At 39.2% G+C, this 470717-nt stretch overlaps 6 protein-coding genes and 3 long non-coding RNA genes across 11 annotated transcripts; 4 read left to right on the top strand and 5 right to left on the bottom strand.

Moving 5' to 3' along the window:
* Positions 1-7407: 7407 nt before the first annotated feature.
* LOC118493923 lies at positions 7408-9255 on the bottom strand. Its single transcript, XR_004895973.1, has 2 exons — positions 8805-9255; positions 7408-8662 (listed from the first exon to the last, which is right to left on the bottom strand). It is a non-coding gene; the product is annotated as an uncharacterized LOC118493923 (long non-coding RNA).
* Positions 9256-9484: 229 nt separating this feature from the next.
* Positions 9485-92290, bottom strand: scara5 (scavenger receptor class A, member 5 (putative)). 2 transcript variants are annotated; one of them, XM_031322375.2, is made up of 13 exons: positions 92012-92290; positions 82720-82833; positions 80543-80664; positions 74888-75016; positions 51205-51404; positions 50469-50647; positions 49746-49872; positions 49377-49545; positions 40324-40404; positions 36753-36860; positions 28849-28914; positions 18734-18922; positions 9485-10126 (listed from the first exon to the last, which is right to left on the bottom strand). In XM_031322375.2, the coding sequence occupies exons 3-13, from the start codon at positions 80652-80654 to the stop codon at positions 9993-9995; spliced, it is 1494 nt and encodes a 497-aa protein (XP_031178235.1). In that variant the 5' UTR covers positions 80655-80664; positions 82720-82833; positions 92012-92290; the 3' UTR covers positions 9485-9992. The 2 variants fall into 2 exon arrangements, with proteins under 2 accessions (XP_031178235.1, XP_031178234.1); XM_031322374.2 differs by lacking the exon at positions 82720-82833 and having other exon boundaries at positions 9486-10126.
* A 7690-nt stretch (positions 92291-99980) lies between these two features.
* Positions 99981-109989, top strand: LOC116066408 (sterile alpha motif domain-containing protein 12-like). The gene is made up of 4 exons (XM_031322446.1): positions 99981-99992; positions 106033-106157; positions 107045-107185; positions 109854-109989. The coding sequence occupies exons 2-4, from the start codon at positions 106037-106039 to the stop codon at positions 109868-109870; spliced, it is 279 nt and encodes a 92-aa protein (XP_031178306.1). The 5' UTR covers positions 99981-99992; positions 106033-106036; the 3' UTR covers positions 109871-109989.
* A 27706-nt stretch (positions 109990-137695) lies between these two features.
* Positions 137696-407518, top strand: LOC116066120 (exostosin-1). The gene is made up of 12 exons (XM_031321959.2): positions 137696-138012; positions 140252-141003; positions 348326-348419; positions 354379-354486; positions 359530-359649; positions 366843-366975; positions 372168-372286; positions 374294-374389; positions 383332-383421; positions 400201-400361; positions 401941-402112; positions 406602-407518. Exons 1-12 carry the CDS (start codon positions 137725-137727, stop codon positions 406785-406787), a joined length of 2319 nt encoding a protein of 772 aa, XP_031177819.1. The 5' UTR covers positions 137696-137724; the 3' UTR covers positions 406788-407518.
* Positions 216095-230977, top strand: LOC118493849. Its single transcript, XR_004895881.1, has 3 exons — positions 216095-216104; positions 218802-218807; positions 230884-230977. It is a non-coding gene; the product is annotated as an uncharacterized LOC118493849 (long non-coding RNA).
* On the bottom strand, positions 245110-249664 carry LOC118493848. The gene is made up of 3 exons (XR_004895880.1): positions 249652-249664; positions 248425-248426; positions 245110-245352 (listed from the first exon to the last, which is right to left on the bottom strand). It is a non-coding gene; the product is annotated as an uncharacterized LOC118493848 (long non-coding RNA).
* Positions 293456-296659, bottom strand: LOC116066121 (pleurocidin-like peptide WF3). Its single transcript, XM_031321960.2, has 4 exons — positions 296486-296659; positions 296259-296359; positions 293777-293795; positions 293456-293685 (listed from the first exon to the last, which is right to left on the bottom strand). The coding sequence occupies exons 2-4, from the start codon at positions 296356-296358 to the stop codon at positions 293607-293609; spliced, it is 198 nt and encodes a 65-aa protein (XP_031177820.1). The 5' UTR covers position 296359; positions 296486-296659; the 3' UTR covers positions 293456-293606.
* Positions 407519-448594: 41076 nt separating the features above from the next.
* gnpat (glyceronephosphate O-acyltransferase) lies at positions 448595-460125 on the bottom strand. The gene is made up of 17 exons (XM_031321874.2): positions 459943-460125; positions 458684-458875; positions 457511-457687; positions 457253-457382; positions 456870-456997; positions 456578-456653; positions 456060-456211; positions 455759-455889; positions 454716-454966; positions 454524-454622; positions 453391-453564; positions 452977-453056; positions 452732-452872; positions 451851-451950; positions 451631-451724; positions 450027-450088; positions 448595-449927 (listed from the first exon to the last, which is right to left on the bottom strand). The coding sequence occupies exons 1-17, from the start codon at positions 459964-459966 to the stop codon at positions 449884-449886; spliced, it is 2055 nt and encodes a 684-aa protein (XP_031177734.1). The 5' UTR covers positions 459967-460125; the 3' UTR covers positions 448595-449883.
* Positions 460126-460190: 65 nt separating this feature from the next.
* Positions 460191-468949, top strand: c19h1orf131 (chromosome 19 C1orf131 homolog). Of its 2 annotated transcripts, none has more exons than XM_035995173.1 (9): positions 460191-460386; positions 460896-461090; positions 461368-461468; positions 464480-464533; positions 464766-464861; positions 464980-465066; positions 465270-465304; positions 465691-465835; positions 466036-468949. In XM_035995173.1, the coding sequence occupies exons 1-8, from the start codon at positions 460320-460322 to the stop codon at positions 465833-465835; spliced, it is 780 nt and encodes a 259-aa protein (XP_035851066.1). In that variant the 5' UTR covers positions 460191-460319; the 3' UTR covers positions 466036-468949. The 2 variants fall into 2 exon arrangements, with proteins under 2 accessions (XP_035851066.1, XP_031177735.1); XM_031321875.2 differs by having other exon boundaries at positions 464471-464533.
* The last annotated feature ends 1768 nt before the right edge of the window (positions 468950-470717 follow it).

The following is a 470717-nucleotide window of genomic DNA, read 5'->3' as shown; positions in this document are numbered from 1 at the left end:
GAGAGAGAGAGAGAGATATGTAGGTAGGTAGGTAGATAGATATATAGATAGATAGATACCATACTAACTCTGACTATAATGATGTTGTCATCATACAGGTGATTGAAATCCTGAATGAGAAGATGACAGGCCATATTTCCAAATAAATCAACATTGATCCCTGACATAGAGAATGTTGTTTCTTGCTTTTACTTGGAGTTCAGTATTTCAGAATTCAGTATTTTAGCTTCTGAGAGACAGTACTTTATTTGTTAAATCTTCATCACAGCATGTGTCTGTTCTTTATTTAATGTCGGGGACTTGTCCGAAAGAATTTCACTCACTCAGACGATGAATTTGACCTCGACCTCTCAACTCTCATGATCCCATTATTGTTTCATCTCCTTCACATAGTGCAGATGTTCCTAACTCTATCCTCTCGTTGTGTGGAGGGATAACCGTTTCATTATGAGGAAGAATAGCAGGAATGTGGTCAAATGACAACTGGACGCGGATGGTAAGACTGTGAGTATTGCTTTCTCTCTCTCTCTCTCTCTTTCTCCCCATGCCTCGTACCCCTGAAGGGAAATGAGCTCATGTTTGTGGGCTCATGCTGCCACATGTTGTGGTGCATTTTTATAGAATAAGGATGGGTTACTCTCTGGTCAGACCACAGAGAAACATCCAGAAAGAAAGAGAGGAGGATGCTTAGTCTAATGATCAAGTAAAGAACAAATAAATAATTTCATGTAATGTTCTCAATTTACTACTATCATAAGATACAGCCAGATGTTTTGCTCACATATCATGGGACAGAATATGTATACATAATGACCATTTAAACAACACAAACACAAATCCAAATCACATTTTCAGAATTGTTTTGAAACACATTCATGTGAAGAAAAAAAAAACAGAACTCATAGGAATCAATGACTTTCTGGTTGTGGATACGCAAATATTTCACCCATATGTGATTGTTGAACATCTTATTTTAAAGTCATGGACATTAATATTCTGCTAGAACAGCCTCCACTCTTCTGGGAAGACTTCATTTAACCTAATAAACCAATTTTTTTATATATATTTAGGAACATAGACTATAGAATACTTTCAACATCCCAGATTTCAGACTTTTTAAGGTCATGAATACAACAGCGCTTGAAGTGCAGGACCACCCAGGATTCATGTGTCAAGATTCACAGATAAAACTTCCTTTCTCTATCTGGCTGTGGTTTTAACTGGTGAGAATGTGGCTTCTTTTTACATCTGGAGTCACACAGAACTGCAGCCCATGAAATACATTTTGCTTTTGTGCAAACATGCAGCATCTGTCCTGACACTCCAAAACACTAAAAGACAAAATACAGTTGGATCTAGCCTATGACACACTAAAGTCTAGCCAGTGATCATGAATGCCAAACGATAGGATGAAGAAGGACGGAGGGAGGGAGCTGATGCTGAGGAGAAAAAAACAGCATCTGTTGTTTCTCTTCTCTCTTTGGGGTGGTCAAAGCAGGAATTGGAACAATGTTCTGGCTAATTTCATGCCTCGGATCTCTGGATGTGGTTCTCCAGGGCCCTGTAGAAAACATTTGATTGTATAATGAGTGTACAATCAGAGCGAGAAACAATCTGTAACAACATACCCTCACATGTAAAGATTCAGATGCTGCTATTGTTCTATTTTAATTCAGTGGTTGACAAAATGGGATTAGGGGACATGCATTGTGCATTATCTTGAGTAGTGTACTGTGGACATGGCATTTTTCATTGAGGGCATTGCATAAATGTTACACTTAGTGTTCACACTCAAATTAAATGATTGCAAGTAAATATTGGGCACTAGGGATTAAATAAAGAAGAAGTTTGGACACATTCAAAAAGTTTATCACAATTTTAGAGCAGCGATAATCAATATTTTTATGTTAACAATGGGTCAACTTGAAAGGGATCACACGTGGCAACGAATGCACAGAGAATATTCAGCTCTAAGTAGTGATTTAGCTTCTTTCAGCTCATTGTTTGGGTTTTATGGCTCACACTGTTACTATTTTGGTTCACTCTTACATTTCTCACTGTTTTCAGCTGCAGCGGGCAATCTCTGTTTAAACACACTGATACACTATACCTGCTCAGCACCAAACAGCAGACAGACACATTTAGCAACTAGCTGTTGAACATCGTGAAGCATTTAGCAGCTAAAGAACCACATATTTCTCTCAGGGGTTGGTGGAGACCAAAACAGAGGTAAAAGAGAGTGAATAATGGCTTACATTCATCAAGTGGACACAAGCACAACTCCAAATGAATGCTTCTCTGCGTCTCCTCAGTCTGTAAATAATCAACTAAAAGTTTACCACATGAATCGTTTAAGGTGACAATATGTCAGTGTCGTGTTAACAGCTTGTTGTGTTGCCCCCAAGTGGGACAAGTAATACTGCATACATTTTGGCATCAGAATAATTTGAAAGACAATATAATCACCTAAAAATTCGAGACACAGTGGCTTAAAATGATCCCAAACAAATAATATATTGAAGACAGCCTCAACTACAGTGCTATTATTAACACATTACTAAACCAACAGCAAACAAAATGATCAAATATGTTTTTAGAATGAGATCTATCTATCTATCTATCTATCTATCTACATATGTGTAAAATTGGTTCCACTTGCAAACCTATAGAATGTTTTACTGTATCAAATAAAAACTAATATAAAGCCTTACCTTCCTCGAGGATAAGTGAGACCACGTTGACCCGAGTCAAACTTCAGTCTTTGTTCTGACTGTAGACAATGTGTGACGGACATCAGGTGATTTTTCATCCAATCATTTCTACATCCGCTTCACATGTGGAAACGTTCACACTTGTAATTATTGTTCGGAGCTGTCAATCAAGGCACATACACGTGGTACACACCCACGTGCAATATTACTTAAATATTAACTAAAGTTCTATAAGATCATCATATGTTTGTAGCATCGCTGTCCTGTGGGAATAGAGAATCTCTAAAAAGTTTTAAAACTTTTCATGGTGTCAGAAAAACATCCCTGTTTTCAGCTTTGTGATGATGCATTTTCCAGCTGATCCAAGAGGCCTTTAAAGACTTTTTTTAGCTTAAGAAATAGGAGACTTTTCTCAACACATAAAGGAACACTTCATCCTTCAGTTTATCATAAACATTCAACATCAACACATCTGGAGATACATGGTTTTCACTGATCAGGAAAGGGGGTGAAAAACTGTCATCTGGAAAGTAACTAAAGCTGTCAGACAAATGTAGTGGAGTAAAAAGTACAATATTTACCTCTGAGATGCAGTGGAGTAGAAGATAATATAGCACAAAATGGAAAAACTCAAGTAAAGTACAAGTACTCATCTCAAGAAATAATGTAAAATGCCTTTAATGCATCTAAGGCATTTCAAATGTTTTCTTAAGAGTGCCTTGGGTTTATTAATGCCCCCTACCAATGAGCACCGTCTTTTGTTTACCGACACTAGTTCCAAGAAATTCTCCAGTTCTTCCGTTATTTATAGTACAAGTACCTTGAATTTGCTCCTAAGTATAGCACTTAAGTAAATATACTTAGTTACATTCCACCACTGCTCACACACAAGTCAACTTCCTGCCTCTCTCTTCACCTCTTGACGTCTCAAAAGTGCCTGTTTCCAATTCACCTCTCTCAATGTTACATAAATTATATCAATAGGAATACAGGAATATCAACGTTCACCTGTTTAAACAAATCTACATTTTATTACTTCAGCAGTGCATGTACAGCATTTTAGTGGTACAAATCAACAGAACACAAAGGAAACGTGAAGCACTGTATTGAGTATTTTCTTGACATAATCATGTTTGATTTAGGCATTTGTATATGCCTTTATATGAGTCATGACCAGCACAATGTAATAAAAAAACAGACACATGTATACGCCTATATGCTTAGAGCCATTATGCCAAAGTATAGCATAGTAAGGTCTTTGTACAACCAAGTATACATTTATAAAATGACACATTTTAGTGGTTGAGTGCACTTTGCAATGTGTTCTCACTTTCAAAAGTTATGGCATTAGGCTGCTTTACATTTTCAAAGTAAAAGTATTCGAGTTATTTGACCCCGCAAAGCTGAAGCATTGATCTGAGGTCAGAGGAGCCTCTAACCAATCAGGTTAGATATCTGATTCCTAACCTGATTGGTTCCTGGCAACTTTGCCAGGAAGGAACACCAGTCAAAATGCATTTTGCTGTGAGAAGATCAACCGGAGGAGACACGCTGGTTGAATTGTGCGCATAAGGTTTTCATATGTGATTGGTTTGCACTAATTTCCCATTTTGCAGTCTCCAGAACCCATTTTGACCAGAACATTGTTAGTTTGAGTTAGATTTCTCTTTAAGGAAGATTATTCCTACTATTTGGATAAAGAAGAGTTTGTAGCATGAGAAAGGTAATTTCTCATTATAAAAAAGCTACATATACTTAAAGAAGAAAAACTATTAGACTAACCAAAATCAGTAAAAAAAAACAAAACTGGACAAAGCGAGTGTGTTTTTACTTTTAAAAAGCATAAAGCATAAACCTACAGTGCAGTTAATCCTACATGATTATTATGATTATATCTACTGTGCCTTCCTCTGAAAAGCAGCAATGTTACACCTAGAGGTGACACTGAGACATTTTAAACGCTACCTCAGAGTTTTTTCATCTTTAGGTATGGATGCCTGTTGGGGTCACTTGATATGCAAATGAGTTGCAGGAGACTTTGTTGTTGTTGATATTTCTATATCTAGTCACTTTTGAGCTCTTGATGATGGATAGCAGGACACAAAAGTCTGTAAACTTAAATTTCAATCGGTGTAATTGAAATTTCGGAGCTAAAAATTGAGTCATGGGTGAGACAAAGGGTTAAAAAAAACTGATTTACCGTAGCTGCTTGGTCTGCCAATCTCCAACCAATACTCTCCTAATGTATCTGCAACTAAAAGGCCTAACTGACTTTTAGTGCTCAAACTAGTCATATATCTTACATATGTAAATGACCATCCAAGATCACAAATGTCAGGGTCATGGATGAGAGAAGCCACTGACATTAACTATATTTTGCTAATAATCTTTGCTGTAAATACTTGACCCTGCTCACTGAGATATAACTGTGACTCTGCTTTAAGAAACTTTTATGAAAGTCCAATCTGCTGGCAAATACCTATATGATAAGATAGCAAGGATAATATGTATCCCTTTAACATTAGTCTTTACTTCTTCCACTTTCCACCTTACTTAAAAAGGAAATGGCAAAAAAATTAAACAAAAGCTGGGAGCACTGCCATGTTTTAGCACTGATAGTTCCTGCTTCTGTCAAAATACTTTATGGTGTAACATTAATGAATATTAAAGGCCTGCTGCGTAATGCCTATATCAGTACTGTGGAATAACACATACTCAATCCTGCGTAAATACAAAAGTATTTTTTGAGAAAACACTTCACAGGAATTCCAATCAGTGATATTTTGTTTGCTTCTCTGGTTAAAAGAGATGACAAATAAGCGAATGAGTGAAAATATACAGATGAAGCTCCGGGTGTTATCTTTGGCTGTTGTTTTTGAAAGGCAGAGCTTTAAAGTAATAACTCCACAGCCAAAGTGCTGAACGTGACGCCTCTACAAGATGAATGAGGGTCATCAGAACGAGACATAAAGACCTGGCTGCCACTCAGTCAGATTGTCAGCTACACTGTGGTGCTGCACAGAAAACCAGAGCAGATGTACGAGTGTGTGTGTGTGTGTGTGTGTGTGTGTGTGTATGTGTGTTGTGAGTATGACACTCAATCACGCACACATTAGTTGGTACGTATTCAACTCTATAACCTTGTGCATTTCTAATTTGTTCCATTCACTTTTTTTTAGTGAAACCACCTCATGGAGTACAGAAATAATAAACTACTGGTAGTCACAATTACATCAAGTTGCTAATACTGTAAATGAAATGTATATTGACTGGTTTGTGGAGGACTGTATGAGGATTGTAGGTCCTTTGATTTGTGTCATACTGGGAAACATTGTACTTTGGCAGCCTCAAGTTGCAAGAACTGTCATCTGTATTTTAATCTATTCTTTTTCTTTTTTAATTTTCTTTTATTTTTTTTTACATTTGATGGACTGCCCAGAAATCTTTAAGGTGGTGTCAGACAAAGTTCTGTCACTGTCAGCTGCTGTATTTCACGTGTCATATTATAGTTTATTGCTTTCTGTGCGGAGAAAAGAATTCCTCCTGGCAGAGAAGAATTTGAAATGAGTGTGCTGCATGAATCTTAAGGATATTCTTTATCTTTGAAGTGCCACTTTTGGATTCATGCAGATGTATTTTTACATTCAAATCTATCCCCTTGTGGGGGGAGGGGCTTAGGAGACCGTTTTGGGCTTTAGCGGAAAGGGGGGAAGGACTGAGAAGTTGTCGATGTTCAAATTATTTGGCTAAGTCCTGGATCTGCACAATCCTACCTACAGCACCTTTAAAAGATAACTCAATCTGACTGAATCTATCTGCTAATTGATTAATTGACTTATCGTTTCAGCTCTAATTTGTATTATAATAATAGTAATAATGTGAAAGAAACAACTGGGATACATTAGGCAGCCACATCTTGTAGTGTTGGTGTCATTAAAGCTATAGTGCGTAGTTTCTGTCGCCCCCATGAGGAATTCTAAGTAATGACGACAACGTGGTCGGCGCGTCCACATGATACAAGCCTTCCGTGATCGCGAACTCGCCCCCACCCCTCCTCCACACAGTTGCTGGTAGCCAAGGAGGACACGGAGGATTATAACAACATGATGGACTCTTCAGAAGAGGTAATTATCTTCACTCAAATTTCTGCACGGGAAAGTCACCGGACGACACAATCTTCTGAACATAGCCATACTGAGAAATACAGAGAGAGTTGTGTGGAGCAACTCATTTGGCAATGGCTTGAATGTAACGGACGTTCATTAATATCAAAAAGTTACGCACTAAAGCTTTATGTCCCAATAGATGCAGTAGTAAACATTTAGGGGCATTATTGCTTTTATAAAACAGTTTCCAAACCTTGTGAACAAAGTGAAAAATCTTCAGCATTAAGGATGAGCGAATAAAAATGAAAAAGATAACCAACTAGCTTCTGGAGAGCCGAAGAGTTGTCAATGCCTGATAATGTTTGTATTCAATTGTGATTGTTATTTGGCCAAAATGTAAAAATGATCGCAGCTTTCTTTACCAGAAGCGACTTCATGACAAGACTTGATGACACCTGATTTTTGTTCATACCCATCCGCAATGCCCCTTCACGTTGCTAACGTCTTCTGAGACACCTCAGTCTATTGAGTCTGGTTTCTCACCTCATTTTTCACTTTTTCCCAGACTCCCTCTCTAATTTTTTATTTTGTTGTGGTTTAAAACAGAAACCCTCAACAAAAACCAAGGCACTTGAACATGAGGTAGAGAAAATAATTTCTGGCAGCAGCCGCCTTGAAAACTCAAATTCATATCCAACATTTTTCCCTCACATGAACACAAACTCTTAAATAAACGTCATGTGTGCTGATTCATTTTCATTAAAAAGAAAGTGGGCCAGACAATTTTTGATTTTGAAAAAAGAGAAGGAGAGCTTACACAGACCGATTTCACTACAGAATATAGAAGTGGAGAGTATTCAACTACAGCCCTTTGAGATTTGTTATGTTTGCCAAATTTTAAGGTGCACTAAAAAATATTTCCTTCAAATATAAAACATGACTGAATAAAAAGACAGGTTGCTGCAAGGACACTTGTGAGGTACCAACCTTTTTGGATTCAAGAGCAACTGTAAAGATTAAACCCCATTGAGAGAGGCATAAAACAGAAGAAAAAGCTTGTCTGTTATGGTTGGTTTGGCGTTTGGCATGTGTGTGTGTGTGCGTGTGTTTGAGGTGCATATACACATGTGCATTTATGCTGAAACATCCGAACTTCTGGCAGTAAACACAGACAGTTGTAAATCGTACACGGCCGGCATCCATCTGTTTATTCTCATCTTTTTTCTCTTCCTCATAATCGCTTCATCTGTCAAATGCAGTGACAGATAGCGCTTTCCAAATTCTTTGTTAGTTGCTTCTTCTATTTTTTTAAATTTCCATGAAAAAAAGCACACCCTAAACTGGTTTGGTGATTTGCAGGTTAAAAAAACTAGATATTGAGGTTAAATCTGCGCTAAAAGCTGCCTAACTAACTTTTCTTTCTGCTCATGGCAGCCCTAAAATATATTATCTCCTCATAAGGTTGCCAGCAAACATTTGCCAATTTACACATCCAGCAGACAGAACAGCATTCATGCGGAGCCTTGTTTCTGTCCACGGGATTTTGGCCTCCACCACCTGCTCAGAAAAATATCTGTCTCTTTAGTTGCTAAATGTTTGTTGTTTCTGTCGTAACGTGTGTTTATCAGAGCTTTTATGACAGAAAACAGCTTCCTGTTGTAGCTGAAGATAAGGTTGATGACCCCAAAACAATAAGCTTTGTACAGATTTACTGTGGGTAATAACTATGTGTATGCAATGTAAAAATATTGATTAGGGGAGAGTTTAAAAAACTTTAAAAACTGCCGCTTTGGCAGAGAAACTTAGCAATTTGCCAAAAAAGGCAAAGAAGAAGAAGACTGCTTGCTAGCAAAGATGGATGTAAACAATGCATGCTTCAAAAAATAAATTGGCTTTGCAAATGTTTTATGGGGAAAGAAATGTAATCAATGCATTTGTTAGACCTCAAGGATACAGACTGGTGAGTAACTCTGAATGTAAACAGAACTTCTGTTTGTTTACATAAAACTCCACAGGGCACCTTTAAGTCCAATTTTAACTCACCAGCTATTGACCTGCAAATCATCAAACGACTGCTTACTAGGTAATGCTATTTGATGTATAATAAGTCAAAACTGTGTATGTTTAGCATCATTCAAAAGCCATCCCTACATAATACTGTGAAGAGCAGCTGCCTGTAAATCAGTTTGTCAAAGAGTCAGTCTTGTCAGTTTCTTTATGTGCCGTTTCAGCTCCTCAGAAACTTGGAGACAAATGAAGTCTCTGCTGATGAAGTTGTTGGATCAGCTTCTAATCCACACTGGAGATCAAAACTGCAAACCTGACAAGCCTCTGAGGAGAGAAGGACCCTATGAAAGCTAGTCTCGCATTGCCAGACCTTCCTCCACAGCGCTGCGGAGGAGGCTCTGGCTAGTCCACACAGCATTCCGGGATGGGAGAAAAACGTGCTCTGGTTTATTGGCATTTCTTGAAACCAATCACAATCGTCTTGGGCGGCGCTAATCGCCGGACGGAGCAATGGTGCTGTTGCAAAATAGCCTCGGGAAGGAACTTGTTTTGGTGGAACGTGTGTACGTTCAAAGCTTGTCTTAGTCGTGCAACCGAAAACTCAGATTGGACAGATAGTCTAGCTAGCTGTCTGGATTTACCCTGCAGAGATCTGAGGAGCAGTTAACCATAGGCCTCATAAATCCACCGGAGTTTAAAATGCCAACACAAAGAAAGCTGAAGATGATGGACATCTGGTCGAAATGAGGGACATCCATCAGAATTTCAGGTGGTTGATATAGACTATATGAAAGCTGACCTTTGGCTTCATTGAAGACATGAGGTCTCTAATTTAGTCCTGATGAAGTGTCCTGTGGTGCGATCATCCCTAGCTCTTATGGTTGCTCAAAGTCTGAAAATGTGTGCATTTTCTTTGCTCCCATGGTTCAGTCTTGTAGGTAAAACGGTCAAATGTTTAACCATGAACTTAAAGAAAAGCTGCAGATTTTTAGTTCATGCACAACATGGAGGTTTGTCACTTTTTTTTGCAGGTAAAAAACAACATACTGCTAATGTGACACCCTTGGCGATGGCAGGACGTTGTGCACCTTATCGCTACTTAAAAGTCGAAGGCACAGTTTGAGAGGAGATGCTTGGCCGCTGCAGCATTGACAGGATCATGAAAGTTTTAGACGGCGCATGTCACACCAGCATCCTCCACGTGGCCGCAGTTGGTTTTGCCCCAGCCAGAAAACTTGCACTGATGGATGGTGTCTTCGGTCCCTGCACACGCCACATCATCCATCCAGATCAGACCAGTACCTGCACAGACAGTAGGAAAGAATTTATACTTTGTATCGTACAAAATTGACTTTCTCTCCACCATCATTGCAGCCGGGGAATGACAGTAATGGCATTGTAGCGGAACTTTCTACCAATATATAGTATAGTTGTGACATCACTACCATACGGAAGTCCAGACGACTCATTTAAAGGCACAGTTTCTGAATACGGGCTGTGTGCATTTCTCCATGGATTGAGCGTTTTGATACTTTCTCTGTATTTATTTAGCACCTCGACCTGCTTTATAATAAAACAAGACATGGCATCTCACTTTTACAATATGGGACCTTTAAAGAACTCTAATGTGCTTAAATGTTTTTTATTTGACTGATGTTCAATTCACGTATTTTTTTTAGGACGATAATAAATGTGAATATTTAATGGATTAAATACATTTTTTAACCCATGTAACCCAAGCATGTATTTTTTTGTGTAAGCTGAGTGATGTCTGCACGTATAACAACCTTCATGAGTAAAAAATGACAATTTTAGTTTTAGTTAGTTTAGTTTAGTTTAGTTAGTCATTATTTTGCACCTTCCATCCTCTTTGTTTTTAACACTCATTTCAAAACAGATATATTTTAAATATTTTTAATTCTTGACTTTTGCAGTACTTTCTTCTTTTCTCTTACTATGTTTATTGTGACTGTTATGCACCAAATCAACTAAACAAATTCCTTGTACCTGTATGTGAAAACCTACTTGGCAATAAATGATTTTTGATTCTGATTTGTTCTGATTCTGATTCAATAAGGTAAAACAGCCTGTGTGTAGCCTCAGAGGTAAAATCTGAAATTAAAAAAAAAGGATTTTGAGAAGTGGAAAATACACCCTTTTCAATTTCCAATTCCCTTTTCCAAGACACTGAAAGAGAGTGTATATTGCAGTGCAGAACATGGATACAAATGTTGAATGCAACAAATGAAAACAACTAACGATTTTTTTGCATCATTATAAAGATCAAAAATCACATCTGGACTTGGACACCAGCGGTCCAAGTTCCCTCTGATGGCTCGTTTATGCATCACTTTTCCTCTTCTTCATAACCCATAACCATAACAAAGACAGTGAACATTTTGGCTGCTGGAGCTGCTTGTTAATCACCAGCTGACGTATGAGAGCGCCACACATAGTGTTTAGGTCATACATTTTAGAAATCATATTGAAACTCAAAATAAACACACCGTGAACCCAGTCAATGATTCTGACATTTTGTTTCTTGCTGTGGGAGGTAGAAAGCAGAATTTTACCCAACTTCTTCTCTTCTTACATTTTAAAAGCTAGTTGTAGCTCCTTGGGTTTGGTGAACTTGTGTAGTGATTTCTATATAATAGAAATATAATAATTCAGGCAGACAAATGATCCTTTAGTTGTTGCTTTTTTACCCAAAAGTGTAACAGTTCGAAGAAGGTTAAAGGTTTAAAGGCATGTGTTAGATGCAGAGGCATGAATCATAAACTGTGTATACAAGCCTTCTGATTGAGACAGCAAGTACTCCTCACTGAATTGTTGATCAGATAATATTGTATCCGGTAATAAAACACACAGTTCCAACTGGTAAGCAGAGCTTTTGGCAATATTGTTTTTTCGCTATAAAACTGTATCCAAAAAACAGTTCCTGTTTGTAAAACTGGGAATCACTGGAGGATTTCAAGAAAATCCCTTTAGTTTTGCAACAGCTTTTAAAGGGCTCTGAAGAGATGGTAGTCAGCTGTGAGCGAATACGAGTGAGATCAAGTCACATTTGGTTGTACTCACACGCTGATAATGCAGTTTAAGGACACATGACTAAAAGGGTTTATGCACTGTAGGTGAGAAGAGAGGTTGACTCATCAGTAATGCCCTTAAAGCAACATCTGGAGTCGTATAATCTCTGCTGCTCTGCTCTAAATCATAACTGTTTATCACTCAGGTGTACAGAGCCGTCAGTGAGGAACAAATTGCAGTGCTCAGAAAAATAAAGATAAAAATGAGAAACAATCAAACAAGATCATATTGGTAAAGTCACGGATGAGGCAACTAAAAAGCAAAAACAAAATCAAAATTAATATAAAACAGACAAGTAGAATCAAAAGCACTAGTTGAGCTTCAGGCCTGCAGACTCATGAGGCCAAAATTATCTCAAAACTCTCATTATTTTCTCTTAAAACTGGCAAAAAAAAAAATGTTCAAGACGCTGTCAAGATCAAGACAACTGAAGAGCGATTACTGTTTGTGATTTATGGAATAGCACATTATGAGCCCATTTTTTAATCCTTGTTGTGAGTCCATTGTCCTTCATTTATCTTCGACTTTATTAGCCAACCAGGAAAAACAGAACACAGAAAAAGAGGTTGCAAAGTTCTTAAGTCAATACTGATGATGGCAAAGGAAACCTGAACTAAGTGTTACTGCCTTCTTTTTTCAAATATATTAGGCATTTTAATGTTTATACTATCCCAGCGTTACTGCTTTCTCATGTTTACTGTAAGCTCGTGCTGTGTATCACATGTGATAAATTCATGGTTTGAAAATGTATTTTATATTTTTTATATCTTTAAACAATAGAAGGGAGTTGCACTGTACATTATTTATCTATATAAACTAATTAAAGTAATCGTAACACTCAGGGCCTTATTTTAACGATCTAAGCGCACGGCGTGAAGCGCCTGGTGTAGCACCTCCCTGTAAGACCAGCACACCCATGGGCGCACAGATGGGCGCAGGTGCATTTGCTATTTAAACGATGTGGGCACTGGACGGGAAATTGACAACTGCGTCAATCTTAAACTAGCAAAGACACTTGCATTGGGCTTTGTGCTGCGCTGCGCCGGGTGCAAGATAGGGCCCTAAGTCTCAGGACACTTTAAAAGAGCAGCGTGTGGGATATAGTGGCATCTAGCGGTAAGTGAAATGAATACCCCTTCCCTCACGCCTCCCTTTTCCAAGCATGTAGTAGAACCTATACGGTGGCCTTCAGGTAACGTAAAAATGCAAAAGGCTGCCTCTAGAGCCAGTGTTCGGTTTGTTCATTCTGGGCTACTGTGGAATAGAGTTTAGATTCTCGGCCCGAGCCCGAGCCTGACCGCCGTTATTTTCCGCCACTATCCTCGGGCCGGGCCGGGGCCGGACCCTTGATCAAGCAATTTTTTTTTTTTTTTTTTTTTTTTAATCCATTACCTATTTAGCCTAATTGGGTGGGGAGAAAGCTATGCCATAATCAGAAATATTATAAATATGTATATATAAGCTATATAAAAGTAACAAATGTGTACAAAATTTAGGCTGCAGTTACAAAATGCAGCACTTCATGCGCGGAGTCTCCTCCTCTCGCACGCATCACACCGGGCCTGCTGTGCTGTATTGTGTATCTTAAGTGCAACATGGAGCTTGAAGATGTAAAGAAAAAAGAAAAACAAGAGAATTACCTTTGAGCAAGTGTGGAGGAAAGTCGGAGGTATGGAAGCAGTTTAAACAAGTCGTGGGCAGTGACAACAATATGTTGTTCATCATTGTTTCTTTTTTTTTACGTTTCTTTATTCAGATCCATTTGCGATCCGTTCCATTCTGAATAAACAAACAGCGCAGTTTACAGGCTTCGTCCTTGTTGCATTATTCTAAACAGATTTCTGCAGTTCAAACAACTCTGAATTGTAGTTGAGAACGTCAGTTATAACGGCCCACGTATTAAAAAAGTGTCGGGTTTAAATCGGGCTCGGGCTCATAATTACAGTTAATGGCCGGGCCGGGCTCGGACGCAACGTGCTCGGGCTCGGGTAGGTTCAGGCTTGAATTTTTGGGCCGATCTAAGCTCTACTGTGGAAACATGGCAGTGTAACATGGCGGATTTCGTGAAAGAGGACCCACTCCCTAAGTAGATATGAAGGGCTCATTGTAAGCTAACGATAACACAGCGATTCTTAGTAAAAAAGAAGAATTTATTTTGCAGAAACAAGTCCAGACTTAGACTCTGTAGCTCTGCTGCCACCCTGGGCTGAGATTTGAGGATATGTGTGTTTTTGTGTTTGAAAGATTATACTGTATGACACATGTTCCCTAAAAATGCTGACTACGGTTTGGGAACTGGTTGGTTTCTATTCCTGCCAGTTTCAACTTGGCTTGTTTTTGTGTTTTTCACCACATTAGAGCTCAATTAGAGCAACTGGAGTTAGAAGTTTTTAAGACTTTAAATCATTATTGGACACAGACACTCCTCATTGAAACCCAGACTAATAAACTGTAGGTTGACTCAGGTCAATTATATTTACAATCCCAAATCAAAAATGTGCTTCAAAGGGCTTTACAATCTGTAAAACATAAGGCACTCGGTATCCTTAGACCCTAAATTTGAATAATAAAAAAACCCAAACCTCTTCCTTCTTCCAGGACAATGAAATGTAAATTATTTCCTTTGTCCACAAACAATGCATATTTCTGTAAAATCAGATCAAATGTTGCATTAACAAATATCTTGTATCCAACATTCTTGCTTTGCATCCCAACATAACATAACAACAGCGAAACTGGCTGCAGATTTGACATCTTCAAAGCAGCATGAAACACCAGGCGCACGTGTCACCAGGCAGGCGTGCACAGGATGGAAATGAGGTATGCACCGGGGATACATGAGCCCCAGCTGTTCAGCTGCTGTGCCTTCTCAGGGTTTGCTTTAAAGGACACGGACCTTTAAACTGTTTACTCTGGATCTCAACACACTTTTAGAAGGTCGGACTGCTCGCTCCAAACTTATGACACTTCTCACAACTAAGTGTTGGATCTTCAAACACAATGTGCGGGATTTTAAGGGAACACCCAAGGATGATTTAGAAAAGAGTCACTTCATTTCAGAGGGATTTGAAGGATTAAAAGGCCATTTGAAAAAGTGTGCTGACAAAAACCAACCCTGTCTATCTGCAGAAATTCAGTTTCCAATGCCCGTCCCAAGAAGGGCTTTTAAACAGTCATAAAAACAAACATTAAACATTGCCACATTAAAAAACATAAAGCACATAAACATACAAGACATACATCTGTAAAGAGATTTAAAGAAAGAACATCTAAGGCTGTGTGATACTAAATGGACCTTGTGGTGAGACTGTCATGTCAAAACTATAGAAAAGTACCAATAAGGAGTAAAAGTGAGCCGTTTCCACAAAATATGAGTCAAAATGATCCGATGTTTTGCTTCATATATTACTGAAAAGCACAGATTATGATTGCATTTAGACAGATATCTATCGAGGCGTCACTTTATGCTAATGAGTAGATATAAATTGGTCTAGAAATGTGTAACAGCTACACTACTTTATAACACAATAAGAATCTGCACTTGTTTGTGTTTGTGCAAAATATTCTGAAGTTCTTTTTATTTATTTTGCTTCTGATATGAGATTATTAATGCAGTATTTCTTACTTCTCTGGTGTTCTGGAGGACTGGTGAAGGATGTTATATGCATTACAATCATTTGAGATGCTGGATTTTATCATTTCATTTGGGTTTTTTGTCCCTGACTGTAGCTCAGTTTGTACCTCAGGTTGGTGTGCAGCAAGGATGGTGCCTTGAATAACCATATTGCTTCCAACAACAAAAAATACAAGTTACTCAGGACAAAAAGGTCTGTCAAATGATGCTGTGTCGTGTACAAATAAATATTTTCAGGGGGAAATAATGAGATTTAGACATAACTTAGTTAATGTATCCAATAGTTGGAAAGCAGACTCCAATCTGTGTCTGAGAAATGCCTTAAAAGATGTTCTGAAATTAATTTGAATTCCAGATTTCTTTTTAAATTGAATCCAGCCATGATGTTAGTCACTGCTGTTGTCTGGAGGTTGTCCCTTGGAACAAAGGCATGTTTCCCCACAATTTTCCAAACTTAATGGTAACAACACTGCCTGGACAGAGACTATGAATGATGTAAGAGAGAGAGAGAGAGAGAGAGAGAGAGAGAGAGAGAGAGAGAGAGAGAGAGAGAGAGAGAGAGAGAGAGAGAGAGAGATATGACCTCTGAGACTCTTTCTTGACGACATCTGGCTTACATGTCTTTCCCCATAAAACCTTCCCTGCAGCATTTCATTTTAGGGCACTGTCCAGGTAAAACCACACACCAGCTAAAAAAAAATGCAGAGTTATTAAAAATCAGAACTACTTCCATCAGTGAACTTCACCATTGATATGTGCTGTGGGCCAACAAAGTTTTACTTTAAAGGTTTCCTGCCGTGATTGAGATGTTCTTTATTCCACAAAATGACCACTGACCCATAAATAATGAGCTTAAAGGGAGAGTACCTTCACATTTATAATCAGAATATCATCTATTCATCCTTGGCTTATTGTAGTTAATAGTGGTATTGTGTTTACTTTTAATACAGCTGATCCATTTACCAAGTTTTACCACGTTTTAACTTCTTAACATCCAGGGAGCGTTTGGTTTCTGTTCATGTCTGTATGGTACAAAAATCCACAGAAACTAGAAACTTCCCTGAGATATACAATATGATCACAGTGAACATCTTGTGCCTGTTTTTTTAAATGAAACTCACAAACTAAACATTATCTGTGCATAATTAAAAGCTCTGACACAGTACGCACTTGTAGACGTGTAAAGTCTATGATGTCATAAAGTTCAAGACATCTTTGCAGCCATGAGCAGTGTGGCAAAATGTATGTTGCATGGACGCTCATGGATCCTTGCAAGTATGCAGAAATCTTGTTACTTGTAAAATGTAAAGATATTTATTTACATATCTGAGACCAAACAGCTCCCTTTTTACTAAAAAAAAATCAACCAAATTCACATTATCTGTAATCTTATACAATTGAAAAAAAAAGAACAAAGAAATAGCAGACAATCATTACTCTCACTTTGAGCTCTATTGTGTGCATGAAATATGCTATATAAATGAAGTTTACTATTATTATATCAATGTTTTTTCAATGTCCGTGTTTATATACTGTTTGTCTTGAGGGTTTGAGTTTCCAACTACTTAGCATGAGTGAATGAAATCTTGGTTGATGAGGCTAAATGGTAACTAGACTACTGTATATGTACTGGCATATACTGGATAAAGGCGTTTTATACCAAAGCGATTTTTAATGTGGCTCTAATTCAATCATGCATACAGATGACAAGCAAAACACTGGCCTGGCCATTTGAAGTTACTGGAGCTCAGTGACTCGTTCAAGGATACTCTGACATGTGGACGAAAGGAGCAAACAACCAACAGTACAATTGCAGATTTTTTTTATGGCTAAATATGTAGTATTATGTTAAAAGACTGAGGCTAACAGTTGCATGTTCCAGACAAAAAGTCAGCATTCTAACAGTTGTTGATCCATGTAGAACAGAGGTATTCAACAGGGGGTCCGTGACCCCTAGGGGGTCCTCAGAGTTAGTGCTGTTGGTAAAATGTCTGAAAGCATAAAATAATATGAATCCAACATATTATAACAAATATAAATTGGCCTATTTGTAAAAAATAAATAAAAATGAAACACATTGAAGATAAGCTTACTGTAGGTGAATTGGCCACTATGGTAGCCATACAGTAAATATTAAGGATTCACTGTGCTTTCCACATATATGTTTAACATTAAAACATGATGTATAAATAATATATTAATATCCATTCATTTTCATCCATTCGGCCCAGTTTAACTTGCAACTTAATTTTATACAATATATGAACAGCAGTAGGGGGTCCCTACTCCGTCGCTCTTTAAAGGGTAACTACCGTGTTTTTCAACCTGGACCCTATTTGCCTATGTTTTTGTGTCTAAGTGACTGATGGGAACAACACTCTTTGACATTGGTCCTGTATTAAGCAAGATTGCTGCAGTAGGCAGCGGCGAAACAAGCTACAATGTAAGTTAATAGGGCAATTGTCCAGCTTGTTTTTACCTTCACAAAAGTGCTTGTTTTGCCGCTGACAGGCTCAGATTATTATCCTAAGTGTCTGACAACATTATGGAAAGGATCCCTTCAGAGATAGACCTTTAAAACCTCTTTGAGACCTTTCTGTTTAACCAGAAACAGCTCTGAAGTCGCTAGCACTAAACTCACCTGACTCCATTTAATAAAGCAATACTTTTAGCGTGTATAGAGCCAACATATTTTCACATGTAAACTATGTGTTTATTTCAACAAAAACTAGAGTTGCGATGGTTGGAAAAGTGGAAAGACAACCCAAAACGGCTTTTCGTAGTTTTATTTTGTTTCTGTCGACTTTGAATGAAGTGTTTTTTACGATGCTAAAATTACTTTTTTTTTTTGGTTTATTGTTTATTTACATGGAGTCTGGTGGGTTTAGCGAAGGCAATTTTGCGGATGTTTTTATGTTTAAAAAAAGGATCTCACTCTTTAACACAAAGGTCAATCTCCTTAGAAATCCTTTCCATAATGTTGTCAGACACAATATTAATCTGAGCCTGTCAGTGGCAAAACAAGTTGACAAAAAAAGGAGCAACTAAATGTTACCTATGATAGATCGATTATCTAGAGCAAGTCTTGGGTTGGTAGGGAATCAAACCAGAAAAATGCACCAGTGACACAACAACCGTCACAACAATTTTTTTTTTTACAAGTGTGTGTGTCGACCATCTCATACCCTGTCCAAAGCGTCCGGTCTTATGGACGTCAGCAGCTCCTTGGAATCCAAGCATCCTACACACCACGTCTCCGTCCTTTTTGTCCCAGACGTCGTCACACACTGTCCCCCAGCGGCGTTCATGGAAAACCTCCACACGACCTTCATGAGGACCTGACCCGTTCACCAGCCGCACCAGGGTCTCCGCCACTGCAACACACACAAGCATCCCTTAACATTGTTTGTACCATTTAATGTGTTTGCAGAGTCATGCAATAAAATGTTTTGCAGCAAACAGCATCATGTTCCATAGTGTGCAGAAATATTGAGTCTTTATTATTCATTCCATCACGACTACATTAAAAGAACACACAACTCTCTTTTATCCGCCGCTTGTTGGCATGGATTTGAACTCACACTGTGCAGATTTCCATTGTGAGTGTTTATGAGTTTAATGAAGCCCTGTAAATCAAACCGATATAAAAACAAACGGAGATGAATAGGTCGTTTTCAACTGCAACGGAAACCACAGAAATAGTCTTTGATTCAAAAAGAAAAAAAGAAATGAAATTAATCTTGAGTGCGGGAACTTTTTCTCTCTTCCTCTTATGTGAACCCCCTTGTAAAAGTTTGGGGTTATACAAATTTGGGATTGAAGTTCTGTCCAAAAGTAATTTTTCAGCGATTAATGACCATCATCTGAGCATAAAGACCTATAGCCTCGTGAAACTGACAGCGTACAGGTTGACGGATTTTGAAATTCATAACTTCCTTCTTTGAAACTACATGCATCTGTACACATTTATCCAGTCACCTTGTTGGACAAAAATCCAGGAAGTTAGTCCCGGTAACGAAATAGTCATAAATCCACAACTTGTTGTTTTGCTTTTTGTATGGGTTCAGCAAACCAAATATAACCAGTGTTGGGGAGTAACGGAATACATGTACCGCTGTTACGTATTCAGAATACAAATTATGAGTAACTGTATTCTGTTACAGTTACAATTTAAATAGTTGGTATTTAGAATAAAGTTACATTGTTGAAATCAATGGATTACATGACGATACTTCTCTGTTTCACAAGTTTATTTACTCTCTAAATAAATTAAGGCAACTCCATGCATTTCCCAGAAGCCCCAATATGAAAACGAAAAAATTTGCTATTTGCGTGATCAGTCACAATGGAGTCGGAACCGGCACAACAGAGCCAGGGCAGGAATGTTCTATATCTATGTTTCTATCTTTGAAATTCAAACAGCATTTCACATTAAAGAAAGAACAGGGAGAACGAAATGCAGTGCAGTGCAACCTCTGCTTGCCAGCAACCAACCTCCTTTCAGCGTCCAAATTACTCCACCTCCAACCTGACGAAGCATCTTAAAGTAAGTTATTTTTTTTAATTAGAGAAGGGTAGTCATCTGCTGTAGTTTTACTGGTCACCTTGCTATTTGATAGTTGACGTGCGACTTCACATTCTCCTACGTGCTGATTTACTAGCCCCAGAGCCGTTGAAAGACTGACTAGCCCCGTTTGACATGCTAGCTAACGTTAGCTAAAATTAGCTCGTGGTAGCTTAGACTGCGGTTAGATTTTTGTAGTATGCAGTTCGGGACTACAAATACAACAATCTATCTGCTTGTTCAGGTACACATTATGCCAGTTGGAACAGAAGAACACACCAGAATAGGCCTGTTTAGTAAGCTGTAGGTGATGGCTGCATTCCTACACTTATAAAATGCAATTCAATGTGGAAGTAATCCAAGTATTCAGAATACGTTACTCAGATTGAGTAACGTAACGGAATACGTTACAAATTACATTTTTGTGCATGTATTCTGTATTCTGTAACGGAGTACGTTTTGAAAGTATCCTTCCCAACACTGAATATAACAAGGTTAAAAAATACCTGGTTTTAATAAAATGTATATAAAAAAACAATTTAACGCTAAAATATAATAACTTATGCTAACTCTACAACCTGAAAATAAACTCTACAGTTTTCCGTTTGAGCCAATTTGCTGGATTCAGGATTGGAGTGCCTTGCTCAATAACTTACCTACATTACACTCACAATGAAATGTGCGTGTGTGTGTTTGTATCAGTAGAGGCTTCATGGATCCACAGTACATCTTGTATTCATGAAACTATGCAGCAGCTGTACTCGTATAATTGACTTGATTTATCACCTTTCAGAGCAAGAATGAGAAAGAGAGGTAAACACACACACACACACACACACCCACACACACACACACACACACACACACACACACACACACACACACACCCACACACACACAGCTACACTATCCCCGGTGTTAAGACATGCTCGCTGACGGAGACTGTTGACAAAGTGCTGGGCAGTAGAGCTGGACACATTATCCAGATAGGATATTAGTCTCATCAGACCATCATAAATTTCAACTGTGTACCATTTAACTCTCATTAGACATTCATGTACTTTGCACTCACTAGCCCATCATAATTTAATACCTACCATAACATTATATCTGCTGCACATATTTGTATCATATTCTTGCTGAAAACCAGCAGATTAAAACCAGAAATTAAGATGTACTTTCAACCTTGTTGCTCTTTTTTTCTAAAGAGTGCTACAAAAGCACATACTTAGTTTTCAACAAGGAATGAGTTATTGAATACTCAATTACCTGAAACAGATGTTGAAACTATTTGTTCACTCCTCAAATACAAAACAGTCCTTTTTTGAATTCCTATTAAGTTGGGTTAAAATTGGAAGACTCTGCTGGCATGAAGATGAAGAAGTATCACAGTAATTAATACGTCTAATAACTACTTTTTTGAACAGGATACCTTACTTTTAAATGTCCTTAAATGAACCACCAGACAAAAATCTTTTTCCTGGGAATGTCGTCACAGACACCCAGTTCGTAATACTGCAAATACAAGAGCTTTCATTCTTGGGTCATAGGCAAAATCACCATTGTGCTAAATTATTTAAATGCTAACGTAGTAATATTTCCAGGGGCAAGGTCAGGTAACTGTTGACCTCATTTTTAGCATAATACTACATATGTATAGCCTGACGTGGTCATACTCGACCTTGAATGTTGTGGGTGGGGCTAAGTTAGGCTGGCATCCAGGCTAACATATGTAGCCATCAAGTGCACATTTGGGTCCCCTTGCACAGGAATCTTCTGTTTAAATAAAGTCCATTGGAAATGGAAACAGCAACCGGAAACTGTTTTTTTCAACTAACTCATGAAACTAGCTTAATTACCTAGCTAGCTACAGTTGGTCAAATCCGCAAGCAACAGCTGGGATTTCAGACAGCAAAATCGACTGTTGCAGGCTAGGAATTTTCTTTAAACCTCTGTTTAAATTCAAGGACCCGTTGTTTAACGTTGTTTACATTTTTTTTTTCAAAGTGTGGTGGTAAATCAGCCTCCGTTAACTGAATATGTGTTATACGAGAGCAGAAAGCTTAATAGGCGTAGCATCAATAGCTAAGGGCAGCACATTGTTAGGTGAAAACGCTTTCTGGGGTGATCCACCCTGGTTTCCAAACCGTCTCATAAAATATCAATCACAAATTTAATTTTGGATCAAAATATATATAAAAATTCAGCTGTTAAAAGAAAAATGAGCCTTAAAAAGCTGAATTCAACTAATAACTAAGACCTTAAGTTTCATAGTTAATGAGTTTTTCCTGAGTCAAAAAGCATGTGAACAATAACACGCATGAGAGAGAAAAGTAAGCAATGAAAACAAATACTTCTTTAAGTAATATGTCAAGAGTCATGGTGTCTTATTGTCTCTGCACAGTCCGACAGCTCGCATGTTGGACAGCCAACAAAGTGGTTCACCATAAACTCACTAATTTGGACAAAAGACTTGTAGCATTCCTGTTCATGAAATATAATGACTGTTTTTGTCCAGGGAAAACTAGACGAGTGAACTCCAAGTGTTGGCGCTTGTCCAAGTGGTTCAAGCCTCCGAGGGAGGGGGGGTGGGGGGGTAGCTACAGCACTATACTGTCAATACCTGAAGAAGGCCAGAACACAGAGCGATCGCATATTACTAATGTTTATCTGGCAGGCAGGAAGGGTCTGGACTGGGCAGGGCTGAATGGCTTCAGGACAACAGTTAACCACCTCCATCTGTTTAGAAAAAGTTCTTAAATCTCAGATGTTATTGTGTGTTTTCTTCTTTTGACTCTTGCATTGTCTTTTCGTTCAGTTTGGCATAATTTGTTTTCTTCTAATTTGATTTTCTTGGACAGCGTACATGCACACTCAAAATCTGGCATAACATACAAGTGAATGAGTGTTTGGGAAATATGCTTTTTCACTTTCTTGCTGTAATTAGAAGAAAAGATTGATACCACCCTCATATCTGTTTGGTAAATATAAGGCTTCAGCCAGCAACTGGTTAGTTTAACTCAGCATAAAGACTGGAGGAAGGGGGAAAAAACTAGCCTGACTCCGTCCAATGGTGACAAAATGAGCTCACTAAAATTAACATCATGAAAGGGTCAAACTGGATGTGATTCTGCAGATAGAATTGTAAAATAAAAGTAAAAGACTGACTCACTCTCACCGTTTTAAAGTGTTCTCAGCATGGGGATTTCTGCATGTGTGTTTGCTTAATGTGAAACAAATAAATAAAATTAGATTAAACTACACTGTGTGGGAGCTGGGTTGTTCTGTTCCAGCGCATAATTGAATTCAGCAAATAAAAATTAAACATAAATAATAAAAACTGAGTTTGCAGGGGGTATTTCAACACACATGAGAACTGAAGAGTAGAAGGTAAATATATATTGCTTGATCTGATTGTTTGAGTTCTGTTCCTCAGCATTGATGTTGGAGGATGACACAAAGTACCGCTTGTGGTGGCATTTCCAGTTTATGAAATTCATGCTATGTAAGTTGAGACAGTGGTACCCCAGGTCTCATTGAAGCCAGTGTCCAACATAACCTCATAACCTTTCCAGGCAGAGGAGTACTTCAACTTTGTGCCTTCGTAGATTTAGGGAATCTAGGTAGCTGCATGATAAGGGAATGTTTTGTTTCAGGATTGTCTCCTTTTGGAGGTCGGTGGGCCTGCCACACTTTTGCATACTTCCCAGAGAGAGAGAGAGAGAGAGAGAGAGAGAGAGAGAGAGAGAGAGGCTGAACTAGGCTTCAGCATCTGTGTTCAGGCGCCTGTAATATCTTTGTTTACATTGAAAGTTCAGCTGAACTTAACGCCTGCAGCATGAGTTTAAATACACCTTCAGGAAGACAGGAACTTCAGAGAGTTGGGACGGCACGACACAATAACACACTGTGGTTAAACTGTACTGCCTGCCTAAATTCTTTCCTCAATTGAGTGTTAAATGCTCCTGTGTAATTCATCAAGGTCTCCACCGTACCTTCTTCACGTATGTCAAATGAGTTGTGCTGCTCCTGAGTTTTTCCTTAACACCGCTTAATAGCTTGGCTTCACATAAACATAAAAACATGATGTTTTTCACAAGTATGAAGATGAAATCATTTATATTTGGATCCCTGTAGCTGCACAGGTCCACTGTAAAAACAACCTGTCAAACGTTAAACCCACAACACTTAAAGTCGGACCCTCGAGATCAAACTGTCAGCTCTAAAGGATAGTGATGTGTGTATTTGGTTGTGTGTGTGTGTGTGCATCGCTTCCAATCTCTCTTGTAATATGTCAACTGTCAAGTGAAAATTACACAAAACGACCCCAAAATGAATAATTTGGTGTTTTGTTACAAGACACATACACATGGGGATATGTCTCCCAGGAATTATAACAGTTAAATTGTTGGACTTTATCCTCAACTAATGTTGGACATATTTCATGTTTTTAGCCTAAAAATCGAACCTAAGTGATACAGTACATTTTATGATATTTAAATCCGTAAAACACGTCTTTTGACGGTGCCATCTTGCCAGACCCCCCTTGAAAACTGTATATGTGCTGTGTAAGAACGAAAAGCGTGACAGATGCAGCAACAGTAAGTAAGGGAGCAGGATTTAGCAATACTGGTTTGCAGCCAATATGTAGCTTAGCAGTTTATATACTTTACATGGTATGCTACTGCAAATACATAAATACGGAGACAAAAATGATCATTAACACAAGGAACATGTACGTCAAAGAAATCTGAAATATGGATTTTGCACAAAGCACTTGAGACAATGATCAACAAGGTACACATGGATGAAGTATGCGCTTTTGCAAATTCACATGCAAGTTAATTACAGTAAAGAGACCATCTCCCAAAAGCAGTTTCTTTCTCTTTCTTTTTCTCTTTCCATTTGTTTTTGTCCGATCTATTTACTTTCCTTTAACTGTGTATCTGGTGAGTTAAGATACTTCACTGTCAATTAAAAGAACATCAATCCAGATAAAATAGAAGAAAAGTGTTCACTTTCTCTCTAAATCTCACAAATGACTACAATCTGGGATCCATTTGCGTCTTTTTTTTTTTTACTCAGAAATACTCTTTTTTTGTGCTGTTAAAGCTTTCAAAAGAGCTAAAGATCTGATTCTTTCAGTGACATAACGTCCTGTATGGCAGGTTGATTTTGTGTCAATACCCAACATGTGTGGACGAATGCACACTTTTCACACAGACTAAACTTCAGTGGTCTTGGGTCACTCGTTCTGGTGCTCGTTCGGGTAAGTGATCATACAGGTATGCGCTGTATGCTTTGAAGCGTAAAAAGATCTGAGTCATGCATCAAACGATAAGTCAGCCACATGAGGTTTGTGACAAGAAAAGTGCCCGATGCTGTGATGCGATATTTCTGACAGCCAAAAACATGTGTTCTCAGTCTGCCTGTCCGTCTCTGAAACCTCGAAGTCTGTGTCTTGTAAATTATGTGAGTAAAGCACCGATCTTTGTCCTTTAACGGGCAGAAACAGCATTCAGATGGTCGAGTGTTCAAGTCTATTTGATGTGAGCACCACCACATCTATCATCACATGGAGAACAACCATCATGATGTAACAAAGAAAGAAAAACGAAAAATGAAATGTGTGTGGTTTTGGAGGTCTTTAATGGTTGTTTTTTTTACCTGAACCCAGATTGGTGGTTTTGTACGAGGTTTCAGCTTACCCTCACAGGACATATGTATATGTATAATGGGTTTTTAAGTCCTTTTGATGTACACTAAGCCATGTGGTTCTTCATCGTGTGTCGGAAACCGTGAGATTACTCTGAAAAGAAAAGCAGATCTGGTGTTACAGAGATATATGAGGCCCAAAAAGTCATCAGCTTGTAAATTTTTGGCCTTATATTGCCAACTGTCACAGCAGTGTTTCTTTACTGTGAATGTGCAGCTGTTAACAGTAGATTATTTACATAATTTACCTGCGTAGTTGTATTTGATGATGCTCGTGTAATTAGCTTTTTCAGACACTTTTTGTGAAATCAAAGGTGTTTAAGTTCATTCATTTTCTTCTCCACAGAGATCATTAAAGTGACTTTAGGTTTAAAAGCAACATTAATGTGAGTGATGCCGTGTGAGGCTTTAATGTCACAAATGAAATGAATCTTGGAAATAAGTGCGATAAATTAAATGTTCATTCAGTGCCCACAGGAAGTTGTGAACAGTCTGAAAAAATGGAGCAAAAGCCTAAAATTTTGTAGCTTTATTACTCCGATTTAATTTTCAAATTGTGTATTAGATTTCTATGACTGTGAGCATCGCTGAATTACAGTTTATCAAAGCAGCATGAAAATAAAAAACTTTTCTACGGTTGTTCATATAAAAAGGGTTTAATGTGAGAAGATGATAGTGGAAAAAAGATAAAACAGTGTCACTGGAATTGAAACAGGAGTTTATTACCAGACTAATTAGTGGGAATATTACGGTAACATAAGTTGTTCCAACATGGTTTTCCGCAATAAAGTCTATAAAACACTTCATTTCAGCGTTGAATCTTTCAGCAGACTGTGTTCCCTTTACTGCTGTACCACACTGGATTAACTGACTCTGTACTGCTCTGCCTGCATGCATGTGCGGTCATCTCTCAAAGCAGCACATTAATGGAGTCTGTTAGAAAAATTATGCTTAGAACGGTTTTGCTTCAGTTTCTTTGTTAAACCATTTGCATCCAAACTGCTGTTTTAGTATTTCTGTCTTTCATGTGTTAATCATGAAAGCTGAGTGACCTTGCAAAGAGCACAGGATGTATCCCTGAGGGCAGAACGCATAATGTGGAGGAGATGCCGGCCCTGGCCAGAGATAAGAAGAAAGCTACAGATTGCATGAACCGAATAACTAACTTGACTCCCAACTCCTTTAAAAAGACACTGTTGTGAACAATCTTCAGTCATTTTCTGTACTTATGTTGAAGTGCTGTAAACTGACTCTACTTGCTGCAAGTAAACAAACTTTTAAGAGAACTCCAGTGATTTTGTCCACTCTTTGATAAATAATTATCCTAACAGAGTCACTCAACCAAACAAGAGACTTGGGATTCCTACAGCAGGGGTTCTCAACTGGTCTTACCGCATGACCCAAATTTTCCCCATGGTCATTAAGTCGTGAACCACTTTTATAGAATTTAAACCAAGCAAATTTATTTTTCAAAAATAGCCTTCGACAACACACGTACGTCATATTTTTTAAACATAAATATACATATATACATGTGAAAAGTGCATTTCAGTAGCCTGGATGCCAGCCGAACTTAGCCCCGCCCACAACATTCGAGGTCGGGAATCTGAGTATGACGATGTCAGGCTAGCATTTCAGAGCACATTGATAAGAAACTGAGGACAACCCATGACAACTGCATGGATTAAAACTGCACAAAATAAATAAGACCACAAAATTAGATATTTACCTTATATGTATAGCTCTGCATTCAGAGGACATTAGTAAGAAACTGAGGAGGACCATGACAAATGCATGTATGAAAGTGAATAAAATATGAATACTGAACTAAATATATAAGAAAAGGCCCACAAAACGAGATGTTTTCACCAAACCTGTCATCAACACAAACTTAAAGTGAACGTTAAGCAAATGATGGTTACCATGGCTACGGCGCTAGACTTTTGCACGGCTCTGAAGCATGTCTGTCAAAATAAAAAAAATAAAAAATAAAAGACAAGTCCAATACCAGATGTGCATTAAATATTATTTATGTATTTGTTGACCAGCTGTCTGTCGCGACCCACCAGTTGAGAATCACTGCCTTACAGGATGTTATTATTTTGAGGAATGTTATGGTGAAAAATTATTTCCAGCTATGCAATGTTTTGTTGTTTTTAAGCTTGTTCAAGTGGAGCAGTCCACAGTATATTGAAATCTAACAGAAGTGAGCGCAAAATGAACTTTTTATTTTATTCTTTTCTGGTTTAAATATTTGTATATATATGTTCTATGTGTATGTAGTGTGAAGGAGCTACAACTTACATTTCATTGTGCAACCCTGTGCTGTAACATGGTGGTAGTACTTGGTGGATTATGTCATAGTGATATCATGAACTATTCCTCATTTATGGTGGGGACCCCCTCAAAGGACCCTGGAAGATCCTAAACCCAGGTAAATGGTTAAAAAGTTACTCAATAGTGATGTTCGTACATCAGATTTAGCATTCATCTAACTTTACTTTATTAGTTCAAACTGGTGGAATAATATTGTTAACCAGAATGGACTCTTCATGACCTGCTGAGGTGAAGCAAGTACTGTCTTCACCCTAAAAACAACAGCATGGGTCCAGTCTTCAAATTTTTGAAACAAACATATATGTTTACCTGACAAGGACCACTTATGGTGCAAAAATTTGACTACTGTCCTTCAGAAACTAAAGGCAGGAGTTGCGTGACGTTATACCGTCGCAAATCCTCTTAGCAAGGAGGTGCGGGTGGCGAAATGTGTGATGTGGATACAGGCGACCGTACCTTAAAACTGTTCCTTTAACCAAGTAATTAACCATGGCTCTGGCAAATGAATACTTTTTGTAACCATCATTTTGGGAGGCATAGACAAATATGTCATCCTGCCGATAGCGGTTCACGGTGAGAAAACACTCGGAAGCTGTCTTTGAAGGCCATTTCAATGTTGTGGGCTGAATGCTGTCACTTCTTTCTTCACACTCTTATGCTGCTGATCAATAAATCAGCTCTTACCTGTTCTCTCTCCTTGGTCTCCTCGATCCCCCTTCTCCCCCTTAAACCCTCTTTCTCCTCTGTCACCTGAGGACAAACCAGAAAAACAAAGTGAAAATCAAACAGACTTTACATGAGCATAAAATAAAATCTGAACCTTTTTCACTTATTCCCTTATGTTGCTGGTTTTGTATTGTTTATTATTTGTGCTTTAATGCTGTTCAATTGTTCTGTTGCTGTCTGTTATTTCTGTGTTCCTTTAATTGTAAAGTGCACTGAGACCATATTTAATGGCGACTTTACACTTTAAATAAAATTTGATTGATTGACTGGTAAAACATAACTCTTACTCAATCTTAGACAGACGTTAAACTTTACTCCGTAGACTATTTCCAGACTCCTCACAATCTCATTGGACTTGTGGGAGCACGTTTTCTTATATTATGCTTCAATTTCATGTGTGACACCTTTTTTCTGGTTTATGCTATTCATAATTTGTTCTTTGTTTTACTTTATTTAGGCCTGACCTTAAATTGTTTATGTATTTACACATTGCATGTCCAGGGTCCATATTGGATTGAATCTTTGTCTTTTGTTTTGGTTATCTTCCTTTTTGGTTTATGAATATTTGGACAAGTGTGTAATGTTTATGTTATCTATCTATGACAGAGTTAAATCAAATAATCATTCTTTTTTCTTTTTTTTATGGCATTTTTAGGCCTTTATTTTTGACAGGACAGCTTAGACTTGAAAGGGGAGAGAGAGGGGTAATGACATGCAGCAAAGGGCTGCAGGTCGGAACCGAACCCGCGGCCGCTGCGTTGAGGACTGAGCCTCTGTATATGGATGCATGCTCTACCATGTGAGCTACCCAGCCGCCCTCAAATAATCATTCTCAAGAACACACTTACAATTTCTTAATAGTAATAGTATCAACATTGGAATATCAAAGTCAAACATGACCAAAATGTGAGATTTTCAGTGATTTCACTCAGATGTAGTTCTTATTTAAGTAGAAACAAACTATTTAACACCAACAGATTTCACTGCAGGTTTTAGTAATTACACTAATAATATCCCGTTTTGAATGAAAGACCAACAATGGTAGATCTATTCATCAACCCGACACTCACAACCCAAACATATCCTTATGTGTAGAGTCTACAGTGACAACCACAACATAGCACACAACGGGGCAGAAATGTGAAATAACCCACAAGAGCAGCTCGGCCATCGACAGGTTTAGTTTTATAACCTTTCCTCTCCGTCACACCCATTTCCTCTCCTTTGTATTTCTTTGTATATTTTTAGCAAAAAGCCTATAAAATAGTCGTCCCTTTAATCTTGCCTTGTGATATGGGCATAAAATGTGAAAAATTAGAGGATATCCACCCTGCCTCCGGTGCTTAATTTACCTCTAAAAGTTGTGGTTGAATGTTGTTTTTGTGAATGAGGTCGAAGAGAGGAAGCAGAAAGAAAGAAGTATTGAAAATAGATTATTTTTTTTGGACTGAAATAAAGGTACCAGTGTCAAGGTATTCTTTTTACAGTGCAGATCTTTGCATGTTGGAAAAGTTAATACAAAGCAAAACCGTTCAATTAATGTGAGAAAAAAAAAATCCCCTAATTTGTGGTTTCTGCAAAATTATGGTACATTTACGCACGACACTTCCCTCCAATGAGCAGCTTGGATACGACTTTTTCTCATTTGTTTTCATTTCAAAATATGATTCTATTCCAAACCCTGGGGAATAACCTCCAAGGCCGAAGTCAGTTTCAGCGCCATTTGTTGCTAATTTCTCAGCCATGAGGTTTGAAACCACAAGTCTGTTTTTGCCATGAAGCTATAAGAGGATCAGCTTTAAGTCTGCATTTATCCCACCTTTAATTTGACTTTTTATTTCACATCCAAGACCACAGGGGCAGCTGCCAGCCAAGGTGGCACCCTGTCCCGCTTACCATGTGTTACTGTATGTGTGTGTGTTGATGTCTGGGTAGTGTATTTAACACCACGCCCTGCCTGTGATGAGCCTCAGCTGTCAGTGTCACCTCCATCTTGACCACATCCTTAACAACTAAATAACACTGCAAGAAAACCCCAAACACACTGGTAAGCTACTGCTGAGCCTCAAGAGACAGCAGATGCACTTTATTTAAAATTGCACAATGTTGCAAGCTTGTGGCCTTGAATGGCAGCAATGAGTAAATGTGTGAAGTTTAGGCACTTAAAGCTTCACTAATTAACAGTTTTAGCCACATTAGCGACTGTATGGATGGGAAAGTTGGTCTGTCAGTCCACCAAGTTTGTTCAGACTGAAATATCTCAACAACTATTGGATGCATTTCCATTCAATTTTGTACAGACATTCATTCATGTTACCAAGAGGATGGATCCTAATGACTCAAAAAATCCCCTTAGACTTTTCCTCTAGCACCACCTGTATATCAACATTTAAATTTGTCCATTAATATCATAAACAACTGCAACAAATAAAGACAATCCCATTCGCTTCAGTTGTATTTTGTGTTTATTGCTAATTAGCATTGTTAATTAATATTTTAGCATTGTCATTGTGATTATATTAGCATACTGATGTTAGCATTTAGCTCAAAGCACCGCTGTACCCAAGGGCGTAAATCCCAGAGGGGTCGGGGGTGTCAGGACCCACCCCCATCTAAGGGTTGTAAGTTGTATCTGTGTAAGTAGTAAAACAATACAAACCCCAAAAAAAGCTTTTTAAGTTTAGAAACATTTTGAGTCCCCCATCCCTTGCCTCACAGTGGTTTGGTCCACTGCATGCTGTACGTTAGGATCTGCACTAGACTCACAGTCACATCGGGTAGTGACAGGTATGTAGTAAGTAGGCCGTTCAAGGCTATTTTATTCACATTAAATATCGGATGAAGTTTTTATTTTCTCAAATAGAAATGATGCTGAGTAATTAATGAATTAGTCATGACAACATGTTTGCTATGTTAGTGTAATATAATGTAGTCTAGCTTGTTTAATAGCTTGTTGGATAGAAATGCACCCAATACAATTAACGTTACCACGGCGATAAGCCTAACGTTATGTGTGTGAACTGACATTAGGGTTAATATTGAAGATCTACAGTTGTGTTTTGCTCAATATGAAGTTAAGTGGCAGATCAGTTAAATAGATATCTTCTGTCCCAGACGAAACCTAATATTTATGTGGAGGACGCAAGATCATTTTATAATTATATGACCGCGTGGTGAACCTATGAAACTAACTCATATTTAGACATCTGACGTCAAAGATTTGTGTTGTTGTTGCTCAGATAAAATGACAGAGAAAAGAAAAACAGGCATAAGATCCTTTTTCAGTAGGCTTACACCAAAACGCCAAGTAAGTACATTAAGTCCTCATATCAAGACAATTTGGTATCATCTTTATAAGAATGGGTGCTTATGGAAATAATAACGTCACTATGTCACAGGCAAAGGAGACAGAAAGAACTGAGGAACAGGGAGACCAGGGACAGCCAGGTGGAGAGTCTCAGGTAAGTGTGTTGAGCTCAGTTCATATTTTTGGAGGTGTTTGGCTGTCAGGGTTAGCAGATGAGCTTTACTAGTGGCTCACTAATTTACATTATGATCAGCTAATTTAACAAGTGTACAAAAGCATTGTATTTCTTTTATATGGGGACACTTTTTGAAAATAAGTCATTATCTTTTAAGGTATTTTTGTGGTTTGATTGTAAACAACTTAAAAATAAATACATGGTTTTAAAGAAGAATATTTTGGTCAATTTAGTCATTTTTTCATTGAATCGAGAGAAACACTGAAAATAAGGATAATGGTACAGTCTCCATGCTACACTAATGATAGTATTAAGGCTTTCCTCTATGTAGACATGTCCTCTACGAGTATAATTGGCTCTATTATTTGTGTCCCCTTCAAAAATTGCTCTTCAGAAATTTTATGTTTATTGTCCCCCCCCTACTGTTAGATCAGATTTACGCCCATGGCTGTACCTACGCCTCACATGGCGGTGGACTCTTGGTCTTGTTTGTATTAACAATAAATCAAATTACTTTGTTTATTCTGAAAATAGGAGCCAGCAGTGACAAAACCAACCAGCGACAATCACCAAACTCTGCAGCTCTAATGAGCTTTTACCCTTTAATTTTTTAGGTCATTGTTTTGGTTTTACAGCTGGTAAACTAACTGTATTTTTTAGTCTCAGCACTCAAATCAGTTTCATTTCCAGCAGGCAGCTGTTTACAGTAAAAAAAGCTCTGCAAAAATAGCCTCGGGAACATGGGTTCCACCAAAAATCTGAGTTTTCTGTTGCACAACTAAAACAACCTTGTTTTAGTTGTGCAACAGAAAACTCAGATTGGACAGTCTAGTCTAGCTAGATTTCTCAATTTTCCCTGCAAAGATCTGAGAAAAGATCACCATAGTCCTCATAAATCGACCGGAGTTTAAAATGCCAACACAAAGAAAGCCCAAGGTAACGGATATCTGGCCTAAATGAGTGAAATCTGGCGGAATTTCCGTTGGCAACAGAGCAATCCCTACTAGTGGAGACCAAAAGAGAGTTAAAATGCTAGTGAATTTTGGACTTATGTCCATCAGCTGGCCAAAAACATGAATCCAAATCAATGCTAAAGTTGCTCAATTGGATGGGTTAATAGACAACTGTTTGCTATTTTTGTTTGAAAAAATATATTTCTGGGCTGTGTGTCTGTCAGCTTGTTGTGGAGTTTTTCTTTCCCCAAGAGAATAATCAATCCAGCTTTAAACACCAAGAAATGACTGACAATATTTTCGAGATGTTTAACTCAGCTGATCTGTGGCGCTTTACAACCAAAGAAAAAGCCAACACCTAATGCACTCCCTGAGTCTATCCACCATTCATTTGTGAAAAGAAACCATGAAGCTTCCCAGCGGTGTTTTAACAAGCTTTCAGTATCACACAGCTGAGCAACTGCCTTCTGCTGAGGCTCCGTTCACACCAGAAAGTCTACAAACTCTTCACCCTTCGCTGGTTTGTTAAACCCACAACCAGACCCCAGATGGGTGGAAGCACAGACAGACATTGTTGTAAACTGCCAGAGTGTAGACTGCCAAACATCCTGAGGATCCTTGTTTCTTCATCTTGTCTCCACATTTCTTGAAAAACACTTGTTTCTGTGGTGTTTTGACCTCTTTACACAATTGACTTGTCAATCAAACAATATCACCAGTACCAGACTTTGTTTGTGGGGTACACTCTTTTCATGTTTGTTCATCCAGCCATGGTGGCTGCCCAAGCTAATTTTTCATGTTTTCTTCTGTTTACTCCAAACAAATCAGTGTTACACCAAATTACAACATGATTTGCTATGATGAACTATATACTGTATATATACAGTAAAGAGCTAGAAAACACAAGTTGTGTGGCCGGGCCTTTAAGGTTGATCTTTTCTTGTGTTCTTGCTTTCTTTACTGTTTTCACATTGTCACAATTGCTTCCAGTGCTGTCTTCAACATTTATTGGAAGCCTGCTGCATAGCTGTGCGCCTATAGTAAGGGCAGGGCAGTTATAATGTAGCAGCAATAGAAACATCCATCTATATAAAATAATACACCAAACCTAGAGTGGAGTCTGGTGCAGAGTGTTGAGCCATAACAGCCAAGCGCATGCGCTCACACAGGAGACAACAGATCAGACTGGTCCAAGGTTTTGAGAGCTACTGGCCAACACAGGGACACTGGACAGGTCAGCCAAACCCAACTCTGATCAGTAACAGCTGTTGGCCGAACATACATACCTACACAATGACATGCTGACACGAAAAAGACTACAGCGCCTTATCATATTTGTCATGGCTATGTTTTCCCCAGCAACACTCTGTGTGTGTGTCTAAGTGTGTTTTGTTATCGTTGGCACTGTCCAGCTGGTGATGCCAGAGTGGAAACATCAACACGCCGGGGGCTCAATGTAGATAGAGACTTGTGTGGAGAAATGGATGAATGGATAGATGAGTGGATGAGTTGATGGAAGGAAAGGCAGAGAGAAAGACAAAACTTGTAGCACTAGGTCATCAAGTTTTTGTGTGTTCAAAATATTTTGATTCCAAAGTTGGCATCTTGTTCTCATGTCTACTTGAACGCTCATGTCAAAGAAATACATATTTATACAGTGCAATGCAAAATAGTAATTCAGCTGTCTTGCACAGCTATTAAATGATCATAATGGATTTTGCATCATATTTAATAATTATTAGCCTATAACTCTCAAAGAGGCATTGGCCTCACTAAAAAACATATGCTTCACTGCATACCTTAAATATGTTATGTAGGAAAATAATATTCAACTCTCCTTTTGACTCCCATCTACCGACTGATTTATCAATTCATAATGTGATTTGAACCAATTTAAGGCCTGTTTCTCGAATCACACATGGCAATTGTATGGACCATTTTAAAGCTAATATAGCTATTAATTTTAATATCTATATTCAATGCTGGACTATATATGTATTTGCCTTATGTCTTTGTCCATTTTAACTAACTTGTCTTTTACTGAAGACAGTTTTGAAACATTTGTTTGCACAATTAAAGGCTGCAAGTCAATCAGTGTGCTCAAGTCCCTTTTTACTCTCCTTCAAAGTCATTTTGAAGTGTTTATGGTGCCTAGAAAGATGTATTGATCATTTTACATATGTTTATTTTGTCATGATTATTATGTGGTAAAATGTTTTCTTGCATGGACTCATGATCAGCACAGACAGCAGTTTCTGTGAAATAAATAAAGGAAGATATGGAGAGTTAAGCTATCATAGCTTCCATGGCTGAATTTAAAAAGAAAAACAAGTGGCACCTGTTTGTGATGGAGGATGTGTGAAAGATTTGGTTGTACTGAGGAATTTTCTATTCTGGTAAAAAAAAAAAAAAGTCAACATTTCAAACAGCCGTCTAAAAACTCTGAAATGATTTGAGCTGTGAAGGCGTTGACAAGATTCAGCTGCGAGTTGTTCAAGACTGCTGGGAGTAACAGGCTTTTTCTATTGACATGTGAATGATGAACTGTTGGGTGAGTAAGTGACTCACTTTAATGTGACTACTACTGTTACCCCATAAAGTAAACAGCATTGTGATTATTACATCATACTATGATTAGGCCTGTAACAATTATTACATAATTGTCTAATTGTCAGTTATTTTACATAATCAACGTTTCTTTGTTTAACCGCAATTAATTGCTAACATTAGCTAAGATGCTAAAGGGTATAGCTGTTGATGGTCATTGTTGATTTTGTTTAGGTATACCACATTTTTATTATATAAGTATATGGTCAGACTGTTGAGCTAAAGCTATACTAGTTGTTGGCACTTGACCCTATAGGCTATACATTTATAGCAACAGTACAGTTAGATTATTTTTTTTATGATAATAAAGAGGTGTGGTTAACTTTATAGGCTGTGTACTTGTGTTTTTACATTATCTGGGTCACATGACAGTGATTATATAACCAAAAGATTTATCCTGGAATTCATTAAAAACTTAAATTTCTTTGAAAAAGTAATAAATAAATAAATGTCGATAAATTTGACTGAAAGAGACAATTATATCCTTAATCGCAATTATTTCTGAGACAATTAATTGTACAGCAAACTTTAGAATTGTTACAGCTCTAACTATGATTATGATATTTAATCTGTGCTGTATGTTCTCGTGCTTCCATATGTTTTCTCGAATAAAATCAACTGTTATGTGCTTTTAAACAGGTAGATAAGCTATATGTATGACTATATAAAACAGTCTTTTATAGTGTGGTCTAGACCTACTCTATCTGTAAAGTGTCTTGAGATAACTCTTGTTATGATTTGATGCTATAAATAAAATTGAATTGAATTGAATTGAACTGAATTGAATTGCTTTGATTAATATGAGAAATAAAATACATACCTCTGGGACCAGCAGGTCCAATGTCTCCTTTTTCTCCCTGAAAACCGCTGACCCCGACGGACCCTTTAATTCCCCGGTTGCCCTGGATCCCTTTTTCTCCTGTAAGCCCTGAAACACAAACACATACAATCAGTGATTAATAACCATCTAATAGGTAATGTGGCTATAATATGCTGCAGGCTCTGACACCATTCAAACTGCCGTAACTATTGTGGCTTTTACCTACTTTAATTGTAAAGTCTATCTGTAAAGTCTATCTGTAAAGTGTCTCGAGATAACTCTTGTTATGATCTGATACTATAAATAAAATTGAATTGAATTGAATTGAATTGAATTAAATAATTTGAAGTGATTTAATACATTTCGTTTAGTGCAGAGATGATCGGAGTTAGACTTTAAGAGGTTAAAGTTAAAATCCCAATCTCATCTTTGTTTCCTGGCAGTTTGAGAATAACAGCTGGAGTTGGTTCTGATTAGTTTCACAAAAAAAACAATTTTCTAAACTCACTTCTAATTAGCATTTAAAGAGGAAAGCATCTAACAAATCCAATCCATGATTTAGAGCAGTTGCTGTGGTGCCAAATCAGAAATCAATATAATGAGGACTTTGTCTTAAAGCTATAGTGCATAGTTTCTGTCGTCCCCATGAGGAATTCTAAGTAATGACAACAACACTGTCGATGCGTCCACATGATGCAAGCCTTCCGTGATCGCGCACGCACCCCCACCCCTCCTCCACGCAGTTGCTAGTAGCCAAGGAGGACACGGAGAATTAAAAAAACATGATGGACTCTTCAGTAGAGGTACCAAGCACCAGTAATTATCTTCACTCGAGCTTCTGCGCGGGAAAGTCACCGGACGACACAATCTTCTGAACATAGCAATACTGAGGTATACAGAGAGAGTTGTGTGGAGCTGATAGTCTTAATTAGCTTTGTAGCAACTCATTTGGCAATGGCTTGAATGTAACGGACGTTCATTAATATCAAAAAGTTACGCACTAAAGCTTTAACAATCATTAATAACTGATTCAGGTTAACTTTAACTTTCAAATCACTGCAAGCAGACTGTAAACCAATTTGAAAAAAAGTAAAATAATATGAGGACTTTGATACATTTCCAATAAGCCTGTCTGCTTCCTGCCCTCCCTCTCTGCCTTGACACAATGTATAGAAGGTATGATTTCAACGTGGGTCTTTCACTTCTTCCACCATCTGCCAAACACCTAAAATCTCTGAATGCTTGCTGATGCTGGAAGAATAGCGCTATCCTTTGTTGTGTTCCATGAAACAATCAAATTCAGATTTCCTGCAAAGTCCTACCCTGTGGCAAAAAATTTACACTTTTGTTTACAGTAAGCACACTCAAACGTCACAAAATTAATGTGGTAATGAGTTATTGATTGCACTGTGGAGGTATGGAGCATAGTCTTTGTCAAATGTCACCGTACCCCGATATGCTCTGATTACACTGTTGTGACTACAAAGCAATCTGAATTAAATTACACTGAACTCATTACAGAGAGACAGAGACGCAAAATAAACTGATGATGGATGATGTCATGCTTTCTGTGGTTTTCTATCTCTGTGATGCAAAGGGTCAATAACTCCCTCCTCACAAAAACCCGTAGGGTAAATGCAATCAATTATATTCTGGAAAGAGGGCAGAAGCGGTTGAGGTCTTTGTGTTCTGCAGGACAGTCCAATGCCATCGTTCAACAAGTTCAAAACGATGTTTAGAGCCTGGACGTGTGGATAGATTCCTTTGGCTTCAATGCAAATGGAGTAACAGAAGTACATGTGCGGCTTTACAGAGTATGTAGACCTTTTAATAGCATGGGTAGTTTTTATCATCAAAAAGAACCATCAGCAGGAGAAGAAATCTGAAAATAACATTTGTCTAATGTCATTAATTAGCACAATGAATGCTTCAAGCCTCTATATATCATGTTCTGTTATGTAACTTTGTTATGATCCTTCACTACAGTATTTTTTATTAAATATTGTTCATTGGAAGTGTGACCTCCACTGATGACATCTCACTTGATACAACACATCCTAAATTGATTGATAAAACATTAAAATAAACTAATACACTGCATCATTAAATGGTCCTCTATATCTACACATCATCACAACTTCCCTCAGTACTTTAACAACAGTTGCTCTATAATATGTACACAATCACAGACAATGAATCACTTCTAAGATACGTGCATTTTAAATTGGTGATATATTTACCTGATGAAGGTCTAAGACCGAAACGTTGTATTTTTCTAAATAAATTATTGCTTGCGTAATGGTCAGTGTTCGGGACTTTCTCTAAAATTGGTGATGTTAAAAGGAAATGTGCTCTTCCTGCTCTTAAATCACTAGTATAGTCCTCAGTCCACTCGGTTCCTTATACCATTCAGTCTGCTTTGTTTTCATGCTAACTATTAAACAAGCCTTTTTCGTCCTTCTCTCCAGTTAGACATTCTTTTTATTCACTTTTTCCTGGAACTATAGCAGCAGTGAGGGGTTTTTACTTTCAGCAGGGAGATAATGCTTCTTGGAAATGTCATGTGAGAGCTGCAGTTCATCGGCCAGGGAATGTGGGATGGATGTTGACAGGGGAGGAGCTGAGGGGTGATGATTCATGAGGTAGCAAGCTGGAAAGGGTCCCAAAAACATCTGGATTTATTGTTGTTGTTGTTGTTATCCTACTGTATCAATAAAAAAAAATGGTAATTTCATGGTTCTGAGGTGCCATTTCTGTCGGGATGAAGGTTAATGTTGTGGTTTTTGGTGGAATTACCTACAAAGATAGATGACCCATCCCACTGGACCCTTCCACAACCAGTCTGAAAATAAATCCCCATCCAAAGTCTGGGGCTTTGTTTTCTTAAGGGGATTTATATGAGTTTTTTTATTCTCCATGCTCACTGCATTATTAATGCACCTGAATGTAATCACAAAAGCAGAGATAATAACACCAGCCAAAGTCTGTTTAGCTGTTTTTTTCATGCCACTCAAACCTAAATCCTCTTGCGTAAAAAAAGCCTTGTCAAAACAGGGTGTTTACATTGGACATTTATAGGGCAAGTACATTTTATGACTATGGACTTGTAAAACCATCCACAAACTCAAGACATAAGACACTTGACACTGTGCTTGTGCATCTCAGGCGCCGCATTCATTAAATCAGAAATAGTTTTAACACAGAAATTCCTGATCTTATGCTTCTTACATGTATTACAAAGATTAAAGTAAGAGACTTCCAAAGCCGTACTATCACAGCATTTCCCACAGGAGGAGGATTTGTTTGCAGTGGTTGGCACAGAAGTTTGAAACAATGTCATTTAAATTGATCAGAGTATGGAGATGGGAAACGAATGGAGAGAAAGGTAGGCAGGTGACCACAAGGGACACTATGGTAATGTGGTATTCACCATTCAGGCCACAGACATGGGATTGGTATTGATCTTTTCTCTGCTTGAAAGCGCGTAAGAGTATTTTTACCAAAATCTCGAACTATTTGGCCATTTTTATACAATTAAATTACTGATGAATGGTAGTCTGGTTGTACCCACCTCTCGAGCCTGTCAACCCAGGAGCCCCGTGGGGCCCAAGTGGTCCGGTATCACCCTTCTCTCCCTTTGGCCCAGGAGGACCTGCAGGAAGAAACACAATTATGGTCACAATTGATGACATAATGCATTAGTGATACTGTGCAAACAAGGCAAATACTAATGCAAAATGTGTCATTGATAGTAGATAGTTTTCAAGTCCTGAACTCCCTACACTATCCTGAATTTATATGGGACGATCAAATGTACTAAAGTGGTGATGAAATGGCAAACTGTTGGTCTCAGATGCTGGGGGAGATTGTAGATAATAAAAAACAACATCAAGTGAGTTGGAGAAAAGCTCTGTAAGCTTCTACTTCTCAATAATAGAAGAAAAGACACTTGATGCAAACACATGAATCCAGCTTTACCATTTACCTCCGCCATGAAAGTTATGTTTTTGGTTCAGTTTGGTTGTGGGTTTGTTTGTCTGTTAGCAGGGTTGCGGAAAAACTACTGGCTCGACTTTCATGAAGGGTTTACCATGGGCCAAGGAAGAACCCATTTAATTTTGGAGCAGGTACGAATCACGGGGAAGATACATGCTTTTTTTTTTCTTTCTTATTTTCGTTTAGTACTGCAACATTGTGAGAAAGGGTGCTTGTGCTGCATTCATGTGGTGTCTAATTAATTTGAAAAATTACTTCCTGAGTCCCGACTGGGAAAACTCACACTGTATTCAATTTGTGAGATACGGCATGCCTTGGCAGAGGTAGGTGCTTTCCAAGTGCCCTTCTAGTTGCAGCAGGTAATTCAAGTCAATGAATTAAAATGTTAGTAAAAATGTCTGCATATATATATATATATATATATATATATATATATATATATGTTTTAAATCCATTTATTTTTAAGTAATAACTCTGTACTTCTCCTGGAGATAAATGGAAGCTTTAACAGAGGTTTGTTAGGAATTTAAAAAAGGCAGAACTATCCATCCACACTGAGTGTCTTTATCATTACAGCATGTTTGACCATGTATCATCAAAGGTGTTGCCATAATCAAGACAGGCAGGAATCGTGAACATTATCACTTTAAAAGTTAACACACGGGACCCAAACTTGTTTCAGAGAGCAACAAGTGAGACTTTAATTCCTGCACATAATGATTTTATCAATGTTAGGAAGCCCTAGTCATATTCATCATTTATTATAGTTAACCCCCCCCCCCCCACACACACACACACACACACACACACACACACACACACAGGGCTGCAAAAGTGTGGGCCAAACTTGGTCTTACAACTGGTCTAAGGATTCAATCCAAAAAAATTGTTGTACTTGGAGAGAGTGAGTGAATAATCGCCAAATAGTGAGTGAAGAGGGCGAGAGAGATAAATGCATACAGAGAAAGTGAGAGAGAGAGAGAGAGAGAGAGAGAGAGAGAGAGAGAGAGAGAGAGAGAGAGAGAGGCCTGGCCACAATGGGAACCACATGTTTAGCAAGGTGGACCACAACACAGCTTGTGGGAATGCTTAGAAATTATTGTCGAGCACATGTCCAGCAGTTCTCAACCTTTAGAGCCTCTAATGTTCCTAATTTGCAAGTTTCTGATGCCGAGAAGCTGCTAACCGATTTTGAGATACAGATCTACCTCCTGCCGCCTCGAGCAGCTTCACAACTGGACACACTTAACTGGCGAGCGCAGGACTGTGAAAAGGTCACATTAAGAAGGGAGCCTGTTCGTCTACTATGTCCCATGGAATAGGAGCTACAAAAATCCCCCAAAAAACAAACAATTTAAAAAAATGCCAAACATTCCCTACATCCAGATTCTTTATGTTTTGTGGCGTTGGTTGGATGAAACATGATCAAATCACCTTGGGCTTTTAGAACTTGTGATGGTCCCTTTTCATTATTTTCTGACATAAGGCCAAATTATTAATGATCATGAAAATAATCAGCAGATTTACAAAGTGTTGTTTCTGTAGAGAACATCTTCCTATTGAAGGCCTTTGAGCAGAGTTGACCTGAGGACAGATCTGACCTGAGTTAACCTTTAGTTCACAGTTTCGGACTTAATCTGCCACAGATTTTAGGCTTCGGAACACTTTTGACTGGACCACATAGACCCATGAGCGGTTAGCAGTCAACAAAATAACATGACCAACAGATGTTGCAGTTTTAGTCAGTTGCGCCAGTCAAAACGCAACAAATGACTGAGAAGAAAAGAGCTTCATCATGTGAGTATTTGTGTTTATTACTAGCATTTTTGGTCAGGAGTCAGCTTTTCTGGCTATTGGGTTTTTATTGGGTTTAGCCAACAGTGGATTTAACTATAGGCCACTTTATACAATTCATCCTAAGGGGAACATGAATATTCGTAAACAAATTCTGTCCAATTCATCTAATCTAATAGATATTTAACTGGATAAGTGAAAACATTGACCTGCCGGGGGAGTTAGATGAAGAGTCAAGGGGTTCACAAAAGTCTGAAGGATTCATCTTCTGGGGTCCACAGACATCTGTACACATTTTCATCGCAATTCATCCAGTAGTTGTTGAGAGTTTGGGTGAGATTTGGTCAGGTCAGATAAGGTCGGGTATAAACAGTGATGTCCATGACGATGTCCGGTTCCACTTCCCACTAACTGAGATGCTATAGTTTTCTCATTTCTCTTTGTCTACACTATTTCTTTATTGTGATGTTGGGGTATCCGGACAATCACATGCAAAATAATCTATGGTCACAGGAATCAAAAGATATACAAGCATTAAACCCCAACTTTTCTCTTCAGCAGCAGTGAGAGAAAGCTGGACTCACAACAGATCTCTGAACCTCTTTTAGGCTCACTCCTAAGTTTACTGACATCACTTTACAAAATACAATATTTAATACCTAAAGTTCACATTTCACTTTCAATTCTTCCGAGCTATCGACACATCAAACCCTCTGCTTTGCTTTGGTAAAGGCTGTTCACCCTGGTGGTCCTGAAGAAGTTGGGTCCTTGTTAATAGTTTGTTTTAGCAGAGCTTCACATTATTAATCTCCTGGCTTCCTATGTGTCCTATGTGGTTGTTCAGCTGACAGTGTTTCAACAATAACAAGGCCAGCAGCCCCTTCAGGATCAGCCTGAAAACATCTGACAGCACCGAGTCCAAGAATGCAACACGCGTGTGGAGTTCAGGCGCCTCCATCCAATATCCAGTCTGTGTTACACATGTACTGCAGGGTGAAGCAACAGGGAAGTGAGCTTGTCTTTTTTGGAGACAGTCAGTCTCAGCAGAGATCACAACACACCGTGATGGGACAACATGTATGTCAAATGTAACGGGAGATAAGAGTGTGGTGAAATTCATCACTATGACGAATGACGGCAGGCAGTATCATGGTTTATGTTATTTGAGGATACAGTCATTTTAACAAAGAACAGATGGGCAAAACTGTGGTCAGAAGGAGGTTAAAATATTCAATCTATATTCCTAATCTAAGAGGACAAGGTTGTGTTTAAAAGTAATTGCAAAGGTGTTCTATAAAGTGCCTTGGCTTTACAGATACTGTTACACAGACAGGTTACCGTATTGGCCCGCATATATGACGATATTTGTGTACCTGTTGACCCTTAGAGACCCTTAGAGACATGAGATTTCCTAAGGACAGTAAAATGCTGTATCTTGGATTAGAAATTCCCCTGGTTGCCTGCAAAAAAAGCAATTACTAAAAACTGGTAGAAAAAGGAAGCTCCCAGTTTTAACAATTATAGACATTGTAAGAGATGTACATGGGATGTAAAGCTGACAATTTTCTTGAGGTATAAAGAGAGGCCATTTCCATCCAGAAAATGCAACAAACAACAATGACGCTATTACATCTGTTTTTTACGGTGGCCGGGACATGTCGAACAAACTGCATATCTGAAACACTTTGCAAATTCGAAAAACATGAGCACATTAACGGAAAACACAAATGCAAAAGCCACAACATAACAAGGGAAGTGAGAATCAACGGATGTTGACAATGAAACAGGATATTTGTGCCAGTGGACTATTATTGCCTACACATGTAAAAGAGGAAAGCTCTTGCCTGTTTGAGAAGGGTTTTGGATATGCAAGTTTGTTCAACATGTCTCGGCCACCGTAGATTTTCCCCTTTTTTTGTAAAATACATTGAAATTGTTACAAATTAAAAAAAAATGTGAGTTGAATGTGAGTGAGTGTAAGCCAGTCATGTCACAATTATTCATGTCACCTTTTGAAAAATGTGTAGCCATCTTAAATTGTTGTTGTAGGAATTTGAATTGTATTCATGAGAGGCACACCCGCTGGAGTCTGTCAGTCTGAAACAACTACATGCATTAATTGTAAAGTGAAACAGTGAGGTCATTATTTTGTCATCTTAATTGCCCAACCTGAATAGCATAAGTATACATCTATGAATAGTAATAGTTCTGAATAGATAGATAATGATCTGAATAGTATTTCAATGTATGTTTATTTTTGACCTCTGACCATGTGATGTGATGAATACAGATAAAGGGTCATGGATCACAGCAATCAAATACACCTGAGGAACGCCAAATAGTTGGCTGAAACTTTGTGTGCCTTATTTGCACTATTAAAGTATTTTTCTGGAGCATTAGGCTGTTGTGCGGACTTTACCTTCTTTGAACATTCACTTTTTTGTCCTGCACCAGCAACTACGTGGATGTGCACAACATCGTCTTTTTTGAACTAGTGTGTGTAAGCTAGCCTGAGCAATAGGACTCTTCACTAGTAAAGCAAACATGCCACTCAAAATGTACATTAATGATCATCAGATGACACACAGGGCTGTAAATGTTTCCAGACCTCAGCTCTGCTCAAAGCGACTCGTAATATTTGATGAACTCAGCACAAAATTCCTGCAGCTCAGCAGCTTTCAGCAACAACAGATCATCCATCCAAACCTGTACATGTCACCATAGCCTTATGATAAGATCTGGATTTCAATGAGACTTGTGTATGAAAATGTGTCATCTTCTGGCAAAACCTAGGGAAACAATATTAGCTAGAACAAAAACAAGGCCTATCCAGTAATTATGTAACCGAGTAGTCTCAAATCATAGATTTGTTTTCAAATGTAGGTTACCATAACAGTAAACTCTATGCCACTGAAAACATAACATACATAAGCAACCATCAAAGTTCAGGTTTAGAAAAAAGATCCTTAGGTAAGAGTTTAAAGCGGCTATAATTGATATATTTTATAATAGCAGTATATCAAATGAAAATGTGAAACGGTTGGCTCATAGTGATGAACATACAGAGAATTATCACCTGAATATGCAGCTCCCCTCAGCATTATGGAGCTTTATACCGAGTTTCACTCATTGTTTATCTGTCCTTTTCTGTTTTGATTTCCTCTCTTGTAAATGCAGAGTAGTCCAAAGACAGTATTGGTATAGTTCCTTGTCTTCACCATAGGAGCAAAAGATCAAACAGGCACTAACAAAGGACCTATTTCTTGTTGGTGTCCTCACATAACAGCCTGTGGGCCTATACACAAAAGCCAGAAAATATCTCCACACACAAAATTGAGTTTGAAATGCATATGAACAGAACATTTCTCTGTCTCACACATAGCCACACTGACACATACTGCTGTCAAATTGAAATATAGTTGTGAAACCCAAGTAGAAGGCATTTGTTTCATGCCAATTAAACACTTAGACCAGAGTGACATGGCAATATACTGTACATATAGGAGAAAAGCTTTCAATCATATTGCATGAGTTACCTCAGCAGAGAGTTTGCCCAGTTGACATGGAAACGTGTAAAGATTTTCTTGAGATTGAGTTAATTCTCGATCGTGACATTAAGTAGCCGTTCTGGAGCTTTCGATTGTATTACGCAATCTTCCTCAGCAGAGTTTGGTGCCCTTAAAAGGTAGCAAACGGGACGACCAGCTCTACCTCCTGAACCCCAGCCACCCTGTTATTCATCAAGATGCATTGTGGGTATCCTTGAGGTCTAAGAAACGTGTTAAATGTATTTCCTTCCTCATAAAACATTTGCAAATCCAATTTTTAAAGTAGGTTAAGTAGTTATTTGTCTATTGTTTACATCCATGTAAACAATGTTTTCTGACTGGAAGTCTTCTTCACTGCCTTTGTTGGCGTATTGCTGTGTTTCTTATGTCATTACCGCCACCTGTAGATCAGTGGAATAGTGTGAAACCTTTGGCAGGACTGTGTATCGCACTACTAGAGGTCAGAAACTTCACACCGTGCCTTTAAACAATATAAATAAATTACGAAGGAAATACCAATTCTGTGAAATCATTTTTGACAATTTAGCTATCGAAAACATTAATCCCCAAACTATTGGCAATGACCTTTGAAGACACTAATTGATCTCATACATATACAGTAATTTTCCCTTAGTGGGCAATTGTTACTGTAAATTATACCACATCTAATAATTTAGCACCTGGAGAGGTAAAAGACTCCAGGCAACATATAAAAACAGCTTCTCATGTGTCTTTATTATTATTACAAGTCACATGTGTGGCATGAACATCACTGTGTGAGTCACAGAGGAATTAAAGGCAAATTAACTGAACATGAAGAAAAGAGAGGAGAGGACAGAGAAGAAAAAAAAATGAGGCACGAGGATAAACATGGATAGAGATGTAAAACTTTTCTTGGCTAAGGTGACTCCAAACTAACAACAAACAAATGGGCTGCGGAGCTAAAACTAATGACAGAGCTGAGTAGTTGAGTTTTCACTCTGGAAGTAGCATCTAAATTTAACCCACAATTGTTTCCAGGCCCAGGAAAAATGGCATCCCACCCACATGTGAAGCAGACACGCGATCAGGGGTCTCGTTCGGTTTGAGTTGCCATCAATCAGCTCGGGCCACGTCCCCTGCCAGCATTACGTCATAGCATACCTATTCTGATTTTAACAAGCCAGGGAAATCATTTTGTGCCCTGGCAGCGAGAGTCGTACCACGTCGGGACTAATCACATCTGAACAGATTGGAGGAAGAACATTCAGAGTTGCTCAATACCCGGCGGTAGTAATCCCACAGTGTAAAATCACGTTTGCGTGCCACGGCCACTCTCCATTCAATCACACTGCAAACATCTATTGGCTCAGACGTGCTATTGTATATAAACCTTTTGGAGAACAAAGTCCCACCCAAAGGCATTCATTATACTAAGAGTTAAAGTTCTCAAATCTTTATTCTGTCTATAAATGTTTTCATATATTCCTACTCTTGTTAATTGCACACTTAAATGCTCTCTCTCTCTCTCTCTCTCTCTCTCTCTCTCTCTCTCTCTCTCTCTCTCTCTCTCTGAACCCAACCAGTCGAGGCAGATGGCCGCCTACCAGGACTGGGTTCTGTTTGAGGTTTCTTCCCGTTAAAAGCGTAGTCTTTCCTTGCTGGCGTCGCCAGTGCTTGCTCATAGGGGATTGCCGTTTTTTAATAGGGCTGGAGATACTTGCACTGAGCTGAGCCATGAACAACCCCAACCAGTCAAGCCATGCTGGCGTGGTGCAAGTGTTCATCGTTCAAACCACAATCGCCTGTCGCCTGCACCTCTTCATCTAACAGCTCACTGTGGTCGTCTCTACTTGTACTGTTCTTTTCTACAATATTATATCTGATGGGCTGACCAAATTGTAGAATATATCTATATCAGCTGATATAGTGCTGGTTTGGCTTTGGAAAACTTTTAATGTGAAGCAGCAGCAGCAGCAGCAAATTAGTAACTTAAAACAACTCCAACATGGCTGAAGCATGTTGAATCCTTAAACAGTGATAACAGATATATGAAAAGCACTGACAGGTATGTAGGAGTCAAACTTAACTTTAAATCACAGAAACTCAATCTACACAAGTACTGAGAAGCTGAACACAGAGACATTTTTAGTCACCAGCAAGAAAACATGTGTGGCGTCAGTTTAGCGCAGGAGAAGTCTTTGATTAGAGGGAGAATACAATCACAGGTTGGCCGCTACCAAGCAGGACCACAACAGCCCTGCACGGCTATCACATGCTGTGAGGAGTCAGTGGAAACATGTGTTCACGAATAGGTGTAATTTACAGGGGATATGGGGGGTTTAATCCCCCCCCCCCCCCACCCCAATAATCAAAACTGGTCAGTGCAACCCACCCCAAAAACCTATTTCCTATAATTTCCTTTACATAAATAAAGACAATTGCACCATAAAGTGATGCAGAAAAGGCACAAATTGCAGAAAAAAATCACCAGAATGCAGAAAATGAAGTGTTTGACACTCAAAATTTAAATTTTCCTCAAAAGTGGAAATTTCAACCCCCCCAATGTTGAACCCAAAGTTACACCCTTGTGTTCACGGCACGACACAGCTCGGCACAATTCAGCAGCATTAGGTTTTGGTAAATTCCAGATGACAAAACGGCTGGGTGTCTAGATCAGAACTGGGCTAAAAAGTCTAGATCACCTTTAACCATTGCTTGGCTATTTTTAAAGTGTATTTAGGACTTGATTCACATTTAAATACAATCATTTAAATGCAGAAAAAATGTTTTTATGTAAACTTGATGTTTGAAAAGAACTGACTTTTTTCAACTCAATTTTGCCCAGTTCTAACTTAGACAACTTTTACATTACATTACATGTCATTTAGCTGACGCTTTTATCCAAAGCGACTTACAATTGCTATTTATGTCAGAGATCGCACGCCTCTGGAGCAGCTAGGGGTTAAGTGTCTTGCTCAGGGACACATTGGTTGATGTATCGCAGTGGGAATCGAACCCAGGTCTCCCACACCAAAGGCATGTGTCATATCCACTCCGACATCACCATCACAACTTAACACCTTTTGACCTGCAAATAACCAAACCAATGCTTACTGGAACGGAGCACTGAAGCTAACCAAAGGGCAATTAAGGGGAGCATTTCGGCCAACGAAAGGGGCACTTGGACTTGAATGAATAAATGCCAGAATGAAGCATTCAATTCTCCCTTATGGGAAGTCCTGGTTAAATAAAAAAGGTCTATTTTGCACTCAGAGAAGCAATCTGAACATATTTCTTAGCTGACCTTCGAATATGGTGAGGTTCTTCAGGGCCAGGGAGTGCTCCCAGTCCTTCAGGCGAAGGTCCTCTGTAATTGTGTTGAGGATCTCCATCTCGTTCCTCAGCTGGGCCTCTGTGTGGACGTGGGTCACCCATAAACTGCTGGTGTCCTCTGTTATGTTGCTGATCTGGATCTGAGCAACAGGAGTGCAGGCAGAGGGAGTGTTAACAGCCGCAGTAGTTCATCCGTGTGCTGCAGTAAGATTTTAGCTTGTAATATGTGTTGTGTACGTACTGTACTGTATAAATGTTAACTTTCAACATGTGTCTTTAAAACATTTTTTTCAGTAGTAGATTTGATTAGTAGGACATGTTTGTGTAAGCTGTGATGAACCTGCAAGTCTTGTATCTTCAAGTGGTGAATACTGATGTCATTGCTGAAGGTGTGATTGACAGCTCCCACCGTCCAACTGACATCATCCAGTTTCTCTCTCAGCCTGCTCACCTGTCCTGAGGTTTCCCTGAACAAACAGAACTTTATTCTTCAAATTCACTCATTATACTATACAGAGTCTTCGTTGTGATGCAATTAAACTTACATGCTTTGGAAACAAGGATTTCACTGTAATATAGTTTTGCATTGCCAGACCTTCCTCCACAGCGCTGCGGAGGAGGGTCTGGCTAGTCCACACATCATTCTGGGATGGGAGAAAAACGTGCTCTGGTTTATTGGCATTTCTTTAAACCAATCACAATCGTCACGGGTGGCGCTAAGCCCCGGACACAATGACGGTGCCTCTGCAAGATAGCCTCGGAAAGGAACTTGTTTGAGTGGAACGTGTACATTTAAAAGTTGTTTAAATTGTGCAACAGAAAACTCATATTGGACAGATAGTCTAGCTAGCTGTCTGGATTTACCCTGCAGAGATCTGAGGAGCAGATAACCATAGTCACTCATAAATCCACCGGAGTTTAGAAAGCCAACACAAAGAAAGAGGAAGGTGACGGACATCCGGCCTAAAAAGAGGGACACCCGGGAGGGAATTTCCGGCGGCACCTGAACAATCCCGGAAGTGGATCGTCGTCAGTTTAGACTAACTGTAATATAAATGTGTACCTGAACAGGAGGTCCTGGTCGTGGAGCCAGGTGGAGGCCCGGGACACCTCCGCAGTCAGGCCCGTCAGGTTCCTGCCGGTGGAGCTGCTTAGGGAGGACAACCTGTCGTCCAGCTGCACCAGGTAGCCCTCTGACTGAAGGGAGTTAGCCTGGATGGTCCTCAGCTCCACCTCCAGGCTCTGAGGGTGAAAGAACTTAGAACAATCATTCATCCTGTTATTAATAACTCATAAATATAACTTTGAAATCACAGTAAAACAGCATTGGTTGTTGAGTATTAATGAAAAGCACATTTCTAGAAAGTAGAGTGAATTCAGTACCTGAAACTCCATCTATCACACACGTAAAACATTTTTACTTTTCTGATTTTATATTGATAAGATGGCTTACCCTTACTGCACATATTATGAGGACACAACGGGCATTGTGCAATTTTGTTGGCTAGTGGCCGTCTCTGCATGCAACATGAGCATGTCAATGCAAAGTGATGCAACAGTCTGTGTCTGTGTACTTTATGTATGTGTATGTATGTATGCATGCACTATGTTGTATTGCTTTTTTTTTAAACAGCAGATATAGTTTGTTTGTCCAAGAAAAATGTCCTTTGGCACTATAAAATCTATCTTATCTCTCATCTTATCTCTTACATCATCATTAAACTCTATCCATGTCCTGTAACAGTTCCCCTGCTCTGTAAAAGCTCTTGCATTTTTTGTGTGTGTGTCTTGTGTCATGCCTTGATGAGGATCTCCAGCCTCTGCAGCCAGTCGCTGTGGTTCTGGAAGAGATTCTCCAGTTTCCAGATGTTCTCCAGCAGGTCACCCTGAGTGGACGCCTCGCCTAGGGTCTGCTGGAGCAGCCGAGAGCGCTCCGACATCCGGGTCACGTTCTCCATCAGCACGGCCTGCCGCTGTGAAGACACCTGGGAATGAGAGACTGGAGAGGAAAGGAGAAAGAAAAGAGAGAGAGAGAGAGAGATTTGTTCTGGGTGTTGATTCACTGATCCCTCAGTCCCCAAATCGAGTATCATTTACAATCAATCACTACTGTCAGCTTGGACCCAGCCAGCACTTTAATGCAGAGCAGATGTTGATCAGTCGCCTGCACTAATTTTTCGTCTATTCTTGCTTAATGTATTGTTTTGTTAAATTATGACCAAAATATTTGTACGACTTCAAAACCAGTTTCCAGAGCTGGCTTGCTGTGAGGTTCTCTGTGTTTTACCGACGACATATTGTGGAAATTCCGTCTCCATTTTGACTGATGTTGAAATTGGCCTCTGCATGTTGCAGTTCGTCCAATACTTGCAGGAGAGAGAGCCTTAGCTCAGAATGCTTTAAAACAATGATATTAGGTAAAGATTTCCGTTGATGCAAAGTATCTACTGTAAGTGCAATTCACTCAAGAACTGTACAATTTTCCATAGGGAAATATTGTACTTTTTACTACAGTTATCTGACAACTATACTTTCTAGTTTCAAATTTTTACACATGAAAAGCTTGTTAAACACAACGCAAAGTTAAAGATTAAATATAGTTTACTATCATTAAAATGAAGGATTAAAGCTGGAGTGCAGCACTTGTCTCCCCCCTTTGGCAGTGAGAGTGATTACACAAACAGTGTTGCATGCTGATGACGTATGCACCCCCCCCACACCCCCTACTTTAATCCTTCCTCTTGCCGAGTTTCTTTTGTATCTGGAGCATCCACTCCAGAAACCTTTCTTTGACGCTTCTTAGGATTTTCCGTCATAGCTTCTGCCAAACTCCTAGCTTTTGCTTCGTCGCTATGGTCTCTCCCCCCTTCCTGCCCCCTTTAGCTCTGGCTGGTTGACGTAAAATGCATCATCTCTAGTGCAATAGCACGGGAACAACTCAGGTATACTGTGAAATACAGATAGCTTTCCCTGGCGATAGGGTTAATCAGCATTGTGTGAACTTGTTTGGCAAGGGCTTAACGGGTGTTCATTTATATGTTAAAGTCCTGCACCCCAGCTATAAAAATAAATTTAGTAAATACAAATTTGTGTAGAAGAACCTTGTTTTTTCTGTCTTCATACCCCATTAATCATCTCACGACCCTGCAGATTTATGTTGTGACCCTTTGGAGGAAGCCCGACCCCAAGGTTGAGAACCACCCGACTGAAGTACTAAACTGTATACAAACTAGTTAAAATGATAAAGTTAAACTAGCTCCACCCAGCTACAAAAGTAAAAAAAAAAAAAAAAAAGACTAATAATGTTATATTTGATAATATACAGTATAAATCATGAGGATATTTTTACTTTTGATGCTTGAATTATAAAGAAATAAAAAGAGAGACAACATGATCTGAATTACCCATGTGTTTATTTAGCTGTTGCATCACATTGCTGACAGTTAACATATTACTGATGAACTTTTCTTGTCCTGTTTTTGGCTGTGGCATAAAGGCCACTTCTTTTCCCTTTTTCGCTGTTCTCCACAGTGCCTAATGAGAAAAAGCTCCTTGGTTTCATGTTATGTTGAGAGCATGTTGCATGGTAACGGCTCGATAGCCCGGGAGTTATTTTGAAACCAGATACTCAGCATTATGCCATGACGACATCCTCTCTGCAGGGCAGCAGGGACCAATGTGTGCAAAATACCTCAGATAGAGAAAAAAATGTATGACTTGGGAAATGAAAGGAAGCAGATAATTCCCTTTACAAATTCGACACGTTGATGCCCCTAACAGCCGGATATCACAAAGTCTCTGCACGTTTTCTGTTTTCAAGTATCGAAGAGAGTGATGAAAGTGTGTTTCTGTGTGTGTGGCATCAAGGCCAAGAAACGTCTGCATGACCTCAGAGCACAAAAAGTGATGCAAAGCCACACTGCTGCAAACAAACCATCTCAATTCCCCGTCATTATGTGTGTTAGGTTTATTTCTAATGACCTGAAAAAACTAAATAATCCAAAATCTCTCCACTACACAGGGCGCTTAATTGCTAAATGATGGTCTGTCAACATTGGTGTTTTTTTCAGAAGAACACACATTTATGCTCATGCAGAACCTGGTGGAGTTTCTCAGCAGTAGTGCTCTCTGAAAAGAAAGAAGAAACAAAGACCAAGACCATATAGTGGGCCAATCTTATTCTAGATAACTTGTTTTCATTGCTTTATTAATTGTTTTAATTGTTGACTCTATAATCGTCTAATCTGAAGAAGGAAGAAAACGAAAAGGAGAATGAGGAGGAGAAGAGATAGTTTCTGAAACCCTACTTGAACTCAAACATCCATCGTGATCAGCAAGAAATCTAGTCTTTTTTAACTTAGTTTATGACACTTGGGAAACACATGGTTTTCCCAACAGTGACAAAATAAATGTGGATACCACATTTCTTTCAGATAATCTTGTAAGGATAATTTAAAAGTTACAGATGGAGCGGTGGCACAGAGCTTAGTGTTAATGTAATCCAATGGGTTCCAAATCTTCTGAAATTTGTCAGGGGAACCGCAGTGTGGTTTTACTAGTTTAAGGTGCAGAATTACATTTTTTAACCACAGACTGTTTGGGGGCTGTGGGTTCTCACGGTTCAGGACAACTGTGTGCTATTAGAGTGAAGACATATACACTTATAATCATATCTTGTTGCCAAAACATATTTGAACAGATTTTCCACCGCGTGTCTCCCTTTGGTTCCTCTGGTTACATTGCCTAAAGGAATAATCAATCAGCATTAGAAATCATTCTCCACTAATTGATGTCTGTTTAAACGTAGCTCTGTTAACATGGAATGCTCGGCACATACAATCAACCACAGAGGTCACTGTCGGATAACTGAATGGGGTTTTAAAGGCTTTTCTATTCACAATAACAGCAGTAATAAAGGTTTGTTTGGCCACTTGGGGACAGTGGAAAAAGACACAACACTGACATAATATCACTTTACAAAGTTGCTATAGCTTAACATGTTACACATCCAGCAGATATGGAACAATTATTATGTAATCTTTTCTGCCAAATATGAATAGTTTTACCTTTTCAACAGAATTTAAATGACCACAATGGACATTTACCAAGCAGCAACCTTCGGGCCTGAAAAGTGCAGTGCCTGAAACATGCATTGTTTCTAATTTCCAACAGGGGGGGGGGGACTCCACTGGTTGTCAAGTCAGATTGTATAGAAGTCAATTGCTTACCTCAGCAAACATTTTCATAAAATGTTTTTTCAATTGCTCGTTTCAAGTTTTGTTCAAGACAGCATTATGTTCATTTAGTAAATTATGGTCCTATTTAGAGTAAAATAGATGATAAAGCAGGGTATGTTTTAGGGTGTGGCTGCTTTGTGATTGACAAGTCCCGACCACAGCAGTATCCTTAGGGTTCTCAGTCAGATCCACCCTCACTCCCTCCCCAGCTCCACCCAATATGGTCACTTCTGGTACCAAAAAAACAAGATGGCGACCAAACTCGAGGCTTCAAAACGATAGTCAACAAAGCAATGGGTGATGTCACAGTGGCTATGTCCACTTCTTTTATACAGTCTATGACATTTACTGGATCTAAATGTGAAGAGAAGCAGGCAAGATTCCTTTACTGTAAATCCAACTGCGGGGGATTGAAATTTATATTGTTTTTCAGAATACCTGCTGGACCAATATAGCCTAGAAATCTAGACGCACCCAAATGTAATTTGCAGCCATGGGGTCTAGAAACTCTCCGTTGGCTTGCAAGCTGGAAAAGCCAAACTCTAGCCGGGCCAATCACATTGTATATAGAGTCATGGGCGGGCTTAACATAATGACGACAGAGTTATGACGGTTCAGCGTGAATTCCCTGCTACTTGAAAACAAAGAGGATGGCTGCTGCTGATGGCGAACAGCGGTCTTTCAAATCTGCTTTGGCCACGACTCTGGAAGACTTGGAGTTAAGCTTTTCTTTGAGAAAAGAACAAAGAACGGCACTGAAGTCATTCTTAAAAAAGGAAGATGTGTTCGGAGTTTTGCCGACCGCATACGGCAAAAGTTTAATCTATCAACTAGCTCCGTTACCTTCTTCGTTGCTCTGGTTGGTTGTAGCACTATCCTATTGCATGCTGAGGGAATTTGAAAGACAACCGTTTATCCCGCCCCTCGGATTGAGCCCTGCCAATGGTAAGTTCCCAGACCCAACATCTTGATGTGGGTCTGGCTTGTCAGGCTAGGACCTATACCCAGGGGCGTCGGACTGGGGGGGGGGGGGACTGAGTACCTAGGGCCCTCGTGTGAGGAGGGCCTAAAAATATGCTAGAATGAATAGCTGTGGATGCGGGGAGGGGCCCATAGAAAATGCCTTTCTACAGGGCCCAGAATTTTGTGCTACGCCCCTGTCTATACCAAACATACATACATTTATTTTAAAAGAAAAAACAGGGGGGAAAAGGGTTATATATAACCCATAGAGCTGTAAATGCACTACTCTTTCAGTCATGAACCCTCATGATGTCAGACTGCTGTTGAGCTACTATAGGAGAGATGAGTCTTTATGTTGAGTGTTGTGTGACTTCAGATGAGGATGATGAGAAATTGACTGAAAGATGATGTGTATGCCTGACAAATCCATTTCAAACCTCTCAGCTCAGAAATGTAAGATGGGAAAGTCATCTCGTCTTTTCCATGTGCCTTCTATTCTTTCCTCTTTATTTCACACACACATACAGACATGGCAACAATACTTAAAACAGATTAGTCCCAAATTCACAGCTTCATGGTCTTTCAATTCTTCTGTGGAGAAGAGGACACTTTCCACTAATGTATCAAATGCTGGGATGGAGGACCAGCAGAACAGCTGGACCTCAGTGTGTAATGTGAATGGATTCTGCATTACTGGTTCAGTCCTCACTCGGTCTCTATATCCAATTGCATTGGATTCACAGTATTTGCGGCGTTTGGTGTGCATTCAATGTGGTTATCATTTTCAATAAACAAACTTTTTACTGTTACTGCAAAAGCTGGCCAAAAGGAGAGTCACTTACTTGATGTATATGACTAAAATGTAATTGACCAATATGGGCTATACAGTGTTCTAATGGCAGATATGGTAAGTGGAGTTTTATGTTAACACAGTTACCTTAATTTTTGCTCAACAAAGCACATTGTGTGTATCTTTGAGGCCTAACAAACATGTTGAATGCATTTCCGTCATCAGAAAACATTTGCAAAAAAGATTTTTTGAGCATTTTAAAATCATGCATTGTTTACATCCATGTTTGCAAGCTTGCAGTTTTCTTGTTCCTGGCCTTTGTTGGAGCAACAAAGAATAAATGTGATAAAATTACTGCTTTTCTGAAAGAGTTAGGATGGCTGTGGCTCAGTAGAAAGAGTGGGTCGTCAATTGATCGCATAGTCAGTGATTCAATTGCTCCTGTCCATATTGAGCATGACACTGAAACCTTGCATGATAGCTCGCTGTCATATAGGAGTGTGAATGAGTGCCAAACAATAAAGCACTTTGGATTAAAAGTGCCATATAAATGCAGGCCTGTCTTTCAACAAAGTATAAGACCAATTATCACAGGCATGCAGGGCTTCTGAAATGCTGTTCTTTTCTTTTTTGTACATTCCGCCAACTGGATTTTTATATGAATAAAACAGCGGTTCAAAAAAGGTATATACAACAAAACTTTGTTCTGTTCCTTGTGTGTGTTTTAATGTGCAGTCCATTCAACCTTAGAAAGGTGGGATCTAGATGGGTGTGTATTTCTTGCACAATGACTATCTGTATTTCTGTATTTCTGTCTGATTCTCTCTCTCTCTCTCTCACACACACATAGACACACATACATACTACTTCTTGCTATACTTGTGAGGACTTTCCATAGACTACATTCATTTCCTAGCTTCTTTACAGTACACTTAACATACACTTAACCTAATTTTAACCTAAAACCACAAACTAAATAATTATGGTTGTGGCACATTTTGGTAACCAGAATGCAGGTGAGTCCCCACAACATCATTCCAGGACATGGTCCCCGCAAAGTCATGCACACATCACAGTCTCCCAGCGAGACAGACAAGCTGGCTGGACAGTGTCATGGTAAGGGCAGAGAGAGAAGACAGAGGGAGGTCTATCAAAGCTGCATTCCTCTGTGGGCAAGGCCAAAGACAACATGGTGCCTTAATTTATCACTTTATCTGCAGCCTGTCTGTGTGTGTGTGTGTGTGTGTGTGTGTGTCTGTGTTTTGTACCTATTAAGGCAGCAGTTTAAAGAGTTGTATCCCATGAAAGACTCTCACAGACATCCCAAATGTTTTTTATGTCAAACTACACACACCATACAATAAATCTATGTTCACTTTGAAGCTGCCTAAAATAAAAACTAATAAATACAAATCATCGCTTTTGTACCTCACAATGCATATTCATACATTTGCAATTTCCATGTTTTTTGGTCTATTGACAATAATTTATATATATATATATATATATATATATATATATATATATAGGGAAAATAAAGTGTGGTAAAGCTAACGTCATTGAAAACAACAAGAAACTATTTTTATATAACCATGTGTTACTTTTTTACTACATAAATATACGTATACTTACTTTACAAGCTTACGCATTACTATACTTTTGTTATAAAGGTATGTCTTGAAGTTTACATTTTCTTGTGTCGGAATTTACTTTCATGTTACAGTATGTTTCATAAACTCCACATGCTTGACATTCATCCTGTGTTTCTTTGATGTTTGATTTTCTGTTGTTACACTGTGACTCAATCTCCTGTTCGGTTCATTAAGGTTTCTTCTAATCTACAATAGTTTAATTACGTCATTAGGTCATCATCAGTATGAATGTGGTAGAGTCTGTACATGTTTAAATTTACACACATTCTTACTTCTTCTCTATTTAAAAAGGGTTAGGAGATGTTGTATGGATTGTTGTTTGGATCTTTTCCTTGTCTGTTCCCCTAAATGATAGGTCTTTCATGATCCCTGTGTTGTGTTGAAAATGTTGTACAAGTCAAATGTCATGCAGTGCTCTGCCTTTAGGCCCAGCACCCATGGTTACTAATCTCCCTGTTTAGCTCTCACAGGCTTTTTAATAAAGTTACTTAACAGGAAGTAGGCTTGTGTGCATATGTGTGTGTGTGTGTGTGTTACCAAGAAAAGAAAGCAGCTTCATTTAGCTTCAAAGGACCCTGTCATTACACTAACTAAATCAGGTTTATTCGTTGTTTAGCCAAATATATACTATAATATGTTAGTTGCCGTTATAGACCTACATCAGCAATGATTCCAAATAAATCCCAAACTACAAGAAGTAACCCTCCAGATGGATGGAGGTGTAAAGTTCAAATAGCTGCAAGGTTTTGTGTGACTTAAATTGAATCATCTACTCATGTCTGTGAGGGTCCGGGACTGCACATGCATGGACATGTCCGTGGAATATTATAACTTAATTCTAAAAACATTACAACTGTCTTCTTGAAATATTATTACTTTCTAAAAATATTATGACTTTATTCTTGAAAAATTATTTTTCACAAAGCGTTTTCACAGAGACGATAAATTACAAAAAATAAGCGTTGCAATTAAGAGGTATAGAATAGACTACTATATATAATAACTACTTTTATTTGCATAAAACTTTGTTTACGCTTACAGATAGTGTTGGTATACAAAGTCCATTTTTATTTCTAGGTTACAACAATCAGCAACAACCACCAATAAAAATAGACATATTGTCATGTTTCGACATTTCTCAAGCAGATTGTGAATGCAAACCCAGCACAAGCAGCATGGTCAAGTATCAAACAATACAAAATGTTATTTCTTTGAGTTCACTGTACTTTAGCAAAGAACAAATCTTTCAAAAGACAAAGCATCATATCAAACTGCATTGTTGAATTGCGCATTAATATACAGAATCACACTTGAGTTTTACTTATATGGTATGTTTATTGAATGCATCAAGTTCTACAAAATAGATCTTTTAAAAAAACAGTTTTCCTGTTGTGTTTGTTACACTAAATGGATGTTTGAGTTCGACTTTACTACTAAATTATAATTCTCACTGTTGCAGATCAGATTGTATACAATACCACTGATGAGGACCTCATGAAATGCTATTTAGAGACCACACTAACTTTGACTAGGCAGTTTAAGCTTTTTCGTGTGTGGTAGTGTTTGCTAACATTGAAGAGAAGATGGGAGTGTTTGAAAAGAGGCTAATCTTTTGTATTTCGTAATCTAGGATAGCCTTTTTTCAGTGCAAATCTTGACCTCACCACAACTGTGGCTCACAAAATGAATGAGAGAAGGTAAACATGATTACTTTAATTATATATGTCGATTTGTTCCTCATCTAGTATGCTTAACTATAAATTAACCCCTACGCTGAACAATTTATGGTATAACCAATGAAAACACCTCAATGAAGAAGCATACTCGGGCAAAACCCATTATGTGCTCACAGGTCTTTTATCACTTGACCTCCATGAAGGAGTCAGACATGGCTGATAGATTTGTGACACAACTTTAGCCTCTACCAATCCCCTCCTCCTCTGAAGTTGACCTCCACACACACATTCGTATTAAAGGATAAGCTACTGAAATGAAGCTGGTTTTGACTTTAACATCTTGTTGGAATCAAGCCTTTGCAAACATGACGCTAGATCTGATTGTTTTTCACTGATGTGGGATATAGGTTGTTTTGGGAAATGGGGAAAAAAGAAGTTGGATGTGTTACGTACACCACTACCTTTCTAAATAAATTGCTTCCTGCATTGGCATCGAATGTTGGCACAGGGCAATGTGGATTGCATATTCGTCCACTATGAATGTAATTCCTGGGCTTGAACAACTTTACTTGTCTCTGTAAAATAGCTGAAACGACTTGAACATTTGCAGACAATGTAATGTTACTCTAAAATACAAATCCAATTCAGTGCAGGTTTTATAATTGACCAGACAGAGGTGAAAGTGATCTGGAGGAGGATGAGAAAAATAGCAACCTGGAGAAATATTAAAACAGCTGGTTCTCAGTTAAAAATAGCCAATTTACCATATGTGTCTGCAACCACTGCTCCTTAGACGCAATATCTATTTGTAATGGACACAGACCAGCTCTCTCACATTTTATGCAACCATTTTTTTTATATTCTTCTTATAATAATAATAATAATAATAATAATGATTATCATCATCATCACCATCATAATAAAGTCAGATATGGACACCACATCTGTCACAACACTGTTTTCATTATGTTTGTGTGTAAGTGAGAGACACACAGCAATACTAGTCACCTTTAACCAGACATAATCTAACCAACATCCCACTTCACTTTGAGGGGATGCCAGCGGCAGGAAGGAGGGAAGGAAATAAAGAAGAAAGAGTCTTTGTGAACTGCAGACCTGAAAGTCTTCCAGCAGTGAATCAGAATGAAATTACAGGATCTTAAAATCCGACCACCAACAACCTGCTTTCCTTGAGATAACATCATAAGGCAGCCGTTAGGTCATTTTAAAAGGACGACTGCAAAATAGATTCATATCCGGAGTTAAGCTCAATTAACACCAACCGGTTTAAGCTTGGTAATTACCACAACCAGGTTGTGGTAATTTATCCTAACTGTGTGTGAGATAAATATTCAATTCCGTTAAATAAGAATGTGATACAGCAAAAGGAATAAGAATGTGGAAGAATGTGACTAACTAGGACTGGGTTATTTGACTAAAATCAATATTAAACACAGTATTAATGGAAATATTTTTCTTGGTGCAGAGCAGTGTTGTATCAGAGTGTTTTTGCTGATAAAGGACGCAGATGTGAGCAGTGGGAGTGAACCAAACTATTAAAGCCATAAAAACTAAAGCAATGAGCTGAGGGGAACTGTCTGTGTTGAATCTGAAACAGCTTGGAGGAAAGCTTGCAATCAACCGCAGTCGATCACCACAATAAAACAATCACACCCCAAACTGGACACTACAATACATAAACTATAACCCACAACAGAAACAACAACACACACACCACCTTGCTCCAGCAGTCGATCTGTGTTTAGTGGTGATTGTTTGTTTTTATTGTATGTCTGGACTGGGAACCCGAGGTAGACCAAATACATTTATTAAATGGGAAATGGTCATACTCTCATGATTTGGCGTGAAGCATATCGAAAATTTGTAAAGCTCTGCATGTTTACAACTTATCCTTTGGGGACTTTTAAAGGAAGGGTTTCAGATAAAGTGTTGGACTCATCCTTTCTTAGCATAACTACTTTTTGTGACCAATGTGACAACCAGAAATTTGCTCTGTCATGTTACAGCTGATACAAAAATATTGAATGTAAAAGTTAAAAGCTACATTAATTATCATTCATTTTACCACTACACTATGCACGTGTATGGTCATATGTATGTATGGTAATGTCAAAGGAGTCAATCGCAGTGATGAACCCACAGCAAATTCTTGTCCAAACATTGCAGGGCTTTTCAGCCTCCTTTCTTCAGCTCTTATGGTCCAAAAATATACAATACATTTCAGTATTGTTGTTCATATCACTGTTTTCAGTACAAAAAAGTGCTAATCACTGTATGCTAGCTGCCCAGCACCAAAATGAAAGCTAGTTAGCCCCAACTGATGGATAACATTGAACATTTAGAGGCTGTATAGCCAGATGGATGGATCAGAAATTGGTTAAGACCCAACAAAGCCGAAAGGAGAATGGCTTACTGTACGTACACACCGCCGCTGACTTGAGCTTCAAAGTTACAGGAAGTCATTCATTTTCAATGGAAGCCGGCTTCTCTCAGCTGCAAGAAGCGGCAAATCAGTCGGTGTCGCGTTTTGAGCGACCAGAGCGTCAAGCACAAAGTTGAAGTTTGGTCAACTTTATGGTAATGAGTTATGGCATTCAGTGGCAAACGACCAGCAACCAATCGGAATATAGATGTCCTTCGCACTGGCTAATCCCAGAGAAACATACAATGTAAACTTCCGTTCCTACCAAAACATTAGTTCTGAGAAAATGGAGGAAAAGCTCATCATCACTGTTGCTGGGTTCCCTATAATTTATGATATGACTTTGTTTGCGTATAGGGACAAGTTAATGTTACCTGCCGGTCACACCGTCTCTAAACAGTCCGCTGACAGTGAAGTCCTGCACGGATCAACAGAGTAGAGTCTGGCGGCTGCTTGCTCTGCCTGCATTCTGCTGCGGTTCAGTGGCTAACAAGCAAACTAACTGCTAACAGACACTGCTGCGACCAACAAACAATACAAATTCTGTCATTATATATGTAATTTATAAAAGGTTTCTAGCGTCAATGTATTGGCCGTGTAGTGGCTGCTTGCGCTTTTTCTTCAATCGTGTGTTGAACATGATCGAACATAGAATGCTGCCACGTCAGAGAGGCCAAAGCGCCAAAAGCTTCCCAGTACTTTTTGACAAGCGTCCTTGACAGGGCAGCCAGAGCTTCTTTTGCAGCTCAAGTTGTCGACGGTGTGTACGTACAGTTACATTCATTAAGTGGACAATTACACATTTCCAAATGAATGTTGGAAAATAGGCAATCATTTGCTAACATGTTAGCCATAACAACTTTGTTAGACTGTGGATTTGCTAGCTTGTTAAAAATATACAAATTATGAATTAATATAATGAATTATAGCTTTAGTCATTTGAAATTCATTGAAACCCAAGTTTATCTTCTTCAGTAAAGACAAAGAGAAGGGGGAGGGCAAAGACAGGTTTAATAAAAGGGAGATGTAGTCTTAAATTTAGTAAACCACTAGCGTCACATACAATCTGACACTCACGAATATGATCTCTCTGTTTTTCAGCTAATATAAACACATATTACAATTAATGCGACAGTGATGCATTTATGTTTTAAGTTATTTTCTGCAACATGGCTCCATCTGAAGAAAACTGACTAAAGCTATTTTGTTTTGTTTCAATGGGAATGGCACGATTATCACACAGACCACACCGCTGCATGCAACCCACTTATACATAACTGCTGTCAAGAGTTAATGCCTAGTCATCACCCGGTTCTGCAGCTGTGGCTACACACAGTAAACATCACTATTAAAACACAGAATTACACTCGATGTAATATAAATATATTTTCTAAAAAGAGCGGTTGAATTTTAGTTTATTAAAACTGGCTGAAATGTGTAAACTAAAAATTCAACTTGGCAGATGGTGTGGAGTGTAATTTTTGTTGTTTATTTGGTCCTTTCATGGAGGGGTAAACAACAATGTCTCTTCATTCAGGAGTCATGTTAAGTCAAGTCTGGTGGAGGTTGTGTGTGTTAAGTTCAGCCAGCTGTAACTCAGCTTCAGGAATGTCCAAATGAAGTGACAGCGGTGGTGGCGGGGGTTTTGTTTAATTTCTAAGCGTGGACCCTGTCTGATGTGGCAGACATCAAAGTGAGGCTCTTGCTGTGAGAGGCTGAATGCCTTAATAGGTGTGTGTGTGTGTGTGTGTGTGTGTGTGTGTGTGTGTGTGTGTGTGTGTGTGTGTGTGTTTTGTGTACAATAGAAGCACTTGTTTTCTGCCTTTGTTGGGGTGTCTGTGTGTTTCCTGGAGTGACGTTCGGGGGGATTTCAATGAATGGATCAACTGACTCTCACCACTAATACCACTGTTCTAAGTCTCTCTTACTACCTGCTTTTAGGTTAATAAATGCAAGAAATGCCTACTATCCACTGGATCTTATCAAGACTTTTAAATTTCTTTTGTTTCACTGGTTGGTTTAAAAATATAACTTACTATTAATAAATGAAGATCTGACACCAAAAATGAAAACACAGGAACCTGCTTAATTGATTGACTTGACGGTCTTTAATACCTGAACCAACACTGCAAAAACTACATCTAAAGTTATTAAGGTTCTCTATGCTGTGAAAGGTCTTCCTCCTTGACTTGTTTACCTACAAACGAAATGATGTACCGACTTACTTTCCTACTCAGAGAATAAACAAGCCGTTCTTTAATGTCGCCAGCTGTCGTTTTGTGTGTGTGTGTGTGTGTGTGTGTGTGTGTGTGTGTGTGTGTAACACACTTGAGCTCAGCCTACCCATTCTTTGGAATCTGTTATTGCTTAATTAGTCTGCTCGTAAAAAATAACACTAATTTAGGCGCCTGCTATTGTGCTCTTGAAATCCCTGAAGCTTTAACCCCCCGTCTCCTGCAGATTAAAAAAATCACTTTAGCTGTTTATGGAGAGCTGCATCACTGTGGCTCGCTGCTTTTATTTGTGTTGGAGTTATTTACGCACTGCAGTGTTCCACTTTATTGCATCTCATGAACTTTTTTGGCCTAAATCTGAATGTGTGTAGCTCTGCATGTTTACAACTTATTCTTTTCAACGCAAGGGTATCAGCTGGGTATGATAAGGTGTTGCATTAGAATAGTTTTTATTATTATAACGGGAAGCAAGAGAAATCAAGCTAAAGTAAATATTTATGAAAATCCATAAGCCATCCACAGAGACGCCGATACAATTGCTAAAAACTAACAGCATGTTTTTCTCAAGTATTATGTATATATTTTGTTGTGGAAATAGAAACTAAATTATAACTTAAGTTCCAATCCAGCTATCGAACAAGCCACCAACAACTAAATGTGAATTAGTTAAGCAGCTATCAGCTGAACTAAGGAAACTGAAAAGTCTTGAACAGTGGAACAAACAAACAAAATATGAACGTCCCACATCCTCATAAAATAGTATTTGAAAGATTTATTAGGATTTGGTGGGTTGTTGTTGTTCTTTACTGTCAGTAATGTTGGCCACGTTTCATGCTGAAGATGACACCAAAGAACAAAGAAAATGCTGTTCTTTAACAGCTGTCCTAAAAGTATAATGCATCAATTAATGGTTAAGCAACCACACAACCATGGTGACACCACTTGCTTTAATTATTGCATTTTTTCTGTACTGAGTGAACGCTTTCTGCAACATAAAAAAATGAGAGAGAGAGAGAGAGAGAGAGAGAGAGAGAGAGAGAGAGAGAGAGAGAGAGAGAGAGAGAGAGAGAGAGAGAGAATGAGGTCTGGTCCAATTAGTCTTGACATGTTAATGGCCTGTGTTAGACTTTGGCTGCTTGAATGAGGCTGTTCACTTTTAGGACCTCTCTTTTTGAAGAATGAAGAACTGACTTTTCTCCTTATGTTTCTTTGTGTGTGTGTGTGTGTGTGTGTGTGTGTGTGTGTGTGTGTGTATGTGCTCCTCCTCTTATGATGGGACTCCTATTGGGAATGCTGGATCCTCTCCAGACTCTTTCCTACAGAAAGGACCATGACCACAGTACAGAAACTCATTAGAAGAGGCTTTATGTTCTCAAAGTCAATTTAGGGGCCCTGAGACTGTGTGTACATGTGACATACATGTCTATATATATATGTGTGTGTGTGTGTGTGTGGTTTGTGGCAGTACTTGTACCCTGAATATCTGTTAGTCTGTGTGTGCATTATGCATGTGTGTGCACAAGTATGTGCGTAAATAACATGTTTGTGACTATGATTGTGTGTGTCATCAAATGTTAGAGTATGTGTGCTGTACATAGAAGTATGTTTGTGTTTTATTTGCATTGAACTTAACTCAACATAAAAGTGAAGGTTTATGCCAGTGTCTGCATGTATATGGATATGAAAAAGTGTCTCTTCTGGCACGCATTTGGTCTGTGATGGAGGATTTAGTGTGTCTGGGGAAGAAATTTCTCATCCCTGTCGAACATAAACAGAGCGAGTTTAGAGACACCTAATCTTCAGCAGCAAAAATGTTCATTGTTTTCACAAGGGTGTGGTTTAGCCTTTAAAGTTCCTCTTTAAAGTTGTTAGGAGATGCACTTTGTGGTGTCAGATTTGCCCTCTGAAAGTTTTTCTACGGACAAACTTAGCAGCACACATCTGATCTACATTTAATCTGGTATCATGTTGTAAAAGGGTGTGTGCTTTCTAAAATAACCTCAAAAGAGCTAAAGTAGTCTAAAGGCTGTGGTTCTGGTAAAATTAGCCTGTCATTGCTTTTTTAATGGTCAAGTATGTCAATGTCCTCTGCTTCGCCACTGTCCAAAAGACCCACTGGTTGCAGTTTTTTTTAATGAAAGAGTATCCTCTTTAGCAGAAAAAAAATGCACCTCCTACATATGAAAAAAAGAAATAAAAGACAGAGAGGGGGTGAGGGAAACTTCAGCTGAAGTTTAGGTTCGGGTTAAATTCTAATTCCTTAAATGTGCAGCCTTTAGCACCAACAAACATTATTTCACATAAGCGTCAGACCTTCACGTTTTTAAACATCACGGCTAAACTGAAGAGACGAGTCCATGAGCGAGTAGAGGGGTTGTGGTTAGTTCAGACATGTCATTAACAGCAGGACAGAGAAAAGCGGACACCATACAAGTTTTTAGATTATGCCTTAAAAAATTGGAAACATTTTACTTTAGAAGACAGCTTTGGTGAATTTTATGGTTATGGTCGAAACCAAGTGACGATGACGTGAGTACCCACGCCACGTTTTTTTTGTGTTAACAAAGTAATCACTGTTTAACTTCATCACAAAGGTTTACATTTATAATAAAGAGTGCTGTAGTGGATGCTGATTTGTCTTAGAATATGAAAAGTAAACCCCAGGAACACGCTTCATTTTTTCAGAAAGACTGCTGAAAGAACTGTTGAATAACAGATTGCATTGAGTTACAGAAGCTAGTTTTTTTTTTTTTTTTTTTCATTTATTAAAGTGCTCATTTTATGCTTTTTGGCTTTTTCCCTTTCCTTTATTGTGTTATATATCTTTTTTGTGCATGTTATAGGTTTACAAAGTGAAAAAGCCCAAAGTCCACCCCAAAGGGACTTACCGTCTCCAACAGAAAACACTGTTCACAAAATGCTCCAAACAGCTCTATAGTAGTCCAGCCTTTACTTCAGAGACAAACGTGGTCACTTTGTAACACGTTATAATGCTCGCCTAGCTGCTAGCATGGCACGCCCTCATACTCTGCTTCTGACTGGGTAGTAGTCCTTACCTAGGTACTGTCAGGGCATGCCCTCATACTCTGCTTCTGACTGGCTAGTAGTCCTTACCTAGGTACTGTCAGGGCATGCCCTCATACTCTGCTTCTGACTGACTAGTAGTCCTTACCTAGCTACTGCGCATGTGCAACTCCCAACAAAGATGGAACAGCAGTGAGATGTCTCACTCTGTAGCTAAATCAGAGAGCTCAACACACAGGGTGAAAAGAGGAGCTGCAGCAATGTGCAGTTTAACAAAAATATGGTGTTTTTTGAAAATTAAACCATGTAAACCTATTCTGGTATAACCTAAATACAATTATGAACCTGCAAATAAGCATAATATGAGCACTTTAAATCAACATTAGAAGTTTAAATAGAGAATGTTTGAGCCATCTGGAATCAGAACTTTGTTACAGAGGCTAGTGGAACAGAGGCTAGCTCAAATGTGACGTCATGACTTCCATGGAACACTGCCAGTATGGTCGCTATAGCAACGGAATGTTTAACTGAAACCAACTGCTGGCGACAAAACAGGGAACTATAAATAATCTGCGTTTATTAGAGCCAAAACAGAATTTAGCTGTAGCATTAAAAGCCGACGTAAAACACAAAATAACGATGATAACAAATGCAGTTACAAACTACTACTAACCCCAGGCTGTTTCAGGGCCAGCTGCCTATTTCTGCTTGGCAATAACATGCCTGTTGCCTATCAATGAAAGACACAAAGTCAAGCTCATAGATTTCATGGCTTTAAAGAAAAATAACAAACCCACCATCATGTTTTCCAGCAATTAACTGACTGAGGAAAAAAGCGCCACTGTGCCAAACCTGTAAGCTTCATGTTTGCTGGAAAACATGACTCAATTGCACCTAAAGTATAAGTGGAAGGGAGGCATGAAGGCAGCGCTTGAAGATCTGCAGTAGGTGGGAATCACCAGAGGCCTCACCATAAGCCATCATCACAATACGATATTATTGTGATTTTAAACATATTGCAATATTCTGCGATATATTGCAATTTATTACCTTTTTTCCAACTTCAAATTGTTCCCAATCCTTTGTCAACATCTGTTTCATCTAAAAAGATACGTATCTCTATTTTTTTTTGTTTTTGTTTTTATCTCACTTCATTTTAATGCTGCAAAATGGGATTGTAAAGCAGACAAACTGACCAACACATATATTATAATAGATCGGTACTTGGCGTCTGGGTATCGATACAGTATTGCCACGGAAAAATATCGCAATACTTTGCTTTGTATCGATTTTTTCCCCCACCCTTAATCTGCAGCATGTAAGAGGAAAATAACTCTGTAAACATGGCGGGCTCAGTCATACTTGTAAAATACTACAGGTGTCTGTAAAAACTAGACTTTGTTTTGTGGATATCCTCTAAAAATGGAAGGTGGATGTAACTCATTGAACTAATTTGACTCACGAGGCCAAAAAACACCAATTTATGCATATTTTTTAAATGATTGTGCCTATGATGATAGGTGCAAAGACCTTACTTGATCTCCATCCAGCTAATGAACACAGATATAAAATGTGTTAAATACTGCTTAAACCACCCAGACAGTTATCAGTCCAAGCTCTGTCTGCACGGCCATACATGGGCCAATCTCTGGCTATTAGATGTGTTTGTTGGGTGTTTTACACAACCTGTTATTCTGAGAACTGGTTCCAGATGTAGCACACGGTATATTTGTAGCAAAGTCAGGCCAAAATTCCACCAAAAACATCGCTGCCCTCCACAGAGATAAGATGATTCTTTTATGGCTAGGTGTTGTTCATAATGCTAAGAAATATAAGGAAATAATCCAGTTAAATTTAGGAATATTTCATAGACTCTAGAGTTGTCCTTAAATGCACCATACGAGCACAACGCTAGAGAACTTTTTTAAAAAGGGTTCTGCTCTGCTACAAGGAACATAAACTGTTTTATGTTCCTTTTGCATGAGTCAACATGTATGCAAGGACAATAATTAATAACAAAATTGTGTATTACAGTAAAATTGCATGAACTGATGACGATAATGACTTGTTAGTGGTACAGAGATGGTTCTCTATGCCCTCAGAATGACCGGGTATCAAAAATATGTTCTTAATTTTAATATTAAACCTGTTGAAACATTTGAAGTTGATCTCAGTTTGCATATTTGCCTTCTTAAGTGTGCAGGAATAATACATGTTACAAATGCACTGCAGAATTGAATTACAATTATAAAACAGGCTCTGTATTGTTACTGAATTTGTTTAACTGTAGCCCCCATGGGAAAACACCTAATACAGCAATCAAACGTCTATTGCTGTGCCGTTTTAAAAACGATATAGTTTAGTCCAACATCTCTTCTATAAATGCAGTAATGTTTTACAGCATCGTATCTGCAAACTAAGCTATTGTAATACATTGGATGTATTCAGAGAAAAACATCTGAAAGAGCTTAGGAACTTTCTCCAATGGAGAGACAACAGAAAAGCGGCAGCTTTAGACAAAACTCTGCATCTGGTTTCTTTTTAGAAAAGTTGAGGAAAGTTCAGCATCACATGTGATTAGACCAATCAATTGCAACCAAGAGGAGGTGTTGGTTCATGCAGTGCAGCCAGATACTGTAGAATAAAGCTCACTTGAGCATTAAAAATGTAACACTCTGTGGGACAACAAAATCAGCTTTACACTTTTAATCCAAGAATTTGAGTAACTAGAACTAGAATGTGTCAGAACTTTCTGTTTTAACTGATTGGACTTTGGTCTTTGAAGAAATGTGGACAGTTGTTCCCCTTTCGCAACCAAGGAAGTTATATATTATTGTCTCTTCATTTATTTGCACCTCCACATAGAAAATAGTTGAATGTAATTAAGATTTGAAGATGTGTAGTGTCTAGGCCAACACATACTCATACAGTGTCCAATTATTTTTTATTTCAATCTGAACCTAACATGACTTTCGATGTTACGTAGAATATATTGTGGACCATTAAAAAAATCAAAATGAATTTAAAGAATGCAACAATTCAGCTATTTTTGGAGACGATTTGACAAATAAATTGTTGAAATGATCACTGCCATTCACTTTGAATCAAACCTTTATATAAATAGCATCCTGGCACTTCCCACTAGGATTCAAGACACAAAGGTCACCCAGCATTGAAAAATGGAGATTGTATGCTATTATATATTATAGAATGTTAAAGAGCTAACAGGACTCCAAGAAGGAAAACGATGCATGGAAACTTACTGTGTGCCAATAGCAGTAATAAAAAACTGCTCAATCAGACATGAGCAAACAAAAGCTTCAGGCTCTTGAGAGGTCAAAAGAAAGCTCTGAGTCTGTACGTGTAAACAACTGTTCCCACTCAGGAACTTACGCAGGTCAGCCCACAGGGTTTCTGGGAAGTAAAGTATTCAAAAGTTACATCATGCCACCATTTGGGCCGCCAACACGCACAGTTGTCTAGTGCAGCTTAAGAGCTAAAAAGATCAAACATGTCTCTCAAGTTCCTCCTCTTGAGTTGTGTTAGCTAAAACAAGTGACTACAAAGACAAAGGTTTCTCCAGCAGGCGCCTCTGAGATTATAAAAGTCTGGATTCTGGCTCAAGGCATAGACACTGATTATCATGGGAATTGAACATGTGACCTTTCAATCATGGAACAATCTCTATGCTGCCACTGAGAGCACTGTCCTATCTGCATGGAGATACACTTGTAAAAATAATGGACTGATAAGGCCTCATGATAAATGGAGCAGCTGGCTTTTTCATCCTCTGTCATTTTGGTTCTATCCGTCTCTGTTTCCATTTACCACTCTCCCCCCTTCACTTGTCAAAAACTAAGATTTAGGATCAGATGCGCTGACACAGAAAATACTATATTATACTTATAATGACATGAATGCAGATGTTTTCAGCCAAAGATGCTCCGTGATCCTGCTTTGCTATGAAATACGGCTGTGTTTAAATGCACGGGAGACGCTGGCCGAGCAATGAAGTTGGGAGAAACCCAAAAGGAGGCAGCGTAAGAGCTTAAAAAAAAAAAAAAACTAAAAGTCAAGTGAGAATTCAAACAAAAAGCAAATGTGGATAACACAGAGTTGAATCTGTGTTCACATCGGAAAACTGGCAGCCACTGTGAGTGTGTTTGTGCGTGCACTGTGTGTGTATATGGCGAATGGGCCTCCTGTGACGTTACGCTGGAGCCACTTAGCTTTTGGATGGCCGGACCTTGATGGCCGGCCCTTGATTTAAAAGAGGCCGGTTGAAAAGCCTGGTTTGATTGCTTTTCTAAACCAACCTCATCTAAAAGCCTTAAATAACCAAATACCTCTTTGACGACATTGAAACCGTTCCAAAGTCTTGACTACATCTCTGTGCCTGGGAATACTGGCATCAGCAGTGTGGTTACGGCGTGAGTGGGAGGCTCGAGGAGAGGAGAGTCTTGAAATGAAATTAGGATCAGTGAGAGCAGTCGATTTCTCCAGGATACTGCTGGTCTGAAGCCAGACAGCTCTTAAACCTGTTTCTGGGTCTGTCACTTCTCTTTCTAACTCTATCTTCCTTAATTGTTCTCTCCTTCTCTCTCTGTCTCTATCAGCCTCTCTTTGTCTTCCTCTCCTCTAATAACAGAGCTGGCATTTGCAAGGAGGCCACAGCAGGGTTCGCAGAAGGTAATAGCCATAAAGTCTGACACACCTCCAAAGCTCACACACACACACACACACACACACACACACACACACACACACACACACACACACACACACACACACACAGATTGGCCATGAGGCTACTGTGGCATCACGCCAGGGTTTTTCCAAATGAACCCGGAGGAGGAACTGCAGCAGTGTAAGCTCTGAAGACGCTGGAATTTATTACGGCACCACGTCACACGCCGACTGATAATAACAACAGCTAATGCTAATTTCCATAACTCACAAGTCAGAATTTCCACATTACAGTTTCACTTTTTTGTGCCAATCACTAAGACATGTGATGTTTGAAAGTGATATTGAGGCATAATCTAGCTTTGGAAGTCAGTAAGGGTGGTTTGGGACTGGGTAATTTCCTTCTTTTTTTTTTTAAAGCAAGGGAAATGTTTTGAAGGGTCAGTGAATGACTACTCTCTGATTGGTCCATGAGCAAGGCACTGGTCCTTTAACAGTTCAAAGCTAAAAGATGCAACTTTTTGTCTCAAGTTCCAAGTTTTAAATCCCACGCAACTTTAGTTTCCACATCAATTGTCACTCTTCAAAACAAGAAGATAGTATGGTCGAAAGCTCCAAAACAAGCGCATAAGTGAGATGGATTCGTTGTCAACTTCTGTTCCAAGGTCAAAAATGAACATGCATCAAGATTAAAAGGACTGTTCATCCCAAAGTCAAAAATAAGAATTTTTCCTCCTACCTGTGGTGCTATTTAGCAATCTAATTTAGATTGTTTTGGCGTGAGTTGCCCAGTGTTGGAGCTTTGTTTTCTTTTCTTTTTTGGTGCTTTGAGCACCTCAAACCGAGTGCCAACTAGTTCTATTATATATGAGAGAAGGCAGACCTTATTAGGGCCGATATGTCCAATTAAATGAACCACAATTGGTTAAAGAGAAGCAAAAAAAAACTATACAAAAATGCCAAATCCAATCACCAAACCGAGTATCATTTGATTACGCAACCACACTTCCTGCACTTTTCTTGCAGTCAACTGGTTTTGACTTGATCTACGGTCAAGAGATGCTGAATGCTGAAAGCTGAACCCTCACACACTGCACAAACCTGCACGACTGAACCAAATAATCATGGCCTCCATCTCCTAGAAAATCAGTTGTGATGCCAACTCCTGAACCAGACTAAAGGTGGTGCTGTTGTTTCCGTTACCCTGAGGATCCCTCATGTAAAACGTTCTGTATAGTGGACTCCTCTGCAGATTGAAACCTGGCACTCCCACAGCCATGCATTAGGGAAGTATGGGAACCATGCAGCACAAAGGAACCCGCCACCGTCACGCTTTATCTCTACTCTACCCTTTTATGTTGCTGTCTAAAAAGTCAAGCTTGTCACGCTTCCAAAATGCCGTGACATACCTAACTTCACATGTGGGAATCAAGTTTAAACCTGTCACTCATACACAGAGCTGTGCGTTAACAGCAGGAAGCACAGAGGTCAGTTGTGTGCCGCGCTTGGAAAAATGATTTCACGATTCAGATTAGAAAAATCTCTATGGACAGAGTGAAGCTGCCTTATATAAATACAGAGATCTGTGCTACTTCTGGCATTGAAACATTATATTACAAACTTTTCAACAGATATAGGTCTTAGCAGTAAACCTGTCAAGTGAATAAATTCAATAAAGTAAGTAAAGTAAAATAAGCAGGACTTTTACATGACTGGAGTTTAGGTTATGCTTCAAATGATTGTTTATTTATTGTGTGTGTGTGTGTGTGTGTGTGTGTGTGTGTGTGTGTGTGTGTGTGTGTGTGTCTGTGTGTTCTCAATGCTAAACTAGAACAGACAGTTTAAAAGAGGAGTACAGTTTCAGACCACATCCCAGTGTTTTTGTGGGTTGTATGTGTGTGTGTGTGTGTGTGTGTGTGTGTGTGTGTGTGTGTGTCCTTTACATTACAATTCAACCTTGAGGAATGGTTGATGTCATCTGCACAACTGAGCTATGAAAACAGAAGATGGACAAAATGCTCTCTTTCTCAATGTGTGCAGTACAGTACAGTATTTCCTTTCACCTTTCTTTATTTCTTTCTTTTACACCTTCTTTCTTTTTCTCTCTGATTGAGGCTGGACAAACTAGCTAGATAGATAGATACAGGGTATGAACTACTCTGTCCATCGTGTGTGATATTAACAGTTTTCACCCTGATCTAACACTTCGATTTTCATTCAATTTGAGGTTAGGCACTAGACACTTTCTATACAATACTGTACAATATGGCATGGTGATGTGGACACTTAGCTCCTTTTGCAGATGCTGTATATATTCCATAATTAATTTGTTGTGTTTCAGATATCTTGAAGTTTTGATCTCTCACACCTAATATCATTTTAAAAAGTACATTTTTCATATCTTCTTTCTTTGTCTCAGTATTCAGTAATGCTACTACTTGAAGTATTTACATACATAGTGGACTGTAAATTGTACCTTTCAGAATTTTCATTACCAGTAAGCATGTCACGGAAAGCAATATGCGGAAGAAGGTCAAGATCATCATCAACCAAATATGACCACAAAATTTCCATTTTTGTAATAGTATTAAAATGACAAGCTAAACACTTTGTGTGGGCTAATGTATAATTGATAAATGTTTGTTGGGCTCCAAAAAGCATCCTAAAGTGGTAAAATAATTAGTTATTTTATTTTCAGAGCTCCCCAATCACCAACATTTCAGGATCAAACGACTGCCCACGACACACAGCTAATGGAAGACTTGGTCACACCCTACCTGCCAGGCAGAGTCCAAAGATGGTGAGAAGGACCAGGATGTAGAGGAACACGATGGCGTACTTGATGGCTGAGAGGGAGTTCAAGTGAGCACAGCACTGATCCTGCTTCCTGCGCCGCTTACCAGAACCTGAAAAAAAAAAAAATAGATAAAAATACAAAAGTAAAAATCGAGGTGGAAATATTTTGCAGTCACAATTCACTGGGTTTTCTAATAAATAAAACAGCAGGAGGAATTTGGCTTTTGGAACAAACAGGGTCTGTATTAATGTTGTTTGAAGATATGTTTGCCTTCTACAAAACAAAGCCGTTCCTGTAAAAGCTTGTTTATTAGTGGCTGGGACATTTTGTGTAAGGCGAGAGGCTGTTCACAATAACAAAACTCATGTTTTCTAGTTACTTGACACAAACATGTTAGGAGAGTACATAAAAGCAAGGACTGGTGGTCAAAACTAAAACTAATAATTCCAAAGGCTTTTTATTTATTTATTTTTTTTTTTTTTAATAAAGCCTGACATTTACTGGTACAATTAAATACTGTGTGAACACAAAATAAGCTCATACACATAAACACTTGATGACTGCAATGCACACAATCATGTTATCTACCTCATAGCACACTAGAGAACATACACTTGATGACAAGTAAGCAAGCAGCAACATCAAACATTTGTCTTATGACAGATATAAATTAGATGAGAAATCATGTATGCATTTGGCACGGCTAAAATGTTTATAACACACACAAGTATAGATGCACAAATGCATAATAGAACTTAAAAAAATACACAGACTCACTAAGGAGCTATTACTATAATTCATGTCACCGCTTAACACTACTCTCAGGGTCAAACAGATGTTGGAGAATTAGTCTTGACAAAACTGACACAGCACTGTGTATGTATGATGGAAGTGTTTTATCCTGTGTGTGTTCATGTGTGTGTGTGTGTGTGTGTGTGTGTGTTAGCTTGGCAGGAGGCAGGGATTAAGCTGTACATCCCCTTCAGGTCAAGAGGATGAAGAGATTTTCAAAGGTTGTTTCTGGAGTCACAGCTGTTGGAAAAGGAATGTGTGACATTAATTTATTATTTTAAAAATGTTTTCAGACATAAGCGCACAAGTGTATTGTTTATGAGTAATTATCCTCAACATAATTAAAGAAATGAATGTGTGCTTTGCCTCAATTGTTTGGAACTATTTCAAATAGAAGTAGACAAAGGCAGCCATCTCATTTTTAGCCACTTTTGAAGGCTAGCAGGCTTTATTAGTTGTTGCTAGCTATAATTAAATTGAATTAGCAATACAATTCATTTTAGTTGGACACTTAGTCTCTGGTTGACTTTTTAATGTTTCCAGCTGATTTGCCTGCAGTGTGAGCCCTACAGAAGTGTCTTTAGCGTATATAACGGCTACATATGCTAACTCTGAAGACTAAAGCGGCAGTAGCCTACAAAATTGATTATCTATTTAGAACACATGGACAAAAATGAGCAGCATTGTTAACTCTTTTAGACTTGGAAGAAATGCTCATACATCTTAGCCATGCATGCTAACATTAGGAGGTTAGAACAGACAAACTTTAGTCTAGTGTTTTGGGGTTTTAATAGGCAAAAGACATTACCTTCAAAACCTCCTTGGTTAGCGAGTATTTGCTAACTGCTAACTTCTTCAGAATGTTGAGAAGATTCCAAAGCTTGACAGATATTACGTGCCTAGTTACGGTTGCTAAGCTATAGTATGACTGGATCAAGGGAGGGGTTTAGTGAACGTCAATGTCAACTGTTTGATACATTAGTAAAACAGATTTTGAGTTAAGGGGCTGTGTTCATTTCACGGAATTCTGTGAGATCAGGTTGAAAACACCAAATGTCAGAAAAAAGCCTGAAAACTGTACCATTGTTGGTACAGTTTTTTTACAGTGTCACTCAAGCTACAAGCTACCACTTAAGACTTAACTGTTTACATTAAGATTAACTGGATGGAAAGACGAAAAGCTATACTAAAATGAAACATCTTAAATTAGGAAAACAAGCCCAGGAGAGGATGAGAAATATGAAAACACATGTCTCTGGGAAATCACGGTCTCCTTGTGACAGTATGATAAATAGTACACCCACTGGGATATTATGAGGGTTATAATGAGATCTTCCTGTGTAGAGTCATGATGTTGGCTTGAGTCTTACTTTAAAATATAAACACTGGTTTTTGCAGTGCGGCCTCCCAACAGCATGCTTTCATTTGGATCTTGACAATCTGTCAGTGGACACTGGTGGATTGTTGCGGATGCACACGCACATGCACCTTTCAAGCCACACACACACACACACACACACACACACACACACACACACAAACAAACACACAAACACACACACACACTCCTCCAGCGTAAGACAAACACAGCTGGCTCAGATGTGTCACATGGCTGGAATGTATAGGAACAGAAATTGCACTGCCTTTTAAGTTAAACTCATGCTAAACTGAGACAAAACAACTACACATCATAGACACACCTTCATAAAAACCAGGCAGGAAAATAAAACCAGCAGTCTGGAGCTTAAGGGGGAAATTATCACATACTTTGCTGTCTTCTGACGTTTATTCCTCCAGCCCTGGTGTAAGACACGCATTAAAAGCTTTATGACTTTAAATATGCTTGCTTGATGTTGTTCCCAGAGTTAGATGAGAAGATTGATTTAATACCAATCTCATGTATGTGCCTTTAAGTATGGAGCCAGAGGAGCGAGGTGATTAATTTAGCGTAAACACTTGGAGTGGACCTCGTGACTTGCAACTCCCCCTTAAAACCACAGTCGTCGTGTTGTTGTTTGGAGTACATGAAATAGAGAGAGATGCGGGTAGGCGTTTGTTTTTCAAAGATGTTCATTGACGCTTTACAGCTTTTCCAACTGACATTAAAAGAGACAGAAGAATCAATATTTATTCGTCAAGTAATTGAAAACAAGTTCGGAAATTACACAAGTGCACTGCTGTGTGTTCCCTCTGGCCCAATCCCAAAGTCCGGACTCAGAGACTCACGGACTTTGGTGCGCGTTCTCGCAAAATTCGTAAGGGCTTAGGGTTGTCCTAATGTCGAATTTCAAAAGGCGAGAGGGTTTGAGTACACACTTACAGAGCCCTTTCCGTGAGTCTGCATCGATGCAGACTTCACCAAAGGGAATTACCCATAGTTCAAAGCGTTGTGACGTTTACCGCGGAGACCATTGGGAAATCCGGAAATTACAAAGGTAAACACCAGCACGACACGCGACCACGGAACACAGGCCAACCTGTTGTCCAGCTTGTAAAACAAGAGTTTGAAAAAATGTGGAATCAGGCAGCCGTCTCCTGTGCCTTGGCCACGTGGAAAGCAACAAACTTAAAATGAAAATTCCCAAACCGGCAAGTGTCAGCAACATCTTTGTTATTAAACGTCGCTAAGGTAACATGTGATCTCGTGAAGTGCTGTCCCAATCCCATTTATACCTATCGGAGCCCATGTGGCCTCACACACTCACTCACTTAGCACCTGAGATCAATTAAGTCTGTGAATCTTTAGTCCTTAGTCCTCAGGGCTCACTTTGGGATTGAGCCTCTGAGTCATGTCTGCCTGGTGATGGTGTTGTAAACATACTACATTTGGCTATGGCTTTAATGTAACAGGCGTTCATTGTTATCAAAAAGTTACGCACTAAACCTTTAAATATGCTAATATATGTGTGTTTATTTAAACATCAACATATCGTTGTCAAATTATTTATAATGTGCTGTTATAATTACTATAAACAAGTGAGACCACAGTGGAAAGGCTTAATAACACCTCATGCCAGAGTTCACAACAGTAAGACCACATTTGCCCTGAATTATCTTTGTGGATACAGTAAACCCTGTTTTTTACCCATAAATCAGTGTGTTTACTTCATCATGGACTCTGGCCATGTAGTTTAGTGAATCATGGTTGGATCGCACTCTGACCGAAACCTTCTTACTACTTTGTTTTGCTCTTTTCTACTACAGTACACCCCAATAAAACAAACTGTCCCGTGGCTGGGAATATGTTCTCTAATTGAATGAGGTGTGAAAGTGTTCTAGGATTAAAGACGTTGGATGAGGACAGTCTTTCTGATGTGTGTTGTGTGTTGCCGTTGTCCGCTTTCCATTAAAATGTCAACATATTCTCCAGTTAATGTTCGCTAAGACTTTCCCACCAAACTCGCAGCGCCGTGGGTCGAAACCTGAGAACACTGTGGATTTGTTGCAGCTGCACCTGTACACACAGACACACACATAGACACACACACACACAGATGTTGCTCCTAGACATTCCTGCTTTCACAAATGACCATAGCAAGAGGAGAGTGGATGCCAAGTGGTGACAGCATTGCCTCTTCTTGTGTGTCTGTATTGGTTATTAGTGTGTGTGTGTGTGTGTGTGTGTGTGTGTGTGTGTGTGTGTGTGTGTGTGTGTGTGATTCCCGTTCTGAAAATCAACCATGGTGTGTGAAGATCTGCGTTTCCGACCTTACACCAAATGACTTTTCAAGCGATTTCACTGTCGCTGACTGCTTTCCAATATCGTAATGAAATCCTGAGAGTCTTGCTAGAGTTAGGGTGCGCTCCCATCGTCGCATCGTTTGGTGTAAGGTGGTCATAAAACTCAGTCCGAGTCAGTCTTTTTCCCGTCTTGACGTTCCGACAAAATCAAACGTGTTTGATATTATCGTACGTTTTAAGTCTTGGTAGAGAAGTTAAATCATGTGAACATTGTCAACAACCAATGGGTGCACTCCCTTTAGCACCAAACAGAAAGCAGCAAACAACTAAACCTGGTGTTTTTTAAAGTTGCTATGGCGGCGCGCTAAACGCTAAAGAGGAAAAGTTCCCAATTTCCAACCCTTCTGAAGAGTGTCATCCAACGGATGTTTTATCTGCGAATAAACGCTGACCTCCGGGTACTGCCGCCGTTCTTCTGCATGTACAACAGAGCAGAAAATCGGCAAACTTCCCCTTAAGTTACCAGCTAATGCTAGCAGTAGCTAGCTAGCTTAGTACATTTTTTCAAAACTAATCTAGTTGTAGTCTTGCAATGTGTGAACCTGCAAGATCCTCAGTCTTTACATATAATGACAGTCTTTAACGTTAGATGTGAGATGATTGTCTTTAGATGTGAGATAGCGTCAGACTTTAGTCTTTTCAAAGTCTTCTAGTGTATGGTAGGCATAAGTCATGTCAGACTTCTGTGCCTACACACGCCTATTTTATATATATATATATATATATATATATATATATATATTGAATAATTTGGGAATTTAAAGAACTAGAGCAGTGCCCATTGAAAATGAGAACCATTTGCTAGAGAGTGTCATTTGCTAACAGCTAGCTATTTGGGACCTGGCTTTTTGGGAGAAAAAAGGCGTTCATTCTTAGAGATTCATCACTGATGCTTGAAATGTTTGAGTTTGCTACAATGTAACATCTCCAGTCTCTTTGTGTATCTCTACCAGAATGTGTTCAGCGCTGTCCTTATCATTTGAGAACATATTTTTACCATAAACTGCCATGGTCAGCTTCTTACTGCATTTGGACATATTTTGATTGCAGTTGGACTTCGATTTTAACAAACCTTTTGGTTAGAAATCTGTGTTGCCCTTACCTTCATCACACAGGTTAAGTTTGGACAAGTTGTGTCCATCGTAGGCCTCTTCATACATGGAGCCGCTCTCTCTCTCTTCATATGTACTCAGATACATGGCCTTGTTCTCCATCGCCTCCTGACTGGAAAGAAAAAATACACACAGTATGATCCACTGAAATTGTTGTACATTACAAGACACTGACATCTCTTCTTGACCGACTCAAATCTTTTACAGTTTACTGTCACAAAAGGTACATGTAAGTTAAGAAAAAAACTGTGTATATTGGTGGAGAAATCAACAAATGTAGATACTTTCATACAGGTGGTGCATTTGTCCCCTTTAGACGTAAATGAACACAAAGTTATTCTCATCAGTCATCACCATTATCTGATTTTAAAATGCTTCAATCCTGATGGGAATAGTTTTTATTTCCCAGGTCTACGGTGGCCGACAGGGGCAGACGCCCTGCAACTTAAGAAAACACATGCAAATAGACAAAACACAAGCAATTTCAGAAAACAACTTCATTAATTTGACAACACGTGCAGCATTCAGCAAACGTGCTGCAAATGCACACAACACAACCAAATACATAAACGCACTGCAAATAAAAAACGATGCAAAAAGAAAAGCACACAAACCCCGAAAAAAGAAGCGATGCAAAAAGAAAAACAACTTCATTAATTTGACAACACATGTGCAGCACCCAGCAAACACACTGCAAATACACACAACACAACCAAATACACAAACGTGCTGCAAATACACACAACACAACCAAATACATAAACGCGCTGCAAATACACACAACACAACCAAATACATAAACGCGCTGCAAATACACACAACACAACCAAATACATAAACGCGCTGCAAATACACACAACACAACCAAATACATAAACGCGCTCCAAATACACACAACACAACCAAATACATAAACACACTGCAAATACACACAACACAACCAAATACATAAACACACTGCAAATATGAAACAATGCAAAAAGAAAAGCACACAAACCCAGAAAACAAATGCAACAAAAAACGCAGCATCCAGATTACACAACGGAAGTTCTCCAGACCCCTAAGGGGAGCAGCTAACTGGGGAGAGAGAGAGAGAGAGAGAGAGAGAGAGAGAGAGAGAGAGAGAGAAACACTGCATAGACTGTAAATATTAAGTCTATGTTTGAGATATGTTTTCTCTCGTTTGGTGGGTGTGTCTCGGCTCAGGTCACAGGTGATACTCAATCAGCAGAGACGTCTGTAAACTCGTGGTGATAAAACATTTAAAACTGCATCAGCGTTTAACGCTGACGTTTGTTTAAGCCATATTATATGAGAGGGTTTAATTTCGAGGTCCAAAAGGCGCATTACTGAAGTATAGGCCTCCACAAGTGTAATATTGTGTTTATACAACAACGGTTACCAACAAAATAAGTGATCAATCTGTATTCATATTGTGGAGCAATTCACTCTTGAAATACAAAAAACAGACAGGATTTATAGTCCCTGTGTTTTGTCTATTTGCGTGTGTTTTCTTAAGTTGCAGGGCGTTTGCCCCTGTCGGCCACCGTACAGGCCTACTCCTTATGGATTTGGGAAGGCCATGTATTGAGGTGTAGGTTTAAGGTTATGAAATGCATTTTATAATTGAGGGTCCTTACAGGTATAGAAGTTCAAATTTGTGTTTGTTTTCTATTGGTGCCCTCTAGTGCTGCGAATCAGGTGAGCCAGTTGTAAGAGCTGTGACTGTCTTTGTTGCACCTTTCAAGCTACAATACACCGGCGCATACACAGACACACACACACACACACACACACACACACGCGCACACACACACACACACACACACACCGTTTGCCTTTTAGCAGGATATGTAAAAAAAAAAACTAAAAAAAAACTAGGAATAAAACATTGTGGAGAGGTCGGTCATGGGGTAAAAAAGAACTGATTGACCTTTCATACCAACTAGCTATAAGGAGTGTGTGTGGCTGCTGCTTCTCATCGTACTGTATTAGAAGTGCCAATTTCTGATTTAGACATACTGTAACTGCTCTGCCAATTTTTCTTTTTCACACGGTACAGTGTTTTGAGTGTCAGCCCAAATGGAAACACTATAACTACAACTACACAGCTGATAGATATCGGGCTAAAGTGGTGCAGCCATCCATTCACACGTCCATTTTTCACCGTTTATCCGGTTTGCAGCAGAGTAAGCAAAGTCCACACGTCCCTCTCTATAGCCATGTTCTCCTGCCCTTACTGGGAGATCCTGAGGTGTTCCCAGGCTAGCTAACTTGGTCCCTTTAACACAAATGAACAGTGGTACTCAAAGCCTCTTTTCTGGATGTCCAAACTCCTCATCCTGTTCATCACAACCATAGGTAATAATAATAATTTATAATGTATACATACTACACACAGGCCTGAAATACACACATACATGCTCATTTTATTTTTATTTATTTTATTTTTTATTTTATTTATTTATTCATTCACAATACCACTCCAAATATTACAATAATACAGTTGGGGTACAGGATCAGTTGGGTAGAGTGAATGGGTCCCCCAAAGAAGCTAGAAAAGCTTATCGGTGGGGGCCCATGTTTCATAAAAGGGTAGTGGTACAGACTATAGAATACACAATTACCACAGATGAAAATAAGTAGATGCACGCAAAAGGCACACAAGTATATACATAACATTACATAACATACACACAATCATACACATACATCCCAGTAGTCCATGAAAAAACTGATTTATATTAGATATAGGTTAATAAGAAATGTTTTTTTAGTTGTCTTTTGAAGTTGGAGATAGAAGGCAGCACCTTGAGGCCTTCATCAATCCCGTTCCAGATCTGCGGCCCCCTACAGACAACACTCATACTGGCGCGCACATGTCGGCGACATTTTCCTGATATGAGTGGTTTGATTCTCGTTTGGTATGTATGCTGGGGGCTGGAGATGGGAACAAGACTACTCAATCTAGAGTTCAGCCTGTTGACAATTTGGAACATGAGGCAGGCGTTATGATATTCATTTAGCTCAGTCAGTCTTAGTAACTCAAAACGGTGGAATAGAGGTTGGGTGGGAGAATTAATCTCTGACCAGGACAGAGCCCGTATGACTTTCTTTTGCAAGGATATAAGTTTTTTAAGATGGCTGGTGAAAGTGTTGCACCATATCACATTACAATAGTTAAGGTGTGGTTCAAAGAGAGTTTTATACAACGTGAGAAGGGCAGACAGAGGAAGGAAATGTCTGATCTTACTTGGACAGTTTGTTTACAAGATAGTCAATGTGACATTTAAAATTGAGTGAGTCGTCAATGAGGACCCCCAGGAATTTAGTGGAATACACTCTTTTTATCTTCTGCCCATTAATTTTAATCAGGCAAGGATCAGTGTTTTTAAATTTTTTTACATGATTTAAATAAAATGAAATTTGTTTTGCTGACATTTAATGACAGTTTATTGCATTTAAACCATGAGTCCACTTTGGTTAACTCTGAGTTTACTATATCTTGTAGGGTTCTTGTGTGATGTAAACAAATTTGTGTCATCTGCAAAAATAATTTTATGAAATATTTTAGAAGAATTTATGAAATCATTTATATATAGAATGAATAAGAGTGGCCCTAAAATGGAACCCTGGGGGACCCCAAAGCTCATGGGCTGACAAGTAGAGTTATGATCATACACATGGACATACTGTTCCCTTTCGTATAAATAACTTCCGAACCATTTAAGTGCTAGACCTCTGATACCATAGTGATGCAATTTGTACAATAAAATATCAAAGTCAATGGTATCAAAGGTTTTTGATAGGTCCAATAAAATACCAACACCACATTTTCCCTCTTCAATGCAGTCATTTATTTGTTCTATTAGGTCGAGTATTGCCATAGAGGTTGTACTCTTTTTTTCTAAAACCGTATTGAGAGGGAACAAGAATATCTAGTTTATGAAGATAGCCACTGAGTCTGGTGTATACTACTTTCTCCATTACTTTGGAGATAGTGGGTAGAATTGATATGGGCCGGTAATTGTTCATATCATTTCTGTCGCCCGATTTGAAAATTGGAATTATCTTAACAATTTTTGTCATTTTAGGTACAGTGCCAGTAAGTAAAGAAAGGTTGATGCAGTGAGCCTCAGGTCCTATACATGCACTAATGGAGAGATGCAGGGGCATAGCACAAAATCCTGTAGAAAGGCATTTTCTATAGGCCCCTCCCCACATCCACAGCTATTCATTCTAGCATCTTTTTGGGCCCTCCTCACATGAGGGCCCTGGGTACTCAGTCCCCTTTTTCCCCCCAGTCCGACACCCCTGGAGAGATGTCAGAGTGAGTGCCCTGAGCGGTTGGGGGGTTTGGTGCCTTGCTCAAGAGCACCTTAGCAGTGCCAAGGAGGTGAACTGGCATCCCTCCAGCTACCAGTCCACACTCTGTACTTCGGTCCGTATGGGGACTTGAACCAGCGACCCTCTGGTTCCCAACCCAACTCCCTACGGGCTGAGCTCAAGCCCCCAGGAAGAGCGACGAGTCTAAAAGCCACCATGGGCTTAGTGGATAACGGTGGTACTGCACCCCATGGCCCAGAAAGCCTTTTCACATAGACTTTGCATGGCGAAAGAAACGTCTATATTTCAGCGGATAATTTGTTTCTGGGTATATCAACTTACCAGCCCGAACACTGAAAGGGTCCTTGTTTAAAACGTTACGTTTTTAACATTTTTAACATTCACTAGAAGCGAATCCAGAATTATTAAATTTGGCATGATGAACGCGCATAGTGGACGCGAGCAGAGCCGCGGGACTGTGCCCACCCGCTCACATGACTGTTATCCCGAGCTCATGTAGCTAGCTGTAATAATGGATATAGTTAATGGTTGTAATTCACCATGTGTTCTATTAATACGTCCATGGTATTATCTTATGAAGTTATGATACATGTTATGTACACGTATGTAGCTATGCTGTAAAGCCTGTTAGCTACGTGGATGTAACGTCATTAGCGTTTCCCAAACTGGTGGGCTATCGGCTAGCTAGCTAGTTGCTAACATCAGGGGTAGCTAGCATGGCTGTATTAAGATCTATACATAGCTAGTTATATGCCTAGCTACATAACGTTACTGCAGACATAGTGATTACATCGCCTTGGTTCTCTCTTATGATACATCCGAGGGCCGTATGCAGTAAAGCTTGTAACGTGGATGAAGGATGAAGCCATGGATGAGCTTTGTTCACGAAACTGCAGGCTAACAGCTAGCTAGCGCTAGTTAGTAGCTAGCTAGCTAGTAGCACAACATAATTATTAAATCTCCTTGGTTGTCTAGCTAAATACATCTATCGTTTATTTAGCTAAGCATGTAAACGATCGGGAACAACGAAAACACAATGTTTAACGTTAGTGAATATTTTAGACAATGAAAACGGCGAGTTCATGAGTTTGCCACTTGTAAGAGACACGAGAGAGAAGCTCATGAATGCGCATGTTGCTACCGGTTGCTACGACAACGCAAACAAATTGTTGCTAGTGCGCATGCCCATCGTGAGCTAACCAGCGCTTTTGAGCACTCTCATTGGAATGTACGGGGCTTCCCGCTGAACACTGTATCCAGTTCTCTTAATACATCCATGGCTGAGCTACTGCCACCCCCAAAGGATTATGCTGCGTTCAAATTATATGGGAAAAGGATGGTAGAGTTGGAAGACATTCTCATGTTTACAATCAAGCAACTCAAGACGGCTGTGTAATAGCCCTTAATTGGTCATGTAAGGGATAAAAATACTGTACATTGACATTGTACATTGAGTTTCCCAGTCGTAAGTAGGACTTGAATGTTGGTGTGAATACTATACAAGTTGGAAACTAATTATAGTACTGATTGTAGTGATTATAGTAAATCCCATATAGTCTATATCCTTGACGTTCCACTTCCAGGATTGCTCTGGTGCCGCAGGAAATTCCGCCAGATGCATGTCTTTTCGCCAATTTCCGTTTCCTTCTACTTTATTTTTTGTTGGAATTTTAAACTCTGATGGATTCATGAGGACTATGGTTGACTGCTCCTCAGATCTCTGCAGGGTAAATTGAGACAGCTAGCTAGACTATCTGTCCAATCGGAGTTTTCTCTCGCACGACTATTTTGCAGCGGCTCCGTCTGGCGCTTAGAACCGCCCATGACGATTATGATTGGTTTAAAGAAATGCCAATAAACCAGAGCACGTTTTTCTCCCACCCCGGAATGCTGTGTGAACTAGCCAGACCTTCCTCTGCTCCGCAGCGTGTGGATGGTCTGGCAAAGCAAGACTAATCCTATATGACTTAAACGTGCTGCTGATAAATCTTCTTCCATAAACAGTGCAGTATACTGTAACGTCCAAATCACTATGGACACGGCACAAATCCTCCAGTTGAACTCTTATTCCATTATACATTCCCTTAAAGCCAAAATCCTAGCAAGAATTTGGCAAGAATATGAACACAAACATCTCATTTCAGGTACAGCCACAACAATGTGTCGATCTCCTTCATATAGAAAGTATAAGCTTGAATTAATTTGCTTCTATTTGACTCATAAAAAGGCAAAACGTTCTCCAGAACCGTAACTTTCTCAAGTATTTAACCCCATGTGAATTACGAGAGGTGAAAAATGAAGAGGGATTTGACAGATATGGTTAGGGCAGGATTCTAATACGTCCTCCTTTCAAAACCTAAAACATAAATCTAATGAAAACATTTCCTGGGAGAGTAAAGTGTCCCAGAAGCCACTTATCACCACAAGAAGTGCATCTGTCATCATGCACAGCTGACAATGACATCCAGCAGGTGCAGCAATCCCATCTGGCACACAATCTATGATGGCATAACTCAATTTGTAATTAGAAGCACATTGAATTTCACATTTTGTGTGTCAAGACTTAAAACTGATAATGAATCGCAATCAGTTGCAGCCATACACCCGACTATTTACTCTGAGCTAAGCACATTTGCTCTTCTGGTTTGGGTAGAGTTTCCCACGCTACACACAATGTAAGTCAAATATGGCCGGCATATGAAATAAGTGAAAAAGGAACACAGAACAAATAGATAACGGTTGTGCCAGACATAGTCAGGAGTCGGTGGGTGTTAAAACTCCCACAAGCCCCAGCGGCAGATCTGTGAATGTTTGAAAAAGTCGTTAAAAAGTGCTCAGTCTGGACTTTCTCATTACAGAGGGGATAGAGGGGTCAGGTTGACATTTAGATTGTAACTAGGCACAAACCATTAGGGCTGCTAGGAGATCCCACTAAACTCTTCGTACTTCTGCATACATGTTTGTTTGTGTGTGTGTGTGTGTGTGTGTATGAGTAATCTTCAAATAACAGAGCTTGGTGGGATATAACAGTTTTCGCACACGTAGTCAGTGCCAACAGAGGATGGTGGGAAAGCAAAGAGGCACCTCTATCTTTGAACCTGTGGACAAAATAATGGAAACACCACATGAAATGTAGACAAAAATCTAAAGTAAGAAAACCTCATGAAGGTTTGTTACACGGGTAAATATGCACGGGTATGTGTCAGATTTAATGGGACAGATTACCCAAAACAACAAAAACAGGTGAACCTCTACCTGTGCATTTCCAGAGCATCCTCTAGGAGCAGCAATGCTAACCATAAGTGACAATAGGCCTTGAACACCTCTGCGTACAGCAGGGGTGTCAAACATACGGCTGAGAGGGAGTGGCTGAGAACGATGACGTTAAGGTTGTGCGCCAGTTTGAGTTGTAGTTCCGTAATGGCGGCGGAGAAAGATGCGAGCAATGCCATTCGGTCCGTTGTGACAATCCTGCCGAATATCCAGAAGTTAAAGGAGAACTCTGGGCAATTTTTACGTTAATCTTGATCGCTATAAGTATGTGAGTACTGTCGATAGCAAAAAAAAAAGAATCGGTGCTAGCAATATGGAGCTGCAGCTCCATATAAGCTCCCACTTAGCAAAAACGGCAGTTTTGGATTAATTAAAATGTCTGTGCAACATGAACAGGGCCCTTACATGACAACAAGATGCGTTTTCAACTCAGACATTGTTTAAATTCACCTACCCTGTTAGCTGCTAGCTGCCGTCTGGGATGAGTGAATGTGTTCAGCCAGGCTTCAGTAATAATCATCACGCAGCAGTTCTGTGTGTATTTGTAGCATATATATGCATTTTGTGTGCGATCCATCTGCCGTTGGTGAATAGTAGTCTCTGCAGTGGCGAACTGAGTGTTAGTTGCCTTAGCCAGGCTAGCAGGGCCGACCGGCATCCTTCTACTTCCTCCCCGCCTTCCCCGCCTGCCGCGGCCGACAACAATCCACGGACGCCTGCTGGTCTGGTGGATGTCCTCCAGAGGACAGCTCATGCTTTCGCGGCAAAATTTTTGTGGCGAAAAAAGTTTATTTCCCCCTCAAAAATAGGTACTTGAGCACTGTAGTGGTTATGATCATATCAGTGACTATGTAACTACATGGAAACGGGCCAAATGATGCCTGTTTCTTGTACAGTAATAGCGTTACTGAAGGCTAGCTCTAGCTCCATAGGTTACTCCAAGCTTCTTCCCTTGTGAACCTCCGCTCTTCACACACTACGCTCCGATCTACACACTGCTGTTTACCTTTTCCTGCTACAACTGAATTCCCGCGGGATTTCAGCGCAAGACTACAGCCAGCCTCCTGTAACGCTGTTACTGTACAAGAAACAGGCATCATTTGGCCCGTTTCCATGTAGTTACATAGTCACTGATATGATCATAACCACTACCGTGCTCAATTACCTATTTTTGAGGGGGAAGTCGAAGGATGCCGGTTGGCCCTGCTAGCCTGGCTAAGGCAACTAACACACAGTTCGCCATTGCAGTTACTACTATTCACCAACGCCAGATGGATCGCACACAAAACGGATATATATGCTACAAATACACACAGAACTGCTGCTTGATGATTATTACCGAAGCCTGGCTGAACACATTCACTCATCCCAGACGCCAGCTAGCAGCTAACAGGGTAGGTGAATTTAAACAATGTCTGAGTTGAAAACGCATCTTGTTGTCATGTAAGGGCCCTGTTCATGTTGCACAGACATTTGAATTGCATTTTGTGTCTGTTAAAGAGGCACAAAGGCACTCTTTATGATATGCCCCTAAAACTGCTGTTTTAGCTAAGTGGGAGCTCTCGGCATTAGCTGCAGCAGCTCCATATTGCTAGCACCGATTCGGCTCGTTTTTTTTGCTATCGACAGTACTCACATACTTATAGCGATCAAGATTAACGTAAAAAATTGCCCGGAGTTCTCCTTTAAAGCCTGAGCAAGAACAATCTTTGCTGAGTTTTGTTGGTGGCCATGATGTTGTGGCTCTCCTCCCCACGGGGTTCGGGAAAAGTTTGATTTTCCAGCTCGCGCCGTTAGTGGTGAAGGAGTTGGCTAAGGCGAACGCTAGCGATGCTAAGCCGACATCACGACCAAACGTTAGCGATTGGTTATGGCAGATCCAGAGTGGCTCTGGGCAGATCCAATGGTTTGAAACTTCAGAGTACCCGCCTTCAAGGAAGTTAACACTTGTCAATTAGAGTGCGGATCGGGACGCATTTTTCTGTCCGAGCCCGGCCCGCATCCGACAGAGCAGTAACTGAACCCGGCCCGAGCCCGACATTATAGACATTAAGATATTTATGTCCGAGCCCGACCAGAGCCCGACACAGTTAAAATCTCGTTTTTTTTTCTCATACTATTGACACATACGTTTGTTTGTGTGGAAAGCCCGCTTTTATTAAGCAACTGTAGGAAGGCATTCAGAAATATCAACAGATGAGCGCATCAAACATCTGAAACATCAAAAGGAGACACATCTTTTTTACACAAGACAAAAAGGTTGGCAACCACTGGTTTAATCTTCAATGGATTGTATTTCTTACATGTATTGTTTTTGTTTTTTTTTGTAAAATGTAAAACATTAATATGAAAAGTGACCAGTTACTATAGCTGTCAAATAAATATAGCGGAGGAAAAAAAGAGTACAATTGTTTCATTTGAAATGTAGTGCAGTAGAAGTTTAAAGCAGCATAAAATGTAAATACTCAGGTATATAAGTACCTCAAATTTAGGCAAATGTACTAAGTTACTTTCCACCACTATAATCAATGGAGGCATTCTGTCTGCAACAGCTCCACACAGGTTTGGGTTTAGTCCACTCTATAGAAAAGAGAGAGAGCTGAGATTCACCCAGCAAGAGAGGAGACAATTTTATTGTCATGCGTCGTCGCATTTGCGAGACCTGCCCCCAACTGAGCACCTCGATTGTCTGCGAGGGAACCAGGGTGTGTGGTCTCAGGCAGAACAGCCAGGGGCGTAGCACAACATTCTGGACCTTGTACATAGGCATTCTCTATGGGCCCCTCCCCACATCAATGGGTATTCATTCTAGTGTCTTTGTGGGCCCTCTTCACATTATAGCCCTGTATACTCAGTCCCTTTCCCTTCAGTCCAACTCTCCCATACTGAATTTAAAACAATTTTAAAAGTCAGTGCATTTCTGATGCACTTGACTGCACTTGTTTGTTCATTTCTTCAACTAAGTTCAATTATGTAACTATTTCCCACTTGCGAGGCAATTTTATGACTTAATATAGCCTATTAGAAGTAGGGAGCTTAGTTGGAGCACAATCTCTCTCTCTCTCTCTCTCTCTCTCTCTCTCTCTCTCTCTCTCTCTCTCTCTCTATACATAGGAAACCCTCCCATGTCATTGCTCAACCATCCATGTGCAACATTAGCCCATTTCTCTCGGGTAATTAAAGGCAGAGATACTTTACCCATGACATTAGGGTCATGGGTACCCATGACCGCCGAAACACAAAGCAACAATTTTCTGCGGATGAGTTCCATTAAAAGTGCATTTCCTGTCCTGTTATAATGTAGTATACTGCTCTAACATATTACATGCAGTAAAGCAGCCTTTTAACTGTTGCCATTCAACCTAATTGCAATGAATATTTAACAAATGTCAACCAGTTTGCCACCTTAAAAATGTCAAAGCACAATAAATAATGTGGTGATTTTAGAGTGCTGCAGCCTTTGCGCTGAACAAATGTCATTAACCTGCACCTGAAGTGCATAAATCACTAAACTGTGTCCCTATTTAACATGATACTTAGCACAATTGCCAATATGAAAATACGTTTTGAATACTAGGGCTCCCCATATATATATATATATATATATATATATATATATATATATATATATATATATATATATATATATATATATATATATATATATATTTAAAGGGATGACAGCCAGGTGACAAACAGTTAGCTGAGGTTTGAAACAGGTGCAGTAACTGCAGGATTCATGCATTTTACGATACAGGTTTGTCAGATAATGGTAAACCTGCAAGACGTTAAACACCAAAACTCAGACAAAATAAGCCGCAAAAGTACTTTTCTCTCACCTTGTCAGCTGGCAATTAGAAATGCAAATCACAGCTCCACGTTTCTCATAATTCCCCTCAAAAAGTTGCTTCCTGACGCGGTAACTCCAACCTTTTGTCAGCTGTCAGTGTCATTCAAAACTGCACCATGCACTCTCTCTCCCTGTGCGTGTGTGCGTGTGTGTGTTTGTGTGTGTGTGCGCTGCAGAGTTCTATAGAAGAGAACAGACTCAGACATTTGGAGTAATATACCCACAACATCGTCATGTGACCATCACAGAACTCCAGCTGAAGTTTGCTCTGCGTGCAGAGCAGCTGCTGGAGAAGAGGTGAAGAAAGGTAGCTCCACCTGCTGTACGCGTGCGCCCTCTGTTGGCTATAGGTGGTAAATTACGGGACTGGATAGTTACTGACATTGTTTTTAGAGTTACCACAGTAACAAAGGAAAAGGGGGCAAAAGAAATCGTGTTTTGGCTTTTACATTTACACCTAATTAAATGATGCATTCATGAACTCCTTGTTAACCACCAATCGAGGCAAGACGTTGTAAAGACCGCCAGTGGCGGATCTAGAAAATTTGACATGGGGTGGCAAAGGGGTGGTAAAAGGTCTTGGCAGGGTGGCACTGGAAGATGGTACACGGAAACCCCCATATGTAAATGGATTGTGTGGCAAATAGATGAAAAACTGTAAAACTGCATAACGTAATTATATCTGTTTGATATATTGTTTGACCTTTTGGTTGATCATAATTACTGATATAGTAAGACAAATAGAATAGAATGTGTCTTATTTTATCAGTAATTATGATCAAACAAAAGAAACTGTAAAACATCATTAGATAATGTATTTATATACTGTATGTACATATTTACATATCTAACCCTATAACCTATACAACAGAATAGAAATAGAAATAGGTAAAAAACTGAAAACATGTCATGCCACTCAGTGACATGACATGTTTGTGAATTGTCCTTCACATGAGGAGCGAGATCCTGCGAATCCACGCAACTACGCAGGTGAAGTGTCGCTCCCCGTGTGAAAAGCCCTTTATTCCCACAACAGGGACATTCTCACTGTTGCAGCAGCGAGGGATAGGGATAGCTTCATATTTCGCTTCCTTTACGACAACTTTTAACATGTACAAGATAAACATGAGCAGAGGGTTAAACGGCTTTTCAAATCCAACATAAAAAGTATTGGACAGTTAAATAAAAGTAAAAAAAAAAAAAAAAAAAATGTTTTATTGTGGTAAATGCACATCTTAAATAATAGGTAGTTGCTGAGCGCACATGGTTATTGGAGTTAGAGAAATGGCGTCCCAACTGGCGCATACTTGTGTGTACTACTCCTGTGCAAAGACATCCATCTTTTTCCTTTCCATATTTCGTAAAGTATTCTTTCTTTGCCATATTTTAGGAATCATCAGAAATCATTACATTCATACTGTATATTCAAACATAAACAAACTAGTATATCATAGCAACAATAGAATCAAAGATAGAATGAAATAGAATCAATAACCATTTGGATTAAAAACATTGTCGTTGTTGTTGTCATAACGACACACTATGAATACTGGGACCCAACTTTAGTTCTGACAAAAATTCACTCAGAGAGCAGTTTGTATCAGAGAGTCATTTGACTGTGACAATCCAAAGGTGCAGATTGCAACAACAGAAAAGACACTGGTCAGCAGAATACGAAGTTGGAAAACATGGAATTCCACTCAAGAGAGATTGAACCGCAAATTAATTTCTATCTCAGTTCACTTGAAGAACAAGTACAGCGTGAACTGAAGGACAGCGAGGCGAGGCTCACCCAATGTGAATCTGAGGGAAGAGTTCACCTGATCATCCGAGAGAACTTGCTGGCCAATGTCCTCGATCAGCTCCAACAACAGAGAGAGGGCAGCACTTTGAGCCATGACAAAAAGCTGATGCAGAGGGAGATGTGTGACTTGAAAGTTCAGCTGGCTGAACGTGTCCACTCCCCACCCAGGGAAACAGAGTATCTGTCAGATCAGCAACAGGCTGCGAAAAGCCCAAAAAGATCTTGACCTGCAGTACTTCATTACTGAAGACCTGAAGGTCGAATTGGAGCAGATGAAGGGAGAAAAGGAGGCCCTTAAAAACAATGTGGAGACTCTGAAGATCGAGCTTCGTGAAGAGAGACAGATGCTCGCGGTAGGTAAGACCACCAACGTGACGTTGGAGAGCTATCTGGACATTGAGAGGGCTCTAACTCAGGAGCTGAAGAATGAATTGAGCAAGATGAAGGAAGCTCTCCGAAAACAGGCAGAGGAGGCAAAGGAGATACTGGAAAGATCCCAGGCTTCCCATAGAGCCCAGCTGGAGATGCAGGACAAAAGCAACAAGAACCTCATGGCTGCTCTGAAGAAGGCTGAGCAGCAGCTGGAGAGTAATTTCAGCGAGTGGAAGGAGGACAAGGCATCCCTCCTTCAGGCCACAGAAGAGGTCCCAGCTGGTAGATCTTCAGAGCCAGATAATGCAAAAGTCAAAGAAGAAGAAGTGGTACAAAAAGCTTCTGCCTGGCTGAGGAAAAGAAAATGCATTTGTACTTGTATAGTGTCTGTCTGTCTGTCTGTCTGTCTGCGTGTGTGTGTGTGTGTGTGTGTGTGTGTGTGTGTGTGGGTCTGTCTGTCTGTCTGTCTGTCTGTCTGTGGGTCTGTCTGTCTGTCTGTGTGTGTGTGGGTGGGTCTGTCTGTCTGTGTGGGTCTGTCTGTCTGTCTGTGTGTGTGTGTGGGTCTGTCTGTCTGTCTGTGTGTGGGTGGGTCTGTCTGTCAGTCTGTCTGTGTGTGGGTGGGTCTGTCTGTCTGTGTGTGGGTCTGTCTGTCTGTCTGTGTGTGGGTCTGTCTGTCTGTCTGTCTGTGTGTGGGTGGGTCTGTCTGTGGGTGGGTCTGTCTGTCTGTGTGTGGGTCTGTCTGTCTGTCTGTGTGTGGGTGGGTCTGTCTGTGGGTGGGTCTGTCTGTCTGTGTGTGGGTCTGTCTGTCTGTCTGTGTGTGGGTGGGTCTGTCTGTCTGTCTGTCTGTGTGTGGGTCTGTCTATCTGTGTCTGGGTGGGTCTGTCTGTCTGGGTGGGTCTGTCTGTCTGTCTGTGTCTGGGTGGGTCTATCTGTCTGTGTGTGGGTGGGTCTGTCTGTCTGTCTGTCTGTCTGTCTGTCTGTGTGTCTGTGTGTGGGTCTGTCTGTCTGTGTGTGGGTGGGTCTGTCTGTCTGTCTGTGTGTGGGTGGGTTTGTCTGTCTGTGTGTGGGTGGGTGGGTCTGTCTGTCTGTCTGTCTGTCTGTCTGTGTGTGGGTGGGTCTGTCTGTCTGTGTGTGGGTGGGTCTGTCTGTCTGTCTGTCTGTCTGTCTGTCTGTGTGTGGGTGGGTCTGTCTGTCTGTCTGTGTGTGGGTGGGTTTGTCTGTCTGTGTGTGGGTGGGTGGGTCTGTCTGTCTGTTTGTGTGTGGGTGGGTCTGTCTGTCTGTCTGTGTGTGGGTGGGTCTGTCTGTCTGTCTGTGTGTGGGTGGGTTTGTCTGTCTGTGTGTGGGTCTGTCTGTCTGTCTGTCTGTGTGTGGGTGGGTCTGTCTGTCTGTGTGTGGGTGGGTCTGTCTGTCTGTCTGTCTGTGTGTGGGTTTGTCTGTCTGTGTGTGGGTGGGTGGGTCTGTCTGTCTGTCTGTCTGTGTGTGGGTGGGTCTGTCTGTCTGTGCGGGTGGGTCTGTCTGTCTGTGCGGGTGGGTCTGTCTGTCTGTGCGGGTGGGTCTGTCTGTCTGTGCGGGTGGGTCTGTCTGTCTGTGTATCCACTGGATAGCCTTTTGTTTTCAGGGGCGAAAAGAGGAGCCGAGTGTGTAAGCCTCCTCAGCCGGTACATAGCCTCTCCACTGCCAAGATCTCGTACACGCCTCCCCGTGGCACACATGGTAACTGGTCCCTTGTGGTTCCAGGCTAAGTTGTACAGGATCTCAGAGCAGCAGTGGGCCCCAGAGACGTGGCATGCAGGCCCATCGGTGAGTGGAAACGCCCTGATGCCCATCATCCACTGTCCCAGTTATGGGTAAATAGCCCCAGCTATGGGTAAATAGTGAAGACCCCAACGGCGGTTGTTGGTGTGAGAACCACCACAACGGCTGGGAGGCAGAAGAAGGCAACCCCACAGCCACGTGGGTTAACTCGGGAGGGTACAGTGGCCAGGGGAGCAAACCCTGTGGTGATGTGAGAAAACTGAAACTAGTCCTCACAACTTTATAATAACTACTACATACACACAAACACTAGCTACACAAATAATCTTTTAAAATAAATGCATAAAGATTATGTCATGTTTGTTGGTGTGACAGCCCTGGGCCTGTCGTACATGTGTACTGTGGTTTGTCTTGTTAACTTGCAGGTGTAGCGGAGGCGATAATGAGATGACTGATCACCTGGCCGGTCCTCCCAGACTATTTAACTCCGCCTGCCCCGAGACCAGGCGGCCGAATTCTTCCGACTGCGCACCAACATGTTTTCTCTCTGTTTGAGTTTTCCCTTTGTTAACTACTGACAACATGCACCTCACATTCTCCATTACATCCATACACCTTCATTCATCACTGATACTAACAATCACACCTCATCGTTCTCTTGTTTGCATCATTATTTAATAAATAATAAAATTAATTTATTATTTACGTTGCTGTGCATCTCCCTCTTTTGTTGTGGCCTGTAAGCTGGTCGTAACAAGTTGGGGGCTTGTTTGCCGTGAGTATAAAACCAGGACCTTGTTTGTGGTTTTCTTTAATTAATCCTAGTTAGTTTAGCCTTTATATGTACCTTTTTAGTGCATAAAATACTAAGTTATTAAAATAGCCTAATAATTGTTGGCATGATTTTATAAATCATGTTTTAATGTTAAACATACTTGCTATTAAATTCAAACAAGACAAGAGCAAATAAGTCAAAATAGATTTTTATATAAGTTAAAAAAAATAAAATAAATACAAATGATGAACTACACACTGAATCAAAGTACATCACCCAGCACCTCAGCTCATTCTCTGGAGCTGCAGCAAAATGAAAACTGGACTTTTGAGATGCATACTGATTGTAAACATGAAACTGCTGCTGATGAAAACTCATATCTCTTAAACTCATATCATATCTGCCTGACACAACATTTATTTTATTTTACAGAATGAATGTGTAGGCAGGTTCTGCAACATTAGTGTTTACTCAAAAAACTATGTATTTATATCTTCAATTCACTAACTTTTCCATTTTAACCCTTGTGTTGTCTTCCCGTCGACCACGCAGCTTTTTGTCATTCTGGGTCAAAAAAAACTTTTTTATTGGACAGTTAAAAAAAAAAGTTTTTGTCTCTTTTACCAAGTTTGTCATTTTTTCTGATGTCTGTCTATTTAAGAAAAAGTTTTTCTTGTTTTTTTTCCCACGTTTTTGAAGCATTTTTGTCACTTTTTTTCAACCTTTCAACCAAATGCTATAAAATCTGATAAAATACCCAAATTAATTGAAAGTATTGAACTGATCATTTAGCTATTTTACACAAAAGAACGTTGTATGGAACCATCCACGTTATTTTTTTTTGACAATTTGTTGAAAGAAACCCAAATTTTTGATGTAGACTTTTTGAAAATGGGTCAAATTTGACCCAAGGACAACAAGGAGGGTTAAACAGATTACATTTCTGCCTTTTTGGACTTCTGCATTTTTTTTATTTTCTTATTAAAAAAAATTGCGATTGAAATGTGGCACAGAAAACGTCTTATCTGTTGTAATGTTTTATGTGGACCCCAAGAAGAGCAGCTGATGTTCTGCACCAGCTAATGGGGATCCTAATAAAATCAAAAATCTAATAAAGCACTGATGTTTTTTAACAAAGTATGTCTCTAAATGTAACACTGATCCTTTAAAGCACCTGAAAACATAAATATTCATGACTAAATAAGTAACAACAGTCTAATCGAAAAAAAACTTAAACACCACAAAAAAACAGAAATCTCTGATGTGAAACAACCCAAACTGTTATAAAGTGTGTAGAAAATGTGTGCTCATGTAAAACCCCATCGCCAACAGTAAGTAGCTAATTGAGAAAACACATATTTAGCTGTGAAAGTACCAAAATCCCTTAATTTGCACCATAGTAAAGTACTTTATCATAAATAACCACCAGATGGTAGTAAAGCTGCACATTTAAAGTCTTTGGCTGATGAGTTTAATACTTAACTGACTTGAACTGAAACCAGAGCTGCTTTATTTGAATCTGTCTGTCTCTGAGAGTCTATTGTTATTATCACTACCGTTTAGTCTGAGTGGAGCATCAGGACATTAGGTACTTCATGAGTCGGAGTCTTCGAAACAAATCCTTCAAAGCATATTGTGTTGTAGTTACAGTTTAGTGCAGAGCATCACAGTTTGGGTGCAAAGTGTTCTTCATCAGCCATCAGATGTGTGTCCAAAACAGACTCAAAGGTTTTCTTCACTAGGCTTTCTATAGATGAAAGTTCACCCTTACTTTAGCTGATAAAAAAACTTCAAATTATTTCAATTTAAGTCTGGTCTATTATTTGGACTTTGCTATTTTGTTGTTCTTTAAGGTTCCAGTAAGGAGAAACCACAGGATCTGATGAATACATTATAGTAACTGTTTTCTATAATTTACCTCCACTTAAAGGTGCAGTAGGTAAGACTTATAAAACTAACTTTCTGTCATATTTGCTGAAACTGACCCTATGTTCAAGTAGAACTACATGAAACAGGTAATTAAAAAAAAATTCTGGCTCATCTGGCACCACCTACAGCCTGTAGTGTGATTTGCAAAAATCCACAGCTCCCTGTTCAGATGCACCAATCAGGGCCAGGGGGTGGTGTCTAACTGATGTCAATCACTGCTCATGCACACGCATTCATTCTCCCTTGTGGGGGGAGGGGCTTAGGAGACCATTTTGGGCTTTAGCGGAAAGGGGGGGAGGGACTGAGAAGTTGTTGATGTTCAAATTTGTTGGCTAAGTCCTGGATCTTCCCAATCCTACCTACAGCACCTTTAACATAATGAGTTATGAAATTTTGACTTCATTTCATGAGTTATTACTATTCCAACTCAAGTTTGTAAGCCAGTTCAGTGAAATGTAAATTTCAATGTGTCAACTTAACTTGGACCTTTTTCACAGCAGACATTTTGACTTGTCATAGTAGGAAAAGCACAGCTGAAATTGGTAACCTTAAAGATGGCTCAATTCCATGACATTTATCTGTGATAGAATGAACTACATGGAGATGCAGGATGGGGGAGTTTATCAGGGGGCCTTAAAGCTACAAAACTACATTATTGATAGCGCAATTGTGCATATGTAAGATATTGCGGGCTTAATTAGATTAAATATTATTAACATAATTTCACCAGGATATTAAAAACAAACAATAAGAAAAATGTAAACATATCAAAGAGTAGCAAAAGTGCTCATGGCCCCTTATAGACCTGGGAACCTAAAAATAGAACTTGAAAGGAGCAAGAACAACTTTACACATGTAAGCAGGGTACAAAATTAGCACCATCCACCAGCCAAATACTGGTAAAATATGGTGGTAGATTTGCTTTACTCACCAGCCAATAAAACAATGGTAATCTATTGTGTGGCTGGTAAAATTTTAAAATTCACTAGTCAATTGGCTTGTGGATGAAAAAGTTAATTTTGCACCCTGCATGTAAGCATAATAACTCAGTAGGCCTACCAAAACTATTGCGTTTTGTCCTATGATGACATGATAGCAGTTACTCACAATGTTTTCATGTAATTTTAATCCAACAAGTTTTGGCAATATTTCTGACATCACTTGAAGGCATCACGAGCAGCTACGCCTGCTGTGCTACTGCGCAGCGGGAGTGCGGAACAAGGATGTGTCGAGCGCGCCCATGCTTGGTGGGCGGAGCCGGGAAAAGGAATGTACCTAATGTAACCCTTTTAACAGGTACAGACAAGGCTTGCTGTTGGAGCAAACGGACCGGAGGTAACTATAACTTATCAGTCAACAAAAACCTTCATCAAGTTTGTAAAGATGTCAGTGTTTTGTTACCTACAATCTATGGTGGATGTTTGATGTTATTTAAAGGCAGCTGGTGAAGGGTTGTGTTACTGTAAAGCCCCTGTGCGGGGGCCGTCTTTCTTCTCGTGTATACAGGGCAACACGCCAAATTCTATTCACATTTTTTGTCATTTTAACGAGGCTTTAACTACCGGGACAGACACACCTGCTTTAGCACAGAAAATACGTTTGAGAATAACTGCTACAATTCGGCAGTAGCCTACCTACAAGAACTTTATTAAATATTAAATATTAAATATAAACATTTACCACCACTTTGTCAGTTTCTGCTCAGTTTTTACATCATAGTTAAACACAGACAGCATTGCACAGTGTGAGTGTAACGCAGTACCGTTTCAGATATGTTGGTGCACGAATGTTATAGCACATTCATACTCAAAAGGTAGGTAGAAGTCCCGGTGTTGTACCGAAATCTGTGACCCGTCGTGATCTGTGTCCCTCCTGTTAAAAGCATAGCGCCCCCTCCGTGGTTAAGGTTAGGGACAAGGGTTTGGTTCAGGTTGAGGAGGGGGACACCGATCTCGATGGGTCACAAATTTCGGTGTAACACCGGGCTTACATGCAGTTTAGGGACCGTTCGGTATTTATGGAATGGACCACCGGAGGAAATAGGGGAGGGTCATGTCTTTTTATTTTTTTGCTGAGGGGAGGGTCATCCAACATTTTTTAGTCTGGGTGGGGGGGTCACCCAACTTTTTTATTCATGAAAAGAGCACAATTTCAAAGTGGCTTGTTTGGTGCATATTTATCCATGTAGCTCTCAGTCTCGGCCCCCTAGCAGATGGGTCTGACCCCATACGCAGAGTTTGCTGGGGGGGCAGGAGGAGCACTGCCCCCCCTGGTGGCTCAAACAGGTAATTGCATTGTTTAAAAAATTAGTGGAATAATTACATCTGGCATGACCGGATATTTTATAAATATCTTAAATAACACAAAACAACTAAATGGTGATAGGTAATACATCATATACTGCTTTAGTAAAAAAATATTACCTGGCTGACGATGGGAGCAGCAGGACGCAAAAAACGAAAGTTACTGTTACACTAGTCTGGACACCTTACCGTGCCAACCTTGCAATAAAGGTTTCCTAAATGCCATGTGTATAAATGTGATGTCAGCTTACTAATTGATTGCGGGTTTTGTGTAGATTTGGACTTTTATATGTTTATTCCACTTTGTTTAAACGGCGACGTGGAGAGGCCTCGTTCACCTGTTTGGAGCTGGCTGGTGAATGTGACGCTCGTATAGACCTTGCTGGATACACCGTGACTCTGTTTGTGGATCTACTGATTGCTGTGGATTACTTTTTTTTCGTGTCACTGGATTACGGCAAAATACAGATCTTTTTTCTCAACGTGTCTTAACGTTTTATGGTGTGACTGTGCTTCGTTTCTACGTTTGGAGAGGCATCTCAACAGACTGTAGGTCCAACACTGATTGTTCACTGTTACATTTTAGTTCAATTTAAGTCTGTCTATTGCGTTCCAAAACAGCCGTGCCGCGATTGGATTTCATAAGGGCGAATTGTTAAATTGTTAATTGTTATTGTAAATTGTAACTTAAAATCTGCTTTAAAAATAAACATGTGTTTTGGAATATAATGTTCAGCTTCGGCAGCATGACCTATGTGCTAAAATATACAATGACGAAGCCTAGTGACCATAGTCCATAGCAACCAGTGCAGAAGTTTCCCAGTGTCCTTTGCTGAATGGTCTCAATGTTTTATTGTTTTATTTCATATGAATACTAGTTTACTAGAGGAGTAACTTAGTATTTGAAGTAATGCAGTAATGCATGAAGTGTGCATTTAGTTTCCATGCTTATTGTGTTTCCACAACAATGTTAGTGAGTAAATCTACTGAAATGGCCACCACACCATAACAGAGGAGTGGGATGTGTAAGATGAGAATGCAGAGGTTAACTCCTGTACACCATGGCTGTAAAAATCGAAAGGCGTCTGTACTTCTTTGCTAAGTGCAAACTTGCACGCAAGGGGAGGGTCATGCCTGTTTTTCAAATCGTTTTGGAGGGTTATAGGAAAATTATTACTGACGAGGGGAGGGTCAAGTCTTTTTAGGTTAGAGGCCACAAAACTCCTCCGGTGGCCCCTTAATTAAATAACGAAGAGTCCCTTAGTGTCACAAATTATTTTCCAAAAACTGAGTGTTCCAAATGATGAGGGTCTTATTTGAGACAGGTTAGGGTTAGGGTAGCACAGGTGGTTTAGTAGGTTCATAATTAATTAAGGACATTGTATGGGGAATTTGGGACACTAAACTGCACGTCCGAAGTCCCGTTTGATGAGTTCAAGATTTACTATTTGCTAAAAGGAAACACAAAATCAAGCGGTCATTGTTTAGCCTGGTTGACACCAGACCCTACTCAGTTGTAACTGAGAGTGCAGAGCAAATCTCAAATTTGCCCGGAAGTTCGTCAGGGTTTTCCCAGGCTAGTCGTAGTTGTTAGAATTATGAGCATAAAATTGGCCTAGACCTACAACCATGGGAGAGATAATGCATCAAGGCTAGATTGCATCACGCCAAGTGGAGAAAAGCTACAGATTAGAGAGCTGAAGTATATGTGAACTAGGCTTAATGAAAGTTAAACCATTGAACAGTAAAAATGTTAAGGCTTGATCAAAAGATGAGGTAATTCTGCAAGGCACCACACGATGGTAGGATTACACCTTGGGATGCACGAAGCAACCTGTAACTTGAATCTCTGTGTCCTGTTTGAACATTTGGTCCAGTCTGGTTCATTATACCACATGAGAACAATCCCATCCGAACTCTGTTGGTCCTTTACTTCGTCTTTGTTCAGACATTTTTCTGGTTTACATCTTAATTTCCCCAATTTAAGACTGTATTTTATTGAGACAGTTGTGTGACTGCTTGTGTTTAGACAACATCGACACATTTTTAGCAGCATTGCATCTTTCTTATTTAAAAAAAAAAAAAAAAAGAAGCTTTTTTTTGTAGAGGAATGTGTTGAAATTCCTGAACTACCGGAGAAAGTATTGTTTTGCTATCAGTACTGAAACTTAGGGATCATATTGTCACTGATATAGAAATAAAATCTAATTATACCCATTTCTGCAATCCAATCCAAGACTCCCCGTCCCCTGGTGTGATATAAAAACTTGTCACATTCAGGCACGTTGAGAAATTAACACCCATCTTTCCAACAAAAAAGCCTACGAAGCTCCCACGGTGATAATAATACACTGCTTTCTGTTTTACAACATCAGACACACATTTCTTTCCTTTCTGTGACCACTCCTCGACATTGTACTTACATTTCCGTTGTTGTATATTAAATCAAGTTGACAAGTAAAACCAACTTAACTGCATACACAGTCACTTCAACTTGGCCTGAAGCTTAATAAAACTGTCAAACTAGAAGCAGAAGGTTGCAGCAGGAACAGATAATACGAGAAGTGTCGGGGGGGGAAAGCAATATTTCAGTGAGATTAATAACACTTAAAGCACTTCCCTTCAGCTGTTGATTGTGTTTAATATAGTTTTAAACACTATTTAGATTAAGTTGTGAACATTAGTTCATTTAAAGTTGCAGTTACATATCGTAGCGAGTGGAAGAATCATACAACCAGTAAATGGTACAAAAAGCCAATTTCCCACCCTGCTTGTTACTGTGTATTACTTTTGTTTACAAGTCCTGGTTCAGTTGTAACTGGGCAGCGTGAACTTCAATGAAATGGCTCAGCACAAATAAGGCAAGCTGGATATACAGTCACTTTATTCCCCTGCAGATATACACACAGTTTGGGCATCATATACTACAGGAAACGCTGTACTAAATAGGGCTGGGTGCTGAATTCAATACTTTTTAGGCACCGACCGAATTGACTCTAAAGTATTGAGTTATGCCTCGTTATTCAAAACCCAATTTCAATACCTAAGGAGTACATCTCATCAGCAGTGAGCCAATAAGCATGCAGCATGCTTCTACCACCTACTACCTAATAATGCTGGTGATTTTTAACTTTACAGGTCATACAGGCAGGCAGGAAAAAAATATACGTTACAAAGAGAAGGACTCATGTAGTAGGAGCAGAAAAAAAAATGTCTTCTTTTTTTTTTTTTATAAAATTGGTATCGAAAAAAGTATCGTTTAGGAACCTGTATCGAATATTTTTGAACGATACCCAGCCTTAAGTGTGATTTATGGTTCTGCGGAGGCCTACATAAGTAGCCTGAAGTTTATACTTGTGCGTTGGTGTGTGCGTCAAGCTCTTTAAGAGAATAGCATGGCCGGCGTGTGTGTGCGTGGGGAATTTGTGGTGGAGCGAGTGAGAGAGTGACCCGATTAGCTTCGGAGCGAGTAGCGACTCTAGAGAGGCATAGTGGGAGAAACAAAGCGTCTCCGCTGTGCTTTCTGACCACAGTGGGAAATCTATAGCAGGAAAAGTTAACCCTTTCATTGATTTCATGGTGTTTATGAAGAAAGAGAACCAGTAAATGCAACGCTAACAAGCCACGTGCGTCGCCGCGATGTGTAGTTACATTTTTCGAGAGGTGCACGTCAGGCTATGGCGTAGGGTCTGGCGTAGGGTTTGGCATAGGGTCAGTGTCTCCACGTACCTATGTACGTAGCCACAGCGTAGATATAACACATAAGTCATGCTTTAGTCCTAAGGCATAAAACCAACTTTAAAGACAACAGTGAGATTTTCTTCTTCACCCTTGACTCCCCCCGACACTGACGGGAAGTTTCCTCTGTGTCTATGTGCGTAAATGCCTTCACTCTCTGTATGTCAATTACTCTGCTGGGACCTCGTTACAGCCCCGGTCAATCACGCACCCCCTTAATTAACATGGTAAATTACATTCCTACATTTATACCCCACTAACGAGACTGGCCCGCTGAAAAGGTCACCAACAGTTTAGCAGTTTTTTCGCCCTAAAGCAGTGCAGCCCAGGAGGATATGGCTGGGAGGAAAGCCAAAAGAACCCGAGGCGTAGAAGAAACTTTTTTGACCTCAGAGTGTCGGAGTTGGTTGGTTTCACCTTGCTGTTATTTTCAGCTCCAAGGAATTCTTCAACCAACTATTTGTCATCATGTTCAAGAGGTTGTTGAATTAATCACTGGAAAATAGGCTTATTCTGAGGAAGTAGGTGACACCGCATGAGAAGGAAAATGTTATCCAAAGCATCAAATATCAAGAGAAAATGACATTTCCTCACACTTAAGGGTCTACCGCAGACAATAATGTCCTCAGCTCGTGTGCCCCGAGGCAAAACTGCACAAGCTGCTGCAGAGGGACTTCTGCACGTTCACAGTCACTGAATTTCTCTGCTCAAAGTCTTGTTGGGTTTTCCTGGAGAAAATGTTCTGGCAAAATCTTGACAGAAAATGAATGACCAACAATTTTGGGTCATTTATCAAGCAAGAGATGCCAAAACATTTGCTTCTTAAATGTGAAGATTGCCTGCTTTGCTATGTTTAATGACATTGTCAATGTCAATTTATGCATGTGTTTTTTGTTTTTTGCCTGTTGTATGTACGTTGTCGTATTGATAATTGTATTTCTATTTTTATTTCCATTTTTTTTTTTTTTTTCCTGTAAGTTTGTTGTTATGTAATTATGTGATATATTTTGGGACCCCCTCAAAAACGAGCTGATATATCTCAAGGTTTGTCAATTATATACGTTTGTACTTTGAAGTGTTGCTAGGACGAAAAGCCGTTTGAAGATGGCACCTTGGGGTCATGTAAAATGGTCACCGTCAAACCTACGAAAAATAATGCAGTAAACCGGAATAACTCTTTTACAACTTTAGACCTGATGAGTGAGAGCTTACAGTGTGATAAGGGCAAAAGAAATCTGGAACTAATTCAGTATTTAAGATGTTTTTACTCCAGAACAATGTTTCTGTGTTCTTAACTTCTGTGGTTTTGTCTTTGCAGGGTGATGTGGTTGCAGAGTGATGGGCCTGTCGAAGCGAGTGTCATCGTGGTCGGTGGAAGAAGTGTTGGAGTGGGTGCAGGATCAGTACCCGACCCACATGGGCACGCTCCATAAAGCCATAATCAAGCACGCTATATCAGGTACAACTACTGCCTACCATAAACTAGAAGACTTTAAACAGACTTTGAAAAGACTAAAGTCTGACACAATCTTACATCTAAAGACAATCATCTCACATCTAACGTTAAAGCCTGTCATTATATGTAAAGACTGAGGATCTTGCAGGGTCACACATTGCAAGACTACAACTAGATTAGTTTTGAAAAATTTAACCAAGCTAGCTACCGCTAGCATTAGCTGGTAAACTTAAAGTTTGCCAATTTTCTGTTCTGCCGTACATGCAGATGAATAGCGGCAGTACCCGGAGGTCAGTGTTTATCCGCCGGTAAAATTAACGTTGGATGAAGGGTTGGAAATTGGCAACTTTTCCTCTTTAGCGTTTAGCTTAGCACGGCACCATAGCAACCATAAACAACACTGGCTCTAGCTGTTTTCTGCTTCCTGTTTGATGCTGAAGGGAGCGCACCCATTGGTTGTTGACAATGTTCACATAATGTAACTTCACTATCAAGACTTAAAACGTACGATAATATCAAACACATTTGATTTTGTCGGAACGTCAAGACGGGAAAAAGACTGACTTGGACTGAGTTTTATGACCACCTTACACCAAATGATGCGATGACAGGAGGGCACACCAACTCTAGCAAGACTCTCAGGATTTCATTACGATATAGGAAAGCAGTCAGCGACAGTGAAATCGCTTTAAAAGTCGGTGTTGGGTTGGCATAAGGCATTATATTCAACTTCATTGTTAGATGAGAAGATCCATATGTCGAGGACGTTTATTTTTCCGCCTTTTTTAGATTTAGAATTTGTGCAATAAGGTTTTGTTTTACTCTGCTTTTTATTCACACATCCAATTTGTGAATGAATGAATACTCCCACATGCACACCTCTCTTCCAGGGCGTGCATTGCTGAGACTAAAGGACCATCACTTGGAGCTACTCGGGGTGGAGGCTGAGGAACAGCAGCAGAAAATCTTGCAGGACCTCCTCCTCCTCAGAGTTCATGAAGAAATCAGTGAACTCAATGAAATCTCCTCTGGTGAGAATGCCAAATTACTTTATCTTCAGGGTGTAGCTGAGTGCCAAACTCATAGAATAGTAGGGCTGGGCAATATATTGATATTATATCGATATCATGTTATCAGACTAGATATCATCTTAGACTTTGGATATCATAATATCGTAATATGGCTTAAAGCTATAGTGCGTAGTTTCTGTCGCCCCCATGAGGAATTCTAAGTAATGACAACAACACTGTCGGCGCATCCACATAATGCAAGCCTTCGGGTCCCGCACCACCCCCACCCCTCCTCCACACAGTTGCTAGTAGCCAAGGAGGACACGGAGGATTAAAAAAACATGGACTCTTCAGAAGAGGTAATTATCTTCACTCGATTTTCTGCGCACGAAAGTCGCCGGACGCCACAATCTTCTGAACATAGTCATACTGAGAAATACAGAGAGAGTTGTGTGGAGCTGACAGTCTTAATTAGCTTTATATCAACTCATTTGGCAATGGCTTGAATGTAACAGACGTTCATAAATATAGAAAACTTTTTTATATTATCGCGCGCAGAAAATCAAGCTAAGGTAATTACCTCTTCTGAAGAGCCCATCATGTGTTTTTAATCCTCCGTGTCCTTCTTGGTTACAAGCAACTGCGTGGAGGAGGGGTGGGGGTGGTCACGATCACAGAAGGGTTGTATCATGTGGATGCGCCGACAATTGTTGTCATTACTTAGAATTCCTCATGGGGGCGACAGAAACTACGCACTATAGCTTTAAGTTTTGTCTTTATTTGGATTTAAAGGCTTCATCACAGTAGAGTGACGTAATCTTCTGAATAGCAAGACTAGTTGTTCTGTTATTTGCCTTCAACTACTTGGCCACATACAGTACCAGTCAATGGTTTGGACACACTTTCCCATTCACTTGAACAAGAAAGTGTGTCCAAACTTTTGACTGGTACTGTCAGAACTCTCAGGTTCTGAACCCAAACGCAGACCAGGACAAGGTAGGTGGTGAAAAAAGGTGAGTATTTATTGATGACAAAAATATACTTGGTTATATACTATAACTGGTGAACAGGAGTCTTGATGGAACGACGAAGTTGATGATTCTGGTTGCCAGGCCAGGGTGAAGGGAATTCCAGGGTGAAGGTAATGAAGACAGAGGAACAGGAAACAGTTAAGCAAACAAGCGAACAAAGACTGACTAGCAAACAATTTAGAGTGACACACAAGCACAACATACGAGTATGGCTAACAATCCGGCAAGGACTGGATGTCAGGTCACAGCTTAAATAGTGTAGTGATGATGATCAGGACCAGGTGTGCAGATTGCTGATGAGGAACAGGTGAGAGCAGGTTCAGGTGATCCTGGAATTCCTGCCTTGCACTCCTTGCCCGGCAACCGGAACAGGGTAAGTTCAGGAACATAACACAAAATACAAAAACAAACCAGACAGACAGGGGAAACATGCTCAAGGGGATGGGTTTCGTGACAGGTACTGTACATTAAAGTGCCCATATTATGAAAAAATCACTTTTTCTGGGATTTGGGGTATTATGTTGTGTCTCTGGTGCTTCCACACACATACAAACTTTGAAAAAAATCCATCCATGCTGTTTAGAGTGAGATACGGTTTCTGAATGTGTCCTGCCTTCAGTCTCTGGGTGAGCTGTTCAAAATCGGCACGGCTTGTGACGTCACAAGCCGAAACGAGCAGGCTAACCGCAACCATTAGCTCGTAGCGTTAGCATGCTAATGCTAATGCTAGCATGCTAACGCTAGCATGCTACCTCGTTCTCAATAGCAAAGCACTGCTACAACACACACAAGTTCACCATAATCTACAAAAGAACTACTTACATGTGCGCCCTCATTTAGAAGTCTCCCAGCTAATCCTGCCTTGTAACTGACCGAAGTTGTAGAAACAGCCTTTCTTTTACTGTCTATGGAGCTAGCTAGCTGACATGATCTACATCTGAGCTACTGGGCATGTGCAAGTGCAATCAAAAATAGTACAGAAGAAGAAAAGAGGTCTCACTCTGTAGCTAAAACAGAGACCAGCTGAAAAGAGGATCTGCAGCAGTGAGAGAGAGCACTGCAGTACAACAAAAATTAAACCATGTAAACCTATTCTGGTACAACCTTAAAATACAATTATGAACCTGAAAATGAGCATAATATGACTGCTTTAAATCCATATATCTATATCTACATTATTGATGACTATCTAAAATCTACAAATAATTGTGAAGATATGTTGTTAAAGCACCAATTGTCAACCCTATAAATCGACACAATATCGACATTGAGGTATTTGGTCAAGAATATTGTGATATCTGATTTTTTTTTTCCCATATAGCCCAGCCCTAAAGAATAGTTTTAGAAAGTAGCTGTTATTGTTAGTTTTACTTTGGTGGTGGTGTGGACCAACATTCCCATGTAATATGCATGGGAATTGCAAGGAAATACTGCATGGATAAACAGGATATTAATCATCTTCTGGCTGGTTTGTTTCCCTCACAATAAAACTTAGCCATGTATTATAAAAACATGTTTGATGTCACCAGCATTTACTAAAAATGTAACTAAATCGGCCTCATTTTTTTAAACATTTTAATTGTTGTGTAGCATTTGCGTCCACAGAGAGAAACCAGTCGCTAACTTTTATTTTATTTGTTCTCTTTTCTGCTCTGCAGAGTGTTTTTCTCTATAACAGAAAATAAATGTCTTCAGGAGGTATGCGGCTTTCTTTTTTTAATTTTCTATCCATTCATTCATCCATGTGAAGGAGTGAGAACAGTGGGAGTGTGGAAACAACAAGGGAAGGTGAAAGTGAAAGAAGAATCAATGAAGAATGAAGAGAGAAAGAAACCCATTTCCTGTGCGAAATCTGACCTGTGCAGATGGATGGGATTAGTTTTTGTCTGAGTGTCTTTTTCTGAGCTCTACTGTCCATTCGTCTCTGTTTTCTGTCTATCTCTAAAGTGGGTTTGCATCCCATCTAGGCCTGCACGATTCGGGGAAAAATATGAATCATGATTTTTTTAGCTTAGAATTGATATCACGATTCTCTGCCACGATTTCTTTCTCATGAAGTGTAATGTTTATTGCACACATGAACCATGACAAAACAAAACAAATTGGCAGTACCAAACAGATTTTTTTTTTTGCCACCTAGCACATTGCGCATCACCACAAGCCTGTAAACACAGAGGCTTCAATGAATAAAGAAAATAAAGTACACTGACCATTTAAGTACAGTAGGCTAACAAAAATAGTCATATAACACATTGAACTAAATATGGCCCTGATAAGGCTCTATCTGAACTCCTTGAACATGTCTTAACATAATTAAAGCATGTCAATGTCAAATGCTTTCAATAAATTAATTGAAGGAGAAAAAAAAATCAAAGTCATTTAAAAATTAAATCGCGAACGGGTGAATCGAGATCGCGATTTTATAACGATTTATCTTGCAGACCTAATCCCATCATATCTTGAAATGGTTTTAGCTACGTCAAACCATATTTGGTCTAGACTGAAATATCTCAACAGCTACTGGATGAATTGTAATGAAACTTTCTACAGACATTCACAATTCCCATCAAACACGTTTATTATCAACACAATGCTGCCGGTCCTAAGTGAAATAACCAATAACAAGCTGTTATTCTTTCAACTTTTTTTGTTGGGTTTTCCTGGAGAAAATATTCTGGCAAAATCTTGACAGAAAATGAATGACCAAGAATTTTGGATCATTAATCAAGCAGAAGATGTCAAACATTTGCTTCTTAAATGTGAAGATTTCCTGTTTTGCTATGTTTAACAGCATTGTAAATTATATACATTTGGACTTTGAACTGTTGCTAGGACTAAAAGCCGTTTGAAGATGATACTTTGTGTCATGGGAAATTCTGATGGGCTTTTTTTTCTACAAACTAACTGAAAAAAATGGTCAAACCTACGAAGATAATTCGGTAAACCAGAATAAGTGGATAGAGGAGAAGAGGATGAATCCTACTGACTTTGGTGACCCACTGACTTTTCCTCTAGCGCCATTAGGTCCACATTTGTGGTTTTGAGGGGAAATGTCTCAACAACTTCTGGATTGATTTCCATGACATTTTGGTACAGATGTTCATGTCCACCTCAGGATGAATTGTAATCTGTTAATTTTTCCTCTAGCACCATGATATATATAAATATATGTAAGTTGTGCTTTATGTGGTTGACGTTGGACGCTGATGGCAGGTGACTCTGCTAGTCTGGGCTAGCTAGCCCGCTGGCCCAAGTTTTCAAATGTAAACATCACAGAAAAAGGTGGAGAATATGAGCTCAAGCTTACTCTGCTCGCCTGGTCGGTCAGGGTTTTCAGGTGTGGAGTAAACACAGGATGGGGATGTTTTTTTGTTGTTTTTTTATAACTTGTGAATATCTTTTATGCAAGTGATCCTAACATTTTCAGATGCCTATTATAATGCCCTTTTACCTTTATTTATGTAAGCCTACTTTTAATGTGTATTCTAGGCATCAATACCACTCAGTTACATATAGTAAAAGGTCACTATTTCTGAACCTTTTTTTCATAGCAATGCTACAGTATGGTTTGATGAATTAAACATGCTGCCTTGGCAACACAATCCTGCCACTTGTGTGTCTTTCTCCTTGTACAGCTGCAGCCCCATGCCTCTCACACACTTTCAGTGTTCCCCTGTAACTTTGTTCCTGTATGGCTTGAGACAGTGTGAAAGATCTAGGACTCTTAAAACTAAAAGGTCATAATAATTAAAAAACAAAACATTAATGCATACTTGTGTGCCGCCCAAATCAACATGCCATAGACTCCAAAGACAGCAGGTGTAGTGTTGATGAACAGTGCAGTAAAAAATGTAATCAAACTACGTGGCATCAGTCATATCAGTCTGATTGTAATCCATGAAGTTCACACTTTCACAGAGTGACACTTTTAGGGGCCTTAGCTACCACAGCTTCAAGAAGACACAACTGATGAAAATATAAAACAAAGTGAAAGAACTTGGGATTTCAAGATGTTGTGAGGCATTCAGGTGACCAGGTTTACACCCATAGACTGTATACAGTAGTTACATACTCCAAGGCTTCCATGTCTCTGTTCACTGAAGCAATGAAGAAAAACAAAACAAAGTAACCACTTTCTCTTTTTCCTCCTTAAGTAGCTTATACGTTTTCTAAAATCATCTTGTTCCATACTGTCTTTTAGCATTATATACTGTATATTGTCAGCTTGTTTCAGCTCATAATTGATGCTCTATGATGTTTACACTGAGTAAAATATTCAAAGCCAAGACTATGTTTTTAATTGCTGCACCATTCCATCAAATGGACATATTCTAAATCTCTTGTACATTATTTTATACACATTCCCTAAATTCTCCACTAGAATTTAAAATAAAATTTGTTGGGCTTGAACATATTTAGCTGCACAGGATGAGTTTGTAAGGACTGACCTAGTGAGTCAGTGAGAAACAAAGAAATACAAGAAGTAAGATAATTGTATAATTTGTATAAAATTACAAACATGCACTTAGACTCACACACAGGAATGTAAAGTGAATGAGGTATACTGCTGTTAAGGGAAAGAAACAATATGCTTATGAAAACTTAAGGGGAGTGAGAGTGTGAGCGCAATTATATACATAGATGTTTTTTTCATCTGATTGTGTGTGCATGTATGTGTGTGTGTGTGTGTGTGTGTGTGTGTGTGTGTGTGTGTGTGTGTGTGTGTGTGTGTGTGTGTGTGTGTGTGTGTGTGTGTGTGTGTGTCTGAGTGTGATTAATACCCCAGGAGATTGTGTGACATTTGATTTGGCGGGGAGTGGCTGGGGAAACGCTCACTCAGCACAAACGTAAATCCACCTCACTTGTGGACTGAAGGGGGCGGGTGATAATATACACCACTGACCCTGACGACAGAGCCAGTAGGTAAACTCAGACGCTAAATACACAAATGCAAATTCAGCTTAATTTAAGATATGTCCTCTTTTAGAAAGTCACACCACAAGAGGATTGTATTGTGTGCATAAGGTAAAATGATTTGTATTACAAAAAGCGACTAAATGAGTTGAATACACCGTATTGCAAAACTACATGGGCACCTGAACAAAGAATGTGGCCCCCTTAAAATTACATCATTTAAACACCTACTTACATGAATCTACTTTTGGTAATGCTTTACACAAGATTTTGGCACCTGGCTGCAATTATTTGGGCCCAATCACCCCCAAGAGCATTAGTAATTTGGAAACTGGTGGTGGACAGGGTTAGGGTTAGGGTTAGGGTTAGGCCCGATTCACAGTTGTCATTCCAGTTAATTTTAACAACGTTTAATAGGGGTTTAGATCAATTTCTTCCCGACCAAATTCAGAAAACCATTTCTTCATAGATCTGGCTTCATGCATGGTTATGTTGAGACAAAAAAAGGGTCTTCCACAAATTGTTGGTACAAAGTTGGAAGCGCATTATTGTCTAAACTAGAAGGGCACTCAGAAAGCGCAGACCTCTGCTAAGGCATGCCCTATTTCATGTTATTGTAGTGTGAATTTTACTGTTTCCGATTATTCCGACATCATATGAATGCAGCACAACGCCCTATCTCACAATGTTAACAAAAGTGAAATAATTTGTGTATCCACCTCGTGATTTGGAACCGCTATGAAATTTAATGGGTTCTTCTTTAGCCCATACTACAACTTACCACCAACCAGGCCAGTAGTTTGTCCGTAATCCTGCTGACAGACAAACAAACCAACAAACCAACAAACAAACGGACAAACCGAACCAATAACATAACCTCCTTGGTAGAGGTAAATATCATTGTACCTATGAAGCCCGGTCCAAACCATGAAAAAACAAAAGTGCACATAGGCAGGGGTGTCCACATACCATTAGCTTTTACAACCTGAAATTAAAGAATTTTATTTGCATGTTTTATGGATTTTGTGGGCATTTGTTAATTTGTGTTGAACATTTTCAAATCACCTTACAACACCACAACAAAAATTATTTCATCAATTTCTTATTTCTGTAAAACAGACAAGGAAATAAATAATTAAGCCCATTTGATAGGACAGTCATCTAAAAAATACTGTTGTGTCACACACCACTAGTGGGTTTAGTCGACTTGATTTATACCACACGACGAGTCACTCGGTCCTGTTTTCTTTCAGAGAGACACAGATAAATCCACAAAAATCTGTCTTTTTTCCACTGTTTCGTACAACCAGACCAGCACTGCATTTGTGATGGCGACCAGGCATCATGCGTTTCAAACAGGCCAGCTGAGAGCCTCCTCCTCCCCCTCAGTCCTTCAGCGTCTGCCAGCCACAGCATCCTCTCTGTCACTTTCTTGTGATTTATTCATAGCTGCACCAGGGAAAGAACGATCAATAGTTTCTGGAAGAAAAATGAGTTAGCGTCAGGATGGAAAATAAAGAAGTTCAGTGTAAGTTCAGAGGGGATGTGAAAGTTTAGGAGGCCTGCCAGGAATCTGCTGCTTACTTCACTTCACAACATTGCTGGCTCTTCTGCATCCTAACAGTAATAATTTGAAAAGTAACGTTATCAGCTCTACTTATGACTCCCTGGGAGCAGTAATTTGTCACATTATGTTTCTGTTACACCTTGAAAATTGGCCGTTGGCATTACTTTGAAACATCAGTTGGTTTCCCCCTCTGTGAAAACTGCTGGTGGTGACAAGGATTAGAGAGTGATCTATTTACATTCTTGGCTGCTTGTTTGCAAATGTCAGCTAACATTAGTGGACTGAAGCTGCTGACATATCAAGCTAACGGGACAGGGCACGACGCTAAGAAAATTGGCATGGGTAACATTACATTCACATCATGTGTCAAGATGTTTACCACTATTGCTAGCCTTGTCACACGGGATGAATCAAATTAAATACGTTATTTAATATCATATTATATATTTCTATTAGTTAACAAGGGGGATTTTACAAACAAATTTGAAGATTGTATTATTTTTAATATTGGATTTCCTTTAGATGCAACTGCAATTATTGATTAACAGCAATTTTGTCACTGAATTACTGTATCTTCTTTGGTCCTTTTTTGCCAACTGGATAATATTGTAGCAGAAGTTTCCAATATTTTTGGCAGACATTTAAAGTTTTTTCAACTTAAAGTTGTGAGGTGAATGTAGCAAAACCACAACCAACTAGGCTCACAAAGCTAACACCAGCAGTGCAAAGCTACCAACAGTCTATTGTTAGCTAACATGGCACAAAGCTAACATAACATTGGTGGGTCTTGTAGTTATTGTCAAATGTCAGCTTATTGGGCACAAAAGCTAACACAACATTACAGATGCTAAGCTACTGGCAATCAAGTGTCAATAGAACATGAAGCTAACATTATCAAGGCTATTCAGCCAACATAAACAAACAGGGCACATTAAGCTAACATAGCTTTACAGGGCTAAGCTACTATAGTAGCCTACAGTGCACAAGCACAAGCAACATAAAATATGAGTATGTTTTTTTTTTGGATTGATTATTTAAAAATCCATATCCATGGAGGTTTAAATAAGAAATTAGTTTTACCTTGTTATATAGGCCTATGATTTATTTTTTGTGATTTCGATTATTTCTTTTTTGGGAGTTGTGCAGTTATTTTTCAAAATGAAATAGTAATGCTATTGTATTATTCCCCTGCGAGAAAACCTTCCAAAAACATTAATTTCCGTGCTGCTTTGCTTAGACCTGGCAGAGAAGCAACACCATACCCAGTTTCACAACTCACACACTCCACCATACATGTGCATTTGAACAATAAATGAGCTCATTTTTGTGCATACATCTACACCTCTTGCTGTGTGTGTGTGTGTGTGTGTGTGTGTGTGTGTGTGTGTGTAAAATTGCCTGTGCATGCAAGCATTTTACAATAGAAGTGAAACTGTCACTTGAGAGCAACCAAACACCACATCACATTTATAAAATTTTCCCTGAGTCTGTGCTTGTTTAAAAATCACTCCTAGCCACCTGCCGCAGCCTGTAGGTAACCAACTGTCTACAAAATGAGCTATGGAATGTGAAACACGGCGTCTGACAAATATCTACTTTCAAACATGTATTTAGTTGCAGCCTTTGTTCAGGCAAGGTGCAGAACGAGTAGGTGGTGGAGTGTGTTTTCAGAGGGAGGTTTCAGCTCCTGCAGCAGTCGACCCTGCTGAGCAAAACATTGAATTTCTAACCTGCACCAAGAGTGAGGCTCAAGGCAGACCTGATTGTGGAGGTGGTCAAGAACGATCAACAACAATTATAGGCAAAAGGTAACTAGATGTTGGAGTTACTGAACAGGGTTGTGAATAGGAAGTTTTGTGTTTAAATGTCCAGACAGGCAGAGACAATGTAGGACCTGCATCTTTCAAAACAATAGTTTGACATTTTGGGAAATTCATGTATTCACTCTATTGCCAGGACGTAGTAAAGAAGTTTAATAGTCCTCTTACTTCTGTATGTTAGGCCCACTGCAAGCTTCTCGTGGCCAATGCCAACTCCAGACCAGATTGCCTTCTAAGCTGCAGATTTGTTAAAACTCTGATTTCTGTGTAGCCTTATAGACGTAAAATGGTCCGAATCTTTGCTGAGATTCAATGTTCCCAGCTTCATTCAAATTGGATTTCTGTTATGGAGCTCATTAGGAATTGAATTACATCGGAAAAAAGAGACAGCCAGTTGCCTGAAGCTTTTCCCTCCTGAGACTCTTCCATTCATTAGTGATCAATGTGGCGTAACCGGAAAACTGTCCACACATTCAGTCAGACCATCCCTCCAGGTGAGAATGGATATGTATGGATAAAAAATGAGTTAAGGCAGGAGGAGCAGGATGTATGTATGGTAGAATTTCCAGCTTACAAACTCATGGTGTGAAAGTTGAGACAGTGGTAACCCAGGTCTCATGGATTTGAATGGTCTCAGGTTAAAGTCCAGCAAGTTTAATTTGGAAACACTTGTAGACCAGGCCCTAGGTCAATTCTGGGTCTTCAGAGTTGAAGGAGACTGAGCAGCTTTATGATAACAAAAGGCTTGGGCCTGTGTGTCTCTGTCTCCCAAGGTCCCAAAATTAGATAACGTCTACACTCACAGGGAAGATATAGTTGAATAAATGCACACACCTAAGGATAGGCTCTACTGCAGTATGGTCAGGCTGACATTGTTTTCAGTCTGTTCAGAGTTGTTCGGGTTCACAGTGGTTTGGTCCACTGCTTGGTTTCTCCCTTTACGTTAACAGTACACAGAAGGCCAGTGGGACTCGTGGGAGAGATCAATTTGGGTCAGTAAGTAGGCTGGCAAGGCTGTTTTATTCACTTTAAACATCGGATAAAGTGATTCTTTTCTCTAATACAGATGATGCTGAGTCATTGGTAAATTCGTCATGACAAAATAATGATGTATTTTTCCACGAGTCCTCTATGTTAGCAGTTATGAAGTTACTTAGCTTGTTTGGTAGCTTGATGGATATTTAATTACATAGCTAGCTTGCTAATTCCACCCACTGTGCTTTCATGCTACACACTGGTTATAGAAAATGAGCCGAACAAAGTTACTCATCTGGCGAGAGTCCTGTGCTTTTCTACGCTGTGACAAGAGTATGTGAATGAAACATTAAGTTGTTAAACTTTACTAATTTAGGGGCCAGCTGGCTGGCTAGTTAGTTAGCTTGCTTGTTCCGAGGCTCTGTTCTCAGTTCATCATCATCTTTATTAAAGAAAAAGAGTCACTACATCCAATGTTTAAAGTAAATAAAATAGCTTTGCCAGCCTACTAACCCTAATCCTTACTGGAGTTCCACAACTACACATCCTATACAAGTGCAATTTAGTATGTATTATTTGTGTCCCCTTCAATAATTGCTCTTAAGACATTTTATGTTCATTGTACCCCCCCATCTGTTAGATGAAATTTACGCACATGACTGTATGTGTTTACGGCGCCCACAATATCTTTGTTTACATTGAAGGTTCAGCTAAACTTACACCTCCAGCATTAGTTTAAACACCTTCAGGAAGACAGGAACTTCAGAGTTGGGATGAGACTACACTATGGTTAATTTGTACTGCTTAATCCTAATTCTCACACCGACGGCCAAACGTCAGCAGAAAAGGCAGTTGGGCTGATCAGTCTCCGCAAATTGGTCAAAAAAATGCCTCAGAACACACCAAAGCAACGAGACGAAATACGTCTCCATAACAGCAGGCGGCGCTAATCTGTATTGTCGCCCAAAAATGAAAACCGACAGCTGATTGGACGAACGCATCACATGGGTCTGACTTCTCCGGAAATTCAAAGACAGACTGTCATGGCAGCTTGTTCAGAACACAATCTCATATTGAACTAAAATAGTTCACCGAAACGTGTTTCTGAAAACATTTTAAGCGAGAAATAGGCCATGCAGTTGCTCAATCTGTCTTCATTTCAGATCAACAAAGGTCAGTTTAAAAGATTTTCGTCAGATTTTGAAAAAACTCTAGTCACGCTCATCCTGCTCCTCGTTTCCGGGTTAGCACTCTACCAATCAGATGGGTCATTTGAGTCGGACTGCTGGCAGTGCCCGCCCCGCCAATTATACATGTCAAATCGGCCAAAATGAAGGCCGACGGCCCCTCGGACGGACGACGGCACGGAACACACCGAACAGACTCGAGTCACTGAGCTCGCCAGACTGTCCAACGGCCGATTATTGGCTCTGTGTGTCCGGGCCTTAAGTCTCACAGACCTTCTTCACGTATCCAGAGTCGAGCTTCTCCTGAGTTTTTCCATAACAGTATGTATGCCTTATATATACAGTAATGTGATGACACTGATGGATACAAATGGTTGTTAATTACAGCTCGCTTACAGCTTCTTCTCTGTACATTTTCTAAATTGTTGCTTTTCAGCCAGGTTTCAGTTGTTTTTTGATGCATTTTTTGGCTTAGGGTGTGGTAAAGTGATGCACCTGGTTAGGAGTAAACAGAGGGAAAGCAAAAGCAAAAGAGATGGGTAGAGAGATAATAGAGACAGCTAAATAAAAGCAGATTCAGTGCTCCTGCTAAGTTTATTAGCAGAGTGCACCTGTTCACAGGTTACAGCAGGTGCCTCTGGCAGACAAGGCCAGACCGGAAATGTGTGGATGTGTGTGTGGATGTGTGTGTGGATGTGTGCGTGCGTGCGATCAATCACTATGACTGTCTGCACCAAACACACCCATTTGTCAGGACAAACGAGTGACACGGGAAGGGATGCGAAAGCTACAGCCAAAAAAAGAAGAAGAAAAAACACAACCCAGTGTACTTTATTACCTGGAAGTGGGAAAATGAGTTTTGCCAACAAATGGCCCATCTATTTCCCCTCACATCAATGGACTCATGACACTTGATTTATCTTCTCTGTATTGGAAGTAATGAAGTGAAACAAAGGAGAGAGAGAGAGAGAGAGAGAGAGAGAGAGAGAGAGAGAGAGAGAGAGAGAGAGAGTGAGGAAGGTGGAGAGGATGGGCTCCTACTGCCTTTAAGTCTTGTGGCAAAAAGCATCACAACAGCTAAAATGTTTCACCCAGTGCACATCAGTTAAGCGAGAAGCTCTGGTCAGAAACATTTCAAATCAGGGCATCTCTCACCACTACAAACAAGTCAAGCAGTAAAAACAAACACTGTTCTCTTGATGGCAGATGGTGGAGCTTTCCATCCTATAAACTGTACTTTCATTGCACACAAAGGTTCTTTTCTCCCAAGTGTTCAATTGGTAATTTTTGTGATGGGTGGGAAGAATGCCACAAACACTGAAGAAGCACAGTTCACGTGTTCAGATTTGCACCTGCCTGTGTGCTGCTCTGTTTTCATGACTGGACTGAGCAACGTGTTCCTAGTCTGCTGCAACAGAAGTACATTAAAGGTACAGTAAGTGATGTTAATCCAATACACTTTTTGTCAAATTCAGCGAATATCTCCTCACTGTCACCTAGCTCTCTATTTTCTGTGTGCGGCTACAGGCAGAGACAGTTAATGGCGGGGGTGGCGCAACATGTGAATGTGCCTGCCGGCCAGTAGTTGTCTGTCAGTGAATCTAGGAGGTGGAGCTTCTGAAGGGGTTGTATTTGTTGGTAGATGCTAGATCGGATCCGCTAGACGTGTCAACAGGACGTGCCTCGTGGCCCGCCTTATTTTTGCCTTATTCAGCCTCTGATTGGCTTACCCTGTTATTCCTACCCTAACCAATCCCCACTCCTCATGCCTAAACTTAACTATGTTGACACGTCTAGAAAAATCTAGCATTTACCGTATTTGTTGGCAGTTGAGTTCAAATATTAACAATCTTTGCACAGTATCGCTTACTGCACCTTTAAAGCCAGGATAAAGCAGATGTCAGTTAAGAAGTCCCCTCTCTGCAAGAAAGCAGTCTTTTTACTTTCGGCCAGAGCCCTGAGGGTTTCACCCTCTGAAAGCTCCAGAAATGCACCAGACCTTTTTGGTGCAGAAGTATTTTCTTGCATCATACTGCAAAGTTAGTTGGTAGAGAGAAACTAGAGAGGTGGGAATGAAAGAGAGCATGAGGAGGAAGCCAATTATGGGGAATTTTGTTTAAATGGGAGTTTCAGGGCCAGAACTGATGCTCATTTGTTTTTGAGACTAATGTATAGTTGGAGGGGCTGAGGGTGGAGATGTATTGTGTTTATGTTAATTTCTCCTGCACACCTCCGTTGGCTCTGCAGCTGGCCGTCGCTTTGTTCTGCTCACTGATCAATACCTTTTCTTCTTTTTAATTGCATTGGCAGTATGAATTATGTCAAAGGTAACAGTACGTGATGCATGCATTCATGTAACTGAATTTATTTATGAGTTTTTTTTCTCACTATGTGATATCACTGACAAACAGTAGAGCAACTGGTTTGTGCAACTGGGCTCGTATTATTGTCAGAGACCAGCGTCCAAGATGCAATGTGTGTCACTGGAACCAATCCAAGTCACCACAGCCCTGGTATAAATGTACTCTTTTTTAACTTAAAGGGAAATTACAGCGTAATAGGGTATATATATATATATAATAAGGCTTATTTTAGACCTTCCCACAGGTACTCCACTAAGGGTAGCTCAACAGATTTTGTACCCCCCAGATTTAACACTAATCTGGGCAAACAGTCTTTTCTTTATGCTGGAACTACCCTTTGGAACCGGTTACCTGGTATGCTTAAGACAGTCAGAACCATAGGCAGTTTTAAACAGGGTTTGAAAGTATGGCTTAGGTGCCAATCATAGTCATTATCATATCATAGTCTATTTTTATTGTGAATTTTTCAGTATAATATGGATGAATTTGTTTAATGTATGATGAATGATTGATGTGTGATCTGCTGCCACTTGTCCTCTCCCCCTGCCCTTATAGGGACCACAATGGAAATAAGTATTTGGGCTTTATTGTGTCATCCCTGACTATTTATGTATTTTAATGTATGACACAGAGTACTGTTTCACATTTTTATATTTAAGTGGTCAAATAAAATCAATCAATCAATCAACCTCAACCTTGTATGAAATGATTGATCTCTACCATTATGCCTGCCTTGTCAGTGTTGGGCCCAATCCTGCATTTCCTGAGTCGTTACACAACTTGTCTGATATGTCATAGTCTGATCACTCGTATTTCTTGCCAATTTGTTGCAGTTATGTAGAGCCGATCGCCAAAATTCTACAATTTTACAGGACCTACAGGGACAGCAGCAAATAACAGGATACATCAAGAGTATTTGAAATCCAAAACGTCTGACAGCCACATTAAATGTATAAATACTACATGAAAATAATTAAAGCGTGTAGGCATAGTGTGCTAAACAGGAGCATGAAATAAAGAGAACACAAATAAAATACTATGGTTACAAGTGTGTGAAATAATGGGAAATGTAAGTGGTGTGGATTCAGGTGTCATGTTGATCAAGATAATCACATATTACAGTCAACATCAACGTCATGATGCATGCTCTCCTGAATGCCTGCTTGCTCCTCATCAAATGGATTTCCTCCTACAGTAAATTATCCCTCTTCACACACTCACTTGAAAATGTATGAGAACGTCACTCATTTGGCTTCACATAAATATTTTAGTCTGGTTAGTCACTGAGGCATATCTCCGACTATAAATCAAAACTTGTGTGTGTGTGTGTGTGTGTGTGTGTGTGTGTGTGTGTGTTTGCACTAAATGCCTAAATACAGTGTGTATTGCACTTGTGTTTGCGTGTGTGTTTGTGAGCAGGCTCTTAAAACGGAATATTAAAACATTAAAGTTGACAGAATGACAGAGTGTACTGTGCAGGGTGTTGTGGATAATTGAAATGCCAAAACCTTAAGATGGCTGCTTCATTTTAACATGAATTTACAGCTTTCATCACAAGCCATTAATGCCGAAAAATATTTCATGAGGAAGCCGTGAGGGAATTCATTTATCCGAGCGAATATTCGCTGGATAAACCAGTCGACAGAAACAGGGTCTCGCTGCTTTTACTCAGACACGCATCAATAGAAAAACAGCAGCGATGGAAAATTGGGATGAATTTCACCTGCACCATTATAGTTACTAATTCTGCTTAACCAAATGCTTTCTCTTAGGGATATAGTCATTACAACTCTTGTACGTGTACAGCTGTGTTTTCAGGAGAGTGCACTGGGCTTAATAAGATGGAGAATGTAACAATATTCTTTGTTATGAAATACTTAGGATGTCAGGGTTTGGGATATGTTAAGCACATACTGTAGATCTGTGTTTGGTAAATCTCCTAATGTGACTCCAGTGATTGATTTTTGATAGCCATTTAACTCATTTTGCTCTTTAGGGAGCAAAGGTCATTCATGAACTTTCTCTAGCTGGTTCAATGTTGGGCGGTCTTCTCTGCTTCCTTCCTGGATGAGTTCTGTCTCCACAGATCTTCTCCAGTGGTTTCTGGGTCTTTTCTGGCTTTGTTTCCCCTTGTGGGTTCCAGGTTAAAGGGTAACTACGTTTTTTTTTTTCAACCTGGACCCTATTTTCCTATGTTTTTGTGTCTAAGTGACTGATGGGAACAACAATCTTTGACATGAGTCCGGTGTTAAGCAAGATCACTGCAGCGGCGAAAAACAAGCTACAGTGTAAGTTAATAGGGCAATTGTCCGAGCTTGTTTTTACCTTCACAAAAGTGCCCATTTTGCCACTGACAGGCTCAGATTAATATTTTAAGTGTCTGGCTTAAAAGCAGGGATTTGTTCATCCCAAAGGTGTTGGATGAGTTCATGTCAGGGCTCTTTGCAGACCAATAAAGTTCTTACACACCAAACTGGGAAAGACATTTCTTTACTGCCCTCTTTGTACACAGAGATATTGACATGAAGAAGGAGAGGTCCTTCCCCAAACTGTTCCCACAAAGTTGGTGTCATGGCCTATCCGTGACTCAGGCTTTAGTGTTTCCTTTTTTGGTGTTCTCTGTGTGTGTGTGTGTGTGGGCAGGCGTGGCTTTCTCCAGGGCACCTGGTTCTCCAGCGCAGCTGCATGTGATCTCCTAATCAAGCTCCAGCACAAGTACTCCTGAGATCCAGATAGCCAGTGCCAATTTGTTTCAGTCACCTGTGTGGTAACTTACTCTCGGCCAAACTTTTGAGTATTCTAGTGAACCTTTTGTTGTCAAAGTTTTCCTTGTGTTAACACTGTGTTGTCTCTCTGTGTGCAGTCGTTGGAAGCCAACGTCACCTATGCTACGTGCCACTCCACCGGCCCTGTGTTTCGTGCCTGCCTTGTCTACCTCCACTCCTCCTCCCGTTTCGATCACCAGCTACCTTGGTTGCAAGATTTCTGTTCAGTTGAGCCTTCATTAAAGACCTGTTAATACCTCAAACCTCTAGTCGGTGTCCGCTCTTGGGTGCAGACCTCACACACACAACAGTTGGAAGCACACTCTTGTCTTAAAATGTCTTTATTTGCTGTAACAAGAACATTTACCTGAAGTGGAAATACTGTAATTGGCAGAGAAAAACGGTTCCAGACCAAAAGTACATTTAGCTGTGTGGGCAGGGGGGTCCACCTCCATCTGTGACTGTGTTTCTCACACTAGTGGTGGAATGTGACTAAGTATATTTTCTCAATTACTGTACTTAAGTATGATTTTTGACATAGTTGTACTTTACTCTACTATATATATACTTCTGCTCCTACCTTACATTTCAGTGGGAAATATCGTTCTTAAACTCCACTACTATTTATTTCAGGTTCAGGTTACTTTATTTGTACCCATAGGTAAATTTGCTGCACAGTCAAGTGCAGGGCATCCATGACACACAGTTCAGAAAACAGACAACATGCAAAGTGCTCATCAAGGTGCTGAAACATCCAATAAAAAGAAAACCATAAAAATAATCTAAAAACCAATGAATAAATAATTAACAAATGTCCTACGTAAATACAGGCTGTGCAAATTGTGCAATTTTTCTTATAGCTTGTTCATCAGTGTAACTGCTGCTGGAACAAAGCTGTATTTATATATCTTGGTTTTACACCTTGGAACTAAAAACCTCTTTCCAGAAGTAACTATTTGACACTTAAGTTACTTTTTACTAGGGCTGTCAAACGATAAAATTTTCTTAATCACGATTAATCGTTGAATTTCTATAGTTAATCGCGATTAATCGCATGTTTTATCACATGATTAAAATTCTATTATTTTGCATTTCAGAACTGTTTTTAAGTACATATTAACAATGGAAAGCCATTCTTCCCAGTGTATCTTGATTGGGAATCAAATGAATGCAAAGAAAGTGACTTTATGAACTTGATTTTAAGATTTGTATTTGTTTATTATATATTTAATCTAGTCACACGTTTGAATTTAACAACAACTTTGAATGCACCACAAGGCTGTAAATTACCAGTTTAATTGAACGCACCGTCTGTGTTTTTCCGACAACAGCAGCTGCAGATTGTTACATCCCGGTGTTGAATCCTCTACAGTGAAATACAGTCACACTTTACACTGTTTAGCGTTAGCTGTCAGCATTGTAACCGTGTTTAATCCAGCTACTAGCTAGTGTAGGCAGGTAACGTTAGCTGTTGAGTATAGTGTTAACTAGCGTCACGTGCAGCAATGTTCCTGTAACGTCTGTTTCAGAGCATCAGAGAAAAGTGCAGGCATATCAGCGGCACCAGAATGAGGCACCGAAATCCGCGTTGCTATTCCTGCAGCAGCAGGATGTGTTACGAGGAAGTACGGCAAAATAGTAACCTGTTAGGCACGACGCAAAGCCGAGTGAAGTGAAAATAAATTAATAAATGGCGGCATGTGATTAATACGATTAAAAAACATTAACGCATTATGCTCGACCCTTAATCGCATCGCGATTAACGCGTTAATGCTGACAGTCCTACTTTTTACACAAAAAAACTATGATATGCTTATATGATATGATGCCATACTATTTTACTCAGCTGCAGTAGTATACAAAGTATCTAAAACAGCGTCCACATTGATGAACTACAGCATTAAAATGCTCTTAGATGTACATGTATTCATTAGTAATAAAAACAGATTAATATATTATTCTCTGACACTTTGACAGGAGCCATTCTGCATATAGAGTACTTTTACTTTTGATACTTAGTAAATTTAGCTGATAATACTTCTGTACTTTTTGAATGCGATTCTTAATTGTAATGGAGTATTTTTAGACTACGGTATTTCTACTTTTACTTAAGACTGCGACACAAACAATAGTGTCTCTAATGCCCCTGAGAATGAGAATTTTTTAGCTGCATAAAGGGACACACTCAGACTCTCTTTTATGAAGAAAGACAGACAAGAAAAGAGAGAAGCAGGTAAAGAAATAAACAAACAAACAATAATCTTCTACCCGTAAAAGGGAGAAAAACTAATAAAGAGTCAAAGCAAAAGGAACATAAAATGAAAGGTAATGTGACAGAGGACAACAGAGTCACACACTGACACATACAGACTCCCATTCCAGCACATTTTTATTTCATTTTTCCTAGCGAACACAACAGTTATATGAGTTTTATCATCTCCACAGTGTTGGACATTGTATAGTGGGAGAGAGGGTGGTTAAATGAATCCCCACGGGGGAAGTCGTCTCTTCAGCCTATTACATGCCATCTTGTTCCAATGGTCGAATAGGACTCCACTTTATTTGAAAGAACGTTATGAGAACTTTCAATTTGAGATAAGCGGTGAGCACCTTGGTGCTTCTTCAGAAGGAGCAGAGCAGCCAACAGGCCTTAAAAATTATACTAAATCAAGTCAGTCCGGTTTACAGTTTAAGATGTGTGGTTCCCAAACCCTTTGTATTTTACATTTTTATACACATGCAACCTTTTTTCAGCTAAAACTGACACCGTGGACCTCTGTTATAAGAATGGTAAATATATGACATTAATAAACTAACATCACTATAAAGTGAAATAATTTCTTTCAAATAATTTTTTTTCTTTGAAAAAAGTCAGCAGTTTAAAGTCATGAAAGAATGCTAATTGGTTGTATTTATTTCCATTTAGGTTTTTAAGGACAAATGAAAGCAATTAAGTAAACTCACAGATCAGACATCATGTGTATATTTTTGAGCTTACTTTACATTGAAATTGTAAAAAGTTGTTAATGTAACTTTTGTCCCAGTTTTGTCATTTTTTGCTACCGGCGTACCCTCTTTGGGAACAACTGCACTAACACAGGAAACAAATAAGGTTTCATTGTTCAATGAAATGAATTGCACTGAGCTGGAAACGTCTCACCAAGCTTGCGGTAGTGATGCTGTCTCCATAACAACAGCCCATCCTCGCCCTGATAAGCTGTTGTGACATTACAAGCATCCTCTGACATTTCCCAGTTTGGGCTAAAGGTCAGGAGTCCCGGGCTAATGAAAAAGAAGAAGTGAAGAGCGGAAGAAGAGAGGGATCGTATCGATTGACCCTAATATGTTTCACGCACACACATACACACACACGCACGCACGCACGCACGCACGCACGCACACACACACACACACACACACACACACACACACACACACACACACACACACACACACACACACACACACACACACACACACACACACACACACACACACACACACACACACACAGCCAGTGAGAGGTGGTGACACAAAAAATCAGTTTGCACTGCAGATGCATTGAGGCACTGCAGAGTGATGCATTCACTGAATGCCTGAGTATAAAGATAGTAAAGATGTAATCAGTCAAGACCCATTTAGAACAGCTCAAAGGTAAAGGACGTATTATTCGGAAAGATACCTTTGGTGTATTTGCACTACCTTGCCTCATCCAATGAAAGTGACCAGTAAAAGATCCAACAGAGAGATATTCCCTTGTCCTATTACCTGTCTCGTATTCTGTCTTTTTTTGTTCCGTATATAGTGTCTTTTGTTGCTAAATCAGTAGGCATAGTAGTAAGGCTTTTAAAATCAGGTTGAAACAGTAAAAGAGCAAATGAGACAAATGACAAATGAGTTGATAAAACAGAATCAGCATAAGACAGGACAGTGTGTGTACATGTGTATATGCCTGTCTATGTATTAAACATAGTCAATAGATAAAAGTCACTTAGCCCGAATTACACACACAGAAACATATTTTCTCACAGACTAGTCACAATAATTTGCACATATATACTGATAACAATATGTATTTCCTGACATTTTCTTTCTAATGTTGGCTCTTTTTTTTGGGTATGTTTGTCTGAATTATTTTCGAAAAAAAAAAAGAAATCAAGACTTCTGCATGGGACTTTGGGCCTATTGGTTGGTAAACATCTGGTTAGATGTCACTGGTTGTTGTAGCTATATTTTCAGTTTAATTATATGGAATTTAGCCTATTGTTTTTGTCAATGAAAACGGCAATGAGAGTAAATATAGTTGCGAGATATTCACATAAAATGTGGTTTATCAGCCCTGTGTCTGCTACCTCTTGTGGTATCAAGTCATGTAGATAGTTTTGGTTTTACTTGCCCAGGTTTTTAAGATTTCAATCTTTAGGACTTCTGCCACCACCCTAATTCACTGAAGGTGAATGGAATTTTATTTTTGATCAAAATGTTGAAAACTCCTTATTAAAGTCATAAGCAGTGTCCTGATTATTGTGGACAATCCACAGACCTAGACACTTTTAACTGGAGGCAATTCCTTCTAAATAAAAAATGTCCCTAAAAAGTGATTTCCAAAGAATGAAATGCTTAATCCAGTTTGTTTTGTTATCTCTGCAGGCAGTTTACGTTATTTTATAAGATTGCATTTTGTCATCCTTTGTTACTTCCGTGTTAAATGAAGTGTGGCTTCGCTGCTGTCTCCAGACTGTTGAGACTATCTGCCAAGATGTAATTATGCTGTCTCTCTGTCTCCCTCTGTCTGTATCCATGACTACTTGAGTTTGGAAAAGTAATGGCCATTAAGGCAATAACGTGTGAACAGTGTGCACATACCATTACTGTCTGCAACTGCCACACTAGCAGCTGACGGAACAAATGTAACCAGGCTCAACAGAGCAGGTGACACATGGTTTCACAAAAACATCTCATTCATCTTGTCCTTGAAAAGTTTGGAAAATACCTGCATAAAGCCAAATACCCTCAAATACCTAAACAAACTTAATCTGCTGATAAAGACTTTGTGATTTGCAGGGTTGGATTCATAGGCGGACTGGTAATCTGGCAGTTCTGGTGAATGCCAGAAGGACTGATGCACTCTTGGGCCGATTTGGGCCGCTGGGAAAAAAGAAAAAAATGCGACAGCACTGGCGTATACACTAGTATGACTAAAAAATATGCAGGACTGTACGGCTCCAGCCTGGAGCCTCCCATTTGTTGCCGTCGGGCTTCTACCTTTCATAATAAAAGCTCGCTTCTAGTCCGCTACGTCTTCTTACTTTGGTGTTTTAGGTGTTTAAGTATGTAATAATCTGTTTTAAATATGCAAGCATTTCCATTATATTCTAAGATGGTGCCATGGAAGTTTATTTGAAGGTTTTATGAATTGCTCCAGTGTATGTATTATTTAATGATGAAAGCCTGTATGCATGCTTCATGCTGCTGGTGCCATAATGTCCCCGTCTGAAATTGGGCTGGTAACGGACGGTACTGCCTGGGCCAAATTTTGACCCGCCCCCTCTGAAATATGATATATTATATCTTTGTAGCAACTCATTTGTAACGGAAGTTCATTAATATCAAAAAGTTACGCACTAAAGCTTTAACCAAATCACAATTTGGGTTTTTCATTTCAAACTGATTTATTTGGTTCCACCATGAAAAGCGTCGCTGTCTACTGATCCACCAAGCATCGCTTGATGCACTTCTGTAGATGGAGGAGGCTTTTATAGCTGTTCTGTTGGTGTGTTTTGACTCTCACACGGATAATAATTACAGCCTTACTTTTGCGTTTTGTTCGGCACCAGATGGTCGTAAAATGTGGATTGTTTGAAAATTGCACTGCAGCTTCAAATCCTGAGCTGGAGCATCTGAACCGAACAGGACTAGATTATAGCAGTGAGCGGCCCAGCTGGCTTCCTGTGTGTGTGTGTGTGTGTGTGTGTGTGTATGTTACATGAGTTAGCTTGAGTCATTAGATGAAACAAACAATCACAAGGCAGACAGAGCAATTGATTTTTTATTTGTGTGTGTGTGTGTGTGTGTGTGTGTTGGGTTGGGTTGTTGGGGGAGGGGGGGCGTCTACATGTGTTCCCGTTCAAGGATGTGACTCAGTCAACATTGTTAGCATTTAGATGACTCCTCCACATGGCATACAGAACAAAGATTAAGATGGGAGTCAAATCATTTTCCTCCCACATTGGAATCACTTCTCGTGTCGCTGATCATTTTCAAAAGTTTTTCTTTTATTCATCGCAGTGGGACATAAACTTCAGTTCGTCTTCTCTTCTGGCTAGTTGCATGAAGAAATTCACCAAAAAGATTGCACAAAATTAAGGATGCACCGAATCCACGATTCGGGTTCGGATTCGGCCGAATATTGGGCTTTTGACAGGGTTCGGTTTCTGCCGAACCTTAGAATTTTTTTCCACCGAACCCTACTCGGCTGCTACTCGTTAGCTAACGTTAGCTTTCTAATTTCACCCACCCAACATGCCTTCTGTAGTGGAATGGCTTTGAGTGACAACCAAAAATGCTTGTCTTTTACTGTGAACATTTACCGTTCAACATGTTGCAGTTTTACACACAAGAAAGTGAGTAACTTAAGCTTGACGGACATGTTTTGCATCTAGCATCTCACGTTCATCTCAGTAAGCTAGCAAGAGTTCACAACAGACAACTTCCGTGTATCCTACTTCAAAATAAAAGCACTTCCTGTGATGGTTCGCAGTAAAACTAAATTACTGTTAAACAAATAAGGTTGTGTACCTTTTCACGTATCATCTGTAAATCAAGTACTGTAAATAATGTAAATGTGAGTTTTAATCACACTATAATTTACCATTTCCTTTAGACTGTTTTAAACTAAACAACATGAATTTCTTATTTGAGTGCTTTAAACAAACATTTATTTATTGATTATTTATGATTTAAATAAGTCAGTCCTTAAAGTAAATTAAGTGTTATACAAATGAAGTTAAAAGAACTCCCAGATGAACTACTTAAAGTGCTGTTGATTTACTTGAAATATTGGAACCTACCTGAGAAGTTGGAACCTACAATTTATATTTGATTCATTTCACTAGGAAGGACCACACCATCAACCAGATACGTTTTGAACAATTTATTAATGAAAGATGATTGGAATGCGAGGCTCGAAATCACTGGAATGTGAGACGTAAAGTCGCTTGTAGTCATCAGTTGACTTGATGTTGACTACATTTGGGGAGGCTTCGCTAGGGAATCCGCCGTAGCGCCCGGGCATGACGGACCCCCATAGGAACGTAAGAAGAGGAGAAAGGAGAGGAACAGCAAGAGGGTGGGAGGGAAGGGTGCAGAATGCGAGGGGGGAATGAGAGGAGAGGGTTAGGTAGGTATTTATAGGAATACCGGAAGAGGCGTGTTTGAGGTGTGGCCCTGCTCCTGAAACTATGCTAGGTAGCGTCAATTAAAAATGATGGGGCAGCCTTTAGCTCACCCAGTAAGAGCGTTCGCCCCATGTTGGCTGAGTCCTTCAGCGGGTTCGAATCCGACCTGCTGCCCTTTGCTGGGTGTCATCCCCCATCTCTCTCTCCCCCTTTCATGTCTATCCACTGTCACTTGTAATAAAGGGGAAAAGCCCCCCAAAAAGTATCTTCCTATCTATCTTTAATAATTAAAATGATTAATCAATATCAAATTTGTTATGCATTTTCTGTTGATCGCCTAACTTCAAATCAAAGGATTAAACCAGTAGATATTCTGTGTTTTTCTTATCATCAACAAATCCCACGAAAAACCAAAACCAACAATTGATCTTACTCACAAGTATTGTTTTTCCAAAGCCTGTGGTAGCTCATTGCTGTTAGTCAATCCCACATACATTGTCCTGCTGCAGAAAATACTCACTAGTGAACCAAAACTGCTGCTAAAAATAATACATTTGCTAAAAGCTACGGTGCCCAGCTGTTTAAAGAAATGACTTTGCCTTGCCTTTTTTTAAGTAGTATACGTTTGTGACCCTTTTATTTTTATTTTATTTTTTAAAGACTTACATCTTCAGTAGTTGGAGCTAGTGGCGGAGAAAGAATTTAGAGACGGACTAAAACATAGTTGGTTTTGTTGTTGTTAATAATCTCCTACAAATACACTAAAATTGAACGGTCAAATATAACTTGTTATAAAGTATCAGAGGAAATTAAATATAATTTTAAGTATGATTGTAGCATACCGTACACTCAGCAATCAAATATAAATTATTTGGCAAATTCATGGATCATGATCTTCTTATGATATAGTTAAAGGTTAGTTTCTATCTGCATATGATACAGTAAATACAGCCTGAGCAGATAACTCCCATATTTACATTTTATTCCCATTATCTCCCATTAATTCCCATAAATTCCCCATACTTTCTTGTTAATTCCCATGGAAAGTTTCCACCTTGAACATCCCCGGATTTTTGCAACCCTTTTACTTGAGTAAAAGTAACAACGCCACACTATGTACCTAAGTGCAGTATTTTTAATTAATTGTACTTATTACATTCCATCACTGGCCTAATTATACGTTGACAAAATAGATGAGGAAACAGGTGTAATTAAGCAGGACAGCACAGTTAATGAATCCACTTATGCAGGAGTATATATTAACCAAAGAAGAAACAATCATGTGCATTTTAACAAGAGAAACCCAAATCCACTACACTATGAATAACATCTAGTAAAGTCAAATCTAGGACATAATCTGAATACAAAATCATGCTACGGCTGCGTCACAGTCTCATCCTAAAAGCTGGTCAACAACGGAGAGAAGAGAGACTTTACTAACCGTCACCTGAACGATCCCATAAACTTTCAGATTGATGGCGAAAAGGAGAAAGTGGAGGAACTGAAACAATGGACTGAGACTGTAACGGATCAAACTTTAGCTCTCTCTCTCTCTGCTGTTCTGCAACGTTTTCAGATTTATTTTCCCCTAATCGACCATGAAGCCATCAAAACCAGCCAACCCTTCACAGTTCTCACAGTACAGGTAAATGAAAACAAAACTGGTGTGCAGAGAGAGAGAGAGAGAGAGAGAGAGAGAGAGAGAGAGAGAGAGAGAGAGAGAGAGAGAGAGGGGAGACTGGTAGGGTTTTAGACACGTTAGGCTGTGTATTCCTACAATTCAAAGTCACGTCCATGGATTTATTCTGCTGTTGGACAGCCAGAGGTGAAGAAAGATGAGTAATCCTGTCTAAAGTTTCATTGGTTTAATTGGTTTCCCATTCCTCAACCATTTTTTAGTCCAGGATTTATACCGTTCCCACCTCCTGTGAGGTGTCTTATTTCTGGGGCACGTGCAGTAAAGACCGGTTCTGCCATGACTTATACATAATGGTGGTAGAAGTACTCTGATATTTTACTTATATAAAAGTAACAATAAGTACACTGTATGCAAGTCCTGCATTCAAAACAAAAGTATTAGATAAAAGACAAAATATATAGTTCCATAAGAAAAGGTACCGATTGTGCAGAATGGCCCATTTCAGAATAATGTATATTCTATTATTGGATTAGAAACACTGATACAGTAATGTGTGTAAGTATCACTGGTATGTTGCAGCTGGTAAAAGTAAAGCTAATTTGAATTACTTTGTATACTCATAGTATATTGTACAGTAATCTATAATAATACACCCAAATTCACAAGTTGATTATATTTTGTATTATTAATCTGAATCTGCAAAGTAAGTAAATAAATTTAGTGCAGTAAAAAGTCTAATATGTCTCTGAACTGTAGTAGAGTAGAAGTATAAAGTAGCATTAAATGGAATTACTCAAGTAAAGTACAAGTACCTCAAAAGTGTACTAGGTGATTAAATATCCTTGGTTGCATTCCACCACTACTGGTACATAAATGCCTCTGTCATAATATAGCTATAAAGCATCACAGGCTCAGTGGATTCATGTTAATGTGCAGTTTGCTGATATAATTTGCACCTCTTCTTGCCTGCCAGAGCTTGGTACAGATTTTGGAAGAAAAAAAGGGCAGCAAGAGCTTCTACGCTGGCTGAGAATAACTAAGTGGGAGATCAATGGTTTATGTAGGCAGGATAAAATCTCATTACCACCACTGAGGTGCCCTTGAGCAAGGCCCTTAACCCCAACCGTTCCAGTGGAGCTGCTCAGTGGCCAGCAGATCAGACTGTGGTTGTACTGGGCAGCTTCCAGGTATGAATGTGTAACTGTGTGAATGTGATCAGGTCGTCGTTGCAAATGAGAATCTGTTCTCAATTGACTTATGTGGATAAATAAAGGTTAAAAAAATAAATAAAATAAAAATAGTTTATGTTACTTTGAAATGGTTTTAAAAAGTGGTGTGGCGTACAGTTATACACGGGTTTGGTCTAAAATGTGAGAAACTATAGTCGATACCAAGATGAGATTTTATAAGCAAAGGTTTACTTTTGAAATGGACATGTTTTTACCAAAATCAAGTGTCACTGTTACATGAGAGGGTTGGTTAGATCATCTACTGAGTGATGCGTTGAAGTGTGGGCTGCAACATGAACCACAAGATGGCGCTGTTTGCTTCATGATGTGCCTGTGTCTGGCTCCACAACATCTGTAAACACCCTCTCTAATTTAGGACATCTATTTAAATCATGAGCAAATTAATTTTATTCAGTCAATGGCTTTTGTACAAAATAACAGCAACATGACTGAAGGAAAGGAAAGATGGAAGGATGAGTGGTCAATGTTGATGCATTAGGGCTGAATATTTGAATCATTGAGAGATTTAATGAGCTAAGCCTTAATTAAAAGTGGTTTAGGTTTGCAAAAGAGTCAGTTCACTAAACCCTGACACGCCATGACAAATCCCTTTTAATGCCATTTGCAACCAAATCATCATAACCTTAAGGGGAGCCTACAGAATGTTATCAAGTGCAGCAAATGTGACAAATTACATGTAAATCACCAAACTTTCTAACAGCCCCTAAAGTGTTGTCTAATACTGTCTAAAACGGCATTAGAAATCTTCTTAGTTATAGCTACACAACATAACTTGGCTGATAGACATCTGCTGAGACATCTGTATACGTTGAAAGTGAATTTGCATCCATCAGCACCAAGCAGCACTTCAAAATTCAACTTTGTTTACCGGTGGGAACAAAATAGGAGCACATTATTTTAAGTTAAGTTCAGATCTTATTGGATCAACTGCAAGCTGCATAAGCAGGGTTCAAAAGTCTATTGAGTGGCTGGTTAAAATTTGAACATTCACTAGCCATTTGGCATGTGAACGAAAAAGTTCATTTTGAACCCTGTGCATAAGAGATACATCCAAAAATGGCCAAATTGTGCTATGAAGTCATGTTTTACAACTTATTCAAACTCATGTTTGCAGATATCGAGTCCGACACCTAAATTTGGAGATTTCTGAATGGAGTTTGGTTTGTAAATTGAAAATAGGGATGACACAGTCCTGGATGCTGCTCTTGGACTTCTCAATGATCTTGCTCCCAAAATAAATGTATACAGGACAGTCTTAGGACTTTACTCATCAATAAACTGATACAAACAAAGCTTCAAAATGCAGACTGAGAGAAGCTGAATCATGGCGAGCTCACATACCTCATTAATCTGACGCCCCATGCATGCTCCGATACCATACCCCCCCCCTCTACCCAGTCTGCCTGTTTGCTTCTGTCTGGTTTATCAGCGCTGCTGCTCATGTTGCTGGGTGCTGCACGGTGGCGCAGCCCACATCCAACACAGGATTTGAGGATGGAAACGTGAGGACATCGAGTCTGTTTGAGGCGAGGAGTCAGGATGGAATAACCCTTAAAAGAACCACAGTATGCACTCACGGTGTTCATTTGATCCACTACTTTAACCCGATTGAAGAAAAAAAAAACACACAAAAAAACACACGCTGTCATTCAGACCGTGAAGTCGCTCCTAAAATAGAATTTTATTGAAGCGCGTGTCTCCCGAAACAGGTAACTTACCTGGGATGATGATTTCTGCTTATTTTTCACCGAGCGCACATGTGGGACCGTGGATTTAAATTTCAAAGTTTGGATCTTCTCTTTCCGGGATATTTGTTTGTTTCTTTTTTTTTTTTTTTTTTTTTTAAAAAGGGGATGGCAGTTGCTGATTGAAGATGCACGCGCCTTGTTTAACACATCAGTTAATCCTGGATGGATGCGGTCGATGTTATCACGGCTGCTCTGGCAGATGATCTACATTACATTCACACCGTGGATACCTGCTGACAGATAGCTGTGTGCTCGCCCCCGGGTCGGAGTCCTCTCGTGCACGTGAGAATCACTCCGTGGTCTTTTTTTTTTTTTTTTTCTCGAGGAAAGTTTGTAACAGGGACGCGGTGGAGGATGAAACCAGCACACCTTTTGAGGCTTTCCTACGGACGCAGAGCTCAGTGACTACTCCTTCCACACGTGCTTTTTAAAAATATAATTTATGATTTATGGATGGGTTTGTGAGCAGGTGTTCCGGGGGGGGTATAGCTGGAGAATGTGTATCCGAACGGTGGAGTCGTGCTCAGGCTGGAGGGGAGAGCAGATAGGCTACCTGTCCCTTCCTGGGACCACAGGTGTTCCCTGTAAACAGGTAGGTTGACAGGCAGTGATGGCAGTTCGGTGATAGCGCTCCTATTGTGGACTCACGTCACTGAGAAAAAATGTAAGCGATCATTAGCCTACTATTTGGAAAATCCTAAAAGCGTTTGCAAGGGCGATGGTTTAAATATCGCACATAGCCTATAGCCCACGTGTTTCCCATTAATACCGAGCGACGCACCAAACTCCCTTCAGAAATCCTACAGTTTAATGCTGCATTGCTTATCGAACATGATCCAAGACCTTTCTCTAATACACCTCCCAGTTATTTTTATTCCGCACCGGTTGCCTTTTAAAATGTAGTGATGAAAATGTTGGAATATATTCACAGTCTTATTCGCACAAATTAACCCCGGAAACACCGGTGCCACTGTGAAAAAAGAACTTGGAAAAAGTTACAATTTTGCAACAACAAAGTGCTGCACAGTCAATGCCGACTTTGCAAACATACAATTGTTGTTTGTGAAATGTGATCAGTCGTATTGAATTAGATAAATATAGTAGCTGGAGAGGGCAAACAAATGTTTAATTGCTAGACTAAACATTTGTTTACACGTGTCGTCAAAATGATATAAAAAGGTTTAGGTGCTTGTTTTTTCACTACATCATTAAAAATGCCTTACTGCGACGGATGATCGGCAAAATATTAAAATGTGATGTCATTAATAACATATTAGGGGGTCAGCAAACCACTTAGTGGGAAAATATGCATCCGTTTTGAACTTAAATGATGCATATGTTTTCTGTTCTGTTTTTACTTCTGTTGAACGTGAAACCTGAAGTTTAGCCTCATCAGATTGCATGTGGTGTCTTTTCAATGCATTTATCTGACTTTTCTGAATGTTCATTAGAGTCAGGAGTACAGATGATTAAATCTGACAAAAATAACGACACTAGAGGAGCTTTATGACTTTTATTATTCTAGTCATACAGAGCCTTTACACTGATTTTCTATTAGTAGGCTGTAGCGTTCTCAGTGTTTTACTTAGTTTTAAAAAATCCTGATTTGTTCAAGATTTTATTGGTAACTGGTAACTTAATTCATGAGTACATTTCTCTTTCTTTTTTCTTTTAGTGACTCCAAAATCCAAAAATGGTGAGCTGTGGATAGAGAGGCTGCTCTGTGGGTGGAGCTGACCTGTGTCTACCTCCCTGCACCTCCTCTCCTCATCATTTCCTAGTTCCTCGCCCTCTCCCCTTTTTTTTCCCTGCTTTTCAACCCTCTATCCCCCCCCTTACTCTTCCTCCTTTTCTTGCCCTATATCTATCCAACCACCACCTCCTCCTCTTCCTCCACAGCACACATGCAGGCCAAGAAGCGGTACCTGCTCGTGTCTGTGGGGGCCGGTCTTCTCTTCCTCATCTACCTGTGGGGTCTGCAAATCGGGGAGTTCCAGCAGCAGTCGTACCAATATCACCAGTTGCCCCAGTACCCCCAATATCACCAGTACCCCCAGCAGGAGTACCAGTACTACCACCAGAGCCAGGAGGTGTACCAGCCCCTGCCCCAGAGAAGCCCGTCCAGACCGTCCAGGCACTGGCCCGAGTCCACCCAGCTGCTGGAGCCGTACCTGGAGGGGGGAGAGCAAGAGGTAGACCAAACCAATATAAAGGAAGAAGTATTCATAAGAATTAGGGCTGCACGATATGAGGAAAATATGCGATAATGTTGCTGAATATTGCGATAACGATATTACTTGCTTTCAGCATTTTGCTTAAATACAACAGGGTTAGGGGTTAGGTTAGTTAACCCTAACCCTAACCCTAATTGCTTGTTGAATTTAAAACAAATAACCGCAAATCATTTCTAACATTCTTTTATTGAACATTGAATTGAATATAAAAGGTGCCCCTAAAAAAAGAATGACCGTTACGTTATGAAGTGCAGTTTTCTACTGATATTTTCTTTCAAGTAACACAAAAAATCTCTGAGTGAATTTTGCGGTATGCCGCAGCCTTTTGCAATATATGTATATTGCGACAGTTGATATCACATGGACGATAAAAAAAAAAGATATATTGTGCAACCCTAATAAGAATACTCCATTACACATACAAGTTCTTCATTCCAGTTCACAGAAGTATCATCAGCTTAATGGTCTTATCAAAAGTAAAAGTATTCACTTTACAGTAGGCTGCTTTCTGTTATTTTAAAGTGTTCATATTATGCTCATTTTCAGGTTCATAATTGTATTTAGAGGTTGTACCAGAATAGGTTTATGTGGTTTAATTTTCAAAAAACACCATATTTTTGTTAAACTGCACATTGCTGCAGCTCCTCTTTTCACCCTGTGTGTTGAGCTCTCTGTTTTAGCTACAGAGTGAGACATCTTACTTCTGTACCATCTTTGTTGGGAGTCGCACATGCGCAGTAAGTTCTGCTAGCTAGTCAGTTGCAGAGTATGAGGGAGTGATACGCTAGCAGCTAGGTGAGCATTATAACGTGTGTTACAAAGTGACGCACGTTCGTCTCTGAAGTAAAGGCTGGACTACAATAGAGCTGTTTGGAGCAGTTTGTGAACAGTGTTTTCTGTTGGAGATGGTAAGTCCCTTTGGGGTGGACTTTGGGCTTTTTCAATTTGTAAACCTATAACATGCACAAAAAGATATATAACACTATAAAGGAAAGGGAAAAAGCCAAAAAGCATAATATGAGCACTTTAAACTATCAAGTCAATTAAAAAGAACTACAGTCATTCATAGTAAATACATTCTTAAATGATTGATAAAGATGAATTATGAGATTGCAGCTTGTTTCAAAGCTTTAGAGCCTTAGGGGACACAGAATGATGAATCATGTGATTGAACAAATATGGAAATAAGAAAACATCTGCTAGATCTGTTTATTTCTTACTTTTCTGAAGTCTGTGCTGTTTTTTTTTTTTATTGTGGAATACTTGCTAGAGGAACCTCTTCTGGCCTCTAAAAAATGATTCAAATCATATGATCGGAGAAGGGAACATCAGAATAAGATGAACTGCTCACAGTTTTTAACAGTCATCAGAACGAAAACGGCACTATACAATCCAGGAAGGCTGAATGGAGAAATAGATCCCCTGCATCTACAGTATATATTTTCACGCATTGCTGTAGTCTGTCTGTACACAGATGTACTGTAGACATATGCAACCTTTGCTCTGTCTTAAAGGGTTTTAGGGGAATTAAGACAGTCACCATCCATCTTCTTGTGATGACTGGTTATCAGAGTCGCTGTAGCAATGACCCCTCAAGTTAGATGGATTTCCTCTACTGTCAGCATGAAGTAATGTTTTAAAAAAAACCTCACCACCCAGAAATCCTGTCAGGTGTTGTTAGCACTCTCACACAGATAACGGTAGCGAGTAGTATGTAAGATCTGGTGGTGGATGGGTCTAACAACACAGGACTTTCACCCAGGAGACCGGCATTCGTGTGCCGTTCTTGTCCCGTGTTTCACTGAAATGTACATTTTGTCACCCCAACCACCATCTTTTCCTAAACCTAACTGTCCCGTTCTTGTGCTGCATTTCAGTTAAATGTACGTCCCGACCCAGAGTGTCAAAAAGTGACGCCAAGGGTCCCGACCCAGAGAGTCAAAAACTGACACCAATAGTCCCAACCAAGCGCGTCTCAATATGATGCCAAAGGGCTAGACACGAGTCCTGAGAGCGTCAAATAGTGACGCCAAGAGTCCCGACCAAGTGCGTCTAAATATGACTCTAAAGGAGACTTTTTGCGTCAATACCAAACGCCAAAGACACCTGACCAAGCGTCGCTTTTTGACGCGATGGGAGTAAGAATGTGTTGAAAGAATAGATGTCATTGTCTGTGTGTGTGTGTGTGTGTACACAGGAGGACAGCCCCCAGCTCCATCACCAGCACACCTCTCCTCGCGAACGGCGTGCGATCCGCGACAACATCTACAAGAACAAGCGCTGCCGCATGGAAACCTGCTTCGACTTCGCACGCTGCCAGTCGGGCTTCAGGGTCTACATCTACCCCGCGCAGAGAGGGGACGAGATCTCCGAGACCTACCAGAAGATCCTGTCGTCCATTGAGGAGTCTCGCTTCCACACCACGGACCCATCGCGGGCCTGTCTGTTCATTCTGGCCATGGACACGTTGGACCGGGACCAGCTCTCGGCTCAGTACGTCCAGAACGTCCGACTCAGAATCCAGAGCCTACCGACGTGGAACGATGGCAGGAACCACCTCATATTCAACCTCTACTCCGGCACCTGGCCGGACTACACAGAGGATCTGGGCTTCGAGGTGGGCCAGGCCATGCTGGCCAAAGCCAGCGCAGATGTGGTCAACTTCCGACCCAACTTTGATATCTCCATCCCTCTGTTCTCCAAAGATCACCCGCTGAAAGGAGGGGGCATAGGTTATCTGACGCTTAACGATGTGCCGCCTTCCAGGAAGTACCTGCTTGTTTTCAAAGGGAAGCGTTACCTAACGGGCATCGGTTCTGAGATGAGGAATGCTCTGTATCACATCCACAACGGGGAAGATATTATTCTGCTGACCACATGTAAACATGGCAAGGACTGGGAGAAACACAAGGACTCTCGCTGCGACAGAGATAATGAAGAATACTCAAAGTAAGTCATACTTTTTTTAATCTCTTTTTTTCCTTGATCTTCGCTGCTTCTGGGTATGCTTTTTATTTCCATTTGAAATGAGCATCAGTGCTTTGAAGATCTATCAATTAAGAGGATTTATGAGTTCACATTCACAGTATGTGGTGGTTTTAGGAGTTCTTCTTTAGTTCTTCTGTGTTTTTTTTTTTTGTCTCTGCAGAGTTGGCTTTTGCTGGTTTGTCGTCCTACAAAGAGAGCAGACATTTAGCACTGTGGCAGTTATCTCATTATTGGCTCTTATTTGCTGTTGGTTATTTCAAATGCACTGGTTTGATACACATCATTACAGCTCCTCACCAGTGCTTGCTGTGCTCTTGTGCAGGGATGTGCACGTTAATGCTGTCGATCATTACAAATTTGTTTTTTTTGGCTGAATACTCTCCTGCTCGAGAGTGTTGGAGATGAGCTGCTGTGCACGTAGCGCCTTCTTTATTTGAACGAAAGAGGTTGGATGCTTTCATGTATATATTTCACAATTGTCATGGGAGTCGAGCCTCTGTGTGTGTGTGTGTGTGTGTGTGTGTGTGTGTGTGTCAAAGGAGCAGGAGAGTAGAGCGGCGTTGACGGTTAAGAGAAGGAAAGTTTTGTCACCTCAGCAGTTGGTTGAGACAAAAGTGATCCGAGCCCAGAAGAGGAGTTCACACTTTGAAAATTGTAGCGAGAGCTGACAGCTGAAAGAATGGAAGCCATTGCATGCAGAGGGAAATGGGAACAACATTCTCAACCTCTAGGGTTCCTGCTTTTTCCTGGATATGATAGCACAAGAGTCATCTGTTGCATATTTTAGGTTTAGCCAGGTTCCTGCTAAGTGCTGCCGAACAGCAACTGGAAAAAAAGTGGGGAGCATCTGCGTACAGTGTAGTCTGCAAATATTAGGACAGTGACACATTTGTCATTGTTTTGGCTCCATCCTAGCACATTATATCATTATATAGGATGAACAGTGTAGTACTCAAAAGCCTTTTTCATACATAGAGTCCCATGAATTTAGGCCAATGCAGCAGGACAACGATCCCAAACAGACAAGAGAACAAAGGGCTTTTTAGGGTATAACTGTTGATTGTTAACTTGACTAAACTCAATCTGACTGATGGTTTCACATGACACAGAATGAAGGCAAAGAGTCCCTAAAGCACAGGCCTGGCACTGGCAGAGCATCATGGGTAAGATACCAAGTTTCATAGGATTGGAGACCAAAGACAATTCAATGTTTTCCCAGGAAAGTGGTTAACATAAGTGGGGCTCAGTTTCCATTATAATAACTTTCCAATCAACATTAAAATATAAGTCTATCTGACCATCTTTAAACTCGCTTCAACTTGATGCAGACTGTATTGTGAGTGATTCAGTCACCTTTTACTATCATATGAAGAAACTAGAAGGGCACTAAAAGAGCATAGAGCGCAGTCCCTTTGCCAAGTCATGCCCTATTTCGCAATGTTAAAGAGAGAATTTGTGCATCTGCCCCGTGATTCTGATCCGCTGACATGCTGCTCTGTTTAATTGCAGCAATGTCAGCGTTCAGTGTGTTTGATCGATCATTGCTACCTGCTGACTAGAATCAGACAGATCTACACACATCTTGTCTGATCAACTTGGTAGCTCTGCTCTTTTTCTCTTTATGTTAGCGATGGTGTGGCTCCGATATTATATATATATATATATATATATATATATATAGATAGATAGATAGATAGATAGATAGATATCTCTCTCTCTCTATATATATATATATATATATATATATATATATATATATATATATATATATATATATATATATATATATATATATATATATCTCCTCCCTCTTCAAATATGAGGCTATGCATACGGAGGGCCACATTTCCTCTGCTGTTCATGTGATGTGGATTTAAACACCTTCAAATTAAAGCTAAAAGTCAGCAGTAAACCCCCACAGTTAATGTTTACTTTCCAATATGCTAATGTCTAACTTGTCTCTGTCTACTAATGGACTGCAGTGTATTTCTGAAAGTGCAGTAATCACTGGTACATCTTTTTCTTTTATTACTATTTGCTCCACAGGCCACAATACTTTTATCAGTAGCAGCTCACATGCTGAGAGTATACGTCTCCTCAATGCAGACTAAATTATGTAGTATACAATTCTTTTTTTTAAAGATAACTGAGGAAATTGAATGCATGATTGTCCCAATATGTTTTTTATTGCTTATTTTCAATCCATCTATCTCTGTAGCAGGGTTGGTGCTATTAATGTGAGCAACAACATCAACAGAGGAAAGCTTTTTCTTTACCTGCAAACTGTCTCTTGAAGTGCATAAAAATGGACTCTGTGTGAATTAGGGACGCACCGAATCCAGATTTTTGGGGTTCAGCCGAATACCGAATCCACTGGTTAAGATTCTGCTGAATCCAAAACCGAATACCGAATCCTACTCCCATCCTTGGTCCATTAACACATTAATGAAGTAAACAACGTACACAGCCTCTAAAATAGTTAAATGTAACAACTTAATGTTGAATTCACACGCTCTTTTCACATCGTAGGAAAGCACATCGCTAGCGCCAGATGAGTGACAATTTTCAAGGATGCATTTTCAAGGACTCTGATGAAGCTGTAACTCTACATCGAAACGTTAGTCACTGTTTTGCACCTTAAGTAATAAAACTATCAAGTAAGAAGACTTCTGTGTTGCACCGGCTATTTTTTGTTACTTTATACCGTTTTTGTCCTGCCTTGGTTGCACTGGATTGTTGTGGTCTGCAGAAGCGCAGAGAACTCTCCTTTTTATCTGATGAGTGACAATTTTGTATGGCAAATTTTCGCTAACCAGTGTATGATGAAGGCATGTTGAGTGGGTGAAATTAGAAAGCTAACGTTAGCTAACAAGCAGCAGCCAGCTGCTTGGTTGCTCCGCTCCCACTGTGGGAGACTTATTTGCAGAGAGAAAAGCTAACAGCCCGGGAGAGGCGCTGTCTGGTTAACACAAGTTTTTAGCTGTGACTGTCCTTCCTTTGCCGTACCTGAAGTTGCTGCATTTTGGCTGCTATCTGTAGATTCCTTCATGCACAACTCATATTCTTTCGGATGTTTTATACGCAAATGTTTTAACAGCGGCGATGTTGTGTATTGTTGAGGGTCCTTGCCACCACGATACAAATCTGCATTGCAAATCGAACATGTAGCTCGACTTGAATCGCCTTCTTTTGACTGAAAGTACTGCCAAACTACACTTTTTCTTCTCACAAGTTCCATTTTCACTTTCTCACAGCCTACTGCATTGAATGGTCCACCTACGTAAACACCTTCCCGTAATCAACAGCGGCGTCAGCAGAAACTGAACCCTGTCAAAAAAGTCCAATATTCGGACGAATCCGAAGCCGAATCCTGGATTCGGTGCATCCCTAGTGTGAATGAATGTGGCTGGTAAAACTGGTGGTTTTATGAGCTCTTGGTAGCAGCATTTGTGGTGAAGCAAAACAGTTTGGGTTTCAGTATGGGTGATATAATTCATGCAAAAGGAGTCTGAAAATAAACACTGACTGCTGTATCAAACAGAAAGGATGATAATCGATAGAGTGCATTAATGAACATAAAGTGCTCCTTCACTAAATAAACATACTACATTAGTCCATTCTCTGTCTCAGTCTGGCATTCGTCTGATATCCAATAACAAAACCAGTAAGCTTATTCTGAGAGTGGCATTGAGTTCAGCTCTCAGTAGAGCTTTCGTTCCGGTCTTCTCTCTTTCTCTTGTTTTCACTTGTCATTGAACGACACATTTCAAGAAATTTTGAAGGTTGCAATGTTTCTCACTTTTTCTTTTTTTTTTTTTTTTTTTGTAGAAAATTATTTCTGGAGCTGATGGAACTGTGAAAAAAGCAGGATTTGATTTGGTGTCAGTCATTCAGTTGTAATTTGTTCAGTTAATTTACTAACTGTCATCAGAAGAAACGGAGACGGACCAGACTTTGGCTCTGCTTTAAACATACTGTGAATGGTAAAGATGGTTGATGCTTAGTTGCTGCCCGGATGCTGTATGTATAGCTGTCCACTGCTCCTAATACTTAGGATGGGTTCAATGCAGTAATATATAATTTCACTACATTGTACTGTGTATGTGACGATTAAGGAATGTTTTTTTTTTTTGTCCCAATGCTGAAAAGTCACTGATTTGATTGTTGCGTTTGGATCTAAAATAGGGCGGCACAATATGAGGAAAATATCTAATTGGGGTTATTTTTGACTGATATTGCGATATGACTCACGATATTGGAGGGAATTATAATTTTTTTATCCTTCTCATTTTCACTTAAATATTCTAATTAAAATGATTTATAGTGTGATTATTGTTGTTGCGAGGAACTCTACCAAAGACATTTTTTTTCTTTAGTCTGTAGGATGCGATTTGTAGGCTGGGACGTCTCTGCAGCACCACAATACTTTATTCAGAATGGTTTGACACATAATTTGCCATTAACAAATATTGCACTAGTCCGTCTTGCGAATTCGATATAATTGCGATGAATTGTGCAGCCCTAATCTAAAACTGTCTAGACTAAATGCTCCACACAAAATAACTTATTTTCACCATGATATGCAGACCTTTGGTCTTTTTAGTCATTAAGAAGCACATTTGTTGTATTTACTATTTCGTATTTAAAAAAACTGTAAAAATGAATTTGACTCCAAATAAAGTTGTGTGGCTTTGCAACCCTCCAAATCCCCTGAGAACACGGAATCATGGGAGGTCTGGTACCTAAAATAGATGTGGACATCCATCAATAAACGGCTAGCATTACTCCAATTTATGCTGAAATTTTTGGAAAAAAAAGAGTTTTTAAGCAATACAAAAGCCACATTTTGGTGAAACAGCTGATGGAGAGATTCAGGCAACAAACTGAAGTCCAAGAGTGAACCTTTTTTGTATGAAGACAATGTCTGAAATTTAGAAATTGAATAGATGATTGTGTGGGGGATGCAAAATGCGAAGAAAAGAAATCCTCCTCCCAGTATCTCTGTTGTTTCTTCTTCTTAGCTGTTTCTTACTGACTGGTGTGTGAACCCCACCACGCTGATGGTCACGAAATAACTCCAAAACATTGGCTTGCTGCTTTTTAAACCATATTGTCTTGTTTGTCTATTTCTAGAAACAAGTGATCATTACTTTTGATGTTATTTGTGCAATCTTTATGTTGAGTTTAAATGTGTGTGTGTGTGTGTGTGTATGTGTGTGTGTGTGTGTAATTTAAATTAGGTGCCTTCTTGAACAAAGTAATTTACGTTGAACTTCATTCTTTGTACTGCACCTTGCACTCACAGACTGAAAAACAAATCACTGGTCATTATGTAGAAGGCAATCTGCTTTCAGCCTGAAGGAATAAGTCATTGCAATGGTTCCCTGAGAGTTGTGCTGAAGTCTAACCTCATCCATTTGTCTGTTGCAATCTCTTGAATATTTAGAATCTTGAGTTTGTGACCGAGAAAGCCTCCTTGTCTGTTTGCTACCGCCTGCGCCGGTGTTTGACTGGGTGTAAAACACCCGATACAGACATCACCTTGTTCAGTGGAGGGTGGGGGGTGGGGATCTTACGCAGCAAGCCTCCAAGTTGGGAACAGAAACCGATGAGGATCTCGAAGCCTCGGGTGGTCGATAATTGCCCTCCAATTGAATTAAGCTGTGAATGAAGGGGAGAGAGAGAGATCTCACCTCCCACTGAGCGGCGCTGCATTGAACTTCTGTTTCACTGTACATAGATAACAGCCGGCTTCACCAATTAGAGCCTTGCTGTACAGAAGTGTCTCTCCAAAGAATGTTTGATACCGGAGGCTGATGGGCTCAATTTGCAGAGAGGCAGATGAAATTCCTAATTCAGATCGCTTGTCACATCTTTCATGATAGCTTTCATGGTCCAAGGAGAGGAGGGAAGACGAAAAGAGAGTAGAGGATGGTCAAAATGATGAGAGATGTCCTGCTACATTTTAAAATAAAACCATAAAACATACTCCCTTCTTCTTTATCATCTCTGCTCATCGACCTCTTTTTTTCCTCTCTATAGCAACCTTGAAGCTATTTTTGCTCCTTCTTTCCTTCCATGCTTCAACTTTACATACAGGCCCTGTAGCAGTGCTGAAATAGATGGGGCCTTATCTTGCACCCAGCGCAGCGCAACAGACACAAAGCCTGACGCAAGTAAGTGTCTTTGCTATTTTAAGACGTCCAGCACCCACGTCGTTTAAAAAGCAAATGCACCTGTGGCCATCTGTGCGCCCATTGGCCTACTGGTCTTACAGGGAGGTGTGTTCAGGTGAATTCTTGGCGTATTGCTATCTTGAGGCAGTGGGAAGTGATCGCGCCATTGACCAACAAAAACCTCTAAAGTCAATAGCGCAGTCATTGTTATTTTAACAGCGCATTAGTAAAATGCACCTAGGCTCGTGCACAGTGCGCACACTATGCTTGTCACACACACACACACACACACACACACACACACACACACACACACACAGGGAAGCGCAGCAGCACACAAACATACAAAAGATTACAAATAAAAATATATAACGGTGCAAATCCGCCATCATAATAGCACTGCACCAAGGCACAAACGCGCCTGGCTTTTAAAGGGAATGGGAGATGATACTCAGATTTGTTAATGCATGTTACGCCCAAAACACACCTATGAATTAATGAAGACACTGAGTACAACCCTTTTGAACCATGCACCCTAAACGCACCTGCGCCATGCGCTTCACGCCGTGTGCTTAGATCGTTAAAATAGGGCCCATGGTCTTTAAATGCCACACAATGTACTTTTTGCAAAGACATTGAATGTAGCTGTTTTCCAGAAAGTCCTGAATGTATTCTTAAAATTTCACAAAGGTAGAATGTGAATTTGGAACATTGGTATCGATTTGAAGCAAGTTCAGCGGATTTCTAGATATTTCCATGTCATAAAAAACTGACCATAAGATAGCTAGCTTTGTGTGAACTTTTATTGTTCTTTGAGCTTACACCGAGTATTGATCACAGTACTGAAATAGCCACTTTGAGTATGAAGAACTCCAAAAAAGCTAAAAAAACAAACAAAAAAAAAACACATCTGACATTTTATCAGCTAATAAAGTTATGTTAGACAGTAGTGGAATGTAACTGCATTTACTCAAGTAATATACTCAAGTACAAATTCGAGGTACTTTACTTGAGTATTTCCATTTTATACTTCATCTCCACTACATCTCAGGGGCAAATATTGTACTTTTGACTCCATCACTGTTTGACAGCTTAGTTACTCTTCAGACGAGTTTTTCATCCCCTTGCTGTCTGGTGAAAACTAAGTATCTCCAAATTTGGTGTTTTTTAAATGTTTGTGATAAACTAAAGGATGAAGTGTTCATTTTGAGTGTTGAGAAAATTCTCCTACTTCTTAAGCAAAATAAAGTTTTTATAAAGCCTCTTGGATCAGCTGGAAAATGCATCGTCACAAATCTAAAACCGGCACTGTTTTTCTGACACCATAAAAGTTGACTTTTTAGAGATACATGGGTCTCACAGGACAGCGGCGCTACAAACCTATGATGATCTTATAGAATTTGATGCATTTCTGCAGATTAAACTAAGATAATATTTTTTGGGCTTTTCTGCCTTTAATGGACAGGACAGCTAGGTGAGAAAGGAGAGAGAGGGGGAACATGCAGGAAATCGTCACAGGTCGGACTCGAACCCTGGACCTCTGCGTCGAGGCATAAACCTCTATGTATATGTGCGCCTGCTGAGCCAACCTGGCCACTCTGCAGATTAAACTAGCCAACAGTATATAAAGGCGTTAAAATGAGAATAGTCTATATTGGGGCTGAACGATTTTTGAAAATAATCTAATTGCGATTTTTTTTTTTTTTCAAAAATATTGCGATTACGATTTAATATGCGATTATTTTTTAAGCTCTTTGTCTTCTGCATTATTCAACAAAGACGAGCAATAAATCATTGTATAGTATGAACAACACAAGATTAGGTAGATTAAATAAACTGTTCTTTCCTGGAGGCCAGGCCTGGATGTGATGATAAAATTAGTTGATGCATGAATTTATAGGAATGACATCTTTTATTTAACTACTTCAGTCACAGTAGTATATTGAGCACTGACCAAGCCTGGTGTAAACATTCATATGAAAGTCAGAAACAAATCACACAAACTAAAGTGCAGATTGCAGAAATATAAAAACAAATATGTGGCTTTACCACACTTGGTAGTATTTAGATTATTTAATGTAAGATAACATGTGGATTGCACTTTTTAAACACTGTCTTTGAACTTTACTACACACAGTTAAATAAGTAAAAATATAGTATATACAGTATATACAATGGTGTATTTTTTTTTTTTTTACAGCGTACACCGAGGAGCTGCCTCCAGCCCCTCCCTTCCCTCATGAAGTTGCGTGCCGCGTGCATGACAGCGTCAACGTTGCACTCAGAGACAGAGAGGCTATTGTTACGTTAGTAGTAGCATGCTGCTGCTGGTCTTGTCGTGGGATTAACTGTACTAATAAAACTGTTGAAACAATGCAGCCACGCTGCTGTGAAAGCTCCCCGAACGTCATTTATCAGAGTCTGGTTGTTACCCCTCGCCACGGCAGTCTCCTCCACTCCATATCTTTATAACGGAGCTAGCTAACTGGAGCTAACCGCTAATCAGAGCAAATCGTTGCTAACCGAGCCTTCAGTTCTGCGTGCCTGTATCCATTAACTGCATATATGGACTGGAGCCCGAATAAAACCCTTCATTTTATTAAAATGGCTGTAAAAGTTTTAAACTACAACTCAGAGTTGTTTGAATGAATGTCTGCTCAAGGTACGGCATAGCGTTAGTGTGCTAAGTTGATGCTTTCTCTGCGGAGTACAGACTGATTTGCTCTCGTGAGTCACGTGACCAAATCGCAGCCTTTGCGATTAGGAAATCGTGTTTTAACATATTGCATATTATTGCAAATGCAATTAATCGTTCAGCCCTAGTCTATATCCACGTTGTTTCACTTCCGGGATTGCTCCGTTGCCGGCGGAAATTCCGCCGGATTTCACTCTTTTCGGCCAGATGCCCGTTACCTTCCGCTTTCTTTGTGTTTGAATTTTAAACTCCGGTGGATTTATGAGGACTATGGTTAACTGCTCTTCAGATCTTTGCAGGGTAAATCCACACAGCTAGCTAGAGTATCTGTCCAATCGGAGCTTTCTGTTGCATGACTAAAACAACTTTTGAACGTACACACGTTCCACCAAAACAAGTTCCTTCCCGAGTCTATTTTGCAGCGGCACCGTGGCTCCATCCGACGCTTAGCGCCGCCCATGATGATTGTGATTGGTTTAAAGAAATGCCAGAGCACGTTTTTCTCCCATCCTGGAATGCTGTGTGGACTAGCCAGACCTTCCGCCGCAGTGCTGTGGAGGAAGGTCTGGCAATGCAAGACTAAAATGAGCACAACCTCAAACCTCTCCAGCAGTAAAATGCAACATTCACATTAATGCAGCAGGAATATCAATCCAAAAACATCAGATTGTAATAGATAAACAATGACAGGGAACATGTTACTGCACAATAACTTTTACGTTTTATACTTTGAGTACACTTTTCTGATAATACTTAGTGGAGTATTTCTACACTGTGGTATAAACGATCTGAATACTTCTGATGTGAGCAAGCACTTGTTTATTTCTAATTTCCATCTCACACAATCCCTCTGTCATCTATTCACAAATGTGTTTCCATCCCTAATTGTTTCATAATAAGCAAAGTAAAGACATTTAATGAATTAGTTATAATGTGCTCTTTCTAATTTGATGTGTCCCAGAATGCATAAAGATCCCCGGATTGGAAACACAGCTGCTGTCACATCTGTGAATGTTTGGCAGCTGCAGAATCCAATATGTATGACGGGAGAAAAGGGTCTGACGGTATTAATTAAAATGTCAGCTGCGGTCATGCGGCTGGGCCACACGTCGGTGTGTGTGTGTGTGCGTGTGTGTGTGTGTGTGTGTGTGTGCGTGTGTGTGTGTGTGTGTGTGTGTGTGTGTGTGTGTGTGCGTGTGTATATTTATTTTTTTCATTCATTTCTTCTCAGCCTTGTTGTGAGATGTTCTATTAAAGCACATCAAAAGTCGCTGTCCTCTTTCCTTGTTGGCGCTTATCTCCCTCGCTCCCCATCCTCCTCTCTTCACCTCCATCGTTCTTATTCCTCTCCTCATTCATTCCCTTATCTGTCCTCGCCGACACTGTCCTCCTCCCTCTTCCTCTTTGCCTCCCCTCGTACGCCGAGCCAAACCAAACCGTGGCAAAGCTTTTCTTGCCGTCTCAGTGCATCTTTGATGCAAGTCATGATGGAGAGTATTGTGAGGAATAATAAAAGAGTCTGCCAGTTTCAGAGAGAGCGAGACAAATTCAGGACTTAAAAGACCATTTCAAATTATGTTCCTAAAAGGAAACTTTGCCAACATCTGTTTTATCTAAAAAGATACATATCTCTGTTTGTTCATCTCACTTCACTTTTATTGCTGCAAAATGGGATTGTAAAGCAGACAAACTGACCAACACATATATAATAGGTCGATACTTGGCGTCTGGGTATAGATACAGTATTGCCACGGAAAATATCGCGATGCTATGCTATATCGAATTACCCCCCCCCCCCCCACCCCTAGAAGTCATAAGGATTTCTAAAGAGCAGTCCTAACATATTTATACAGATGTTTTGTTGTGGAGCTGCTGTGTGTGTGCAGAGCTGATTCTTTGCAGGATCTTTAAGAGTTTCTTTAAGGGGCCTTTTTAAGCGCCTGCAGATCCTCAGCCAGCGGCTGAACTCATCAATACATCGAAGGTTTCTGCCAAGGCTGGTTGGAGGGTCAAAAGAAGCTCCATTGATCAGGTTTGACTTGACCACAGCAGCCAATCAGCAGATGAATAGAGGTTAATGGGCCTGTGAAAGCCCAACATAGATTGGCATTTAGTGCGATAAGACCTTGGCATTTATTTCAGCTGACCCTGTGTCAGTCTTAACAGGGAAAAGAAGTTAATGTATCAGAGGGTGAGCAGTCGCTGGGAAGATCACAAACCAGGATCTTAAACATTTGTTGGATTGATTCGATTAACTTTTTTTTTTGTCTCTTGAACTGCACACATTAAATCCCAAACTCCTGTATGTAAAAGGTTGCGTCTCGTATTTGCCACCAAAACTTGTAAATCTGCTGACAATCATCAGTTCTCCAGTTGACTTTAATGCACAAGATATTACTTTGTGGTCAGAGCAGCACATTTTTACATGTAGATGTAGTCTACCAAACTGACCGACTGCTTTGGGACACATTATTTGATGATTTCGCTATTCAAATGAATGAATGAATATATACAATCTGTGAGTTTTGTTTATTTTCATTATTAAAATCTGTTAAAAATGGTTTAGGAAATACCATTTACAGCTCTAACACTCTGAACCATTAAAACATTTTTTTTTCACTTTGCTTGAGATAACATTTGCATTTTGTGTTTATCATTTGAAAAACTGCTTTTTCTTTGAAAAAAATAAAATAAAATCTGCAAATATTTCACTCAAATCCAGAAACAATCAGTTGACAAAACAACCTCAACTCAAGCTCCACTTACTTACTTGTTCCGAAGCTTGTGACTGTATCACAAGGTCTTCATCAGCCACCTCTGTCTCCTAGAAATGACATTGATATACTACGACTTTGCAACAGCAAATTTGTGGTTGGAAATGAAATGAATGAGTTATGTTTTTTAGCAACATAATCGGGAAATGTTTTTAATGTTTTTATCCGCCAAGTTGCAAAATGTTCATCGAGATTCAATCAACAAAATGATGCTGACATTTTTCTTTTGTTTTCCTACAATATCCACTCCACTCAGCAACTACAGCATTTATTTTAATGCACATTTAGGACCTCTGCTCCAAAAGTTGGAAATGAACAAGCCTCCTGGATTGCTCCCCCTAAATGCCCTTTTTCTGCAAATGCACTTGATATGTGCATTTCAGAACAAAAACTCAACTTTTCAATCACTTCTCTTAGAGAAATGGCAAATGCCCATTCCTCACCACACCCGCTTCGTAACAGCACACATTGGAGGAACAATCTCCTTGTCTGGGAAAACAACAAAATGCGATGCTTTGCTGCCTGTCTGCTGAAAGGATGTCATTTTCTGCAGACGTATGAAGTGTTGCCGCCTTCTCACTCAAGCCCTACATCACTTGCTTTCCTTGTGTACTCAGAAAACGAGCCAGGAACACAATTCAACTCAATCGATTTTTTTCTTCTCCTCCTTCACCGCCGTCCCATTTCCACCTCTGTCTACTGCACTCTAATTTATCTGCTGCCTTTCTTTCTTTGTTTCTTTGTCTCTAATTCTCTTTCTGTCTGTCCATTTGTTAGCCGAGAGCAGACAATCAGTTGAGTTGAACTAAAGGTGTGCAGGTCGTACCAGGATGTTTAGCCATCCATCCATCGCTGAGAGGCGGTAAAGTAGTGGAACACACACAACACTATCTAGAAAGAAAAAGAGAGAGGTTTTGTCAGAGAAACAAGGAAGGTTTGGTCTTTGATGACTTTTTTATTTGCTGCATGTCAATGTGCATATTTGTCTCTTTTTGACTTAAAACAAATGGTGCAAAACACAGAACACACATGCATTACATCAGCTGTATCCATCTTTTATCTTCTGTACTTCCAGGGACCCATATAGCACAATTTAAGTTGTTGATTTTGCATTGAGTAGTATTTGTATTGCAACTTTGGTTCTCTAGCCCATCGAGCAATGAAACCTGCTGCCATTTCTGACTGTAGGGGAAACATTGGACAGGATGAATGGATGTTGTGATGCTTTTTTTTTTTTTTCTTTCTCCAATCCAACATACCTTAAGATGACCACAGGGGACGAGCGTTTAATGCTCAAAGTAAAGAGTTAAAATTTCGTTTTTATTTAGGATGCTGGATTGATCTCAGCCAGTTTCGGGCGTTTTCATATTAGGTTGGATTGATTCGTACCGTGCCTGAGTATGATTGCTCCCCACCACTCTGCTTTTTACATTAGTAATGTTGTTCTGTATCCGTGTACACTAGCATCTTCTATGTGACATTTGTTTCTTGTCACTACAGTCGTAGGTGGACTGGCAATCTGGCAGTTGTGGCGAATGCCAGAAGGGCCGATGCACTCTTGGGCTGATTTGGGCCGCTGGTAAAGAAAGAAATGCTGCAACACTGGCGTTTCACAATAGTTTGACACAAATATGCAAGACTGTACGGCTGCAGCCTGGAGCCTCCTTTCTGCTGCCATCGAGCAAATAATGTCCCCGTCTGAAAAGGGGGGGGGGGGGGGGGTAAGGGACAGAATTGCCAGGGCTGAATTTTTGTCCCAGTCTGCCCCTGACTACAGTGTATTAAAAAGGGCGCCACTCGCAAGATCCCAAGCCCATACAATGGAGTCATTCTTCGCATTATGCCTTCTATTGTTTCCATTTTAGAGACTGTGTCAAGAATGACCCTCTCGCCCGCCTTCCTGCTTCATCAGCCATGGCCGTGAAGTTCAGAGGATGAGATTGCCATGTGCTGTGCACATATGCAGATTTCGGAGTAGACGGCGACGTTAAGAAATGCTTTTGCAACTGTACTTGCCGACTGCTACTTGCGTTATATATAGCAGTCCACTTTCATTATTTGGTACTTGGTTTTCTAACCAGATGTGAACCGTACACAAGGGACCACCGTTTCGAGTGGACCCGGGTACGAAATTAAAAAACCATACCGGGTACGGTACACAGTGTTCACACTAACCAAACAAACTGGACTTTGTGGTCAAGTGTACTCGGGCACGCGTAGGGTTGGGTCATCGTTTTAACAATTCTGATTCCAATTCCGATTCTTCCTTTCGATTTCGATTCTTATCTATTCCGATTCTTTGAGGGGTGGAGTTGAAACGGGTCACATGCTTATTTCAAAGATAAGAGGAAGATTTTATTTTGATTTAATGGTGATTAACAGTTTTACCGGGCTTTTTCAACATAAAGTAAAGCCACAACACAACAAGCGCCTGGAAGTACGGCGGCCGCTATGGGAACCAAAACTTGCGCGTGTTAAATTTCGAAGCGATGATCAGACTTGAAACGGATCCAATAAAACGATTTCATTGGAATCGTAATTTCTTTTTTTTTAAATTTTTGTTAAACGATTTCAAGTTGGAACCGGTTCTCGATGCCCAATCCTAGGCACGGGTCCCTGATTTGAAAGCCTAATCACACATGAGCCCGATCACAGCCTTATTAGTGTAAATACTCTCAGCGTAGTTTGTTGTATTAGTAATAGAATTATAGTAGTAACAGTCACACTGTAGTTTTAGAAGTATGTGTCTTTTTTGTATGTATGGACTCTGATAGTGACTCAGTTTCTATAGTGAAAAAACTATGCATGATTAAATATCAGTTTCAGTGACGAGGATCCAGTTTTTTTCTCTGGATCTTCACACCAAACTCCAGTGCAATCTCCAGGAAAATGGAAAACCAGCCTCATTTTCTTCGATCACTGGGGAGATGATCAAAGCCGAGGAATTGGCAGATGATGTTATTAAAACGGTGTGGTGTTTTATGGGATGTGATAAAGTGGAGCGAAACAACATGGACAGCTCTTTTTAAGGTGGTGTTTCGGATGTTGCTGCGTTTGTTTTTTCACTGCAGTTGCATTCATTAAACTGCAGCGTGTTGTCATGGCGGTGAGGTCAAGGTCTGGTTAAGGTCTGGTGTTAAGCACAAGTTGGGGGTCGTTAAGGTTAGGGCAGCAAGTCTGCAGAGAATCAATGTAAGTCAATGCAATGTCCTTAAAAGTGTGTGTGTGTGTGTGTGTGTGTGTCTATATCATGAGAGAAACTGAGTTCTTATTAGCCTAAGACGCACGCATGCACACACACACGCATGCATGCATACACACACCCCCTCCTGTAGGCGTAACCAGTGAGATTTGACAGTCTCTTTGCAATTAATTTGTTTTCAGCAGCTAACTTTACTCTGCTTGTCTTTGATTTGACACCCTGAAAACATCACCTGCAGTTAAAATCCCCTGACTGCGCCGAAGTGCCCTTGAGCAAAACAGTGAATGGCCTCCAGCTCCAGATGTTATACTCTATTGCAGTTATCGTCAACTGGCGGCCCGCGGGCCAGATCCGGCCCGCCAAAGCTTTTAGTCTGGCCCGCAGAATAATCACAAATTCAGAAATGTAAAGAGGAGAAAATGTGTTCGGTTATTTAGCATTTCAAGCATTTACAGCAGGTAACATTACACAGGTAGAGCGCAAACCCAGCCCCTGTATTTGCATCTCTATTCACATGCCGGGATTCTGTACAGAGATGCCCGCGCTCCGCACACACAGCTGAGCCGAGATGTGTGTGCGTTAAAACACGCAGTACCTGACTGGGAACGATACAAAGAAGATAACCAATGGCCGCTGGGCAGATCAACTCACGCTAGTCTCGTTGCTGTAAGTAGGCTACAATAAAACCTTTTGTGAGTAAAAAGTCAATACTTATCAATGCACTCACCTGTATAGACAGGCATAAACATGTAGAAAGCGATATTTCAGTCTGCTCTGTCTGCTCAGTCCACCGCGCTGTTTTATGCGAACACAGCTCTACTCTGCAAATAGAGAATTTTTACAAACAAACTAAAACAAAAGGTGTCTGTTTCTAGTCTAACTGTTTATCTTAGTTTGCTGGGAATCTTGAAATTTGGACAAATTCTTATAAATTTAACTGCCGGCTGAACGAACCGTCCTCTCCGCTGGAGGGGTAAATCTATGGATGTATTAAGACCAAAACATAGCCTATACATGTGGCTACTTAATATGCACGTGAATGACGCGACCATTATGTTTGCGTTCTTCATTCTTGATGATAATGCTGGTTGTATTATTTTGCAACATCGTTTCATTGCAAATGGGCATAGGTGACGAATGCATAGCCTGCTTATCTGTCCATTCATCATTAAAGCTGGGCTTTTCCACGTCAACTTTTCGCTTCAGCCTCTTTGACAGTGACATTCTTACCTGACAACAGCCATTTCTTTCTGCAAGCATTTTCCACCAATCAGGACGCTGCATACTACAACCATGTTTCCCAATCACAGACTTTAACCATCACTCCTCAGTGAACTGCCTCATAGTCTGAGATCTTTTTCTAGTTAAAGAGCCAGTTATCATTATGGAGTTTCCATGTTTTTTAGGAGTTTGCTCACACTAATACATGTGTTTAAAAAAAGAAAATATATATATATATATATATATATATATATATATATATATATATATATATATATATATATATATATATATATATATATATATATATATATAATTTCGAACAAAAATAGGCGTATTAGGAAGTCCGGCCCCGGAGTGTCTGCTTAGAAAAACTCCGGCCCTTGGATAAATGTAGTTGATGACCCCCGCTCTATTGACATCATCACCTTTCTGGATGACATTAGGGTTTCTCATGAGGATGATTTAAAGGTCACATTATTATTGTAAGTTTTCACAAATTTATCACCACATTTGGTGTTTAAGTTTTTTTCCTGGAAACACAAATCACACACACACCCTTAATGACAGTGTGGGATCAACTTAATTAAAAAAAAATGTAGTCTGTAAACCAGGAGTATCTAAGCGTTACGATGGGAGTTTGGCAGTGAACCTCCACATGCAGCCGTTTCTCGTTAATGCTGACAAACACATATATATATATATATATATATATATACACAGTATTTTTACAAAAGCACACACACGCAGCATTGTGTGCCGGAGGGAGGCGGATGTTTAATACTTTCAGTATCGCCGCCATAAGCTCTTCTCGCTCCATAACTCTGTCAGCAGGGATTTACAGCTCATTGGCTCTCATTATGAAAATGTGATATTGCACTTGAAGCCCCCTCCGGCTATTCTTGGCCTATGGACTTCTGCAGTGTCATGGTTTAGAGATGGAGGGGAATACAGCCGGCCCGGCAGCCTCATCATCCAGCACGTCCAGAGAGGTGGAGATACTCTGTTTATTTTTGTTTTTATTTAGGAAAAGTTCTTGTTTTCCACTTTTTTAGGCTGTTTATGATGATACCGCCATGTAGCTGTATGAGGACAGGGTCTGTAGGGACGGAAAATGGGAAATTCCCGGAAGTGGAACGTCGTGGATATAGACTAGTGACCTAATAAATTCCCATCTAAGCTCTGGCCCACTTCAACCTGATCAGAGGTCTAACCAGCCACAATAACTGAAATCACCTGTGTAGGGGGTTCCGAAGCTTTCATCAATCATATAAGACAAAAACAGCAACAACAATTGTACTTATTATTATTATTATTATTATTATTATTATGTATTTGGGTTGTAGACAGTAGAGAGAAGCAACAAAGGTTGGACTTGTACACGGGACGTTGCTCTTTATTTAACTAAGTGTGTGTGTGTGTGTGTGTGTGTGAACAACTAGCAGTCTGTTGATTCTATTCTTCCTTTCTTCTCACTCTCCTTTTTTCTTGGTCATTCTTTTCCCGCTTATATTGTTTTTTCCTTTTTCCTCTTCTCTTCTTCCCTCTACTCATCACCAGCTTCCTCTCGTCTCCTCATTCTCATCTTTTTTTCTTTTTCTCAAATTTCAGTTCCTCATTTCGGTTCCGAACTTCCGACTGAAATATTTTCCTTCTGTCGCGCCGGACAGCGGCAGACTCTTTTTTTCTTTCTCCGTTTTCTGTCGAGTGGCGCACGTGCCCGCTCGCGGTGTGACATGTGTGTCCGCGCTATTCTCGGACATGCACTCTACTATCACTGCTGATAGACGCCTTTTTGTACACGCTCTGAAACAGACATACAAATATCACACTTTCTCTGTAGTCTACTGTTAGCTATCGTAAATGTAGGCTACTTTCATATTAACCATTCACTGCACGTGATCGCTAGTAAACATATTACACTTGTTCTGCTAGTCTATCGTTCAGGACAAGACGCTGTAGCCTGGTGGTGGGGGAGGCGGGACAGTATCCCCAAATTGTCTGCCCTTTCAAACTCATACCTGTGTGTACAGGCCTCTTGGACACCATCTGAGAGAGTTTTCTCCTGTGCAGGACATGCCATAAGTCAGGAGAGGTGTCTTATCTTGCCAGAGAAGGCAAATATGGTCATTTTTCTGCAAAAGAACTGCTAAAGTTTGAAGCTGGTTGGCATACCAACTCAACAACATTTATTTTGTTGTTACTTGTTAATAGTGTAACTGTTATTTGTTAAATTTTTGTAGTTATGTGTTAGGTGACTTAGATTTACTTATTAAGTACTTTAAAATGTGTATATATATATATATATACACAAGGGCACAGCCCTGTCAATCAAGCCAGACGAAAGCGGTCAGTTAGCTAAACTTCAAGCGTGCATTAAAGATATAAAATCCTGGATGACCCACAATTTTCTGATGTTGAACTCAAACAAAACGGAAGTTATTGTGCTGGGACCCAAGCACCACCGAACTTCATTATCTAAATATATAGCTACCCTAGATGGTATTGCCCTGGCCTCCAGCACTACTGTCAGAAATCTAGGAGTCATTTTTGACCAGGATCAATCCTTTAACGCCCACTTAAAACAAACCTCAAGAACAGCCTTTTTCCATCTTCGTAACATTGCCAAAATCAGGAACATCCTGTCTCAAAACGATGCTGAAAAACTAGTCCATGCATTCGTAACTTCCCGGCTGGACTACTGTAATTCTTTACTATCAGGCTGCTCAAATAAGTCCCTCAAGACCCTCCAGCTGATCCAGAATGCTGCAGCACGTGTTCTGACAAGAAGTAACAAAAGAGATCACATTTCTCCTGTATTAGCTTCTCTGCATTGGCTTCCTGTAAAATCCAGGATTGAATTTAAAATCCTTCTCCTGACCTACAAAGCACTAAATGGTCAAGCACCATCATACATAGAAGAGCTTTTAGTACCTTATTGTCCCACTAGAGCACTGCGCTCCCAGAACTCAGAGCTACTTGTGGTTCCTAGAGTCTCTAAAAGTAGAATCGGAGCCAGAGCCTTCAGCTACCAGGCTCCTCTCCTGTGGAACCAGCTCCCAACTTGGGTTCGGGGGGCTGACACCGTCGCCACATTTAAGAATAAACTGAAAACCATCATCTTTGATAAAGCTTATAGTTAGGGAGTGAGGAGTTGCAGCATAGTAGAGTAGAGTAGAGGGAGGCAGGAAGTACAAGCCCGTTCCGGCAGGGGAGAGTACGAGCCCGGTCCAGGGCCCCTCTCTTTAGCCTGCCTCTCTTAGTTATGCTATTATAACTCTAGACTGCTGTGGGAAGCTCCTTCCAAGGACACAATGAGCCGCTCCCTCTTCTCTCTTTTCACTTGTCTCCTTTTGTGTGCATCTTAGTCCCAGAAATGCCTGTTACTAACCTAGCTCTGGGGAGTTTTCTCCCCGGAGTCCCTTTGCTTCTTCTTCACCCAGAACATCGCCTTGGAATTGGGTGGCACCTACACCGGGGTCCTGGGTGCAGCTGACGCTATGGACTTACTACACCCTGCTACGCTCTGCGTTTCCCCGCAGTGTCCGACTGCGTCCTGCCGCGTCCAACCGCGTCCACCCAGGCTGCTGTACCACACTACTGCTGTGCCCTACTATGACATGAACTACTATGACTACCATTGTGATCACTGCTTCACTATCTTTATTATGACTATTATTGCCACCATTCACCACTCCCCCAACTGGTGCCGTCAGACACCGCCTACCAAGAGTCTGGGTCTGTCCCAGGTTTCTTGCTAACAAAAAAGGGAGTTTTTCCTTGCCACTGTCGCAATAGCTACTGCTAATGCTTGCTCTTGAGGCAACCACTGTAATAGTTGGGGCTTCGTAAACTACAGAGTTTGGTCTAGACCTACTCTATCTGTAAAGTGTCTCGAGATATCTCTTGTTATGATTTGATACTATAAATAAAATTGAATTGAAATTGAATTGAATTATATTGTTAAATTTAAATCATTTTCAATTTTAAAAAAATCCCTCCATAAAAGAGCCTTTCTTTGATGTAATTTTTCAGTTTTTCAAGAATCGGTTAGGAATCTGAATCGTTTTAAAAGTACCGGTTCGGCATCGGAATCGTAAAAATTCAAACGGTACCCAACCTTACTCTTTTTCCATCGTTTGTTTCTCCTCATTTCCCTAATAACTTTCTATTCATTCTTTTAATTTCCTTTCATCAATCCTCTGTTCCTGTCCTTGTTTTGTCTCCTCGTCCTCTTTTTTTATTTCCTGTTTGTCTTCTTCTCCTCTTCTTTTCACTCCCCTCTCCCCATGCCCCTTCTTCCTGCCTTGTTTCCTTTTTGTACTTTCCTTTTTCTTGTCTCTTCCCCTTATTCCTCTTATCCTAACATTGACTCCTAAACTCTTTCCTTGTTTCTCCTAATTTTCTTACCCACTTTCTTTCTTTCCTTTTATACCATCCTTTGTTTCCTCTTTCCCTCTCCTTGTGTTCTCCCCTTCTTCTTATTTCCTCTTCCTCACCTTGTTTCGAACCCGTTCATTTCCTTTCCTTTTTTACTCTTTCCCTACCCTTTTCATTAGTTTTCCTTCATCATTCTCCTTTTCCTCTGCTTGTGACCTCCTTTTCACTTCCTCTCCTCCAGCTTCCTCCCCCCCCCTCTTTTTTTATTTCCTCCACCCACATCTTATTTCTTCTGTCCATCACTCTTCCAAAACTTTCCTCCCTCCTGTCCTTTCCTACTCTCCTACTGTCTTCCTGTTTCCCTCTTTTCTTTAATATTCTCCACATCTTCACCTCGAATTACTTGCTCATTTGTTGTTGTTATTTTTTTCCCTCAGTTATTCCTCACATCTCTGTCTCTCTCTCTCCGTCACAGTTGGAGGTCCGGTGTCAGTCTTGTAGCATGACAGCGGTGTTGAGAGCGGGTCATTTCAAGGTTGGGATCAAACCAAAATAGGGCTGTGTGTTCCTAGTGTGTGTGTGTGTGTGTGTGTGTGTGTCTGCATGATGCCTGTTAGTTCAACCTTACGTGCTGAGTTTGATGTGCCTGAGGCGAGAGCTACACACACACACACACACACACACACACACACCCTGTTATAAATATAGATCAAAAATAGCCTCAGGGTTGGTGAGGTGAAAATGTTACGAGGCCCTTTGACTCCTGACAGCAGAGTTGTAACAAACCGTTTCTAGTCTGTCTGTCCTCGTCTATGTGATATTAGTGTATTTGTATTGTAGTAAATACGTGTTGCGTTTGGATGCGCTTCCTTTGATCTACACTCACCTAAAGGATTATTAGGTACACCTGTTAAATTTCTCGTTAATGCAATTATCTAATCAACCAATCACATGGCAGCTGCTTCAATGAATTTAGGGGTGTGGTCCAGGTCTAGACAATCTCCTGAACTCCAAACTGAATGTCAGAATGGGAAAGAAAGGTGATCTAAGCAACTTTGAGCGTGGCATGGTTGTTGGTGCCAGACGGGTGGTCTGAGTGTTTCACTATCTGCTCAGTTACTGGGATTTTCACGCACAACCATTTCTAGGGTTTACAAAGAATGGTCTGAAAAAGGAAAAGACATTTGAGACATTCAGATGGTAGAGTCAGAATTTGGTGTGAACAGAATGAGAACCGATTATTTCGATGCTCCAGAGGCCCAGTTTGTGACAATTTGTTTTTTGAAAACACATGGGGCAAAGATTAGGAGCATTTTGAAATATACAGAGTAAACAGACGGCCTACACATGCTCTTACTGAAACGGTAACAAAATGTGCGCACATCTCCGTCAGAGATCTCTGAATGATGAAACGTATAAATGCTATGTGCTGTCAACTAAAGATACAGTGAGAAAGACGCACAAACCCTGTATCCCTATGGCAGTAAAAAAGGAAACAAAATTAATTTGATTTGAAAAATTATCAAACTTTTGTTACATAACTTCCATTTTAAACCCAAGACATACAAGCAATTTCCAATTTGTTTTGCCCCAATCTAAGATGTTTAACCTGCAAAAGATGATGCAATGTTGATTAATATTAAATATCTACTAAATTTGGCACACCTTATTTTTCTTCTTGATATAAATACATATTGAAAACTATTACTTGGTAAGCTAAAAGTTATCGTGATGCATGATTTAAAAAATTAAACTGGGAGAATTCGGCTCGTGAAGATGACATGCAGTTTTTTTGCGGCAGACATTTTTCACAGGTCATAGCACGAAAATAAGGTTGGACTCAGATGGGCCGGTTCTAGGGTCCTGTTACTGGCGCATGCTGGCCCACAGCTGACTGGAACACTTGAAATTTGCTTCTCCTGTGCTTTTTGTTTTACTCAGTCAGTCGCACCAGTGCACCGTCATTTTTCACAATCACCACATGTATGAGCGAAATGCTCCACTGTCTGACAGCTGTCTTAAAGGAGAGCAGCTGTATAGCACGTTGAAGTGAACATTAAACACCGAACAGCGCAGGATAGAAGGGATTGGAATTTGATCGGGTTTATTTTACACAATACCGATCCATTAAGGGTACTTAAATATATCCAATCCCCATGTGTTTCATATCACAACGTTCAGAACAAACTCAGCCGTCTGTACAGTGACGCCCAAAATTGTTCCAGAGCAATGTGTAAAGAGATAATTTGGCCCTAAAGTGGAAATATTTCCTCAATCTCTTTTGAAAACATTCCTACACTTAATTGTTTTGGTGTTTTGAAATGAGTTTCCAAAAGTCTTGGGTTCACAAAAGTATCGTAATGTATGAATAAAATAGCAAATAAATGTGAAATTTTGTAATAGCGCTTTTTGAGTAGGTGTTGTCAAACATCGCTTGGACTCGCCGGTGCGTCTTTTGTTCTCAGAGGGTTATGCCTAGATCGCCTCGGGACAGCTAGGCTAATTAATCAGTTCCTTTTACCAAGGGTATCATGTCCAATTTTTAGGTTTCTGACAAACGTGGTTCAAAAACAGCAAGTTCAATGGCAAAAAGACGTTGTGACACAGTGGACAGAAAAAAAGAATATTTAATATCGCTTTAATCCAAGCAAATAAAAAAAACAAAAAAAAAAAAAAACGCCCAGTATTAATTTATTTATTTGCATCAGGATTTGTTGTGCAATGCGTTTTTATTTTAGCCTGATCAGTTCGGCACACTGACTCATAAAAGTGAAGTATTCTTGTCGGTGTTTGTGCTGCTGTGTTGGCAGCTCTAACCTGTTCTAGTAATTGACTGTTATTTTTAATGGAGCCATATGTTGTTCCTGCTGACTGTGGCACATTCAGACACATCACCCACAAACTGGGCTGCTGCTGTTCGACACCTTGTCAAACAGCAGCAGGATATTTTGTGTCGGTGGCTACTTCTCAGGCTGAAGTTTCTGCATCTTTACTTCCCCTCCTCCGCCATCATACTGTTTACAGAAAAGTAACGGATAAAGAAAGAGAGGGGAGACTTGTGATCTTCAACAGCAGCAAAAATAATAATGATTTTATTTATATAGCACATTTCAAGCATTAAGCACAACGAGCTTTCCAGATTAAAAGATTTACAGGATATGAAATAGGAATCAGAAACCCATGTAAGCAAAAGTAAAATATAAAGACAGGTTCCACATATTTATCATTTCAATTCAGAAGGGAAAAAAAACTATCTGCAGTAAACTAACTATAAGATAAGTTTCTCACAGGCTCCCCAACCTTCTCCACACTTTTTTCCCCAAGAATGGGAAGTGAACCAGAAGCCACACAAATCCTTTCTTCACAAATCTCAAAGTAAAAACACGTCAGTAAAAACTTGTGGCTGCGTCTGTGGTGAATTTCTGCCATTTGTTTTGAAAGCAAACGTGTGAATCTCCGTCTTCTTCCTGCTCACGGAGCCTCGCATGTCAGTGATGTGACGGCAGTTTGTCTTTCGACTAACTTCTGTTTTCAGTCGTGACCTGTGTGTGTGTGTGTGTGTGTGTGTGTGTGTGTGTGTGTGTGTGTGTGTGCCATCACCATCGTCTCCTGTGACCCCATCTGCCATCTGCTGACAGTTTTCTTGTTGTTTTGTTTATTTCACGTCCCTGTGTATTTGTTCCATATGCATATGCATGAGCACACATGCATAAACTCCCCTGCACTAGCGATGACGCATTCCCCTTTGAGTGCTGTGGCTGCCGATTGGAAACTCAGACACTCTCAGTAGTGAGCGTTCAAAGTCGTTTGTTTGTAAACGTTGAAGGCGAATTGGCCACGGCCGCTTCTCAAATGCGCCGTGTCAGAGCTGTTGCAGGGGGGAGAATAAGAAAGCAGTTTAATCGAAAGTCTATCCACAAGCGAACGTCATCCACAAGCGACAGCAGTCGGCGGGGATGAGGCAGCCGGCAGCTGCCTTCAACCTCCTACCTAACAGTCGGCTCTATCGCCTAGTTTTTATTATACTAATAAAGTGTTTTTAAAACCAAAGATACATTTTTACGTGTAAGTAAGTATTAGCCTCACGCTAATTTATCAAGACTAGGCCTACCGGCTAAACTAACGCTAGCTTCATGGCAACCTCTACACCTGGCGAGTCCCCACTCCCCCTCAGGATTTCCTCGTTGTTCAATAATACAAACAAAGAAATTGCTGACCTCAGGGAAGATGTTCGTCGGCTTTCCGAGGACTTAAAAACCAAAGATGCTTTGTTAACCGCCTGCTTGGACGTGGCTCATAATCAGTCGCTCCGGATCTCATCTCTCTCGGCGGCCTTCCAGGATACCGCGCCATGGGACCCAGCTGCCTGCCCACGCCCATCGTCCTGCTCGACACCGGTTATCAAGCCACCCTGGACTGAGGTGGTTTGCGGCCGAAAGAGAGCCTCGGGTAGGGCTCCATCGCCTCCTGCCCTCAGCCTCTCCAACCGCTTCAATGCTTTGTCGGAGTCGGAGCCGGTGGTGGCCAGTGCGGCTCACCGGGCTCGCCCCGCTTCAAAGCAGACTGACCAGCCGTCGTCACGGAAGACGATTGCTACCGCGCGGCGAAAGCTTCTGAGGGATGCGGTAGTCAGACGGTCCGGTGGCCTACACTGCCTGGATCGGCCAAATGACAACGTTCCTCAAAAACAATCTCCACAACCGAACGGTAAGCAATCTTCCTCTTCTTTTCCCTGCCCATCTGAAACCGACACTGACTGTTTTGCTCCCGTCACCGGCTACCCACACCCCCCCACTCCTCGTCCGCTCTTCCCCCTAACCACAGTAATTATTGGGGACTCCATCACTAGAGACCTACGGTTTCATAATGCTGTCACACACTGTTTTCCCGGAGCCAAAGTTACAGACATCCTGGCTAAAGTTATGGACCTGATACCCTCATTTCCGACCTCTATCAAACGCATCGTGGTCCATTGTGGACATAACGACATGTCCACTCGGATTCAGGAGTGTGAGCGCACAAGGCGAGACTTTACCACTCTCATTGAGGCTTTAAAAAGCACTGGGAAGTCGGTTTTTATTTCGGGCCCACTTCCATCTCTAGGTCGCGGATCAGGCCTCTTTAGCAGACTACTCTCCCTTAACACCTGGCTCCAGCTCACATGCAGCATTCACAAGATAGGTTTTATTGACAACTTCAATCTGTTTTGGGAACGTGGCTCCCTGTTCAGCAGGGATGGGATTCATCCCAATACACGCGGAAGCCAGATGCTACGTGGAAATTTGCACCACGCCCTGCATACCCAGACCTCTGATTGACTGTTTACATCCCGTAAACACTCCCACAAGCACACTGACCAGACACACTCTCCCAAAGTCAATAATCAGAGATACAGCGCTACACGCCCCTCTGTGCTCCCTTCAGAGCAATCACCCATTCATAATCCCATAACCACCGTGTCTGTCCCCCGACTGAGACCGTTTAAACCAAACGCTAACAAAAGAGGTGCTATACTAAACAACCTAATTGGAATTAAAACAACCACTGCAACGATAGAACAGAATAGGAAAATCAAATGTGGACTATTAAATATTAGATCTCTGTCATCGAAAGCATTATTGGTAAACGAATTGATATCAGATAACCACATTGATTTATTCTGCCTCACCGAAACCTGGCTGGGCCAGGACGAATATGTTAGTTTAAACGAAGCCACTCCTCCCAGTCATAATAATACCCAAATTCCACGAGGCTCAGGCCGAGGAGGGGGAGTTGCAGCCATATTTGACTCGAGCCTGTTAATTAATCCTAAACCTAAACTAAATTATAACTCGTTTGAAAGCCTTGTTCTTAATCTTCAACACCCAACATGGAAAACAGTACAGCCAATTATATTCGTTGTTGTTTACCGAGCACCAGGTCCATATTCTGAGTTTTTATCTGAATTCTCAGAGTTTTTATCATGCGTAGTCCTTCAATCAGACAAAGTACTTATTGTAGGTGATTTTAATATCCATGTGGACATTGAGAGCAATAGCCTTAGTACTGCTTTCAATTCACTGCTAGATTCTATTGGTTTCAGTCAGAGGGTGCATAAGGCCACGCACCGTTTTAACCACACCCTCGACCTTGTGCTAGAATATGGCATCAAAATTGACGATTTAATAGTATTTCCGCAGAATCCTTTATTATCAGACCATTTTTTAATAACTTTCGAATTCCTACTACCAGACTATACGAAATTAAATAAAAGTTTCTACACTAGATGCTTATCTGACAGTGCTATAGCTAAATTTAAGGAAGCTATTCCAACAGCACTTAACTCAATGTCATGCCTTAATATAACAGAGGACTGTTATGTTAACTCTAGTCCCTCCCAACTTGATAACTTTGTAGACGCTGCTACGGCCTGCCTACGGACTACTTTAGACTCGGTTGCTCCTCTCAAAAAGAAGATGATGAAGGAAAGGAAACTAGCACCTTGGTATAACTCCCAAACTCGCAAATTAAAACAAATCTCACGAAAACTTGAAAGTAAATGGCGTTCCACCAAACTGGAAGAATCTCGTGTGGATTGGCAAGATAGTCTAAAAAATTATAGGAGGGCCCTCAGAAATGCCAGATCAGACTATTACTCAACACTAATAGAAGAAAATAAGAACAACCCAAAGTTTCTTTTCAGCACTGTAGCCAGGCTGACAAAGAGTCATAGCTCTATTGAGCCATCTATTCCTATAGCTCTGAGCAGTGATGACTTCATGACCTTTTTTAATGATAAAATTATAACAATTAGAGAAAAAATTCATCACCTTCTGCCCACAGCTTCCAACGACTCACCATTGGGCGCAGGAGGGCTAGAGAGAACGATAAGACCTGATACTTATTTAGACGGCTTTTATCCTTTAGACCTCCAACAATTAATGTTAAGGGTCTCTTCAGCTAAGCCAACTACCTGTCTCTTAGACCCCATTCCAACGAAGCTACTTAAAGAAGCACTACCCGTGGTCAACACCACATTACTAGATACGATCAATATGTCCTTATTAACGGGTCACGTACCGCAGTCTTTTAAAGTAGCTGTGATAAAACCTATTCTGAAAAAACCCACCCTCGACCCTGAGGTCTTAGCCAACTATAGACCTATATCTAACCTCCCGTTTCTCTCCAAAATCCTTGAGAAGGTAGTCGCTAATCAATTGTGTGACTTTCTGCATAGAAATAGTCTATTTGAAGACTTTCAGTCAGGATTTAGAAAGCATCATAGCACAGAGACGGCACTGGTGAAAATCACTAACGACCTTCTAACTGCTGCTGACAAAGGACTTGTCTCCGTACTTGTCTTATTAGATCTTAGTGCTGCATTCGACACTATTGACCATACCATCCTCTTACAGAGACTGGAACATTTAGTTGGCATTAAAGGAATCGCACTAAGCTGGTTTAAGTCCTATTTTTCTGAGCGATCCCAATTTGTTAATATTAACGATAAACCATCCAAATACGCTAAAGTTAGCCATGGCGTTCCTCAAGGCTCAGTGCTTGGACCAATTCTATTCTCTTTATATATGCTTCCTCTAGGCAATATTATTAGGAAACACTCAATTAACTTTCACTGTTACGCAGACGACACCCAATTATATCTGTCAATCAAGCCAGACGAAAGCGGTCAGTTAGCTAAACTTCAAGCGTGCATTAAAGATATAAAATCCTGGATGACCCACAATTTTCTGATGTTGAACTCAAACAAAACGGAAGTTATTGTGCTGGGACCCAAGCACCACCGAACTTCATTATCTAAATATATAGCTACCCTAGATGGTATTGCCCTGGCCTCCAGCACTACTGTCAGAAATCTAGGAGTCATTTTTGACCAGGATCTATCCTTTAACGCCCACTTAAAACAAACCTCAAGAACAGCCTTTTTCCATCTTCGTAACATTGCCAAAATCAGGAACATCCTGTCTCAAAACGATGCTGAAAAACTAGTCCATGCATTCGTAACTTCCCGGCTGGACTACTGTAATTCTTTACTATCAGGCTGCTCAAATAAGTCCCTCAAGACCCTCCAGCTGATCCAGAATGCTGCAGCACGTGTTCTGACAAGAACTAACAAAAGAGATCACATTTCTCCTGTATTAGCTTCTCTGCATTGGCTTCCTGTAAAATCCAGGATTGAATTTAAAATCCTTCTCCTGACCTACAAAGCACTAAATGGTCAAGCACCATCATACATAGAAGAGCTCTTAGTACCTTATTGTCCCACTAGAGCACTGCGCTCCCAGAACTCAGAGCTACTTGTGGTTCCTAGAGTCTCTAAAAGTAGAATCGGAGCCAGAGCCTTCAGCTATCAGGCTCCTCTCCTGTGGAACCAGCTCCCAACTTGGGTTCGGGGGGCTGACACCGTCGCCACATTTAAGAATAAACTGAAAACCATCATCTTTGATAAAGCTTATAGTTAGGGAGTGAGGAGTTGCAGCATAGTAGAGTAGAGTAGAGGGAGGCAGGAAGTACAAGCCCGTTCCGGCAGGGGAGAGTACGAGCCCGGTCCAGGGCCCCTCTCTTTAGCCTGCCTCTCTTAGTTATGCTATTATAACTCTAGACTGCTGTGGGAAGCTCCTTCCAAGGACACAATGAGCCGCTCCCTCTTCTCTCTTTTCACTTGTCTCCTTTTGTGTGCATCTTAGTCCCAGAAATGCCTGTTACTAACCTAGCTCTGGGGAGTTTTCTCCCCGGAGTCCCTTTGCTTCTTCTTCACCCAGAACATTGCCTTGGAATTGGGTGGCACCTACACCGGGGTCCTGGGTGCAGCTGACGCTATGGACTTACTACACCCTGCTACGCTCTGCGATTCCCCGCAGTGTCCGACTGCGTCCTGCCGCGTCCAACCGCGTCCACCCAGGCTGCTGTGCCACACTATACCCCATAACGCCCTGCTGTGCCCTACTATGACATGAACTACTATGACTACCATTGTGATCACTGCTTCACTATCTTTATTATGACTATTATTGCCACCATTCACCACTCCCCCAACTGGTGCCGTCAGACACCGCCTACCAAGAGTCTGGGTCTGTCCGAGGTTTCTTCCTAACAAAAAAAGGGAGTTTTTCCTTGCTACTGTCGCAATAGCTACTGCTAATGCTTGCTCTTGAGGCAACCACTGTAATAGTTGGGGCTTCGTAAAGTACAGAGTGTGGTCTAGACCTACTCTATCTGTAAAGTGTCTCGAGATATCTCTTGTTATGATTTGATACTATAAATAAAATTGAATTGAATTGAATTAATCTCCATTCTTATTGCCTCCCACTAGTGTGTGTGTGTGTGTGTGTGTGTGTGGGGGCGGTATCTCTGTGTGTGTGTGTGTGTGTGTGTGTCTCTCTGTGTGTGTGTCTCTCTCAAGGTCTCTGTGTGTGTGTGCGTGTGTCTCTCTCTCTCTCTCTCTCTCTCTCTCTCTCTCTCTCTCTCTCTCTCTCTCTCTCTCTCTCTGTGTGTCTCTCGCTGTGTGTGTGTGTGTCTCTCTCTCTCTCTCTCTCTCTCTCTCTCTCTCTCTCTCTCTCTCTCTCTCTCTCTCTCTGTGTGTGTGTTCATCTCCCCTCCTGTCACAGCTGCACTGTCAAACTCTTTCACTCATTGGGCTCCTTTCTACAGTACCTATATGATTAGTCCTTATCCTGCAATACATGGCATGGCACTTAGTATTATAACTTATTCAGCAGTGTTGTTAATGTGCCTATAAAATATGGACTGCAATAGACATTTTTCACAGCAGACATTTTGACATGTCGTAGCAAGAAAGCTTCATTAATAACATTAAAAACAACTGCATTCCATTTACAGTAGGTGAGCCAGTTAAGCCACCTGCGATAAAACGGCTCTGTGCTGGCTTTGTTATTGTTTTCCTATGGGGAGAGCGGTGGCGCCAACTCTGAAGGAGCGCTACCCTTGGTGTGGCGCACCGCTTGAAATTGCCACTGTGCTCAAACTTCAAATTATTTTGAACTTTGACCTCGCAGCTCACCTTTCTATACACAACCATGGAAGGAGGTAGCCTTTTCCGAAGTGCCTGCACCATGTTCTCCACCATTCATCACGGTTTAACCTCTGATTATGTGTAGGCGGATTTAGTCCTGGTATTGTGCATGCTGGCTCCCTGGCTTGGCTTGGTAGGACACTTAATGGAACTGAGCCATTGTCGACAAAAAGTCTTTCACCTAGGCTTCTCCTGCTATGACAAGTCAAAATGTGTGCTGCAAGTAGTTTTATGTGAAGGTGCAGGGTAGTTATGAAACTTTACAGGTGTGTAGATGAGATCACAATGAAGGTGAATTTGAAGATGGGTGTGGTCTGATCAAGGGTTCCAAAAGTGGGGGTAGGAAATAGGGGAGGGGCCATTGGCCACTTTACGATTTGGCGTTACGGCTAGTGTGATCCCGTTGCAAGATGCTATAGTTGTATTATGTTGTCACATGAAGCTTTTGTACTGGTAAAATGACAATCGAATGGAACCACTAAATATTGTGTGTCTGAGTTAATCCAATATGTGTGTTGGTATGTAGCGTCAGGGTTTGAACTGTCTGGGAGAAGCAAGTGTAAAATTTGCTTCTAGCACCATTGATTTTCTTTTTTAGAAACAAGACAAATTGCACTTTTTGATCCAATACCTGCAAATGTATTGTATGTAGCCTATATGTACGGCACATTTCCTTCATTTTAAATGTAAAAGAAGATATTTCAGGTATCAAGTAAAATATTCAGTGGTGTTTCAGCTCTGTCACCAACTCCTCAGGAAATGACTTGGCTCTTCAGAGCTTGTTAGATGTTTACATATCTTCAGCAGACACTTGTTTACCTCAGCTCTCTGCCATTTGGCTCTGAGCAGATAGTGTACAATCAGTTTTATGTGCTGGGAGCTGCTGTCCACACATTCCTATGAGGGGGGGCTGGTGAAAGCCATCGGGGCTCAACCAGATGGTGTGGAGGACCAAAACAAGGTGCTGCTGAAGGCTGCACAGAGCTGCAGGCTGGACTGTTGATTCTCAGTGGGATCAGCAGGACTATAAACCTTTTTCCAGTTACGGGTAGGGCTGGGCATTGTTCAAAAACGTTCGATACCTGTTAGGGCTGCACGATATGAGGAAATTATGTGATAACGCTGTTGAATATTTCCGATAACGATATTACTTATATAAATAAACAGATACTAAAGTGTACTCATTTCTGCTGCTTTCAGAAGTCTGCTAAAATACATAATAAATAAATTGCTTGTTGAATTTAAAACAAATGAAAGGAAATCATTTCCAACATTCTTTTATTAAACAAATTGAACATTGAATTGAACATAAAAGGCTCCACTAAAAAAAGAATGGCAGTTTTCCACTAATATTCTCTTACCACTAACACAAAAAAATCTCTCTTTCGCGATGTGTCACAGCCTCTCGCGATGTGTTTATTGCGGCCAATTGATATCGCGATGACGATTTTAAAAAAAAATTTTTTTTATATATATATATATATAGTGCAGTCCAGTACCTGTGCCGGTACCAATACCGTCATAGATTCCTGAATGATACCTTTTTCGATAACAATTTAATAAAGAAATTCTACACCTAAAGAAATTCTACACCTAAAATGGTTAAACCTGGTTGATGTCACATACAGTGCATGGTTTATCGTAACTTTGATTGAATTAGCCTATATGCTGAAAATGGTGTGTCCCTGCTAGATCACACACACACACACACACACACACACACACACACACACACACACACACAGCAAACACAGCATGTCTCCAAATTTATTTCCAAGGTGATAAAATAAGCAGATGTCTAACATGTAACGCTTGGAAAACAACGCAGCATGCACCAAAAAACTTTTTGAAGCCTCATAGCGTTGACTCAGTGATCCATCACACACACAGCAGTGTTGTAAATATCACACGTGTCTGATATGAACAGATTAGCTCAGTTTGTGACTCCATCTCTTTTGCTGGGATTGAATCTAAAAAACCTTTTACTACCAGATGGATCATTGCCAACTGAGCTCCAGCTCATAGATTCCCGAATGTAAAAATATGTTAACAGCATCCCAACTATCCTCCAGTGTGTCTCGTGTCCTGTGTGTTAAGTTCTGAAACCACCTAATGGGAATCAGATGGGATACAGGCTTACTTTAAAATTCTGTGAATGTTTATTTATTTATTTTTTTAATGGATCTCTCTGCCATTCCTGCCCTGTTGATATGAGTTCTAAGTACACAGTCTGACCCTGTGGTTTCAAAGATACCGAAGTGTAGCAGCTTAAAATTGTTCGAAATGCTGCAGGGAAGTACAGAGGCATAAAATGCAGAGTGGAAAGTGTCAGCAGTGGGATCGTATTTCCACGCACACACTGCACTGTACAGCACGAACAGCCTGAAGTTGGGTTTTGCCTTGCCTTGTATCTGTACTTTCACGATACACTGGACAAATATTGCTGCCTGCTGAGCTGCTACCAGTAGACAACTGTGGTTGTTCTGAGCAATTTTCATTATGTAGAGAAGTATGAAGAGTTATGTTGGGTGTCAAACTGTCTGAAATTAAAACTAAAACATTTCTTTGTACAGGAAATGTGAGGTGACTGGCGGGAGTACTCTGGTGATTTGATATTGCACTTTTTGGGTGCCTCACAAGTGCCATATTAAAAAAGAATGGTTAAAATCTATCATGGGCAACGCACCCAAATCACTGGATCCTACATTTCTCATAATGCAACTTGATATTACTTTTTGTTAGACCCTCCCTGGCTGGTAAACACCTAAATCTTTCAAACTTCCTGCCTCCAGTTTGTAACACAAGCTTTCGGTAGCACAAACGCCCTATCTCACAGTTTTAAAGTGAAAAATAATTAATATATCCGCACTGTGATTTGGAACCACTCCAAAATGTAATGGGTTCTTCCTTTGCCCATGTAATACTTCCAAGTTTCATGGAAATCAGGCCAGTAGTTTTTCCCTAATCCTGCTGACAGACAAACAAACCTACAAACAAATGGACGAACCAAACCAAAAACGTAACCTCCTTGGTGGAGGTAACTACAACTCTTAATGGGCATTGCAGTAAGAAACATCCAATCACCAATCTTAAAATGGCACTAATGGCGAATGAAGATTATGCTTTGTGCAATCCTTTAAATTTCAGATTCTCGGTCTGTGATTCTGGGATGAATTCATCGACTATGATGCAGTCTTCTGTTCCTGATTGGAGCAACAGTGTCCTAAATTTGCTGCAGCTTTTATTCATATCTTTTACTGGTTTCTTCTCTACAGGACCTTAATGGAGGCTCCTAGATACTATAATATTTAAGGCATCGATGCTTCACACAAAGTGCTTGTTGGATGGTCCAACAGTGTCTGAAACCCCCTTTCCAATGTTAGAATTTAGGTTATATCTGACTTTTTTTTTTTTTTTTCTCAAACATTTTACAATATTCAACATTGTAGCACACTATTGATTAATCCTGAAGACTTCTGTCTGAGAAATATCCCAAAAAAACGTTCCAATAGCTTTTCCATTTTACTACTTTACTGTGAAAGTGTCAGATCACGTAAGTAAGGAAGGGTTTAAAAAACACACACACACACACACACACACACACACACACACACACACACACACACACACACCGCTCTGGATGTGTCGGCGTTGATTCTGTCCAATTACAGGCCAGGATCAATGGCCTTGTCATGCTGCCGCAAAAGGTCGCTTATGTGAGCTCGCACACACACACACACACACACACACACACACACACACACACACACACACACACTTTACCGTCATCCCCGGCAATGCGAGGTCAGGACCATCCATCAGGCTTCGTGTAGAGTTTTGTTCAGTGTCGGAGTAAAGATCGGCCATTTCACCACTTGCCAGGCTGACTTTTTAAACGCCCCTAAAAGCGAGGACTGTCTGCTTACCTCTGAAGAGAGAGGGAGCCACACACACGCACACACACACACACACACACACACACACACACACACACACACACACACACACACACACACACACAAACAAACACACAAACGGGGAAAAAGGAGACTTAAGAGGAGCAGAAGCCAGGGAAAAGAGGAAAATAAATCAAGTCAAGGTTGTGGCCTTACTGTGTGAAAATGACGCCTGTCTGCAGCATGAGGGGGGGAGGTGGAAACTTTTAATGCAGGCGAGTTGTTAGACATTACTGCCCGACACACTCTTAGTGTGTGTGTGTGGGATCGACAGAGGAGGTGAAAGGAGTTGAAGAGTGATGCTTTAAAATGCTTCTCCAGCTGTGTGTTGGAGAAAATGGAGCTAGCTGTCATTTGCATTTGTAACTCAAGGACAAGAGTGACATTAACTGAGCGTAATGGATCACTCTGACGGCAAACACTCCCAAATACACACGTTTTTTGTGTTACCATACAAATGAGGACCTTCTGTTGGCTTTATTCAACCCCTAATGTTCGAATGCTGATTTCCTGAAGTGTTAACTCTAAAATAAACTGCAGCTTGAAGCTTAACATAATACTTTGATTAGACAAATATTATTAACACAACAAAAAAAAGGAAAGTATGTATGCAGAACATGTACAAAGATACAAATTGTGTGAAACAAACTCCCCTAAAACACATTTAAAATCACTTGTCGCCACTTTGTGACTCACGCAAGAATGAGGCTACAAATCATTTCAACATGGAGGTCATCTAGAAAGTCATTAGCAGTAATAGAGGAAAACACTTCCCGATATTCTCCCTTTTGCCAGGTCATGTAAACATTATTTATATCCCACATGTTGTACTAAATGTGTCCCAAAAAAAGATAAGCTATAAACAGTATAAAAGGAGAAACGAGGAGCGTTTAGCTGAACAAATCATCTCCCTTTATCCGGAAACAAAGGATCAGAGAAAAAGAAAGAAACTCAAAGAGAGGGAAATTAAGAGGTCAGATATTGTATAATTAATCAGAGCTCTGTGATGAAGCACCTGCTGTGTACAAATCTTGATGATAAAACATTCACTCACTCACTCACTCACTCACTCACTCACTCACTCACACATCCCTTCCTAATAGGTAAAGAGCACGGGGCTTACAACCAATGTAGTCCCTGCCTCAAGGTTTACTTTGCACCACGGACAATTTAACAGCAATTTGAACATTCCTGTGATTAATAACAGTGACCAGGCAGAGACACAATGTGTGTGTTCAGTTCTTGTGTGTGGTATGAACAGAGAAAGGCTTAGTCAAGGCTTTTGCTCATGAGAAATGACAATGTCTTGTTTCTCTTGCTTTGCTGACTTACATTTGTAGGACTACAAGAATTTACACAAAGCTGTACTTAGCTTGAATGCATTACAGATGAATGCTGAAACCAGTTTTCCAGTGAGGTCCTGCATTAGTTTATTTGGTCTAATATTTTATTTTGTTGTTGGATTTTACTGATTAACCTCTAGGAACTACATTTGTTTTCTTGAAATGGGCTGTGCTAGGTGTATTGTAGTGACTACTCGCAGGGCTAGCTGGCACCCTAATGGCGAGCCTGCTAACAAGCAATGAACATGCTAGCACTAGTCAGTCGCGATAGCTCTTTATGCTGCTTCTGTTTTTTCTCTGTGCAGTTAACCCACCCCCCCCCCGGCATTTTTTCGCCTGATTTTACACCATGTTCATTCATTAAAGAGTTATGAAAGAGGCGAAAACAACCACTTTAGCACGACCGTTTTTAAAAAGTAGTATTTGTAAGTCCTGTCTGCAAACCACACTGTCAGTTTATACTGTGACAGAGCAGGCTAATCAAAATTGGATTTTGCAACAGAGCTAATAAGGCCACTATAGCGTACTCCATTTTGGAATCTTCGGCTAACTGTTACCCCAAAGCTCAACACTGTCAAACCCCTTATTGCCCCCATGTTAAAAAAAAATGTGTGTGTGTGTGTATGTATATATATATATATATATATATATATATATATATATATATATATATATATAATAAAAATTCCCACATTGTAGTGCCATATAGGCTGCCCTACATGCTAGAAAAACATTCTGCGCTCTGGTGACTGTTTGCTATTGCTCAATTGTGCAATGTCGTGTGTCTAATTCACCAATGTTAAACTTTTACCCCTGCCTTGTAAACCATTGAAATGAATTGACTTTGTCTGGATGGCTGAATGAGACAGAGAAGACTAAAAACATTCTTACTGTACAGTTCTCGCTGTATCATCACAACACTGTTGTAAAGGTAAGCTCTTTAGGTAAAAGAAATTACAAGGCATATGCTAACCTGACTAGCTCAGCCACTTTCACCCACCTTAGACAGCACTTCTCACTAATTACTATTGCCGACTTTGTCTACATTGTACTTCATATTATGCTTCTCAGGTCTCTAGAAGGGCAGGTAGATTCCATGTATGAAGTTTGGGTGGGTTGCTGACTAAAATGTTTATAAATCAGTTAGAATTAGCAAAAAGTATTTTCAATATCCCCTATGCACAGACAAGTTTCACAAAAGATAGCGAGCGTGCGTGCGCATGTTTGTGTTTGTTCCAGCCCTTCTGACAGCAGCATTTCTTTTTGCCCGAAGCTAAAGTCTGTAATGTTTTTTTTTTTTAACCTCGCCATCTGAGTTGTTTGCCTCAGTAGACAACATTAGTTTATGATACAGTGGTTCTTAATGGTCCACCCAGGTGGGCTATATATCCCCAGTTCTGTAACAGATAGCAGATAAATATTCAGTGCCACAAATCAAATGCAAATTAACATGTGGAAATTGAATTTTAGTGTTCTTCATGAATCAAAACAACATGTATTCATTACTAAGAAGTGTCACATATGGTAGCTTACATTGTTGATTCACATTGTAGGCATCTTTCCTGCTCCCTGCCAAGTTTGTGAATTATTTAGAGTCAGGAATTCCATGGTCAAAGGGGGGTACGCTGTTTATTTCTCTTTGTTTAGCTTTTTGTTTTTTTGTTGGTTTGGTTAAATCTTTGCTCTCTGGGGGGAATTGGGGGATTTTCTTGTGCACATGCTGTTGTTTTTTGTTGGCAACAAAGCCAAGAGGAGGAGGAGTTAGGATGAATAATCGGCACACTGTGATAGCCTTGACACCTGTCAATTAGGCACAGTCTGGCCAAAACTTTAGAAACTACACTGAATCCAAATCATAAAACATACACCATATTTGTTTCCCTCTTACTAGCCTTGCACATACTTTTATTTGGCATTGTTATAAAAGATTTGTCTTGGACATTTCTGCCACTCCAAAACATTGCAGGTGAATGGAATTTTGTGGCATCCAATAGTTGTTGAGATATTTCACTCAAAACCACAAATATCAACTTCATGTTGGTATGAGAAGAAAAGTCAGGGGATCACCAGAGTCATTAAGATACTTTTTATGGGAACCATGAATATGTGAAAAATGTTTGTGCTAATTCATCTAGTTTTTCATCCAGCTAGATTATTATTTATCTAGATTATATACATTTTGCTGGATAATTGAAAATTTTGGCCTGATCATGGCGCTAGAGAAAAAGTTAAAGGATCACTAAACTCAGTAGGATTTATGCTCTGGGGAACATGAATGTCTGAAGCAAATTCCATGGGGATCCACATTTTTACTTTAAACCACAAATGTCAATCTCAAGGTGGTGCTAGAGGTAAAGTCCAAGATTAGGATTCATACTCTGGGGACCATGAATGTCTGTACAAAATGATGTGCCAATTTGTCTTGCACATGGATGAGTGAAAACCTTGACCTGATGATGCCGCTAGGTCACATGTCAAACTTGAGGCCCGCGGGCCAAATCCGGCCCCAGCGCAAATTTTGATCCGGCCTGCAAATCAATTTAAGTTCACAATAAATTTTGGCCCACCTAGTTGTGCGTCAAACCAAAAACACAGGAAAATGTTTGCAAACCGCAGTTTACATGACACTTAGAGCAGAATTTGGCAGATTTGCAGACTTTGAGATTCACACAGAAGCAGAGAGTTTTCATATTCAGGCTGTGAAACAGGTTGTTGTGGGTCAGCTGTGTGGTAGCCTGCTTTTAAAAATGTAATCAGAATGCATCGTTTTGCTAAATTCTATGATGACTAAGTCACTTTTCTTTTTTTAGGGCTTTATGTTGACCAAATTGTATGTGAAAAGGCTTTGTGAGACATCAAATAATACAGTCAAAGATATTTTATTTTAAATCATGTCAATAAATTCTACATGTCTGGCCCCTGATGTGATTCTCATTTTCCACTGTGACCCTTTGTGAAATTGAGTTGGACACCCATGCACTAGATGAAAAGTCAGTAGAATTCATCCTCTGGGGAACATGAATGTCTGCTCCAAATTTAATGGCAATCCATCCAAAAGTTGTTGAGATATTTCAGTCTGGACCAAAGTGTTAGATTTACCTAAAGACATTCCGTCCCTAAAAACTCGACAGCAATGTTTATTTCAAGAAAATAATGTCCCAGTTCTTCCACATATTATCCACAGATTTCACTGTGAACAGCTTTTTGGAAGGAAATACTTTCTTCTGAGGAAATAGTCACACCGAAAACTGAAAAAAAACCCACTTCAAATATTCTTGATATGAGTACACTCTTATATGACGTTCACAAAAGACTTCTACAACAAAAGACACTTATCAGTTTATGTCAATCAATTGAAAGCAGATTCTGGTCTGCCAATATGTCTTTCCTATCACACTTTACATTGATGTTTTAGAATGAGAACTGCCAGGTTCTTGCAGCACTTCTGAGTCAGACAAAAATAATGATAACCGATATTCTGCTGTAGCTGTTTGAAAAAAAACTTTTTTAAATGCTCAGACTAGGCAACAAAAACACACTAACTATTGAAAAAGAGAGAGATTGATTGTGGGAGTCAAAGAGAAGAGGTTAAAAGGTGGGGATTGGACAACGAGACAGCTCTGTCTGGCTGTCTTTCTCTCACCATCTAACACCCCCACCTCTGTCTTATTTTAGCCTCCCTCTATCCTGCAGGCTCTCCGTGTCTGACTTCAACGCTCGCTTTCCCCGTCTTTCCCCACGATGCAGACAGTCTCTGAATTTCATTTATTCGGATCCTTCTTTTCCCCTATCTCCGTTTGACTCAGCTGTCTCTAGTCAGATACCTAATAGGTTTTCTAAGAGTTGCCTGAAAGCGAAAGTCCTGAGAGAGAGAGATGCCTTGCGGGAGTTTCCTAACATTGCTCAGCAACAGAGCGTCAGGAATATCTGTCAAGAGCAGCGTCTCGCAAAGCCGAGCTGAAAGGAAAAATAGATGTGTGCATTTAGAGTGCATATGGTAAGAAGCATGTGTGTAATTTTGGCTTGTTTGTGGCTTTGGAACCACATTCTAAGTTATCAACAGAAACGCATAGAAAAAGCAATTAATTGTGCACTAAAGACGTTTCTCTGCATGATCACACTTTCAAAATAAAAGCTAATACAAACTGTTTTGTGATGACGTCCAACCTTGAGTTTCTTCATTTGCTGCCCTTGCCGTCTCTGCTTACCTAATGACATCACATCCTGTCTCCTGTATCCCATTTGTTAATTCAGGACTGTTCTGTGATTGATGTTTTAAAAGCTGGAGCAGCTCATCGTTTTGCATATGTTCATTTTCAGTGATGGAGCACAAGGGTTTGTATTTCTGTGTGTGTGTGTGTGTGTGTGTGTGTGTAAATCTATATAGCTATATGTAGGCCTAGCTGATTTAGAAATGCCTCCGGTAGCTAATGGCTGAAATAATGATTGCTGCAAATGGAACTGCCGAATCCTGTTCTTGTGTAAGGAAAGGAGAAAGACTGGTGCTGTTACGGTCTGTGATACTACACGAGTCATTCATTATAGCTTGATTAATGTTTCATGTATGAATACGCTTACATGCATTACAGCTTCATTTACAGCCCACACGATGGGCTCATGCTGTATAAACAGGAGGTCATATCCTTAGAACAGCTAATTTAGGAGTAAATGGAGTTCTCTTCTTCAGTTAGGGGAGAGCAGGGTCAATACCTAAAGTATCAATGCTACTGATACTAAGCCTTTTTTCTAGTATCGATACTAGTGTCGGGATTAATACCCCCAAAAATTGGGGGACTGAGGGTTCTCTTGATGTGCATGTGTGCAGCCATCACCTTGTCAGTTCAGAGAATTTGCACAATGAACTCATTTGTTGTTTACCACTATACATAATCTTGTGCTTTGTGATTAAATAATCAACAGAGCAAGAAATTCTTACAGAGCCCCTGAAGGGACAAGGGATTTTTTTTCTTATTCTTGTGTGTATGAGATACTTTCTGGTGAGCACGATATACTTTCTGGAGTGCACAAGAAACGTTACTGTTAACTAGGGTTGGGTACTGTTCAATTTTTTTCCAATACAAGTACCTGGAATTCGGTTCCGGTACCCAACGGTACCTTTTTTCGGTACTTTCCCTCTGTAATAACAAAAAATAATATCAGTTGTAAAAATATTTCCAAACCTATTTATCCTATCTACTTAGAACATTTTCTTATTTATTTATAACATTTTAAAACAATTTTAAACAGCAACATGCAGCTTTTCATACTGTAAAACAGTAAATAAATATATACGTATACTGTGTGTTTTTGTGGCCTGTGTGTGATGACCACATGCTTTGGGACAAATAAGCATGCGGTATATTACCTGCTGCGTTCTACTGATGAGTTGTTTATATAAAGGTGAGCCTGGTGGCCACGGAGATGAGGCAAAGGAATAGCAACAACAAACAAAACTAGGAAATGAAAAAACAAACAAGAGCAATAGAAACTGCAATCATTCGATGACACAATAGAAAATAAAAGTGCCGCAGAGCTGCCTAACATACTGTTCCTCAAAGTTCATGGGGGAAATGCATGAAAATATGAGACATTTTGGCTATATACTTGGCTGCCTCAAGAGGAAACTACTTTGAGATATTAGCATTCAGAGGACTTGTGCAGAATCAGTATTTTCATAGTGCTTGAAGTTTACCTTAAACTTCTTTATCAAATGCAAACCCAGGAAAACATGAAAACAAAAGAGATTTAAAAAAAAATAACGGACATTATTTTTGACTACAAAAAGGATGACTAAATGTGATTTTGGTTTAAATCAATAATACAAGGAGGATTCAAGAGTGATTGTTATTGGTTACTCTTGTTAAGTACTATATGATGTGCAATAATACAGTTAGGACATTATTGTTAAGAGAAAGTTGATTTGCAAAAGCGTTAATAAAGCCACATCGTCTGTACAGTGTTGTTTTTTTTTGGGGGGGGGGATTGGCTCCCGGCCTGTGAGCCTAGACATTGTTTCAAATCGCGGAGTGGTTTTTCTCACCATGTGAAAAGATTTATTCAGCTGTGGTATTGTCTTGTATTTCTACTGCACCATGACCAATACACTGTCCTCATTCTTTCAATATTCCAATTTCCCCTTTTGCATTCGCTGAATACAAAGACAGAGTGGCAAAACGGAGAGGAGAAAGAAAAGGATCAACAAAAAGGGGGAAGAATAAAAGAAAAGGGTGGGATTAGAGTGTGTCAGGGGCGGGAACAGAGAGAGGGGTGCCACAGGCCCCGTCCTTATTAGTATCATGGCTGGATTACTGAATTGGCCCACTGGGTACAGGGCCCCTGGAAATATACAGACGGACAGATAAATAACCACAAAGGGACTCAAAACCACTACAAAGAGACACAAAATGACCACAAAAACTACAAAGAGATGGAAAAAGAACACTAAATGCAAAACGACCACAGAGACAAAGAATGACCACAAAGAGACTCAAAACTACAACAAAGAGATGCATGTTTATTTGGTATTCATTTATCACACTACATAAACTATTTAACTTGTAATCTTATTACTGCAAAGAACCAGGGGTCTCATTACTTACTATAAGTGTACGTACGCCCAAAAGCCCAAAATGGTGTACGCCAAAAAAGTCAGATTTATAAAACCGTGTGTACGCACATCTGTAAGCAGTGTTCCATTTATAAATCAGAGATTACCTACAAGTGTGTGTACTTGAATCCGCCTCTTATCCCGCCCTGTACACGCCCATTTTTAACCATAAATAGTCAATGCAAAGCACCTCGTGAATGCTGATAAGTATGTTAATGACACTGGCAGTCACCGAATCATGACGACTTTGACAAATGATGACGAAAAAGCGAAAAACCTCTCAGACGCTGGTGAATTGTTGCCAGTTGAATTATAATTTCGGCCTGTTGTCGCACAGTGTAGGGAAACCTAATCTATAGACTACCTTTTTTAATAATATCTTCCAAAACGGCAGACATTACGGCACTCGGGGACAGCTCCGATATACCAGACCTATATGATAAGATTTAACAGAACTATACTGTATGTTATATCCAAACAAGCCTTAGTGATAAAGGTGAAGATTATATATAATATTTATTTAAAAAAAAAAACACTTAACTGGCCATTTCCCTCTGGAAACAGCCGGTTTTCCCCCAGAGTGGCGAGTACCTGTATTTGGACCGCGACACATTTGTACTCATTTTACAAATGTGACCCCCCCCCTTTGAAATGTTTTTTGACCCGTCCCTGTTCCCAGCCCAGTCTGATAAACTGTCCTGCTTTAGCATATCTGGGTATCTGAGCCCAGACATGGCCGGCTTCCACGGACCTGCATCGACCCACCACATGCAATCTACCCCAGCCACAGTAATGGCAATGGCTGTGTGTCTGGGTGTGGGTTTATGTGTGTGGGTTGGGTGGAGGAGGCAGAAATTAGTTACCTTCGCTGTAGAGAGCATAAAAAAACCCAGCCACCAGTTCATGGCACTCCAATTAATGCACTGGTGCTGTAGTCTGAGTTTCTGCTCACGGCCTGTTTAGTCTATCAAATGTTCTTTCTGTCCCGCTCTGTTACTCTCTCTGCTGAGGCCAGTAGTATTTGTGACAGAAGGAGGTTATTATTCCTATTATTGTAAGCAAAGAGCAGTGGAGAGAGAAAATAAGAAATGAGAAGTAAGGAAAATGACTAAATGGGTGTAAACAGCTTTTGTTTGTTTTTTCCTTCTTTACTTCAAGCTGGTCACACAAGTGACAACTAGGGATCGACCGATATGGATTTTTTAGTGCAATACCAATTTTTTCGTCTTTGCCTTTTCAGCTCCCATGCTCACCAATATATTGCAGATGTTGCAGCGAGCCTTACCTGGAGTAGGCTGCGTAAAATGCTGCCACACTGGATTTGTTTTCGGAATCTGCTCTGCCATTTCTTTAAAAAGAATAAACAAAAACACAGATCAGTGTCACTTCTGCAATCATCTTACATTCATATCACCCAAAGTATGTGTGCAATGTGCATCATATGGATGGGTGCACTGCATATGGTAACCTGTACAACACAGCCTTGATGATGCATTGCTTGCTGACATATTATTTTAAGACAGATATAATCAGGTCATCACAACATGTCATTTGTCAACACATTTAAATAATTTAAGAAAACAAACCTGAAAAGTAGCCATTGAAAGAAAGTGCTTGATTTGTAATTTAAGACTGCCATGGTTCCAATGTTTCTACATAAAATAAAATGGGGGGGGGGGGGCTGCGTTCTGATATAACTGCGATGGCAACTCCGCCCAGCTCCAAGTAGGGAGAGAGGGAGAGACACACACACACCACACGCGTCCAAACCTCAGCCAGGTGGTTGCTGAATAAAACTCCCACGGAACCACGGCATTACTTAATCCTATGACCAGTGTTTGTAACAGCTACTGTATGCATACAGATAGCCTACAACTTAGCTATTTGCAGCTCCCTAAATACAATGGCAAGCAGTTTTATAGACTCGGCATTCGCATTTTCCATTTGGACTCACAAACTTGCTTAGCTATAGTTGCAAGTACATATAGAGCAACGTGTTTCCACTTTCAAAGTGTATGGCAATATTTCCGCTAAGTCAAACAGTTAAAAGATGCTTTGAAAGTTTAAAACTTACCGTTGTCTTGAAGAGCAGGCTACCAGCACTCTGCTAGTGGGGGAGGGGCAGTGCATGGTCTGCACGTGAACTGCAGCGTCTCTAGCAACACAGAGCTGCCTGTGTGAACGCCTGTCTGTAAATAATGGCGGGAAAATCGGCGAACCCAGCAGCCGCGTATTGGCCGATGCCGATACACGTAAAAATGCAAATATCGGCCCAATATATCGGCCGGCTGATAAATCTGTCGATCACTAGTGACAACTTAACCTTTTCCATAAAGCTGTAACTCCAGGACATACGAGAGAGAGAGAGAGAGAGAAATATAAATAAGTGAAACTAAATCATTCAAATAAATATACTCATATAAAATCAAGATGAAAGCAGGTTTAAGAACCGAACGGAAAATCGTATCTGTGCAAATATCTCTATCACATGTTTAGCAGGAATAAAGCTGGGAGTGGTATCTGTTTTGTTAGTGTTGCATCCCATTCTTTTTAAATGAGAAAAGGTGTCACTGCAGCATCATAGCTTTTGTAGCTGTTTCATTGTATTGTGATCACAGCTGCAGACAAATGGATGATGTTTTTCCAGTTAAAACAGTTATGATGTAGTGCTACGATTTATAACCACAGCTGATGTCCCTTCACGTTCACAAGGCCACATTGCTCTTTTAGGACACTTGGAACAGCTGGTTTTAGTCTCATTAACTACAAATTGTGTATATTTTGCATTAATCATCACCAAAGCATACCTGGAGTGTTGAGAATGATTTCCTGCCTTTCAGATGTCTGTTTCACCAAATGTATATACATTTCACTCACCAGAGCAGACGCCATACTTGTGACTCATACGTATTTGAGCATGCACGAGCCCTGTAGGACTTGGAAATGAATGTTCAATTTGTGAGTAGTCTATATCCACGACCTTCCACTCCGTGATTGCTCCGTTGCCACCGGAAATTTCGCCGTATGTCCTTTTTGGCTGGATGTCCGATACCTTCCACTTTCTTTGTGTTGGCATTTTAAACTCCAGTCGATTTATGAGGACTATGGTTAACTGCTCCTCAGATCTCTGCAGTGGTGAATCCACTTTTGAACGTACACGTTCCACCAAAACAAGTTCCTTCTCGAGGCTATTTTGCAGCGGCACTGTGGCTCCGTCCGGTGCTTAGCGCCACCCAAGACGATTGTGTTTGGTTTAAAGACATGGCAATAAACCAGAGCACGTTTTTCTCCCATCCCGGAATGCTTTGTGGATTAGCCAGACCCTCCTCCGCAGTGCTGTGGAGGAAGGTCTGGCAATGCGAGACTAATTTGTGAGTAACAATCAAGAAATGTGCAGTTGCCAATATTTGTGATATGTGTGCAAACATTGCTTGAAAATCGCTTTTGTGAAATGGGCTCCAGGTAGCTATTGGTTTCCATTTATTTCAGAATATTATTTAAATATTATTATTTTTTTTTTAAACTAACATTTACGCCATCATGTACAGCAAGCTCTGCCCCTCCATAAGATGATTCATTTAGTTTCATCTCAGTGTGTTTCAGATGTTGAATCCTTAATGGGGAACTCAGTTTGCAGCAGTACATTCAGGATTGAACAGCCCAAAGTGAAGCCTCTGTATCCTCTGTAGACATCTTCAGACCAGCCCTTGAGGCCCATTACGTCCAATCAGACAAATGACATCACTCAACCAATGAACAGCAGCGAGACGGGCCCCATTTAGCGTAATGAATATCTACACCGTATGCGAGCCCTGCAGACTGATCCCTTCGGCCCCCGAAACTAATTGCTGGATGTTGATTTTCTTTTTCTGGAGTGAGTTAACATGAAATCGAACTGACGAGGTGGCAGTTCGTTAAGAGATATCAATAGTGATCTCGATTGCATGGTAACTAATGAGGCGAAGCTTCAGGCTCTTTGTTACTGGATAAGTGGAGGCTGACAGGAAAACATGTTAACCTACAGCTTTAGCAACCAGCTTAGAAGAAAAAAGAATAGAATAAAACACTGACTACGTTAACATGCACATGATATTCCGGTTTTTGCCCTTATTCCGAAAAAGACCATATTATAAGCTGTTTACATGGCTAATGAAAGTGAATATTCCACTAATATTCCCGTTTACATGCAGCCATGCAAAATAGGATTTTTTTCAAAGTTGGCTGACTTGTTGGACCGTGCGAACACAGCGTCCCTCTTTCATTCCTTCAACCAGCTTCTTTAAAAGGTCGGCGTAGCGATGTGTGCGCATATCCAAAAACCTGTTGATATCCAGTCTTTGATAATGTTTAAAAGTAGCTGTGTTTCTTCTTCTATTCGGGTCTGCAGGCTTACAAACTGTTGCCTTGATGGTTTGTATACAGAAACCATAGCAACGCACACAGCTTAAACTGCGGTTAAAAACCTGGTTTGAGATGCATATTCCGAATGCGCTGTATACATGTCCAAAGAATGCCTCTAAAACACGAATAATACCAGAAAATGCTATATTCTGGGGAAAAAAGGCCTTATTTGGAATATCCATCCGGAATATGCTGTTGACACGACCTGTTTCAAATTCTGAATATTGTCACATTCTGAATAATAGTGAAATATATCACAGTTTACATTATCGTCTAAATAAGACAGGGCTGTTGTCAAGTCCACCTTTGTCGATTCCAAGACAATTTGGGAGACCAGGACTAGTCAAGACCGAGTCCAAAAAGGTTTGAGTGCAAGTCAAGACCGAGTCTAAATGAGACATTCAAGACCGAGAAAGAAGGTTAAAATTAGGCCATATTATTTAATTTAAAGCTATAGTGCATAGTTTCTGTCACCCCCATGAGGAATTCTGTAATGACAATAACAGTGTCAGCGCGTCCACATGATGCAAGCCTTCCGTGATTGCGCACAGCCCCCACCCTCCTCCTCCTAACTGTACATAATAGATGTCTTTTTATTCTGGTGTAACAAGAACATTCTGGACTGCCGATAGAATATGTAACAAATAACAGCAACACAGGTGTCACTAAAAAAAACTGACATGTTCCCATTCTTCAAAATGAAAATGATTGATGCCTGATGATTGAGGTTCAGTACATGATGCAGCCAGGCATATACCAAGGACCAATACCAATGCCCGTTCTAGATGGATTTTGAATTAAACCAATACCTGTTTTCTGAACAAGTGCGCTTCATTTTTGGTTTTGTTATGAAAGAGGAAGTTACTTCAGAAAAAAAGCATATAGTGCTGGACTCGGTTGAGACCAATTAGAACATTTGGCAAGTCCAGTGGCCGAGTCAAAGACAAGTCTGAGTACAAATACCGACGAGTCCGAGACAATAGAAAAACGTCTCGAGTCCGGACTCAAGTACTACAGCCCTGAAATAAGAAGAGAAAAAAGCACAAACTCTTCAAACAGCATCTGTAGACTTTCAGACCAAATCCTTTTTGACAGGGAAGAAAGTTCTGTTGTGGTTTTTTTTTTTTGCATCTTTGCCGTCAAAACTGTTATTTCTTCTCCACCAATCATGCCAACTACATTTTAAGGGCAGCTCACAAAACAACTGCTCCTTTCTCCTCCTACCATCCTATGAGAAAAATGTCAAATTTTCAGTTTTAACTTGACACATACATTAACAATATTCTTGAAACATGCTGAATTTTATGACATTTGAACCATTTTTAATCAAACCAGGCATTCAAAATCACACACTGGCCAAAGTGCCAATCAAAAGCCACACATCACTTCAGCAATCTGCGTAACTGTGCCGACTGAAGCTCCTGCAGCTGCATATTACAGAACTGCCACTGTTTGAAATACAGTTTTAGCTACAGAGAGCACCTTTACAATAACATTTTGTTTACTTCTCCTTTTTATTTCTTCCTGTATCTAAAAATGCAACTTTTACTGCTGTACATGTACAGCATTTTTCAATTAACAAAAGGGAAGGGAGTTTGGCCCTTTATTCATTAATCAAACGTGTTTTAACTAAAGTAATTTTGTCTTCAAAAACAAAACAAGATTAAACATCTGATCTAAACATGATTTTATCAACACATGAATCAATTCAGCATCATCCTCTTTCATCACCTTTGAATTACCTCCTTTCTAAGTCAAGTCAACTTTATTGTCAATTCTGCAATATGTGCCAGACATACAGAGCAATTGAAAATACGTTTCTCTCCGACCCCTGGTGCAATAAGGACATGTACAACAAGTATAATATAAAAGATAAGAAATATATAATTATAAAAAAAGTAATATGTACAAATAAGATAAAAAAAGATAAGTAATATATACAATACAGTAATAACTTATAAATAGTGCAAATGTATGGCAAAATCAAACAGTACAGAAAACTAAAGATGAAGATATTTGAAATGTGCAATATAAAGGAAGAGTTCCTGAGTGTCTTCTTTTTTATAAAGTGGCCAGTGCAGATCCTGATGGGGGGGTCAGAGTCTAGAGCTCTTGGGGGCAGAGGCGAGGGGAGGGAAAGAGGGGATGGTGTTGAGCTTTCTGACTGCCTGGGGAATGAAGTTGTTTGCGAGTCTGGTGGAACAGGCTCGGATGCTCCGGTACAGTCTCCCAGATGGCAGGAGGCTGAAGAGGCTGTGTGAGGGGTGGCTGAGGTCACCCACAATGCTGGTTGCTTTGCAGGTGAGGCCGGTTTGGTAAATGTCCAGGAGTGAGGGGAGTGGGGCACCAATGATCCGCCCAGCAGCCTTCACTATGCACTGCAGGGTCTTAAGGTTGGAGGCAGTGCAGCTCCCATACCACACAGTGATGCAGCTGGACAGGATGCTCTCAATAGTGCCCCTACTATTTATCTCAGGGATTCTCAGCTTACATAATACCAACGGGACAACAAGGGAATAAGATGTTATGTTTTACCAAAAACTTGATTTGTTTTTAAAGTACACTTACCACATCTATTCCTTATTGTCGTTTTAAATACACATGTAAAACATGAATGTCACATTTTCAATGTGTCAATCCCTGAATAGAAAAGAAAAATTACACTATTTTGTTCCAAATTCTTACTACATACTGATTCCAAGCAACGGTGTAAGTACTGTATGTATGTTCACACTAGAAACGTGTACTTAAAGCAGACAGAATGCATACTAAATATGGTTGATTTTGAGTGTGCTGTAGGTGCAAACTATTCTCCCACAATGCAATGCATCTGGGAAATGGAGCAGCAGCTCCCAGCTGAACATACAGTAACTGTTAATAAATTATCAGTGGTGGTGAAACGGCTCCAAAAAATCTTGGAAACCAAAAATAATATAAGCATTACATCTTGGGAAAATACATATTTTATCACATCCTGTAAGTATAAGATGGTACAAACTGCTGAAACAGTATGACAATTAGTATGTTGCAGTATGAATTTGGGACACAGCTTCTGTTACACGTCTCTGATGAGTGAATTTTTCCTTTTTCAACCCAAACATTACTCCTGTTTAAAACTAATTAGATTAGATTGGATTCAACTTTAATGTCATTGTGCAGAGTACAAGTACAAAGCGAATGAAATGCAGTTGCATCCAACCAGAAGCGCAAAAAGAGCAGAAAAGTGTAATGTGATATACAAAGTAGGTGGTGCATAAACAGGACTATTGCGGTGAGCAGGGGAAAGAGGACCCAAACGCAGGGAGAAGGCAGGCAGGCAGGAGAAGGTTGAACACGACGATTTATTAACAACAAAAAAAAGGCGGAGTTCCAACAAACTAGGGTATCCAAAAGGCAGAAGGTAACACAAGGTGTCCAGAGGAGGCAGGCAAACAAAAGGAACAAAAGGCTGCAGGGGAGATGACAAACACGGGCACGCTGACTAAGAAATACTGAGCAGGGCATGCTGACTGAGAAATACTGAGCAGGACGTAAACAGACAGGATGAAACACAAAACAATCTGACAAGAGACGAGGGAAACACAAGGGCTAAATACACTGGGTAATGAGGTAACGAGGGGCAGGTGACACAGCAGGTGAAACACATTAGGAGAGACAGGGTAATCAACAAAGGCAGGAAAACACAGGAAGTAAAACTAGACAAGACTAGACAGAAAACCAGATTATCAAAATAAAACAGGAAACAGAAATACACAGAACACAGTCAAAACAGGGTAAACAGAGACCTACACAATGAATCGGGAAATAAGTAAACAGAAATATACATAACAGAAATGTACAAAACAGGATACATACAGAAATCTACAAACAGGACAACAGAAATAGAACAAAATACAAGGCAAAACACCAAAACCATAACAAGGACAGTAATGACTAATGCAGTATCTGTCCTTTTTCAAAGTGTTGCATGGTGCTGAAATCACTGCCTGAGACCACATATAGCCAAAGGATTCCTCACGCAGAGACCAGCTGTCCCACCCGGTCCTCCTGAGCTTTACATCAGGATCGGATTGGACAGGCGTGCACAGGGACGGCGGGGAACACTTTCTAATGTTGTGGAGATGTAACTGACATCAGGACAGCACTACTATACCTAGAAATCCCCGGACGCAGCCAAGAGCACTTAGCCACTGTTTTATTTACATGGCCAGTCCTCTTGCCGTAATATCAAGCAGCCTTCGTGTTGAATTAGTGACACAGGATCAGGGCCTTCCTGGGTCACCTCCTACACATCCATTTTATAGTTTATTTTTATATGCTGGCTACAGAACATATTTGCTACTGACTGGCTGGCAGGTTAACATTGGGTGACAGGACTCCTCAACACTTAAACACTACTGAATCAGTGCATAATGTATATATATTATATTACACCACAGATAATAATAAACACAAAGCTTAGGCTTCATGATATATTATGTCTTTGTGCCTGTGATATGTTGCCACATACAGTATGTGTAATAACACACTTTGTGTTGTCCTTATAAACAAAATAACAGCCTATTATACAAAATAACAAACTGAAATACAATTATAAACTACTCAAAATAAGAGACTCCTAAACTAGGTAATGGACTGATATACAAATGAATGAACTTGTATGTAAAATAACAAAATTAAATAAAAGACTGATTATGGAACTAAATATGTTAAAAAAAAGGTCTGATATACACAATAATGGACCTAAATATCCAATAAAACATTGTTATATATAAAATAATGGCCTTAAATATTAAAATAACTGATATATAGAATAATAAACTGGCATACAAAGGTTTTGTTTAAGCTATATAATCATAAGGATATAGAAAAAATAAAGGACTGATACACAAACTGATGGTCTTATAAAATAATGAAATGACAAAATGAAGGACTGATTGAGGACTTAAATATACAAAGAGACTGATATACGATATAAGAATAACTGACTGATACGATAACTAAAAACCATTACTTTCATTTCTTCTGACATGTCTGTTCTTGTCTATATGCTACTCATGTTAAGAGTAGGGTTGGGTATTGTTTAGGTTTTTTTCCGATACCGGTGCTAAAGCGATACTTTTAAAACGGTGCTGGTGCCTGAACCGATACTTTTTAGTAAAGTAAAAAAAAATATAAAGAATAACAAAAAAAAGAAGGGTACTAAATAGTCGGCGACATTAAAGAACTGCTTGTTTATTGCTAAGGCCATATGGTCAAAATTAAAGATTTAATAATAATGTAATAACTATAACTTAAAACAATAACTTATTTCACCAGTAAATTGCTGTTGAACGACAAAAACAACCACCAGATGGGAAAAGGGTATTTTACAATAACTTTGCATCACGAGGCTACCTGTTTTAAGTGAACGCACCGTCTGTGTGGTTTAATTCAGACAACGGCAGCTGCTGCTCTGCAGAGCAGACTGTTACGTTCCGCTGTTGGAATCCTCTACAGTGAAATACAGTCACACTTTACACTGTTTAACGTTAGCTGTCAGCATTTTAACCTGCTAGCTAAAGGTCGGCTAACGTTACCTGCTGTCGAGTGTAGTGTAAAGTCAGGCACTGAAATGAGGCACCGAAATTTTCGTTCTTATTCGGTCTTGATACTACCGTTTACGTCGGCACCGGTGCCCTATTGGCACCGCATTTCGGTACCCAACCCTAGTTAAGAGTTTGATTTGCTGCACCACTGGTACATCCTAAGTAAGAGAACAGAGGGAATGATTGTAGAGTTTTATTGAGATGTAGTAGTGATTTGATGAGTTGAGATGTATGAGAGAGAGAGAGAGAGAGATTGATTGATTGATTGATTTCTCTGAAAGAGAGTGAGATTGAAGACGAAAACAAAGAACATCTTTAGTGCTGCAGATTAAACTGTCAAGTCCAAATCCTTGGCTTTCGTCATCTGAGGGGATCCAAGGTCTGGCCTTGCTGGGTTTGACTGTCTGTCACTGGAGTATATCTCTGCGTTGAGGAGCTGACAGATGGTGACAGTAACTGAGGCATTTTGGTTTAGAGTATATCCGAAGGGCAAAACATCCCGATAAAGTTGTTAGTGCCAAGAGCAATTTTATCTGAAACTGTGGTTGTCAGCAGTGTCTTTACAGCTGGGCTGTCTGAATGACTGAAAGCCCACAGCCAGCTCAGGGGAAGGAGCTGTTCCGGATACATGCCTCAAGATGTAAAGATGTCTCTGACACAATATGCTACATAAATTACAACATCAACTAGTTCCCTCATGGGTGTTAATCATGGCCTAGTCTCCCATTGCCAGACCTTCCTCCACAGCGTCGCCGAGGAGGGCTAGTCCACACAGCATTCCGGGATGGGAGAAAAACGTGCTCTAGTTTAATGGCATTTCTTTAAACCAATCACAATCGTCTTGAGTGGCGCTAAGCGCCGGACGGAGCAACGCTCCCTCTGCAAAATAGCCTCTGGAAGGAACTTGTTTTGGTGGAACATATGTACATTCAAAAGTTGTTTTAGTCGTGCAACAGAAAACTCAGATTGGACAGATAGTCTAGCTAGCTGTCTGGATTTACCCTGCAGTAAATCGACCGGAGTTTAAAATTACAACACAAAGAAAGCGGAAGGTGATGGACATCTGGCTGAAATGAAAGACATCCGGCGGAAATTTCCGGCGGCACCTGAACAATGCTGGAAATGAAACTTCACCAATATAGACTAATCATGGCCGACCCTCAGCCTGAAGTAGAAAGACGTGTCCAGACCACAGAATGAGACAACACAGCAGCCAATACTTTTTATTTCCCCCAAACTTTTCCTACTCATTCATTTAAACTGAGGGTTAAGAAAAAAGGTATTCCTATAATTGTATAAGAAAACAAACTTTTTATGTCACTACAAAGTCTTCATGAAGTGAGGCTTGTTAGGGCTGCTTCAGGCGGACAGTTTTAGTAGCGCTGGATTAGCTGGTGTGTCAGCTGACCTCGTGTAATTGCTGTCTCATATCGGGCGGTGTGTTTAAGCTGTCAGACTGGCTGCTCATTCTCTGCGGCTGCTGCCAGTTCATTCACACTCAGCATCCGTCTGTAAGCTCTGGTTCTTCATGGCTCCCTATTGGCTCACTGCATTGATTTTCTCCTGTTTCTTCCCTTAACATTGTTCATTTTCCTTCAGCAGAAAGAAAAACCACACACGACAACAGTCCAACAAATGCTGTCGGCTGTGTCAATGGCTTGCAGAATGAACCATATGACCTTTCTGAAAACAACTAATTTAAGCATTTTTTCTACTACTTCTGCCATGACTCTGCCATGATAAAAATTTAAGCAACTAACACTACTTTTCTGATGTACACCCAAGTATCCACCCTGACCTTACAGGGACAGTTCACCCCAAAATGTTCCCTTTTATCTGTAGTGCTATTTATTATTTTTTTTAATCTAGATTGTTTTGGTGTGAGTTGCCCAGTGTTGGTGATATCAGCCTTCTCTCTAATATAATGGAACTAGAAGGCACATGGCTTGTGGAGCTGAAAGCGCCAAAAATACATTTTAAAAACTCAACAGCAAAGCCTCTTTCTAGAAATCATGACCCGACTGCTCAAGATAATCCACAGACCTGGTTGTGAGCAGTTTCATGGAGGAACTACAGTATTTCCTTTTACCGAACTACACCCGCCAACCGTATCACCTGCAAAGGAACTCATGAAACCATGCAACCCACCAGGTCTTCCAAACCTGCTGACATGAATATGTGTGATGTGATTGGATGCTAAATTGTTAGCTGTTGGACATCTGAATGTGGGTGACAAATTATCCCCCGATTTCTTTTTCGTTAAACCTACAGAGAGGTGGACCACCTAAGAATATCTTACCAGCCGCAAGTCACTGCATGAACCACTTTGACCCATCTAAACACAGCCATTCTTTCAGCATACTGACCCTGCCATCGACAAGATATTTTGTTATTGTCCCTCCCTCTCTCTCCATCTTCCCTGCCTCTCTTTCTGTTGCCCGCTCTCCCTCTCTGATGAGAAGCGACAGGCACGAAGACAGTCGGGGATAGATCGGAGGAGACACGGTGAAGATGGCAGAACTGTGATGTGAGCCTATTACAGCGGCATCAAGCAGCACATGCAGTGATGTCAGCCCACCACCCCCCCTGCACCTCCTCCTGCCCTCCCTTCATACACCTCTAACGCTCTGTGTCCGCCTCTCACCTCTCTCTTCCTCCTGCTTTTCCCTTAATCTCGATCCCTCCATCCATCCATTCATCCATCCCCGTAAGCCACACAGAGGTGGAGAGTTAAATAGAGCCTGCTGCTGTCTGCAAGTACCTGCTGTATCTGTTTTGAATCATGTTCACAGTTGTAGGATGCGATATTGGTATAAATGATGAATGATTGATATAAAGAACAAAAACAGGAGTCAGAAACAGTATAAAGATCATAATGAAATTAGAAAGACTAATTAGTTTGGATTATTTTAATTGTTGTGGCCAAGCTGTTAGGAGTTTTAACTTCAGGATCCTCTTTTTGGCATCTTGTTGTCTTTACTACTTTTCCTGCATACAGCCTGAAACTCATCTCAGGCTGTATGCATTATTGGTCCGTGTATCATCCGATCATTTGTTTTTGTTTTCACCTATGAAAACGAAAAAACGAGAAAACGACTCCTTTTTCCGTTTTTCCGTTTTTTTAGAAAAACGAAATTATGACTTGATTTTTGGTTTTCCCGTTCTTGCACGGAAATCAGAAAAAACACTTGATATTCCGATTTTCCCCTGTGGGTGGTGCTAAATCTGATTGGCAGGATATGCATTCATTGTTTTTCAAATTAAGAAAAAAGGCACGATCTGACCACACCTGCTCTCGCAAAGGTCTTTTCTTTACGGTTTTGACCTTAGAAAGTGCTGCTTCGTTCCACTACAATCTAACGTTAGCATACTCTATTATAACTATTATGCAGCTGTATGCTAACGCAACATAGCGGAGTATATATAGCTATATATGTATGTATATAGCAGGACTAGAGTACTATCTATTTTTGACTGGGAACAAAAAATGGTTTAACATGACTTTGAACACAACAGGATTAAACAATGAGATGAGGTGGGTCTTCCCCTCTCCTACAAAAACAGATCGTGCCTTTTGTCTGTCAATGCGTGAACATGTTTACATTTAGGCTATTTCAATAGATTTTTTCAGTGAGTTAAGCCAAATAATTGGGTGACAAAAAGCATGCATATAGACTATTAAATTTACGTATAGACTATTAATTTTACAGGCTAACAAATACAGTGTGGGTAAACTCTTAATTTGAAAAACAATGAATGCATATCCTGCCAATCAGATTTAGCACCACCCACAGGGGAAAATCGGAATATCAAGTGTTTTTTCTGATTTCCGTGCAAGAACGGGAAAACCAAAAATCAAGTCATAATTTCGTTTTTTCGTTTTTCTAAAAAAACGGAAAAAGGAGTTGTTTTCTCGTTTTTTCGTTTTCATATGTGAAAAGAAAAACAAATGATCGGATGATACACGGACCATAATTGTTTTGTACTGCTACAACTTTTTTCTGGCAGCTTTTGTTGGGATTGCTTAAAGTGGCTATATGTAACTTTCAGTTTGTGTTGATTGTAGCGGCCGCTTTGGACAAAAGCGGTTGTGTTTTGACCACACCTGCTCTCGCAAAGGTCTTTTCTTTACGGTGTTGTATTGCCCACCATATAACCGCGTTAGCGTTACCGGGAGGTCATATAGTTGCGATGAATATTTTGCTCAGACAGAAAATCAATAAGATAATAAGTTACAGATGCATTTCCAGTGTTGCATACGGTAACTTAGCCTACTTTGGATGTACAGTGAGCTTAACCGGGTAACGTTATCACTGTCACTGTGTCACGAGCCAAAGCATTAAGAGATTGTTGTAGCAACCAACGTAGTAATAACTTATATAGTGAATTTCATGAAACCCAAGGATGCTTTACACAAGTACAGGGGGACAAGGGAAAAGAAATAGTAGTATATAGTCTATACATGCAGTTAATGGATACAGGCACACAGAACTCAAGGCTCGGTTGGCAACGATTAGCTCTGATTAGCGGTTAGCTCCGATTAGCGGTTAGCTCCGGTTAGCGGTTAGCTCCGTTATAAAGATATGAGTGGAGGAGCTGCCACTGAGAGGGGTAACAACCAGACTGATAAATGACGTTCGGGGAGCTTTCACAGCAGCGTGGCCGAGGTGTTTCAACGGTTTTATTAGTACAGTTAATCCCACGGCAAGAACACCAGCAACTAGCTAACGCAACGATAGCCTCTCTGAGCAAGTGCACTCGGCAGCACGCAACTTCACGAGGGGGAGGGGCTGGAGGCAGCTCCTCTCTGTGCACTGTAAAAAATTACACTGGTGTGTGTGTGTGTGTATAGATATATACTATATTTTTACTTATTTAACTGTCTAGTGTGTAATTGTGTGTTCATACTATACATTATTATATTATTCTTTGTTGAATAATACAGAAGACAAAGAGCTTAAAAAAATAATCGAATATCGAATCGTAATTTGGGAAAAAAATTAGATTATTTTCAAAAATCGTTCAGCCCTACGTACAACCACATCGTGCAATGTAAAGTTATTTTATGAATGAAATAGACATATTACACACTTGAGCGCCAATTCGGGACGTTTTTGAATCATTTACAATTCCGTAATTATCTCAATCTGTTGAAAGCCCGACCGAGATTGACTCGGTTTTGCCCGTTGTCTTTCACTTTACCTTTTAGCTTTTAGTTGTTCTTTGTTTAATTTCGTTCTTTTCTGTGATGGCCCAGCCCCAGTCTTAGCTATAACTACAGCAGATAACTTCTATAATTAAATTAAAATACCATTAGGCCTACATTAAGCCGAAATATGTGACCCTTCAGAATGTGAACCTGTCTGCCGTCTGCCTGCCGTAAATCATTTTGTGACTTCGTGGGAAAAATTGGACCCAGGCAGAGGCATTAATAAAAACTATATAAAATAACGTTCTTTTCACTGTTGGTCTCGTTTGCTGTTACAGGTCATTTATGATCATCAGATGGAACATTACACAGTTTCAGAAATGTATAAAAGTTACATATAGTCACTTTAAGGTAACAGAAAGAGGTGGAGGTAGGCGACTTTTACACTTGCTTTACAGGGACTAGGGCTGGGTGAAATGGAGAAAATCAAATATCATATTTTTGACCAAATACCTCGATATCAATACCGCGATGGTATCGATAACAACGATATTGTAGTGTTGACTATTGGTGCTTTCACAAAATATCTACACAATGAGATTTTTGATAAATAATCATCAGTAATGTGGATATAATGACTAAGTGGGTAAAGGCAAATAATAGAACAGTTACAACAGTCTGGTAAGTACAGAAAATGACATCACTTTACTGTAATGCAGCCTTTAAAACAAGGAAAAGACAACACTTATGCCATATTACAATATCCAAAATCTAAGACGATATCTAGTCTCATGTCACGATATCGATATAATATCGATATATTGCCCAGCTCTAACAGGGACCACCTCCAGATCTTGTCTGCCCGATCCGATCATGCCTTTACACCTAAATGAATATGTGTTTTTCCTATCCAGGACAGGATAATCACACACAGATTGCATGATAATGCCAGGTGTAAACAGCGACAACATTTCACTTAATTGAAAAGGTTCACTGATCAATGCCACAGTGCCAGGGGCGGGGCTAGAAGGGGGGCACGGGGTGGCACCGGAATTGGCTACGGTTTTGACAACAACACAGTCCTTGTTGTAATTGCACAGAGCCTTTGACTGCTCAAGTCCCTGTCCTTTTTCTATTTTAATAGACAAACCAGAGACTGACTAACTTAGCATCAACCTCAGCCTCATTTCATCAGTGGTTCCAGTGGCCCGTCTCGGCCTCCTACTTCCTTTCCCCCCCACTGTACTTGATCATAATGCCACAAGTCATGCGGGGATTCCAGGTGACTGAGAGTATTTGCTTGTATGGTAGTACTTGTTGTGCTAAATATTTTTCACGCATTGCTTGTCCTGCCACAGTGCACTGTGCGTAGGTAATGATGAATGACCACAAAGGATTCTGGGCAAAAATGTTGACTCTCTTCTCTCTCTCTTGGTACTCGAAGGGTTTATTTTAGGAAGTTCACCTGAGTTATCACTGTATTGGAAGAGCACTTAAGACAGCAGCGGGGATTCTCCTGAGGGAGCTAAAGGGAAATGTGTGAGTGCATGTCAGGGCACAAAGGACTCATGACTTATGAAACAGGGCCAGTATCTAAAATGAGTTTGTGAGCTGGCTGTAGTGGTCAGTTTTTCTTTAATACAGCAGCAAACCTGATGTTATATATCTCATGTATGTATGTATGTATGTATGTATGTATGTATGTATATATATATATATATATATATATATATATATATATATATATATATATATATATATATATATATATGTATATGTATGTATATGTATATATATATGTATATGTATATATATATGTATATATATATATATATATGTATATATATATATATGTATATGTGTATATATATGTGTATGTATATATATATATATATATATATGCACATTTAGCAGATTATCATTTGAAATTAACTGAACTTTTTTACAGTATTGGCGTGGTCAAAAAAAGCAAATGCAGGTCATTCAGTCAGGATTAGAGAATGTATTCCTGCAGAGCTGAGTGATATCGCACTTTATTGCATTTGAGTTTCTGTATATCTGCAAAACATTACTGTCACCAAAAGAAAACATGGTCTTCATCAGGTGTGTTGAGACAGGAATCATGACATCATTCACACACAACTGAACCATGATAAGAACAGCTGAGATTTTTCTAAATTCTGCTGCAACTGTTGTTTTTTTTGTCTGTTTGTTTTGTCAGGGTCAGAAGCCATTTTTCTCATAACCACGAGACACAATAATAATTTCTTTTCTCAATATCACTGAATATAGGACTTATTGAATTTATCAGCGTGTGTGGCTGCAACTTCTGCCGGGGCCTAAAATAAATGTGTTGATCACCTGTGATCGCTCCCTCAAATACACTTTAGTCTGTCTGCACACTGGAAAACCTGACAGGCTTACAAGACTCTGCAAAACCATCAATTTGTTGCCTAAATATAATTAGATCACCAGCATTTTAAAAAGACAACTCTGTGCTTTCTTGACTTACATGCACATGGTTAGAAAATACTAAATTTGTCTGATTGAATGATCCACACACCTTTACAAATCAAGAGATTAAGCCGAAATCTAGCTCTGTTCATTGGATTATGATCGCCTTTATTTTGACTTTAAGAATTAAATATTAAGCCACTTACAAGAGAATTTGGATTAGGGCTGAATTACTCAACATCTAGACATAAAAAAGACAGATTTTTAAAGATTCCAGCACTTACTGTCTAATGTGGTAGACTCCTAAAGTCTGCTGAGGGGCCCTGGGACAAAATTGAGTTGTGGTCCCCATATTAATCCTCTCAATGCTCTCTGTGCAGAACAGACAACACATGGAGGCTTTATTGGTTTGCTGCATCAGTTTTTTTGATTTGTTTAAATATACTTTTATTATGTAATGTGCATCATGTAAGCAAAACATCAACTCAGTAACAAAGGGTATCAAAACTAGATTTTACAAGGACTCTGGACAAGACAGGGTCTCAAGATTAGCTATCAATCCAGTATTCTTATAATTACATCCAAATTGGATGATTTTGCACCTCACAATTAGCTTACAGTAACAAAGTTCAGTAACAATGCAGAAAGTAATGTGACCTTTATGCTGCAAGGCGGAAAGTGAGGGTGTGGAGGTCGGGGTGATGGATGATGGGTGCACCAGACTTTAATGAGGGAGATTGGAGTTCCCATCACAGACCTGCAATTAACATTCAACTTTGTGGGGAACTATGCAGTTTTTTTTAGATTAATTTACCTTAACTGAACAGCTTTGGAGTCATTGGAATGATTATATGACTTTTTTCGAGTTGAATGGTGGTCGTCTCGCTTCCCCCTAGCGCCTGTGAGTGGAAAAACCACCCTTGCAACTTTCATCCGGCGAGCCACCGGCCTCATCGTCAGGAAGTATCGCGTGATATCAGGTCTCGCGATGTAATGAATTGCTTCACGGCACTGCACACATACGTCCATTCAGGAACCGGCTAACACGGTAGCGATGGAGTTTTTCACACTATCGTCATGGCTGAGCCGGCAAAAAAGAAGCAGAAAGCTAGGAAAGCATTGTCGGAGGAACAGAGAAAGAGGAAATGGCAGACTGACCGACTCAGACCCAAGTAAACATAAGAGCTGCCAAATATCTATTCCGAATCTGTAGGGGGAGCTCTATAGAGAAACCTCAGAGCAAAAAGTGAGAAAACAGCGAAGAAATGGCCAAAACTGCATAGCGCCCCTTTAACTGTAGTTTTATTTACCATAACCATTATCTTTCCCTATCCTGGGAACCATAGGTACTATGTGTAGATGTTCCAGAATGCGAGAGTTTCTAAAAACTTTGATTAATGAATGTAATCTAGTTTTTTTACACAATATGATTGGTAAAATGCAGTTTATGTTACAGTTACAGTGGTGCATATTCCCAAACAAATTTTTAATAAATCAAATAACCATGAACTGTGAACCTGTGGCCTTTGGGTGCCATGAGGATGTGGGGGCCCCCAGATGTCCACAGTGTCCCATATGAATCCCATATGAAATGCCTAATGTCATAGAAATAACTTGATTTTTTTGATCAGTGTTCAAATATCCTTAATGCTAATAGTCTATCCATTTTTCAATCCTCTTTGCTAAGAAAAGAAAAGAAAACCCTCTATAATAACAGGTAAGCAGCTAACTGACCACAATGAGTCAAAGTCCTTAATTGATTCCAGATCTAATTTGCTCGTTTGTGTTTGCGCATTTGTACGTGTGGCTATACCTGTTCTTTGAATTAACATGGTGGGAATCGGGTATATTACTCCCGCTCCATTGAAAACACACTGATTAATGAGCAGACGCCGCAGTCCTGCAGGGCCATAATTCATATTAATTCATAATTCATATTTTGCTGAGAGGATTTTTGTGGGGGCTTTGTGAATGCATATTAGGCTGATGCTTGCTCTCTGCTGATGTTCCCTGTTCATGGTTGATTGTCTAGCTGTAAATGCTGTACGGATGTGTGTGTGTGTGTGTGTGTGTGTGTGGATCCAGTTAGAATGATACTACCAGCTACTGTCTCTCTCTCTCTCTCTCCCCCTCATCCTGCCCGCACTGCCAACCAAAAACTTCAACGGCAATCCAATGTTGGCTTAACCACCGTGGACATTGTTTTTCCTCATTTTGCTCCCCTGCCTATGCTGTCTCCCTGCCAGGCCTATTTATTGGCCTCAACAGCTGAAGGAAGGATTATAGAGGGATACAAATGAGAAGAAGCACACAGAGAGTCCTGCTGGGACTAGAACTCAGGAAAAAAAAAGAGAGTTTAAGCTCTTCCAGGAGGGGGGATTGCCTTTGTTTTGCAGCTACATGTGACTTCTGCTCTGGCAAGCTGTATTTGTAATTTTAACACAGCATATTGATTTCAAAGTCATACTTAAACATAAGTGTTTTTCTTGTAAACGGACAAGACAGCAGCCCCAGTCATTATGCTTCTTACAATGGATGATTATCAAGTCCAAGAAAGCGAGCTTGATTGCCTTGTAATAGAAAGAATCGCAGAGATATTTTGATAAAAGTTAAACGTGGTGTGTGCTTCGGTTTCTCAGTTGTTGTGAATAGAGAGAGTCATAATTTCATGGGCTGTAGTCGTGTAGTCAAGTTTCATTGATTTGATTTGCTGTCAAAACATAAATGTTTAGCACATGTTATTGTATTAATAACTGAAATAGCACTGACTCTTTGCCTCCTAAGTAGTTTGTTTGTCTTTTTCAGCTAGAGGGCATCACATGACAGGCCGGGAGTTGCAGTTCAAGTGTCTGACGGCGGTTGGCTACGAGCTTCATGGAGCAGAGCGGCAGTTGTATGGAGCTAAATCAGGGCCAAATGTTTTGTTAATTTGAAAAAAATATATATAGTTGAAAAACTAAAGCTTGAAATTGAAAATTTAAGTTTTGGTCTAAAACTTGAAAAATTAAACCATGTATTCAAACTAAATATAAGTGTACCAATTTTTCTTTCAGTTTGAATAAAATTTAGATTAAATTATGGAATTATTTTTGAATAAATTATTAATTTTCATTTTTCACTTTTATATTTGTTTTCAGTTCCACATTCATGTTTTCAGATCCAAAACTCATTTTTTTTACGGCTTCAAATCTTTTTTTTTTACAGTTTCAGATTTGTTTTTCAGTTTCAGATCATTTTTTTTCAGTTTCAGACTTTTGGCCCAGATTTTGCGTAGGGGGCGTGGCTTCAACTCAGAGGGGCGTGGAATTATGAGTGACAGCCTAACAGAAGGCAGAAGACTCGCCTCAGTCATGTTGCCTTCAGGAAATTGTGTTACTGCTAGAACTAAGACTGAATGTTTTCTATCCACCATATACATGTGATTTTTACTAAACAAACTGATGCCAGTGACAAAGTTCCATTTAAAATACTGTTTTGGACAACACGTGGTACCAATTACACTATAAGAGCAATAAACTGTGCCAGATTGTGCAGTTCAGCAGGAACAATGATTTCTCCCACTTCCACGTACGACTTTGAATGAATGCACCACAGTATTCACTCGGCAGTCAGCATGGCGTCCGCTCCGCTAAGGCAACCCTGGCGCTAGCGCACAGGTAAGACATGTAAAACATATTAGCATTTTTGAATAGATACTTTGGGACATTATCACCGTAGTGGCATTTTTTTGTCATTAACACATAAAGGGAAAATAGGTGGACAGCTGGACAAAGCTGGAAATGAAGCATCGCAGCCACTGTCGAGTTATGGTCATTCTGACAAACAGGTTAACAAAGACACTACACGTTAAAGTCAAAAAACTTGAGCTGAAATTAGTGTAAAAACACCAGCTAGTGTGAAGCTAACATTAGTTAATGCTAACTTTAGTGCTAGCGATGCTTCATTTCCAGCTTTGTCCAGCTGTCCACCTATTTTCCCTTTATGTGTTAATGACAAAAAAAACATGCCACTGCGGGGATAATGTCCCAAAGTATGTATTCAAAAATGCTAATATCTTTCACATGTCTGGCACCAGGGTTGCCTTGGAGGAGCGGACGCCATGCTGACTGCCGAGTGAATACTGTGGTGCATACATTCAAAGTCGTACGTGGAAGTTTATTGCTCTTATAGTGTAATTGGTACCACGTGTTGTCCAAAACTAAATGATTGAATGATGAAATTAAATGGAACTTTGTCACTGGCATCAGTTTGTTTAGTAAAAATCACATGTATATGGTGGATAGAAAGCATTCAGTCAAAGTTCTAGCAGTAACACAATTTCCTGAAGGCAACATGACTGAGGAGTCTTCTGCCTTCTTTGTTAGGCTGTCACTCATAATTCCACGCCCCTCTGAGTTGAAGCCACGCCCCCTACGCAAAATCGGGGCCAAAAGTCTGAAACTGAAAAACAGATCTGAAACTGAAAAAAAAGATTTGAAACCGTAAAAAAAATACGTTTTGAATATGAAAACATGAAATGTGGAACTGAAAACAAATATAAAAGTGAAAAATGAAAATTAATAATTTATTCAAAATAATTCCAGAATTTAATCTAAATTTTATTCAAACTGAAAGAAAAAATTGTACACTTATTTTTAGTTTGAATACATGATTTTATTTTTCAAGTTTTAGACCAAAACTTAAATTTTCAATTTCAAGCTTTAGTTTTTCAACTATATATATATTTTTCAAATTAACAAAACATTTGGCCCTGATTTAGCTCCATACAGTTGCTAGTTGTTTAAGCCGTTACAGAGCTTTGTGACGGCGGCTACATATCTCCGTTGTATCAGCGGTAGTTGGTAGATCAGTTACCTGAAAATAGGTGACTTTGAGCCAGGTACAGAGCACCGCGAGCTGCTGGTCATTTGGCCGACATTACGGTTAAATTTTGTCCACAAAATATGAGTGTTTTGCCACAATGAAAACAACTTAGGGAAATATTTTGATTAAAAACACTCCTAAGGATCACGCATTTCCTGTGTGAAAGGCTTTAGTTTTCCCTGGGAAGCGAACGCCGCTCTCTGGCTTGAATGTCCTGTATGTTAACACCCACCCATCCACCTGGACCACCTCCCTTCGCAGCCAGCCGCGTTCTTATACAGCGGCAGTCAATGTAGTGAATACAGCAACAACAAAAAAACGTGGAATGCTTATGAATTACAGTGCTTAACTTTTCGTAGCTTTTTGGACGAATGGTTCATGAGAACATGCTGTCTACATATACACCTAAGTGAACTTTTCCTTGGCCTGCTTCTAGATGAACTGCTAGATGAGACTTTTTCATCTCAATTCCCTGTTAAGTATTCTTCCCAAAACGTTTCGAGATGAAGTGTTAGCGACACTTTGTGGCTTGTGCAGTTTTGGAAGGAACTTTTATTAATCACTTACCAAATTCTGCAGCGGTGAAATTGGTGTGTGCTTATGCCTGCTGGACAAACAGAGAGGGGACCCAGAGAATTCAGTAATCCCTGAGTCTGTGGCTTTGGTTTTGAGTGTGTGTGTGTGGTCATTTTACAATATACTGTAGAGGGACTTATTTTCGGAATGGGTTGGTAAATAAATCCCATCTCTCTGTCTGTGTGAGTCCAACATCTCCCTTAAGAATTCACCCATATGTGGACAAATCTATATACACTACTACTATTGCGAGTACTGTGCTTCATATGAATGTACTGTACTTGTAGCTATTATAGTCCTTTTGGTGGTCATTTTTGCACAACAAGATCAAAAAGGACACTACCAGTCCTCCATAAAAAATAGAGATGGGGAAATGTGCTCAGAGACAGCGGATCACTAAACCACAGTCAGGAGTTTGTAATTTATTTACTAATCTGTCTGAACTCTTTGAATGATTCACATGGACATAAAGTAGATAACATCAGAAGGAACAAATAATTAAAACAAGCGTCCTCTTAATCTCTTTCTGTTGCTGGATTCTCTCTTTTAGGGCTCTGTGATGTTTTTTCCTCTTTATCTCTGTCTTAGTGAAAAACACTTAACTGATTTGTATAGATCAGATTACACTTTAATGGGGTAAATCAGATTATTGCAGCAATTGTTCAATGATGAAGTGTTGTGTTAATACATTTTATTCTAATGGTATTTACATTATGGATGTGGATGTAACCACAAATGTTGCACATAATGCAAGATTAAGAAAAGATGCAATTGACAGAATAATGTATGTGCCAGAATATAGAAGTATATCTTGTTATTAACACTATCAGGTTTGTTTTTGCATATACTGTACATCCCTATGTTATACTAGCAAATGTAGCCTGAAGACATCCACATTACATTCTCCCAATGTGTTTAACTAATGCAAAAAAGGGTTATCCGAATGTAAAATTTCTGCCAAAAACTTTGAAGCAAAACAAGCTGACAAATGCTGTCAGTTCGACTCTACTCTTCCTCTCTTTACTCCAACCTGTAGCAATCAGTGTGCAGCGGATTGACAACTAGAAGTGAAGCTCTGTCTTTGAAAGTTTGGCTGAACTCTTCAAATGCCTGACCCACTAAAAAATACTCCTTGAAGACACAGTAGAGCAGAGGTAATGGTAACATCTCCAAGATCTCGAGATAAGGCTGCACAATTAATAGCACTTTTAGCGAAATCGCATTATGGACTACAGCAGTGCAATATCAGTGCAATTTCTTAACCTGCCTGTTGTCCTCGGGTCAAATTTGACCCATATTCAAAGTTTCTATATCAAAAATTTGGGTTTCTTTCAACCAAATTGTCAAAAAACCATAACGTGGATGGTGCCATACAACGCTCTTCACAAGTAAAGTAAATATCAGTTCACTATTTTCATTGAATTTGGGTGTTTTATTAAATTTTTATAGCATTTGAAAAAATAATTGGTGAAAGATTTGAAAAAATGTACGAATGTTCTAAAGTTCAAAAACATCAGAAAAAGAATGAGAAAAGCGTAGAAAAAAGCGACAAGTGTTGAAAAAGATGACCAAAACTTTAAAAAAAAAAAAAAAAAAGACTAGAAAAACAAAAAGTTGCATAGTCGACGGGATTAAATATTTTGACACATAAAAATATGTGTCAAAATACAATTCTGGGGCACCTGGATAACTCACCTGGTAGAGCATAGGCAGCTGCAGGTTTGACCTGCTGCCCTTTGCTGCATGTCATTCCCCCCCCTCTCTCCCCTATCATGTCTAAGCTGTCCTATCGAATAAAGGCCTAAAATGGCAAAAAATTATCTTAAAAAAAAAAAGATATTTCCCTCATAACGTGCAGGCTTGCGATATAGTCTCTAAAATCTCAATCTTATGACATCTAGTTGGGCTAGATTTACCTTTTCATCAAAACAATCTGCTGCCCAAAAAAAACATGATTAAAGCATCCCACTTCCAATTACACAAGCTATATATATGGCACTTGAATGTTGCTTTAGAGAGCCTATCTCTTTCTTCCTTCCTTCGTTTGATAGCCTGCTCACACTCACTGGACTACTTGGACAACTATTGCTCACCCATTCATCAAGCTGCTCCTCCACCAGCTTCTACTCCTTTGGCATTACCAGCTTTGGCTTGTAGATTACATCATATTTGCTTTATTATCACTCAAGAGTGTCTGGCTGGAGATTTACTACAACATATAATTAGTACCAAAGGCAACAGCGTAGGGCCCGACTTGATAACCCATGTCGTGTCATTCTCAAAGGACTAATATATCTTTTTATTTCATTCTGTAGCTCTTCACACTCTCGTCTGCCTTAGTGTTTATATCCCATCTGCCTGTCTGTCTGTCTGTCTGCATGTTTGTCTGCACACACTCTTTATTTCCCTCTCCTTCTGTCTAACTCAGTGTTTCTAAAAGGGACTTTGATTATTTTAACAGCCTTATAAAGCTGACAGGTTTGCCAAAATAAAAAGTCCTCTTGCACCAGAGCAGACGTTGGAGAAGTGACGTTGAAATGACCTGACATTTATGGGGTCACCAAGGACTGGGCTGACATGCGAGCCAGCTGGTGGAAGAATGCCTGTATACAAAAAAAAAAGGTGAAATCAGCCTGTAAAAACCAAATGGAGGTGCCAGTCAGTTATAGTCTCTAAAAGTTGCATTCACATTATCACGATGGGAGTTGAATTTTCCCCTACATTTTCTTCCTCTGATACAGTAATTAATCAAACCAGATCTTGAAACAAACAATTGATCGACAGAATAGTTTTTTCATGCACAAATGCACAACTTTGACTGGTTTCAGGGCTGAATATCCCAGAATATCCTTTGTTTTACTGTAAAATGAGTACTTTAGAGTTTTTGTACTATTGTTTGGACAGAACAAAGTTTGAAGATTGTCACATTGGGAATGTTTCACTTTTTTTGACATTTTATAGACTGGATAAATTGAGGAAAGTAATTGAAAAACATGAAACATAATTATTACCTGCAGCCCTGGTGATGTCTCTAGAAAAATGGGGAGACGTCTGTCCAGCTGCTTTTCGAGCCTTCTCCTTCAGAACATCTTCTTTTCTGCCACTACACCATACATGTTTATACCTTTAACCCTTGTTGGTTATTCCAATCCGTCGCTTGACTTCCTAGTTATTTACAGAGTAAATTGATAATTTCTGCACAATACGACTCACAACAGTCAGTGGATACTGTTAAATTCAGTCTGGAGCACTTTGCTATGTTCGTGCCAGAGAGTCAATCAGTCTGCTCCATCTTCTGTTGACAGACTGACAGACTGACAGAGTGCAACTGGCTGTTAGAGGAAATGCATGGCCAGCCAAGCATTGTGTGCCTGTTGAGGGTAAATGCATGTCTGTGAAGTGCGCGTTCAATCTGTGTACTTATTTGAATGCGTGTGTGTGTGTGTGTCTGTGCAGGGGAGCGGGGTGAATGCCGAGCTAACTCAGGGCAGTGGAAAGTGAAAAGCTTACCGACCGTAGGACAGCTTTATTATGGTTACACACCGAAGCAGAGGCTTGTGTTGTTGTGTGTGCGCAGTGGTCTTGCCTTTGGGCAGTTTTGCCATAGATCAAGGTTTTGGTGTTAGCCTGTCTTTATGCTGCAGGCCAAAAGAGCTAACAATGTCTTTTAAGAACAAGAAAATGTCCACAGAAGTATGAATCCCAGTGCGACTGGATCAGAGTGTACGTTCAGGTTGTCTGTTTGGATTCTGTGTGTGAAGCTGGCCTCTGGCTGTTCTCTGCAGCCCCTCGGGGCTTTCCTACACAGCCAACGCTCTCCGTCCATTTCCTTCTACCTCAGAGTCTGCTGAATTGCGGCTTCGCACATGCTTAACAACTGCATTTACTACAGCACCTGCTGTGTCTGGATGTGTTTTGTTCTGCAGCACAAACTGAAAGGTTTTTAAGAAATAGTAAGATCTTCCAGTAAACACTTAAAGAGACCTAAACCCACTGGAAGCAATTACGAGCCACACCTAACAATACAAACCAGCCAATGAATACAAAAACAAAGACTGAGTGTAACCTGCTCTGGTAACTATCAGAGCTTTTTTTTGAGAGAGAGAGAGAGAGAGAGAGAGAGAGAGAGAGAGAGAGAGAGAATATTTTTGGGGTTTTCAATCACATCTTGTTGATACTGTCAATAATGGCACAGTGCAGTTTCCAGGAACTAATACCATGGCAATGTTCAGCCCTACAAAACATAGCAACACAATTTTTTTAAAACTGAAACGGGGAACGGGGACACGTCTCTGCTGATTGGGTATCACCTGTGACACAGCCAATGAACGATAAACATGTCGTTTAATCCAGAAACCGTAGCAAAACGGTGCACATCGCTTTGAGATTAAACGTGCCCCAGATGTAACCTTCTATCATGTGACAACATAGGTCACGTCATAATAAGGGCAGAATCTCATCACCCTTATTTGATAGCTCCTCGACTCCTCTGTCCTCGGCTAAACCAGAAGTTGTTCTGTCCCTCCTCTGTGAAGGCCGTCTCAAAGCTCTTATTTCTGCCGCGAGGACCAAGCATCAAGGAGGGATCACCGAGGTGATCTAGCCGAGGATACACGAGAGTGGCCTTCACCAGAAGCCACGCAGCTGAAAGCCATTGCTCAGTCTGCCCAAATAGCTGACGTATTCACGTAACACTACAGAGAAAAGGACGTCTCGTCCCTCTACAACACATTTCCTCAGTTCCTCTCTCCTCCCATGATTTTCCCACATCTCTCCCGTGCCTTCTTGGTGGGAGGGACTAAGATGCGAGGAAGGGACGCAAGTGAGGGAGTCGAGGAGGCAATTTACGTGACATGAGAAGGAGCCAAGTAAACCTTCTCCATGACAAGTAAGCAAACTCCATCTGCTGCTGGCAACAAGGAAACACTGAAAGCTTCAGAAGAACCAAGAAAGTAGACCTTGTGACAGGATTTTTTTTTGTATCAAAAACCCAAACTTGAATACAAAACAAACTCTTTTTAGATTAGCCAAAATGTTGCCACTTCAGAGGTCTGTGGTCACCTAAACATGTTTGAATGAGGACAGAAGTACCAAGTGAGTGGTACTCTGCTAATTTAAAAGAGGAATCAAGACGAGAGTTTTATGTGTGAAGGAAATAAGATGAGAAGTCTCTTTTCACTTGCAACTATAACTTTAGTGATTTGACACTAAAGTAGAAGACGCAGCAGAAAAAGTTTGTGACAGTTTGGGGTCGCTGTGCAGTGACACACCTGAGTTAAACAGCTGAGCTTGCACACAAACTTCTGCAGATACATTATATCTCCCATGTTCCTCATTAGAACCTTGATGTGCTTATTTACTACTAATAACTTCCAACCAAAGGGTTGTTTGAGTTTTGGAAGTTTATTTTTAAAGCTTGCTCGGTGTTGTGTATTGTCAATCAAAATCAGGAAAATTATCACTGGAGTGTATTCTTTCATCTTAAAATTTGGAGATGTGGCTTTTTGCATGAAAGCGTATGTGGGATCTATGTGGTTGTTTGTCATTATTACTTTACATTTACATTATTTACTAGTAAAACTTTCCAAATCTTAAAGGAACACGCCGACTTATTGGGACTTTGTCTTATTCACCGTATCCCCCAGAGTTAGATAAGTCGATACATACCCTTCTCATCTCCGTGCGTGTTGTAACTCTGTCTGACACCCCCACCGTTAGCCTAGCTTAGCACAGATCCTGGAGGTAACCGGCTCCATCTAGCCTACTGCTCCCAATAAGTGACAAAATAACGCCAACATTTTCCTTTTTACATGTTGTGATTTGTATAGTCACAGCGTGTACAAATAACAAGGTCATATGAGACACAGCCATCTTCTAACCGTATATAAACTGGGAACTATTCTCCACATAAGGCGAAGTACTGGTACTTCTGCTACTTGGGCGGAGTGATTTGCTCGCAGAACTCCAGGCGAACTCTCTGTTCCTCACCACGGGTCTTCTCAGGTGCTGCGAGCAAATCACTCCGTGTTCACACGGCATGTTCCTTTAAAATATTTTTTATCACACCTTGCAATATAATCAAATCAATTATGATAGCTACATGTAAGAGCTACAGCTGACAATTCTTTTTTTTTATATTAGCCAGTTATTTTCTTTATTTCTTTCATAATTGTTTGGTCTATTACATGTTAGGAAATTATGAAAAATGGCCATCATAATTTACTAAAGCCCAAGGTGATGATTTCAACTTGCTTTACTTTGCATCCATGTTTTGTTACTCTTTCTCTCCATTTGTTGTATGTGTGTGCAGGCTCTATCTATGATCCTGCCCCATTCCCTCAGTGACTCAGAGTGGCTACTCTACATGACTTTGCTGAATATTATGCATATTTAATAGGGTATACTTTCTAGCTAAACTGACCCATTAGGATGAGTTTCGGTTACAGCTCATTTCAACCCTGATGTTTCTTACTCAGTGTGTCTGCGTGCGTGCGTGTGTGTGTGTCTGTGTGTCTGTGTGTATGTGTGTCTGTAAACCCCCCTCATATACCCTTCCATCCTTTGCTTATCTGCCTATTATCAATCTTTCCTGCTCTCAGTGTCATTTGTCTAATGTTCTTCATGGTACTTTACCGTAAAGGCCTTGTGTAAATCACACTGCACCACTGACAACACACACACACCCTCACACCCTCACACACACACACACACACACACACGCACACGCACACACGCACGCACACAGAGACACACACAGACACACACAGACACAGACACACACACACACACACACACACACAGACACAGACACACACACACACACACACACACAGACACCTACACACACACACACACACACACAGACACCTACACATACACACACACGCGCGCGCGCACATGCGCACACACACACACACACACACACACACACACACACACAAACAGACACCTACACACAGACAGACACACACACACACACACACACACACACACACACACACACATAAACAAATGCATAAATGCAATGAGGTGTATCACTGACTGTAAAGCTGTCTGTCATACTCTCATCCATTCATTCCCTCATGACAGGTCCTAGTGCTGTATCGATTGGGTTATATTTAATTTCCCCTAGTTTCTCCACTTCATTTGCTTTATACTCTTTACTGCTGCAAAAAGCCCATTTCCTAATCATTAAATCAATAAGTTCACCTAATTCTGAGTTTTAATCGACTGGCCTAGACATTTTTCCTCATAGAATTTATTAATTAAGTTTTCTTTATAACAGACTCATTTGGTCTTTTAGAAAATAGGTGCATGGGATGGAAAGCCGAAACTTTCCCTAAATATTTGCATCCTTACGGTATATATATCTAAAAAAATCTTGGTTCAGGAATCTGATATTTTGCGTGACACACTTTATGGATACAGAGAAAACTCATCCATGGTTCAACCATGACACAATATGTCCTTGATTTCCCATATTTAGGTCTAGAGTAGGCAAAATTGACTATGTATTTTCCAGCTCTCTAAAGGATTTAAAGCTGAAAGACTTAAGTTTAAACTGATACTGTTGGATCTTATTGGCGGAATCAGTAACACATTACATATAGATTTAAACTGGCAATTTAATTTAATATTTTATACTTGATTTTGTCTTTATATTGTTTGCCTGGGTTATTGTTTTCCAAATATATTCTAGTTCTCTATGCTTCTCTTCAGTCAAGTGTGCTTTGAAAAAACTAGGTTATTTGTTCGCATCTGCGGACACCGAGTTGAGGTTGAATGTCTGATTTGATGAGGTTTTAGTTCAGATCTTTTCAGCAGCAACTCGGCCTGTCAGGAATGTTTTAGACTGAGACTTCACAAGCTGTTTGAAAATATAACCCCAAAAAGCTGACAACTTCAAAACCGCATTGGATTTTGCATTTGAGCCATTAGTCTGGGCAACATCATTGTGGATAATCAATATTGATCAATAATGCTGGTTAGTGCATTCCTGCAGCTTGTTGGCATAAGTATCAATATATCAAGATCTAGTTTTTTTTTTTTTTATAAAATGTAATATTCTAACAGTGCAGTTGCCATGCTCTCATGCCTTTGGTGTGCCTGGACAAACTGTAAGATATGGAGGTGTTTCTTTAATTCCAACTGAGTGAGAAACAACCTGAGACCAACACAGACTAAAAACAATACTATAAATTTGGATTTTTTTCTTTGAAGTCTCAATTATATGCTTCACAAATGTTGTTATTGCAGGATTATTGTTTTGGTCTATATTGCATCATATTTACAGGTAAAATGGTCATTTTAATACTTCACTCAATAATCTTATGCTTCTTTCTATTATTTTGTTTGGATTTCATACACACACACACACACACACACACACACACACACACACACACACACACACACACCATATCAAGGCTGGTGTCTGACATCATTAACCATAAAGTTAAAGAGTGTCCCAATTAGCCCGGGGCTGTAGAGGTGTTACAACGTGGCAACTCCCCACTAATTTACCACTCATTAACCTTTAGAAAAGGGACAGACAGACAGACAGACAGACAGACAGACAGACAGAGACACACACACACACACACACACACACACACACACACACACACACACACACACACACACACACACACACACACACACTTGTACATACATTGAAAAATAGTGACAACAGTCAACCATGCAGATATGCATGTACACACATTAACAAACACATTAATCCTTGAAATACATGGGCGGGGTAGAGTCCTCCATTAAGGCAAATCATTTGGAAACAATGACAGCGGTGATCTCTCACTCTTATCACTGTGGCTTAATGTAACAGAGTCTGAACTCATGTTGAAGGTGCTGTGTGTATCATTTCAACCAATAAAGTACCATCTGTCATTGTCAAAATAACAGTGAGGAGTTGGAAGGATTGCTGTGAAACATCGAGGCTGCAGCTAAGATATTGATTATTATTTGTACTTCACGTTGATAAAAAACAACAATGGAACTAAATATTCCAAAGAAAGCTAGTCCTTTAGACCACAGAAAATCCCCAGAATGCAGAGGGAACTCTTAGTTTTTGAGCTATATGATATGATCAGATACGAGTCTTTTAGTAAAGCTTGCTCTTTAACTTTTTAGCCATGCTAGCAGCAGGAATGACAATGTTGGTCCACCACTTTGGTCAAGAATATGATTTGTTTATACAGATGTCCATGGTCTCCAGTGGTTGAGGATGGGGATCAAATCCAGTTCTGACACTAGTGCCTTGCTTTGGGGCAATATAATTCCTAATACCTAATTCATTATGGTTTTTATTGTGTTCTTATTTATCTATTGAGATTATTAGTGTTGAGTACAATGCCTCCTAACAAAGCTGTACAGCAATTAACATCTTCTTGGTGGAATATTTTAATTCTCAAAGGGCACGTTCTTTCACAGCTTCCTTCTATGGTGTTTTAATGCTGCGTACCTTAGCAGGATACACCTGGAGAAAAAAATGACTGACAAAGGGCCAAGAAAAGTGAACAGTAAGTTAAGTAAAATCAATCTAAAACAGAATGGCATCCATTCTTATTGGCGTATGGCAAGAATTGGAAAAAATGTGAAGCGGGTTTGATTTTCACAGATGGACAGATTTTGTATTTGAGGAGCTTGGATTGGCTATAAATGCACTTGTTGAAAAGAGCCAAACTGAGATCCCTGGGAATCCACTAAGCCAAACTTCTGGCAACCTGTCTGTTCAATATCCCTGACCTTCTGCCAGTTTACCACAGAGGAGATATGAAAACTGTCACATGATAGCATCACCCACACCTCACACTGTGCTGTATGTTGCAGGATCCTTTTCTTTTCTGGTAAACATCTTTTATCTTCTCCATTGACCCTTATTTCCTCGATTGTGATGGGATTTTTTTTTTTTTTTTGAGACTGGTGGCAATATGGGAGCATAGGTCAAGATGAAAACTAGCATCCCTTCTTTGTACAGACTTAGGGATTTGTTTTTGCCGCAGAAAAAAAAAAAAAAAAATCACACCAGAGGAGTACTTGAGCTAACCAGAGCTCATTTGGGTCACTTAAGCGGCCTTCTGGTAGTCTGGCTATCACCAGACCAAGCTCAATCTTCTAAGATTGAACATTAGTCTGGGGAGTCTGCTCTGTATTTTCTCTGCACAAGAGGCGTGATCAACGGGCATAGTTGAAATGACTCTGTACGCAATTGGATAGTCCTTCAACCAATCAGACCAACGATCCGGGTGACGTAGCAGCGACAGCGGCATCAACGGGTTGCTGCGCTTTGGTGGCCGGCTTGTTGTATGTAAACAAGAAGCTGCTTGGTCGCTTCTCTATCGTCATCATGTTAAACCCGCCAATAGCACGCCAGGTGGATAAGCCAGTTTGTGATTGGTTCCCGCAAATTTGTAACGGAAGAAGGATAGATAAACGTACAGGTTTCCAGCCTGAGCTGCAGGGCGAAATCAAATCGCCAGCAGATCGGGCTGGGTTTACCCAGTCTAGCATTCTGAGAGATTTGAATAGGTCCTCTCAGTTTTATAGTAAAAAAAACCTGACCTGGGACCCAAGTTGTGCTAGGTCCAAATTATATTCAGTTTTAGGATTTTATTTAGCCTAATTGGATCAGGTAGGGTCTGATTTTAGTGCTGCAGGTCTTAGGTCTGTGTGTCAATATGTCTTATAGTCTCATAAACTAATTTAAATTACGAGTGGAAATTTATTTTCATGTTGATTTCTTCTGTTGTATGCCTGCTAGTCAGACTCTCTATCATATCTTTTATGGTGGGCTGTTTCTCAGCAAAAAGAATAATTATGATGAACTGGAAGGAGTGTAAACCTTCTTGGTTTTGCAATAAATGGAGAGAGAAAGCGGCTTCTTCATTAAGACGCACCATGCGATGAAGCCATTATGTTGTTGACATATTCATGTTCTGTATATTCTTACCCTGGGGGGGTGTTGTTGTATTTGTTTGATAGTTCACTTCAAATATCAACAATCTTTGCACAGCATCACTTACCACACCTTTAAACCTGGAGTTGGCAAGTTGTTACCCTCTGAGACATCATTTTTCTTTTTTTGTAGAAAGTACCATGTATGTACCATTCTGCTGTCCTACCCGTCTGACATGAATGCCGTAAAATACTCGTCACATTCCAAAGTCAATAAACAAGACAGTAATGTTGGAGGTTGATGACTAGCAGTGTTGCTTTAAGGATAAGAAGAGGATGTTGGAGAGCCTATCCTGAGACAAACCTGGCTCAGTCACAATCAGGATAATGGAGGCTAGAGGACATCTGCATGGAGATAACAGATGGGACAGAGGAGAACACAGCAGAGTAGAGGGGAGGGTGATCAGACAGTACAGGAGAGGCAAAGTAAAGAAATGTGTGGTTGTGTCATAAGAAAAATCTGTAATAGTTTAATCCTGAACAATGTTGTAGTGTTGACTTTATTCCACTATCGTGTGACGCCTCACCTGGTTGACAAGCTAACAAATGACTTCCCAGATTTTTAGTTGTGGTACTGTAAAGGTGTGTGTCCATTGTCAGCGTCATTTCAACGCTTCCCATTCATTTCTATGGGAGCAGCCATGCAATGCATTCTGGTAACGTTGTTGGGAGTTAAGAGAAGCGGGGCGTCAAGTGGCCCGCTCCTCATTTGCATAAAGTTGAATCCAGCGAAGTTTATGCAAATGAGGAGCGGCCCGCTCGGCTCAACGCATCTCAAAAGCTGACGAAAATCTTTTAAACTGACCTTGGGTCGATCAGAAATAAAGACAGATTCAGCAACTGCATGGCCTATTTCTCGCTTAAAATGTTTTCAGAAACACGTTTCTATAAGAGATCATATTCCAAACGAGCTGCCATTATGGTCTGTTTTGAAATCCTGGAGCAGCCAGACCCACGTGAGGCATTCGTTCAATCAGCTGCAGCCGTCGCGATTGTAGAAGGGTGTAGACTGTTTTCTTTGCTTGTCAGTGGTCATTGAAGAGAAACTGGTGGCAAGCGTGCAATGCTGGAAAGCAGGGCGATCCCATCCGTGAAAACAACGCGTATACGGACACATAAGGCACTTTACTTCATTTTTCGTTATTGAAAGAGCACCTTAGGCCATGATCACACTTTTGGTGTCGTTTTTGACAAGAAACCGTTGACTAGGGCGCTTTTGTAGTTAAAAAAAAGCTGGCAGCATGTTGGTTCCAAAAAGCAGCCACAAGCCTATAACAGCTACTGCTACAGTATCCAAGAGTGCTATGTGGAGCGCTGCTAGATAAAAAAAAAAAAAAAAGTGGTCCAGCGATCTAGAGAATGAACAGAGAGAGGGAGCGGTGCTATTGACGTTAGATTAAGCGAAGCGAGTTCCCACCACCATCATTTACCTGAACAGGGAGCACCCAGTCATTTCATATAATATAACTCGCTGTGCACAGACACTAGCATAAGTCTATCTATTGGCACCAATTCATGTGGACGCACCAACAGTTTTTTTTTGTCATTACTTAGAACTCCTCATGGGGGAGACAGAAACTATGCACTATAGCTTTAAAATGAGGGAAGGATTAGGAGACTTCAATCCTAGATTCCCTTAAATCACTGTAGATTTTCCCAGGGCTTTTTTTTATCCATTATTTATAATTAGAGTTGGGTACCGAATTCAATACTTTTTAGGCCGACTTGCCTCTAAAGTATCGAGTATTGAAAAAATGCCATGTCATTCAATACCAAATTTGAATACCTGAACCAATAGGCATGCAGAATGCTTCTACCAAGATCTAATAATGTCTGTGATTGGCTGTGTAACGTTACACGTTGCAGAGACACGCAGGAAAAACTCTACGTTACGCACAGAGATAAGGCTTGCGTAGTAGGAGCTGAAAAATAAATAAGCATTTGTTCCGTAATGGTGTAATTTCTTTTTGTTTTATAAAATTGGTATAGAAGAAAGTATCGTTTAGGAACCGGTATCAAAGTCATGGTATTGGTATCGGTACTGGTATCGACATTTTTTTGAACGATACCCAGCCCTACTTATAATTTATGATCAGTATGAAATAATTGCTGTCAAATCGGAAACCATTTTTCAATTTTAAAGTGCTCATATTATGCTTTTTGGCTTTTTCCCTTTCCTTTATTGTGTTATATATCTTTTTTGTGCATGTAATAGGTTTACAAAGTGAAAAAGCCCAAAGTCCACCCCAACAGAAAACACTGTTCACAAAATGCTCCAAACAGCTCTATTGTAGTCCAGCCTTTACTTCCGTGACTAACGTGCATCACTTTGTAACACGTTATAATGCTCGCCTAGCTGCTAGCATGGCACGCCCTCATACTCTGCTTCTGACTGGGTAGTAGTCCCTACCTAGCTACTGTCAGGGCACGCCCTCATACTCTGCTTCTGACTGGCTAGTAGTCCTTACCTAGCTACTGCGCATGTGCGACTCCCAACAAAGATGGATCAGAAGTGAGATGCCTCACTCTGTAGCTAAAACAGAGAGCTCAACACACAGGGTGAAAAGAGGAGCTGCAGCAATGTGTAATACAATAAAAATTTGGTGTTTTAAACTATGTAAACCTATTCTGATATAATCTCTAAATACAATTATGAACCTGAAAATGAGCATAATATGAGCACTTTAAGTGTACAAGAATGTGTTAAACAGTGTTTGTCGTGGAGTCTTTAGTCGAAACTACAATTTGTTAGGCTAAGTTCTTGTATTGCCGCTTGTCTTTAGAAACATTTAAGAACAATAGTTTGATAGAAAAACATTTTTATATTTCTCAGAGCAAGATGTCAAAAAATGTCTTTTGGTATCCATACTGAAACTTGGGTAACAATTGCATGACACCCAACCTTACCAATAACAGGTGATGATGTTGTGAGGACAAGATAAGCAGCCATACAAGAACTTTGCCTGAATAAAATACAGTTTAAAATTATAATTCAAATCTGGAATTGTCTGACTAAACAATAACAAACTTGACCGTTTCTACCGTTGTCTTTCTACCAACACATTTCCGTCACCACCAAAAGAACTTTAGAGTTTAATACCCAACTAGGGCTGGGTAATATATCAATATAATATCGATATTGTGATATGAGACTAGAAATTATATTAGATTTTGGATACTGTAATATCGTAATATGCCTTAAGTGTTGTCTCTTCTTGGTTTTAGTTTTAAAGGCTGCATTACAGTAAAGTGATGTAATTTTCGTGAACTTACCAGCCGTTCTATTATTTGTCTTTACCTACATTACTAATGATTATTTATCGAAAATCTAATTGGTAAAATATTTTGTGAAAGCACCAGACATCGGGGTATTTGGTCAAGAATATTGTGATATCTGATTTATTGCATATTGCCCAGCCCTATAACCAACCATTGATAAAGGTTTGAAAAATTGAAACGCACAATCGGGAGTCCTCACATATTGTACAAGTGTATGTTTATGTATGCCCTGCTTTGAAATTACAGTCTGACAGATCCAGTCAATCTCCTGTTAAATCCCCTTCTTTCTTCTCCACTCATCCTGCTAAACACTATTGTACAACAGACAATAAAACCTCTTTTTATCTCTATTTCTCTCTCTCGCATTCCTCTAAAATGCCATTGTATAATACACAATAAGATTCACTCGCTTTCCTTCTGTCTCTGTCGCCCTCCTAATCACTATTGTATGACAGACAAAGCAGCAGCCGCCTCTGCTACACAGCGATGGGATGGCTGACTGTCAAGCCATTCAGCAACAACCACACACACACACACACACACACACACACACACACACACACACCTAGCTCTCTCTGACCCTGAGGTTTGAGCCTATGTCCCTGATCATTTACTCTTCTGTACACTGAACACAGGTGTGTGTGTTCGTTGCCTCCTACTGTTTTTGCTGCTTACATCTGCTGTCTGGAGTTGTACACTTTGCTCACACACGGACACACAAGCATGCAACATTTTGCTCAGCAAGTCTCATTAAAGCAGAAAATGTGTTTTTCCCTCCCATAATGAACACAGGTAAGCTGTGTGCTATATTTAGACATAGAAACCTGGTTTGAAAAAAGCATGTAACATGGATACAGAACAGCATGGAGTGTTTTTCTGCCTTCATCTGCTTTAAAGAGTTACTGAGCCAAGTGCACAACAGGTAGAAATAGATACAGTACACTATATAGCAGTCTTTGCTGGAAAACTGCGGTTTTGCAACTGCATTTGCATAGTATGTTACTAAATATGTCAGCCAGCTAAATGCTTTGATGATGGCCAAGTCCAAGTAAAATACCAACAACTTATTTTGAAATAAATACCAAATCGTCCCCTAACAGCAACGACTAACAAGAAGTTTGATCTTCTTTTTTAAGTGGGTATTTGCTGCTTCTCTGTTTTATATCTGTTTGGGTTTTGGACTGTTATAGGACAAAACAAGACATTTGAAAACATCATCGTAGGCTGTGGGGAATTTGTTGGGCACATTTCTCATACTTTCTTGACATTTTGAAGAAGAAACAATCAATTGACAAACCAAGAAAATCATTTCCAAATTATTTGAGTATGAATTATGAAAATAATGTTGTTGTAGCCCTAGCTCAGCTGACCTGATGCTCCCGATTAAAGTAACGTTACTAAAATGACACATTATAAATATATTATGCCGGTGGCCTTGCGTCACTTGAGGTGTAAAGTCTTAGCATGGAGTTTGGTATAACACAACATAGCTTACACTAGTAAGTGGTGGTGGGCGGAAAACAGTTTATCAGCAGATGTTTGTTGGTGACACAGAAATGCACCCCGCAAATCACACGTTCGTTCTCAGGTCGTCATATGCAGCAGTGATTTATTGCAGAGAGGCACAAAAATAAAAAAAAAGTGTAGGCTACAGTTGGAATTGAGTCGGGCTAGGTCCAAATTATATTCTGTCTAATCAGGTTGAGTATTGGTTATGCGTTTAAAATTGGTGGATTCTAATTTGTTATGTGCAATACACATTTGGCACTTTATCAAATATATTATTTTATTTTGTCTCTCCTTATCGTCCTTTATTGCCTTTATTCAGTTCTTATTTCAAATATTTTTCTTGTTGTATACTTATGGATCTCGCACTTTCCCATATGCCATTTTATTGCGCTCCCTCTGTGATTGATGACTGGCAGGATGAATGTTTATCTATATGTTTTGGTGGACTGTAGAAACTGAATTGCCCTTCGGGGATAAATAAAGCTATCTGTATCTGAGTGTGCAGGTCCAAGCAGACTTCCTATCAGCTCTGATGATGTGGTGTATCATAATCATCGCAGAAGAAGAATGTAAAATTTTGAGGTGTTTGTTGAATGGTTGCCCATTATACTGCTGCCAAGTCTTATTATCCTCAGGTCTGACTGTCCCTGAGTCCCTTTCAAATTGGGTCTCCCTTTTTTGAAAATTGATTCATGTGCATCATGGACCCCTTCAGACCTCTAGGCTACAGTGAAATACATAAATACCACTTAATAACAATTAATAATAATAATAATAATAATAATAATAATAATAATAATAATAATAATAATAATAATGATCAAAGTTACGGTCTGATGTTACACATCTGATGGTAAGGATTTATGGAAATGATTTACATGGAATAGTATCAAAATGTATTTGGCTTCAGTCTTTAGCTAAGTATGGAAATAGCAGAATCTTTACAAATTTAGACTAAGTGCTTGGGTGAAATTACAATGGCAAAAGTGGCATAAACATGTTGTGCTACTGTGGGAGTCAGCTACTTATTTTTTTCTTAATCCTGATAGCAAAAAGAGCTCTAATTAGCCAAATGCAAGCAAAGACATGAACATGAAATATTAGAGGGAAAAACAGTGACAAATAATGTTGCCAGTAATAACAGATTGTATACACTTTCCAGCATCTGTTGATGTAACAGACCACCATTCTTTTAATTTGAGTGATAGAGAGGCTGTATATGAAACTACCATGGCTGTGATATCATTCAAAGTGTAATCAACTGTATGCTAGTATTAACAGTATTAACAAGCAGTGGAGACATTAGTATGCTGAGGACACCCATGATTTTTAAAGGCTACATTGCCCATTGATATCGTACCTTTAACTTGTCCAGTTAAGTCAGTGGAAGCACTGGTCCATCAGTATGCAGCATTGTCTTTGTTTTGTTGTACATTTGGACTCATCTGATAACTGAGGAGTGAGGACCAGGCAGTGAGAGACTGTAAATAGGGGCCATGCTGGGCAAAGGGGGAGTGTGTGTGTAGCGCTGTGTGTTAGTGTAGGAGATATGAAAAGACAGAGGCAGAGAGGGTCCAGATGAAGGGATTATATCTTAACACACTGTCCAACAATTGTTCCCATCGCTCTGCCTTTAACAATCACGTTTGGCCTGAGAGTCAACTGCTTAGGGAGCTCTGTGTGCGTTTGTGTGCCTTTGTGTATGTGTTATTGGGAATTGCTATGTTACACAGACACACAAGCATTGAGAGAACTTGAGCAGACTCCCTGTGGAGACATAAATGTATGGTTTGTGAAAAGACAATGGCCCTCAGTATGTTTGGTTTCATCTCCTGTGAGTAATGCTCAAATACATAGGCCTAACAATTTTACAGATGGATGATTTCACACTGCTTCTTAAGCGGGATTTATGCTTCTGCTTATTCAACTACTTATTCAAACTTGGTGTCAAATCATCTTCTGTTAACTAAGTCCATCAGAGTTAAACAATCCTTCACCTTTAGGTCGTTGGACACAATGAGTCAGGAAGGTTCAGTGGTACGCGTCCACTGTCAAGCGTCATTTCAACGCTTCCCATTCATTGTCTATGTGAGCAGCCGTGCAATGCATTCTGGTAGCGTCACAGGGACTTCGAAGAATCGGGGCGTCAAGTTGCCCGCTCCTTTTGAGGAGCGTCTCAAAAAATCACAGAAACCTTTTAAACTGACTGTTGTGAATCTGAAATGAAGGTAGATTCAGTAACAGCATAGCCTATTTCTCACATAAAATGTTTTCAAAAAACACATTTTGGTGAACTATTTTCATGAAATACGAGACATTTTTTTTCCAAACGGGCCGCCATTAGGGTCTGTTTTGAAATCTGGGAGCAGACAGCCCCACGTGAAGCGTTCATCCAATCAGGTGCAGCCATCGGGGTTTTAGGAGAGTGTAGACTGTTTTCCTTGCTTGTCAGTGAAGAGAAACCGATAACTGCTAGTGGCAAGCCCACTAGTGTGCAATGGTGGGAAACGGAGCGATCCCTTACGTAAAAAAAAAAAACAACAAAAAACGCCTGTATGGGTCGGGAAAAGAAATCTTATGTACTGTGATTTTTTTTTTTTTTTTTTTTTTTTTTGGCGACAATTTTTAAATGTGATTATTTTCCCTATCGATACTTTTCATTTATTTTTTTTACCAATGATTGACCTAAATATTTTCTGTTTATATGGTACAGCTGATGGCGACTACATCATATCCGTTTTCAGCAAAACAGAGCGGAAGCAGAAAATGCCGAAAATCCATGTTATGTGATGTGCATTCTTTTTTAAAAACAATTAGTTTTTAGAAATGTCTCATGATATATTGTCTCTAGAAGTGTATTAGGGACCTTCGGTATTTATGGAATGGACAACCGGAGGAAAATAGGGGAGGGTCATGTCTTTTTATTCTTTGTTGAGGGGAGGGTCACCCAACATTTTTTAGTCTAGGAGGGGGGGGGGGGGGGGCACACAACTTTTGTATTCATGAAACCGCAAAATTTCAAAGTGGCTTGTTTGGTGCATATTTTTCCATGTAGCTCTTAGTCTCGGCCCTCCTTCGCTACCAGATGGGTCTGACTCATGAGTTTGCTGGGGGCAGAGGGAGCACTGCTCCCCTGGTGGCTGAAACGGGTAATTGCATTGTTTAAAAAATGAGTGGAATAATTATGTTTGGCATGACCAGACATTTTATAAATTTTTTAAATAACACAAAACAACTAAATGGTGGTAGGTAATACATCAGATTTCATATACTGCTTTAGTAAAAAAAAAATATTACCTTGCACTATGTCTGGACATCTTGCCGTGCCAACGTTGCAATAAAGGTTTCCTAAATGCCATGTATATAATAATATAATATAATTTGATGTCAGCTTACTAATTGATTGCGGGTTTTATGTAGATTTGGACTTTCATACGTTTATTCCACTTTGTTTAAACGGCGAAAGTGGAGAGGCCTCGTTCACCTGTTCGGAGCTGGCTGGTGAATGTGACGCTCGTATAGGCCTTGCTGGATACACCGTGTCATTTACCTTTTTGTGGATCTACTGATCGCTGTGGATTACTTTTTTTTCGTGTCATTGGATTACGGCACAATACGGATTTTTTTTCTTAACGTGTCTTAACGTTTTATGGTGTGATTGCACTTTGTTTCTGCGTTTGGAGAGGCATCTCAACAGACTGTAGGTCGAACATTGATTGTTCACTGTTACATTTTTGTTGAATTTACGTGTCGGGGCATTCCGCCACCGTGCGTTCCAAGACAGCCGTGCTGCGATTGGATTTCATAAGGGCAAATTGTTAAATTGTTACAATGTAATTTAAAATCTGCTTTAAAAATAAACATATATATGTTTTGGATAATGTTCAGCTTTGGCAGTTTTACCTGTATAGCTAAAATATACAATGACTGAGAAAGCCTGGTGACGAGTCCATGAATTGTTTATTCAGGTGGATACTAGTTAATTAGAGGAGTAACTTAGTATTTGAAGTAATGCATGAAGTGTGCATTTAGTTTCCATGCTTATTGTGTTTCCACAACAATGTTAGTGAGCAAATCTACTGAAATGGCCACCACACCATAACAGAGGAGTGGGACGTATAAGATGAGAAGGCAGAGGTTAAATCATGTAAGTTATGTCTGTAAAAGACCAAGTGCTAACCAGTACAGAAGGCATCCATAAATTGATGGGGAGGGTCATGCCTCTTTTCACAATCATTTTGGAAGGTCATAGAATTTTTTTTACAGGCAAAGGGAGGGTCAAGTCTAATTTTACTAAAGATCCCAAAACTCCTCTGGTGGCACTTTATATAAATAACGAACAGTCCCTTATTCAACTTTTGTTTTTGTTAAAGAAGGAAAAGAAATCGCAATACTCACTACTATCAAATCGCAATACTTCTAGAATCAGAATGAAAATTGCAATACAAAGCAAATCGGCAGCCATGCATCGTGAAAGAATCGAATCGGGAAAAACAAAAAGCATATCCTCCCAGCCCTAATGGACACATACCATAACAGCTGTGTAGTGTTATGTGAACATTGGTTTACAAATAAATTAAATGAACCCAAAAGTTGCCACTCTAATGGACATTTAAAAGTAGATAAAAAATATGTCTTCCTCTCTGTAATGATGGTGTGCATATACCTAGAAATTGACATAATCATATAAATCTAGGGCTGGGGATCGTTTTCAATACCAGTATGGATACCAATACCGTGACTTCGATACTGATTCCTAAACAATACTTTTTTTTGATACAAATTTTATAAAACAAAAAGAAATTACAACATTACAGCACAAATCTTTATATTAATTTTTCAGCTCCTACTACGTGAGCCGTCTTTGTGCGTAACGTAGAGTTTTTTCTGCATGCCTCTGCAACGTGTAACGTTAAACAGCCAATCAGCAGCATTATTAGATCTTGGTAGAAGCATGCTGCATGCTTATTGGCTCACTGATGCTGATGAGATGTACTCCTTAGGTGCTAAAATTGGGTATTGAATGACGTGGCATTTTCCGAAACTCAATACTTTAGAGGCGATTTGGTCGGTGCCTAAAAAGTATTGAATACGGTACCCAGCCCTTTATAAATCCCATGAATAATGCTAGTTTTTCAAAGTTCGACCCAATTGTTAGGTCATTTTCCCTGTTTCATGTCAAGCGGCACTGTGGCAGTAGTATTGTAGAGCTCAAGGAATTATTAGACCAATATACCCAGCAGCAGGCCATCATATTACTTTATGTGCTCAAACTTCCCCGGCTGAGCAGATGGTACGCCACGACTGTTGCATTTGATCCAGTTTCATCACCAAACATACCTGTTTCATCACGCATCAAAAGTCTGATGTTTCAAAACCACTTTGTGTCCATTTTCTAATGACAGTGTTTGAAGCTGACAGGCTGCGTGTGAGGTTAAGATAGCAGCGCAGAGGCTGCATGATTTTATTTGAGATGACTGTTGTTGCTGTATAGGACTCCAGCACCCAAGAGTTTTCACTGCTCGTTAGTGTCAAAGAGGAAGAGAGGAGGGAGTAAAGATGGACGGGTGAGAAAGGGAGTGTGGAAGACAAAGTGCAGAGTTATTTCTGCGTGGGGTTATATTTGCTTCTGTGTGATCCCATAACTGGGTTTGGGTGTGAACATGCTTTTTTTATACTGCTGAAAATGTACTAAAAAAATTGCAAAATGAGCCTGAGAGACAAACATTTAATGAAATGGAGAATCTGTCTTATCTCCATCTGCATTTTCTTTGCGGTTTCTTTATAAGCAGTATTTGTGCAGTTTTTTTAAGCATCACCAAGATGTTTATCTAAATCTCTGTTAATTGTTTTTTAAATATCTCCAAGTGAGGAACTTTATTTCTTCTATGCCAAACCAATCAGTCTGGATTCCTGCATTCTCATCCTTAGAAGAAATTATGACAAACAACTGCAATGAGAGGGGTTTGATCTCATCAATATATAACTGGCTTGCATCTGGCTCTAATGAAACATTGATTACCAGACTTGAGACATGGAGGGCAGACTTAAAAGAGGGCATAAACAAAACAAAAAAAATCTGTTAATCTGATTTTATTTTATTTTTTTGTGGAACCCTCAACCTGAAATGTACGGAAGAGGATTAGGGCTACATGTGAGAAATTGTATTTTAGTTCTGAGTTTAATCTCAGAATTCTGAGAATAAAGAATTCTGACTTTTTGAAAGGTTTTTTTAATGTTTAAAAAAAAAAAAAAAAACTCTTTTTTTCTCAGACTTCTGTGATTAAAGTCAAACATTTTTTAAGTTTTTAAAAAAGATTAAAGTCAGAATTCTGAGATTAAAGTCAGAACTCAATGCATTTTTTCACATGTGGCCCTAATCCTCTTCCGTAGAAATGATTTAAATATATGTGTATTTATTTTAGTTGTCTTTGATTTCCTTGCCGAGTTTTAATGGGAGATGTTAGAAACTACATTTAAAAAAAAAAACAAAGACGGTGATTTGATAAACATACAGACAAACTGACAGATTAATTAAAATGCTTTGGGCTCATTCTGGTGTTGGCATTGGATCACTGGAAAGACATTTTTAGTAACAGTGTTAAAAACAAATCCCTTGATTAGAGATGAAATCAATCCTCATTGGGAATTCCAGATCATGTTTTCATTCATTTAAAATAAACTTTCACCTGCAATGACTGAATGCTAACTTGAGATCAGATGGGAAATTTGATTGTTTTGATTACAGGAAAGTATAAAAACAGAAAAAACACTCCCTCTTTCTGTAATTCTTAAATGTTAATGGTTTCCATTCGCAGCTTTAAAGATTTGATTGTTTTACATCAAATCAAATTCCACGGCCTCAGGCACTTTCTGAAGCCAGCTGTTGTTTGTCGCTGTTAACAATGTACCTTTGCCTCCGACAAAGCTGCATTGCAGTAGAGAAATACTTACTTTGGTGATGCCATAGCCTGAAACCTATTTATCAGCACAAGAAAACATCAAGTTAGGGGTTTACTGACTGAAGATACAATATTAGACGTAATCTAAACTCTGCAGAAGACACAGCCAGAAGCAGAAGTGAATTCCATTTACCATTAAAGCTTACTGATTATCATTTTCAAACAGTGGTAATATTCAAACCTGAAAACAAAATTGCCAGTTTTTTGGCACAAAAGATTTGAAGCTGAATGAATGTGGGGATTTTGCAATTCTTCCTCCTTTACGCTGCTCATCAATTATCTATATATTTAGTGTCTGTCTATATACTTGTGATTAGTACATATGCAATTTATGGAATTTTTTTTGGCATTTAGGCCTTTTATTTTTGTGACAGCTTAGACATGAAAGGGGAGAGAGAGGGGGAATGACATGCAGGAAAGTGCTGCAGGTCGGAGTCAAACTCGCGACCTCTGGGTCGAGGACTGAGCCTCTACATGGGTGCGCGCTCCACCACTTGGCGACCCGGGCACCCTAATATATGGCATGTTATTTACATGTCTTCCTCTTTTTTTTCCTCCCTCGCTCCTAAAACCCCACTAGGCCATTGTGGCTGCAGGTAATTGATGGCAGTGTAAAGTTCATTTGCCGCGTTAGCTGATATTTAGAGGGATGTGGGCTGCAGGCAAAGAATCACATTTCATTTCATAGCTCATTAACCTACTGGTGGCTGTATTCTGCTCTCTCTCTCTCGCTCGCTCGCTCGCTCGCTCTCTCTCTCTCTCTCTCTCTCTCTCTCTCTCTCTCTCTCTCTCTCTCTCTCTCTCTCTCTCTCTCTCTCTGACTTCGGCCTCAGCTGATGATTTAATTTCCTCAGTTTGTTCTAAAGGTAATCACCACATCTGCAGCCCAGGTCAACGTAGGAAAGGAATGACTCTGGATTTGTCATTATGTTGTAACAAGGTTGTCGAGGTGTCACACGTCTGAGCATGTGTATCTGGTGTAATCGGTGCTTTGGAAATCGGTTTGTGCTCACATAATGGCTTTATATGAAATAATTATGCCAGCAAAAGTGACAAAAAGGATTGTTAAGGCATGTGCGTTTGTCATTTGTGTAGTTTCTTTTAGCAACGTGTGAAAATGAAGTGACTTCTGATTTCTGCTCCAAATGCTTATTGTGAGCTCCAGCTGCATTAGACTCAACTCTTTTAAAGTCTTTTATGAGCTAACTTGCCAGTGTTTTAGCGAAGTGATAAAACATAACATTTAACTACCAGCCATTAGCAGTTAACTATCATCATTAGTACCCCATCACATTTATTTTCCGTACATGGATGGTTTACTGGGCAGATGCTACATGTACCTCTAGTAAAGAAAATAAATAATCGGATAATAATGTATGTACTTGAGTTATCATTGGCTGAAAAAGAAAACCCATCACAAATATGAATTGCTCGGTAATTTTGAGATGGTGAGACAGATATTAACTGTCAAACTAATTTTAGTTCATGGGCCACATACCCCTAATATGATCTCAAGTGGGCCAGACCAGTAAACCACTACAGAAAGATCAGAAACTTTATCTGCCACAGAGTTTCTTGTCAGCTTTATGTTGGCAAACGCAAGTTGCTTTGCTAGCGTTCTCAGGCCATTGTAGGAAGAAAAAAAAAATGTTACGGGCCCGGGAGAGAGGGGTAGTATTCCGAGAAAAAACTCAGAATTTCTAAGATTAAAGCTATAGTGCGTAGTTTCTGTCGCCCCCATGAGGATTTCTAAGCAATGACAACACCCCTGTTGCATCTACATGACACAAGCCTTCCGTAATCGCATTGATTTTGTTTCAATGAATAGAAATAAGGGCACTATTTTCAGGCGCTTACTCCTTTGCCAAACCATTCACTCGTGTTTTAAGGCCACTGAATTACAACACTGGATTGCAACATTAAACATTTACGTTTGACAATGTACTTCTTCTTCCCCGCAAGATTATAAAATCCAAAAAGCAACAAAACTTCTGCCTTTTATTGAAGATGAAGTGTGAGCATGCAATATACTAACAGGTGCTTCTGTGAAACAATTCTGTGTAGATGGTTAGAATTGCAATTCTTATGTGAATCCATATATAGTAATAGTTACGTACTGTATGTGTGTGTGCAGTGTATGTGGTATGGTGGTGGAGCAGGTTATAAGGCAACAAATGGATCTTTATTTGAAAAAAAAAAAAACAGAATCTGCAGTTTACTTTAAATTCAGTTCTTCAACAGTTTTCTGCAACTTCAGGAAAATCCAGGCAAATTATCATCCACATTTACATTCAAACTCCAGCGCGTCTGCCTCTCCTCAGCATTATCCTGAAGGTATACTCAACGCTTCTCCAATCATCATGAAACGGTGATCACCAGAGAAGTTACTTGTCACTGTGAGGACTGCAGCGGTCGCAGGTATTAAGGGAACATTAGCTGCTCGCCAACCTAAGGAGTGTGTCTGCATGTGAGAAATGCTGACTGCAGGTCTAGCCAAGGTTAGCTCCCTGGATCACATTCAAATGTTAAATGATACACACACACAGTCACAAACACACACACACACACACACACACACACACACACACTCACACACACTCTCACTCTCACTCACACACACTCTCACTCACACACACGTGAGGTCCCATACAAATGTTGCTAATAAGCAGCTCCACTGGGCCAGGTCCTATTTGTCAAACCGGCCGCCAGATGGGGAGTAACCTGCTGAGCTCACTTTTCTGAAGCACACACACACACACACACACACACACACACACACACACACACACACACACAGACACACAGACACACACACACACACACCGTCTGCTTGTCAGTTGGGTGTACAGCGCCATACCTTTACTCACATTTATTCAAGTGTGCTACAACTGTCTTCAGTAATGAAAAATAATGTTGCAATTTACAACCATAATGCCCCTCTTGTACTACATTTACATACGTTACATTTTATCCATTTTACTTGATTTCCAATTTACTTACTTAACTTATCCAGATAAATAAAATGCAACAGCAGAATTCACTTCAGTTGGGTGATATGTTTGAAATCCGTGTAAAAGTATTGATGCAAATATTTTTTAGATATTGATCACAACCTGGTAAATGTATGAAAATATCAGACATTAAAATGAGTAAACTGGTTGAGTATTTTGCATTATATCGGACAAAACTCAAACTGAATTCATACATGTGAAACTAAAGCTTCAGTAACTTCTTGTTGTTTTTAACTACAGTTTGTCATTCATTTTGATGACGGTTTTGTCAAATGATAAAAGAATTTCATGATTTTGGTAATTCTAATAAACTAGAAAATTCAGTTATCATAAAGCCATAATTATTGTAATGAATCACCCTTATCTTATTATATTAACATAATATTAATAGTTAATAGTTAATATTTCAGGCATAATGCAATAGTCAATTAGTTAGACGGACAATCGGACACACTGCATGTACTATACAATACTATACAACACTGCATGTACTATACAATACACATAAACAGACCAACATTAGTGTCGTGCCACACAGAGCACAAACTGTATGAACTCAAGCCTGATAATTGGGGAGCATATTGATTCTCATAAGGACTGACAGGGTCATGTTTTATTTCTTTGTACAGCTCTAAATGTGTTAACGGTAACACATGCACTCAAACACACACACACTCAATCACACACTCACTCACGCATGCACGCACGCACGCACACCATACACACACACAGAGCAGTATTGAGCTTTGATTTCATTTGTTTGTCTATTAGAGCTGTCACTGATTCCATACGTGGAGACAAAAAAATATATATTCCCCCGAGACACATTTTTCTCCAGATGACATGTTTCAAACCAGCTTTTGTGTGATCTAATACAATGTCAACTATAGTTTTCCCGCTGCTGTCCTAAAGAAATCTATAGGAAAAATCTATATATTTATGTGGAAGAAAGATGAGTCTCATACTGTATATTGGTAGTAAGATCCAACAGGCCATTGTTTATGAATACTGCCTTGCTGTGTTTAAGTGCACTGGCTTCAGTAATGGATTCTGCCCATGCAAAGCTGTTGGTGACACATGAGGGAACATTTGTGATACCTTTTTGTTGCTGGCATTACCACTGGCTGCAGCTGCAGAGGGGGAAGCAGGGCCTCTCTCTAGAGCTGGGCAATATATCGATATTATATTGATATCGTGATATGAGACTAGATATCGTCTTAGATTTTGGATATCGTAATATGGCATAAATGTTGTCTTTTCCTGGTTTTAAAGGCTGCATTACAGTAAAGTGATGTCATTTTCTGAACTTACCAGACTGTTGTAACTGTTCTATTATTTGCCTTTACCCACTTAGTCATTATATCCACATTACTGATGATTATTTATCAAAAATGTCATTGTGTAAATATTTTGTGAAAGTACCAGTAGTCAACACTACAATATCATTGCGGTATTGATATGGAGGTATTTGGTCAAAAATATTGTGATATTTGATTTTCTCCATATCGCCCAGCCCTACCTCTCTCTCCCACAGCCAGTCCAGAGTGCAACTGCCTGGATATTTCACCCTGCCGTCTTTCACACCTTTATCATGTTTTCTAATCTTAATGTAAATCCTGTTTTGGATCAGTACTTGGGATATTTTGCGGATATTTTGGTGCATTGCTGACTTTTTGCCAGTATTACCAAACAGTAAAAGCATTATTTGGAGCAAAGCAGCTGTAATTCCTTCACAGGTTCTGCCTGATTTAAGCTGTTTGGATACGTTTGACCTTTGGACATCACTCACTCATCTTTAACCGCTTAGCAGGGGTCGGGGTCGCTGGGGCCAGTGGTGGAAGAAGTAGTCAGATCCTTAAGTAAAAGTACTACTAGCACATTGTAAACATACTCTCTTACAAGTAAAAGTCCTGCATTGAAAATGTTACTTAAGTAAACTTATGGAAGTATCATCAGGAAAATGTACTTGAAGTATTTAAAAAAAGTAAAAGTACTTCATGCAGAAAAACCCTCACATTTTAGAAACTGGAAATGACAAAAGAGTTGAAAGCGGTGAAAAAAATGGCAAAAGTCGAAAAGAGCGTTAAAGCATAAAAAAAGCGTTTTATGTTTAATGGTCTAATTATTTCTGCTGGACTTGTAGGCTGTTATATTGTTGGCTAGGTTAATTTATAATATAACATTGTATTTTATAAACTACGTGTTTTTTATAAACACACTTTTGTGTGCAAAAATCTTAATCTGTAAAGTAACTAGTAAGTCAGTCAGTCAGATTAATATAGTGGAGTAAAAAGTACAATATTTCTCTGGAGTGTAAATGAAGTGGAGTAGAAGTAGAAAGTGGCATGAAAAGAAAAGACTCAAGTAAACTACAAGTACCTCAAATTTGTACTTAAGGAGTTGTTGTCCGTATGATTTGAGTAAGGTTGATCGTAGCTGCAGCTTTGGCAGTAAGATAGCTCTTAGCCAGTGCACACCTAGCCCGGGTAAAGTTAGGACTAAGTTGCACTTAGCTGAGCGGCGACGGGACCTATCTCGCACCCGGCGCAGCGCAGCGCCAAGCCAGACACAAGTGTCTTTGCTAGTTTAAGACTGACGCAGTTGTCGTTTCCAGTCCAGCGTCCACGTCGTTTAAATAGCAAATGCACCTGCGCCTATCTGTGCGCCCATGGGCGTGCTGGTCTTACAGGGAGGTGTGTTCAGGTGAATTCTTGGCGTATTGCTATCTTGAGGCAGCAGGAAGTGATCGCGCCATTGACCAACAAAAACCTCTAAAGTCAATAGCGCAGCATTTCATTGTTAACAGCAAATTAGTAAAATGTGCCTAAGCTTATGCGCCTAAGCTTATGCGCCTAAGCTTATGCACAGCGCGCGTACACTATGCTTGTTACACACACACACACACACACACACACACACAGGGACGCGACAGCAGCACACAAACATGCAAAAGATTACGAATAAAAATATTACAGTGCAAATCCGCCATCATAATAGCAATGCGCCAAGGTCCAAACGCGCCTGGCTTTTAAAGGGAATGGGAGATGACACTCTGATTGGTTTATTGCATGTTAAGCCCAAAACACACCTATGATTAATGAAGACACTAAGTACAACCCTTTTGAACCATGCGCCCGGCAAAGAACCCTTTTTTCCACCGTCAAACTAGCAAAAGTGGATTTGGACACACCCTAAATGCACCTGCGCCAAGCGCTTCACGCCGTGCGCTTAGATCGTTAAAATAGAGCCCAGAATGTGAAATAACCTTAGCTGATGAAGTGGAGGCCGAGGAAGAGCGGGCAGCACTGCTTTCCCCTTATTCGCCCAGTGCTTCGCTCCCATTGCTAACATTATTAGCTGACACAACATGGCTAACAGTGCTAACATCTGAACCAACCTGAGCATCAGAAAGTGCAGGGAAGAAACACTCTTGAGTTACATTCCACCACTGGCTGGGGCAGCAGCTCCAGCAGGGGAGATATAATCCCTCTACCTAGTCCTGGGTCTTCCCCGAGGCCTCCTCCCAGCTGGACGTGCCTGGAACACCTCCCTAGGGAGGCGCCCAGGGGGCATCCTTACCAGATGCCCAAACCACCTCAGCTGGCTCTTTTCCATGCAAAGGAGCAGTGGCTCTACTCCGAGTTCCTCACGGATGACTAAGCTTCTAACCCTATCTCTAAGGGAGATGCCAGCCACCCTCCCGAGAAAACCCATTTCGGCCGCTTGTACCCATGACCTAGGTCTTTCGGTCATGACCCAGCCTTCATGTCTATAGGTTAGGGTAGGAACGGAAATTGACCGATAGATCGAGAGTTGGCGTGAGAGAGACTTATGGACGTATTTATTGCAATAGGTATATTGATACAGCCCTGTCTGCTGAGTGAGAATGCTTTCTTAGCATCTGAAATTAATGGGACATTGCAGTCCCTTCGGTCTGGCCTATTAACTACACATCTGCTCGCTGCATCAAACGTGCCAGCAGCTCAGGAAAAAAATAACAGGACAGAGAAGAAAACCGAGACATTGATGTTCACATGATAATTATATCATCTTATATTTATTAAAACACATGTTTATATTTTGCTTAATATACAGTACAGTATATTGTAAAATCTGTTTTCATCTCCAAAATGTCAACTTTTCAAAATCTAGAAAAAACAACAATACTTTGTTTTAGGTTTTGTGATAATGCATTTTTGAGATAATCTAATCGGCAAAAGACTTTTAGCAGCCGAAGAAGTTGACATAATTATTTTTCAACCTCTCAACAAAATATTCAATGCTCCAGTTTATCTGAAAACGTCCCCATCATCCTGTGTATCCCAGTGTGTTACACTATCACCAGTGACCGATTTAATGCTCTCTGTATCACAAAGTTGGATGGACTTTTTTATTGACAAAACGGAATGATCATCTCATGATATTTATTTACAGTATAAAACTCTACTGTTAAAGCTTACAAACAACCTCACATCTCTTATATAAGTCTTGTGTCTATAGTAGACAATGCAGTACCTATTTACCTTTAGATACTCAATAATCTATGATCTGATATATATGATTCTACGACAGATTTTGACTGTTTTTTTTTTTTAAATTCATTTTATGTTACTAGATTGTTGTCTGGCTTTTCACGTGTTGATCTCAGTTCAACAACCTGATTAAATAAAGTTACTAAATATTTTGAGATATATGCTTTTTTACTACACACTACACAGAGAACTTTCTAATCCTTAAAAAAGTAATTAATAAGTAGTGTTTGGATGAGTGCTTCTGCTGCTATATTGTAATGCTAAAGCGTTTCCCTCAAACATATACCAAAAACAGACAAACGCAGAGACAAGGATGCCACAACAAGAATAAACTCAACTATCACTGCCACAACACATAAGAAGGAGCTCATGTATGCATCATGGAGTTTTCCTGATTAGAGGCTGTTGTGTGTCACTCAGTGTTTACCTTGAGATCTCAGCATGGGTGTGTTTCTGATGGATGTTATAAACCACCGCTAGTGTCCTATTTTTAGAGAATTCATTTAGAATTTTGTAAACCAAAGAGATTTTTTTTTTTTGCAAGATCTGACATCTTACCCTTGGAAAAGATAAGATTGCAATCCCAACTGCACTTAGACTCTGTCCAGAATCCTAAGTGGCATTATTTAATGAGATAAGATGTTTGGATAAGCAGGTTGAATGACTCTTTAGTTCCAGGCATTTGGTGCAACATAGTGTAATTTTGTATTTGGTCACTGTCACCCCCTTCCCCCAGTGTTTTCCAGGGCAGCCTGTTCTCATGAACCATACGTTCGAAAAGCTATGAAAAGTTAAGCACTGCAATTTGTATGATTTCCACTTTTTTTGCTGTGTGCACCACATTGACTGCTGCTGTATAAGAATGCGGCTGGAGGAGGTTGGGGTAGACAGGTGGGAGTTAAAACACAGGACTTTCAAGCCAGGGAGCGGATTTAGCTTTCCGGGGAAAACAAAGGACTTTCACCTATGTGTGTTTCCTTGGGAGTGTTTTAATCCAAACCATGATCTTTTTCCTAAACTTAACAAGTGTCGCCACGTAACGCTCACTTTTTCTTGCCTAAATTTAACTGTAATCTCCTCCGAAACGACCAACAGCTTGCGGTGCCCTGTACCCGGCTCACAGTCACCTATTCTCAGGTAACTGACGCACCAACTGCCGCTGACCTGACGGAGCACCATGCAGAGCACGGTAGCGGTTGTGTCACAGAGCTCTGTAGCGGCTAAACACATCTACTAACTGCTGCTGATACGACGAACTGTGACGGAGGTCTGTTGCCACGTCACAAAGCTCTGTAGCGTATGTCACGTGACCGGCTGGCAGTCTCCTGGTTTTGTATGATATCATACGTTTTAGCGTGCATAACTTTTCGTACGATATCATACGAACCCATTCATGGGAATGCATTGTCCAGGGAGTCGGTCTGTTTTGTCTACGATCTGCATCACTGTGTTTGTGCAGAACATGGAGTAACCAAAAAGCATGGGTTGGATGATACAACAGAATAATAACACACAGCATACAGCACATGAAACTTTCAACCAGCCTGGTTTTAAAGTGCTCATGTTATACTTTTTGGCTTTTTCCCTTTCCTTTATTGTGTTATATATCTTTTTTTGTGCACGTTATAGGTTTACAAAGTGAAAAAGCCCAAAGTCCACCCCAAAGGGACTTACCATCTCCAACAGAAAACACTGTTCACAAACTGCTCCAAACAGCTCTATTGTAGTCCAGCCTTTACTTCAGAGACAAACGTGGTCACTTTGTAACACTATAATGCTCGCCTAGCTGCTAGCGTGGCACGCCCTCATACTCTGCTTCTGACTGGCTAGTAGTCCTTACCTAGCTACTGCGCATGTGCGACTCCCAACAAAGATGGATCAGAAGTGAGATGCCTCACTCGGTAGCTAAAACAGAGAGCTCAACATACAGGGTGAAAAGAGGAGCTGCAGCAATGTGCTGTACAACTAAAATATGTTTTGTTTTTTTTTTAAATTAAACTATGTAAACCTATTCTGATATAACCTCTAAATACAATTATGAACCTGAAAATGAGCATAATATGAGCACTTTAAAGTTACTCTTTAACCTCAAATACTTCTTTGGATGTCTTATTTTGTACTGCATTTCCATGCCACTTATCAGCCAACTTATTCACTTAAAATTGGCAAACAAAACCTCACAACAAATCAATCAACTGTGGATACAACCTAGTGCCAATTCCCCATACATGTGTGCTGTTGCCAGGCACAACTAGCTTTATGTAGCAGTCTGTGTGTCTTTTTTAAATGGCTTCCAGGTCTACTTTTTCAAGAGCCACCTGCGCTACCTGCATTTTGGACTACAGATAGTAACCCACACAGACAGAACCAGGCCCAAGATTCAAACACATAACCTTTTTGCTTCTGTCCATGCATTTGCATTTTCCCCAGTTATTAAAATGGATGTGAACATGCTCACTTGTTGTTGTAGTTTTGAAACTGACTGAGGTAAACACACAGTCCCTCAGCCCAGCGCAGGGTTAAGCATTTGGCCATTTAACCTGGTCTTATCCCAGGGTTCCCAGTGACCATCTGGAGGCTGAGTTGGCTCTCTCTCTCTCTCTCTCTCTCTCTCTCTCGCACACGCACACACACACACACACACACACACACACACACACACACACACACACACACACACACACACACACACACACACACAAAAGCCTCTTCACTGCCAAGTAGTCTTTTGGCTTTTCGCCCACACAGGAAATAACAATCATAGCAATGACATAATAGAAATCATAATAATCAAAGTAATGATACATACTGTTGCTTATAATACTAAAAACTACAGTACATAACTTAGAAAAAAAGAATAATGAAGCATATGAGGAGAAAATGAGGAGAAAAATACCTAGAACTGCAGCGTCAGTTGATTAATCGAGTAGCTGAACAAAAAATGAATTGCCTATTATTATTATTATTATTATTATTATTATTATTATTTTGTTCCAGCATCTCCAATGTAAATATTTGCTGGCTTCCTTTGGTTTTGGACTGTTGGTTGACCAAAACAAGGCATTTGAAGACTTTCCCTCGGACTCTGGAAATTGTGATTTTTCACTTTAATCTGACATTTTACAGACTGCACGGTTGTTTGATAATGAAGATAACCGTTAGTTGCAGCACTAAAAATACCAGTTTTGAATTAAAAAAAAAAAGCTTTCTTTTTTTTCTTTCCTATAAAGTTTTTGGATAAAGGATTTAACCACAACGGGATGTTTTGAAAAATAATATCTTGTCCTCTTATAGCAGAGCGTATTAAAGAGGAACAGGAGCTGCCAGAGTTGAAACAAAATGACAAAGCACCTTCTCAATCTCTAGAGCATAAAAGTAACCTGAATTTAGGTTATGTTTTCAGCTCGTGAGAATCAGAGGTGCACTGCTCTCTTCACATGTTATGCCTGGAAGCATAAACTTGCAAACATATGAACCTTCATGGACGCATATATTCTCACTCTTTTTTTTCTTTTTTTTAACTCCTACACATTCTTAAAAAAAAACAAAAAAAAAACAGGCTTGTTTGTCTGTTGAAAAATCTCATCTTCAGCTGTGAACAACACAACATCGCTGAATAATTGAGAAGGTTGAGGTCGGGTGCTACTGGAGCTGTTTGGTAATTGGGCCTAATTGATGAAAATATTGGCCCCAGCAATCGCTCATCTCTGACTGCATAATCTGATATAATATGCAGCTGGAAAGGGTAGGCCTCTATTGAATTACATTCTCTATATGCTTGTCGTACACACACACACATACTGTCTTGACATTTAAATATCAGTTTAAGGTTAATGCGTCTCCTTCCCAGATGGATAAAACGCTGTTAACGTCATTCTGGAGCTCTTACCACATAATAATAGAAATATTGCCACAAAATGACAGAAAGTAATGTGCTTTTTTTTCTTCTATTTAATATTGTTTATTCAGATTTCTGCTTACAAATAAAATATCCTGTTTTACTCCCCCACAGTGGAAAGCTCTACTCCCTGTGACCCTGAACACGATAAAGAGGAATTGAAAAATGGATCCACAGGCACTGCAATCATGTCAATATATGAAGTGCTACATAGTATATTTGAAAGTATTTAGTATCATTAAAATGGATCAGTCCCTCTTTCTATCCTATGTGGCTTTTACACCACTGTGCAGAAACTGCCCTGACAATCGCCATGACAACCGCTATGAAAACCGCCTACCTCCAAGAGCTTTTCCCTCAAAAACAAAGCGATTTTAAAAGCAGCTGCTTTTGGTGGATTTTTGGCGCCAGAAGTTCAGCATGGTGAACCCTGCACCGCAGAGCACGAGCATGTGCGCGTTAACTTAGGTGGCAACCGCTTCATACCACTACCACCGTGAAGGAAACCGTTTACCCTGTGCCCCTTTCACCTCGTTGAAATGACTGGAGGCGGCGAGTTAGTTAGTGTGAAAGCCCCATTAAAGTTTTACTAATCTTGCATTGCCAGACCTTCCTCTCCAGCGCTGCGGAGGAGGGTCTGGCTAGTCCACACAGTATTCCGGGATGGGAGAAAAACGTGCTCTGATTTATTGGCATTTCTTTAAAGCAATCACAGTCATCTTTGGCGGCGCTAAGCGCTAAGTTTCGGTGGAACGTGTATGTTCAAAGGTTGTTTTAGTCCAAAACAAAAAACTCAGATTGGACACATAGTCTAGCTAGCAGTCTCGATTTACCCTGCAGAGATTTGAGGAGCAGTTAACCATAGTCCTCATAAATCCACCAGAGTTTAGAATGTCAACACAAAGAAAGAGGAAGGTAACGGACATCCGGCCTAAAAAAGAGGGACATGCTGATAAGTTTGGATGAGATCGACACACTAAGCTAACCACTGAGCTAATGTTGCTTCTGTGTTCAATTAGAATGACATTGGCAGGATGGATATATCACTTGCTACTATATACAATACACTATGAAGAAGAAAGAAATTGGCACACATAAACATGAGGTCAAGCTGAATGGGTGAAGTGAAATGATTTTCATGGTGGCCATAGCCACAATGGGTCCCAAATATTTAAGAATTTTCTCAGGAAATTAGTTCTCAGAAATGTGTTTCAGAGTATTTCAGATATATACGTTTGGTAACATGGAGAAAAGGGATTTTCAAGAATTTGGATATTATGCCGACCTTACACCCAAATGACTTTTCAAGCGATTTCACTGTCGCTGACTGCTTTCCTATATCGTAATGAAATCCTGAGTCTTGCTAGAGTTAGGGCGCGCTCCTGTCGTCTCCATCGTTTGGTGTAAGGTGGTCATAAAACTCAGACCGAGTCAGTCTTTTTCCCGTCTTGATGTTCCGACAAAATCAAATGTGTTTGATATTATCGTAAGTTTTAAGTCTTGGTAGAGAAGTTAAATCATGTGAACATTGTCAACAACCAATGGGTGCACTCCCTTTAGCACCAAACAGGAAGCAGCAAACGGCTAGAGCCAGTGTTGCTTATGGTTGCTATGGCGCCGCGCTAAGCTAAACGCTAAAGAGGGAAAGCTGCTGATTTTTAACCCTTCTGAAATGAGTCATCCAACAGGAGTTTTATCGGTGGATAAACGCTGGCCTCCGGGTACTGCCGCCGTTCATCTGTATGTACAGCAGAACAGAAAATCTGCAAACTTTCCTTTAAGTTACCAACTAACGCCAGCGGTAGCTAGCTTGGTTAAATTTTATTATTATATATTATTTAGTCTTGCAATTTGTGACCCTGCAAGATTGTCAGTCTTTACATATTATGACAATCTTTAATGTTAGATGTGAGATGGTGTCACACTTTTCAATGTCTGTTCAGTCTTCTAGTGTATGGTAGGAATTAGTTGTTAATGGGTCTATAAGGTTTGAGCTTTGTTGTACGGAATTTACTAAAGCTTGACAGAGAAGCTGGTTGGAGTACTAATGTGGGCTGACTGAGACGAGACAGACATTAAAATACTTGCTTTTTTGTGAGTTTTAGTATCAGTCTTGACTTTGACAGATCTATGTGCCGGCTTTTATCAGCCTCAACACGGCAATGAATAATTTGATATCTCATCTTCCAGTCACATGTTATGCTGTACATGTTTCCATGCACACGCATGCACGCATCATTTTTTTAATGTGAAATAAATAAAGGAAGTGGACCCAATCTGAACTCCATATAAAGATTTGCACTGCCCAACAATGATACCACTTTGTTGAAATCAAACACCTGTTTCAGGACACAAGAGTTTTTTTCTTTAAAATAAAAGGGGCAAGTCCAACCGGAACAGTAGCTTAGCAATATTTGTTGTTTGCCAGCATTGCAGACATTGTGCATGTGTAATTTGTTGAAGCCATGACATGCTTGTTAGTCCATTTTCATTAGCATGGAAGCAAAAATCAATGTCAAGTTTATGTTTGTATCTACACTCACTTAAAGGATTATTAAGAACACCATACTAATACCGTGTTTGACCCCGTTTCGCCTTCAGAACTGTCTTAATTCTTTGTGGCATGGATTCAACAAGGTGCTGGAAGCATTTTTTAGAAGTGTTGGCCCATATTGATAGGATAGCATCTCCCACACCATTACACCACCACCACCACCAGCCTGCACAGTGGTAACAAGGCATGACGGATCCATGTTCTCATTCTGTTTACGCCAAATTCTGACTCTACCATCTGAATGTCTCAACAGCAATTGAGACTCATCAGACCAGGCAACATTTTTCCAGTCTTCATCTGTCCAATTTTGGTGAGCTCGTGCAAATTGTAGCCTCGTTTTCCTATTTTTAGTGGAGATGAGTGGTACCCGGTGGGGTCTTCTGCTGGTGTAGCCCATCCGCCTCAAGGTTGTGCGTGTAGTGGCTTCACAAATGCTTTGCTGCATACCTCGGTTGTAACGAGTGGTTATTTGAGTCAAAGTTGATCTTCTATCGGCTTGAATCACTCGGCCCATTCTCCTCTGACCTCTAGCATCAACAAGGCATTTTTGCCCACAGGACTGCCGCATACTGGATGTTTTTCCTTTTTCAGACCATTCTTTGTAAACCCTAGAAATGGTTGTGCGTGAAAATCCCAGTAACTGAGCAGATTGTGAAATACTCAGACCACCCGTCTGGCACCAACAACCATGCCACGCTCAAAGTGGCTTAAATCACCTTTCTTTTCCATTCTGACATTTAGTTTGGAGTTCAGGAGATTGTCAGACCAGGACCACACCCCTAAATGCATTGAACCAGCTGCCATGTAATTGGTTGATTAGATAATTGCATTAACGAAAAAATTAACAGGTGTTCCTAATAATCCTTTAGGTGAGTGTATTTCTGCACCAGCATACACTTCCAGATGCTGCCTTGTCAATATACCATGTGACATAAAGGCTTTAGTTACAGAAACATTGTAAAGATGAGAATATGTCAGCAGTGTGCGTTCAATCAATAGACCCAGTTAATTTAAAGAAACAACACAATTGGGTAGTTTGTAGTTCTGCAAAGAATGGCACATTTTTGGAATAGATTAACTCTTTAATAGGATTTATTCCTGAGGGGATAGCCCATAAAATATTCTGTCTCTTGTTTTAAAGGCTGTTTTTATCATTCTGCAGTTAAATAATAACACTGACTCGGACAATGTTTTGGCTGTGCTGAAAGAAGCTTATTTAACGGTTCTCAGCTAGTGTTTTTTTTTATAGGGCTGGATGAAAAAAATATGTACTACAAACACCAACTATGTTTATTTAGAGGACTTTTGACCTCATTCACATTTAGTGGATTAGTCAACAGATGTGTTGACTAATCAGCGGCTCTTAGCTGTGATCCAGCCGCAGTTTTCCTCCTCTTCCTTTTGTTCTCGCTTGTTGAAAGGAACTCCTGTCTGGCGGGAATATGACACAAGACTTACAATTGATAAATTGTCTGGATTGTGTCCACATGCTGTGCACACCTCACTGAGATGTAAAGTCAATGCAAGCCAGGCTAACCTTGTTATGTGGTCTGGTTGATCGGATCCCAATGCGGGTGTGATCCAATCTCGGAGCATACCGACTTGACAGTTAATGCGTCCTGACGTGATTGGATGACAAAAGTCCCGTTGAAGAGACAAGTGTAACCCCGGTCTAATAACTATGACTGGAAGTTTCGACAAGAAACTATTATGATACAATGGAGTCACTATAACTCTCCTGCTCTGATCTCAACAATGACAATATTGTAATCTGTGTCCCCAAGTGGTGTCATGGTTACATTGTGAAATATCAGAACTTCCTAATAGGGCTGGGCAATATATCTATATTATTTAACGATATACAAGGCTAGATATCGTCTTAAATATTGGATATCGTAATTCGGCATGAATGTTGTTATTTCCTGGTTTTAAAGACTACATTACAGTAAAGTGATGTCATTTTCTGAACTTACCAGACTTACTAGCTGATCTATTATTTGCCTTTGCCCACTTTGTCATTGTATCCAAATTACTGATGATTATTTATCAAAACTCTCATTGTGTTAATATGTTGTGAAAGCACCAATTGTCAACCCTACAATATCGTCACAATATTGACATTGACGTATTTGGTCAAAATTATTGTGATATTTGGTTTTCTCTATTTCGCCCAGCTCTACTTCCAAAGGAAAGCATTCCAGTGTCATCCAGGGGTAATTCGGTCCTGATCTGCCCTCTAATGGCCTTACTTTTTAATACTGCAGGTACATGCAAAGTATGCAGGCAAGTGTGTGAACAATGCTGTCACATTGCTGGCACTTGTCTATGCATCGGCATTGTCAAAATCAAGTATATCCTCAGCCTTGCAGAAAACTGCTGCCTGCTACTGGACACAATCTTGATGAAAAGGATGAGAGTGAACCAAAGCAACTTCTGTTGGCAACCCTGCTCACAGATGTTCTTGCCGTATCTGCTTTTCGTCACACTAAGCAATTCACTTGTTTGCCATTCTAAATCTCGCCTGGCTTTGACATTAGATTTTTTTTAAAGTGAGTGATGAATGGAGTAGAGAAAAGATGATAAAGTATTCTTCTTAACTGAACTTTAACTAAGCTTTAGATCTTTCTAAAATGTAAAAAAAAAAAAAAGTCTAAGTTAAAGAAATCTTTAAACAACGGAATGCCAGTTCAAACATCATAAGTTGGCAGGGTACCCAATTGTGGTGTTAGGTGACTCCACAGTTTCATAATCATTGTCACATTAATAAATGCCTTTTCTAACGTCCACAACCAACGATTTTGCACAGTGGGATCACTGTCAGAGTGACCGCTATCACTGCACATTCAGCAAACCAGACTCTGCCAATGATATATCTCATTCAATTTCCAGAGACTTAAATCATTTGGAGGCACTGGCTGAAAAGGTATTTGATTATTGTTTAATGACAAAGTCGGCTTTTATCAGATTAGTCTTAAGCTCAGTGTGCCTGGATGTGGGGATGGAGGGAGGTTATTTGGATACACAGTATTCTTTTGGGACACAGTTAGCATAGATTTATGTATACAAACACACCCTGAAAGTAGAGAAGCAGAAGTTTTGTGCAGAGAAACACTTAAAGAAATGGAAGAATGTTAAATCCACACTAAGTATATTCTCACACTGGCTGTGGCTTAAATTAAAGCCAGTAATTACAAATTTAAAAATGTAACCTGTATCTTAGGCTATGTTTAGACGGAAATGATCTGAAGAGAAAACGCAAAAGTGGCGTTGCGTTCTCACTTTTTATTCCGCGTTTAGACAAAAAAGTGTGTGAAATGCGATCCACCAAGTCTGCGCGCCTGCGTAGAACCTTCCTTCTACTTGTCTCCCTCTCCTCCTCATCTCTCCCTCTTCTCTCCCTAGTAGCGTGAAGCGAACAACAAAAGCTGACAATTTTGTCTGGACAGACGAGGAGGTGGAGTTATTGCTCCAAACAATGCACACACAGACACACACGTGGCACACACGTGGCACACGCGGCACGCACACGGTGCACGCGCACACACACACACACACACACACACACACACACACACACACACACACACACACACACACACACACACACACACAGACACACAGACACAAACACAAACACACTTGCACAGTGTGTTTTTACCCTTTAGACGGTTTAAAGGTTTCACTTTTTTGCGTTTTTAAGCCCCAAAAATGCTGTTGCCGTCTAAACGAAAGGCACATCTGATAAAATATTTTGTCGTTTTCACCCGCGAGCGTATTCGTGTAAACAGGGCCTTAATTTGTACTTTGTGTGGCCACCAGTTCCTCTAAACGTGGAGCTTTACCCTCTGGTCTGACTTCATTAGTTTTTTTTCTCCACTCATTCCACGCTTCAGCAGATGTGAAAGTCAACATCCACTCTAGCCAGAAAGAAAATACTGCACAGTGGAACGCTTCAGACATCTTTATCCACTATTCTCCTGAATCCAAGCTGGTTGGAACACCTGTTTGAGAGGAAAGATTACGGATTGGTAATGAGGAGCAGTGATCTGGAGTTCAGATGTGATCTTAAGACCAGAAAGTCATAATTCTGTCCAGTTGGGAAAAGCTGAGTGGGGAAATTGGTCACTTCCTGCACAATGTTGGCAATATCAGTGTGCATTGATGCAGGACATTTAATCCCCACCTTAGCAGAGCTGCTCGGCAGCCAACAGTTTGAAGCTGGTTGTACTGGGCAGCTTCCAGATACCCAGTACTTAAAATATGAAGATAAGGCAAATTCATATTCATATTCCAAATAGGCACGCAAACACACAGCTGTTGTAGAATTAAGTGGCAGTGCTAGTTTAATCTTACTTGCCGGTTAAGTTGTCAACTCATGCAAAGAAGTTTTCTTTTTTTTAGCAAAAGTTTCTCTTATATAACTATTTTAACCTCAATTTAAATCCCTTCTTCTAACTTATTCACTAATGGCATTGCAGTATCAGACATCCCTTACATTCATTTCATGTCAACAAAGATCCTAACTGCAGCCAGCCCCATTTGCTGAAGAAGTAAGATTGGGTTGAAAGCTTTGAAAAGCCAGAAAATAATTAATACAATTATTTTGATACATACGTTATCTTTGTCGACAACACAATGTATGCGTTTTACTGTTAACCCCTTGCAATAAGCTTAACTCTGGCTTGAGTCCATCAAAAGAAAATACATGGCTTTATGCAGCGTGGCATGTTGGAGGACCAAATTAATTGCTGAAACAGTATGCCTATATAAAGAATCATGACTTTCTAATCTGGTTGACTCCTCTCTCCACTCAAGCCCTGAGGAAGACCCTGTGTGGTCGAAACCGGTCGGCGTTCTCCTTTTTGAGATATTTTATTAACTTTTATATGCCCTAAACCAGGGTTTTTAGGCCAAGGACCCCTTAGCTGAAAGAGACAGAGCAGGGACCCCTTACTACATTCAGTACATTATATAAAAATTTGGTTGCATATTAAACTGGGCCAGATGGATGAAAATGGATGTATGGATATTCATATAATAGATAAATAGATATGTATACATAATGTTTTAATGCATTCATGTGGAAGGCAAAAGTCCTTTACTGTAAACTGTATCTCTGGATGGCTAGTGGCTACCATAGTGGCTACCTTACTAACAAAGTGTATCATCAATGTTGTGTAAATTAAAAACAAATTTTAATCCATGACGGCGTAGTGTGTTACTAACTCCGGATTTCCACTGAATGCAGAACGTCTGCGGACCGGCTCCGCTGCAGAACGGCTGCGTGCGCCGCCGTACGTCAATACCCACTAGGTCTGGATTTGTTGCAGCACGGCTGCGGCCATGACTGACAGCTGTAGTCATGAGGACCCACAATATCTCGCGAATTTACATAGAATAGAACCACAAAACCAACAACAGTTTGTTTCCATCCAGAGGAGTAGAGGGGAAACAACTCTGTGCTGTGTTTTCAAGGTGTAGTGCAGGGAAATATGATCCGCCGTGAGCACGGTGTATTTTATTTTGAAAATTAACCGGATTTTTATTTCGTTTCGGTGCTCGACTTCCTGTCCCGCACTATCTGCCGTGTGCTGAATTGCTGCGGAGCTCTCCGGCATCTGGCAAAAATAGAAGCTCTGCGTATCTGCTCCGGAGGGCTGCAGACCGCCGGAGCTGGGACGCAGTCGGAACGCAGCCGTTCCGCAGTCAGTGGAAATACACACATTGACTTTAATGGAAACCTAATGACTCCGCCGACATTCCAGAGTGGATCTGCAGCCGTTACACATCCAGTGGAAATTGCCGGTAATGGTTTTCTTTGAGACTGTGGTCCCAGCTCTCTTCAGGTCATTGACCAGGTCCTGCCGTGTAGTTCTGGGCTGATCCCTCACCTTCCTCATGATCACTGATGCCCCACGAAGTGAGATCTTGCATGGAGCACCAGACCGAGGGAGATTGACCGTCATCTTGAACTTCTTTCATTTTCTAATAATTGCGCCAACAGTTGTTGCCTTCTCACCATGCTGCTTGCCTATTGACCTGTACCCCATCCCAGCCTTGTGCAGGTCTACAATTTTATCCCTGATGTCCTTACACAGCTGTCTGGTCTTGGCCATTGTGGAGAGGTTGGAGTCTGTTTGAGTGTGTGGACAGGTGTCTTTTATACAGGTAACAAGTTCAAACAGGTGCAGTTAATACAGGTAATGAGTGGAGAACAGGAGGGCTTCTTAAAGAAAAACTAACAGGTCTGTGAGAGACGGAATTCTTACTGGTTGGTAGGTGATCAAATACGTATGTCATGCAATAAAATGCAAATTAATTATTTAAAAATCATACAATGTGATTTTCTGGATTTTTGTTTTAGATTCCGTCTCTCACAGTTGAAGTGTACCTATAATAAAAATTACAGACCTCTACATGCTTTGTAAGTAGGAAAACCTGCGAAATCGGCAGTGTATCAAATACTTGTTCTCCCCACTATATATCTTAATTTTTGGAAAAGAATATTTTCAAATAATATACTGTATATCAAACAATAATTTGGCAGCCCCCCTGCAGTAACTCTGAGGACCCCCTAGGGTTCACAGACCCCCTGTTGAAGATCGCTGCCCTAAACCAATAAAGGCATTTTGACTCCATCCTTAGCACGATGCAAGCCCTAGTGGCTTCCCTTTTTCTATAGTTGACTTCAAGAGTTTAGTACAGTACTTCACAACTGCAGCACCTGGTAGTTTTTCTTTTTGCTGCTACTGTATGTTTGATATGAAATGCTTTATTGATTAATCTGGGAGGTAGTACTTTTTTTCATAAACTTATGTAGTTGTATATAAAGATAACTTTTTGGAGAAACGGTTGCATTATGTACAGGGTATGCATATCCAAATGTAAAGGGCATGTTCTCATTTCCACAGTAATGACTAAAGGCTGCAGCTGCTGTCTTTTTAAAATAGAAGTGGTGAAGGTTGCACGTCCCCTCAGGTTGGTTTAGCTTCATTTTTCCATTTTCTTTGTCCTAACAACCTCTCCCGCTCTCTATTTCTGTCACTCAAATGTCTTTTGGGTCACAATTACTTGGTCACTAACTGTCTTGCACACTGACAGCGTCCACTAAAGTCTGATTTGTGTTGGTAGCGTCTGATAAATCAACTGAGCGGATTCATCTCAGAGTCCTGCTGTTGTTTCAGTTTATTAAAGAATATTTGCTAAATCATCCTGGCTGTCTTGTTTATTTCTCTTTTGACATTGACAGTATGCCTTCTCCGATTATGTGTTGATTGATGGCACTGTCCCCTCCAGCATGTAGCATGTTTGCCCTCCCCAGACCGCTGAAACCAATGTGTCCCTGCATTGCTAGAGGACATTATAGTCAGATGCCTACAATTGGTGCACTGTCTGATGGATCAGAAAAGGTAGTTTAGCCTTTCTGGTCCATAAGACAGGGCACCAATTGTATGCACTGCAGACAAATTGCCCAAATATTCTTTTTTAGTGTCCTCAAAACTGGCAGCACAAAAGACATCAGATGTTATTAAAAGGATGAAATGTACAATAAAGACTGCATGGGCAGGCATTGTGGTGGCTGCTGCTCTGATGGATGTGCATGTATGCAAGTGAGTGAATCCATCCACTTTCCTCACTTCCTTCATAATGGTGAAATGTGTGATTTTATGAGAAATAAGTTTAGATTTTTTCCTTTTTTGTTTCAGGTGACGTGGAATTGAGTAGTTTCGTCTTTCAAACGACTTTCTGTAGGATTATTTTTTTTATGACAAATTAGAGCTGGGCGAAAATCAAATATCACAATATTTGTTTTACCAAATACAATGTTGATATTGTGGGGTTGATTATTGGTGCTTTCACAAAACATTTACACAATGACATTTTTGATATATAATCATCATTAATAGTAGATATAAGGACTAAGTGGGTAAAGGCAAATAATAGAACAGCTAATGCAGTCTGATAAATTCAGAAAATTACATCATTTTATTGTAATGTAGCCTTTAAAACCAGTAAAAGACGACACTTGTGTCATATCACAATGTTACGATATCCAAAATTTAAGACGATATCTAGTCTCATATCGATGTCAATATTATATAGATATATTGGCCAGCCCAATGACAAATGCATAGTTCATCTCAAAAGTACGGAGGAGGATTAGGGCCACATGTGAAAACATTTTATGAGTTCTGAGTTTAAAGTCAGAATTCTGAGAATAAAGTTCTGACTTTAATCTCACAATCCTGACTTCTTTTTTTTTTTTTTTTACTTAAAAAAAAAGTTTTTTAAGACTTTAGAAAAAAGTTAGAATTCTGACTTTGAACTCAGAACTCAAATACATTTTTTCACATGTGGTCCTCCTCTTCCATACAAAACTGCTCTCAACCAGTGTACCTTTAGCATTTAGCCATTAAACACACACACACACACACACACACCGTCTGCTTGTCAGTTGGGTGTACAGCACCATACCTTTACTCACATTTATTATAAGTTTATGTAAGTTTATATAAGTGTGCTACAACTGTCTTCAGTAATGAAAAGAAATGTTGCAATTTACAACCATAATGCCCCTCTTGTACTACATTTTCATGTTATCCATTCTACTTGATTTCAAATTTCAAGCCATTCAGCAACACACACACACACACACACACACACACACACACACACACACACACACACACACACACACAAACACACCATCTTTAATGTCAAGTAATTTAAGGGAAACTGGTTAACGTACAGTACCTAATTAATACATCATGTTGTTGGGGCTGCAGAGGCGACCTGAGCAGCTCTTTTATGAATGAGCGTTCAGCAGCTCTGATGATTGATGGTCCTAGGTAGGACCATCAATCATCAGACAGATTAATAGAGCTACTATAGTCAAACTATAGCCAGACAATTAGGCCACTGATTTGGATGTTGCTCTAAAGGGTAACCGCTAACACCAGCTAATGCGCCCACATCCCTTGTGGATTCATAATGTTAAAAAAGGACATTAGTGTGGCTTTAAATTACAGGGGGAACTAATTAAACTGCCCTCTAGGGATCGGTCTGCTTCGTATTCCATACACCTGATGAGGATTATTGTTAATTTTACACCTTAAATCAGATTATATGTCCTTTCTACCTGTCCTTTTCTACTTTTGATTTTAATTTTGTAAGGACAGTATTTGATATGTTATACAGGACTAACAAAAATGCATAAAAATAATGAGTTAATTAGTCATGCTTGATCTACAGAAAATTTATTCACAACTATTTTGGTTACTTTATATAATATTCTCTTACGTGACAGTAAACTAAAATGTTTTTTATTTAGAAGAGAAAACTGAAAAAAAAAGTTCAAAATAAGAAAAAAGAAATTGACTGTAAGTCCCCAGAACGTCTTATTGGTTGACCATTGCTGAACTCCCATAAAGGCATGAGTGACAAAGAAATGTAAATGTTCTGCAAAGAAGAAAACAGGTTCATACACAGCTAAAGTAAAACTTTCTACTCCTTGAAAGCAAAAATTGTGGAAAGGCTTTTGAAATCTCAACTGTTTTCAGGCAATGCTTCTTCACATGTTTTTATCTTAATGTTTTAATTGACATACAGTAACACAAGTGGGACTCTGTTGGGTCTTTATCTCGTGTGCAAAAACAGTTTTTTTATTTTAAAAAAAATCCTAAAGTACATGGAGGAAGAACAAAGTTTTTGAGCAGGCTGTTATCATGAACCATTCGTACAAAAAAGCTACGAAAGTAATGCACTGTAATTTGTAAGCATTCCATGTACTGTATCGGTGTGCATACATGCATAAGGGAATGCGTTACTGTTGGACATGTGTAGTTCTGGAAATGCACAGCAATGAGCAAAGATGGGGACATGATAAGAGAAATGATTTGTGATCTTACGTTTGCAGGTGTTTGTAGAAAAAGGATTTAAATATACATTTTTCCCTGTGAGGTGTCTCCCTATATGTTACCATTCATCGCCTTGTAAATTGTGACACATTTAGCATATTAAGATCTGCTTGTAGCAAGGTGTTGAGACTCGTATGAGGTGCTTCCCATTCCTTTTTAGATTTTTTTTTCTTTTGCACTGACTGTGCAGACTGTCTATTTGATGGATTGTCTCTTTCCTCTCCTTTAGTTCCTCTGTCTACGCCACACTGCATTCTTCAGAAAATAATTGAAAAAGCCATTCCTTTTTTTTAGGGAGATCTCCACTCACTGGCATTTTTTAGTACAGTGCTTTTATAATACACATCATGCAGCATTACCTTAACTCATTCCAACAATAGCATGACTCGATTGCAGCGATTGCATATGCCGATTGGTGTGACAGTGGAGGTATTGTGACATATTCAGCATTACGTTTGACCTGGTGCCACCAACATTTGTGCTTCTTCAGTTGGCCTCAGTTGGGACTTATTATTTGTTAAGTCAGGAACGCTCGTCATAGATTTAACAATTTATTGGGACGAATGGAAATGCAGTTATGCTTGGCGCTGATCGCTCCGCTCTTGATAAAACTCCCTGGACCAGCCGAGCAGCATGCTGAGCTGAAACAGGAAGCGCTATGCAGAAAACCCCATTGGATATAAAAGAGTGAGCCAAAAGAAAGACATTAAAAACCATTTAAAACTTTGATTCATGTTAGGACTCTGAACTAGGAAGGTGGAGGCTGGGTTGGTGGAGGCAAAGCGCTGCCAGCAGCAGGGAGTGAAGCAGCGTCAGTGTAGCAGTGGTCTCGCTTTGCCAGACCTTCCTCCACAGCACTGAGGAGGAAGGCATTCCAGGATGGTAGAAAAATGTGCTCTGGTTTATTGGCATTTCTCTAAACCAATCACAATCGTCTTGGGTGGCGCTAAGCGCCGGACGGAGCCACGGTGCTGCTGCAACATAGCCTCGGGAAGGAACTTGTTTTGGTGGAACATGTGTACGTTCAAAGGTTGTTTTAGTCGTGCAACAGAAAACTCAGATTGGACAGACAGTCCAGCTAACTGTCTGGATTTACCCTGCAGAGATCTGAGGAGCAGTTAACCATAATTGTCATAAATCCACCAGAGTTTAAAATGCCAACACAAAGAAAGAGGAAGGTAACGGACATCCAGCCTAAATGAGGGATATCCGGCGGAATTTCTGGTGGCACCGGAGCAATCCCGGAAGTGGAATGTTGTGTATATAGACTAGTTTAGCAGGGACCAGTGAGGAGGGAGTATTTTAAAAGGACCACCTTGATGTTAAAATGATGTGGCTGTGATTGGTGTGTGTCTGATAGGAATGATAATTCAATCAGCGGGCGTATGACTAACGCTAAGCTGAATTAAGTGTATATTTTCAATATTGAATAAAAGATGAAAATCTGATTTAAAGCAGTATGTACGGTAACACAAAATTGAATGTGAATTTGCCTGATAATCAGACTTAACCTTTCCATTTCACTTCATTTAATCATAATTTTTGTTTTGCCCTAACCAGTAGCGAGTGATGTATTCGTCCAGTATACGTCATTTTAAGTCTATATGAAAGCTGCGGTAATATTTGTAAAATGTTTCTGTTGCAATGTAGCTAAGGTAGCTAATACGAAGATCACATACTCATTCTTATGCAGTGCTTATTCTTATTCTGATTCAGTGGTCTAGAACCAGATGTTAAAGAATTATGTTGACATGTAGGGAAATGAAGCTTGCTTTTTACCAGTCTTTGTGCCAAGCTATGCTAACCTGCTGGCTGTAGCTTTATATGTAACCTTTTTTTTTAAACAATCTTTTCATTTATTTAAAGGTACTGTGGTAGTAAAATCAACAGCTGCTGTGTGATTTCTCCCCATTTTCTTATCTAGTTGTACAACTGAAAACATTTCTGAACTGTGCTTGTCAATAGAGAACCAATTTTATAAAATCCATTTTAATAAAAAGAAGTTACACATTACAGCACACATCTTTTATTTATTTATTTTTTCAGCTCCTTCTACGTGAGCCGTCTCTGAACGTTGAGTTTTTCCTCCGTGTCTCTACAATGTGTTAAGTTACGTTAGACAGCCAATGGCCAGCATTATCATATCTTGGTAGAAACATGCTGCGTGCTAATTGGCTCACTAACGCTGATGAGATTTACTCCTTAGGTATTGAAATTTGGTATTGAATGACAAGACCTTTTTTTTACTCGATACTAAGGAGGCAATTCGGTCGGTGCCTAAAAAGTATTGAATTCTGTACCCAGCCCTATATAAAATGACTTAAAAGCAGGTTACTACAAGACCTTGCTTGGTTAGTTTGCTCTTTCCCTGTCATTTCCTGTATCCCTATGTCTCCTGTGCAGTGTGCTGCTCATTTGTTTTGATTTCTACAAATTAAATACAAATTGTGCACCTATAAGCAGCCACATTTTTGCATGCCGTGACTCGAGAACACGTTACAGCTGGCACAAGGATTGGAAAATGTTATCGTTTTTCATCTTTTTCCCCTCCTGCCTAATAATTCATTCCTGTCATTTCCTTAGGAATCCCTTGTAGCCTTTTCATTCATCTTTTATGTGTCACCTGTCAATTCCATCAGTATTGCTCTTTTTCTGCTACACAATCTCGTTTCTTTAAACCAATCTCATTAGGGTTTCTCCCTGCTTTTTATGCCTCCAAAAAAGTCTGAATTGTTGGATCTCAGAAGCTGGTTGCTGGTTTTCTTATTTGTTTTTCCATCTCTGTCTCTTCTGACCAACATACATATATGGATGGAACTTCGCTTAAAACATATTGATTGGAAATGCGATGTGGTCAGAGGACGGATGAGGTTAGAAAGGTGTGTGTGTGTGTGTGTGTGTGTGTGTGTGTGTGTGTGTGTGTGAGAGAGAGAGAGAGAGAGACCAGGCTTAGTTCTGTCTAAAAGCTGTTCTGCATTAGTTGCCGTCACTCACACCGACTTCTGTCTCTCAAACGCACACACGCACAAGCTTGTGTGTGTGTGCGTGCGTGCGTTCACACACCTTTCTAACCTCATCCGTCCTCTGACCACATCTCATTTCCAATCAATATGTTTTAAGCGAAGTTCCATCCACCCACAACAAACTTTGCTTGCTTGGTTGGTGTGTGTTTGTTTTATTCTACGGGCTGAGATTCAGGTGTCAGGGTTGGTCCATGATGCCTTTTAGGTTGTCTTCAGGCGACAGTGAGAGAGATCCATCATCCCTATCTGTGACACGTCAGCCTGCCTTGACTCTCTCAGAAGCCAAAGTAGCTGGTCTAGTGTAGGGAAGAGGCAGGAGGCAGACGGTTGGCGCAGCTGTCATGTATGGTGGGTGTGTGTGTGTGTGTGTGTGTGTCTGATTGGCTCGATGGTGTTTTAAGCCTCCAACGTCGCCTTCCAGACAGCTAACCTTAACCCTAAACATAACCATTGCCGCGCTGCTTGGAAGGCGACGTTGGGGGCTTAAAACACCAAACACCGTCCGACTGACTGACAACATTTTTCCGTCTGTACAACTTTTTCTTACACCGTCTCTTTTTTTCTGTTGACTCAACTTTTTGTGTGCAATATTCTCCTCTTTTGTTTATTACGTCTTAACAATTTACGGGATGACGCCTATTTTATAGTATGCAAAGGTCCTCAAGCATGGGTGAATTGATTAATCAAAAGGCCCATGCGATGTCTTTAATTTGTATAAAAATGTAATCTAAATGCAGTTTTGAATTAACCCATTTATCAGATATTTCATTGTGTTCTTGCCACTTGCATTCAGACTTGTTTCAGACTCAGTGCAGTTATTTAAAATGCTTATTTTGCTGCTTGGACATTTTTTGATGTTGATGTTTTGTCCATTATGGATCCCTAAAGAACCACTTTGCTGATATAACAGTGCAGCTGTTAAAACTATAACTCTGATTAAAACTATATGGTGTCTGTTTGACCAACAAGTGGATGAGAACACGTACGAATGAATTGTTGGAGTTTCCTCTTGTTCTAGCAGCTGTAAAGTGATCTGTGATTAATTGCAGGAGAGTGTTAACTGGCAGGGAAGCATGGGAAGAGTGTCACATTACAACTGCCCAAACTTTCCACACACTGCAATTACCTCTCCAACGGTGAGAGGTAATTGGCATCTTTGCTGTATTTGGAACATCATTTTCGAGTTGTTAGGGAGGGCTGTGTGGAAGCATGCTGATTATTTCAATCAGCCCTTTCAAACCATGAAACAGGTGCCGTGTAGGGAAGTGTGATACTACCTGTATGGTCTTTGTCTTTTGATTTGGAAAAATACAAACACTTCCTGTGCTGCTGGTCTTTTTTTAGGGATAGGGCTGACATAACAACCTGATCAACATTTTTATGGACCAGAAAGGAGATTATGAGCTGTTTTATATAGACAAAAATATTCATTATTTTTTAGAAATGCTCCCTAAATCCAATACGTATCAGAACAGAGCCACTCCTAAGCAGTGGATGTAACCGTCTTAACCCGTAACCTAACAAAATAATGTAGTTTTAATGGACAGAAACCTGGTATAGGCACAAGCAAGGGGGACAAGAAGCATTTTATGTTTTAAGTAGAATAAAGAGACTTCTTCAATTAAGGTATTTACTGTTGTTACTCACATCAATGAACTGAAAACCCAAAGGCATCTTACTCGCTGTATTGTTGAATTTGCCTGTGAGGAGCAAATACATCCTCGAAAAAAGGCTTGTCATCTGTCTTCATTCATCTCGCTCTGACTCATGTTAGCGTCCAATTATCTCTTCACAGTTTGTCTTCATTCTACTCGAGGAGATATAAAGGATGGGAGGACAGCGAGAGGAAGAGAGAGAGAGGGTGAGGGTGAGTGATGTTAAATAGGAAACAGTAGTAGAAAGGAGTGGTTGCAGATTCAATAAGGGAGTAAAGTGAGGAGGACAGAGAAAAGTGGGGTACTCCAAACTGGTCTTTTCACTGCACTACTTTCATCTATCTTCATGATCAACTAAAACATACTGCCTATTCTCAACAAGTCTTTTAAATTAAATGACAAAATATGCCGTTTGTCCTCGTCCTCTAGAACGACACGGAGCATTTAGAAATGTTTTAAAGTGTTTTCACGTCTGACACCCTTATCAGTAGGACAGCATAATGTGTCTGTACCTTACAAAATCATTACAATCCACTGCTGAAAAATCTATCTATTTTATAATGGGTCAATGTTATAGTTAAGGTTTGGTTATATTTAGTAAAAGTTCATGGTTTGAATTAAAATAAGCACTTTGTTCAGTGTAGGGAGGATTTGTGATTTGGGTTGAAATCACTATTCTTTTAAGGTTAGGGGACCTTGATTGTCATGGTTACAATAATCATGGATGTATAAAACAAAACTGGATACAGCGTTCTTGGCGGAGCCCCATTCATTCCTATGAGAGTTGCTCAGTGGCACATGAAGCCAAAAAAACTCAACTTCCTTCCTTATAAAATTACCTGGATGATAGAGCAGGCTACTTCTGGTTTAGTGCTCCGCTAACTTGAATGGGGACGAATGGATCAAATTCTGATAGTGAAACGAGTTAATTGTGTGTGTGTGTGTCCACTTATTTACAGATGTCTCGTTTGCCATGTAAGTCTATGGGAAAAAGTATTTTTGGGTAGTCATGCTTACAAACAAAACAACATTGACTGTCGGTAGGAAACGGGAAACAATGTCTCCTGTCATAATTATTACAACCACTGGAGGGCTGTGTCACTTGAATGTAAACATCTCATTTTTTGGAGGCTCTTGCTGAAACGGCCTATACTGTTGTTGTTTTCGGGGGCATAGTCTCCACATTCTGTATGTAGTACGTAGGCCTACACTACGTACAATATAACTGTGTCTGAGATCTGGGAACGAGGCAGCATCACTTAAAAGAAGTCAGTTGATTATACAGTATGTGCACTCCACACATTTTATTGTACACATAAAGATTAGTTTACTATGGTAAGTCCTCAGCCTGTGGAAGTTGTGTAATGTCTTCTGTGGTTCTGAGTCTTCTTATTGTTTGTATGTAGAAACTATAAATGTAAGTGTGCACTGCATAAATACTAGTCACATTATCAGATCTATTCAATTTACAGTTAAGTGGTTGGTACACCACATCAGCCTTTTGCTGTCTGTAACGCGGGGTTCAGGTATAGCAGCATGCTAGAGTTACTCTCTACAGCGTATAACAGGAGGAATGTGAAGATGACATTTCCCTGAGGCATGTCTGCCCTCGACCTACACTGTTTCGCTCAGATCAGCAGATCAAGACCTGATCACTTTACATAGGGCGGTATTGTAACTACTGTAACTACACACACACGCACGCATGCACGCACACATATATAGCTAGGTTCAGGTCAGAAGCAGATATGCAGGAGTCTGCTGCCCATCATAGCTGCATTGATTTCCTTTCTCCTGCGTCAGGCTGTCTTGTCAACAGACTCCTCCGAGCATGGAAGATGAATTATTCACAGGACAGCTCTGCCAGGATCTGTAAATAAATACTTAACTAATATTGGCCCCCACAACCCACAGGTCTCAGCTTACGGTGAGGGGAAAATGAAGAGAGCAAAAGGAAATCTGTCCTTTCCATTCATCCATGTTCTGAATATTTTGGAAACTGTTCAGTGTTGAATAGCTGGCTTTTTTGTGGTGACAGCGTTCCCTCACCTCATACTGTAGGTACAGCTGATTTTCTATGTACTGACTGCATTTCAAGGGTTAAATGGGATTTATTAATGTTAAAGTCTGTAGCTTATTTTAGTTTTCTGAAAGGCGTACATTTATGTCACCATCATTGAGTTTTCCTTCAAAAATGGGCAAAAGATGGCTGAATTTCTTTTTGTAGGTGTTTTAAAAATCCATCATGATGTACCATATTTAGGCTAGAAATGTGGACATTGAAGGAAGCAACCCATACATTACAATTTATTTTACAAGATGACACAATTTGTCACAGCTAAATCAGCACTAGTGTTCTTCACAAAATACTCAGTGACCATATTGAGCAGTATGAAAAGAACTAAAACATAAATTACAAATGTGCTCATTCCACAGGCTTTTAATCTAACAAATGGTTAGAAACAGTTTTGTATGTCAAATCAACACCCAGCTAGAGGCATTTTGTGACGCTAAATCAAGCAAAAAATTCATTCCATTTCATGTGTTCAGCTGTCCTATCACATAAAGGCCTATAATGCCCAAAACAAAATCTTAAAAAAATAAATAAACTACCGTTAGTAAAGTGGCCAGGGGAATTGTTCTGCCTCCACATAAGCTCCGCCCACAGAAAAAAGTGAATAGGGGTCTATACCTGTACATCCCTGCAGCACAGTGTAAAGTTCTCTTCAAGTAAAAGATCTGAGTACTTCTTCCATCACTGCCATACCTCATCTTGAACTTGCTGTCCTGAACTTGCAGTCCTCACACACAGAGCTATTATTAAATGAAGCCCATTGTTTGGATACACCAGGAGGAGCAGCCCTGTGTTACCAGTTCACAGCCAGCTGTACCCATTTAGAGGCAGCTCTCTGAAAAGGTCAAGTGTCGGAGCCCCTTGATGTCTTTTTCAGGCCAAAACCATTTTCTCAAGTCTTTCCGTTTGTCTCTTTGCACTTGTATAATTTGTCTGCATTTACTGTTATGTACCCAAAAAGGTCATTCTGTTTTACTGTAACTTGCTGTCTAAATCCTTCACTCCAGTGTACAAGTGTGCCAAATCTGCTACATAGTTTTAAAATCCCTAATTAGTTCATGTCATTACGCATTTGAGATGCATTATAGAAGTACAGTAGAAATGCAATACAGGATACATAAGTAATCATAGGGAAACCCACCAGCAGACCTCTTCCTGAGTAGCTGTTAACTAAGTGGGATAAATGCCTGAGTTAGATTGTTTTAATTCAACAAAGGGGTGGTCATGTCATGATTGCCATGCTTCATAGGTTTAATCCTGCGGTGTCAAGCCGCAGGTCTTAACCCCGATTTGTGACTGTCTCTCATTTTATGAGCTTTGGATTAAAGAATCTGCCATGTGGCGTTTGCTACACGTAATGAGGTTTATAATAAGATCAGCCTGCATGACACTGCGATCACAGCTTTTTCTCTGTTACCAAGCATCGGGCTTCTGTTACACTTTGATCCGAGCAGACAGTTCTTTCTCTCTCTGTATGGATTTGGTCGATTGGCAGAAGAAAAGGAGTTTGTTCTCTCTGTCTGCTTAGTGTGTCTCTACTATTACTCTATCATTTAACTGGGGCCACTTTACATTCTTGGTAATAATGGTTAATTTCAAACGCAGGGCATAAAGGAGGGCTGCATACTGTTGGGCTCCAAATATATTATTTATTTGTTTTTTTTAATAATGGTTAACGCTGCATCAGTTTGAACTGTTGTGTGTGTATTAAGCAGTAAAATGTACATCTAGTTGATGCCGTCAAGTGAGTGTTAGCATGTTGGATGTGTTTCCATTCACATACCAACAGTGAAGCAATGCCGACACACCTTCCTCGTCTTTACCAAGGGCGTAACTTTGGGTTCAACATTGGGGGGGAATGAGATCTCCAACTATCTAGGGAGGTCCCGGGACATGTCTGCATGTATTTAAAAAAGCGAAAAAAAACGTTGAAAAAAAAATGTGGGGAAAAATGACAAAAATGTCAGAAAAAGCAACAAAAACTTTGGAAAAAAAACACTCAAAACAGGCGACAAAAACCTCAAAAATATTGTAAAAAAAAAAAAAAAAGACTTTGGAAAAAAAAAACTCCAGAAAGGCAACAAAAACGTTGAAATAATTTGTCCAAAAAAACCTTGTAAAAGGCGACAAAAACGTCAAAAGAATTGTGTAACTTTTTTGTTGAAAAATGCGACAAAAACACCAAAATAAGCACCAAAAACATAATAAAACTTTGGCAAAAATGTTGGAAAAAGCTACAAAAACATAAAAAATGCGACAAAAACGTCCCAAAAAAAGCCCAGTTTTTATTATTGTAAAAATTGGTTGTAACCCCACATCCCCCCCACAAATTACGCCTATGTTCTTTACACAACTCTCTCTCCGTTGGTGTAGTAGCAGACTGGGAACCGGTAGCCGGGTCATTCAGCTCTGGCATTTCATTTGCGCTCGGCACAGTGTGACTGACTCACACGCCAATCAGTTTGTTGTGATAACCTGAGCACATGATTCTAACGGAAAACATTTCTGGGTGGAACTCGCACTTGTGAACTTTGGTTCCACATTACGTGCACCAATCTACATACAGAGGATTCTGTGTGCGGCTGCGTGCACCGGACCTTGATCCCTGGACCATGACAGTTTGGCATGAATACACAAACTGTTACAGCCCAAGAAAATAGTAAAACACAATTCCCCTAAACCCAGAGCTACATCTTGAAATTGCTCTCTTTGTCGGACTGACAGTCCAAACCCTGTAGATATTAAATTTAAAGTGATATAAAACTTTACATTTTAGAAGCTAGTATTGGCAAGTGTTTGGCTTCTTTACTTGATAAATAACTTTAATAGCTAATTTATTATCAAAATTTGTGTTAAATTTTCTGTGCAATAGACTTGTGCTCCATGTCCATGTGTGCATCATTTGGAGGCCACACAGCGTATTACCCGTTTCCAACCTCCTGTCCACACACGTCATACTTCAATGTTTCCTGGTTGTCCGTCTAAATGAACAAATATGCTTTTATTTTATCCAGGGCAGTTGTGAACACCTGCGGTGGGATGGCACATGTTTCACCTGCACACCTGCTCAACCAAAGGACGTCAGGTCAAGTTAATATTTTCTCCAGTGTGAGCACCAGAGGACTGACCCTGCTGCTAATGTGTTGCGTTGAGTGTTAAACTGTCTTTTTAGATGTGCCACGTGAACAGACATAAAGACTCCCATACACATGAAGTATTACACAGCCCTCTGCTGGCTCACTCGGTCATGTATAGTACAACTGACAGCATACACCGACCTCCTGCAGAGATTTTATGAAGCTCAGTCAAACCAGAAAGCGGAATCAAAGCAAGCCTTCAACTTTTAATGAATTTACTCAGCGTGGGGAGGCTGCTTGTGTGTGTGTGTGTGTGTGTTGTAACTCAAGGAGGCTTTTGCTTATACTTGGCTTGAGAGTGGATGTAACAAAACAGCAATGACTCATATTTGTCACTGCAGAGAATGTTGTCATCAGCTTTGCACATAATTTTCCGAAACAAAAGTGGAAGTAGACAGTAATTTCGAACGCTAAAGACACTCTTGCGCCACAGTGCACTGGGCACATCTTTATGATGCATGTCAAATACCAGTCATTAGAAAACATAGCTTTGTTTGAATTTTAACTCAGTAAAACGCACCTTGAAGTTGTGTCCTGCAGGTATTCCCTTGTTTTGCTCATCTACTTCCTTGTGTAATTTTTAAATAGCAGCAGAACGAGAAGATATGTTGTACCACGTGTCGATAAAGAACTTTCCACTGTCTTTACATTCTTAACATGCCGTTTTTCCTTTACGAAAGGGAAGAACCCGTCAAAAGAAGTCTTTCCCGTTTCCAATGCATAAACACAAACACAAAACAAAATTGCTCATACAAAAATATCAGTGTGTCTAAAAGAAAATAATGAAGTGAGCGGTTTTTCTTTCAATCCTCAAAGTATGTAAAAAAAAAAAAAAACATTTGAAGAGCCACAATAGGATATTTTTTTATGTTTATTGATATCCGCTGTGTATATCTGTTTTTTTTTTTCCTGGCTATTTGCCGGTCTGTTTTTAATGTCCCTGTCTGTTTGTCATCTGTCTACCTGTCAAACTGTCTATTTCTCTGCCGCTCTGTGTTGAGAGAGAGAGAGAGAGAGAGAGAGAGAGAGAGAATTGTATCCACATTCAGTCACTACTTGGGAGATTGGTGACATCCACCATATTGATCAGTGCATTTAACACCGACACACACACTCACACACCGATGCTGGAGCTGTACAAAGTGATCCCATAGCCACATTCCTCGTTGCCAACCTGGTACCCTTTGTTCTTGTTTGCCCTGTCTGACTTCTCACTGCAGGCGTGAATTAACAGGCTGTTTCAGGACAGGACCTCTTTCACCATTATGTTTTTTTTCATTGTGATTCTAATTAAACTGCTTTGAAATAAAAGGCATTTTAATTTTGAAACAGTCTTATTTAAATGCAGGATTCTGTGAAATTAGAATAATGGGCTGCACATACAGATTTGTCTCATTGATTAACCTGTGGGTTATTGTCTAAAACAAAAGTCAAACAATAGAGAAAAATCATGATTTCTCATCTCTTTAAAATTGCTTGTTCTCTCCATCATTCTTAACCTCCAAAATATTCAGTTAACTAAGAAAATATGACAAAGAAAGGGATCAAATCCTCAATGGGCCTCATTCACCAATATCTTCCTAAGTTTTCTCTTAAATATGTTCTTAAGAAAAGTCTACGTCGGATTCATGACGTGTTCTTAAACAGCGGAATTGTTCGCACCTGTGTTCTTAGGGTTGATGAATCCCACGTCTTCGTAATTGAAATCGTGTGCCAGTTGTTCCTAATTAGCATAAGAAAACGCCCCGCAAATTCCCATATAAGGACATGACATTTCCTGTCGGAGTCGCAGATGACTTGTACATTGCAGTGGTGGAGGAAGTACTGAATCTCAGTACTTAAGTAAAAGTACAAATAACCAGAGACATATTTACTTTAGTAAAAGTAGAAGATGTCCACTACCACAAACGAGGCCTGGCTTTTAAAAGAAGTTCCTATCCTAACCAGCATAAAACGGAAATATGTTGTTAGAATCGGAATGTGGTTGGTTTTATTCATGGATGTATTTTAAGACAGTTTTATTTTCTTTAACTATGGGAGCGTAAGCAAATAAAGTGTGGGAGGCAGATGTGAAGAGGTCCAGCCAAATAAATAAGATATGAACGCGTCTTACGCTGCCTGGCGGAGGAGTAAATGACGCTGTGGAGAGAAATAGATGGCAACTATGATTTAAAAACTGGAATAATAAAAGACAAACGTTTTCATTTTCACTTTTACCGGAGGCTGTATTACCGAGGGTCAGCAGCGCTGCGCCTGGGCTCTGGAGCACCTGAGCCGGCTTGGAAGCCGATGAAGGATCGGCGGTGCCCACATAGTGTATATATCTATGGCAACCAAACTTCACTGGTGAGACAAACGTGTGACGGTCAGAAAGACGTTTTATCAGGAGGAAAAACTGATCAGAAAATGTAACGGAACGTTGTCGAAATGTAGTGGAGTAGAAAATATAGATAAATGCTGCAAAATGTAACAAAGTAAAAACCACTCCATTTTGGCCCTATGAATAGCGCGATCAATCACCAAGTAACGCAGGATTTAATCAGTTTAATTGCTGATGTAAATTGCAGTGTTAGTGTTTCTTTGCATAATATGATTTTTTTTTTCAACAAATGATCATAAATACATTACAGTACAATACTATCATTGTACACGACTGTAGAATTAAATAAAATGCAGTAACCAGTTATTTGGAGCAAATTGTCCTCACTCAAATGTGCTCTTGAGTGTTCATAGATTTTGTTCTTAGCTAAGAACAAATCCAAGATAAGAAAACATTAGTGAATGTCAGAATCCTCGTAAAAAATGCGTAAGTGGGGTTTAAGAACACATTTCTTCGTAAGAACGGTTGGTGAATGAGGCCCAATGTTTGTGGGAACCTGAGGACATTTTTTGCTCGATAAATGACTGAAACTATTACATTTTATTTAATTAAGAGTAGTAGGATCATGGGGCAGACACATTTACATAATATATTACTAAATGTATGTTTCTCCAAATTGTTAATTTGATGGCATCATATTTCATTTTATTGTGTGGTCGTTTCTGTGGTCACATCTGCAGGATTTTCTGTCCTACTAGAACAAAATCATAAAACAATGAGGCATCTGTTTGTCAAGGGTTTTTCAAAACCACATTATTATTATTGTTATTACACCTGATCTTCACCCATTGGGTCAACAGCTTATATGAATGTTGAGAGTAATGTAATGTGAGTAAGTGAGGGGGGGAGTCGGCTGAAATCATATTGACTGAACTGCCATTGAGACATACAGACCTCTCATGCATTTGATATGCAGATGTCTGGATCCTCGCTCGCTACCCCCTCCCTCCTCCTGTATTAATGACGTGTCGATAAAGAGCGCTCCCGTTACATCCACCCCCATCTTTAACCTTGATGCTGATCTGTGTTTGTGTGTGTCTGCCCTCTGTCATAGCTCTTTTATTATTTACAGCATCTCTGTCTGGGTAGGGCTTGTGTGTGAGGCCAACAATCGCCTCTAGGTAAACAACCACTGCCAATGACATGGGTGACCCTCAGACAGACAGACAGACACACACACACACACACACACACACACACACACACACACACCTTTCTAACCTCATCCGCCCTCTGACCACATCTCATTTCCAATCGATATGTTTTTAGTGAAGCCGCATCCGCCCAAAACAAATTTGAAACTTTGCTTGCTCGGTTGGTGTGTTTGTTTTATTGTATAATAAGTACAGGACTAGAAAAACAACACGAGTCTAAAATGGGAGTCGTGGGTTGTCTTTACTTCTATGCAATTCCATCCAACCCTCTGTCCATCTGTGTGTGTTTGTGTGTGTGTGTGTGGGTGGGTGGGTGGGTGGGTTAGACTGTACTGAGCCTGGTCTCTCACACACACACACACACACACACACACACACACACACACACACACACACACACCTTCCTTTCTAACCTCATCCGTCCTCTGACCACATCTCATTTCCAATCAATATGTTTTAAGCGAAGCCCCATCCATCCAAAACAAACTTTGCTTGCTCAGTTGGTGTGTGTTTGTTTTATTCTACGGGCTGAGATTCAGGTGTCATTTTCAGGGTTGGTCCATGATGCCCTTTAGGTTGTCTTCAGGCGACAGTGAGAGAGATCCATCATCCCTATCTGTGACACGTCAGCCTGCCTTGACTCTCTCTGAAGCCAAAGTAGCTGGTCTAGTGTAGGGAAGAGGCAGGAGGCAGACGGTTGGCACAGCTGTCATGAACATCTCATTAGAAATTGATTTTAGAGCTACTTATTGAATTAAACAAATCCTAGTGCTACCAAAAACCACCTATATGAGCGTTTTACTGATCTGGTGAAAGACAAAGAAACGCCAGCATTACTCTATGGAACATTTTAGCATCTTTCAGCTCATTATTTTGGTTTTTAATGGCCCTGTGGCTGGAAATGTGGCATGACTGTACAGACTACCATAAACTTAACTACACACTGTTCGTTTGGCAAATTGGCACCATTCAAAGTCTTCCGAATTAGCTATTAGCAGTTCCTGTTTGTGATGTGCCCATGGATGTTCAGACAGCTACTCACTGAATTACTCTGATAATGTGGAAAAATGTAAAAGTCAAGTTTAGAGCTACAGGGAGTGTCTTTTTTTTCATGATTTGTAAGTGAATTCATTGAAGTTAGTTTGCAACGGAAATAATGATATACTATCTATTTCTACTTTCTACTTGAACGGAGAATGAAAGTGTAGAGGTAAGGGGTCTTCTCCCATTGTGTATTTGTTTTTGTTTTGTGAAGACAAAATGTAGTGATGGCATTTGTAGAGTAATTATTGGTATAGCTTATCAAATAGAATGTCCAATTGTCTACATTTTAACATTAAAATAACAGTTGTAGTTATAGTGAATATATGTATAGTTTTGGCAAAATAATAGGGCCTAGCCTCTGCAATTTGAACTTTACTTTGTAATAGCTGTCATTACTGAATTAAGTAATACTATAACAAAAGAAAATATGGGAAAATGTCTTTTTTTTGTGTTAAACAAACAAACAAACTTACTGGAGGTTCATGCTGCTTAAAAGAGACACAAATGCTACCTATAGATCTGCCAACATTTTCCTATGAAAAAAATATAATTCTTTAGCATCATTGAAAATTGTAATATATTAAACCACAGGAACTGACTTTGTTTGACTTTGCTTTGCAGTTTTATTCATTAGGACACTATGCCATAGCGAGCCATTACACATGTTTCAAAACCAAATATATCTTTGCTTCATCAACCAGATATCATCTCAGATTACCGGTTTGCTTATCCATTTGTTGCATGCATTGCGAAGAACAAAGCTATAGAATCTAAAGGGCAATGCATTTCCCCCCAAAACTATAAAGCTCAAAAACTGTGTTTTTGTATCAATTCAGCGTCGATAAGGTTCACTTCCCTCCTGTTCGTTGGGTTTGCCTGCGCCATTCTGCCAGTTAGGTCCATACCTAGTTAGAAGAAGAAATTAAGATGTTTTAATGGTTAAAGGTTATTTGGTGCATATTTGTAGCTGTATCTGTTAGGGTTAGGGTTAGAGTCTTGTTTGAAATTAAGAGCATTACTAGTTAGAAGTCCTTACCTTCTATTCATCTTCTCCATGTCACTCATGCGTCTGTACTCTAAACAGACAAATAAATGGAAATATGATCTTATTATCTTAGTACTAAACCCAATTTAATGTTTAAAATAATCTGTACATGTGGCCGGGTGATCTCAGTTGTTAGAGCAGGCGCACATATAGAGGCGTATGCCTCGACGCAGATGGTCTAGGGTTCGAGTCCGACCTGTGACAATTTCCTGCATGTCTTCCCCCTTTCTCTCCCCTTTCACATCTAGCTGTCCTATCAATTAAAGGCTGAAATGCCCCCCAAAAAACATCTTTAAAAAAAATCTATACATTATGTTGCTCTTGTGGGTCATTATTGTACTGATTATTTCCAAAATGAAAAAGTCGGCCAGCAAACAGTGACTCTATCTAGCAATCTTCCCTTAATAATAAGTACATTAATAATAATAAAAAAAACAAATTCTCAATTCACACAAAGTCCTTGTAAGATTGTTCAGCACACAGCTGCTCTTTGCACATGACAAATGCATACAGGACATTGGCCAATAATTGACTCGGGTTATTCACAAAAAACAACACTCAAAATTCATAAAAAAAACTGTAACAAACCCATCACAGTGGTTTTTAACTTCACTGTTTCAGTACAAGACAGCCAAGCACATTTTAGAGTTTTATCACATCATCAAACTCTCTCTATCTTGTTTTTAGTCTGGTGCTTTGTTCTTTTTGCGTATATCAAATGCTGACCGTCACCCTGAAATAAAGACAATATAAAATCTCTAGGGGTGACAAGGAGAAACAAGTTGATTACCAAAATAATCACGATTCTTATCTTCTCTGATTCTGAGTCAATTCACAATTTACTTTTCTGTCCTGTTCCATTTGATGGAAAATCAATTTTAAATCAAATGGTGACAACAAGAATCCCTCCTTAATGCCACCCATCTTATACTATAAACATGCAGCTTACAGGTATAACAGTGACCAGCATGGTGTAGTGGTAAAATCCTATATACTTTACAGAAAACAATAGTATTTGTGCAACAGTTCATCAGTATGTAGAACATGTCCAAACACAGAAAACATTAACATTTGTTTTAGCCATGTTTAACCTAGATGTGTTGACATATTTCACCTGCAAATAACCAACAATGAATGCTATAACACCTACAGAATTATCAAAACAATGCATACTGGGAAAAATAATGTCCAAGACATTGGGGACCTAACTTAAACTGAACATTTTAGGGTTGATTGCAGTATTACATTTATATAAGAATACATACATTCTGTGGATATATTGATTGTTTTTATTCTAGTTCTTTTTTATGTCAGCATATATCATAAATCTACTGACTTTACTGTGAGTTAACACACTGTTACCTCTTTCACACCACCTACCAGGGTTGGGCTAGGGTTGTCTGATCTTGGAAATTCAAACCAACATGGGTCTACATGGGTATGTTCCTGGTCATGACAATCCACAGATCACCTGGGTGATATAGATACAGTCTATGGTGATAGGGATAGACCGATTATCGATCCTGGCTGATTATCGGGCTGTTTTTTGGCAGTTTGCAGATTATCTGTATCAGCGTTTTATTTGCCTGATTAGCGATAAAGTAAATTAATCAAAAAGTGTGCTACTTTGGCTCTGCTAAAGCTCTGTGTCTGTCCCTCTGCTTCGGTTTCACTCACCACCGAGTCTGACTTAATGTCCCCCCCCACAACACTATCTGACTATCTTTTACTGGGTATTATGTTGAAAGTTTCAAATTTATTAAATAATTGCTTAAAGCATTTAAACAAAGTTTTGTGTTGGACTTTGTAACATTCCAATATCTTAATTTTGATTTTAAGATTTTCATTTTTACTGTAAATGCATATTGGTTCCAAATATCGGTTATCGGTTTCATTAACTACTAATAATTGGTATCAGTCTTGAAAAAGCTGTATCAGTCAATCGCTAGTGAAAACCCAGCGGAAAGCACATTGAGACAAAGTGATGTGTTTTTTTCAAAGTGTGCAGCGACCTGTGATGACTGCCCTACTGTAATTTCCAACCAATCACATAATTTGTCCCGCCCCGGCTGTTAGAGACCCAGGTCATGCGCAATTCACATTGAAATCGACCCTAGTCTACCCTGTTCAAACCCACCTGGTGACCTGGGTCGCGAAGCTGAGTAGATAGAGAAGGGGTTCAAACACACAGTGGATCTGGGTATTACCCTGATTGAGCCATCAGTGTGAAAGGGGTTTGTGTGACTTTACCATTTCTTGCTTGTTTGGCGCCTCTCCACATGGCTTTCAGACTGCCAAACACACACTCCCCGGGTTCGGCCATGAGGACGACCAGCATCAACACAAGAAAGATCATAACACACTTCATCCTGAAAAACAAAAACGCATCATGTGTCACTCAAACACAATAATTATCCAACAATATAACAGGGCTACAATTCACAGTATGTATTCAATGCCAATGCTTGTCACATATGCCAAAGATTTTGTATTAAATAAAGTAAGAAGAAAGCAACTTTTACCTGGTTGATAGTCTGTGCCAAAAGACTAGTAAAGAGTGCGATGAGATCTCTGTGCCTAACAGTTCTAAAGTACTTCTGTCTTTATAAAGGCAGGGATGAACTCTTAAGTCACAGTATTTACATACATTTATTTTGCAACATTTTAGTATTCATTGCATTTGGCAATGTCGAGTTCTGTAGGACGATAAGATTTTTCAATCTCATTTTTTTTTTCAAGCAAAAGCTGATATGACTCTATTTCCATCTGTTGGGAAACATCCCATGGTTGAAATAACACGTACATTATGCACTGAAGTGCACGTACAATTGAGCTGTACATGTAATTCTCATTTTAACATGCAGCGGTGCACGTAACTTGGCAATGACAATGCAAAGTCCTTGTTGTATCAGTGTTAACAGCTTCTCTTGCCACTTAGAGGAACTAAGGGTGAGAAGGTCAGACAAGAGAATTAGATAAATGGTTGTTGCTGAGTTCTTTCTGGCCTTTTTCATTTAAACTTTTTTAGAGCATCCAATTAGTTTAAGTGATACTTTTCTGTTAATCTTTTCTGCTCATTGCTGTGTTTTTTTTTCCTGCATATTTTTTATTTATAGAGGTCACTTGTCAATCAAAGAGTGGCCAAACAAATCTTTTGTTGGAGGTTTAGCAGTGTTTGCCTCTACTACTACAGGTATCTATTTATCCAAAGCAGGCCAGTACTCTTCAAGCACTATTGTAGATCTTTTCTGGCAAAGAGCTTTTTGTTTAAAACAGCAAATGTAAAAACCTAACATAAAATGCTGATTTAACAAAAGTATAAGCCATCCCTTTGCATTCATTAAAATCTCGCTTTTTTAGTGTTCTTTCATCAAAGTTTCCACATCCCACTTTTGATTTTGATTAAAAAGTGTGTACCATAAAACATCACATCAGGCATCGATTTGCAAATTCCACTCTACATATGCTATTGTTTCAAAAGAACCCAGCCAGACTTCAGGTTCAAAAAGGGGAATTCTACAATGGCTGCCACTGCTCACAGAGCTTGTCTCAAATCACTTTTATTTTTATTTTTTTAAGTAGTCAGGAGACTCCCTGACAGAAGTTGAGCTATTTACTTTTCATTAACATGAACTCAGGGAAAACATATGACATTATGACGCTTCAACATAACAAGCCCCAATTTGCCTTAAATGCTCTTAAGAAGATAGCTGTCAGGTAGTGACGACTTTTGTAGAGTCATTATTGGTGTAGCTTTTCAAATAGCATGTCTAGCTCTGTACATTTAACATGTTAATGCTCCCTGAGAGGCAGGAGTGTATAGATGTATAGGTTTGGCAGTTATTGGACTGCATAGAAGGTGTCATTATTAGGTGTCATTAATAATCTGACAACAATAGCAAACAAAACGGGATATGTCAAACACTTTTTCTGGAGGTTCTTGCTGCCTTAAACTGACACAAATGATAATTACAAGAATGTGATGCTTTGAGATCTACCAACATTTTTCTACAAAGCAAAAAAATGTTTTTCTTTATCGTCACTAAATCTTACTATAAAATCACAGGAACGTATTCCCTCCCCAAATAACACAACAGAGTGTTCAACGTTTTGCTTTGCAGTTACGATTAAATTGAAACTCAAAGTTGTGTTGTCTTGAATGCATAAATTGGTTGGGCCATAGGGTTGATGTCGCTCTTGTAGCGCAAATGACGTGAATGGCGCATTTTGTTTGTTGTTTGAATCTGAGGTTTTTTATGGCTGAAATTGTTAAAAAATGTAATGAAAATATGTGAATCTGTTCGATCTGATAACATGCCTTCAATGCAGTTGACTGTTAAATGTTATGTGTTCTGTGAACAAAGAGCATTGTCGTTCATTGATCAGAGAGCTGTCCATTGTGCTGATTTTGTTAGAGACCATGTGCATCTTCTTCAAATGTACGCTTAAGGCCCAGACACACTGTGCAGATTTCAGCCGTCGGGTGTCGTCTGCGGTAGCTTTGGGGCCGATTACACATGTTAAGCATGTTTTGTTGACTTGTGGATAGGCCTACTGATGTTCAGTGATTTTAAAAGTAGCATCAATTAGGCCTGCATGAAGTTGGAAATGATTTGCTGTTGCAACGAATCATTTATGAATGCACTTTTAAAAAATGTGTGGAAATAAAATGTCTTCAAATACAATATTACATTTTTTTTTACATTTTATCAATTGTTATTTAAACTCATCATTGCCTGGAACACACAAAAGATGGCATTTACTGCAGAGGCTTGTGTGGTTTAGGGCAGGCGGAGGGGATTTGGGGGAAGGGGGGGCTCGGCTGTCCTTACCTCTCTAAGGGGAGGCTCACATTCACCCAATTTGAAAACCCCTGGCCTACACAATACAAATGACTTCCTAATATCTATTGTGGTTGACTCAACAACAAATACACACAAACTGTAAAACGTAACAAACCCATCACAGTGAGTGATATCAGTATGGAATCAGTTTTGTGTCAATATAATCAAACAAAACTTCTTAAATATCTAACATAATAAGAATTTGAGAGAGAATCACTCACTGAAACAAAAGATGTCATCTCAAAAGTAGAAATTACAACTTGAAAACTAATTAGTTGTGTAATCATGTGAACTATTGGTGTTTTACTTTTTTATATTTTCCTTTGCTTTGTTCTCATTGATCAGACTTTTGCTCTCACTGTAAGCTTGGCAGTTATGCTGCCAGCTCCCTCCTTTGCAATGCCTGACTTTTTGTTTGCAGTTAGTGAGTTACACCTCACACTCACACACAGGGTACACCACCTTTTTTGTTAGCAAATTAAATTCTCTAGGTGTGGGAAGAAGAAATTAATTTTCAAAAGAATTGTGATTCTTATCTTCTATTATTCTAAATCAATTCACAATTTCCTTTTCTATTTATTTTACCGACAATTGTGGATTGAACAAGAATCCCTCCTGATTGCCCCCCTATCTTATATTATAAAACCTGCAGCTTCATAAGTTTACACGAGTGACAACATGTTATGGTTGTAAAATAAAGAATAATGTTTTTAGAAAACAGCCAACAAAACATTGCTTTGGTGACTTACAAATCAATTATTGTCTAACTATCAAGGGTAAAACAGGGTTTAATGTTGTTGAGAAGTGAAAAACTTGGTTACAGTTCATATGACTGTAATTTAAACAGCATTTGAATAACGATAACTATGTGATCAAATATAGCTTTGTTTTAGCCATGTTTAACCTAGATGTATTGACATATTTGACCTGCTAATTAACAACAATGCTAAACAACACAAAGAATTATCTAAATCAGTGCATACTGGGATACATTATGCACAAAACATTGGTGATTTATTAAGACATATAGTTCACTCTGTGGATATATTGCTTGTTTTCAATTCTAGTACGTTTTGTCTGTCAGCTTATATCATAAATCTACCTATTTATTGTCAGTGGACTGGACACACAATATGAGTTTACCTCTTGATTGGTTTTTCACCTATCACTTGAACAACAAAATAATACATCCAACAATAAAGCAGGGCTACAATTCACAGTACATATTTGGTGTCGATGCTTATCACATATCCTAAAGACTTTGTACTAAATTAAGCAAAAAAAAAAGCAAAAGCACATTTTATTTGACTATGTACACTATGCATATTTCATACAAAGTTTTCATCAAAGTTTTTTTTTAAGATAAAAAACAGTTCTTATCTTCTAATATAATTTCTTAGCTGTCACATATCTCTTTGATCACTTAATGAATTCATCTAACAAGGATACATGTCATAATAGGATTTTTAGGATTAAATCATGTAATATGAAGAGGAAATATTAGGTTTTTTTACCTGCCCACAGACAGAGTCAGATTCAAAAGACTGATGTCAAAGAGAGCAAAGTTGTGGGATCTACAGCTGATGGTCATTTTTGTACCCAACAGTGAAATACCGATCACTTGTGGGTGGGGCAGACGTCAGTATGGCACTTATTAGTGCTGCGTCATTTTTTGCCCTTTTTTCATGCTCAGTAGTTGTTGGTCTAATTTTAGACTTCTTCAAGCAGTGAAAAAGTGGTTAGACCCAAGATTCAACTTCCATCTATGAGGAGACTTTGCAAACTGAACAAAATGTAATGTAAAATGCAATTATATTATTGTTAGAGTGCACACTCAGTAAAACAAATAATCCATAGCCCGCACAGACAAAGCTTGGTGAAAAAAACTAGAAAATAAGGTAAAAACACCTGGAATCCTTAAGTGCACAAATGAGCAGTTACGAGGCCTAATATTGATGTGAATCTGTGCCCTTTAAGTAATCATCTTGCCTGGGTAGCTCAGTTGATAGAACAGGCGCCCATATATACTCCTCAACGCAGTGGCCGAATTTAAGTGTCGGGGCAGTTTGCCACCGTCTGTCTATTGCATTCCAAGACAGTCGTGCTGCGATTGGATTTCATAAGGGCGAGTTGTTAAATTGTTACACTGTAATTTAAAATCTTCTTTAAAAATAAACATATGTTTATTTAGCATGTTTGTTTTGTCTATATGTGCTCGTGCTGTGTTCCCCAAGTGGTAGGCCAGGTCTCAGCTTCTACAATGAGTTTTTTTGTTTTATTTTTTGCCCCCCCCTGGCTCGAATGTCAAACTCCGCTTATGGTCAGTACATAAAGAATATGGCACATCTATGTTACATTATTAAATTAAACTGCAACTAATGACAAAATAAAATCACTCTTTGATAAATATCACACATATTTGTTAGATATCATTAAATATCTGTAGTACTTAAGGTGGCTTAAATGTCACCAATGGGAGTCGTGCCCCATAACTTTGAAGACGTGTTTTGACTACATGTGCGTGGATGTTTCTAGAAAAGGAAGAAATGTAGCTTCTTTTTTTGTCAGTAAAATGGTGTGAAAAAACAGCATGACTAAGGCATTTCAAAAAAACAATTAAGGGAAATGGTCAACATTCTCATAATTGTGTGCAGATCTTATCAGAAGTCAAGTCACATATTGTGCAAGAACATTTAGCAGCAATCAACACGTTGAGGCTGATGAACAGCTTGACAACAACACCCAGAATTGAGCAAGAGACACCCATGGGAACTTTTATGCAAGGGCTCAGTCGCACCTACAGTATATTTGATTTTGGTAAGCCAGTAAAAGAGCACAGATCCAAAAGTTTAATTTGGTTACATACAATTTATTTAGTCTAAAGTTTAAATTACAACAATATATTCTGCAGTTTATCTGTGAACAATATATTCTGCAGTTTATCTGTGTTGCGTTCTCACCAGTAAACTTTAAAGAATGAGGCCTGTAGTTTCAGTTGGTCCTTTTGTTCTGTACATGCATTAAAAATGGTTTGGTTCCTCACCTGCCAAAACAAACTGAAGGTGTCCATGCTCATACTTTGGCCTTGGGAAGTGTCATCAGAGCATCGACAGCCAAACAATGTGCATGTTGAAGAAAAAAAAAGGTTAAACTTGATAACTTTTTATTTAAAGAGTAGCCTTATTTATTTAATTGTCTTGCACTTTTTGTGAGTTTCAGTAACTTCTTTCAGTAGCCTCTTTAAAAGTACTTTTTGCTGGATTGTAGAAGTTTTGCCAACTAAATGTTTCTGCCACTCCTTTTCATTTGGATGCGTGTTAGATCAGTTACTGTATGTCTCACTGTTGAGGCAAAATGCAACTGTTCTGTAGTTATCTGGTCTAGTTGACTGAAAATAATTCAATCATACATCATCGAATAACTCACCCAAATTCATGTAAACCATAACCACTTGCCAAAAAAACTTTGACATAAAATGTTGGTGTACACAATAATAAAAAGTCACTTTGATGAAACTTAAACTGTAGTTTGACACTGAAACACTGAACACTGCCCTCTATGAATTTGACCGTGGAGATGAAGGACCTTGGATCATTTTTATGACGATACTTGAAAAACTAATTTACTAGTATGGTTCTGCCCCCACCCCCCCACCCACATCTGTATTGTAATGTCTGATGAGTTTGTGGTCTTGTGTTGTATGTGGCATGATTGTTTCGTCAGAATAGAAAAACAAATACAATTAAAAAAGGAAAAGATTATTAATCATGCTTCTTTGTGTATATGATAGCAATAATTTTAAGAAAGAAAATGAATGTATCATTCCAGAACACTACCGAATTACGGTCTTAACGGCGGTCGGTCCTAACTGTTCATCAGGAAGGGCTAGGTCGACTTTCTCACAGGCTTTGCATGTTCAATAAACACACGCAAGGTGTTGTACTCTTGGTACAATGTGTGGTTTGTAGCAGTGTATGGACCAGACTGTGCACTTGCTGTTAATGCGAACTTGCTTTCTGCCTCATCATTTTTATCTAATTTGTGTACATTGCAGTCACTGTCTTGTCACCTATTTTATTTTGACTTGACAATCCTCAGCCATCATGGTTGAAGGTCCCTTTGTCAAATTGCCTTCACAAGGCCTGTTGCACTTTTTGTCCTCTGTGAGATCAAAAGTTGGGCCTCGGGACGACCGTTTTGTCTTTACAATATGCTTTTTGGGTCCTGAACTTTACTTTGTTACCTAATTGTTTTCTTTGCATTTTGCATTAATTGCACAGTTTGTAAATGTTTTCATTTCTTTGTCTTCGCTTCATTTATTTTCACATAATGTCTCAGGACATCGTGTCTTGGGTTATTGCTGTGTTGTACTGTACACTTGCTTAAACAAATCTTCCTTGGACAAACTGCAAGTCGTACAGAATGCAGTAGCAAGACTTTTATCTAAGACCAACAGGAGGTCGCATATTACTCCTGTGCTTAAGGCTCTTCATTGGCTACTGATTGGTTTTAGAGTGCATTTTAAAATTTTAACCATTACCTATAGAGCCTTACATGGCCAAGCTCCCTCGTACATCCAGAAACTACTGCACGCACACACTCCTGGTCGCTCTCTGAGGTCTTCAAGCCAAAATCTTTTAACTGTTCCCAGAACACGTTTTAAAACAAGAGGTGATCGTGCATTTTCTCTGGTGGCCCCAGGGCTCTGGAACTCTCTCCCTTTAGCCTTGAGAGCTTTGGATTCTGTGGAAACCTTCAGAAAACACCTGAAGACTCATCTTTTTAGACAAGCATTTAATTAGCCATATAGCTTTGTATGTGTTGTTGTTTTTGTTTTTTGTTTCACTGTAAAGCACTTTGTGACCCCTCTTGTCTGTGAAAGGTGCTATATAAATAAAGTTTACTTACTTACTAATGTATCATTCCAGAGCGCTACCGAATTACGGTCTGAACGGCGGTTCACATAAAACAAGAAGGGCTAGGTCGACTTTCTCACAGGCTTTGCATGTTCAATAAACACACGCAAGGTGTTGTACTCTTGGTACAATGTGTGGTTTGTAGCTGTGTATGGACCAGACTGTGCACTTGCTGTTACTGCGAACTTGCTTTCTGCCTCATCATTTTTATCTAATTTGTGTACATTGCAGTCACTGTCTTGTCACCTATTTTATTTTGACTTGACAATCCTCAGCCATCATGGTTGAAGGTCCCTTTGTCAAATTGCCTTCACAAGGCCTGTTGCACTTTTTGTCCTCTGTGAGATCAAAAGTTGGGCCTCGGGACGACCGTTTTGTCTTTACAGTATGCTTTTTGGGTCCTGAACTTTACTTTGTTACCTAATTGTTTTCTTTGCATTTTGCATTAATTGCACAGTTTGTAAATGTTTTCATTTCTTTGTCTTCGCTTCATTTATTTTCACATAATGTCTCAGGACATCGTGTCTTGGGTTATTACTTTCTGTAGTCTAAAAAGGTTGCTAAATTTCCTGCAATTCAGTTTTTTTTTTTTTAAATGCTGACAAGTTCAGACTCTTCCAAAGTCTACCTTGTGCGTTACTGTAAGGGTGGATGAACTATTCAGTTCTTACTTTTAGATTAATAAAGAGTGAGAGTCAAAAAGGCAAAGACAACAGAGCGAGCAGTGTGAGATCTATAGATGATGTGAATCTCTGAGCCAAGTGGGTCAGCTGTACATCTTGTTATATTTGGAGTTGAGTCCATGTGTTTTTATTCGTGTCACAATACCTGCAGTAGATCTAATCTTGACCAGAAACTGAAGCCAGTCCACAGGCATCTTTAAGAGTTAATATTATCTTTAAGTTCTTTATGTTTTTCAAGCAAAGTCTGAGGGATTAGATTCAAAATAATTTAGTGTTTCAAGAAAAAAGGTTATGCGCTTCTTGAAAAGCTCAGATAAATGGGGCTTATATCTCTGTTTCAACGTACTGCTTGTTAGGAAGTTAGATTAAATTTACAAACATGAGAGTGGAGGTAACTCTAAGAGGTTGCAATATGGTGACCAGTCCACTACAAATGCTGTGGTATTAACACAACATGAAGTCATCTTCCCAATTGATACCTTATTTACTTGATTTAAGTTTTAAAGTTCATATGCGTCTGTACACTTTGAGCACTCTCATGTACTCTGTAATACTCTGTAATTAGTTTAGTTTAGTTTAGGCAGCACGGTGGCTCAGTGGTTAGCACTTCTCACAGCAAGAAGGTTGTGGGTTCGAACCCAGGTCGTCTCAGGTCCTTTCTGTGTGGAGTTTGCATGTTCTCCCTGTGCTTGCGTGGGTTTCCTCCGGGTGCTCTGGTTTCTTCCCACCATAAAGACATGCATGCTAGGCAACTAGTACTACAGTTGAAAATTAGCCGACTGGCTAACACTGGCGCATTTACAGAAATGTTCATTAATGTGCATTGTCCTAATCAAACAAATAAATAGTTTAATTTAATTTATTTGGATCACATAGATACACACCATCACATACATAACATAAATAGTAAAACAAAAACAAAGTGTCACCTTAATTCATGCAGTGTCTTTTTAAACTCGTTTATAATCGATCCTGACCAAAAAGGTGTAGGTTGAAGCATTTGCTTATTACACATACTTTTTTTACATTCTATTTTATTCATATTTTCTTATCTTATTAAATGTATTATTATTCATTTCTGTATGTTATATACATATTACATATTAACAGGCATACTACGTGCAGAAGATATAACAAAACTAAATTAAAAAAAATACATTCCCATTCATTTACACATTGCCATATATGCCTCACTTTTATACTGAATAAAAAGAAAAGTCACTACATCTCAAGTGCTTGATGCAAACTTGAGACAGCCGGTTTGTTAAATCATACGTTTGTTTCTTGCAAAAAGCTATAGCTCAAACCATGTCTTCAGAAAGACTCAGTCAAAGATCACGAAATCTGGCTCTTGTTGATCGTAGTCCTCTCCGCCTCGTTGTTGGTACTGCGCTCTTCTAGAGAAGGGAATTACAGATTTAAAAAAAATTATTAACTTTTGCAATACTTTTTCAAAAAAAAATGACAGAAATTCACTGATTCAAGCTTTTTAAGCTTTTTAAAAGCTGTTTTACTCTCTATTATATCGTTGTGAATTTAATATTATTCAGTTTTAAATTAGTTGGTGGAAACAAAGGTGATATGTATGTTTTACTAATATCTAACATTTTGTTGATCAAATGTTTAATCAGCAAATGAGATTCATAAGTTCAATTGATTATTTGTCAGCAGGTCCTAAAGATACACTTTTTCTAAATGGTTGCAATGTTTTAGGTTTGAGGCTTTTTTTAATTTGGCTCATTGATATCAACTTTAACTAGTAGTCAGAAATGCTTACGCTCGAGCCATCTTCAGCATTTTCCGCTCAGTTCTGTGTGCTAAACAAACAAAAAGATGAAAATTAAACACAATATCTTGTTGTCATAGACAGTCAATGTATTGATATTTCAATATGTTTGAAATTAGTACAATAATGATGCTTCCTTTACTTAGTAAGTAAGTTAGTGCTTTGCAGCAAATACAGCTGAGATGTCAGGACTAAATTAAAGACTTAAAAAAATCACAGAACTTAGTGAAACTTGTAGTTTGGTACAGTCAATGGTGAAAATGTGATATATACTCATGTATGATCTATACTAAATTGTACCGCAGGTTCGACCGCGGCCCTTTGCTGCATGTCATTCCCCCCTCTCTCTCTCTCTCCCCCGTTTCATGTCTTCAGCTGTCCTGTAGAAATAAAGGCCTAAAAATGCCCAAAAAATAATAATCTTAAAAAAAAAAATTAACCATTTCTTCATAAAGCTAAACTAACAGATGGCAAGGTGTTGATCTCAACTTCCAATGTCACTTCCAAGTTTATGAAGCTGTGAGAAATGATATCTGTAGACTCAATTTTTTTCATCTTGTGAAAATGAATACATTTAGGATTTTTTTCCAACTGTTTTGGGATTCTACCATTACAAAAAAAGTAAAAAGTGCACATAGGGTCATGTTTGTCGAGGGATCAATTCATAGCAGATACGCTGCTCTATCTATTATTAGGGGTGTAAGAAAAAATCGATACACTTGAGTATCGCGATATTTTATTTAGCAATACTGTATTGATTTTCAAAAACGCAATAGTCTTTAAAAAAAAAATGTTTATGTTTAAACCCCCTACTGCTAGATGGCTATGCTGAGACGCCTCACTAGTGTCCTCGCCTAACAGTGCCTAGCAGTGCCTGACTTTTTGCTAGAAGCTAACAATGTAGCTATGGCTGAACTTTGGCCTACTTTAGCATATACAAATTTGCTCACTAAGAACCTGTGAACCAAAATCCCAAACTGCCACTTTGATTTTCTGTGTACTGAATTGTTTACCTAAAGTAAACTTCTTTGACTTTTATGCACATAATGTCTTTTTTTAAGTATTAGTTTTTCTAAAAATATTTTAAAAAATCCCAATATATCGCCTTATACACAGTATAGAAATATATTGCAATATATTGAATTGTGACCCATGTATCGTGATACGTATCGTATCGCCAGATTCTTGCCAATACACAGCCCTATCTAATATATTGTTTGTCATGTTGGTATTGTTGTTTCTTCAATTTACTATCCAACCACAAAATCTATTACAGTTGCAAACCTAAACAGATATCTTTATATAACCAGGTCAGTACCATACGTGGAGTTTGCGGGGGGGGCAGGGGGAGCACTGCCCCCCCCTGGCGGCTGAAGCGCGTAATTGCATTGTTTCATGGCATGACCAGATATTTTATAAATATTTTAAATAACACAAAACAACTAAATGGTGGTAGGTAATACATCTGATTTCATATAGGCCTACTGCTTTAGTAAAAAATAATACATTTTTTCAGGGCTCTGGCTCTCACCTGAGACCATTGTCGACACATATGCAGGACGCAAAAAACTAAAATTACTGTTGCACTAGTCTGGACATCTTACCGTGCCAACGTTGTAATAAAGGTTTCCTAAATGCCATGTATATAAATTTGCTGTCAACTTCCTAACTGATTGCGTGTTTTGTGTAGATTTGGACTTTTATACGTTTTTATTCCACATTGTTTAAACGGCGAAGTGGATCTCCTGATCGCTGTGGATTACTTTTTTTTCGTGTCATTGGATTACGGCAAAATACGGATCTTTTTTCTTAATGTGTCTTAACCTTTTATGGTGGGACTGCGCTTGGTTTCTGCGTTTGGAGAGGCATCTCAACAGACTGGAGGTCCAACACTGATTGTTCACGGTTACATTTTAGTTGAATTTAAGTGTCGGGGCAGTTTGCCACCGTCTGTCTATTGCATTCCAAGACAGTCGTGCTGCGATTGGATTTCATAAGGGCGAGTTGTTAAATTGTTACACTGTAATTTAAAATCTTCTTTAAAAATAAACATATGTTTATTTAGCATGTTTGTTTTGTCTATATGTGCTCGTGCTGTGTTCCCCAAGTGGTAGGCCAGGTCTCAGCTTCTACAATGAGTTTTTTTGTTTTATTTTTTGCCCCCCCCTGGCTCGAATGTCAAACTCCGCTTATGGTCAGTACATAAAGAATATGGCACATCTATGTTACATTATTAAATTAAACTGCAACTAATGACAAAATAAAATCACTCTTTGATAAATATCACACATATTTGTTAGATATCATTAAATATCTGTAGTACTTAAGGTGGCTTAAATGTCACCAATGGGAGTCGTGCCCCATAACTTTGAAGACGTGTTTTGACTACATGTGCGTGGATGTTTCTAGAAAAGGAAGAAATGTAGCTTCTTTTTTTGTCAGTAAAATGGTGTGAAAAAACAGCATGACTAAGGCATTTCAAAAAAACAATTAAGGGAAATGGTCAACATTCTCATAATTGTGTGCAGATCTTATCAGAAGTCAAGTCACATATTGTGCAAGAACATTTAGCAGCAATCAACACGTTGAGGCTGATGAACAGCTTGACAACAACACCCAGAATTGAGCAAGAGACACCCATGGGAACTTTTATGCAAGGGCTCAGTCGCACCTACAGTATATTTGATTTTGGTAAGCCAGTAAAAGAGCACAGATCCAAAAGTTTAATTTGGTTACATACAATTTATTTAGTCTAAAGTTTAAATTACAACAATATATTCTGCAGTTTATCTGTGAACAATATATTCTGCAGTTTATCTGTGTTGCGTTCTCACCAGTAAACTTTAAAGAATGAGGCCTGTAGTTTCAGTTGGTCCTTTTGTTCTGTACATGCATTAAAAATGGTTTGGTTCCTCACCTGCCAAAACAAACTGAAGGTGTCCATGCTCATACTTTGGCCTTGGGAAGTGTCATCAGAGCATCGACAGCCAAACAATGTGCATGTTGAAGAAAAAAAATAAGTTTGTAAACTTGATAACTTTTTATTTAAAGAGTAGCCTTATTTATTTAATTGTCTTGCACTTTTTGTGAGTTTCAGTAACTTCTTTCAGTAGCCTCTTTAAAAGTACTTTTTGCTGGATTGTAGAAGTTTTGCCAACTAAATGTTTCTGCCACTCCTTTTCATTTGGATGCGTGTTAGATCAGTTACTGTATGTCTCACTGTTGAGGCAAAATGCAACTGTTCTGTAGTTATCTGGTCTAGTTGACTGAAAATAATTCAATCATACATCATCGAATAACTCACCCAAATTCATGTAAACCATAACCACTTGCCAAAAAAACTTTGACATAAAATGTTGGTGTACACAATAATAAAAAGTCACTTTGATGAAACTTAAACTGTAGTTTGACACTGAAACACTGAACACTGCCCTCTATGAATTTGACCGTGGAGATGAAGGACCTTGGATCATTTTTATGACGATACTTGAAAAACTAATTTACTAGTATGGTTCTGCCCCCACCCCCCCACCCACGTCTGTATTGTAATGTCTGATGAGTTTGTGGTCTTGTGTTGTATGTGGCATGATTGTTTCGTCAGAATAGAAAAACAAATACAATTAAAAAAGGAAAAGATTATTAATCATGCTTCTTTGTGTATATGATAGCAATAATTTTAAGAAAGAAAATGAATGTATCATTCCAGAACACTACCGAATTACGGTCTTAACGGCGGTCGGTCCTAACTGTTCACATAAAACAGGAAGGGCTAGGTCGACTTTCTCACAGGCTTTGCATGTTCAATAAACACACGCAAGGTGTTGTACTCTTGGTACAATGTGTGGTTTGTAGCAGTGTATGGACCAGACTGTGCACTTGCTGTTAATGCGAACTTGCTTTCTGCCTCATCATTTTTATCTAATTTGTGTACATTGCAGTCACTGTCTTGTCACCTATTTTATTTTGACTTGACAATCCTCAGCCATCATGGTTGAAGGTCCCTTTGTCAAATTGCCTTCACAAGGCCTGTTGCACTTTTTGTCCTCTGTGAGATCAAAAGTTGGGCCTCGGGACGACCGTTTTGTCTTTACAATATGCTTTTTGGGTCCTGAACTTTACTTTGTTACCTAATTGTTTTCTTTGCATTTTGCATTAATTGCACAGTTTGTAAATGTTTTCATTTCTTTGTCTTCGCTTCATTTATTTTCACATAATGTCTCAGGACATCGTGTCTTGGGTTATTGCTGTGTTGTACTGTACACTTGCTTAAACAAATCTTCCTTGGACAAACTGCAAGTCGTACAGAATGCAGTAGCAAGACTTTTATCTAAGACCAACAGGAGGTCGCATATTACTCCTGTGCTTAAGGCTCTTCATGGCTACTGATTGGTTTTAGAGTGCATTTTAAAATTTTAACCATTACCTATAGAGCCTTACATGGCCAAGCTCCCTCGTACATCCAGAAACTACTGCACGCACACACTCCTGGTCGCTCTCTGAGGTCTTCAAGCCAAAATCTTTTAACTGTTCCCAGAACACGTTTTAAAACAAGAGGTGATCGTGCATTTTCTCTGGTGGCCCCAGGGCTCTGGAACTCTCTCCCTTTAGCCTTGAGAGCTTTGGATTCTGTGGAAACCTTCAGAAAACACCTGAAGACTCATCTTTTTAGACAAGCATTTAATTAGCCATATAGCTTTGTATGTGTTGTTGTTTTTGTTTTTTGTTTCACTGTAAAGCACTTTGTGACCCCTCTTGTCTGTGAAAGGTGCTATATAAATAAAGTTTACTTACTTACTAATGTATCATTCCAGAACACTACCGAATTACGGTCTTAACGGCGGTCGGTCCTAACTGTTCACATAAAACAGGAAGGGCTAGGTCGACTTTCTCACAGGCTTTGCATGTTCAATAAACACACGCAAGGTGTTGTACTCTTGGTACAATGTGTGGTTTGTAGCAGTGTATGGACCAGACTGTGCACTTGCTGTTAATGCGAACTTGCTTTCTGCCTCATCATTTTTATCTAATTTGTGTACATTGCAGTCACTGTCTTGTCACCTATTTTATTTTGACTTGACAATCCTCAGCCATCATGGTTGAAGGTCTCTTTGTCAAATTGCCTTCACAAGGCCTGTTGCACTTTTTGTCCTCTGTGAGATCAAAAGTTGGGCCTCGGGACGACCGTTTTGTCTTTACAATATGCTTTTTGGGTCCTGAACTTTACTTTGTTACCTAATTGTTTTCTTTGCATTTTGCATTAATTGCACAGTTTGTAAATGTTTTCATTTCTTTGTCTTCGCTTCATTTATTTTCACATAATGTCTCAGGACATCGTGTCTTGGGTTATTACTTTCTGTAGTCTAAAAAGGTTGCTAAATTTCCTGCAATTCAGTTGTTTTTTTTTAAATGCTGACAAGTTCAGACTCTTCCAAAGTCTACCTTGTGCGTTACTGTAAGGATGGATGAACTATTCAGTTCTTACTTTTAGATTAATAAAGAGTGAGAGTCAAAAGGCAAAGACAACAGAGCGAGCAGTGTGAGATCTATAGATGATGTGAATCTCTGAGCCAAGTGGGTCAGCTGTACATCTTGTTATATTTGGAGTTGAGTCCATGTGTTTTTATTCGTGTCACAATACCTGCAGTAGATCTAATCTTGACCAGAAACTGAAGCCAGTCCACAGGCATCTTTAAGAGTTAATATTATCTTTAATAATAAATCTTTAATTTATCTTTTTTTTTCAAGAAAAAAGGTTATGCGCTTCTTGAAAAGCTCAGATAAATGGGGCTTATATCTCTGTTTCAACGTACTGCTTGTTAGGAAGTTAGATTAAATTTACAAACGTGAGAGTGGAGGTAACTCTAAGAGGTTGCAATATGGTGACCAGTCCACTACAAATGCTGTGGTATTAACACAACATGAAGTCATCTTCCCAATTGATACCTTATTTACTTGATTTAAGTTTTAAAGTTCATATGCGTCTGTACACTTTGAGCACTCTCATGTACTCTGTAATACTCTGTAATTAGTTTAGTTTAGTTTAGGCAGCACGGTGGCTCAGTGGTTAGCACTTCTCACAGCAAGAAGGTTGTGGGTTCGAACCCAGGTCGTCTCAGGTCCTTTCTGTGTGGAGTTTGCATGTTCTCCCTGTGCTTGCGTGGGTTTCCTCCGGGTGCTCTGGTTTCTTCCCACCATAAAGACATGCATGCTAGGCAACTAGTACTACAGTTGAAAATTAGCCGACTGGCTAACACTGGCGCATTTACAGAAATGTTCATTAATGTGCATTGTCCTAATCAAACAAATAAATAGTTTAATTTAATTTATTTGGATCACATAGATACACACCATCACATACATAACATAAATAGTAAAACAAAAACAAAGTGTCACCTTAATTCATGCAGTGTCTTTTTAAACTCGTTTATAATCGATCCTGACCAAAAAGGTGTAGGTTGAAGCATTTGCTTATTACACATACTTTTTTTACATTCTATTTTATTCATATTTTCTTATCTTATTAAATGTATTATTATTAATTTCTGTATGTTATATACATATTACATATTAACAGGCATACTACGTGCAGAAGATATAACAAAACTAAATAAAAAAAAATACATTCCCATTCATTTACACATTGCCATATATGCCTCACTTTTATACTGAATAAAAAGAAAAGTCACTACATCTCAAGTGCTTGATGCAAACTTGAGACAGCCGGTTTGTTAAATCATACGTTTGTTTCTTGCAAAAAGCTATAGCTCAAACCATGTCTTCAGAAAGACTCAGTCAAAGATCACGAAATCTGGCTCTTGTTGATCGTAGTCCTCTCCGCCTCGTTGTTGGTACTGCGCTCTTCTAGAGAAGGGAATTACAGATTTAAAAAAAATTATTAACTTTTGCAATACTTTTTCAAAAAAAAATGACAGAAATTCACTGATTCAAGCTTTTTAAGCTTTTTAAAAGCTGTTTTACTCTCTATTATATCGTTGTGAATTTAATATTATTCAGTTTTAAATTAGTTGGTGGAAACAAAGGTGATATGTATGTTTTACTAATATCTAACATTTTGTTGATCAAATGTTTAATCAGCAAATGAGATTCATAAGTTCAATTGATTATTTGTCAGCAGGTCCTAAAGATACACTTTTTCTAAATGGTTGCAATGTTTTAGGTTTGAGGCTTTTTTTAATTTGGCTCATTGATATCAACTTTAACTAGTAGTCAGAAATGCTTACGCTCGAGCCATCTTCAGCATTTTCCGCTCAGTTCTGTGTGCTAAACAAACAAAAAGATGAAAATTAAACACAATATCTTGTTGTCATAGACAGTCAATGTATTGATATTTCAATATGTTTGAAATTAGTACAATAATGATGCTTCCTTTACTTAGTAAGTAAGTTAGTGCTTTGCAGCAAATACAGCTGAGATGTCAGGACTAAATTAAAGACTTAAAAAAATCACAGAACTTAGTGAAACTTGTAGTTTGGTACAGTCAATGGTGAAAATGTGATATATACTCATGTATGATCTATACTAAATTGTACCGCAGGTTCGACCGCGGCCCTTTGCTGCATGTCATTCCCCCCTCTCTCTCTCCCCCGTTTCATGTCTTCAGCTGTCCTATAGAAATAAAGGCCTAAAAATGCCCAAAAAATAATAATCTTAAAAAAAAAATTAACCATTTCTTCATAAAGCTAAACTAACAGATGGCAAGGTGTTGATCTCAACTTCCAATGTCACTTCCAAGTTTATGAAGCTGTGAGAAATGATATCTGTAGACTCAATTTTTTTCATCTTGTGAAAATGAATACATTTAGGATTTTTTTCCAACTGTTTTGGGATTCTACCATTACAAAAAAAGTAAAAAGTGCACATAGGGTCATGTTTGTCGAGGGATCAATTCATAGCAGATACGCTGCTCTATCTATTATTAGGGGTGTAAGAAAAAATCGATACACTTGAGTATCGCGATATTTTATTTAGCAATACTGTATTGATTTTCAAAAACGCAATAGTCTTTAAAAAAAAAATGTTTATGTTTAAACCCCCTACTGCTAGATGGCTATGCTGAGACGCCTCACTAGTGTCCTCGCCTAACAGTGCCTAGCAGTGCCTGACTTTTTGCTAGAAGCTAACAATGTAGCTATGGCTGAACTTTGGCCTACTTTAGCATATACAAATTTGCTCACTAAGAACCTGTGAACCAAAATCCCAAACTGCCACTTTGATTTTCTGTGTACTGAATTGTTTACCTAAAGTAAACTTCTTTGACTTTTATGCACATAATGTCTTTTTTTAAGTATTAGTTTTTCTAAAAATATTTAAAAAAATCCCAATATATCGCCTTATACACAGTATAGAAATATATTGCAATATATTGAATTGTGACCCATGTATCGTGATACGTATCGTATCGCCAGATTCTTGCCAATACACAGCCCTATCTAATATATTGTTTGTCATGTTGGTATTGTTGTTTCTTCAATTTACTATCCAACCACAAAATCTATTACAGTTGCAAACCTAAACAGATATCTTTATATAACCAGGTCAGTACCATACGTGGAGTTTGCGGGGGGGGGGCAGGGGGAGCACTGCCCCCCCCTGGCGGCTGAAGCGGGTAATTGCATTGTTTCATGGCATGACCAGATATTTTATAAATATTTTAAATAACACAAAACAACTAAATGGTGGTAGGTAATACATCTGATTTCATATAGGCCTACTGCTTTAGTAAAAAATAATAAATTTTTTCAGGGCTCTGGCTCTCACCTGAGACCATTGTCGACACATATGCAGGACGCAAAAAACTAAAATTACTGTTGCACTAGTCTGGACATCTTACCGTGCCAACGTTGTAATAAAGGTTTCCTAAATGCCATGTATATAAATTTGCTGTCAACTTCCTAACTGATTGCGTGTTTTGTGTAGATTTGGACTTTTATACGTTTTTATTCCACATTGTTTAAACGGCGAAGTGGATCTCCTGATCGCTGTGGATTACTTTTTTTTCGTGTCATTGGATTACGGCAAAATACGGATCTTTTTTCTTAATGTGTCTTAACCTTTTATGGTGGGACTGCGCTTGGTTTCTGCGTTTGGAGAGGCATCTCAACAGACTGGAGGTCCAACACTGATTGTTCACGGTTACATTTTAGTTGAATTTAAGTGTCGGGGCAGTTTGCCACCGTCTGTCTATTGCATTCCAAGACAGTCGTGCTGCGATTGGATTTCATAAGGGCGAGTTGTTAAATTGTTACACTGTAATTTAAAATCTTCTTTAAAAATAAACATATGTTTATTTAGCATGTTTGTTTTGTCCATATGTGCTCGTGCTGTGTTCCCCAAGTGGTAGGCCAGGTCTCAGCTTCTACAATGAGTTTTTTTGTTTTATTTTTTGCCCCCCCCTGGCTCGAATGTCAAACTCCGCTTATGGTCAGTACATAAAGAATATGGCACATCTATGTTACATTATTAAATTAAACTGCAACTAATGACAAAATAAAATCACTCTTTGATAAATATCACACATATTTGTTAGATATCATTAAATATCTGTAGTACTTAAGGTGGCTTAAATGTCACCAATGGGAGTCGTGCCCCATAACTTTGAAGATGTGTTTTGACTACATGTGCGTGGATGTTTCTAGAAAAGGAAGAAATGTAGCTTCTTTTTTTGTCAGTAAAATGGTGTGAAAAAACAGCATGACTAAGGCATTTCAAAAAAACAATTAAGGGAAATGGTCAACATTCTCATAATTGTGTGCAGATCTTATCAGAAGTCAAGTCACATATTGTGCAAGAACATTTAGCAGCAATCAACACGTTGAGGCTGATGAACAGCTTGACAACAACACCCAGAATTGAGCAAGAGACACCCATGGGAACTTTTATGCAAGGGCTCAGTCGCACCTACAGTATATTTGATTTTGGTAAGCCAGTAAAAGAGCACAGATCCAAAAGTTTAATTTGGTTACATACAATTTATTTAGTCTAAAGTTTAAATTACAACAATATATTCTGCAGTTTATCTGTGAACAATATATTCTGCAGTTTATCTGTGTTGCGTTCTCACCAGTAAACTTTAAAGAATGAGGCCTGTAGTTTCAGTTGGTCCTTTTGTTCTGTACATGCATTAAAAATGGTTTGGTTCCTCACCTGCCAAAACAAACTGAAGGTGTCCATGCTCATACTTTGGCCTTGGGAAGTGTCATCAGAGCATCGACAGCCAAACAATGTGCATGTTGAAGAAAAAAAAAAAGGTTAAACTTGATAACTTTTTATTTAAAGAGTAGCCTTATTTATTTAATTGTCTTGCACTTTTTGTGAGTTTCAGTAACTTCTTTCAGTAGCCTCTTTAAAAGTACTTTTTGCTGGATTGTAGAAGTTTTGCCAACTAAATGTTTCTGCCACTCCTTTTCATTTGGATGCGTGTTAGATCAGTTACTGTATGTCTCACTGTTGAGGCAAAATGCAACTGTTCTGTAGTTATCTGGTCTAGTTGACTGAAAATAATTCAATCATACATCATCGAATAACTCACCCAAATTCATGTAAACCATAACCACTTGCCAAAAAAACTTTGACATAAAATGTTGGTGTACACAATAATAAAAAGTCACTTTGATGAAACTTAAACTGTAGTTTGACACTGAAACACTGAACACTGCCCTCTATGAATTTGACCGTGGAGATGAAGGACCTTGGATCATTTTTATGACGATACTTGAAAAACTAATTTACTAGTATGGTTCTGCCCCCACCCCCCCACCCACGTCTGTATTGTAATGTCTGATGAGTTTGTGGTCTTGTGTTGTATGTGGCATGATTGTTTCGTCAGAATAGAAAAACAAATACAATTAAAAAAGGAAAAGATTATTAATCATGCTTCTTTGTGTATATGATAGCAATAATTTTAAGAAAGAAAATGAATGTATCATTCCAGAACACTACCGAATTACGGTCTTAACGGCGGTCGGTCCTAACTGTTCACATAAAACAGGAAGGGCTAGGTCGACTTTCTCACAGGCTTTGCATGTTCAATAAACACACGCAAGGTGTTGTACTCTTGGTACAATGTGTGGTTTGTAGCAGTGTATGGACCAGACTGTGCACTTGCTGTTAATGCGAACTTGCTTTCTGCCTCATCATTTTTATCTAATTTGTGTACATTGCAGTCACTGTCTTGTCACCTATTTTATTTTGACTTGACAATCCTCAGCCATCATGGTTGAAGGTCTCTTTGTCAAATTGCCTTCACAAGGCCTGTTGCACTTTTTGTCCTCTGTGAGATCAAAAGTTGGGCCTCGGGACGACCGTTTTGTCTTTACAATATGCTTTTTGGGTCCTGAACTTTACTTTGTTACCTAATTGTTTTCTTTGCATTTTGCATTAATTGCACAGTTTGTAAATGTTTTCATTTCTTTGTCTTCGCTTCATTTATTTTCACATAATGTCTCAGGACATCGTGTCTTGGGTTATTACTTTCTGTAGTCTAAAAAGGTTGCTAAATTTCCTGCAATTCAGTTGTTTTTTTTTAAATGCTGACAAGTTCAGACTCTTCCAAAGTCTACCTTGTGCGTTACTGTAAGGATGGATGAACTATTCAGTTCTTACTTTTAGATTAATAAAGAGTGAGAGTCAAAAGGCAAAGACAACAGAGCGAGCAGTGTGAGATCTATAGATGATGTGAATCTCTGAGCCAAGTGGGTCAGCTGTACATCTTGTTATATTTGGAGTTGAGTCCATGTGTTTTTATTCGTGTCACAATACCTGCAGTAGATCTAATCTTGACCAGAAACTGAAGCCAGTCCACAGGCATCTTTAAGAGTTAATATTATCTTTAATAATAAATCTTTAATTTATCTTTTTTTTTCAAGAAAAAAGGTTATGCGCTTCTTGAAAAGCTCAGATAAATGGGGCTTATATCTCTGTTTCAACGTACTGCTTGTTAGGAAGTTAGATTAAATTTACAAACGTGAGAGTGGAGGTAACTCTAAGAGGTTGCAATATGGTGACCAGTCCACTACAAATGCTGTGGTATTAACACAACATGAAGTCATCTTCCCAATTGATACCTTATTTACTTGATTTAAGTTTTAAAGTTCATATGCGTCTGTACACTTTGAGCACTACGTACGTGTTTAAAACTGCGCCCGCTATGCGAAATAAAACGGCCACGTTATTATGGTCAAAGGACTAAGCTCTACCCTGAGAAATGTTGAGAATAAAATGCTAAAGTTTTTAATTATTGTGGTCAGATAGGATGAAAAAGTATATAAAGTGTCAATTACTTTTTGTGGCTAAAGTGTGGAATAGAAAGGACTCTAGTAAATCATTTTATATAAAATACTTGGATACAAATTTGTATAAAAGTGTTTAAATGCATGGATACGTGTAAATATTTTTTCTACATATTGCAATATACTGTATATTTTTCTGTATTTTAAAAATCATTTTCATTGTGTCAAAATGCTAAATAGTGTCACTACCTTATACACACAGGCCACAAAGTAAAGAAAAAAATCTCATATGTGTCTCGTATAACACAAACAGACAGTTACCATCATTTCCATACTAATTTATTCAGATGTTTCCTTCAAATAAGACAAGGGAAAATACTTTTTCGCATTGCAGATAGCATATTTATTCAAAATGACATGATGAATGGCAGTGAGGCAGATCTTTTTGTTATGTTAAAAAGCAAGAAGCATTTCTTTTATCCAAAACAAAGTTTCAGAGTGGCTCATTCAGTTGGACCGTCTTAGACTCAGGCAAAAGCTCTCTCTCGCTCAAACACACGTTCCAGCGCTTGCTCCTCGGTCTCGCCGCGTCTCCTCTTGATAAGACTGGCGGGTGGGGAGAAGATTGGGAGAGTTCAGCTCAAGAATATAACAACGCAACAAGAGCAGTTGTGAATTACTATAGATGTATCCTTACCCATGGATCATTCGGCCGACTTAATGAAACAGACAAGAGAAAATAAAGGTCAATATTCTCAATATTCTTTGTAATACTTTTCTGTGAGTAATTTATCATAATTCATTGTAAGACCATTTAAACATCCATTACGTTATTCTGCATACTCTTACATACCGTAGTGTGTCTTCTACACATGGCTTGATATTGGTACCATTTCTTGATAATAGTAGGCCTACTAAAATACTGAATAAGCTGAATACTTGTATTGATAACAACACGATACTTTTTTTGCAATACCTTTCTTTGGGGAATATAAATGTTTTTATTTAGAAAAAAAGGCTTTTAAATTTATCAAAAAACAGCCAAACTACTAAAACAACATCATTGCAATTTTCATTTGGTTCAATTTGCTTTCACACTGCACTTTGTCAAATGCACCAAAAAACAAACACACGTCATGGATCGAGACGGTCGCTTGTTTTTGGACAGAATATCCGAAACTCGTCGACGCTTCCGGTCTCAGAAATAATGGAGCAACACCAAATCTATAACGTCTTAGGTTTTCTGGTTCTGCTTTAGTGTTTCTAATGTTTTCCAAGAAGGTGAAAAATGTGAGCAGCTGACAGACAGCGAGTGAAGAAGAGAGAGAGATGATGAGGTCACACAGACAACCAGTGATGTGTGCTCAGAACAGCTTATGGATCTGAAAGTTATCATCCCTTAAATCATATATAAGTCCGTAAATTGTGTGCAAGGTTGAAATTGCAGGCTAGTAAATGCATTTTTTTTTGGTTCATTTCCTGTATTTATTTATTTATTTAATTGTTTATTTAGATAGGGACAGTGCATATTAATGGACATCAGTACAAGTACACAATGTAAATATGCTAGAGTTAGCACCACAGCTAATTTTCATCTATTGTCCCTAGGCAGATACATAAAAAGAACAACATAAAAACAGTAACAAGCATGCAACACCCTCATAGTTTGAGAGGCAAGACAAACACTAACAACAACAGTCAAGACAAAATACAACAGAACATGTGATTGTCACACATAGTGAAATGTGTGAGACAGTTAAAAGTGAGTGCAGCTTTGGTTTTCTAAAAGCCAGAATTTTGAATGAGTATGGTGTTCATTTTAGGACATTCTCAGACTCAGGTGTCAGACTCAAACAAAAAGGCATCAGGTCACAGGCAAATCGGCATCAGAGTAGCCTAAAAGTCACTCAGTCTCAGAAAAACCTCTGTCAGACAAACGGCCTCGGTGTCAGAAAAACCTGTCAGACAAAATGGCCTCAGCATCAGAAGAACCTGTCAGACAAAACGGCATCAGTGTCAGAAAAACCTCTCTCATCCTCAGACAAAAACGGCCTCAGTGTTTTTCTGACAAGTTTTTTTCTGAGGCTGAGAGAGGTTTTTCTTATGCTGAGGCCGTTTGGTTTGAAGCAGTTTCAGCTGAGGGACATTTTTCTGAGACATGACGTCTTTTCATCAGACACTTGACTTTCATAGACTTGACAGAGATTTTTCTGAGACTGACGACTTTTGGTCCAAGACTGTTTTTTCCGAGACCTAATGCAGTTTTGTCTGAAGGTGACAGAGGTTTTTCTGAGACTGAGTGACTTTTATGCTACTCCGATGCCGATTCGCCTGTGACCTGATGCCTTTTCATCTGAGACCTGATGCCTTTTCGTTTGAGTCTGAGATCTGAGGATGTCCTAAAATGAACACCGTAAATGAGTTTTAAAATTGATGTATGTGGGACAGTCCCTTATTGTGGGGGGTAGGGTATTCCAATATTTATTTCCGTTTACTGGCAAAACAGTTTGTCCAAATGTGGTGCGCTTAAAAGGTATTACACAGTCCCCTTTGGTGGAGGCCCTTGTACTACCACCACTCTCAGTTCTTTAAAAGAAGTCATTCAGTGGGGGAGGGGCACGATGATGTATAGCTTTATATACAAAACAGGCATACTCAAATATTTTAAAATTCTCAATTTATCCAAGATTTTAATTGGTCTCTTGAAGAGTACTTCAATAGGCTTAAGTGTTGTCATGTTAGTTAGTGACCATGTCATGTTAGTTAGTGGGTTGGTTGGTGTGCTCACCTGAAGTGAACCAAACTCTGGTTCACTTGGAAGAGAACCGAGACCCCCGTTTTCAAGCGCACCAGAGTTTGGTTGTTTGATCCGCACCAGAGTTCAGAGTTCGGATGAGCTTTCACACCGGCCCAAACCAACCAGACTATCCGACCAAGCGCTTCACGGTTCGTTTTAAAACAGACCAAACGAGGTATAGGTGTAAAAGCAACCTAAGTAAACCAGACTAAGAATCTTTAGATATTTGACAGTTTTCAATATTCTTCATGTATGTGTTTTACGTACATTCATGGATCTGATGATTAGTTACACCTGAGCATTTCCAACTGCGTCACGTCAAGAATATCATTAGTTACCAGAAAAAATCATTAAAAGGCCAATTTATTTAATGATAATATACCGTGAATGGCTCCTTTGAAAAGCATCCCCCAAATACACTCTCCGGGTTCAGCCATGAGGACGACCAGCGACAACACAAGAAAGAGCGCGATGCACTTCATCCTGAAAAACAAGAATCAAACAAATCCTCAAATGTGTCACAAATTTGACCAAAAAGTGAAATTATACAGTAGTATATACAATTCTATAATAATTCTCAGCATAAATGAATGAAGATGAGATACTTACTTCTTTTCACTGACTAAGTGTGAAAGTCAAAAAGCTGTTATCAAAGATGGCTTATGGAGCAGGTATGTAGCTTCAGTCTCTGTGTGTTAATGCATCTCTTTTTTATAGTGAGGGATAAATTCCCTTACTCATTGTTGTTTTGCAATAAAGGAAGATAAAACTGACCCTGAGCTTACTCCTTTCATCACTTTATTATTACACTATTATCATTTTATTATATGATTTTATAGAACATGTTTGGATACGATGTATATAAAAATGTGACTGTTTAATATTTTTATTTTTTATAAATATGTTTAAAAATATTTTCTATATGTATTCATACATATCTTCATATTGTACATCTTTCTGTATGTTATTCCCTATCACCATAAAGTAACGCATCAAAATGATACAAAAGGTCAACTACCTTATAATTAGGGCTGCTTAATTATGGAAACAATCGTAATTAACACCATAATGCAGTGATCATAATATCAGGAGATTTTAATCATGTCACTATGGAGAAAACACTGACTTCAACATCTGTCAGAAGATGCTGAGGATGTTTTATGAGTTGCTAGTGCTCTCTGTATGCTGTTGCATGCTGGGGAAGCAGGCTGAGAGTGGCAGACACCAACATACTCAAAAAACTAATACAGAAGGCCAGTCATGTTGTTGGTGTGGAGCTGGACTCCTTAAAGACAGTGTCAGAAAGGAGGATGCTGTCCAAAGTACACTTCATCCCGGACAACTCACTTCAGAATAGACTGAGGTCTCAGTTATAAACGTAGCGTACGCACAAAACGGGGCTGAAAATGTGTGTACGCCACTTCCCGCCACTTTTGAAGGGGAAACAAATAATACAGCCACAATTATACTCGTAGAGGACATGTGTACACAAGCCACAAAAATACCTTAAAACATAATGACTTATTTTGAAAAAGTGTCCCCATAAGAAATACAATACTTTTGTACACTTGTTAAATGAGCTGATCATAATGTAAATTAGTGAGCCACTAGTAAAGCTCATCAAATATGAATTAGGTTCATAGGTTCACCATGCAGTCATATTATAATTAGAAAATGATCTTGCGTCCTCCGCATAAATATTAGGTTTCGTCTGGGACAGAGGATATATATTTAACTGCAGCAAACCCACTGATCAGCCACTTCAAACACAACTGTAGATCTCCAATATTAACCATAATATCAGTTCACACACAACGTTACGCCGCCTTCACACTGGCAGTTGAAATCAGCTCCGTAATACGCAATATGCCCCGAGCGGACGTCGTACTACACCGTTGAAAAGCTTCGGAAGCGACTCACAAAAATGGCAGAGAGACTAGAACGACTGATAAGTGTCTGAATGTACGATTCTCTATGACCTCTTTTATACAGATATAAATAGAAAGGCTGCTGCGTGGAGAAAAGTTGCCCAGGACGTTGACATGTCACGTCAGTTAAATGTGATATAGCGGGCTAATGTCAATAGTTCGATGTCTGTTGCTAGCTAACTAATTAGCATTAGCAGGTTTGTTTATCAGTACCATAGCAACGCTGGAATTGTCGGATAGGAACCGTCCGTAGCCTTTCGCAAGAGTTCAATTTTTTGAACGCATCCAGATGACCAACTGACACGATTTTTTTCGCACCGCACTCGTTCGGACCCAGTTCGGACTCATTTGCATGCAGTCTGCGAATCTCCATAGGAAATGAATGACTTCCGGTCGTTTCGAAGCCGTATCGGAGCTGATTTCAACTGCCAGTGTGAAGGCGGCGTTAGGCTTATCGCCGTGGTAACGTTAGTTGTAGTGGGTGCATTTCTATCCAACAAGCTGGGATTTACGCCCTTGACCACAATACACTTCATCCTGAAATAAGAAAAAAATGGTAATGGTAGAATTGATTGCAGTTGCAGTTTGTTTGTTTTCTTCACAACAAGTAAATTAGGTTGAAATATTAAATTCTTACCTTTCCACTGACTCAAAATCAAAGGCAAAAGGCTTGTCTCGAACGGAGCGGTCAGAGATTCACAGGTTATGTAAATATCTGTACCTACCGGTTCCTGGCTCTTATTGTTATACATGTGGGAGGACATCTATTTAGTAATTGTTTAATATTAAGCAGTATTGCAGGGGGTGGGGTTCTCATTGCACTTCTACCACAAAACCAATGTCATGGTGGTGTATGAGTGATTAGACTGTGGTATTGGACAATAGTAAATTAAGCAAGAAGTCAGTTGACAGCTTCTAAATTATGAGGATTTGCTGCTTTCTTTGTTTTGTATCACTATAATTCAAAATATTTGGTCTTTGCGCGACTGGTGGGACAAAACAAGCAGTATCAGCACGTCATCTTGGGCTCTGGGAAATGTTGATGTTTTTTTGTTTTTTCTGTCGACTGTTGGGTTTATTAACCAAATAATGATTAATAATGAAAAGGAATGTTAGTTGCAGTTAACTCCTTCCTGGGTGCATGTGTTGTGCTGTAGGAATACTCCCTTCATCTGTTACAAGCACACCAATATTCCACTATTATTCAAAAGACGACAATATTGTGGCCGGGTTGGCTCAGTGGAGCAGGTGCACATATACTAAGAGGTTTATGCCTCGACGCAGAGGTCCAGAGTTCGAATCCAACCTGTGACGATTTCCTGCATGTCTTCCCCCTCTCTCTCCCCTTTCTCACCTAGCTGTCCTGTCAAAAATTAAAGGCGGAAAAGCCCCAAAAAAGTAATCGTAAAAAAAAAAAAGAAAATACGACAATATACCAAATTTGATACAGGTTGTGTAAACAGCATATTCTTGTTGGATATTCCGAATAAGGCCTTTTTCCGAATATAGCATTTTCCGATTAAGACATATGGGATATTCCGGTATTATTCGGGTTTTAGAGGCATTCTTTGGAAATGTATACAGCGCATTCGGAATATGCGTCTCAATTGTGGTTTTACTGCAGTTTACGGCCAGTTTACGGCCTCTTGCCTGTTTACGGCTTATGGTCAGCTCTGTGCGTTGCTATGGTTGCTATACACAAACCAACCAGCCAACAGTTTGCAAGGCTGCAGACCCGATAAGGAGGAGAAACACAGCTACTTTTAAACATTATCAAAGACTTGGATATCAACAGGTTTTTGGATATGCGCACACATCGCCACGCTGACTTTTTCAAGAAGCTGGCTGAAGGAGTGAAAGAGGGCCGCTGTGTTCGCACGGTCCAACAAGTCAGCCACCGCTGGAAAACAGCTACATGTAAACGGGAATATTAGTGGAACATTCACTTTCATTAGCCATGTAAACAGCTTATTCGGAATATCGTCATTTTTGGAATAGCAGAATATTATGTGCATGTAAACATAGTCATTGAAAATGGTTTATGTTAGACATTATGAACATTTTGTATTACATAAACATAACCGTACCTTAATGGTCTATAAAGCAATCTAGTTAGTACTAACAGTAGGCAATTTTAGGATTATATCCTTTTTGTGTAATCTTCTGTTTCGTGACCAGTCTACTATAACTCTAAGGCATTAACACCACACTTAGCATTTTCTCCAACTTTAGTAACGTGTTCTTGGCTCTAAATTGTAAAGGTGGGTTTATGTCCATTGTTTTATTGGTTTACTGTCATCTGACACAAGAGCAGGTATATTTATCTGAACTAAACCCCATTCATGTTATTCCTGTAGTATGCATTGGTTTTGGTATTAATATAGAATTCAAAAAGACAACTAGAACTTTGACTTCTGTATGGCGAGAGTCAGACAAGCCTTTTTTCTTAGAAAACGTGAGTGTTCGTTTATCCGAAACTTCCCCTTTTTAACAGACTATGCAGAAATACAATGGGGAACTTGTATCTGGGGATTTCAAGATAACATTTTAACATCATACCACAGCTACCAATACTTCTGCCATGCTTGCTACTCGTACAACAAGCACTTCTACTCTTATCCCCCCCCCCCCCGCCCCAAAAAAAAAATAAATGATTCCATTAGAATCGTAATTTTTGAACCGGTTCCAAGTTGGAACCAGTTCTCGAGGCCCAATCCTACTTAATATTATAGAATCGCAATACTTATACCATCGCAATAAATGAAAATTGCACAAAAAAACAAAAACATAAATGAAACAAAAGCATACATTATCTAATCCAAATTATCAATAAACATCCGATAAACCTCACGCAAGAGATCAAATAAAAAAACATAAACAACATGATGATTGATACTTAATATTCAGACGTTGTATGCTAAGTCAAGCTGCTTCTGTTTTCTTCCTCTTTTTCCTGCTGATTTTTCCTGGTAACCCCTTTGTACCTACTTATTCTTTGCATTGTGTTTGGTATTACTATCCTAGATCAAAACTCAGGGATGCAGGTATTTCTGTGACTTTACACGGACATATGAAAAACTCACTTTTTCAACAAACATACATTTCATCTGGAGTGCCTCACCAATCGACAAACTGTAAAATAGGATGACTTCAGTTTCTTGTTGTCAGCCTAGAAAGAAAACATGGGATTCAACAAGCGATGTATGCAAGTATATTTAGTGTTGGGTATCAAACTCTAGCCTTCTAAGGGGGTTGCAGCGCAAAAATAAACTCTTCAGCCCCTGGTAACCCCTTTGTACCTACTTATTCTTGGCATTGTGTTTGGTATTACTATCCTAGATCAAAACTCAGGGATGCAGATATTTCTGTGACTTTACACGGATATATTATGAAAAACTCACTTTTTCAACCAACATACATTTCTCTGGAGTGTCTCACCAATCCACAAACTGTAAAATAGGATGACTTCAGTTTATTGTTGTCTGCCTAGAAAGAAAACATGGGATTCAACAAGTGATGTATGCAAGTATATTTAGTGTTGGGTATCAAACTCTGTGCTTTTAAGGGTACCGACCAAATGTCGTTGGTGCTACCGAGTACAGATTCACGTTAAATCATCGGTGAAAGAGTACCTTGATAGACAAAATGATAGAGTGCCAGACTAATCTCACCCCCGCAGCTTGTTCCAAGTCACAGTGAGTCAGGGCAATGGCGAGACAAAAGTTTGTGGTTAGAACCTTTCAAAACTCAGACAATGGTTGTTGCAATTTGATATCACATGTGCTTCCTCCGAAACACACATGACCATCTTCTCCCACTATGCCCTGTTGACAAACCATCGCTGTCATCAGGCCATTCTGCCAAGGCTTAGCCAGTGAAGCTTGACAAACATAATGTGTGTGAATGTGCTATGTCCTTTGTATCATAACCATGGTGGCCGACCAGAGCAAACTACAACGACCTAAAACACTTCCATTTGGAGAAATGTGCTGCAAATACAGAAATGGCGCAAAGTAAAAAACACACAAACCCCAAAACGACATGCAACACAAAAACGCTGCATATCCAGTAAACCAAATGCAAGTTCTTCAGGCTATCCAAATATAAAACAGGACATGGGAGATGGCATTACATTACATTTATTAAGGGCTTGATTTTCCTTCTCTCCTTTGTAAAACAGATAATAAAACATTAACATGGAAAGGACATATGGAAAACTTAGACACAAAATGTAAAAAAGTCATAAATCTATTGGTGGCTGGCTGCGACTGGGAGGGCAGACAAACAGGAATTAATTGACATGGATTGGGTTTGTATGACACGTATAGGGTGATAGAGGTCACCAATGGAAATTGGTTAAATAATATAGGCAGCAGCAGCGAAGACATCGCTGCAAAAAGTGGATGATTACAGTATAGAAAATTAGGTTTATAAGTCAACCCCCATTATGGCTATAGGCTAATAAAAGCGGGAGAAACATTGATGGAGTACATTGTTTATTTGCAGTGTTTTTTCTGTTGCATGAGTTTTTGTGGTCTGTGTTTTTTTTATTTTACGTGGTTACTGATTTTACAGCCCGTTTCTCCTAGTGGAAGTTTTTTGGGCAGTCGTAGCGCCCTGGGAGCATGGTCAGCCAACGAACGTGTGTGTGTGTGTGTGTGTGTGTGTGTGTGTGTGTGTGTCTGTGCCTGCGTGCGTGCGTGCGTGCGTATTATCACCCTAACCCTATTATCAGGCTCAACCATTTGCATATTTCACCCAATATATGTGAAATAACTGGAAGAATATTGCCTCCGGTGTGCACTGTTCCACTTTTGATAACCTTCTTTTATACAGTAACGATAATACCAGTTTTGTTATTTGTGTCACTGTTCACATCTACATTTTCTTTTTTGATCATGTTAGCTCCATCTTTCAATGACCATTTCCTTCTATAATGTCGACCAGAGCACTTGAATATTAAAAATGGTCAGTCATTGGTTCGGTTTACTTAGGTTGAAGCCATGATGAAAAACATTAAGCAGGCCCTAAGTTAAACCTTTCTGCTGACCACATTTGCAGCATCTAAACTAACCAAATACAGCATATTGACAGAGACATTTTCAAGTAAAAACTCTACGTGACCACACAAGGATCCAATCATGTGTGTGAAGATCAGAAATGTAGCTGCACGTCCATCCAACTTGACCTCTGTGGATTTCTTAACAAGTGACATTAGATCTCTAAACTGGATCCATTGGTGTGACAGTAGAGATAGTGAGATGTCGGAGGTCTTTACGGGATGTGGAATGCCAGAAAACCAGCGTCTCGGGATGATCCTGACAAACCAACAGACAATAAGGAGCCACGAGCTGAGGGTTTGTGTCTGATCCTGGTGTAAGCCCCTCTCTGCTGTCTCAAAGAAATTCAGTCAAGTCTTACTGTTGCACTAAAATCTCAGAAGGATGCAAATTTACAGCATCAGCTGAAATAGACTCACTCAACCATCTTCACTCCTCTGCACTTTGTTTCATTCCTTCCTGCTTTAATACGTCTGTCCGCTTCTTTTCTACTGTACAATACCAAGAAACTATGATTTGATTTTTCTGTTTTAGATGTAGTAGCTTTTGAATGTGACTATTACTGATGCAGCTGGAAAATTTAGAGATGTTGTTAAATAGATTGCTCAAAATATTTTTTTTTTAGTTATAAATACTGAACAGAAAAGAAGCAACATGAAGTTATATTGTTAAAAAGCTGCAAAATGTGGTGATGGTTTTAGGGATATTTGCTTGTTTTTCTACCAACTTTGCAGCTCTACCCAGCAGAGCAGTTTGTTTTGCCACTCAGTAAAGTTGATGCAATGGTACAATGTTAAAGAAGTGACAGAAGAAGAAACACTTCTATGTGCTTTTGGCGTGTACATGCTTTAGTCAGAAATTCCTAAAACTCTTTTGACACTGATGTCTACCCATAGACTGTGAAATAATGTACAAAGCTTTGGGTCTGAAAAGTGAAGCTGATGTCTTTGGTGTCTTTGTAGCCCTTACAGAAGGTTTTGCATCCAGTCTAGCAATCCAACATTTTTTGGGGTCTTTGTGCAATTTAGCCAAACTGTTACATCCAAGATTGATACACTTTATGTCCATAATTTATGAGTTTTCTGTCGTTTATCTCTGCCGAGCGCCACTAGCTTTGATGCTAACCGTCATTTTGTTTCCCATGATGCGCTGGGAAACACTTTTTTGTCTTGATAACCAATGGAAGGCTGGTCCATCACACATTAGGCCGGCAATACATCATCCCTGAGACCAAAGCAAAGATTGTATGTTGTGAGGAGAGATTACCCGAGGCCAGAATAGTTAGATGTGACCAAATATCTAACCATCTCTCTAACCGTTCTAAATCGTCTTACAGAGAAGAATGGCATTACTGCTTGAGGTTTGGCATACGTTTTTGCCTTTTTTGCAATAATGTTAATAGTTTGTCCACTGTATGAGTTATAATGTTCATTATGTTTATTTTTGTACTGGATGACTCCAAATATATAGGAGAACTGTTTTAGACAACACACATGCTGGTGTAGCATTGCTGTGTGTGTGATATAAATAAATATGACATTATTATTTTGATAATTGGCATAAGTGAATGTCATGAGGGCAAAAGCGTCTGGCCTTTTTTTGAATTTTGTCAACTGTATAAGTTATAATGTTTATTTTTTCACTGTTTGACTCCCAAGACACATGAGAACTGTTTTAGACAGGAGATTGGCTTAGTTTTTATTGCTGTGTGTGTGATATCAATACATACATGTATCTGTGAGATTCAATTTCCGTTTATTTATTTGTTTGTCTTCATGGTCCCACAACCTTTTTTTACATTCAAGTGACCTCACTGCAGCACAAATATTCTAATAGCCCAGTTTGTCCTGAACAAGCTTATGTTTATAGATTGACTCTGCAGTGTTAATGTTTTACATGCTTCTTTAGAAAATAAAACCAGATGGACAATCAGTTCTCAAAAATACTCTGGGGTGGATAGGGTTAATAAAGCATGGTGTTCATTCTTTTAAATGTGGTCCTATTTATTGTTAAATAGAGCATAAAGCAGGGGATGCTTTTTTTTTAACGTTAACGTACAACAAGCACGGAACAACAGTTGAAATCCTCCAAGCTTCATGTTCACCGGCTGTATTACAAAGACCTATTGACTGAATACAACAACATGGTTAAGGAGGCGAGGACATCTTACTTTGCTAACCAATCAACAGTATTGTCAATCCTGCTTCTCCTGAAGTGCCGGTGTTTTCAAATAAGGACTGCAGCGACTTTCTCCATTTCTTTGTAAATAAAATTAGTGATGTCAGAAATGGCATTATCCCCTCTTCTATTCCCTATTCGGTTCACTCGATCCGGCCTCCAATCTTGAACTGTTTTGCTCCAATTTCGCTACAAGAACTCACTGATCTGGTTAGCAGCATGAAATCTTCCTCGAGCCCAGTAGATATTATACCAACTTCCTTTTTTAAAAATGTTCTTGGGTCTGTGAGTACTTGGGTTCTCTCTATACTCAACAGCTCTCTGCAATCTGGTTGTGTCCCTTCATAATTTAAACATGCAGTTGTTCAGCCACTACTAAAGAAAACCAACCTGGATACATCAATTCCCGCAAATTATAGGCCCATTATAGGCTTTATATAATGGCCATTTTAGGCATATAGGCTTCTGTCAGAAACACTCAACCGAAACCGCTCTTCTTAGAGTGTCCAATGATTTATAAATGTCCTCTGACATGGGTGAGTGCTCGGTTTTGGTGCTGCTGGACCTAAGCGCAGCTTTTGATACAGTGGATCATAACATCTTGCTTGATAGACTTAAGCACTGGGTTGGTATCTCAGGGAGTGCCCTGGATTGGTTCACCTCTTATCTTTCAGATAGAAGTTTTTCTGTGTCACTTGGTCCCTTTTGTTCAGAAACTGTTGCCCTTTTTTGTGGGGTGCCTCAGGGTTCTGTGTTAGGTCCGATTTTATTTGCATTGTATATGCTTCCCTTAGGACATAGAATTAGCCAATTTGGAGATATCCGCTACCACTTATATGCAGATGACATCCAGCTATATGTCTCTTTTAACTCGGATGAGACTGACAAAGTGTTGGAACTGCTCAAATGTTTGACTTCCATCAAGGATTGGCTGTCAAACAACTTCCTACAGCTCAATGAAGATAAGACCAAAGTCCTTATTGTCGCTCTGGAACCTACAGCTTCCAAGGTTACTCTTGGGGTCCCTTTCTTCAGTGGTACAGTCCAAACTGAGAAATCTTGGTGTTATATTTGATAATAACATGTATTTTGATCATCATATCAAATCACTGACCCGCACGTTTCTTTCACTTAAGAAACATTGCCAAACATAGAGCTGCTGTTTCACATTCTGAGCTTGAGATGATCATTCATGGATATACAGTATATCATCCCGGCTTGATTACTGCAACTCCATTTTCACTTGTCTTAGCAAAGTCGTCCCAGGACCATCTACAACTAGTCCAGAACTCTGCTGCTAGTCTGTTGACCAGGTCCAGCAGGATGTCGCACATCACTCCAATTTTATAGTCATTACATTGGCTTCCGATCAAGTTCAGGATCCAATTTAAAGTTCTTGTTCTGGCTTATAAAGCTTTGCATGGTCTGGCCCCTGTTTATATCTCGGACCTGCTCCATCCGTACACTACTAACAGGTCCCTCAGGTCTTCTAACAAAGGATTATTAGTGGTCCCACGCACTCGTTTAAAAACTAAAGGTGACCGTTCCTTTGAAGCAGTGGCTCCAAACCTGTGGAATGCCCTTCCTACTGTCTTATGTTCTGCAGTCTCTGTTGAAGCTTTTAAAAAATAGCTGAAGACACATTTGTTTAAATTCGCTTTTGACTCTTGTTTGTAAACTTTGGGTTTTAGGTTTTAATCGTTGAAATGATTTTCATTGGTCATTCAATAATTATTTTCTTTTTTCCCTTGTTTATTTTCTGTTGGATTGTACTGCATTTTTACAAATCTTTATCATGTAAAGCACTTTGTGACTTTGTCTGTAAAAGGTGCTATATCAAATAAACTTATCTTTCAATCTAAATCCCTTTATAATATTGTGCAAAGTCTGTGCTTTTACTGACTGATGACCCAGCATCTGACAAACTTAACCCTTGTGTTGTCTTCCTGGGTCAAAATTGACCCGGTCTGTTTTGCCTGTTTTATAAAGCATTAAGAATACATTTTCCAATTCTGTGTTACATCTTCCATGAGACCTATGTTCCCACAAAAGTTGGTATATTAACTTATTACTTTTGTCCAATTTAAGGCGCACGTTAGGGGGCGCTATGGAGCCCCCTGGCAACGCCCGAGCCCAATCACTACAGAACTTTGCAATTTTCACCAGTTGTGACATGTGTGCAAATTTTTGTGAGTTTTCGTGCATGCTAACCTCAAAAATGCGACAAAGAATTTGGAAAAATAATAATCTGACCACCTGAAACAATAGGTTCCTTCGCACTTTCAAGTGCAAGGCACCGTTGGGGCCTTGCACTTTCGTGCTCAGGCCCTAATTAGAAACCTAAAACTGACCATATGTCTTCTTTAAAATAATTAATTCCAAGATTATATCACCCTTTTCCTAGGAAAAACATTGCTATAATTGACATTTGATTTAGATTGGAAATATTCTGTCAAAGGCATTATACATTTCCTATCAAAAGTTGGGTAGAAAAAGACAGTGCCAGCTGTGCAGAATCATTAATGCTCTGTTTTTCAGCGTATTCTAGCAGTATTCTAGTTTGGTGTATATATATATATATACACATATATATGAGAGAGTGATTATGTAAAAGCATGTGACTTGCTTTATAATGATGATCTGACTGGGTAGAGTGGCAAGAAGGGAAGTCTGTCACATGCAGCCATTTTGGTATTTTGGTTGTTTTGGTGTTTTGAGGCTCGGCAGCATGGTCCTTAGACGTAGTCTTGACTCTGTTACGAATGGAAAATATTTGTGAATCTATCTATATAAAAGTAAAGATACAGAAAATGTGTGATGTATAATCTCTCATTACCAAAACTTTTTTTTGATGAAAAACAATTAATGTCTGAAAAGTCATTGCAGGATACCATAGACTTGTTGGTTTAAAACTACTTATGTGTTCTTGGGTTTTGATTCTCCTATAGCCATAGTTTCTGTCATGTCAGTCAGCTTAGAAATTAACATGCAGAGGGAAAACATTTGGAGTGTTTGGTCTAGTGCAGGTCATATTTTGATCTTTGCACCACCACCATGATTGTCAGAATACTACTTCCCTAACAATTGTATGATTAGTGTTGGGTATTGAACTAGGTACTTTTAGGGCTACCAACCAAATTACCTTACCTGAGTGGGTGAAAGGTCATTTTGCCAGGGCTTAAGTCACAAAAAAATTTCAAATGTTAGCCTGTGAAGCTTGAAAAAAAAAAAGAAGTAATGTGTGTGAATGTGCTATGGCCTTCATAACATACCAAGTGGCCGACTAGAGCAAATGCTGCAAATAAAGAAACGGTGCAAAGTAAAAAACACACAAACCTCAAAAAGACATGTAACAGAAAAATGCTGCATATCCAGTTAACCAAACGCAAGTTCTCCAGGCTATCCACATTTACAACAGGACATGGGAGATGGCATTACATTACATTAATAAGGGCTTGATTTTCCTTCTTTCCTGTGTAAAACAGAAAATAAAACAGCAACATGGAAAGGACATATGTAACACGAAAAGTAAAAAAGTCAGAAATGTCTTACACTATTACACATTATACGTTTATGTATAACAGCTACAGTTGTGTTCAAAATTATTCAACCCCCACTGAAATTGATTGTTTTGGCCGGTTTGACATTGATTTTGATCATTCAGTCATCCTGCTTACAATTAAATCAAAGAGGCACGTGTAGGTCAGACAAATATAACATAACATTTATAATGAAATAACCACAAATGTCTTTTCTGTGCTCACATTATTATCAGTTTTATTCAACCCCCAAGTGACATTCAATCTTAGTACTTAGTACAACATCCTTTTACAGTTATAACAGCTTTTAAACGTGAAGCATAGCTTGACACAAGTGTCTTGCAGCGATCTACGGGTATCTTCGCCCATTCATCATGGGCAAAAGCCTCCAGTTCAGTCACATTCTTAGGCTTGCGCACTGCAACTGCTTTCTTTAAGTCCCACCAGAGGTTCTCAATCGGATTTAAGTCTGGTGACTGCGATGGCCACTTCAAAATGTTCCAGCCTTTAATCTGCAACCATGCTCTAGTGGACTTGGAGGTATGCTTGGGATCATTGTCCTGTTGAAAGGTCCAACGTCTCCCAAGCCTCAGGTTTGTGACGGACTGCATCACATTGTCATCCAATATCTCCTGGTACTGAAGAGAATTCATGGTACCTTGCACACGCTGAAGCTTCCCAATACCTGCAGAAGCAAAACAGCCCCAAAGCATGATTGACCCCCCGCCATGCTTCACAGTAGGCAAGGTGTTCTTTTCTTCATAGGCCTTGTTCTTCCTCCTCCAAACATAGCGTTGATCCATGGGCCCAAACAGTTCTAATTTTGTTTCATCAGTCCACAGAACACTATCCCAAAACTTCTGTGGTTTGTCCACATGACTTTTGGCACACTGCAGTCGACTCTTCTTATTCTTTGGAGACAGCAAGGGGGTGCGCCTGGGAGTTCTGGCATGGAGGCCTTCATTACGCAGGGTGCGCCGTATTGTCTGAGCAGAAACTTCAGTACCTACATCTGACAAATCTTTTCTCAGTTCCTCAGCAGTCACACGGGGACTTTTCTCCACTCTACGCTTCAGGTAGCGCACAGCAGTCGAAGTCAGCATCTTCTTTCTGCCACGACCAGGTAGCGTTTCAACAGTGCCCTTTGCCTTGAATTTGCGAATGATGCTTCCTATGGTGTCTCTTGGTGATTACTCTTCACAGGAAGGGCAATGGCTATAAGAAGATTGCAAAGATGTTGTCTTCCTGGACCATTCTCTTGACTTCACCATGTTTGTAACCACACCAGTAAATGTCTAGAAGGAGCTGAGTATCACAGTCATTTTAAAGCTGCCTAATTGGTGCTTATTAGGCTTTATTGCTGCTCCCTGACATCCACAGGTGTTTTCAATACCTGATTGAAAACACTTCAATGAACCTCTGTTCTTCAGAGTGGTAGTCTTTAAGGGGTTGAATAATTGTGTCAATGAAGAATTCACAAAAGAAACATTTACTACTGTATTACAAAACCAATTGATGTCATTTTAGTTGCATATGGTTCTTTAAGAAGTCCTTGTAGGATTTCATTCTGAATACAATTACAAATGTACACTAAATTCCCTAAAACCATTTACAGCATTGGGGGGGTTGAATAATTTTGAACACAACTGTATGAAGTCAGCCCCCATTATGTCTGTAGGCTAATAGAAGCAGGAGAGACGTCTGGGTTTTTTGTGTTTTACTTTGTGTCTTTCAGTCTTTACAGCATGTTTCTCCAAATTTAAGTTTTTTAGGCTGTTGTAGGGCATTTGGTAGCATGGTCAGCCACCATACATAACTCTGTGTGTGTGTGTGTGTGTGTGTGTGTGTGTGTGTGTGTGCGTGTGCGTGTGCAGGGCAATGACAATGCAAAGTTCTTGCCGTATTAGTGTTAACAGCTGATTATTATATATCATGCTCTGTTTCCTCTTCTCTTGCCACTTAGAGGAACTAGCATTGAGAAAGTCAGACAAGAGAAATAGGGGAATGGTTGTTACTGAGATCTTTCTGGCCTTTTTCATTTAAACTTGTGTCATTTTAGAGCATCCACATAGTTTAAGTGATAATCCATGGGTTTTCACTTCATCATTGCTGTGATGTTTTTGTCCTGCATATTTTATATTTATAGAGGTCACTTGTCAATCAAAATGTTGCAGTAGTTGCAGATGTTTTGCAGTGTTTGTCTCTACTGCAGCTCAGTTTGTCTTTATTTTTATATATCCAAAGCAGGCCAGTACTGCACGATTGTGTATCTTTCCCGGAAAAGAGCTTTTGGACATTTAATGTTTAAAACAACAAATGCAAAAACCTGTAATGAAATGCTCGTTAGCAAAAATATTGGTAACACTTTATTTGAAGGGGTGTGCATATGACTGACATGACACCAGTCATGAACATGAATGAGTCTTTATGAACGTTTATGACTGTTGTCATTAAGTTTCAATCGGTAAATTATGACACTTTTAATGCTAAGTTAGCATTGTTTGAGATGTTTGTGTCATGACAACTTGACATTAACCAAGACAATAAAACCATGATATGTCATAAACATTACATTAAACTGTCAAAGTGGTTGGTTTTTCATTGATGTCATGAGACCATTGCAATTGTGTCATGAATATTTTTCCTTGACCTCAAGTAAAGTAAAACTATTTGGACTTGTTATAAGACCAGTTTGATGACAGTTATGGCGTTTTTCCATTACATGGTACCTGCTCGACTCGCCTCGACTCTACTCGCCTCAACTCGACGCACTGTGCGTCGTTTTCAATTGCAGATTTTAGTACCGCCTCAGCGTGGCTGGTCGTCATAGCGGCGCCAGAGTAAACTGCCATGACCTAACGCGACACACACAGAAGGTCGAAGGTGTGTTGTTGTTGCCACAGCCAGAAAACACATTTTGTTTCAAAAGAAGCTGGAGGCAGCAAAAAAAAACACAGCTGGCTAAACAATTTAAAAATGGCAGGTTTGTTCAGGACACCCCCGTCTGTCACTTTCACGTCACCTTTTGGTATCGGCTCAGCTCGCTTGGAACCTTGACTGAGGTGGTACTTAAAAAAGTACCTGTTAGCAGGTACCAGGTACTTTTATTCGTAATGGAAAACCAAAAAAGTAGAGTCGAGAAAGCGCCATTACAGTACCGCGGTCAATTTACGGAGTTTTGGACAGATACCATTTAGGCTACTGGTGGCGTAAGTAACTGCTAACTATAGTTAGCTGTACAGCTGTCCAGTTAGCTGACTGAGGTTTGGGTTAGGCTATGAGGGGCCATCTGGGACAATATTCACAATTACCTCACACACATAAGAGTGAAATGCTCTCACACATCGTTAGAAAACATTGTGGAATACTGCATTGGTTGCACTTTTGCAGTCATTCTTGAGAAACATTAAATAAAGAATTGAACAGTTCATTTTTTATAATATTGGGGACTGCACTCAGTGTGAAGAGAAGGTAATTGTGAATAATGTCTCACTGAATCTCACTTAATATATATTGTGTTGTATGGTGTGCAGTGTTGCATTTTTTTATAACCTTCTTTGATACAGTAATGATAATAACAGTTTTGTTAATTTGTGTCACTGTTGGAATCTACAGGTTTTTTTTTCATCATGTTACCTCCATCTTTCAATGAAAATGTCCTTCTATAATTTCGACCAGAGTACTTGAATATTAAAAATGATCAGTCATTGGTTCGGTTTACTTAGGTTGAAGCCATGATGAAAAACAATCAGCAGGCCCTAATTGAACTAAAGAGCATTTGTGTAAGGTGAAACCTTTCTGCTGACCACATTTGCAGCACCTGAACTGGCCAAATAGAGCATATTGATTTTGTTTAATGGAGACATTTTCAAGTAAAAACTCTACGTGACCACACAAGGATCAAATCATGTGTGTGAAGACCAGAAATGTAGCTGCACGTCCACCCAACCTGACCTCTGTGGACAAGTGACATTAGATCTCTAAACTGGATCCATTGGTGTGACAGTAGAGATAGTGCGATGTCGGAGGTCTTTACGGGATGTGGAATGCCAGAAAACCAGCGTCTCGGGATGATCCTGACAAACCAACAGACAATAAGGAGCCACGAGCTGAGGGTTTGTGTCTGATCCTGGTGTAAGCCCCTCTCTGCTGTCTCAAAGAAATTCAGTCAAGTCTTACTGTAGCACTAAAATCTCAGAAGGACGCAAATTTACAGCATCAGCTGAAATAGACTCACTCAACCATCTTCATTCCTCTGTACTTTGTTTTATTCCTTATTGCTTTAACACTTCTGCCCGCCTCTGTTAACACCAAACTGATATTCTAAATATAGATGTTTTTTCCAAAAAAATATGGCTAAATAAGGGTGCCTCGCTCTGAACAGAAAGGGGACAGAATTGCATAAATAGTTCATATGTTTCTAAATACACTGCTAACTGCTAACGTCTCAGTTAGCATGCACAACCAAAATATTGTCATCTCTGAGTATAAAGACTTATTTCCTCCCATGCAGCTGCAGTATGACTTTCATGTTAGCTGCTTGGCTGTAGTCTGTGAAGTTGGCTTGGTATGCCAGACCCTAATGAGTGAATGTCCTACATACATACATGACAAATTTGGAAAACCAAACATGTAGACATAGAGACGGACTAAAAAGACATTATGTATGCCCAAATGTGTTGCAGGCCTCTTTCTCCGTCACCCAAAGAAAGTTTTTATTATCTCCAACTATACCATAGCAATGCAGTATTCATTATACACACACTCCCTTGCTCTCTTCCTTTCATTACAGATGGAGCTGCCACTCTGTGCCTGCTGTGTGCTGGGTTTTAGGGGGTTCTGATGCCACTCACTGGCTATTGAATAATGACCCTGAGAGACCCAGATTTAACCTAATCCCTACTTGAAAGCTATCCTTCCTCTAATACAATCCCTCTTTAAACCATCGCTAGAGACATAGGAGTGCCGCATAACACACACACACATACTGTACATCCACACCTGATTAATGCAGCCAGCCATGAGCACCTGTTCCAACAACAAACTGGAACTGAATAATGACACACGCTTCAAGGAAATCTGGATATAACATTTAAAACAGGGATTTTACTGCTTACAGTGGCATTGACGACATGTATCCACTCCTATAATTTTTGCTTTTAAAATTGCATTTCATATTTTTTTAAACAACCTGATATGGCAGATTTTTGACTTATGACTAAGTGGCTTAATTGACCAACTGCCAAAAACCGGTAAGATTTTGTCTTTGGTGAATTAATCCGTAAGGGGTTTTAGATGCTACCAATTAAAAGTTTAATTTACATTATGCATGGACAAACTACCCATTAACCATGCTGGTTAGTGTACTGTACACTGTACAATATATGATACAAAACATCACACTAAGCATGCAGGGATGTGAGCCACAATATCAATAAAATTGTCTGAGGATCAGCTTTTTGCCAAAGTCACAGAATCATTATTCTCGCTCCAAGGTAACGAGATAATTGTAGTTATATTTAAACAAAAGCACATTTTCGGAATAGTGTTTCAGTTTTTTTTTTAGGAATATTAAATAAAACACAGGAGTTTGGAATATATACTATATAATATTGATTAAAAACTGACATTTTTCAAAGTTCAGTCTTGAAATTGAAAATGCTAATATTTCTCGACCATATCTATGTTGCATTGGTCATGCTTTCAAACCAAATAAAATATCTGTATTATGGTTTGAATGCACACATTCTAAAAATATATAGGCTAAAAAGTTGGATATTGAAAGAGATTAAAAACTGCAATATTGTATTGGTTATTAACTGTTGTAAAGCATTTGGTACTGTAAATCAGCTGTTATTTGGGCAACAAGCATCAGAATGTATGGGACGTATGTCTGCATTTTATCAAAATATGTTCTGATGAAGCTATCAACAGACCTGGCACAATTTATTTAATGTTAGATATAAATCAGGTAACATTTTCAGAAAACAATAGTTGTGTTTTTTTCTGAACAAACACTAGGTCATCTTGGTTTATTCCACACCAAACAGAGAACACATTTTCCCAACACAGCCAGACAACACTAATGATAAATACATGTATGTACACACAGAAAGAAGACAAACTTATGATGATTTCAAAATGAGAATGTGTGGGAACTTTTAATGTAATAACATCTCAATATAAAACACAGAGGGATTGCATGTAAAGCATTAATGGAAACAATATAACTATAATCAGGAGAATGCTTCTCAAATAAGTCAACATGCAAGCAATTCTGTGGCAATCAAACCATTTCAGAAATAAATAGAAACCAGCAGAGATATGTCCCTCAAACAAAGCATGCCAGTACATAATATATCAAATGTTACTATAATATATGTGTCTGCAACAGTTGTAACGGACTGGGGGGGTGGGGGGGCTGCCAAGGCAACGTCAACAGCTACTTAGATCAAATGGAACATGCTGATGCCTTGTCTGAAAGTATGTCGCTTTCAAATGTGTTTTATCTCCTTCACTTGTCACTTGCTGCAACATGGAAAGAAGTGGGTTAACATGGATTTTTGTTTATTTCAAATAAGGCGAATGAAAGGAACATCTAGTTCTTTGACACTGCGTTGTCGCTGATGGAAGAGCAGGTACAAATACAGGAGGGATTCTTGTGTTTTTAAAATGTCTGACATCCATATTGGAGACAATTTCAAAAACAATGTCAAACATGGGAAACATAACTTATATTTTCTGAGTCCTGTAGTTTTAAAATCACCCCAAAGATGGAGATTTTTAAAGTTAGTTTAGTTAAAGTTTTATAGTGGTTTGTTAATTTGAAAACAAGTACACAGTAGGGTCAACATTTAGTTTGTTGGTGTGCGTCAAAAGTGCAATGCACTGATACAGTGTATAGGCTCCCTCAAGAGGACAATATGGTCATTAATGTAACTTATGCACATGACAAAAAAACAACAACATATAAATAAGGAAGTTGTGTTTCAAATGGCGAAGTCGGGTCTGTCTAAAAAACTGTTGTTTACACTTGAAAGCGTCAGGGACTTTGCCTTGTTTTTGAGCAGCAGCCTCTTTGAATTGTAGCTCAAAGCTTAAAATCCTTCTCTTACTTATGAACATCTTCACCTTTGTGTCATAGATTTAATGAGGAAAATCAATATGGGATAAATGCTTTCATGTGGACTTTATGAAATGAGCAGGTGTCTTTGAATACTAGATTTTAACACAAAAAATAAACAATAGAACTTCTTTGGAAACATGTTTTGGACCTGTTATCACAAAATTACAACAAAAGATATAACTATACTGTACTGCCAGTTGTATATAGCCATGTATATCATTTCTTAGATACTCTTTCTTTCCAAAAATAAAATGTTAGCATGGATAGTTTTTTCTACTTTTTTTTTTTTCACAAGTTCAGAAAATGAAAGGAAAAAAACCTGTTTCGGTGACACATCACTGTCAAAGTCAGAGAATCATTTCTTGGAAATACAGAGAGCTGAAATGAGGCAGGAGGCACGAGAAATCGATTCTCAACGCTTCCTAGCAAACCCAATGCCTGCTCCTCAGGCTTTTGATATACAGCTTGAACACACACACACACACACACACACGCAATAAAGCTCTACCTCATCATTTGCCACAGAGCATGGAAGATGAAAAACCCATGATTGTACGCATTTTGATTCTTAAATCAACAGTGTTTTGATTTTGGTTTTGCTACAGCAGAGCGTGAAGCAGCTTATTTTCTGCTTCATTACTGGCAGGAGGACAGGGACACGCCTGTGTGTGTGTGTGTGTGTGTGTGTGTGTGTGTGTGTGTGTGTGTTTTTCCTATGTGTGTGTGTGTGTGTTTTTCCTATGTGTGTGTGTGTGAGCCAAAAACTTAACCAAGCCCATCCCCTTGTTTTATGAGAAACTGATACCGTTTTCCATCCCACAGAGGGAGGTGTGGGAACATCTTACATCAAATAAACAAAGCGAAAGATTGCATTGAAAATCTTATTTCAGCAACCACAGAAACATAAGCAGTTACTAGATAAAAAACATTATAAGGTTACTGCAATAAAGTTACTGAACTATATTTCAATCTTTTCATCATTAGGAGTGAATAAAAAATGCACCTTGTTGGGTCACAATGCATACCGCATCCAAATAAATAAACAATAGTTCGACATTATTGGGAAAATGTTTATTTTTGTTCTTGCCAAGAGTTAGATGAGAAGATTGATTCCACTCTCATGTCTTTACGGTGAATACTGTATGAAACTTCTGCCAGTAGCCGGTTAGCTTAGCTTAGCACAAAGACTGGAAACGGGGAAACCGCTATTTCTTCAAAGGTAACAAAATCCACCTCCAGCACCACTAAAGCTCCTTTATTAATATCGTGTTTGTTTAATCTGCACAAAAACCAAAATGTAAACATTTTTTGTTTATCTCACCAATACGCATATTAACTAATACCAATAAGCAAAATAAATAAATTAAACCACCAGATTACACCAAATTTGGACATTGAAAACAATGTGCATCAGTACAATTATTGTTTTTTGTGAAGAATTCCATCCACATGTAAATGTCTGCATCTGCTAAATATCTCCTTCTTCCTCCTCTTTAGGTTATCAAAAAAACAAAAATATACTTCACAACCAACATCTGTTGAGACACAGCTGGTTAAACCTGCAGTCTCCTGCTCTCTGGGATCACCCACACTGTGTTCAAAACCGTGATTAGTAGCTCTCGTCGACATATTTTAACCCAATTGAAAGCACATAAAATAGTTATTTGATTGAGTCTCATGGAACCATAGCAAAACATTATATTCAGAGACCTCTATCAAATCACTTTTTATAATCACGCCGTTGTCTCTCAAAATGAAAATTAGATATGTTAAAATTACAACAGCTGTGACTTGTGATCGGCCATATTGACATTTAAAAAGAGTGAAAAAATGCCTTCTTAAAGGGTTATTTTGTTTTTTGTCAACCTGGACCCTATTTTCCTATGTTTTTGTTTCTAAGTGACTGATGGGAGCAACAATCTTTGACATTGGTCCAGGTCCAGTATTAAGCAAGACCGCTGCAGTCAGCGAAACAAGCTACAATGTAAGTTATGGGGCAATTGTGCACCTTCTATTTACGTTCATAAAAGTGCTTGTTTTGCCACTGACATGCTCAGATTGTTGTTCCCCTCAGTCACAAAAACATAGGAAAATAGGGTCCAGGTAAAAAACTGAAGTTAACCTTTTTATGTATGTATATATATATATATATATATATATATATATACTTTACTGTTACATACAGTAGCAGGCTTTTGTTATAATTTTCCACACCTTAATGTGAGGCTATTTTCAGATTAATTCGCTCCTCACTTCTTACAGATTTTTTTAGTTGAGAAAAACACTAGCTTAGTGTGGACAAAATGCAAAAATTGTGGTACCAGCTTTTAGTCAGTGAAAGGCAATGTGCACTAAAAAGTCTATGAGCGGCAGGAGAGGGGAGTTGTGATTGATTGTCTCTCATTGGTTGCGATTTGAAAGCTGGTCTGCAGTTGATCTGGAGCGACAGATCTGTGTGTGAATGGGATGTAACAAATTTCGGGGTGACGTCAACTTCAAGTCTCTGTTAGTGTCTGACTGCCTGTGTTACTGTGCATGATTATGTGTTTTGTCTGTGAACTGTGTTTGTGTGTGTGTGTGTGTGTGTGTGTGTGTGTGTGTGTGGGTATGTGTGTGCATGCCTGTGCTTTGACAAGGAGACAAATGAAGGACTGCGCTAAGAGGTTTCCTGTCTGAACTTGAGCGCTCTGAGGTCTGCTGTGGCAGATAGGACTGCTGCCTTTGTTCACATTACAACCCTAATTAGGCAACGCATTGTGTGTGAGAAATACGAGAGCATTTCTCAGTGTGTGTATGTGTGTGTTTGTGTGTGTGTGTGTGTGTGTGTGTGTGTGTGTGTGTGTGTGTTTGTGTGTGTGTTGTTTGTGTGTGACTGGGATATAGAGAGTGACAGCCAAATGTTGCCATCAGCACGCTCCACTTCTTTTCTTGTTTCACTTCAGACCAGCTGAGTGAACTGCTGGCTGCGGGCCAGATGGAAAACACACACACACACACACACACACACACACACACACACACACACACACATTTTTGTCTTTCTACACTTATGAAGCCCCTTACTGACATAATTCTGTTTTGGCAGGCATCGCCCCTTAACCTTAAAGTTGACCAGAACTTAATTTTGACAATAACGGTTTAGTCTTAACCCTCAAAAAGAAGAGGTGAGGCCCGGGCCAAAACGTTCTGTACACAAATCAGAGTTGACTCAGAGTTGTTACTTTAGGCCAATTTAGCGATTGACACCATACCTACAATTGTGAAAAATACATTATTCACCCCTCTTCCTATTCACAATACAGTCCAGGTCACCTGCAGAACAGCTGCCCCACAATAAACTCCTATACTGTATCAGCCTACATGAGTCTCATGTTTTACCTGTAAAATGCACATTTGAATCCCTTTGAACTCAGTGTCAGCGAACCAAGGAGAGAAAAGGAGTCAGTTCCCACCTTAAAAGTATTTTACAGTGTCATGAGGAGACAGATGCCTGTCAGAAATGAGAATTGTAGTCCAGCTGTACTAAAGGTTTTAACTTACATAAACCACAGAATGTTTTTTAAGTGAAATAAAAATGGGTGAATTGCGTATAAATTTGCTGCTGAGACCCTGATTTGTGTTTGTCAGTGTGTTTCCAGAGAATGTGATTATCTCACTGTCTGGCCCTGTGGGACGCCGTCACTGTTGCAGCTGAGTTTAAGAACAGGCCACCCACCACCAACTGCCTGTGCATGTGATCGTGTGTGTGTCTAAGGGTGTGTGTGTGTGTGTGTGCGTGTGTGTGTCGGTGCTTCTTTTGGAATATTAAAGTTCTTCCCTAGTGAATGGCAGGCATATCAAAGACCATAGTCTGCCAGCAAAGCCTCTGGCATATACACACTGATATAAATATATATTTATATACAACTCAAAGGCATACCAAAATGTGCTCATAGCATTATACTGCCCGAGGTAAGTTGATGTAATTTTTATGTTTTACTCAACACTGTCCTTAAATACTTTAGTATGCAGTTGGCTTGTGGCTCGTACTGTTGATAGCCTGAAGCTAAAAACAGCTAAGCCACCTGGCTGTTCAGTGGATGCAACATACTTCTAAATGCAGCTACTTAATGCCTCAAAATGTGAAATTCACTGACATGTTCATTAGAATTTTAGTTGTCATACAAACCTTGCTGGTCACCATCAAACCCACCACAAATGTCAAAGAGGACGCACCCTAGAGGTGATGTTGAAATCAATAATAGCTATTTTTATCTTAAGGTTAGGAATTGTTTCTGCTAATTACACGGCATTTGTCATATTTAGTGATGCTCACTCAGACAGCGTCTGTCATGACTATGTATTTGCTCATCTCTGAGTGACAATATTTTTGCTGCAAATACTTAAAACGAGACTAAGCTTGCAACTCAGCTTTTTCCATATTATATTTTGGAATTACCACCCTGACCTACCCATTGTGTTGATGGTGTACTTGACTTGCTCTGGTAACACATTTCAGTACAATCACTTAGAATGTTTTAATCCAGTCTGTATTCATCAGGACAAAGAGTACCCAGGTTAGATGCTGAGAAAAACGCTTGAAAATCAAAGCTGATGTCTGGCCACAAGGGATGTCACTTTTTATTTGAAATCCAAACTGCTGTCCAAACATGGGGAAAAAATGTGACATCCAAATTCAAAACTCATGATACACCAGGTCAATTCTACAGTATAGTTTGAATACTTTCAAACTAAGGACTTGTTAGTTCTCATTCATACGAACTTGACACTCCTACTGCTGAGAGGATAATCAAGACGTTTACAAGAGTATACAAAGCATGTCATATATTTAGTATCTGGCCCTGTGTGTTTCTCATTTTCATCAACCACCACAAGAGATCAGATCTTGTTTTACTTTGTTTTCCATCACAAGGTTCATTAATAAATAAATAAAAAATACACACCCTACTAGACAGCATGCCCGAGCTGATGGCGGATTATAAATTCACACACTCTCCCCACACACTGTTAAACCTTTTTTGTGCAATGGCAGGTTCTCCCTTAGATGACTGTCTGTTGCCCTAACATAGTGTTTGTCACAGCACTAAGTGTGTGTCGCTATGGCTCACTGGAAGTGTGACTAATGTGCTGTACGTGACTTCTGAGTCCACTCTTGCCTCCTCTTGCCATTTTATCAACCCTAACTCTGATCTTATTCTCGCCTTGATCAAGTGTGTTGACTGAGCTCCAGTTTTCCACTCGCAGATCAGTCTGGCATCTTGAGATAGAGATAATTTGGACCAATCAGCGTTGGTTTTGAGGCGGGTTTAGGTGTGACGCAACGAGAAGCGACTGTTCAGTCTAAACAACATGGCGGCTTCCACGGATGAGATGAGCGTAGCTATCGCACAAGTTTTATCCAAATTAGAAAATATTCCTTCATTGAAAGAAGAGCAAAAAACGGCACTGGAGGCTTTTTTTCGGAGTAAAAGATGTTTTTGCTCTTCTCCGGACTGGTTTCGGCAAGAGTTTGATATATCAACTGGCTCCGCTAGTCGTGAAGAAAATTAGCCTCGTGAGACCATCCTCATCAGGTCAGGTTAGTGATAGAGAGATGGTTTATCCAATCAGCGAAACAGTATTTTTGCCCCTTCCCAAAAGTTCTCCAACGGAAAGTTCCCAGATGGATATGCCAAGCAAATGCGAAGCAATCCATCTGGAGGAGTCAGGTTAGTGTGTTTTAGCTGCCTAATGCTAACCAACAATTCAACAGTGCAGCCCACGGAAATACAGTAGTCGTGTTGCAGAACTAGTCAGACATTTCTGTTTGATGTAGGGGCTTTATAGTCCGCTTCATTCATCACACTGCTGCTGAGCTGTCTGAAGTTCAGGGAAATGCTCTGGGTTTTCTATATGGTGGAGCCCGCTGATAAATAGGCCTGCTAAGCTAACTGTAATGGACTGAATATAGGTCCTGTCTTCACTGTAAAAGCCGTCTGTTTTAATCTTCTTGCTGCTGTTACACTGTGTTAGATTAGATCTTTCGAGGAAACTTTATTGACATAAAATACAAAACAACTGATAGAAACAGGTTATACTATAAAAAATAACACAAAAACGACAACACATGGTTAGATAAAAGTCACGTCCTTAAAAAAACTATTTTACTCTTACACTCTCATAAAACAAATGTCATGATTTCCTATTGTAATTTCAAGTCTGCCACAGTGCCCCAGGCAGCAACATATGATTTATAATCCAAACAAATGGCAGCCTAGGACTACCAGGAAGACCAACCAGTAACTCCAGACTCTGACCTATATATATATATATATATATATATATATATATATATATATATATATTTGTATATATATTTGTATATGTAATCAGCTAAATTAATAATCTAGAAAAACATTAGACTTAATACTGTATGTAAAAAGTGAATCAGAATTATGCTGAAGAAATTAGGATGCTTTGATCATACAACGATAACGGTGGTTACAAACGATTTTAAACCAATCAGACCATACTCAATACAAAACAAATTGAAAATGACTCAATTAAAAGTTGGAAAAAAGTTTAAAAAAATTGCATGTTAAGGCAATAAGTGTTGCTTCTAAATCCAGTTTGGTGAATGTTCTCTCTTTTTTGGAAAACTAATCTAAAGCCAGTACAGTATGTGTACAAATTCAATCCCTGTGGATCCGTTAGCTTGTTAGCTTAGATATTCTTAGTTTGTTAATAAGATGTATTTTTTTACCACCAACTCCTTCCTCATAACTGTCTGCAGACAATTGCTCTTTTGTGTAGCAGTTATTACTCTGACAGACGAAGTTAAAATAAAAGTGGATGGTGCAACACAGCTAATAAATTATGATAGCTTCCTCCATTTTGAACTCTCCAGCTCTCCGTCCCCTTAAAGGACAATTCCGGCGCAAAATTAACCTAGGGGTTAATACCAGTAACATAGCTCAAACACAGCGTTCGTGATTCGACTGCTCATGATCCAAGATGGCGGCCGCATGTAAACATTAACGCTACTGTCTTTATAATCTATCTTTGTAATAAACTGTCTGTACACTTACAAAGTTCTCAATGCTTTTGTTTGCATGTAGGGACCCTCATTATGCTACCGTTTAAGTGTGGTGCTATTTTGAGCCTTGTTATTGGTATGGAAATAGTGATTTACCCTGTGCCCCGAAAGCTAGCGTTAGCAGCTAAACACTGGTTTGCGGTAGCTAGTTTCAAACTACAGACACATTCGATTAGCATGAAAACAGATCCCAGAGAACGTTCAACTCGGTACACATATGTAATTAACCCTTAGGTTCATTTTGCTCCGGAATTGTCCTTTAAAGTCCAGGATTGTCAAGACAGCTTGTTATAGGTCCACGCTGCAAATTCTCAGGTCAAAGTTTACCCAAGTTAAACGCAACACAACATTTTTTACTTAACTCCTACCAGATAATCCACTGATCCATGGTGATTCCATTGGAATTAATCAAAATGTCACTTTTAATTGCTGGTGTGACGAGGCTTTGTTCATGATGGTGTGCATAAAGGCAGTAGTGCAAAGAAATCTCCCTCAGACTGGTTCTAACCTTCTTCCAGCTCTTTAAATGATCAGTGACAGTGATCCCTCTATACTGCTGGTGTTCACATTTGAAAAGGCCACATGTGACAGAAATGACAAAAGCTGACATCGCGTCAACACCCATCTGAGCATATGAAATGTCCCATTCAAGATTAAATTATAGGACACATCTAGATAAATCAAAGGCTGCTGCTGCTCTGCAGGGAAACACCAGCACCTTATTACTTTCCTATTTGTAACATCTTATATTGACCTATATAACAGTAAGGATTAATAAACCAAACGGTAATGTTAGTGTGTGAAATGGGTACTCTGAGCTGTGTGTGCAGAGACCAAACACACAAGCAAACATACACTCTTGCCTGAGGAGACAGCTTGCAAACAGCGTGATTTAGGAGCTAGGCCACTGGCAAACAGGAGTGTTTAGGAGAGAAGGGAAGAGAAGAAAAAAAAAACAGAAAAGGAGGGATGAGAAAGAATGGAGGACAGAGGACAAGACAACCGGCCTCATCAATTACCCTGTTAAATGAACAAAGAGCAGCAACAGAACACAGGCTAATTTTAATCAATGGAGACACGTGGCGTTCACGGGGCTGGCAGCAAATTAACACTCGGAGCAATTAATCTGGTCCGGAGCACACTCTTTACCCCTACAGACAAAAACAATGAAGATTCATTCCTCATTCAATCTTGGCAACACAATTGATCTTTACATGCTTAAGGGCGCTGCCTTGACGATAGAGTAATTATCAAAGACACATTCATTCAGTATTGTTTTTTGACATTTGCAACAGATGTTTCTAAAGGCTGCATGTTTGAGGGCCAAAGACATTTATGGATTACTGCTGCTTGGGTAGAAGGAGAGCAGGCCGTCCATTAATGGCAGAGTTGATGGTTTGATCCACGACTTCTCCTGTCCCCAAGTGTCCTTGAGCAAGACACTCATTGGTTTGAGTATATAAATGCAGTCTATTTACCATTTATACTGCTTATACTGCACCGCTGAGATATTATGCTGATATTTGCTATTTAATAGAAATATTGTTAGATTTACAAGTAATGTGTTTACAATGTTTATAGACTTAACTATTTACATGTTTGTGTTTAAACAGTCAGTACTTGCATATTTAGATGTTTACTTGTTTACATCAGCAGTTAAGAACCTACCTCTGTGGTTTTCCTCACATTTACCTTTCTGATTGCGTCTGATTGGTTAGTTCAGCTACATGTGATTATGTAAAATGAGGAAGTGTTGTTGTTGTTGTGGAGCTGATGAAGTGTGTAGAACAGTGAAGTGCTGCTCAACAAAGTTATCAGTCTCCATCCAGCTGTTCCTTCTTATTTGTGATGCAACCACCACATATCGAACCCTCACGTTACAATATTATAGTATATGAAATAAAAAATATAAATAGCTTGCCAAGTTCAAAATCACAAGTAGGGCTGCAACCAACGATGATTTTCATTATCAAAAAAATTGTTTTTCAATTAGCGTTAAATTATGAAGTGTGTACAATATTAGAAAATAGTCCATACAGTGTACAAAATAATACATGTATTCAAATCAACTTATCTCAAATCATCTTGAACTTAAAATGATGAGTTGACTAAGTGTGCGGCTGATTATTTACCTGCATCAACAGATTAAGGGCCCTTTCTTGCACCCGGCGCAGTGAGGCGCAAAGCCCAACGCAAGTGTCTTTGCTAATTTAAGACTGACGCAGTTGTTAATTTTCCGTCCAGCGCCCACGCACCTGCACCTATCTGTGCGCCCATGGGCGTGCTGGTCTTACAGGGAGGTGTGTTCAGGTGCATTCTTGGCGTATTGCCATCCTGAGGCAGCGGGAACTGATTGCGACACTGACTAACAAAATCCTGGTCTAAAGTCAATAACGCAGCATTTCATTGTTATTTTAACAGCACATTAGTAAAATGTACCTAGGTTCGTGCACAGCACACGCACACTATGCTTGTTACACACACAGGGATGTGACAGCAGCACACATATGCAAAAGATTAAAAGAGCAACAAAAAAAATCCTGTTTAGCAAATCCGCCATCATAATAGCAATGCACCAAGGTACAAACGTGCCTGGCTTTTAAAGTGAATGGGAGATGACACTCTGATTGGTTTATTACATGTCACGCCCCAACGTACACATACGTACACGCGCTTCACGCCGTGTGCTTAGATCGTTAAAATAGTCTTAGTCTTTGTTTTAGTCTTTGTCTAGGAAATTATATTTAGCTTATCGGCATACTTCCCAGCATTCCATGTATTTGAGTTAAACTTCTGGAGAAAGCCATCTTTTTCCTAGAAGATAGTTACATGATTGATGCTTGTTAGGTATCTCTTTTATACATGTGTAGTCATGATATTCTCACTAAAAAGAACATTTTAACATTTGGTCTAAGAGGACATTAACCAGTTCTGGTGAGAATATCTTTGAGCGAAAAGGAGGAAGGTCTTCTAAGCGGAACAGGATAATGTCAAAGGAGAGAGCAGATCGTCGGGAAAAGGAAAGACATATTTGTGAAAAGATGACAAAGAAGATATTTGAATAAGACGAGGCAACAACTCACAGAGAGAGAAGGACACAGATCAAAGTGGAACCGAGAGAAGATGAGGAGTAAGATTATCTCAAAGAAACAAGATCTGAGGAAGAGGAGGAACAACTCCAACATGAGAAATGCCCGATAAAGCTTTTTTTTCCGCTGTTGACAGATCTCATTTCAGCTTTTGTTCATGTTACAGTAAACTCTGATTTTCCTCTAAGTGATGATCTGTATTAAACGAGGCATTCATTTTATCCTGAGAGATGTATTGCTCACTTTCTTCTGTTTAATTATAGAAGTGAATACTCATTTAATTATGCTGGCTTTTTTTTAAATAAGCACTTGAAAAATATTTAAATGCATCAATTTATTACCAGGTTGTTGTCTCTGAGTCTCTGACCACAGCTGTGCTTATCGTGGTTTTCAAGGGAGGTTTTTCTTGGACAGTGTAAACTTCATTTATGATTTTTCATAGTTTTTTCATAATGTGAAGCTGCTGGGGACTATGAAACTAGGATCAAAGGCAATCACTATCTTTCTTAAGCCTATTTTGTTAAACAACGTAAAACATTGTTTGCCCGGAATATATTTATTTATGAATCAATAAAATGCACTGAATTTAAGGATATTATTTCCAACTAATCGTACAGCGATGTTCAAAGACACAAAACATGCAACGTGAAATTAAGCAATACAAATCTTTAAAAAACGAAAGATGTCAGTGCAAACTAATCTGTAACTAAATATTCCTATCAAATCTAGAGCTGAGACCCTTTAATTGATCGATACATAATTAGTCAATTTACAGAAAATTGGCAAATATTTCCCTAACCTAATAATAATAATAGTAGAGGTTATTACCCGGCAAAAATATCAAACATTTTATGGTTCCAGCTTCTATGTGAAGATTTGTGGCCATTCTCTGTCATATTTAATAATACGTTGAATTTCTATATGGGTTTTGGAAAAAATGAAGACCTTACCTTGGTCAATATTTTGTAATAATAATCTGATTCTGGCTAGTAACTAGTAACTAAAGGCTGTCAAATAAATGCAGTGAAGTAAAAAGGATGAAGTAGCAAAAAATTAAAATGCTCAAATAAGGTATACAAGTTCATACAAATTGTACTTTTAGAGTACTACCCACCGATGGGAACCCATTGCACATACGGTATGAAGCAGGGAGTTGGTTTCACAAGTATTTAAGTATTTAAAGTGTATTTTTGAGATAAAGCTTAACATCTTTCATCATCACCAGGCTTGTCTTTTCAGCGTTCACTCAGAAACTACACACAGTCTTACATGTTCACACGACAGGGACACACACACACACACACACACACACACACTCACACACACATGCGCATTACCACTCTATCAAAACTACATAGCCACAGGCTTTCCCATTAACACGTGTCTCTTGAAAAGAAATGAGAAAAGAGTGGAGAGTAGGAAAGAGGTATGGCTTTTCTCTTTCTAATGTTTGAGGAAAAAAAAGAGAGAGAGAGATTGAGTGAACCAACTTCAATTATGTATACCTCCAACAACTTCAATTAAGCATGTGAACAGGGAAATCAATAAGGGAACTGATGACATCCTGGGCCTTTCATTCCTCACTGAGGAAGTGGCCTGTCTAGAAGCAACACACACACACACACACACACACACACACACACAGACACACACACACACACACACACTGTATATACATACATACTGACTGGGTATAAATCACTCTACAGCCAACAAGAGCACAGCCTTCGATCTCTTCCTTGTGCTTCACCATCTGTATTTCCCGTCTATCGATAATGAGTAATAGTCATCATGTGATTGCAAAAAAAAAATCAAGAATGAGTAGGAGAAAACTAAATATTGTTGTTTGGCAAGTATCAATATTGTATGACCTGACCTGAGCATGATGGATGTTTTTGAGTGAAAACTATTTTTGTGTTTGTGCTTAAAAATATTTTCTTCCTGCTACCACTTTATACTAAGGCTACCTTAAAAAAGGGTTTAAGAATGGTTTGTAATTAGTTGACAACCTTTTATAAATCATTAATAAGATATTATAACTCATTAGATTAAAAAGGGTAACAGTCACCTGTTGTTTGCCAAATAGTGAACCCACATGTCTCTGTACTGCTAGAGTAGATTCATCTTGACGTTTCTTGGCATTCTTAACATTTATTTTTGAGTTTATTTATTTTACATTTATAACTGCCAAAAGGTAAAGTGTGAAACATCACCATTTACTAATGAGTTACTAACATTTTTAAGGGGTGGGAATCACCAGAGGCCTCACGACACAATATCATCACGATACTTATGTCACAATACGATATTATTGCCATTTTGAACATATTGCAATATTCTGCGATATATTGCAATTTATTACCTTTTTATGACGTGCCCAAAAGGATCTGTTTTATCTAAAAAGATACATTTATCTGTTTGTTCATCTCACTTCAATTGTATTGCTGCAAAATGGGATTGTCAAGCAGACAAACTGACCAACACATATAAAATGATAGATCAATACTTGGCGTCTGTGTATAGATACAGTATTGCCACGGAAAATATTGCGATACTATGCTGTTCCCTCACCCATGGCATAATTTATTAATACCTTATTATAAAGTTTGAAACACATCAGCATTTATTATAAAATGTTGATAATGATTCATTATCTTAAGGAACTGTTCGTTATTTAATTAAGGGGCCACCAGAGGAGTTTTGTGGCCTCTAACCTAAAAAGACTTGACCCTCCCCTCGTCAGTAATAATTTTCCTATGACCCTCCAAAACGTTTAAAAAAAAAAAGGAAAGACCCTCCCCTCGCGTGCAAGTTTGCACTTAGCAAAGAAGTACAGACGCCTTTTGATTTTTACAACCATGGTGTACAGGAGTTAACCTCTGCATTCTCATCTTACACATCCCACTCCTCTGTTATGGTGTGGTGGCCATTTCAGTAGATTTACTCACTAACATTGTTGTGGAAACACAATATTATGGAAACTAAATGCACACTTCATGCATTACTGCATTACTTCAAATACTAAGTTCCTCCTCTAGTAAACTAGTATTCATATGAAATAAAACAATAAAATATTGAGACCATTCAGCCAAGGACGCTGGGATATAACCAATTCAACACTGGTTGCTATGGACCAATTGTCACTAGGCTTCGTCATTGTATATTTTAGCACATAGGTCATGCTGCCGAAGCTGAACATTATATTCCAAAACACACGTGTTTATTTTTAAAGTTTTTAAGTTACATTGTAACAATTTAACAATTCGTCCTTATGAAATCCAATCGCGGCACGGCTGTTTTGTAACGCAATAGACAGACGCTTAAATTCAACTAAAATGTAACAGTGAACAATCAGTGTTGGACCTACATTCTGTTGAGATGCCTCTCCAAATGCAGAAACGGAGCGCAGTCACACCATAAAACGTTAAGACACGTTGAGAAAAAAGATCTGTATTTTGCCGTAATCCAGTGACACGAAAAAAAAGTAATCCACAGCAATCAGTAGATCCACAAACAGAGTCACGGTGTATCCAGCAAGGCCGATACGAGCGTCACATACGAGGCCTCTCCATTTCGCCGTTTAAACAAAGTGGAATAAACGTATAAAAGTCCAAATCTACACAAAACCTGCAATCAATTAGTAAGCTGACATCACATTTATACACATGGCATTTAGGAAACCTTTATTGCAAGGTTGGCACGGCAAGATGTCCAGACTAGTGTAACAGTAACTTTCGTTTTTTGCGTCCTGCTGCTCCCATCGTCAGCCAGGTAATATTTTTTTTTACCAAAGCTGTATATGAACTCTGATGTATTACCTATCACCATTTAGTTGTTTTGTGTTATTTAAGATATTTATTTAATATCTGGTCATGCCAGATGTAATTATTCCACAATTTTTTTAAACAATGCAATTACCCGTTTCAGCCACCAGGGGGCAGTGCTCCTCCTGCCCCCCCCCAGCAAACTCCACGTATGCGGTCAGACCCATCTGCTAGGGGGCCGAGACTGAGAGCTACATGGATAAATATGCACCAAACAAGCCACTTTGAAATGTTGCTCTTTTCATGATTAAAAAAGTTGGGTGACCCCCCCACCCAGACTAAAAGATGTTGGATGACCCTCCCCTCAGCAAAATATAAAAAGACATGACCCTCCCCTATTTTCCTCCGGTGGTCCATTCCATAAATACCGAACGGTCCCTAATTCATTGTGTTTTGATGCTATTTGCTGAAGATCCAGCTGCCCTCTGGCTCTGTAACATATAATTGCAGAGAGAGAGAGAGATGATATACAAAACAACATGCTGTCTGGGCCATCTCTTATCACAGTCATCAGTATCCCTGCATGAAATCCCATAGTAGTGTGTGTTTGTGCATTGAAGTGTGTGTCCACTTGCTACCTTTGTAGTGTTCAATAATTCAGCAGCAGAAGACATCGTTACATCTCCGATTTCCTGCCCGATGTTGTTTAATGCCTGCCGCTATCTCTGGAAACAGGGAGGACTTGGAAGCATTCAGCATGGCGCGAGGTGGAGGGGCTGACTTTGACTCGCCTGTTCTTCTTCTCCACTTCTCCTCTTTTCTGGTAGGAGAAAGATAGAGAACGAGTTAGAGTCAGAGCGAGCGAGAGTTAAGTGGCGTGTATTCAGAGTTATTGATTCCTGGCTGCCTGCACTGAGGGTAACCTCACAAGTTTATTTTTTCCATCATGTGTGAGTGTGAAAAGTGTGTGTCTGCGGTCATCTCTATGTACGGTATAGACTGGAGCCTGCCATGCTGAATAAAACTGGAGCGCTGTGGTCTAATCGATATGATACAGTTCACATGATAAACTCTAGAAAGAAGAAATAAAGAAGAAGAAGGTGTTAGTGACAGTTTGTCTCTTACAGAATATCAGTCACTTTTACTGCTGCATGTTAACTGCCCATCAGCTGCTGGGATTGTTTCTGCTACACTTGTTCATACACTACAGTATATGGTCAAAAGTAGGGGTCGACCGATACTGGTTTTTCAAGGCCGATACTGATTTTTAGTAGTTAATGAAACCGATAACCGATATTTGGAAAAAAACGTTATGCATTTACAATGAAAATGAAAATCTTTAAGATTTTGGAATGTTACAAACTCCAACACAAAACTTTGTTTAAATGCTTTAAGAAATGATTTAATAAGTTAGAAACTTTCAACATAACACACAGTAAAAGTCAAAGTCAGGTAGTGTTGTGGGCGGGACATTAAGTCAGACTCAGTGGTGAGTGAAACCGAAGCAGAGGGACAGACACAGAGCGTTAGCCGAGCCAAAGTAGCACACTTTTTAATAAATGCATCGGTTATCAGGCAAATAAAACGCCAATACAGATAATCTGCAAATTGCCAAAAAACGGCCCGATAATCGGCCAGGGCTGATAATCGTTCTATCCCTAATCAAAAGTATGTGAACACCCCTCCATATACTGTACATTCAATTTGTGCACTTTTTTAATAAACTAAACACAACACACAACAAAGTAATCCAAAACTAAATATTGTCAAATCTCTGTCATCAAATCTAGAGCTGAGGCACTTAGTCAGTTAATTGATTAGTCAATTGACAGAAAATTGGCAAATGTCCATAACCTAATAATAATTGAGGTTATTTCCGAGCAAAAATATCAGAAAAACATTCTGCTTCCAGTTTCTCAAATGTGGAGATTTGCGGCCATTCTCTGTCATATTTAATAATATGTTGAATTTCTGTGGATTTTGGGTTGTTGGTCAGAAAAAATGAAGACGTCACATTGGTCTATGAATGAACAATGAAAATACTCAAGTAAGGTACAATTCCTCAAAAGTATACTTTAGTACAGTACTTGAGAAAATGTACATCCAACCACCGGGAACCTTTGCACATACTGTATGGCGCAGGAAGTTGGATTCACAAGTATTTAAGTATTTAAAGTGTATTTTGGAGGGGCTGTTTGGGCTCCTTAGCTCCAGTTAAGGGAAATCGTAATGCTACTGTACAGCATGCAATGATATTTTAGACCTGAAATTAGTTGTTTAATCAATTGTTGTATATTCTAGTATTTTTTTTGTATTTTGATAATTGTTTAAGCCATTTATAAAGCAAAAACAAACACAGTTTGTAACGGTGTGCAGTAAATACCAGTGAATATCTTTGGACTGACAAAACAAGACATATAATGACGTTGTAAACCCTTGTCTAGTCATGCCCTTGGTGCTGTTGATTTGTTACCTGGATTTTTTAGTTTTTTGTATTTTATTACATTGCAAAGCTACCATTGAACATGAAGTTATTCTCGCTATGTATTGACGTATTTTGCTTTTTAATAACAGAAAGATTACACTTTGACATTAACTTGGCTCTTTAAGAAGGCATTGTCGTTTTTTTGAAATTCTTCCACTGATTATTAAACATATTTTAACCTATAAAATGCTCAAGGTTCCCTGTTCATAGAAACCACTCACCTGACAAATGTCACAAAAGTCCTTTAAGTATTCCTGCACTTTAGAAATGTAAAAAATGGCATGTAAAAAAAACTTAGAATTTCTGTCTCTGTAAATTATTTTAACTCGTATTTACAATGTTGGTTCCATATATTTCATACTAACCCTAATAGCGAAAAAGAAGTGAGACGGATGTGTGAAGGGCACTTATTTCCAAAAACACACACACACACACACACACACACACACACACACACACACACACACACACACAGCTCCCTCCACCCTGGCCCTCTGAAACCTGCAGGGGCACAGAGGGAGGGTGCTAATGGTGTCTCACAAGACACACACTTCTTCAGGGTATGTGTGTCTGTGTATGTATTAGAGAAGCATACTAGAAGAGCGTAGGCATATGTGTCGGTGCTGAGCCCCCACAGCCCCGGCCCGATTTAACCCCTGTTTATCACCACCTGTAGCTCAGGTATAAAATGTTGTTCTCTTTCTGTGGTTCTCAGCCCCAAACCCATCTGCCCTGATTAAAGATTTTACTCAATCAGGAATGCTACTTTATGCTAAATTATTTCCTTAAACAGTTAGCCACTGTAGTTTTAAGCAAACAGTAGTAAATAATGATTTTCGGGGGACTATTTTCAACTGCATGTTTGGTGCACTACTAAGTAGTGTTTTGTGGGATTGACTCAAAATAAATTACAGTGCCCATGTGAAAATGTCACCACATTGTGTCTCAGTGTGCTAGTTTTTAGTAATAGGGAATGATTGAAGATTAAGCAGTGTAAGGCTGTGGCTGCACAGAATACTTACCTTTATTGTTGGTTTTGGTGTCTTCAAGGGAGAAAAAATATAAAAGATAACCAGCTTTATCCTATCCTAAATACAGTTTATTTGTCAGTGTCATTATAAAATTCAGTGTTTCCTCTCTTATTTGGATTTCTTGAGCTTGATGCTTCCCTTGTTACTGTAAATGAGTCGTAACTTAAACAACGTTGTGTTTGAGATTTTCGATAAAGAATAAGGACCTGAGCTTCTCTCTTCAGCTCCAAAGCTGTTGTTGCAATTACCCAACTTTGAACATTTGTTTACTTCCAACCATACAGATACCTTTCCAGTCATTATGTTTCCTCTGTGTGTGTGTGTGTGTGTGTGTGTGTGTGTGTGTGTGTGTGTGTATGTGTGTGTGTGTGTGCATTAATATTCTGAGTCAGACCCATCTGCAACATTAAGCTTTAATACCAGCCCAGAGACCTGTGTTTCAACTCAGCCAGAGAAGGGAACAGTCTCAACTGGGATGTTTAGGTACACACTCACACATATACACACATTGATAAATATGGAAAATTCTCTCTCTTTCAAAGTCACTCCAACACAGCAATGAACATGCAAATGATTGTCCCTCAAACTCACACACACACACACACACACACACACACACACACACACACACACACACACACACACACACACACATAAACACAAACACAAACACACTCGAAGCTAGTGTTTCTGTGAAGTTTTTCCATCTGAAACTTTGACTGGAGCAGACCTCTATAATAACAGTATTTTCTCTTCAAAGTGATTTTGGTGTAACTTAAACTTTGAGGCTGCCCAACCTCTGCCTGGTCTGCCCTCCCTAAAACCTTCGACGCTGCTGTTGTTTGGATATGAAGGTTAAAAGCGATGCTGCCGAAAGACTTAAACAAGCATTTCCAGAGTGTCGGCACACAGAGGCACAGACACGAGTTTGTTTATGGCTGCTTTCCCTGTGGGCTTGTCTGTTTGTTTGATTGAGTCCAAAAGAAAGTTTGATTTGATCCCACTGGTTTGCCATCACACTGGTGAACTGCTTTTTCTGTTTGTGGTCAGCTTGAGTAGCCCTTCCTTTTTTTTTTTACATCCACCTGCTATTCACATTTTCAATGTGCACATAAAAAAACCTGACAAAAACTGCAATGAAAACAGACTTTGCGAATGAATCATGACTTACAGTATGTGCAGCCTGGGACTTAAACGTGCACTGAAGAGATGAAAAATAGAATGCTTCAAATCATAGAAAGCAAGATGGGATGAATTGTACAAATGGGAATAACACTTTCGGACACTCTATTATGGTGTTGCACTCCGTTGTACAAATGGAAAGTGATGGAGGTAGCTAATCTAGAAAGAAATGTTTCAATCCTCTCTCAGACCCGCAAACTGGGTCGATGGCTGCATAAAGTTGGACCTCTGATTGTCGGTTACGGAAAGATTGAAAAAATTGTCAAAATATCGAGAAAAGTGTTGGAGGATTTTCTGAATGATTGTTTCTGGGTGTTCGACGATCTGACAAGCATTTCATTTGTAGCGTAATGAAGCCTTTAACCCCTTTCCTCTCTGACCTTAAACCTGAATCTATTTCTATTGATCAAAAGAGTTTTCACATTTTAACATTATCATCTCTGTCGGGACATTTGGTCAACACAAAGAGAAACACACATACACACTGGAAAGCTTCAAATCACTAATGCTCTCTGTCTCCACTCAGCCAGATCCCCATTTCTTATTCCCATTATTTGCAGCGTAAGCCATTAAAGCATTAAGCATTTGTCTGAATTATGTGATTTGTTGACTGCAGATTGGAGACAATGGGAGCGCTTTGAAATGCATGAGCACGCCTCTGCACTAATGTGGGCACACACATTTGTAAGACTAACTGTGGAGAAAGCAGCCGCTCATCCTCTCTCTCTCACACACACACACACACACACACACACACACACACACACACACACACACGCACACATACCATATACCACACACCACACACCACACACACATTCCTTGCCGCGCTCTTTGATGGTGGACTAAATAGCTTGTTGTTGATGCTTTGACGAGTTTTTAAACAGCTTGCATCAGACTCCAAAGAGCCAGGTGCTGATAGATTTGGCTGGGATGTTGTGGCGTCTCACACTTTTCCCCTCAGTCAGTTTTAAGCCTTGACCACAGTTCTTTTCAGGGTTTTAACAAGATAGATTCTCAGCTGTTGGCTTTGAATTGTTTTTGTAATTCAAAGTGTGACACATTTCCCCTCGGTGTCCTGAGTTATGACCACCTTTGTCTTAATGCCTCACAAAGGAACAGTACTAAGCTGTGGGGCCATCTACACCACTGCACTTTGTATTTGAATTGACACTTAACTCCTTCCCTCTGTTATATACTGTATACATCACACAACATGATTAGTGGATCTAATTAGTGGACTAATGTTTAAAGAATTTCACAGTAGCATGGATACTTGGCATTTACATGTGTCTTGATTGTCTTTAAATATGGCTTAGCTGGGGCACCTGGGTAGCTCACCTGGTCGAGCGTGCGCCCATATACAAAGGCTTAGTCCTCGCCGCAGCGGCCGCGAGTTCGTTTCTGACCTGCGCTCCTTTGCTGCAAGTCATTCCCCTCTCTCTCCCCACTTTCATATCTATGCTGTCCTATCAAATAAAGGCCTAAATGCGAAAAATAATTATCTTTAAAAAAACTTTAAAAAAATATGGCTTAGCTGGACTGCATTTATAGTTGTGTAAAACATTTTCATCTCAATCCTCAGTCTCAAGGGCTTTGACAAGAAACAACTAAGCAAATCACAGAAACCTAGACCTCCAATGTGCTGTTTTTTGCCCCGCTGATGTGTTTTTTTTTTATTAACACCTACCTACAGTATGTTGTTTTAGGCCCACAGATGGTTCTTTAACTGAGAACATATTAAGAAGTATAAAAATGTGTGTGAAAAGGCTGTTTAAATGATAACAGCAGTGTTAATGTATACACCCTTGGAGCAAAAGACACATTTTATTTAGAACAGAGGATGTCGTGTAAGAACTAATGATTGACCAGAATGAGATGTGAAAGCAGAGGGAATATTTTACTTATTTTTGACTCAGGTGGACGGACAAATAACTCCAAATAAATGCTTCCGTTGCTCCGTGTCTGATGCATGCATATCTGTCATCGTGTTTGATGTTTTTCTGCCCTCTAGTGGCCAAGAATCGCCTAATACAAAGTAAATAGTCGTGTTGCAAAGTATAGGCTAAGCAATTTTTGATTGATGGTGGTACAGATATTGATTTGAAGGTATAGAAAACCTGAAAATATTAATTGGCTGAAATTCCCTTTTTTTTTTTTTTTTTTACGATTTGATTTCGCCCTGCAGCTCAAGCTGGAAACCTGTACGTTTATCTATCCGGCTTCCGTTACAAATTTGCGGGGACCAATAACTAACTAGCTTATCCACCTGGCGTGCTATTGGCGGGTTTGACACGATGACGATAGAGAAGCGACCAAGCAGCTTCTTGTTTATATTCGGCCACCGAAGCACAGCAACCCGTTGATGCCGATGTCGCTGCTACGTCACCCGGATCGTTGGTCTGATTGGTTGAAGGACTATCCAATTGCGTACAGAGTCATTTGAACTATGCCCGTTGATCACGCCTCTTGTGCAGTAGAAAATACAGAGCAGACTCCCCAGACTAATGTTCAATCTTAAAAGATTGAGCTTGGTCTGGTGATAGCCAGACTACAATAAACTGATATCAGCAGATATATCTGCCCTGCTGTTTTCTTGTTGAACTCAATAACACAGTTGCTGTTTTCTTAAAAATAACTTGTCAGAGTGCTTTTGCAATGCCACTTCAACATGGCATGTGCTTTGAAGAGCTTTTATACAGTAATCATTGTTTTCCAAAGCAATGAAAAACATTGACGTTCATTTTATCCTTTCTCATTCACATATAAGTGTACTAATTAAACTGTCAATTAGAGAAAATTGCCCATCCAAAATGCAGTAGAATTTTATTTTGCCAATTTCTGTGGTAAAATGAACAATATTAAAGTTACTGGTCACCAGTTGCGTATAAAGTAACACATAATATCATAATATGCAGATAACACAGAAGATAACATTACTGACTGGAATCTACTGCAGCTCTCCTAAAGCGACACCTTAACACGCACGCACGCACGCATACACACACGCACACACACACACACACACACACACACACACATTAATACCAAACACAAACACACTAAACCCCTCAGCTCCTGGCCTGACTTAACAAATCCCAACTGCTTCACATCTTGTGCGGCCGAGGGTGCCTCTCCTCCTGACTCCCATTTTAAAACAAATTCATCAAACCACACACTGTTTTTTCCTCTGTGTTCTGCTCGCGAGATTGCAGCCTGTTGAAAAGAGACGACAAATATGGGGAGTCGGCTAGGAAAATTGTGCACATATAGTATAACGTGTCTGTTCTGTGTTGCCTTAATGCATTTGACACACACTGTCACACATAATGTAGGTTCACAAATCTTTAAGGATTTTGTTTATATCTCAATCTTTACAAAGTTGAAATTAAAGCATTAAGCATTCGTTTTAAAAACGGTGACTTTAAAGTGACTTGTAGATCAAGGCTTGGAAATAAGATTTTGGGACATTTTTCCCTTTGTTTTCCACTTCTGACTGCCTACATATTGCAACTGTACTTAGTGAGGAAGTCACTCCCAGTGTGTTCTTCTGCTGTTGGAATTTCAGAATACAGTTGGACCAAATGTTTTCAAGTTTGTGGTGCGTTTAAAGACCTTGTTTCCTGATGGTCTGACCTGATTAGCCCCTTAGAGAGCATGTTGCTGTACATTGAGAATGTACGGTAACAGTCATGCTCTTTAAATCATCTTTGCTCATTGTTCTTTTTCCTTTTTATCTGTTCTAAGTAAAACATTTCCCACTGTGAGGTTCAAGATGTTCAATTTATTTCCATTGTCTTGTAAATTGTACAAGTGAGCAACATTTTAGCCCTGTTCGCTCTTTTATGAACAAACATTATTTTTCTCTTCAAGGACATCCGTGTGTGTGTGTGTGTGTGTGTGTGTGTGTGTGTGTGTGCGTGCGTGCGTGTGTGCGTGTGTGCGTGCGTGCGTGCGTGCGTGCATGCGTGTGTGTCTCCTTTATAATTAATGGGTCCACACAATTCACACACACTGAACAATTGCACCTAGAGGGACTACTAGTCTGTGTGTGAGACAAAGCCTTCAGTTCCTTTTTGTCGCCTGAATGTGTGTGTGAGGTGCCTGTTTGTAGTAATTACTGCTGATGCCATTTATACTTTACTCAGTACACTGCATTTATAATGATAAATGTTGGGAGCCTGGAATACCCAGACTTTAGCAAAGTTAGATAAGTGTCCTGCTTACAGACTCATAGTAAGGCTGAGTATTGTTGTATGTACCAATGCAAAACTTCTGTAGTGATACCTGAACAATTTTTACATACCATTTTTACTGCAAAACATTGAAACAATGTCGTAGATTTTTATAACGAAATATGCCAATTCTCTCAAATATTGTCTGACCACAGGCAGCCGTACAAGATCTGTGCTTCTATAATACAGTCTAAACTGAGTTTAGATCAGCAAATATTTGATCAAAGACTGAGTAAACGTCAGAATCTGACCAGGCGTTTAGTTAACACAAACAGGGGAAGAAAGAGTGTGTGGTTTGACCATTTTTGATACAAAGACACCTACATGGGTATTTTTTTTAAACTTAGCTTTTTTTTTAACACGTTTACACGTTTTGGCTTTTCCTCCACAAATAAACAGCGTTTAAGGTCACTAAAAATGGACCTTTTGACAGTGCTCGAATGATCTTTTTGTCTTTAAGGGGGTCTCTCTATCTCATAAAAAAAGTTGGCACGCCCTGCACATAGCCTAACAAGGCTATACAATTAAATAGTCTAGGCGCAAGTGCCGCTTTTGCGCAGTATATGCGTACGGTAGGCCTAGGCTATTATCTTGACACACGCACACAACAGACAGAGATTTATTTTTTTTTTTACAGAAATGGATTCCTTTTAATTAATTTCAACATATTATTGATTGTAATAGTCCATATTTCATTTCAATTTCGCAATACAAAGAAATAGACTAAACGATTTAGTCTGTCATTCTCAATTTCACAATGAAATAAAACGTAACTCATCTGAACCAGACCACCGTCTCAGATATCCTCAGTGTCAGACACAATAATGCTTGTAGTCTTTAACTTATACACAGGGAAAATGCACTAACTGGCAGAAATGAATAAAGCCATTGCACAGCCAAACTATCTTCTAGTCTTATAATGTACACGTAGTGATAACAACACCTGGGTGTTCAGTCGTCTCGTGTGTTGAACCGTGGAAATAAATAGACAAACAATTTTGGAATTTGCACTGCGATGTTGTCGGGAAGCCTATTCATTGAATATTCCGCCATCAGAGATTGCATTGTATTGCATTGTAGGTGTTTCAAAATATCTGGGAACTTTTCCGGAGCTCTGAATGGCAGAGGATAGCTACAGATTTATTTATTTAAGATGTATTGGTGGTATTTACCTCAAAAGCACATTAAGCTAAAAGCAAGGTGACTTCTTCGGACTTGCGAGTGCTGTCAAATCGATCGTAGCCTATGCGGTTTGCTCACATAGCCTAGTGGTGTGGTGGTGAAGTGCAGTCATGCTGCGTTCATGAGCGTACGGTAGGCTCAGGTCTACGTCCCGTAGTAGCCTATATTTTATATTTTAATTTAACGTCTTTAATGGGAAGAGACCGCACAGGGATGGATAATGAGCGTTGTTTAAGATTAAATTACAATGCCACATATGGCAGACACCTTCAGATATGAGAGACCCCCTCAGATTTTTGACTTTGTTGCTTTCATGGGAGCCAGTCCTCACTCTATGGGAGCTCGGCTCCCTCTGGCTCCCACGTAATTTGAGCACTGCCTTTTGAATCGTAACAATTTTAAGAAACACTGTTTTAGTGTTGTCTTCTACACAGGGAAAACAACGTTTTTAGCTTTTAACGTCAGAGTGTGTGGCGTTATCGCCTTTGTGAGGCGTCACAAATGAGGCAATATTTTTTGCAAGTGCTGATGTGACCAAAATAGTACTGGTAACAGGCCTGCAAGCAGGACTTTTAACATGTTTAAACATAAATGTACAGTTACTCTTCCATGGTTTTGTGGAACGGAGACATTACTACAGAGATCATTGCTACATAATCCAACACTGCCATGACACAGACCCCGCCGCCAACGTCACCGGTCTTCGATGAGACCGTTGGACTTCTAATTGGTGGGTAGTGGGTTTTTTTTCAGGCATCTGATTGGTCAACACCTTCTTCTTGTTTGTGCGACTGGGGTTATATCCCCGCCTGTTGGCTTGGCACGCTCTTGACAGCACTTCAATTGTGTTTTTGCATTTTCATAGAATAAAGGATAAAAAAAAAAACTGTTTCCAAAAATATGCACGTGTGGACTAGGGCTTAGTCGTTCCTCAGGAAGTTTTAAAGGCACCCTGTGGAGTTTTCATGTAAACAAACAAAGTTTCTGTTAATATCCAGTGTTTCTCATAATCATAAAACATTTGCAAATACAAAAATTTTAAACCTGCATTGTTTACATTGATTTTTTGTTAATAGTCCTAGCCTTAGGGCCTTCAGAACTATGTTGAACTTTTGGAATATTTTCTGACTGACAATAAACAACAGACTGATACACAGAGCTCTCTGTCATGTAATTACCAACACTATTTTTTGTCTGTCTGTCAGGAGAGCTCTCCAACTGTATTACTTTTATGTGTAATATTTTGTTTTGTGCATTTTGGTTTTTCTCTTCAGATATGAAACCATATTCTTCACTAGTGTAAACCAGACCTCAGGGTCTACTCTGAAAGGCCTCATATTGATCCCTCACTCCTGAAACTATTTAGTGTCTCTGCTGAGAGAACCCTTTTACTTTATGGCGAGCAACACTATTTGTTTTGTTTTTCAGCTCAAATGTTCTGAGTGATTCTCTGTGGCCCATATTGATTTTTAATTCCTTCTTACTGGGTTTCATCCAACTCTGTCTTTCTCTTGTCTGTCTCACTGTCTCTTTCATGCACACAAACACAGGAAAATAATCTGAATCCACACATCATTCCACACTCATTTTTTCACTCTTTTTTATGGATTTTGCCAAAAAGCTACCCGATTAGTTTGTCATCTTTACACAGATTTGTAGTCCCTATGCACACAAATGTTGCTGCGCTTCCTGCTGCAATCAGATACTGATCAGAACACTTTAAAGTAAACGCAGTCCTGCTGCGACAACCACAGCTCAGTTAATTGTAAGAGAGAAGTGGAGGGGAAGTGCAGACACAAGGCTGATTATGCACCAGAACTTATGTAAAAGTACAAAAAAGGGGACAAACTACGATAGTGAAACTGCATGAGTGCTTGCAAAAATTAAAAAATAAACATACAAAACAATAAACAAAATACACAGATAAAATCCTGAATTATTGTTTCAGAATACAAAAGTAAATAATGACCTCTGTATATTAAATTACACAACAAACAACAAAAACAAAAAGTGCCAATGTCTATGCAACATAATCACTTGCTGGAATGCAGAAAATATGCAACAACACTCCTGTACATTCATATACATACTGTACACATTTATTTTGACACACAAAAGGGATCACACACTTTTCCTCACACATGCAATACTGACATGCTTGAAAACTTGCTTTACATAATTAAACACACACACACAACTTAGACACAGACACACTCTCATACACACACACACACGTGCTTGAACAAACACATACAAGGAATGCACACAGGTGTAAGAACAGAGAGGTGAGGCACACTCTAATTCATTCACTGCCAACACTGAAGCTGGTGGCTGAGGTGAAGCATGATGACAGATTAATACATTGAGAAAATGTGCCCTGAGAAGATCAGCCAGCCAGTGAGAAGAGTGTCTGACTAAAGGTGCATCTCACTTCCCTTATTTGATAGCTCATCGCTCCTCGGTTGAACCGGAAGTCATACTGACCCTCCTTCGTGAAGGCCAACTCAAAGGTCTTATTCCTGGGAGCGGAGAGCCGCTTCACGCACGCTTCTGGGACGCGCAGTGACGCATGTGGTGGAATATCAAGCATTGACTTGAATGGCTGCGATTGCTCGTAGGGGCCGCAGCTCCTCCAGAAAGCAGCGCAGACGCACCCGGTGGAAAATAGGGGTCACCCCTCTAAAGAAACATTTCCTTGTTTCCTCTCTCCTCCCATGGTTTCCTCTGTCTCTCACATGCTTCCTCGGTGAGATGGACTAATAGGTGAGGAAGGCAAACAAGTGGGGGAAACTTGGATGGAATTTAAAGGAGATGCACCTTATGTCTCAAACTGCATTGTGTCCTATTCATTTAATGCTTACCTCTCCTGTCCACCCTCTTATATCTCTTTCTGATTAGTTTATTCATCTGATTAATGTTGATGCCTAAAGCAATCCATTCACAAAGGTTTATCTGGGCACTGTTGTCAAATGGTTAGGAGTATTGTGGTACTGTTATCTGGGTCATGGTGGCAACACACCATGCACAGCAGCCTATATTCATGTTTCTTCAGCACGTTTCTCCAGCTCCTCTTTCGATATCCTGGGATTCCATCTTAGACAAGCTGGGATGTCCCAGTTTCTAATGGGATCTACTCCCAGTATAACAGTATAACATTCCAAACACAGTGTGCAGAGTGGGTGGAGAGCGAAATAGTGAAGGTATAGAGCATACAGAGGCTTAATTGAAATGCAGATGAAAACCTTAAAATTAAAATAAATACGACTGACTTTTGATAATCTTTTTAAACCCTCATCTTGGTTTTTTAAGTGGGCCACGTTCTTAATGTCTTTACAGGCTTGTATCATTCACATACTGCGAAGTACATCTTTTAAATTTATCAGAATACAGCATAGTAAATCTGCTTAGAAAAATATAATATAAATATATAAATATTGGATAGGACAGAACAACACAATGTAATTCTGCTAAATAAAACATGACATAAAATATCACATTCATTATTAATTGTGTTACAGAGAGCGTTGGGAATCTGGACAAAAAAGTCGCTAACACGATGGCTTAAGTTGCAAAACATGAAGGTGCTTTTATATACAAAAAAAACAGTGGTGAAACAGCGCAGGACGTCCACAGCAAAAAAAAAAACAAACAAAAAAAAAATATCTTTTTACACAAGGTTTCCACTAGCAAAATTCACATCACCTGTCTGGATTGTCGTCACCCTCAGACTGAGTCCCCATGCTTAGGTGGCCAGAGGCTTATATATGTTAAGCCCCTCCTACTAGACCAACCAACTCTTAATTGTTTCAATTATCTCTCACTTATGTTACCATATACAGATTTAGAATTTCACTGCTAGTTTCTACAATAAACAAATAACAGACTCTTGAAAAAAATCATTTTCCACTCATCTTACTTTAGAAAACACAGAAACTGGCACACATTTCCAACTAGAAAATCTACCCTCACCTATGACCCAGATACATGGTATCTTCCACCATCAGCGCACCTGTGTGTGATTGCTGTAGGCCCTATATGAAGCAGCACTTTGCCTCAGCTCTGGTTCAGACCCAGGGACTGGAGAGGAGAAAGAGTTCGAAATAATGGTTAAGTAAGTTTGTTGAAAAATAGAAATGACTGAAATGAATAAACTGAACTGACTAAACTAAACCAATGTAATGTGGTATTTTTAGTAACAGATTTACTGAATGATATGTATAAAAGTGTGACTGCAAATTAATTGTCAGAGTTCTTGGTGACCTGAGTAGGTTTACCATGTGCCATCCAAAAGTGACAGGACCTTTGTCACAAATTGCAATAGTTTTCACAAGTTGTATATTCAAATACAATACACATTTTCTGTAGGCTCAGTCTCCAGTGCTGGTTCCATGGTATCAAAATTGTGGATAGTTGTCATGGAAACATTAATTGGTCATGTGACAAGGGCTGGGAAAATTGGCAGAACAGGCAGCCAAGTGACAGTACTTTGATCCAATGGAAATCACAATCAGATTGGCAGAAGTCAGATTGGCAGCACTCTAGCCCAATGGATTGGGGGTGCAGGTACACTACCCTCAAGCTGGTCCCTGCACTATAAGTAATGGTGTGTAAGATATTTGTTGCCATGTCACGTCTTGTCCAGCATAGGAAGAAGGGCATTTTTTCCCCTGGAGATGTAGAAGCCTGAACCACCTGAAAGAATCCCTGAGAGATAACACCTACACACCAGACCAGGACACAAAGGCATGAGGAGGCTGCTGTGACAGCTGAAGCTGTAGAATCAATCAATGCACAAAACCGGGGAAAACAAAAACAGCATCCTGGGCTAGAGAGTCTTGGAAGATGCTCAGCAGTTGGTTTATTTGAGGAGCAGTCAGTTTCTGATGTAGAGGATTTTTATCCCGAGCTTCTGACACACCATCCCCCACTCGGACCGTTAAAAACAGGATATGATTGCCATGGCAGCAGACCTCATGGGTACATTTACAAATGATTGGCAGTTATCAGTAATTGTACGTATATGTTTCTGTATTTATTGCTTATTTCCTTTTAATGTGTTTACTGTGTTTATCTTTATGTTTGCACCATCCACCAAGGCAAATTCCTTGCAAGTGTTACTTACTTGGCAATAAATCCTTTTCTGATTCTAATTAATTGTTATGTTGTTTGCCCCCTTAAGACTTACTTTTTGAAGAATTGCTACATCAATTGATGCTACAGTGACTTCCTGTGTACATAGTTGATTGCTTTTGATTGAACTGTAACTGTATATAATGTATATATAGAGCTGTTTCCTAGCAACAGTTTTACACATCACATTAAAACCACATTTAGTACATCACTGCTTTGTAGCTAGCTGTTACTTAGAATGTATAAAGGACTTTAAGCACAAACCTAGTGACATATTTATAAATAGCTAGTGCAGTCCAGATGTGCATTAACTTATGACACAGACCCCACCGCCAACGTCACCGGTCTTCGATGAGACCGTTGGACTTCTAATTGGTGGGTAGTGGTTTTTTTTTCAGGCATCTGATTGGCCAACATCTTCTTCTTGTTCGTGCGACTTTTGTTTCCAAAAATATGCACGTGTGGACTAGGGCTTAGTCGTTGTTCAGGAAGTTTTAAAGGCACCCTGTGGAGTTTTCATGTAAACAAACAAAGTTTCTGTTAATATCCAGTGTTTCTCACAATCATAAAACATTTGCAAATACAACAAATTGAAACCTGCATTGTTTACATTGATTTTTTGTCAATAGTCCTAGCCTTAGGGCCTTCAGAACTATGTTGAACTTTTGGAATATTTTCTAACTCTGACAATAAACAACAGACTGATACACAGAGCTCTCTGTCAATGTAATACATACTGTACTTACATAACTGATGAGTGTGGACAACAATAGCCGTACCCGTCTTCTTTGTAAAGTGGTATTTAACTAGTTTGTGTTTTTTTGTATCTGGCTCGAGACGCATAATTCCTGTCAGGTCTCTGCATTGTTCATTGGCCTTGTATTTTTTTTTTTTTTGGGGTTACTTGCAGGGTCTGCTCCCTCCATACCTAGGGGCAATCCCACCGCTGCCGTGTCAGCTTTCAGCTCAGTATCACTTATGTGCATAGCGTCCATGGGTGCTCAATATTCCAGATTCAGGGTACAGGCTGCAGCTCAGGACAAAGCAGCTCCACTTTCTCTGTACTGTCCAAACCTGGCTGATCAAACAAGACGTGTTCCCAGGCTCTTTCATCAGAGATAAAGATGACATCACAAAAAAGTCATGCAGGAATTGAATCAAAGTCACAAGAATAGGATTTTGTGATATGCAGATAAGATTTAATTGTAGTAAAACTGTTTGTTGTTATTCCCAAATAACCATCTTATATATACATGTAGACATATATAAACATATGTGACAGGCGGTCTCGCTCTCTCTCTCTCTCTCTCTCTCTCTCTCTCTCTCTCAGCGGCGCTTAGAATGACCTTGTCTCTTGGTGACAAACTGGACACCTGACATCTTATTTTGCTCTCTTCCTCTTTCAAACACAGACACACACGCACACATGGGCATGCATGCACGCACACAGGTGTCTAGTGGTGAGGTTGTGGGGACAGTTGATCCCCAGACAGATTAGGCTGCAATCTGAAATCTCCTCAGGCCAGCCCTGAGATCATATGTACACACAAACACAAACACCAACACACATACACACACACACACACACACACACACACACACACACACACACACACACAGTGCCACCAGAGCTTTAAAGTCACAGATTTTAGACAGGCTGAAGTGACTTGCTAGTTGAAAAACTCCCAGTTTGAGGGAAACATGGAACAATCCAACCATTTTTATAAGGCTGCTCAGGACTGAAGAAACATTTTTAGTTTAACTTTAGAGAAATATTTTGTGTACAGGCTATTTAAATTAAATCAATGTTGTGTTTCCAACATTATTTCCATATAGAGCCTTTATTAGCCTTTGTAATAGTGCGTTCCATTTACCGAAGCTGGGAATGACGTCACACCTGAGTTGAATGTGTTCCATTTACAAGTCGGATTTTCATTGTTTTCATCAGCTCTAGCCAGGTTAGCCATTGTTAGCAATGCCAGTTTATAACAACGTATTACGTTGTTTTTGTGCATACAAACATACTAACCCTAAAGGTTGGCCCAGCAGCCTCTGGAGGATGTGTTGTTGCTGTTGTTTATAATATATAATATATAAGTGACTGGACACCTGATTGTCCAGCTGTTTAACTGACCAGCCAACATTCAGTATGTTGTTGTCATTTCCTTTACTCCACCAACAATCTATGTTTTCAGTATATAACACTCACCTCCTTTCGGCATGAAAGGTGCTTTTGAAAAGTTTGTTGCTTGATTCTTTCCTGATAACAGCAGCTGCTCATAGTGTCGATTCACAGCATTTACGATGGAAAAAGGAAAAGTTATCAAAATGTCCCTAGCATCTTCTCAAACCACTCCTGCAGCATAATCCACTTCTCTAATGATTGTGTGGGTTGAGTGTTTCCCAAACATCTCGGAATTCCTGGAGTTCTATAACTCTACTTTCCAATCCTATTAAAAAAAATTAGAGGGGACAGGGATACAACGTTGGAAAATGAATCCTTCACCATTGAAATCCATTGTTACTGCTGTAAATCCCAGCTGATTACAAGCTGCTGTCCTCCACGAAGGAGCAAGCTACAGGGAGTGATTGTTTGATACTCAAAATAGAATTTTGGTGGGTTCCTCGAAGCTCTGCAGTCTGGCTAGCATCACCCAAAATTAGCTAACCCTTCAGTAATACCTGCCTCACCCTACCCTGAGGGCAGCTATAACTCGCGCTAAAACAGTTAAATCAGTAAAATATTAGTATAATTCTTGATCTCACTTGACAGACAAGATACACTATGCTGTGGGATCAATAGTTTAGCGAATCCTTCGCTGAAGGTAGCCCTGCGTGGAGGATTCTCTCTTCACATATCTTGATCAGATGAAATGTGTTGAAGGCCATTGCTGTTTGATTATATAACCGCTGTGGACTACTTCTTTTTCTCTAGCACATTTCATTATTTATCCACTGTGTCTCTTTTGATGTGCTGAAGCTGCCGCTCTTCCTTCTACAAGCACACATTTTATGAAAGAGCTCAAGTCCTTGAAAGAAGTCTTTGCTAGCCATTTAGGAGTAAGCTGCTTTGGATTGTTTTTTGAAACATACGTGTAAGGATTCTCAGGAAATTGCAACGTCGAAACAAAGATTCGGGGTTTGACAATCATTTTTCTCTTTGCCCTTTGTTTCTTTTAGCTCTCTAGACTCTAGATCTTATTGCTACCTGGAAATTTTCCTGAAAATTACAAAAAGGAATTCAAGCTCTTGAGTTTCATGATTATTCTCTTTCTCTCTCTGTTGTCCTGTCTTTCTTTTTTCTTATACATACTGTGTTAATGTTCTCTGATAGCCCATTAGAGGAGCGTACACTAGGGAAAATGTACCCCTTTCCTTTTATACTTTTCTTTTTCTTGCCAAGATCTTCTTCGCTCATTGTCTAACCTGATTTTTGTTTGTGTAGGTTCGACTACCAGGAGCTGCTCCATAACTCCAGTTTCTGCCTGGTGCCCCGGGGCCGACGTCTTGGATCCTTCCGCTTCCTAGAGGCCCTGCAGGTGTGTTGTGTTGTGTTGCGTGTGCGTTTGCGTGTGTGTGTGCGTATGCGTGTGCTTGCATGCATGCGTGTGTGCGTGCATGCGAACAGTACATTATGTGTGTTTGCGCTGCAGTGGATTATGTTTAAAGCATATGGCAATCATGATTAAATTGATATAGCACCTTTCATTACACAGAAACCCAAAGTGCTTTACATTAAAAACAGCATAAACATTAGAACAAAGCATAAACAGAAATAACAATACAGTAAAACCATCAACACAACAAGACAATTTATAAAAACAAAGAAAATACAAATTCACCCACCCCCTTTTTATTTTTAGGAGTTCGTTGAACTTATTTCTGTCATTTTTCGCTCCCAAATTGAAGGTCAAAATGTTGCTTCAGTGCAAATTTCTCCACACTGTCAGGATGTAATTGTTCAAACCATATTATGTTCTTTTTTTATATTCCAGGCAAAAAAACAATCAAATTTCTAGAGTCTAAAAATATCAGAATCAACCTTTGAAACCCACCTTGTGAAATGTGTTTGGAGTTCAACAATATCAACTCCTCCTCAGGTGAAATACTTCAGATTCCCAGAGAACATGACATGGTATTGCAGAAAAGTAAAGTAACAAGTTCCTTTCTTGGTTATTCTCATTACTGGTAAAGGCTTATCAGACAGCCTGTGGCGCTCCAGCTGGGCACAGCAAATCAGAGAGTTCCTCGTCCTCCAGCAACTGTTGATCTTATTACTATTGACAATCTGTCATCCCCCTGACACAGAAAATGCTTGTTTCTGCTGATCCACAGAGAAAAGAAACATCCCCAGACCGCAGATGTGTTCATATTTCATTAGCACCTCGTCTCTATCTGTCTCTGTGTTGTTTTGACACTAAGTATCTCACTCTGTCCCGTGTCTGCCTGTGGCTGACTTGTTTACCTTTTTCTTGTTTTTCCTCACTTTCAAATGATGTATTCTGTTGACAACACACTGCACACTGAAGTTATAGGAATAAATAGATGGTGCTTGCTTCCACAATCAGGACTCATCTAGAGAAGCAGCGAGGCAGATGTGTACACGTTTTTACTCAGTACTTTTAGTACTTTAGTACTCAGTACGTATAGTGAAATAAGTTAGTTGACGCTTTTGATTTTAGAACAGTTACTTTACATAACTTTATTCAAGGTATACTCATACAACGGTTTGTATGATATTTTTTTCGCAAAGTTATGCACAATTTTCATGCGTTATTCTACGAATGTCCAGCGACACAAGCCAAGTGCCCCTGCAGTGTAGAACCTGTCTAGGCAACAAACTGCTCGGTTACGTTGTAACCTTGGTTCTCTGAGTAAAGAGACTATCTCTCAAGCTGTAGGCCGCTCGGAGACGGTTCCAATCAAACTATCAGTGATTCCACGCCAGCACAGATGCTTTAGATTATAGCATAGGTCGTGGCCGGGCAAGCCGGTATGTCTTAAAGAAGTATCCACGTACCTGACCTCTGGGGGATCATCCCCGTACATATGGAACGGTGGAGAGATAGGGATATGATAGAGAACTAATTAGTTCGGTTGAGGAAAGGATCAAGGTTTGGGTTAAAATGAATATGTTTGTTGTGTAACTTACAGAGCAAAAGTAAATAAGTCAACACTGACCCTTGCTTTCACACGGGATATGAACAGCGGTCTCCTGGGTGAAGGTCCTGTGTTTCTTTAACTCGTCCACCCACCCCGATCTCCTCAATACTCAGACTTTGTCGCTAGATGTTTTTTTTACGATTAACATTTTTATTCTTATTTAAAACAAACAAAACACAAAACATACAACTCACAACAGGACCACATCACCTCCCCGTCTGACCCCCCCACCCACCATCAACACCTCCTGAAACAATTCGGTTTTTCCCCTTCTCTCTTCCTTAACAAGATAAAATTACATACATACTGTATATAAATAATATTCAATACAATAAAATAACAAAATACACAATCTGTCAACCAAATAACCACAGACTTTGTCGCTCTTTAAAGTGGCTATATGTAACTTTCAGTTTGTGATGATTCTAGCGGCCACTTTGGACAAAAGCAGTAGTGTTTTTACCACACCTGCTGTAGTAAAGCTCTTTTCTTTACGGTGCTGTATTGCCCACTGTATAACCGAGTTAGCATTACCGGGAGGTCATATAGTCGCGATGAATATTTTGCTTAAGTTACAGATGCATCATTGCATTTCCAGTGTTGCATACGGTAACTTAGCCTACTTTGGATGTATCGTGAGCTAAACCTGGTAACGTTATCACTGTCACTGTGTCACGAGCCAAACCAATAGGAGATTGTTGTAGCAACCAACATAATAATAACTTAGATTAATACAGCGCATTTCATGAAACCCACGGGCGCTTGTCACAAGTAATGTTACAGGGGGACAAGGAAAAATGAAATAGTAGGCCAATACAAACACGGACTGCAAGGAACACCTCCGCGCTAAATGGAAGAGGGACGTACTTTAATGTTGGCCACTGACGTACAACCACATCGTGCACTGTTAAGTTAGTTTAGGAATAAAATACACATATTACATTCCTGAAGGCCACTTCGGAATGGGTTTTGAATCATTTACAATCCCGTAATTGTCTCCATCTGTTGAAAGCCTGCCCGAGTGTGACTCAGATTATCTTTCCATTTTATCTTTTAGTTGTTCTTTGTTTAATTTCCTTCTTTCCTGTTATGGTCCTGCCCCAGTATCCGCCATAACTACAACAGATAACTTCTAAAATAACATTAAAATACAATTAGGCCTATATAAAGACATCTCCTGCTTTATTTTACCTGGTTCCGCTGGCATACGCTAACACTGGCTTTTCCGGTGTTACAAAGAAATCTGTGACCCATCAGAATGTGTTACTGTAGCGCCGTCTACCTGCCGCAAATCATAATGTGACTTTGCGGGAAAAATCGGACCCAGGCTGAGGCCTTACTAAAAACTATATCAAAATGGCGTTCTTTTCACTGTTAGTCTCGTTTGCTGCTACAGGTCATTTAAGATCATTGTATGAAAAATTACAGAGCTTTGGAAACATTTAAAAGTTACATATAGTCAATTTAAACTACGTCACCTAACTTTTTCCTTAGAGGCAGCTCTGCATGTCCTAGCTCACTATGACGTGGGATGTAGTCTATATCCACAGCGTTCCACTTCCGGGATTGCTCCAGTGCCGTTGGAAATTCCGCCGGATGTCCCTCTTTTCAGCCGGATGTCCGTTACCTTTTTACTCCCTTTCTTTGTGTTGTAATTTTAGACTCCGGTGGATTTAGGAGGACTATGGTTAACTGCTCCGCAGATCTCTGCAGGGTAAATCCAGACAGCTAGCTAGACTATCTGTCCAATCAGAGTTTTCTGTTGCACGACTAAAACAACCTTTGAACGTACACGTTCCACCAAAACAAGTTCCTTCCCGAGACTATTTTGCAGAGGCACGTTGGCTCTGTCCGGCGCTTAGCACCGCCCAAGACGATTGTGATTGGTTTAAAGAAATGCCAATAAACCAGAGCACGTTTTTCTCCCATCCAGAAATGCTGTGTGGACTTGCCAGACCCTCCTCTGCAGCGCTGTGGAGGAAGGCCTGGCAATGCGAGACTACGTGGGATGTGTACGAATTAGAGTGCATTACTTTCGTAGATAAAAGTACAACCAGTGAATGAGGACAGCCTGCTTTATTGCACTTACTTAATTTGTTTATTTATCAGGGCCGACGTACATTAATAAACATCAATATGATGTAAATGTGTCAGATTTAAGAAAAAGAAGAAAAGAAACAAGACACGGGCTTAACTCACCTCTTTGTAGTCTGTACTTGGCACTTTTAAAAGTAACGGGCAAGTACATGCTGAACTTTGTGTTGACATTAAAGGTTGAAAAAAAATGTAAAATGTAAGTAAAGATGCACAAAGCAATAGAAAAACTGATTGGCAGTACTTGCAATTAAACGTTTATTTTAAATGCATGCCAATTATTTTAATGGCCTTTTCAGCAAATCAGACCCGAAAAAAAGAAAGAAGAGGAAAAGAAGTGTGGAAAGTTAAAAGAAATCATTAATATTCAAAGGACAGAAAAACAAAGTGACATGTACGAGGATGACGGTGAGAAACAGACAAGAAAAGGAAAAAGCCATCTCACAAAGCCAGACTAATCAAAGCAGCGAGAATCTGCGTCGACAGGTCACTGATCATGCACTCGGCATTTTGTGAATCTCCTTTAATCTCTCAGCTTCACTTGATTGAGAATCCAGTCGAACTTGAACTTTAAATGAAAATACCAGACGTATTGAATTCTTTCCCTCCCACTTTTCTCTGACACTGCTCCGCTACCTGAGACAACACAGACGAATCCCTCCATACAGTATGGCATTAAAGTGAAGCCGTAAACCTTTTATAAAGACACATTTTTGGGCATTTCAGGCCTCTATTTATATAAGACAGCTGAAGACAGAGAGGGAATGACATGCAGCACAGGGCGGAGTCGAACCTGTGGCCACTGCATCGAGGAGTAAACCTTCACGGGTGCGCGCTCTACCAGGAGAGCTACCCAGGCGCCCAGCCATAAACCTTCTAAACATTCCTGGACTAAATTGCAGACTATGTCTATGATCCGAACCCTAACCGTTCTCAATCTCTTTTATGAAAAACTTATATTATTAGTATTTATAAGCAGTATGTCAACCCTTAATGAATGGTACTATTCATAAATATAAGGTGATTTGAGGTGTTAATCAATGCATTTGTCAACAAAGATGACTGCTCATATGGCTGGTGTATAGTTGTATATACTTTTATACAGCACTATCAACTCTGCTGAAAATGTAAACTATTTTTCATTAAACCTGCTTTCATAGATAAGAAAGGAAACTTTGGCTAGTTCCCATTCGCATTAATTTAATATCTGTTATATAATTTAAACTGAGAACATAATGAAAGTACACCACGGGATTATGAATGAGGCATACAATATGTGAAAGCAAAATAAATTATCCAGAAAACTGCATATTTTCCAGGTTAATAATTACACCGTTTGATAGCGCAGCAGAGTGCACAATCAACTCCTATCCATTAACCACGAATGATGCACACTTCCAAGAGCCTCATCATAATCTGACTTTCCTGCAACAAAAAGAGCTCCTGATGGATTAAGTCGCATTAATGAATCCTCTAAATATTGATGCATGCAGGGAAAATAAATAAATACAATTTATTAATCTTTTTGGCAACTTCGTTTGTTTCTGCAAAACTCTCATATGGAACACTTTGAAAGAGTCTCATTAGAGAGGAAGTGCCTAAGAGGATGATATAAATCCCTCAGTGGAGGGAAAAATAGATCCTTCCCAGTGCTCTGCTTTAAACTTCTGGTTTGACTTCATGTGTTACTGGGATTTTTCTCCCTCGCTCTCAAGCTGTAAAAACTTGTCAACAGAAAACATTTTATTTTCTTCTTTGAGACAAAACAATCTTCTGACAGAAAAACATGATAAATGATGTGTTGCAAACTAACAATAACATCTAATACTTAAAAAAGTAGAAAATAAATGTACACTGTATTTTTTTATTTTATTTTATTCTACCTTTATTTAAAGAAAAAGGCAGCTTGTGCAACACGGCCTTACAAAGAAAGATATACCAGTGTTCCATTCTACGGTTGTATAAAGAAGACAAAACCTCTTTCTCATACAACTTGCAATGATGAAATGTACACTGTAGACAAAATATCTCCCTAAAACAAGCACACACACAAGGTTAGGTGCTTCTCAATAAATCATTATAATTTTATTCATGTGAACTCTGACAATGTTTGACTACTCCTATAGTCCTTTCCTTCATCCGTTATATAAAGATAATTTGCTGCTCCACTATCATTTGTTCAACTCCGGTCCCCCAAAAAGAATGATTTTCTTTTGCTCTCGCTTCTCTCTTTCCTAACAGGCTGCTTGTATCCCGGTTATTCTGAGTAACGGCTGGGAGCTTCCCTTCTCTGAAGTCATCGACTGGAGGAAAGCCGCCATCATTGGAGATGAGAGACTTCTGTTACAGGTAAAAAAAAAACAAAAAACAAAGATGGAGGGATGGAAGGATAAAGGGTGGACGTCTTACAGGAAGGATGCACAAGAGGATATACATAGAAGGGACAAGGAGGGACATTTATTATTGCATTATACATTTACAGCAGATAGGTGGATGGAGGCGGTGTTGGAATTACATTGTGGCTTTCAGGGGGTGGGAGGGTACTTTAGTGTACACATACATGAATGGCATGACATGAATGTCCTGTATATGCAAAAGAATAACTTCCAACTACCTTGTTATTACCATTCCATGATAATTATGAACCCACAGTCTCAAATGCAGAAGATTTTCACTCGAAAGACAGCGTGTGATGCATTGAGTGCGCACCCACGCATGCATAGCCACAGCCGGAATAGGCAGCATTGTGTTTATTAATAATTTAATAATTGTTTAAACCTTCCTCACACTCTATAGCATCACAAGATAAAATATGCCCTTTCAGCATGGGCTAATTCAGTTTCTAGGTAGTGAAATGCCACCATATTCCCCAAATATAATTGTCATCTCTGGCTCCAAATCCCATCTGGGCAATCACAAAGATCCAGCTGGGGCGGATTCAAACACAGAAGCACAGCACATACATCCAGCCTCGCTGTTAGAATCTATAGGAATAGATTTGTGCTCCAAATCTATTAAGAAATGGACGTTTACTCGATAAATAGTGATTCGGGACAACAGTTTCTGAGCAAGAAAACCAACCAGAATAACGGAGAGTTTGGTATTATCAACATGAGGAGTTGTTTTTGTGGGTTGAAATTAAATTAAATTTCAGCTCAGTGTTTAATTAACTGTTAGCATATATCAACACATAACTGATGTGTAGACACTCAGTTCAACAAGGGAGGGAAATCTAATTGCAGTCATGTGGCTTTTAGTAAATTGTATTTCATTCTGACATGACAGCTGTGATATTCCCTCACACCTCCGCCAGGAACTATTTTTATCTGAGACGGATTATTCTACAATTCTCTCCTTCTGTTCCTTTTTATTACAGCAGCGTGCAGAACCTGTGATATTTACATTCTCTAATTACTTGCTTTATTTCTACGCGCCACCTGCATGACCTATACATCCACCTGGACAGCACAGAGGTGTGAAAGTGTGTGTGTGTGTGTGTGTTGGAGACTGTTCGAGTCTCCCTTTAATTAATGTCCCCTATCAGCCCTCTCGATCAACAGAAGTACATTTTCAGGATAATTGCCTGACAAACAACAACAAACTTCAAACTAGCAAGCTTCACGCTAAAACTGGCAAGTTTTGAAGAAAATTTGGATCGTGCAACAAGGCGGGCCTGCTTGGTTCTTTCGGGGAATGATTGTAAAGATTTACAAAGAATTTGTTTACAGCATTTCCTCTCTAACTGGGACGTTTTGAGACCTATATGAGAGGATTGCTGTGGACAAAAGTACACACTGGAATACACTGGTAAGAGCAAATTACATTTATCCATGTATCCAGCTAATTTAAATAGCTCACGTTACTGTATTGTGTGAACAGTATGTGGCGTTTTCTTTGGTGGGGTGCAAATGTTCCACCAAAACAAGTTCCTTCCCGAGACTATTTTGCCAAGCCATCGTCACCGCGTCCGGAGATCAGTGCCGCCCAAGACGATTATTGTATGTATTGTATTACATTTTACATTATTACAATATTGTATTACATATTGTACGTTTAATGCAGGCACCTCACCGATATCACTGATGCTCGGGAGATGGATTTGATGATCAATTCATTGTTTAAGTAAATTTAGTAAAGCAATGTAAAGATGCCAAAAAAGACTGTTGGATGGACAAAGCAAGCAATTTTCCAACTTGGACTCTGGTAAATGGTGATTTTATAGACAAAACGATAAATGGATTAATCAAAAAAAAGGAATCAATAGATTAATGATGATCTAAATCAACAAAGAGCATATAAAATATGTAACATATGGGTCATAAAATAAGTTAACTTTTTACCCCTAAAGCACATTAAAAAAATTCTGTTTTCACATGAGAAATATATTTCACGTAAACATTAAAATCACATGTAACATTTGAGACTTGCCAAATTGTGAACGTGTTTACACGTGATGTCTTATTTTTAAGACATAAACTAATCTGCACTAATCTTACTATATGTTGATTCATTAGATGTGAAAGGGTGTTTTATATGTAAACTTGTGTGGTTTGTAAGCTTTAATGGATACTATTCGTGCAGAGCAGGTTAATGGGTGTGGCTCCTTCTTTAAAAACAAAGCTTCCCAGACGTCGAGGACACCTTGAAGCAGCTTATTTTGTTTCCTGCCTTACTGAAACAGCTGGCAAGGTGCCCAGACTTCAATCCGTTTCTGCAAAGGAAGTGTCAGAATAGACTCCTTCAAGCTCAGGAATTGGGCTTTATTGCACAGTCAATGAAAAACATCATTAAAAGCATTAAAATACCCAGAAACCATTTCATTATTTGGTGTAGGTGACACGATCTGTACAGTATAATACAAATACAAGAATAAACATGTTTGTGGTTGGTAAACAGATAGTGGATATTTACCCTCTTTCTTTTTTTTCCTCAGTTACAAACACACGCACACATGCACACAGACACACATACACACACACACACACACACACACACACACACATACACACACACACACACACACACACACACACACACACTTAATGTTCAACACAACATCGGAGCTCTAACACCTGCTGAGATAGTTGAATCTCATTACTTTCAATTACATCACTGAGAACTGCAATACGTGACTATTTAATATGTAGTTTCTATTCCCCCTGTGGAGAGGAGACATGAACAACACACACACCCACACACACACACAATGCCCCTGCTGAGAAACATAAACACTATTAGAGTCAATCGAGGGGATGAGAATTGAGCTGATTTGATTGGTGTTGTTTATATTCTACCTCAGAGAGCTGAACAATTAAAGCTCGCTCTGCTGTCGACGGATCCTACTGACGTCAACAGCAACACGACCTCCTTTACTGTGTCTTCAGACTAGAACTCTTCATTTTAACGCTCTTTTAGTTTTCAGATTTCCCAAACTAAACTGGGAATTTATCGTTTATCTTGTACAAACAAGTAGTTAAAAAGGTGTGAAAGTCAAACAGAAAATTAAAATTACTACAAACTGTTTTGCCAGATCCCTCTGCATCAGCAACCCTGCTGCGTAAGTGAAGGTAAATGTCATAAATATGACTGTAATATAACTGGTTAACAGTGAGGTGCAAATTCAAAATATAACCATGCCAAAAGTAAACAGTTAACGGTGAGGATCATGAATTAACAGGTTGGGTGGTAGTTTCCTCGTGCAAAAGAAATACAAAAATCATGAACATGATTAGAAGCCCATTGATCACAACATGAGGAATGAAGCCAAGCAGCTCACGACTCTTTGATTGAAAGTCCCCAAAGATTTTCCTGGAGGGCGACCAATGTTTCAAGCTTTGGTTGCTCTTAACAAACTGATATAAGCACCATCAGTCACTATTACACTGACCGTGTTGGCACAATAACTTTCAGAGAAGAGGATTTGTGTTTTTGGCCAGAACAGCAGAAGGGCCCTGGGCTCAAACTCCACCACCACCTCTTAAGGGCTGATGAGGCTCTTCAGGAACATTGGCTGCAATGCTGCTCATTCCCTTTTCAGCTTCATTGTCAAGCTGAGCGGGTCAGCTGAGGTCATGTCTGACCTCATCAAGGAGGTAGTTTGTTTTTCTCCAAACTGAGCATCAAAAGAGCTTCCTGCTCCGTCTCCATTGGTACATCAGGAGGTTTAGCTCCCTGGTCAGGTTGGCAGGATCCTCATCTTTCCTCCTTCTTAATTTCATCCCTCCACTGTCTCTCCCTGAGGGTGGTTACTGCTGCAAGGCACAGACAGCTGCTCAGCCCTCCATGACAATGTGAGCTGGGACCTCGGCTTGCTTTTGGTGCACCAGGAACAAGATTCCAATAGGTCTGCAGAGTTTTTTGGTACATGCTGTTGCAGAAACACAACTGAATGACAGGAAAAGAAATGAACAATCATTAATACCTTCCTGGAGCAGTATGTGGTGTACGGAAAGTTGAAAGTACAGAGATACAAACTCAGTTAGGTTTGAATCTTACTTTTGTTTTGACGGTTTTCTGTTCTTTACCAATGTTATGATGTTATAGTTTTAATATCAATGAGAATGATTTGACAAATGCGCTTCCATTGTAATTGCTGAAATAATTAACTGATGGACAGAAAATGAATTGGTTAAATTAAAAGCTGGTTCCAGCTTCTAAAACATGAGGATTTGAGTGTTGATCGGCACCACTTGCAAGAAGACCACCACTTGCAAGAAGCGAGGCAAAATAGATATCTGAAGTAATAGATAAATGATTGAAATGTCCAGCTTCTGTCCCTCCATGTGTCAGTATGAATGCAAACTTTACCAAACCCACTGACAAAAGAAACCAAGTCTTAGCATCAACAATTCCAGGATCATTTGTGTGAAAACATATTGTACAAATATCCACTTTTATATAATTGAAAGTGGTAAATAACTGGATTTTAAAACACATTTGGAACAGGAAGGTGTCGGTGAAGGAGTTCTTAATCACATGTGATAGAGCTGTGTACGTCAGACACAAAAAAGAATTGTTCTGCTCTGAACCATTCATTTATTTAAAGGCCCTTTCAAGTCGACACTTAAAAGTATCTACCATAGGTGTGAAGAGAGTATTACAGATGGACAGCAGGAGGTTTAGTTACCAAACTGTCCTGGGGATAATGTAGTTGACAGAGCAAGATGTGGGGGTAAAAGAGTCTTCAGGGAAGAAAAGAATTCCCTCTAATCTCTTCTGCACATCCACAGAATTACTTATGCTTCCTCCACCTGTCTGCTGGCTTTAAAAGTTTTTTTTTCCTCCACACACCGGTTCTCATCCTCTCACTCAACATTAAATCATAAAATCTAACTCAATCTATCTCACTGTCATTTTTGTCCTCTGGCTTTTCTTCCTCTCCTCTTCCTCCAGGTTCCCTCCATTACCCGGTCTGTGGGCCGTGACAGGATCTTGGCTCTCCGCCAGCAGACTCAGTTCCTCTGGGATGCCTACTTTTCTTCTGTAACCAAAATCGTCTTAACTACTCTGGAGGTAAGCTTGGGGGGGGGGGTCCTTAATGGGAGTTTTGGATTGAGTTTTGTCAGGAGAGCTTGATTCAATCAACCAAACGGCTATGTCTTGTTTTATACTGTATATCGCTGCTGGCAATGCCTCACCTCCCAGAGAGACACATTTTAAAAGAAATCTTTCTCCAGTTGTCAGTTATATTTTTCTAGAGGTTAGCTGAATGTGCACCCTTTTTTCAGCAATATTCAGCTCCATATTCATACATTTCCACCCAGAAGCTGCTCAGAACAAGCAACCTTCTTACACAGAGGATAGCACCACTAAAGTAATTGGGGGTTCTTTGTCTTGCTCAAGGGCACCTGGAAAGTAGAAAGTTAGCTTTTTTTTTGCTGTTTTTTACAAAACTGTATTTTTCAATCAACTTCCAGTCAGCACATACAAATCATCTTAAATACAACTTCTGAGCACAACATGTCAACACTTGAACAGTCAGATCTGAGGTTAATGTGACTTAAAGGAGAACTCCGGGCAATTTTTACGTTAATCTTGATCGCTATAAGTATGTGAGTACTGTCGATAGCAGGAAAAACGAGCCGAATCGGTGCTAGCTAACTGGAGCTGCTGCAGCTAATGCCGAGAGCTCCCACTTAGCTAGAACAGCAGTTTTGGGGGTATATCATAAAGAGTGTTAAATATCATAAAAAAGTTTATTTCCCCCTCGAAAATAGGTAATTGAGCACTGTAGTGGTTATGATCATATCAGTGACTATGTAACTACATGGAAACGGGCCAAATGATGCCTGTTTCTTGTACAGTAATAGCGTTACTGTAGGCTAGCTCTAGCTCCATAGGTTACTCCAAGTGTTACTCTTTGTGAACCTCCGCTCTTCACTCTTCTCACACCACGCTCCGATCTGCACACTGCTGTTTACCTTTTCCTGCTACAACTGAAATCCCATGGGACTTCAGCGCAAGACTACAGCCAGCCTTCTGTAACGCTGTTACTTTACAAGAACCAGGCATCATTTGGCCCGTTTCCATGTAGTTACATAGTCACTGATATGATCATAACCACTACAGTGCTCAATTACCTATTTTTGAGGGGGAAATAAACTTTTTTTGCCGCAAAAATTTCGCCGCGAAAGCATGAACTGTCCTCTGGAGGACATCCACCAGACCAGTGGGTACCCATGGATTGTTGTCGGCCGCGGCAGGTGAGGAAGGCGGGGAGGAATTAGAAGGATGCCGGTCGGCCCTGCTAGCCTGGCTAAGGCAACTAACACACAGTTCGCCACTGCAGAGACTACTATTCACCAACGGCAGATGGATAGCACACAAAATGGATATATATGCTACAAATACACACAGAACTGCTGCTTGATGATTATTACCGAAGCCTGGCTGAACACATTCACTCATCCCAGACGGCAGCTAGCAGCTAACAGGGTAGGTGAATTTAAACAATGTCTGAGTTGAAAACGCATCTTGTTGTCATGTAAGGGCCCTGTTCATGTTGCACAGACATTTTAATTGCATTTTGTGTCTGTTAAGAGGCACAAAGGCACTCTTTATGATATACCCCCAAAACTGCTGTTCTAGCTAAGTGGGAGCTCTCGGCATTAGCTGCAGCAGCTCCAGTTAGCTAGTACCGATTCGGCTCGTTTTTTTTGCTATCGACAGTACTCACATACTTAGAGCGATCAAGATTAACGTAAAAATTGCCCAGAGTTCTCCTTTAATTTGACTCCAGTCAAATGGAAATGTGATTAGCGCCGGCTTTAGATTTTAGACTTTTTTGTATTTTCTTGGATTTACTTTGACTTAAATTTTTACACAGACAAAATCCTAAATGGTGATGTTTCCAGCGAAGAAAGCTGTTGACACAACATTGAAATGCAAAATTAGCATTTATTCAGAGTCCCATATTCACTCCCCTTATAACTCTGTTTTGGTCTCCACCAACTGCCACCAGCTGTTTAATGCTCTATGTTCACCAGCTAGTCCCTAACATTGGGTGTCTGCCATTTGGTACTGAGCAGGTAGCACACAGTCGGTTTATCAGAGAGTTTAAGATGAAAGCAGCTGCATCTGCAAACAAGGTAATTTCATCCATTTATACATAAAATATTGCTTAATTCAGCTTTAAATGATTCTACTGAGTTTATTGCTTAATGGTTACATGAACACATGAACAGTAAAACATGAACAGTTAAAGCCAATTCTGAGACATTTGCTACTGTATGATTGTTTTGATTATGATCTAACTTGAAGAACCATTGTCCATCTTATTAACGTGCAGCATAAGTAATACAACCAATGTCACTGGCAAATATTAGGAAGGAGTACATTTATGCACACAGTAGTCTCGCATTGCCAGACCTTCCTCCACAGTGCTGCAAAGGAAGGTTTGGCTAGTCCACACAGCATTCCGCGATGGGAGAAAAACGTGCTCCAGTTTATTGGAATTTCTTTAAACCAATCACAATCGCCATCTGCGGTGCTAAGCGCCAGACGGAGCAACGGCGCCTCGGGAAGGAACTTGTTTTGTTTATGTGCTCGTTCAAAAGTTGTTTTAGTCGTGCAACAGAAAACTCAGAACCCTGCAGAGATCGAAGGAGCAGTTAACCATAGTCCTCATAAATCCACCGGAGAAAGTGTAGAAAGTGGAAGGTGATGGACACCCGGCCGAAAACGAAATCCGGCAGAATTTTCGGTGGCACCTGAACAAACCTGGATATGAGATGTCATCGATATAGACTATGAACACAGCAATCTGAGAAACTTTGACAAAGAAAAGTTTCATTTTAACATGATATGTAGGGTGGAAACAAGCATTTTGAAATTTTAAACACAATGTTGGCATGAAGGGCAGAGTGAAGTGCCAAATGTGAAGGAGGTCTGTACTGTCTGGCAGCCCTCAGGTTAGAGAGGCTGCAGTGTGTGTGTGGGTGTATCTGCCTGCTCTCAAGACTAGAAAACTAAAGGCTGCCTCATTAAATGACCTCGCTAGATCCAGTGTAAAAGATGAACATGTCTCATTGGAGTATAGGAAACCTTCCTCCTCTCATTTTCTTCTCTGTTGTTGTTAGTTCTCTTCCTCGCAGCCTTGATTCAGTCCTCGGGGACTGTTCGCTCTCTGAATTCAGACACAGAACATAATAATCCTCTTAATTACCACCATTATCATCATCACACAAACATCAGTACAATCGCTATGATGTCTCTTGTAGCACACATTATTGTTTGCAATTATCATTACATTCTATCATCACTTGCATCATTGCATTAACATTGAAGTCGCCATCGCCACTAAAGCCCAAGCTCGTTCAGATGGGATTAGAGTCCAAAACAAAATCTAGAGATATAATTACTAACACTGGACATCAGTCATTTGCATACACATTAGAATTAAATTAAAATCACAGAATTTTGTCCTCAATTTAATTTTTGAAAACAGTGTGAAAGTGCATGTTTTAAGGTTGTTTTTAACCACATACATTTGAGATGTATTGTCATACAGTGCATAGTTTGAAGAATTACACTTTGGAATAGAAAAGAGAGTTCCTTTATTAATCATAATTGAAAAGGCAGTGCTTTTTACAAACATTATTAATGGGAAAAAACTTGAACAGCATCAGAGCTGACTAGAAATTTAGATCAAGTCATTATCTGGTATTAGTCTTAAATTATTTAAAAATAAATTGTGGTGGTGCATCCCTTTTTTACATTCGGATTAGGTATTGTGCCTTTGAATGTTTTATAATAAACTCAGTTTATTCAACAACAATCAAGATTCATGATTAATGATTAATGAATGTAGCCTGTGTACTGTAATACATTGAACCATTTCAGTGGATTAAAGTGACAGGAATATAGAACATGTATTGTTCGTTAAAGTGTTTGCATTAAGCCGACTATCTATTTGTAGATAGCAGAGTATAACAGATTGGTTGATCAACAGACAAGCCTCCTAAATCTTGACCTTATTATGTTTCTTCACCTTTCAGCCTAATAATAGAAATAATTTTCAAATTGGAGCATTTTTTCTCTAAAAATCAAAGCACAAACAACACCTTAGTGACACCCCCAACTGCCCAGAGCTAGCAGGGTATGAAATTAGACAGAAACCCACTGACAGCCATATACTGCTACAGCCATACGCTCTGCTGGCCAGATGTGCTAAAAAGTCCGAGCCAGCATGCCACCAGGCTAAATGAGTGAAATGAGGCGTTGTTGATAACTGTTGTGGCCCACATACTGACAGTTGTGTGTGTGTGTGTGTGTGTGTGTGTGTGTGTGTGTGTGTGTGTGTGTGTTGTGTGAGCTGGCTGTAAGTGCCAATTTTCCACAGTTCATCAGACAGCTCTGAAATTGGAGGGGAAACCAGAATGCCTCAAAAAATGTGTTCTTCCATACTTTATTCTCAGTATTTTATAGATATTAAAATAGATTTGAAAATGTTAAATATTTTTATTTAAGTTAAAATAGTTTTGTTTTTAATAATCTTACAGTGGATATCAATTATTTATCAAAAATCAAAAGAAAAAGAGCATTTTTGTTACTTTTAAATGCTTTTCACCGTCACAATAAATGTCATAGTTTGTGGTCACTTCAATCAATCAATCAATCAATCAATACATTATTTACAGTACTCTAAAATTAAAGATTAAAAATATAGATAGTGATGTGCCTTATTTAAAAGCATAATAGCATAATCATACAGTAACATCATCAGATTAGGGTGTATTTTGGTGGTTTCCATACATTTATATAGCATTAGGCTTCACTCACTCAAAACCATCACACCTTTAGAAAGTCTGCTGGGTTTCGTCAGACGGGGACCAGGATTTATCGGCTGAATTGGTGACAAGCGGAGGGGAAACCGAGCTAATGGTGCTGAGCTTTCCTCATATGAAAGACATTTTTTCGCTCAAATCCCACAAAAGCTTGTCACCCAGCATCTGCTGAGCCAGCCGGCTACATGATCATCCCTCGTTCAGCGTCAGTCAACACCTTTCATCCCTTAATAATAGAACACAAATACAGTATGTGTGTGTCACTCTAACTTTGTATTTGTGTTGTGGCCACTCTTTCATTCCTGCCATGTCATAGGAAATATGTGTTTTGTGTGTACATTTACTCAAGTACTGTGCTTAAGTACACCTTTGAAGTACTTGCACTTTAGTTGAGTATGATGTCACAGCAGTATCAATCAGTATTCATCAATCAATCAGTATTCGGGGCACAGGGAAAGTAAAAACAGATCGCTATTTATACCACTAAAAAGGCTCAAAATATCACCACACTTCAACGGTAGCATAATGAGGGTCTCTAAATGTTAACCGAAGCATTGAGAACTTTGTAAGTGTACAGACAGTTTATTAAAAAGATAGATTGTAAAGACAGTCACGTTCTCGTATAGAGGTGGCCGCCGTCTTGGGAGCTACTGTCTTTCCCTGTTCCCCGAATACTAGCGTTGTAAGCTAATCAGCGGTCCGCGCTAGTTTGTTTCAAGCTACAAACACATTCGATTAGAATGAAAACATGTCCCAGAGAGCGATCGAGTGGGTACACATCTGTTATTAACCCCTAGGTTCATTTTGCGCCGGAATTGTCCTTTAAGTAAAGGATTTGAATACTTCCACCACTGAGCAGCAGTGCAGAGTCCTTAAAGGAGCTTCATATTTCAAAGCTTTTAAAACTTTACTATCATTTTAAAACTAATAGTGTCATGAACGGTAATAACTAAGAAGGAACCCGTTAGTCCGACATGAGTTTAACCTGCTTTTTTATTGATAAGCGTACACGTTTTCGAGTCATTCACTGGGCTAACACAGATGACGTCACAACCGCGACTATGGTAGCCTGCAGTCATCTAGCATTACATCTCCCCCTTTTAGTGGGTAAACTAAACATTAACATTAACATTAACTAACCTGAGATACACATCTCATCACATGAACATTGATATAATGAACTTAACAGTCTTTAACTCTAGGACTCTGGGGTAGACTGCCCTCCATCTACAGCAACGTAGGGATTATTCTGCCCTCCATAGTTGCTGTTCCTATGTGGGTTTGTTGAACAGTCCTTGAGTGGTTGCCGTGTAACCTCAGCGTCACCACATTGAGTGTGGACTCAGATATTTAAACTAATTTTCTCTTGACATCCTTGTTGCTGAACTTGACGTTTGTGTATTCAGAGGCCCAGCAGCAGGTTGAAGTTGTTCCATTGGTCTTCCTCTGAGGCCCCCTAAAGACCCGCAGCACTCATCCGACTAACCTGACCTTTTGTAACAAGCCAGATGGATAATATTAGCTAAATAACTAATGGACTCCTCATGTTGGGAGCCCGTTGATGCCCCAAGTGAAGCAGTTCAACTATCTCAGGTCTGTTCCCCAAGCAGCTGCCCACTTTAGTTCCAGATATTATCACATGTCTGGAGTTAGAGGGGAAAGTGTAAAGAGGCCATTATGAGGAAGGTTGTTAGCTTGAATGAGCCATATACAATCACACAGATATGATAATGGAAAAATAGAAATATAATAGTGATAAAATACTGAATAATATAAGCATATTCCTAAATTGGCTTCAAATTAAATTGCAAAAAAAGTCTTTTAAGGGTGTATGTGTATGTTGTCGCTGTCATGTGTAAAACCACTGTCTCCAAAACTAAATGTTAATAGACCCAAAACAACAGCCTTGTTTTCGGCATTGTGACAATACATTTTTACAATTACACAATGTAAATATTAAGCTTAGCTGAAGAAGTGAATTTTCTAAAACCATAAAGGAAAATCCCTCAGTCTAAAAATATAAAAGTATCTAAAACTGTTAAATTTGAAGATACGTGGTTTTCTTTGGACATGGATATCATATGATATTGTGCAGTATCTGTCTGTATGGATACTCTAAATTTGAGAAGCCGTGTGAATGAAATAAAGAAACAAATAGGAAGAAAAGGAAATGAATGAACTAATCACATCTTTCTCTTCCTCTCGTCACAACTTTATATCTTCACTTCTCTTCATTCCTCCTCATGATTTCTCTCCCCTTTCCCACTTCACTCACTCCCTTCTGTTTCTTATCTTCACTTTTGTGTTTTTATTTATTTTTTATTTCATATTAATTTTTACCTTGAATCCTTCTTTTGTTCCTTATCGTTCTCCTCATATGCTTTCTTCTCCATCTGTACTTCCTCTATCTCTTCTGTCCAGATCATCCATGACCGTGTGGACTCCCATGTGTCCAGAAACCGGTTGTTGTGGAATTCTCTACCTGGTGGTCTCTATGCACTTCCCCAGTACTCAACTGACCCTGCCCAGTTCCCTTTTTATTATGCCATACTGGGTAAGTGTTGATCTCATCAAATTAGAAGAATGATTTGGCTGAATGCTGTTGTCATTGATACGTTAACTTACAGCTTTTGTCCGAACCCAACCTCATGGTAATGTACTTTAAAACCCTTGGTTCCCTATTGCCACAATCTGCTTTAAAATCCATACTCCACTGAGTCATAACTCAGTTAAATCTTAACACACAGCCATGAAATGCATCTTTTTAGATTAAGTGTGACTTACACTTCCAGAGTCTAGTATTATCTTTGATTCCATCATAAATGTCCACAAATCTGTTTAGAATATGTTTAAAAATATACTTTTTTATAACTCCAGAACTTGCCTTAGAATCATTACATTTTTAAGTTTTCTTCTGCATCAATGTAATCCAGGTTTGTACATCCATGGGTACACTGCAAACAGGAGCTGTTAGCTGCTATTTTGACATTGATTAGCGAATTTTCCAAACTGGAAACAAATGTAATACTTCCTTTTACATCCAGAAAGCCCCCCAGTTGTCTCAAAAAATAGGGGACCGCATAGTGTCAGACTTTGAAAACCTCTGCCAAACCAAATGTGAAAAATGATGTTTCCACACTGCTCTTGCCAGATATGACCTGTCAATCTTAGATGTTCTGTTAATATAGCTGGCATTCTTCCAGTTTTTTCTTTATTTTAAGTAAGATGATGCTTCTGCCACCAAGAGCTCTTGCTGGATGTTGGCCACAACAACCGGACTTATACCAGGACACAAAAAACATCAGAGACCAGGAAATGTACAAGCTTACCTTATGATATAGATTTAATTATATATATATATATATATATATATATATATATATATATATATATATACTGTCATATATATTTATGTTGTAAGACTGCTGTTGAAGCAGAATTCAGAAACTTAAAGCTGCAGGCAAAGAGGGAAAAGAAAGTGGCCTGGTGTGTGTGTGTATACATACGTGGGTGTGTATAGATATGCAGACTGCAGGCTCTAACTCAGATCGATGTTTGTCTTTCTCTGAGGAATTGTGGACACAAGGGTTAGAAGGAAGAAAGAAGGGAGGGATTGAGGGATAGAAGGAAAGATGGGGCAGCTTGGTTTATGCCACTGCAGTAAATCACTATTTTAGCTGCTGTCATTTCCAGTGCTGCTGCTCGGGGAATAACTTGTCGTCAATGCCGTGTGTACAATGGTCTCACTCTGCAACCTTCCCATAACTTGTTAGCAAAGCAGTTACAACTTCTGCCTGGTAGTTTGAAAAAGTTTGACTTACTGTAGACGTAGTGGCCTCAGGAGCTGAAAAGAATATCCTGATTTGATGGCTCAAGTTACATCTGCACTTTAGTTTGTGAAAACGTGTGCTGTGTAAAAACATTTGCTATGACAGTATGCTATAGCTGTACAGAACCTGAAAGGACCTTTACAGAGGAGAGCATAAAGAATGGAACTACACTGATCGAAAAAGGAAGGAACAACAGTGTCCATTTAAGATATACTAAATGTTTCTCTTTTTAGATCACGTTTAACATAAATATGTACACATTCTTTGCCACTACCTGATTCTGTGTATGAAAAAGGTCAGAGTTGCAATGCAAATATTTCTTAGAGGCAAAGGTAAATTGCAATAGTTGGAGCCAAATAACCATTCTTTTCTTGTTAAGTAATGATAGTAATCAAGTGAAAACTAAAACTCCCTTTAGGTGCATTTATGACATTTTATATCTGGATTGTACACGATTAGATGTACTATACTGTCCCAGGCAATACAATCTGTCTTCAGTTAAAACATTGAACTCTGATCTGAATGGAGACACAGCTGCAGCTCTGCCTTTTTATTACCAGGTGTTTACAGACACGTCTCTGCTGATTGGGTATCACCTGTGACACAGCCAATAAATGAGAGACACACCCACCAAACGAGAAAAAACATACAGTGGCACTCATAAGTTTATGAACCCATGTTAAAGTTGACTAATAAGAGGAATAAAAAAATCATCTTTTGGAAATTGATCTTAATGCCTTAATTAATCCAACCTTTAAGGACACCAATTTTCTTTAATAAATAAATGTTCTTCCATAAAATACAGGGAGCATAAGTAAGTACACCCCTATGTTAAATTTCCATAGAGGCAGGCAGATTTTTATTTTTAAAGGCCAGTTATTTCATGGATCCAGGATACTATGCATCCTGATAAAGTTCCCTTGGCCTTTGGAATTAAAATAGCCCCACATCATCACATACCCTTCACCATACCTAGAGATTGGCATGGTTTTATTTCAGTTAGCCTAATAGCTGGTTTGATTTGCATTGATTTTATGGAAAGTACCCCATGCCAATCTCTAGGTAAATTGGTGTCCTTAAAGGTTGGATTTTTCCTCATTTTTTAATTAAGGCATTAAGATCAATTTCCAAAGATGATTTTTGTATTCCTCTTTATTCCATAAACTTATGAGTGCCACTGTATCTCAAAGCCGTTGCACGCCGTTGCACACTGTTTCACACCGTTCTGAGGAAACATGTCAATCAACCAGGAAACCGTAGCAAAACGGTGCACACTGTTTTAAGATTGAACGTGCCCCATCTTCCTCTTTATACATCCATGAAGTGTCTGTCTCTCTCCATTGTCCTGAAACATTCAGACCATCTATCTCTTTTAACATCCATAAAGTGTCTGTCTCTCTCCATTGTCCTGAAAAACATGCAACAGTCAAACCCTCCTTTTTCTCCATCCTTCTCTGTTTGTATCAATTTCAATTCAGATAAACACACACAATGCAATGCATTTTGACAGCATATTGATCATTTTATATTCACTTTATATTCCATTGGTTAGAATCTGACATAGCCAAAGCCAAACCTGAACAGTTTGTCTGTAATGAAATAGACTTATGTAATTTGATAAAAAAACAAAGGTGGCACTGCTCTTTCCAAGGAAATGCAGCTGAAACAGAAGGACTGCGCCTGTTTCTGTGACCCCCACAAGGGCAGACCTCATGCTTCCATAAATACACTAAGTCCACCTGAGATGGCTGGTCAACGGGCCCGGTGTCAGAGAGATGGATAGAGCAACACTAAAGAGCACTCTGGCTCCACTTATCCATGAGGATGTGTGTATTCCCCTACTCCCTTACCCACCGAACACTTGACATTCCATTTGCCTGAAATCCTCCCCTTCTTTAGTTGTTGTGAATAGTACGTTTTTGTATCTACAGTATCTTTATATATTCTGAGCATCTAACGTTTTTGTTCTTTAAAGCTACATTAATCAATATTCTTAAATCAACAATGGTTCAAATGACTATCTGTAATGTGAAAGGGATTGTTTGTAGTGACATTCACAGATACTGCAGCTCCCCTCAGCTCTACAGTGTTTTAGCATCTCGTTTTGGTTTTACAACTGACAACTTTACTGATTTGGTTCACTCTCACCAGTTTTGAAGCAGCAGCTCTTGTCAGCAAAAAAGACAAAGTTAGCAACTAGCTACAGTAACACAGTGGAGCATTAAACAGTTAAATAGCCAGGTATTTCCCTTAGGCGTTGGTGGAGACCCAAAACAAAGTCAAAAGGAGCATTAATATTGGAGTTAGATTTATCAGATGGTCACAAACATGCCTCCAAATGAATGCTTACTGTATGTTGCTCTGTGGATGTGAAAATAGGTGTCTGTTAGCCATATTAACCTTTTATGGTGACAATACAGTATGTCAGTGTTGTTTACAGCTTGTTGGGCTGCCCCCAAGTTGTCAAAGCATCTATTAATACTATTACATTAGTATTATATTACATTATTACTATTAAAGATGTAATTTACATCATGTAATCATTTTAAAATGATTTTTAGATAGCTGACGATATTTACAATAACTAAGAAGATTTAGAAAACATGTCTACAGGTGTACAGTTTTCCCATAAGTCCCATCAATTACTGTTTCAGTGGAATTTTACACATCCCTTTCCTCTTATATGTTGGAGGCTCTGCGTGCATTTTGTGTAATGCAAAAAGTAATCTCAAAATGTACATGCGTGTTATAAGCTGATTATCATGAAAAAAAAAAGAGAAATAGTAGAATTAAAGCTTCAGGATATCCCCAATAACCTATATTCACATGATTTGTTTGATAATCCGATTAATAATCACCATCAGCACTTACTACGCTTGCAACAAAAATAGTGCTAGATGTGCTACTTTTTACGTGATCTTTTCTTTCATGGAAATTCAAAGATTGTGTGCTAATCACATTATTCATGCATGAACTTAGCGCTGTTTACAGAATCAAAACAAGTGTGTCACCTTAATCTGATAATCACTATTTGTGTGCATGTAAATACATCATGTGACATGGCTTTATATGCTCTTCTATTCAAAGATACAGCAGTACCTGAATGGATTCATTTATTATAGAACAGAAAATGTATTCAGACAAGGGCGTAACTTTGGGTTCAACATTGGGGATTGCACTGGCCAGTTTTGATTATTGGGGGGGTTGTAACCCCTCTATCCCCCCTGTAAACTACGCCTATGTATTCAGAAAATAAAATCCAATCGTAGAAGCCAATGATTTTATAATATTGATACATTTCTTTGGCACAGGCTGCCACAGGGGGAATCAATTTCCTCAGCTCCATTTAGCCACTGTACCGTATGGTTGGGATCATTTATCGAGGGCAGTAATTTAAAGTTTGGTTCCGCTTCATAATTTCTCTTTTTGTACTGTTTGGTTCATTTGTTTTCTACAATAAAATGCAAGAAAGTAACTAACAAGCTGTTTTATTGTGAGGTTGTAGAAAATGCAATTGCTCGTTATAGGAACAAATCAGCATGATTCGGAATTCACTAAATGAGACACTCAAAGCAAACTCTTGGTTTAGACGTGTTTACTCATGCTCAGTCATTGGAAGCGGGGGTATATATCCTGTCAGAAAGATTGATGACGGGGACAGCACAGAGCACTCTGTGTCCCGTTAACCTTTTATGGAGCTTTACGGAGAGCTACATATTATGCACAAATCTGTTAAAAGCCTAAGTACAGTTTACCCATGGCAACTGTTTCTGTGTGTGTGTGTGTGTGTGTGTGTGTGTGTGCGTGCGTGCGTGCGTGCGTGCGTGCGTGCGTGCGTGCGTGCGTGTGTGTGTGTGTGTGCGTGCGTGCGTGCGTGCGTGCGTGCGTGCGTGCGTGCGTGCGTGTGTGTGTCCAGGGAAGAGCCCGTCGCAGCAGTTCACAGCTGTGATCCATACGGTTACTCCTCTGCAGTCCCAGATTTCCCCCGTGGTGAAGCTCATCATCGCTGTAGCCAAGTCCAAGTTCTGTGCACAGGTGGGAAGTGTTTCTACATCCCACTGTGATTTGGCGCTGGTTCAGCGAAGGGAAATAATGAAATGCTGTATTAAATATGACCTGTCAAACACAAAGCATCGTATACATGATATCAAGAGAGAAGTGTATCTCCTGTAAATGTCTCATGTTTTAGTTAGCACCTCTTTACCACCCTGCTTCTCCTATTCATCCTCCTCCTTTTTGTCTTTCTTTTTCTTCGTCGCCTTCTATCTTCAGGTTGTAACATTTAATGAGGGGAATACAGCCATTCCTAAAATACAACAGGGTGTTACTGTGGAAAATGAATCTGTGATTTCAAGAAAAAAAGTCTCACAATATTGTGAGGTGTCATCATACTTGAAAGCTGAGAGCGGTCTGTCATCTTTTACAGTACTGTGAGGGATGTGGATGACCTGAATATTCACTAATAAGCACATTATTTGGTATCTGATAATGAAATGAAATGCCAAGCGAGAGGGGTTGTGGAGATGATGGAGTGTGCAGACACCAGAACAATATAGCTATATACCGGTCAGAGGTAACGGCTTTTGTAAGGAAAAATACTAACTGTACAGTATGGCAAGAAAGTCAGGAAAAACGTCAACATGCATATATGTAATCCTCAAAGTAACCTTTAACTCATTATTCTCATAATGTGACTTTTCCCTCGTTTTCTCATAAAATTGCAGTTATATTGTCAAAACATTTCTCAAATAATTTTGACTTTATCCTTAATAATTCTTTATTCTGCTAATTCTAGACTTTTTTTTCTTCACAGTGCCCTTTATACAGGACTATGCAATACTTCTAATATTGTGCTTTTTTAATACACATAATTGCTTGACCTCTGTACGTGATAATAAAGCTTGATGGTGTTTTTTGCCCCCAACGGCTCCTTCCAGGCAGCGCTGCGACCGCTGCCTCCAAGGCACCTAACTCTAACCTTAACCTTAACCCTAACCCTAACCATAACCAGTGCCTAATCCTAGTGCCTTCCAGGCAGCGCTGCCTGGAAGGAGCCGTTGGGGGCAAAAACACAGATAAACGATAATAAATGAGTGCCATACTACCTAAGATGCTAACTAACGTGCCTTTACAATCTATCACAAAATGATTGCATAAGAGAGTTGTGCCAGAAAAAGACATACCAATAAGCGCTAAAGAAAACTTGTATAGGCAGAGGGACTGCTCATACAACAATGAGCTTTATTGAAATACTGTATGTGTGATAAAGACTACCTTTAAATAAAGGACATATATACCTATAAATATCCTGTATAACAACAGATTGATAAACAATGTACTTGTTTTGTTAGCATGACTTAATGATAATTTGACTAAATGCTATAATTTCAGTAAGACAGCTAAAATGAAGATCTTTTGTATCTGTGTACTTCCTCTGAAAATTAGGTACTCTTCAATACATTTGTGTGTGGAGAAGAAAACTGGCTTGAAGCCTGATGTTTCTTAAAGCTTTAGTGCGTAACTTTTTGATATTAATAAGCGTCCGTTAACATTCAAGCCGTTGTCAAATGAGTTGATACAAAGCTAATTAAGACTATCAGCTCCACACAACTCTCTCTGTATTTCTCAGTATGGCTGTGGTCAGAAGATTCTGTCGACCGGCGACTTTCGCACGCAGAAACTCGAGTGAAGATAATGACCTCTTCTGAAGAGTCCATCATGTTTTTTTCAATCCTCCCTGTCCTCCTTGGCAACAAGCAACTGCGTGGAGGAGGGGTGGGGGGGTGTGCGATCACGGAAGGCTTGTATCATGTGGACGCGCAAAGTTTTCAAGTCATTACTTAGAATTCCTCATGGCGGAGACAGAAACTACAAACTATAGCTTTAAAGATGAAATAATGCATCCTGAGATAGATTCTACTGTAACTTTATTCTTTACTTTTATATCAGCTATTTCAGAAACCTTTATTTCAGAAAATCATGTATATAATGATGTTGATGGTTATATAATATTAACCAACTCTATGCGCTTTTCCCATACAGATTGTGGTTTTATGGAACTGCGACAAGCCTTTACCTCCTAGGAACAAGTGGCCCTCCACCAGCGTGCCTCTCACTGTCATTGAAGGACAGACCAAGGTAACAGCTGCTGGCTTCTTGCATCCATTATGCATTAAAAGATACTTTGTTGCATAGCAGTGAAGATATTTATCTCGCCTTTATAAAACCGCTTTTGCTCAAAGGTACTTTGGCCAGAGTTTGTTGTCACTCTACACCAGAGATGAAAGCACAGACTCTTTGGCTTTTAGCTGCTTTATAGATACCACAAAACCTGAATTTTAGGACACTACAAAGAGGCAGGATGAAAACATGCAGAAGAGAGGTTCTAAAAGATGGAAATGAAATGAAAAAATACCTGCAGAATCTTGGGGTTTTCAGCATGCCCATTCTTGTGTAAACAGATAGCCGGATGTATTGTTATTATTCTTATCCCGTTTTCTGAACGCTGCTGACCACCTACGCAGGCGTGGCTCCAGACAAGTGACATAACACATAGACCAAGACGAAGTCAATTCAAAAGTCAACATAATTTTTTTTTCTTTTGGTCATTTTTTGTTCCTGCAAAAATAAAAAGTACAATATTTCACTCTGAAATCTAGTGTAGTGGGTAGAATAGATTTGAAATACCTCAAAATTTTACTTAAGTTCAGTTCTTGAATAAACTTACATTCCACATCTGATAATAAAAAAGCAAATATTGAGTCCTTTAATGGAATACAATGTAAATATTGTATACTTCTCTATGTTAACGGCTATATCGAGACAATTCTGCTGGAGCACAGAGGGAGGTAAATAGAGATATACAGTAGATGTATTGCACAGTGTATTGGATAATGTTCTCTCTAGTGTTAATTGTACTGTTGTCTCGCTTTGCCAGACCTTCCTCCACAGCGCTGCGGAGGAGGGTCTGGTGAGTCCACATAGCATTCTGGGGTGGGAGAAAAACGTGTTCTGGTTTATTGGCATTTCTTTAAACCAATCACAATCTTCTTGGGCGGCGGTAAGCACCGCACGGAGCCGCTGCAAAATAGCCTCGGGAAGGAACTTGTTTTGGTGGAACGTGTACATTCAAAAGTTGTTTTAGTTATGCAAGAGAAACCTCAGATTGGACAGATAGTCTAGCTAGCTGTCTGAATTTACCCTGCAGAGATCTGAGGAGCAGTTAACCATAGTCCTCAGAAATCCACCGGAGTTCAAAATTCCAACACAAAGAAAGCGGAAGGAAACAGACATCGGCGAAAAAAGACATGCATCCTGCGGAATTTCCTGCGGCACACACATGCCAGCCTCTCTCTCTCTCTCTCTCTCTCTCTCTCTCTCTCTCTCTCTCTCTCTGTAATCCTGATGCTTTGTGGTGTAATTGCTTCGTTTTATTTTCATGTAAATGTGTCCCCCTTGAAACACAAAAACAGTGTTTCCACTGGTGACAATAAAATGCGTCTCAGATGCAATATGCATGTGTATGTGTTGACACCCACCAGCATCTATGGTCCTATAATTAGTCATGTTGAATATTGCCATGCAGCCCAGACAGATGCTCTTCAGTGTATTTCCTACTGAGCAGTTGCTGGGTTTGTTCCCACTATAATAACGACACAGACACACACATACACACGCACAGAGAAAGTTTGCAATTTGCCTCAACAGAGTGCAGCAGAGTAATTGGCTGTTGGTTATGAGTGTATCTAGTATCTAGTAATGCTGTGGGATGCACTTCATCAGCAAGCATTTACTTCCTCTCTCTCTCTTTCCTGTACCTCTGTTTGCTTCAATGCTTCAAATACTTTTCAATGTATTGTATTAGTATGCTACAGGTCCTCATACCTAAACGAGGAAATAGGTTGCTCGTCTTTCACGGTATATAAAAAATAGACTTAAGGACAGTTGGTAGGAGGTGGGAAGCAAAAATCAGTCTCCAGTATCAAACATAATTATCCACCCATACTACATCCACATTTGCTTCTGAGAGAGGGCAGTCATCATTTGTATAGCTAGTTTAGTTTAATTTATTTGCACAAAGAAGATATAAAATATATATAATAGAAAAAATAGCAATTTTAGTGCAGGAGAGGAATTCAGAGTCCATAATGCAAACAAAAAAAATAAAATTGATAAAATTACTCAACAAAAACGAAAAAAGCAATACAACAAACAAACAACCTTTGAACGTACACGTTCCACTAAAAAAAGTTCCTTGTCGAGGCTATTTTGCAGAGGCACCGGCACTTAGCTCCACCCATGACGATTGTGATTGGTTTAAAGAAATGCCAATAAACCAGAGCATCCCGGAATGCTGTGTGGACTCGCCACACCCTCCTCCGCAGCGCTGTGAAGGAAGGTCTGGCAAAGCGAGACTAAGAACAATCTAATACATTTTTAGTAAGACTCACATTGTCTCCCCATACTCCAAGTAACATAGTCCTGGTCGATCACAAAATTAAAACATTTCTGATAGCAGATATTATCATTTCTCATCAGTGTTTTAGAAGCCTGCATTTTACAGGTTCAACCTATACATAATAAATTGCTGTATTACATACTAGTGTCATTCATTTTACTAAGTATACATATTAAATTATTTTGTTACATTATTGTTACTACTATCATACTCTTGTACTACGTTTTTGTGGCATAACCTACCCATATGTCAGGAATTTCTTTGCTGCAATTTTTCCAAGTAGGCATTAGAAATGGGTGCACGTGTCAGGTGAAAGACAATTTCAGAGACTTCCCTCCACGTGATTAATACATGTTTTCCAATGTATTTATTCGCTTTAAAAGATACATTATGCGCTATAGAAATCCATGACAATCCTGACCCTGTAATGTGCTTCTGTTTCTTCCCTTTCTTTCTTGTTTGCTGTCAATATATGTACAGAACATACAATCGAAGTTTACACTGGGATTCTGGTTCGACCCTAAGCTCCCTTAATGAGTCAGAATCATATGTAAAGTTAATAAATTATTTACCAACTGTTTAAGCACACAGGAAGAACTGGATCAGATGAATCAAGTCGCTCATAGCTTGGCCTTGCTATCAGTGAGGTCCTGCTTGCTTAGCATTTATGAGCACACATCAATATTACCAAAGGACTTCCCACTATCGCTGTTAATATGTTGACTATATCTCTCCTTCATCAATCACCTGGCAATATTGCATGTGTTGCCCCCACACCCTGGATTTAATATTGATAAGTTAATCGTTAACATTGATCCTGACTTCTTAGGTATGCATTTCAATTATACCAAAGGAGCATAAAAGTGGAGAGTTCAGAGGTCAAGTGGGACCTAATGTTGAAACGTGATTGAATGGAGGGTCAGAGCAGCGGAATAAGAGTGGAAGTGATCGTCTTGTGTTGACCTCAAAATATAATTTAGTTTATTATTTCTTAGGCTGTAAATACTGTCTTTAGGCTTTATCCAGTCATTGTCAAAATGAGTATTTTATCAACAACCAAAATGAAATGTTGGTTATCGCAGCTTAAGTCCATGTGAGCTCTAACACATGTCACCTTACAGTACTCTATATTAATCAAGACTGCCCAAGAAACTAGGTAATATATTGAACCTATTTCAAAAGGCAACAATATTGATTATGAATTAATTGACTAACAATACAGTAACACTTCTGAGAACCAGCTGTGCGTGATGTTACCTGATCAGTATATAACTTTTTTTAAAGTCCTTTTACCTACACAGACTTAGTGTGTTCACATATTTTAAACCAGGCATCATTACCAAAAGTATATTTTTTCCAGATTATTTCAGGATATGACTAAAATAGACAAATTAAGCACAAGATTAGTATCAAACATCAGAAATCTAAAAATGAGATAGCTGTCCATAGTTTATAATGGTGTTACAGATAAATATGTGATCTTTGACTTTTAGCTGTAATTTACTGACAACTGGATATATCCGCTACTTAAAGACAGACTGGATATCTCCAAAGACTCCCCTTGAAGTAGCAGGATTCATGGCAAATATAAAGAGGGGAAATGGGTGGAAGGAGAGCCACAAAGATAAGGTTCAGACCATTGAACTGCCAGTGATCTCAGAAGGATCTAATCTCTGTCCTGAGGCAGAGAAGCATTGACACCTGCCAGAGGGAGAGATGGGTGTGTGTGTGTGCGTGCGTGCGTGTGGGGTGGGGGGGGGAGTAAGGGTTTTAAATGGCCTGTGCCAAAACTGATGTTTACTGGACTGCAACTTTAGATGAACATCTTTCTATTTGACCATTTTTTATGTTCTTGTCAGAGTGGAAAAGCATCTAATGCATCGGTTAGTCCATCATGGGACACAACTGTATAACTCTATTGAACCCAGAGGCAAATGTTGTACTGGCTTGCCACAGCAAGTAGAGCAGTTTGTCCACTAATTGCAGGGTTGGAGGTTCAATCCCGAGCTCCTCCTGTCCTCCTCCACATGTCAAAGTGGTGTCCCTGACAAAGACAATGACAACTATATAAAAATAGCATTAGTTCACGGTTAGTCTCGTTTGCTGTTACAGGTCATTTATGATTTTCAGATGGAACATTACACAGTTTCAGAAACATTTAAAAGTTAAATAAAGTCACTTTAACTAAAGTATTGGACAAATTAGAATGTTGACCCGATGATGGCAGGGGATCACCAAAGTTATTACAATTCATCCTGTGGAGAACCATGAATGTCCGTGCCAAATTCTATTGAGATATTTCTTTAAATAAGTGAAAGCTTTGGCCTGCCGGTGGCACTAAAGGAAAAGTCAGGAGATCACCAAAGTCATTAGGATTCATCCTCTGGGCACCATGATGATGTAAATCTGTAATCTTTGTCCTCGTCAGCTAATTAAGATTTTGACTGTTTTGTCAACTTCTATTTCCAAGGTCCAGAATGACTCGACAAGCTCAACTTTTAGGTCAACATGGATGAGAAGTTTTGGATTTAGATTAGGTTTAATCCAGTTTTAAAGCAAGTTGACCTGAGGGATGCTTGGAAATGTAGTGAGGTTATAATGTAAACTGGTCCATGACAATGTGTGTGCATTGTGCATTATGTTTCTTCTTACTCATGCAAATCTTTGATATCAAGAATTGATTACATTCAAACCATTAGTCCAAGATGAATGCAGTTGATTATCAGGCAAGTGGCTAATTTACTTCAGACAATTACACTGTGATGGTGGTTTTCACAAGAAAGCAGAGAGACTGTTACACTACTATGAACACCATCCTGACTGAACTGATTACCTGCCTGCTGATTATAGGGCATCCATCCAAAGAAAATACTTTTTCTGCCAAGAGATCTCACTTTAAGCAGTGATTTAAAGCAGTTTTTTTATGTGGCACTCTCACATAATTTAGGGGATTTGTGTTGAAATTCGTTTGATGTTGCGTTTAATTTCTCAATGAATTTGTTCAGTCAGCATCCATCGGCTCATTAAGCTGAGATGGAAGTAGACATTAAACGTGCAGATAATTGAGGTCTTACTTTGCAAAATAAGCCCCTTAACATTACCTCTGGGTGACAGTAGTTAACATGGAGGTCCATTTCAATTACAATTCACAAGATAAAAGCAGAGAGAAAATATATAATTACATTTACAGAAGTTTTTACTCCAACCTTAGGCAGAGATAATTATACTGCTTGGGTTACAGGTGAAGCAAAGGAGCCAACACATTGAAGATTTCATAAACTGAGCTACCATGTAAAGAAAAATATATAATCTTAACATTGAAGTGCATAATGTACTGCAAGTTGTGTGGTTTAGCTGACCTTCCAAGTTTAACTTAGCAATACTAGAGAACTGACCATGAAACATTAGGCTTGGCTGGCCTCCATTTGTGCCTCTCATGTTTTATCACGGTCTTACGTTAACATTGTTGACTTTTACATTGACAGTTCTGTTTTAACCCTCTGAGAACGAAAGACACACTGGCGCGTCCAAACGATGTTTGACAACACTCCTACTCAAAAAGCGGTATTACAATATTCATTTCAGACATTTATTTACTATTTTAATCATATATAACCTAAGACTTTGGTAAACTCATTTCAAGCACAGAAACAATTCATACAACACATCATAAGTTAAGGTTTGTATTTTAAAAGAAATTTGAGGACTTTCAAAAAGCCAACATCAACGTTTCAGCTTTAGAGCCAAATGATCTCTTCATACATTGCTCTAAAAAAAGTGTGGGCATCACTATACGGAAAACTGAGTTTGTTCTGAACATTTTGATACGAATCACATGGGGATCAGTTAGATGCAAATACCCTAAAAAGGTAAATTTGAGAAGATATGTAAAAATGCCCTTAGACTTCAGAGGGTTAATGACAGGAAATTATCCAGGTGACATTCAGCAGGTTGTATAGTAAAACCTTCAACATTTTTGAAGTCCAAAACCAACCCTAAGGTTGTTAGTGAATACGTATTTTCAGCCGCTAATCAAGCAGCGTCTCCTGGACACAAAGATGGTCCCCAGAAATAATAGCCGCTGTACATTTACTGTCCTTATTTGATTACATAAATACATACATTTATATTTTTAGGCTCCACCCACTGAAATTTGACCTCTCAAACCATTGCTCATCAATTGGACTAAAGGTACGCTCACATTACCCTTGTGTTCAACTAGACTGCCCCACATACAGCCCAGAGAAAAGATATGATGACATATTTCCAATGCAGTTCAATAAATAAACAATGATCAGAGTGATCACAAACTTTAAACAGCATATGAGAGCGACGCTGCAGTTAGTAATCTGGTGGTGTGATAATGAGTCCGCCGATGATGGTTGTTTGAAACCTCAGTTGAACTTTTTTTCCCCTCAATAAGTCAAGATCTGTGTCTTTTTTCCTTTTCTACTCAACAGTTCAATAATTCTCACTTTAATTACAAGTCAATAACATTATCAGCAGCAGCAGCAGCAACTTCTTTTAGGCCAGTGGATCAAGGTCTACTATACTTTCTGTTAGGCTGTGAATTGAAGACTCACACAAAACCTATAAAGTCAGCTCATTGATAGAAATACAGCAGGGTGTAAGACAAATACATTTTCTCATTGGCTGTTTATTTTGCCTTGATTTTTCATACCTCTATACCAATTGTATAACTTTAAAATGCTTATAAACATATTTCCTGACATAGAAAATGATAGATATTAGGTTAAAATCCGGCCAGACCTACAATCTCTCTCCCACTTGTTTCCTGTCATCACTCCTCTATTGCTATCTAATAAATGCATAAAATACCCAAAACATTTTTTAAGACATCATTTATATGACACCTCAACAAGTACTGGCTACAGGCCAGTTACCATTGGTGATTATTGCCACATAGTCTCGCTTTGCCAGACCTTCCCCCGCAGCTCTACGAAGGAGGGTCTGACTAGTCCACACAGCACTCTGGGATGAGAGAAAAACGTGCTCTGGTTTATTTGCATGTCTTTAAATCAATCACAATCGTCATGGGCGACACTAAGCGCCCAACAGAGCCACGGTGTCGCTCCAAAATAGCCTCGGGAAGGAACTTGTTTTGGTGGAACATGTGTACGTTCAAAAGTTGTTTTAGTCGTACACCAGAAAACCAGTGATGGGAATAACAGCGTTATAAATAACGGCGTTACTAACGGCGTTACTTTTTTCAGTAACGAGTAATCTAATTGATTACTCTTCCCATCTTAATAACGCCGTTACCGTTACTGCCAAAAAATGCGGCGCGTTACTATATTTGTAGCTGTTTTTTTCATCAGACCAACTAGATCTCTGAGTCTGAGCCGAGAGGCAAAGGCCTTTTTTTTAACTGTTGTTCCTTGGTTAGTGGGCAGTGCACGACGTAAGTGCATAAATGCTGACAATTGGCTGAGGTTAAGTAAAATGTCATAGTAAGCCAATCAGAGGTAGAGTTGGGCGGGTGTTCGAAAGCACACATAGTCGGACACACAAGTACAACACAAGCGAGTCAGTCAACGAGAGAGAGACAGGTATGGCGTTATGAAATCAAGGAGAGGGTTAACTTTTCCTGCTACAGATTTCCCACCGTGGTCAGAAAGAACAGGGGAGACACTTTGTTTCTCTCACTATGACTTTAGAGTCGGTACTCACTCCAAAGCTAATCGCCGTCACTCTCTCACTTCTCTCTCGCTCTATCACCTACTCCCCACACACACACACACACACACACACACACACGCCGGCTCAACGCACACACCAGCGCACAAGTATAAACATCAGGCCACTTACGTTATTTGCACTACAAAGAGTGTATATATTTGTTTTTTATTTTTGGTATAGTGCTTAACAAGCATAATTTAATTTTGCCTAGTTGTGGTCTGTTGAGGTGTTGTGTTATTTGTATCGATCCACTTTATAAACATACATGGCATTTGATTGGAGGCTAGTCTAGACTTTGTCCCACAGCAACATTACAATAGTTTAGATTTGTGTACATTGTTTCTGATAATAATGTATTGTATTAAGTGTCCATTTCATTATAATATTCAGATTTATCATGAATAATTGAACATGCACATGTCTTTTAAGTTCTGTTAAAGAGGGATAGGTGGAGGTGGGGTCACATTTGAGCATTTAAAAATGTACTTGAAAGTAACGCAATAGTTACTTTCTGAAGTAACTAGTTACTTTCATAATTTGTAACTGAATAACTAATTTAGTTACTTTTTGGAAGAAGTAACTAGTAACTGTAACTAATTACTTTTTAAAAATAACTTGCCCAACACTGCAGAAAACTCAGATTGGACAGATAGTCTAGCTAGCTGTCTGGATTTACCCTGCAGAGATCTGAGGAGCAGTTAACCATAGTCCTCAGAAATCCAGTTTAGAATTCCAACATAAAGAAAGCAGAAGGTAACGGACATCCGGGCGAAAAGAGCGTGATCCGGCGGAATTTCCAGCGGCACCGGAGCAATCTCGGAAGTGGAACGTCGTGGATATAGACTAATTGCCACATGATCTTTGTGTTGCATATCACTAAACTATTGTTAATAATGTCAGTTTTCTCTTTCTGTGTCTCCAGATGATGAGCAGTCGTTTTTCCCCCCATGACGTCATCCTCACTGATGCCATTCTCAGTCTGGATGAAGACTCGGTTCTCTCAACAAACGAGGTGAGTCGCTGGTGAATTATCAACCAATTAGCACGACACTGGCGCTTTATGGACTGGTGAACTGAGACACTGATGCTTTATCAACAAAATGAGGTGAGACGGCCACATTCCCAAGACACCAGGCCTCCAAAACACCATTATCAGACATCAGGATTAGAATGTCAATTACTGAATTACTAACCAAACAGCAGTAAGTAAAGAAACTAATTCACCATGGCTGCCTACCTAAAACCAGACTGAATAACTTAACTGAAATGCAACTGTCAAGCTTTCTGTTCATGCACAGAAAATATGCAGTTTAAATGCTAACAGTGGCAGAATACCACTGGATATTCATAGTCGGCTTTTCGGATGGATGAAATGCCAGCTGTTGTTGGCACATTTAATCTGATGTAGCTAGCTTGCTAACTCAGCTAACCTTAGCGCCGTGAGTTGGTTTAAGGTGACTACACACCGAGCCGATAATTGTCCGTCGGACAGTCTGGCGAGCTCAGTGACTCGAGTCTGTTCGGTGTGTTCCGTGCCGTCGTCCGTCCGAGGGGCCGTCGGCCTTCATTTTGGCCGATTTGACATGTATAATCGGTGGGGCGGGCACTGCCGGCAGTCAGACTCAAATGACCCATCTGATTGGTAGAGTGCTAACCCGGAAACGGGGAGCAGAATGAGCGTGACTAGAGTCTCTCAAAATCTGACGAAAATCTTTTAAACTGACCTTTGTCGATCTGAAATGAAGACAGATTCAGCAACTGCATGGCCTATTTCTCGCTTAAAATGTTTTCAGAAACACGTTTCGGTGAACTATTTTAGTACAATATGAGATCGTATTCTGAACAAGCCACCATGACAGTCTGTCTTTGAATTTCCGGAGAAACCAGACCTACGTGACTCGTTCGTTCAATCACCTGCCGGTTTTAATTTTTGGGCGACAATACAGATTAGCGTCGCCTGCTGTTATGGAGACGTATTACGTCTCGTCGCTTTGGTGTGTTCTGAGGCATTTTTTTTGACCAATTTGGGGAGACTGATCAGTCCAACTGCCTTTGCTGCCGAGGGTTGGCCGTCTGGTCTGTGTGTCTGGGCCTTAAGGAAACACTGTTTCCAGCTGACTTTTTAATGTTTTTAGCTGACATGTTTTAAAATGAGTCTTTATCGCTAAATATGAAGCATTCTTGCTAAGAAGCTGTATGTCCTAAACAAAAAGCCAACCCGAGTATTATAAGTATGGTATTTCATTCTAAAATGACCTTTTTGGCTGATTAGCTCACAAAGTTCATACATATTCACCCAACTTTTGTATTCATGAAAACTTCAAAGTGGCTTGTTTGGTGCATATTTTTCCATGTAGCTCTCAGTCTCGGCCCCTCATTGCTAGCAAATGGGTCTGACCCAACAAAAATCACAAGTCGGGTATGGCTGCAGCCTGGAGACCTCCTGTCTCATGCCCTCCCGGCTGGTTCTTCTTGAGCTTCGACTTTTCAAAATAAAAGCTTGCGTCTGGTCCGCTATGTTTTCGTACTTTGGTGTATGGATGTTTTTGAACTAAACAGTATGGCAATCATGCTAATGAATACAATTATTTTTTCAGCAGATGTCTTAGTTACAGCACGATGGAGCTAGCAGAGCAGTTATGTGTTTATATGTGCGGGCAGATCCCACGGTCTTTACAAAGCTAGACCCTTTGCAAACACGTGACCATGATCACATGACCACGACCACGTGACGACGCCATGATGGACGGCAAAATCACCGGCAATAACAAGCTAAACAGTGTAGTAGACAAGCGGAAAGTTTCATAGTTTCAATCAGTTTGAAATACATAACACTAAATAAACTGTATTTATGGCTTTATGGCTTCTTCTATTGAACAACAAGTTGTCGTGCCGTTATCGGTCAAGGTAGGGCATCTGGTAGGTGCTCACAAAGAGCAGTATTTGGAGAAGTTGGAGATAGCAGGATTGGATACCGACCCTTAATTCTTCCTCCCTCCGTTTTCACGGACCTCATTAAATCACAGTCTGCCCGACTTCAGTCCACACAATCTGTACCACTATGTGGTAAACGGGGTATCCCCATACTGGTGCTGATCTCAAAGCTTTTAAAAGTCTGGATGCTTACCAGTTCTTTGTAGCTGGCTGGGTTACAGGTACGCGATGCTACGCTAACGGCGGGGGAGGTACATCAATCTAGGGTTTATTTTGTATTAACATCTATTCTTTACTTAAGATTTATATAACACGTAGCCCATTTTTTTAGAGGACATGGTTGGTCGTGGCTACCCACATACCGTTGTTCACTGGGTGTGCCAATGCAACTATCTAATGGATGCCTGAACCAATCCCAGCTCTGGGAAGTGCAGTCATTAATTATCTATCACACGTTAATCCATGCAGTAAATCACAGAGTGTCTATGACCAGTAGTAACCACACATAATTGTAACATCTAGCCATCTTCTTATCTGTGATTATGTTCGCTGTGTAGCCTATGTTTAGATTTGACCGGTGGATATTGCGACGCGATGGGCAGCAGCTAGCAAGCAGTCCAAAGCTAGCTGCAGCTAGCTCGTCAGCTAGCCGGGGTAGGAGCTCCGCAGACCCGCATTTAACTAGTTTTTTTGGCCTTTTTGAAGCTAGTTTTCGTGCCATGTCATCTTTAATATAACCAATATTTTTTGTATGTGTGTTAAGTTAAATGATCAAGGGAACGGTTTTCTTTTTTGGATATGTAGCTAGGTCAGTGAATAACCAATGTTAGTTATGTGGGTCATCATCGGGTTGGACCTGTTAGCAGGAACAGCTGGTTAGCACGGCAGCTAGCTAGCTGGTTGAGGATTATTTTATTTATCACTCATTTAAAACAGAAAGGCAATACATACACATGCTTGTGTTGGTGAGGATAACTCTGCAGATTGTGAATGTGAGAACAACAAACACGAACGAAAACGTACGCGTTTAGCTTGCTGTCCATCTACAGCATAGCTCTTCCACCGTCCGTCATGGCATTCATAATTCGCGCAAGTGGAGCGTGACGTCACGTGCAAAGGGTCTATAGCTCAAATTGTCTGGCTGACTAAACAGGGAGGGACTAGAAATCCTGTCTGTTGTTTTGTTTTTGCATTTCAAGAGCGAATTGCTCCACAATATGAATACAGATTGATTATCACTTATTATGTTGGTAACCGTTGTTGTATAATCACAATTATTACACTTGAGGAGGCCTACACTTCAGTGCTAAGCCTTTTGGACCTCAGAATTGAACCCTCTCATGTAATATGGCTTAAACAAACGTCAGTGTTAAATGCTGATGCAGTTTTAAATGTTTTATGATTTCAGAAAGGAGGAGGTTAACCAATATATTATATTAATCCTAATTTGTGTTGTCAAATAACCATGAATGCAGCTTTCGAAAGTATAGAAGATTAAAAAGATTTAGCCTATAATAAAATATTGGTTAACCTCCTCTTATCTAAATTTTAGATATCAGATCCCCTTCTAATGGGAGGCATGAAAACCTTTTTATTGTAGCCTACTCTTCTGTGGTCTCATATGTTATAAATGTAAAAGAGTATTCATTTTAGAATTATGTGGGTGGCTTCATTGTTGAGCTATGTTTTTTGCACTTGGCATATGTTTTTATGTTAAGATTGTCCTTTTTTTACTGTTATGAATTTGCAAATAAAGCATTAATATAAAAAATTAAAGTAAAGTCATCGTAGGTTTCATCAAATAAACAACAAACGTTAACATCAGGGAGACAACATTAACATCCACAAATCTGCCAACTATAGGCTATGTATGGCTATCGTTAATTTAAGAGTTTAAACGGCATTCAATTAAATGCAATCATGCATCACGATTTCGTATTCTGAACATCTGAATGTACTGTTGGACATGCCCAGGAATGCGACAGGAGGTCACCAAGCTGCAGCCATACACTCTTGACAGAGCCTAGCCTACTGTTTTACAATAAGTCAGTGTATCAGTTTTATCTGTGTACCAAGTATCACAGCCTATTACAATATAAGTGTTACACTGCATTCATACAATACTCAATATTGATATTGTTGTTCTGTACACTAGATACACCGGCTCATTGAATCACTGGCTAATGAATATGATCAAAGGGTTGCCACTGCACAGTTCATGTGTTGAAGTTGTTATTACCCAGTGTGCTTTGTTGAATGGTCTTAATGTTTTATTGTTTTATTTCATGTGAATACTAGTTTACTAGAGGAGTAACGTAGTATTTGAAGTAATGCAGGAAGTTTGCATTTAGTTTCCATGCTTATTGTGTTTCCACAACAATATTAGTGAGTAAATCTACTGAAATGGCCACCATCTTGGTGGAGTGTGATGTGTAAGATGAGAAAGCAGAGGTTAACTCATGTATGTCATGATTGTAAAAAAACAGTGTCTATCTTACATACATCGTACATCTTTGCCAAGCGCAAACCAGTACCAGTAAAACCAGGGCATCAATTAATTGTTGGGGAGGGTCATGCCTCTTTTCCCAATAATTTTGGAGGGTCATAGAAAAATGTATTGCTGGCGAAGGGAGGGTCAAGTCTATTTTGACTAAAGATCCCAAAGCTCCTCCAGGAGCCCCTTAAATAAAAAACAAATTCAGTCCCTAACTTTCCAGAGTGTAGCAATTTGGCACAAACAGAAATATACATTTGTAGAGGTTTTTCATAACTTTGCAAACAACTGATTGCACGTCAAGGTCAAAAGCCTCTGGAAATGTTTTTATAACCAGCTCCAGTCTGCATGGTTTTATGTCAGCCAGTGGCAAAAGGTGGTGATGTCTTAACACAGTATTGATCCTCTCTGAAATGAGGCAGTCAGTCCACGCACAGTCATGAATACCGTTCATTACAAATGAATTGCCAAACATTGCAACGACCACTGAACTAGAGGAGGAAAATGTGCTTTGCCTTTAAAGGGCGATTCAAAATGCAGCAGATTAGCAAAGCAAAAAAAGTTCAACAAAAAGTTTTAAAATACAAACAAAAGAGTTCTGATTACAGACTTCTATATCACGGAGGCTCAGTGAATTACCACGTCGCTCGTCTTAATTAAATTATGTGTGGTGTTGGTTAGGTACTGTTAAGATGGTGTTCTTTTAATTTAACTTAACCCAAAGAAACGGAGAGAGAAATGAGGTTTTATCTAAATATATAACATGTATTGTATTTATAATCTTCTATTTTACTGTAAAAAAAATTCAATAAAGCTCTTTAAAAAAAAAGAGAGAGAAGTGAGGAAGGCAAAGAGGAAAGGGTAGAGCGGACTAATAAGGAGAGGGTAGAAAAGTGAAAGAAAAGAAGAGACGGGAAAGCAGCAAAAAAGGAAAAGCAAACTAGGAAAGGGAAGGGAAAGAGGAGAGAAGTGAGCAGGAGAAAAGACTAGAGGAAGGAATTAAGGAAAAGGAGAGTAGAAAAGTGCATTGAAGAGGGTATAATGAAAAACAAAGTGCTTTCACGGAGTCAGGAGTTTTACGAGAGCCATTGCCTTTGTGTCTGTATCATTACACTGTCAAAACACAGAGCACCTCTTTGATTAGACTCTCACTTGTTACTTAAGAGAGAGGATAGGAAACACCTCAGTGGTTTCTTACACTGACACTTGTTTTAGAACAAATTAGAAACCAGTGGATTGTCTAAAGCATTGTCAAGAGCGGAAATAATGTTTCAATTCCTTCCCTTTTTTAATCAAGACTTTGACATGTTAGCAGAGTTAGTGGTGTGCTTCTTTAGGCTCTAACACTTTAATGAAAAAGGCAGAGGTACACTAAATTACCAGGACAATACAAATTATACATTTAAAGGTAAATGCTGTATCCTTTTTTTGTCCATGAAGTCTTATATGTTCTGTATGTTTTTTTCAGTAACACTTTACCTGAAGGTATCTACATAAGAGTGACATGACACTGTCATGAACACATGACACTGTCATGACACAGTCATGAAACATGAACCCTAACTCTAACCATAACCATACCTTGTCATGACAAAAACCGAATGACACTTACTAAAAGAAGCGTTATGGGTCCGTGTACTTGGTGGCCAACGGATTTTCGTTTTGAAAGGAAAAAAACAAAAACGAAAAACGGCCAGTTTCCCAATTACCATTAGTAAATAGGAAAACAAAAAACGGAAAACAACCCATTATTCGTTTTTTGTTTTGATATTAAAAAACGGAAAACGAAAAACAATCTCGTTATCCGATTGTCTTTGATGTATTTGTAGATGGAACTCGGAAATTAAAATACGTGTGTATAAGTTGTATTCCTTAATTTTGCATTGGTATTTTTTTTGTGACCCGGAAGTTACTCCCGCCACGCCAAGACCCGCCCTTCAATAGCATTTATTGGCCAGTACTGCCTGTAAGATCTGTTCTGTGCATGCGCATAATTACGTAGTAGAAAACTAACAATGTCCCTGTGCGATTTGTAACCATAGACTGTAACATGTGTCAACACTTTACGACCAAACATTACAACTTTTTTATTAAATCTTTTTTTATTAAATCTTTATTATACAATAGTCATAGCTACAAACATTCGAAACTTGTCACTGATCCAAAACCGTGTAGCGACATCGTTGTTGTGTTGTTTACGTTAATGTTTTTACCTAATACTTCGTCTTGACTAGTAACCATAGACTGTCTATTATTAATGCGATGAAGTGTAAACGTACATAAGTGTCCTTTTGAAGATGGGATGACAGCTCTCCCAGCCACCACTGCTGTATACCACTATAGTAGCTACATGCTAACGGCAGTAAACACTATAGTAGCTACATGCTAACGGTCATCTTAGCTGGCAATGTTGTTAAATTCTCCCCAATTCCGGGTCACATTCCTGCTGAAACATGTCCGATTGTGTAGTGTTTGGTCTGCGATTTTTGACGTTAGAAAGTGCTGCTTCGTTCCACTACAATCTAACGTTAGCATACTCATAGCTAACTATTGTAGCTGCATGCTAACGCGACATAGCGGAGCATATATAGCTAGCTATGTACGTATGTAGCAGGACTTTGTACCGTAAAAAATCACCAATAAAGGCTTCTAAACCAAATACTAAACAAATACAAATACAGTAAAGTGACCGGAATTAGGGGTGAAATGTCCAGCATTGAGCTACATAATAGTTTGCTAGGAGTTAGCTGGTCTCTCACAGAGATCTCATTTGTAGCCCTGTTTTTACCTGATATGTTCATAAAAGTACAAACACATGAAGTGAGAGGTATACAAATGCTTAAACTTTATTTAAAACATGGTTAACCTGAAGCAGGACGGAGTCATGACTTATAACACCAAAGGAAGGCTTCTAGCTCAGGCTATCTAGCGTTAGCAAATTACCTTCAAAGTTGCAAAGAAATGACGAAACGTAAAATTTGAAGCCTTTATTTAATTTGCTACATGGTGTTGTACTGGATGGCCAGACGACGCTCCGTATATCATTAACAGATACTTTAGGCAACTCCAGCAAACACCTTGTAAACTTCATCTTTGCCATCATAACGGTCTACTGTCACTGTCAAATGTTTTCTTCCGGTAACCGGGAATGTCCAAACATCCTTACGCCAATGCGTGCATAGAGCTGTGAAGTTTGCCGGTGTTCGCGCAAGCGTAGAACTGATCAGGCAGTGCACAGAACGGATTTTACAGGCGGTACGGATCGGGTACTGACAAAGGAATAAGATTTATACACACATTTTAATTTCCGAGTTCCATCTACAAATACATCAAAGAAATTCGGATAACGAGATTGTTTTTCGTTTTCCGTTTTTTAATATCAAAACAAAAAACGAATAATGGGTTGTTTTCCGTTTTTTGTTTTCCTATTTACTAATGGTAATTGGGAAACTGGCCGTTTTTCGTTTTTTTTTTTCCTTTCAAAACGAAAATCCGTTGGCCACCAAGTACACGGACCGTTATGTCATAAACGTTTATGACTTGTATATAATGTTTATGACACGTTCATGACAGTGTCATGTCACTTTTATGTAGATACCTTCAATTAAAGTGTAACCTTTTTTTCTTCTTTTTTTCAATTCATCTATATATTTAGGTTTTACTGTGTGGGATTAGTTTTGTATAATTGTGGTGTTAATATAACCCTTTGTACAACCACAAGATTGAATCAAAGCTTGTCTTGGACCCAAAACAAACTAATATAAACCCACTCGCACTGTGTTCTGTTGATTTTTAAAACACAGTTCTCAAATATGTATTTGTCAAGACTCCACATCAACCTTTATTCAAACCAAAGACATCCATTTATCTCACTTTTAGAACCACTTCTTGTTTCTTTGCGTCCTTGCAAAAATTTAAACTGAAAACATTGTTTCCTTTGACTTCTGCACAATAAAAGCTACATTTGACAGTTGAACACTTTAAATGTAAACTAGCAGCAATAATAGGTTTTAATACAGCTCTGTAATGACTGTGAGGCTGATAACAATATGATTAAAAACGGTAATGCTGGATTACATAAATGCATCGTTCCTTCTGAATTCCTCGTGTGTAGGCCCTGCCCTGTTTGAATTCAGTATGAGAATGGCGGACTACGCCACTTACAATGTAAATCACTGTATAGAAAGTTTATTACTGAATATAATACATTGAATGGCTTTTTTTTGGATTATTTTTATGGCATTTTAGGACTTTGTTTTTGATAGGACAGTTTAGACTTGAAAGGGAAAAGTGAGGGGGTTGTGACATACAGCAAAGGGCCTCAGGCAGGAACCAAACCCGCGGCCGCTGCTGCGAGGACTGAGCCTCTGTGTATGGGCGCACGCTCTTCCAGGTGAGCTACCCAGGCGCCCTTGAATGGCTATTTCTGAAAGAATGCAGACCATAAAAAGGATCAGAAACTGGGTTTTATTTTAATGAAAATCTTCAGGATTGCAACCAATCATACTTCTTGCTGTCTCCTAAGGGTGCTCCGATCAGGATTTTTGGGGCCGATCACCGATCACCGATTGCTGTGAGCAGTATCGACCGATGCTGATCACCGATCACCGGGTCTATTTGAAACCTTCTATTTATCATGTCATATATTTATCATATATTAATTTTAATATTCTTAACAACAATGCATAAGTATTAAAATTAACAGAAGATAATGTATTGTGAATTGTCAACGGTTTACTTTTATTGACAGGAAACGTTCAACATTCCACTTCCTCTGTTAGAAACACACCTTAAACAGCTTAGAGCTTAACATATAGCTAAAACCTTATTCGGAATAAATTACAAAAAAACTGTCAGTGTGTTCTTCAGTGTGTCTTTAGTGTGTTCTGAGCAGGGTGGGGCCACTTAAATTTTTTACCAGCCACTTTTTCCAGAATTCAAATTTATAAAAGAGAGTGCACTATCATATTTTGAATTGCTTTATTAATTATGTTTTATTATTAATACATATTTTATTAATATAATGTATTTATTATGTGTCAGTAGCTTGTTGATCTTTACATTGGAAGTTAATTTCCTATCCTGGCCTGGGACACACATTCATACGGTTTGATAAAGGACTTATTGGACTTTAACTTATCATTGATTTTACAATAACGAGTGTAGCTCATGGATGTATTAAGTGTAGCTGTCCTCAATTTAGGTCATCCTGTACGTCTCATCTCCGGTTTTTCCTGCATCCACCGTGTGTGTGTGTGTGTGTGTGTGTGTGTGTGTGTGTGTGTGTGTGTGTGTGTGTGTCTCGTCAGTCGCGGGGTAGAACTGAGCAGCAGAGAGCCAACAGGAATAAAACGACAGCAGCTTTCAAGCAACTTAAACATCGTTACAGTCTACATTGACGTTAAAATGTAAACAGGTTGGCAGGACGGTCTGAAATGTTTTGTACGGTCTTTCGCTGTACGTTTTGTCAATGCGCCACTTGTTTGAAAAGTACCTTCTCTTTTTCTTTACTTCGCCCTCAACAGCTTGTACATCCATAGCTACTGCTGACTCCGCGGCGGGCCTCTTAACACCGGAGATATGTTGCCACATTAACAGATAATTTTCCTTTCGTCTGTACCTCAGCTCAGCTAGCTAGCTAGCTAGTTACACGGCGTCCCGGACTAGCGCTGAAAACTAGCTACTCGACTATGCGTGGTCAAAGCCCCGGCTGTGAACATTTTAATTTCCTGTAAGTTCTTCACAATAAAAGTCCTCCGTTATTTTGGTATTTGAATGTTTTTATTATGAAGCAGGAAAATCCGGAAATGTTAGGGATTCATTAGCCGTAACGTAACGCAATTCCTATAAGCATTGTGCATTGTTACTTAGCAACAGCATTCTTTGACAAAAACTGTCCAATCCATTACAAGGATACAAGGCTAATTTCCCACCCTGGTTCCGAGGCACTTTTTTGACCAACACGGGGAGACTGATCAGTCCAACTGCTTTTTCTGCCAACGGTCGGCCGTCTGGTTGGTGTGTAACTTAGCTGCGTATAGAAAATTTTCTCATGAGTAGTGCGTCATCTGATCGGCCTTTATGGAGACCACCGATCAAACTATTTAAAGCCTTTATCGGCCGATAACGATCGGTTCCCGATCAATCGGAGCACCCTTACTGTCTCCTCGGGGTCTCCGTAGGCACTGTAGCTGAAATATAACGTTTTATTTTCGAGGATGCACAACACGTCACAACCCCAAAATACTTTGGAGGTGATGGTCCAAAAAAAAAGTGTCAGCCTTTATTGTAAGAGTAAAGAAAGAACCTCCGACTTTTTGAAGATACGGCAATCTCATAGATGAATTTTTACATTAATGTTAGGGACTATGAAAACAGTGTTATCTGAGTGCATTTATTGTGTTGTTTTTATTTTTATTTTACATGTCTTGTCTGTTTTTGTCTTAAATATGAGGAATGAGATTTATGTATGACATTTCTTCACATTGCTTTTGCAAAATAAAAAAATAAAAAAGGTTTCATATGTTTTAAACCTAAAAAGCAGTAAAATGAGCAGGACCAGCTCATCTGTGATGCTAAATGAGTGCTTCTTCTTTGATAGTCATTACAAGTAGCAGCCTCGTTTCTCCCTAGCTTGTTTCAGCGAGTAAAAGATGCAATCCATAATGGATTGTGAGGCCCAATGAGCCCAAGAGATCCAATATATCTTTAAACTCTGAGCTGTTTCATTGATGTCAGTGTTCACCTTTTCTACGCTGGGGGATCACATTTACACTTTATGGCACTACAATTCGTGGCATAGCAATACGAGCGAGTTTGTACAACTACACTTTTATGACTGCACGGCTTGTTTTATGAAACGAGAGGAAAAAGAAGATGTCAGAGAGAGAGAGAGAGAGAGAGAGAGAGGCAGTGGAGGGAATCTGTGCTGTGCTCAGTAACCCGTTCCTCTAATTGCCCTTTTAACATAGTGAGGGGATTTATTGAAAGAATATGAAATATGTCAAGTGAGTGAAAATGTGCAAGAGAGAACATTACACTTTTAATAGGACTTTTCATATTATAATACCTCAGTGGAAGAATGGCTGTGCCAATTTCATAATTACATTGTTTCAGCTCATTAAATGTATGATTATTCCATGAAGAGAGATTAGAGAAGGGAATACGACTGAAAAAACCTGACAAAGCTTTTGTCTATCATTGGGCGGCCAAGCATGCTGCTGCGTTATTCCCTATGGAAGACATTTTCAATATGGTGGATGTGGAAATAGTTCTTCAACAACACTGGCTGAATTGTTATCCTCTTTTCATTTAAAGGCCCATCTAGGATGTTGCAGAGTCTGGGCAAGTTTCAGCAATGCTGAAAGAAGTATTTCAGTCTAATGCTGACGTACACGGTTATAATACATATTGCTCATTATACATTTTTTTTCTCTTTCTTAGGTGAGATTCCTTCTGTAAGCCCCTACACCTGCACAATTATTATTATTTTTTCTTGTTTTGTTTCTGTTGCCTTGATTTTATTGTGCAAATAAATAAGTTAAAAATTAATTAAGTATTCAGATTCTTTGATTAAGTAAAAGTACTCATACCGCACTGTGGAAATAATCCTTACCTAGTAAAAATATGTAAGTATTTTCAACAAAATGTACTTAAAGTATGAAAAGTAAAAGTACTCATAGTGCAGTAAAATGTCAGTGGTTTCCTGTTCTATCTGATGTTTGTGGATTAATATTCCTGCTGCATTAATGTGTATGTTGCATTTTACTGCTGTAGACATAGGCGGACTGGCAATCTGGCAGTTCTGGCGAATGCCAGAAGGGCCGATGCACTCTTGGGCTGCTGGAAAAAAGAAACAAATGCTGCAACACTGGCGTTTCACACTAGTTTGACAAAAAATATGCAAGATTGTACGGCTGCAGCCTGGAGCCTCCTGTCTGGTGCCGTCTGTCTTCTACTTTTCAAAATAAAAGCTTGCGTGTGGTCTGCTATGTCTTCTTACTTTGGTGTTTTGGGTGTTTAAGTATGTAATAATATGTTTTAAATGTGCAAGCATTTTCATTCTATTCTAAGATGGTGCCATGGTAGTTTATTTGAAGGTTTAATGAATTCCTCCAGTGTGTGTATTATTTAATTATGAAAGCCTGTACGTGCACCTTATGCTGCTGCTGCCATAATCTAACGTGAGCGTGGTTTTTGCAATTATAAAGCAATTAACGTCCCCGTCTGAAATTGGGCCAGTAAGGGACGGAATTGCCAGGGCCAAATTTTTGTCCCAGTCCGCCCCTGGCTGTAGATGTTGTGCTTATTTTAACTCCTTTATATACTGTTGGGTAGTTTAATCTACAGCAGTGCATCATATTTTATAAGATCGTCATATGTTTGTAGCATCGCTGTCCTGTGAGAACCACGTATTTCTAAAAAGGGTTTTTTAATAGTTTATTTATCTTAAATAACTAATATTATAATCTGAAAAGTAACTAAATCATGGTATCAACCCCATTATTTTTTTAAAGCTTTTTTAAGCCGAGTTAGGGACACAACAGGCTGTTATTCAAGTTTTTTTTTCAAAAATATGATCTTTATTTTCTAAGTTACACTCTGTATCTCCTGAGATACATTGCCCATTTAGGGTAACATGTTGCATTGTATTCTTTTTATTATAGTTCATATGCCAACTTTTAAAACATTCCATAAACAATTAATTAGCTACATTATTTCATGTTATCCATACAACATTAGAAAAAAATGGAAAAAAAACAGAACTTTATCTCCCAAGATGCATTGCCCATGTAGGATATAAATTTAACATTTCAGAACTTTTTAAACAGTTCATGTGCCGATTTTTATGACACCTTTTTCCTGTTTTTTTAATTCTACCATCTTCCCTGTGGTGCCCCACATCAGATATGTTCTATGGGCAATGGAAGCTGTTTCTTGTACTGTAGAAACTGCTGATAGAAATTTCCTGAAAACATGTGTACACTGGTGAATTCATCAATAATACACATTTGAGAGTAAAATAAAAAGTAATCACTGTTGCACACCTTTATCCTATTCACTATCTGTAGAGAACAGGCCTCAAAACATAAGTATATCTGTGAGTGACCAGCCCTGTTAAATACCCTTATATGGGCAATGTATCCCCCAGGATACAGGCATTCAATGCCTGATTATCAAAGTTGTGAGAAGATCATTTTAAAAATATCCACAAGAACACAACTACCATTAAAAAACTCTGAAATATCATAATCATGAAAAATATAACAACACTTACCTCATGGCCAGTGTCTTTGTCCACACTATGCTGACATTTTGGATTTTGATACAAATGTTTGGAATGTTGGCATAAAGTCACATGACCTGATTACATGACCCATCACCCCATCAGTGTTTCTCATCAACTGCAACCACATATGCCCCTCCCCCATAGCTCCTCCCCCTACAGCCTGTTAAATGACTGTATCCCCCAAGATACAGAAACTCTTTAAGGGTTTTAAGACAAACCTCAAACCTTCAAAACACATAACCAAGGTTAGCAACAGTGTTTGTGAGGTGTTACTGTAGATACTGTTAAGCCAAGGAAAACTTGTAACTGTACACTGCATGCACTTATAAATGTGAATTAACCTTCACATTCAAGCAGATTTGACCTAATCCTCATCCTAACCCTATGCATGGCACACAAAACTTTCCGTATTATTATATTATTGTCATGGGGTGAAGTAATAGACCATGGTCTGGAATTTCAAACTATCACAGAAGGAGCCATAAGCAATCTATAAAAGAAACTCAGGAGAAAGTTTGACAGTATTCTGTTTGAATTTCTGTATAAATGTTGGAGGACACTTTAAGAGCTGTCAAGGCGGGACGTAACCTCACAACCCAGAGAGGTACCTAGTGAGAACAGCTATAATTCCAAATATTTTCCAAACGAAACACCTGCAGTAGCTGCTTGTGGCCTCAGTGTAGACCTTAAATCCCAGCTGGTTGTCCTGGATCACACTGACACTGTTGGGAAGTTCATCAAAGCCACAGCACTCTAAACCTGCTGGATACCAGCTCAGTTTAAGAAGTCATTTCCCTCACTTTTATCACCCTGAAATCAGATTGTAGTTGACAGTGAAAGCGCGGCAGTGGCCTCGCTTCACATGGAGCAAAAATAAAAATAAAACAGATTGAAAACACAACTTCTAAAAACACACTGGCAAAAGACCACATACTGAGGGGAAGATAAGGGCTCTATAATGTGATGTAGCTTCTTTTCATCTGATTACATCGGACATGTTAAACCCAAATGTCGGGAGAGATTTGTCACAGATCTATTGCTGGATTGACCCTCTGCTCCTCGGATCAATTCTGGCCTTGTAGAATCTATTAGTATGCATTTCTCTCACTGACACACACGCACACACACGCGCACACACACACACACACACACACACACACACACACACATAGACTCTGTTCAACTTTCAGTCCCCGCTTGAATTCCTCAGTCATATCAAGCCTCTGTTTCAAGCCGTAATTAAGACAGATTATGAGTGCAAAGAATCTGGGTTCTGTCACTGTCTCTCACTTGTAAACACACACACACACACACACACACACATACATGCCATTTCACATAATGAAGAACCTTTTAATCTCTGAAGGCTAAATTATATTTGCATGATATCATTAATCCTGTCAGCACAGCTGTGAAAACATCTGACACATCTCTCTCACACACACACACACACACACACACACACACACACACAATGCATGCACAAATCATCAGGGGCTACACTGAAAATGGCAGCTCCAACCTTTCTCTCGGCTTAGCAGTGGCACTTTACAGTAATTGCTCACGCGACTCATGACAGAAGCCGCAAGGTATTGCTAAAGAACGTCCGCTTTCAGTGCTCACCTCCCCGACGCCGTCTCCCTACCTCTACTATTCTGGTAATTAATTTTCTCCCCGGCTCCTGAGGTGGTGTGTGTGTGTGTCTGTCTGTGTGTATTACCAAGTATTTCATTAGGCTATGTGCTGATCCCCTTATTCTCTGGTGTGTCTGCCTGCACGTCTCAGTGGTGTTATTGAATTCCAAAGAGGGTCTTTCTCAGGTAGCTCAAGTTTCTTTAAGGACACCAGGTGCTCCAGACAACTCTACATGAAATTTCTTCTTTATTGGGGAAGAAGGGAGCCTGACAGAGCGGGGCAGACCAATGGATTGGATAAAGAATATGCAGCTCCAGATGAGATGAGGACCCTCTCGGCACATTAGTGTATTAGAGAATCGTAAATGTGAAACATTTAGATGCCTTTCTAGTTGCTCAGTGGTGGTCCTGAATGTGTGTTCAGACTAACTGCAAAGGGAATTGTAGAAGCAGCATGATTGCCTATAAACAGTAGTTGATATAAGTTGTTGTTAGCAAAATGACCAAAATGCATGACCCTTGTTAACCTGCCATCCCCCCTCACCATCCTCTAGCAACAGAGAGAGTGCGGGGGCAGAGGGGTTGTTTAGTTTAATATGTTAGTCTAGTCTGCCTGACTCACTGATCCTTAATCTGAGTTTGTGTTAGAATCTATGGCCCCGACCACGACTCTGAAATATCAGCAGCCTAACTGTGCTGTGCATTGATAAATCCATGGCGCTATTCGCAGTGCTCAAGTAACAAATTTGTTATTGCAACTTTTTTTCTGATTACTGCCCTTCCATCAGTTTTGTCCTGGATGGTATTATAAAATACACAACCAAAAGAGTCCTTCATTCAACGGTTCGCTAGTCGCAGGTGAACGAAATGAACAGGGCCTTCCCCCCTCTTAAAAATTAACAAATTGCCTATAAAATCAAGGGAAATGCACGAGGATCTGCTCTAGGTGGCGCAAACGGAGGAATTGGAAATTGGTGATCATAGTGAAGCTTTATGACTCTGCTTTATTCATGTACAGTGAATCTGTTGTGATACAGACAGATGTGATTTAAAGGGAAACTTTTCAGGTGGGAGGGAAGCTGCTAACAATGCTGAAATGCCATTTAAAATGCTATTTGTCCGGTTGTGAAGAGGCAGAATGGATGTTGTTTGGATGACGGCCAAATGCCATAGCTATTCTGAATAAGTTGTTTCTACCTGTATGTGTTTATCTCCTCCACAAGCTGAAAAATTCTGAAAGCTGTTTAACCTTTTAACATTACTGTGTGCTTTTCCTTTCTCGTCAACTTTCCTCTTCCTCCTACCATATCTTCTCCTTCTTTTTTCCAAAATCTTTCCCCTTGCCTTTATTTTCTCCCATTATATCATCCTTTTTCATTTCCATTGGCCTCCTCTTCTTTTCTCTCCTCTGTCATCTTTCCTTACTTTCTGCTCCCACAGGTGGATTTTGCCTTTCTTGTATGGCAAAGCTTTCCAGAGCGTATCGTTGGTTATCCAGCAAGGAGTCACTACTGGGATAGTTTGAGATCCCGATGGGGCTACACCTCCAAATGGACCAATGACTACTCCATGGTCCTTACGGGGGCAGCTTTCTACCACAGGTACAAAAACCACACGATCTCCTGCTTATCAGCGAAGCTGTGCAGTTGCTTTTAATATTTACACATCATTAATTCAAGTGATTAACAATAAACATAAGCTAAGACTTCCTTTGGATACAGTGAACTCAGGTGAACTTACAAAATGCATGAATATTGATTATATGTAGGGTAGGATTTGTGAAAAAAACGGGGGGGGGGGGTTGATCATGCACAACAAAACAAAACATGTAAGAATTAAATCCCCCTTTCAACACCATGGATATAGGCATGCCAAAACACGTATTTATGAACTTCAATATTCAATGGAAATTTTTTTAAATGAAATAGCACAACGTGGTGTCAACATAATACACAGCACTTTCAAGCCGGAGAGCAGAGTTCACTTCCTGGTGAAAACAAAAGACTTACACCAAGGAAACGCTCTTTCGTTTCTCGGGGAGTGTGTGAATCCAAACCATGATCTTTTTCCTAAACTTAACTAGTCGTTTTGGTGCCTAAACTTAACTGTCGTCGCCGCCGCATGACACTCACTTTTCTCGGCAAAATTCAACTACCACGGCCCCTGAAAATATCGTCAACTGTCGCTCGGATTTATTGTTCTATAGCACTAGAGACTGTTCAAGTTATAGCGCTTTACTTAGTTTAAAATACTTATATTGATAATATGGTCTATTGGTGAAGTAGCATTGATCACTTTGAGGGGGAGATACATTTTGTCCCTACCGGGGATAAAAATAATTCAGCAGAGGCAGGGATATATAGACCAGAAAGGGGGAAATCCCAGAGGCATGTAAAGCATCATAATGATGATGTAATTTAAGAAAGCTTTGGATCTGAAATGTGATCATAATGTGTCCAACACTGTTGTGAATTCGCCTTGGAGTGCAGTTGTTCTGCGTCACCTGTCAGGTTGATTTATCCCAACTTCACAAAAATACTTCTCCACAAGATATAAAGCACATTAAAAGTCGTCTCTCACCAGTCACATTTTATTTTATTATTTTAGTGGAGTAATAGAAAAGGGAAATGGGATGATACAATCTTTCTCCACCTCTCATAAAATGATTGTCAACAACACAACGCTGGGACTGAAATAAACAAAAGTTTGAGTATGAAGCAGAGCGATAAATCAAACAGAGAAGAGCGTCGCTTTCCGAACGGATTTGAAGCATCTTGTCATGCATATAAACAGCTCTCTCATTGTTCTATTGTTAGGATTCTCACTGTGACTCTTTAGTCCTTTTGTTATTTAAAATTTCAAATGCCAACGCAATTCAGAAAAAATGAGTCAAAGAGTGAAAAGAAAAGGATGAAAGTGTGTGTGTGTGTGTGTGTGTGTGTGTGTGTGTGTGTGTGTGTGTGTGTGTGTGTGTGTGTGTGTGTGTGTGTGTGTGTGTGTGTGTGTGTCTGTGGCGACAGCAGACCTTGGCAGGGAGGTGGAGAGTCGACAGTGATCTACTGCTCCCATGCTGCTGAGAGTGCAACACAGCAATCATACAGAACAGATTAGAATAGAAGTGCAGCTTTTAATAAAAGAAATAAATACACAAATAACTTCATCCTTGTTTTTTTATGTCAGATACTACCACTACCTGTTCACCCACTACGTCCCTGCCAGCCTGCTGACCATGGTGGACCACATGGCTAATTGTGAAGACATCCTGATGAACTTCCTGGTGTCGGCCGTTACCAAGCAGCCGCCAATCAAAGTCACACAGAAGAAACAGTACAAGGAAACCATGATGAGCCAGGTAGAGCTTTCATTGGCACGTGGTCGTCCTATTTGTCAAGACTGGTGACTGTAGCCACAGTGCATTTTGATTTTTTTTAAGTGAGTTGTGGTCAGACATCAGTGTTATGAGCTAACCAGAAAACCCATGTTTAATAAAAAAGAAAAATATCATTGGTAGAACATGAACTCCTCAGATCCTCTTATAGTGTTTGTCGTGATCATGTTTTTATAATTGTATCTTTCCCCTTTTACCACTCAGTGCCACTCTGGGACTGCTAGTAATATGTATTAAATGCATAATTATGAACATGTACTATCTGTATCGATAGATTAGACTCTTGTCTTCTAGGTTATTGGGGTGGTTTACAAAAAGAATGCCATGTAGGCAATTATCCAGGTACAAGGCACAGGTACAAGGCATACATCAATCTTAAATATGTGGTGTGTCATAGCAGTCTGGCAGTCAAACAGTATGATAAATCCATGAAACTGTACGTACTGATTAAATTTAATTCAATTATGGCCATCAAATATAGTCTTTTTTAATTCAAATTTAATTTAAGGCAGGTCACCTCAGTGTTTCAGGGTTTAAAAAATAATCTATCATAGCTAATCATGTTGTACACGACGAGATAATCACAGCAATTTCCCTACACCTAACACGACAAAAAGCAAAATAACTATAAAAAGATTATAATTGGTGATGACATTAAATTAATCTGTGCTGACACAAGAGTGTCTGCAATGTTCAAGGCCATGATACAACAAGTAGTTCCCAAGTTTCCATAAAAAAACGTAATCTAACCAACACTGTCTTTCCACATGAAACATTTGCAGAGCCGATTTCTTTAAATATTTGGAGCCTGCATGTTCACCTCCATGTTTGTTTGCTGTCAGTCATCTTCTTTCCTGTCTTTTGCTTGTACATGTCTATGTTTCTTGGCACATGGTCAGTGGAATAGTGCGAAACCGTCAGCAGCCATGTGCATACAAACAAAATGGAGACTCCTTTATCAAATGTTTACTCCATAGCGCTGCTATTGGTCAAAAGGGTCCACTGGGTACATTTAAGAGTGCTTGGTGGTGGTTTAAACATGTTTTAAAGAGACTTGACTTCCTTTTATATATATAAAAAAGAAGATAAAAATGGATTCACCTCCTTGTGTTGAATGAGTATAGAAGCTTCAGGCTACATGCAGCCCTGACCTTCTCTTTCAGATCCATATATGTGCATGTTGTGTGTGTGTGTGTGTGTGTGTGTGTGTGTGTGTGTGTGTGTGTGTGTGTGTGTGTGTGTGTGTGTGTGTGTGTGTGTGTGTGTGTGTGTGTGTGTGTGTGAAAATGTGTGTCTGTGCTTCTTGTGGCCAGCCCTATGTCAGCTTCTGATTGATGGCCTGACCACAGGCAGGACGATGACTCGGCAGTATGGACTCCGTGATTAATGTCTTAATTGTGAAGGCAGAACGGCAAACCTAGATTTACTCCCTTCTTCCCTCGCTCTCTCTTTCTTTCTTCCTTCCTTTTTGAGTATCCTAAGTTCCTGCCTCTCCCTCTCTCACCCTTGATTTGTGACTTTGCCTGAGGCAAAGTGGTGAAATCTTTTAGGAAACAGAAGTCATGACTGATATTTCTGGCTTTTATCATTTATTTATTCATTTTTCATTCATGTTTCATTCAAGGTGCCAAACCATTTCTCTGAGTCGATGTTTTGTAGTTTCATTATTCTACCTGACCCTCAGTAGCCCCAGCTGCCACCCTACTGCAGCACACAGGAGGAATCTGCTCCAACTCCATGACGCCACAGCTTATCAAAGGGGTCTTCTGCCCTCCACTGCCCCTTCTCCAACTCACCTCCCAGCAGCCACTTGGGGACCCACCCCTCCCTCCCTGCTGTCCATCTCTGATAACCAGCTGAAGACACATGGCTGCAGGAGACGATAGCATCATGGAGTCGTTCCGCAGCTATGCAGGAAACTTCAAATGCTTCGACTAACAACTGCATTGTTCCAATAACTGTAGTGAATAATCTAATATCTCAGTGACCTACTGCAGCTGGAACTTACATGTTTGCCTTTTAACGGCGCTTTAACATCATCAAGCCCATCCAGACTGGGGGACAGGCTAATGAAGATGCAGATGGATCCCTTTAATGCTAGAACGGAGAAAGGACTACACTCATTGGGCGATGTATCACATGCACCAAGCTGACATGCTCACATCTTCATTGAGTCCCATAGAAATATATTATAGGGTAATAACTTTGGTTTGTTGTACCAGGTTGAACAATTGAAGGTTGTAAACATCCCACCACTGACTCTCTGTCCTACAGTTTCTAAAAGAGGAAGGTGAGATGAAAGAGCTGCTGTCCATGTGGACAACAACCAACAGCAAGAGCCTCTAAAATAAGAATACAATCTGTGATCAGCTGCTACATTTTTGGCTCTGCAAAACTCCCAGGTAATGTGTACCATGGCTGGACTGGCAGAGTGAATTACACAACCTGATAGTTGCAGCCAAAAATTGGCAAAGCAGGCTGTACTTCCTAACAATGTGTTTTCTACCAGTTTGACTTCCTGTGCTGCTGTTTGCTGAAATGTCAACTACTACTTAGGAGATTCCCACAGTGAAACAGCTGGCCAGGTCGACCAGCTCCACAGAATGATGGAGGAGCAGGTGGTGGAAACAGTATGTGTTACTATGAGCTACACCTCCTGCTACGTCATGACAGGCTGTCCATGTTAAGGAGCGGCGAGGCGCTCCTACTACACTGAACCGTTAAATTCCCTGTCTTTGCAGGTCTGCAAAAGGACAACCATCAGTGCACATGATGCTGAGGAATAAGTCAGCACGCCGCTATTCCTTCTGCGTTGATGAGTTATAAGGCATCATATTCTGTGGGATGAGCTCAGTCAAAAAAACTGTTTTAAGTTTGTTGCTACACTCAAAGTTATTTTTTCTTGGAGACAAATAAAGCATTTGTATTCAATCATTTAGACATCTAACCTGGCAGACAAGACTGTCCACAGAGAGAAAATGAAAGCTGGGTTCAAATACTTATAGCACTGCTGGATGCTGCCCCCGTCCTGGCTTGTAATGTATAAAAGTGTAAAGTCGAAATTGAAACTCCACCAACAAAAACAACAGACAGCCTGAAGTAACCAAGTGTCACAGCAAATGCACAGAAGTCAGACAACCAGTGTCTCCACCTCTACTCAGTAACACCTACCCATAGCTCTCCTTGTTCTTTTTGAGCTCATTGCAAATGGTAAAATGATGAATTGATTATAGCACTTTTCAACCTGGATAGGACAAAGCAAATTGCAAAAGCCTCTCATTCACCCACACACACTCGCATATCGATGGCCAGGGACGGGCAGTTAAAGGCAGTTTGGGGTTCAGTGGTTCAGACAGGATGAGCCAAGGATCAAACCATCAACCCTACGATTAATAGACAAAGTAATAGTAAAGTTGTTTTTTTTACATGTTCGAGGTCAACTTTTGTGAACTTGCAATTGTATGCCATTGGTTGGTCCAAAATTGAGGAACCTATTGTAGTTTATTAGCTGTGTTGCAGCATCCATTTGTATTTAATCTCCGCGGAGTATAAAATGGGATTTTAAAAAAAGGGGAAATGTTTTAAGACAGTTATAGTATGAGACAGGAGTCGATGGTACAAAAATGTAAACTGAGTAAACTGTGAACTTATTGTTCCATCAGCAACCAAGCTAGCCAGTCAGTTAGCCAGTGTTAGTTTGTTAGCTCGGACAGCTTTTTTCCCCACATCATTACTACAGTATACTGAATGAAATATTAGCAGACAGTTAGAGAGTTGAGTCAGGAGTCAATGGTAATACGAATACTGTATGTCGTTTTTGAATAAACTGTTTGACCTTATTGTTCCATCAGCGACCAAGCTAACAAGCTTGTTAACTGTCAGCAAACTAATTACCATCTTTTTTTAGCATCTTTTTTTCCCTCATCAGCAATTATTAAATGAAATTATGTTTAGTCCAGAAAACAAAAGATCAGGGTGGATTTAACTTCCCAGTACACAGAAAAATGAAAGAATCTTCAGTAGCTAGTATGTCCTGGTTGGTTAGCGTGTTAGCCATTAGCTCTCTAGCTACAGTAGATCACCAACTAACCCTGTGTGTAGCTAATCACTACATCATCACATGGTGTGACCCGGCCTTCAGCATGTGTTTATGTATTCCTTATTTTTCATTTTTCTTGTGCTGCACTGTAAATAAAAGTTACATTTTTTACTGTAAAATTTCTTTCAAATGGGTTTTACATAATTTATTATTAAATGGTCAGTCAATAATATTTAATTTCTGTTATTGCAGGTATTTGTGACACAGTCAGGATTATTGTCAGCATTCTCTGTTAAATTATTATTACATACATTATCAGCTGCTACGGAGCTGTGTTGATTGAGCCCTTACATTTATCTTTACCGTCTCTCTGTTTTCCATCTCTGTTTTCCATCTCTGTTTCTCTAAACCAAGGGCTCCAAGTCGTCTCGGTGGGCCGACCCAGACCACTTCGCCCAGCGACAGACCTGTATGAACGCCTTCAGTCACTGGCTGGGTTTCATGCCCCTGGTGCACTCCCAGATGAGGCTGGACCCTGTGTTGTTCAGGGACCAGGTTTCCATCCTGAGGAAGAAATACAGGGACATTGAAAAACTGTGAATGCACAAGGATACACACCAAATCATTGTGTGTGATCCAGAGGCCGTGACAAGAATCCACACACTGAATGTGAACATTTGTGAGGCTATAAAGGAAAACTCACACATGGCCACTGGACATAAAAATGATAAAACACTGAGGTACGCATAAGGCATTTAACTGCGTATTTCTATAAAAAAAAAAAATAAAAAAAAGATTCTGTATGCGGGGTTGATAACAGTGAGTGACTGTGCATACCCGCCATCTGTGACAAGATACATAAATATAAATGCATGGATATACATGCAACAAAGACCTGGACACATTCAATACAGTCCTGACCACAGACATACATGTGTTGCATGGTTTGAACATGACAGCTGTACAAGGACCTGAAAAACGTGTTTGAATAAAAAAAAAAAAAAAAAAAAAAAAAGAAAATCTAAGCGCTATGTTTATTATGGAAGTTGGACTGTTGGCAGTTAAGGAATATATAGAATAATGTTGGACAAAAGGTGAAGATATTTATGGATTATAGATTGTATTCATAAAGGACACACTCTGGGGTTATGTATGTACAGTAAAGACACATTGTGGACAAAAGAGACAAACTAGTGCAAACACGTGCTACCCCAAAACACCCAGAGACAATGGCAACATGCCTCTTGTATACTATTGTAGATTTTCAGCAGCAGTTCCTGTCTGTATGAAGCAAATAAAAATTAAATAAAGAGATGTTATGAGACAAGAGACTATGTCTCAACAGCATTTACTTGATTTCCTCCATACTTTGCTTGGTATCATTTATTTATTTTTAACAAAATTCTATACTTCCCTACTTCCCATTTTCTTTGAATCCCTTCTTTGCCGTGGTCTATTTTACCTGGTTTAGGTTGGGTTTTTATGTCACCAACTGCCTTCACTATGCATGTAGATGCACACTGTAGCTAGTTAAAACATTTCCAATAAAGGTTGAAGATAGCAGCAAGCCTTTGAAATGGAAGAAATTGTAGATTTATAGATAAACATGATAGTTCGACCTATCTGACGTTTCTGCTGTGCTTATTTTCTGTACTGTGTTGCTTTGCTAGCGTCTTTGATGAACCAAATCTAGCTGTACCAACAGCAACATCTCACCACCGGTCAGACTAAAGCTAGTTAGGGTGGTGTCATTCTCTTAAGTCTGTGGCCCAGCAGGTACATTAGGTCTCCAACCTAATGTTAGTGATAGTGTTGAAATGAAAGCATAAAAAATGCATTTTAGATAAATGAGATAAGAGTAAATTCATAGTATATATACATTGTTAATATAAACAAACATTGTGATTGGGGCGAGAGCGATCGAAATACACATTATCATATTTTTCAATGGTGTTTAGATCAGTGTGTATTTTGTTTTTTTTAGAACTGATAGCAACATGTTGACCTGCTGCTCACCAATGTTTTGTGCCAATATGTATCCAGTAGGAGTCGCTAGTGCAAAGAAAAGGTTATGATCCCTCACTGGCTTCCCATCCAGAACACTGCCATTGGAACAGACTGCCAAGGTGAAGCTCTGCTGCAAGAAATTGAATGTCTCTGCAATATTGGGTGAGTGTTATTGTTTTTTTGGTTACACAGGATGCTTGTTTGAACTTTCTTCCAACCCTTTCTGTTTTAATCATGGCAAGGATGTGTGGCAGACCTGTGAAGGAAATGGTGTTATTTGCATCATATGTATGATATGATGTATATCATAGTGTTGTCCTGAGGTCAGTATTGAACAATTCTTAAATTATGCTACACTGGGCTTTACATCAGTTTGAATTCAGCCTTAATAAAAAGCCTTGAAACTAGGGTAAGACTGGCTGATCTTTTTTTTTGAGAGCAAGCAAAACAATTGTTAATCTTCTCTTGTTTGGTTTTATTTCCAACATCTTGTTCCAAAAGAAAAACATGCAGTATATATATGGTCAGACTACATCAAAGTGAAGTAAGCTGCAGCTGGAACACATCATGCGGTTCAGTCAGGTTTACCCTGATAAATAAAAGAATAAAACAATTGCATGAATTTCAAACAGTAATAAGTAGATTTTATAATAACAAACCTTAGATTATATATATACACACACACACAGCCTTCTCATGTACAGTATGGAGGGTTGTTCCCATGGATACAGTTATAGGAGCCAATCAACCGTCTTTCCTCATCCCCTCTGTCACTCTTCATTTGTCTTTCCCTTCATCTATCTTTCATTGATTGTTTTCACCTTTCTTCTCCTCCCTCCTCTCAGACACAATAATTATAATCACCTGATCTCATTCTCTAGTTTTCCCCGTATACCTTTCCTTCATCTAACCTCTTTTTTTTCTTTTCAGGTTGTTCCCTCTCTCACAACCAATAACCATGATCTCTTCATCATCTGAAGTTTATCACAGTTCTTTCTCTTTGATGTGACACATGTCTCCAAACAAAGATCCACTAAGATCTTTGTTTGCAAGGAAGAATTAACGGAGCAATGAAGGGCTGCTTCCCTTTCAGGTAAGATCTTTACTTGATGTAAATAATGACGTCGAAACTACAGACAGCTAGAGTGCACAGGCATACTACAATACTACTTTTGCAAAAAGTTGCATGATATTTTATTTTATAAATAATGCTTTATTTTTCATAATTAAAGTTTTCTCATATGCCTGTATAAGCCACCACCGATTGAGATTGATGTACTGCACATCAATGCATGTACTGTATTTTGCATTAGGTTATATTTTGTTATGTTTTTCTGTAATGAACTCATTGTTTTTGTTATCCAATTGTAGCTATCCAACAATTCTACTATTCTACTCTGAAAGATGTGTTTACATTTGCTCATTCTAGATGAAATTATTTCAATACCGATTAACTTCTTATCTTTTTGGCAATCAACAAAACAATTAATTGTCAACCATTGCAAACCATTTTCTCTTTTTTTATATAGATTTGGACTGTTGACAAGAACAAACAAACAATTGTTAAGGTGTCACTGTAGGCTCTGGAAAATTGTTATGGAGATCTTTTACATTTTATAAGTAAACTAAAAACTTAAAAACCCCAGAATAATCTATAGTAAAAATAAGCATTAGTTGCAGCCATAATATCAAGCTTATCATCTTTGGTTTGTCTTTCACTGTATCATATTTCTAAATCAATGTTTGGTGTTGCTTCAGTCTAACTTAAATCTGCCTTGGCATTTTTCATGTTTGTCTTACCTTGATCGCAACCTTCGGCCAGCTTTTTAGACTGTCTAATAACATATTTGTAGAAAGTAAAAATCTAGAAATGGTTTGTCTGATAACCTCTAATTCCACTCTCAAACTTCATGTTCAAACAACTCTTACTGACAGTCAAACCATTTGTACTAACACTCAATTTCATTCAAATGGATGCGTGTATGAGACAAGAACGGGCCATTTTTCATAAAAAGTGAACCATTTTCCACAACACACAATCATTCCCTGTTTTCTTATTGTGCACTCTTTTTCTACACAGTTTGGTAAACCACCAGCGCTAACAGATGATTTAGTGTGGGCTACAATGGCATTTATTTCAGTTTGCTTTAGGGAATTCTCCTTTTGCTTTTATGATGCATTATGATGGTCCCTGCAGCCTGTAAAACTGTGTGTGTGTGTGTGTGTGTGTGTGTGTGTGTGTGTGTGTGTGTGTGTGTGTGTGTGTGTGCGCGCGCGTGTGTGTGCGCGCACGCGCGCGCGCGTGTGTGTGTGTGCGCGCACGCGCGCGTGTGTGTGCGCGCGTGCATGCATGCATGCGTGCATGCGAGAGAGAGAGAGAGAGAGAAAAAGCGAAAGAGATAGCGATCGAAATACATATTATCATATTTTTCAATGGTGTTTAATTTGAGTTAAGAGTACTCTAGAGACCAGTAGTAAAAACACCGTAGCTGTGATGAATGTTCCTGATGAATATTAAATGTGCCTTTGTGCATCTATCATCACCAAATAGTTGGCCTGTGTCTTTGCTCGTTGTTATTTGTTATGTGGCCTTTGCAGTGGAAGTTTGCAGAAAAAGGCGGGTTCTTCAGGGCGGTCTGTTTTAACCGAACCCTATAGCATTTCGTGGGATGCTGTGGTTGGTTTGGGGTGGTGTGAAAGCGGATTCGATCTCTGATATGGACCAAACAACCAAACTCTGGTCTGCCTGAAAACGTTGGTTTCGGCTCGCTTTCAAGTGCACCAGAGTTCAATTCACTTTAGGGGAGAACTTGATCCGACCCAAATACGTGTATAGGAAGTGACCCATAAAACAGTGAATTTACTATTTTTCTAATTTAAATTAACATTGCACAGAATTTACGGATTTATATGATTTAATGGATGATACATTTCAAATCCATAACTTATTATGACCATACGTCACTTGTCGTCTGTCTAACAAGGACAAAACATCATAATCTCTCTCTGTCTTTTATCAGAGCCCACCTTCTCCTTCGGTACTGTCTCACTCGTCTCAATCGAAGAATGAAATCCTCGACAACTCCCTGTCTTGTCAGCTACTCATAGTGTTCGCCTTCTTCCAAAATATTAGAATCGCCAAAGTAAAACCAGAAAACCCAACAGTGTATAAATTTGGTGTTGCTCCATTATTTCTGAGACCAGAAAGTGTCGGATCCTCAGTAGGTTTCAAACACTCCAACGTATGGCTGAATACACAGATTTGTCAAATTGTTTTTAGCTGTCAATCATGCCATCTTTTTCTTTCTCTCATTTTGTCCCTCTGAATTAGATTGAAGCGTTAACACATGGACTACTGACCTCTGTTAATGTGGAGTTTGTTTGGAGTTTACATTTTCATGTCTGTGTTTCCCTTAAGGGCAGCACACTCTGGCTGCGGTCGAATAGTCAATTTTGCTCTGTAGGTAAGTCACTATTTTGCGTTTGTGGTGGTAATAAGACAAGTCAACACAAATAGCTGTGACTGCTGCACATTCTATTATTCCTTTTTTGTCTGCCTCCGGGCCATCTAAATATGATATGCGTCAGTGAAGCACAAAGAAAAGGCCTCCTATCTCTAAAAAGCTGTCGACAGGGAGTCCAGACCATAATTAAATCTGGCACACAACGTCCTCCTGTCTGTAAGAGCACGTTAAAGGGCCTTGTCTCGACTGTGATCAATACAGGTCAGTGTTGGTCATCTGTGTGATCATCCATGGGTTCCCTCAGGAGGAAACTAAAGCACTTCACTTCCTCCCTGTTTGTACTTATTGGACAGTGAACATGGATCCTTGTTCCTGCTCGTGTCAGAGGAAGTCAGGCAGCACAGGAAAACATGAAAAAATGAATCTGACAGGAGGAGATTAAAAGGCACAGAAGGATTGTGAAGTGACCGCATGAAGACGTCTCTGACAAATTATCAGTAGTTTTGTTTCACCATATAAGAAGATATTTAAAGGACCATTCTTTTTTACAAGGCGAGTGAATTATAGAGCAATTCAGTGATATGTAAGTAAATGCATGTCTGTATTTATTATCGATGGTCCACTAGCTGCATCGATCTGACGCGTTTTAATTGTCTGACAGCAATGACGTAAATTACAGCGCTGAGAAAATGACGCGAGTAGTGTCTGAAAGTGGGGTTTTTTTCTTCATTTTGCCGATGAGCTCACTATATAGTCCTCTACATCAAACTCTATATAGTAGATATAGTATTGATCGAGAGAGTGATTTTGCTAATATTCCCGCCGATGGGTTTACATTGGAGTTAGTTGAAAGCCTGCTGCGTTGAACACTAAAGGGTGCCTTGTGCATTGGTATGGTATCAGACGCCGAGGGCCCTGACAAAGCATCGGTATCCATCTGGGAATGAGAACGGTCTTGTTGTACCCACGTGATTGAATGCACTTATTGTAAATCACTTTGGATTAAAGCATCAGTTTAATAAAGGTAATGTAATAAAATATCAAAATCAGAACATAGGAATTTTTTAATTTTACTAAAGTATACATTTATCTTTTTACACAACTGGTATAACGTTGTCATCTGTTACCTGTTAACAAGCTAAGACTAAACATGTATTTGTCTGACATTAAGCTGAGAAAAAGGAGGTATAAATAAATGAGTGGCTTTGGTGACTCAATCATATACTGTAATTCTGCAGTGCAGATAGAGACTGTAACATCCTTACATCCATCTCGTCTTTCCATCAGTCCATTTGACTCAATCAATCCTGACAGCCGGTCTCTCCTCTCCTTTCATCTCTCTCTCTCTCTCTTTATTTTTTTTAAGCCGTCAGCATCCATCTCATTCGTTACAGCTCTATTAAGCAGCGCTGCCTCAATAAAATAAGAAATACATGAATAAATCATGACCAAGCCCAATCTTTCTGATCCATTGAGTTTGGATAATTATTCTGTTTTTCATGGGAGAGCACTCATTGATTTGGCGTGACTCTGAAGAGTTTCCAAGGTTATGGAATGGGAAATTGATCGGCGGGCGAGAGCGATGATGGAGAGAGGAACGAACTCGCACAATATCCAAATATTCCAATCTCACTCTCTCTCTCTCTCTCTCTCTCTTCTCTCCCTTTTTCTCTCTGCTCTCGCTCCTCAAATATCCGTGACCAAATGGTCTTATAATTGGAAGTCAGGAGGCTCAGAAATACTCCACCTTCTTTCTGAGTTGTCTAGATATTAGTTCTGGTGAGTTACAGGGTTGATATGAGCACATGGGGAGAAGATGAGGGGAAGTGAAAGTCATTAGGAGGAGCCTGTTGCTAGAATTTTTAAGGGACTTTCTCATCCTGTAATTTCTTTTTTTTCTCTTTTCTTGCCTGTACTTATTTATTTTTTTTCCACACACAAACACACATTCAGCCGTCCATCTTTTTCCCCTCTTCCAACAATGTTTCTCATTATAGCCTGTCTCCTCACATTTGTCATATTGGGCAGTCACCCATGATGATATCATAGGGTGCTTGGGCCTTCTTGTGTGTGTGAGAGAGAGTCACACACACACACACACACACACACACACACACACGCTGACAGGGAGTCAGAAAGTTCTATTTGCTTCAGACTCCTTATTTCCTCCTGGTGGGTGTTGAGGGTCCCCCATTGTCTGAATTGAATAGGACATGTGTCTGGATCTATGAATCCTATTATGAAGGAAGAGAAAAGTGGGGAAGGAGGTGGAAGAAGCCAGATGGATTTTGAATGGAGCAATGCAGAGACAGATGACGTGCAGACAGACACTGTCCTCACCAGACAAACGACAAGCATCGATCATTTGTTCAAATGCTAAAAATGGCCAGTGTCTACGTCTGACAAAAGACTCCTTGTGACTGTTGTGTAAAAAGTCTTGAGGTGTGTTCAGCATCACTTTCCTTCTTGGATTGTTTTATGTGAATTTGACTGTGGGACTGTTGTGTATTAGTTGTGTAAGTCACAAACTGTACCGGTGTTAGCTCTAGTGTTGTCCAAAGCGCCACAGTCAGACTAGACAAGATAGTCCCTAACACAGAGTAATTTGTTTTCCACATGATAAAACAAATTGTCATGCCCAACACTTATTTTCATTCCCATTCCCTGTCAGATCAGGCCATAATTATGGTTTATGTTGTGTACTCTGGACCTGACATTAACCAGACCTTAACAACAGGAGTGGTAGTTCAGAAAACTCTCATATGACTTGTCTTTGGATTTTGTTGCACAAATGACGTTACAAGAATCAGCATGATGCATGGACAAAGCAGGAATGACAAACATACTTGTGATAATATTTTACATTGATGCTTTGAGAAAATTGTGCTTTACTTTCATGTCAGTAAAGCACATTGATTTGAAATTGAATTATACAGTAGGAGAACACAGCAAAATGAGGATTTATAGAAGAGAATTATCCCTCAGCAGAGATGTCTTCTGCCATTTCTGCATCGCTCTTTTTCTAATAGCAGCACAAGGCCAAGTTAGACTTTATATAGAGCTTAAAAATATATCATACTATTAGCCTTTATGATATGCCTATATTAGGCACCGGAGCCCAAATACTGAAAAACAGAATACATCGTAATATAAATTTAGCTTGATATAATTACAAATGGACAATTTCTCTCTGATACCCACAAAGTGAATTGTCTTTGAGTTTAGTGCTGAGGTCGGATGAACATCTCATCTGTCTGGAATGAAACCTCTTTGCATCATGCAACGCTATGGTCAAACACACACACACACACACACACACACACACACAAAAACGGACAAATGTACACAGAGGTCCTGGTGGACTAAGTGTCAGGAAATGAGTTCTGGATCAGGAAGGAAGGGGAGGAAGTTGAATTCTAAAATAAGAAAAACAAATCAACACCACTAAAACAATCTGGTGTGTGTGTGTGTGTGTGTGTGTGTGTGTGTGTGTGTGTGTGTGTGTGTGTGTGTAGGGGGATCAAGTGTCAATGAAATGATCAGCACACTTTGTTTTGCTCTCTACTCAGCATGGCTACTATTCTCGTGACTGAACAGAAAAAAAGAGTCAAAGAGCGACATGCAAAAGAAGTTCAGTGAGTAACTGAGGTGTACAGTGCAATTTTTTTGGGAAGGGTATGTATGGACTTATCTAACTCTGGGGGTTACGGCGAATAAGACAAAGTCCCAATAAGTCGGCGTGTTCCTTTAAATAACCATTCCTAAATACATCATGAAGCAATACTGGTAAAGAAAAACACCACCTATGTTTTCATGCAATACTAATTCCCCTCATAATTCTCATTCACAGCCCACAGGTAAAGTGGTTAAGATTTCTGGCTCAATGCATTGTTAAAAATCTTTTTATTGTTTATTTTTCCGTGCTCAAGCTTGATGGGTGAATTACTATCAGAATGATTATTTCTCCCTGTATTAGAAGAAAACATCACATACTGTAATCAAAGAGTGTAGCAAGTGGTGGTCGATCTGTGGCGTTTTATCTGCAGCTGAGGCCCCACAGGTGACCAGAAATATTCTGCTCAGTTGTGTAGCCTACTGATGTGGCTTTCATGTGCATGTAAACACCTTCACCTGAAAAAAAAAAAAAAAAGACCTTACGCCCAGTAGCTGCCTCTCCTCATGCTTGTAAACATTCATACAATCCCTGGCAGGTTTAATGGTTTGGAGGAAGTGAATCTGTCCTTCAAAATGTTTTAAGATGTTGTGATTTGCCAAGAAGGTCAGAGTGACTATGGGGGTTGGTGACATACAAGGAGAAGGCAGAATAAAAGGTGAAGAGATAAAGAGAGACAAAGAGAACAGTCTTACCTTTTTAACCTTTACAGACTGTTAAACTGTCAGCACTCCCTCTTCAGTGCAACGACAGTCTGAGAGCAGCAACCCCAAAGGGAAGGTGACATTTACCTTTTCCTGGCCCACAAAGAGCCCTCAACTCCTCCACACACCATTTGAATGTCTCTTTTTTTGTTATGTTACAGGACACATGTATTACAGTAAGAGTTTAAAGTGCCCATATTATGAAAAAAATCACTTTTTCTGGGATTTGGGGTATTATGTTGTGTCTCTGGTGCTTCCACACACATACAAACTTTGAAAAAAATCCATCCATGCTGTTTAGAGTGAGATACGGTTTCTGAATGTGTCCTGCCTTCAGTCTCTGGGTGAGCTGTTCAAAATCGGCACGGCTTGTGACGTCACAAGCCGAAACGAGCAGGCTAACCGCAACCATTACCTCGTAGCGTTAGCATGCTAACGCTAGCATGCTAACGCTAGCATGCTACCTCGTTCTCAGTAGCAAAGCACTGCTACAACACACACAAGTTCACCATAATCTACAAAAGAACTACTTACATGTGCGCGCTCATTTAGAAGTCTCCCAGCTAATCCTGCCTTGTAACTGACCAAAGTTGTAGAAACAGCCTTTCTTTTACTGTCTATGGAGCTAGCTAGCTGACATGATCTACATCTGAGCTACTGGGCATGTGCAGTGCAATCAAAGATAGTACAGAAGAAGAAGAAGAAAAGAGGTCTCACTCTGTAGCTAAAACAGAGACCAGGTGAAAAGAGGATCTGCAGCAGTGAGAGAGAGCGGTGCAGTACAACACAAATATGGTGTTTTTTGAAAATTAAACCATGTAAACCTATTCTGGTACAACCTTAAAATACAATTATGAACCTGAAAATGAGCATAATATGGCTGCTTTAAAAAAAAGTCTCAAATAAATGAGAAATACAGAGATTAAGAGTCAGAGTCAGACTAAATAAGAGTCAGGAAACTGTGTGAATTGTTAAAAATTCAGGCCCCACCTCTCATGTTTTTACTGCTTTATGTAGGCCTTTTTGTGTTGTAAAAAGAGAGAGAATTGTAAAGCAGTTGTTCTCTGTAAAATAAAAGCAATGGCGTCCTGACATAAAAACTTCATCTTGACATATTTCCTGCTAAGTAGAAGAAAATGCAGCTATCTGTTGCTGGTAACACTCCCATCTGTCACAAATATAGAGAGAAGGAGAAAGAGGAGGAAGGGTAGCAAATAAGCCACTCTTCACCTCTGACACACACACACACACACACACACACACACACACACACGCACACACACATATGCAGGAAACTCATCTTAAATCACTCTGTCTTTTGTCAGTGTTGCAATTTCACTGTACACTGCCTGCACCACTGAGCAGATAGAGAAAGAAAGAAAAGACAAGAGAGAGAGAGCTACAGAGGAATGACAGAACAAAGAAAAGTGTCACTGTCAGCTTCACTGAAACACCAAAATGAATAAAGCTCTTCCAAATTTATTTTTTACTTGAAATAGGAGCTTTCCTTTCATCCATGATCTGCTGGCAGAGCAGTCATTCTGTGGTAACTTGTTCTTAAAAGAGCGAGTGGTTTGCAGCCTTTATACAATTCGACAGCTCTATCGACAAAACTTCTTTCTTTCATAATTGATCCATCAGAGTCCTTTTGGTCCTGGAGCAAACCCTTAACTTCAGCTTCTTTAAAGTTACTTGTTGCTGCTTGTTGATAGATGAAAAAAACATTTAAAAAAATTAAATAGCTGTGTACAATGAAAAAACCCAGTCAGGAAAAAAGGGGGAAAACTACATTTGCTATACTAAAATAAAACCCAGATATTTTTTTAAAAGTTGTGCAGCTCATTATTTAAGATTCTGAAATATAATCCCATGGAGGATTCCCTGACACAAGAGAGATTAGTAATTGAGAGATTGAGATTAATAAAATAAAAATTATAAAATAATCTTGAGATTATTCTTGACCTCTGAACCATCTTGGAATATTTTTACAGAACTGGCAGAATTTGTCACTTAAAACAAAACAAAAAAACTAGAAGGGCAAAAATAATTTGTGTATCCACCATGTAAATCGGATCCAAAATGTAATGGGTTCTTCCTTGGCCCATGCTACACCCTTCCACCATGAAAATCGGGTCAGTAGTTTTTCTATAATCCTGCTGACAAACAAACCAAGCCGAAAACATAACCTCATTGGCAGAGTTAATAAAAGACATGTAGTACTATGAACTGAAATTACTCAATAAGCTAATGTTGTGCACTAAATAAAGCATTATATTTTACAAACTGTTCATATGTTTTGAAAGTAAAATCATAGTGTGCAAAATAATTAGTAACTTCAGGTGTCAAAAAATTGAGAGAAGTAGAAAGTACAAATTCCCTCTGAAATGTAGTGAGTAGAAATATAAAGAAGCCGAAAAAAATGATACACACCCAGAATGCAACTAAGAACTAATGGTGCCATTACCTTACGTAGTGATTAATAATTTGAGTACAGTAGCAACACCACTGTTCTGTAAAATGATATTACATAAGATACAAAGTCTTTGCCTTTGATTAAGGTTTAGCGAACTGCCTTCCCTCCTATATCCCCGCTCCCTTCCTAACATCCTTCATTCATGTATTGTCATTTGTATTTCACCTCTGTTTAATTTTGTATCTCTAGTCCCTGGACAGCGGAATAGGAAACAATCTCAGGCAAACAATTATTCCGGTCGCTTTTCACACATTTATACTTACTTCTGGGAGATATGAAGTTCTTTTACGCTGCGATATGGTCAATAATTGAAGCTCCAAATGATGTTCATTACAGTAACATATTAAAGCGGATTTATGCTGGTAATGATTATGAAGGTTATGCTTAACATCGCTTACAATAACTGCTGCATGGAAAACTGATGAAATATTGGTATTCAAAACAAGACAGCAGGAACTTTATTTTTGATTGAAGGTACAGTAATTCATTCAATATTCAATTTTGTGCAGAGTGCACTCACACACACACACACACACACACACACACACACACACACACACACACACATAAGAAACATGGTGGGTGACAACGAAAAGCATCAAGGAAATTTAATCAGTATTTAAATTGAAAAGAATTGGACTGTCATCACAGTATCATTTGGATTGTAAACTGTCTTTTCAGTGCCCCAAGTGTGTGTGTGTGTGTGTGTGTGTGTGTGTGTGTGTGTGTGTGTGTGTGTGCGTGCGTGGGTGGGTGCGTGCGTGGGTGCGTGCGTGCTCGCTCGCTCGCGTGCGTGCGTGCGTACATGTGTCTGGATCTGATGAGACAGGGTGCTCTCCATTGTTGTCCCGCAGTTTTCAATTTGAGGGTCATTTGTTTGCATTATCCAGTTTATGACAGGCAGGGAGGGAGTATGCCACTGTTGTATCTGATTGTAATTATTTAGCAGCTGTAAAACACGTTTGCCTGCACCTCATTTGTCTGACATCGTCTTTTTTTCTGGCCTCTGTCCACCTTTCCTGCTTCTCTCACCTTGTTTTCTAACCTATAGTTACTGGCAGCAGTGCCATTTCAAGGGACACTTTAAGATTTGGGGGAAATTTGTTTATGTGCTTTCTTACAAACTGCCACTTTATATACTGTTACTTACTGTTTTACAAACAGGGCTTCAGAAAGTAGTTCAAACCCTGCTTACCTTCCAACCTCTGCACAACTGAATGTTGGAGTGTCAGTTTTGGAAAGTTACAGAAATGATCAGACGAATTCCAACATGGAAACAGTGTGAGGGGGAAAGGGGTTCGGACACTGTTTGACCATCTGACAAGCACGTCTGTTGAAGCATACTGGCCCCCTAACCCTCAGAGACAGGGTGAGGAGCTCGGCTATGCAGAAAGCTGCTTTTCCTCGCCTTGAAAGGAATAAGTTGAGGCAGTTCAGGCCCAGCCGAATGTGTAGAGACCCAACAGCAGACCCAGAACATACTAGAAAGATTATATATCCCGTCAGGTCTGAGAACACCTTGGGATTCCACAGGGAGAGCTGAAGGATAACACCTTGCTTAGCCTGCTTTTACTACTGGGGCTATACTTCCCTACCCTGGAAATCCAGAGTTCTCGCGAGAGCACAATTTGAATTTGCTCAGCGAGTCACTGGCATTGAGTAATGATGCTCATTAACTATGCCCTTGTAGCTGTGCTGCACCAATCACATCGGTATATGTGATATAGGCGGGCCAGAGGCGAGCTAAACAGATGACAACAGTTTAATCTACCAGTTAGCTCCGCTGGTAGCTAAGCGTATGGGGCTCTGGATACGTCACCCCGTGTATTGTTGTGATTGGTCGTAGTGTTATCCAATTGCGTACAGTGAGATTTTCAAATGCATGCTTGGTGCCGCCCCTCGAGTTGGGTCATTTTCATTACTCAATGCCAGACCCTTAATCTTTCGGATTTGGGTCTGGATTTCCAGGCTAATACTTGCCCAAGCTTAGCCACATTGTTGCATCCTAAGGACACACACAGCCACATAATGCCACACAAACCTATATACCTAACAATCTCAGGGACAGATGCCACCTCTCTCCATCTCGCCATCTCTCTCGTTCCCCTTTTCAGAAATTAATCAGGCGACGTGTACTTGGGAAATGAGGTGACATTTTCCTATAATGAGAGCGATGGGTGGAAGGGAAGGAATCACTGCGTTTCCAGGGCCCCGCCATCGACAGAGATTGACATTTTCCATTACAGAGTCAAAATGTACATGTGTTGCTCCATCTGAGTTGCTGTGTGTGTGTGTGTGTGTGTGTGTGTGTGTGTGTGTGTGTGTGTGTGCGTGCGTGCGTGCGTGCGTGCGTGCGTGTGTGTGGGTTAAGGTTCGTTTTGGCAGCAGACGGCAAAGAGGTCATCCATCTTGTTAAAGCCATATCCCAAAGTCTGCGTGTACCTTTGTGTGTATATGGTGTATGTGCTTGTGTGTGGCATCTGTGTGTGTGTGTGTGTGTGTGTGTGTGTGTGTGTGTGTGTGTGTGTGTGTGTGTGTGTTTGGTTGCAAACGTATGTGTGTGTGTGTGGAGAGTGGTGGTAAAGTGAAAAGGCATGATTTATGGAAGGGAGTGGTGCTCTAGAGCTCCTGGTACAGCGACGCCTGTAAATCCTGATAAAAAACCTGGATAGAAGCAATTTAATGCCATCCATCTTCCTACCTAGAGGCTGTGATATATTGGCAGGTGTGTGTGTGTGTGTGTGTGTGTGTGTGTGTGTGTGTGTGTGTGTGCGTGTGCGTGTGCGTGTGCGTGTGCGTGTGCGTGTGTATGTGTGTGTGTAAAGGAATTAAAGAAGTAAGTTAAACTCATTCCTCAGCAGCGATGGGAATAACGACGTTATAAATAACGGCGTCATAAATAACGGCGTTACTTTTTTTCAGTAACGAGTAATCTAATTGATTACTCTTCCCATCTTAATAACGCCGTTACCGTTGCTGCCAAAAAATGCAGCGCGTTACTATATTTGAAGCTGTTTTTTTCATCAGACCAACTAGATCTCTGAGTCTGAGCCGAGAGGCAAAGGCCTTTTTTTTAACTGTTGTTCCTTGGTTAGTGGGCAGTGCACGACGTAAGCGCATAAATTCTGACGATTGGCTGAGGTTGAGTAAAATGTCATAGTAAGCCAATCAGAGGTAGAGTTGGGCGGGTGTTCGAAAGCACACATAGTCGGACACACAAGTACAACACAAGCGAGTCAGTCAACGAGAGAAAACACAGGGGAGACACTTTGTTTCTCTCACTATGACTCTAGAGTCGCTACTCGCTCCAAAGCTAATCGCCGTCACTCTCTCACTTCTCTCTCGCTCTATCACCTACTCCCCACACACACACACACACACACACACATGCCGGCTCGACGCACACACCAGCGCACAAGTATAAACATCAGGCCACTTACGTTATTTGCACTACAAAGAGTGTATATATTTGTTTTTTATTTTTGGTATAGTGCTTAACAAGCATAATTTAATTTTGCCTAGTTGTGGTCTGTTGAGGTGTTGTGTTATTTGTATCGATCCACTTTATAAACATACATGGCATTTGATTGGAGGCTAGTCTAGACTTTGTCCCACAGCAACATTACAATAGTTTAGATTTGTGTACATTGTTTCTGATAATAATGTATTGTATTAAGTGTCCATTTCATTATAATATTCAGATTTATCATGAATAATTGAACATGCACGTCTTTTAAGTTCTGTTAAAGAGGGATAGGTGGAGGTGGGGTCACATTTGAGCATTTAAAAATGTACTTGAAAGTAACACAGTTACTTTCTGAAGTAACTAGTTACTTTCATAATTTGTAACTGAATAACTAATTTAGTTACTTTTTGGAAGAAGTAACTAGTAACTGTAACTAATTACTTTTTAAAAGTAACTTGCCCAACACTGTTCCTCAGGTAGACAAATTTGCTTTTAACAACTAGTTTAAATGTTAGTTGGCAGCTGCTTTGTGGCATTTACACTCAGCTATAGACCATACAGTACAGTTTACCTAAACACACCTTGCATATACAGAAGTATAACAAGTGAAACAAGTGTATATTTTGCATAATACATTAATACATTTAAACTTGACATCATACACTCAGGCCCTGATGAAACACATGCTAGAACAATCTAGTAAATTAAATGTGTTTTTAAGGAAGTTCATTAAGTTAATCTTCTTGAAATTCTTTTTAGAGTACAACTAATTCATATTTTTATTTTAAGAATGAGTCAAAGGACTATGTTTAATATGAAATATGTCGCCCATTGTGACAAACCCACAGAGATGTATGACCCGTCTGCAGTTCCCCACATCTCTACGGAGGGTTTTAGTGTTTTTTCAGCTCACTGTTTTGGTTTTCCAGGACACAGCTTTACTGTTTTTATTCACTCGTAACTACTGCTTGTATAAACCAAGTTCTTATAATGTCACAGCAGGCAACTGTTTTCAGTTGCCTGAAAAGCTGAATTGTATTGATCCACTTTATAAACAGCTGAATTCCAGATATTGGTAAATGTATTAGTTGTTATTAGGATTTGGACAACTCTGCAGTTTAATGTGGAAGTAAGATGTGTGTATTTATTCTGTGTGCCCCTCAATCATATGCTGGCTCCCTAAATTGGCACTCAGTCATCAACACTTTGATAAACCCTGCTTTAGGAGCTGCCTTGGCTGCCTATGAAATTTGAAAGGAGAAAAAGTCTGCAGTGCTCGGAAGTTCACACAAATAATGAAGGTGCTCTTTGGAAGGGAACACAAAAGTTACAAAAAAGAAGATTCAAGGTTGTATCTGATTCAAGGCACTCAAGGCAAAAAGTTAAAAGCTTTTATTTAGATGGCTATTTCATGATGAAATTACTAGTACATGTTAAAATAGAGCTGAGTAACTAACAACCCATGTGTAGCGGCACAAACAAACTTCTTCAGGGTGTCAGTTCTTCAGGAAAGCTGGAGTGTCTTAAAAAGTCACCTGAGAAAGAGATTTTGGCATCCGATAAAAGGTCAGAAAATGGTTAAAAAAGTAAAGAGTACAAAATCATAAAAAATCATCTGTCATTTGGAGACCATGAATATAATATTTCCAGTAGTTGTTAGACGTCTTGCTTCAGACAGTGGTTGAGACCTTCACAGGGTCCAGAGATGACATACAATTTAACAGCACTGAGCAAACGGGTGAGGAACAACTGAATATACTCTCATCTCATTCATCTAAAATGCATGTTTGATGCTTTCATATGTCAACACCTTCACTTACATTAGGTTAGAGACCTAATTTACCTGTTGGGCCAAAGACTAAACAAAATGACACCACCCAAAATAGCAGTCACTCCGACTGTCTGTGAGATGTTGCTGTTCGTAACACTAGATTTGGTTTGGTTTGAAAGGCGCTAGCAAAGAAACACTAATTAAGTACAGCAGAAACCTCAGATGGGCAGACCCAATAGAATACCTTTATAGTCATGGTTTGCAATTTCCGTATCAACGCTATAATAATAAATAAAGATAGCACATGGAATAAGAAATGTCCTCGAATCCGCTTATCTCTGCTGTATCTTCCATTTGACACTGGGGGGCTGAAACGTTCAAATCTTTATTGGTACTATTTCGCAACACAACTGAGAAACGTAATGGGTAAATAATGTTTTATTTTTCTTCTGGAGATGCTCCATCATGGACGGACATAAAGTCAGGTTCCTCTAAGGTACCATTGCATTTGTACCTGTATTCAGCCAAGCTAGTATTAGTCTGGATTCCTGCACTCTCATCCTTACAAGAAATTATGACAAACAACTGCAATGAGAGGGGTTTGATTTCATCAGTATATAACTGGCTTGCATTTGGCTCTAAAGAAACATTAATAACCAGACTTGAGACATGGAGGGCAGACTTGAAAGAGGATATTTCAGAAAAAGATTGGAAGAAGACCTGTGACGCATCTCAGAAACAAATGGCAAACACTAATTTAAAGCTACTCCAATATAATTGGCTGATATAGACATACACAACTACTGTCAAATTAAATAAATACAACAGTAATATACCTGACCTTTGTTGTAAATGCAATGAGGCTAAAGCAACATTTATGCACTGTGTCTGGGGTGTGACAAAATAAAAACAATGATAGAGGGAGGTGATCAATTGTGAAATAGAAGTTTTATTGTAAGTAAATCAATAAAGACATTGTTAGAAATTTCAAATAAGTGAAAGATAGCAATAAGTGGCGATAAAGCTATAACTTTATTAACACACAGTAGATATACTTGATGGTCATGGATGCCCACAAGCATCCATACATGTTATATAACGCTGCTGTGAATGCAGGGCATAATCTGACCCTGAGTGCAAGCTGAAGGCTAAAAGTGAAAACAGCCTTGTGTTGCAGGCTCCCCTGAGATGTGCCCATGCGACTTTACATTCACTTGCCCGCAGGTTAATAAGAATGTGATTTATGGCACGACGGGGTCCATCTATCTAACCACAGCTAGTGTCAGTGCTCAGCTTTGCTGTTCTCCATGAAATGCTACTAAATACTTCAGCTGCATCTCAAACAACAAGCCCCGTGTAGACTACTGTTGTTGCGTTGTTGGTAAGCATTTCATCATGCAGACAGTAGATAACAACACAAATCAGTTTATTTACTCATCATGAAGTCTGTCAACCAACTGATTAATTCTTGTATTTGACTCATAAAACTCTTCTACACTCTGTGTGTGAGGGTATACTCTCTTCAGATAAAGATAAGACACCATAAAGAGAAGTTAGACCAAATACGTTTTAAACATGAACCAATACTTTAGCAAACAAACAAAAAAATTGATTTACAAAAGTACCAACTTTGTTAAATTCTCCCTCATGCCAGGCAGAAAAAATGCATCCCTAGTACAGATCAATATAAAGTCCCCATAGGAACTATAACATATTGATGATTTAGAAAATATCCACATAATGCACCAGAGTAAAAGTATAAAGAGTAAAATACAGAACAGTTAGCCCAATAGTAATTAACAGTTACTTAGAATGATAAAATTAACATTAAAGTGGCCATATTATACTCATTTTCAGGTTCATAATTGTAATTTGAGATTGTATCAGAATAGGTTTATATTAATTCATTTTCAAAAGACACTATATTTTTGTTGTACTGCACATTGCTGCAGCTCCTCTTTTCACCCTGTGTCAGGTCTCTGTTTTAGCTACAGAGTGAGACCTCGCAACTTCTGTAACATCTTTGTTGTCAGTCGCACATGCGCAGTAGCTAGGTAAGGATTACATGAGCTAGCTAGCTGTTTCTGCAACTTCAGCCTGTACAAGACAGGATTAGCTGGGAGACTTCTTCTAAACGAGGGCGCACTTCCAACATTGCGTGGAATACCTGCAGAACAGGGATGTGTAAGTAGTTCTATACAATTTATTTTGTAGATTAGGGTGAATTTGTGTGTGTTGTAGCAGTGTTTTGCCATTGAGAATGAGCTTGCATGCTAACGGTTAGCCCCTTAGGCCCCTCGTCTCGGCTAGTGACGTAGAAAGCCGTGCAGATTTTGAACAGCTCACCCGGAGACTGAATGCAGGACACATTCAGAAACCCGTATCTCATTCAAAACAACATGGATGGTTTTTTTTCAAAGTTTGTATGCGTGTGGAAGCACCAGAGACACAAAATAACACCCCAAAGCTACGGTGGCCCTGAAGTGCAAATCATAACAGCAATTAGAAAAATGCAACAACAAATCATAAAACACAACAGCAAAAATGAAAACACGACAGCAAATATGAAAACACGACAGCAAATAGGAAAACACAACAGGAAATATGAAAACACAACAGCAAATAGGAAAACACGACAGCAAATAGGAAAATACGACAGCAACTATGAAAACATGACAGCAAATAGGAAAACAAAACGGCAAATATGAAAACACGACAGCAAATAGGAAAACACGACAGCAAATATGAAAACACGATAGCAAATAGGAAAACACGACAGCAAATATGAAAACACGACAGCAAATAGGAAAACATGACAGCAAATATGAAAACACGACAGCAAATAGGAAAACACGACAGCAAATAGGAAAACACGACAGCAAATATGAAAACACAACGGACAGACAGTGTGTCTGTCCAATCAGGAGGGTCCGTCCTCTGCTAGATAGGCCCTACCTTTTCCGGTAGAAGTTAATGCCGTTGTGTTTTGTGATTTGTTGAAGTGTTTTCCTATTTGCTGTCGTGTTTTCATATTTGCTGACGTGTTTTCATATTTGTTGTCGTGTTTTCCTATTTGCTGTCGTGTTTTCCTATTTGCTGTTGTGTTTTCCTATTTGCTGTCATGTTTTCATACTTGCTCTCATTTTTTTTCTATTTGCCGTTTTGTTTTCCTATTTGCTGTCGTGTTTTCCTATTTGCTGTCGTGTTTTCCTATTTGCTGTCGTGTTTTCCTATTTGCTGTCGTGTTTTCCTATTTGCCGTTGTGTTTTATGATTTGTTGAAGTGTTTTCATATCTGCCGTTTTGTTTTCCTATTTGCCGTTGTGTTTTATGATTTGTTGTTGCGTTTTTCTTATTGCAGTTGTGATTTGCACTTCAGGGCCACCGTACAAATCCCAGAAAAAGTGATTCTTTTTCATAATATGGGCACTTTAAACTACGTTCACAATTCAAACACATTTAGCAAGGCCCTGACAGAAGAAACTAAAAAGTATTTTCTTGACACAAGACAGATGGCAAACTGCCAAACAATGACACAGTTTTGACAACAACAACAAGACATAAAACTGGGTGTGACTAAAAGAAAACAAAATAACACTTTTACTCTAAAAATCTGTGCTCACAACACATTATATCAACAACTTTGTTGTTTTAGGTGCTACTTGTCAAGATACGCCAGAAAACAGCCTCTGAATATTCTATGCAGGATATCTGACAAAAAAATAATCTTTTAATTGTAAACATTCACTTGAGAGTTGTGTTTGCTTAAAATAATATGACGCCTGATCGTGGTCGTGCTGGATTATTTACATATTGTATTTCATTTTTCAGTTTGATCCAATACCTGTTAGTTTCTCCTCTGCTCTGCTTCAACAGTATTTTGTGTGAAGATGAGGTTGCATGAACAGCATTATCTTTCTATGTGACCGACTTGACAGGAGAGGCCTTGAGAAATGATTTAATTTACCCCTGCAGGCACTAAATCACACCCAGTGAGAACATCTACTTCACACACACACAAACCAATACGCATTTGCAGCCTGCACACACACACACAAGTTCACTTAGACATTCACACAAAATCAAGCACACAGACATAAAGACCTGACACACACACACACCAAACATTGACAAGACAGTATATCAAACCGTGAGCCCGTCCACACTGCTGTATTGCTGATTTGGAAAATTCACACCTCTTTTTCTGACTCCATCAAGTCTCTTCTCCTACATCTGATTCAATAGTTGTAATTGTCTTAAAAAATAGAGTGATAGTAAAAGGCTGAATGAGTTTTCTAATCACACAAGTACAGATTCTGCAGTCTGTTAATAAGGAGACGGCACACTCCCTAATTTGTGTTTTACAGCAGTAGGCTACACAGCAGATCCCCCAAATCCTAAAGTTTACCTCCACCTGATTGGGTGACTTTCAAATCTTCGATGCCACGTTCATGTCATGTGGGAGTTTCCGTATCTGCCAGTTTACAACTTCTAAACAGCATCCAAGTTGTAATAATAACTAGAAAACTGATTATGGCCAATGTCCGTCATTGAAGGCAAAAAAAACCAAATGTACATAGTGCATCTAGTGAAGCAATGTATCCACTATAATCAGTGGTGGAAAAAATATTCAGATCCTTCACTTGAGCCGAAGTAACAATACTACAGCGTAAAAATACTCTGTTACAAGTAAATGTTTTGCATTCAAAATGAAGAAAGAAGTAAGTATTAACATCAAAATAAACTATAAGTACATACAGTAAAATGTAGAGAGTCAACTGCGGCGCTATGACAATGCATTTAAATTTCACTTGAATGTCTTTAATGACACAGGTCTAACTTTCTAATTTACTTGCTTAATTAACTCTTTTGTGTTTGTTTTTTTGTTTGTTTGTTTTACAATTTTCATTGACATGTAAGTCAATTTAAAAATTTAAAAAACGTCTCCACCAACAGCAGATTTTAATTTAATCTTACAAGAATAATGCTTCTGATCATTTGTACTTTATTACATGTTAATTAACTTGTCAGTGTCTATATTCATTCATCTTTGTTCTTATTTATTCTTAGTGGTACCTGATTCATATTTTAAGCGTCATCGGCCCGCATTATCTAATTAGGTGATATAAAGTTTAACTTTGTCATAGTTGTATGTCTTTCCCTCAACACGTAAACAGACGCATTATCCGCCGCCTGACTGTGTATATCCTGGGTAGGAGAATAAAGTGTCAGCTGGAAATGTCTTGTGATGGACGTTGGCTGTCCAAATGACATCAACCCAACATCCCGCCAACCTTAAGCCCAGCGTCCACACACCTCATGACGGATAGATTAAGGGTTTGACAGCCTTAAGCCTTCAAAGCTCCCACCTCACCACATTCCTCTTTGAACTTTTACTTTTCTGCTCCATGTCTCTCTCTCTCTCTCTCTCTCTCTCTCTCTCTCTCTCTCTCTCTCTCTCTCTCTGTCTCTTTGACCAAAGCTTACTCTCTCACTGAGAAGGACGGAGAAGGCTGACTGTCATACAGACACAAACACAACTCTTTTCAGAAACAACCACAGACACAGTCATAAAATGTTTCCAATGCAAGAAATCCGACTGATTTTTATATGACATAACAACAGTGGTGGAATGTAAGTCCATTTACTCAAGTACTGTATTTTATTACAAATTGTAGGTACTTGTATTTTACTTGAGTATTTCCATTTTATGTAACTTTATACTTCTACTCCACTACACTTCAGAGGCAAATATTGTACTTTTTACTACATTTGTCTGACAGCTTTAGTTCCATTTCAGATTACAATTCTTCATCCCCTTCCTGTCCAGAAAACCATGTATCTCCAGATGTGTTGATGTTGAATGTTTGTGATCAAATGAAGGACGAAGTGTTCCTTTATGTGTTGAGAAAACTCTCCTACTTCTTAAGCTAAATACACCTCTTGGATCAGCTGGAAAATGCATTGTCAGTAAAACAGGGCTGTTTTTTCTGACGCCATAAAAAGTGGACCTTTAAGAGATCCGTGGTTTTCACTAACAAAGACGCTACAAACATGTCAATCAAATTTGTATTTGTCACATGGTTGCAAACGTTGTAAGCGGTTGAGTGGCACCATCACTCCAGGATCCAGCCAAGTCTCTGAGAAAGGATACCACAGCCACCTGACATCCTGCTGGAAACCAACGCAGGCACGGAGGCCACCAAACTCATCCAATGTCTGCACACTGGCCAACTAGAACAGTCAGTGTTCAAACAAATGATGATCTTATATAATATGATGCATTGCTGCAGATTAAACTACCCAGCAGTTTATAACGGAGTTAAAATGAGCACAACCTTAAACATCTACAGCAGTAAAATGCAACATACACATCAATGCAGCAGTGTGTGCATCACTTTAATGTTGCAGCTGTTAAAGGTGGAGAAAATTGATATACTGCCTGGTAGCTTAAGACGTAGGGTTTGTCTGCTTCTCACTTCACTAGCAGACAGCTCTGACACCTGTCTGCAGTTTGGCTTCACACACACACACACACACACACACACACACACACACACACACACACACACACACATACACACACACACACACACACACACACACACACCCTAGTGCTCTGTCACTATCATCAGCTTCACTTGACTCCAGACGCAATCACTCAAAAACGGCACGCTGAGCACGTTCAGCAGAGAGACCGCAGCAAAGTGACTTCCTGACGCATATCATAATAGTTTAATCGTTTTTTTCTCTTATTCTTAACCCAAAAAAATTCCAACACAAAGAAACCTCTCCTTTCCTCTCTCCTATCCTGTTTCCTCTCCTCTCTCCTGTTCCCTCTAGTCACCTGTTTCCTCTCCTCTCTCCTGTTCCCTCTAGTCACCTGTTTTCTCTCCTCTCTCCTGTTCCCTCTAGTCACCTGTTTTCTCTCCTCTCTCCTGTTCCCTCTAGTCACCTGTTTCCTCTCCTCTCTCCTGTTCCCTCTAGTCACCTGTTTTCTCTCCTCTCTCCTGTTCCCTCTAGTCACCTGTTTTCTCTCCTCTCTCCTGTTCCCTCTAGTCACCTGTTTTCTCTCCTCTCTCCTGTTCCCTCTAGTCACCTGTTTTCTCTCCTCTCTCCTGTTCCCTCTAGTCTCCTGTTTCCTCTCCTCTCTGCAATAGGGAGGGCCTTCAGCTGTGTGATAACCTTGCCCTGTCATTGCGTTCTTAGAACAAATCTGCTCTTATCAGGATCTTGTAGCAGGCAGCAAATGCAATTTCCCAGCTCCCCCGGCGGGCGTCTGCCTCAAATCCTCCATGGGCAATCTGCCTGTGTGATCTGACGTCTTTAAGAGGGACTTGAACCGAGGTGGCATTAGCCCATCTGACAACTAGCTCTGCCTCTGACAAAGTGTCAGCCTCGACCAGTGCGCTCCCTCACTCTTTCTCGTTTTTACACTGATTGCTTTCTATCTCTTTCATCCTTTATGTGTATTAGCATTTCTTATTTTCTCTCTTACTGTCTTTCTTTCTCTGTGGTGCCACTTGTGTGTTCTCAGGTCACAGTCCACAGGAATGCATTAACGACATCTCTCGTCTATCCTCCCTCCTCTCTCTCCCCACATTGCAGGCCACTGTCTTCACCATAGAGTCCCATTCCTCCACATTACAGAAGATCTGTTTAGACAAGCTGCTGCTGAGGTGAGGGTGTGTGTGTGTGTGTGTGTGTGTGTGTGTGTGTGTGTGTGTGTGTGTGATTGTGCGCGGTGTGAGCCTTATGCTTCAGATAAACTACCTGTACACTTCATGCCAAGGCAATGAAGCAAAAACAGGCTTAGTCATTGATTTTGTTCTTGATCATACCAATTTATTTTATGATAATTTTCACAACAGTCTGCCTTGCTGACCTGCTTCCAAAGAAGGAAAAACACTGTATGAAAAAAGAAAGAAAAAAGGAAATTAAATATGGGCACAGATGAATTTGAGATCCATCATCCGTCAAATTAAGTCAAATATGTATATCTTAAAGCTTAAAGCACATGTTCGACCTTAAAGCTAATTGCTAGACTGGGGTTGAACTCGAGTTGTTGAGCCTTTTGCAAGTTGTGAGAAAATTGAACAGGTTTCATATTACTGTAACCGAAAATCACACAGTAGGGCTGCAACAAAGACACTTGTTCTGACATTCTGCCAGTAATATTCACAAACAGGAAACCATGAAGATAAAGAACAAAAGACGAACAAATGGTCTCTTCACTAAGGGAACATTTTGTTTTCTGCCATCACTTTGCTACAGTTTTGTCTTACAACTTCATCACCTAATTTTAAATGGCCAAGACAGAAATTACCCTATTTATAAATTAGAGACAGCTGCTAAATGGACATTATTAACTTTTGTATAAGCATACGTATTTTGTATGTATGTGCAAAGCTCTGATTTCTCCATTATCTACTCTTCACGGAAAAACACCTGATTAAGTCCAAAGGAACAAAAGCAAACTCGTCATCTCTCAACTCTCTGGTCCCGGCAATAACATCGCTACAGGAGCCTGACAGCAGCCAGATGAAAGCTGGTGTGACTGAGAGTCACAACAACCATCAGAGAGAGCATGTGGTGCTATTGATGAGCTGCCGCTCCATCACTTCACTCACTCGGTGGTAACGTGTTGTGCTCTGATGTGGAACCAAGATCAAAAATAAAAGTAAATATTTTATACAAGTGTGTCCAGCTTTTTCCAAAACATATTTTGTAATCAGTTGTGCTGTAAGTTGTTTAAAGTAACAAATCATAGCGCCAGGTACTTAAATATACTTACTTATACTAAGACTCACTGTATGTCTGTTTGTGTTTGTGCCCAGAAAAAAAGTCAAAATAAATCTGATTAAATTCCTTTAAAGAATTTTTTTAACATTTTAGGAAATATGCCTATTTGCTGCCTTTCCAAAAGTTAGATTAGAAGATTGATACTACTCTCATTTCTGTGCATTTATTACAAAGCTAGCCAGCAGGCAATTATCCTAGCTTAGCATGAAGACAGGGGAAAACAGCTAGCCCAGTTCACAAGAAAGTAAAAAAATACATAGCTGCAGACACTTCTAAAGCTCAATTATTAAACTATTGTATCTTGTATGTCATATCTTGTCGTTTAATCGGTACACAAACAAACCAAGACTCTGAGAAGTCACAGCACTCTGTGCTGTTGTTTGTCAAGACATAGTTAAAGTAAAACCATAAATTGTCATTTTTAAATTACAGATTGAGAAATCAAACGAATGAGAAACTTTTTTAAAGGTGTTGGTAGCTGAGTTTTTGAAAATTGTAAAGAGCTAACAGGCTACCTTTTTCCCCTTGTTCCCAAGTAAAACATGTGAATATGCTCCAATTTAATTTTAACAAAACAAACTTTAGATATTAAAAAATGTGAATACATATCATTTCTTTTTTGTGCTAAATTCCTAATGGGTTCACATTTCATTATCTAACTGTGTCTATCAGTCATCATCAGACATTGAGAGGTATATCGTCTACTTATGGCCCAATCAAACAATTATGGAGTAATTGAAGAGCTAATTACTTTTAGTTTTATATAACCGCTATTCTTCTTAAACTTGTTGCAGTTTAAGAAAAACACATCGTTCTGTATAAAGCTGATTCAACAAATATGTAGAACTAATTGGTACAGATGGGTACTGATTGGCTGTAATTATGGGCTCACATCCCATTTCAGCTGCAGTAATGACAGAATGTGAAACTCCTGTTGTTAAACAAGCTGGTAACAAGGAAAGAAAGAAATTATAAAAAGTGGTTGGAAATCCAATCTTTGCCACTGGCAAAACTTGATAGCATATGTTGACAGCTCTGATAACTGCCATGTTGTTAATATTGTTTAACATAAGTTTCATGAGAAATTTACAAATTAGAGCATCTTCTCTAAGTCTTCGTGCAGTAGTGTTGTTGTGTGGTGTAAAATGTAAGTGTAAAAGCTGTCAGTTTCCTTATGACGTTTTTTATAGTGTACTATGCTATGAATTATTTTTTTATACTTTTTCTGTGTGACAAGCAACATTAATGACTTTTTTTATGACATACTATGCCATGACTTTTATGACATATAATACTATGACTTTTTCAACATAATATACTATGACTTTTCATGACATACTATGCTATGACTTTTTTATGGCATACTACAGTATGACTTTTTAATTACTTTCTTATGACTATGACTTTCCCATAGTTTGACCTTTTGTGGGATCAAAGATGTGATCCAATAGCTCAGGCTGTTAGGATGTTGCTTGGAGACTCTCGGCTCTGGGTTCAACTCCAACCACAAGTGTGGTGTTGTTGTAAAGGAAAAATTCCAGCAAAAGCATCTTCATGACATACTATATAATTCTTTTAATGACACATACTTAGACTTTTTCATTACTTTTTATGACATACTATACTATGACTTTTAATTACTTTTTTATGACATTCTATACTATGACTTTTTATGACTTACTATACTATGACATTTTATGACTTTTTCATGACATACTATACTATGACTTTATGACTTTTTATGACAATTTTCAACATAAGATGCTATGATGTTTTTCAACATTTGTTACTATGACTTTTTTATGACATACTATAGTATGACTTTGTAATTACTTTCTTATGACTATAACTTTGCTATAGTTTGACCTTTCATGGGATAAATGATGTGATCCAATAGCTCTGTTAGAATGTTGCTTGGATACTCTTGGCTCTAGGTTCAACTCCAGCCAGCGATAGTGAAGTTTGGTGTTGCTGTAAGGTAAAAAGTTCCAGCAGAAGCATCTTAATGACATACTATACAATGACATTTTTTTAATGACATACTGTACAACTTTTTATTACATACTGTACTATGACGTTTTATGACTTTTATTGACATACTATACTATGACTTTTTACAATATACTATAATATGACTTTTTATGACATACTATACTATGCCTTTTTGTGACATTCTATACTGTGATTTTTTATGACTTTTTTCAACATACTATACTATGACTTTTTTATGAAATACTATACTATGATTTTTTTTTCTTTTTATGACATACTATACTATGACTTTTTTATGAAATACTATACTATGATTTTTTTTTCTTTTTATGACATACTATACTATGACTTTTTTAGGCCTTTTTTCGACATACTATTACTATGACTTTTTAATAACATACCATATGATGACTTTTTATGACTTTTTTGAGATACTATACTATGACTTTTATGACTTTTTATGACATATCATACCATGACTTTTTTATGACTTTTTATGACATACTATCCTAAGACTTTTTATGACTTTAATGACATAAAATACTATGACTTTTCTATGACTTTTTGTGACATTCTATACTGTGACTTTTTTATGACTTTTTTCAACATACCATACTGACTTTTTACAATATACTATACCGTGACTTTTTATGACTTTTTATGACATACTATCCTAAGACTTTTTTTTACATCTTTTTTCGACATACTATACTATGACTTTTTAATGACATAAAATACTATGACTTTTCTATGACTTTTTGTGATATTCTATACTGTGACTTTTTTATGACTTTTTTCAACATACTATACTATGACTTTTTTTGACTTTTTATGACATATACCATAACTTTTCATAACATACTATACTATGACTTTTTTATGACTTTTTTAGACATACTGTATACTATGAATTTTTAATAACATACCATCCGATGACTTTTCTATGACTTTTTGTGATATTCTATACTGTGACTTTTTTATGACTTTTTTCAACATACTATACTATGACTTTTCATGACTTTTTTTCAACATATGGTACTATGACTTTTTATGACATATACTATGACTTTTCATGACATACTATACTATGACTTTTTTATGACTTTTTTCGACATACTATATACTATGATTTTTTAATAACATACCATCCGATGACTTTTTTATGACTTTTATGACATATTATACCATGACATTTCATGACTTTTTTCAACATACAACGCTATGACATACTATACTGTGACATTTTATGACATACTATTCTATGCCTTTTTGTGACATTCTATACTATGACTTTTTTCAACATACTATACTATTACTTTTTACGATATACTGTACTATGCTATGACTTTTTCATGACTTTTTGCAACATACTATACTATGACTTTTTTATGACTTTTACGACATACTATACTATGACTTTTTATGACATACTATACTATGCCTTTTTGTGACATTCTATACTGTGACTTTTTTGCAACTTTTTTCGACAAACTATACTATGATTTTTTTTTACTTTTTATGACATACTATACTATGACTTTTTTATGGCTTTTTTCAACATACTATACTATGACTTTTCATGACATACTATACTGTGACTTTTTTATGACTTTTTTCAACATACTATACTATGACTTTTCATGACTTTTTTCAACATACGGTACTATGACTTTTTTTGACTTTTTATGACATATACCATAACTTTTCATAACATACTATACTATGACTTTTTTATGACTTTTTTAGACATACTGTATACTATGAATTTTTAATAACATACCATCCGATGACTTTTTTATGACTTTTTATGACATATTATACTGTGACTTTTTTATGACTTTTTTCGACATACTATATACTATGATTTTTTAATAACATACCATCCGATGACTTTTTTATGACTTTTAAGACATATTATACCATGACATTTCATGACTTTTTTCAACATACAATGCTATGATATACTATACTGTGACATTTTATGACATACTATTCTATGCCTTTTTGTGACATTCTATACTGTGACTTTTTTCAACATACTATACTATTACTTTTTACGACATACTATACTATGACTTTTTATGACATACTATACTATGCCTTTTTGTGACATTCTATACTGTGACTTTTTTGCAACTTTTTTCGACAAACTATACTATGATTTTTTTTTACTTTTTATGACATACTATACTATGACTTTTTTATGGCTTTTTTCAACATACTATACTATGACTTTTCATGACATACTATACTGTGACTTTTTTATGACTTTTTTCAACATACTATACTATGACTTTTCATGACATACTATACAATGACTTTTTTGTGACATTCTTTAGTATGACTTCTTAATTACTTTCTTATGACTATAACTTTCCTATAGTTTGACCTTTCATGTGATAAATGGTGTGATCCAATAGCTCAGGCTGTAAGAATGTTTCTTGGAGACACTTGGCTCTAGGTTCAACTCCAGCCAGCAATAGTGAAGTTTAGTGTTGCTGTAAGGGAAAAAGTTCCAGCAGAAGCATCTTAATGACATACTATACAATGACTTTTTTATGACATACTATGCTATGACTTTTCATGACATGCTACAGTATGACTTTTTTATAACTTTTTTCGACATACTATACCAGGGGTCACCAACACAGTGCCGCGGGCACCAGGTAGCCCCCAAGGACCACATGAGTAGCCCTCAGGCCTGTTCTAAAAATGAAAATTGAATATTGACATTATCTGTTTCCCACCTTGTTAAGTCATTGTTGATAATTATTGTGAGAAATTATTAACGTAATCTGTCTTCACATAGATGAGTATCATTAATCATTAATAATCATATATAACTAAAGGCAAACTGAGCAACTTTGTTATTTCAGAAGAGTGTATCAAACTGGTAGCCCTTCGTATGACTCAGTACCCATGAAGTAGCTCTCAGTTTCAAAAAGGTTGGTGACCCCTGTACTATACTATGACTTTTTATGACATACTATACTATGATTTTTTATGACATACTATACTATGACTTTTTATGACATACTATACTATGACTTTTTTATGACATACTATACTTTGACTTTTTTATGACTTTTTAATGACATAAAATACTATGACTTTTCTATGACTTTTTGTGATATTCTATACTGTGACTTTTTTATGACTTTTTTCAACATACTATTCTATGACTTTTCATGACTTTTTTCAACATACGGTACTATGACTTTATTGACTTTTTATGACATATACTATAACTTTTCATAACATACTATACTATGACTTTTCATGACTTTTTTCAACATATGGTATTATGACTTTTTATGACATATACTATGACTTTTCATGACATACTATACTATGACTTTTTTATGACTTTTTTTGACATACTATATACTATGATTTTTTAATAACATACCATTCGATGACTTTTTTATGACATATTATACCATGACATTTCATGACTTTTTTCAACATACAATGCTATGACATACTATTCTATGACTTTTTTATGACATACTATGCTATGCCTTTTTGTGACATTCTATACTATGACTTTTTTCAACATACTATACTATATATTTTTACGATATACTGTACTATGCTATGACTTTTTCATGACTTTCTTCGACATACTATACTATGACTTTTTATGACATACTATGCTATGCCTTTTTGTGACATAATATACCATGACTTTTTTGCAACTTTTTTCGACATACTATATTATGACTTTTTCATGACAACTATACTATGATTATTTTTACTTTCTATGACATACTATACTATGACTTTTTTATGGCTTTTTTCAACATACTATACTATGGCTTTTCATGACATACTATACAATGACTTTTTTGTGACATTCTTTAGTATGACTTCTTAATTACTTTCTTATGACTATAACTTTCCTATAGTTTGACCTTTCATGTGATAAATGGTGTGATCCAATAGCTCAGGCTGTAAGAATGTTTCTTGGAGACACTTGGCTCTAGGTTCAACTCCAGCCAGCGATAGTGAAGTTTAGTGTTGCTGTAAGGGAAAAAGTTCCAGCAGAAGCATCTTAATGACATACTATACAATGACTTTTTTATGACATACTATGCTATGACTTTTCATGACATGCTACAGTATGACTTTTTTATAACTTTTTTCGACATACTATACCAGGGGTCACCAACACAGTGCCGCGGGCACCAGGTAGCCCCCAAGGACCACATGAGTAGCCCTCAGGCCTGTTCTAAAAATGAAAATTGAATATTGACATTATCTGTTTCCCACCTTGTTAAGTCATTGTTGATAATTATTGTGAGAAATTATTAACGTAATCTGTCTTCACATAGATGAGTATCATTAATCATTAATAATCATATATAACTAAAGGCAAACTGAGCAACTTTGTTATTTCAGAAGAGTGTATCAAACTGGTAGCCCTTCGTATGACTCAGTACCCATGAAGTAGCTCTCAGTTTCAAAAAGGTTGGTGACCCCTGTACTATACTATGACTTTTTATGACATACTATACTATGATTTTTTATGACATACTATACTATGACTTTTATGACATACTATACTATGACTTTTTTATGACATACTATACTTTGACTTTTTTATGACTTTTTAATGACATAAAATACTATGACTTTTCTATGACTTTTTGTGATATTCTATACTGTGACTTTTTTATGACTTTTTTCAACATACTATTCTATGACTTTTCATGACTTTTTTCAACATACGGTACTATGACTTTATTGACTTTTTATGACATATACTATAACTTTTCATAACATACTATACTATGACTTTTCATGACTTTTTTCAACATATGGTATTATGACTTTTTATGACATATACTATGACTTTTCATGACATACTATACTATGACTTTTTTATGACTTTTTTTGACATACTATATACTATGATTTTTAATAACATACCATTCGATGACTTTTTTATGACATATTATACCATGACATTTCATGACTTTTTTCAACATACAATGCTATGACATACTATTCTATGACTTTTTTATGACATACTATGCTATGCCTTTTTGTGACATTCTATACTATGACTTTTTTCAACATACTATACTATATATTTTTACGATATACTGTACTATGCTATGACTTTTTCATGACTTTCTTCGACATACTATACTATGACTTTTTATGACATACTATGCTATGCCTTTTTGTGACATAATATACCATGACTTTTTTGCAACTTTTTTCGACATACTATATTATGACTTTTTCATGACAACTATACTATGATTATTTTTACTTTCTATGACATACTATACTATGACTTTTTTATGGCTTTTTTCAACATACTATACTATGGCTTTTCATGACATACTATACAATGACTTTTTTGTGACATTCTTTAGTATGACTTCTTAATTACTTTCTTATGACTATAACTTTCCTATAGTTTGACCTTTCATGTGATAAATGGTGTGATCCAATAGCTCAGGCTGTAAGAATGTTGCTTGGAGACACTTGGCTCTAGGTTCAACTCCAGCCAGCGATAGTGAAGTTTAGTGTTGCTGTAAGGTAAAAAGTTCCAGCAGAAGCATCTTAATGACATACTATACTATGACTTTTTTTATGACATACTATGCTATGATTTTTTTTACTTTTTATGACATACTATACTATGACTTTTTTATGACTTTTTTTCGACATAGTATATACTATGACTTTTTTAAGACATACTATACTTTGACTTTTTTATGACTTTTTAATGACATAAAATACTATGACTTTTCTATGACTTTTTGTGATATTCTATACTGTGACTTTTTTATGACTTTTTTCAACATACTATACTATGACTTTTCATGACTTTTTTTCAACATATGGTACTATGACTTTTTATGACATATACTATGACTTTTCATGACATACTATACTATGACTTTTTTATGACTTTTTTTGACATACTATATACTATGATTTTTTAATAACATACCATTCGATGACTTTTTTATGACTTTTATGACATATTATACCATGACATTTCATGACTTTTTTCAACATACAATGCTATGACATACTATACTGTGACATTTTATGACATACTATGCTATGCCTTTTTGTGACATTCTATACTATGACTTTTTTCAACATACTATACTATTACTTTTTACGATATACTGTACTATGCTGACTTTTTCATGACTTTCTTCGACATACTATTCTATGACTTTTTATGACATTATAGTATGACTTTTTTATAACTTTTTTCGACATACTTTACTATGAATTTTTTATGACATACTATACTTTGACTTTTTTATGACATACTATACTTTGACTTTTTTATGACATAAAATACTATGACTTTTCTATGACTTTTTGTGATATTCTATACTGACTTTTTTATGACTTTTTTCAACATACTATACTATGACTTTTCATGACTTTTTTTCAACATATGGTACTATGACTTTTTATGACATATACTATGACTTTTCATGACATACTATACTATGACTTTTTATGACATATACTATGACTTTTCATGACATACTATATACTATGATTTTTTAATAACATACCATCCGATGACTTTTTTATGACTTTCATGACATATTATACCATGACATTTCATGACTTTTTTCAACATACAATGCTATGACATACTATACTATGACATTTTATGACATACTATTCTATGACTTTTTTATGACATACTATGCTATGCCTTTTTGTGACATTCTATACTATGACTTTTTTCAACATAGTATACTATTACTTTTTACGATATACTGTACTATGCTATGACTTTTTCATGACTTTTTTCAACATACTATACTATGACTTTCATGACATACTATACTATGCCTTTTTGTGACATTCTATACTGTGACTTTTTTGCAACTTTTTTCGACATACTTTACTATGACGTTTTCATGACAACTATACTATGATTTTTTTACTTTCTATGACATACTATACTATGACTTTTTTATGGCTTTTTTCAACATACTATACTATGGCTTTTCATGACATACTATACAATGACTTTTTTGTGACATTCTTTAGTATGACTTCTTAATTACTTTCTTATGACTACAACTTTCCTGTAGTTTGACCTTTCATGTGATAAATGGTGTGATCCAATAGCTCAGGCTGTAAGAATGTTTCTTGGAGACACTTGTCCCTGGGTTCAACTCCAGCCAGCAATAGTGAAGTTTGGTGTTGCTGTAAGGTAAAAAGTTCCAGCAGAAGCATCTTAATGACATACTATACAATGACACTATGACTTTTTTATGACATACCATGCTATGACTTTTTATGACATACCATACTATGACTTTTTATGACATACCATACTATGACTTTTTCATGATTTTTCATCGCATACTATACCATGACTTTTTATGACTTTTTTTGACATACTACAGTATATGTCTTTTTATGACATACTATACTATGCCATTTTTATGACTTTTTATGACATACTATATTATGACTTTTTATGACAAACTATACTATGACATTGTTAGACATTAATAATTACATTTTCTATGACATACTCCATCCATCTTCGTCCACTTATCCGGTGTCGGGTCGCGGGGGGAGCAGCTCCAGCAGGGGACCCCAAACTTCCCTTTCTGGAGCCACATTAACCAGCTCCGACTGGGGGATCCTAAGGCGTTCCAAGGCCAGGTTGGAGATATAATCCCTCTACCTAGTCCTGGGTCTTCCCTGAGGCCTCCTCCCAGCTGGACGTGCCTGGAACACCTCCCTAGGGAGGCGCCCAGGGGGCATCCTTACCAGATGCCCAAACCACCTCAACTGGCTCCTTTCGACGCGAAGGAGCAGCGGCTGTACTCCGAGCTCCTCACGGATGACTGAGCTTCTTACCCTATCTCTAAGGGAGACGCCAGCCACCCTCCTGAGGAAACCCATTTCGGCCGCTTGTACCCTGGATCTCGTTCTTTCGGTCATGACCCAGCCTTCATGACCATAGGTGACATACTCAAATTTTATAAATCACCATTGTCACCTGTGATGCCTCACCTTGTGATTCATAAAGTTAAAAGTAAATCTCTAAAGTAGATTTCCCTTCACTTTTTGCCCTGTGCTGAAACAATAAACACAAACTAAACAGTGAATTACATTCACAAGATGTTCTGCACTGTCCTCCTTATACCCGCTCCTGTAATAAAGGCAAAGTCAATGATCAATTCACCCATAATTATGAAAGTTATTTTGACCCGAGAGAGTACTCACAATGTAGGGAGAGAGAGAGAGAGGAAGTTTACCCATCCTGTCATTTTAATTAGATCCAGATTTACCTTTCTCAGTCTTAAAAAGCCCCACTGAGGAATGCAGAAGTTCATTTGGCTTTCAGTTTTGCTTCTGAGCCTCTGCCACAGCTTGCTAGGAGACAGGATGTTGGCTGGGAAACGCAGCTCAAGAAGAGTGTTTCTAACAGTACTGACTTTCCTACCTTATGTTTCTAAGCTTGCAGATGCTGTTGTGGATTTAAACTCCAAATATAAAGTGCAATATCAACAATACATTTCAGCTGCGTATTTTAGTGATTGATTTTATGATGTTTATAATATTGTAACAACCTTTAAGTCCTTTCAGTATCATAGGAGACACATTTATTATCATTGATATGGTTACAGATATTGAGAAGTTTAGGAGGACAATTGTTAATATCATTCTAACTATTCTATCTAATCTTCACTAATTGTAAGCCAATAAAAAATAAATCCTTTTATATTATGGCGCTCAGGAATGTGACACATATATAATGCCATATTAAATTTCCTCTTATGACTCACAACTCTTAAATACAGTAAATTAAAAAAAATAAATCTTGAAATTAAAAGATTACACAACAATCCCAGTTGCTGTTCTTTTTCTTAAATCCCTAATGCCTAAGCCCGAAATAGCCATGATTTGTATTTTTTTCTGTTGAACCTGTTATTTTGCACACCGTCATCAGCAACCAGAGGAGCCTGTTCAGTGGAAGGCTGCTCCTTCCCAAGTGTAGGACCAACAGACTCAAGAACTCCTTTGTCCCTCATGCCATCATACTCTACAACTCCTCACTCGGGGGGAGGAGGAAATAGGGTAAAGAGGACAGAACAGAACAGGAAGGAAGGGAAGGAGTGGTAGCCACTCACTCATTCACTGTGCAATAAATTAATAATCTACTCACATACATACCTGGACACTCTAACTGCTAATTATTGCTAAATATCATTTATTTATTAACTGTATAATTAACACAATACCATACACAGTCCTATATTTATCTTTATTTATCTGTAGGTTATTGTTGTTTACTGTTTGTTTACTTTTTGTAAAAAATATTTAGCTAAAAGTTTATTGTTATTGTTATTCTTATACTGTATTTTTTCTATACTGTATTTTTTTATACCTCTTTATTTAAAGTGTGAGTGTTTTGTAAGCTGCTAAAATCTGCTGCTGGAAATCTAATTTCCTTGCGGGAGTCATCCCAAAAGCATCAATAAAGAGAAGTCTAAGTCTAAGTCTAAGTTAAATTAGTCAAACGGAGAACAGGGCTGAGAGATTTCTCGTCAGTGACATCCACGCTTTATGCTAAGCTAAGCTTATTGCCTTCCCTGGCTTCATAGTTAGCATACAGATATGAGAATGGTAGGAATCTTCTCATCTAATTCCCGGCAAGAAAAGCGAATATGTGTATTTCCCAAAATGTTGAACTATTAAGCCTTCTCCATTACTACACAATACATAGAAAGCAAGCATAAACACAGACAGTATCACCAGGTTTCCAGTTAACAGCAAATTATTCAGAGAATATATTACAAACATCAACAGAACAGAAAACAGACCTGTCAGCTGTGTGTACTGAACCTGTTCTGTGAATAAAAATCTTTTTACTTAAATAACAAACTTTGATTTACAAAGGACATTTCACTACACACACACACACACACCCACACACACACACACACACATATATATATCTATATACACATTTTTGCACACATACACATAAGCATATACTGTCGTGCCACTTCAATTAGATTCTATTGGATTTTATTAAATCTTCCTTGAGCTTTCACTTCACAGCAACATCCATCAGACGATTATTATTTATCTTGCTGTCAAGAACTGGCAGCTCATGGCGTTCCACAGAGACTGAGAGGAATATTGTGTGTGTGTGTGTGTGTGTGTGTGTGTGTGTGTGTGTGTGTGTGTGTGTGTGTGTGTGTGTGTGTGTGTGTGTGTTAGTTAAAGTTTAAAGTAACTGTGTTGCTCAGGAAGTGAAATCATATTCTGGCTAATTGCAGACATTAGCACAGACTATTAGATCTATGCGTGTCTGCATTAGGCAAATATAGTTAAAAATGCAAATGTTTTCATTCAGCACTAATCAATGATCTCAATAAAAGCTTATCTTTGATGTATTCTGGAATAGAAAAAGATGAAAACATTAACAATAAATATGGGAAATAAATGCAAGCTACTCATTCTGCATGAAATTGGTCCTATTATTAAATATCTATATTTGATTATTAACCGATGAATCAATGTGTAAGCAGTTGTTGCTCTAGCTAGTTTTAACTAAGGTTGACTAAAGGGTCAAAAGATAAGTCTGAGGGGGTGTGAGATGATGAATGGGAGAAGAAAGACAAAAAAACTAAATTCAAAACAAACTTGTATTCATATTTTTGAACAACTCTCCTCCCTTCATCGCCACACAACCTCACACTCTTCACTGGTACAAGCAGATTAATAAGCAGAGATGATAATTGCAGCTCTCTCTACATAAAATATCCATTACGGGAAATAAAAGTCATCTCATGGAACATTTCTAGGCATCAAATTGTCCCGATGGCAGTAGAATTTCTCACCATTAAAGAGGAAGTGGTTACACTGGGGACTGAAGCACTAAACAATGTGGAAACTGGGTGACCAGTACACCTGAGGAAAAGAAAAACAAAAGCTGAGTTTAAATCACTTTTTCGTTTAATTGTGCTCCTTTGGGACAGGTGAGGGTATTTTAGGCTGAAAAGTGTAATTTGCTTTAATCTGCTGGGACTCACAGTTGAATTATTGTGTAACGTATGGGTAATATTTGATTCCTGAGGTTTGAAAAGTTTTTACCTATGAGGATGTGCTCTCGGAGCACCTTTTCCTTCCCTAGCTAGTCAATAAAGAATGAGATAAGTGGTTTGAGGGGAGAATACTTGATAGCAGAGATGTTTTCATGATGAAATACTGTAGCTCAGCCGGTAGCCTATCTATATCTGGTTTGATTGAGAAAACCGTTAAATGTGTAGTAATTAGGATCTCATGGACTCTCCTGAGGGATTCCTGCCAGGCCCCAAATTTGACGTTTGAGTGCTGCTTTCCTCTTCTGTATGTAAATGTCTCAGCCTCCAGCACAGCACTGATAAACAGGATTTGCTGCAGCAAATGAGCTGAATCCATCAACCCACCGTTACCTAAGGTTAACTGCTGAAACATTATACACCAGGGTCCCTTTTTCTTTCAATCAATTAACTACATAGAGCACCACAGAGCCCTCCGGGCACAACACCATGCCAGCATGCACTCAGTCACACCTATACGCAAAGGAAAAGAATTACACAGACCAGCTTTAAATGAACAAAACTAAACACACTGCACTTCTGTCTGCTGCTTTTGTTTCCCAGCGGCTGCCATGGGTCACAAAGTAGTTTATTAGGGTGTTGCCCTCCTGCATGTGTGTATGTGAGTGCATGTGCCCCCTCTTCAATTCAGCTTGTCATAATGCAGTAGATAAAGTGCTGATATGGCTCTGGCTGACACTGTTATACACCAGCATCAGGGAGATGGATATGGATGGAGAGAAGGAGAAAGCAGCAGAATGTAGGAAATGGGTGGGGGGATGGATGGATGGATGGACTGGAGTGTGTATATAAGCAATTTGGTATGGCAACTTTAGATGAACCTATAATTTGTCAGAGACTGAGTGAGTGTGAAAGAATGGGCAATATGGATGGAAAGTGGTGGCTTTGCTGGCAGCAGTCTCTTACTCAGCAGCAGAGTCACAAAACATGATGAAAAATGCTGTTGTGATGGTGTGTGTGTGTGCGTGTGTGTGTGCGTGTGTGCGTGCGTGTGCGTGCGTGCGTGCATGCGTGTGTCTACAACCTGGCATAAACAAAGGGCTCAGAGAGGCAAGTCTGACACCTAGAGGTCTGTCAGATATAGTGGTTTCTCACCAGCTCTGTGAATGATGAAAATATATTATACCAATCAATTATTTGCAGTCGTGGACTGTAACTAACTACATTTACTCAAGTACAAATTCAAGCTACTTATACTTTAGTACTTTAGTATTTCCATTTTGCCACATTATACTTCTACTCTACTACATCTAAGAGGCAATATTGTAATTTTTATCTGACAGCTTTAGTTACTTTTCAGATGAGTTTTTCATCCCCTTCCTGTCCAGTGAAAACCATGTCTCCAGATGTGTTGATGTTGAATGCTTGTGATAAACTGAAGGATGAAGTGTTCCTATGTGTTGAGAAAATCTATTTTCCTATTACCTATTTCTAAAGCTAAATAAAGTCTTTAAAAAGCCTCTTGGATCAGCTGGAAAATGCATCAGCACAAAGCTGAAAACAGTGCTGTTTTTTTCTGACACCATGAAAAGTTGACGTTTTAGAGATAGGGGATTCTCACGAGACAGCGATGCTACAAACATATGATCTCATAGAATATGATGCATTGCTGCAGATTAAACTACCCAACAGTATATACAGTACATGATTTAAATGAGCACAACCTCACCCAACATCTACAGCAGTGAAATGCAACATACACATCAATGCAGCAGGAATATTAATCCAGATCCTTGACCAGAAACACATCAGCATGACTAAATATGAGCACGTTTTAATCAACTAGGATCAAAAAGTTTCTCTGAGCTGTCTGTCACATGATGTTTGACTATCTAACAAACATTAGATGTAATAGAATGATGAAGTGAATTCTGATCAATCTGAGCAACTCGACTCCAGTTCCTCTACAAAAGAGATGCAGTCTGCGCTGAAATATGTATTTCAAAACACTTTATTGACATGCTTTTGTATTTCATCAGCCTGTACAGTCAGTAATAAAAGGCCTCAACCAACACATACACACTTAAACGTGTAAGTACACACACAGATACATACACACGAGTCAAATATTTACACATTATACCGTATAAAAGCTGCTATTGAAAAACCACAAATACACTCACACTGTAGACTTGAAACATTGAATACCTGAACACCTGGTAACAAAAGGGTATGCATGCTCTGATGAAATGCTTGTTTGACATGGCCAGAATAAATTGGTGACATTAAGATTAATCAACTTTGTCCTGAAGATCTGTGTGTGCTCTACCTTTTTAGTTTGGGGTATTCAACAGTGGAACTTTATGAACTTTAGCACCACATACAATTACTGGGAAGGTGCATCCTCTCAAATACCTAACTTCTACTGGAGGCTTGTACTTTGGATGACACGCAGTGTGAGTTTTTATAGGCGCGTTTGGCTGGTTTCAAAATGGAAGATAATCAACTTAATATGGGCTACAATGACGTCAATGGATAGAGCATCTGAAAAACAAACAGATAATGTCCCTTTATTTCAACGAGACCTGTTCATTGGTTCATTGAATTATGGCCCAGGAACCATAATTGTAACTATTTCCGTGTGGTCAAAAGTGAGGGAGTACCTGTGGCTGTTTGGTTCTACCAATGAGGTTGTTTTTTTTCTGCCTTCAAAAGCAGCTCTGCCTGTTTCTGTAAAACCCCAAAACTGCTAACAGCACTGCAAAGGTAACATTGCTATTTAACAACCAAATAAATAGCTTCAAATTAAGAATTTTTAAACTAATCTAATTTGGAAATTTGATAAAAATTACACCCATCTGAATATGTCAGCTAAGTAGGTCAACAAGTCTGTAAAAAAAACCTATGTATATATGTATATCTATCTATATATATCTATATATATATATCTATATCTATATCTATATCTATATATCTATCTATCTATCTATCTATCTATCTCACCTGTTGGTCTGATATTTTAAAGCTCCTTACGTGACGTGACTGTTAATCCTCTGCTCCTCTGAGTTTCTGTGTTACAGCTCCCATTTTCCTTTATTTGGCTTTTTCTTTCTATTCCCTTGTAACAAAAAAAATTCTCTGCAAATGTAGATACACTTTAATATATTCTCTAAATTTAAATCAGTAACTATAAAGCATCTTCACTAACTATGCTAGACTGGAAAACATGAGAAAATATGTAAATGATCTCCAACAGTGAACGAAAACTTCAAACTTTTTCCTTTGGTGTAGCTGGCAGTGCTTCAGTATAACTAACGGCAATTGTATTGGCAACTAAGATTAGACTTGTAGCATTATCTCCACTGTGTAAACAAAGATGAATGAAGCTCGGAGTGTTGGCAAAAGGCCTGAGGGTGGTTTTAAATCCAACAATGACACCGGGTATAAGCTGTTGTTGAAATAGCCCTTGGGTCTGTAGCAAGTTCAACTTAAATATAAAAAACTCTTTCGTTCAAACAGTGCAAAAAAAAATGCACACAATTTTTACCAAAAGCTAAAATATGTAACCACCCAAATCTTCTTATTCACCAATTTCAGTAACTTTTGTTTCACGAAAAAAGCAATAACAAAGAGAAAACAGTATGTTAAAAGAGTGTTAAGATATGGGTCCACACCACATTGAATACCACAATGAATAAATTCATTAAAGTGCTCCAAAAAAAAATATTAGCACAATATTAGCAGCTTATAAATAAAAAGACGAGAGAATGAAAAAGCAGACTGAGAGTAACAGAAAGACATGCCACGCGGAGTGTTAGAGAACACACATCAAATGCATTAATGGAGAATGGCCACTATGCTGAGTGGAGTTGGCACATTCAGAAGCTTTCACAAGGCTGCTCATAGCAAAAGGTCAGTGTTTCAGAATGAGGCAAAGAGCTTTGAAGGCCTTACTCATCATCTGGCTTTATGAACATATATAAAAGGTTCTTAATAGAAAGATCGGAGAGAGAGAGAGAGAGAGAGAGAGAGAGAGAGAGAGAGAGAGAGAGAGAGAGAGAAAAAAGACTTATTGAAAAGAGACGTGAAGAGAAGATAGTGAAATTAAAGAAAACGAAAATAAATTGAGCTGTCACCAGATGGCAAGTCTTTTGTTTAGTTCCATCTCTCATAGAAAGCCTTTGGATGAGCCGACCGAGAAGAGCGGAGACGTCGTTGCATCAGGTAGAAGATTTCGACCCTCCCCAGTCCGTGTTTGGCTCATGAGGTCGGTGCATTAGAGGCGAGCGACGGCCGCTTTCTGAGTGGGGAGTTTTCCTCCTAGACACAGAGACACATGTAAAGATTTGTTTTAAAGTTCTGGAGAAAGAAACACTGTTTATTCCTGCTGGGTGTTTTAACTGACAGCTTGTTTCTTACCTAAAGTGTCTTCCAAAGAGTTCACCATCACCTTGTTAACCTTTAACATCTCCTGCTCCACTCTGAAATAAAAACATTGGAATGGTTTTGATTAGCACAAAATAAAGCTGGAGTTCATAGTGACTATTTCTTTGTTAGAAAGTAGTTCCAGCTGTGAAACCTGGAAAACCACCAAATCAATCATCAATAAACTACAAGTGTAGTTGGTGGCCCAACAAGATATAAAATGTAGACCTGTGGAGACGCATGAACCAGGAGCAAATCCACATTGAAATCTAATCCAGAAAGTGGGGATGGATCGGTCATACACTTAGGAAGGTTCAGAGGAACATAGCAAGACAAGCTCTGGACTATAATCCCCCAGGCAAGAGGAAGCTAGGGAGACCTAAATCCAACTGGAGGCGTTCCACGCTTGATGAACTGTCCAAGACGGGGAACTCCTGGCAAGAAGTAAAGACCTTAGCGCAGAGGAGAGTGACGTGGAGATCCATGGTGGACGCCCTATGCTCCCAAGGGGGCCAAGAGGACTAAGTAAAGTTCCAGTGAACTTTATCAGTGCTTTTTGTGGATTATATAAATAAAACCCAAGATTACAAAAGTCAATGAATAAAACTTACACAAAAAAGTTAGTTAATACATAAAAATAGTTTGATACATCTCAAGTTAGTACAAAAGCAATGTGTTAATCTACTGATAACCAAATGGAGGTGTTAGTAAGGAAAACACAAGACATCTAACATTCTATAGATAAAAAGGAACATTTACTGAAAACACAATAAAATAAAGATCTGTTATGAGTATGGTAAGTACAAGTACATTTATAAATGATACTACAATAAAATGAAGAGATGTTAATAGTAGGCATAATACAAGACAGCCATTAGTCTGTAAATAACATAAAACCGAACACAAAAAAGGAGATGGTGGTGGTTGTGGTGGAATTTCCAGAAACACCATGTAGTGGTATGATGAGACTAAAGGGAAAGCTTAGACATCAGGTCATCATCGGTCACAGGACAGGGGACGAGAGGATTCACCCGGTCTCTGTCATCCAAACCTGTTCTGTCCTCGCCTCCCTGTCTCAATCAGGGAGCCTATGTAGACAGCCGCATGATAAGGGAATGTTTGTTTCAGGACTATCTCCTTTTGGAGGTCAGTGTAAGCAGTGTAACACGGTGACATAGTTTCTCATGTACCTAGAACTATGCTCAAGGTGACCATCTTTTCTTTGGCGCCATCGGTATCTAGTTGGGGCTAGGGATATAAGCATCAGGAAAAGGCTCAGGAGTAGGGCTGCACGATTCACGATATTGGCGGGAATGATACATTTTTGATTCTCATTTTCATTGAAACACAAATACAAATATATTATAGTCATATAGTGTGATTTTTGCAAGAATCTGTACCAAACAGATTACAGATAAAATCATGAATTAAGCCAATATAGTGTGTGACGTAGGTATGTTGATATAGATACCTATGTGTTAAACTATTCTGGGGTTCTGGTAGCTTCCAGAGGATGTTTTACCTCATTGATATGCCCTATAACTGTCATTAAAGAGTTGTATCAAGCAGGGACCCAAGGATGATCAAAGCAAACTTACCCTTTCATTTTCCGTACAGCTCCAAGTCTTAGCAAAGCTGCCAGGGAGTTCTTCTGGAGGTCAGATGACAACACCTCCATGTATCTTAGTCTACCTGGATAACACACACACACACACACACACACACACACAAAACACAATTGTGCATTTTGTAAAAGGCTGAGGTAAAAAAAAAACACACACACAAATGAGAATCTTAAAAAAAGAAGAAGGTAAAAACCTGCTAGAAGAAGTTTTTTGATGAACTTCCGGACTGCGGGAATAAACTGTTTTTCTGTCAGAGTCTCAGTGGCCTCTTCACACAGGAACCGGCACACCACCTGAGAGAGAACACACACACACACACACACACACACACACACACACACACACACACACACACACACACACACACACACACACACACACACACACACACACACACACACACACACACACACACACACACACAGATTATGGGTTAACATCACCCTCTAGAGGACATCTGCAGTTCTACAACAGTTCTGGTTACTATAAGATTTATTTGTTAGCAAAAACAAGCATGATGTTTGCATGTGCTTCACCTTGTGTACATGCTTTATGCATTATATGTGCATTTATATATTTGCATGTATCTGCAGTAAAACATGTTAAATGCTACCTGGAATTAAATTCAAGCTCATGTAAGGATATGAATATATCAAGCTCTCAGAATGATTCTTAGAAAATAAACAGTTTGCTACTGCAGATTCATGATGGACTACTTTTGAGCTGTGAGAAAAACCCTGTTATTACAAGGTAAAAAATATTCTTAGAAATGCATGTCAGATTTACAGATCTTACATTTAAGCTCGACTCAATGAAACTTTATCAATATTAGATGCAACTTAGAAACAACGGGCTGTAACAAAACATGACATTACAACATTTCGCGCAACCAGGTCTTTGTCAGGCCTGGTAAAATGTTAAAACTAATTGAAAAGTGGCATATTCAAATCTAATCAAGTTCAGGGGCTTTAATCCAATGCGCAGATGCTCTCTGCTTCTTTGGATGCTATTATGCACACAACCACCCTTCTGTACACAAAACATGACACAACCATTACAAAGCGTCTCCTTCACCTGGTATCCTTGTAAGAAGGGATCCAACATAGTGGAGAGGAAGGCCAGTGTCCTGTGTCCTCTTTCAGTTACCAGAACCTCCTGCTGGGTAAACTGCAGAGCTCCGGTCTTCACCAGCAGGTAACAGGCCTCCTCGAAGTCCTACAGGACACACAAACATGGGTTAAATATGAAACCATACAATCATTTATTTTCTACATGTAGCCAGTTTTCAAGCACAAAAGTATGTATATGTTGTTCCTTACCTGCACTGTAGCTCCAGGACAGAGGATGAACTCATTGGAGAACATGTTTCTTAAGAAGCTGAAACTGTTGAAGACCTCCTCTGGAAAACACGTTCATGCAGGAGAACCAGCCAACATGCATTTTAACGCCTATATGATAGGTGTCTTTTTAAGTTGTAAAAAAGTGTAAGTAAGCGCACATAGAAAAGTCCTTGAAAGGCACAAGAATCTCCTGAGCGTTGTGGAATTTCTACAGTTTTTTCATGTGACACTAAAACTATAAAACAGTTAAATGTGTGGTGTTCTCTCCTTTACTGCATGGGCTGTATTGTTATATCACATTGTATAACGATGTTTGAACAGGCAGAGAACAGCACATTTTGTGTGTGTGTGTGTGTGTGTGTGTGTGTGTGTGTGTGTGTGTGTCAGTCTTACGTTTCTGGTTGGAGGAGGCGGTGTGGATGGCTAAGGCCAGCAGAGCTGGGCGGACAAAGACGTGCAGCGCCTGGTTCCTGTAGGAGGCGCAGGAGAGTAGGATGACTGCCTGGCTCAAGAGCTCCTCTTCTGGAGCGACGGAGCTGTGGGGCCCTGGCCCCGCTGGTCCTCTTGCTTTAAGACAAAGTTTAAAGTCAGACAATGGAAGATAGATCAGAAGTGGTATATACCACACTATGATGTAGTTGTAAGCAGACATGTAGTGGCTATTCATGCATTTGTCAACTACTATAACTCCTCATGTGGGAACCATAATTGTATAAACAGATAATGAATGACAATATAGTAAAACACAGTACTTAGATATGTCGTTATATCTGCTTCCAACTACATCACAGTGTGTTATAAACCATTAACTGTTGTCTTGTCTTTCTCCCAGTTTCTCTGAATAGAGACATTTACGTGAAATAGCCATTTTAAAGTGGGCAGAAAGTTTTTCACAAAGGCCTGATATACGCTTTAAAATACCTCCTAAACTGATGTGACTGTGTGCACTTTCTTTCTAGGATAATGTTGCTCTTGCCCAATTTCTTTTTTTACTGTACTTTATGTCTTGTCTGTAACTATGTTGTTTAAGAGTATAAACATACTGTTAAAAAAAAAAAAAAAGCGGCCTGATTTAAAAGTTTTGATGCAAATTTACAAATGAAAATTGCTGGCCTTTCAACCACAATGACGGAGTAGTTTTCCTGACTGAATTAGACATGTCGTTAGGCTGTTAGACATGCAACAGTGTACTGACAAATAAAGACCATTTAGCAAAGAAAAAAAACGTAATCATAGATTTGTATTTGAAAAAGTCAAAATGCATCTATTTTAAAAGCTTTTTTTGATGCTTTCCAAGCACAAAATAGTTTCTTTTTTAAAGCACACTGTACTTACATTTTCAGTCTATGATCACAGGAAATTGGCTTTGTATGTACTGGACTGGACTATGTAAGTGACAGCTAGATGCCTTAAATGTACTCCATAAATTGGCTTTAGAATTGCCCTGATGTTAAATGGAATAAAAATGAAAAGCACAAATAAAATACAGAAATCAAAGCAAGAAACACAAACAAAAAAATACAAACCTTGTTCCACTGCCAGCTGGACTTTATCCTCACAAATCCTCACTAGGCCTCGATGCAGGGTAAGACTAGAGGAAACTACCTCTGATGGAGGAATGTGGTCTGTAGTAGAGAAGAAGAAAATAATCGGAATAACCCACGTGAGCACACACAGAGCCAGCAGTATGATTGTGAACACTTGGGTTACTACTGTACCGGGCCAGTGGAGGAAGGCTCCGTACTGCCGGGAAAGGTCCCTGAGCCACACAGCTTGTGCAGTCAGCTCGCCCAGTGCTATCCCCCGTTTCTGCCCCGCCGCCTGGTTTTGGTGGTGGTACTGGAGCAGCAGGGAGGCCACGAGGACCCACGGCTTCAGGACCATGTTCTCCTCCTGGGCCCGCACCAGCCTGTAGGCCGAGTCATTCACGAAGCTGGCGATGTCCTCGCTGGGCCTCCTGGGTATGTGTCTGGAAATTAAACCTAAAAGTTAATCCATGGTTTTTATTTTTTATTTTCAACTGCATCTTTAAAAGAACACAGGTCTGGATTTACAGTAAAACTGCATTAAATCAAGGTGCCCTGCCACACGTATTTCATTACTTTGTGGTAATGTCTGAAGTACTACCATGGACTTTTTTGTAGAAAAAATGCCTTGGTTACCTTGTTTCAAGCCATTCTAGCGGGTATAGAAAGCCTGAAGGAAGACTCAGCTCGATTTGTGCCAGTTCTCATTAATATTCAATGAACTAAGCTGCTTGACTCTGATTGGCTAACAGCTAGCCAATGAGAGCCTGGCTATCGGCATCCTTTACCCAGCGCAACTGGGCGAGCTCATGAATAGTAATGAGCTCAGGCAACACCAGGTCAGACTGACCAGCTTTTGTAATTGGCCTGATTTCTCCGCTTATTTCTTTTCAGTGGCTAGAGCTGTAGCAGTTCATTTTCACATTCATGACATAACACAAACACATATGGACCAACAAAAAAATACAAGTAAAAATGGTTTTGTGTGGCAGGGCACCTTTAAAAGATATAGTTTTGATAGTAACACATTTTTAGATATCCAGCCTGACTAGAATAAGGAGCAGGCTTGAGGTGTTTACTGTCAGTTTTGCCAATTGTCTTTTTTAAGTGTAGATTTCTTTTTAAGCACGAACATTAAGGCAGGCACAAGACAGACGGACAATGCGAAACATAAGCTGTCTTAATGTTTTTTTTAGACCACACACATACAGTAAGTTAATGTTGATCTATCGTACCTTGGTACCAGGTTGAACTGGCAGCGGTTAACTTTGCCCTGGGCTAAACTTCTGACAGACACAGGTTGACCAAAGTACACATGGATACTGCCGTAGTCTTCACTGAGGATCTTTCTGGCTTTGAACAGACCCTACAAAAGGAGAGATAAACAAGAGAAGCAGATGTTGTGACATGGCAGAATATGTGTGCAGGATTTTGTTAGGCTGCGAAATATGACCTATACAGGTTTTGCATACCCATAAAAAGTAATTATGTTTCCATTCATCGTTTATAGACAAGTCAGATGTTTAAATGACTCACTGAAGTGGATTCTTTGGGTTTGGGAATACCCAGCAGCTCTCTGGCATAAAGTGTCTCCTCCAAGACCCTCTCATAGCTGATGCTGACTGGGACCACATTAACATCAAACACCTCCCCTTTAAGGAACGGATCCATGACTATATTCAACAAACCTGGAAGAGGACAGAAAGGTGACGGCCTATCGAATAAAATGGGTCACATTAGTTGCACCACAGAAAAATGAGAACATTTGGAGAACCGTGTTGAAATATGTTGAAAATACACTTTGATATTTTGACTTTGCTGATTAATAATATTGCTGGGATTCCCTTAATGTACAACATGTTCACTTTTTTTTTTGTCACATATATGTTTTACACAAGACAATGTGCTGGCAGGAGGAAATAAAACAAAGGATCTGATTTGGGTCTCATCAAACATCTGACTGCAGATGTTTGACAGGTGACATGTGGATTAAGAATTTTGTTTTTTTTCCACGTAAAGCTCAGAGTTTATAGTTGCTTTTTCTTGTAACTTACCCAACTTTGGAGTCAAAGACTTGGACGTTCGGCTTCTGGTCCCCTCTAGGAAAAATTCAACTGGTGCAAATCCATTCTGTGTGAAGTGAAAAAATAAAAATAAAATCATTAAAAATCAATCAATAATAATAATAATAAAGTGTACACTCTCTCATTGGCCACAGTGAACTCATTAAAGTATAGGGCTTTCTTGTGACTTAAATAGCCCCACACAAAATGTCACTACTCCCCAACCTTACTACACTCCCGACAAAAGACAAAAAGAATTTGGATAAAAGAAAGTTGTCCTTACCTTGAGCATGGTCTTGACGTACTCTGAGAAGAGAGCCCAGTACAGCTTGTCCCCACCAAAAGACCTTCGAATGAAGAATGCTCCAGACATCCGCAGCATCTCTCCAACAAATTTCATCCCCATAAAGTCTGTAGAGAAAAACAAACTGTGTTATATACAAATCGTGATAGTTTTGGACTGCATTATATTGAGGGGGATTTATCATATCCGGGCCGCCTATTTGAATAAACAAAACATTAAAAATACCTTTAAATATACTGCAGTTTACACCAACAATACATATGTACAGCCTAAAAAACAATAGCATCTCTGACAGCGTCAACAAATGCTCAACATTGAGCTTGAAACACAGTGTATACACTCTTGCTCTTTTCATTGCTTACCCATGCCGGCAGCAATGACAGGCAGAGCCACGTCGTAGGTGTACAGGATGTATGACATCAGCAGGAAGTCCATGTAACTACGGTGACTGGGTAACAGGACTACCGGGTGCTCCTGAATGGCCTGTTGGAGCTAACAACAAAGGAGAAAAACAAACTGATCAAGTTGTGTATTTGTGTGCCCGTGTCAGTCATCTTCATGGTGTTTTTTACTTTTCACTCACACTCTGTTCTAAGTGTCAGGTGTGTATTCTTGCTCACCCTCTGGATGCCGTCTTCGTTGACACAGATGCTCCTGAACAAGGTTTTAAAGGCTTTGCTGAGTGTGAAGGCAAAGAAGCGAACCGTGCTGAGCTGCAGACATTGAGCCATCTCCTCCAAGATGGCCGACGCCTCCTCCTTGATGTCATCAGTCGCCTTGCCCGTCTCTTTGGAAACCTAAAATAATGATATCCCGTCCAGTAAAAAAAATAAATATATAATATAAAAACAAGTTGTAATTAGTTATAAAAAATGTGCAGATCTGTATCAACTTAATATGGTTTTATAGTTAGTTATATTTTATTTCTGTGTCATGCCAAACATTTTGGCCCATCCCACATGGGATTACAAGACACCACAAACTTATTTAACAAACGTCTTCCTGTCACATATACAAATCATTCGGAGAAATACATGAATACAAATATACACACACACACACACACACACAACAAATCCTCATCTACAATAATAATAACACCTACCATTGTTATTATTACCATAATTACACCTACCATTAATACAACGATTGGAAAGTGTTTCTCTGTAAGATGATAAATTAATCGTCTACGTAATAAGAATAACAAAGTTTGAACTGTAGTTTGCACAAAGCTGCTTTTCCTAATTCTTGTCTACTGCAACTGACGATTATTTTCATTATTGATTAATCTGCAGACTATGTTATGGATTCATGAATAAATCATTTCATCTATAAAAAGTCTGAAGATTATAAAAGAAATGATGGTTTGTGTTGAGTTTGTTCGACCAACAGTACAACATTTAAAAAGATATTCAATGCACATTTAAATCAAACAGAGAAAAAAAACGGAATTCTTCACATTTGAGAAGCTGAAATCAGCTAGTTTTCTGATATTTTCGCGCAAAAGATAAAAAATTAATCCTTCAGCAAAATAGTTGCCGATTTTTTCTGACGATCAACTAATCGATTAATCGTTGCAGCTCTAGTTCGCTGTATTTGTCGATACAAAAATCCCCATGGCTGGAAGAAGCAGTCAAGTCTCTGAGTCTATCAATTACAAAAAAACAGAATAAAGACTGAAAAACTGCACAAAAAGGTACTGCTCTTAACTAACCTGCCAACATTTGAGTGTAATCATGAGACCAGAACCATCAGGCACTGTATAACCAGAATGACAACCGTCTTTTATTTACCTGATTGATGACGTAATGTAGCTGATCAGACTGAAGCACCATGCTCTTCAGCATGCTGGATGTACAGGGCGTCACACCTTTGTAAAGAACCGGAGTGTAACATCTGAGGGCGTATTTCAGGTCGCTGGAGTTCCTCCTCTCCTCCAAAATGTCCTCAAAGTCATCTCTCTTCTTCAGCATAGGGTCTCTATGCTATTACACAACAAAAACATCACAATACATTAGAATCAGACATATATCTGTATGTCTCCATTGTTTATTGTTGTAACCATAACGTTCTTAATATACTTTTTTTGTTGACAAATTCACTTTATCAAGCAGTATGCATAACATACTGTATTAACATACCTCCAGCTGTTTATTCTGCATATATCATTTACTTATACACTTACCTGCACTGCATGCTGTGCATGTTCATTCTGTTCATACTGTGTATATTGTAGCATATTATCTCCCCTTACCGTTTATTCTATATATATATTTATTCTATATAGCCTATTACTGCTTTTTCTGTACGTCACTGCCTTTTATCTTATTATGTAAACTGGATTTTTTTTGTCTCAGTGCCTTTAATCTTTGCAATGACAATCAAGTTCAATCTAATACAAAAATAAATAAATAAAGGGGGTAAGAGAGTGCAAAGCCCTGGTTTTCCCTCTGTGACACTATTAGATGAGATTTTATTTTATTTATTTTAACTGATGTACAGACAAATCTATGGTGTACACTAAGGCACCAGTCTCTGCAACCACAGACCATTTATGTGGTATTTACATAGGGCCATAAAAAAGTAAAGTAGCAATACCACAGTGTAAAAATACTCTGTACGAGTAAAAGTCCTGCATTCATTCCTGGAATTGTGTGCAATGTAAGACTGGAGTCAACTTCCTTGTATGTGTACACACACTTGGACAACGAACCACAAACACAAAAACACTGAATACTGTAGTATAGCTTTAGTTACATAACAAACAAACTGTCATGCAGGAAACATGCATATAAAGCACCAATGTAAAGTGGCGATTGCTTAACAGCCTTTTGTAGTAACTTATTGAAAAATGTCGCAAAGTAAATCATTACACTGCCTAATTACATTTTAAATTGCATGTTTCTGTAACAACGACAAAAACAACAACAAGACAGAAGAGCCTGTTTCGATGATTTTTTTGAATGAAATGTCAAATAGTGTTCACTGAGTTACAGCAGAGAGTTAGCTAAGTTAGCTTAGCTCCCTGGCAAGCAAAGCAAAGCATACATACCGAATAAAAAGCGTTGATTGCCATACTTTGTCACACTTTACACACACTTAGACGCTGCATCCAGTGAAGTTGTACGTGCAGAGATGTGTGTACGGTTCCTGCCTCTTGATGTAATACTTGTGGTTGATAACAGCACTTGCAGAACTTCACATGGGCGTGTAAACCATGGATGTATTAAGATAACGTAAACTCATAGCGTAAACTGGCATATCCGTGGCATTTCCGCAACTACGGCAGCCGGAAAGGAGTCGAACCAACCTGGTACTGTATGGTTGTCCCACGTGCTTTTACAGTTTGTTGTCATCCGGCTGTTATCGTTGAGTCCCGATAAGTTAGAAACTATTTTGCTTTTATCCTGCTTGTACAGTTAGCTTAAAATGAACGGTAAAGAAGACGAAGATTGTCTATTTCTTGAGCACGTTTTGGATAAACTTTATGAGTTTGGTAAGTGCTGTTAGCTAGTTTCGTTAGCTTTACTAGCATACTTTATAGGCTGGTGTTGCCTGTTGTTAATTACGCTATGTCTCATTTGTTTTACTATGGCTCCGCTGGCACGATATAACTGTTTTAAAACAAAAATAATGTATCTGTTATATAAATTATGATGCGTTAACTCAGTTAAAACTATAGAACTGACACTAATGTTAGCTAACCCCATTGCTAACGTCCAGCTTTAGCTGGTTGTCCCCAGCATGGGTCGTTTATAATACATCCATGGTAACCAATCAATGACATGTACTTGTATTGCTTAGACTGTATGTATGTATGTATGTATGTATGTATGTATCAAATGAATGTGTAATTACAGAAAAAATGGTGGTATCATATTCAGCTAGTTCCTCATGTTGAGAGGAAAGGATGGTTAGAGCAAGTTAATTTTGTTTGCAAAAAAAAGTTGCAAGGACTAGAATTAGATGTTTGATTCATGCTCATGTTGTTGACTGATGGTGCAGATGATGGACCAGCATCAAAAAAGAAGCTCAAGTCTCAGAAGAAGAAAAAACGAAAAAGACCTGAGGAAGAGGAGGAGGAGGAAGAAGAAGAGCAGTTCCCTACAGTCAAGGATATCTGCATTGACACTGAAGACAACAGAGCAGATTATGTTGGCACTGAACACCAGCAGCAACAACCGAAGAGTGGGGAAACAGGTGGGAAGTATAGCAACACACTCACATGTGATAGATATATTCTCCATTGACTCATTTCCCCCCACAAAATCAATCCAAAGGTCTCCAGATGAATGTGTGTAATATTGATGCTTTTAAACTGATCTATAATTAATGACTTAGCATATATGTGCACAGCTGTCAATAATTTAAAAAAAAAAGCTTTCAAACTCTCCCCTCCTCTAGCCTCCTCATCTTCCACCACTCATTTCTCCACTCCTCTTTTTCTTATTGGTTTAATGTAACGTGTCTTCTTCAGGTCCAACCATCCGGCAGGTGAGCCAGGTGGAGGTTGTGACATTTCAGGACCCGAGAAAGAAACCGAAAACCAAGCAGATGCCAGCCCCTGACAAAATGCCTGTAAGTCTACGCAACTTTAACTCACTCTGTGTACATCATTTATAAAAGTTCAGCTTAGATTAATGACATGAAGGCCAAATCCTTTTGATTCAGGTAACGATATGAGCTGTTCTCAAGTGCATTAAAGGGGTGCTATACAGTTTTGTCCATTTCTTCGCTTTTTGCTGGCAGGTTTCTCTATAGAGCTCCCCCTACAGCTTCAGAATAGATATTTGCCAGCTCCAGTGTTTACTTGTGTCTGACTCCTCGCTCGGTCAGTCTGCCGTTTCCTCTTTCTCTATTCCTCCGACAATGCTTTCCTAGCTTTCTGCTTCTTTTTTGCCGGCTCAGCCATGAGGATAGTGTGAAAAACTGCATCTCTACGTTGTTAGCCGGTCCCTGAATGGGCGTATGTGTGCAGTGCCGTGAAGTAGGGCTGGGCAATATATCGATATTATATCGATATCGATATATGAGGCTAGATATCGTCTTAAATTTTGGATATCGTAATATCCTGATATGACACAAGTGGTGTCTTTTCCTGGTTTTAAAGGCTGCATTACAGTAAAGTGATGTAATTTTCTGAACGTACCAGGCTGTTGTAACTGTTCTATTATTTGCCTTTACCCACATAGTTATTATATCCACATAACTGATGATTATATATCAAAAATCTCATTGTGTAAATATTTTGTGAAAGCACAAATTGTCAAACCTACAATATCGCCACAATATCGATATCGAGGTATTTGGTCAAAAATATCAGGATATTTGATTTTCTCCGTAACGCCCAGCCCTACCGTGAAGCAATTCGTTACATTGCGAGACCTGATATCACGCGATACTTCCTGACGCTGAGACCGGCGGCTCACCGGCCGAAAGTTGCAAGGGTGGTTTTTCCGCTCACAGGCGCTTGGGGGAAGCGAAACGACCACCATTCAACTCGAAAAAAGTCATATAATCATTCCAATGACTCCAAAGCTGTTCAGTTAAGGTAAATTAAGCTAACAAAACTGCATAGTTCCCCTTAAACGGCATTCTCTTGCCCCATTAATGGTAAAGATCCAAGAGTAGCATATTGTAAAATGTGCATCTATAATAATGAATTAAGGACACATTACAAATTGTTATATTCAGGTTTACTGTAAAGATGTAGGCAGTGTCTGTCTGATTCCCATACCCTGTGTTTGTTAAAAACATCATTATATGGTATGCTCATATATAGGGCTACAACTAATGATTATATTCATTATCAATTAGTGTGCCGTTATTTTATCCATGAATCGACTAATCATCTGATCTATAAATTGTCAGATAATAGTGAAAAATGCCCGTTATAATCTCTCATGGGCCAAGGTGATGTATTGGTATAGCTTGTTTTATTTGAACAAATGTCCAAAACCCAAGGATTGAGTTTAGTGTCATAAATACCAAATGTCGTCATATATACATATATGATATAATACAATCCTGACATTTGAGAAGCTGGAACCAGGAAATGTTGAAAAATAACTAAAACAATTGAAAAATTATAAAAATAACAGATTTATTTTTTTTGCAGAGATCATCTGTTTTCATCCACTTCTACTGAAAAATGTAATTGAATTAAAATCCCAACCACAAAGAAACGTGTTTCCATCTATACTCAGAAAATGATCCGCCGTTTGCACTGCGTTTTACATTGTGTGTCGCTCGTCACATCTGGTGATGCATTTGCAGACTTGATAAACAGCACAAAGGGAAGTTATGTTTGTTATTGCACAAAATATACACTCACCTAAAGGATTATACATGGCAGCTGCTTCAATGAATTTAGGGGTGTGGTCCTGGTCAAGACAATCTCCCGAACTCCAAACTGAATGTCAGAATGGGAAAGAAAGGTGATCTAAGCAACTTTGAGCGTGGCATGGTTGTTGGTGCCAGACGGGTGGTCTGAGTGTTTCACTATCTGCTCAGTTACTGGGATTTTCACGCACAACCATTTCTAGGGTTTACAAAGAATGGTCTGAAAAAGGAAAAACATCCAGTATTCGGCAGTCCTGGGGGGCGAAAATGCCTTGTTGATGCTAGAGGTCAGAGGAGAATGGGCCGAGCGATTCAAGCCGATAGAAGATCAACTTTGACTCAAATAACCACTCGTTACAACCGAGGTATGCAGCAAAGCATTTGTGAAGCCACTACACGCACAACCTTGAGGCGGATGGGCTCCACCAGCAGAAGACCCCACCGGGTACCACTCATCTCCACTAAAAATAGGAAAATGAGGCTACCATTTGCACGAGCTCACCAAAATTGGACAGTTGAAGACTGGAAAAATGTTGCCTGGTCTGATGAGTCTCGATTTCTGTTGAGACATTCAGATGGTAGAGTCAGAATTTGGCATAAACAGAATGAGAACATGGATCCGTCATGCCTTGTTACCACTGTGCAGGCTGGTGGTGGTGGTGGTGTAATGGTGTGGGAGATGCAATCCTATCAATATGGGCCAACACTTCTAAAAAATGCTTCCAGCACCTTGTTGAATCCATGCCACAAAGAATTAAGACAGTTCTGAAGGCGAAACGGGGTCAAACACGGTATTAGTAAGGTGTTCCTAATAATCCTTTAGATGAGTGTATATATTGCATTACAGGATAAAACAGTGGCAATTACAATTTTAATTTCTGGCCAAAGAGAGTAGATAGTGGAAGGAGTGAAGTAAATTTTCTTTTGCAAGAGATGTGACAACATCCTCTTTGCAACATGAACTGAGTTAATAAAAAATGGGGTCTTTTACTGTTGTCACTGACAGATTTGTTTAAGCAAACAATTGTATCACAGTTAATTTCACAACAAGTAATCTGTTTGTGCAAATGCAAAATGTTTTTCAACTTTGACATTTTAAAACCTAACCTCTTCCATGTTGCTGTGTGACCTCTAGTCAACCCTCTCTGTTTATGTGCGTCTTGTCACCATCCATTCCCTTCACGTTCCCTCTCTTCTTATCTTTGTTGCCTCTGGTTATGTGATGTCCTCACTTCAAGGCCCTTCAGAAGACAACAGAGACGAAGGAAAGCGACCCACTAGAAGAACTCAATTTGGAAAAGGTGACAGTTTTATCACAATTTACTGTAGATGTTTTTTTGTTTGTTTTACATGATACATTTAAACGTTCAGCCTGAAGTTGCGATGTGTGAATTGATTCTTCTCATGGCTTCATTTTGTCGCTGCCTCGCTATGTAAAAAATATTTTCTGACTCCGTAATTAATTACCTTACATTTAGCCCAATTCATCTCTGTGATGCGTTTGCATTCATACTGTATTTGTGTCTCCATCAGGCTCGTCTTGAGGTCCATCGGTTTGGGATCACAGGCTATAGGAAGGAGCAGCAGCGTGTTTTTGAACAGGACAGAGCTGTCATGCTAGGAGCCAGAGTAAGGACAACTTTGTTTTCTCGTTTTTAGTAAAAGTGCTGTACATATTTAAATAGCATCAAAGCCTTTTTAATAGCCAAGTGACCAATTCACAACTTACTTATTGCATCTAAACCAGCCTCCTAAGAAGGACTACGTCAACTACAAGATGCTGCAGCAGCAGATCAAAGAGAAGAAGCAGAAAGCAAAGGAGGAGGTTCAGCCGGTAAGACTTGCACCAGTCACGCTCAGGCTGAATCCAAACCAAACTGCTCTAGCTAGTAAATGTATTTTAAAATAAAGGGGTGGTACGTTTCCATTAAATCATTAACACATTTTGAAATTGATGAAAATAAACACAATGGTAATTAAAAAAAAAAAATCATATTATGCCTATTCTCCTTCTTATTCCGTGTCATCGCTCTGAAGGACCTGAAGAAAAAAAAGAAGCAGAGTAATCAAAGGTGGGTGAGAGAGACATTTCTGAATATACCTGCAAACATTTTCCTCTATGATTTGATACGTAAAGATCACAGGGCAGTAGGGTGGCGTAAAGAGTATTAAAACATTTATCTTGGAAGACACAGGCTGAAACCATCAAGCCAGCAAACATTTTCTTTTTAGTGTAAGTGTCTTTGAATCTGTAATCTAAGTATTGTACATTATTATCTTCATCTAAGTCGTTCCTTAGCACAGAATGCATCCACAAATTAATTAATCCTAAAATATGGATAGAAAACACAGCACTAGTGTTTTGAATTAGCATAACAAAATTAACAGATACTTATACAGGCTGTCTTGCATCTCAGTGGTTGAAACCTGTGTTTGCCTGTGCTGCCATCTCCACCAGGGACAAGAAGAGAAAGGTGTCCGCTGGCTCTGGCTCTGGATCTGGCTCGGCCCTCTCAGGTCAGGTGGGCCGCTTCAAGAACGGCATGCTGATCCTCAGCTCCAAGGAGATCCAGAAAATCAAAGGCAACAAGAGGCGCAAATAGGTGAGTGTGTTCTTGTACTTCTAGCTAATGATCGAAGAGGAATTTAGAAAAAACATTTCTCAAAGTCAGGACTACTACTGGTCTTCACTTGGGAGTTTAGAGTTTGAACCAGAATAATTTAAGCATAAGTTTAAACATCTGGTGACACAGTTAAAGGGGACAGAATGTGGTCATTGAGAGGTGCCTATGTTTGTTTTCAGGTGAGCGATTAAATCCTCCAGGATAGGAAAACATACGCAGACCAGAGGAAGAACTGGCATCCAAAACACCGTCAGTGGCTCAGCTTACTGCAGGACTGGAAGTAGATGAGAGCCGAAATACAACGTGAGGTGTAAGGCTGATTTCCACAGGACTTGTCTGCAGTTAAATATAAGACGGTGTTAATGGAGACAGACGGCTGAGTCAGAATCCAATTTACCGATGGACCCTGAATATACACAGTGGCAGGACGTTAATGCAAGAAACTGGAGACTGTAAAATCATATTCCATCACAGTTAATTTATTTTTGTTTTTATAAATGACCGAAAAACGAAAAAAAGACATTTGCGTTTCTCGTGTTTTACACTGTAAAGGTTTTTAAATTATGCAGTTACAATGCATTTCTCATATACAAACCATGAAGTTGTATAAAACATTTACATTTATATTTATATTGGCAGGAAGGGAGGGGATCATAACAGTACAGATGGGGGTAATAATTTAAAAAAAAAAAAAAACAATGTACACACAAGTAAAGTTCTGGCAGACATTTTCATGAAGAAACACATCATACAAACATGAGAAAGTAGTTTTTCTCCCTTTATAAACCCTTACTGTATGTACATGACTTCTTCGTGCTAGTTGTAAACATTACAGATATTTTACAGAAAAACAGTTTTTAATGTCGTTAAAGGGAAAACCTAAAACGATGGCTTCTGAGCGATGATGATGGCGAAACAAGAGGTGTGATCTGGCAGTGTGCGGCTGGGTGAGGTCACAACTTCTCACACCATTTTCTTGAAGCAGCTTTTGTGTTATTTATACATTTCAAAAAAGTAAGAGCATGAGAAAATATGAAGCTTATCTGCAGCGTGTGCGTGCGTGCGTGTGTGTGTTTGCCAACCCTTGGCAATAAATCAGTGTGTGTGTATAAGTAGCCATTCACTCTTATACTTAACAACTTGAAGAGGGCAATATACAAAAGAAAATAAATATGTAATTAAATATATTTACATACTTTATAGAGTACATAAAGCTTCCATTCTTTAAGTTAAATAGCTAACAGCAGTGACATGCTTTCTCCCCTGCACCATATGTTAAATTAAATCTCATTCATGGGTGGGTAAGGGTGGGGGTAAAGGGACATGCCATACAAGCATTCTTACAATACCATAGCTAGACAGGAGTGACTACAATGTTACTCATTTTAAATGTGATTTCTTCCATATAAAGTAGTGTTTTGATATTCATGTAAAAAAAAAAAAAAAATGAAAGGATAACCTCATTTTACCCGATATGCTGTCTGACTGTCTGAACCTCCATCTAACACCTTTTAGCTTTTATCCCCTCCTGTGATGATTTCCACTGCACCATTTTGACATCCACACAACCCGCTGACATGTAACCCCAAATCATCCAGACTTTCAGACAAAGCCCCTCTGGTTATATGATAGGTGTTGCTCGTGGCCTTAAAATCTATTCCTAGTAATGGCACGGTCAACTTCGGGGGCGGATTTTGTCCTCTGGTGTGGTAGGACGATCAGAGGGTAAGGCTGAGCAGAGCAGCCAGAAAGCCTCACCTTAAGTGGAAAGCTGACAGTCAAGACATCAGGAGAAATTCCCCTTTGGCAGATTGTTAGATATTTGCTTTCTGGGTCGGGGGAAACTTCACATCCCGACTTTGAGACTAATGCTGCATTCATGTCAAGCAGGAAATATGGTAAATCTAGGCGCTAGTTTCAATTGGTAGACCATATACAGAATGCCAAATGAAATTCAAAAAAAATGCTTTCTATTTGATTTTATGGCCTGAATAATTAGAAGCACTGAAATGCTTAATTAATCCTGCAACAACTGCTTTTTTTTGGCACTTTGGGAGCAAACAAAACAGATGTGGCAACGTTGACATCACCTTTTAAGTAAATATGGTAAACTTGTTAGCAAACAGTTGCTTATTTTTACACATCCAGCAGACAAGGAGCAACATTAGCTTAACATTTGAGTTGTGTTTTTGGCCAAAAGACAAATCTAAGTACAATATTTGCTCTCCCTTTAGCTCTGCTTTTGGTCCCCACCAACTACTCATAAATATCTGTCTCTTTAGCTGCTAAATGCTCCACTATGTTCACCAGCTAGTCGCTAAATGTGTCTGTCGGTTTATTGCTCGACAGGAAGCGTACAGTGAGAATGTTGGCCTGCTGCCTCTGAAAACACTGATATATGAGACCATCAGAGTTAATCGAAACAGTAAAGTTAAAAGCCAGAAAACCAAGACGATGAGCTGAAAGACACTAAAATGCTCCAAACTGCAGGGTTTGGTGATTATTTTCCGGGTACATGATAAGAGTGATTCACATTACACTGATATCCATTGTTAATAAAATATAAATGTTAAACAATCTTTACCACATAGATTTGAATGCAGCTGTAGGTGCAAAAAGCCAGTTAGAGCTTTTTGCAAACTTAAATGGGAGCATAATATACCTGCAGTTTGTAGTTCTGGGATGTACATTTTTATAAATTTAACATTATAGGTAACAGCTTTGATTTAATAAATAAATGCATTAAGTAAAACATACTAAAATTGAAAGATATCTTATTATACTACTCTGATGTTCTACAATTAAATATATTCTTTTAAAAAAAGGTATAGGCTAACACATTGTATAATGTCCCTGCTGTTGTATTGAAAATAGACCTCACTAATTCCAGTAAGAAATACCTCCTTTAACTTATAGTGTTTCTGTCCAGTCACCTGGCATATTTAAAGTGTGTGTTGAACTGAGAATTTAAAAGAATACAGGTGTGGTAAGTAACTGCTGCCTGCAATCATAATAATTTGTACACCTTCATAAAAACTTGTAAAAATGTAAATGACTGATATTTTATGTCCCTGATTAAATGTTTGAATATCATGAGATAGTTTATGATTTGAGTTATAGTAAGAAATGTAACTCTCACACCTCGTCAGATAAAATGTTTGCTGACATTATTTAAAGTCAGCAATTAAGAGGTATGAAAACAGTCGGCTAACGTGAAACAGGATGAGTTCATGAGTCCTGTTGTTGCCACCATCCACCAGCAGAGGGCGAGCTGTCGTAGCAGTTGGCTTTAACATCATTCATTGCAAAGACAGTAATACAGTACACTATTTACAATACCAGCTTCAGATATTTTGTAAACTTGTTCGACGCTTAATCCATGCTTAATATCACACGTCATAATCATAACTCACATATCAGTATTTACATTTGTTTGTGGATTTTCGTTCACACATGAACCCAATCTTCGTATTGGCAGGCGTGTCTCATAACTTCTTTCTCACACAACATCATAGGGAATAGAGATATTTCAGATATTGTAATAAAGATGAAATTCATTAATTTAAAAAGCAATCTTCTCCATCCTCTGCTGCATTAGTGGTGAAATACACATGGGTAATGTAATTTAAAACATCTTATCCGTATCCGTAGTCACAGTGGTTTGGTTGGATTTTGAAGCTACTGCTCTACAGGCTGCTGTATCCAATCCCTGATGGGAAATTTAACAGCAGACGTAGCTTTACCTGATGTGACTTTTCAGTACGACACATTGAGGGTGCCTGAAAGAGATTCTACAGAGAGACTGAGAGATGAGCACAGAATGAAATTTCCATGAGACAACTGCACTTTTCTCATCTACGTTTGATGTATTCTAGTAGCTGTTGGGTCTTATGAAACAAAAACAAAAAAGGCTTAGGCTCAGTTCCATTTCATTTTCTAAACTTTTATCGCTCAAGGTGAAAACGTTTCATCATGAGACAGGGTGAATCCAGAGCCTGGGAGAGGCTGCAGGGAAAACATCAAGGCAGGAAATGCTCCTGCAGGCAATTAATCAACCGGCTTCCCTCGCTTTGATTAATTCAACAGGACAAGGTGCAAACTGTTTGCACACTATTTTATAGTTTTGGCAACCACATTTAAACAAGCCCCCACATTTTATTAAAACACTGCAGGCATATTTTAACCTCTAACCTCACTGGTTTGCCGGTGGTTTAGATATTACAAGCCAGCTTATGCTGCGCAGCCAAATATTCCTAAAGTTTACAGTTTAGGCTGAATGTTAGGGACTGTTTATAACATGAGGCACAAGTGCATTTCTGAATGGTGCAGCCATAAAGACATGGAGTCTTGGGTTTGATTATTTCATCACACCACTGACTGCATGCCATGAAATGCACCACAATGAATGTACACACTTAATTACAAAAGAAAGCACTCCCATGCTTTGCACATCTGTCACAATACTGAAAAAATGAAATGGAATCAAGCCCGATCCTGACCTCAGTGTGTAAACCTTAGTCAAAAGCACCAAATGATCTCTACGCTGCTTTGCATGCAATAGAGAAGAAGGGAAAACGGAGAAGGCAGGGCTGTTGGAGCCACAACTGGGGAAAAAGTGTAGCTTTTAAATATTCATGACTGAAACATCCCGTGGTGCCTATCCAACTCTGACAAAACACTTTCTTCATTTAGTCTTACCTCATGAGCTGTAAGGACACCTAAGAGAGAAGCAAAGCAACAATAAGCACTGCTGAATCATTTTTCCCCTGGCCTCCTGAGATCACCTTGTTGTCGTGGACTTTAAAAACTGATTGTGATGTTGTTTTCTGACGATATATCTTAAATGAGAAAAAGTATGACT

Source organism: Sander lucioperca, chromosome 19 (assembly GCF_008315115.2).
Source record: "Sander lucioperca isolate FBNREF2018 chromosome 19, SLUC_FBN_1.2, whole genome shotgun sequence".
In the NCBI taxonomy this organism is placed as follows: domain Eukaryota; kingdom Metazoa; phylum Chordata; class Actinopteri; order Perciformes; family Percidae; genus Sander; species Sander lucioperca.
The sequence above is the reverse complement of the archived record's forward strand: the minus strand, read 5'-3'. Positions and strand labels throughout refer to the sequence as shown.

Bases quoted from the DNA above. Each gene is read 5' to 3' on its own strand.
- LOC116066408 (XM_031322446.1), top strand. From the start codon at position 106,037: ATGGGCCTGTCGAAGCGAGTGTCATCGTGGTCGGTGGAAGAAGTGTTG. The intron at 106,158-107,044 runs GTACAACTACTG...CCTCTCTTCCAG, and splicing joins AATCAAGCACGCTATATCAG to GGCGTGCATTGCTGAGACTA.
- c19h1orf131 (XM_031321875.2), top strand. From the start codon at position 460,320: ATGAACGGTAAAGAAGACGAAGATTGTCTATTTCTTGAGCACGTTTTG. The intron at 460,387-460,895 runs GTAAGTGCTGTT...CTGATGGTGCAG, and splicing joins GGATAAACTTTATGAGTTTG to ATGATGGACCAGCATCAAAA. The intron at 465,305-465,690 runs GTGGGTGAGAGA...CATCTCCACCAG, and splicing joins AAGAAGCAGAGTAATCAAAG to GGACAAGAAGAGAAAGGTGT.
- LOC116066120 (XM_031321959.2), top strand. From the start codon at position 137,725: ATGCAGGCCAAGAAGCGGTACCTGCTCGTGTCTGTGGGGGCCGGTCTT. The intron at 359,650-366,842 runs GTAAGCTTGGGG...TCTTCTGTCCAG, and splicing joins TCGTCTTAACTACTCTGGAG to ATCATCCATGACCGTGTGGA. The intron at 402,113-406,601 runs GTAGAGCTTTCA...CTCTAAACCAAG, and splicing joins AGGAAACCATGATGAGCCAG to GGCTCCAAGTCGTCTCGGTG.
- scara5 (XM_031322375.2), bottom strand. From the start codon at position 80,654: ATGGAGAACAAGGCCATGTATCTGAGTACATATGAAGAGAGAGAGAGC. The intron at 75,017-80,542 runs GTAAGGGCAACA...TTTTTTTTTCAG, and splicing joins ACTTAACCTGTGTGATGAAG to GTTCTGGTAAGCGGCGCAGG. The intron at 28,915-36,752 runs GTATGTATTTTA...GTTTGTCCTCAG, and splicing joins TGGACCTGCTGGTCCCAGAG to GTGACAGAGGAGAAAGAGGG.
- gnpat (XM_031321874.2), bottom strand. From the start codon at position 459,966: ATGGCAATCAACGCTTTTTATTCG. The intron at 457,383-457,510 runs GTGAGCAAGAAT...CTTTGTTGTTAG, and splicing joins ACGAAGACGGCATCCAGAGG to CTCCAACAGGCCATTCAGGA. The intron at 450,089-451,630 runs GTAAGTTTGCTT...TTTTTATTTCAG, and splicing joins GCTGTACGGAAAATGAAAGG to AGTGGAGCAGGAGATGTTAA.
- LOC116066121 (XM_031321960.2), bottom strand. From the start codon at position 296,358: ATGAAGTGCATCGCGCTCTTTCTTGTGTTGTCGCTGGTCGTCCTCATG.